We start from the raw sequence: 576,716 nt of genomic DNA on the forward strand, positions 1-576,716 counted from the left end.
CTCATGCAAACTGCCTACTGATAACAGCTTGCATTGTGTGTTTCGGTCTGAGTATTTTCACTAATCCTGTCTGCTCCAGCACCAATGTTATAAAACTCATCTACTTAGTTTTAAATTTTAGATATTATATTTTCCTTGTTAGAATATCTATTTGATTGTTTTCATAGATTCAAATTCTCTAGTGAGATGTTCTATTGTTTTATCCTCTTTTTCTTTATTTCTTTGAAGTGTACATCTATTTTTTACTTTAATATCAACTTTTATTGAAGTATAATATACATATGAAAACTCACACGTGTAACTCAATGCATTTTGAAAAATTAATTAGCACCCAAATAAAGAACCAGAACATTATCAGAACCTCAGAAATTCTGTTTTACCTGTTTCAGGTCATTGTCCCCCAAGACTGACCCCTAATACCATGGTTTTTTTGGCCAATATTTTATAGTTTTGACCTGAATGAGGCAATAGTATATGGTTCATCCTAATAATGACCAAACCCTATATATTGGCTCTGGATATGCTTTAGAAGGGCTTAACTTGCTCATGAAAATCTTCTAATTATGTTTCAGATGAAAAAAGATATGTAAAAAGGCTTCCTAAAATGGGATTCATACCGTCAGATTATTTCTTTTTGAAAGACTGAGGTTTATTATTGAAAATGAGGACTTCATTCTCTTCTCGGGAGCGTGTAAGATCTAATCAAGTCTTGGTTGACTAATGAATTTCCTCTTCTTTGTATGTTGTGGGAGAGGACATCATTCCCTTTTTGGAAGGGTGTAAGATCTAATCAAGTATTGGTTGATGGATGAAGTTCCTCTCCTTTGTATGTTGTGGGAACTTCCCAGCGCAGGATGACCTCCACTTTTTTCCTTAAAATCTTATATAAGTCATAATCCCAGTCTGAAAAGTCTTCTCCTTTGATCTTATTAAGAAAATAGATTGAGACACCCTAGACCTCAAAATAAGCCTTCTGGTTCCACCTGGGCAAAACATGATTGCAGCCAAGTGCAAAAGGGATTTCAATAACTTAGAGACTCATGGTCCACTGGACCTTAGAGTCTTGCTGGAGGCTTTGAAATATTTATAATTAGTCACCATATTTAGAACTGAGGAATCTCTATATTTCTGTCACATGTGATAGGTTATTAATCATTGTATAGATTTGAAATTATTGATTTTAGACTGTTAATTTCATTTTAAAGAGACCAACAGGGAATTAATATACTTCTAGTAATTTCGATTGAACTGTCACTGGAGCTGAACTTGTTATCCTAAGGGAAAATTTGGCCTCTGGTTCTTCTGAATTGCCTGGCTCATTTGTTTCTTTAGAAACGTTGTCAGCTTTTCCTTAAGGGCTGGTTTATGTGTCAAGGACTTCAGTAGGAATAGAAAAGGGAAATCTTGCACAGGACCCTGGAAGAGCCAGTGGGGAGGAAATGTATGCAACTTCCAGGGCTTAATGAATAGGCTATCTCTATGTACGTCTCCTTTGTTCATGAGTTTCCTGTTGCCATTTTAACGTTAAAAGTTAAAGCGACAATGTTGTAATAATTTTCAAAAGTGGGTTACAAGAGCATAGTAATATAGGAATAAAAAGTTCAGAGTCTGGTGGCAAAGACAACGACATGGAGATAACTGATGAACGGCACGATTAGCAGGTGCCCTGCACAGCTGTACTCTCAGCACCGGAGTTCTCAGCAGGGGAGTTCCAAAGTGTTGGAGATTGAGTCTCCTGATCAAATGACCACAGCAAGAAAATCACAGACAAAGAACCCTTTGGGAAGTGCCTCTGGACTCCACTTGAACTGTTCACGCTTGATGGAGCTATTTTAATCAAGCTTAAGCAGATACAGCTGGGCTCTCTAGTCTCTCAGCGACACAACCATTATGACCACCCCCTCAAAAAAAATTGCCAGTGACTTCTTTGATTAGCCAATGTTCTATCCGTATAGTAACTTGTTCACGTTAGAGTAGCTAGTTGAGGGTTTATTATTTTGTAAATCAACGTATGTAATGATTACAGTTTTAAAAAATGCATCCTATAGATGGGAAAATAATCACTTTACTTTTAGAAATGTTACTTTTGTTTTATATTCTAAAATATACAGACAACTGTGCCGTTTTCTACGAATAACATCAAGTGACCGACCACAACCTTAGGAAAAAATACCTTTTACATGGTAAATAATTCAACTTCTTGGCTTCATTTTTATCCGGGACAATCCTCAAACCTTTCTGCTGCAGAGCAAATTTAAGTTTATTTCTCCAGGAAAAAAAGAGAACTTTTGATCATCATAGTAACCACTATCCCTTATACATACAGCCAGAAAAATCTGAGGCAGGAGAAAACATTATTTGAAGATACGAAGTATCCATTTAGTATTTTATTTAGAGCAATAGAGAAGTTTTGTTTGTTTGATTTCTCAGTGCAGACTGGTGGCTGCTAAGGAGAAGAACTAACCAGTTGTGAAAGTGGGCTGAACATCTGCAGCAAATCTATTCCTGTCTCAGATCAATTTATTAAAATGTAGCTCTTTTCTATTTTATTACATATACCTGTGTGCTTTTTTCTTGGACCATTGTCTAAATTAAATACATAAATCTTAGAATGTTTCCTATTTTACCTATTCAAAACCATTTCTCTATCAGTTATCATTGCAGCTCATATTAGTATTGTAGGGCCACTGCAACAATGTACCACAAATTGGATGGCTTACACAAAAAAAATTAATTATCTCACAATTTTGGAAGCAGAAGTCTGAAATCAAAGATGTGGGTGGCCACACTTTCTGCTCATGATTTACAGAAGGATCTTCCTTGCCTAGCCTCGCCTCTGGCAGCTCTTGGCACTTTTTGGCTTATGACTGGGTAAGTCTTATCTTTTTCTCCATTTTCACATGGCCTTCACCTCTGTGTCTGTGTCTTCTCCTCTTTGGTCTGTTACAAGAGCATGTGTCAGGATTTAGGGCCTACTCAAATAATCCAGGATGATCGCATCTGAAGATCCTTAATTAAGTTACATTTGCAAAGAACACTTTTTCCAAATAAAATAACATTCACAGGGGCTGGGTATTACCATGTAGACCTACGTTTCTTGGGGCCACCATACAACCCACTTTGTGGTACAATGACTGGGGATATTTAGTGTTACCTGAGAGCAGTATAGAGAAGAGGAAAAGAGGCTAAGGACACTTAAGGAGAGTATAACAGAACTAATTAGGCAGCACAGCTCCATGAAGGAAGCATTATCCAGGTGACAAGTGGCATTTATTAGGAGTCTAGGATATGTGTAGCTATATATTAGGTGTTGTACATTTAGGAGGTCAGCATAGTTATCACCCTCAGAAAGCTGACAGAGGCAGACTAAAGGGTGGAATCTCAGAATGCCATTATTTACTCAAAGTATGACCTTCTCTGAAGTCTGGGCAACAGAAGGACAATATGGATGAGCAAAGAATGCCCATCCTGTTCAAGTTAAACTAAAGGATTCTGCCTCCTTTCCCTACCAAAGGCAGTATCCCCTTAGACCCGAGGCCCAACAAGGACTCCAAAAGATTGTTAAGGACCCAAAAGCCCAAGGCCTAGTGAAACCATGCAGTAGCCCCTGCAAGACTCCAATTTTAGGAGTACAGAAACCCAATGGACAGTGCAGGTTAGTGCAAGATCTCAGGATTATCGATGAGGTTGTTGTCCCTTCATACCCAGCTGTACCTAACCCTTATACTCTGCTTTCCCAAATACCAGAGGAAGCAGAGTGGTTTACAGTCCTGGACCTTAAGGATGCCTTTTTCTGCATCCCTGTACATCCTGACTCTCAATTCTTGTTTGCCTTTGAAGATCCTTTGAACCCAACATCTCAACTCACCTGGACTGTTTTACCCAAAGGTTCAGGGATAGCCCCCATCTATTTGGCCAGGCATTAGTCCAAGACTTGAGCCAGTTCTCATACCTGGACACTCTTGTCCTTTGGTATGTGGATGATTTAATTTTAGCCACCCGTTCAGAAACCTTGTGCCATCAAGCCACCCAAGTGCTCTTAAATTTTCTCGCCACCTGTGGCTACAAGGTTTCCAAACCAAAGGCTCAGCTCTGCTCACAGCAGGTTAAATATTTAGGGCTAAAATTATCCAAAGGCACCAGGGCCCTCAGTGAGGAATGTATCCAGCCTATACTGGCTTATCCTCATCTCAAAACCCTAAAGCAACTAAGAGTGTTCCTTGGCATAACAGGTTTCTGCCGAATACGGATTCCCAAGTACGGTGAAATAGACAGACCATTATATACACTAATTAAGGAAACTCAGAAAGCCAATACCCATTTAGTAAGATGGACATCTGAAGCAGAAGTGGCTTTCCTGGCCCTAAAGAAGGCCCTAACCCAAGCCCCAGTGTTAAGCTTGCCAATGGGGCAAGACTTTTCTTTATATGTCATAAAAAAACAAGAATAGCTTTAGGAGTCCTTACGCAGGTCCGAGGGACGAGCTTGCAACTCATGGCATACCTGAGTAAGGTAATTAATGTAGTGGCAAAGGGTTGGCCTCATTGTTTACGGGTAGTGGTGGCAGTGGCAGTCTTAGTATCTGAAGCAGTTAAAATAATACAGGGAAGAGATCTTACTCTGTGGACATCTCATGATGTGAACGGCATACTCACTGCTAAAGGAGACTTGTGGCTGTCAGACAACCATTTACTTAAATATCAGGCTCTATTACTTGAAGGGCCAGTGCTGCAACTGCACACTTGTGCAATTCTTAACCCAGCCACATTTCTTCCAGACAATGAAGAAAAGATAGAACATAACTGTCAACAAGTAATTGCTCAAACCTATGCCACTTGAGGTTCCCTTGACTGATCCCGACCTCAACTTGTATACTGATGGAAGTTCCCTTGTAGAAAAAGGACTTTGACAAGCGGGGTATGCAGTGGTCAGTGATAATGGAATACTTGAAAGTAATCCCCTCACTCCAAGAACTAGTGCTCAGCTGGCAAAATTGATAGCCTTCACTTGGACACTAGAATTAGGAGAAGGAAAACGTGTAAATATATATACAGACTCTAAGTATGCTTACCCAGTCCTCCATGCCCATGAAGCAATATGGAGAGAAAAGGAATTCCTAACTTCCAAGGGAACACCTATCAAACATCAGGAAGCCATTAGGAGATTATTACTGGCTGTACAGAAACCTAAAGAGGTGGCAGTCTTACACTGCCAGGGTCGTCAGAAAGGAAAGGAAAAGGAAATAGAAGGGAACCACCAAGCGAATATTGAAGCCAAAAGAGCCACAAGGCAGGACTCTCCATTAGAAATGCTTATAGAAGGACCCCTAGTATGGGGTAATCCCCTCCAGGAAACCAAGCCCCAGTACTCAGCAGAAGAAATAGAATGGGGAACCTCATGAGGACATAGTTTTCTCCCCTCAGGATGGCTAGCCACCAAAGAAGGAAAATACTTTTTCCTGCAGCTAACGAATGGAAATTACTTAAAACCCTTCACCAAACCTTTCGCTTAGGCATTGATAGCACCCATCAGATGGCCAAATTATTATTTACTGAACCAGGCCTTTTCAAAACTGTCAAGCAGATAGTCAGGGCCTGTGAAGTGTGCCAAAGAAATAATCCCTTACACTTCAGGCCATACATTTCAATCCCTGTATCTTTAACCTCCTTGTTTGTCTCTTCCAGAATCGAAGCTGTAAAACCACAAATCGTTCTTCGAATGGAGCCCCAGATGCAGTCCATAACTAAGATCTACCGTGGACCCCTGGACCGGCCTGCTAGCCCATGCTCTGATGTTAATGACATCAAAGGCACACCTCCCGAGGAAATCTCAACTGCACAACCCCTACTATGACCCAATGCAGCAGGAAGCAGTTAGAGTGGTCATCAGCCAACCTCCCCAACAGCACTTGGGTTTTCCTGTTGAGAGGGGGGACTGAGAGACAGGACTAGCTGGATTTCCTAGGCCAACTAAGAGTCCCTAAGCCTAGCTGGGAAGGTGACTGTATCCACCTTTAAACATGGGGCTTGCAACTTAGCTCACAACCAACCAATCAGAGAGCTCACTAACATGCTAATTAGGCAAAACAGGAAGTAAAGAAATAGCTAATTATCTATTGCCTGAGAGCACAGCAGGAGGGACAACGATCGGGATATAAACCCAGGCATTCGAGCCGGCAATGGCAACCCCCTTTGGGTCCCCTCCCTTTGTATGGGAGCTCTGTTTTCACTCTATTTCACCCTATTAAATCTTGCAACTGCGAAAAAAACAAAAACAAAAACAAAGTATGACCTTCTCTGAAGTTCATTATTTTGTGTCTCAGTTTTCCTCTTTGGCAATTATGAATGTCAATTATTTTCTTCTCAGAGAACTATAAACATTAATTAAACTAGTGGGTAACCATGTGAGCTCAAATTTATCCCATCTTCATATAAAGGTCTCCTTTGCAGAAATACTCTGAAGATCTGAGAGTCCTTTCAGTCATTTTATATAAATAATTGCAGCCAAAATGATTAATCCCTGACTTTTCAGTCAACAACTTTAATATTTTAATCTAAATCATCTTGAAGATAAATTATCCATAGTGATATTAATTATAACGCAATTTCTTGAGAGTACAAATCAAGTGCTTCATAAAATCATTCAGGTTCATTAATGTTAAAGTCTACACAATAAAAAATTTCATGGAAATGCAGCATGCTCTAGCTGATCTTGTTTTAAAGAGCAAATAAGACGTCAGTACTAGAGAAATGTATTTATGTAATATCCACTAGAATAAGAAAGTCAGTGGCAAACAGTAGAAAGAACAAGTATATTACAGAACCTATATATGGATATATTTATTAAAATCATTTTGAAAAACTAATTAATGCTTGCTTCACTTCTCTCCTGGGGCTATTGTGTCAAAGAAAATAAAACATGAAGAAGGTGTGTGTTCAGTAAGATAATGCCAAATATGGAGTATTTATTACCATTTTTATTATTACTGGAAAAATCACTTGCATTTCTATGAGTTTTTGATGTTTAAAGGAATTTTTTTTTGAAATTGATAACAGCTCCTGCAGAAAGAATTATATGGGTTGCTCTGTTTCTATGGGCAAGTGTTTCTTAACATTTTCCCCTGTTATCCAACATTTGCACACATAGACCCACACATACATAATTTCCATGATGATTTTAAGAAGATAATGTCTGTGACAGCTATTCTTGGAGTAAAAACAAGAAAGAGTGGGGAGGAAGTTATCAGTGGAAAGAGGCAGTAATGGAGTTAATTGCTATGGGATAAAAACACTGAGAGCATTAAGTAAATGTCAATTGTTAGTCAACCAAAATCAGAGGCAACAGATATTTTGCTTAGAGAAATACAAAAGAAAGTAGTCAATTTTAGAGATTTTTAGGAATTATATATATAATTATTACATATAAGAATATATATCGTTATAATTAATATATTATTAATATAAATTAATTATATATTATAATATATAATTTATAATATGAATTATAAAATTAATATAAATTAATTATATATTATAATTAATATTGTTATATTATAGAATTGTGTTATATATAACATACAATTCTATAATACAATAATATATATTTATATATTATCTATTATATTATATATAATAATTATATGTAAGTGACATATATATATGATCAATTCAAATGCTGAATCAGCCTGAGACACACCCCAAGAGATTTTCAATGTATATATTTTGAAAACACAAATAAGCATTATTGCAAAAATAGCAGGTTAAAAAATAAAAACACGAAGTCATCCTGAGCATCATCACTTTAGCAAAAAGAACCATTTTGATTTAATTTTACTTCCTCTTTTCTATAATTTTATAAGATTAGGCAACATTTTTTACTATACAGTTATTTCATTTAACACTAGTTAAATGAATTTAACTTAATTAATTTAATTTAATTTAACTAGTATATACAAGTTTCTATTTAGCTGCATAAGGCTTTATCTTAACACTTTAAAAGCATCATAATATTTAGAGCTGATAGTGTACAATTGAACTAACTACATTTGAACATAAATTATGTATTTTCCAGTTAGTTGATCAATTAATCATAAATCAATGTATTAGTCTGAAAGAAAACTTTAGAAGCTGAGATCCCTGACATTATTTTTTTTTAACCTAGTACTGAGGCTATTTGCAGTGACAATGCTCCTTTGTGATACAATTTTTCTCTTGAACACATTAAATATTCACTTATCACTTATTTATTCAATACGTTTTTGAGACTACTAAAGGTATTATTAACTAGAGAAACAATGATGAAAAAATTAAAATCCCATGGCAATGAAGGATCAAATCTTCCAGTGAGCAGAGAGAGAAGATAACAGTAAAGAGACAGCATTGTAATTTTGGATAGACCTAAGAGTTTTGAAGAAAATAAATATGAACATATGAATAAGAGTGAAAGAATGATCGAAATGAACTTTAGATGAAGTATTGATAAGGAGACACTTAAACTTTTTCTTTTTCTAGGAGTACTCTACCTCCCACATCTACTTTCTCATAAAAATGATATAAAATTACCTGTTTTTTGTACCCTTAGACTGTGTAGAAGAATAGAAGGTAATAAATAGCCCAAGCAGGACTATTCAGTCACAATTTAGAAGTGAATTAGTGTTGATGACTATAGTTCCTTGGAAAAATATTTTAAAAATAAGAAGCCAGTAATCCCAGAGTACCAATGGTGTCTAAGAGAAAAGTTTCTCTACTTTTTCTTCTCTTATATTTTATTAGCAACTGTTCCCTCAGAGGTGCCAGCTGCAGATAGGATAAGTGGAGAATGACTTAGTCTTTGAATATATTGTGCCGTTATCAAAGCACCATGCCTGTCTAAATCTAAAATTGCTTGAGGTATAGGGTAAGCAGTAATTCTTCCTCACATTTCAGTGATGAGATTATTAAGGAGTGCCATATCTAAATGGATCTTAGCATCAACTGGAATTAAGTATTCCAGTCTTTTACTTCTTGTAATAAGTGCCTATTCCCATCATGACTTTTCAAATAAAAGTAATTTCATTTTCTATCTTGATAGTATCATTACTGTAAAACTAAATTGCAGTAGATTTTTAACTCCCTGAGACCAAGCTTCAGTTTGCATCCTACAACCTATTACTAATATTTAATTTTAATGCCATTGTGAAGTCCAGGTTGTTTTAACATACATCTTTTTCTTCTTAATTTAAGTCAACAATCTAACCTTTATTCATATGGGAAAATAAATAAAATAGATTAAAATGAACAATGGTTTGTGGTTTTCTTTGCTTACTTGATGGCTAGTTTTCTGGCTGGAAGGTGTTGGGGAGTGGCAATATGTTACTCTGGTATTTGGCCATAAGTAGGAGTTGTGCAATAAAAGCAAATGGTTTCACAGCATGGAAGGAAAGAAGAGGGGAGAATTTGTGCTACCAGGTTGTGTCATGGCTGTTACTAAATGTCTTAGAGTCACTCATGACCTCTTCATATGAAAATAATAATCATATATATGATGATATATATAAGGTATTTGGGCTAAATAAAGACTCTGATAAGCCCCCACCATTCCCCTGATGCCCTCTGTATGCCCTGGGCAGAAGAATTTCCTCTCTCAGAAGGTTTCACACATTGTGTTTGCAGTATCAGAAGACAAAAGATGTGCTTTGGTGTTTACAACAGCTTCTGTGATTTGTATGGGCCCAAGAGATAAAGAACATGAAGCCCATTCACACCTTGGAAGCTTGGAATTGTACTGAATGTAGATCACCTGAAGAAGATGGATACTAGAACCCAGGAGAACAAAGGTAATTACTCTGAGTGAACAAGAGTTGATGATATCAGCCAGCACAATTTCAGAAAGCATGTCTCCAGGAGGCTCTTGCTCAAGGGGGCCAGCTCTGCTCCCTCCAGTTTCCCAGCCTATCAACCGATGCAAAAGCTCTTATGATTTGAGTATGGGTAAGGCCCTAACATTGAAGAATAAATAGTTCAGGTTACCATGGGTGGGAGTTGCAGAACTCTACTGGGGGTTCACCAGAAGGAAATCCTAGACTGAGGAAGAACCCAGAGATCCTGAAAGCACAAGCAGAAGGAGGGCAATAATGAGCATGTTCCTGGCTGAGTTAGAGGAAATGGGCAGTATGTGCACAGCAGAGCAACCAAGGAGAGCAGAACAGGAGAAAAGCAACAGCAGTGGGCTGATTCTGCATGAGACGACCACTCCCACTCCCTGGGAGCTATTTGTGTATGTCCTACGTACACCTGCTCCCAGTGATTTCTTGTGGATTAATGTTCTTCTCTGAGACTCTCGAACTGGTGGAAAATAGACAACATTTTTATTACATATATAAACACATCTGGGGAATTCTCAGGAATATTGGAGGCAAATAATTACAGGAACATATTGATATCAAGTTGAGTAAGAGCCCAGAGCAGTGAGATTTGGAGTTGAGATATTCTATCTTCCATAAAGACATAATTACTCTTCATTGATTTTCAAGGCTGGGCACACTCAACCCAGACTGCACATGGGTAACATTACAAAGAATTTCCATCTGTTATTACCTTTTCTCTAATAACTCTGTAAAGTGAGCAGAGCTGATATTTTTATTCTTTTTTAATGGTGGAGAAATCACTATCCAGAGATGTTGAGTGAGGTTCAGTCTCTGAGCTGATACCCCAGGAACTTCAATTGCATATACTATGAATTCTCTGCTTAAACTTGGCATTTTCCATGTTTGTTTATTTGTCTAAATTTCTGATATTCATATGAATTTATATAGTCTGTCTTATATTGCTATAAATTTTTTTGATTCAAAAAAATAGATAATAGTAGTAAAACTTACCATCCCCTCTATTAAAAATATCTGGAATTATATTTTCATCTAAGTTTTAAATTTGTTTTGGTTTTATTGATCCTTCTAGAAAATAACATTTCTATTGAAATCCATAGAATCATATCATAGTTAATTTTTTTGTCTTTGCAATAAATCTTAGGGGTTACCTTTTCCAACTTCTCAAGCAGTAAGGAAGGAATATTTCTGGTGAAAACAGAGCAAGAATCTAGCATTTAATTCAGTCAGTTTCTAATGTTGCTCTGCCTGCAGACTAGATATTTTCTCCATTTCAAAGGACTTTCTAAAAATTCAGCACAGTACTAAGAAGTCCCCCATTATTCCCACATGATGAGAGGTGAACAAACTACATTTATGGTTTCTACAGGAAGGAAAAACTAATTAGAATGTTACCTGAGAGCGCCAAAAGTAGGAGACTAAAAAATACTGAATATTTTTCAGGAAATAATTAGTTTAAATGAAAACTTCTCCAACCAGTTTTACATTTTATATGGAGCATTCATGCTATCATTTATCTGAGTGTGCTATTTGCTGTCTCCAGACCATCCTTTGGTCCCTTGGACAGTAAACCAAGGGCTGTGTTTAAGTCTCATGCAACTGATGTCACTGCTCTTAACTGAACAGCAAACTCTTTTCCAACTTTTTGAGACAGTAGTCTCAACTTTTTGCTTCATATTCTGAGTTTGCAGTTCCTACTGAATAGCTAACATTTATTAAGCAATTTCTATGTACCGAGCACTATTCCAAGCACTTGACAGGGATTATATCCCTAACCCGTATAACTATCCTAAGAGATATAGATTATTAATATTAGCATCTTCCTTATACAGATGTGAAAACTGAGGAACAGAGACTTTAACTCCCCCAAAGCCACAGAGCTGGGAACGGCAATCCAGGATTTGGATCCATGTCAACTCCCAAGCCCACACTTGCTCCTAACCTATTTGCTGTTTTGCCCTAAGTGAAGGATACTAATTTTGGATATGGTTTACTACTGTACTTTTGAGCAATTCAGCCATCTCTATTCATTCATTTATTCCACATCATTTATTGGGAATTTATGGAGAACCAGTTACCATGCTTGGCCCTTGATAAACACAAGACATTTCTGTTAAGGAGTACAAGGTTTAGTGAGAAGGACTTAAAAGTAAAGCCACGATTACAGTGCTATGTAACAAGTACTATGAGCTAGTGGTACAGACAGCAAACTGAGGAGAAATGAAGGAACATCTAAATCTAAGCAAGTCAGAGCAGCTGTCTGGTGGAGGCGTATTTGAGCTGAATTTTGAAGGACAGTGAGAGTGAGCTACATAGGAGGAGTGGAGAGGGAATTCTAGGCAGCCATAACAACATACATTAAGGAAAGGATGGAAGCACAGAACAAGAATGTTGGGGGAACTGCAGTGGTTGGTGTGGCCAGGCCAAAGGTATCTGCAGCAGTGTGGTAGGAGATCAAATGACAAAAGAGGTGGGACCAGATAGTTTACACTGTAGATAACATGTATTCAGTGCTTCCTATATTCCAGGCATAGAGGCAAGTGTTTTCAACGGATACTCCACTTAATCCTTACAACTTTCAACCCTAGAGACTGTTACTATTCAGTTCTACAGATGAGAACACTGAGGCACAAAGGTGTTAAATCATTTAGACAAAGTCATATGGGCAGGATTTGAGTCAAGGGAAGGGTTTCAGAACTCATGCTCTTTTTTTCTGCACTATGCTGACAAGCTCATGAAGATCTTTATATATTAGGCCAATGTGATTGAACTTTCTGGAATGCTTCTGTAATAGACACACCCAGAAGCTGTCACATACTGAAACAGATTCTCCTAGGCTAATTTCTTTTATACCTTAGCATTTGTCCAATAATAGTAGTCACAATTTATTCTTGCTTACTATTTACCAGGTTTTATATAAGCATACATGTTATTTAATTTAATTTGTGCCTATAACAATGAATGAGTACTATAAATTGTGATATGAGAATAAAACTCATTAATATTATACAGCTACTAGTGTTAAAGTCGACATTCAAACTCAGTTTGACCAATTCTAAAGTGTTAATTCTTTTGCTACATTCCTTTGACAAATGCATTGCAACTTTCCCATAAGCTTGTGTTGCAAGAAGTGTGTGTTGAGACTGAAGTCTCAACATTTAATATGACCAATTCCAGCAGTTGTGTTGTTCCAAGGTGCTATTTAATTGGCACTTCTCAAATAGAGAAATGCAGAAAGCTCAACTATTAATGAATTCTTTGCTGTTGTTTAAACATTTATGATCTTGTTTCCTTGAAGTAGAGTTATCATCAATTTATGATGGGATTCCCTTGCAGCTAAGTAATCTAAATCTTTTTAAAGTGACCTCAAAATGTGAAGTGCTAAACTTCTGAGATTTTCTATAACTACTTCAGTGAGAATTAAACCGTGTGACAGTTTCACCATAAACATATGTACTACTTACAGCTGCTGCACTCCTAACCCTTGCACAGTCTTAGACAATTTTGTTGAGTATGAAGAAGCTCACTGAAAAGCAATTCTCTTTTGTCTGTAAAAACTATTTGGTATAACAGTCATCATACTATCATGGTTAGGGAAATTAGTCTAGGTTTGGATATTAGATCTACCACCTACTGTCTTAGTTTCTTTCTTTATAAAATGGATATAGTAATCAGAGGTATCTCATCAGGTCGATGGGAATATTAAAGTCAAAGTGCATGTCTTTAAAACAAAAACAACTTAGTGAAGCCTGGCACAGAGTGTGCAATCTACAAACTTCCTCATTAACTCCTGTCATATCTGTTTTTACTTCCTAGTCATATTACCAGCATAACAGCTCCACTCTTAACTTGCTGTATCTTCTGATTGGCAATCACAGATGTATTTATCGTCAGTTCTATTTATTTTCTTAAGTACAACTGGATCCTTACCACCTGCTATGGTTTGAATGTGTACCCTCCAAAATTCAGGTTTGTCAATATGATAGTATTAAGAGGTGGGGTCTTCAAAACATGATCAGCCACTATGGGTCCTCCTTCAAGAAGAATGGAATTAAGGCATTTGAAAACTTCATGCAACATGCTGTTATCACTTGCCCTTCTGCCTTCCACCATGTGAGGGTTCAGCAAGAAGGGCCTAACGAGATGCAGGCATCTTGGTCTTGGATTTTCCAACCTCCAGAGCTGTGAGAAATAAATTTCTATTCTTTATGAATTATTCAGTGTCAGGTATTGTTATCACAGCAGAAGAAGAACTAAGACACCACCTATTCTGTTTTTCCTGCTCTTTTTGGAATTGCCTCAACCTGGGTATAATCACAGATTTCACAATTTACTTGGATGAGTTTGGTCAAGTCAAGCAATCAAGACCTCATTTCTAGAATCAAAAGAATGTAGAAAATATTTCCTTGGTTTCACTGACTTTGGAAATTAGAACATTTAAATAAAATTTAGAATATAATGATTTCTTCTCTTAAAATATCTAAGTCTCACAGATTCAGCATATGGAGTCTCACTTCCCTATCTTAATATCAAAGGAAATCCAAACGATTACTATCAATGATCAGTTAGCCCAATTTCACGTGTCTTAGAAGGAACTGCCTGTACTGTTTAAAGGGAAGTGATGAAACAGAGCATCTTCTCTGCCTTGATTCTGGCATCAGAAAAGGATCCCACACAAAGACTTTCTTTTGCTTTGGGCAATATCCTAAGATCCCAGAGACGAGCAATCTGCACTGCTTACCTGACATATGTCCTCTGCTGTGGGATGCAAGTTAGTCCTAGAGAAGAATTATTTAAAAACAGCAACAATAACTTGGTTTCATCTTTTTCCTTCAGAGACCAATTGTCTATGAATACTTGTTAATATTTAGGGCCAAAATAAAATAGATTACAAGAGATTTTAGCAAAATAAAGGTAGGAATGGAGCCAGACTTCCTATGTCTGGAATCATATCTCTAGATGATAATCTAGCAGCTTTGTTAATCTGGAGCAAAGTAATTCACCCTTTTTCTGTGCCTTAGTTACTGCATCTTAAAAATGAAGGTAATGATAATACCTACCATGTAAGGTTATTGCAAGGATTAAACAGGATGATATGCATGTAATGCTTAGAAGATAGGAAGCTAGGAAGCACTCAATTATTGTTAGTTGTAGTAGTAGTGGTAAGAGTAACAGAGTTTCTTCATGTCTTTCCTTTTACATGCCTTCCTTCTCAACAACGAGATGTTAGAATCACAAATATGTCTCCAAGCAACTTATCTAAATGATGAAACCTGCATAGTTGGTTTTCATTTTAGCAACCAATAAGAAAACACTTTTGATTATAGCATTTTATGCACTCTGCAGACAAAGCAGGCTCTCTACTTTCACATCTCACTCTTGGGTCTGTCAAACTACCCAGTGGAGCATCTTTTTGAGTTGCCTGAGTAATTAGGGTACCTGAAGTGTATTTATATATATATGTCAGGATTTGTTTATTCATTTTAGCCAGTGAAGTAGTCAGTAAACATGGTTTACATGGACAGCATAAAAACTCAGTGACATTTTAATGCCAGCCAGAAGCAAGAAGGAAACTGAGCTTAGGACTCTTCTTGATCTGGGTTCTTAAAAGTCCCTAAGTAGGTAAATATACTAGATATTCAAATCTTGACTTAGATGAATATGTGGTGGGAGGGAGTGTTGGGGGTTAAAATCCACAGCTACATTTCCCAGCAGAGGCAAGAGTAAAATTTTAAGTTCAAATTTGACTTCCTCCTAGATTCAATAAAGAACTTAAAAGAGTTTTATCCTTGTAGGTTATACTTCTCACAAGGACACAGTGAAGACATAACCTTTACCTTGGCCTTATTAAGATCAATTTTCCATAACTGTACTACCTCCAAAATACTTTCTGGCTTATGATGTTGTTACTGGCTCTACCTTATTTATCAGTGTCATTTCTGTTGGTACCAGTAACTTATGTATAAATTTAAACTTTTGCCTCATATTGCATTTAATCAGAAACTAGAATCATTTTTTTCTGGACCACATGGTGAAAAGAAGTCAATATATTTACAGTTTGTGGAATAGGGGAAGTATTTTATTAAGACTCTGAAACTCTCCTTAGTGAGAGTCCTTGACCTACTTACCATAAACTATCAAATCCCATGTTTAAAGGAATTCTTTAGATTTTGTTATTCTGGTTCTTCTGGATCCTGAGCTATTTTTCTTAAATCTACTCTTTATGCCTTTTTCTGTCTTGGTGGGAAAGAAGTTGGACTTTCAGGCTCTGCATTAATCAAAACAACAAAAATCCTTAAAGACAAGCCACTCTTAGATTTTAATTCTTGCTCCCTTTAGAAAACCTATGTTTTCTCTTTGAAAGAATGATATTCTTAAGGGCAAGGATATTATCTAACTCATTTGTGTTTGCTGCTTCTAAAAAGGGAATACCATTTAGTAAATGTTTAATTTATATTTAATGAATGATGATAATTTATAATTCTCTTTGCTTGTTGATTCATGTGAATATTGATGTTCTTACTGAACATAATTTAAATTTTCCATTATTTTTCTCTTATTCAAGGATATTTAAATTTCTCCATGCTCTTTAAAATAACCATGAAGAAACAAAAATTTTAAAATATCTTTCTACCATGGAATCCAGAAGATTTCACTTTCATAGGTCTTCTCAAAAACATGCATGGGTCCAAGGATTATCACTGATCTTAGAGGCAGAGGAATTGCAATGGCAGTAGAAAGTAATATAAATAACTTTCATCAATTATAAAAACATTAGTCTGACAAAGCTCCTGGATTTTGTGTGGGATTGCAAAATTTTGGGAATGCACCAGAAAGTCAAAGGAGCATTCATCCATGAGTCCCTTAGCATGCATTCCTTTTCATTGCTTCTATTTTTTTCCCAAATCTTTTTCTCCATTTTTGCAGAAAATCAATGATAATAACTTAGGTTTATACAATCCTTTTATCTTAAAGAGTCCCTAGCATTTTGCAAATCAAATACTTGAATATACCTCATCTACATTTAATTCTTTTTATGTCTCAATTAAATAGAAACCTAAAGCAACCCATTCTTTTCTGTTTTCATGCACTTTAATGTCTGAAGACTGACAACTTTAATTGTGCTCCTGGTAAAGCAAGTGCAGAATCTTCCTTAGCATCAAAATAGTCCTAAAGAGCTGTAATTAAAATGAAGTGGTCGATCGGCTGCTTTTGATTATAGCAGGTCAAATCAACTTAACCTTTGCAGTATGATGACATAAAAGGCAACCTTACAAGGAGTGTCACTATTCCATCCACAGACTTGAATTAATCAGATTGATGTTCTGACATTCTTTACCATCTGACCAAGTATATAAATAAAACTGAAATCTAGATTTCAGAAAGAGTTGGGTGCAAAAAGGAAAGAGGAAAAACAATTTCCTTGTGAGCATCATGTTGTTCTTTTTTCCAATGGCTGCAGTAAAAAATAAATTCACATTTCTATTTGTGAGATTGATGGATAGAATCAACTTGTGTTTAGGATGATCCAGGTTTGTTTTTCAAATCAGTATTCCAAATCCTTTGGACATAGAAAATTTTTAACGTAAATTCTGATTATCATGCATATTACAAGGCCATGTTATTTGTAAACTCTGTCACAGCTGAATATTTTGAAACACAAAATTATCAAATCTACAGAGAAGTAAGCGTTTTAGGAGCTCTTCTGAGTTCGGATTAATTATTACACCTGTGGAAAACCACTTTACCCCACTGAGATTCTAGCATGTTGGTCAAGGATCATTTTTCTTTCTCTTCCTAAACATGTCAATAGAAGTCAAAACTCCAGCTGCTATCTTAATTACCAGAACAAAAATCCATTATGCAGGTAGTTCAAGTTTTAATTTACCCCCTCTTATGACACTAAAATGTCAAGAGAAAAATATGTGATTCAGAGTATAATATATAGTCCGGAGAAGTTGCCTAGGAGGGAGGTCTGCTAATAGATCTATCATTTGAAAACTAAAGAGTGTTTGGAGTTTCTTCTGTGACTTGATAATCTGTTTCATTTCTATTGTGGGCTGAATTTTAGCTGGCTATTTGCAGCTTCTTTTTTATATTGCTCAAATTGGGGTCAATTTCTTACTTCTGGTTTAATAATTTAAAGAAAGCACACACTAGATTTGATCTGGCTATTCACAAAAACATTCTAATCTGTCCCTGATCCTTTCTGCTAGTGTCTAGGTGGTGTTTATCTAGCTGAAACCATGTGTGAAATTTCCAAGTATTATGTTGCTTTGTCAAGTTATTCAGAGTATTCCCATGCAAGGTATAAAAACAACTGCCTCTCCCCAGCTTGGGCGACAGAGTGAGACTCCATCAAAAACAAAAAACAAAAAACAAAAAGCAAAAAAAAAACCAGCTGCTTCTATGTAGGTGTGGAAAATGATACTGTGACTTTATTTGACATAAATAATACAAGTGTGGATTAAATACAAATATGGGTATTCCAAAAATACAGGTGAGATCCCAAATGACTATGTTAATGGTCTAGGATTGTGAGTTGACATTTTTGTCAGTTTATTTGGATTCTCAACCTTTGACTTTTTGACTTAGTGTCATGTCACTCTCTCAATTTCCCGTCTGAGTAAAAAGATAGGAGACTTCCTCTAACACCAATTTAATCTTGTGGCTCATGTCAGGGCCTTCATTGTGAGCTGCATAACCCCACCTTCTCTCCTATTCTTTTGTGATGATAAGAGCAACATAGTTTCATAGATGAAGCAGCTTACGAGCTATTATCTGTTAGGTATCGGCATTTCCTCTCCAAAGGTGATTTTTTTTTGCTCTTTCCAGGAGACCTGCTATGAATATACCTGCTAAAGGAAAGTTTTAGTTTCTTTTCCACTCAGCAGGCTGAATTTCTGGGTCATACAGTAGCTTTGTTCTGCCCCAGAAGCTATTAATGAGTCAAAGTCCCACAAGAAAATAGCTAACTTGGCCCTAAAGAGACATGTATAACAAGGCAGGCATGAATAGAAATGGCTAATATTTATTGAATACCTGTTATGTGCCAAGCACTATTCTGAGTGATTTACACGAGCTAAGTAATTAAATTGTCATCACAATAACCCTATGAGTAGAGAGTAAATAATATATATGGAAGTAGTATATATTATATATATGTATATAATGTCTCTGAGTAGATTTTATATATATATGCATGCATATATATACACATGCACACATGCACACATGTATATATGGCAACATCATCCATCCAGTTGCTTAGATCAAAAATTTGGAGTGATCTTCGATTACTCTCTTTCTCTCTAAATCCATGTCCATAAACATACAGCTAGAACCTGTCCATGTATGTTTAACATACATCTAGAACCTGTCTGTTTATCCTCTCCACTGCCTTCAACTTAGTCCAAGCCACCAGACGTCTTGCCTGGATTAATAGACTCGTAATGAGTCTTTCTTTTTCTACTCCGATCTTACTTTTATCCCAATCTCTTTGCAGCACAGTGATCCTTCAAAAACTTAAGTCACATCTTGTCTCTCCTGTGTCAATATCCTACAATTGTTCTTCATTTCATTCAAACACCAAAGTCCTTACAATGCTCCATCAGGCTCTATGTGATCTGACCTCATCACTCACTGCCATTCACCCTGTTTGCTTGGCCGTAACCACGGTAGTCTCCTACCATGCACACACCAGATGCTTATGGCCTTCCCTCCAAGGTTCCCTCTTCCTAGAATATTCTTCCTGTAAATATCCACTTGTCTAACAACCACCTTTTTTGGGTCCTTGTTCAAATGTTACTTTCTTAATAAAACAAAGTACGTTCCATTTTACACTCATCATTTTCATTAGTATTAAAAAATAGGCCCAGAGAGGTTAAATACCAAGACTACGCTTTAAACCTATGCAGTTTGAATTTACAGATAGCTTTTTTAAGTGACACACTAGAAGTATTCAAGAGTCAAAATCTAAGCCTTTTTACTTGTTTTGCATATGGATGTAAATTAAGGGCATACATATAGAGTTTGGGGCTTGATACAACTGGGAGACATGTACAGTCTTACCCAGGCCTACCTTTCACGACTGCGGCTTTGCCTAGGCTGTTCTGCTATTTGAAATAGCTGTTCCTACTCTTTCGTACCCATCATACCAGATTTGGCTCAAATGCCATCTTCTCTGCCGGGTTTTCCACATCCTCGCCAGATCTTTGGCCTATTTTCTATGTCCTCTCCTCACAATATTCAGGCTTCAATCATATACTCACTGAGTTTTACTGTGTTTCATCTATTTACATACTGTATTCATTTTTCTGACATAATGAGTACTCAGTGAATACTGGTCTGAACATTGGATAAATGACCAAATTGTTAATCCAAGTATTTTGGACACAAATTAAAATTTTGCATAAGCCAAGATTTCTGTCTTCAAAAAGCTAAAACAAGTGAAACTGCCTCTGTATTCCTACATATGTGTGCACATGTATGCATGTGTGTCATGAACGTACACGCACTTTTGTTATTCCAAATTTGGAGGTATGGGGAGCTTATTTCTAATATATCTCACCTCTTTTGTCACCACATTATGTGGCTTCTGTCCAATATGTGAGGTGCATTTTATTGTTAAGTACATTCTATGGAAACTGATGAGAAGTTCTTGTTAAAGAAAGGTTTTCAAACATACCTATACTTTCTAGAAGGGAAGCCATACATTTAAAATAAAGAGAACATTTTGAAATAAGCTCACCTGACTAGCCCAAATTGAGTACCACCCCTTCCGCACAATTTTCTTTAGCCATTATAACTTGTTTTGCTTGCTCCAAAGATATTTTTCTATTACAGATCAGTTCTGGACTGAATGTTTATATCTCCTGCAAAATTCATATGTTGAAGCCCTAATTTTCAGTGCAGCTGTATTTTGCAACTGGACATATAAAGAGGTAATTACAGTTAAATGAAATAATAAAGGTAGAGACCTAATCCAATAGGATTAGTGTCCTCATAAAAAAGAGACGCCAGAGAGTGCTTCCTACCCCTCCCTACATGCCCCACTTCCCACATCCAGTCATGTGCCCCGGGCCAGTCTGGAAGAAACTCAATAGGCTAGAACCTTGATCCTGGCCTTGGAGCATCCAAAACTGTGAGAAAATAAATTGTTAGTGTTTAAATCACTAAATCTATGGTATTTTTTAATGGCAGCCTGAGCAGAGTAAGACATATACTCTGTTATATTTACAGTTAATGTTTCTTTCACAACACTCATTCTTGTTTCTTTAGATGAATAGTAAATTTAGGGTCACAGAAGTGGACATCCTTCCTATTCACTCATTCATGTTTGTATTACTTAGAAATAGTAAGCATTTACATTTCTTGAATAACATGCCCTTTTCTTCCAATAAATTAAAGCTTCTTTTTTTAAATGTTATTCTGTCTTATTTTGGCAGATTTAATATTATATTTCTCATCTTTTTTAGCTGTGAAAAAAACACGTGGAAATTTCTAGGGCACTATGATAACTGCTTTTGCTCATCACGAACACTTGGCCATTTCATTCTGAATTGTCTAGAGTAAGAAGTTAAAAATGCATATTTCTCAAAACTTCAGGCAGTGATTTTAACATTTTTAGAGTCACGGTGCCTTTTGAGATTTCAGTGGAAGTTATGGATCTTATAAATTCACATGGGCAAATATTTGTAAAATTTCAGCTGTTTATGGACCCCATGAAACCCATTCAAGGACTCGCTTAGGTGTTCTTGAATCCCAGGTTATGAATCTCTGTTCTAGTCAATGTAACTGTGTTTATCACAGTAGTTGGGACTAATCGGAGCTTTCTATAAATACTTGAAAATAGAAAGATTTTGGAGTTACATAATCTCAAATAACATTCTAAGTTTTCCACACCAATGCTTCTTATGAAAGACTCTGAAGTGGGGAAGTGTGAGCTTCTGATATTGGAAGTTTTACAGTACAGAGTAAACTAAGAATTCTGTAAGCTCCCTAAAACAGCCCACTACTTTCCTGATGGAATCAGCAAAGTAGGTTGCCTGTGATATTTTTAAAATCATGTGGGGAATATTTCAAGCCCTGATCACAGACTACACATTAAAATGAGTCACGATGGTGACCTATACTTTGAGCCATAGAGACAAACAGACTTAAGGGAAATCAGTTTCTGAAAAGCAGCTTGTACATTCTGATATATGTCATGTTATCCTAATAGAAGTGAAGGATGTGGAGCGATTAGAGGGACTCCCTGCATTGGTCCACTTACAAGCTGACTCTGGAGCTCAGTCAATACAAGGACTGCCTCAGATACTGATGGGGAGGGGGTTTGCTCCTGCTTCTCTCCGTGGGCTCAACTAAGCCAGCATTAAAGCTGGAGACTCCTTCTACAGTATATCTTTCCTGCTAACTCCACGGGAGAAGAAAAGAAGCGGCATATGGCATTTGTTCTTACTTAAGAAAAAAAGAAAAAACTAACCTTATAAACTCTAACTTTTAATGGGTTTAGTTTAAATGTAACAAACCAACCCTTGAGATACAGCATAAAAATTGAAGACTTTTTATGGTACTTTAATTATAATGAAGGGGAATAGAACAGTCCCTCAGTAACCCCCTTTATTATGTTAGATGCTAAAAAGCAAACACACACAAAACAACATGGTTCTTTTGTTACCAAGGGGATGCCCTGATGGATGAAAAAGTGCATAGTGTACAATATGGATAATGATGTCTCTTGATCATAAACATATTCTTTCTCTTTTTAGAATGAGAAGAGTCATTTAAGTCCACTGCTTTGCAAATATGGAATCAGGGGTGCAATATATTGATGGTGTTCTGTGGAGGACAATGTGCAGAAGACATCTTAGACATATTGAAGACAAATTTTAAGTGCATTTGGTATTCAGAAGAAACAGATTTTTAAAAGAGAACAAAAATTCTCTCCCAGATCATCAGATATAACAAGTTTGATGCTGCACCAGTGACATTTTTTGTGTGTGAATGCAGCAGGAATCTGTTTCTCCTGAGTCCCCTGCTATTTATGAATGCAAAGAAGAAACCAACCTTCCCTTCCCTAATTGCACCTGGCAAATAGTCAGAATGACAGATTGGGAATGTTCTTAGTCAGTAAATTCCTTAGACAGAGCCAAACGCCCTGACACACACAACAATTATATCTTCTCTCCCACCTCCCACATACACAATCACCATAGCTGTCATTTCTACCACCATTGAGAAAATACCTAATCCATCCAGGTCTTCTCTCTATGAATGTCTTTATTTTCCAGCTTCATTCTTTTAATAAATATTTGTTAGTAGATATGCTTTGGAGTTTTAAAGTCAAATCCATTTCAAGATATTCCACCTATAACTTTGAGCAGGAAATGCAATTATATGTTTCAGAATATTTTCTAATAGTCTTTGTGAGATTGGTTTTTTGGAAAAAGCACTGATTTTTGAATCTAGCTCTGCCAATTTTGTGATCTTAGAGAAGCAACTTAAGCTTTCTTGAACCTGTATTTTTGTATCCAAGAAATGGAAGTGATAATGCTTACTAATTTTCTCAAAGAGTTACTGTGATAAAATTAAATAACATATATGAAAGTACATGGTAAACTAAAAAGTTTTCAAAATAATAATACCATTTTTATTATTTCTATTATATGCAACTCTTTGCTTCTGACAAACCAGATCAAAGATTAAATTTACATCTGCTACCTGTGGCATTTTATACTTACAAAGTGGCACAAACATTTCCTATTTGTTTTATACTGTGTGTCTTCATGTCAGTTAACAGACAAGAGACAAAGCAGTCTGCTTTAGTCTGCTTAGATGGCTGTAACAAAATAAACTTAATTGAGTAACTTATAAACAACAGAAATTTATTTTCCACAGTTCTGGAGACTGGGAAGTCCAAGAACAAGGCACCAGTAGCTTCAGTGTCTGGTGAGGAATCACTTTCTGGTTCACAGATGGCAACTTCTCCCTGAGACCTCACACCGTGAAAGGGGTAAACAAGCCCTCCAGAATTTCTTTTATAAAGGCACTAATCTCATTCATGAGGGCTCTGCCCCATGACCTCATCACTTCCTGGAGGACCCACCTACTAACACCATCACCTTGGGGGTTAGGATTTCACCTTATAAATGTTGGGGAATACGAACATTCAGGCCAAAGCACAGTCCTTGGTCAAGTCTATGAAACAAGTAAGTGGGACATCTAGATTTAGAATACAGCTGTTCTTTAGAGCATATATAAATACAGTAATTCTATACTTTCAATGTTTAAAAATTATCATATTTTATAAATCAAAATAGACTAAAATAACACTTTTCGGATCCAGGACCCAGAAGTTTAAACATCTCATTTGATGATTATCCCTTCCTTTTATTCTTTTGTCTCTGTGTTTAACACTCTATCAAAACCCTAGTTAATTTTAATAATTAATTGGTAGACATTTGTCCCCATCTGTGCCAGTTTTATTATCTGGGAACTGAGTAATATAACACTTACTTCAGGGGTTTGCTATGAAGATTAAACAAAGTTATAGAGACAGAATCTTAGAACTCTTCCAAAAACAAGTAAGCATTGATCAGTATTACTACTTTTTCGTTAGTATCATTCTCATTCAACAAATTGATTTATCACCCACCATGTGCCAGGCACTGTTATAAGGATTTAGGCTATAAAAGTTGACATAATAAACAAGATTCCAGCTCTTACAGAGTTTATATTCTGGTTTGAGGAAGGGGAAGACAGACAATAATCAATAAGCCTAATAATTGAGAGAGAATGATTATCACTATGGGAAAAATGTAGGGAAGGGGGAGTGCATAGGCAGTGTTATGATTAGGGATGGGACAAATGTCCAAATTTAAACAGAGTAGTCAGGGTAAGTCTAATTGAAAAGATGACATTTAACACATGATTTGAAGAAATGTTTTAGCCATGCTCATATCTAGCAGAAGAATTATCCAGATAGAGGCAACAGCCAGTGCAAAAACTCTCAGGCAAGAGTCTGTCTACAGTGTGAGAGTATTAAAGATCTCAGATTGCCTGGAGCAGATGGAGTAAGAGGACAGTGATAACAGCTGAAGTCAAAGAGAGAACACCTTGTAAATCCCTGGAAAGACCTACACTTGGGGGGCAATTGGAGGATTCAAGAGATGAAGCTGCACCATCTGATTGATGTTTCAAGATCCCACTACCTGTTGCATTGAGAGTATTCTCTATGGAGGTGAGGGTGGACACAGTGAGACCAGTTAGAAAGTGATTAGAGTATCAGAGGTGAGAGATGACGGAGGCTTGGACAAGGGGATAGCAGTGGGAATGGTGGTAAAAGGTTTGTGGATATATTTTGAAGGTAGAACCAACAGGATTGCCTTATGATTTGGAGTTAGGATTTGAAAGAAGTCAGAAAACAAGTTTTACAATGCCTTACTTCAATTTCTAGCCACAAAAAGTTCCAAGAGATTTAGTTGACCTACACAGATTTTGAAGTTTGCAAAAGAAGGTAAGAATTAACAATAAAAATTAACATGGGCTTTCTTCAAACAACTTCAATATTGAAAAAAAGAATACCAAAGAAGGTTCAATTATTTTGCAAAGAGTGGAGGGGACTATTATCAAACATTTATTTTGCACCCCATGACTTATATTTATGTTATTGCCAGAGAGATAAGGATATAGTTGCAGATCGAGGAAAAAAGTGAGTTATATGGAGGTGAGACAGTAGAGTTTCTTGTTTAGTACAGACCGTGGAACCAGGCTACTTTGGGTGTGAATTCTGTTCTATTACTTACTAATAATTTAGCCCTGAACTCACAAGGTTATTGTAAGGATTAGACAAATTATTTTAAGAAAATAGTTTAGAATAATATCTAGAAATTTGTGTCATGTAAGTGTTAGGTATTATTCTCTCTGTGTGTTTTGTGTGTATGTATGCATGTGTGTTGGGGTTGTTTTATGTTGTTCTTTTATTGCTATCTTACACTTCCATTACTCAACAAGTTTGCAAAATGCTAGTTTATTAAGTTGTAAGTTGATCATTCTCTGAGGGACTGATTTATGCTCAACTCAGATGAATCTTATTCATAAACCAATATAACAACTTAGTTGTTTTCTCTGAAATTAATACTGCCAAAATTACCGAACACACATGTCAGCAAGTATAAAATTCTCTTCCAGAACATTCCTCCAACAATGGAAAAACAATATCAGAAAGCAAAAGGTGGTTGAAAACTTTAAAGAAAGTTCTTATAATGTTGTGGCAACTTGGTACATCATTGTTTCCTGTAAAAATACTTGGAAAAGAAACAGGAATCCTAATATCAGTTAGTTAGCAAAAATATTTTCTGGATAGTAATGGGGCCTACATAATTACCATTTTTTGATAGATCCCCATTTTTAATAGTGCTAGTATATGACAATCTGTATCTCTTCTTTGATTACAAAATCTCCTCCATTATTTTAATATGACTCCAGTGCGTGTGGTCATTTTCAGGATTTCAACCTATTTTGCATTAATTGTACTCATTACATGCGAATTGATAGTTTCCTGGTTGCCTAGTAATATTGAGGAGTACACACCCACCTCATTAATAATATACACATAAGTCATGTTTCAAAGTGTATTATTTTTTGAAAGATATATGTAATCAACTAATTTAATGTGTGAATAAATTCTAGTTAGCTCCATCATATGAAGTTGTTTTTCCCAATTGTGAGTATCTAACTCCTATAACATAGTACTGTATTCTGATACTCACTGTTTACTTTTAGTAATTATGAAAGAAAGAAGGGGAAAGAAAACAAACAGTGTTGTCTAGGGATGGAATGTGGTTCTCCTTGAGATCTCCTAGTGAGAGAGGATTAAAAAACTATTGCTACTTGGGCAAAGTTTTGCAGTATCAAACCCATCATATTCACCATGGGAGCCATATTCCAAAGGTCTGTGATCTCAAGATGACAGCTCAGAGCCCCAAAGTGATAAAAAAAAATGCAGAGTTAGCTTCTTTTAATCATTAATCTTTTTTGTGTCATTTGATTTTTCTCCTCATTTGTTTTAAACCCACCCAGACATTTTTGTTTTTCTTTTGAGTGCTCCCAGGCATTTGTTTTACCCAATGCAATTAAAAATTCATTATGTGATCCACAGGGTTCATCTGAATTTGGCACTGCTTTGGAAGTTTCAGTTATTTGTCTGGGCCAAGAGGAATTCTTTGAGAAGATAAAATATGGGATTTTAGCAATAATGATGTTGCTTTGGCTTATGCAAGTACTTAATTAGTGCTGCAGGAAAACACATCATTAACTTTCAATAATATTTTCTGGAACAGAAAATATAAAAGGCAAAGTTTATGTTATTTAGGATACATTTACAACAAGGATGTGCACATATACACAGTAACAAAATCAAAAGGAGCATTATACTATAAAAGAAAAAATGACTACTCCAAAGTGAAATTGATCACATTTATTAGATTATATTATTAGAAGAATTGGAAATAATGTTGATTGGATCTAATGTTCTGATTCCACAAATTACTCTTACATGTGATGTTCGTTTTAAAGCCACTGCATGCATATCTTATCAAATGCTGGGAAAATAAAACAATATTGCCAAGAAAAAAAAATTATTTTGTACCAATACAGAAGAAAGAACACAATTTATTATTGAGAAGCATTGTCAGATTTATATGGATGTAAGGTAGCATGAAAGTGACTACAAACTCTGGATAGAATTTCACACAAATTTACTGAGTAAAGTAGAAGAAAAACACAATGAAAATGTCTTGTATCTTCTTGAAAGATAAATACATGCACCTGGTGATTGTCCTCTGTAAAGTCCATAATGAAATCATGAATTGATTTGGAAGTATATTTGCAGTTCCAAAGAACAGAAAGGCCCAAGACTTTGCACTTTAAAATAAAAAGTTCAGGCCTCATATTAAGCCTATTATGTTTATAAACAGACACTCTAAGGACAGAATGGGGAGGTAGCTGCCTCCCTTGTTTTTATGAAACAAAGATAACTTAATTTCATCATTTCACCCTTACACAACTGAGAAGAGCAATTTGGATGATATTTATTAAGAAATAGAGAGCCAAATAGACTGTATGTATATGCATATATTATGTGTGTGTGTGTAAGTTTCTTTCTTGCTTTCTTTGTAAATTACTGACTTTACTGGATCATGAATGGTAGCTATAATTAATTTTACAGAATTTTAATATGGGTAGTCAATATATAATTAAAATCACTTTCCATATATTTGAAAGTCGTTTGTGTGGTTATATCAACTATACCATCTGCTGATTAAATTAGCTCAAATAAAAATATATATATATATATGTGAAACCACTTAATTGTGACAGAAAAAGTTTAAAAGATTCAAAACAAGGTTCTTATTAACTAAAAATAACCAACTGCAAATTTTAAATAAAATTGTAAAATATGTCATTCCAAATAACAAAACAACTCAGCAAATACATACCGAAACATATACAACTGATATAAAGAAAATTATTAAAATGTATTAAGGGATATACATATGTCTATCAGTGGAGAAATATAACTTATTCTTGGCAAGAAAGATGCAACACTATAAATATATGATGTTTATAATAAACACTATTAAAAAATAAAATATAATACTATTAAAAAATAAAATATTATAAAGTCATAAATATATGACTATTAATCTCTAAGTACGATAAAAATTCAGTGAAAAAGATACAATTTTTTCTGACAAAACAAAGTGTTTCTAAAGTTCAGCCAAAAGTATACATTTTTGAGAAATCAGGAAATTCTGAAAAACTGAAAAACTTTTAGTCGTCTCTTTCTCATTTGTAAAATATACTGTGTAAAATTTTAGTAATTATTAATGTTGTACTGTAATAGACATATATGGGATAAAAGAGATTTCAATATAACAGATTTTAAATTTAAAAAAGAATATAGATTTAAATGTGAATATTAAAACCAAAATTATAGGAAAAAATATGAGGGTTTTTTGATAATTTATTTTATTTTATAATTTCAACTTTTATTTTAGATTTGGGGGTAGGATTTCATGTGCAGGTTACTTGAGTACATTGCATTATGATGAGGTCTAGCGTACAGCTGATCTTTTCACTCAGGTACTGAGTATAGTTCCTGGTAGTGTTTCAACCTTGCCTTCCTTCACTCCTCAATAGCCCCCAATGTCTATTGTTGCCATCATCATGTCTACAATTACCCAATGTTTACTCCCACTTATAAGTGATAACGTGTTATTTTGTTTTCTGTTCCTGTGTTAATTCACTTAGAACAATGGGCTCCAACTGCATCCATGTTGCTGCAAAACACATGATTTTGTTCTATTTTATGGCTGCATAGTATTCCATGGTGTATATGTACTAAATTTTCTTTACTCAGCCTGCTACCATTAAGTACATAGGTTCATTCCACATTGTTGCTATTGTGAATTGTGGTACAATAAATATATGAGTGCTTGTGTTTTTTTGGTAAAACAATTTATTTTCTTTTGGAAATATACCTAATAACAGGATTCCTGGGTCAAATGGTAGTTCCATCTTATCTTTGAAAAATCTCCAAACTGCTTTCTGTACTGGCTAAAATCTCCAAACTGCTTTCCACACTGTCTGAACTAACATTCCCAACCAACAGTGTATAAGTGTTCCCTTTTCTCCACAGCCTTTCCAGCATCTGTTGTTTTTTGACTTTATTGTAATAACCATTCTGACTGGTGTGAGATAGTATCTCATTGTAGTTTTGATTTGCATTTCTCTGATGATTAGTCATGTGGAACTTTTTTTTTATGTGTTTCTTTGCCACTGTGTGTCTTCTTTTGAGAAGTGCCTGTTCATGTATTTTGCCCATTTTTAACGGGGTTGTTTTTTGCTTGCTGAATTGTTTAAATTTCTTATGGATTCTGGATATTAGACATTTGTCAGACATGTGGTTTATGAGTATTTTCTCCTATTCTATAGGTTGTTTGTTCACTCTGTTGATAGTTTCGTTTGCTATGCAGAACTTTAATTAGATCCCACTTGCCAATTTTTGTTTTTGTTGCAGTTACCTTTCAGAACTTGGTCATAAATCTTTCCCCAAGATATGGTAAGTTTTAAAGTGGAATTTAGATGAGGAAAGGCTTTTTAATATATAACTAAATGTAGAGAGCAAAGGAACTTTGGTAGACTTAATTATAAAAATAAGTAAATAACAATTAAATTTCTCTATGGCAAAATGTATGACTAACAAAATTGTAATACAAATACTAAATTTGGAAAATAATATTTGCTACACATTTGACGGACAATAAACTGATAATTCTAGTATAGTATGCAAATAACTCTAAAATTAAAAGCACAAAACATTCAGGCAATTTACAAAAAAATCAATTTTAATATAATATTTAAAAATTCAACTTGGCTAATTAATAGAGAAAATGAAATAAATACAAAATTGATTACATACTTTCTATCTATCAGATGGACCCACCTCCCCCTAAAGAACAAAAAGATATAGAAAAGCACAAAATTGTGAATGTATCCTATCTTGTTGGTAAGAATGTAAATTAATGCACACCTTTTAAAAACTCATTTGACAATGTACACCAAAATTTAAATATATATTCACCATGACTCAGGAAATAATTCCAAGGAGATAATTGCCAAGTGGTTAAATATGTTTACTATATGAATGTTTATTGTTACATTGTTTTAACAGTGAACTATTGCAAACAAGCTTAATGTCCAAAACAGGGTCTGCTTAAATAAACAGCTGTAATATTCTGTATTTTAATTTATTTGAGTAAAGATATTTATCCTGGAATTCTTTAAAGTCTATTAAAATAATAAGGTATAGCTATACTGGTAGTGACACAGAATTAATTTTCTGACACATTATTTAGTGAAAAAGAGCAGATAACAAAATAATATTTACAAAATAACCTCATTGATATAAAATTCATCTGTGTATTTGTGTGTGTGTGTGTCTGTGTGTGTCTGTGTAAATATATCCAAAGGGAGCCATTTGGAAAGATGAAAGATTTGAAGGTTTTCTCATCTAGTTTTTCTACATTCCAATGAGTATTCTTTTAAAAAATTATAATTGTGATGGATCACATAAACAGAACCAATGACAAAGAACACATGATTATCTCAATAGATGTAGAAAAGGCATTCAGCGAAATTCAACAGCCCTTTATGCTAAAAACTTTCAATACACTAGGTATCGATGGAATGAATCTCAAAACAATAAGAGCTGTTTATGACAAACCCACAGCCAATATCATACTGAATAGGCAAAAACTGGAAGCATTCGCTGGGAAAACTGGCACAAGACAAGGATGCCTTCTCTCACCACTCCATTCAACATAGTATTGCAAGTTCTGGCCAGGGCAATCAGGCAAGTGAAAGGAATAAAGGGTATTCAATTAGGAAAAGAGGAAGTCAAATGGTCTCTGTTTGCAGATGACATAATTGTATATTTAGAAAACCCCATTGTCTCAGCCCAAAATCTCTTTAAGGTGATAAGCAACTTCAGCAAAGTCTCAGGATACAAAATCAGTGTGCAAAAACAACAGTCATTCCTATACTCCATAAAAGAGAAGCAGAGAGCCAAATCATGAGTGAACTCATATTCACAATTGCTACTAAGAAAATAAAATACCTAGGAATACAACCTACAAGGGATGTGAAGGACCTCTTCAAGGAGAACTGCAAACCACTGCTCAAGGAAATAAGAGAGGACACAAACAAATGGAAAAACATTCCAAGCTCATGGACAGGAAGAATCAATATTGTGAAAATGGCAATACTGTCCAAAGTAATTTATAGATTCAATGCTATCCCCATTAACCTACCATTGACTTTCTTCATAGAATTGGAAAAAAAACTTTAAAATTCATATGGAGCCAAAAAAGAGCCCACATAGCCAAGTCAATCCTAAGCAAAAAGGACAAAGATGGAGGCATCACACTACCTGACTTCAAACTATACCATAAGGCTACAGTAACAAAAACAGCATGGTACGGGTACCAAAACTGATATATAGACCAATGGAACAGAACAGAGGCCTCAGAAATAATGCCACACATCTACAGCCATCTGGTCTTTGACAAACCTGACAAAAACAAGCAATGGGGAAAGGATTCCCTGTTTAATAAATACTGTTGGGAAAACTGGCTAGCCACATGCAGAAAGCTGAAACTGGATCCCTTCCTTACACCTTACACAAAAATTAACTCAATATGGATTAAAGACTTAAATGTAGGACCTAAAAACGTAAAAACCCTAGAGGAAAACCTCGGCAATACCATTCAGGACATAGGCATGGGCAAAGACTTCATGACTAAAACCCCAAAAGCAATGGCAACAAAAGCCAAAATAGACAAATGGGATCTAATTAAATTAAAGAGCTTCTGCACAGCAAAAGAAACTATCATCAGAGTGAGCAGCCAACCACAGAATGGGAGAAAAATTTTGCAATCTATCCATCTGACAAAGAGCTAATATCCAGAATCTACAAAGAACTTTAACAAATTTACAAGAAAAAAATAAACTGCCCCATCAAAAAGTGAGAGAAGGATATGAACAGACACTTCTCAAAAGAAGACATTTATGCGGCCAACAAACATATGAACAAAAGCTCATCATCACTGATCATTAGAGAAATGCAAATCAAAACCACAATGAGATACCATCTCACACCAGTTAGAATGGTGATTATTAAAAAGTCAGGGAACAACAGATGCTAGAGAGGATGTGGAGAAGTAGGAATGCTTTTACACTGTTGGTTGGAGTGTAAATTAGTTCAACTATTGTGGAAGACAGTGTGGCGATTCCTCAAGGTTCTAGAACTAGAAATATCATTTGACCCAGCAATCCCATTACTGGGTATCTACCCAAAGGATTGTAAATCATTCTACTATAAAGACACATGCACACGTATGTTTATTGTGGCACTGTTCACAACAGCAAAGACTTGGAACCAACCCAAATGCCCATCAATGATAGACTGGAAAAGAAAATGCGGTACATATACACCATGGAATACTATGCAGCCATAAAAAAGGATGAGTTCATGTCCTTTGCTGGGACATGGATAATGCTGGAAACCATCATTCTCAACAAACTGTCACAAGAACAGAGAACCAAACACTGCATGTTCTCACTCATAAGTGGGAGTTGAACAATGAGAACACATGGACACAGGGAGGGGAACATCACACAGTGGGGCCTGTCAGTGGGTGGAGGCTAGGGGAGGGATAGCATTAGGAGAAATACCTAGTGTAGATCACGGGTTGGTGGGTGCAGCAAACCACCATGGCACATGTATACCTATGTAACAAACCTGCACGTTCTGCACATGTACCTTAGAACTTAAAGTATAATAAAAAAAGAAAAAATTATAAGTAGAAATAAGGATGCTTTAATTTTAAAAAATCATTAATGAATTTAAAAATATATGCACATTTGTACCAGTATTGTTCAGAGAATGAAGAGTAGCTATTTTTTACACTGCTTGTGGGAGTATGAACTGTTTTGCAGTTGCTGAGGCAATATGACAATATACAACAAAAGTATTAGAACATGCAAATTCTTTCCCCACCGCTTTCAAACCTAGAAATTTCTTTTGCAAGAAATGTGAAGAAGGCGTCGTCCCTATTGTGAATGAGTTCTGTGAAGTAGAGAGGCTGGAGCAGTCACAGCCAGAGGGCCACAAGTGTGCTTGGTTTCACTCAAAAAAAAGTTTTTGTTTTATTCTAAATTTAAGCCAACGTTTAAAATTTGAATGTTTCACAGAAATTATGGGTTCCTAGTTTCTCTTAAAATTTCAGAAGATCTGGCACACTGGGGACAAATACACCCTTGACCATGAACAGCTGGAACTAAGTATTGGCTGTCACTTTGAGACAGGCTTTGTGCTAGCAGGTCCCACCATTTCTATACTTATCTCATTTATTTTTACCAATTTGACCTTTACATTTGCAATTCCTGGGTTAAGGTATTTGCTAATCAACTAAAGAGAGACAATTCAATCTCAGGAACTTCCCCTGCATGTCTGAGATACTCAGTACTTTTGTCTAGAAGGAGTCTATTTTTTCATTTATTATTCTTTCTTGATCCCAGATCATGAGTCACTGACTTCTCCAGTGGTTTTATTATCTTATATTGTGTAAACCAAACAGATTTACTCTTTGGTTTGGGGCCTGGAAATCTGAAGAGGATAGTGCATGGGCTTAACTGTTTAGTGGAATTTTCAATTCATCAAATGTTTTGCCTTTATATGTAGTAAAGTTTCTGGCTTTCCCCATTAGATACTTTTCTAATTACTTCATTCCAATTCATTATAGATTTGCTTTGGATGGAGACCAGGTCTATTAACTCTCAATTTCATCAAGAGTCCCCGCAAAATTTTCAGTCTGCCAGTGCTTGTCCTTAAGCTATGCATTTCTGTAAGGGACATTTTTTTCCAAATAGCAACATGGCCCGATTTATATTGGAAATCTTTCAAATTGCATTAAACCGCTCTTGATTGAATTAGCAGTTTCCAAGCTTCTTTCTTACAGCTGTCATGGAGTAGAACTGCACAATCTGTTCAGCTGGTTCCAGGGCGGGTGTTTTGTCTTGACAAAAGGTTTTTTCTTTAAACCAGCCTGTCTGGAGATTGTATGTCTTCTTAGGAGAATTATGAGAGGAAATCAAGGAGAAACTTTTTTTTTTTTTGGCACCAGCAACTGCAACTTTACTTTTAGCTTATCAGTTAGCCTAAATCCTCTGTGCTACCTGCTTAGCAGTTTAGCAAAACTAAAAATATGGTTCCTGAACCACATGGTACAAGGGGGGAACAAAACCTGAGCTCTGGAAAGCCAGATGCTTTTGAAAGAAGTTGAAACATATAAATAATAGAAATGGTTAATATAATATTTAACCATCTTTGTTGTGACTTGGTATTTAAGCCTTCCAATTTGCTGATGCTCATAAAAATGTTTTGGAGAAACTCTTATGGTAAAGGCCTGGACTGTATTGCTGGAGGGAAATTAGGAGGGTGGGAGAGAAATATCTTATTCTGTACACAAGGAAACTTACATCAGAAGAATTTAAGGGACCCTAACAGACCCGGGGTTGATTAATGGTAGAGCCAGGGTAAGAATACTAATCCTGGATGGGCGTGGTGGCTCATGCTTGAAATCCCAGAACTTTGGGAGGACGAGGCAGGTGGATTGCCTGAGTTCAGGAGTTCGAGACCAGCCTGGCCAGCATGATGAAACACTGTCTCTACTAAAAATACACAAAATTAGCCAGATGCAGTGGCAGCCACCTGTAATCCCAGCTACTTAGGAGGCTGAGACAGGAGAATTGCTTGAACCTGGGAGAAGGAGGTTGTAGTGAGCCGAGATGGTGCCACTGCACTCCAGCCTGGGCAACAAGAGCTAAACTCCATCTAAAAAAAAAAAAAAAATTAATCCTCTCCTATGCATTCAGGTCATCATAAACATGATGCATCATTTAAACTGTAAAACTCCTGTCTTCTAGAAGCTTAAGATCAAGACAGGACCATGGGACTGCACCACTGTGTATACACACACACACGTACACACACACACACACACAAAATAAAACAAACATCACTTGAAGACAACAAAACTCTTCCAGATTAGGAAACCCTAGAGGAAATGTGTGAATCAACAAACCCTAATATGTTCATCTGAACCACCTGTAGGAAAAGAACAATAGGACATTCAAAAGTAAGTGAAAAGTCAACAATTTTTGAAAGGAGTTTACGGGCAATAAAATAATCATTAATTGTGAGAAAAGATAAGCAAAACAATACCTTTAGCATGTGACATGTGGCAGTTTCTGCTTGGTGAGACGTGGATGAGTTTGAACATGAAACATTCTCATATGTCAGTCTCTGTGGCTGACAGGGCCTTGGGAGAAACTAACACTGAATGGAAGATATAGGACTGATCTGTAGAAAAGAACCCTACTCAGAGGTGAGATGCAGAGAAGGTAACTGGGTAATACAAAAATCCTCAAGTAAGGTGGTGAGGTTTTTGCTATCATCAATACAAAGATGTCCAATCTGGTGAACAGAAACAAGAGAGACATCCCAGGTGCAAACTCTCTTTGTGAGTCACGAGGGCAGGTAATTATGTTAGAAAATACCCAGAAAATTGCAGGCTCTTCCATTCATGTGGGTGATATGGGACAGGGTCCAACTCTGGGGAAGCAAGACTGGCAGAAGCCAAATAGTACAGAGATCTCTCTGGTCCTAGAAAGGGTCTAGGGTCCTGGGAGAGGAATTAGATCAACCAATTGTGGACATACTGTTGACCATTTGGATAGTGTTGGAAAATGGAACAGTTCTAAGGAATTGACAGACCAACAATTGAGTAATGACTTACTATACAATGAACAGATTTTATGACCTTTAAATGTGCTGATAAAGTCTAGTTCATGTGATACTTACAAATATTAAATGAGATATTAAAGATAAGATGCCTCATGTAGTCCCTGGCACACACAGAACTTCAGTAAGTGTTGTGTACTATGTAATTAGGGCACATATTGGTTTTCATTGGCCCCAAATTTTTATCAATGTTTGCACATTTATTTAAAATATGTTGTTCTGCAACATATCTCCATGTTGTAATTATTTAGGTAAACACATAGTGAGGGGTTTCAGTTCATTGAGATACAGAAAGGAAATAATTTTATATATTTTAACAACCATGCAAAAATTCTTCTTACTGTCTGAGTATTCTCTCAATTAACTACTGAAAGAGTTAGATATGCTTGTCCTAAGGAAGCAGGTCTGGAGGTTGGAAGGGAGACTGGGAGTTAGGAAACATCCCTTCGACAGTACCTTTGGGAAATTAATGCTTTTCTCTACAAACCTTTACTAAAAAAGTTTGAAGGGTGACCCATGTGCACATATTACTGTGTTTAAAATGTTAAAAGATGGCATGGTAGAGGCTTAGTCACCCTACTCCTGGTATGGCTAAGAGCAGAGGATATTAACAACATTCAACAAAATTTATGGTACTACTAATATATAATGCAATAGAAAACAAATATATTCCAATTTATTTTCTAAATAAGCTAAATTCTGCATTATAAACTCTATATAAATTATATATAATATATGATTTTATACAGTTCAACCAAAACTAAAACTATTGAGATAGAAGTAATTTGATAAAGGTTTATTTGAACCCAAATGCGAGTATCAACCCAGGAAGACACCAACAAAATTGGGAGTTCCAGAGTCTGCTACAAATTGGAAGACTTTTAGAGGAAAGTTTAGAAGGGAAGAGGACTCATGATACTGGAGCTGTCCTTTTCATTGGAGGGTACTATATTGAAGTTACAATCATCAGCTACATCTTGTAACATGTATTAATAGATGAAAATAGATAAGCTAAAATGTTTACCTGCAAATTAATCAGGAAAGCTTCATGATTCATAAACAAATCAGTGTCCTTTTCAATGTCAGCAGGTCATGCATTAATCAGTATGTCAACAATATGGGGAACTCACAATAAGATTCTTTATTCAGAGATGGGATGTTTCCATGAATCACAAGACATCTCCAAAGTGGGTTAATTTGAAAGCCTGTCAAATGTGACCTGTAGGTTATCACACACACACACACACACACACACACCACACAACACACACACACACACAGACACACTTGCTTGCCAATTGGAAGTATTTCCATGTTTTAACATTCCAGTAGCCCATTTTATGAGAACTGCATGATCTGGTCTTCATTTAGTTTTTTGGCCTGTTTTCTTGCTAACTCTCTCCTACCCTCTGCTTTCCAGCTTCATTAAATGGCTTCTGTTTCCCTCAATGTGCCATGCTGTTTCATACCTCCCTGCTTTTCTCACACCACTTCCTTTGCCCAGGATAGATTCAGCCTGTGTTTTCTGCCTGGGAAATGTCTCATCGTTGCTCAAAAGCTACCTCATGCCATTTTCTCAATGAATACTTTCCTGGCTCTCCAACACTGGGATCCTGGTTTATTCTTACTTCTTTCACATTGATAAGCGAGTTTGTAACTCCTGGAATCATATTCATAAAGCTAGGATCCATTCATTCAAGCAGTTGGACACCGGTAGTATCGTTAGGGTCTCCTGGCTTGTGCCGTGGCAGGGGTGACCATATCAAACGCAGAAAAATTTCTTGCTCCTGGTGTACTTTGAGTGTAATAAATCCCCAGTGAAATATTTGGACAGGAACCTGCACTGCTTTCTAACAAAATGCAGCTGAATATCTATCTGATACTAAGTCAATAGCAGCCAACACAACTTTCCTCTCTCTCTCTCTATTGAAAGGATGAACAAACACTGTAGCTAAAGAAAATATCTAAAAGAGCAGGTAAAACATGAGATGTGTGATACCACTCTGGAAACCCAGAGAGCTTCCTTTTTGCAGGAGAAAGCAAAAGGAAATATTATGGAATAGTACTAGTTTTCTGAACAAGATTCAAGCACCTTTGAAACTAGAATCAAGATTTGTAAAGAAAGCAACTTAAAACCAAAAAGTAAGTCCTACAAGATTTGTGAAATGATGATAATGCCTCTGGTAGCTAATAATTTACTAATTATACTACCAACATTTCTCCATGATGATTTTTATAACACTTCTCTCCCAAGACTTCTTTCTATTAAACAACAAAATAAATACATTCAACAGCTCTATAATTACAAACAACACTAAATATTTGTTTGGAATTGCACATTAACAACCCCAGATTTGTATTCATAATAAAATGGAGAGCATGCCAGAGGGGATCCTATATGGAGTTGTGTTTCCCACATGCTAATTACCTGTGGTTGATGATAACTACCAAACAAGTTAGGCTTCCTTAGATCCACTCACAATAGGACTGCCCCCAGTCCCTGCCCCTTGTCTTTCACATGGTGCAGATGGAATGCTCAGGGCAAGGTCTGGAAGCACAGTGATGGAAAGAAGCTGAGGCTGGAGAGGCTATTGTGGAAAAGCACTCAAACTTTTATATATTCTTAAGTCACAAATATAAGAGAAAAAAGAGTGAATACATTTGTTTCATTATATCTTCAAGGCAATATCACTTATTATTGTATAATTTTCAGTACATTCTTCAGAATAATTTTACGTTTTTCAGGATAAGAAGTTTCACTGTTTCCCTGAAAATTTTTGCTTGTTATCTTCAGACCAAATACACCCTGTTCAGTTTTCTTTTTATGCTCCTAATTAAGAGTAAAGAATCCCTGTAAGAGTCTATCTAATTATTTTTATTATCTCTGGCCTGGGTATGAATAGGTGAAGCACCTTGCTATCTTCCCTTTCCAAGAATCTATTCTCGGCATTTGTATTTCTATAATACATGGCCCAAAGGAACAGCAGCTCATTTCCACTCTTGTTGGGGTTAATTTTGTGAAATTCATTTTTCTGAAATGATCCTCTGAAAAAGGAGGAGTTTATGGATATCTAATGTTGAAATGGAAAAATTCAAAATGCGTATTGAAAAGCATTTTAATGACCACTTCTTCTGAGACACATTACCAGCATGGGAAGGAATAGTTACTTTCTGCCTCAGAGATCTCTTTCTCAGATGTTTCCTTTTCAGACATCTCAGATGTCTCCACATCTTAAGTGTCACATATAGGCAGAGTAGGTGTAATATCATATGGGATGATTTCAGGAACCTGAGAAAACCTCATACTTGCTTAGATCTTGCCTCATCAGTTGTTATTATCTCTTTAGTTCTACAATAAGCAAAATACTTTAAATTGTAACTAATCTGACAGAAGTGGACAAGTTAATATGCAAAAGTAGAAAGGATTTCCCGCAAGATGGCCAAATAAGAACAGCTCTGGTCTGCAGCTCCCAGCGAGACTGACACAGAAGACAGGTGATTTCTGCATTTCCAAATGAGGTACCTGATTCATCTCATTGGGACTGGTTGGACAGTTGGTGCACCCCACAGAGGGTGAGCCAAAGGAGGGCGGGGCATTGCCTCACCCAGGAAGGGCAAGGGGTCGGGGGATTTCCCTTTCTTAGCCAAGGGAAGCCTTGAGAGACTTTACCAAGTGGAACAGTACGCTCCTGCCCAAATACTGTGCTTTTCCCATGGTCTTCACAACTGGCAGAACAGGAGATTCTCTCTGGTGCCTGGCTCGGTGGGTCCCGCACCCACAGAGCCCAGCAAGCTAAGATCCATTGGCTTGAAATTCCTGCTGCTAGTGCAGCAGTCTGAGATCAACCTGGGGTGCTGGAACTTGTCAGGGGGAGGGGCGTCCACCATTGCTGAGGCTTGAGTAGGCAGTTTTACGCTCACAGTGTAAACAAAGCTGCTGGGAAGAACGAATTGGGTGGAGCCCACCACAGCTCAGCAAGGCTGACTGCCTCTCTGGATTCCACCTCTATGGGCAGGGCATATCTGAACAAAAGGCAGCAGCCCCAGTCAGGGACTTGTAGGTAAAACCCTCATCTCCCTGGGATAGGGCACCTGGGGTAAGGGCAGCTGTGGGCACAGCTTCTGCAGACTTAAACGTCCTTGCCTGACAGCTCTGAAGAGAGCAATGGTTCACCCAGCATGAAGTTCGAGCTCTGATAACAGACAGACTTCCTCCTCAAGTGGGTCCCTGACCCCCATGTAGCCTGACTGGGAGACACCTCCCAGTAGGGGCCAACAGACACCTCATGCAGGAGAGCTCTGGCTGGCATCTGGCAGGTGCCCCTCTGGGACAAAGGTTCCAGAGGAAGGATCAGGCACAATATTTGCTGTTCTGCAGCCTCTGCTGGTGATACCCAGGCAAACAGGGTCTGGAGTGGACCTCCAGCAAACTCCAACAGACCTGCAGCTGAGGATCCTGATTGTTAGAAGGAAAACTAACAAACAGAAAGGAATAGCATCAACATCAACAAAAAAGACATCCACACCAAAACCTCATCGTTAGGTCACCAACAACAAAGACCAAAGGTAGATAAACCACAAAGGTGGGGAGAAACCAGCACAGAAAGGATGAAAATGCCAAAAACCAGAAAGCCTCTTCTCCTCCAAAGGATCACAACTCCTTGCCAGCAAGGGAACAAAACTGGATGGAGAATGAGTTTGACAAGTTGACAGAAGTAGGCTTCAGAAGGTGGGTTATAACAAACTTCTCTGAGCTGAAGGAGCATGTTCTAACCCCTTGCAAGGAAGCTAAAAACATTAAAAAAAAAAAGGTTAGACGAATGGCTAACTAGAATAGTCAGTGTAAAGAAGAAAGTAAATGACCTGATGGAGCTGAAAAACACAGCATGAGAACTTTGTGAAGCATACACAAGCTTCAATAGCTGAATAGATCAAGCAGAACAAAGGATATCAGTGAATGAAGATCAAATTAATGAAATAAAGAGAGAAGACAAGATTAGAGAAAAAAGAGTGAAAAGAAACAAACAAAGCGTCCAAGAAATATGGGACAATGTGAAAAGACCAAATCTATGTTTGCTTGGTGTACCTGCAGATGACGGGGAGAATGGAACGAAGTTATAAAACACTCTTCAGGATATTATCCAGGAGAACTTCCCCAACCTAGCAAGGCAGGCCAACATTCAAATTCAGGAAATACAGAGAACACCACGAAGATATTCTTCGAGAAGAGCAACCCCAAGACACGTAATTGCCAGATTCACCAAGGTTGAAATGAAGGAAAAAATGTTAAGGGCAGCCAGAGAGAAGGGTCAGGTTACCCACAAAGGGAAGCCCATCAGACTAACAGCGGATCTCTCAGAAGAAACCCTACAAGCCAGAAGAGAGTGGGGGCCAATATTCAACATTCTTAAAGAAAAGAATTTTCAACCCAGAATTTCATATCCAGCCAAACTAAGAGCTTCATAAGTGAAGGAGAAATAAAATCCTTTACAGTCAAGCAAATGCTGAGAGATTTTGTCACCACCAGGCCTGCCTTATAAGAGATCCTGAAGGAAGCACTAAACATTGAAAGGAACAACTGGTACAAGCCACTTTAAAAATTGTAAAGACCATCACCACTATGAAGAAACTGCATCAACTAACAGGCAAAATAACCAGCTAGCATCATAATGACAGGATCAAATTCACACATAACAATATTAACCTTAAATGTAATGGGCTAAATGCCGCCAATTAAAAGACACAGACTGGCAAATTGAGTAAAGAGTCAAGACCCATCTGTGTGCTGTATTCAGGAGACCCACCTCATATGCAAAGACACACATAGGCACAAAATAAAGGGATGGGGCCAGGTGCGATGGCTCACACCTGTAATCCCAGCACTTTTGGAGGCTGAGGTGGGCAGATCACTTGAGGTCAGGAGTTCGAGACCAGCCTGACCAACATGGAGAAACCCCATCTCTACTAAAAATACCAAATTAGCTGGGCATTGTGGCACATGCCTGTAATCCCAGCTACTTAGGAGGCTAAGACAGAAGAATCATTTGAACCCAGGAGGCAGAGGTTGCAGTGAGCCAAGATTGTGCCATCGCACTCCAGCCTGGGCAACATGAGTGAAACTCCATCTCAAAAAATAAATAAATAAATAAAAAACAAAGGGATGGAGGAAGATCTACCAAGCAAATGGAAAGCAAAAAAAAAAAAAAAAATCAGGGCTTGCAGTACTAGTCTCTGATAAAACAGACTTAAAACCAACAAAGATCAAAAGAGACAAAGAAGGCCATTATATAATGGTAAAGGGATCAATTCGACAAGAAGAGCTAACTATCCTAAATATATATGCACCCAATACAGGAGCACCCAGATTCATAAAGCAAGTTCTTAGAGACCTACAAAGAGACTTGTACTCCCACACAATAATAGTGGGAGACTTTAACACCCCACTGTCTTTATTAGACAGATCAATGAGACAGATAATTAACAAGGATATCCAGGACTTGAACTCAGCTCTGGACGAAGTGGACCTAACGGACATCTACAGAACTCTCCACCACAACAACAGAATATACACTCTTCTCAGCATCACATTGCACTTATTCTAAAATTGACCACATAATTGGAAGTAAAACACTCCTCAGGAAATGTAAAAGAACAGAAATCACAACAAACTGTCTCTCAGACCACAGTGCAATCAAATTAGAACTCAGGATTAAGAAACCCACTCAAAACCGCACACCTACATGGAAACTGAACAACCTGCTCCTGAATGACTACTGGGTAAATAACAAAATGAAGGCAGAAATAAAGATGTTCTTTGAAACCAACGAGAACAAAGACACAATGTACCTGAATCTCTGGGCCACATTTAAAGCAGTGTGTAGAGGGAAATTTATAGCACTAAATGCTCACAAGAGAAAGCAGGAAAGATCTAAAATCGATACCCTAACATCACAATTAAAAGAACTAAAGAAGCAAGAGCAAACAAATTCGAAAGCTAGCAGAAGACAAGAAATAACTAAGATCGGAACAGAACTGAAGGAGATAGAGACACAAAAACCCCTTCAAAAAAATCAATGAATCCAGAGCTGGCTTTTTTGAAAAGATCAACAAAATAGACCACTAGCAAGACTAATAAAGAAGAAAAGAGAGAAGAATCAAATAGATGCAATAAAAAATGATAAAGAGGGTATCATCCACAGATCCCACAGAAATACAAACTACCATCAAAGAACACTATAAACAACTCTATGCAAATAAATTAGAAAATCTAGAAGAAATGGATAAATTCCTAGACATATACACCCTCCCAAGACTAAACCAGGAAGAAGTCGAATCTCTGAATAGACCAGTAACAGGTTCTGAAATTGAGGCAATAATTAATAGCCTACCAACCAAAAAAAGTCCAGGACCAGATGGATTCACAGCTGAATTCTACCAGAGGTAAAAGAGGAGCTGATACCATTCCCTCTGAAACTATTGCAATCAATAGAAAAATAAGGAATCCTCCCTGACTCATTTTATGAGGCCAGCATCATCCTGATACCAAAACCTAGCAGAGACACAACAAAAAAAGAGAATTTTAAGCCAATAACCCTGATGATATAGATAAGAAAATCCTGAATGAAAAACTGGCAAAGTCCGGGTGTGGTGGCTTACGCCTGTAATCCCAGCACTTTGGGAGGCTGAGGCAGGCAGATCACAAGGTCGGAGATGGAGACCATCCTGGCTAACACAGTGAAACCCCATCTCTACTAAAAGTACAAAAAATTAGGGCGTGGTGGCGGGAGCCTGTAGTCCCAGCTACTTGGGAGGCAGAGGCAGGGGAATGGCGTTAACCCAGGAGGCGGAGCTTGCAGTGAGCCAAGATCGCACCACTGCACTCCAGCCTGGGCAACAGTGCAAGATTCTGTCTCAAAAAAAAAAAAAAAAAAAAAAACCTGGCAAACCGAATCCAGCAGCACATCAAAAAGCTTATCCACCACCATCAAGTCGGCTTCATCCATGGGATGCAAGGCTGGTTCAACATACGCAAATCAGTAAACGTAATCCATTGCATAAATAGAACCAATAAGAAAAACCACATGATTATCTCAATAGATGCAGAAAAGCCCTTCAACGAAATTCAACAGCCCTTTTTGCTAAAAACTCTCAATAAACTAGGTATTGATGGAATGTATCTCAAAATAATAAGAGCTATTTATGACAAACCCACAGCCAATATCATACTGAATGGGCAAATACTGGAAGCATTCCCTTTGAAAACCAGCACAAGGATGTCCTCTCTCACCACTCCTATTCAACATGGTGTTGGAAGTTCTGGCCAGGGCAATCAGGCAAGAGAAAGAAATAAAAGGTATTCAATTAGGAAAAGAGGAAGTCAATTTGTTTCTGTTTGCAAATGACATGGTTGTATATTTAGAAAACCCCATTGTCTCAGCCCAAAATCTCCTTAAGCTGATAAGCAACTTCAACAAAGTCTCAGGATACAAAATCAATGTGCAAAAATCACAAGCATTCCTATACATCAATAACAGACAGAGAGCTAAATCATGAGTGAACTCCCCTTCACAATTGCCACTAAGAGAATAAAATACCTAGGAATACAAGTTACAAGGGATGTGAAGGACCTCTTCAAGGAGAACTACAAACCACTGCTCAAAAAATAAAAGAGGACACAAACAAATGGAAGAACATTCCATTCTCATGGATAGGAAGAATCAATATTGTGAAAATGGCTATAATAACCAAAGTAATTTATAGATTCAATGCTATCCCCATTAAGCTACCACTGACTTTCTTCGCAGAATTAGAAAAAAATACTTTAAATTTCATATGGAACCAAAAAAGAGCCTGCATAGCCAAGACAATCCTAAGCAAAAAGGACAAAGCTGGAAGCATCATGCTACCTGACCTCAAACTATACTATAAGGCTACAGTAACAAAAACAGCACGGTACTGGTACCAAAAATGATATATAGACCAAAGGAACACAACAGAGGCCTCAGAAATAATGCCACACATCTACAACCATCTGATCTTTGACAAACCTGACAAAAACAAGCAATGGGGAAATGATTGCCTATTTAATAAATGGTGTTGGGAAAACTGGCTAGCCATATGCATAAAGCCGAAACTGGATCCCTTTCTTACACCTTATACAAAAATTAACTCAAGATGGATTAAAGACTGAAACGTAAGACCTAATACCATAAAAACCCTAGAAGAAAACCTAGGCAATACCATTCAGAACATAGGCATGGGCAAAGACTTCATGACTAAAACACCAAAAGCAATAAAGCCAAAATAGATAAATGGGATCTAAATAAACTAAAGAGCTTCTGCACAGCAAAAGAAACTATCATCAGAGTGAACAGGCAACCTACAGAATGGGAAAAAATATTTGCAATCTATTCATCTGACAAAGGGCTAATATCCAGAATCTACAAAGACATTTACAAGAAAAATTTATGAGAAAAAACGAACAACCCCATCGACAAGTGGGCAAAGGATATGAACAGACACTTTTCAAAAGAAGCCATTTATGCAACCAACAGACCTATGAAAAAAAGCTCATCATCACTGGTCATTAGAGAAATGCAAATCAAAACCACAATGAGATACCATCTCACACCAGTTAGAACTGCGATCATTAAAAGGTCAGGAAGATGCTGGAGAGGATGTGCAGAAATAGGAATGCTTTTACACTGTTGGTGGGAGTGTAAATTAGTTCAACCATTGTGGAAGACAGTGTGGCGATTCCTCAAGGATCTAGAACTAGAAGTACCATTTGACCCAGCAATCTCATTACTGGGTATCTACCCAAAGGATTATAAATCATGCTACTATAAAGACACATGCACACATATGTTTATTGTGGCAATATTCACAATAGCAAAGACTTGGAACCAACCCAAATGTCCATCAATAATAGACTGGATAAAGAAAATGTGGCACATATACACCATGGAATACTATGCAGCCATAAAAAAAGATGAGTTCACGTCGTTTGCAGGGACATGGATGAAGCTGGAATCCATCATTCTCAGCAAACTATCACAAGGACAGAAAACCAAACGCCACATGTTCACACTCATAAGTGGCAGCTGAACAATGAGAACACATGGACACAGGGAGGGGCCTGTCAGGGGGTGGGGGGTGAGGGGAGGGATAGCATTAGGAAAAATACCTAATATAAATGATGAGTTGATGGTTGCAACAAACCAACATGTCACATATATACCTATGAAACAAACCTGCACATTGTGCACGTGTCCCAGAACTTAAAGTATAATAAAAAAAAAATTCACTCCAAAAAGAGAAGATATAGGATCGTGAAAATAGAGGCCCTAGCAGAAGAAGCAGGTAGAAGGAATTAATTCATATGTATTCTGTAAGAAAATCCCAGAACGTCAGCCACATAGAGAATCAGCCCAAATTTGGTGAGAATTTGATGATGATTGAGACAGGGAAAGAAGAACTTGTGTGAAGAGTCACATATGAGAATTAAATCCTCATTTTCTAGATAACAAATGTCAATAACTCATATGTAAACTTGAACAATTATGGAAAAACTGCATAAAGTGTGCTATTATAAAATCTGGGGTATGTCATTTACCTATATAACAAACCTGCACATGTACCCCTGAACCTAAAATAAAAGTTGAAAATATAAAATAAGTAAAATAAAATAAACATGGGGCTAAATACGGAAATAGCTACAAGAGTAGAACATGGTGGTCTCTGTGAGGAAAAATTGTGAAAGACTTTGGAATGGACTGAAAAAAAAATCATGAGGTGACAACAATAAATGAACCTGCATTGTTCAGAGCATATCCTTCCAGATAATAAAATTCCACAGGACTCTTGCCTTTCACTGACTTTCAGCTATTTTGCACCTCTGTAGAGAAAGAAGAAATTTCCAGGAAACTAACAATAATGCAAATAATTTCTAATGAGCTTACATATTTGTCTAGTTTTGTGATTCTCCTTTAAAAATGATTGCCTTAGTAATTAATGAATTAAATAAAATATTTGTTGTATATTCATTTTATATCTGGATGAAGGATATGATTTTACCACTTTTGAAAATTATACTTTGTCATCTCTGGGAGTGGCCATTAGATAAGGTTTTTTATTTTTATTACATGCCTGTGCTACTGTTTGATTTTCCTAACTAAGCAGATATTGTCTTGATAAAAATTGCAATTAAATTTAAAAGATATTTTTAAATTAAACATTAAGAAATGGTGAGAACTGTGTAAAATGCTTAGCATTCTTAGATGATGATACTTTACATAATAGGCAGAAGGAATTAAATAAACAGAGGATGAGATCGGTAAAAGAATTAAAAAACAACCTCTGAATAAGACTTTTCTTTCTTCAGCTTCTAGTAAGAAAACTACCTCATTCTTTGTTCCATATTTGTTTCAATGCTTTCTTTCCACTTTAGCTGAGGTTTTTCTCACTACTCCTACTTACATCACTCATGACCCAGTATCTTCCTTTGGGAACTTCAGACACTGCTTTTTGTTTGTTTGATTTTGTTTTCATTTTTACTATTCAGAACTCTCCTCACAATTTATGTCCTTGAACACTGCCAAGCAATTGTCCAGTAAAGGAAACTATGGGTGTGAGCCAAATGAAATGACAATCTTACACCACATTGCAGTGTAAAAATACTATCAGGACTGGGTACAAAGTGTATTGTCATTTTGTCAAACACAGAATAAAAGGTATTTAGGGCAAGAACTGTGTCTCCTCTATTAAGTGTGTATAGCACAGAATATGCCAACAGTACTTGATTAATAATTAATTCCATTCACTGCAAAAGTATCCAGCATGTTTTCAGCTAAAGAAAAGAAACAAAATAGCAAGGACTTCAGTCTCAAATAAAGAATATATTTTACAAATATCTGACTTTGGACTGCAGTATTTAGCAAATGTTACTAAAAAAGAAGTCAAGCAGTTTTATCTACGTAAAGCAGTTTGTGCTTTAAAGAGCATTTTTTATAAAAAAAGGAGTTTGCTTATCTGACAAGTTTGCCAAAGTCCTAGTTAAAAATGTTCATTTCTCATTCACTCCCAGTGACATCAAGAGATCCAAATCTTTTTCTTTTCCTTTCAGGGCTCAGTGGCACTGAGGTCAATACTTTCCATTCCAGATAAACCAGAGAAAGAGGATTAAGTGAGACCATTCTCCACACTGAAGCTTTGTTTATAAACAAAAAATAAAGAGCCCCAGTGAGAGTATTTTATATGCAAATGGCTGACCTCAAAGTTTTTCCCTATCGCCTGATTTAGAGTATATCTAACTTCTCTGCCTACTGCACATCAGCAGTACAAAGTAAAGCATCAGTAAAGGAAGACATTGGAGAAATGGCTATTACTGCATAAAACACTGAAATGAGAAAAAGGGTGGTACATGTTTAAAGTCCACTACAACCTGATAAGAAAAGGACAACATTCCTACAGTTCAAATTTTGCTTCTTTTCTTCGTGTACAAAAGACTGACTAGCAACAATAAAAATGCTTTTAAAATTTTCCTCCAAAAAGTGACTTTTGTATTGTCTGTCTAATTATTCTTTAAGTACTCATGTATCCATGGTGTCTGATGATCTATTTTCTATTATTAATTGGGAATCTTGATATATTTAGTGTTAATAATACCTAGCTCAGAGGGTTGTTGTGATAATTGAGTTTTAATACATGAAAGAGATTTACACTTGTGTTCTATACATTTTTGCCCTTACAATAATACTTGTGAATATTGAGCTAAATTCACTACATAGATGATATAATAGATTATAAATGTCATCTTTTACAATTGTTGAGTATATGGGAAGTTGTGCATACATTATTATTTAAGTAGGGTTAGGTTTTACTTGACTATGAAAGTTAATTATGAATCTTTTGTTAAAATAAATAATTCCTGCTAAGATTGAAAAAATATCTCAGTAAGCAGGACAAAGATTAATATAAGGTAGCATACAAGTTGTTATGAAATAACATTAAAACACTAATAGATAATGTTCATGAGATAAATCAGGTTCACAAGAGGAAACAATAATTTTAAAAGTTTATGTCTTACAATTATATAAATAAATACAACTAAAACAATGAAATAAAATCTGAAACTGCTAAAGCATATTTTAACAATATAAGCAAGGTTGGCAAAGGTACAGACAAATTGGTACACATGCATTGCTGTAAGGGAATATAAATGGCCATGACCTTTTAGAAAATAATTTGATAATTTCACGAACACTTTTATAATTGCTAAGTTTTAGAAAATATATGCTAGAGAAAATCATCTAAAAGAATTTTTTTAAAAAAACTCCATGAATAAGAGAGAGAGAGGGAGAGAGAGATGTTATTTTTAATGTTACAGAAAAATGATAGTCACCAGAAATATCAAAGGAAAATTATTAGTTCAATCAATATCTACTTGATCCAAAGTTATGTGATATTAAAACAATGACCAAAAAGATCATGACCTCTTAGAATAGTGTTTATTTTATATTATTATTACAGAAACAGATGTGTTACAAAATTGTATCATACTATGATAGGAACTAAAAAAAGATATATCTGTGAGTAGGCAAAAACTAAAATCAGTTCTCCAAGTGAAGTTATTTCATGAAAAGTTGTATTTTTCAAATATCCTGTTATAGTGAATATTTGATATCAAGACTGTTATATTGATACATAATACTGTATTGATCATATACTGTATCTATCAATACACTATTGATATATTTAATATCAATACAGTATTGTTATATCGATATTACTTTTAATTTTTATAACAAAATAGTAATAAACTTGTAAAGTAGGTAAACCCTTCACAAGTAAGGTATTTCATACATTTGGATTTTTGGTTAGGTGTTCTCAAAGGGAGAACACAGAATGAGGCTCGACTCCAATAAGCAATTTTTTTATTTTTGCTTATAGTTATATGCCATTATTTTTAAGTTCTGGGGGACAAGTGTGGGATGTGCAGGTTTGTTACATAGGTAAACGTGTGCCATGATGGTTTACTGCACCTATCAACCCATCACTTAGGTATTAAGCCCAGCATGCATTAGCTCTTTTCCCTAATGCTCTCTCCCCTCCCTGCCCTCCTCCAACAGACCCCAGTGAGGGATGTTCCCCTCCCTGTGTCCATGTGTTCTCATTGTTCAGCTCCCACTTATGAGTGAGAACATGCAGTGTTTGGTTTCTGTTCCTGCATTAGTTTGCTGAGGATAATGGCTTCCAGCTTCAACCATGTCCTGGCAAAGGACATGATCTCATTCCTTTTTATGGCTGCATAGTATTCCGTGGTGTATATGTACCACATTTTCTTTATCCAGTCTCTCATCGATGGGCATTTGGGTTGATTCCATATCTTTGCTATTGTGATTAGTGCTGCCATGAACATAAGCATGCATGTATCTTTATAATATAATGATTTATATTCCTTTGGGTATATACCCAGTAATGGGATTATTGGGTCAAATGATATTTCTGGTTCTAAATCTTTGAGGAATTGCCACACTGTCTTCCACAATGGCTGAACTAATTTACATTCCCATAAACAGTGTAAAAATGTTTCTATCGCTCTGCAACCTTGCCAGCATCTGTTGTTTCTTGACTTTTTAATAATTGCCATTCTGAATGGCAATTAAATGAATATGAATTCACGAATTATAAGGTATGTGTTTATTGAAGTTATTATTCGTATTGATACTGAAATTGTAACATAGTTTGTCAGTAGGCATCTGTTGAAGATGGCTCCTAAGTCATTTTGCCATGAGCCTAGTGGGTTTTAACTTCCTTAATTTCTGGTATGACAGTTTCCAGGCTCGTTTTGTATATTTCTTGCTCTGAACCTAGAATCAGCCATTTAATGAGCCCTGCTCCCTTTTAGTGGTAAATGTGCTATGGAGATAATAATCTAGGCACTACTAGTGTTCTTTGATGGGTATAGTTTCTAGTACTTTTCAGTGGACACAACTAAGTTGGGACATGACTTATGTCCCAAGACATAAGAGACTGAAGAGATGTTATTCTCATCTCTCTTTCTCTCTCTCTCTCATTCTCTATCTCTCTCCTCCTCCAAAAACTAATTTGTGTGAAATTCTACTGGATCTTTATGGACTATTCATGTTTAAGTGAAATGGGCTTTTCTTCTCCTCAAAGGAAAACATGGGCGGGACATCTTTTAAGCCTCGCATTCTAGAGATTTCTCTTTAGTTATTTTAAAGTGTTCAAAAATGTCCTGGAAGTAACTAAGATATTCTAGCTCTGTCCTCTCCCCTACTTTTAACTGTTTCTTCTCTTTCCTCACCCCCATCTGCCTTAAAGGCAGGCGCACAGGAATTTCTCCTCAATACAGGGCCTTGGATTAGAAAGGAGAATTCTCATGGTCCAGACAACTCCATCTTCCTCCAAGCTTGCACTCATCCATGAAATATAACCTGAAAAAGCCACTTCCCAGTTTTGGATGCTGACCACAAATTGACCCACTGAGCTTTCCTTTGAAAACCTTTCAAATGGGGAGTTTTCTAGTTCTCAGGCTTTGCATAATGCTTTTGCTTGCCTTCCATTTTTTTTTTTTTTTTTTTTTTTTTCTGAATAGTTGCTGATACACTGCAGACCTTGTTGCTGTCAGTGGTTTTTCTGCATTCACTCATGATTTGGAATTTGTGTGGAAATCTTATCCTCTGGTTTAGTTGCAGATGCTGTCTATGGGTTGTGGTTTTGCTATTCTAGTTGCTATATCTCTTTGTGTGTGTGTGTGTGTGTGTGTGTGTGTGTGTGTACAGGGAGGGTGTCAAGGAAATACACATGCACACACACACACACACATATTGCTGTAGCTGCCATCTACCCTGACTAATCTTTATAAAATATATGAAACCAATTTTTGTTGGTTTTTAAAATATAAACTTTGTTAATATTTTAATATAATATAAATATTATATTTATTTAAATATAAAATATAGTTTTGTTGGTTTTTAAAATATAAAAAACCAAAAAGGCTTTTTATTTTTTCCTCAAACTTCTCCAATGGCTTCCCATCTGATTCTGAGTAAAAGCCACATTTTACTCTGAATTACAGAGTAAACACATTTTAATCAACATACACAATCTGCTACCCTCTTTTCTTACTCCACATTATCTCTCCAACTTCATCTTATGGTACCCACCAACTGATGTCATCAATACCAGTCTCTTGATCAACCTCAGTTTTTAGCCAGACTTAAGCCTCAGTGTTTTTGCGCCTGCTATTCCCATTGCCTAGCTTTGCTTCTGCTGAATACCTGTATGAATAGTTCCTTCTCTTACAAGTCTTAGCACAAATGGCATCTTAATGGTGAGGTCTTTCGTATTTAAAGGTATAATTTTCCCACCCTTGAAATATATTTTAATCATTTATTTTTGTTTTTTATATTTTCCCAGTAGGAAGTTTTTTCTATTTTTTTTTTACTTGTCCCTTTTAATGTATTTAGCACTCTGCATCATAGTAAGTGGTCAGTAATTTTTGTGAGATTGAGCTGGGTTCTGTAATTTTAATAATGAATAGTCAGCCCCAAATCTTGAGAAAATATCCAGCTCTGAGAGAAAATCAATTATGTGAACAAGTAATTACAAATATGATTCCTAAGATATGGTGAATCAAATATGATGAATGCTAAAATCAGGATATTCACTAGGTGACATACTATCAAGCAATCGATCAGAAATAACTTAATTTCCCTTTATCCTCTCCAAGTATATTCCCTACTATGCCACTTTATATATCCTTTATTCAGAAAAAATGAACAATTTTATTTGTTGCTGCATATGCAGCAGTGTATAGGTTTGTATGTTTTTTTGGTAATCTCCCCACTGCCTAGAAGTTCTCTTTCTCAGTTTCATAAATCTATATTATTTCTAATTTTTAAGATCCAGAGAAAAATTCTACCTCTTGTGTACAGTCTTTTCGTATTTCCTTGCTGGAAGGAACCTCTTCCTCCTTTGCATCCTGATGGCATCCTTCTGGAACTTCTTATTAATTTAATCACTTTTGGGGGTACAAAATACATATATTTGTAAATGTCTCTGATACTGACCCACCCTAACCTATTCCTTACCTCATTTCCTAAACAAATATTTTTAGCTCCTGCCAAAATTAATTAGTTTTAGTTTTGTGATGAAAGCTGATCTGTGCTTCACTAATGACTTAATATGTTAATTCTCCTAGAGGACACTTTCAGATTCCTCTCTCCTTTAAGATCCTGATGTACCACATAGGTACAACCATGTTATCATAGATAAAATGTTGCTGTATTTACTTATTTACAAATCTGACCCAATCTGTATTCTACAGTTGAGTGCAGGGGCTTTATATGATTTCCTATCCTCATTTCCAATCAAATTCTGGCATAGAGCAAATACTTAATAAGTGTTTGTGGGTAGAAATAAAGGAAGAAAAAAGTAAGCAAGAAAAGCTAGAAGACAGAAAATTTAGCCAGAAGCTTTCTGAAAGCAAAATATCTTAAATTATTTAAAAATGTTTTCTAATTACGGATCATTCCAGAGACTGACTTGAAGCAAGTACTTTAGGGCCTTTGACGCTCCTAAAATCATAACCTAGGTAATATCCTTGTGAAACAAATGCAAGTGAGACACTATGACCCATTTTGATCTCAGACCAATTTTCCTTGCCTAGCATGATTACAGGTGGAGAGACACTCCTTAGCAGCCTTCCTGTCCACACATACTTAATGCATCACTCTTTTGACCACATTTATTCATAGAATCAATAAAATCAGACAGTATTTGAATTTCTATCATTTAAAAAAATTAATGCATTTTCAAAAACGGTTTGTTGATTATTTTGCTTGTTTTCACATTCTTGTTCATTTCTGGGAATTAGAAAGGAATTAACAACAGGAAGTAAGTACCCATCTTAAAAATTGCAGAAAAGGTGTTTAGCACATGGGTAGTAGTCTTACAACAAGGAGATGCAATATAAAACTATGGCATAAATCATTGATCTAGATCTCTTACATCACTCCTTTCCCCCCTCTTCTTCCTACTATATAATTTAAAACTTGAATCTCACTTTTTAAAAGATAAAGTTCTACCTTTAAGTTAATTTTTTGCATCTTTTATTCCAAGAAATGGAGAGGTAAAAAGGAGGAAAATAGAGAATAAAAGTCTGTTTGTTTTCCCTCAACTCCCATACCACCTAACTCAGTACATTTGGATCATTCATCAAACTCAGATTTTATTTAATTTTCTTTTAAGGTCCTATAAATTCAGAATATGATGAGAAAGTGATATCCCATTTTATCAGAGAAGAACAAAGGGAGGCTTAATTTAAAGAGGACTATGTTAAATACATTTTCATTCACCTAGTGAGATAGAAGAATATGAGAAATTACAGAGGAAAGAAAGTATCCCTCCTTTCAGGAGGAAATTATCTTAATGAAAATAGTGAGGGCCAGGTGTGGTGACTCGTGCCTGTAATCCCAGCACTTTGGGAGGCCAAGGTGGGCGGATCATGAGGTCAGGAGTTCAAGACCAGCCTGACCAATGTGGTGAAACCCAGTCTCTACCAAAAATACAAAAAAAAAAAATTAGTGGGGCGTGGTGGTGCATGCCTGTAATCCCAGCTACTCAAGAGGGCTGAGGCAGGAGAATTGCTTCAACCCGGGAGGCGGAGGTTGCAGTGAGCAGAGATCGCACCACTGCACTCCAGCCTGGGCGACAGAGCAAGACTCCATCTCAAAAACAAACAAACAAACAAACAAAATAGTCAAGCTATTACAAACCAGTTAGATTTGATTTTAGTTTCTAACTAATGAAGTCAAGGTCAGCCATGAAAACCTCTGGGAACCAGTCACTTTTACCCAGTTCCATCATCATGGTTCCAACCTCTGACTTCAGCCAGCCAAGAGACTTAGCAGGGGCCCAACAAGAAACTCACAATATAGTGGGAAGCAATTGTCAATACCAAGAAAACAACATACAAACATGTACTCATGGTACTTCTGTAAATTCATTGTATTGAAAAGGAAAATACAACCTATTAATGCTTATGAAATAGTCACTGATTCTATTGGGCAAATTAACGGGAGTGAAAGTATCCACTAATCAGAAGTTTGATTGATGACTCAATATTCAGTATCTCAAATATTTGAACCTAAACTTGAGGCCACTGGTTGAATGTAAATGGGCTGTTTCTTTTCTATCATTTGGTTCTATTCAGAGCCTGAAATATGTTCTTCGTTTAAAATGTATTCAAATCTAATATTGGAAATTCCTCCAGAGCCTTGTGTTTGCCTTAATTTATGCTTTTAATATTTCTTTATTGCTTTTCTAAAGCAATGCACACATTTAAAATAGAAAAAGCAGATCCCACAAATTGCAACTAAGTGTAGGTAAGATACACAGTTTGGAATCTAATTTATTACTAAAGCGTTATTAAGAGAAAGTACAGATAAACTAAATAGCTTAGGAAAATTAAAGCATTAATTCTAAGTTTCATTATTTAACTAGGAACATCAGAAAAGTTCAATGTAAGTCTAAAAAATGTACATTTAATTCACTTTTGTAACCACAGGTTGAAAATATAAACTTTCAGGGAGGAAAGCCAACAGCATTCTAATCTTGTGCAGATATAACTGTTAGTCAATCTTTGCTATGTCATCATTAAAATAGAGAAAATCATGCCATTGTAAAAGACCTGCATTGAATCATAATGTGCAGCATATGTCCATAAAAATAGTGTAGATATCCTTTATGCACTTTTCAAGTCATAATCCAAAGACCTTTATTTAGTTCTCCTATATGTAGAGACACAATTTTATATAAGATATAGTTTTTGTTCCTAATCAACCCCCCAAAAAATAAAAACAACAAAAACTAGAACAGCCTAGGAAGCAGGATTTTGGAAAGTTAAAAAAAAATGGTATGTGACTCATATCTTAATTTGCTGCATACTTGCCACGGAACTTTGGGTAAGTTATTTAACCTGTCTAAACCCCAGTATTCTCACCTATAAAAAAGGATTACAATAGTACCAGAATGGTTTTAAAGACCAAATGAAATAATGTAAGTACATTCATTTGCAAGGAGCCTCACTATAAGACTTTAACAAATGCTAGAATTAATAATATTATAATGGCTATATATTATTGTAACATTGCTACAACAAACAATAGACATCAATATTATCATAAACATTTTTATCATTCATTAGAAAAAATTCTTATGATGGAGAATTTGTTTTGTTTTATTTTCAATCATAAAAATATTACACAATAAAATCTGAAAAATCCTCATTGTAAAAAATTCAGACAATGTAGAAATATATGGATGTGTAGTAAATGGTGGAAGTCTTCCTAATACTTTTCATCACTTAATCCTTCTCTGCTCTTCCAGTGTTGTTCCAAGTAACCATTTAACTACTTAGTCTGTGCCCTTTCTGATCCTTTTTATTCACTTATATTTGTTTATATATGCATATCCAGATAATTCAGCTTTGTTTTATTTTGTTTTCATGTAAATGGTTCATTTAAACATGCTACAGTGTTTTACCTAGATTACATATACCATAGTTTTTTTCTCTTTTATGAACATTTGGGTTATTTCAATATTTAGCAATTGCAAAGAATGCTGCAGTGAAAAATCATCCTACAAGTCTTTCTGTAGATGTGGCGTATTTTCTAGAATGCAGACTTAGAAACATAAAAGCTTAATAGGGGAATATGAGCATTTCTAAAGCTTAATATATTATCAAGTTGCTATTTGAAAGCCTGTAACAATTTACAATTTACACACTCCACCCACCAGCCATGTATGAGGGAACCCATTTCCCATACTCTTCCCAACAGTGTATGTTTATTTAATCATTCCTTTAATGAATAACCATTGCACATCTACTCATGCCAGGTCCTAAGCATATTGCACATTCCCCCAAAAGCTTGCATTCTAGTAGAATGAAACTGACAAAAAGCAATGCACATGAAAATAGGTAAATAATGTTGCATATTAGAAAACAAGTTGCATGGGGTAAGACAGTAAAGAGTGAAATGTTAGAAAGTATAAAAACTAGAGTTTTAAATGGTAAATGATCAGACTAGACCTCATTAGAAATATAATATTTGAGAAAAATCTTGAAGGATGTAGCAAATTTAAAGAACTTATAATCTAGAGAAGGTGCTCCATTGTCCCTGGCTTCCAAAATTGTTGACAATAACTCTGTAATCTACTACATACTACCCACAGCACCCCATACATACTTTCTAAGTGAACACCTTCATTTTTATGCAGTTTTAAAAGTTTATAATTTACTGATATCACTAAGCTATGTCTTGAAATTTTAAGATTTTAAAATTAATTTTCCCTCTAATTCTATAGTTTTTTTCAGTCTGAAGCTTCTGACTTTCATTCATTTATAAATAATTTTCTTCCATTAAGTGTTTGGTTATTTTCCATTGCAATTCATTCTATATACTTTAGAGGCAATTGTCCATATTTGTCTCTTTATTTTAGACCTTTATGTAGTCTCCTTTATTCAATGGTCTTTTTGTTCCTTTATTTCATGGTTTGATTTTTTTCTCTCTCCATCTTTGGAAGCATCAGCTCTGACTTTGCCACTTTATTGTGTCTATATATTGCATGTTTTTCTCTTTCTTGGGTCCATTTTTCATTTGGATATTATAAATCTGTAGGAAATTATTTCAATACAGTCTGCAAATGTTGAACTGTTGGAGCCTGTTTATAATTTAAATTGTCATTATTCTTCTCTCATGTTTGGTAATAATTTGGCTGCTTATTGAAATTTAACTTCAAAATCATTTTTCCTCAGTTTTCAAAAAATATTTTTGCACTCAATAGAATTCTTAATCATCATAATAAAGGTAATATTTATCAAGAGTTTACGAAGAGTGAGGTTACTATGCGTATACATTGATATCATTTAATACTTAAACCAATGAAATATGTTCTATTATTGCCCATAATTCAAGTAAAAATATGTAGCTTAAAAACAGAAGTGGTTTGTTCACTGTTTTATGATAAAGTTGTGTTACAATCGGAATTGAAACCAGTGTCATCTGAAATAGAGGTCAAGTCACATTCTTGATAACTATTTGATTTTGGTTTATCTGCAGGCAAGCTGACTCCTCTACTCTTGCAAAAGCTTTAAGATTTTTTTGGGGGGAGGGGGGTGTATCCTTGAGGTTTTGAAATTGCAACCCGATATATAAATGTGTATCTTTATTTATCCTGCCTTACACTCAATGGAAACTTTAATTCTGAGGATTTATTCTTCTCTAACTTCTGAAAATTTCTGAATATTAATGTTTTTCTAATATATTTTCTTTTTTTATTGTGGTCCCTCCTATATAACTACTATTAGATGGCTATTGGACCTTCTGATTAACTCTTTATGCTTCTTAATATTTTTAAATATTTTCTATCTTTTTCTTCTTGTTTTATATTTTGGGAGACCTCCTTTTCATCTTTCAGTCCCTAATTTAAACTTGAATGGTTATCATTCTGTTAGTTAGACTTATTTTTAATTTAGGATCTATATTTTTAATAAACTTTGTCAGCCATTTGTTCACCTAATCCTTTCTTTCAGATTTTTAAAAATCTTTAATTGTTTTTGCACTGATTTTAGATTTACAGAAAAGTCGCAAATATAGTACAGAGTTTCCCCTATATGCTTCACTCATCTTCCCCTAAGGTTACCACAGTGCATTTAACAAAAGTAAGAAATAAACATTGGTACATTACTATTAACTCAACTACAAATTCTGTTCAGATTTCACCAGTTTTTCCACTAATACCCTTTTTCTCTTCCCAGATTCAACCTAGGATCCCCTACTGTCTTTTGGGTTTTTGCTTTTCCTCAATTCTGCTATTCTTGTTTTGTGTTTATGTTAACAAATAGAAGACCAGGTTGATATACATTTTGTAAATCAACAATATGAACATCCTAAAATAATAAAATGGGTGGCATGTTTTTTATGAGTTGGACAATTAAGGGATAGGTTCAACATGAAAGCCTGTCAATCATTCTGCATACATTAGAGATTAGCTTTAATTTCTTTTTAATTATAAAAATTGCCTAATAAAGAGAGGCAGATTTCCAAGGTCGATAGTGCATAAATATGCACATAAACCTTAACAAAAAAGCCAACTTTGACACCCCGTCTATATGACAGTAACATTCCTCTGTTCTAAGATTCTACATAGCTTAGAAAGGATCCTCGTATATTTATATAGACTGGTTTCCCAAATGGGTCTCTCTTTTGAATGGGAACTGACTGGGGATTTTGTATAAAGAATGGATTATGTCAAAAGGCAGGCTTCCCTCTGGTATACATGGGGTGGAGCAGACAATCAAAATGAGACATTGCCTTCTCTGACTCATGGCTAACATAAGGAAGGCTTTATTATGTTCATTTCACTTTGCATAAAATTATGTTTCCATTATTATTTTTTTGTTGACCTTTATTTTCTTTTGTGGTCGTTAGAGTTACCTTGAAATTCCCTCTATTGTGTTCTGCACTTTTTCTACACCCGAGTAGAAATCATTCCCTGGAATGCAGTTAGGTTTCATTTGTTTTTCATTTTTGTTTCTTGTTTCTGTATTTACACTTTTTGTATGTAATTCTTGGGTTCTTTTCTGGGCTGAATACTGTCTTCAACTCAGTGTGTGTCTGTGTGTGTGTGTGTGTGTGTGTGTGTGTGTGTGTGTGTTTTGGGAAAGCATGAACAGATATGAAGAGGAAAGCTTTCTAAAAGATACATGCTTGTCCCATGTCAATCTTTGATATATCTTTTTTTTAAATAATGTGACTTGTGAATTCTCCTCAATATACCTATTTTTACTTCCATATAAGGCAATGTCTTAAATTATTTAGTCTCTAAAAATATTACATAAAAAATGGACGCTTTCAGAATAACTTCATTCTTAAAAGAATACGTTATTGCATGCAATTTCAGGATGCAAATAATCCAGGTCAAAGGGCTAGCAGGAGAAGGGGTGAGAGAACTACATTAGGTACAAAACCTATGTTCCCACCTGGGCTGTGCTCTTTCTAGGATAAGGCATAAAGCTATCTGAATTTGTTAGCCAGTATAAAAATAAAAGAATAATATCTGTCTTATCCCCAGCATGTGGGATTGCTCTCAGTATCAAAAACATAGTTATGTATAAGACCACTTTGTAAAGCACTGTGCATGTTTACTCTTTTATTCGGGAAATATTTCTTGAGTGCCTTCTAAGTGCCAAGTCCTCTTTTTGGTGCAATGTTAAGTGTTTCTAAAGAGAGAGAGATTATGGAGGGCTAAAGTAATATGCCTTAGAAGTGGCTGGAATTTTATATTGAAAATCAGAAGCCAGAAACATTTGAATGAGAGAGGGATAAAACAGAGAATTTAGGTTAGAAAAACAGAGAGAACTAATGTCCCTCAGAATTTGAGTGGATTTGGGTGAACAGTTCCCATCTGGTTGGAGCAAGAGCTTTTTCTGTGCTTTCTCTAAATCACTATGTTGGACACATTTTGCACACCTTAATTAAGTTTACGTATTATGTATTAGATTAGATTGTTTTTTGCCAATGTTACGGCAAAACTCGCAATAACTTTTGCACCAATCTAATAATTTGATTTACATGTTTTTCAAACTATGAAAAACAAACTTTCATATCATTTTTGTACCTACTCACGAGAGCATTTAAATCAAAGTTGATTGTTTCACTTTTTAAAAAATTTATAAATTGACTTAATTTCAATGTAGTGTAAGATACACATTTTCATCATTAAATTCTCCATGTTTGTGGCCAGGGCTACTAACTGGTTAAGTCACATTGCCATCTCTATAGCACCTTAAAGAGTTGAAGCCAGACAAACACACTTCTACCAAAGCTTGGATTCTACAATACTGTCAGTGGATTAGTATTTCCCTAAGGATGATTTCTATCTCCAGAACTAGCCTCCCACTTTATTTTGACAAAACTCAACACCCATCTGTTTACGCAGTCGTTTGATTGCGTGGGAAGTTTGACAAGTCCATGGCCAGATAACAGAACTGAATCCTTTTTATAGTCTCATACATTTTGTAAATCAACAATATGAACATCCTAAAATAATAAAATGGGTGGCATGTTTTTTATGAGTTGGACAATTAAGGGATAGGTTCAACATGAAAGCCTGTCAATCATTCTGCATACATTAGAGATTAGCTTTAATTTCTTTTTAATTATAAAAATTGCCTAATAAAGAGAGGCAGATTTCAAAGGTCGATAGTGCATAAATATGCACATAAACCTTAACAAAAAAGCCAACTTTGACACCCCGTCTATATGACAGTAACATTCCTCTGGCTACACATTTGATATTTCACTAGTGTGAACTTTTTTGACTCTATACTTATCCTTATTCTATAATTCAAATCCTTTATGTACTGTAGAGTTGGCAAAAACAGTCTCCTCTCTGTCCCACTCTAAAAGAACTTTCTCCATTTGTCTTACTAATGTTGCAGGCATGGGGGGTAGTTGGGTAAAAGGAGACTGAAAGGATGCAAGAGTGAGAATCGGTCAGACTCAAGACAAAACTGAAAAGTTTTATAATTTGACTGCCTTTAAAAGTTGTTTAACTTCCTAGCTGCTTGAGAGGTTGGGGCAGGAGGATCATTTGAGCCCAGGAGGTCGAGGCAGCAGTGAGCTATGATCGCTCCACTACATTCAAGCATGGGTGAGTGAGATTCTATCTCTAAAAAAAAAAAAAGTTTTAATTTAAAAAAAGTAACTAAACTTCTATCTCAGTAGTGGGCATGGCTGAGAGAATTTATCAGCTGGATTAGCAATGGACAATTAATTGCTGAGTGAGAAAGGTCATTTGGCATTTTGGGTCCTCTTTTTTTTAAATTTCAAATTTTATTGTCAATTAAAGAGTACACATGCACATTTGTTACATGGGTAAATTGCGTGACATTCTGGCTTGGGGTTCTAATGATTCCATCACCCAGACAGTAAGCATAGTACCCAACAGGTGGTTCTCCAGCTTATGCCCCACTCGCCCCCTCACCTTCTAGTGGTCTCCAGTGTTTATTGTTCCCATTTTTATGTTCATGTGTATTTATTGTTTATCACTTGCTTATAAATGAGAATATGGACTATTTGTTTTTCTGTTCTTGCATTATTAATTTGCTTAGGTTAATGGCCTCCAGCTCCATCCATGTTGCTGCAAAGGACAAGATTTTGTTCTTTTTTATGGCTGCATAGTATTCCATGGTGTAAATGTACATTTTCTTTATTCAATGCACCATTGATGGGTACCTAAGCTGATGCCATATCTTTCCTATTGTGAACTGTATTGCAATGAACATACAGGTGTGTGCATCTTTGATAGAATGAATTATTTTCCTTTAAGTATATACCAGTATACCCAAAGTAGTAGGATGACTGAGTCTAATGGTAGCTGTATTTTAAGTTCTTCGAGAAATCTCTAAACAGCTTTCTAGAGTGGCTGAACTAGTTTGCGTTCCCACTGACAGTGTATAAGCCTTCCCTTTTCTCTACAGTCCCAACCACATTTGTTGTTTTTTGACTTTTTAATAGCCATTATGATTGGTGTGAGATTATTTTACGGTTTTGATTTGCATTTTTCTGATGATAATGTGATATGATGATAGTGATAATGAGTAATTTTTTCATATGTTTGTTGGCCACTTGCACATCCTCTTTTGAGATATGTCTGGTTCATGTCCTTTGCTCACTTTTTAATTAGATTTTTGTTGTCGTTGCTTTTGCTGGTTGATTTGTTTAAGTTCCTTGTAGATTCTGGATATTAGACCTTTGTCAGATGCAAAGTTTGTAAATATTTTCTCCCATTCTGTAGGCTGTTTACTCTGTTGGTAATTTCTTTCGCTGTGCAGAAGCTCTTTAGTTTAATTAGGCTCCACTTGTCAATTTTTGGTTTTGTTGCATTGCTTTTGGGGACTCAGCCATAAATTCTTTAGCAAAGCCTATGTTGAGAAGGGTATTTCCCAGGTTTTCTTCTAGGATTTTTATTGTTTGAAGCCTTATATTTAAAGTTTTAATCCATTTTGAGTTAATTTTTGTGTATGATGAGAAGTTGGGGCACAGTTTTAATCTTCCACATATGGCTAGCCAGTTATCCCAGCACGATTTATTGAATGGGAAGTTCTTTTTCTTTTGCTTATTTTTGTTAATTTTGTTGAAGATCAGATGGTTATAGGTGTGCAAATTTATTTCTAGATTTTCTACTCTATTTCACTAGTTTATGTGTCTGTTTCTTGTACTGTTTTATTATTATTATTATTTACTATGCCTTATGGAGCAGGCTAACCCATGGTCAATGTGCCCAGAGTTGCACCATGCTATTTTGATTACTGTAGCCTTATAGTATAATTTGGAGTATTATTGTTAAACAGAAAATGTTATTAGTCTTTCAGAAGGAAAGTTATTCATTCAAAATATTGGCTTGATGAACTTTGTAGCTATAAAGCCTGAAATTACAATGAAATAAAATCTGTATCTTTGTCAATCCATGGGATACATTAATGCCTCAATTTGATGATCTGCTCTGTTTTGTTATTATATACATATTTTATAAGCAGGAGTCATCAGAGCATAAAACGTATCTATCTTTACAACATAATATTTAGGTGGTATACATGTTTGATTGAGAGGCTACAGTGAACCTGTCTTTACAATTTGAAAATTCTCATTTCAAAAGCTCATGTTCTGCCTTCTTTTTGTTTCAATTTCTTATATCTTAATTTTTAAAATAGTTTATATCCATGTATCAAAAAGTAGGCATCTTAGGTCACCACACTGGTAACAAATTTCAATGTTGTAATATACTTCTATGACATTTACTAAATGGGTGAGCTGTGGTTTTTATTTTATATTTTACGTTATTTATGGACTCTTGTATTGAACCCTTCAATTTAAAAAACATAAACAACAGAGTCTGACTTTAAGTAATCGCAGAATCCTCAAAAATGTGCTATAAAATGTTTACTTTTAAAGTTAAAAATAAATTATTCCTTAGTAGTGTTAATATATATGAAAATAATAATATCTATTTGAACTCATATGCTAGAGATGTGTGACTATCAGACTTATGCTTGTGTGACTGTCTTATGGATTTGTTCTGATCTGGTATCTCCACACCTAATTCTCTCACTTGGTTCTATTATTTTTTTGGCCAACATAGCCAGTTAGTTAATCAATACATTTTTATTCACAAAGGGAAATCTTTGGCATAAGTTAAGATGTTCAATAGTCTGCCCTATTAACTTCATTCTTCTTTAAGGTGTGGCTTTATGGTTGTTCTTGTGAAAAACCCTACTGTGGCATCTTAAATCTTTTTTTTTCTCAGTTGGTATTGTATCTGAGAGCAGTTTTGGGGTACAGTACTTATGCATTATATACCTTCCCATCCAAAGACTAGCCTGACAAGATGTTACAGAGGATGAGTTTTCATCAGGTTCTTCAGAGGTGGAGCTCTGTGCCAATACTCCTGCTGCTTGACTTATGATATCTTTATAAAGTTGAATAAACTGGTATAAATTCATTAAAAAAAAAAAAGAAAAACCCTACTGTGTTTATGGCTTTAGTGAATTGCTGAAGTTAATTTCCCAGCAACCTGTAGAACAAGTACAGAAGAAAAGTGGTGCTCCTCAGTTTTATGTTAACTTATTTTTTCTAAATCTCTCTAGTCTAATCCCTTTATTCTTAGTCATTAAAGAAATGGCCAAAAAAACTATCATGCACAATAATTTTAAAAAATGAAGCTAGCTTCCCAGGGCTTGAAAATGTCTTAGCTGTATTAAGTTCAATCAATTTGAACAACAAATCATCAGTACTTTTTTTAATCGTAGAGTGAATTAATTAGTATTTTCAGTTGTGCTTTTTTCAACAGAGTAATTAGTCTTTCACATAGCATTCTCTTTGATGAAATGTTCTGGGGCTGGTGTCTGCTATAGAATCACCTCTGCCCTGAATTATGCTCTTTGTTCCACAAGTTTCAGGGTAGGCTGCACAGTGCCTTTGACTACTTCATTTATACAATATAAATTTATTCCTTGGCTTATTCTCAAGTGCATGCATTTATGACCTATAGAAAATGCTATATTCCTTTCTTTGAAAGAATAATCAATATAGAAAATGTAGCCTCTGTCCGTAACACAACTAGAAAGACCCCTACTCCCCCCAGAAAGACTGTTTGGCTTCAGTTTCCTAAATCTTTAAGAAGAGCATCACAAATTAAACAAATATGTTCTAAAAGTTGAATTGTGGAAAATATTGTAGTAAATGACATCACTTCAGTTAGGTGGCTAGGTATGCATAAGCATTTTGGAAATTTTACTTAGCTTCAATGTTTCTGACTACTAACAAAGATTCTTCCCTTAACCAAACTTTGATCAGGTTCTTCTGAGTTCTCATTGTAACTAGGACTTGGCTTTTGGGCTTCTGTGTTTGTCTCTCCATTGTCCAGTTTTAGCCAGAATCCTGCTAACTCAGTTTAACTGGAATTTCCCATCCTCGCTATCTAACTAAGCTTCATAAGCGAAGGAGAAATAAAATCCTTTCCAGACAAGCAAACGTGGAGGGGTTTTGTCATCATCAGGCCTGCCTTGCAAGACCTCCTGAAGGAAACACTAAATATGGAAAGAAAAAACCAGTACCAGCCACCGCAAAAACACACCAAAATATAAAGACCAATGTCACTATGAAGAAACGGCATCAACTAGTGTGCAAAATAACCAGATAGCATCATGATGACAGGATCAAATTCACACATAATAATACTAACCTTAAATGTAAATGGGCTAAACGCCCCAATTAAAAGATACAGACTGGCAAATTGGATAAACAGTCAAGACCCATTGGTGTGCAGTATTCAGGAGACCCATCTCACATGCAAAGACACACATAGGCTCAAAATAAAGGAATGGAGGAATATTTACTAAGCAAATGGAAAGCAAAAAAAAAAGAAGAACAAAAAAACAAAAAAAATCAGGGGTTGCAATCCTAGTCTCTGACAAAACAGACATTAAACCAACAAAGATCAAAAAAAGATAAAGAAAAGTATTACATAATGGTAAAGGGAACAATTAAACAAGAAGAACTATCTTAAATATATATGGATCCAATACAGGAGCACCCAGATTCATAAAACAAGTTCTTAGAGACCTACAAAGAGATTTAGACTCCTACACAATAATAATGGGAGACATTAACACTCCACTCTCAATATCAGACAGATCGATGAGACAGAAAATTAACAAGGATATTCAGGACTTGAACTCAGCTCTGGATCAAGAGGACATCTACAGAACTCTCCACCCCAAATCAACAGAATATGTTCTTCTCAGTGCCACATGGCACTTATTCTAAAATTGACCACGTGATTTGAAGTAAAACACTCAGCAAATGCAGAAGAACTGAAATCATAACAAACAGTCTCTCAGACCACAGTGCATTCAAATTAGAACTCAGGATTAAGAAACTCACTCAAAACCAAACAATTACATAGAAATTGAACAACCTGCTCCTGAATGACTCCTGGTAAATAACTAAATTAAGGCAGAAATCAGGAAGTTCTTTGAAACCAATGAAAACAAAGAGACAATGTACCAGAATCTCTGGGACACAGCTAAAGCATTGTTAAGAGGGAAATTTATAGCACTGAATGCCCATATCAGAAAGCCAGAAAGATCTCAAATCATCGCCCTAACATCACAATTAAAAGCGATAGAAAAAAGCCAACTAATCCAAAAACTAGCAGAAGACAAGAAATATCTAAGATCAGAGCAGAATTAAAGGAGATAGAAACATGAAAAACCCTCCAAAAAATCAATGAATCCCAGAGATGGTTTTTTTAAAAACTTAACAAAATAGACCACTAGCTAGAAGAATAAAGAAGAAAAGAGAGAAGAATCAAACAGACACAATAAAATATGATAAAGGCAATATAACCACTCACCCCACAGTAATACAAACTACCATCAGAGAATACTATAAACACCTCTACACAAATAAACTAGAAAATCTAGAAGAAATGGATAAATTCCTGGACATGTATACCCTCCCAATACTAAACCAGGAAGAAGTAAAAAACCTGAATAGACCAATAAGAAGTACTGAAATTGAACCAATAATTAACAGCCTACCAACCAAAAGAAGCCCAGGACCAGACAGATTCACAGCCGAATTCTACCAGAGGTACAAAGAGGAGCCAGTACCATTCCTTCTGAAACTATTCCAAACAACTGAAAAGGAGGGACTCCTCCCTAAATCATTTTATGAAGTGAGCATCATCCTTGTAACAAAACTTGGCAGAGACACAACCAAAAAAAAAGAAAACTTCAGGCCTATATCCCTGATGAACATCGATGTGAAAATCCTCAATAAAATACTGACATACAGAATCCAGCAGCATGTCAACAAACTTATCCACTACAATCAAGTCAGCTGCATCTCTGGGATGCAAGGCTTGTTCAACATATGAAAATCAATAAACATAATCCATCACATAAACAGAACCAAAGACAAAAACCACATGATTATCTCAATAGATTGAAAAAAAGTCCTTTGATAAAATTCAACAGCCCTTCATGTAAAATCTTAATAAACTAGGTGTTGATGGAAGATATCTCAAAATAACAAGAGCTAAGTATGACAAACCCACAGCCAATATCATATTAAATGGGCAAAAGCCGGAAGCATTCCCTTTGAAAACTGGCATAAGACAAGGATGCCCTCTCTCACCACTCCTATTCAACACAGTATTGGAAGTTCTGGCCAGGGCAATCAGGCAAGAGAAAGAAATAAAGCCTATTCAAATAGAAAGAGAGCAAGTCAAATTGTCTCTATTTGTAGACAATATGATTCTATATTTAGAAAACCCCACCATCTCAGCCCAAAAACTCTTTAAGCTGATAAGCAATTTCAGCAAAGTCTCAGGATACAAAATCAATGTGCACAAATCACAAGCATTCCTATACATCAACAGTAGGGAAGCAGAGAACCAAATCATGAATGAACTCCCAATCACAATTCCTACAAAGAGAATAAAATACATAGCAATACAGCTAACAAGGGATGTGATAGACCTCTTCAAGGGGAATTACAAATCACCACTCAAGGAAATGAGAGAGGACACAAACAAATGGAAAAACATTCCATCCTTACGGACAGGAAGAATCAGTATTGTGAAAATGGCCATACTGCCCAAAGTAATTTATAGTTCCAATGCTATTCCCATCAAACTACCATTGACATTCTTCACAGAATCAGAAGAAACTACCTTAAATTTCATATGGAATCAAAGGAGACCCCATATAGCCAAGACAATCCTAAGCAAAGAGAACAAAGCTGGAGAGCTGGAGTCATTATGCTACCTGACTTCAAACCATACTACAAGGCTACAATAATCAAACAGCATGATACTGGTACCAAAACAGACATACAAACATGGAACAGAATAGAGACCTCAGAAATAACACCACACATCTACAACCTTCTGATCTTCAACAAACCTGACAAAAAACAAACTATGGGGAAATAATCTCCTATTCAATTAATGGTACTGGGAAAACCGGCTAGCCATATGCAGAAAACTGAAGCTGGACCCCTTCCTTAAACGTTATACAAAAATTAACTCAAGATGGATTAAAGACTTAAATGTAAAACCCCAAACCATAAAAACCCTAGAAGAAAACCTAGGCAATACTATTCAGGACATAGACATGGGCAAACACTTCATGATGAAAACACCAAAAGCAATTGCAACAAAAGCCAAAATTGACAAATGGGATCTAATTAAAGAGCTTCTGCACAGCAAAAGCAACCATCGTCAGAGTGAACAGGCAACCTACAGAATAGGAGAAGATTTTTGCAATATAACCTTCTGACAAAGGTCTAATATCCAGAATTTACAAGGGACTTAAACAAATTTACATGAAAGACACAAACAACCCCATCAAAAAGTAGGCAAATGATATGAACAGACACTTCTCAAATGAAGACATTTACGCAGCCAATAAACATATGAAAAGAAGCTCAATATCACTCATCATTAGAGAAATGTAAATCAAAACTACAATGAGATACCATCTCATGCCAGTCAGAATGGTGATTTTTAAAAAGTCAAGAAACAACTGACGCTGGTGAGGTTGCAAAGAAATAGGAACGCTTTTACACTGTTAGTGGGAATGTAAATAAGTTCAACCATTGTGGAAGACAGTATGGCAATTCCTCAAGTATCTAGAACCAGAAATACCATTTGACCCAGTAATCCCATTTCTGGGTATATACCTAATGAACATAAATCATTCTGCTATAAAGACAATGCATATGTATGTTTATTGCAGCACTATGTATAATAGCAAAGTCATGGAACCAACCCAAATGCTCATCAGTGATAGACTGGATAAAGAGAATGTGGTAAATATACACCATGGAATACTATGCAGCCATAAAAAGGAATGAAATCATCTCCTTTGCAGGGACATAGATGAAGCTCGATGCCATTATCCTGAGCAAACTAACACAGGAACAGAAAACCAAACACCGCATGTTTTCACTCTTAAGTGGGAGTTGAACAGTGAGAATACATGGACACAGAGAGGGGAACAACAAACACCAGGGACTGTTGGGAGGTGGGGGGCAAGGGGAGGGAACTTAGAGAACAGGTCAACAGGTGCAGCAAACCACCATGGTACGTGTACATGTATGTAACAAACCTGCTCATTCTGCAAATGTATCCCGGAACTTAAGTAAAATTAAAAAAATATTCACACTCTCCAGCAGAAGGAGGAAAAACTGAAAAGTAGACATAATGAGTAAGCTATTATTCTACATAAAAGAAAATAGGTGTTATGAATAAAATAAGAACAAGTAAAGAACATGTAGATAGGATGTTCAATGAATGAAGCCTATGATTTAAAAGGGTTTACCTCACTGAATGGGGACAGATCAGCAAAGACTTAAAGGAAATGAGGAAGTGAGCGATGTGTAGACAAACCACAGCCCACGCGGAAGAAACTTACCTGAGGCTGGTGTACACCTGGTCGTTATGAGGAACAATGGTGAGGCTAATTGTATGGCTAGCACAGAGTGAGTGTGGCTGAGAATGAGTGATGAGGTCTCAGGGGTCAGATCATGAAGTGCTCATAGGCTAGTTGTGGTAGATTGAAATTTCTCTTCAAGATATGAAGCATATTTATACAAACCTTGACTCTAAGCTGGAAGTTTGGACTTGATTTTACAAATAGAATGTGGCATATGTGATGTTATCTGAGTGCCAAAGCCTAGGCTCAAGAGGCTTTGCTACTTTCATGTTTACACTCCTGAAAGAAGTTATGAGAAAAAAAAGTTATGAAGTTAAGAAGGCCATATAAAGAAGTGATCCTGCTACAGATTATCCTACTGGAAAGCCCATGTAAGAAAGAACTGAGGCATCTGAGCCAACGACCCTAGAGAACTGCCATATGTATGAATAAAAGTATTCTGAAGTCATCAGTCCCAGGTGAATCCTAGACAAGTGACTCCTGGCAACCCATGGGGCCCTTGTGTGAGTCCAGAAGAAGACTAAACTCAGGTAAACCCAGCCCAAATTAAAGAATCATGAAGAAACATATGGTTGCTGTTTAAAGCCACTAAATTTTGGGGTGGTTTGTTGCACAGCAATAGCTAACAAGTACTCCAGTGTCATAACTTTAGATTTTACTCTGAGTTTAATGGGGTGCATTTTACAGTTAGATTTAGGAAAATAGTGACACAATCTGACTTTGAGTTTGAAACAGTTATTCTGACTACTGTGAGAATAACTGTGGAGGTCAGGCACAGCCATGGGGACTGTTGTGGATATTACTGCAGTAATCCAGGATAGAGATGGGAGTGAGTTGGACCAGAGTAAAGCAGAATGTTATTGCAGCAATCCAAGATGGAGAGGGTGGTGACTTGGACCAGAGTGGAGGAAGTGACAAATGGTTATACAATTTACATTCTGAAGGTAGACAAGATTTGTAAAGGATTGTATGTTGGGACTGAGGGAAAAGAGAAATCAAGGTTAACACAAAGATATTGGACTTCTCCAATAAAAAAATAGTGATATTTTATAGAGAACATATTATGCTGCAAGTTATTTCAAAGGTGGAAAATACATGTGTGTATGTACACATATCTTCCTATATTGCATAAATAAATAGTATAAGTATAAACAAAAAATACAAAATGGTTAAAAATGGTTATGTACAGGGAATGAAGGAGAATAGGGTAAATGAGGACAGGGAAGTGATCAAAATTTCTTAGGGCATATATTGCTTATCATTATGATTTTTGAATCTTCTACATGTAAAACTATTATAAAAATAAAACAAGAAGGAAAGTTAAGCAATTTTTTTCTTTTGAATGCCTATCATGTGGCAGGAACTATGCTAAAGTACTTTTATATGTAATCCATAGCCTCTCTGGCTTTCTCATTTTTAAATGGTGGTGATATCGATATCTTGCAAAGCTGGCATATCTGATTGACAGATATTAGACATAACATATCTCAGAAAATGCCCAACACAGAGTAAGCAGTCAGTAATTGGTGGTTGCCATTACTATTGTTTAAGATCGTGGAACAAGTAAATGTTGGAATATAATTCAAACTAGATGTTTCTGGTGGTAAAGTCCCTGGTATTTCTCTCTATGCCATGCTGTCTTTTATAAAAAGCAACATAACAGCTGATGTCTCTAATTTCACTATGCCAGGTGTGTGGGAGTGATGGAATACAGATATGTGGAAAGTCAGTCCCAGGAGGACCAAAAAAATCCTCAGAACAAATGTTTGGAGCAAACATGGAAGTGGTCTGGACCTGAGACTTGTGGGGAGATCAGTAATAAAGACATGGCAATGAGTTAGAACTCAGCCAAGTGCTCACGTACTAGGTACACACAAACATTGAATTTAAGTAAAGGCAAAGAGTCTGATACCAATCAAGCCAGCAGACACTGGAGTCAGTGAAATTAAATCCTCCTTTTGTATCCACTGTAAGCCAAATTTTTGCCTTCTGCTGAAGCTGGAATCAATCCCCAGATATAGAAGTCCAGGGTCTGTTCATAAGTAACTTTCTGAAGAAGGGATATCGATGGAGCTAGAGTGCAGCTTAGGAGAAGAATCATCAGAGTTCCCAAGCACTTTTTTAAAGATTGGATTTTACTAGGGGTCTTTGAGAAAGTGTCTTTCTCATTTATATTTTAGACAAATTGATAAATAAGACAAATGGCAGGTGGGAAACTGAAGCATAACCTTGGTAAAGGCCAAGTTGGAGCACATAGCTTACCCTGACACCCGGTGGCCTTTCTAATAGAGTATCTCATTTAACAGACTTCTCACCCAAGCCAACTCCACTACCACCACCTCAGAGACAGGGCCTGGCCCCATGAAAAACAGAGCTTCTGTTTCCTGTGAGCATTTTGTTCCTTGTGAGCAGCTTGCACCCAAGAGGAAAACAGCCACAGTTAACTAAGTATCCTGGTTTTTCTTCCCAAATTTACCACTCAAGTGAGTCACCCCAGCTCCTCAGGGTTGGTGGCCACAAACAGAAGCAAGAAGCATGCCCCAGGAAGCACAAGTGGAAGAGGCTCCACCAGCTAACAGATTTATTTAGTAGACCTTCTTGGGAGAGGCACACCTGGAGATTTCAGTTATCTTTGCTCAGTAGTCCTTCAAAAAGACATCTATTAGATCTCAGAGCTAAATATATCTGTTGATGATGAGGTCAAATTTCCAACAAAGAAACAATTTCTGAAGCACTGACAGGATGCTTGAGACAACTTGGCAGAACTAGATGCCATTTTTAGAAAAACAACTAAAACTACACCCATCTTTCTGTTAGGCAAACAAAGCTCTGGGCTTCCTCTCTCCAACATGGACAAGCAGGCAGCAAATACAAGCAGATACACATGGAATCAAGTCAGATATGGGGCATGGCAGTAACTGTCATAAAAGTAGGAGAAGTCAGATATGTATCCAACAAATATATAGGAAGCACTTACCATGTGACAGGAACGATGTTGTGAATCATAAGACACTGCATTTGTCCTCTGGGAGCTTATAGTCTTATGAGAGATAAGGACAAGTAATCAGACAATTACTATAAAGTAGCATAAACATTATGAGAAACATGTGTAGGGTGCTTTGAAATTAGGAAGGGGGTACCATATCTAGTATTGGGGCTGTAGGAAAGGATTTCTAGAGGAGATTTTAAAGAACAAGTAGTTGTTTGTCAAGCCAGAGGGGCCAGAGGGGAGGTGGGACAGAGAAATACTAAGCAGAGGAGGCAACAAATGCAAGTCTGCAGTTCAGAGAGTATGGTGATTCCAGAGATGTAAACAGAGTTAAAAATGGATGAATAATGGAATACAGGATATACTGTGTGTGTGTGTGTGTGTGTGTGAGTGTGTGTGTATGTGTTGGGTGGATGGGTAGAAAAGTGGAGGATAATTAATAAATAATAAATCTTGATATTTACATACTTGAATATGTTAAATATACTATTTAATATACAAATAATATGAATAAATTTGTATTATTATGAATATATATTAAATATATTCAAATTTATAAATGTATCAAAGGACCAAGTCATAAAGAGAACTGTAAGCCATGTTTGGAATTAATTCCTAGAGCAAAGAGAGGGCAAATAAGCAGGTGCATGACAATGTATCTGTTATCACATCTGTGCTTTTAAAATGTCAGTGGCTGCAATGTGGAGCATGTGAGAATGATCGCCTTGAAGTATGTGATCATCACACTACCATCTTGTCTGTTTCCCTGCACTTGTTTGACTTGCTGCTGTGGTAACTGTATTATAGTTGGTGCTTACAAAAAGTAAGCCCTCCTGCCCGCTAATATGTGCAATGGTGTCTCTGAGTTACAAAAGTCATTGCAATAATTTCTTTTCAACATGGAAGCAATAGACACTGGACTCCCAGAGGAGAGTCTCCAGCTTTTATAGACTTACTACCAGCCACCAGCTTCCCTGCCCTCACCCTCTTTATTTTGACATTGCACTTGGTCTCAGGTGTCAATTGAAATAAACTAATCCAGGATAGGACCGACGTGACAGACACCATCCTGCCCTCAAAACCACATTTCATCTCTTAACCATGGCCCACTGTCCTTTCTTTGACCCACATATGTGTGACTCAGTTCACTCTTCAGGTTTCAGCATAAATATCATTTCCCTAGGAAAGTATTTTCTGACCCCCTTCCCTAAACTAGCTTAGATCATCTTGTAATATGCTTCCATAGTATTCCATAATTCTTTGAAATACTTACTTTACTTGCTCATTGTATATCTTCGCTGAGGGCAGAGGTCATAGCTTTCTAAGCCTAGCACTTTGCTACCTAGTTGGTACTCAATAAATATTTGTTTATTGCGTGAATGAACTCTGTGATCAGAGAGACGTGATACCTCATGTAACTAGATCTTTGTTTTTAACAAAACAAAAAGTCCTCCTGACATTCCAAGACATGCCTGAAATCCAGGGTGAACACATCATAAATTCAAAGCTTTTGCTGTGTGAGGCTTTGAAAGTGGACGGGAGATCCATGTTCCATATCTCACAAAAGGCTTCCTTTCCAAAAGATCATATTACGATCAGGAAAGAAAGACAACAAATGTACAAGGACATAATATCAAAAAAGTTGAAATTTTTGTTTGCTTTTATGGGGTAAATGGAGAAATTTTCAGGTAAACCTGGAGAACCTGGGCAGATAAGAAATGAGATGAGGAAAGGTAAACTACAATAAATGGCTCAATCAACTCCACAGGTATTGTCAAGGACCCAGCTGGGTGCTAGCCACTGGCAGAACTGGTGACTCACACCCTTCAGGAGGTCACAGTTTCTAACCTGTAGACCCATGGTCCTATTTTAAGAAAAGGCAGCTGCATTTACCTCTGCTGCTGCTGCTGCCAGTCTACCTGCTGGAACGAGAGGAGGATGTGTCTTTTTACCAAAGCAACAGAAATGCAGTGTTTCTTGTCTATTATATCTGCATACTGTTGTTTTCCTTACTAACTCCTTCAATAAATGTTTATTCAACATTCACTGTGGGCCAATCTCTATGCTAAGTGAAATCAAGTAACAAGACATAGCTTCATTTCTATTTTTTGTCCTCTTTCTTTTTCAATGAAGAAAAAGTAATGTCAATATAAATTCACATAAAAGAATAATATTCAATGTCCTGTGCTTTGCTTATCTTCTATTAATAGCTGTCTGCCAAGCTGGACTTATTGCTGAACCCCTCCTCTATGTAAGGCCTATTCCAGGCACTACAGAACAGAGAAGGAAATTTGTAAACCCTATCCTCCAGGAACTTACAACACAGTTGAAGAAAGAAGATACAATCACTTAAGAAAGAATCCTTTATCCCTTTTCTTATTACTCATTTCTCTAAATCTGATCTAAAAATATTCATTTTTTTCTCCAAGAAGCTGAGCAGGCAGTAACATCGAAGAAAATACTTTCCTTTAATATTCTGTTGTTCTTCCTTGGTTACAATTTTTATTTCATTGGGTTTTTAGCCCATACCAACCTAAATAGTCTCCTTCATTAATCCTCTCTGCCTCTTTCAACTCTCCTACATCATTGATGCTGGTTTTGCAAGCACACACACAAAAAAATTTCTAGCAAGCTGCCATCACTGAATCATACCAGTTCTGATCTTTTGAGAACAACTTGGATTTCACAAATGTTTGTTAATCATGGTTTCGATCGAAAGGGAAGAGCTTCCGGTTTTTATTTCTTGCAAGCTAACGTTTCCCACTCTCATCTGGCTGCAGACAGTTTCATAAACAAGACTTATTCATATTTATTATTTTGCTAAAATTAGCAGGATGTTCAGTCATGGGTGTTACCAGAGTCTTAGGGAATTGCACTTTTCACTTTAAGGCAGGATGGCTTTGTGATGGATGGTTCCCTGGGCTCTTTCGACTGTGCTTTCTGCTGTTTCTTTCTCCAGCCCATTGCATGCTGCTGTTTATCTTGCAAAATGTCTGACAATTGAGAGCAGAGACAAAAGCACTTAGAGCTAGATGGAGCTGGGGAAAGAGAGAGAGAGGGAAAGAGAGAGAGAGTTCAAGTAGATCAACATGTTCCTTGAGATGCGATGAGCTGGTTCTAATTCATGTATCAGATACTGTGCCTAGATTACCTTATTTAGTCCTCATTATAGCTATATGAAATAGATGCATTTTACAGATAAGAAACTGAGGCTGGAGGAAGTGAAATACCGTGTTTTAAGTCTTGTGATTCCTAAGGAGCAGAGAGCCCTGTTTCAATACTGGGTGAGTCTGGAATGGCTCTCTGTCCTTTGCATTCTCCTACAAGATGCTGCGCCCCCTATTGAGCCCTTGCCACGGAGGACTGTCATTGTCTTTTTGTTCTTTCTCTCAGCTAATCTCTGAACTCATAAAAAATGTGGATTCTGTCTTTTCTCCATCCCAAGAATCTACCTCAATTCCTGGCACATTGTGAATGCTCACTAATATTGGTGGACAGGAAAAATGAATGAATACATCTGTATGCCCTGCCTACCTCAAAGATTGTAACCATCACATATAATAATATACAGGAGACATTTGTAATCCTGAAATACTACATAATGTAAAGGTTGATGTTGACATGGGTATCTCTTGTGTCTTTATTACTAGATTGTATTTTTTGAAAAAAATACTGTATTCTACCAATATTTGTGTCTTCTACATTGACTAGCTGAATCTTAATAGTTGGAGATATTTAATAAATATGAATTGATTCAATAAATTTATGATGGTTTATAAAAGCAAGATATAAAAAGCCCATGACTAGCTTTTTGTTATTAAAAGATCACTCTAGCAAAAGGGAAAGATATTTGGAAGGAGGCAGACACAAAAATAATGGGGAGAACAGATCAGAAGATACAGAAGATAAATTAGGAAGTCTTGACCCCAAAACATGTCAAAAGGCATCAGTTGAAACAATGTTCTCATTATATATCAGTCTAATCTACAAAGATATAAAATTAAAATCTATAGGAATCAGAATAATAATCACTTATGTATGTGGAGGTATTGAATACTTTTCACATAGTCATAAGTAAATTTAGGCACTTTTTAAAAATAAAATGCTAAAAAAAGGACATGAAAACAATTTTCTCAAAATAGTTATTTTTGTTACAAAGCTTTTGCAATAAAAAAAAAGACTATCCTAATTAGCATTCAATTTTGCAACAATAAGTGGAAATGGCAGGTTGTACCTTTCCCTTTAGGATACAGCTCCTCGAGGCTTTCCTATCTGTTCTGCTTTTGTTGGAGGCAATTTCTCCATTTCAATCTGTAAATGGGTTCTACCTCCATGTCATGTTTCACTTGCTCTGTGTGCTAAGAAAATGCTAAATGTTAGAACTGAGAAATGAGATGCCATAATGGTAGTTCTGCTTCTTGTGTTGTCATGTTCTAAATATTGAAGAAGAGTATCTAGCTAAAAATAATTTTCCAGGTATCGAAGTCAATGTTGCTATTAAAGCACCGAAGTGCTTATGTATCATTCCACAGTTGCCAAACAGATCTACCATAGGGTTTCAGAATATCCCCTTGACTATATAACAAGAAATATGGAAATCTTCTTAAATACAAAAAAGCTTTTAATATTGAGAAGTATTATATGAATTTGTAAAACTAAATAAAAATGCACAATGCTCTAATTTTTGCTTAAAGATGTTTTGTTTTAAAGAAAAAAATGCCAGCATTAATAAGATAAAATCTTAAAAATGAATGTAAACAAGAGATTCATGTAATAAAGATGGTGGGACATGAGGGGAAGGGATGGGATTTGCTTCTGTCCAGGATATATTAATACCTACACATACCTGTATGTTTTTATATAAAAATGGTCATCTATCACAAAATGTATCTGCCACATGTGTGCTTGATATGACTTGATAATTTTTATTTTGTTTCATTTTGGTTTGCTCTTGTTTTGCTAGTCATCCACTAGAAAAAAAAAAGAGATCTCAAATTAAAAAGCTGATTAAGAAGAATCTCAGAGTTCCTTGTCAATATTGGTTAGGTAAACATTCTCATTTTATTGGAAGAAAACTGATGCTCAGAAAGCTGAAGCAGTTATCAAAAGTCACATATTATCAAATCTGAGCATTAAATGTACATTTTGTACCACCTCTTTCGTGACTCTTTATCCAATGTATTTTGCCTTTTGAGGGAGGCAGAGGAACACAGTAAAAATATCACTAGTCTAGCAGATTAAACAAACAAATAAAACAACTTGTCTTGAGATTTGGTTTTCTCCCTGACTAAATGGATAACCTTGGGTAATGCATTTGAATTTTCAGGACTCCAGCTTCCTTGCATAGGTAGAAACCCTACCATGGCAAAGTACTAAATGAGATATAAAATCATTTTTATATGGTGATTTTCTGCAAAAGGAATTCTAAATTTTCAAAACTTCAAGCTGGCATCCTGTAATCATCAATATAGAATTACAATATAGATGTAGAGAGTTCTACACTAAGTGTTAAAGTGCATGAGACTTCGGAAGAATGAAAGATCACTTATTTCTGTCTCATTTACACCCATTTACTCATATTCTGAAGAAAACCTTCCCTCATTTTAGTAAAAACTTGTGAATCAAAATATGCTGAAAACATGAAGGAAAAATCTCCACTGGAAAATCCACAGAATCTCAAACTTAACATCCTCCAAAATAAACTTGTTATCTTTAAGCCTTCTCTTCTTCCTATAATCTGAATTTTTTTTTCCTTTTTTCAGCTAGAAACCTCACTCATCTTTTGTCTTGCCTTCTTTGCTTCCCAATTTTAACTATTCTTCTGTCATACTCCTTCTATTTCAGGACTTCCATTTTAACCCTCTTACTCTAATGTAACAAATACATAGTCCTCTAAACCATATGCCCTGTCACCCCTTTACCTCTTTACCTCAGGCCACAATGCACACTCTCTTTAGTTTATCCATGAACTTTTAAAGAGGTTCCACTGCTTCTCTCCCCTAGTCATTTCCTCATTATTGTGTATTTCCCACTGTACTCTATGACAAATTAAAATCCAAACCCTTTCTCATGATCTAAGGAGCCTTTACCAATAAAATCATACATATTTTTCTGAACCTAACTGCCCTACCTTCATCTTCTCACCTTTCCTTTCCCTCATCCCCTGAACAACTCTTGCTACATTTCTCATTATTCTTGAACTTTCATATTTTTTCATGACTCATGCCTCAGTACATGCCCTCAATGTCCAGGAAGGTTTCCCTTTACTTTTCTGACTCATTATTCATTCTTTAACTTGAGCTATATCATTGTTCTTTATCCTCTCTTTCTGTATTGCAGTTTTCTTGAGATATAATTCACACACATAATTCAGCAATATTAAAGTGTACACGTCAATGGTGTATTAGTGTCCCATTCTATGGGTACCAATTTACTGTAGTAGTTTGTTTTCATGCTGCTGATAAAGACATACCCAAGACTGGGCAATCTACCAAGGAAAGAGGTTTAATGGAGAACTCAGTTCCACATGGCTGGGGAAGCCTCACAATCATGGCAGAAGGCAAGGAGGAGCAAGTCATATCTTATATGGATGGCAGCAGGAAAAGAGAGAGCTTGTGTAGGGAAATTCCCATTTTTAAAATCATGAGATCTCAGACTTATTCACTATTAGAAGGACAGCATGGGAAAGACCCAACCCCATGATTCAATTACCTTCCACCAGGTCCCTCCCACAACACACGGAAATTCAAGGTGAGATTTGGGTGGGGCCATAGTCAAACTATATTATTCCACACCTGGCCCCTCCCAAATCTCATATCTTCACATTTCAAAACCAATCATGCCTCCCCAACAGTCTCCCAAAGTGTCAACTCATTTAAGCATTAACTCAAAAGTCCACAGTCCAAAGTCTCATCCAAGACAAAGCAAATCCCTTCCACCTACGAGCCTGTAAAATCAAAAGCAAGTTAGTTACTTCCTAGATACAATGGGGTACAGGCATTGGATAAAAACAGTCATTCCAAATGGGAGAAATTGGCCAAAACCAAGGGGTTACAGGCCCCATGCAAGTCCAAAATCCAGTAAGGCAGTCAAATTTTAACACTCCAAAACGATCTCCTTTGAATCCATGTCTCACATCCAGGTCATGCTGATGCACGAGGTGGGCTTCCATGACATTGGGCAACTCGGCCCTTGTGACTTTGCAGGGTATAGCCCCCCAGACCTCCCCAGTTGCTTTTAGGGGCTGATGCTGAGTGTCTGTGGCTTTTCCAGTCACACAGTGCAGACCTTTGGTAGATCTACCATTCTGGGGTCTAGAGAATGGTGGCCCTCTTCTCACAGCTCCACTAGGTAGTGCCTCAGTAGGGACTCTGTGTAGGGACTCCAATCCCACATTTCTCTTCCACATTGCCTTAGCGGAGTTTCTCCATGAGGGCCCTGCCCCTGCAGCAAACTTCTGCCTGGGCATCCAGGCATTTCCATACATCCTATGAAATCTAGGCGGAGGTTCCCAAACCTCAATTCTTGACTTCTGTGCACTGGCAGGATCAACACCACATGGAAGCTGCCAAGGCTTGGGGCTTCCACCCTCTGAATAAACACCCTGAGCTGTACCTTGGCCCCTTTAAGTAACAGATGGAGTGGCTGGGACACAGGGCACCAACTCCCTAGACTGCACACAGCAGAGGAACCCCGGGCGTGGTCCACAAAACCATTTTTTTCCTCCTAAACTTCCAGGCCTGTGATGAGAGGGCCTGCTGCAAAAGTCTCTGACATGCGCTGAAGATATTGTTCCCATTGTCTTGGTGATTAATATTCAGCTCCTCGTTACTTATGCAAATTTCTGCAGCTGGCTTGGATTTCTCCCTAGAAAATGGATTTTCTTTCGATCGCACTGTCAGGCTGCAAATTTTCTGAACTTTTATGCTCTGTTTCCCTTTTAAAACTGAATGCATTTCACGGCACCTAAGTCACCTCTTGAATGCTTTGCTGCTTATAAATTTCTTCTGCCAGATACCCTGAATTATCTCCCTCAAGTTCAAAGTTCCACAGATCTCCAGGGCAGGGGCAAAATGTCACCAGTCTCTTTGCTAAAACATAACAATAGTCACCTTTGCTCGAGTTCCCAACAAGTTCCTCCTTTCCATCTGAGACCACCTCAGCCTGGACTTTATTGTCCATATTGCTATCAGCATTTTGGTCAAAGCCATTCAACAAGTCTCTAGGAAGTTCCAGACTGTCCCACATTTTCCTGTCTTCTTCTGAGCCCTCCATACTTTTCCAACCCTTTCCTGTTATCCAGTTCCAAAGTCACTTCCACACTTTCGGGTATCTTTTCAGTAGTGCCCTACTTTACTGGTACAAATTTACTGTATTCGTTCATTCTCATGCTGCTGATGAAGGCATATCCAAGACTGGGCAATTTACCAGTGAAAAGGTTTAATGGAGAGCTCATTTTCATGCAGCTGGGGAAGTCTCACACTCATGGCGGGAGGCAAGGAGAAGCAAGTCACATCTTATGTGGATGGAGGCAGACAAAGAGAGAGCTTGTGTAGGGAAATTCCCACTTTTAAAACCATCAGACCTCATGAGACTTATTCACTATCACAAGAACAGCACAGGAAAAACCCGCCCCCATGATTCACTTTCCTCCCACCAGGTCCCTCCCACAACACATGGGAATTCAAGATGAGATTTGGGTGGGGACACAACCAAACTATATCAAGTGGTTGTTAGCACAGTCATTATCTTCTGCAACTAGCACCAGAATTTTTTTCCAGAAAATTCTCATCATCTCAAGAAGAAACCCCATACATACTAGCAGTCACTACCATTCAACCAGTCAACTCTGGGCAATCACTAATTTACTTTCTGTCTCTATAAATTTGCCTATTTTGGACATTTTATATAAATGGAATCATTCCAAATATGGCCTTTGTGTCTAGCTTCTTTTATATAGCATAACATGTTCAAGGTTCGTTCATGTTGTAGTATGTATTGGTACTTCATTCCTTTTTATGGCTGACTAATATCTGTTGTATGGATATACAGCATTGTGTTTATTCCTTAATTGATCAACATTTGTGTTGTTTCCACTTTTTGGCTACTATGGATTATACTTATTGTACTTATTTTCAAGGTATATTTAATTTGTGTTTTATTACTATTACTATAAAGCTTCTAATAAGTGCCTTTCTCTATTCTTGGGCCCCCCTTTGTGAGAAAACCATTCTTAATTTTTAGCTTTTTCTTCTGATTTTTGCATTCATTTTCAATGTAAGCCATTCCTTTTCTTCAATTTTAGACAAATCTATTTATATTCTACCAGAGAAGAGAAGAATTTATCACTTTTCTATCCTATCTATACTTTATTCCTCTCTCTCCATGTTCTTTAGAAAATTTCTTTCAAAAGTTTCTGTTATTTCAATATACAGCATATAAATCGCTGTCTATGTAAACATTGTTCACAGCTGACCTCACTGGATTCGTACATTATTTATGGCCATATAATCCTTACACTTAATGCAGGTAATATTACATATGAATGTATATGAGTGTGTATGTGTGTGTACGTGCATAGCAAATATCTTGGTCTTTTTTTTAGTCTATTGTCTGTAAAAATTCACAGAAGTTTTATCAAAGCCTTCTTTTAATTAAAAAAAAATAGTTCCCCTCTCTGTGAGTTCTTAGACCTTGGTCTTATCCTTCTCCCTTCCTCTTACTATTTTTCTTAAAAAAAAAATTGTGTTCCATTTTCATTGATGCATTCTCTTTCTCAGATTACTTTTCCTATTTGTTGATTTTGATGTCTTCTGTATTTCTAGAATTTTCTCAAATGATCTCAAATAATCTGTGGCTGTTCATTCATAACTTTCAATAAAATAGAAATCATAAGTTAATCTTTTTGGTACCGTTTTTTTCTTCAGAACATCTCTCTTGAATAGTACCATATTGCAGCTATCATCTTGACTGATTATTCTCAGTCTGGTGCACAGCCTTCATTATGGGAATTTTTGTGATGACTCTCCTGTATGCCATGTCTTTCAATTTTGTCTACTCCATGGGAGCAGACTGTTAGCGCTTACTAAAAAATGTTTGTGAGAGGTATTTTTTTGTAACATGTACATAAAAAAAAGCTTTATTCTACATTCACACTTAATGGATGGTTTGACTGAATATAAAATTCTAGATTGAAAATTATTTTTACACAATTCTAAAAGCAATAATTCATCTTCTTTTAGCTTTCCTTAATGCTATTAAGAATTCCAAGGTCATCCTGATTGCAAATTCGTTTTATATTAACTACTTTTTCCACGTAGCATTATCTATTTGTCCCGAGCATTCGAAATTTCATTATTTTCACCAGTGTGTCTTTTTTCTATTTTAACCAGTGTGTGTTGACAGATCCTTTAAATATGGAAATCATGCCCTTATTTTTTGGTGATTTTATTTCCTTAAATGCTTTCATAGGTGATATCTTCTAGGTGTCCTTTGCTCTCTCTTTTTGGAACACATATTACCCAAATACTGGGCATCCTGGGTTAATTTTATAATTTACTTCTATTGAGATTTTCACTTCCAGATTTGCATTTTTAAATTCAATAACAACAAAAAAGGGAAGAGAAAGGGAAAACACAGAAACAAAAACAAAAACCCAAAAGAGGTAACTTGAAAGATGGTGGACAAATGGTAATTGTCTTACCATATCTGAGAAATTTGATTAATAAGGATTGATAAAAGACAAATCCAACCCAATTTATACTGCAACCCAATTTAATCTCCCTGTGTCATCTTAGGAATCAGCAGCACCTGGTTTTTTAAAGGGTGAATTAAAGATGGAACTACATTAATTGGTTAAAATTTTCAGAAACCATCAAATCTCCAGTTCATTCCTCACAAAATAACTTGAATGTTCCCAATTTTCGCAATTTGTTTGTTTCACAGTACAAATTGTCTTACCTCTCCCAAGTTTGCTTTCTTAGAATAGCCCCTGATCCCTGTGTGGCTTGCTTCTACTTACTTCTTTTAGGCGGTAACTTTCATATTAGTGGCTTCTTCAGAGGTCTGGCCATCCTTGGTTATATGCTCATATTTAAGAATGTGGGACTGAAATAGTGTTTGTAAAGCTATTGAGTAATACACGGTTGGGGCTTGTCAGCTATGTGTTTTATCATAGGAAGATTAGACTGGCCTGTTTATTTATAAAATCTTGATGTCAATATATTTAACTATTTTCCATTGGAATGATTATATTACGTAAATAAGACTTTTTCAATTTTTTGTCTGCCAAGTGAAAGCATGGTTACCATTGTTCTGGCAAATATGTTGAAAAAATCTATGAGTCTCAAAATCCAGTCTGTACACATTCTACTAATCCCCCTATTTATGATAGAGAACCTAGGACTTCCATTGTGTTTGGTGTCACTAAGTCCAAGAACAAGTGGCAAACAAAAGTCCTCTACCTTCTGCAGAAGGAAACTATTAAGTCTTCTTCTGGGTTGTGAGAAATCTCTAGACTGTGAAGAGTTAGGGAAGGGATTTGACTGTTCAATTATTTATTACATTTTCAAGTAATGCACCTTATTTACCCCCCTTCCCTTCATCTCCTCTCACAGTAGAACCTGGTCTTCTCATTTTCTGTCTTTAGGTGATCCTCTGCATAAACCATGCTGAATCTTAGCCTTATTAATCCCTATTCATGAGTCAACTTTCTCAAACGTGCTAGTCAATTACCACTTACCCATCTGTTTTCCCGGCTTCCAAATTTTTCTTGTGATGTTTTCTCCTTTCCTGTTTTCCCATTATCTATGGGTTTATTTTTCAAAAAACAGCATGCTTTTGTATTTACAGTGGGAGTTTGGTTTGGAGTAAAATTAGATTTGTGTGTTTTCAATCAGCCATTTTACACAGCAGTCCCTATGGCTTTCAATATAGATTTCCAATGACAACTACCACTTTTCCTTGTAACTTTTTCTATCCCTCTCTTTTTCTTTTCATCTAAACAAACAATGAACTGCTTTCTGTCACTTTGCATTAGTTTGCAATTTCTAGAATTGTATATGTAAGGAGTCACACAACATATAGCCTTTTTGTCTACCTTTCACGCAATATAATTATTTTGAGATCTATACATGTAGTTGCCTGTATCAATAGCGTGAGACTTTTTTATTGCACAGTAGTATTCCATTGCACATTGAATATATATTCATTGAATATATTGCATTTCATTGTGGGAATACAATTGTTTATATATCCACCCATAGATGGACATTTCAGTTGTTTGTTTTGGACTGTTACAAAATAAAGCTACGATAAACATTCATATATAAGTTTCATACAGGCATATGCTTTTATATCTTTTCTTTAAATATTTAGAAATAGAATGGCTAGATCATATGTAGGTATATGTTTCAGTTTTTTAAAACTACCAAACTGTTTCCCAAAGTGGCTGTATCATTTTAAATTTTCACCTTCAGTGCTTGAGTGTTCCAGCTCCTCTATATCCTCACCAAAACTTGTTATGGTCAGTCTTTTAATTTTAGACGTTCTAATTTGAGTGTAAGGGTATAACATGATTTAACTGACATTTTCCTAAAGACTAATGGTGTTGAGCATCTTTTCATGTGTTGATTTGTCATTTTTATATCTTTAGTGATGTTTGTTCAAATACTTTGCTCCTTTTTTATTGGGTTGTTTGTTTCCCTATTATTTAAGAGTTTTTTATTTATTGTGGATACAAAACCTTTATTATATATATGATTTGCACCTACTTTCTTCTAGTCTATGGCTTTATTTCCATTCTCTTAGTAGTTTCTTTCTCTTATTCCAAAGAGAAATAAAAATTTTTGCTGAAATTCCATTTATCATTTTTCCCTCTATGGATCATGTTTTGGTGTCAGATCTAAAAAACTGTTGTCTAACTCAGGGAAGTTCATAAAAGTTTTTCTATGTTTTCTCTAGAATTTGTATGGTTTTTAGCTTGTAGATATAGGTGTATGATCCATTTTGAATTCATTTTTATATTTCCTTCAAGGTAAGAATCTTTTGCTTTGTTTTGTTCATGGATATCTAGTTTATCCAGCACATTCTGATGAGAAGACAATCTTTTCTGCACTGAATTGCCTCTGCATCTTTGCAGAGTCCATCAGTTACCCATACATTTATGGGTATATCTTTGGAATCTCTAATTCTGTTCTGCTGATTGAGTTTTCTGTCATAACTCCAAAAAACACTATTTGGTTACTATAACTTTATAATGAGCTTATCATAAGACTAAATCAAGTAGAACTAGGTTTCCAGTTTTGTTCCTCTTTTAAAAAATTGTTTTTGGCCTGGCACGATGGCTCACGCCTGTAATCCCAGCACTTTGGGAGGCCGAGGCGGGTGGATCACGAGGTCAGGAGTTCAAGATCAGCCTGGCCAAAATGGTGAAACCCCGTCTCTAGTAAAAATACAAAAAATTAGCTGGCTGCGGTAGTGGGTGCCTATAATCCCAGTTACTCGGGCGGCTGAGGCAGAGAACTGCTTGAACCCGGGAGGTGGAGGTTGCAGTGAGCTGGGATCGCTCCACTGCACTCCAGCCTGGGCAACAGAGTGAAACTCCATCTCAAAAAAAAAAAAATATATATTGTTTCTGCTATTTGTTGTCATTTACATTTCCAAATAAATTTTAGAATTACTTTTTCAATTTCTAACTCAAAAAAAGCTTACTAGTATTTATTGGGATTTGTTAATACATAAATCATTTATAGAGACTAAAGATCATAATAATAATATTCTCATCCAGAACATAATATATCTCTCCATTTAATGGGTCTTTTTTGATTTATCTCACTAATATGTATAACTTTCAGTATACAGATTTTTCACACCTTTTTTCAGATTATCTCTTAGCATTTAATATTTGTTATTTAATGATATTTTAAATTCAGTTTTATTTACTTGTTTTAGTTGTCATTTCATACATATAAATACAATTTATATTTGCATATGTATCCTCCATCCTGTTACTTTGGTAAACCACTTGTAAGTTCTAGTAGCTTTTTTGTGGATTCCATCAAATTTGCTACATACTCAATCCTGTCATCTATAAATAACACAATTTCATTTTTTCTTTCCTGACACCAGTTTTCCAATTATGCTTCTTCCCAGTCCCTGACCCCCTAGTCAATAGTTACATAATTGCGCATGTAGTCATGTCTTCTTCCAAGCAAAGTAAACAACCAGGTACACTGCTGGAAGTTCTGTCCACTGAAAGAAATTCCCTTCATCACTGTCCTTTAGAAATGTCCCAGAAGGGGGCTGCAGTGCTTCAGTTGTCCAACTTCAGGTGGTGCCTTCCCAATTACGTATATATTATATCACATCCATTTGTCCTAAAGCTGCTTATTTACATGGGATGCTTAGCAAACTACAACCTAATTTTTATGTAAACAAACTGCAATATAACTTGAGAGTATATTCTCCTAAGAAGTATCTGAGTCTTAGCCAATTAAAGCAGCTGAGCTTCAGCCAATCACAGGCTGCAAACTGACCAGACTGCATTCATATAAAGCAAATATCTCATCACATCATGACCAAACAAGGCAAATGCTCCACTGTAACCAATAAAACTGTTTCTATATGTCACTTCCTTTTTCTGTCTAATAAATACTGCCTGCCGACCTTGTTGGGTGGAGCTCTCTGAACCTTTTCTGGTTCTGAGGGCTGTTGGATTCATGAGTGGTTCTTTGCTCAGATCAATTCTGCTAAATTTAGTTAGTTCAACGTTTTTCTTGTAACGTCAATTAGCCAATGTGATAGGCCTGCATGAGTCAGACTATTCTCATTGCTGCTTTGTCTCTGCTGTCCTTTATAGTAACCACACCCACCTTGCCTTTAGTGGTTGAGTGTTGCCACATGATCCCTGCCACCCCAGGATGTAATTACTTGCATTGCATAGATTCCCCCTCCTTATACCATGTCTAGAAAGCTCTTTCAAGCAGTAAACAGGACCAATGATAAATCTCACCTTATTTTTGCCTCCATCAATCAGGGATCACTGTCCTTTGTTTTCTGTTTTCCACTGTTTAGAAAAATATTTCATCATATATTTTGTCTAGTTTTTGGGCATTTTAGGTGGAAGGGTAAATAAACTCCTGATTATGCTGAGTGCACTTAAAAACTTCCACACTATTTATTTTATTTTGTTCTCTTATGTGCCTTTCTTTTTAATAGCCATGAGTTCACAAAGAAGAACGTCTATGCCAAACACCTAACAGTAGCCAACAACAAGTATTCAGTTGTTATTCTCTGCCAAGAACAGTTCTAAGAACACCACATGCATTTAATTTATTTAATCTTCACAATGACCCTGTAAGGTATTACTATTAATAGCTCTGTTTTAGAGATGAATACATCAAAGCAGAGTAACAAGGTAATTTGCCAAAGGTCTCACCAGCTAGCGGTAGAGCTGGAATTTGAATCTAAGCTGTATTAACATTTACACAATGTCTTCTTTTCTACAGCAGAGGTTCTCACACCTGACTATGTACCAAATTTTCACTGGAAATATTTAGATAAACAGATTCCTTGGGTCCTTTTTGCAAAGTTACCGAATCAGAGATTCAGAGATAATCTGAATCAGAGATGTCTACAGATATAAAACTCAGGAGTCTGTATTTTTACAAGCACACAAGATAATTCTAATATGTTGCCAGTTTTGTGAACTACTTACTGCTCTACAGGGAATAGAGGGAACTTTGGAAGTTGAAAGTTTCATTTACCTGCATCATAGTTTGTTTTTTTTTTTTTTAAGGTGGTTCCACCTACTATCCACAATATTGTTGAATTGTTTGGGGATTTTAAAACATTTTTATTGTTTATATACTTCTGGTGGGTTTCTTTTTTTCCTGTCTCACAGACAGCAGGAAAGTCTTTTTTTTTTTTTTTTTCCTATGGGATAGTGCTTCGGGCCAAGTAGACCTGAGTGTGAATAATGGCTCTACTACTTCCGTAACTACAGAACAACTGGCAAGCTACCTGTCTCTCTCTCAGTTGCCCTATATGTAAAATGAAGAAAATAATTTTTTAAGGATTAAGTCAAATGATATACATAAAATTCTTAGCATATTATGGATGTTTATTAAGTGGTAGGTAGTATATTTATTTAACACTCAGATATGAAAGTTAAGGCTATAAATTCTTTATGACATGTAGCTTTGGAAATATTACTAACAGTATTTTATATTGTGCAATTCACCATTATTTTCAGGAGCACCAAAATGAAAAAAGTCACTGCCAGTTAACCTTTGACATAATGCTTTCTTGTCACTGAGAATTGTTACTTTATGTTTTTTAAAAGAACTCTTTCAGATTTTTAAAATTATATGTCTCATATATCAGTTAAGCAAACAGAAATGGTTAAGGTATTCCTAAAATTTCTGCATATTCAGAGTCTCAATCTTGTAAAACACTTTCATGGTGAGAGCTATTGGTGTCCACATTTTTCAACAAAACATTATGCCCTGTGCCACAAAGATTTTAATTAAATAGGCTTATTTAATTAAATTACTTAATTTAATTAATGATTGATTTAAACTATTTAATTAAATAGATTTCCCCAAAGCATTGATTATGAAAAATTTTAAAGATACAGAGAAGTTCAAAGAATAGTAGAATGGAAAACTAGATCTGCTCTCTACCCAGGATCAGTCATTGATGAATCACAGCTGTTGCCTTGTTAACAGCAACTTTATGACAATATCAATTTTAAGTACATTCCAATTTTGGAAATGTTTGAAACAACAAATTTTTCATTTTAGAATCAAAGAAATATATTCTGTATATTGCAGGTATGTAATATGTGCACATTATATTTATATGTGTTTACAAAGTTCATTTTTATACCTTCATATTCATTTTTATGAGCATTTTTATGCAGAGATTTTCAACAATATTAAAAACACTGACTAACTGACAGATTGAATGATAAGTTCCTATCACAACATAGACCATGGTGTAGAATATGGAAAAAATTAAGTTTTGAGGATCCAAATCTAATACAGTTTCAGTTTTCTTGGATCTTTCCATTTTTCTGAGAGTCAATGGAAGCTCACATATACTATTAATGAGAAATTCAGATACAAAAATTATAAGCCTAAACATGGCCCAAATTTTGCTGTTTAACCTTAGGCACTGTTCTTAATCTCTTTTTTGCAGCAGTTTTTACCATCTGCTATGAAAGGACTATTGCTGCCTATGGTATTGCTTTAAAAAGGTCATTAAAACTTTCTCCTATCTCCAGGATATCTGACAAAAAACCTACAAACTGCTACCATCATTTAGAAAAGATGTTGGAAAAATTGAAAACACAAGGTATTACTCTTCCAGTTCAACAATGAGATACAGAAGAATTTGTAAGCTCGTGAAAGAGCCTATTCTATCGAGGTTTTCAGGCTACCTGAAGAGAACCAAATATGCTCAGGACTTGTAGGACTGACTGTTATGTAAGGATTAGATTGCGTTTCAAACAAAATAAAATTAGATACAATGTCTCTCACGAAGGAAAATGAATCTGTCAGAATGGGGAAGCATTGCAAACCTATTTTCTCTAAAGGATGTTTGCTTTTACAAACTGAGAACTAAAGCCACTTTTCAGCATATAATTTTCAAAATAACATATGTGGTGTTCTTTAAACAAGTGGGAGAAAAATCAATGTGTATTTATGGTCAAAAAATTCAATTAGCGGTTATCAGCAGGTGAGCACCAATTTGTTTTCCTTTAGTGATCCAGGAAGGTGGATTTTTATTTTTGATTTTATTTATGCCTTTAACTACTTTGCATCCTCAGAATTTCTTTCCACTTTTGATCTGAGAATTGAGATCATAATAATCATTCCATTTATGTCTAGATGATCCCATTTCTACATTGTCATCAGGAATCACTTGCCTTTTCTTTACAAGTGGCAGGTGGGAAAAATCTTCAGCTGATCTCTAAAGGGAAGACTATTAGGTCATCAGTGCAAAAATGAAGTCCTTCTCCCTGTGGATGTTTAAAGAGAACATCCTGTTCTCTTTAAACTCTAAAAACTCCCTGTCTGGGAGATTTTACTTCTCAAAATCAGCTTTTGAGTATAATTAGCTACTAGTTCCACCCCAGAATTTTTTTTCCTGCTTTTCCTCATTGGAATTTAACCAATAGTTTACCTTTCCTAACTAAAACTCCTCATTGTTTAATTCTTTAAATCACAGTATGTTAGAGATGATTTGGAACTTAGACATTGTCTAGTGCTTTATTCTATTTGTTCCATGAAGCTTTTTGTGGGGAGTAAGAGAGAGGACCTGGACCCCTTATCCCTATTCTCTTCTCCTCTTAGTCCATTTCCTGTTGTTTATAACAGAATATTGGAAATTGGGTAATTTACAAATAAAAGGAATTTATTTCACATGATTATGGAGGCTGGAAAGTCCAAGGTCGTGGGACTGCATCTGGTGATGATCTTCTTGCTGGTGAGGACTCTCTGCAGAGTTCCAAAGCTTCACAGGGCATTATATGGCAAGGGGGTTGAGTGTGCTACCTCTGGTCCTTCTAACTCTTCTTATAAAGCCACCAGTCCCAGTCCTATGATAACCCAGTAATCTATTTAGCCCATTAATCCATGAATGGATTAATTGATTCATGAGTGCAGAGCTCTCATGACTCAATTACCACTGAAGGTGCCATCTCTCAATACTGCCACATTGGGGATTAAATTACAACATGAGTTTTCTAGGGGAAAAACATTCAAACCAGAGCATCCTCCCTCGATTAACACATTGGTTTATCTGTTTTATTTTATTTGAAGAGACTTTTCCACTAAGAAAGTTTTAAAAACCCCACCCTGCCCTCTGACTTTTCAGGTTAGCCAACTAGGAATCTTAAAATGGATCAAAGCTTACTTAGTCAACACAGAGCTGGAGCCATAACCTAAACCTTCTCACTTCCAGTCAGCAGTCTTTCCACTATGATGCATTGTCTCTACTTGGGTAGGTGACATATATTGGGTCATCTTTGTTTTTTGTTTTTGTTTTGTTTTGTTTTGTTTTTTTGAGATGGAGTTGCACTCCTGTTGCCCAGGCTGGAGTGCAATGGTGCGATCTTGGCTCACTGCAACCTCTGCCTCCCAGGTTCAAGCAATTCTCCTGCCTCAGCCTCCCAAGTAGCTGGGATTACAGTCATGTGCCACCATATCCAGCTATTTTGTATTTTTAGTAGAGACAAGGTTTCTCCCTGTTGGTCAGGCTGGTCTTGAACTCCTGACCTCAAAGTGATCTGCCCACCTCGGCCTCCCAAAGTGCTGAGATTTACAGGCGTGAGCCACCGCGCCTGGCCACCTTTGTTTTTCAGATATAGTTTATTATTTTTTTAGGACCTTACTATGGTGAATTTCAGAAACCCCTCTTGAACTAATTTTAGGGGAAAAAAGAGAAAATTTATTGGCAGAATTCAAGGGAATCCAAGGAGTAATTGAACAACCAGAATCCAGAGAGTAATTGAACAACTAGACTAAAGGAGGGAAGGACGGTTGCCACCGGACTTCTGGAGCAGCTGGAACACAGGGTCTGAGAGCTGAGGGCTTTTCTCTGTTGTCTGACTGTCTCTCTGTTCCTTTTTTCTTTCCTCTTTGCTCTTCCTTCTACATAGTGGAAAACACCCTGGCCCAGATTGGATTTCCAAATTACAAATTTCAACTTCAACCAACATGAGAGAAACTGATCTAATTTAACTCTGTCTTTCCCAAGACCAACATTGCCAGGAAAGAAAGCTACTTGGTAAGCATGGATTAAGTGGCAAGTGCTGGCTAAATCAATTTGGCCAGAGAAAACATTTATTTTAAAAATGGCTGCGCCCATCTTTAAAGGAAACTAGCAGATGAAGGACATGAGGGAGGAGAAACAACAGTTCCCAGAAAAATTAGGGTTTGGACCAAAAAAGAAGGCTCTGTTTAGTTAATTTTTTTTTTTTTTTTTTTTTTTGGTACAGACAGAGTCTCACTATGTTGCCCAGGCTGATTTCAATCTCCTGAGCTCAAGAAATCCTCCCATATCAGCCTCCCAAAGAGCTGGGATTACAGGCATGAGCCACTGCACCTAGCCAGAATGTTTCTTTTAAGCTTTGCACACACACATGCACATATACACAATATGAATTTTTCAAAACCTTCAATAGTACTTAAAAATTGACTTCAAAGGTTTTGTAAAAGTAGAGTGTAGAAATTTTTTCTCAATATTCCTCTACATATGTTCCATGTCTCTAACAAGAAACTATAAACACTTAAAGGTCTTTCTTTTTTTTTTTATTATACTTTAAGTTTTAGGGTACATGTGCACATTGTGCAGGTTAGTTAGATATGTATACTGTCACATGCTGGTGCACTGCACCCACTAACTCGTCATCTAGCATTAGGTATATCTCCCAATGCTACCCCTCCCCCGTCCCCCCACCCCACCACAGTCCCCAGAGTGTGATATTCCCCTTCCTGTGTCCATGTGATCTCATTGTTCAATTCCCACCTATGAGTGAGAATATGCAGTGTTTGGTTTTTTGTTCTTGTGATAGTTTACTGAGAATGATGATTTCCAATTTCATCCATGTCCCTACAAAGGACATGAACTCATCATTTTTTATGGCTGCATAGTATTCCATGGTGTATACGTGCCACATTTTCTTAATCCAGTCTATCACTGTTGGACATTTGGTTTGGTTCCAAGTCTTTGCTATTGTGAATAATGCCGCAATAAACATACGTGTGCATGTGTCTTTATAGCAGCATGATTTATAGTCCTTTGGGTATATACCCAGTAATGGGATGGCTGGGTCAAATGGTATTTCTAGGTCTTTCTTTAAAGAAGAAAAATAAAGCAATATATCCCCCACAGTACTAAGAATAATGTTAGATCACAAAATTGGTCCTGATTTAATACATATTGAATTAAGTTAAAGTAATAAGGAATTAATCATTCATCTCTTTCAAATAAATTATTTATTTATTTATTGGCCCCATAACAGTCTATCCAAATAAGAACTTTGTTCTATAGAAAGGTGATAGTAATAATACAGTGTTGTGGGAACATATTAACTTTTATTTGAAATCCTGATGTCCAGGATATCAACCACTAAATTGATACATGAACGTGATCAAGTAAGAGCCTGTAAAAGCTCATCTGTAAAATGAACCAAGTGATTTTAAAGTTTATTTCAGAAAAAATGCTATTAAAGCCACAAAACATTAATATTTCAACAGTAGTAAATGTATGCCCCCTGTTCACACAGCAACTAATGTTTTACCTCTATAGTTTTTGATCTAGATGTTTCAAGCTCCTCTTCTATTAGCAAAATTTTCTGAGATTACAGTCAACCAAAAAGGAAAATTCAAGTAATGCTTTGTGATTTTCTATCCATTAAAATTGGTGAATCATAAAACATTTGGGTTGGAAGGGAATAAAAAGATCAGACTCAGTCCCTTCCAAATGCATGAGTCAATTCTAGGGCATCCCTGAGAAGTGGTCATCCAGGCAGTGATCAGGAACCTAGCATGTAATTGATGTGCCTGTTCAAATGTTGGATAACTCTAATTGTTACAGAGATTTTTCTTTTACTGAGCTATCATCTGCCTTCCTGTAATTACCTCTCATTGTTATTAATTCTGCTCCCTGGAGCAAAACAAAACAAGTCTTTACTTTCTTCCACAAGACAGCCTTCAAATATTTGAAGGTGTTTTTTTCTGCCAACTAAATATTCCATTTCCTTCAACTGTTTATTTGACAAAATTTCACGTGGCTTTCTTCTGGCACACAGAACTTGTAACAAACCAGTGATGGCATCTCATGAGTATGAAGAATAGGAGGGCTATCACTCTTTGGGAACTGGATGCAATATTCCAACAAGTGCAGCGTAAGATGCCAATCATGTCTAAGGGAGCTACTCCCTATTGTTGCATTACTGAAAACGTGAGGATTAAGACTCCTCAGATTTTTGTTAAATAAACTTCTATCATACTATGTCTTTCACCCTAGTTAGAAATGAATGAATTATTTGGTTTTTTTAAATCCAAATTTTAAGACTATGTATTTACCCCAGTTGAATACTTGGTCACACTTTGTGCATGTGGTAGCCTTGAAAATGTGCCACGCAGATTCTCATCTTGGAAATAATAGTTGACTGACAGCTCTAGCCCTCCAACCCCCACATCTGGATCTACCAATTCATTTGCATAGTGGTCATGCTACTCCTGGGCTTTGCCTACTAAATGACTGAACACAATGGGGAGTACTAGAGCAAGCAACTCTGGCTCAAGAACTACCCTCCCTCTGGTGAAAACTTTATTTGAACTTTCCCGTAGTCTGAGACACTTCCTCCCAATTTCTTCCTTCCGCTTTTCTTTAGTAGGTGTCAGGTTTGTGATGCACTCTGAAGGTGCTCTCTGCCTATTCCTGATTCTTTCTTTTTACTGTTAACAGGTGACTCTCACAATCCTATTCCATTTGGCATTTGCTTTGCAAAGAACCTGAATTACACAGACAGTACTAAGAGTGGTCCAAGAAGTCTGCCAGTCAAATGAAATTTGGAGACTGGCTCATTCACCACCCACCGTGCAAAATGAAAGCCATTCTGAGTGGTCAGGGGAATATACCTGGCTCCTGGCTCAGGGCAGCAGCTTGATTCCTGAAGAATTTCATGGATGGTGATCTGGGAAAATATCCCAGTGTAAGGGAACACCACAAAAGATAGAAGAGGGACCATAGCCAAAAAGCACACTTGGAGTTTGATGGAGACACAGAGCTCCAGAGACTTCTAGGCCAAGACTGGTCAGGGCCCTGACCATGAGTCCTGAAATATGGAACTGCAATATCTTGATGATTGCCTCTGGAGATGTTGGCTCTGCAAAACACACTCATCTTGCAAAGGTTCTGAGGCATCTAATAAGAACTCTAATACCTCTCCTTAGTAACAGCTAGCATTTCTTCAAGCTGGAAGATTCTGCAGAGCCTCCATCCACCCCTACAAGTTGCCAATCCCCCTATATTTATACCTTCTTTCCTGGCTTCCAGAAGTATAACAAAAACAAAATCTTAGCATAGCCTAGCTTAGTGTGTGCTGGGCCTGATTGGGGGAAAGGAGATTATACGCCAAAGGAATTGCAAGATTTAGATAGATGTATCAGCAAGGATCCAGGAGTGTTCACAAACCCTAGTTTGAGTTTTAAGGGTGCTTAATCAAGGAGATAATAATACAAATCTGAATAAGAAAGAATTCCTCAAGTTGGGGTCATTTATTTGGTACACACGATTTAACATCCTGGTAAAGACCCCAGAGGGTCCTAGAAAGCAAAGTCATTGCTAGATGGGTATTAGAAGCACAGAGAAAAATTATAACTCAAGCTGAGTAAAGTGGAAATGCCTGTGTTACACTTACAGACAATAGAGAAAGAAATAATGAAGCTGACGGCAGAGAGAGTGTTGAAATAAATACCTTATGTGAAGCCAGAAGAAGATTTTTCAAGAGGATCATGGTCCATGAGAGGACTCAGAGAATACACATTCACCAGGGCCATCAGGAATGCACTGGTGAGACTGCCACCAAAATCACTCAGAAGTTCATTGGTGACTGTCCTTTGTAAGCCAGGGCTGAGAGTTGGTCACAGAGATCATTACTATCCCTGTGGATGATAGGACCACAAAGTAATAGGGACCTGGTGGCAGTTCTTAACTGCCAGAAGCCAGTATAACACAATTGTCATAATGACCAGCAAGGTAGGAGCAACAGCCATGGGGGATTGACCATCAAGGAATCATGGAGTTGGTTACTGGAGCATGGGCAGCCAACCAGCATCCTGATTAACATCTACAGCCAGAAAAGACAAGAATGGAAGAAAAGGAGGCTGAGTGCATTTGCTCTAAAAAACAAACAAACAAACAAACAAAGCACAATAACTTTCTCAGTTCCCTCAACTGAGTTTTAGATCCAAAACCTGAAGAGGTAGCCTAGCCCTTAGGAAGAAGGACCCTGCAATCCTCTGGTAGGTATATGTGATAATGTTTTCCCTTGGTCCTTATCCCACCTAGGGTTCTACAACCATTTGCTTGGGTAACTGCATACAAGAGAAAGGGGAATACACAGATATTTAGAGGACAGTTGGGTACAAATCTTAAGTTGACATTGGTACCTGGAGTCCAAAACATCACTGTGACCATTTACTATCAGTTCATATTGAGTCCATTTGTTTCTGCAGATCCATACAGTGGTTATTTTTCCAGCATCTGAGTGTATAATGAAATTGCAACTCATTTGGGTACTTGGCTTGTGGAATAAGAGGTAGTGTAATGGAGAAGGCCAAAGAGAAACCTCTCAAATGCTCCTCATTCTCTTTAGCCTAAATAGTCAATTAAAAATAATATTGTATCCCATGGTGATGGCCCATGTTCATGCCACCATGAAAACAAAAAAAATACACAGGTAGCACTATATTTCTGTTTAATTAAAAAGTCTGGCCCCTGCAGACACCAGATGGATCTGAGCAAATAACTGAAGACTACCACAGACTCAACCAATAGTAGAATGGAACACACTTTGTCAAATGTGGTATCATTGCAGAAGTAGATTAATAAGGCCTCAAATATATGTTAGGTGGTCATTCATTTGGTGAATTTTTTTTCTATTGTGATTAGAAAATAATAGAATAAGCAAAAAATATTTAATTCTTTTAGAAAATAATAGAATAATCAAAAATATTTAATTCTTTTTTTACCTCAGAGTATATTAACTCTCCTATCCTCTTTGGAATATAGTCCAAAAGTATCTAAACTTTGTAGGTATCTCACCAAGCATCAATGGATCCATTATACTGATGACATGATGCTGATCGGACAGGATGGGCAAGAGGTGGCTAATATGACTGAGACCTTGGGATGACACACACACTCCAACAGATGAGAGGTAATCACCACAAAGTTTCAGGGAATTATCAGTTTAGTGATAATTTTAGGGATCTAGTAGTCAGAATCATACAAGGTTATCCCCTTCGAATTGAATAAAAATGCTGTATCTATTCTACCATAAAAATGGAAACAGCTCTTGGTAGGCTTCTTTGGGTTCTAGACACAACATGGCCACACCAGGAAATATTTCTGTAGCCCATATACCAAGTGATGTCAAAAGCTGACAGCTTTGAGTGGTGCTTAAAGCATTAACAGGGCTCTTCAGCAAGTCTATACTGTGGTGCAAACAGCCCTGTCACTTGGGTCATACAATCTGGAAGAGCCTATGGTGTTGGAAATATCAATGGTGGGAAAAGATATGGTATTTAGTTGATGTCAATGACAATTCAGGTCCCTATAATCCCGAAGCAAGGTCACGCCCTCTAATCAAGGGACTGATAGGACAAGGGCTGGAAAATATGAGACAAGGGACAAGGTGGTCTGGCTAGAGGAATATGGATAGTCATACGGGGGTGGGCAAAAAATACGACAATTCTTTTGTCTCTAAATGGGCACTAAAGTTAGTGCCCCACAGAAAGCATTTACCATTAAAGTGGCACAGAACATCCCAGTAAACAAAATGAATCAGGCAACTGCCATTAACCAGCTTCACGGGACTGAACGTTTGTGCCTCCAACCCCGAATTTACATATTAAAATTCTAACCTTCAATATGATGTTATACCATATTGGGGGCCTTTGGAAGGAGGTGGGGCCTTTGGAAGATAACTAAGTCATAAGGGTGGAGCCCTCATGAACAGGATCAATGTGCTTATGAAAGGAACCACAGAGAGCTCACTTGTCCTCTTTACTATGTGAGGATACTGAGAAAAGACACCTGTCTGCAAACCAGAAGATGGCCTTTACAGAACCCAACCACTCTGGTCTCAGACTTCCAGGTTTTGGAATTGTGAGAAATAAGTGTTTTTTTTATAAGCCTGTCTATAGTATTTTGTTATAGCAAACCAAATGAAGACACCAGCATTAATCACTAGTCACCCCCACTACTGACACTATGGGCACTAAAGTGGGATGGCCACAGTGGTAGAGAAAGAAGTCTCTTATTGGCCCAACAATTTGGACTCCCACTACTGATCTAACTACTGCTGCCTCTGAATTTCCAACCTGTCATCAACAGAGACCACTGCTGAGCCCCCAGTATGATGCTACTTCAAAGATCCACCAGGCACTTGGTAACAAGTTGATTGCAATGGACCCCTTGTGACTTGGAAGAGCCAGGGTTGTTCTTCACAGAAATTGATATTTATTCCAGGTATGGATTTGCCTTTCTTGCCCCAAAAGCATCATCCAGCACCATTATGAAAGGGATTAAGGAATACTTAATCTGTAAGCACGAAATCTCACCCAACATGGCATCAGAAGAGTAGGCCCCCTTCACAGCAAAGGAGTTGCAGGGACAGGTCTATAGTCATGGAATCCTGTGAATATATCACATGCAATCAGAGGCAGCCAGCCTCATAGGCAAAGATAAAGTGCCACCTTGGAAAAATACTCTGAAAAGATAGATTTTTCTCCTTTGGGGTGAAGTATATGCATTAAATCAGAAACCTTTACATTGTCCTGCTTCCCCTACCCCCACCTTCCCCCAGTAGAAAGAATATATGGATTCAGAAATGAAGAAGTCGAAGTGGCTCACTCTCCATCAGCTCCCAGCTGAAGGACTTGGTGTTTCCTGTTTCTACAACTCTGGGGTCTGCAGGGGTGGAAGTCTTGCTCCCCTTGCTATTACCACCTTGCTGTACCATTGCCAGGTAGTATAGAAAAGGTCCTGTTGAACCACAATCTATTGCAGCTGCCAGAGCACTTTAAAATTTTTGACAAAGACCATCAGTTGAAAAGAGGTATCACAATCTTGATAAGAATATTTGGCTCTGATCATCAGGCAGAGGAAAGGCTACTTGTTCACAATAGAGGCAGGAGGGAATATGTGTGGAATTCAGGTGATTTCTGGAGCAATTTTAACTGTGAAAAGATGTGCAGAAATCACATACTGAGAGGGGTGCAATTGTCAATACTTTAGATTCCTCAGATAAGCCATCAAGACCTGCTATGGTCAGAGCTGAGGGTAAGGAAATAACTGCATTGACGGGGCTACAATTCATCTTACTAACCTCCTACTTGTAAGTTCCCTCTTACAAAGAAGAAAGACCCCCTGTACTCCCCCCAGAAGCCAGGGAGGAGCTGCCCCCTTGAATGTACATAGAGAAGTAGATCTGTGCGAGGGATAGACTATAATGGCAAATGTGCTTTTCAGATCTTTCACCGTGAGTAGTAACTGCCACCCCTCTAGAAATAACTACCACATTCTCATAAGGCTATACTTTCCCCAGGCTGCTCCCAGCCAAAGACTGGACGAGGTGAGAGATACTAGTGCTGGCCCATTTCTACAGAAGCAGGGATCCTCTAACAGGTGACTTTGGTTTGAGGGACGAAGTCCTGCCTAAAGCCTTTTTGGAAGTGGGCTACAGTCTGAGACCCTTCCTGCCTAATCCTCCTTCCTTCTTCCTCTTTGTTCACAGCTGTTATACCTGCATTGAGCTCTGAAGGTGCTTCCTGCTTATTACTGCCTTCTCCTCTTTATTCTTCATAGGACTTTCCCAACAAATTATCATGCATAGTTAAGGACCCAAACCTATCCAATACATTATTTCAATTAAGTAATCGCAGTTTTTGCCGTTAAAAGTAATAGTGAAAACCACAATGACATTTGCTCCAATTTAATAGCTAAGATTATTTTGAATGACTACTCTCTTATAAACCATATTAGCAATCTTAATATCAATACAAGTTGTTGGAAATGGCTCTTAACAACTCTCTTGCAGTTTATATCACCACAGGGGGGAAATTTCTTGTTATTGGCTGTGGGTTTTCAGCTGGTTGTAAATTGACTCAAGTGCCATGTCCTGCATTTATTTTATTTTCTCCCAGAAATGTCCTAAGTGATTTGTTAACAAAAAATCTGGAGTCAAAATACAACCTAACTATAACAGTCCCTTAAAATATCACTGAATTTATTAAAAGAAATGTGGTTAGTTTGGTATGAATTTTTCCTTAGGCCACTAATGAGAAGTTCTCTTTATGACTGCATTCTTTATACATCTATAAATCATGAATTATTATATATATATATATATATATATTTGCTTTTTATTTTCGATGGCGGGGGCTAGTCTTGGCCTGTACATGCTCAAATTCAGAAAGTCTCATAATTCCGAAAGGATAAAGGGTAGAAAGTCTCTCCTATATCTGTTCAGAGTCCATTATTTCCCTTCTCATGAAAAACCAATGTTATTAATTTTTGTGTATTCTTCAATAGTAATTAAATGTGTGTAGATGCATGCACAACACACATACACACTCATACCTTGTTCTTTTAATTTATTAAAATTAATTATTAATTCTATATTTTGGGGGACTTTTCATATCAATATTTGAAAATGTTCCATGCTCATTTTTATTATCAAATGGTCTTTTATTGGTTAAATGTACTATAATTTGTTTAACATGTTTTATGTTAGTAATATTTTTGTTTTGTCCAGTATTTTACAATTATTAAGAATTCTTAATGAAAAAACATTACATAAACATTATTTTGCATATGTAGAGTATGTCTGTAGAAATTTGAAGTAGAACTGCTTTGTTGTAAGTTGTATATTTGTAATTTTGATAGATATTGCCAAATTTCCCTTCATAGCAGTTGTGCCAATTTACACTACTGCCACCAGTGTAAGAAAGTTCCGTTTCCTTATACCTTTATGATCACAAGAACTTGCCAAACTTTTGAATCTTTCTTATTCTGATAGGTAAAATATTATATATCAATGTAGTTTTAATTTGCATTTTTCTTACTAACAGTGTTGTTGAACAGCTTCATATGTATTTAAGAGCCATTTGTATATCTTTCTTTGAGTGTTCTAAGTCTATAGTTTTTGCCCATGGTGAAAAGTGTTCTTTTTTTATCAGATTGTAGCAACTTCTCATACTTTAAGAAAATTAGATCTTTATTATTTACATAAACTATGAATATTTTCCCAGATTTTATGTATAATTTTTCATTTGTGTGTATTAAAATTTATTACACATTTATGGCTTCAAAGTTTTGTGTCATAGAATAAAATTCTCTGTTTAGAGATTATAAAATAATTCTTCCATAGTTTAAAAAATACTCTAATGGTTATATCTTATACATTCAAATCACAGTCCCATTTGAAATTTTGCTCGTGTAAAGAATTGGGTGTAAATCAAACTATTTTTTTTTCAGCTGGTTACCCATATGTCCAAACATCATTAATTAAATAATATATTTTTATTTTATGATTTGATCCACTGCTACCATATTAAATACAATGTGTATATTCTTTTGTATTTTATCCTGTTCCATTGACCTGTTAATCAGAGTACTTGTGACATACTGTTTTAATTTTTCAGTATATAAAATATAATTTGGAGGCAGAACAAGATGGTGAAATAGAAGACTCCACTGATCTTTCATCCCTGACACCCTGCAACCGCTGGCAAGGACATCAAGTTAACAACTGTGTACACAGAAAAAACAACTCATGAGAACCAAAAATCAAATAAGCACTCATAGTATCTGGTTTTAACTTCATGTCTCTGAAAGAGGCATTGAAGAGAGAATTCTTTCAGTCCTGACTCCTCAATGCCACCCTTTCCCCACTGCCCAGCAGCAGCAGAGGTGTGGTCTGGAGAGTATCTCTGGCGGTTGGGGGACAGCGAACACAGCAATTGTGAGGCATTGAACTCAGTGCTGTCCTGTTGAGCATAAAGGAAAACCAGCTGATGCCTGCCCACAGAGGAGCATTTAACCAGCACCAGCCCTCGTCAGAGGGGAATCACCCATCCCAGGGGTCAGAACTTGAATGCCAGCAAACCTTGCCACCAAGGGCTACAAGAACTCTGTGTCTCCAAGTAAACACAGGACACAAGGACTGCAACTCTTAGGTGAGTCCTAGTGCTGAACTAGGCCCAGAGACACTGGACTGGGGTGGGGGATCTCACAACATACTGAGACACCAGCTGTGGCAGCCAAGAGAGTGCTGGCATCGCCCCTCCCCTAAGCCCAGGCTGCTCAGCTCATGGCTCCAAAAGAGACCCTTTCCTTCCACTTAAGGAGAGGAGAGGGAAGAGTGGGAGGACTTTGTCTTGCATCTTGGACACCAACCCAGCCACAGCAGGATAGGGCACCAGACAGAGGCCAGTGAGGCCCCCTTTCCAGGCCCTAGCTCCCAGATGACATTTCTAGACAAATCCTGAGCCAGAAGGGAACCCACTACCTTGAAGGAAAGGACCTATTACTGACAGGATTCATCACCTGCTAACTGAAGAGCCCTTGGGCACTGAATAACCAGCGGCAATACCCAGGTATTACATCAAGAGACTTGAGTGACCCTCTAAGATTTGCTGGCTTCAGGAGAGATTTAGTATAATTACTAGCTGTGTTGGCTATAGGACAAAACCTCTTCTGCTGGAGAAATGTAGAGGGAAACATAAAGGAGACTTTGTCTTGAACCTTAGGTACCAGCATGATTCTGGAGGGCAGAGGCAGGCAGAGCACATAGTGGGCTTTTGAAGTTTCCCAATTCTAGGACTTAACTCTTGGACAGCATTCCTGGAGCTGCCTTGGGCCAGAGGGGAGCCCATTTCCTTGAAGCGTAAGTTTCAGGCCAGACGACATTCTCCACAGGCTAATTTAAGAGCTCTAGGGCCATAAGGGAACATTGACTGGTGGTCTGATAGCATTCCTTGTGTCCTGGGGTGGAGGTGGCTACACAGTGAGGCTTCTCTGCCTTTGGAAATGGGATGGAAGAAGGGGAAGGACTGTGTCTTGTGGTTTGAGTGCCAGCTGAGTTGCAACATATAGAACACCAGCTGGACTTCTAAAGTTCTGACTCTAGGCCATGACTCCTGGACAGCACCTCTGGATTCACCCAGGGCCTGGGGACCTCACCACACTAAAGGGAAGGACACAGCCCTGGCTGGATTTGCCACCTGCTGACTATAGAACCCCAGGGCCTTGAGTGAATATAGGCAGTAGCCAGGGAGTGATTACAGCAGACCTTGGGTGAGACCCAGTGCTGTTTTGGCTTCAGGTCTGACCCAGCGCAGTTATACTAGTGATAGGCACAAGAGTGCTTGTGTCACTCCACCCCTTCTCTGTTTGGGAGAAAGTAAGGGTAGACAACAGGAGCCTCTGCCTGGTAATCTAGAGAATTCTCCTGGATCTTGTCCAAGATTATCAAGGTGGTACCTCTACACATTTGCAAGAACCACAGCATTACTGGGCTTGGGGTGCCCCAAAACATAGATACAGCTTAGATCACAACACCCAAGGCCTTTCAAATATCTGGAAAGCCTTCCCAAGAAAGATGGCTACAAATAAGCCCATTCGGTGACAACTGCAATATAAATACCTGAATCTTTAATGCCCAGACATTGAAGAATATATACTGGCATCAACGCCAACCAGGAAAACATGACCTCATGAAGTAAACTACATAAGACACCAGGGATCAATCCTAGGGAAACAGATGTGTGACTTTTCAGACAGAGAAGTCAAAATAGCTGTGTTGTGGAAACACAAAGAAATTCAAGATAACACAGAGAATGAATTCAGAATTGTATCAGATAAATTTAATAAAGAGATTGAAATAGTTTAAAAGAATCAAGAGGAAATTCTGGAACTGAAAAATCCAATTGGCCTACTGAAGAATGCATCATAGTCCTTTAATAGTAGAATAGATTAAGCAGAATTAGTAAGCTTAAAGACAAGATGACAAAAAATACACAGTCAGAAGAGAAAAAAGAATAAAACACAATGATGCACACCTGGAAAATAGCCTCACATAGGCTCTAGAAAATAGAATCTAGAAAATAGCCTCAAAGGGCAAATATAAAAGTTATTGGCCTTAAAGAGAAGGTAGAGAAAGAGATAGGGTAAAAAGTTTTCAGAAGGATAATAAAAGAGAACTTCCCAAAGCCAGAGAAAGATACCAATATCCAAGTACAAGAAGGTTATAGTACACCAGCCATATTTAACCCAAAGAAGACTACCTCAAGGCTCTTAATAATCAAATTCTCAAAGGTCAAGGATAAAGAAAAGATCCTAAAAGCAGCAAGAGAAAATAAACAAATAACATACAATTGAGCTCTAATAATTCTGGGAGCAGAGTTTTCAGTGGAAACCTTACAGGCCAGGAGAGAGTTGCTTGACATGTTTAAAGTGCTGAAGGAAAAAAACTTTCACCCTAGAATAGTATATCCATTGAAAACATCCTTCAAATATGAAGGAGAAATAAAAACTTTCTCAGACAAACAAAAGCTAAGGGATTTCATCAATAACAGACCTGTCCTTGAAGAAATGCTAAAGGGAGTACTTCAATCAGAAAGAAAAGGACACTGATGAGCAATAACTAATGACTTGAAGATACCAAACTCACTGATAATAGTTAAGTACACAGAAAAACACAGAATATTATACCACTGTAATGGTGGTATCTAAACTACTCTAAGTAGAAAGACTAAACAATGAACCAATCAAAAATAATAACTTTTCAAGACATAGTAAAATAAGATATAAGTAGAGACAACAAAAGGTTAAAAAGCAGAGCAGTGAAGGTAAGTCATAGAGTTTTTATTAGTTTTCTTTTTGCTTGTTGTTTATCTATGCAAATCATGTTATTATCAGGTTAAAATAATGGGTTATAAAACAACCCATTATTGCAAACCTCATGGTAACCTCAAACCAAAAAACATGCAATGGACGCATAATAAATAAAAAACAAGAAACTATATCACCAGAGAAAATCCCCTTCACTAGAGGAAGACAGGAAGGAAAGAAGAAAGGAAGAGAAGACCACAAAACAACCAAAAAACAAATAACAAAATGGCAGGAATAAGTTCTTACTTATCAATAATAATACTGAATGTAAATGGACTACACTCTCCAGTAAAATGTCATAGACTGGCTGAACGGATAAAAAAAAGCCAGACTCCCACATCACCTATAAAGACACATATTGAAAATAAAGGGATGGAAAAAGATATGCCATGCCAATAAAAGCCAAAAAGAGCAAGAGTTGCTATACTTACATTAGACAAAATAGATTTCAAGACAAAAACTATAAGAAGAGATAAAGAAGGACACTATATAATGATAAAGGGGTCAATTCAATGAGAAGATATAACAATTTTAAATATATATGCACCCAATACTGGAGCACCCAGATATATGAAGGAAACATCATTAGAGCTAAAGAAAGAGACAAGCACCAATACAATAATAGCTGAAGACTTCAACATCTGACTTTCAGCATTGAAAAGATCTTCCAGACAGAAAATCAACAAAGAAACATCAGACGTAGGCAGGTGCAGTGGCTCACTCCTGTAATCCCAGCACTTTGGGAGGTCAAGGTGGCTGGATCACGAGGTCAGGAGTTCAAGACCAGCCTGGTCAATATGGTGAAACCCTGTCTGTACTAAAAATACAAGAATTAGCCAAGTGTGGTGGCGTGACCCTGTAGTACCAGTTACTCAGGAGGCTGAGGCAGAAGAATCGCTTGAACCCGGGAGGCGGAGGTTGCAGTGAGCCAAGATCCCACCACTGCACTCCAGCCTGGGCAACAGAGTGAGACTCCATCTCAAAAAATAAAAATAAAAAAAAAAAAGAAAGAAAAGAAAAGAAAAAAGAAACATTGGACTTAATCTGCACTATAGACCAAATGGATCTAATAAATATTTACAGAAAATTTCATCCAAGAGCTGCAAAATATGCAGAATACACATTCTTTTCTTCAACATATTGATAATTCTCAAGGATAAATCATATGTTAGGTCTCAAAACAAATATTAAAACTTTTTTTATTATTATTATACTTTAAGTTTTAGGGTACATGTGCACAATGTGCAGGTTAGTTACATATGTATACATGTGCCATGCTGGTGTGCTGCACCCACTAACTCATCATCTAGCATTAGGTATATCTCCCAATGCTATCCCTCCCCCCCTCCCCCAACCCCACAACAGTCCCCAGAGTGTGATGTTCCCCTTCCTGTGTCCATGTGTTCTCATTGTTCAATTCCCACCTATGAGTGAGAATATGTGGTGTTTGGTTTTTTGTTCTTGCAATAGTTTACTGAGCCAAAATTGACAAAATAGATTTCAAGCCAAAATTGACAAATGGGATCTAATTAAACTAAAGAGCTTCTACACAGCAAAAGAAACTACCATCAGAGTGAACAGGCAACCTACAAAATGGGAGAAAATTTTCGCATCTGACAAAGGGCTAATATCCAGAATCTACAATGAACTCAAACAAATTTACAAGAAAAAAACAAACAACCCCATCAAAAAGTGGGCAAAGGACATGAACAGACACTTCTCAAAAGAAGACATTTATGCAGCCAAAAAACACACGAAAAAATGCTCACCATCACTGGCCATCAGAGAAATGCAAATCAAAACCACAATGAGATACCATCTCACACCAGTTAGAATGGCAATCATTAAAAAGTCAGGAAACGACAGGTGCTGGAGAGGATGTGGAGAAATAGGAACACTTTGACACTGTTGGTGGGACTGTAAACTAGTTCAACCATTGTGGAAGTCAGTGTGGTGATTCCTCAGGGATCTAGAACTAGAAATACCATTTGACTCAGCCATCCCATTACTGGGTATATACCCAAAGGACTATAAATCATGCTGCTATAAAGACACATGCACATGTATGTTTATTGCGGCATTATTCACAATAGCAAAGACTTGGAACCAACCCAAATGTCCAACAATGATAGACTGGATTAAGAAAATGTGGCACGTATACACCATGGAATACTATGCAGCCATAAAAAATGATGAGTTCATGTCCTTTGTAGGGACATGGATGAAATTGGAAATCATCATTCTCAGTAAACTATCGCAAGAACAAGAATAAAACATTTTAAAAAAAGAAATAATATCAAGCATCTTATCTGACTAGAAATTAATGACAAGGAATTTTGGAAATTATACAAACACATGGAAATTACACAACATGCTACCGAATGACCAGTGAGTCAATTAATAAATTAAGAAGGAAATTGAAAATTTTCTTGAAACAAATAACAATAGAAACACAACATATCAAAACCTATGGAATACAGCAAATGCAGTACTAAATTGGAATTTTATAGCTATAAGTGCCTTCATCAAAAAAGAACAGAAACTTCAAATAAACAATCTAATGATGCATGTTAAATAACTAGAAAAACAAGAGCAAACCAAACCCAAAATTAGTAGAAGACAATAAATAATTAAACAAAGAAGACATAAATAGAAATTTTTAAACATACAAAAGATCAATGAAACAAAAAGTTGTGTTTGTTTTACAAAATTGTGCTAAACAAAATTGAAAAACCTTTAGCCAGACTAAGAAAAAAATACAGAAGATCCAAATAGATAAAATCAGAAATAAAAAAGGAGACATTACAATTGATACTACAGAAATTCAAAGAATTGTTAGTGGCTACTATGAGCAACTACATGCCAATAAATTGGAAAATCGAGAAGAAATGGACAAATTCCTACATACATGCAACCTACTCAGAATGAACCCAGAAGAAATCCAAAACCTGAACAGACCAATAATAACTAACGAGATCAAAGACGTAATAAGAAGTATCCTATGAAAGAAAAGCCTGGGACCCAATGGCTTTACTGCTAAATTCTACCAAATATTTAAAGAACTAATACCAATCCTACTCAAACTATCCTGAAAAATAGAGGAGAGAATACTTTCAAACTCATTCTATGAGGCCAGTATTAACCTTGATAAGAAAACCAGACAAAGACACATGCATATGCGCGTGCACACACACACACACAACTACAGGCCAATATCTCTGATGAGTATTCATGCAAACATCCTCAACAAAATACTAGCAAACTGAGTTCAATAATACATAGAAAGATCATCCTTCATGACCAAATGGGATTTATTCCAGGGATGCAAGGATGGTTCAACACACAAAAATTAATCAATGTGATACCTTATGTCAACAGAATGAAGGATGAAAGCCATATGATCATGTTAATGGATACTGGAAAAGCATTTGATAAAATTCAATATTCCTTCATGATAAAAACCCTACATAACCGGGAATAGAAGGAACATACCTCAAAATAATAAAAACCATATACTACAGACTCACAGCTAGTATCATATTGAATGGGCAAAAACTGAAAGCCTTTTCTCTAAGATCCGGAATGCAATAAGGATGTCCACTGTCACCACTGTTATTCAACATAGTACTGGAAGTCCTAGCTAGAGCAATCAGACAAGAGAAAGAAACAAATGGCATTTAAATTGGAAAGGAACAAGTCAAATTATTCTTGTTTTCAGATAATATTATCTTATATTTGGAAAAACTTAAAGACTCCACCAAAAATGTATTCGAAGTACTGAACAAATGCTGTGAAGTTGCAGGATACAAATTCAACATAAAAAAATAGCATTTCTATATGCCAATAGTGAACAATGTGAAAAAGAAATTTTAAAAATCTGATTTGCAATAGCCACATGTAAAATTTAATACATAGGCATTAATCAAAGTGAAAGATCGCTATAAGGGAAACTATAAAACATTGATAAAGGAAATTGAAGAGAACACCAAAAATGGAAAAAACTCCATGTTTATGGATTGGAATAACCAATATTGGTAAACGTCCATACTACATAAAGCAATTTACAGATTCCATACAATTTCTATCAAAATATCAATGACATTCTTCATAGAAATAGAAAAAAATTCTAAAATTGATATGGAACCACAAAAGACCCAGAGTAGCCAAAGCTATCCTGAGCCAAAAGAACAAAACTGGAGGAATCACATTACCTTACTTCAGATTATACTACACAGCTGTGGTAATCATAACATATTGGTACCAGCATAAAAACAGACACATAGGCCAATGGAACAGAATGTAGAGTCCAGAAACAAATTCATACACCTATAGTGAGCTCATCTTTGACAAAACTGCCAAGAACATACAATGGGGAAAGGACAGTGTCTTCAATAAATGGTGCTGGGAAAACTGGATATCCATATGCAGCAAAATGAAACTAGACTCCTATCTCTCACCATATAAAAAAAATCAAAATGGATTAAATACTTAAATCTAATAACTTAAACTATGAAACTACTAGAAGAAAACATTGGGGAAAATCTCCAGGACACTGGTCTGGGCAAAAATTTCATGAGTAACACCCAACAAGCACAGGCAACCAAAGCAAACATGGACAAATAGGATCACACCAAGTTAAAAAGCTTCTGCACAGCGAAGGATATAGTCAACAAAGTGAAGAGACAACCCACAGAATGGGAGAGAGTATTCGCAAATCTCCCATCTGACAAGAGATTAATAATCAGAATATATAATGAGCTCAAACAACTCTACGGGAAAAAAAATCTAACAATTAAAATGGGCAAAAATTTGAGTAAACATTTCTCAAAAGAAGACATACAAATGGCAAAGAGGCACATGAAAAGGTGCTCAGTCGGAGAAATGCAAATCAAAACTACAATGAGATAACATCTCATCCCACTTAAAATGGCTTATATGCAAAAAGGCAATAACAAATGCTCGCAAGGATATAAAGAAAAGGGAACCCTTGTGCGCTGTTGGTGGTAATGTAAATTGGTGCAACTATTACGGAGAACAGTTTGAAGGTTCCTTAAAAAGCTAAAAATTGAGCTACCATAGGATCCAACCATTCTACTGCTGGGTATATATCCAAAAGAAAGGAAATCAGTATGTCAAAGAGCTGTCTGTACTCCTATGTTTGTTGCAGCACTGTTTACAATAGCTAAGATTTGAAAGCAACCTGTGTCCATCAACAAATGAATAAAGAAAATGTGATACATATACACAATGGAGGACGATTCAGCCATAAAAAAGAGCAAGATCCAGTCACTTGCAACAGGGATGGAACTGGAGATCATTATGTTAAGTGAAATAAGCCAGGAACAGAAAGACAAACATCACCTGTTCTCACTTACTTGTGGGATCTAAAAATTAAAACATTGAACTCACAAACAGAGAGAGTAGTAGGATGGTTACCAGAGGCTGGGAAGGGAAGTGGGAGGGTGAAGTGAGGAGAGGAGTGGATGGTTTACAGGTACAAAAAAAATACAAGAATCAATAAAACCTACTATTTGATAACATAATAGGATGACTATAGTCAATAATAACTTAATTGTATATTTTAAAATAACTTAGAGTGTGATTGGATTGTTTATAACTCAAGGGTTAAATGCTTGAGGGGATGGATACCCCATTCTCCATAATGTGTTTATTTCACATTGCATGCCTGTATCAAATCATCATACCCCATAAATACACATATCTATTATGTATGCACAAAAATTTAAAATTTAAAGTTAAAAATAAAATATTATCTAGTTTAGACCAAACTCCTTTCTTTTTCCTGCTTTTTGTCAAAATTTTTGTAGTTATTCATATTTATTTTTCCCATATTAAAGTAAGATCAGCTCATCTATTGAAATTAAAAACACACTTGATATTGCAATAGGAATGCATTAAATATATACATTAATTGGATATAATTACATGTTTATCATGTGCCTGTCCCAGAACATGGATGCTTCCTATTTTATTTCAAGTCTACCTTGGAGAGCTTATTATTTTATATGTAAATAATGCATAACCATTTTATATTTATTTCTGTTTTATCTTTTATTTGCTATTATGTGTTATTTTTTCTTCACATATTTAGCTATTAATTACATATCTGAACTATTTATTTATATTTTTTGTTTGCTTATTATGAAAGTATCTTAATTTTTTGTAATTGTTTTGTTTTTGGAAATAAACTTGCAAATTGTTTTGATTCCTTTGTGATTTTCCAATAACAAAACATATCATTTGTATATTAGCAATAATATTATTTTTTTTTCAAAAATTTGTACCAATGATCATTTTTCTTTTCTAATCGTTTTGGTTAGTAGCTTTAGAACAATAATAAGAAATATTTTGTTTTTTGATGTTAATGTTTTCCCATTAAGAATGATGTTGACTTGTCATCTGAGATAAATATATTTTATCATGTTAAGTAAGTTCATCTGCTCTATTTTATTAAATTTTAAAAACACATATTAGATTTTGGACTGTCTTTTCAGCAAGTATGGAACATGGTTTTAGTTCACAAATTTGTTTTAGTATTTTTTAACACTTGCATTTCTTTTAGTTTTGTTTGTTTGTTTGTTTTTGTTTTTTGTTTTTTTGTTTTTTGTTTTTGAGACGGAGTCTTGCTTTCTCGGCCAGGCTGGAGTGCAATGGCATGATTTCAGCTCACTGCAACCTCTGCCTCCCAAGTTCAAGTGATTCTCCTGCCTCAGCCTCCCAAGTAGCTGGGACTATAGGTGCGTGTAACCATGCTCAGCTAATTTCTTGTATTTTTAGTAGAGACGGGGGTTTCACCATGTTAGCCAGGATGGTCTCGATCTCCTGACCTCGTGATCCACTCGCCTCGGCCTCCAAAAGTGCTGGGATTACCGGCGTGAGCCACCGGGCCGGGCTACCTGTATTTCTTTATAAGTAAAAGTGTTAATTCTCTTTTTAGTCGATTCTTTTGTGCTTTGATATCACATTTTGGGGGCTTTACAGAAATAATTAGAAGTTTTTTTTTTCTATGTTTGAGAATATTTTAAGTTATTTTGAAAATATTTGTTTTTCAAAACATTGTTATAACTTACTCTGACACAATGTGAGCTTCGTGCATTTTGGAAAACTGTGAGACCGAGCATCTTGACAAATTTCTCATTTTATTGTAAGTATAACAATTCTGGTCTTTGTTTTTCACTTAAACTTTGCCATTTTCTCTGTCCATAAAATATATTTAAAAAGGGTGAGCATATCAGTGTCTTAGGACTGTTTCGATATGGTTATGTTTATATTATCACTTCTTCCTTTTCTCACCTATGATTTCTCCTTTTAAAAAATAAATTCATTTTTATTGCTTTATTTTATTACTGTTCTTTTAAGAAGCAACTTTTGGATGTATTGGTTTAAGTGTTTTTCTCTTTTGCCATTTATTAACTCACTATTTTATTATTTTATTGCTTTAACAATTTTTTTCTAAATTTCTTAAGTTGGATGCATAATTCATTTATTTTCTTTCTTTTTGGAATTCTTTAATGCCACATTTGATTAAATTATTTAAGCTGAAAATTTTACTCTGAACACAGTCTTAATAAGTTTCATGTATTGGATATGCAGTATTTTCACTATTATAATTTACTGGATATTTTAAATTTCAATTTAGATTTTTTAAAATAAATAATTTTATATGGGAAAGCTTTTTAAATCAGCTTTTAATGCTTTTGTTTTCTGTGTGTGTTTTTTTTAATTTTAGGTATTTTTACACAGTGAAGGGAGGGCATAATCTAATATTACTTTTTGACATTTACTGAGGATTTCTTTCTAATACATGGGCAAATGCATTTCAAAATTTCATATTGCAAAAGTTCCATAGCCACTTGAAAGGACAGTCTATTCTCTCTTTTCAGGGTTTCGTATAAATCAATTATATTTACCCTTTTATTTGTGTAATTTAAATCTCACGTGCCAGCTTTCATTTTTTTTTTTTTTGTGCCTTGACTGTGATAAACTAAAAGGAATGAACCAAAATTTTACATTATTAGTAATTTTGTGTCTATTTCTCATTGTAACTGGGAGTTTTTTTCTTTATGAATGTTGATGGCATATTGTTTATTGAAAATGTATTAATAACTTTTGTATCTTTACTTCCCACATTATAAAGCATTCTACTTTGTCTCTTGTAATGCATTTTGCTCTGAATTAGATTTTGCCTCATGTGAATATGATTTCTGCCTTGTTTGTTTTTATTTTCTAGTGCACATTTGTCAATTCTTTTTTAATTCTAATTTTAAATTTCTGGGTACATGTGCAGGATGTGCAGGTTTGCTACATAGGTAAGTATGTGCCATGGTGGTTTGCTGCACTTATCAACCAATCACCTACGTATTAAACCCAGCATACATTAGCTATTATTCTTAATGCACTCCCTCCCCTCACCATACCCCCGAGAGGCCCCAGTGTGTGTTGTTCCTCTCCCTGTATCCACGTGTTTTCATTGTTCAGCTCCCACTTATAAGTGAGAACATGCAATGTTTGGTTTTCTGTTCCTGTGTTAGTTTGCTAAGGATAATGGTTTCCAGCTCCAGCCACATCCCTGCAAAGGACATGATCTCATTCTTTTCTATGGCTGCATAGTATTCCATGGTACTACATTTTCTTTACCTAGTCTATCATTAATGGGCATTTGGATTGATTTCATGTCTTTGCTATTGCTGCAAAGAATAGTGCTGCAAATGAACATATGTGTGCATGTATCTTTGTAATTCTATTTATATGCCTTTGGGTATATACCCAGTAAAGAGATTGCGGGGTCAAATGGTATTTCTGGTTCTAGATCTTTGAGGAATTACCACACCATCTTACACAATGGTTGAACTAATTTACATTCCCACCAACAGTGTAAAAGCATTCCTATTTCTGTGCAACCTCATCAGCATCTGTTGTTTCTTGACTTTAATAATCGCCATTCTGACTGTTGTGAGATGGTATCTTATTGTGGTTTTGATTTGCATTTCTCTAATGATCAGTGATGTTGAGCTTTTTTAAATGTTTCTTGGCCACATGAATATCTTCTTTTGAGTAGTGTCTGTTCATGTCCTTTGTCCACTTTTTAATGGGGTTGATTGTGGGTCTTTTTGTAAATTTGTTGAAGTTCCTTGTAGATTCTGGACATTAAACCTTTGTGGGATGGATAGATTGCAAACATTTTCTCCTATTCTGTAGGGTGCCTGTTCGCTCTGATGATAGTTTCTTTTGTTGTGTCAATTCTTTTTAACATCAATCTTTTTGAGACACTTTGCTTTAGACTGTCTTTCTGTTCATTCTAGTTGGGTTTCACTTTGTGATCCATTGAGTTTTTTTCTTTTAATAGGTAAGCATAGCCCATTTAGGTTAAATAATATCACAAGAATGTTTGATCTTAATTCTGTTGTACTTTTGAAATTTAGATGATATTCACATAACATTAAATTAACCATTTTAAAGTGAACAATATAGCGACATTTAGTAAATTCACAGTGTTGTACAATTCTATTGTACTTTGAAATATCTTTTGCAGCTTATTTGAGAATATGTTGTATAGATTTAATAAAATCCTTTACTGTGTTCCCCTTGCTCGTATATTTCTATCTTAAGAAGGTTTTTGTTTTTGTTATAATTTTACTTGATAACTAAAAGTTCTGATAATGCATGTAATCCTGCTTCCTACAAGTAGCAATATTATGTCCCACTACCCTAAAATACACGTGTTTATGTCTTACTTGTAGACAATGTTAACCAATTGTTTCTTGGTTAGGTGAAGTTGATCTTAAGAAAGTCTTATAGGAACATTTTACTACCTGGTTCTTATATGATCATGATTGATCTGTAACATTTTATCCTTGAAATACAGTTACATTTGGTATGAAATCTTTGGCTCCTTTTTTCCTGGAAGATTTCAGAGGTATTACTCTACCTTCCTTCATGTCTAAGGAAGACTAGGGCTAGCTTGGCTTTTTCACACTTCATAAGTGACTTTATCTATCTACCTGTTGCCTAAAGAATACCATCATTGGCCGGGCGCGGTGGCTCACGCCTGTAGTCCCAGCACTTTGGGAGGCCGAGGCGGGCGGATCACGAGGTCAGGAGATCGAGACCATCCCGGCTAAAACGGTGAAACCCCGTCTCTACTAAAAATACAAAAAATTAGCCGGGCGTCGTGGCGGGTGCCTGTAGTCCCAGCTACTCGGGAGGCTGAGGCAGGAGAATGGCGTGAACCCGGGAGGCGGAGCTTGCAGTGAGCCGAGATCATGCCACTGCGCTCCAGCCTGGGCGACAGAGCAAGACTCCGTCTCAAAAAAAAAAAAAAAAAAAAAAAAAGAATACCATCATTATCTTGGAAGTGCAGTATATTTACCAGGATGTGCCTTTGTTAATTTTTAGGTAAATTTTCATGGGAAACAGTATATCCATTCAAATCCTCTTTTATTTTAAAAAGTATATCTTTAAATATTTGTTCTGTTCAATCATTTCAGTTAACTTCATAGAAGAATAATTATGAATATTATAATATATTTTGTTGATCTCCATAGCTATTATTTTCTCTAATCCTTTAAAACTCCTTTATTATTTTCATTTTAGTTTGTCATCAATGTCTTTAATTGTTTTCTACAGTGTTTATTCTCACTGTGATCCTCAAAATTTGTCCTGCTTTTTGTGATGGCTTTATATTTTTTCCTTTTACTTCTTTCCTGAATTATGCCAATTTCTTTTTATTTCCTGCTGCTATCATATCATTTTTCTCCTTGAGTACTTACATTTTTGTTTTATACACTTGTTTTATAGAATGTTTAGTTTATTTCTGTATTTTAATAATAAGCAAAGTCTTGGCAAATGAAAATTTTTACTTGTTCCATGAGAACACTTCTCTGTTGTTTGTTTCCAGCTGAATGTAACAGTAAAACCCCAAAGGACTGTAGCACAAATAAAATTTATCCCCAATTCATGTACAAACAAACAAAAGGAGATTGGTATCCGGTAGCCTGGAGCTGGTGAGTGCCCACAAAATTACCTACGATCATTCTGACTCATTGTATCTCATTCTGGCTAGAAATTCAACTGTGGAGGATGAGGGGGAGAAGAAAGTATCACTTTCTTTTCAAGTAATTCTTCAAAATTCCACCTAACACTTCTGCTTATATATCTCTTTGACCCAAACTTAGTCAAGGAGCCATGTGTATCTTTAAAAGAAACTGGGAGACATAGTTTCTCAGCTGGATGGGCCATGACAACTATAAATTAGGATTCTTTTGCTCACAAAACGGATGAAATTAGGTTTAGGGGACCGCGACAGAAGTTGAAAAGCAACAGCTGCCACAACATCCTTCATCTTCGTTTTCTTTTTCTGTTTCTCCCACTACCCTGCCTTTTAAACTTATTCTTTATTTCAATAAGTTTTTTCCTTATTGTAGTTTTCTTGTTGTTGTGTATTTTTCTGGATTTGCTATTTCAGAATTTTCATGTGAGACACGGGATACATCCCATTACCATGATCTACCTGAGGATTGTTTAGCTGTGACTTCTCTACAACCAACAAGAATAAGTAGCCATGGATTTTTCTTTTTCCTGATAGAAAGACTACACTCTGTCATGCTGCTCTTCATATTGCACAGTGTGGACTTCGGTTTTACACTTCAGGGTAGGCCTCTCAGTTTAAATAGTGGTATTCTTACTGGTTCTTCCTGAAATCTACAGTCAAAGCCAACTTTTCCAGTGGGATCCTTGTTTCCTCCACTTTCTTTCAGGGGTCCACCTGTTCTATTTCTATTCTTTTGAGCATCATTCCAGCTATTTGAGAATCTGGAGTTTTCGTTGACTTCTAGTTTTCCCCAAAAATAGATTCTATTTATTTATTCAGATTTTATAATTTTGTTTCACTTCTCCTTGTTGGTTGTGAATAATTTCCAGAAAGAGAATGATATTTAGTAACTATATTCAAATGAAGGCCCAAACCATTACTTTTTACAATCTATCCTATAATTGTTTTGTTACAGTGATATCAAGCATTTTCTTGACTTTGACAATGACTTTGCCTATATATTTACAGTTTGCTGGAACCCTTTTAATTCTTCATCATTTCCCAACTTGCTGTTGTGACACTGTTTTAACAATCAGTGAAGTTTTGCAAATTGGCTCAACGACCCCTGTGTTATTATCCATTGGAACCAAATATTTAAATTCATTAAAAGCAGGTTTCCTCTCAATTTTTTGACTAACTTGGATTTCAATTTCTGTTTTAAAATATTTGTTCTATTCTTTAAATTCTATTCTGATGTTTCTACTCTATTCTAATATCTTTGCCAGAAAAAAAGGGCAGAAGCAAAGAAGAGAGAGGTACTCATTTCTTTCTATCATCTATCAACACTGTTATTTCCCCATGCAGCACACTACTCCTGTCTGTGAAGAAGAAAAGAAGTACTGATTATAAAACAGAGACCTAGCTTTTTTTTTTTTTTTTTTTGACATTCTCCCATTGTTTTCTAGGCACTCATAAAATATACAGCTTGGAATCTGCTATCTTCCCTAAGTGCTTATTCATTTTTAATAAATGCAATAATGAGTATGGTGATTTAATATTTTGTACAGATGAATGAATTTCTCCCTTTATCTCAACATTCTTACCCTAGACCTTTAATTGCACAATCTTTATTATTCATTCTCTTTACCATACCTCCCACTGTCATCCAGCCTCTAACACACTGGGATTCTTTCTGGACATCAATGCTTTAAGACTCTATCTGAAACTATAATTCCTGGTAGTAACCACATTTAAGCTTCTGTCTGCTATCTAAATTGGAGCTCCAGACTACTCATGTCTGAATCATTTATTTGTATCCTCATAAGGCTATTATGTTGCTTAACTCATGTTGCTAAACATCATCATCTTGGCTATCTTTTGCTTTACCTCAGAACTTCCTAGTTTTATTCTCTTCTGTCCATATTAAATTTTTAAATTGCAAAAACAACCATTTCTTCTAACACATGTTTAGATGGAAGTAAACATGTGAAACAGCTTTATGTTATTTTAAGTATATATCCCAAATTATATCCATGAGCATGTTTAGATTTCCTGTCTCATCACAGTTTTTAAGAAAGGAGAGAAGGAATGGCCACTACCTCAACAAGGAGAGCAATATAGTGCAGAGGAAAGTTCTGAACAGACAGGAAGGAAAAGCAAAAGCCTGTGCCTTCTGGCTAAGTGATTTATGATAAGATGGCAGAGACAGAGAGATGGGAGACAGAAAAACCAGGTCTCATTGCCTCTGCAGATATCAGCTTGGAAAGATGGAAACATGTTCAGTATGTTAGGGAGATGCTGGGGAAGGGTGCTTTCCCCTAAATTCAGATACAGAATTTGGTGTGGAAAGCTCTGCATCTGATAGTGTTCAGTCAACATAAGGCAACTTCCAAAGAGTTTAGGCAGAGAGAGTGTCACTCTTGCACAGCTGAGCCTTCCTCAGTTCCCCACAAGTCTACAATTAGAGAAGTAAAACTAATTGAGTTGGTGTTGATCACTACTCCCATTCTAAAACCAGAATGAAGTAACATGTTTCCTGCTCATGCAAGAAACATTTCATCTGACATTCCCGCTGACTTCCTGACTTCCTGATTTTTTTTTCTATTGCAAAATGTGAGTTCCACTCTGTTTTTACTTCTGTTGTTTCAAATAACTCAGCAAATAATTCATTTCATTCTTGTTCTGATGAATTGCATTTGTGTGCCACTTTCTCTAGCTTATCAACAACATGCTTAATTATGAGAGTAAGAATCGAAAATCATGTTACAAGTTTTTAGTTTAAATATTTAATAAGATCTTACAAGATACCCAGGAAAAAAAAAAAAACAAAGATCTCACCTACAGAGCTCAAAGATATCGTATTCCCCTTCGGTTGGCACTACCATAGTCACAGCTTTGGGGCACCTATATTACCTCCTGGTAAAAAGAGTGATTGTGGAGTCAGGCACTAGAGTTCAAATCCTGGCCCCACTACATCCTGTCTGGGTCACCGTGGGCTAATTCCTTACCCTCTCTTACCTTCAGTTATTCTGTTTGAAAAAAGACCGTCTTCCTCTCGAGATTGTTATGATACCTATTGCAATATTAATTGAAATAATGTACATAAAACCCTAGGAACATACCTGACACAAAGTGAGGATGCAGAAATATTAGCTATTATTAACAGAGTATGAGTTGGTTTGTTAAACCCATAGTAGAGAAAAGAAACTTTCTTGAGCTTCTGAAGAGGGATTTCACTGCTGGATAAACACCAAAACAGTTTTATCAATATTACAAATAATAGAACACGAATACATAGATTTGGCTTGTGAACCTTCATTTTAGAAATAAAATAATTTTCTTTTAGGTACTGCCAAATTCACTTAAGTTCTCCTTTCATCACATTTATAAGAACTCAAAAAAAAAAATCTCATGGCTTCACATCCCCTGCCCCCATACTCATTGTTGAGAGCTCATTTCTCTTATATACTTGCTTTTGGGTAAACACTGCTTTGCCCTCACCCTCGCCCTGTCACTTATAAGCACTTACACACAAAATGGCTTGCTGTCAACACAGGCACACCCATATTAGCAGTTTGAACAGCCACTGTGAAACAGCAAATGGAAATTGGGGACATTCTGGAGTCTTTCACGTACATATTACAAAGGAAACCATCTATGTGTTAGCTCACAGTCAGGTTGGCTTTGTTTTGTGTCTTCAATTTCATATGAAGATAATAGAAGGAACTTAGATCTCCAAAGCATGCATCATGAACAATGGTTAACTTTTAATTAAAAGAAATTATAAACTTCATGAGTACTGGAATGCAAATAATAGAAATACAAGTAGATGTTTCAGTACCAACCAGAATTTATTGTAATCCTTGGTAAGAATGCACTTCAGATTTCTTGTGCAATAGCTAGATAGCTTACAGAGAGCAGGGAGCTCATATTACATCCAAGAGGCGGGAGTGGGGGGGTTAACTAATTTATTTTCATTTCCAAAGTGATTGTTACCACGAAGATAGTTTCAGATGAGAAATCAAAAGGCAGCAGACCGGTTCTTACCGTGAATTCACCCCTTAACGTCTTGGAGTCTCTGTTACTGTAGATTTAAAATGAGCATGAGGCTATTTTCTTCGTCCACCTCATAGGGTTGTTCAGGATCTCTAGTTGGAAAATGGTCATGAAATGCATTGTAAAACTGCTGAGTTGCTATATTAATATGTACATCTATGTAACTATTAGGATAAAATTTCCCAATTTTATATTTAGCTGAAAAATATAAATTATTTTTAAAAGGAATGAATTGAGTATTTTAGTCCATATTTTAAAAATGAGAAAAAAATAAGCTATGGAGATTTCTAAGACCAAAGATTTCCAACTTTATGTGTATTGATACTGTTCAGAACAGAGAGGATTAGGACCTAGAGATGTAATAATGTTTTCCTACCTGTAGTTTCTTTCTTTCTGTCTTTCTTTTTTTTTTTTTTTTTTGAGATGGAGTCTCACTCTGTCGCCCAGGCTGGAATACAGTGGTGCAGTCTTGGCTCACTGCAACCTCTGCCTTCTGGGTTCTCCTGCCTCAGCCTCCTGAGTAGCTGGGATTACAGGTGCATGCCACCATGCCTGCCTAATTTTTTTGTATTTTTAGTAGAGATGGGGGTTTCTCCATGTTGGTCAGGCTGGTCTCGAATTCCTGACCTGATGATCCACCTGCCTCGGCCTCCCAAAGTGCTGGGATTACAGGCGTGAGCCACCGCGCCCGGCCTCCTACCTGTAGTTTCTCATTCAGCTCTTTCCCTGCTATGGATTATCCTAAATGCTGCTAACAGATCATCCTATCATTGCCTTAATCAATCACTTATGTTCTATATCTCTATGATCTACCATGCCTGCTTTCAAAAATCCTTCATAATCTAATCCTAATCTATTCAACCTCGCGTCTCTTTATTTTCAACATGTACTCTCTGTTCTCGCCAGTTACACTTTATCTTAGCCCAAACTCAAGCTATAACCATTTCTACCCCTTAATTATGAAATGTGCATTTTTTAGTTTTTAGATTCACCGCATATAGCAAATACTACTCAATATTAGCAGGATCTTCCAAAATTCTTGTTCATTTCTCTGCTAGATTGACAGCACCTATTTTCTCAGAATCATTTCTGTCACTACCTAATGAGGTCATTGTCAATTTGTCAATCACTGTGTTTTAAAAACATAGATTTCAAATTTAGAGAAAGCTTTGTACAATTAATGCTGCAAAATGACGAGATGTATTTTGGACCAAATTCATTGCACCAGTGACATTATTCTTTTCTAGAGATATTTTAATCATCCTGGATAAATAAGGAGTTCTTATTACAAATAACCCTGATGGCAATCATCTTCACTTTCCACATTAATATTTGTTGATAAAGACAATATTTGTAAAGCTAAACAAAATAAGTCACTATAGGGTAATAGAAAGAATTTGAAATTGCACAAAAGCATGTGTTCAAGTCTTGGTTCTATCTGTAACAAGGTATTTATATTGCCTAGATGTATTAATCTAAAATTGGAAGAATACTAATTTTATTCAACTTTAGTATATAATATGTGATACATATGTGATGAAATACATGCTAAACCACAAAACACTGTATGGCACCTAGTACATGAGCAACAAGTGGTGACAACTTACTCAAAAATCTTGAATGTCAAATTTTAATCTCAGTTTTCATAACACCTGGGAGTCCTCTCCTTTGTGGAGAAGACAGCCTCCATTTTTAAAATTCTGTAAAAATAATACAGGCTCACAGTTTTAAAACATCTTAAAAAACATACAGTGCAACTGTTTAGTTCCTGACATCTCAGATAATTTGGAGGAAGAGACTATTCTTAATAAACACATCATGTGGTAACCGCATGTCAAATGTGTTCTTAGCAAGCTATAGTCATGTATTTAGTTTCTTGTATTTCTTATGCTTTGCATTTCTAGCTAAAGCCATCCTCAGTTAATGCTAATATTGAGTTTCTTGAACTTTAATATGAGTGATCCAGCACTCAAAATTTACCCCCACTAAGGAATTTACCAAGTCAGCATACCACAGAAATACTCTAGTAAGCAAGTGTTACTATGTTACCTATACCTGGTGTATTAGTTTCTTATTTACTGCCATAACAAATAACCACAAATATAATGGCTTAAAACAACCCTAATATATTATCTTATAGTTCTATACATTTGAAGTTTGAGATAGATCTTGCTAAAATAGGGTGAAGTTTGGCATATATCTCACTATAGGTGTGAAGTTTGGCCTAGATCTCGTTACAATCAAAGTGTTAGCAAAGCTGTATTCCTTCTGGAAGCTCTAAGGGAGAATCTATTCTGTATTTTTTCCAGCTTTCATTAGTTAACCACATTCCTTAGATTCTCACTCCTTTCCTCCATTTTCAAAGCCAGCAACATAGCAATTCTTTGACCCCGCTTCCACCATCACATCGAATATCCCAGGATAAAAACTAGAAGGAAGCTATCTGAGAAACCACTTTGCCATGTGTGCATTCATCTCACAGAGTTAAAACTTACTTTTCTTTCAGCAGTTTGGAAACCTCGTTTTTGTAGAATCTGCAAAGGGATATTTGGGAGTGCATTGAGGCCCATGGTAAAAAGGAAACATCTTCAGAAAAAAAACAAAAAAGAAACATTCTGAGAAACTGCTTTGTGATGTGTACATTCATCTCACAGAGTTAAACCTTTCTTTGGATTCAGCAGTTTGGAAACACTCTTTTTGTCCATTCTGCCAATTGACATTTGGGTGCTCATTGAGGCCTATGGCGAAAAAGAGAGTATAACATTAAAAAATTAAATCGCAGATTCTACAAAAACAGTGTTTCCAAACTGCTGAATGAAAAGAAAGGTTTAACTCTGTGAGATGAATACACACATCACAAAGCAGTTTCTCAGAGAGCTTCACCTCTTTCTCTTACCCTCTCTTCTGCCTTCTTCCACTTTCAAGACACTTATGAGTACATTGGGTCCACCCTGGATAGCCCAGGATAACCTATTTTAAAGTCAGATATTTGGCAACTGTAATTCCTCTACGCCTTAATTTTCTTTTGCCGTGTAACCCAACATATTCAGTTTCTGGAGTTTTGGACGTAGACATCTTCTCAAGGCCACTACTCTATTTCACACACCTGGTAATGGAAGTGTGTTTAGGTCTACCCATAAACAACATATGGCTTAAAGGACATCAGGAGTTGAGGTCACCAGTAGTATTAGGAAGATTCCCTTCTGGCCAGGTTCTGCAGCTTTAAGTATAAACTAAACAGTTATCCTATTCCTTTCCATATTTGCTACAAAAGGAATGTTCCCTATCAAAAAGCACTTACCTTACCCTGGCCATATCCTTTTAAAAATATGCCCCCAAAGAATATTTTTTAGGATCTTCATAGTGTGGTTTTAAATAAACCCAACAAAATAGTATAGAAAGATTTTCACTGTTGCCTTAAACAATCCAGAAATGGACCTGTAAGTTGTTTCTAATGCTAAGTAGGGCATAAGTCATCATGATTGTATTTTCCATGTTCTTGATACAGAAGTAGTATTAAAATTATCATCAATTTCAAAAATTATTTGTGTTGAAACCATTCTTAATTTTTGTTTAAAAATCTACCCTACTATATATTTGATGGTGCTTGAAAAGACCAAAGAAGAAAAAACAGACACTTGATGTCTGGAAAGAAACCACAAAAAGATTAACAGGCTCTTCATAAAATAAAATACCATATTTGAGAAAGACTATTAAAAGCAACTCATAATGCAGGCATAAATAGTGGGTCTTGGGAGAGTTCTGATATAGTTAACCTACAAGGGCTGAGAGCTCAAGACATTAGGCCATGTTTGATACTGGTTGGATAAAATTGGATTGACATAGAGCAGGAAGTCTCAAAGAGAAAAGGAAGATGTTAAGAAGCAATTAATTTCTCTGCTCTGATAAGCAGTCAAGAGCTGGAAAGACAATTTCCCAGGTAAATACATTTTTAGTTAAAAAGTTCTTTGATATCTAATTGAAATAATAGCTACTTTGAGTTGAAATGCATTATTCATACCAATCTGTCCATTTAGTAATAGCTACCCAAGAAGTGAAAATAATTATTTTAAATAATAAAAATACCAACAGTATTTAGTAATTCTATAATAATACAATTATACCATTCTACTGCGTGTTTCAAATTAACTGACATTGGTGCTATCATCCCCAAGTTTATAGTTTGAATAATTTGACACTAGTATGGACATTCATATGAAAAACATGAAGCTTAATCATGTCTCCAGAGATAATGTACCATGAAGAACACAATTCAATATAAATAATAAATACATGCTTGCACATTCCAGGCTGCAAAAACAGTCACACTCCTACTAACTTAATTCAAGGTGTATTACTGCAGAAAAGAAGATTAAGAAACAGCCTTTGAAGCCACACATCCAGATGTCATAAAACTTTGAAACATCATTCAGATTAATATAGTCATTCTAGCAAACCTCTAAACCCAGAAAACTCCCAGAAAGACCTCTCCTCACTCCTTACCCAAGTGCTACCACCATAATGTTGATCCAAGTGTCATCTGCCTTTGCTTCTGGATACCTTTGTTTTGTCCTACACTGCTATCTTCCCAATGGCTTGTAGTGCCTTCTGTTTGCATCTTAAATTTTTCCTTAATCTTTCTGTGTCTTTCATTCATGCTTTCCAAAAGGAAAAGAATTTGGGTGTTTGAATGTTACATCCAGTAAAGATGTTCTCTTTTGAGCAAAGCCCATTTCAAGAGCCTCTGCTGTATGCCTTTAGGTCCAATCCACTGGGTCCAGAGAGTAGACTCATGTGACACAAAAAAGTAAAAGTGAAAAGTAATTGCTGTGGCTTTTTTTCCTCTCTAACAGAGGGTTATAAACATGACAGAAACTCAGACAGCCTTATCTTTTTTACATATAATAAATATGCTATGAAATTTGGGGAATTGTAATAACCTAGAATTTCAGAATCCCTAGAATGATGACCCTTAACACTTAATGTTCACATCCTCACCGGGTGGAAGCATGACACAATGTGAAGTGGAGTGTGTGATGGGGGGGCGGGTATTATTAATTCACTCATCCATTATTGGGCATTTATTAATCTGAGTGCTATTCTTTATGCTGAGAATATAGTGATGTACTAGGTACACATTTTCCAATCTCGCAGAAAGCTTGCAATCTAGTGTAAGAGATGGCCCTTACAACTAAATAAATAATAATAATGTCAGATGTAGTAAGTGCTATAAGTGCTACTTTCATAAGTTGCCACCATCAAACATATCTAAGCCATCTTCATCTGTATCTGTTTTCCCTCCTGTTACCATGGATCAATGACTGATACTCCTACTAGGACCAATTCTTCTACTTGTCCACTGGAGTCCACCCTCAGCTCAAGGTTACTGCTACTGCAGATCTCCCTTTACTCTCCTGACTCATCTCCCTCTCAGTTTGAGTATCCTCATCAGTATTAAAGGTGCTATTACTTTTCCTCACCTTACAGAAACAAATCTCTTAATCCCACATCCTTTTCCAGCTACAGCCCAACTTCTATGCTCCAATTTACAATAAAATTCTTCCAAAGGTTGGGATATATTCACTGTTTCTAATTTCTCTTTTCTCATTCTATCTTGCTCTCCAGCCAAGCTATTTACCATTTTATGAAACAGTGCTTGTGAGGGTCACCAATGGCCTCCAACTTGCCACAATATAGGGTCAATTTCAATTTCCTTTTATTTTCCTTATCAGCAATATTTCTCATAATTGATTGCTTTTCCTCTAAAACATTTTCTTCGTTTTGCCTCTGGCACACAAACTTCTTTTGTTTCTTCATACTCTAGACCAACCATTTCTCTGATTAAGATGAAGGATATCTCAGTTATTTGTGAGCCAACTAAATCTTTGTTCGTATGTTTGCTTATAGACTTATTTTTTTCCCTGAATCACCATGACTTCAACCCCAAAGAAAAAAAGTACATGTATAGATACATAGATGCATCTTAGTGAGCTATCTAGACTTCACAAATGATTGTGTAGGGAAAACACAGAAAATTGATAGCAGAGCCAAAACAAATATATTAGAAGTTTTTATTATATCATTTGGTTTCCCCAAATCTCTTTCATCTGTCCAGCCACATGAGCTTTATGTTTTTGTTTCTTTGGATTTATTTGTGGGGCTTTTTTTAAACTCTCTTCCTCTCTTTCCTCAATCCTTTTGTTTACTCTTCTTTTTCCCTTGATTCCCTCCAAAATTTACATTTTCTCTCTTCTCTATTACACAGATAAATCAAGTCCTCTTGGCCTCTGCCTCCAAAACTTACATCTCCATGCCCCATCAATTTGCACTTTTTTAAAAAATATGAAATGAATTAGAAATTTATACTCATAGAAGACAGTTTACCAATCACATTTTGCTATTTCAAAACGTTTTTAGTGGCTCACAAGATTAATGAGGCTTTCAGAATGTTGCCTATAACAAGAGGATGCACAGTAACAGTGCTTTAAAGAAGGTATAAATTTATTTTCTTTTCTTATAAGAGAAACTTCTTATATTAATCCCAGGCTGGTAGGGCATGACACAGTTATAAAAAAAATAATCTCCCAAATCTTATTGTTCTGCCATCCTTTCCTTGGTGCATGGTTCCCATCCCATGTTTCAACACGGTTACTCAAAATGCAGACATCTGTATTTCAATCAGCAGAAAGGAGAAAGCACCAAAAGAAAAGCATGACTTCTCCATCCGTCTTTAAGAATGCTTCCAAGAAATTGCACATACAACTTCTACTTAATTCCTTTTGCCAATATTTCTTATTTTGCCATACAATAAGCTTCAAAGGAACCTGGAAAATTATTCTGAGCAATCATGAGTCCAGTTAAAATCTGAAGTTCTATTATCAAAAAAGAAAGGGAAAATGGATATTTAGGGATAATGAACTTACTCCCTGACTGTTCACTATGCACCCACAATGATTTATTAATCTTTCTGTTAAAAATGCATGATTTCCTCCACAGGCAGTCTGGTGAGTGAAATTTTCTGCAGCCTCTCTATCGCTATCCAATGTATCTATCTACCCATCTATTCATTCATCTATCAAGTTAGCTAACTATTTATCAATTTTTAAACTGCGTCACTGCTTCCTGATTTCTCTGAGCCAATCCAATTCTAAGATTTTTTTAAAAAAATTATCAACAGCTGGCAACATTGTTTATAATGAATGTAAGAGCAATATAGACATTAAAAGTGTAATGGGTGTTATAGTTGCTTGACACATAGAATTAATCAACAAAGCTTTGAAATTGTATGGCGAAAGCCATGGACTCTTTGTTGCTATATAATGTGGTTGGTACTAGTCATATAAAGGCTTTTGATGAAGCCAAAGCAGTGCATATGAATCTGATGAAGAAATATAAGAATATCTCATCAGTACCAGAGCAGTTTCTTGATGAGTGGCATCTATTTACAATATTTCTGATTTTTAGCTGTGTAAAGAAATGGATTGATCTCCATTATTACTTACAAATTTCATATCTCTTTTTATTTGCATCAAAATGTGAGTAATTGGAAGTACAGATCATGGTTTCAGAGTATGGAAATTTTTCTTAAAATTAGCAAGCAAGAGCTGAAAACCTTGCTTATATCTAGCTCATTTAAAATAATAAATACATCGTTATAGCTGGATGCCTTACATGCTATAATTCCAAACCATAAAACATCCATATAAATGCTAAAGAATGAAGGATATGAGTGATATTAGTCTGAGTTCAGACACTGCAAGTATTATCAACGGAAGTGCTAGAGGTACTAAAACTGATGGCAAGAAGTTGAACTGTTTTAGGGATTATATCAAAGAGATGTAGAGAATGAGGACAGGATGTCCTACAAGGTAAGTGAAAAAGTCAGAGTATTCAAAATTGTGCCAGTCTGCGCTCGTGGCAAGAGGAGTAGAAAAGCTTTTTCAAGGTTTCAAAGATTTATTTACCCAGGTATTTTACAAGGCAGGATTTTAACTAGCATACCTTTTCAGAAAATTTATGATGAACTAAAGACTGAGAGTTAGTTTTAAAACATAATTCAGAAATACAATAAATACAAATCCCAAAGAAATGTTAAGAAAGAGAAACCTATTCCTGCTGATTTTTTAAATTACCATAAACAATTTTTGTAAGTTTATTTAAAAAAAAATTATATAGATAGCTGTTATTTGTATAAATCTATATATAATCTGTTATATATAAAAAGATATCTGTTATTTATGTAAATATATGTTATTTATATATAGAAATAGATACCTGTTATTTATATAAGTAGCATTAAATTCTTAAAGTTTAATTTTATTTCCAATGGAATGCAATTATCAATCTTTTCCCTCTAATTAATTAATAATATAGCATTCATTGTGTAGTCTCTAACACCAGCAAAGTAACTATTTGAATTGTCTTTATTAAATAGGAGAGTTACCAATTCATAGCCTTCCTGTTCGCCCTTCCATTGATGATGAATGACACTACTGATATTAGCAAATAATTTGTCTTAAAACTTTGCATACAAGAAATGTGGCTTTTATAATTGATGTATAAGAATCATTCTCTCCTCATTCTGCTGCAATTCTTCATCTAGTATTTCAGCGCAGGAGCTTCCACTGATTGAACTAAATGGGAAGAGAATTTCTACCATCTTTTCCAATTCACTCCTTCCTAAAGAAAGAGAGCCTTTGTAATTGGAAAAGAATCGAGCATACAGAGTTCTGCCATTCACCTTTTTGTTTTGGACCTGCTAGCCTGCATAAAGGCCACATTTGGCTCAATTCTTGATGCAACGTGATAAGTACAATGATACCATGACCCAAAACTTTCTTCTAGAAATAGGTATGGGGGAATCCATTTTTCTCTTTCTGTCTACTATCTGACCTACATAGGTGTAAGACAACTGCTTTTAGTACCCCCAAGATAGAGTATTGCTGTCACTAAAAAGCCTGAAATGTCTCCATAACTAAACTACATTGGATATGCCATTATTAGTAGTACTGTTTTCTTTAGTGGCCAAATGAAGAATCAAAGACTTTAAGATCTACTCATAATTTATTTCATTGAAGTTATTTCTTATATTATGTACATCATCACAAACATTTCCTTTCTCTCCCCTTTCCTCGCTAATTTATGAAAAAGCAATCCAGTATGGTAAAAAATTTTAATTTATTCCCTAAATTATAGGACATGAAGGTGTAATTGTGACAGAGATAGAGCAGCTAGGCAGGAAAAAGAAATAAAAGACATTCAAATGAAAAAGAAGTAAAATTGCCCATTTGCTGATGATATGATTTTATATATAGAAAATCCTAAAGGTTCCATTAAGACACTATTAGAATGAATAAACAAATTCAGTAAAGCTGCATGATACAAAATCAACCTACAAAACTTAGTTGTATTTCTGTACACTAACAATCTGAAAACTACAAATCATTTATGCAAAAAAAGAAGATACAAACAAATGGAAAGATATTCTATGTTCACAGATAGGCAGATTTAATATTATGAAAATGTTCATACTACTCAAAGAGTAGTATGGAATCTGGAAGGATTCAATGCAACCGCTGTCAAATTCCAATGGCATTTTTTACAGAAAGTTTTTTTTTTAACTATTCTGCAATTCATATGGAAACACAAAAGACTAGGAATAGCCAAATTAGGAAGAAGAACAAAGTGGTGAGGCCTCACATTTCCTAGCTTCAAAACATATTACAAAGCTACAATAATCAAAACAGTATGATGCTGTCACAAAGACAGTTATATAGACCAATGGAACACAATAAGGAGCCCTGAAATAAACCCACACATATAAAGTCAGCTGATCTCCAACAAGAGTGCCAAGAATACACATTGGAAAAAGGATAGTGTCTTTAACAGATGGTATAGAAAACTGGATATCCATATAAAAAAGAATGAAATTCAGTTCTTATTTTACACCGTACACAAACATCAACCCAAAATGAGTTAAAGACTTAAACATAAGATCTGAACCTGTACAACTACTAAAAGAAAAGATGAAAACGTTCATGACGTTGGTCTTGGTAATGGTTTCATGGACATGACACCAAAAGTACAGTCAACAAAACCAAAAATAAACAAGTGAGGCTTCATCAAACTAAAAATCTCTACACAGGAAAGAAAATAATTAACAGAATGAATAGGCAACTTAGGAAATGGAAGAAAATATTTGCAAAATATATAACTGATAAGGGGTTAATCTATAAAATATATAAGGAATTTATACAACTCAATAACAAAATCACTAATAATCTGATTTTAAAATGGGCTAATAACTTGAATAGACATTTCTCAAAAAAAGACAAACAAATGCCAAAAAGATATATTTTAAAATGCAGCAATTCCACTTCTGGTTATTTATCCAAAATAAAAATAAAAATCAGGATCCTGAAGAGATATTAGCACTCCCATGTTCATTACAATACTATTTATAGTAGCTAAGTTGTAAAAAACAACCTAAATTTCCATTGACAGATTAATGGATAAAGAAGATGTGGTAGGATATATACACAGTGGAATATTATACAGCCTTAAAAAGGAAGGAAAATCTGTAATATGTGGCAACATAGATGAATTATGCTTATTGAAATAAGCCAGTCACAGAAGGAACACTTCATGATTCCACCTGCACATAGTACCTAAAATAGTCAAATTTATAATATGAAAGTATGGAATGGTGGTTGCCAGGGATGGGGGAAGGGAGAAATGGAGAATTAGTGATATGGTTTGGCTCTGTGTCCCCACCCAAATCTCATCGGAATTGTGTTCCCATAGTTCCCACACATTGTGGGAGGGACCTGATGGGAGATAATTTGAATCATGGGGGTGGTTTCCCCCATACTGTTCTTGTGGTAGTGAATAAGTCTCACAAGATCTGATGGTTTTATCAAGGTTTTCCACTTTTACATCTTCCTCATTTTCTCTTGCCACAGCCATGTAAGAAGTGCCTTTCGCCTCCCACCATGATTCTGAGACCTCCCCAGTCATGTGGAACCGTAAGTCCAATTAAACCTCTTTTTCTTCACAGTCTCAGGTATGTCTTTATCAGCAGCATGATACAGTTACTAATCAACAGACAAAGTTTCAGTTAAGCAAGATGAATAAGCTCCAGAGAGCTGCTGTTCACCGTTGTGCCTATAGTCAACAATAATGTACACTTAAAAATTTAAAAAGGTAGGTCTCATTTTAAGTGTTCTTACCACAATAAAATAAAATTTTGAAAAATAAATTAAAATTACTGTGTAAAAAATAGTGAACATCACTCCAAGATAGACACAGAGATATAATATTTCCTATTGGGAATAATGTAAGTTACATGAGGGAGTTGCATTATGTTACATAAGAAGGTTCATTTACTTTTATATTTGTCATTCTTGGTGTTAGAAACTTTGATAGAAGTGTATGTGTGAATACTGAGCTAAAAGGGGGTTGACTGTGTTATAAAGTGGAGCACATCCATTTACATTCTCTTTCATGCTTTCCTTTGCATGATCGGGGCTGATTGACTAATCTTCCCTTACAAATGGAATTCTAGATGTTCTTTGGTTTTGCCAATGAGATTTACTCACGCAATATTGGGAAAGTAAAAATGAGATGGAGACAATCTTACTGTGGCTTCCACAGGTAAAAACTATGCCATGATAGCACAAGTGCGTGATTGCATGTGAGGCAGTCACGTCAGCAATAGTAGCAGAAGCACCAATCATAGCTTCCTCACCTCTAGATTATAACTACAGTTGTGATCTGTAAACCAAGGGTCCTTGGTTGTTCTTGTCCAGACTTGCATTTCTTCTACTTTTTCAGCAATTTTGTGAGCATCATTATCCATTCTATTCTACTTCTTTCTTCTTAAAACACCTAATGTGCTTTCTATTTCTTACATGTAACATTGCTGAACACGCAATGACACCAGCTATTTGACACTGAGGAAATCTTCACGGTAAAATTGACTATGACATATTACAATGTTTTGTGAAAATTAGACATAATGTGCATAAAGTACTGACCTCTTCTAATAAATATCCAATAAATAATTGCTATTTTCACTAACACTTATTAACTGCTTGAAGATAAAGTATGTGATCATTAGCTTTATTATATTGCCAGATCCAGGAGAATATTGCAGATAACCATGTTTTTAGTAGTATAGCGTATTTTGCAAATTACAATTAAACAATTTTGTGGTTCCCTGGAATATATTAAGAAGATATTTTCCTTGAGGTTTGTGTAATAATTTTCTGTCCCTCTACATATGATACAATCCTTCCAATTGAAAATCAGGTTAGAGAGATTATAATTTTTTCTGTTTTCACAGGGATTACTGTTCAACTGTCCTTTGTTCACAAGAAGGTTCTAACTGAGAGAAAAAGAAGATGAAAGCCTATTATGCTATTCATATATTTGGAAATTTTCCCTCTGGTAATTTATACAACATAGATTTGTCACATTAAATGAAAATGTCATTGAATTTATGCTTTGATTGTGTGTGTGTGTGTGTGTGTGTGTTGGATTCCCATAAAAGGAGAGATTTTTTAAATACATTCCTGTGCACTGTATTAAAATATGATGTTGAAAAATACTTCTTCTTAATCTTCAAAATAACATCTTTTGAGGAATGGAATATCCACATCCCTCTGTAATAAAGTAAGAAATAAATCTCCCTGCATGCTGTTGTGACCTTTGACAAGTGTCATAGCTAACTGGTCTTAGCAGTGGCAGGATTTATTTGTCTCACAGAGGTTTGTGTTCTGCCAGGTGGAAATAATCACTAAAAATAAATGCCTCAGGGTTTTTTTTAGTGTTTGCTTTTTTTTATTGTGCTTACTCTCACTCTGAGCTGTTGATTTGTTGGCTATCTTACCAAGTCTGAGTAAAAAGATGAAGGAATATTTGGGGTGAGGTGAGCTGTGACTAGATTTGGATCTTGCTGGTTTGCAAATCCATGCCAGCTTTGTAACCAATCTACCAGAGGCTTCAAGTATCTACTGGAAAATGTGTTTATAATTCTCATTTCAGGATGTTTTCTTCCTTTGCTCTTACTCTCTCAAAACCACTGATTCTTGAATTTCTGCAAATGTTTGATCAAACTGATAATGCTGATTCATTTGAGGATCAATAAAAATCTGGTGTACAGCTCTCTAGTTAGAACACATCACATTACTGATGAAACCTGGCAGGGTCTATATGTCATGATCTACATCCTAGTATTTACAAAACCTGGTATAGAACATCCTTGAAATTTCTGTCATAGAAGTTATTATTTTTAGGATCTAACAAAAATTCATATACACTAGCATTGTTTACCCAAAATAAAATCTTGGGTTTTTTGAACATTTATATTTTCCCTAGTCTCTTCATAAATATCAAAACAGTAAATAGAATCCTATCTCTCATGAAACTGTCCTTCGAAAGTGAGGGAGAAATTAAGACATTCCCAGAGGAAGTTTGTTACCACTAGACTTGACCTACAATAAATGGTAAAGGGAGTCCTCCAGTTTTAAATAAAAGGACATTATTGTGATATGTGATTTTCGGAAAGAGAGAGAGCCTCTTCCTGTTCTAAAGTATTTAGCTCATCTGCTGCCTTGCTCTATCAACTGAGACCTTTAGAGTGTGTGTGTGTGTGTGTGTGTGTGTGTGTGTGTGTGTGTGTGTGTTGAGAAGGAAAAACAAATGAAAGAAATGGAATGTCAGAGAAGAGGAGAGAGGAAAAGAAGGAAAAGAAGAGATAGTATTGTAGCATTGCACTTAGTGGAAATTATTTAGAATCATATAAATATTTTAAGGACAGAAAAGAGAAGATATTAATCTGAACACTGAAAGAAAAATGTTGTAAAAAATGAACTTCTTTGTCTCCCTCCTTCTATAACTTTTATTTTTATTAAGAATCTGTCAGCATTTAAGGAATTTATTTTAGATGCAATAGAATATATGAAACTTATGTTAAATAGTTGAGTGATTGTGTGGGAAACATTATTAATAAAATGAGTCAAATTGGAAAAAAAGAAATGAATGGACACTAGACAGAAACTTGAAGCCGTACAATGACATGAAGATCTTGGTAAAGGTAAAATACATAGGCAATCATCAAAGCTAACATTATTATTATTATTATTATTATTATTTATTTTTTTTATTTATTTTTTTTTTTTGAGACGGAGTCTCGCTCTGTCGCCCAGGCTGGAGTGCAGTGGCGGGATCTCGGCTCACTGCAAGCTCCGCCTCCCGGGTTCACGCCATTCTCCTGCCTCAGCCTCCCAAGTAGCTGGGACTACAGGCGCCTGCCACCACGCCCGGCTAATTTTTTGTATTTTTAGTAGAGACGGGGTTTCACTGTTTTAGCCGGGATGGTCTCGATCTCCTGACCTCGTGATCCGCCCGCCTCGGCCTCCCAAAATGCTGGGATTACAGGCGTGAGCCACCGCGCCCGGCCCAAAGCTAACATTATTTTAAATTTTGTTTGTAACTTCACTTTTGGTTTTCTACATAATTTATGAGATTGGTGTATTAAAAACCAATTACTAGTCTATATTTTTGGATACACAATATATAATGATGTAATTTTATGATATCAATAGCTGAAAGGGAATGGGGCCAGAGATGTATAGGAACATAATTTTTGTAGGATTTTGAAGTTAAGCTGGTAAAAATTTAAATTAGAGTGCATTAACTTTAGGATTTTAAATATAATCCCATGATAAACACATAAAAAGTAGCTATAGAATACACACAAGAGAGAATGAGAAGGTAATTATAATGTTTAATACAAAAAATTAACTAAACACAAAAGCAGACAATAATACAGGAAATCAAGGACAAAAGATACGAAGCATACAGAAAATGAATAGCAAATAGACAGAAGCAAGTTCTTTTTTATCGGCAATTATTCTAAATGTAATAAGATTAAATTCTCCTATCAAAAGACAGAGATTGGCAGAATGGGTAAAAAACAAGATAACTCAACTATATGCTGTCTATAAGAGATTCACTCTAGATCCAAAGATACACATAGGTTGAAAGTAAAAGGATAGAAAAAGATATTTCATGCAAACAGTAATCAAAAGAGAGTAGGGATGGCCATACTATCAGGCAAAATATATTTTAAATAAAAAAAATTATAGGAGACAAACAAAATATTGTATACTAATAAAAGGTTTAGTATAGCAAGAAGATATGATTATAAACATCCACATGCCTAATGACAAGTCACCAAATTATAGAAAGCAAAAATGAGCAGAATTTAAAGGAGAAAGAAATAGTTCTACAATAATAGTTGGAGGCTTTAATGCCCTACTCTCAATAATAGATAGATCAACCAGACAGAAGATCGGTTAAAAAAAAAAAAATAGAGAACTTAAGAGAATAAAACTAGTTATCTCTAATAGGCACATACAGAACCTTCTAAACAAAAACAAAAAAATATGCAAGTGTACATCAGACATTCTTCAGGACAGACCATACGTTAGGCTACAAATTAAATACCAATAGATTTAAAAAGAGATATCATACAAAGTGTCTTCTACCACAGCAGAATGAAGTTAGAAATCAGTAACAGATGAAAAACTAGAAAATTCACAAAATTTGTAAAAATTAAACAACACACTCTTAATCTATGGATCAAAAGAAATCACAAGGCAAATTAGAAAATATATGGAGATGAATGGAAATAAAAACAGAACATACCAAAACTTATGAAACACAGTGAAAGCAGTACCGAAGGGGAAATTTATAGCTATAAAAGCTTACATTAAAAAAAATCTCAAATCAATAGCCTAGATTTAAAACTTTAGGAATGATTAAAAAAAAAACCTAACTAAATGTAAAGCTAGAAGTTAAGCATTTGTAAAGATCAGAGCAGAGATAAATAAAATAGAGAATAGAAAAATGATAGAGAAAAATCAATAAAACCAAAAGTTGGTTCTTCATAGACATTAATAAAATTGACAAACATACTGCTAGATTGACTAAGAAAAAGAGAGAAAGCTCAAATAAGGAATGAACATGGATATATGACTATGAATTCTATAGAAATATAAATAATTATGGGAGATTACTTTGTATATGAACAAATCGGATAACTCTGATGAAATGAACACATTCCTGGAAACATAAAGCCTACAAAAACTGGATAACAAAGAAATGCAAAATCTGAATAGACCTATAACTAGTAAGGAGATTTAATCAGTAATCAAAAACTCCTAAAAAAGAAAAAGCTCTAGACCAAATAGCTTCACTGGTAAATTCTACTGTGTTTGTTTCTTTTCTGCTGCTATAACATAATACGTGAGACCGAATCACTTGCAAAGAACAGAAATTTATCTCCTGACAGTTATGGAGGCTGAGAGGTCCAAGGTCAAGAGGCTGGCATCTTGTGAGGGCCTTCTTGCTGTATCACAACCTGGCAGAAGACATCACATGGGCAAGAAGGAGAAAAGGGGGCTGAATTCCCCCTTTTATAACAAACCCACTCTCGTGATAAAAGCATTAATTCATTCATGAGGGTGGAGCCCTCATGACTTAAACAGCTCTTAAAGGTCTCATTACCCAATACACTGCACTGGGGATCAAGTTTCCAACACATGAACTTTGGGGGATACATTCAAACCATAGCATCTACCAAACACTTTAAGAACTAACATCTATCCTTCTCAAATTTTTCCAAAATTCGAAATAGAGGGAACACGTTCTAACTCATTCTATGAGGACAATATTGCCCTGATACCAAAGCCAGAAAAAGACATTACAAGTAAAAAAAACTTCAAACCAATATCCCTGATGCACATGAATACAAAAATCCAAGTGAGGTTTATTTCTATAATGCAAGGATGCCTCATCATTCAAAAATTAATTAATGTATAAACCACATTAACAGAAAGGATAAAAATATTTATGAAAAGCTACAGTGAACATTATACTCAGTGTCCAATGGTGGAAGATTAAAATTTTTTCCTCTAAGATGAAGAATAAGGCAAGGATGCCTACTCTCACCACTTCTATTGTTCAACATGGTACTGGAAATCCTAGCCAGAGCAATTCAGCAAGAAAAAAGAAGTAAAAGGCATCAAAATTTGAAAGGAAACAATAAAATTATCATTGTACTTAGATGATATGATCTTACATGTAGAATTCCCCAAAGATTACACAAGAAAACTGTTAGAAATAATAAACAGGCCAGGCATGATGGCTCACACCTGTAATCCCAGCACTTTGGGAGGCCAAGTCAGGTGGATCACCTGAGGTCAAGAGTTCAAGACCAGCCTGGCCAGCATGGCAAAACCCCGTCTCTACTAAAAAAAATACAAAAATTATCTGTGTGTGATGGCAGATGCCTGTAATCCCAGCTACTCGGGAGGCTGAGGCAGGGAGAATTGCTTGAATCTGGGAGGTGGAGGTTGCAGTGAGCCAAGTTCACGCTACTGCACTCCAGCCTGGGTGGAAGAAAGAGACTCTGTCTCAAAAAGAAAAAAAAAAGAAAGAAAATAAAAGAAATAATAAACAAATACAGAAAATTAACAGAATACAAAATCCACATGCAAAAATAAGCTGATTGTCTATGCACTAATAATAGTTGGAGGCTTTAATACCCTGCTCTCAATAATAGATAGATCAACCAGACAGAAGATAAGTTAAAAAAAATAGAGAACACAATAAAATGAGTATCTCTAACAGACATATACAGAACTAATAAGCAATCCAAAAACGAAATTAAGAAAACAATTCCATCTACAAAAGCATTAAAATAATAAAATACTTAGGAGTTAACCCAACACAAAAGGTAAAAGACTTGTACACTAGTCCTGATTTTTCTGAGAGGCACACATTTCAAGATGCCCAGTGAATCCCTGAAAGTACAGATAGCAATAAAACCTACACACACACACACACACACACACACACACAATGATTTTTTTCTGTATGTACATACCCACGATATAAATTAAACACAGTAAGAGATTAACAACAATAACAAATAATAAAACATAACAATTATAACAATATGCCAGCATCACTGCTCTTGCACCTTGGGACCAGTATTAAGTAAAATAAGGATTACTTTGGCACAATCATTGCAATAATGCAGCAATCAGTCTGATAACTGAGTAAGCTACTAAGTGACTCATGGGCAGGTAGTATATACAGTGTGGATGCACTAGACAAGGGGATAATTCATATCACAGGCAGGACAGAGAAGGATGGCACAAGATTTCATCATGCTACTCAGAATGGCCTATAATTTAAAACTTATGAATTGTTTATTTCTGAAATTTTCCATTTAATATTTTTGAACCTTGATGACCTTGGGTAACTGAAATGGCAGAATGCTAAACCACTGATAATGTGGGAACTACGGTATACTGAAAACTACAAAACACTGCTGAAAGGAATGAAAAATGATAAATAAATTAATAAATGGAATAAGATCCCATGTTTATGTATTGGAAGACAATATTCTTAAGATGTCAATACTATCCAAAGCAATCTACAAACTCAATGCAATCAATATCAAAATACCAATTCTTCTGTGCATGTGGTGGAGAGGGACAGCAAGTGCAGTGTCCAGAGGCCCCTTTTCTGATTTCCCAGTCCACAGCAGCAGTGACACTGGGAATGCTCCAGCCTTCTAGAGACCAGATCCTTCTGGCAGCAATCATAAATAGATCCAGGGTTTACAGAAAAATATATTCCTGGGTTCTCTATTCTGTTCCATTGGTCTATGTGTCTGTTTTTGTACCAGTACTATGCTGTTTTTGTTACTGTATCCCTGTAGTATAGTTTGAAATCAGGTAGCATAATTCCTTCAGCTTTGTTCTTTTTGCTTAGGATTGCCTTGGCTATTTGGGCTCCTTTTTGGTTCCATAAGAATTTTAAAACAGTTTCTTTTTCTAGTTCTGTGAATCATGTCAATTATAGTTTAATAGAAATAGCATTGATTCTATAAATTGCTTCAGGCAGTATTGGCATTTTAATAATATTTATTCTCTCTATCTATGAGCATGGAATGTTTTTTCCATGTTTGTGTCATATCTGGTTTCTTTGAGCAGTGTTTTGTAGTTCTCTTTGTAGAGAGCTTTCAGCTCCTTGTTTAGACGAGAATGAGGCTGCACACCTACAACTATCTGATCTTTGACAAATCTGACAAAAACAAGCAATGTGGAAATGATTCCCTATTCAATAAATGGTGCTGAGATACTGGTTAGCCATATGTAAAAGACTGAAACTGGGCCCCAGCCTTATCCCATATACAAAAATTAACTCAAGATGGATTAAATACTTAAATGTAAAACCCAAAACTATAAAATCCCTGGAACACAACCTAGGCAATACTATTCTGGACATAGGAATGGACACATATTTCATAATGAAGACACCAAAAGCAATTGCAATGAAAGCAAAAATTGACAAATGGGATCTAATTAAACTAAAGAGCTTCTGCACAGCAAAGGAAACTATCAACAGAGTGAACAGACTACCTACAGAGTGGGAGAAAAGTTTTACAAACTATGCTTCTGACAAAAGTCTAATATCCAGCATCTATAAAGAACTTAAACAAATGTACAAGAAAGAATAATTAAAAAGTGGACAAATGACACGAATAGACACTTTTCCAAAGAAGACATGCATGCAGCCAACAATCATGTGACAAATAGCTCAACATCATTGATAATTAGAGAAATGCAAATCAAAACCTCAATGAGATACCAACTCACACCCGTCAAAATGGCTATTATTAAAAAGTCAAAAAATAACAGATGCTGGCAAGGTTGTGGAGAAAAAGGAATGCTTATATGCTGTTGGTGGAAGTGTGAATTAGTTCAACCATTGTGGAAGAAAGTGTGGCGATTCCTCAAAGATCTAAAGACAGAAATACCATTCAACCCAGCAATCCCATTACTGGTTATATACCTGAAAAATATAAATTGTTCTAATATAAATGCACAGGCATGTGTATGTTCATTGCGGCATTATTCACAATAGCAAAGACATGGAATCAACCTAAATGCCCATCAATGATAGATTGGATAAAGAAAATGTAGTACATGTACACCATGGAATACTATGTAGCCATAAAAAAGAACAAGATTATGTCTTTCACAGGAACACGCATGAAGCTGGAGGCAATTATCCTTAGCAAGCAAACACAGGAACAGAAAAACAAATACCACATGTTCTCACTTATAAGTGGGAGCTAAATGATGAGAACTTATGGCCACTCAAAGGGGAACAACACACACTGGGGCTCACCAGACCGTGGAGGGTTGAGAGTGGGAGGAGGGAGAGAATCAAAAAAAATAAGTAATGACTACTAGGCTTAATACCTGATAACAAAGTAATCTGTACAACAAACCCCCATGACACAAGTTTACCTATATAACAAATCTGCACATATACCCCTGAACTTAAAATAAAAGTTAAATTTAAAAAGAAAAATACAGGGCCGGGCACGGTGGCTCACGCCTGTAATCCCAGCACTTTGGGAGGCTGAAGCCGGTGGATCACAAGGTCAGGAAATCAAGACCAGCCTGTCCAAGATGGTGAAACCCCGTCTCTACTAAAAATACAAAAATTAGCCAGGCGTGGTGGTGCATGCCTGTAATCCCAGCTACTTGGGAGGCTGAGGCAGGAGAACTGCTAGAACCCAGGAGGCGGAGGTTGCAGTGAGCCAAGATCATGCCACTACACCCCAGCCTGGGCAACAAGAATGAAATTCCATTTAAAAAAATAAAAGAAAAGAAAAAGAAAAAAAAATACAGTCCTAATGAATGGGAAAATGAGGAGTCATAGTAAAGAAATAAAAAGTATAAAAGAGAGCCAGATAAAAATTTTAAATCTAAAAATATAATAAGTGAATCAAAATTAATTGAACAGCTTAACAACAAATTGGAGAAAGTAAAAGAATCAGTGAAGTTCAATGATACAGAATTGAAAACATTAAATCTGGAGAACTGCAAGAATAAAGATTGAAGAAAAATTAAGTGAATATCAGTGACCTATGTGATAGTATAAGACAGTTTAAGACATATGTAATTGGAGCTACAGCTGTAAAGGAGAAACAGAAACTAGCAGAAAATTTACTTGTAAAATTTTATTTTTCTCTTTGATATTCTTCAGTTTTCGTGAGATGCGTACGTATCAATGACTCTGTTTTCACTCATCAGGCATTTTGAACATCTTCAATCTGAAAACTAATAATGTTACTATTAGAAAATTATCAACTATTATCTTCCCTTGTCTATGATCTTTCCAACCTTTTTTCTTGCTAATTCTGGAATTCCTATTACTATATGTTAGACCTTCATTTACTCTCTTTCATGTCTGTATTTTCATCTCTTTATCTCACTATATACATCACTAAATTGATTTTTCTATATACTATCCCTCTTTAGTTGAATTTACTGTTCTGTATAATCTGTCCTTTGTATTCATAATTTTATTAATTATATTTTTCTTAGAGATTTGATTTGTCTCTGTTTCACATTTAGTCTTTTACAATTCCCATACCTCCCTCAATATGGATTTTATCCTTCTTGTATCTCTTTAAACATTAAGCAATTAACATTGTTAAACAATGTTAACAAACGTTAAATTTCCCATTGTTAAACAATGTTAAACATTGACATTCCATAGTCATGTTTGTATTGTTCTTTTATTGCTAGCTATTCATATATTATTGTTCACATTTGTTGACTAGGGTAATTAATTTTCATGTGGAGTTTAAATTTTTTTATGTCTCATCTTCAGTGAGGGCAGATTTATTTGTGGGAGTCTTACTGTGGGCCAATGTTAAATTATTAACTTTTGGTTTCCTACCACATGGGTGGTAAACATTCAAACCTCACAGCCTGTGATTTGGGATTAGAGTTTCCATTTCTTCAAGGTTATGTTTTTTTCCTTTTATGGTTCTGAGCAATTGACATGATTCCTGATGTTCCCCGGACCTGTGGATTTTCTAGTCCAATTTTCATAGACATTATAGCCAACAGTGACATCTATTTTCTTTTCTTTGAAGAGGGTTCCATTCCAGCTGTGCCAAAAGCACAGCTTTTGTTCCAATATGAGTAACAATATCCTGATCTCTCAACTTTATCTCAGCTCTCATACCTCCAAGCGACTTCAGTAACAGCTAAAAGTTCTGTTTTATGTTTCACTGTCATTTGCAGCAATGAACAAATATCTCCTCCCTTTTGTTGTCTTTTGGTGAGTTTGGCTGTACATTTTTCTAACGTGTTGTTCCCAAGAATTCAGTCATTTTTCTCTAGAAGTGCAGTGTTTTCAGGAGGAGTTTTTGTGGCAGTACAGAGAAGAATCACGTTTACTGAGTTTGCCATATTTAACCTCCTTTTCACATTAGGATAGAGATATTCCTATGTCATTGATTTTTCATTGCTTCATTTTTATTGACTGAAGACTAACTATATTTGTATGTCCTAAATGTCTTAAATTAACCAACTAAATCTCTATTTTGGGACCTTTTGGTCGTTTCCATTTTTCCTCTCTCATAGACCTTTTCTCATAATGAATATTGCATTATTTAGTTACTTTTTTAAAGTATCCAGTAGAAAACAGTCAAGAGATATGCACACACACATACAATATTAAAATATTAAAAGCAATGGTAAAAATTGTAATTACTTTTGTACCAACACAATAATAACAAAGCCAAATAGAGCAGAAGGTTCTAGGTAGTAACAATAGTCAAGGAAAGAGTTAATAAATGGGAAAGTACCAAAATTTCCATTCCCTATAGCAATGCTTTAGCTATCAAAAAGCTCTATTTGGGGCCAAGTGTGGTAGCTCACACCTGTAATCCCAGCACTTTGGAAGGTCAAGGCAGGCAGATCACCTGAGTTTGTGAGTTTGAGACAAGCCTGGCCAACATGATAAAACCATCTCTACTAAAAACACAAAAATAATCTGGGTGTGGTGGCACATGCCTGTAATCCCAGCTATTTGGGAGGCTGAGGCACAAGAGTCACTTGAACATGGAAGGTGGAAGTTGCAGTGAGCTGAGATAGCACCACTGCACTCCAGCCTGGGTGACAGAGCAAGACTCTGTCTTAAAAAAAGAAAAGAAGCTTTGTTTGTTTGTTAGTTTGTTTGTTGGAAATAGGGTTCTTTTTGTGTTTTTTGAAGCAATGAATGGTCCATAAAATGAAAGAATGTTGTAGTAAACGAGAACGAAATTCCTTTGATGGCACTGTATTGCAGAATGAGACTGATCATGCTGTAAGAAAAACATTAATGTCATTGGAGCAGATATCACTTTCTCTATTTCATGCTGACTGCTTTCTATTTTGAGATGTCTACTGGATGGTAACATATAGAATCCTGAGGAGCATCACTTTATCAGTCTTTGAAAAGAATTAGTAATTGTGATTAGTGCACTTCAGCTGAAACTACTGTGAACTTATTGGAACTAATCTTCCAAAGTGTTTCCGATACTATGAACGCTAAAGTTGCTCATCAAAGCTAAAGCAATCTAGCACTCCTTAAAGCTGCCAGAGTCCTCTTCCATCTCAGAAGGATTCTATTTCCAATTTAGGTCCATTAAATTGAGTGGACACAGAGATATAGCTAAAATATTCCAGAAAAAGCAAAATAAACTCTTAAAAAGTAAAATAAAACACACAACATCAAACAAATTGTATGGAAAAAAGCAACACACAAAACCTGAAGATACCATACATACAATTGCTAAAAGAGACAAGGGAGGTTAAATTTGATTTCTGGCATGGTTTGAATATTTGTCCCCTCCAAATCTCATGTTAAAATGTTATTCTCAATGTTGGAGGTGGGGCCTCATGGGAGATGATTGAATCATAAAAGTGGAGTCCTCATGAATAGCTTAGCAACATCCCCTTCGTGATAAGTAAGTTCTCACTCAGTTAACACGTGATCTGGTCGTTTAAAAGAGTTTGAGATCTCCCCACTGTCTCCCTTGCTCCTACTCTCACCGTATGACATGCTGGCTCCCCCTTGCCATCCGCCATGATTCTAAGCTTCCCAAGGCCCCCACCAGAAGCAGACACCAGCACCATACTTCCTATAAAGCCTGCAGAACTGCGAGCCAATTAAACCTCTTTTCTTTATAAACCACCCAGATTCAGGTATTTATAGTGATGCAAAAATGGACCAATACAATTCCTAAATCTAATTTTCCTGGAAGAGGTCAATGACATTCATTGGAAACCAATTCCATCATTGTTACAATCAAGGTTTTCTTCATAAACAGACAATAGAACTAAGGACTTAATAGCATTTTCTTTCTGCTCACTGTGGTCTATGGAGAGCAGATCTTCTAATACATTTTAGGTAGAAGATAGTGTACCTATTTTCCATTCGAAAGTCTTATTTTTACTCACATAGATAAGAGAAAGCTAAATTGCCTTCAACTCTCAATTGGTTACCTGATTGAATTGGCTTTCACTCCCATAAAATATTCTTCCTGCTCACTTCCAAGTTCACTTAAGTCCCTATAGTGTTACATGAAATACAGCACTGCTTAATCCATGGTACAAATACAATAAAATCAAACAGAACTGACTGTTATAATTTTTGATTAGACAATAAAGCTCAGATATGCTAAGTGACTTGCTTAAGTGACAGCCAAGACTGTCAGGCTGTTCTCCCAGGTTATTCAGGAAAGTTCCCATGCAGGATATAAATTCTGACCCATGTTTGACCTACAATAAGATATAATTTTAAAGGGAGAGCAGATCATTGTAAAAAGAAGAAATAAAATTTCACATCCTTCAAAATTCAGAATTGTTTTAAAGCATGATAAGCAGTGAAAATAAGTACGTTTGCCTGAACAGAAAAAATAGCAAGAGAGATACCAAAAATCTTCTCACCTGTTGATATGGTCTGGCTTTTTGTCCCTCCCCCAAATCTCACCTTGAATTGTAACCCCCATAATTCTCACTTGTCAAGGGCAGGACCAGGTGGAGGTAATCGGATCATGAGGGTGGCTTCCTCTATGCTATTCTCATGATAATGAGTGATTCTCACGAGATCTGATGCTTTTATAAGCATCTGGTATTTCCCCTGCTTGCACTCACTCCACTCTGCCACCTTGTGAAGAAGGTGCCTGCTTCTCCTCTGCCTTCAGCCATGATTGTAAGTTTCCTGAGGCCTCCCAGCCATGTGTGTGAGTCAATTAAACCTCTTTCCTTTAAAAATTACCCAGTCTTGGGTATTTCTTCATAGAAGTGTGAGAACAGACTAATACACCTGCAAAATGTGTGTATGTGTGTGTTGCAGAGAGTATTTTTGTATATTCCTAAGTATAAAATATATAAAATGTATTGGATATTAAACATTAGAGCTCATCCATTCAAATATTTGGAGGAAGTATCGCGGAAATTTTTAAGTATTTTTGGAACTATGTTGGAGATGTATTAAGTTCTCATTGCTGCTACAATAAATTACCACCAACTAGTGGCTTAAAATACTACAAATTTATCATTATACATTTCTGGAGGGCAGAAATCAAAGATGGGTGTTACTTACAGGGCTAAAATCATAAGAGTCAGCCGAGCTGTGTTTCTTTCGGAGGCTCTAGGGAAGAATTAATTTTCTTTCCTCTAACAGCTTCTAGAGGCCATCTTGGTTCTTATTCCCTTTTCCATCATCAAAACCAGCAACAAGCTGCACACGGGGGCTCACATGTGTAATTCCAGCACTTTGGGAGGCCAAGGTGTGAGGATTTCTTGAGCCCAGGAGTTTGAGATCAGTCTGGGCAACATGGCAAAATCACATCTCTAGGAAAAATACAAAAAAATTGGCCAGGAGTGGTGGTCCATGCCTGTAATCCTAGCACTTTGGGAGGCTGAGGTGGGCAGACTGCCTGAGCTCAGGAGTCAAGACCAGCCTGGGCAAGACAGTGGAACCCTGTCTCTACTAAAGTACAAAAAATTAGCTGGGGGTGGTGGCACGTGCCTGTAGTTCCAGTTACTCGGGAGGCTGAGACAGGAGAATCACTTGAACCCGAGAGGCAGAATTTGCAGTGAGCCGAGATCACGGCACTGCACTCCAGCCTGGGTGACAGAAAGAGACTCCATCTCAAAAAAAAAAAAAAGAGAAAAAGAAAAAATACAAAAAATTAGTTGGGCATGGTGGCCTGTATCTATAGTACCAGCTACTCAGGAGACTGAAGTAGGAGGATTGCCCGAGCCTGGGATGTCAAGGCTTCAGTGAGCCATGATTGTGCTGCTGCACTCCAGCCTGGGTGACAGAGTGAGACGTTGTCTCAAACAGGAAAAAAAAAAAAAAGTAGCATAAAATCTTCAATCTGTCTTTCTCTCTGACTTTGTCTTTCTCTGACTTTGCTTCTATTGTCACATCTCTTTCTCTCTCTGACTTTCATAGCTCCCCCTCATAAAAACCCTGTCATTACATTGGGCCCACCTGCATAATACAGGATAATCTCCCATCTCAAGGTCCCTTAAATTAATCACACCTGAAAAGTCCTAGGCCCACTTAAATAAGGTGGTATATTCACAGGTACTTGGTGTTAGGACACAGGTGTTTTGGGGGAGCCATTTTTCTGTCTACCACAAAAGAATATGAGAATAGAAAGGAAAAAAGGAGAGGGAAAAACATGCAGCCACTCATCCTTTATTAACATTATTAGATTTCTACGGGCTGTCATTGCAAAGACCTCCTTCTATCACAATCAAATAAGTTTCTTATGAGCCCGTCTGGTAGCTTCTTATTCTTTCCCTGGAATGAAATTCTTTGTTCAGAGCCCTCCATGGGCTTTGGATCTGCTCCTGGAAGTTTCTTCGGATGCCGTTCTTGGGAACTGCATACTTTGGGGACTCAGTTAATGATAGATGTTTAAGGACTAAAGATTGTTTTAGGAATAAAACAGGCTATTTCAGGCATTTCTTTAGCCAAACAATTTTATCACAAATATAGTCATCTCTTTTTTTTAATTTTATTATTATTATACTTTAAGTTCTTTAAGTTTTAGGGTACATGTGCACAACGTGCAGGTTTGTTACATACGTATCTGAGGACTGTTGTGGGGTGAGGGATTTGGGAGGGATAGCATTAGGAGATATACCTAATGCTAAATGACGAGTTAATGGGGGCAGCACACCAATATGGCACATGTATAGTCATCTCTTTACTTCAACTAATTTCACTGTTTCTAGTTAGTTCCATGTGTAAGTAACCAAATCCAAATATTTCATTAGACATCTTTTATTAGCCTGGAACCTAGTCTTCTACTTATTGAGCTTCAGGCTCTGCCCATTCCTTCTTCTCTTATTTAAATTGAGGATAGCTTGAGGCCATCTGAAACTTCAGGTTTGTGTAGGAAGGCAAAATCTTTAATTTGCTTTCTGTTTCTCCCACGTTTAGCAGAGAATTCCTAAAGGAAGCTACTTCAAAAATCTGCTTCAGTCTTAACCACCTACTAGTGTATTTGAAGCCATCATTTACAACTGTTTCGATTTGTATACTATGGTTTGAAAATTTGTCCTCCCCAAAACTCATGTTGAAATTTAATTGTCATTGTAACAATATTGAGAGCTGGGACCTTTAGGATGTGATTAAACCATGAGGGATATTAATGCCAGTATGGTGAAATTAATGCCAGTATAAAAAGGCAAGTTCAGCCCCTTTTAGTTTCTGTTTGCTCTTCTGTTTCCCACCATGTGATGACACAGCAAGAAGACCCTCACCAGAAGTCAGCCTCTTGATCTTAAACTTTCTAGGCTCCAGAATTGTGAGGAAATAAATTTCTGTTCACTCTAAATTAGTAAGTTTCTGATGTTTTATTATAGCAGCACGAAATGAACTGAGACATTGGTGTACAGAGTAGTTGGCTTTTTAACCATGCAAAGCCTCAAATTACAGACTATCCATTAATTTAAATTCTGGTTATAGGTAGAAAGTGCCTATTTTAGCAGTTATATTTGCTCTGTGCCTACTTTATTGAAATCAGAATGAACCATCCAACACAGATGACGTCTTCTAAACTGTTCCTGTTATTTGTCATAATGCTACAATCTCAGTGGATATGTGAACTGCCTTTCAAGACATCAATGGCAGCAGTTTAACTACATTTTTTTTAATGGCCATAGTACAATAGGAGCCACTAGCTTCATAGTTGGCAATATCTGTGCCTTTGCTACTTATTATTTGGTAAAAACAATGTCAAATATTTTAGTTGTGTGCAGCACTGTACTTTGAAGTTAAATTTGTTTTTTTTAGAATTAAGATTATCTATGAAAAATAAAAAAGACATAGAAGTAAAATAGGAGTTTGTTTTTCTCTTACAACATCTGAAAGGCAGTCTAAAGTTAGCATGCCTCCTCAGGATGTCATGGACATCTTACCATCAAGTTGCTCTTCCACACATGGCTTCAAATTCTTGTATCTGTATTCTAGGTAACAAAATATAGGATGATTGCAGAAAGAAAATCTCATGACATTTCTACCTGTATACATTTTGCCAGATCTTGGTCACATGATTACACAAAGCTGCAAGGAAAGCTAGAAAATATAATTTTTACTGTAGATAGGAGCCATTTTTTCAACTAAAAGTCAGGGATTCTATTACAGCAAAAGAAGAGAGATCAGAAATGTCTAAATTTACCCTTGGCTGTACTTGGGGAAATTCTAAAAATATCCCACTATAAAATAGCCTAGAATTTACCTCCTAGGAGCCAGATAAAATTTACCTAGGATCAGGTATGGGCATTGGTACTAAAAACAAATGTCAAAAACCTCACTATTGATTTAATTGTGTAGACATCATTGAGAATCCCTGAATTTTGTCATTACAGAAGACTTTGTTGAGGAGATATAAGTAAACCCAACCCTTAAAGAATGGGTTTGAGTTTGGATTGGTAGATAATGGAATGACAGAATTGAAATTAGGCATTTCAGGTCAGGAACAGGACAGTGTCCGTGTCTTTAGTGTTTCCTTATAAAAAGCCATGACAACCGTTTATGGATTAAGGAAATATATGCGTATTACTTCACCAACATTCCACTTCCCTCTTTGAACCTGTTTAGAATTGTTTAGAATTGGTGACTGTTAGAAGTCACCAAGAAGACTTCTGGTGAGGGTCTTCTTGCTGTGTCATCACATGGTGGGAAACAGAAGAGCAAACAGAAACTAAAAGGGGCTGAACTTGCCTTTTTATACTGGCATTAATTTCACCATACTGGCATTAATATTAATTGTTTGTTTAGAACCAAACAATTCCATTCTGATGGTTTACACACAGATTTCTCCTCTTTTTCTGGCCTTTCATGGAGCAGTCATCTGGACTTCTATGTAACTTTTCCCCAAGTTTCTGCCTCAACTCCTCATACTTCAATTTTATGCATACAGATGTTCAGTTAATCCCAGCCAAATATTGCTAACCTTTGTATTGAACCTAAGTTCCCTTGAAAATACAACTAGCATCCCACATCTCAACCCACCCATCCAGCAAAAATAGAATGGCATAGAAAAAACTTTAACAGAAGCAAAAATCATCCAATACATACAGTTTAAACCACAGATTATAGGTTGGTTTCCAATTCTTTTAGTCTAATTTACTTTATATACATTTTTTATACATTTTGCTTCCAGTTTGTGGTCATCATTCTCCTAAGACATATATTTTACTTTTATGCATACTACCAATCTCCATACTTTTTCAAGGGTCAGCTCCAAATTCCAATTATCAATTAAGTAGTACAATGCATGTAGATTAGGAGAATGCCAAAGTTGGTAGAGCAGCACTGTAAATATGCCTTCTAGTTCTCTGGTTGGTAATCAGAGCATTATTTATTAGATAGTCTTTGATTTAAGCTCAAAATGCCCTTATGACAACATGGAATATTTTCTAGAAGTATTTTAAACTTGGTGAATACTTATTTCAAATAACTCATTCTCAAAATTACCTTTCTTTAGATTCAGGTCGTTTTACATTTATTCTTTTAAAAATATGCTCTACATTAACTCTGAAATCTCTCCTCCAGAGCTTGGCCAAATTATCATGTTGATTGCATTCCCACTTCTTAATTTCCAAAGTGCACCAGGAAATTGTAGAGGTGCAGCACAGTCTATGCTAGGTTCACATTCACTTACTGTGCTAATGAAAGGTTTAAGCCTTTGGTATTGGTAGCTTAGTAGCTCTCTCTGTGTATGTGCCTAAATTTGGTAGCATAAAGAAAATTTCTATCACTGGGGGCTAAAGTAGTAATCAAAACAGGGTTATCAATGGCATTAATTTGTAAAGATTTAGATGCTCACATTTGCTGCTTCTCTTTCAATTGCCACCAGGGATGCAGTCACTGAAGCAAACTTAATCAGAAAATATAATATTTTATAGGACCAACCAAACACAAAGAAAATCACATTCCAAATGCAAAAACTTCCAGAATATACTAGATATAGTAAATATGACATATAATTTAAGTAATAAGATCTTGCAGGTTAATCATAATTAGAAGTGCTGAACATTAGGAATTATTAAAAAGCAAAACTATCAACTATTTGATCTTTTACATGTGTTGTGCCCATGAAATGTATACTCTGTGATTTGTATCAGCATAAGAATTGGCCAAAGAAGATACAACTTCCTGTATTGTACCGGCTGAATATAATTCAAAACATGTAGGAAAATATAATAGTGAAACTCATAGAAGCAGAAGATACAATAGTGGTTGTCAGGGGCTGAGGGGTGGGGGAAATAGAAAGTTGTTCAATGCTTATAAAGTTTCAGTTAGGGTAGATGAATAAGTTCTAGAGATCTGTACAACATAGTGCCTATAATTAATAGCACAGATTTATGCACTTCAAATTTTGTTAAGAGAACTCATTTTAAGCATTTTTATCACAATACAACAACAACAAAACAAAGGGACACAAAGAAACTTTGGGAGATGCTAGAAATGTCTATTACCTTCATTGTGGTGATGGTATCCCAAAAGTCTGCATATGTCCAAACTCTACATATTAAATATGTTCATTTTTTGATAAATTATACCATAATAATACTGTTTATAAGAGTGTAGGAGACAGAGGCTCTGATGTAAGTCCTATAATCACAAATGACAAATCTAGATACATGTTTGTATTTGCTTATAAGTCTAATCTGCCATTTAGGAGTCTCAAACTTTAAAAAATAAAAAGGACATTTTTCATCTAGCCTCAGTATCAAACTCTGCTGTCTTTAACCCGATTTTTAAAAAAGAGAAAGAAAAAATGGAATAAAGGAATAGTATAATCATACATGATATTTGAGCATATTAAAATGCCACTTCAATTAAAGAAAATTCATACTGATGTAGAGAAACACAGAGAAATTAGATAAAAGGAAATAGTCCCAAATATACTATATATAAAATTTGGCATATAAATGTCATTAGGAAAAGATAAAGTATTCAATAAATGTTGTGAAAAGAGCTAGCTAGTAAATAAACCTGGTTTCTTTTGTCATCTATTACAGCAAAATAAGTTTCACATGCATCAAATATTCAAATATTAAAAATAAAATTAAAGTACTAGAGAAAGCAAAGGCAATAATCTTTGAGCGGATAAAGTCCCTTCTACTTGAAAGAAATAAATCAAAGTTACAAAGAAATAATTTTTACTGCACATATACTTTTAAAGTTCTTTAGCCAAACACCATAAAGAAAAAAGTTTAACATCTAGGAAAATTACTTTTAATATTTGTAAAGAAAGTACAAATGTTTTTCATATGTAAAGAACCCTTCAAATTAACCATAGTTCCATAATTTCACATCTAGGAACTTATCCTAAGCATGCAAACATGAATGTACAAACTATCTTCATTGAAGCATTATTTGCAATGGTAAAAATCTGAAATAAATCTAAATGCCAATTAATAGCACACAGTTTATTAAATTGCGGTATAGCCAAATAGCTAAGAAAATATGGTACTGGTAAATAAAATATGGCTCATCAGCAGGCAAATAAATAATGTTTATTTCTGTGCATAGATAAAAAGAGATGTCCAATATACTTATTAATGAAGGTAAGTTTCAGAAAAGTATAATTAAATGTGTGTAGAAGGGAAGGAGATTTTAAATGCTTGTTAAAGAATAGATTTTGGAAGAACATTCCATGCTCATGGGTAGGAAGAATCAATATCGTGAAAATGGCCATACTGCCCAAGGTCATTTATAGATTCAATGCCATCCCCATGAAGCTACCAATGACTTTCTTCACAGAATTGGAAAAAACTACTTTAAAGTTCATATGGAACCAAAAAAGAGCCCGCATCGCCAAGTCAATCCTAAGCCGAAAGAACAAAGCTGGAGGCATCACGCTACCTGACTTCAAACTATACTACAAGGCTACAGTCACCAAAACAGCATGGTACTGGTACCAAAACAGAGATATAGACCAATGGAACAGAACAGAGCCCTCAGAAATAATGCCACATATCTACAACTATCTGATCTTAGGCAAACCTGACAAAAACAAGAAATGGGGAAATGATTCCCTATTTAATAAATGGTGCTGGGAAAACTGGCTAGCCATATGTAGAAAGCTGAAACTGGATCCCTTTCTTACACCTTATACAAAAATTAATTCAAGATGGATTAAACACTTACATGTTAGACCTAAAACCATAAAAACCCTAGAAGAAAACCTAGGCAATACCATTCAGGACATAGGCATGGGCAAGGACTTCATGTCTAAAACACCAAAAGCAATGGCAACAAAAGCCAAAATTGACAAATGGGATCTAATTAAACTAAAGAGCTTCTGCACAGCAAAAGGAAATACCATCAGAGTGAACAGGCAACCTACAGAATGGGAGAAAATTTTTGCAACCTACTCATCTGACAAAGGGCTAATATCCACAATCTACAATGAACTCAAACAAATTTACAAGAAAAAACAACCCCATCAAAAAGTGGGCAAAGGATATGAACAGACACTTCTCAAAAGAAGACATTTATGCAGCCAAAAAACACATGAAAAAATGCTCATCATCACTGGCCATCAGAGAAATGCAAATCAAAACCACAATGAGATATCATCTCACACCAGTTAGAATGGCAATCATTAAAAAGTCAGGAAACAACAGGTGCTGGAGAGGTTGTGGAGAAATAGGAACACTTTTACACTGTTGGTGGGACTGTAAACTAGTTCAACCATTGTGGAAGTCAGTGTGGCGATTCCTCAGGGATCTAGAACTAGAAATACCATTTGACCCAGTCATCTCATTACTAGGTATATACCCAAAGGATTATAAATCATGCTGCTATAAAGACACATGCACACGTATGTTTATTGCAGCACTATTCACAATAGCAAAGACTTGGGACCAACCCAAATGTCCAACAACGATAGACTGGATTAAGCAAATGTGGCACATATACACCATGGAATACTATGCAGCCATAAAAAATGACGAGTTCATGTCCTTTGTAGGGACATGGATGAAACTGGAAACCATCATTCTCAGCAAACTATCACAAGGACAAAAAACCAAACACCGCATGTTCTCACTCATAGGTGGGAATTGAACAATGAGAACACATGGACACAGAAAGGGGAACATCACACACAAGGGACTGTTGTGGGGTGGGGGGGAGGGAGGAGGGATAGCTTTAGGAGATATACCTAATGCTAAATGACGAGTTAATGGGTGCAGCACACCAACATGGCACATGTATACATATGTAACAAACCTGCACGTTGTGCACATGTACCCTAAAACTTAAAGTATAATAATAAAAAAAAGAATACATTTTGTGAAACAATATGAAAGAAACTGCAAATAGAGGTTACCCTCTGAAAAAGAACACAAGTTAAAAAAGGAGGTGGAGATTTACTGTGTACTTTAAGCCTGTTGATTTTATCTGAACCAGTTGATTTTATTCAAATGTTTTTAAAAAGGAATTGAAAAGCTCCTAGTAGCAAGCAAATACATTGAGTTTTCTGCTGTTGCTCAGCAGAAGATCCTGACCCCTTGGTGACCATTCTCTTTGGCCTTGGAATTCCTTTTAAGTTGCATCAATGAGGCATGTTTTTGTAGAGACTGACCCTGACCTTTCAAATTTTATATTTTTATTAATAACTGAAGTCCAGGCAAAGTAAACCAATAGCCTGAGATGAAGGTGACCACAGAATGAGACAATTAATTCTTGACAGAGACAAATGCATTCACCCCTACTGTTCAATACAATCTACCATTTGCCAAGCATATTACGACCACCAAGGCTTTGCCTGCTTAGCCAAACCAATAGCTGCTTTGTAGCACCCTCTTGGCTAACACTGAGAATTGTCAAGTGTTAGTCCTGGAAAAGGTCTTGAAAATAATTTATTCCAGCCCTTACATCTGGTATATTAGGAGTCCAAGGCCTAGCAATTATCTGGTCACTCAGCTAAGTGAAACTAATATGTTTTCTAACGCCTAGTTGAGTGTTATTGACACTGGATACAATGGTTTTGGAAATCCAATAATTTTCAAAGATGTATACAGATAACTCTTTTGCTTTTTCCTTTATTTGGTGTTTATTGACATGCTATCTGAGTGCTTTGGGTGGAATTTTAATTTTCAGATGATGACCCGTAACAGCTACACAAGCCTTATGCCTTCAGAATGACCCATAGATATCCGCTCTTTCTGTCAGGGATTCTTTTGAAGCATCATGATTAAAAGCAAGAACTCTAGAATTGCAGAGTCTAAACTTAAATTCTAACTCTGTAACTTACCAGCTGTATAATATTGAGTGTGTTTGTTTCTTGGTATCTGTTTCCTCACATATAAAATGGGAAAAATAATAATGCCTACTTCATAGGGTGCTAATGAGAATTAAGTAAAATACTACTTAATGTTAGGGTTAGAAAAGTGCCTGGCACATGATAGGTATTCAATAAATGCTAACTATTACTACTACTAATGCTATTATTATTTCCAGTACCTGGAATTATAATCTGTTCTCCTATTAGTGTATGAACCAAACTTTCCTTTGGATTCTTGAAATAACTCCCCCAAATTCTTGCCTGATCACAACTTTCCTCTTTCCATCTCATCATTTCCACTGCTGCTAGCATTAACTTTATTTAATATTAAGTCTGGTATTGTTATTCTCCTTGTAAAACCTTTTAATGGCTCCCTATCATGTGGCTAAAATCTAAACTCTCTGGCATGGCAAACAAGGCCATTTTTTGTTTTGAGTTAATAGGTCATCATCAAATGATGGCCTTTCCCCCATCTCATGCATGATAAAATTATAAAGCAGGAAGAGTGGTAGCTTGTTCCAGTTGTTCTGTCTTGTTATTGGATATCCTCTTTTATGATGTGATCTTATGGCATTGAAGTGTGGTCCTGTGTAAAAGTGGTTCTGTGTAAAATTTTTGAAGAAATCCACATTTTAGGTTAGTAAGTTATTAAAAATTATACTTTTTTATTTTATTTAATTCAGTGTGTTTAGATTCAGTAAGTCTGGAAATACTGTACAATAATACTAATATGACAACACATTTATTTAGTTAAACGATACATTTTATAACCTCTTTTGACAGTGTAGGTGGCTAACGGTAGCACCAAAAACCCTTACATACTGGTATAGTCATCTCTAGCCCAGAATGTCCTACTCTGTTTCACACCTTTATATGACTGGCCTACTGGATTTCTGCATATAGAGATATCACAAATATTTTAAACTTGACAATAAAATATAGGTTTGACTTCCTTTGTTCTCTGTCCAGCCAGTTCTCCCAACCAAAACCTGGAATGCATTTGACATTTCTGCTTTTCATTCACCACTAAAACCCAATCAGTCACAGATTGCTTCCTGATTGTTTTCAAAACTGTTCTGTCCTCTCCCTTCCAGCAATCATTACTCTCGTCACTTCTTTGGATTCTCATTATTTCTTGTCTAGATTATTACAATGACCTCCCTTCCAAATCTCTCTGCCTCTAGACTCATTCCACTTGAGCTCATGCTATTTAAATGGAATCATTTTACTTTCCTGCTCAAGATCCCCAGTGGCCCTCCCGTAAAGCTTCAAAGACAAAATTCAAATTCCTCAATCTGAGATGTAAAGTCTTTCATAAATATTCTTCTGTCTACTTCTCTGGACTTACTTAATCCTATTTCCTTAAATATGCCATTTATTCCATTCATACCCAAGTGCTTGTATTTCCCTAAATGCTGCGCTGTTTCATGACTGTGCCAATTGTACTCTTAATCTCTTCGTCTGGAATGCCCATATCCTGTTTTCTCTACTCGCTTATTCATTTGCTCAACTCCTTTCTACACATTTTAAAAATTAGCTTCAGTGTCCCTTTGTCTTTAGGGAGCCTTACTTGATGTACGATAATTAAAAGATCTTCTGTGCTCTACTAATCCTCCTTAAATACCCAGTTATAAGACACTTTCCTGATATTATCAGCTTTCTTATCTCCATCATCCTCCTGAATGTGATCTTCTTGAAGGCAGGAGCCGCACACTGTTTATCTTTGTATGCTGTAATGCATTCACCTGACTGTCATTTAGTCTGTAAAGAAATACAAAGGTCCTTGTCACAGCGGCAGCAAGAGTTAGAGAGCAATTCTCAAAGGAAAGATAAGCAAGAGCAACCCTTCACTTTAGGAAGAATCCAGGTTTGATTATTTTAAGAAAGCTGTAATATCTCCTTATATTGACACTTGTTTGCTTACACTGACACTCAACAAATACACTTTCAATGATTTCATGCATGAGTAAATGACAAGAATTAAGTTCTACTGAAAAAGCTTCAAATATCTCCCTATATAACGGGCCCTTCCCAGAATATACATTTTTAGATTCTGCAGGTAGAAGGACATCCCAGAGGAATGGTGCAATTCTAAGTTTATGACAATACAGACCAGGATCTGCTGTGTCCATTAATAGCATGTGGATTCTAGTGATTCTAATTATCTACATGGGTGCCTCAGTGGCTGCTGCATTTTCAATATTTCTCACAGATGATTGTGATTGAAAAACAGACACAATCCATATGAACTTTAAAGTAGTTTTTTCCAATTCTGTGAAGAAAGTCATTGGTAGCTTGATGAGGATGGCATTGAATCTGTAAATTACCTTGGGCAGTATGGCCATTTTCACGATATTGATTCTTCCTACCCATGAGCATGGAATGTTCTTCCATTTGTTTGTATCCTCTTTTATTTCCTTGAGCAGTGGTTTGTAGTTCTCCTTGAAGAGGTCCTTCACATCCCTTGTAAGTTGGATTCCTAGGTATTTTATTCTCTTTGAAGCAATTGTGAACGGGAGTTCACTCATGATTTGGCTCTCTGTTTGTCTGTTATTGGTGTATAAGAATGCTTGTGATTTTTGTACATTGATTTTGTATCCTGAGACTTTGTTCATATGGAACCAAAAAAGAGGCCGCATCGCCAAGTCAATCTTAAGCCAAAAGAACAAAGCTGGAGGCATCACACTATGTGACTTCAAACTATACTACAAGCCTAGAGTAACCAAAACAGCATGGTACTGGTACCAAAACAGAGATATAGATCAATGGAACAGAACAGAGCCCTCAGAAATAACGCCGCATATCTACAACTATCTGATCTTTGACAAACCTGACAAAAACAAGCAATGGGGAAAGGATTCCCTATTTAATAAATGGTGCTGGGAAAATTGGCTAGCCATATGTAGAAAGCTGAAACTGGATCCCTTTCTTACACCTTATACAAAAATCAATTCAAGATGGATTAAAGACTTAAACGTTAGACCTAAAACCATAAAAACCCTAGAAAAAAGCCTAGGCATTACCATTCAGGACATAGGCATGGGCAAGGACTTCATGCCTAAAACACCAAAAGCAATGGCAACAAAAGACAAAATTGACAAATGGGATCTAATTAAACTAAACAGTTTCTGCACAGCAAAAGGAAATACTGTCAGAGTGAACAGGCAACCTACAGAATGGGAGAAAATTTTCACAACCTACTCATCTGACAAAGGGCTAATATCCACAATCTACAATGAACTCAAACAAATTTACAAGAAAAAAAACAAACAACCCCATCAAAAAGTGGGCAAAGGACATGAACAGACACTTCTCAAAAGAAGACATTTATGCAGCCAAAAAACACATGAAAAAATGCTCATCATCACTGGCCATCAGAGCAATGCAAATCAAAACCACAATGAGATACCATCTCACACCAGTTAGAATGGCGATCATTAAAAAGTCAGGAAACAATAGGTGCTGGAGAGGATGTGGAGAAATAGGAACACTTTGACACTGTTGGTGGGACTGTAAACTAGTTCAACCATTGTGGAAGTCAGCGTGGCGATTCCTCAGGGATCTAGAACTAGAAATACCATTTGACCCAGCCATCCCATTACTGGGTATATACCCAAAGGACTATAAATCATGCTGCTATAAAGACACATGCACACGTATGTTTATTGCGGCATTATTCACAATAGCAGAGACTTGGAACCAACCCAAATGTCCAACAATGATAGACTGGATTAAGAAAATGTGGCACATATACACCATGGAATACTATGCAGCCATAAAAAATGATGAGTTCATGTCCTTTGTAGGGACATGGATGAAATTGGAAATCATCATTCTCAGTAAACTATCGCAAGAACAAAAAACCAAACACCGCATGTTCTCACTCATAGGTGAGAATTGAACAATGAGATCACATGGACACAGGAAGAGGAACATCACACTCTGGGGACTGTTGTGGGGTGGGGGGAAGGGGGAGGGATAGCATTGGGAGATATACCTAATGCTAGATGACGAGTTAGTGGGTGCAGCGCACCAACATGGCACATGTATACATATGTTACTAACCTGCATAATGTGCACATGTACCCTAAAACTTAAAGTATAATAATAATAAAAAAAATTACTATGATGAAGAAAAAAAAGAAAAATAGACACAATCTTCCACTGAAGCAAAGAAGGAAAGTAGTATTTGGTTAGCAATAAACTACTGTTTTGTAGAGGGTCTGCTTATTCCATGTTTTTATGCCTATCCTCTCCTACACATAAAAATATCAAAACCTAGAAGTTTAAAGATTTTTCTAATTAACCAGAGTTAAATGTGTCCTATGTTTATTTACCCAGGAGGCTTCATAAGATAAGAGTGCTTTTATGGCAATTACCTAATCCTTGCTTTGGCACAGATAGTCATCTACATGAAAGAGAAGAAATGTCTTGCAACTGGGTATTCCATCATAGATTTTCTGTGATATTGGTACTGGTTGAAAAGCACTGTATCTCTTTACATCTATAAATACCCCATGCTTAGAAAAATGAATGAGCTATAAATAGTTTTGATGGAATTTATTTACTTAAAGGAAAAAAAGTAGTAGAATTTTTGTTAAAATACTAACATAGATGTAATGTTCTATGACACTGACAAAATAGAACTAGGTCCCTTTTATGTTGAGAATGTATAATTCCCAAGTAAAAGATGTTAAGAGCAGGTCTGGGTAAGTTAGATAAAACTTGCTCTTTTCTTCCCACAAATTATCTAGTTAATTCCTTTATTTTTCACAATCTAATTATCCAAACAATAATGACTATGTGTCACTGATCTTTTAAAATGGATCAGGTCAGGAGCCAGTTTTATGAACTTAATTATTGTTCTCTGTCACTTATACTAGAAAGTAAGTTTCATGAGAGCAGGAACATGCTTTTGTTGCTCACAGCTGAATCTCCATTATCTTGTGCAGCTTCATAAACATACAGGTAATAGGTTCTCCTTAAATGTTTGATAAATGAATAAACAGCCTCAACTGAGTTAAAAGATACGGAAGTTAGGACAGCAATCCATCTCATAGGATTAAACAGGCAAGGCTTCATTACCTACTCAACTCATCCAAAAGGTTAAATAGGCAATAGAATAAACAGAACATACATAGTGTTGTTGACACTAATATCTGCACAGATGTGATTTTAGATAGTTATCTCTCTTTTGCAAATATATTATGCAATCCCAAACAGGGCAAGGTTAAAAGAGTAGAATTTCAGTAGGATGTTTTTAGGAGTACTAGGCAGAATTGTCTGTAAAAATATATTTAATCAGTAATCGGGAAACAATGAATATTTTATAACAATAATTCCTGATAAAAAGTATTTAATTTAAAAAATGTTTTAACAGAGTTTATTTGAGCAAAGAACAATTCGTGATTTGGGCAGCCTCCTGAGCTAGAGTAGGCTCAGAGAGACTCCAGCGCAGCCATGTGATGGAAGAAGATTTGTGGATAGGAAAAGGAAAATGATGTCCAGAATATGGACATAAGGTACAGAAACAGCCGGATTGGTTACAGCTCGGCATTTGCCTTATTTGAGTATGGTTTGAACACTTGGCCCCCTTTGGCCAAAACTCATTGTTACAAGAGTAAGTTACAATCTGTTTATACCTCCATTTAGGTTATAATTTACTATGTATAGATAAACCTTTAATCTAAACTTAAAATATGTAAGGAGGCCTCTTTAGGCTAAACTTGATTTAACAATTTCCCCCTTTTAGTTATCCTCTCAATTTTGAGGTATTGACCAAAAGTTTAGTCATTGATGTCACTATCACCATCATAAATGTACTTATTTAGTCTTGAAACTCACTAGGAAATAGCAGAACAGTGGGTTTAGTAACACTTCTTATTGCCCATGGAAAAATACAGCGAGTATTAAATAGATTCAGTTGTAGGGGATTAAGAGCAGGCTGCTTGACTAAAGCAAGTAGATTCTTTATGTAGCACATTCTTTGATCTATTTGATTCTGATTGGTTTGGTTCATGGGGACTCTAGCTAAGGAGCATACTCCAAACTCTTGGCATTATTCTCCTGATAGCCATAGTAGTCTACCTAGTGCATTGTATTCTCTCAAAGGTTGTAAATGTTTGCATGCAGCCATCTCTGGAATGTCATATGGTCTTTCTCCAACTGGAATGGCAAGAGCTCAAAGAAATGTGTAATCCTGAGGGCACTGTAACCTATGAATGATGTGCTGAGACCAGAAATCCAAAATGATGGTAACTGACAGTGATGCTAAGGCTCTATGTTTTAGTCATACTCTCACTTAAAGTGAGAACATGACTAAAAGGGGGAAAATTTAAAAACAAAATTATGGGAGGCAATTGTTTGGACTGAGGTTATACACTAGGCCCCAGCAGACTAGACCAAACCAAAATGGAGTCACTCATGCTAAATGCAACATAATCAAATGAAGGCTTTAAGGAAACATATTCTAGAACAGATCAGCTTTTGTTTTTCTTCTGTAAACAGAAGATTCCAACACAAGGAGATACATTCTACTCTAAACCTTACAACAAAAAGAGTATTCATTTTTTATATGTATTACAGCCTTAATTGAGTAAGTCTTTGTTAAATAACTACTATGCATAAAGAAGAGTCCTAGGTGGAACAAGAGAAAGCATAAAAAATTATTCTCTACCAGCCCATTCAAGGGAGATTTTGTTCACCTTTCTTGGCTCACTTTTCTTCTCATACATTGAAAGTGTTAATTATTTTCTTTATTTAAAAATTTTAACTTTATCTGGGATATTGAAGTAATGTAGCACTTCCTGGAGTCATCACAGAACTTCACACATTATTGGTTTCTGTGATCAGTACATTACTTAGATAATCATATTTGGAAACCTTTCAAAGCAGAGACTGCATGATATATGTGAAAAAAATGTCATAGCAAATTGGATTTCAAACTAAGAAAGTTTAAAGCAGGATTTTTTCCATTGGTGTTGGATGTTAATGGAGGCTGTTATTGATCACAGTCTCCATAGTTATTTATGAATAAGTCCTCTGGATGTGCAGATAAAAAAAATCAATGCCATTTGGCTATAGAGAAGATAAATTTAATTGTTCTATTAAGTTCAGGGCACTATATAAATGATGACAAGCCATCCAACCAACATGGATTCTGAAACTTGAATACAGTCATTTATTTTTTAATCCCATAAGAGCTTTAAAAAGTATCAGCCAGTGTCAGGCCTTGACTGGACTCACTGGTTAAAAGAAAAAAAAGAGGATATTACAGTACAACATAATATAGCAGGGTACTTCAGAAGCACTAACAAGGGACTTTGGGAGCACCTAATGGGATGTTGTTCTCTCCAACAGAGAGAGAAGAAAAAATATGTCACACTCAAGAAATTGAAAGATTGAGTGGATCATAGGCATTAACAGTGGGGTGTGTGTGTGTGTGTGTGTGTGTTTGTGTGTTTGTGTGTGTGTTTGAAAAGGAATTAGTGAAGAGAGGTAGGATGGATAAGTCTTAAACCTGCAGATGTAAACTGGAACCTGCATCAATAACAACTGCAGACTTTTTCCTAAGAGCAACAGGAAACTTTTGATGGAGTTAATGAAGGAGAACAATGTGATCAGACTGTTAGAGATCTCTGGCTGTAGTGTGGACAAAGAAGTGCAGCCACTGAGATGGAAGGGAAGTAAGTTAGATTGCTGTCAGAGTGCTTTTGGAGATTGAAGTCAGAAATAATAATGGTTTCATACGGGATGGTGCTAGTGGAAAATGAGAAAGTTGGTGGATTTGAGAGGTAGTTAAAATACAGAAGAGACGGGATGGATTGTGTGACAGGATATGGGGACAGAGAAAGGTTTAAAAGTGATTTCTGGTTTCTGAATTGATCATGTGCATTACTATTTGCAGAGCCAGTGATTATTTCCTCAATTTTGGCAATGGGTATAACTTGTCCTAACTCTCAAGTCCCAGTTGGGCCTCATCAGGAAAGAATTCACATTAAACACAGAAGCTTTACAGTATGCTTTTGTCTCTCTTGCAAGTCATTATTCCAGGATATATGGTACTTTGGAACAGTGCTAGGGTGTGGCAGATAAACAATTTGGATTTTCAACAAACCATCCTGAGGTATGAGGTATAGGAGAAGGTATATTGACTAAGGAGGTATATTGACTAAAGCAATTAAAAGACAAAGAACAAGACAAGTTTTGGGGAGAGGGTTTTTATAAAGTTTCTCATTTAACAGTATATTTCAAACCTGTCTCAGGGGAATCCCTTAAGAAATTTGTATCAATCAGATATTGAAGCACAGATAAAACTGTACTGTCTTTGTATATCAGATGCTTCCAAATATCTGTCTTTGTATTTTAATGAATAATAAGAAGTATTGGTTTAACACATAGCTACTTAACAACTTCTGGTTCATTCAATAATTCTATGGTTTGGACATTGAGTTTAAAACTAAAATAGACATTTTCCATGGCCTTTTAAGCAAAGGGGAGGGCTGAGAAGATGAGAAGGAGATTTGAGCTCATTTTATTGGGGTCAGAATGGTTATAGCTTTAAGACATATGGGAAAATGCAGATTTAGTTGACGCCATTAGAATTATTTTCTAAGACTTTAGAATGACTGTTAGGATTTTCATCCCATAAAGTGGTAACAGTATTCATTCGATTAATTGAGCCAAGCCCAACACATATTCCTTGTTCATTCATTCATTCATTTGAAATCCATCAAATATCCAGTATGAACAAACATTTAATAGGATATGATGTTTAAAGCCAAATAATAATGGGTATTTCTTTTTGAGAAGCATAAGTGTTATTAGAGGAGAACAGCCATTAACTCAACAATGACAGCACTGTATTGTAAACACTGTGATCAAGAAATACAAGAGAATGGCAGAATAAAAGGCCATGTTTTGTTAATGAGTAAGAGTCAATTGGATGAAAGAAGTGAGGATTGAGAAAGATGAAGATGGAGAAAACTGCAGGCTCACAAGCAAGACGTCCAAAGGAACTATAGAAAGTTCCAAAGGATGAAAACAAAGGTTGTGTGGGGATGTTGGTGAGAAATGAGCCTGAACTCGCAGGCAGAACTTAGGCATGTATTGAGAGACAAGTATGCAAGCAAAGGGGTTTTGATTTTATCCTGAGAGCTGTGGGGAATTATTGAAGGATTTAAGCAGAGAGGTAACATAATCCCAATTGGCATAGTATTACAGAAAGTTGGCAATCCAGGCATGAACTGGGCATTAACCAGTTTTGGGAGATGGAGAATTGTGCTTGCAAGAATCCAACAATATAATAACATGTGTAGGTCACATTTGATAAATGGCAAACCTTAACTAAAGTGAAGAGTATGCAAAGCACCAGCAGAAATCATTCTGACAGTGCAGCAGATCTATGTAGGAAAAAAAAAAAAGAAAGAAAGGAAGAAAAGTCGTAGCAATAGAAAGACAAAATGTAAATGGAAAACAGTCTGAGCTACATCCAAGGGTGTAATAAGTAGCTGAAGTAAATGGCTTGAAACTGATTTGGCCAGAAAGTGCTATTAGACTTTCATCCCCAGTAAATGCCCCGTGGTCTTCTCAGACATTGAGGAAAAAAAAATAACTAGAGGTATACTGGGGTTTTCATGGGTCATTAAAAGTTAATTGCCAGTATAGTACACTTCCAGACATGATTATTTTCTACTACAGCTGTCTCGCGACACAAACACCTAAAGCAGGGAGGCTTTGGTTTCATATAATACTTAACTGAGAGATGAAGAGATTCTTTTTAATTATAATGGAAGCACTTATATATCAAAATGGGGCTAACTGCCTTCACTATAGGCCATATGCTTATTCAAAAAATCCTCTAATAATTCCATGCATTTACTCAAGTAAGTTATACAATGTAATAGTTTACGAAAACATTCCCAAACAAAGATAGCTGGCAAGATTGACTGAAAGTGGATTAGAACAAAAAGGGAAATATATTTTTACAAATTGTAAATCTCAACTTTCATTTATTTTATTTTATTTTTCTTTATCTCATTGCTTTTTATTTAAAAATAAATGAATACTTCTGCATTGTTTAGGAAACCAATGAAAAATAACAATGACAAAGAACTGTGAAATTCCATAAATTAACTAACATACCAATACAGGAAAAATTATTATCAGGATGCTGGCTGTGGACCAAGCAAGAATCCTGCCAAATTGTTATTTTGACACACTTTTGCTTTTTACCATATATTTGAACTTAAAAAATGTTCGTTAATCTCCTTGTGAATTTTAATCTGTTCCCTAATTCTTTCTGCCCCTAAAAGTAGGCCAGCATATGACTCTTCACCAGGGTCCTGTCCAAAAATCCTGGCCAATGCCTCTTTTTGCAAACCTTATCCTGTAATTATTCGATAATAAGAGTACTGCGCTAAAGAGGGAATTTTGGTGAGCTGCTATACCTTTCAGAAATTTGTTGACCAAAAGTTTGTTGTTAAGAGTGCCATGGAAGAGATCAGGAAGATGCAGTAAACCAAGCAAAAGATGTTGATAGAGTAAGTAGTGTTTTATATTTTCTGTAGTAATTGAAACTTCAGGTTAAAAAGGAAGTAATTCTTTTAGATTAATCTCTCCTAAAATATTGGCTCATATGGATTATAGCAGGCATTTTTTCCTCTGGATTTAGAAAAAAAATTATTGAAGTATAATTTATATGCCATAAAATTCACTCATTGTAAATGTAAAATTCATTGATTTTTAGTAACTTACAGAGTTCTGCATCTATCACCACAATCCAATTTTAGAATGTCATGTTTTGTTAAGTTTATTATTTCACAAACATTAACATGTTTAAGACCATTAATAGTCTAGGCAAAGTCTGCCCATAGGCTCAACTAATAGAGTGTCATCTTGTTAATGGGTGGATTGAACCACTGAAGTCTGGTTACAGGAGGTAATGTGGCATCTTCTTGAGGAAAATCATTCTGAAGAAAGAAGCCAGAAATAACCAGTTTTATCAAATAACAACATATTGGTCAGCAGAGGGACCCATGGTTCTGTGTCCAACATAGTGTTCGTTATTAGAGATTTATTGCTTGTTCTACTCCCATATTGGACTTATGCCCAATCACATTTTGCCTGACATATATCACTTGGCACTACATAGATATTTGTTGGCTAAAATATTTATCAAATAAATAAATTGATTTATATAAAGAGATTAAATAAATGGGTTTGAGACAATAAAAATTATAACACAATTTAATATAATTTACTGCAACAGGAGAAGGGGGAAATTTCATCTACCCTACAACAAGACGTTGAGTGGGTATGGGCATCTAACAATACCATTGATTGACCACAGTATGAAATGAAACTATCTGCAGAGAGATGATGCTACCTGTGGACATGGCCAAACCCCAAAAGAAGGTTTGGTGAAGGATTCAAAGAGGAGATGTGAAGAGTGTGATGTTGCATCTTCCTGAATGTGTCAACGTGATTGAGGGATTTCAGAAACCCATGGGGCGTGAGACCTTGCTCTCCTCCTCCACCTTCTTCTGAGCCACTCCTGCCCTTGCCCACTAGGCTCCTGCCTCAGTCACCATCTTTCTGATCTGCTCCCATGATAAATTGTTCCCTCATCAGGGCCTTTTTGCTAGCTATTCCGTCTTCAAGGAATGTTCTTCACTTAGATCTTGAATGGCTGATTCTTTTTCTTCAGACTTCAGCTGACCTCTTGATTGCCCAGTCTAAAGTAAGCACCCCAACTATAGTAGTCTGTTTTTCATGATGCTATGAAGAAATATCCGAGACTGGGTAATTTATAAACAAATGAGTTTTAATTGACTCACAGTTTCACATGTGGGGAAGCCTGAGACAACTTACAATCATGGCAGAAGGCACCACTTCACAAGGCAGCATGGGAGAATATGAAAACTAGCAGGGGAAATGCCAGATGCTTATAAAATCTTCGGATCTCTCTCTTTTTTTTTTTTTGAGATGGAGTCTCGCTCTGTCACTCAGGCTGGAGTGCAGTGGTGTGATCTCGGCTCACTGCAAGCTCTGCCTCCCAGGTTCACACCATTCTCCTGCCTCAGCCTCCAGAGTAGCTGGGACTACAGGCATTCGCCACCATGCCTGGCTAATTTTTTTTGTCTTTTTAGTAGAGACGAGGTTTCACCATGTTAGCCAGGATGGTCTCAATATCCTGACCTCATGATCTGCCCACCTTGGCCTCCCAAAGTGCTGGGATTACAAGCGTGAGCCACCGCACCTGGCAAAAACCTTCAGATCTCTTGATAACTCACTCACTATCAAGAGAACAGCATGGGAAAAACTGCCCCCATGATCCAATTACCTCCCACTGTGTCCCTTCTATGACATGTGGGAATTACGGGCATTAAAATTCAAAAGGAGAGGCAACCCCCTTTGGGTCCCCTGCCATTGTATGGGAGCTCTGTTTTCACTCTATTAAATCTCACAACTGCACACTCTTTTGGTCCGTGTTTATTACGGCTTCAGCTGAGCTTTCGCTCGCTGTCCACCACTGCTGTTTGCCGCTGTTGCAGACCTGCCATTCACTCCCACCCCTCCGGATCTGGCAGGGTGTCCACTGTGCTCCTGATTCAGCTAGGTACCCATTGCCACTCCCAATCAGCTTAAAGGCTCACCATTGTTCCTGCATGGCTAAATGCCCTGGTTTGTCCTCATCGAGCTGAACACTAGTTGCTGGGTTCCATAGTTCTCTTCTATGACCCATGGTTTCTAATAGAGCTATAACACTCACTGCATAGCCCAAGGTTCCATTCCTTGGAATCCATGAGGACAAGAACTCCAGGTCAGAGAACAAAAGGCTTATTGCCATCTTGGGAGCAGCCCACCCCCATCTTGGGAGCTCTAAGAACAAAGACCGCCCCCCGTAACATTTTGTGGCAACCATACAGGTATTCTCCAAAGTGGTAATTAATATTGCACCACTTTCACTGCTATTCTGTCCTATCCTCCCTTAGAATTGGAGGAAAATACTGGGCACCTGTCAGCTAGTTAAAAACGATTAGCGTGGCTGACAGACTTAAGACTCAGGTGTGATGTGCTGTCCAGAGAAGGGCTTTCTAATAACCCCCAACCCTTCTGGGTTGGGAGCTTTGGTCTACCTGGGACCAGCTTCCACTCTCAATTTTCCTGGGGGAAGCTGAGGGCCAACTAGAGTCAGAAAGCTGTCATCCTGAACCCCCAGCATTGGCCAGTCGAGATCATGGCACAGCCAGAAGTCTCTACTCAACAGTTGCCCATGCGTGCACCCCTACCTCTCCTTCTGACCCATACCACCTGGGTCCTGACCATGGACTTCTTCAAAGTGCAGCCCCAAAATTCTCCTTACCTCTGAATCTACTTCCTCCGATCCCTGCCTTCCAGATACTAATGTTTCAGACTTTCACTTCCTCTCCCAAGTATTAGAGCAGGTTGTATCTCCAAAGGGATCAAAGGAAGCTCTATGCTGTGTCCTTAGGCACCTAGGCTATGAACTCAAGGAGTCTTGTCCCTGGTGTTCCTGCAAATTTAGGTATATAGTCTTGACATGGGCAGTTATGTGGGACCCATTGCCCACCACCCTTGCCAGGGCCCCAAGTTTGCAAATGGCTAGGATAAAAGAGAGAAGAGAGAAAGAGAGACAAAGAAACAGAGACAAAAGGGGAAAGAGATAAAGAGAGAGAAGGGAAAGAGAGAGGCAGAGAAAGAAAGAAATATACAAGTAGTTAAAGAAAAAACAGTGTACCTTATTCCTTTAAAAGCCAGGGTAAATTTAAAACCTGTAATTGATAATTGAAGGTTCTCTCCATGACCCTATAACACTCCAATACTACCTTGTTGTCAGCATAAACAAGGGCATAGCCTGAAAGCACTGAGACCACTGACAACCAGTAGACTTCCTATCAGAAGTCCTTAACCCAGTAACCCACAGATGGCCCAAATGCATTCAATTGGTAGTGGCAACTGCTTTGCTAGCAGAAGAAAGTAGAAAAGTAACTTTTAGAGGAAACCTTATTGTGAGCACACCTCACCAGTTCAGAATTATCCTAAGTAAAAAAAAGCAAAAAGGTAGCTTACTAACTCAAAAACCTTAGAGTATGGGGCTATTCTGTTAGAAAAAGGTGATTTAACATTAACCACTAAAAATCCCTTAACCCAGCAGATTTCCTAACAGGGGATTTAAATCTTAATTACCATACAAAGGTCCAACAAGACCTAGGAGGAACTCCCTTCAGGACAGGACGATAGATGTTTCCTCCCAGGTGACTGAGAAAAAAACACAATGGGTATTCAGTAATTGATAGGGAAACTCTTGTGGAAGCAGAGTTAGGAGAATTGCCTAATAATTGGTCTGCTCAAATGTGCAAGCTGTTTACACTCAGCCAAGCCTTGAAGTACTTACAGAATAAAAAAAAAACTCTCTCAATCCTGACTCAAAAGTTTACCTACACTCTCTCTGAAATGAATTTGCATAAGAACAGTTGTTTATGGGAATGCATCTTGATAGGGCAGCGGGGTTGTTATGAAATACTCAGGAACCCAGCCCAGCTCTAGAATTCACCTCTGAGCACAAAGGCAATGTTGGGTAACACTGGTAAAGGACCAGTAGAATCCAGCAGCCCAGACCCATTTGTTTGTGGTCAAGAAAGGTGGGAAATGGGGTGCAGGACTGCTACATCGGTGAGTGTAACTAATCCAATAAGCAGAGGTCCATGGGTGGTTATGCACCCTGGAAAGGAATAAGCATTAGGATCATAGAGGATGCTCTAGGACTAATGCTCATCGGAAAATGACTAGGGGTGCTGGCATCCCTATGTTCTTTTTTCAGATGGGAAACATTTCCCCCAAGGCAAAACACCCCTAAGATGTATTCTGGAGAATTCAACCTAGTCAGAGTGCATGTACATTTCTCCCTGTCACACTTGAAGCAAATTAAAATAGACCTAGGTAAATTCTCAGATAACCCCAATGGCTATGTTGATGTTTTACAAGGGCTAGGACAATCATTTGATCTGACATGGAGAGATATAATGTTACTGGTAGATCAGACACTAACCCCAAATGAGAGAAGTGCCGCCATAACTGCAGCCTGAGAGTTTGGCGATCTCTGGTGTCTCAGTCAGGTCAATGATAGGATGACAACAGAGGAAAAAGAACAATTTCCCACAGGACAGCAGGCAGTTCCCAGTGTAGACCTTCATTGGGACGCAGAATCAGAACATGGAGATTGGTGCCACAGACACTTACTAACTTGTGTGCTAGAAGGACTAAGGAAAACTAGGAAGAAGCCTAATAAATTATTCAATGATGTCCACTATAACACAGGGAAAGGAAGAAAATCCTACAGGCTTTCTGGAGAGACTAAGGGGGGCATTGAGGAAACATACCTCTCTCTCACCTGACTCTTTTGAAGGCCAACTAATCTTAAAGGATAAGTTTATCACTCAGTCACTGCAGACATTAGAAAAAAACTTCAAAAAGTCCACCTTAGGCCCAGAGCAAAACTTAGAAACCCTATTTAACTTGGCAACCTCGGTTTTTAAAAATAGAGATCAGGAGGAGCAGGTTGAATGGGACAGACGGGATAAAAAAAAAAGGCCACCGCTTTAGTCATGGCCCTCAGGCAAGCAGGCTTTGGAGGCTCTGGAACAGAGAAAGGCTGGGCAAATCGAATGCCTAATAGGGCTTGCTTCCAGTGCGGTCTACAAGGACACTTTAAAAAAAGATTGTCTGAATAGAAATAAGACACCCCCTCGTCCATGCCCCTTATGTCAAGGGAATCACTAGAAGGCCCACTGCCCCAGGGAACAAAGGTCCTCTGAGTCAGAAGCCAATAACCGGATGATCCAGTAGCAGGACTGAGGGTGCCCAGGGCAAGTGCCAGCCCATGCCATCACCTTCACAGAGCCCTGGGTATGCTTGACCATTGAGAGCCAGGAGATTAACTGCCTCTTGGACACTGGCATGGCCTTCTGAGTCTTACTCTCCTGTCCTGGACAACTGTCCTCCAGATCTGTCACTATCCGAGGGATCCTAGGACAGGCAGTCACTAAATACTTCTCCCAGCCACTAAGTTGTGACTCAGGAACTTTACTCTTTTCACATGCCTTTCTAATTATGCCTGAAAGCCCCACTCCTTTGTTAGGGAGAGACATACTGGCAAAAGCAGAGACTATTATACACTAGAATTAGGATAAGGAAAAAGGGTAAATATATATGCAGACTCTAAGTATGCTTACCTAGTCCTCCATGCCCATGCAGCAATATGGAGAGAAAGGGAATTCCTAACATCTGAGGGAACACCTATCAAACACCAGGAAGCCATTAGGAGATTATTATTGGCTGTACAGAAACCTAAAGAGGTGGCAGTCTTACACTGCCAGGGTCATCAGAAAGGAAAGGAAAGGGAAATAGAAGGGAACCGCCAAGCAAATATTGAAGCCAAAAAAGCCACAAGGCGGGATCCTTCATTAGGAATGTTTATAGAAGGACCCCTAGTATGGGGTAACCCTTCTCAGAAACCAAGCCCCAGTACTCAGCAGAAGAAATAGAATGGGGAACCTCATGAGGACATAGTTTCCTCCCCTCAGGATGGCTAGCCACCAAAGAAGGAAAATACTTTTGCCTGCAGCTAATCAATGGAAATTACTTAAAACCCTTCACCAAACCTTTCACTTAGGCATTGATAGCGCCCATCAGATGGCCAAATCATTTACTGGACCAGGCCTTTTCAAAACTATCAAGCAGATAGTCAGGGCCTGTGAAGAGTGCCAAAGAAATAATCCCCTGCCCTTCAGGTCATACATTTCAATCCCTGTATCTTTAACCTCCTTGTTAAGTTTGTCTCTTCAAGAATCAAATCTGTAAAACTACAAATCGTTCTTCAAATGGAGCCCCAGAAGCAGTCCATGACTAACATCTACCGTGGACCCTTGGACCAGCCTGCTAGCCCATGCTCCAATGTCAATGACATCAAAGGCACCCCTCCTGAGGAAATCTCAACTGCACGACCCCTACTATGCCCCAATTCAGCAGGAAGCAGTTAAGAGACCTGTCATCGGCCAACCTCCCCAATAGCACTTGGGTTTTCCTGTTGAGGGGAGGGACTGAGAGACAGGACTAGCTGGATTTCCTAGGCCAACTAAGAATTCCTAAGCCTAGCTGGGAAAGGTGACCACACCTACCTTTAAACACAGGGCTTGTAACTCAGCTCACACCCAACCAATCAGGTAGTAAAGAGGGCTCACTAAAATACAAATTAGGCTAAGGAGCAGGAGGTAAAGAAATAGTCAAATCATATATCACCTGAGAGCACAGGGGGAGGCACAATGATTGGGATATAAACCCAGGCATTTGAGCAGGGAGGGGCAACCCCCTTTGGGTCCCCTCCCATTGTATGGGAGCTCTGTTTTCACTCTATTAAACCTTGCAACTGCAAAAAAAAAAGAGAGAGAGATTTGGGTGGGGATGCAGCCAAATCATATTACAAACACTTCCTATTATATGACTCAGTCTATTTTCTTCCTCATACTTATCAGTATACACTAATAGCTTATATATTTATTTTTATATGTTTTATGTTAGAAGAAACATAACTGAGGGATATAACAGAGCAAATTGATTTAGGTGAAAACTTTAAAGTTATTGATAAGTTTTGGCTGTGTCCCCACCCAAATCTCATCTTGAATTGTAACTCCCACAATTCCCATGTGTTGTGGTAGTGACCCAGTGGGAGCAATTGAATCATGACAGTGGGTCTTTCCTGTGCTATTCATGTGATAGTGAATAAGTCTCATGAGCTCTGATGGTTTTATAAAGGGAAGTTTCCTTGCACAAGCTCTCATTCTCTCTTGCTTGCCACCATGTAAGACATGACTTTGCTCCTCCTTTGCCTTCCACCATGATTGTAAGGCCTCTCCAGCCATGTGGATCTGTGAGTCAATTAAATGTCTTCCCTTTATAAATTACCCAATCTCGGGTATGTCTTTATCAGCAGCATGAAAACAGACTAATACAGTTATTTTATAAAAATGTATTTCTATGACATCCCAAGAGTTCATCCAGCTCTGCTGTTAAACAGATTTAGTAAGAGAAGAAAAGACTTGCTATCCTCCAGGTCAATCCACCCTGTAATTAAAGGATTCTAAGTTTTTTAAAAAACTATTTTGGCTGGGCGTGGTGGCTCACGCCTGTAATCCCAGCACTTTGGGAGGCCGAGGTGGGTGGATCACGAGGTCAGGAGATGGAGACCATTCTGGCTAACACGGTGAAACCTCGTCTCTACTAAAAATACAAAAAGTTAGCCAGGTGTGGTGGCGGCTAACTTTTTGCAGTGCACTGCACTGCAGCCTGGGTGACAGAGTGAGACTCCGTCTCAAAATATATATATATATATATATATATATATATTTCTTATGTTGATACAAAATATACTTTCTTACAACTTTACAACTAATCCTGATTTTTCCATCTAGAGTTATGTAAGTCTATACACCATATTTATATTATTTTTTTCAACATTTGATGGAATATATGTTATAGCAGTTTCAATCTTTAGGAATGAGAATGTTTTCAGGTTCTGAAGGGATAGTTTCTTTTCTAAAAGCAATAACAATAGTGTTTTTATTTTTTAAATTTCAACTTTTATTTTAGATTCACTGGTACATATGTAGGTTTGTTACATGGGTATATTGCATAATGCTGAGGTTTTGAGTACAATTGAGCCTGTCACCCAGGTGGTGAGCATAGTACCCAATAGGTAATTTTTCAATCCTGCTCTCCTCCCTCCTTTCTCTCTCTTGTAGTCCCCAGTGTCTACTGTTCCCAAAAATATGGTTTCTTGAGAGTTTATTAACATATCTAGGAAACAATAGCCAAATAAATAACATTATAAGACAAAGCATAAACGAGAATGTACTAAAGTTACTAAAATGGTTAATTGGTCCTTCATATTGCTTCATAGAAATGGGGGGGTAGAAGTCTTAGGCATATGGCAGAGCAGATGCAGGCTCAATAAGGTTGGTTGGCTGGTGTCTGGTAGGCAAAGGTCTTTATCCACTGAAAGAAGTTTGAGGCTTTCAGAGTTATTTCACTTTAACCTATAATAATATTTCATGCCCAAAATATCTTTCTACTGGCTTGATTTTTTTACATGGAGAAATGATTTCCATCATAAGAAAGGGAAGAAACAGTCTCTGAGCTATTTGCAATACTGATTATATCAAAAAGGGATCACGTCACTGAAATCTCTGTTGAGCTTTATGCTTTTCCTGGTAAAGTTAGTAGAATGGGTGAAATACTTAAACATTTTCTTTTGGCTGGGCACAGTGGCTGAAACCTGTAATCTCAGCACTTTGGGAGGCTGAGTAGGTGGACCGCTTGAGTCAAGGAGTTCAAGACCAGTCTGGGCAACATGGCAAAACTCCACCTCTATGAAAAAATATTAAAAGAAAAAAATTAGCTGTGTGCCTGTAGTCCCAGCTACTTGGGAGGCTAAGATGAGAAGATTGCTTGAGTCCAGGAGGCAGAAGTTGCAGTGAGTCAAGATCATGCCACTGCACTCCTGCCTGGGTGACACAGTCAGACACCATCTCAAAAAAAAAAAAATATTTTGAGTTAAGTTTTATGCGTATGGTTCTGGTCTACTTTTATAGTTTCTACCCAATGGACATTCAATTCATTTTAATTTGCATTTATTGAGTTCTAAATGTCTGCTAGGCCATGTGTGCCTGTGGATAATTCACACAAAGATTCAGTCCCTATCCTCAGAAAGCTCACAATATGGTGAGGAAAACAGACATGTATGTGGAGAAATATGCATGTTAGAAGCACATCTGTGGATGGGAGTAAACTTTATTTGTTGTTTATCAGAAATTCAAATTTAACTGAACATGATGTATTTTATCTGGTAAATGTAGGTGCAACATTATCACTGATGAAAGTTATCATTGTCAATGGAGAGTATGACTTGTGGCAGAATGGCCCCCTAATAACTTCAGAACTAGACAGATGAACCCAAGCACAGCATGACTCCAGGCAAGCCTCCCCACTACAAATTTAAAACCTGTTCCTAGAGAAGCAGAAGTGCAAACTCAAGTAAATGCTGCCACCCCAAAATAAACGTTAGATGTAAGGATAAGAAAAACTGAAAGTAATAGGATGGAGGTAGAGTTTAGATATACTAATTTCAGACCAATAAGCTCTAAGGCAATAAGCATTTTTAGGTATATACCTAATAGCAATGGATGTGTATTTTTATTAAAAGTAATGTACAATATTAGTCATAAAGCTTTCTTCATAATATTCAAAGCTGAAAATAACCCAATGTTCATGAAAGGAGAAAAACAAATTGTAATATATTAATACAAGGAAATACTAAACAGAATTGAGAAAAAATTTTGCTATGCACAAGTACTTGGATAAATCTCACAAACAAAATATTGGACGGAAGAAGTCAGAAATTAATACAAATTGTATAATTCCATTTATATAAAATTTGAAAATAAGACAAAAATACTTATGGTGATGAAAATCAAGATAGTGATTACTTTGAGGAGGCGTGTGTGATTATGGTGGGACAAAAGCAGGATACTAGGGTGCTGAACATGCTGTATTTTTGATCTGTGAAATTGTCACCTAGATATGTTCCTCTGCGAAAAATCCTCAAGCAATGTGCTTATAATTTTTGTACTTCTAAATATATTTTACTTCAATTAAAAAGTTACATAAAGTAAAGGAGGAAGAGATTCTTATGCACAGACACCTAAGCAGGGCTTTGGAGGCTGAGTAGGAGTGAGAATGTGAAAGAGTTGGCATATGGAATGCATGAAGTATGAAATGGAATGGGGTATTTGTAGAACCGCATGCACTTTAATGCAATTTGCCTTCTGTGTGGTAAGGAGAAGTGGAAGGAGAGGACGCTGGAAATACAGGTAATGGCAGCTTAATGTGGGCTTGAAGGTCATGTGTTTCAGGTGACTCTAATGACTCAACTCACTCTCTTAGCCTCATGTCCCATTTCAGCCATGGCTGGCTTCCATACTGACTTCAACTTATTTTTGTAGATAGTGTCTTACCTCAAGCAGGTACTGCAGTTTTTTAACTTTTCACCCTGGAAAGGCTCTCATCCCATAGAAACTCGAATGCTCTTTCCTCATGCCTACATAGGCAGCCTGGAAAGTGCAGGCAACCCTAACCAACAGGAGATGGGAACTTAAAGATAAATACTTGCAGTTGGTCCTCATGGAGACAATTCTGAGAAGGGAACATATTATGCTCAGAAGTTGAGGGGACAAGTGAGAGCTTTGTTACCTTCAGTGGTGAGCTTGATAACCTACTCTTATAGTGGATTTCCCTACTTCCTCCCTCTCCCAAGTTCCTTACTCCTGCCCCAGGAGATTGCCTTCCTAATGAACTACATGCACCCAGGTCTTGGTCCCAGGCTCTACTTTAAGAGGAGAACACAAACTAAGGCTTCTGGATTCTATCTTGCAAGGTAGTGGAAACTACCTCTAGTCAAGGGGGGGCTGCACAGAGCCAGGCAGGATAATGAGCAACAATGCAGGCACGGGACTCCTTGGGAGATGGTTTGGGTCTTTGAGTGTCCAGAGGAATCACCCCTGCTTCTCTGAAGCAATAAAAATAGGACAAAGGAGGAACGCAGATGGAAGATGAAGCCTGAATTTTATTTCTGACAAAGGTCATATAGGAGAATGACTCATATATTTAGGCAGATAAGTTACCAGTTGATTAACCTCAACTAGACAGATTGACTCTCAACAGGGTTAGGGCCATAAGACTTCCCCACTGCAAACAGAGTCTGCCCCTAGGGAGGCAGAGTAGAATGCTGATACACAGGCTGTGGAAAAAAAAAAAAAAAAAAGAGAGATTGTTCTAGTAATCAAGAGAATGCAGGAAAGCTTTGTTGAAAAGTAGCATTTGAGCTGAGGATTGGTGAGTGAGCAGAGTTTTGACAGGGGAAGACAGAAGGTTACATGCGAGACAGTGCTTTCTAAGCGATTAAATGCTAAACCAAAGTCATTACTATACCAATGGTTATAGAAAATAGATTATCTAACGGGGGATGCAGGTAGGATTTGGAGTGTTTATTCATTTCTTCTTAGAAAGTTAAATGGAATTCAGTCTTATCAACTAGTGGGTGGAATTTCCAACTAAAATATCAATATGTAAGAACTACAGTCCTCCACATTCCTTTCCCACAGTCAAATTCATATTCATTAAATCCTTCTTGCTTGTTGCTAAGCAGATGATGTAAGAATATATTAAAAATCATAAATATTAGCACAGTAGGATTTGCAAGTCAACGCGTCTTGTTACGAATGCAGTTGGAAAGTTCTAACCTCCTGAATTCTTGTCCACATTCTGTGCAGGTCATCAGTACTTCCTCCAGGGTACATAAAATCAGCACCAGAAAAGGCAGTAAATGCTTGTTAGCATTACCATTTCTTCTGTACCCCTTGCCCTTGTTTATTATCTCCACTTTTACTGATGCCTACACATATATGATGGCACATGCATAAGCAAAGGCATGTATTCACCCTCATATGCATACATGCACAATCCACTTGGAAATACACACAGACACAGCTAAAATGCAAAGGTAGGGATTTAGAATACCTTTCCGCTACTTAAATATAAATGCTTGTCACTTTCATTTTTTAAGGGAGAATGTGGGTCAACATATGCTTAAAATAATCTTTTTTATTGTTTTGTTTTGTATTGTTTTGTTTAGCATGTTTAGTCAAAGGAAATTTCAGAGCTGACATAAGATCCTGGCATCTTGTGAACACTTTCTCCTCAGTCTGTCCTGAGTCAAGACCAACAGGCTATCAGATTGTATTGAAGGTTTATGAATCTCTTCTCCCCTGCTGCTGTCAGCCTTTTGACCATTTTTCTGGTAATTATCCCTGAGAGCAGGTAGAGAGAAGCTGTTGGCCTCTTTTCATTCAATTTCACAGTTCTGGTTTAGAAGGAGGGAAAAATAAATAAGGGAAAAGTGAGGTTTGGTGCTGCTTTAAAATTTTACAGATCTTCTTAATCTGAATTCACTGAAATTCAGGCTTAAAATATTAAAATACCAAGTTACTAATACAACATTCTTAGTAACCAATATTTTGATTCTATTCACTTTCACAATTCAATTGATGACCTACTGAAAGCCAGGCCCTGGGTTATGTGTTAGAGATAGATGAGTGAACAAGACTTGCCTGCTTCCTGCTCTCCTGAAGTTCATGGGCAAAACTGAAATACAGCCAACAGACCAGGAATTACAAATGCGATGAATGACAGGAGGAGAAGCGCAGGGTGGTGTGGGAAGGCAGAACAAGGAGATTATATCCAGTACATGTCTTCAAGGAAGGACTTTATAAGGGAATCGTGTAAAGGGGAGACTTGAAGAACAAGCAGCAGCTAGCCAAGTAAAGGGAGTTTGATGAGCATTTGAGGCAGAGATCATGCAATCAATCAAGTTAAATTACCTAATAAGAAACACTTGTTTTGAGTAGCCTTGGTATTTTTTTTCAGACAAGTGCTTAAGGAGAATAGAGAAAACACCTGCTGAGCATCCAGATGATCACTAGGGAGTGTGTGTCCAGAAGCCCTCTTTTCAGTGCCACAAGCATGGGGGCATACAAATAGTTTCAAAGACCTTCACAGAGCAATGGGACTTTGGCATTTTCTCCCATCTTTCCCATATCCTCTGGGTTCTCAGGTAAAAAGAAATGTGGTGAGAATACAGGACTAAGAGTAATGGCTAAGTTAATAACCTGCCTTGTAAAAGAAGAAACTGAGATGTTTCACTTGCTGCACAATCTGTAAGAAGGTACTTTGATAGCTCAGTATATTAAGTTTATTTCATAACCTCGTCCCACCTCACTATTAAACAACCAAGTTGCCAGTGCTCCAGTTAAAGTTAACCTCTGTTCTTCTGAGAGAATTGCAGAAGGAGGGTGCTTTAAGGACCCTTGGAAATATCACCATATTATATGAATGGTAAAAATCAAGTTTGGACATTTATGTTGTATTTTCCCAAAATCAGACTACCAAGATGGAAACTAAGGTTTTTTGACTCTTAGTAGATGGCACATTGATGAGTCACACTCCTTCCATTGAAGCGTCTAGCAATTTCATAACCAGCCTATAGAAGATACCAAGCACACATGTAACTTTTAATTTAGGTTTCAAATCATTGATTGAAAACAACAGGATATCCTCAGAAAATAAATGAAAGATAAAAGGCACCTATAATTCATCTTTCAAGACTAATCTGATGACCTATCTCAAGATTTGCAAGCCGATGTCACAGACTTTTTTTTAAGGGAGATGGGTTAGGTCCATATAATGTTTAGGGATTTAAAAGTTGTTGCTTGATGATGCAAAGTGGTTTCTAGTGATTGTCATTTTGTTTTCTCAGGGATCACCCACTTTCTTTGAAATCTGGTGCAGAATTGTCATCTAAAGTGCATGACAAATTTGCCCATGTCTAAATTACAGTGTATGCCTTTTGCCATGGTTGAAAGTGATAGTAAAATTTTGTGAATTTTAAGCAGATTCTGATTTAAATATTGTTTTAAAGATTTGAAAGGTGCATTATTTATTGTTTCTTGTCAGCATTATCTTGCAGAAATTGTAAGGGTTAACAAACTGGTTGTTCTCTGTCAAAATTACTGAACCAGTCTTATAACTTCTTTTAATTCATTTATTTCATAAGGAGAGAAAGATCTTTGAAAGAGTAGCTATTTTTAAGCCAACCCTAAGCATATTCCTTCCTTTATCCTTCCCCCTAATTTGTGAGGTCAATGACATCCACCCATTTGACTGATAGCAAATCCCATCTGTATGAAATCAGCTTATCTAAATACATTAGGAATGCCCAGCAGGCCTGTTTCATGGAAATTAAATTGGTGAATAACTTTGTGGTGAGAAAATCATGAGGTCATGGTCACTATTGCTTTAAAACTAAATGAGCAAATCTTTCGATCAGTTTGCTTTTGCTCTTTCCATAGTCAGAGTTCAGTGGTCATTTTCCTCTCAGAGTTTGACATTCAGAGCATCTCTAAAGCCAGAAAATAAGAGCAAGGTTAGCTGTTGGGGTTGGGGGTGTGCTGATGAAGTATGAGGTAAGCAATAACCCTGACTGATGAGGTGTGAATATATTGCCTCAAATACTGCTCAAAAGTTTGTGATATGAATTAGAACTATTATGTCTTTGAGATAATCTTAGTATAGACATTATATTTGGAGACTTCTGTGTATTATGTTAGCATATTTTGCTTAGAGACAAAGAAGTAAGATTCTATACAGTAAAATGGTAGCTGGGGGTGGGGGTCATATCAATTTAAAGAAAAATAATTTTGTTATGGGCTACTCTGTGTTGGGAAAGTACTTCTACTTGGTATCTCCTCATTCCAGGTTAAAAACCTGAAATCTAGGAGGTGAGCATTGCTTAGGATAATCATCTCTTAAGAGTTATAAACATAGCTTAGGCAATAACTCATGAGAAAATACTTGTTTGTTGCTTCTCTATTTCCCCTTTCACATTTCCTAAGGAAGCCGTTTAAAACTTGTGCATGTTCATGATATACCAAGTCTTCCCTTATCAAAGTCATACCTAAGTAACTAAGATATGATGAAGAAAGGTTTTTTTAGAAAAAATTTTGGTGCAAAGAATTATGTCAATATGTTTTTAAAATGTGCTTATTCTTAAGATCCGTGTATCTGATCTCAGCACATCCCAATAGTTTGTAAAATGAAGGACTGCCTATTGTTAAATGACGCTCAGGTATCAACAGAGCAAATAGAGTGATACTTGGTAGGAAAGTGGGGTGAGGGGAACAGTCATGGTTGGGAGAAGAGGATGTCTTCTAGAACAGTGTTTATTCTAAGGAAATAACAAGGTTGAATCCCTTTGACTCTACGCTTTGATGTCCTCTGGGTCATCTGATGATACACCTATTTTCGTGAGTGGTAGGATGTTTATGAAGAAGGTGGTGAAAAATGCAAGGACATTCATGTCTTATTCCTCTGAAGTTTATTTGCTACAATACATTTGCCATGGAATTGTATGTGAATACTCTTTCAATTTAATTTCAGTATAAATATCGTAGGGCATATAAGTAGAAAAAATGAAGGTGGAACTGGCTGTAAGCAGAGGTTATTTAGGAAATAATCTCTGTAATGCAGTGCTTCCCTACATTTCAAGACACACATTAAAAATGGGAATGTTTGTTAAAATATCCTGAGGTTAGCCAATGAACATGATGGAGGCTGGGAGCTCCAATTACCCCAGGCACTATACACCACCCCAAGGTGCACACCTGTAGCCCATCTGCAAGGCATAAATCTGTAAATCATCTGTAACACACTGATGAGAAAGCTCTGCACAAGTGTGACTTTTTGCAAGTAGATTTCCATCTTTTCCATCTTCATAGGTAACACTCCACATGCACTCAATCTATTTGATCCTCAACTCAGCAGCTTATTTATTAGTAAATGTATCTGATTTGTGCTAATCACAAAAATTATTCTTTACTCTGAGTTTTTATGAAGAATCTGGCCACTTTGTCTCAATTACAGCTATATGTAACACAAAGTCATTAAATAAAATTCACGCAAGCTGAAAGAAAAAGGCATGCTCTTCAGTAAAATCTTTGGCATTTCAGGTCTTCTAAGAAATAACCACATCCACCTCATCTTTGTGAGAGGTCTTTATTTCCTAAGTTGATGATGACACAGTAATAAAAAAAAAAAGTGCATGAGTCCATCTATTATCTTCCCTGAGCCTGAAAAACAAAATAACCTATGCTCCAACCCTAATCCCAAATCCACTCTCTTCCCACATTCACCACCACCAGAGTCATATCCACCTCTTCTTTTCTCTCGATATTGCATGTTGGAAGAGATAATTTAAAAAGTAGTAATTGAGTCATCCAATAGTCTTTAGTTGCAGCAATTTCACACTCTAGCTACACATTACAATAAACTGGGGAGCTTTAAAAATTTACCAGGTGCCATTAAATACTATTCCATAAGGATGGAGAGACAAGATGCCCCAGATAAAATAAAATAGTTTAGAAATAATCTGAGGCAATTAATATGCTGAAATGCAATACAAAGATGAGCTCATAGAAAGTACTGATTATTGTTAGCATTGAAGTTTTAAAGAACAAGGTTCAGAGGAGCTGGGGCTTGAGTTGGAAAGTGCAAAGGATATCCTCAGGTAAAGACCAGAGAAGAGGGCTTGATGAGAGAACAGAGTATGAACACTATAGACAGACTCCAGGTAAACTCGGAGTGGTTGCGGAAAAGGAATGAGGCAGGCCTGGTTAGTTTTAATATTAATTTGAGAAGCAATAGGAATTGGTATTACATAACTGGGCAAATTCAGATGATGGAGATACTTGAAAATAACACCAAGAGTTCATCCTGGAGTTCAAATGATAATTAGAGGCTTTCATTGGAGAGGAAGGAAATGAGATTACAAAGATAGGACAGTGCCCAAAGTCTCTGGGGTTCTTGAGGGCACCACTTGAAGACTGACTTCTGCAGCAGGTTTAATGACTTGAATCTATCACCCCTTCTCAATATATACCTTTCTTGTTGCTCATTACCGTAAGTGTAAATATCCCTGATAACCAGTTTGTATGTACAACTATTACTATGTGTTTTCCTTTATGAAGCATGTCTCTGGGATTTCCTATTGCATAGCACCTAATAGCAACTAACAAAATGTAAGTTATAACAAATATTTCCAAGATGGTAATGAGCTCTTCTCTAGTTATATAGTCTTGGATACATCACTTAATCCCTCCAATCTTGGTTTACTACATTTTTGCAATGAATACACAAGATTTACGTATTTTCTAATCTTACATGTAGCATTAACTTCACATAAGTTTCTGATTATCATTCTCAGCCATATAAATGATAACATTTGTAAAGAGAAATTGCTTCATTCCTGGCCATTTACTCCCACTAGGTTTGAGCAATCTATTATTTATACAAGGAATTGTACAACTTTTGTTTTCTCTGGACAGTTCAAAAAAATAACTGATGTTTGACAAGAAGAAAAGAATATTGATCTTATTTATTTGTTTTTTGGGTTGATAAATAAAGCTAAATTTAAAAATCTGTAGGTAATACACTGTAGTGGCATAAATATTTAAGATCAGTAAAGGAAATCATCAAACTATTGTCATTCATACATGAAACGTACAAAGCAAATAGTTATGATTTAAAGATTTTAATACATAATTAAAAATCAACAATTATTACATAGTTATATAACATTGATACTGTTAGATATGTGGATGTATATATTTTTCTTTCCAGTAAAATAGTTTCATGCTTATAAAAGTCACCCTAGGTCAACTTGGGACAAAGAAAACAATGTACAGTAGAAATAAACCAAGTATTAAATAGAATATATAGGTAAGGAAAAAATATTATAAAGCAGTTACATTTTTGACACACACACACACACAAATAAATACACTTTTCTATTATTTGAAGGCAATTCACAATCATTTCCAGGAATTCCGTGAGAATTTAAGGCCATTTGTTCTAAAGAAATGCTTTAATTTAGACACAACTTCACAAAACTGTAATTCTTGTAAAAACTGTACATGCAAAAACCCTTTACAATTATTCGTGGACAGGCAGGTCAGTATATAGGAGTAGGTTATTTCACAAATGTGTTGTGCACTAAGTCACATAGTTGTATATATTTAACTGGGAATTTCACAAAAGACTTCCAGCCTGTGCACCTTGTGTGGCAACGTGGAATGGTGATAACAAGAAATTCCGATCAAGAGAGCCAGTATCCCTTTGAATTAAAATATCTAGACAAGATATAATGGAATAAAAAGTTTAAAACATCTGCTACATAGTTCACAGTTAAATAGTCTTGGTTTCAGTCTTTCTAAATAGCATTATTATATAAGGATGCTACTTTTTACAAAGTATTTTCTGTGCATTTATAGATCACAATGTTTGACTTTTTATAATTTCTACTTAGTGTTACAAAATACAAACCAACTGCAGTCTAAATTTAGAACCCAAACTCCATGAAAAATGCATGTTCAACCAGGAGACACATCTGCCGGGCTTAAACTCCCATACCCAGCAAACATTGCTGAGAAATTGTTTATTAAGCAGATGTAGTTTCTTAAGACAATCCAGTTACTGAAAAATAGAAAAGCATTTTTCCCTTCCCTTATTTGCAATTGTGTTTGTCCAGACAGTCATTCAAAGAGATATTGCTCTTGTGATTATAGCTATTGCAATTTAGAAGACAAAGGATTCAGTATTTAAAACTCTTATTTTTAAGAACAGTTATAAAAGTATTGAAATTTAAAAAGTAGTAACATGTAAACATTGATACAGAGACTGCTTTCCTATACACATAGCAGTCGAAGACAATATTTGAGTTAAAAACACAGTTTGTGCTTTTTCCCAACAATACATTGGAAATTAGCTGTTTCTGTTAAAAAAAAAAAGAAAGAAAGATTTAGAGAAGACATCCATACTTTGCTTCAAGCATTTAAACAATTTTTTCTGTTGCTCATGCAACAACCATATTTACAGTTTTGGTTTAGGAAGATATTTAAATTTGGATCCAAGAAAGCACATTAACTGCTGAAACCAAACTGAGAAAACTATCTCATTGCCTGGTTCATTACAGAGCACCAGGCACAAAGCATTAACTCAGCACTTTTGATTTGTAGTTGACATTAGCATTTCAGAGCACAGTCATATTTGAGTCTGTAACACATGTGTAGGTGGGGTGTATGGGGGAGGCGCAGGTGATGGCTTGATTCCTCGGGCTCTCATATAGGAGAGAAACTGCTCAGGGATCTCAGCTAGGACATCTTTAGCCAATCTAGCCATGCTCAGTATGTGGTTTCCACTTCTGTCAATATAATCCCTGAATGGCACAAACTAAAACAGAGACGAAAGAAAGTTATTTCACAGACTTTAGCAGGCTATGTAATAAACACAAAAAATCAACACATGTACACATTTGGTCATAGGAAAATCAGGGAATCTGAGAGTAATGGAGAGATGGATAACAATTATTATACATTTTTAAAAATATTCAATAGGCCAGGCATGGTGGCTCATGCCTGTAATCCCAGCACTTTGGGAGGCTGAGGTGGGTGGATTACCTGAGGTCAGGAGTTCAAGACCAGCCTGACCAACATGGTGAAACTGTGTCACTACTGAAAATACAAAATTAGCTGGGTGCGGTGGCACACCCTTGTAATCCCAGCTACTCGGGAGGCTGAGGCAGGAGAATTGCTTGAGCCCAGGAGGCAGAGGTTGCAGTGAGCCGAGATCATGCCACTGCACTCCAGCCTGGCCGACAGAGCGAGACTCTGTCTCAAAAAAAAAAAAAAAAAAAAATTCAATACACTACAAATAGCTATAAGTGACTAAACTTACATAATATATGCTTTATCTCAAAAGGAATGCAATCATTTTCTATGTTTTTCCTCCAATAACTCATGTCACTTAATCCTAATAGGCTTATTATGTTGCCAAATGTCTTCTGCAGTTTTAGGTTCTATACCCAGCCTGAATCCCAACAGGATGGAGCATTTAACCTCTTTGGGGCTTGGTTTCCTGTCAAATGGAGTTAATATATGCCTAATTCAGCTTCTGATATAAAAATACTACCCAATTCTGGATAAGAAATGAGTATTACCCAATTCAGGGTAAAATATAATAGTGTACATTGTTAAAAAGTCCTAAACACATTAAAGTATTTTAATTCTTTCTAAGACAAAATCGCATGGACTATGAATATAGAATTCACACAGCTCATATTAATAGGAAGCTGAAATATTCAGTACATTGAGTTTTGCATCAGATGTTGATTTTTGAGTATCTACTATTTGGGAAGACAGGAAAAAAGATCTTGGCATAAGATTTGGGTATATTTCTTATGGAAATATCATCATTCTAACAACATATATTAGGTTGGAACAAAAAGTAATTGCAGTTTTTGCAGTAATTTGTGGTTTTTCAATGGCAAAAACCGCAATTACTTTTGCACCACCCTTAATAAAAATGATTACTATATCTTTATATATGTAATTATGTGAGAGCCCTTATCGGCTCAATACCAAATGCTCCTGTAATAGATTGCCTGATTCCATTCTCATTTATAATGGTTACTTAAGTTAATAAACACTGTGCTGTTTGAGGGCATTAGTTCAATTTTCCCTTAGGGGCATAATGATGCTTGATGCAACTTTGAAGTGATTGGAACTGTGAATGTTGTGATAATTTAAGAGCACAGTAATTTTTGGTCTTCAGAGAAAAGGCAAAGTGAAGACATTTTAATATGTTGAACAATTTGAGTACAATATATAAAAATTTGAATTAAATCATTTTTCTCCTGGATGAAGACAAAGAACAATCCTGTCTCATGCTGTAAAATACCATTTTACATTTATTTTGAAAAATAAAATAAGTTTGTTTTTTATTTAAAGTTATTCATTATGTGCCTCTGGAAAACAATCATTATTGGAAGGAAGCATTTAAAATGATCAGGTTGCTACAGGTAAACCAAGAAAAATTTTAAGAAATCAAAGATTAGGTATAGTGCCTTTTATGCAATGAAGGTAGTCTCTTTTAAAAGAAGAGAAGAAAACTATTCCTTTCTTTTTAAAATAAGACATTACAAGGAAGCACATGTATGTGACTAAAATTTTACCTTATTTGTCTTTACACCCTATTTCCAGGAGGGAAACTCAGAGCAGTTTTTAGAAATAGGTATTTAAAAGGTGACATATCTTTCTCCTACTAAGGGCAAGAAAGGCAGCTTGCTAAGGATGTGAAAAAAAAAAAACTAACAATAAATGCGATCTTCCTTCAGAAGAGAATGAGAATTAGAACTTTTGTGAAGTGTTTATTCCCTAGCTATGGACAAGACTTGACATTTTTAACAGAAAAAAATCAAAGAGGTAAAAAAAAAACAAAAAACAAAAAAAACAAATTGAGGTTAATTTTCTCTCTGAAACTATAATTAGAAAAGAGAAAATAGGAATCAACACAGGGAATAATGAGAAAATATATCTAATTGTAACTATAATTTACTTAATTCTTATTCTAGAAGGTATAATGCTTTAAATGTTAACATTTAGTAATGTTGGTATGGTCAGTATACATGCAGTGGTCTTTAGACTTTTTTTTTTTTTTGAAGAGTTTTTTTTTTCTTTGTTTTTGAAAATGTATGTAGCTAATACACACATTTCATGGAAATGTTGGCAAACAGTTGATGCTTCTCTATGGAAAGGGGAGATCTCCCCTGCTTCTTTTATCTTACCTTTACCTCAACTTTGGTCTCATATTCTTTACCTTGCTCCTACATTATGGACATTAAACTCATTTAAGTTTTTACCTCCCTATTCTCAGAAACTTTGGAATTAGACTTCCCAGTTTCAAAGCCTGGTTCTGCTGCCTGTTGCCTGCATGATCTTGAGCAGGTTATTTTCTACTCTTTGCCTCAGTTTCTTCTTCTATAAAATAAAAACCAGATGGCTTCATGGCAAATTCCACCAAACTTTTAAAGAACTAACACAAATTCTTCTCAAACTGTTTTTTAAAATTGAAGCGGGGAGCTCTCAGCAACGTGGAAAGGAACTGGCCAGCAACTTAGCTTAAAGGATCCTCCGTAAGAGCCACACAAGTCTGTGCACAGACCAGAGAATAGACACTGTGGGAGCCGTAAAGTATTTCCTTGGTGGTTGGGACCAAGCCTTTCAGGTCCGTTCCAAGATGGCCGAATAGGAACAGCTCTGGTCTGCAGCTCCCAGCGTGACAGACACAGAAGATGGGTGATTTCTGCATTTTCAACTGAGGTACCTGGATCATCTCACTGGGACTGGTTGGACAGTGGGTGCAGCCCACAGAGGGTGAGCTGAAGCAGTGCGGGGTGTCACTTCACCTGGGAAGTGCAAGGGGTTGGGGGATTTCCCTTTCCTAGCCAAGGGAAGCCATGACAGACTGTACCTGGAAAAAGGGGACACTCCTGCCCAAATACTGTGCTTTTCCCATGGTCTTAGCAACTGGCAGACCAGGAGATTCTCTCCTGTGCCTGGTTTGGTGGGTCCCATTCCCACAGAGCCTTGCTCATAGCCAGTGCAGCAGTCTGAGATCGACCTGCGAGGCTGCAGCCTGGTGGGGGGAGGGGTGTCCACCATTGCTGAGGCTTGAGTAGGTAAACAAAGTGGCAAGGAAGCTCGAACTGGGTGGAGCCCACTGCAGCTCAACAAGGCCTACTGCCTCTATAAACGCCACCTCTGTGGGTAGGGCACAGCTGAAAAAAGGCAGCAGAAACTTCTGCAGACTTAAACATCCCTGTCTGACAGCCCTGGAGAGAGCAGTGGTTCTCCCAGCACGGCGTTTGAGCTCTGAGAACGAACAGACTGCCTCCTCAAGTGGGTCCCTGACCCCCGTATAGCGTAACTGGGAGACACCTCCCAGTAGGGGCCGATAGACACCTCATACAGCTGGGTGCCCCTCTGGGACGAAGCTTCCAGAGGAAGGATCAGACAGCAATATTTTCAGTTCTGCAATATTTGCTGTTCTGCAGCCTCCACTGGTGATACCCAGGAAAACAGGGTCTGGAGTGGACCCCCAGCAAACTCTAAAAGACCTGCAGCTGAGGGACCTGTTAGAAGGATAACTAACAAACAGAAAGCAGTAGCATCAACATCAATAAAAAGGACATCCACACCAAAACCACATCTATAGGTCACCAACATCAAAGACCAAAGGAAGATAAAACCACAAAGATGGGGAGAAACCAAAGCAGAAAAGCTGAAAATTCTAAAAACCAGAGCGCCACTTCTCCACCAAAAGATCACAGCTCCTTGCCAGTAATGGAACAAAGATGGATGGAGAATGAGTTTGACGAGTTGACAGAAGTAGGCTTCAGAAGGTCGGTAATAATAAACTTCTCCGAGTTAAAAAAGCATGTTCTAACCCATCACAAGGAAGCTAAAAACCTTGAAAAAAGGTTAGACGAATGACTAACTAGAATAAACAGCGTAGAGAAGACCTTAAATGACCTGATGGAGCTGAAAACCATGGCATGAGAACTACGTGATGCATGCACAAGCTTCAATAGCTGATTCAATCAAGTAGAAGAAAGGATATCAGTGATTGAAGATCAAATTAATGAAATAAAGCAAGAAGACAAGATTAGAAAAAAAAGAGTAAAAAGAAATGAGCAAAGCCTCCAAGAAATATGAGACTATGTGAAAAGACCAAATCTACGTTTGATTGGTGTACCTGAAAGTGACAGGAAAAATGGAACCAAGTTGGAAAACACTCTGCAGGATATTATCCAGGAGAACTTCCCCAACCTAGCAAGGCAAGCCAACATTCAAATTCAGGAAATACAGAGAACACCAAAAGGTACTCCTCAAGAAGAGCAACCCCAAGACATATAATTGTCAGATTCACCTAGGTTGAAATGAAGGAAAAAATATTAAGGGCAGCCAGAGAGAAAGGTCGGGTTACCCACAAAGGGAAACCCATCAGAGTAACAGTGGATCTCTCAGCAGAAACCCTACAAGCCAGAAGAGAGTGGGGACCAATATTCAACATTCTTAAAGAAAAGAATTTTCAATCCAGAATTTCATATCCAGCCAAACTAAGCTTCATAAGTGAAGGAGAAATAAAAACCTTTACAGGCAAGCACATGCTGAGAGATTTTGTCACCACCAGGCCTGCCTTACAAGAGCTCCTGAAGGAAACACTAAATATGGAAAGGAATAACTTGTACCAGCCACTGCAAAAACATGCCAAAGTGTAAAGACCATCAATGCTATGAAGAAACTGCATCAATTAATGGGCAAAATAACCAGCTAACATAATAATGACAGGATCAAATTCACACATAACAATATTAACTTTAAATGTAAATGGGCTAAATGCCCCAATTAAAAGACACAGACTGGCAAACTGGATAGTCAAGACCCATCAGTGTCCTGTACTCAGGAGACCAATCTCACATGCAGAGACACACATAGGCTCAAAATGAAGGGATGGAGGAAGATCTACCAAGCAAATGGAAAGAAAAAAAAAAAAAGCGGGGATTGCAATGCTAGTCTCTGATAAAACAGACTTTAAACCAACAAAGATCGAAAAAGACAAAGAAGGCCATTACATAATGGTAAAGGGATCAATTCAACAAGAAGAGCTAACTATCCTAAATATATATGCACCCAATACAAGAGCACCCAGATTCATAAAGCAAGTCCTTAGAGACCTACGAAGAGACTTAGACTCCCACACAATAATAATGGGAGACTTTAACACCCCACTGTCAATATTAGACAGATCGACAAGACAGGTTAACAAGGATATACAGGAACTGAACTCAGCTCTGCACCAAGCAGAACTAATAGACATCTACAGAACTCTCTACTCTAAATCAACAGAATACACATTCTTCTCAGCACCACATCGCACGTATTCCAAAATTGACCACAGAGTTGGAAGTAAAGCGCTCCTCAGCAAATGTAAAAGAACAAAAATCACAACAAACTCTCTCTCAGACCACAGTGCAATCAAATTAGAACTCAGGATTAAGAAACTCACTCAAAACCGCACAACTATACGGAAACTGAACAATCTGCTCAATGTGCAAAAATCACAAGCATTCCTATACACCAATAACAGACAGAGGGCCAAATCATGAGTGAACTCCCATTCACAACTGCTACAAAGAGAATAAAATATTTAGGAATCCAACTTACAAGGGATGTGAAGGACCTCTTCAAGGAGAACTACAAACCACTGCTCAATGAAATAAAAGAGGACACAAATAAATGGAAGAACATTCCATGCTCATGGTTAGGAAGAATCAATATCATGAAAATGGCCATACTGCCCAAGGCAATTTATAGATTCAATGCCATCCCCATCAAGCTACCGATGACTTTCTTCACAGAAATGGAAAAAACTACTTTAAAGTTCCTATGGAACCAAAAAAGAGACCACATTGCCAAGACAATCCTAAGCAAAAAGAACAAAACTGGAGGCATCCCGCTACCTGACTTCAAACTATACTACAAGGCTACAGTAACCAAAACAGCATGGTACTGGTACCAAAACACAGATATGGACCAATGGAACAGAACAGAGGCCTCAGAAATAACACCATACATCTACAACCATCTGATCTTTGACAAACCTGACAAAAACAAGCAATGGGGAAAGGATTCCCTATTTAATAAATGGTGCTGGGAAAACTGGCTAGCCATATGTAGAAAGCTGAAACAGGATCCTTTTCTTACACCTTATACAAAAATTAATTCAAGATGGATTAAAGACTTAAATCTTAGACTTAAAACCATAAAATCCCTAGAAGAAAACCTAGGCAATACCATTCAGGACATAGGCATAGAATAAAGACTTCATGACTAAAACACCAAAAGCAATGGTAACACAAGCCAAAATTGACAAATGGGATCTAATTAAACTAAAGAGCTTCTGCACAGCAAAAGACTACCATCAGAGTGAACAGGCAGCCTACAGAATGGGAGAAAATTTTTGCAATCTACCCATCTGACAAAGGGCTAATATCCAGAATCTACAAAGCACTTAAACAAATTTATAAGAAAAAAACAACCCCATCTAAAAGTGGGCAAAGGATATGAACAGATACTTCTCAAAAGACATTTATGCAGCCAACAGACATATGAAAAAATGCTAATCATCACTGGTCATCAGAGAAATGCAAATCAAAACCACAATGAGATACCATCTCACACCAGTTAGAATGGCAATCATTAAAAAGCCAGGAAACAACAGATGCTGGAGAGGATGTAGAGAAATAAGAATGTTTTTACACTGTTGGTGGGAGTGTAAATTAGTTCAACTATTGTGGAAGACAGTGTGGCGATTCCTCAAGGACCTAGAACTAGAAATACCATTTGACCCAGCCATCCCATTACTGGGTATATACCCAAAGGATTATAAATCATGCTACTATAAAGACACATGCACATGTATGTTTATTGTGGCACTATTCACAATAGCAAAGACTTGGAACCAACCCAAATGTCCATCAATGATAGAATGGATTAAAAAAATGTGGCACACATATACCATGGAATACTATGCAACCATAAAAAAGGATGAGTTCATGTCCTTTGCAGGGACATGGATGAAGCTGGAAACCATCATTCTGAGCAAACTATCACAAGGACAGAAAACCAAACACTGCATATTCTCACTCATAGGTGGGAACTGAACAATGAGAACACTTGGACACAGGGTGGGGAACATCACACACTGGGGCCTGTTGGGGGTGGGGGACGTGGGGAGAGAGAGCATTAGGAGAAATACCTAATGTAAATGATGAGTTGATGGGTGCAGCAAACCAACATGGCACATATATACCTATGTAACAAACCTGCACGTTGTACCCTAGAACTTGAAGTATAATAAAAATAAGTAAATAAATAAAATTGAAGGGGAATGAATTCTTCCAAATGTATTCCACAAGGCCAGAACTACCCTGATACCAAAACCAGACAAGGACACAACAACAACAAAAATCTACAGGTTAATATTCCTGATGAACATAGATGCAAACATCTTCAACGAAATACTAGCAAACCAAATACAACAGCACATCAAAAAGATTATACACCATGATCAAGTAGGATTTATCTCAGGAATGCAAGGATGGTTCAATGTGTGCAAATCAATAAATGTGATACATCATATGAACAGAATGCAAGCAAAAAAAAAAAACACATGATCTCGATAGATGCAGAAAAAGCATTTGATAAAATACAACATCCCTTCAGGATAAAAATTGTCTGTAAATTAGGTATAGAAGGAAAATACCTCAACACAATAAAGGCCAATATGACAAACCCACAGCTAATATCATAGTGAATGGAAAATGTTGAAAACTTTTCCTCAAAGAACTTGAACAAGAGAAAGATGCCCATTTTCGCCACCCTTATTCAACATGGCACTGGAAGTCCTAGCCAGAGAAATTAGGCAACAGAAAGAAATGAACAGCATCCAAATTGGAAAGCAAGAGATTAAGTTATTTCTGTTTGCAGCTGACATGATCTTATATATGGAAAACCCTGAGAATACCACAATACAACTGTCGGAACTAATAAGTGAATTCAGAAAAGTCATAAGATACAAAATCAACATACAACCATCAGTGGCATTTCTTTATACCAATGGCAAACTAGCTGAAAAAGAAATCAAGAAAGCAATCTCATTTATAATAGCCAAAAAAACTAGAAATACGTTTAATCAAAGAGGTGAAAGATCTCTACAATAAAAACTATAAACCACTGATTAAAGAAATTTAAGAAGACACAAAAATAAAAATCTCATGTTCATGGATTGGAATAATTAATATTGTTAAAATGACCATACTACCCAAAGCAATCTACAGATTTAAAGTAATACTTGTCAAAATACCAAGACATTCTTTACAGAAATAGAAAAACACAATCCTAAAATTTGTTTGGAGCCACATAAGACTCCAAATAGCCAAAGCAATTCTGAGCCACAAGAAGAAAGCTGAAGGTATCACATTACCTGACTTCAAAATATATTACATAGCCATAGAAACCAAAACAGAAAGGCACTGGCATAAAAACAGACACATAGACCAATGGAACAGAATAGAGAACCCAGAAATAAATTCACATATTTACAGCCAACTGATTTTTGACAAATGCATCAAGAACATACACTGGGGAAAGAACACCCTTTTCATTAAATGGTGCTGGGATAACTGGATATCCATATGCAGAAGAATGAAACTACACCCTTATCTATCACCATAAAAAAAATCAACTCAAGATGGGTTAAAGACTTAAATGTAAGATCCTAAACTATGAAACTACTAGAAAGAAACCACAGGGGAAATGCATCAGGACATGAGTAGGCAAAAATTGTATGAATAAGGCCTCCAAACTTATGCAACAAAAGTAAAACTAGACAAATGGTATTATATTAAGCTAAAATCTTCTCAACAGCAAAGGAAGTAATCAAGAGAGTGAAGAGACAAACTTTTATTCATCTAATAAGGGATTAATATCCAGAATATGCAATGAATTCAAACAATAGCAAAACAAAAAACAAAAACAAAAAACAAAAAACAAAAACAAACCAAAAACACCCCACAAAGAATCTGATTTTAAAATGGACAAGTGACCTAAATAGATATTTCTCAAAAGAAGGCACACAAATGGCCAAAAATAAATGAGAAAATGCTGAAAAATCACTATTTATCAGAGAAATGCAAATCAAAACCACAATGAGATATCATCTCATCCCAGTTAGAATGGCTATTACCAAAAAGACAAAAATGTCAAATATTGATAAGGATGTAGAGAAAAGGGAACTCATACATTGTTGGTGGGAATGTAAATTATTACAACCATTATGGAAAAGAGAACTACCATATGCTTCAGCAATCCCACTACTGGGTATTTATCCAAATGAAAGGAAATCAGTATGTCAAATAAATAGCTGCATTGCCATGTTTATTGCAGCATTATTCACAATAGCCAGGATATGACATTGACCTAAGTCCATTCATTAACAGAGGAATGGATAAGGAAAGTGTAGCATATGCACACAATGAAATACTATTTCGCCATAAAAAATGAAATTCTGTCACTTGCGGCAGCATGGATGAGCCCGGAGGACACTATGTTAACTGAAATAAGCCAGGCACAGAAAAATAAATACCACATGTTCTCCCTCATATGTGTAAGCTAAAAAAGTTGATCTCATAGAAATAGAGAGTAGAATAGTGGTTACTATAGGCTGGGAAGGATAGGTGGGGAAAGAGGGGTAAGGAGACTGTGGTTAATGGATACAAAATTACGGCTAGATAGGAGGAATAAATTCTGTTGTTCTCTAGCACTGTAGGGTTACCGTAGTTAATGATTATTTATTGAATATTTTTGAATAGCTAGAAGACAGAATTTTGAATGTGCCCAACACAAAAAAATAAATGTCTGAGATATGGGTATGCTATCCCTGATAGAAAAATTATACATTGCATACATGTAATGAAATATCACACTGTACCCTATAAATATGTATAATGTCAATAATAAAATAAAAAGGATAATTACAGAATACCTATTTCATTGTTTTGTATTAAATAAGTTAAAACTTAAAGTGCTTAAACAGTAACAGTTCAATTTGTAATATGTATTATATATGAAAGCCATCATTATCATAATTACTATTTCTATTCATTAACTTACACATTTATATAGTCAATATAAAGCAATTTGTTAATAGTTTTCAATTTATATTCATATCAAACATTAAATATAAGGAAGATTATTATTAATTTTATCTCTTTCAAATTTGAGTACAGTATCAGTTATACAGTAATTCCTGGACTTTTCAAATTTTAAAACACTGTTGTTTCACCTTTTCAGCAAGTCCTACAGGATATGCAGATGTTTTTTAATTGAGGTAAACTGAATTTCACTTTTAATAATTTTATGACACTGTGGAACATAAAAACTAAGGCTCATAATCATCACTGTTCTTACAATACACACAGTTCTACTCTTCTTTAAAACATGTTTATAAATAATAGGTAAAAAAGAAATCCTCAATTTCAACCTAGGATGGGAGTATACATCACATTTAGCTTAGGTTTGTTAGGTGAGCACAGAGTCTGATATTCCATTTGGACATTAGGGGGCACTGCCCACAGGTTGAGAACCACTGTCATAGGAAGTCACTGTTATCAAACAGGAGTATCCTTCATCCCACACTTATATTTGGAGTAGGATTAAAAAAAAGTCACTAGCCTAAACTAAACCTTTTCCAAAGGAACATTTATTTCTTCAGTCATGTCACAAGGTGTTACTTTATAAATGAGAAAAAAGACAAGTGACTTCAGAAATTTCCTTTACCTCTTATTTCAAATCTTAAAATTTTCATGACAAAATTGCCCTCTTTCTTAGAAGATTGCTCATATCCTTTTATATTTACAGGTTTCCACTCAACTTCTTAGGCCACTCTGTTTATTACCTCTATTAGTCTCTCATTTCTGATCCCTGTACCTGAGAAACTTTTGTCCAAAATAATTCCCACACATTTGTGAATGCATGTTGACCACATGGTAATTTAGACCCTTATAATATTTAGTTTAGAAGAATAAATCAATTTTTACTTTGCATTAATTTATCACATTCATGTAAAGAATACCAATAAATGCATTTTATTCTATAGGAAGTATGGTATACTTGTTACTCTACATCTTTTTTCAGCACCCACAAGTGTAGGGAAAATGTTCCACATGACTGCTCTAGCTGCTTGCTTTACCTATTCGTAAAAATAAGTTTGAATTCATTTGGGCAAATGGGCTTTTAGTTGCTGCTCTGCTCAGTTTTGCTTTATTGTTCCTACTGTGCAGAGCTCCATTAGTGATTTTCAAGTCTAAGCCCTCAAGGTTATTATTCTCCTTTTAATGGAAAATATGATTTAAATATAATTTTTCAGGAAATGATAAGCTGGCCAGCAGCTACATGCAGCCAGGCGGAATGGCACTGCCTTATACACAATGGCCAATCCACAGCATAAACAAACAAATAGAAAGCCTTTACGTATATTGACTTATGACAAGGTAGTAAGCTTTATTTGTGATTAAGTCTCATTGCCTCAATATTTAATTTCATATCACTATAGTATAAACAGTAAGCAGGATGGTTATTATTCTAAAACTTAAGTAACTTATTTTCTTATGTTAGGGCACAGCTACTATGAAATAATGACAAAAAAAATGCCTTCCTACTGGACTGTACCAATGTACTGTACTGATAATAACGCATTTATTGAGCAACTGGTAGTTGGGAGGTCTTCTGCTAGGCGATTTAGCACAATATGTCATTTAATATTCACAAATATCTTATATACTTTTAATGCACGTAAGAGGAAACTGAAACTTAGAAAGTTTAATTAACTTATCCAGGATCAGCTCTGAGTATGTCAGAATCACTACTTGAACTCAAATGGATCTGACTTGAATTGATTAGCCACTTCAGTAATACAAAAAGGGTAATAGATCTTAATAATTTTCTTTATAATTTTGTCTTTTAGGACAGTGTGTTATAATAGGAGTAACACAGGTTTTAGAACCAGAACACTCTTGGAAATCTGGATCTACCAACTTATGACCTAAATAACTTTCCAAAAGTTGTTTAACTTTTGATCTGGGGCTGGCTTCAGTTTTCTTATCTGTAAATAACTATGAGACAAACAATGACCGGTATTTTTAGGAAGATATAAAGTAATATGGGGACAAAGTGAAAATTCATCCAGGTGCGGCGAGTGAGGTCTTTGGAGAGGGCTGTGTGACAGGCTATACGTGGAGAAATTTGAAAGTATAGGATTTCGATCAGCACAGATGAGGAGGAAGAGTATTCCAGGTAAATGACAAGTGAAAGTAAAAGCAAGAACCATGGAAATGTATGATGGGAAGTTAGTTTATTAAGATAAAGTACAGTGTGTTTGTCTGTTTCTGTGTGTATTTAGCTAAAGAAGAGCTTGAAGTCAGGTCACGGAGAATCTTAAATGCCATGTTTAGGTGTTAGAATCAAAATTATACAGAATACATGTTAAGAATCTTAGAATCAGACATTTTAGGATTAAATCCTGGTTCACTTCTAATTAGCTGGGTGACTGTGGACAAGAGGAATTGAGCTAGCTTCATGTCCTTTTTTGTAAAATGCAATAATCAAAGTACCTGTCACATAAAGTTAATTAAGGACTGAGTGATTTAATTCTATAGCTCTTAGCCTGCCTAGCACATGAAACACTTAATAAAGGGTTAAATATCGTTATACAAAAAGGAAGGTATTTAATATTTACTATACTAATAAAACCCTATCTACTACCCCCAATATTCTGCTGAACCTCAGCTACATACTATTATTTGCCACCTTAGGGTTTTCTTTGTCCACTTGAGAAATGTGGAATTTCAATTGTGTTGTGTGTATAAACTGGATTCGCTTCAAGCAGTGAGAAATGGAAAGCAGAGAAAAGGTAAGACAGCCTAAATAGACCCTATTATCTGATAATATTTTAGAGAATTGGTTTACAATATTTTCTGACCAGGGGAAGATTGAAAATATTATCCTGCATGTACACTTGCAACCCCACTATTCTAAATATTCAAGAGTGTTTCTCTCCTTTAAAATAATTCGCTTTAAAAACTGTTTAGTGACTGGTAGAACCTGGAAAACTCTGATGGTAGAAGGTTTAGCTTTATTCAAGGTGAGAGAGGAGGTGCCAATTCTTTTACACAATGTGAATGTAAATGATCAATGTGATATGTAAAGTACTGACCACCATGTAGAAACTTCTCTATGAAAGTAGAAATGAGTACATCAAATCTCTAACTCAATGCAGGAATGTAAGTCAAGATGCCACTGTCATTCAGGGTGCTACTAATTTCCTAGGGACATTTTAATTTCTTGTTCAGTAAATGTTAAGACCTCACTACTCTTCAGTTCAACTTTACATGGCAGAATCCCTTGAGTGTTCACCTGTATCCCCAGGTGTGTTCAAAATCTTTGGAATCCCAATGTTACTTTATGGTGATAGGCTGCTCTCAAGGATTCTGACTTTTTTTTTTTCTTTCATTTTTGAGACGGAGTTTCGCTCTTGTTGTCCAGGCTGGAGTGCAATGGTATGATCTCGGCTCACCGCAATCTCCACCTCCTGGGCTCAAGCAATTCTCTTGCCTCCGCCTCCTGAGTAGCTGAGATTACAGGCGCCCGCCACCACACGCTGGTAATTTTTTGTATTTTTAGTAGAGACGGGGTTTCACCATGTTGGCCAGGCGGGTCTTGAACTCTTGACCTCAGGTGATCCTCCCGCCCTGGCCTCCCAAAGTGCTGGGATTACAGGCATGAGCCACTGTGCCCGGTTGGATTCTGACTTTCAAGAAGCAAAAACTTATATAATTATACTAGTATATACCTATGCTATTGGTAAGTAACAAAGTATTTTATGTCTGTTACTTCCTCTGAGACTCACAACATCATGGGAGGGGCAAAGATGAAAGAATTTGGAGTCTACAGATAATGAAACAAAGATAGAGAAATTTTTTTACTTGTTCAAGACCAGAGTGACTAAATAATTATAGTTGCATAGATCATTGGTGTCCTATCTCAATATTCTGTTCAATGTAGTATATCTATTGATTGATTAGTTTCGTGATCAAGGACAATTTTTATTAATGCAAATATGTTGTCACAAACATAACCTATTGGTCTTCTGAAAGGAAACCTTAATGATGTGAGTAATCTTAGCTATTTCCTAATGAAGAAAGTAATACCAAGCTTCTCTTAAGCATCATTTAAATAGAACTATGAGATATGAGGTTGCCTCTGCTAACTTGGTAAAAATGCATTAGAACAGCAACATAACATTCTAAAGACTTCAAATTCATACTTCCATGCAGTAATTCAATTTTTTGGAAACTGAACAAATATTCTAGAGAGCTTTTAAATAAAGTGTAATTACTTAGACCTATAATTATGCTGATGAGGTTAAGGTGAATAATCATGTGTCTAATTATGAAAAAAACACATAATGGTCCGGGCACGGTGGCTCATGCCTATAATCCCAGCACATTGGGAGGCCGAGGCGGGCGGATCACAAGGTCAGGAGGTCGAGACCATTCTGGCTAACACAGTGAAACCCCATCTCTACTAAAAAAATACAAAAAAAAATTAGCTGGGCATGGTGGCAGGCACCTGTAGTCCCAGCTACTCGAGAGGCTGAGGCAGGAGAATGACGTTAACCCAGGAGACGGAGCTTGCAGTGAGCCGAGATCACACCACTGCACTCCAGCCTGGGCAACAGCGAGACTCTGCCTCAAAAAAAAAAATAAAATAAATAACACACACACGCATAATGAGCTTCTTAAGCAAATGACCATATCACCAGGTTCTTTTTCCCAGCTGCTGTTAACCTAATCATTTATGTGAGTGTGATTTTTACTGTATCAAGTACTTTAGGTTGAAAAGCTTACATCATATTCAATTATCTTTTTAAAAAAACTATTTTACAGAAGTTTTTATTTTAAAATTTAATTTTGCTGACTAATGAAGAATAATTATTTTTGATCTTTATCAATGTTACTCTTTATATTATCATACTAACAGATTACTTTATATTATTACTTCCTCAAATTATTTCAAGTATTATTTGTTGTTCTTTTGTCTAAGAGTTCTATTTCAGGAATATATTTTATATGCATTATCTCACTTAATCTTCACAATTCTATTTATCCCCCAAAACACTGAAATCTATAAAGCTTATCCAAGTTATCATAGTGGAAAAGTCAGAATTTGAACCAAATTCTATATGATCCCTGATAGAGCAGGAGCACAGTCACCTTGGGCAAACACGGCCACTTTAAGTTCCAGCTCCCTTTCTAGCCTCATGCATTTTAAGGAAATTACTTCTCTTCTGACTACAAGCAGCCACAAAGAGCAGACAGTAAAACACAGATAAGACAGCTTGAGCACAGAGGGAGGTGGGAGGGAAAGTCTCTTAGGCAACTGCCAAACTTTACCCTTATACATGGGGCCCAGTAAAACAGTGGGCCTTGGTAAGCATATTCCTTTCCCTTCATGTGTGCTAAGATAGGGAAGCTAAAAGCAGACTCGGGGGATATGCCTGCAGTTGCAGAAAGATGTATGGGAACAGACACACAACTCTCCCTCCCAGGTAAGCACAACAAAGAGACACAGAAGCAGTACAAGCCTCTGATAAACTCTCCCACTCAGAATCCTTAAAAACTCGTGGCCTGTAAGAGAGTGCAGTTTCTGATCTAATTCAGTCAAAAGTCCCTCCCAGGTTTGAAAACCTGTTGACTGTCGAGCCACCCTTTGTGTTTCTCTCCTCTTTCTTTAATTCTTACAATCACAAATTATTTTCTATTAATGACTGTATTATGGGTGAATATATATGTTACTATTTAGGAAATAATATTAAAGTTCATTGTTTGCTCCCTTAAAATTTTGATACCATGTGCTTAAATGGTACTGAGACCTTCTTCCTTTTCCTATCCAAAAAGATATACTTCACAGCTTTTTTTCTGACATCCTAAAAATATGGAAATTTTATGCAACTATTAAGTTGAATTAACGCCTTGCTTTCAATTATAATTTGAACTACATTTAATTACTGGTTGTTTATATTCACTTCCAGAGTAATACGCTTTACTTAAGTATTTTTCTTAATTCTAGCCTTTTCTATATGTAGATGTAATTTTTTAATATATGACATATTTTAGGATCTATTTCTCTATTTTTTCTAACCATAATGTATGAGGGAAGCATGAAAATACATACAAAGTTTTTGGTATATTTTTACTAAATTTATTCACTCTGAGTATCTACCAGATTAAAATATATTTAGTTTTTGTTGAGACTAACAAATAGAAAAGCATCATTAAAAAGTCTGTTATATTTCTAGCTTCTAATTTTGTTAAAGATCCCAATGATATTTTCTAGCAATAGTAAAGTAGGAAAAGGTTTATTTCTTACCTGCACAATGTCTCTTTCAGCATATTTTCCTCTAGAGGAGACTCTTACATCATCTCCATCCAATTCGACCATTGCTTTAAGAGAAAATATGATCATTTATTCAGTACATTTTAGCCAAATACTAAAACAATGTGGACAACAAGGAAATCAAGATGTATGAAGTAGCAAAATGTGCTATGAAAAGACAGAAAGCATGTTGATCCCTTCATGTCTTCATTCATTTCTCATACAAAACTTGATTAAGTGTGCATTTTACAGACAAAGAAAGTGAACCAAGATCTTTTGTGACTCTTTGAAAGGTGAGCAGAGCCAGTCTCTGGGTCTATCTCTTTGTAGACCCTGTGAAACTGTCTCTGGGTCTATCATCTCTCCATTCTACCAGTTCTAAACTTCGGGTTATATGGTTGCATGACTGATTGAGCAAGTGATGTTAATCCATCAAATTTTAATTTTTCTTTCTAATTTAAGAAGCTTGGCCTTAATCATCATAGAATTTTCAATTACAAGTTGAACTTTATTTTCATTGAAACTACAGCAAAGCCATACACATACACACACACACGCATACACACACACTGCCTGATTTTTACTTTACAAATAGATTTAACAACAGAGGCATTTTCTCTGCTCTTATACTGATTGGATAAAGTATGATTTTTCTGAAGTACAATTTTTTTGTTGATTAAGAAATAATTTTGACATTTCCTAGATCAGCTGGTATTTGGAAATGCTGGGATATAATGGGACAGCTGGTGATACAGTAATGCAGTGCTGCAATTAAGAACATTTTCTAGGGTTTATTAAGTTTTCAGTGAGAATTCTCTAAATAATTAATTACATGAGGAATGCTAATTTGTGCTTAAAGTATAATTCTATTACTGATAATTCATTTTGTATACACATGACATTCACCAGACTCCAGAGAGCCGCTTACAATTATAATTTTGGCCTCATCACCCATCTCCCTGGCCCCAATACTGCTCAGTCAGCATACAATCCTCACTTCTTTACTCTTTTCTTCAGTGCTTAGATAATGCATTTGGGTTGAAAACATTGTTTTCAATTTTACCTTTCTACACATGTTCATGAGTCAATGCTTGGGCTGAAACGCTGCTAGTATACATAATTAACAGAGAGCTACTGTTCAATAATTTGTCAAGGTGTACAATATATATCATAATTATGTAAAATCTGTATATTACCAATAATAAGATAATTATCCCAATGCAGAAGACATTTTTTAATCTCCCTTACTTCTTGGATATGTAAATATAACTCATTATGTTCAAATACTTTCAGTAAATAATACTTTTTATATCTAAATTTGCTTTTACAATTTTCACATTACTTTGGGACATAAATATGCACCAATGGTAACACTCAGTGGTCACAAACACTTCTCCATTATTCTCTAATATGTTAATAATTTACAACAATTACCCTATACACATGCTAAAATGGGAAACAAGAATTAGATGATAATCTAGGTCTCACTTTCCACAGTCTTCTACAATCCCCATTGGTCTTTGTGTTTCATTCCAATTAATGAAGAAAAGGACAGTCATTTAGGCAATACTGTATTAGCATGAAGTCCTATAAAATATCTCCCACTTTTCAGCATGTCTGGTTTAAAACACTGTAGACAGCAAGAAGTGGAGGCTGTGCTTTTGAGAGCAAGAAGAGAGATGGTGTGTAAGTGGTGGAGGGGTCAGGTCTACTCTTCAGGTGTGCAGACCATCTGGTCCTCAAGCAGGTGGAGATTATGAACCCCAGTCTCCCACCATTACCTCTTCCTGGAAAGGTGTATGAGACAGATTTGCATTTCTTTCTAGCCATGGGAGACACAATGAAGTTAGAAACCCTTTTATTTATCCCCTTCGTCTAACTCGAATCAAAGCAGATAGCCAGATGCTGCTTTAATTTGACTTTTTGGCTGCCTTTTAAGTATAAAGAAATCTTGCTTTGAGAAATCTTTCTTTATAATAAAGGTTCTTTTTTAGTACTGAAAAAGAGTCACTGGGGAAATTTATGTAGATAGTTTTAAAATGGTCTTATCAAAATACAGAGTTAAATTTAAATAATCTAATAGTCTATTCTTATTTCCTGTACCTTCAAAGGACAGATGGCAACATATTGTATTTCTTGCCCATGGAAACAATGTCTTTCAGGTTAAAAAATGTGTAGATGTTGGCTTTATGTGGTTAGCTGATGAAATCTGTGATATGGTTTGGCTCTGTGTCCCCACCCAAATCTCATCTAAAATTGTAATTCCCATGTGTTGAGGGAGGGACCTGTAATCCCCACATGTAGAGGGAGGGAAGTGACTGGATTATGGGGGTGGTTCCCCCATGCTGTTCTCGTGATAGTGAGTGAATTCTCACAAGATCTTATGGTTTTATAAATGGCCCTCTTTCCTGCCCTCTCACATGCTCTCTCTCTCTCCTGCCACCATGTAGGATATGACTGTTTCCCCTTCCACCATGATTCTAAGTTTTCTGAGGCCTTCCCAGCCATGTGGAACTGTGAGTCAATTAGACCTCTTTCCTTTATAAATTACCCAGTCTCATTTCTTTATAGCAGTGTGAAAACAGACTAATACAATTTGCCAGTTGGATTTAGGTCAGTCAGTTCATATGTGTGATATATACACTTACTCTAGAGTAGATTTGGAAGTGTCATGAGAGGCTCCTCTGATAGGAGAGCAACAATTTGACTAGTCAGAGATTTTTCTATATTAAACATGAGTTTAATATAGAAATTTTTTTTAAGCCATGAAGAGATGTGTTTTGAAAGGAAAAAAGGAAAAATATTTTAGAGAAGCACCTGTTGTCGCCTAGCAGAATAATCTACTTTTCTAGTACTGGGCCCAGAAGTTTTTCTATCCCATTAGAACTTCCATCATGGTGAAAACAGAAACCAGGTGTTACAGGAGCCTAATTCCCTGTTCCCATGTTTCCAGAGGAAAATTTCACTCTAACTTCTGGGAAGGCAACTTCCCTTTTCATCTACAATCTTCATTTACCTTTCTGCATGGAAAGAGGAATAGGATTACTAAGATTAGGAGAAATAACTGAGCTTGAATCACTCTCATTTGGAGCAGCACTATCCTGAGGATAAGTATAATTTCTCTCGGTGGCATGCTTAATAGGCAAAACTCCGCCTCTATAAGGAGAAGTCCTGGAGATAAGAATGAGATAATTTAATTTTGGAGGGAAAAAGTAATGGGAATGTGATTGTCCACAGGTTAACCCAAGTTCTCAAATTCTGCATTGCTAGTAATAAAGCTGATAGAGTGATCCGAATGATTCTTGCATATATTTTTTTCCAGTTAGTTCAGGACCTCACAGAGAGAAAATGATGAATTATCATACCTTAAAACCCTAACAAATTTGCTGGGAACTAAAGAAACGAAGAAAATAAATAGCTGTGGCTATTGGATAAGGGCAGTAGCAAAACGGCTGTGCCTGCTGCTCTGTATAGAAATGTGTTACCAGAAATATATGCCAGGAAGGGTCAGTGGCTTTGCATTTATGAATCAGGTGTGGGAGCTCTCAAAGAAAAAGAACTGATTGAGGTTTACCATCTCTGAGGTCATATGCCTAAAGGTGGACTTCCATAGGAGTCTGAGAGACCTGAGATATACCCATGAAAGATACATCCTTCAAAGTCAAAAGCAAATAGTAGCCAAAGAAGAAAGCATGAGTTATTTTAGCCTACCAATTGGTGAAGTTTGTGAATCACAGTCTATCACTAGTTAATGCAGATTATCAAGTGTGCAAAGCATGGAGAGGAAAGATGTCTTAGCCTTCCTGTCTCCAGAGAGGTATCTGAAATTCATGCCCGAAGTACAACTCAAGTAGATGCTAATAGAGATAGAGAAAATAACAGGAGAAGCAGTGTTGGTGAGGGATAAATGACTTGCTTTTGAAACTGTAAGATTATCATGCTAGAAAGGATGACCAGCCAAGATTAGAATTTAGGGATTCCAGGGTCAGCAATACAACTTGCCTGTGGTGCTTTACCTGAGACTGACAGCTCTTTATTATTCTCATGCAGGAGGGACTGGTGGTTAAATAAGAATCACCTCAGTGATAATTACAATCTAGTTAGCCACCTATGTGCTTAAGTTAACCAGTAACTTACAAAGATTGTGTCAAACATTCTAAAACCATTCTCATTTCCAAAGCCTCAAGCTAAATAAGCTGCCATTGTTAATATAAAACACCTGAACCAGGTGAATATTATGTGGCTGTGTACTTGCTGTCTAGCACAAAGTTCTCTTAAAGGAATTTATCAGATGACTACGAACATTTACCCAGATCACTCGTTACACAAACATTTGTCTCTTAATGGGCATTTGAACAAGCCTTGAGCCTGAATGAAAAACTACCCAGTATGCCAATTTAGCATAATTATATAAAGTCTCATTAAATTTCAGCTGGTCAGCTCCATTTTCATTTTACTTTTCTCTTTCATATGACACAACTTCTTTATTTATAAGGCTAATGTCTATCAACTAGCTAGAGCCCGAAAACCCATTAAATTAGCATATTATGCTTATGTTAACATTTCTTTTCACAACCTAATGATTTATTAATTTAGCACTCATCCTTAAAGGGTTTTAGTGAACACAGAGTGTGTTTTGCCTTGGGAACAAAAACTCAATTTATCACTCTGTCAGTCTTAGGAGATATTATTTTGAGGTACAAACTACCTCTAATGAAATAGAAAGCTACATGTTGAAATAATCTATAAACTAGAGAGATAATATCCTAGTGAAAAGACAGGATCTTTTAATTGGCACACCTGAATAGACATCATCATGAGCTATCTATGTATATGTCTAATTATGGACACATGAACATTATATACAAACCCAAATACACAGTCACATCCTTCTAAAGAGACAAGAATGGCAGAAACCCAAGAGCATGTTACATTAGATTAAATGAACTCCCAAGGAATATTATTGAAATTTTACTACTCACCATCAAATTCTGCTGGTCCAACACCTACTATAATTATTGACATTGGAAGTTTTGAGGCCTTCAAAGAGAATATACAATTAGGTTTCAATTAAGAAATTGAGTTCTTAAGAAAATAATTAAAGGCCAGGCATGATATCTCACTCTTGAAATCCCAGCACTGTGGGAGGCCAAAGAAGGAGGATTGCTTGAGGCCAGGAGTTTGAGAACAGCCTGGGCAACATAGTGAGACCCCATCTACACCAAAAAATAATTAGCCAGGTGTGGTGGTGTGTGCCTGAAGTCCTAGCTACTTGGGAGTCTGAGGTGGAGGGATCACCTGGGCCTAGGAATTTGAGGCTGCAGTGAGCTATGATCGTGCCACTGCACTCCAGCCTGGGCAACAGGGTGAGAGCCTGTCTAAAAAAAAAAAAAAATTAAAAAAGAAAAAATAATAATTAAGAAGCAAATATAACCAGAGTTTTATTTAATATTTTTTCACAGATGTTCATTAAAATAATTTGTGAGCATATTCAAAATTGTTAATACAGAATAATATACTTGATTCCATTCTTATCCTTTCCAAACTCTCTGCACACATTAATCCAGTGGGACATTCTTCGGAAATGACCAGCCCTGGGTAAGATCAAATAGAAGGTAAGGAGCATCTACTTCCACTTTCTACTCTCAGACAAAACCTTTCTAAGCTGACTTTGGGTATCTTTTTCCTCTTTTCATGTTCTTTCTCCTCCAAAAATATTTCAGTTGCTAAAGGGGGAAAGTGGTAACAGATTCATAAAATAGTAGTAGTACCATAATCTACCTCATTTATACCCAAGGTTAGAAAAAGCAATTTTCACAGTAAATGAGTGAATACAAATGATCATTACAGAAAGTTAGTACTGTTATGCACTAAATATCCTTGAGATTTTGAGGGAGACTAAATATTTCATGTTATAACATGTTTTTTCCATATAATATATCACATATCATCACTTAAATAATTTAATAGTAAGAATGTGAGATTGATCCAGCAATAGATAGATGGAACACTAGAGCAATCACATCTTTCGCTATGAAGATCACTGAAATATGACTGATTATTCCTCAGGGCATCATGTCTTCTTAGTTAAACCTAAATTACCAAGTCCATATTTTAAAGTGCATATTAATGCCACTCATTCCTGCAGCCTGTATTTATCAAATGTCTACTTCGTGCCAAACATTGCTAAACCTAGAGACTTTACAAATTACCATCTAGTAAACATAGATTTTATAGATTAGTAAACAATCAAATAACCCTAAAAAAAAAACATACAATTAGGAATTATAATGAGCAGGATGGTTTTTTAATCAATCAGTCACTATCCAGTTCTACAGAAATAGCAATTAGCTATCATAGTTCTCCTCTAACTGGAATGTAAATGTTAAGAAATAACCAGTATAAATCACAAGATTGTACACAAATACATCAAACTAATAGAGGTTAACAAACCCATGCCTGTGAAAATTATGCTATTATCTTTTTTTTTCTTTAGGCAAAAATTTTTTTTAACTAAAATAATTAATATCCCTTAGCTTGATCCCCCTGGATCAGTGGTACAGATGTATATGAGTTGTCTGGATAAGGTTAAGGATGCAATCTGCTGCAAAGGTGTGGTGATTTTATTTTATTGTTAACTAGAATAGACTCTAGTCTCTCTCTAAGTAGCACCATGTTGTCACGTAGCGAGCCCAATACGGAGTGACCCCCACTTACATTAACTATGGACTCCTTAGTCTGGGCCATATCTGAGATAACACCATCTGTAACAATCAGAAGCACAAAATACTGGGAGCCATCCTTTACAGAAGAAGCATATCTGAAAGGCAACGAAAAGGTAAGGAAAGTAAAACAGTTTTCTATATGTGATGGTTGGTAAATACAATTTGGAATAGTTAACAAACATTTTAATCTCAATAAAATATTTGAACATGTTAGAGGTATATCTTATGCAAACTTTCAAATACACAATTATCTGAAATAACACACTAGAACAATTGCAATGTTAGTGCATGCTGGCACACAGAAATATCTAGTTGCCTAAAAGTTCATTTACTAATACAAAGTGTGCTAGATGAGTGACTATTTAGTACAAAGAAATGGACATAGCTTTTGGAAATGGACTTATCCTGACTAAGCAACACATTATGTAAGTGATCTTCAGTAAATTACCTAAGCTATGTGAAAGTTATTTTCTTAGCTTTAAAACTGAGACAATAACACTTACATCTTTATACTGCTGCATGAATTAATGAAGAATTGCATGTATGGTACTCAATATAAGCATTGTATAAATGATAGCAATAATCATAAGTGCTTTTGGTTTTTGAACTACATAGAGGTAATGGTTGCAACATTACAAATTTACTAAATGTCATTGAATGGTATACGTTTAAATGGTGAATTTTATTATGAAAATTTCACCTCAATAAAATTACACAATAGAAGAAATATTTTTGACACATCCACAGTCAAGTCTTAATATATGTTAAATCTATGAAAGATGAGACGGAGAGTTATTTCAAAGCACAAAATTATGTATATGATAACATATCAAATAATACTCAGTAATTTAGAGGGGAATTTTATGAATATGTTACATTTCATTACATTTCTCTTTTCCTTTAGTTTTCTACATTCTAGATATCTAGATTATATTCTCAATAGAGATAATTTTTACGATTTTTTGCAATTCATGTCCAGTGCTAAGTAAGCATTCTGGTTCTCTTAGGAGATAGGATAGTAAAGAAGATCTTGATCTGTATTTCTAAAAGTTATCAAGTAAAAATTCCCTTACAACCTGAAGGATTAATGAAAATTCCTTTACAATCTTAAGGAGCCCAATGAATCCCATTTGAACAAGTTGGTGACAAACAAATAGTATAAAACGTATGTCAGGGCACAACTTATTTCTTGAGTAGCAGAATTTAAAAACATATAAAGAAGAAAAATACTTACAACTTTCCCCATGGACTATAGATAATAAGATTTGTCCATGCTACTAATAAAATACTGGTAATTTTAAAGATTGTTAAAGTAAATATAGTAAGTGGCATGCTCAATCACACCCTGTAAGCAGGATGTTGAACAGGTTCCACAATGTACTATAGAATTAAAAATATCCCCATAATACTGAACAATTGATTCTGGACATTAAAGAATATGTATTAATTTAGTAGTAACACAACCAGTGGAAAACAATCCAAAGCGGTTATAAACCTATTCTCCTATTCCACGTTTAACTTTTTTTGTTTTAAAGAAAAGAAGTCTAACAATTTCCCCCAGGATCTCAATTTTTAATTTTTAAATATCCATTATTTTTTAAGAAAGCATTTCTTACTATGATTCAGAAAGATAGGGTTTTATATTTCATGAGAATAATGAAAGACTCTAAATAGTAGTGAAAACCTTCTTAAGTACAACAGTATAGCTTTTATGCTTTTCTTACCAAATGGTACTCTCAAAATGTAAAATATCTACCAGATTAAAAAACAATACAGACAGCTGACTACTATGCAGTCATATAAAATACTGCTTCCAGTGGCTTAACTGATTTTCTTTGGATATACCAGAATGTATACCTAAGAAAAGGAGAAGAATATATTCACACTATAAGAGAGTTATAGATACAGCCTAAAGCAGATCATAGTAAACTTGGAATTTCGCTGAAGTTTGTTTTATCTTAAAAATTCATAGAAATTTTATACTTTATGATAAATACATGCTTGTATTAATATTTTATATCTCTTCACTTTGAAAACCATTAAAGCTGTAGAAAGTTGCATGAGTTTATTGTGTGACTGTCACTACTGCTAGGCATATGTAATTTGAAAATCAATTACATTTTACTTTTAAGTTCTGTCCAATCCATTTTAGTCTTTATCACCTTCGGCACCACAAATTAATCTTTTAAAACCAGTTGTTGCTTCTTTGGCACTTGTTCTACACGTTGGCACATTGTTGCACTTTGAAAGTAAATCTAAATTTCAAACAAAATCAATGTTGTATTACCATTTATTCTACTTAGCCTTTTATTTTAAAGTATTATCATTTCTTCTCATTTAGTTATTTTAAAAATATTATATATTTAAGATAAAATAATTAACATGCTACAGAAATGGATGAAGTAAAAATTATAAGCTGGCCACACCTCAATACTTTTTCTAGGAGGTGACACTGATATATAGACTCACAGATTCAAATTATATTTTAAAGGTATTAGAGAAGCTTGCTTCTTAAAAGAACTTGATGGGGAATCCTTTTATAAATTGCATAATTAAGTCTTATTACTAAAAGCCAGCTGTCTTTTTTGAAATATAGCCTATCTATAATTTATATCTTAATATTACTATGATATATCTGAAAGAGAGGTTAACTTTGTCAGGGCAGTACAATTCAAACACATTTCTTTTGCATTTCTTTGAAATAAGTTTCTGGGATTATTTCTATAAAAGTTCATATCTGGTTGGCTCAGATTCGTGGAATATTCTTTCAGCTTATTATTAGTTCACAAGAATAGAGAGGGCAAGAATATAAGATAAGAAACTGACTTAGGGATGTTTTATTTAAGTAGTTCAATTATGATTTGCAAAATGGATTAAAACTTCTTAACAATGAATAAAGGAATACATTAAAATATTTCAACACAAAGTAGCAGAGCAAATTTTATGTTACTAAGTGTCACCCCAAACTACTTTTGACTGGGCAATGAAGTGATCACTGTATCCACATAGATAGGTAGCTTTGTTGCATTTTCTTTTGTGTGACTTTACCTCTGTAGCAGAGATAAAAAGGCTTAAAGATGTAAGGCATCAAAATATAGTGATTTGGAGTCAGATTATTCCAGTTTGAATTTTAGCTCTACCACAAATGATCACTCTATGTATCTATTTTATCATCAGCAAAATGGAAATGACACTACTGTCACCTCTTAGAGTTGTTGTGAAGATGAATAGATAATCCATATTATAGCACTGAACATGTTGTTAGAGATAGATCATGGGCTCCATAAGAACAGTTTTTATTTTATTATTGATTGTAAGATTGAATAAATAAAGCATAATACATTATTTAATTTGAAAATTAGTTATAAGAATTCCAAAATAAAAAGTTATTTCCTAAAAAATGAAAATTCATTTTGGATAGTTATCTGGATTTTAGAAGGTTCTCAATATCAGAAAAAAACAGAAAAAAATTACAAATAGCCAAAAGATAGAAACTGATAGATCCCCCTTAAAATTGAAATGTGACAGCCTCAAAACAAGTAACTCATTAGGCACAGGAAACAAAAGACTAATAGGAAATAATGAATATATTTAAATCGAGTGAAGAAATTTTCATAATAGTCTGAAAAGATACTTGAAATTTTCATTAGTATATTAGTTTATTTTTGAAATATTAAGCTGGTATAATATACCAACAAATTAAATTTATTTCAAATTACTTAAAATTATTGATGAAGAATTCTAGATGAATAGAAATTTTTTTTAAATGATAAGAACAGGAATGTAAAGATGGTTTACACCATATACAAGAGGAAACAGATTAATCAGGGGATGCTTAAAACTCCATTTTATTCAAACTGCATTCCACAAAAACCATTATTTTAAAAATATTTTTCTTTCTATTGTGATTAATAAGATTTAAACATAGTATTTTAGACATTCAACATAGTATTAAGTTCATATCTGCAAGAACCTAAAATTATTTCTCAGAATTTAAATTTGTTGTCAATTTACAACATAATGGCAATATATTTCTTTGTTTTAGTAGGTAGGATGATGATGCTTATGTGTCAACTAGACTATAAATCCCACTTATTTAATCAAAGATTATAGATATGGTTAACACCTACCATCAAATGACTTTAAGTAAAGGAGCTTCATCCAATTAGTTGAAGGCTTTAAGAGCAAAAACTGGTTTCCCAGAAAAAAAGGAATACTCACGTAAGGCTGCAGTATGAAATCCTACCTGAGTTTCCAATCTACCAACCTGTCCTACAAATTACATTCTTGCTATCCCTTACAATTACATGAGCCAATTCCTTAAAATATATCTCTATATTTTATCTATGTCCATGTCTATATGTCTCCTGTTGGTTCTGTTCTCTGGAGAACCCTGACTGATACAGTAGGTGTTAATCACAATCACATTTCCATAGGTCATTAAGATTGGCTAAGCATTATCATTTAAAAGAGTATTTAGGCTGGGCCCAGTGGCTCATGCCAGTAATCCCAGCACTTTGGGAGGCTGAGGCGGGTGGATCACTTAAGCCAGGAGTTGGAGACCAGCCTGGCCAACAAGGCGAAACCCCGTCTCTTCTAAAGATACAAAAATTAGCCAGGTGTGGTGGCACATACCAGTATTCCCAGCTACTCGGGAGGCTGAGGCACAAGAATTGCTTGAACCTGGGAGGTGGAGTTTGCAATGAGCTGACATCGCATCACTACACTCCAGCCTGAGTGACAGAGAGAGATTCTGTCTCAAAACCAAAAAGGTTCTTTAGTTTCCTATTATAACTTTGTTAATTAAAATGAACTCAGCCAGGCGTGGTGGCTTACGCCTATAATCCCAGCACTTTGGGAGGCCAAGGCGGGCGGATCGCCTGAGGTCAAGAGTTTGTGACCAGACTGGCCAACATGGCAAAATCCTGTCTCTACTAAATATACAAAAATTAGCCAGGCATGGTGGCGGGTACCTATAATCCCAGCTACTTGGGAGGCTGAGGCAGGAGAATTGCTTGAACCTGGGAAGCAGAGGTTGCAGTGAGCCGAGATCATCCCACTGCACTCCAGCCTGGGCGACAGAGCAAACAAACAAAACCTCATGTGGTATTCAGATAATTTAATTAAACAAATGGGTACAGATATCTCAGTATATCCAAAGTACTGTGGCTTTTATTTTTATATGTATATATGTGCATGTATATGAATGTCACAATGAATAATTCCTCCCTTCAATGTGGAAAAGATCTACATGTAACCACAGAGTAGTATCAAATTAGTAATAGACACATGCATGGAATGATATCATAGACCAGAAGAAGCAGAGATTCTCTGTGACTGAAGTGCAGTACATTTGAGAGAATGTGGAAATGAGGTTGGATGGGTGAGTGCTGGTTGAATACTGGATGTTCTTGAATGCCAAGCTAAACCGTCTGCACTTAAATTTATGACAAGGCATCAACAGATGTTGAGTAGGATTTTACATCATTTGAAATGCTGTTCCCCAGAGAGCACTGGAAAAGGAGGACTGGAAAGGCAAGAAATCAGAAGCAGGGGCTGGAAAGCCTCAAAAAAAAGCATATAAAACCTTCAAATTTTATAAATTTGATGCTTTGAGTCTTGTCTATTTTACAATATTGTTACCTCATTAATATTACCTAAAAAGTCAAACAGATCAGAGATACATAGATATGAATCCTAAAAATAAACGTGCTTAAAATTGTTATTCTTAAAAAGAGTAAGCATTCTTTAAAATGCTTCTAGAAAATGACAATAAATACTGAGCTTTTACCCACATAGAAAATATACTTAAGGAAAATAATATCAAGCCAATATAAAAAGTATGAATATATATTTGTTTTGACATTGCTAAAAATAATTTTTAATGATAATATATTAACATATACAGAATTTGTGTTTTAGACATTTGTTGAATACTTACCTCCTACATAATAGGTATGATGCTAAGTACTGTTGATAAGCTTTTAAGAGTTATATAAAGCAAGAATTTTACATAAATGGAGGTCACACACACTATAACTATGGCGCTTCTCTTAATAGAGAAAAAAATAGTACCTCGTCTGCTTAGTTGTTAAACTTTTTGAATGATAATTTTGGGTCAGACAGAAATTGTCTGTCTCAATACAAGCTTAAAAATACAATTAAACATAAAATTCAAAGATGAAAGGATAAAAGCATTTCTTTTGTGGTCTTATACTAAGAAATGTATACATGGAACTTCCTATATTGTATTGGAAGGAAAAGATGACTCTTAAATAGCCATCTCTTACTGTTTTTCTTAATTTTCTCATGTAAAAAATAATAAAGAATTATTAGATCATAGTTTATTTTCAAGGAGTCTGAAAGCTTTCACTAGCAGGTGCTCCTATATTCAAGAACTTACAAAATGATAGATAAAACAAAAAATCGCAATAGAACACTGTGGAGCCTTTGATTTTAAATGTATATAGAAATGCACCTAGATATTTTATATCTATCACTTTAACTTTTACTATAAATATATACCAGAAAAAATTATGAAATTACTTGGTAAGCATTGATGAACACATTTCTAATAACCAGCATGAGTTCATACAAAAGAATTCTTGTCATTTTTCTCTTATCTTTTTATAAAAAAGTGATCTGCAGGGTAGTGTGGCCATCAATTATAATTTATCTTGCATTAGCATGGTATTATATTCTGCTTTATTTGACTGCCATCAATATATAGTATATATGACATTACTTACATCGGCTAGTATAATAAGCTAGGATATGTTTTTCAGATTGCAAGTAATGACCCATTAATGGATTGTGAGATCAATTTTGGGGGCCAAGATTGTATTTAAGAAAAGAGAAATAGAGAAGAACAGGTGCCATAGAAATAAAGATAAAACAGGTAAGACTAAGTACCATTTCATGAGTAACTTTTTTGGGGGGTTGTGTATGTACAGGGTTAATATATATTAATAAAATTCATATTTTAGTAGAGATTGCAGATGATTTTGTCCGAAAAATTCAAGCCGAAGGGTCACACTCAGAGAAAAGTCATCAATGTATCACTGTCAACCTGAGTTGGAGTTCCACAGGGAAGTTGCACTGGGGTCAGCCCTGGGTGCAAGGGATATTTTAGCATTTTGTCCGTGTCCCAGATAATGAAAAGTAGAGCACACTGAAGTTGCCGGTAATATTCATTAGGGAAGATGGTAAAGTACTAGAACCTTCAGAGAACTGGGGTTTCACATTGCCTTTGTACTTGATAAACTGACCAAAATACATAATTTTTTTCAAGTTCTGGCTACATATTTGAAAGGATATGCAATTTCTAATTATCTCAAAATAATTCAGGGTGTCATAGGATTTACATAGGCCAAACTTTCTAGGGATTTAAAAAGTGTTGTCTAATTCATTTATGTACTAACGAAAAAATGATAAGTATGTATAGATTTATTTTTAACATTTTAACATTTTCTTCAGAACATGTACTTGGAGTAATAAGCAATTATATTCTGATCTCAGTACTATGTACCATATACAGGTAGAGCTCTGGGAATTTATAAATTAGCTACTATATTCATTTCAGAGAGATTAAAATAATGTGCCCTATATGTCGTTGACAGCTTCAAGTAGTCATCTAATAGAATTCAGTCTCTTACTACTTCTATGCTACTTATTACTATTATGGAATGTGATATTAGATAAGAATGATTTACACAGTTGGCATCACCATTGATCTTGTTATTTTCCTCATGGATGCCTTTTCCTAAGAAAATGTTTTCCTTAGTTGAACAAAGATAGTTCCTAACATAACCCAGCAAATGTTTCTTCACTTGATATTTTAATGTACAGTTCTCAGCAAAGTATCATGATCGTTTGATAGAGACTCTTTCTAACATACATTTTTTCCCCACTTTCTTGGAGGTAAACTAGAAGAAAACAACTTTCATGTGTGGAGTCATGCTAGCAACAATGTTATGAGTTCACCATGTTCCAGTACATCAGAATAAGCACCTTGTCTACTCTCTACTTACCTTGCTACATGATTAATTACAGGAGCAAAGTTGGTGGGCCCATATAGTTGTACAGATTTCAGACTCCTGTAATAAGCCTCCATGACCCCCTCAATGCCATCACAGTAGGGGTTTTGAGGATTCCCATTCTGTAGAAATTTATAGGCAAAACAAAACAAAACAACAGTAAAAAAGTAAATCTCCATGAAGATCAATTGAAAGAGATGAGAATAATACACGTTGACACTCATATTTTTTGAGGAACTCTTATTCATAAATTTACAATAGCAAAAAAATAATACATTAAGTAAGTGATCAACAATCGATTATGATATATTATGTAGATAATAACATGATATAATGTACAATCATTAAAAATCTATACTCTTAAAAAATGGCAGAAGAAAATTTTAAATAAGAAGTTGAACACCACAACAGCCTAAAATTAATAGTATCTTAATTTACACAGGTTTGGGTACATGTGGAGATAAACATATAGAAATCCTAAAAAGAAGAAAACCAACGTATTAATAGTGGCTACCTCTGGGTGGTTAGATAACTGATAACTTTACTTTCATCCTTTAACCTATTCTCTATTTTTCCAATTTTTCTGCAGTGAACATGTATTAAAATTAGAAGAAATAAATGCTATCAATTCAAACAATTTTACCTGACAGCAGAAAAAATGTAAAATATCTGCCACATGAACATTTTCAGGCCACAATTGATAACTCCAAGTAGAGAAGGAGTCAGAGGGAATATAATTTGGTGTGGGGAATATCAAGACAAGGCAAAAGGAAAGGAATAAAAAAAAAATCCAGGTCATTAAAGGGAAATGGAGCTTGTTGTTAAGAAGCTCTTATTCTGGGAACAGCGCCCAGAAAGGCAACTTTAACCCAAGCTCTTATTCTGGGGACAGGACCTGAGGCAACTTTAACCTGAACACCTAGGCTGGCTTTTTCACACCTTAAATGCCCTGTCATTATTAGGTTTAATTCTCCTAGTCCAAATTACACAAATAACACAAGACCATGTATTAGTTATCTATTGCTATGTAACAAATTACCCCCAAAGTTATACCCTCTGTATAGTGGCTTAAAGCAATGAACATTTATTATCTCACACATTTTTGAAGTCTCAGGAATCCAGAAGCAGCTCAGCACGGTGGTTCCTGAGCAGGATCTCTCATGAGGTTGCATTGAAGATGCCGACCTGGGCTGCAGTCATCTGAAAGCTTGACAGTGGACAGAAGGATCTATTTCCAAAAAGGCTCACTTACATGGCTGTTGGCAGGAGGCCAAATGGACTCTCCACAGGGCTGCTTGAGTGTTCTCATAACATGGCAGCTAACTTTCCCCAGATTGAGTGATCCCAGAGAAAGGGCAAGGACAAAGCCCCAATGCCTTTTATGAGCCAGTCTCAGAAGTTACACATCATTACTCCTACTTTAATCCATTTTCTAGAAATGAGTTACTAAGTCTAGTTCACACTTGAGAAAAAGAAGATAGCCTCCACTTCAGGAAGGGGAATATCTAAAATCATGTGTATATTTTTTTATGCACTAGTGATACTAACTACATTTAAACAGAGTTAGGAATAATTTTAGCATACATGTTTTTACTTGAACAATCACAAGTAACCAGTAATCTATAACTAAAATTTATTGAATTCTATATACCAAGTTTTATACTAAAATATTTACATATATAACTTCCATAACTTTAAAAATGTAGGACTGCCATTAACCCCACTTTATAAAGAAACCAAGGCAATGAGAACTTTGATACTGTGTCTAAGGTCACACAACACGAAGAGGAGAGCTAAGATTTAAACGAGGCAGTCTAACTCCAGAGCTCAATTTCTTAAACACCATTATGCTACCAAATTACGAAATGCCAAGACTTTCTTTTTTTTTTTTTTTTTTTTTTTGTGAGACGGACTCTTGCTCTGTTGCCCAGGCTGGAGTGTAATGGCCGGATCTCGGTTCACTGCAACCTCTGCCTTCTGGATTCAAGTGCTTTGCCTGTCTCAGCCTCCCAAGTAGCTGGCACTACAGGCATGCACCACCAGACCCAGCTAATTTTTGTATTTTTAGTAAAGGCAGGGTTTTGCCATGTTGACCAGGCTGGTCTCGAACTCCTGACCTCAGGTGATCCACCCGCCTCAGCCTCCCAAAGTGCTGGGATTACAGGCGTGAGCCACCGCACCCGGCCAAAATGCAAAGCTTTCTACAAGGCTGGGGAGCTTAGGAAACGGGGCCAAATGTTACCAACTACTTCAATTTTATCATTCGTGACAGAGGGATTTATATCCACTTTTTTTCTTTTAATTTTGTCTTTTCTTCAAACATTTTTATTAACCCTCATACATTTTTGAAAGTATAAAAATAAAAGCCTGCTTTACATTATAAAACTGGTTGCATGACTTGGCTGAAAACAGAATGTAAAAGATAAGTTTAATATTTAGCACAAAGCAGTTAGTGTTTTGATGTTAATCTGAGCCGACCTATTTAACATTCCTTTAAGGTTTTATGGTGCTCTTTTCCCTTGATAAGGTATGAAGCTAATTAAAATTAAAACTCATTACTGATTTTGGGCATATAAAAATGTATTATATATCTACCTTAAGGGAACAGTTACAAACTAGGGTAGTCCTGAGCTACTTTTATTTTTTAACATGTTGATTGGAGGTTTACGTTTTGATGAAACTGTATGTTATCACTATTTCTCTGGAATTGAAACTACAAGGTCACCATTTTTCTCTTCTTTGAGAATGGAAAGGTAATCATTAGATGTTCTATTCATCAACATGGAATGTTTAATGATTTATGAATTAGTCCTACCATAATAAGTTGCTCTAAGGTTTCCTCATATGTCTTAGACGATAAGAATACCTTATATAAAATTATGCCTTCTTTTTAGTATATGCTCTGGATTATATCAGGATTATTTAAAATATTTTATAGCTACTAAAATGAGATTTTCTTCTTAATAAGAAAGTTGTAATGAGTTATAAAAAGATTTTTAAGTCTGTTACTTGCACACACCTTTATAGTGGCACAATTTGCAATTGCAAAAATATGGAACCAGTCTAAATGCCCATCAACCAATAAGTGGATAAAGAAAATGTGGTGTGTGTGTGTGTGTGTGTGTGTATACTACAATTCTACTCAACCATAAAAAGGAATGGAATAATGGCATTCACGGCAACCTAGATGGAGTTGGAGACCATTATTCTAAGTGAAGTAACTCAGGAATAGAAAACCAAATATTGTCTGTTCTCACTTATAAGTGGGAGCTAAGCTATGAAGATGCAAAGGCATAAGAATGATATAATGGACTTGGAGACTGGCGGGGAAAGGTGGGAGGAAGGTGAAGGATAACTCAGTGACCACTGCTCAGGTGATGGGTGCATCAGAATCTCAGAAATCACCACTAAAGAACTTATCCATGTAATCAAAAAACACCTGTTCCCCCAAAACTAGTGAAATAAGTAAAAACATTTTAAATGTGTTTAAAAACTCATTTCTTGAAATAATTATGCAGGGAATCAGTTATTGCTTGTTAAAACAAATTAGAATAAGTCCAGTTGTGGTTCTGACACAAAAGTAAAACACAGGATTTTTTAAAAAATAAGCACATTTAATTTTGTTGTTTATTAATGAAGAGGGCAATGGATGCCTTATTTCATATTTCCCTCCTAATTAACAACCTTTCCATTTATAAAATAACACATGTTAACTTGTAGAACACATAGAAAAGCATAAAGATCTGACTTTAAAATGATTAATAATCTCACCACTCAGACTTAAGTGGGGAGGAGTGCCCAGCTCTTACCCATTTTTCCTCCCGTTTAGCTCCCTCAGGGATTGTGCTGAGGGTGTGGATTCATCTCCATGCAAGAAGTCTGTCATCTCTGTTGCTGCCTGCAGCCTGTGACAGTTTTCAGCAGGGCTAACAAGCTGACAAAATACTGAAAAGAAGCTCTTAGGGGCTGTTGCTCTACTCTGAAATGTGACTGTTGCTTACTGTGGGAAAAAGCTGAGAGAATTCTTCCTTTTATTCAATGAACAAACACCTATTGAGCTTCTGTTTTATATACAGTACAGTGTTAAAGACTCTTAGTTATTAAATTACTGGTGCCTACTTGGCAAAAAAATACATACACATAAATATTAAATTGCATACATTTGTATAAATGCCAAAATAAGTGAAAAGCATGCAAGTGCATTTAGGTATTTCCCAGGAGAAATCACTTGGACAGGTGTAGCGTTTCTCTATTGGTCCGCATGGAAGACCTTCTTTTAAGGACCACTGGCCACAAGCTCATTAGAAATACCTCTACCAGAGCTCCGCACTATTGCGTTTTCAGTTATAAATCCAAAAGGAGTCATCAAGAATGATAATGAGAGGAGAGCAATGACTCATTCTTTTCATAACCATAAGTCTTGAAATGGTAATATTAGGAAATTCTTCCTTTCCTCTCCCATTCCTTTTCCTTTTCTCATAGTGTGTCTCACATAAAAAGCTGGGATTTACTGAGACCTTTTCAAACGAGCAAAGCTTAAGTTCAACATCTGTACTGGCCAAAACTTATACACTGGGGGTAATTTAAGTTGTTAAGAAGACTCCCTTGCTATCCAAAAGAATTATGTGAATGTGGTGAGATAAATAGGTTAATGTTAGAGAACATATATCACAAATTCATACCATGGAAATACGAGGGTTTATTAACATCAGGTAGTTCATGAAAGACAAGACTGTCATGAAACTGAACTTTTTGTATTTGTCATTTTCAGTACCTACAGATAGATATTGCAGTGACTTAGGATGAGCTTAACACAGAATACTTCAGCAAGAATGAAATCAAATACTATCTCACTAAAGACCTACTTAACCCATATCTGCCTTATTTATCCAACAAAACAGAAGTGCTTTGAAAAAAATTAAAGTAATATAATCATTCGGTAATATTAAAGTTGAGGCATTATCATCAACATAATCATTGTTGTTTTCATCGTCAATTTGAGAGGCTATTCTTCATAGATTTAAAGGGGTATGATCTCTATTCCATAAATGTTCGAATTGGGCTCAAAGAACAGACTATGGTGTAAATAACCAAAAATATATATCATTCCTTAGCAGTAGATACTTGTATAGCTTTGGTTACAAGGGGTAAATGTGGAGGTAGGAAAAGCAGAAAAGGAGAAAAGTGGAGGGGAGGAAAAAGGAAAAAAATACACACTAGTGGAGGAAGAAATGTATGGAGAGAAAATTAATAAACCTCTCATTTAGCTTAACACAATTATTCCTTTTCTTAGGCTTTAAAATAGCTCATGACCTTTTTCCTGAGGCACTTCAGACTTAGAATCACATGAGTGATTTTCATGGTTTTATAAGTTTCTGGGAGATTTTAATTTTCTAAGACACAACAAAATCCCAACAGATACTCATTTTTATGACACTGGGAGTGTGGCATGTGGGCTATTTCATGGAAGAAAGAATTAAGCCCTCCAGCAACCTCTCTAGAAATTGTGTGGGTGATGGAATAGAAAAGTAAGAATAAATACAAAAATAAAAATGTAATACTCCTCTTAAAACATTTGAGAAAGATGAAATTTTATATAAAAACTTATATAAAGGTACATATATCATGGTGTTAATATAAGCATGCATCCAAGAGGTGAGATTACAGGTGCTTTTATAAGATGGGGTTTAGCTGTAGTTAAGAGCATGAATTCTAAAATAAGACTGACCTGGGTTCAAGTCCTGTCCTTTGGGACAATGGTTAACTTCTGAGCCTCTGAGTTGAGTTATACAACTCCTGGGTGCACTTTTCTCACCGTTGGTAATGAGATTGGCAGTTTCTAGAGCAGTGCAATGTGTCAGCATGAAATATTTACCACACAGGAATTTTATGAAGATTATATGAGATAATGAGTATAAAGTATGTGACTCGATACTCAGTAAATACTCAGCATTGAGTCAAATACTATTTCACTGAAAACCTACTTAACCTTTGTCTGTCTTATCCAAAAGAAAAACAAAAGTGCTTTGAAAATTTTAAAGTAATATAATCATTAGAGATTACTGAAGTTGAAACATTATCATTAACATAATCATTCTTATTTTCATCATCAATGTGGGAGACTATTTTTCATAGATTTAAAGAGGTCTGATCTCTCTGTCTTATTCTGTTTGTGCTATAAGAGAATACCTGAGATTGGGTAATTTATACACAATAGAAAAGTACTTCTCACAGTTTTGGAGGCTGGAAAGTCCAAGATCAAGAAGTCAGTAGGTTCAGTTGCCTGGTAAGGGCTGTATCCTCACATCGCAGAAGGCAGGGCGAGCTGAGTAAGGCCTCTTTTATAAGGGCCTAATTTCATTCATGAGGGTGGAGCCCTCGCAGACTAACTAGCTCTTAAAGGCCTCACTTAATACTATTACATTAGCAGCACCTGAACTCTGGAGAGGACAGACTGAAACCACAGCAATATCTAACCTATATGTGTTTTAATTGGGCTCAAAGAACAAATTAATGCTGGGCACAGTGGCTCACACCTGCAGTCCCAGCACTTTGGGAGGCTGAGGCAGGCGAATTGCTTGAGCCCAGGAGTTTGAGACCAGCCTGGCCAACACAGTGAAACCCCATCTCTACTAAAAATACAAAAATTAGCCAGGTGTTATGCATGCCTGTAATCCTAGCTACCTGGGAAGCTGAGGCACGAGAACTGCTTGAACCGGGGAGGCAGAGGTTGCAGTGAGCTGAGATCTCACTACTGCACTCCAGCCTGGGCAACAAAGCAAGGCTCTGTCTCAAAAAAACAAAAACAAAAACAAATAAACCAAAAAAAAAAGTAAGGCACAAATCCTTCCTTAAGAATACAGGTTGAGTATCCCTTAGCTGAAACCAGGAGTGTTTCAAATTTGAATTTATTTCTTTGGATTTTAAAATATTTATATAATTACCAGTTGAGCCTCTCAAATATGAATATCCAAAATCCAAATTGCTCTGATGAGCGTTTCCTTTGAGTATCTTATTGAGTTCAAAAAGTTTCAGATTTTGGAACATTTACTTTTCTGATTTTGGAGGCTAAACCAGTATATATTTGTATAGGTTTGGTTACAAGGAATGAACACAGAGGCAGGAAAGGCAGCAAAGGAGAGAATTACAGAGACAGAGAAAGGGAAACATTCAATGGTGAGAAGAAACATATGAAAGGAAAATTAATAAACCTCATTTAGTTTAACACAATTATTTCTTTTCTTAGGTTTTAAAAATGATGGTACATTACAGAGAGCCACACATTCTTTGATACTCTTCCCATTGAGAAGTGAAGGTTAATTCCTCTACCTTGAACCTGGGATGGTCTTAGTAACTTGCCTGACCAATAGGATGTTGCAGAAATAACATTTTGGGACTTCTAAGAATATGATATAAACATCCTTGGAGTTTCTGTCCTAGACTTTTAGATTACTCACCCTGGGAAAGCTGGCTGCTACATAAGAAATCTTGCTACAGTGAGACCACTATACAGTTCTGAAGCCCTCCATAACTACAGAGACAGGCCATATGTAAAACAAGGGAGAGTTGTCCAGGCAACCCCAGCTTTTCAGCTATCCAAGCTCAGGCCCAAGACATGAATGAACATGAGCAAAGAAGTTATGTTAGGAGACATATCAGCCCCAGAAGACATAACATGGAGAAGATCTAAGGAATTCAAAAGACAGCCAGAACTAAGTTGAAAAATATGGCCCCAGTCACCAATTCCAGGCATCTCTAGCCATTCAAGTCACCTAAGCTGAGACTCCAGGTACTGCAAAGCAAAAATGCGCTGTCTCCCATTATATTCTGCTTGAATTCCTGAGGCACAAATCATAAGCATAATAGAATGATATTGTTTGATATCTCTAAGTTTTAGGAAGGTTTGTTAGCAAGCAATAGATAACCAAAATAGACCCCCATTTGTAAATCAGGTGGGTGCACTTCAGGTAGATTTATGGCTAAGCTATTTAGCTGTCCTTTTTTCCCATTAAGTTCACACTCCAAAGTCAATTACTTACCAAAATTAAGCTACAGTCAGTAAAGCTTGCTACTTGACTGACTAAAGAATAAGTACCAAAGCAATATTAAAAGGTCTAACATTAATTTTTCAAAACATCAAATCCTTTTGACAAATTCTTACCAAAGCAAATTCGTGAGATATCCTTCCATCTGGAGGCAGTTTTGCACCAAATCCTAGAGCTGGAAACATTTTATCACTGTCATAATCTTGAACAATTTCTCCCACTGCTTTTAGTGCCATACCATAGGCATTCAGTTGGTAAGGATTCATGTAGTGGAGGGAAGTGGGCTGAGCAGGGTTGCCTGATGACAGAACACATATTTCAAACATAAGCAATTAGGGTAAATAAATTTAACAAAATTTTTCTTGGTGTCTATTTCAGAATGAAATATTCAAAATTATGTTTTTCTGCCTATATACAGTGTGTCAAATCATTTCTTTTTGGATGGATATTAACACAGAAATATTTGTTATATTATATTAGACATATAGAAAGTTCTAAGATATGCCAAAGCATACGCAGAAGTTTTCAGAAATGATTCTTATTTTCAATGCCACAGGGTATTTTTGAGTTTTTGTTCTGGAAGTATAAAAGTACTTTTGTTAATCTTATTTTATTGTAATCTTTATTTTTAAACAAAATCATGTGCCTTTAGCTTGAATCCTTATGCCTATGGCAAGATGACCCAATAGATTTAATGGACTTCAATAATTATGAAGGCTTCCTATAAATAACTGAATATTTGAGAAGTATCCCAATTTAGCACTTAAAAAAGGGAAGTATAGTGATTTTCAAGTGCAGGCTGATTAAATATCTAGATCTAAAAAATTCTTCACAACTTTCGAATGAGACATTAAGCTAGGAGCCAGAGGCCAGAGTCAAGTCTTGCCATTTGTATGGCAGCCTCTGTAAAATAAATCCTACCACTGTGTTTACCCGGAGGACAAAATGAGATTACACGTTTAAAAGTGATTAAAAATAATAAAGCACCATAAAATTGTAAGCTGAACTGCTGCAGTTATTATAGTCTGGGTCATCCACAAGGTTCTGAATTTCAAAATGCTTATACTGTGTAGGATGTTGCACTTGAATAGTGATGAAATTGAGAGAAAGTGTAATGTATTAATATGTGCTACCACTCAAACACATTGAAATTCACAACAAGTTGCCCTAATTACCAGCATAAAGGCAGCCTGAAAGTCCATTTGGTTCCTTAAATAAAAATGGAAAGTTAAATGAGACTTGTAGCAGCATATGAACCTCAATTTTACGTTAAAGCATTGTCTGAAGAAGAAAAGCCTCAGGACATAGTTTTTCTGATAAGGAACAAAAGTAACAAAAAGCACTTGAGATCCAGAGAGAAACAAAATAAAGATCTCCCCTTGGGTTATTTGACAGGTAATTATACACATAATATTTTTGTCCTAAAAACAATTAATTGAACTTTTTTTTATTTTATATTTCCAAGAGTTACCAGCGTTCAAGGGCTGGCTCCACATAACAAAATCACTAAAAAAGTATCTTCTTATCAAAATGGCCTAATGTTCCCCTCAACTTGACTAAACTTGTAGAAAGTTCCTTCCTGACTATAAGACCCTGACCGCTCTTTTCTTACAGCTCTCACTTTAGAAAACTTGCAATTGTAAATTCTTCCTCTGCACCTTTGAGATGTAAATCTTCTACAACCAAGGAGTATCTTTCTCAAGGACATGGAAGGCATCCCTTTGAAATATAAACATCAAGAAAAACAGCAGCCCTATCTTCCAGTCTCCGTGAGAAGATAGAAGCCTAACTTCAATAAGAACCAATTAGCAAACAGAGATGGCCTAAGCACACAAACCAACTTCCGGGCTAATGTCCTCTAGGACTTTTCCAGTAGCTCACCTCAGCAAGCACAAACACTCCAACCTTTTGTTTTGGAGTAGTTGAGTTCAATTTTTGTCCTCTGTTGTAACAGTCTTGACCCCTTTGCAATGGTCTTAAATAAAGCCTTTCTTGCCTTTTTAATGTGTCCAGTGTGATTTTTCTTTGACACTTGCTTCTAAAGTAGGGACTTTGCCACTTGATCCAAAGCCCAGTGGAATCAGAGATTTAAAAATACCATTACTAGACTAAATGGTTATTTAACACAACTCTCATGCCTGAAATCCTAGCACTCTGGGAGGCTGAGGCAGGTGGACAGCTTGAGCCCAGGAGTTTGCAACCAGCCTGGCCAACATGGTGAAACCCTGCCTCTACAAAAAATACAAAAATCAGCTGGGTGTGGTGGCATGTGCCTGTAGTCTCAGCTGCTCAGGAAGCTGAGATGTGGGAGATCACTTGAGTCCGGGAGGTCAAGGGTGCAGTGAGCCCCTGATAGTGTCACTGTACTCCAGCCTGAGCAACAGAGCAAGACCCTGTCTCAAAAACAAACACAAACAAACAAACAAACGAATACTTCCCCCAACTCTCAAACTCACAAATATAGAAGAGTTTTAATCCAATGGTGACAATATGGCAAATACTTTTACTTCACTATGAAAACTGTAAATAAAAAAATATAATTAGTACCCCAGAACATTTAAACATTTTAACCTAACATGCATAGCTGGGCCCTTTGTACCCATACAAAGATGTTACCTATCTCTTTCCAGCATCTTCCTCTACACCAGTCTCTTCACATTACTGCTAATGATACTTTCCCTCCCACCTCTACCTCTCAAGTTGCCACCCTGTCCTGAAATTCACCTTCTCCTCCTCCAACTTATGTCTCACACATACTAGACAACCCTTTTTGTTTATTCCAGCCCTTATTGTCTTTTCTCTTATACTGTTATGGATCTTGTGTTCTATACTAAAAAAAAAAAAAAAATGGCAATTTAAAGTATTGAGTCAACTCCTTGAGTCTGGGACAGTGTTTGTATTTCCTCTGTATCTGCAAAGATGCTTTTAAACAATGAATTTGTAGTAGGTTAATAACATTGGGGCCCAACTAATAGCCATAATAATTATAACACGGAACTTAACATGTATTGACAATTTTATATCATAGCTCACTTAACCCTTTCAACAAACTGACAATATGTATACTTTTGTTATACCCAATATTATCAAAATTATATCTGATTTTGCTTTAGAGATGTACTATACCTTTGTAAGAAACTCACAGTTCAATAGAATATTTTTAAGAGTTTATTGAGACATAATGGCATAAGTTACGTATTAACCATTTAAAATATATAATTCAGCTGGGCATGGTGGCTCATGCCTGTAATCCCAGCACTTTGGGAGGCCAAGGTGGGTGGATCGCTTTGAGCTCAGGAATTCGAGACCAGCCTAGGCAACATGGCAAAATCTCGTCTTTACAAAAAACACACAAATTAGCCAGGAGTTGGTGGCATGTGCCTGTAGTCCCAGCTACTTGGGAGGCTGAGGCTGGAGAATCACTTGAGCCCTGGAAGTGGAGGTTGCAGTGAGCTGAGATTGCACCCCTGTACTCCAGCCTGGGCGACAGAGTGAGATCCCCCATCTCAAAAAACAAAACAAAATAAAACAAAGAACAATTCAATGATTGTTACTATATTCATAGTTATGTGCAATCATCACTATAGTTAATTTCAGAACATTTTTATCACTTCAAAAAGAAACCGTACCCATTAGTTACCACCCTAGCCCTAAATAATCACTAATCGTCTTTTTGTCTCCATTGATTTGTCTCTTCTTGACAGTTCATAAAAACAGAATCACATAACATGTGATCTTTTGTAACTAGCTGCTTTCACTTAGCTTATAGATCTCAACAACCATCTATCTTATAGCCTGCATGTATTAGTGCTTTATTTTTGTTTATTGCAGAATAGTATTCCATTGTATGGATTTTATCATTTATCACTTGTTAGACATTTGGGTTGCTTCCACATTTGGGATATTATGCTGTTATATATATTCACGTATAAGTTTTTTTGCTGACATATGTTTTTAAGTCTCTTGAGTATATATCTAGGAATGAAATTGCTAGGTCATATGGTAACTCTATATTTAACAATGTGAGGAACTTAGCAAAGTGTTTTTCTAAAGTGGCTGTACAATTTTACATTCCCACTGATATAGTTTGGATGTTTGTCCCCTCCAAATCTCAATGTTGGTGATGGGGACTGGTGGGAGGTGTTTAGGTCATGGGGTAGGATCCCCCATGAATGGCTTGGTACCATCTTCCTAGTAATGAGGGAAGTTCTCACTCTGTTAGTTCACGTGAGAGGTGGTTGCTAAAAGGAGCATGGTACCTCCTCCTCTCTCTCTCTCTCTTGCTCCCAACATGTAATATGCTGACTGCCCCTTTGCATTCCATCATGATTGAAAGCTTCCTGGGCCTCACCAGAAGCCAAGCAAATGCTGGTGCCATGCTTATACAGCCTGCAGAACTGTGAGCTAAATAAACCTACTTTCTTTATAAATTACCCAGTCTCAGGTATTCCTTTACAGCAATGCAAATGAAACAACACAATCACCAACAATGTTATGAGGATTCTGATTTCTTCATATCGTCACCAGCACTTGTTATTTGACTGTTTTCTTACAGTCACCCTAGTGGGTATGAAATGATATCTCATTATAGTTTCGATTTGGATTTCCTGATGCCTAAGTTGGCCAAGAATCATTTCATGTGTTTATAGGCCACTTGTATATCCTTCTTTGGAGAAATATCTATTTAGATCCTTTGCCCACTTTTAACATTGGATTATTTGTCTTTTTATTGAATTGTAAGTTATTTATATATTCTAGGTTCAAGTCCCTCATGAGAGGTATGATTTGCGAACATTTTTTCCATTTTGGGGGATGTCTTTTCATTTTCTTGATAGTGCCCTTCAAAGCATAAAAAGTTTTGATTTTGAAGTTCATTTTACCTATTTTGTTGTTGTTGTTGCTCATGAGTTTGGTATCTTATTTAAGAATCAACTGCCAAATCCAAGGTCATGAAGATGCATCCCTATGTTTTCTTCTGAGAATTATATAGCATTAGCTTTTACATTTAAGTATTTGATCCATTTTGAGTTAATTTTCGTATGCGAGGGAAGAGTCCAACTTCCTGCTTTTGCATGTGGCTATCCAGTTGTCCCAGCACCATTTGCTAAGACCAGTCTTCCCCCGTTGCATTGTTTTGGTATTCTTCTTGAAATCAGTTGACCTTAGACATCAGGGTTTACTTTTGCAAACTTGTATCCATTTCATTGATCTGAATAATCATCTTTATGCCAGAAGACACTGTCTTAATTACTGTTGCTTTGTAGTAAGTTTTAAAAGTGAGAAATGTTGACTCTTCCTACTTCAATGTTCTTTTTCAAGTTTGTTTTAGCTCTTCTGGATCCTTTGCAATTTCATATTAATTTCCGTATGAATTTCCTCCAAAAAGTCCTTTCAGACTTTGATAAGGATTGCTTTAAATAAATTTCATATTAATTTCCATATGAATTTCTTCCAAAACATCCTTTCAGATTTTGATAAAGATTGCTTTAAATCTGTAGATCACTCTGGGGAATAGTGCCACCTTAACAATGTGGAGTTTTCTAATCCAAAAGCATGGCTGGTTTCTCTCTTTATTTTCATTTTTAATTTATTTCAACAATGTTTTCTTCAAAAAATAATTTGCACTTATCTTGTTTCAGAGTTGTTGGACTATAAGTTTTGCACTTCTTTTCTCTTGTTTTCCATTCTTTTAACCATATTTGTTTATTTTATGAACAGGTATTCACAATCTCACAATCAGTATACTATAAAAAGATTTCCATAAAGAAGTTGCTCTCTAATGTTCTTAGTTCACCTAATTCACTGGTGCTAGTCACCTTTTGTTAGTTCATTGTGTATACTTCTAATATTTATGCATTTATATTGTTATGTGCCCCGATCCTTATGTCAAGGACAGCACACTGATAACTGATAACTCTGTTCTCTACTTTGCTATTTTCATTTAACAATATATCTTAGAAGTCTTTCCATATTAGTAGAAAGAATGGTCCACTTTCCTTTCTTCTCTCTTTTTCCCCTACCCTTCCTTCCTTCTTTCCTTCCTTCCTTCCTTTCCCTCATTCTTACCTTTTGGTGGCTGCATAGTGTTTCATTCTGTGGCCGAACCACGGTCTATTTCACCAGTACCCAGCTAATATACTCTACGAAGCTTTCTAAACTTTTTTTTTTTACAAATTACTATGAACTATAGCATTTTCTGCGAGTGCAGGTAAATCTGTATTATATATATTTCCAGAAGAAGAATTGCTAGTTAAATTTATTCGTAAGTATAATATTCCTTTTGATACTACGATAAAGGAAATTGTTTTCTGAATTTCATTTTCTAATTGTTTCTTGGAAGTGCATTAAAAGAACTGAGTTTTATATATTGATCTTCTATCCTGCAAACTTGCTGAACTTATTTATTGGTTATAGTAGATTTTCAGTGGATTCTTTAGGATATCCTATATACAAGATCATGCCATCTGCAATAAGGATACTTTTATTTCTCTCCTTCTTATCCAGATATTTTGTATTTAGTTTTCTTGCCTAATGGTCTTGGCTACAACCTCCAGTATAATGTTCAATAGAAGAGGTGGGAGCATACATTTTTGTCTTGTTTTTCATCTCAAGACAAAAATGTTAAGCTTTTCACCACTAAGTATCATGTTATTTGTGGACTTTACATAGATTCCCTCATCAGATTAGGAAGTCCCCTTCTTTTTTTTTTTTTTTTTGAGATGGAGTCTTGCTCTGTCACCCAAGCTGGAGTGCAACGGCATGATCTCGGCTCACTGCAACATCCGCCTCCCAGGTTCAAGCGATTCTCCTGTCTCAGCCTCCCTAGTAGCTGGGATTACAGGCGTGTGACAACACGCCTGGCTAATTTTTTGTATTTTAGTAGAGACGGGGTTTCACCATGTTGCCCAGGCTGGTCTCAAGCAATCCATCCGCCTCGGCCTCCCAAACTGCTAGGAATACAGGCGTGAGCCACTGAGCCTGGCCAGGAAGTCCCCTTCTATTTCTAGTTTGTGGAGTGTTTTCAACATGAAAGTGCACCGGACTTTGTAAAATGCTTTTCCTGCATCAGTTGAGATGATCATGTGGTTTCTGTGTTTTCTTCTATCGACAGGGTGTTGATAATGGTTTGGCTGTGTCCCCACCCAAATTTCATCTTGAATTGTAGCTCCCATAATTCCCATGTGCCATGGGAGAGGCCAGGTGGGAGGTAATTGAATCATGGAGGTGGGTCTTTCCCATACTGTTCTCATAATAGTGAATAAGTCTCATAAGATCTGATGGTCTTATAAAGGGGAGTTCCCTTGCAAATGCTCTCTTGCCTGCCACCATGTAAGACATAACTTTGCTCCTCATTCTCCTTCTGTCATGATTGTGAGGCCTCCCTAGCCATGTAGAACTGTGAGTGAATTAAACCTGTTTCCTTTATAAATTACCCAGTCTTGGGTATGTCTTTATTAGCAGCATGAGAGAAGACTAATACAGGTAGGTTATGTTATTTGATTTTTTAGTATTAAAAATCCTCTCATTGCAAGGACAAATCTTACTTTGTTTGGGTGTGTAATTCTCTTGGTATCAAGATAATATTAACCTCACAAAATGAGCTGGGAAGTAACCTTCTTTCACATTTCAGAAGAGTTTGTGGAGAATTGGTATTAATTCCTCTTCAGATAGTTGTTAGAATTTACCAGTGAAGCTATCTGGCCCTGGGTTCAGATTAACTTTGTGGGTAGTCTTTTAAAAACTACTAATTTAGTCATTTTACTTGTTATAGGTCTACTCTGATTATCTGTTTCTTCTCAAGTCAATGTTTCTTCTCAAATCAAAAATGTTTGTCTTTTTATTTAATAATTTCTTGCTTATCTTAGTTGTTGTGCTAGTATTCATCAGTGAACACAATCTAGTATTTTAAAGCAGTTGGATTTTAGGTATTATTTCTTTTTGTTTGTTTGTTTGTTTTATTTTGTTTTGTTTTTGAGATGGAGTCTCACTGTCACCCAGTTTGGAGTACAGTGGCACAATCTTGGCTCACTGTAACCTCTACCTCTTGGGTTCAAGTGATTCTCCTGCCTCAGCCTCCTGAGTAGCTGGGACTGCAGGTGTGTGCCACCACGTTTGGCTAATTTTTGCATTTTTAGTAGAGATGGGGTTTCACCATGTTGGCCACGCTGGTCTCAAACTACTGACCTCAGGTGATCTGCCCGCCTCAGCCTCCCAAAGTGCTGGTATTACAGGCATGAGCCACCATGCCTGGCCTTAGGTATTATTTCTATGTTCTATATTATGCTGAATAAAACACGAGTAAAAATAATTAATTGGAAGCCATAATGTTGCAGAAAGAACGTGACATGCAGTGAAAGCTGAATTAGAGTCTGGTCTTATCTGTAGTTCTAACTCTAGAACTAACAAGTCAAGTGTGTTTATTAGTAAAAATATTTCCTGGATCTGAATGTCCTCGCTTGTATAAGAAGAAGGTTCAATTAAGTGACCTCTAAGGTACTTTCTTCCCTAAAATTTCTATTGTTTTGTAAAACGTGAATGATTGTGAAATAAAAATGAAATAAAAAGAATATAAAGTGGGATCCATAGACAATAAGCCATTTGAAAGAAAAAAAAGACAAATATAAACTAGTGGCAACTTCTGGTAAAAGTTACATAATGAAGTTAACATTCTGATGATACATAATAACTAATTTCAAATGATTGTTCTGTTTGAAATAAAGTTGCTTCAAAATAAAAGCCCACTATCTTTTTTTCTTAAAAGGTTTAATACATAAATTATGAATATCCATACATGGGCTGTTATATATCCGTCCCTCTGAGTGAATTAGATATTAATGTGTTAACATAAGTAATTATTAAAAATTAATAATTGAGTAAAAGTGAACCAACTTTATAAAGGACAGATACTGTTGAATTACATTTATATAAATTCATACATACAAAAGTACTATAAAAATGAGGATTATAACTTAATACACTTCAGAATTATAGTTATAGATGGAAAAGAACAGAGGGTAGGAGAATGGGTCAGAGATACAATAGGCTTCAGTACATCTAAAATTTGTATTATTTTAAACACATGTAAAACAATGACAATATTTCAATATATAATAAATCTGAATGAGACTATTAGCATTTTTGTTATATTATTTCTAGTCTTTTGTATATTTGAACTATTTCACAACATTAAAAAGAAAGAAAAAATTATGTAAATTTTATATGGAAAACTTCAGAAGTATGTAAATATAGAAATAAATTAACACTTATGAAAATATAAATTTATTTTTCATGTAATTGCTGATGATTTTTATCAGGGGATAATCAAAACACTCACCGTTTGATGCTGTAAAATCAATAGCCACTGTGAAATTGATTTGCGTCCTGGAATAGAAGTAAACAAGACTCATTAATAATGAAATAACCTGATAAAAGGAGTTTCTTTTCCATTTCGGTTATATTTTTTAATGTCACTGATTTTCTCAAACGTTAATTAAGAGCAATATATTACAGTACATATTGGATAGCATCAGATAGGCAGTTTTACATGGTAAGAACTTGGCAAAAATATATTTATAGTTACATATATTTATAGTCACATACAATGAAAACTAAAGTCTCGGGAATAAAAGTAGTTCCTATTTTGGAGTAATTAAGTGACTCATAACAAAGTAGTCAAACTGCAAATAATTATTTTCCAGCCTCAATGCCATCATGTATTATTAATTTATGTTTCCAAAATTGTTCTGTAGTAATCGTGAAATTAGCATGTCCTTTAAAGTGTTGCATTGCTAAAATCATCTCTAATAATGTCATTCCTTAAACTAATTCTTTTTGACAATCCCCCAAACACACGATTTTCTCCAGCATCCCTTCCTGATAAAACCCTCAAGAAGCTAGGCATTGAAGGAACACTCCACGAAATAATAAGGGCCGTCTATGACAAATTCACAGCCAACATCATACTGAATGGGCAAAAACTGGAAACAATCCTCTTGAGAACTGGAACAAGTCAAGGATGCCCACTCTCACCACTCCTATTCCACATAGTATTGGAAGAGCTGGCCAATCAGGCAAGAGAAAGAAATAAAAGGCATCCAAATGGGAAAATAAGTCAAACTATCTCTCTTCACACACCACTCGATTCTATACCTAGAAAATCCTAAATACTACACTAAAAGGCTCCTGGAACTGATAAATTCTGCAAAGTTTCAGGATACAAAATCATGTACAAAAATCAGTAGCTTGTTTATATACCAATAATGTTCAAGCTGAGGGCCAAATGAAGAATGCAATCCCATTCACAAGAGTGACACACACACACACAAATATCTAGAATAAATCTAACCGAGGGAGTGAAAATCTAACCATAGAAAAAGCCACAAAAAAGAATAAAGTCATGCCCTTTGCAGCCAACTTGGATATAGCTGGAGGCCGATACCCTAGGCAAATTAATGCAGGGACAGAAAGCAAACACCACGTATTCTTCCTTATAAGTGCGAGCTAAACATTGGGTACTCATGGACATAAAGATGGCAACAACAGACACTGGAGACTACTAGAGGAGAGATGGAAGAAGGGTGGCTTGAGGGCTGAAAAATGAACTGTTGGGTACTATGCTCAGTACCTGGGTGACAGGATCATTTGTAACCTTAACCTCAGCATCACACAATATATCCAGGTAACAAACACGCACATGTAATTCTTGAATCTAAAATAAAAGTTGGAAAAAGAAACACACAAGATTTTCTTTTGCTTTCTTCAGAAATGAAGTATTTCAGACACTAGTCTCCCATTGCTTACAGCATTTCTCTTTGTGTGTTTGTGTGTATATGTATGTGTGCGTGTGTGTGTGTGTGTATTTACAGATATAGATAAATACAGATATATACTGATTGATAAAATATGTTACAAAATGCTCCTCAACTTGCAGTGGGGTTACATCCTGATAAATCAACTGTAAGTTGAAAATATTTTAAGTCAAAAATGCATTTAAATACCTAACCTAAGGAAAGTCAGAGCTTACTCTAGCCTATTTTACTGTGTTCTGAACACTTCCATTAGCCTATAGTTGGGCAAAATAATCTGGCAACACAGTACACTGTGGAGCATCAGTTGTTTACCCAGTGATCCTGTGGCTGATTGGGAGCTGTGGCCACCGTCCAGCATCAGAAGAGAGTATCATGCTGCTTTTCTTTCTACTAAATGTGTATTGATTTTGCACTATGGTAAAGAAAAATCTTGCTGAATTATTGTAAGCTGAGGACCATCTGTGTGTGTATGTATGTGTATATATATATATATATATATATATATATATATATATTTAAATTTCGGCACATGGTTGTTACCCAAACTTATTTTAGTGAATTAGTTTAGTTTTTTTTTTTTTTTTTGCTGATGGAAACTAATGAGGTAGTGGTAGTCACATAAGAAATTCACTTTTTTGAGTATACCTATGACTCTATATGTAATTCCATCTCTTCCTTACCAGGGAAAATATAAAAACACAAATACATGACAATGCTATAAATACTGTAATAACCTGGAATCACATCTAATCTACAAAATAATTTTTAATTAAAAAGTAAATCATCTGAAAACATGAGTACTTTGACTATTTTTTAGCAACAAATTACTTTTGACACACAGCACAATTGATTTAACACTTCCAATTTTGGAACTATTGGATAAATAATGATGGGATTTAAATAAAGCAATCCGATTCTGCTATTACAGCATAGGGTCTCTTGTAGTCCTCTTAGTAAAAACTATTGTGACATTTCCTTCTTTCTCCAAATATTCGGCCTGGAAAGACCTAAATACAATGCAGGGATTGAATCAAATTCACACATTTTTTTTCCTACGGAAACAACAACCTTTCTTGCTTATATTTAACAAAAACTAGTATAGATTCCCTTTATATTAATAGTTATATGGTATTTTTTTCTCAGAGTAGAAATCAGGTTTATAGGCTAAGAATATAGGCTAATTTGGAGCATAACACTAACCAGCATGAACCTAAGTGAGTACAAACTTTTAGAAAAAGAATATAGTAAGACTTCTGGGAGAACATTTTCAGATAAAAGCCCCTTTGAGGGATTGAAAAGAACAATCACCATCAGCACATTGCTTCGTCATGCTGTGGTAGGGAGAGAAATGACTGTGATACATGGCAGTAAGGTAGATTAGAAAGGGTGTGGATTTTGAATCTGAATGAACTGGGTTTGAGTCCCAGCAACCCAGTTGGTGACCTTAGCCAAATTTCAAAACTCTTGGAGGGCAGGTACCTGGCAGATAGAAAAAAAATGAGAACTGAAAGGAAACAACATGAGATATTACATATACATTTTATTTTACACACATAATATATATATACATATATCATAAGATATTCACATTATACATATCACACATTATATATAATGTGATGTTACATGGCTTGTACCAGTTAACCACAAAATAATTTTAAAGAGAAGATACTATCATCCTCTTTTTACAGAGAAGGAAATCTATGCTCACAAAACTTAATAATTTCTATGCCAGTAATAAACAACAGCATTGGAATTTGAATTCACATTCAACTAATCTGTTTCTCCAGTTAAATATTTGCAAACTTTCTGGCTATAATAGGCACACAATAAAGGATATGGATTATATTATTAATATTATGCCATAATCCTAGAAAAAAACTAAACAGATGTTCTTTTTTGTGTGTGACCAAATGAGCTTTTAATATAAAGAGATTAATCCTCCTGAAAATCAATAACAAACCCAAATTTGATCTGAATATTTTACGAAGTTTGCTGAAACCTGTGTTCTACAGGTTTTGATAAAGGAAGTTTTGGTTTTGAAGAAACACTGAATTTTATCCATTGATTTTCTCATGAGAAATGGGATTCTTCTATCAGATATAGACAGTAAATATTCTTAATGATAAAAAAATCTGGATATAATCTCATGCTTGGGCAAATTTTTCCTTCTATCAAATATGTTATCAAGTATATAAATAACAAAATAATATGTATATATTCTTTTTATGTTATTTTATTCAAATAACACCTCATTAGGAATAAAAAATAACTTTGAGCTTTAAGAATATATGTTTTAGCAGATTATAAAGATCAATTTAGAAGTCCAGTCTTTGGTTCAATCTCTGTACACTGTAGGAGAAGACACATTACTATCTTGATTCAACTCTCTCTTGCAACAGTGTCTGCACAATGCTTTCCACATATTGAAACCTCACTGTGTTCACTGGGCAAATGGATACGTTTGTTTATGACTGTTTCTAACTTGTTCTCCAGGGTAGCCCAGAATGCTACAGCATAACCGTCAGCTTCCTAGAAGCACTGGTTGCAGATACAAGACTTCAGTAGTCATAGATGCAAACGTCCTCTCAAAGACAAAGTTGTCCCTACCAAAGCTACAAAGAAAAGTTATGGCTATTTGCTAAAGAACCATACATAAGAGTTAAAAAGAAGAAGAGAGCAGAGGACAGGTGCAGTGGATCCCACCTGTAATCCCAGCATTTGAGAGGCTGAGGTGGGAGGATCACTTGAAGCCAGGAGTTCCAGACCAGCCTGGGCAACATACTGAGACCCAGTCTGTATAGAAATTTTAAAAAATAACCAGGTTGGGTGGTGTACACTTGGAGTCCAAGCTACTTAGGAGGCTGAGGTGTGATGATCTCTTCAGCCTACGAATTTGAGGCTGCGGTGAGCTATACTTGCACTGCTGCACTCCAGCTTGTGCGACAGAGTGAGACTCTGTCTGTTAAAAAATGAAAATAAAAAGGAGCAGATATTTAGAATTAAACTTACTAAAACTATCAATAGCTAAACTAAATTATGAAACCATGTAGACTATGTACAATAAAACAATGAACTGTAGAAAAGAAGACAAGATAAGAGAAAGAGAGAGGAGGGAAGGAAGGTAAGAAGGAAGGAAGGAAGAAGAATGAAAGGCAGGACCAATGAGCACTGTTGAAACCCAGGACACTCTAAGCCTAAGTATAAAAGGTGGATGCATTCATTTAGCACTAAATGATAAATAAGACCATTTGGTAATTATGGTGCAACAGAGACACTCAATGAGTAAAGCAGAATCCTGAAGCATATTTGATGACTGATTGATGACAAGATTTGATTAATTCTTTGTCTCATTCTGCATGTCAGGAAGAATCTCTTGCCTTTATTACTTTGAATCAGCAGCAGCATTCAGCTCAGAAGGAAAATATTATGGCTTACTAAATAAAGCAGCTCATGCTAGCGATGGTCACTTAGCCTGCTATCACACCATTGAGATTTTTCTACTTAGAAAACCACAGTTCAACAATGATTTATGGAGCACCTTTCAATTGCCAAGCACTGTGCTATAGGATGAAGAGAAACAGGAGCAAATAAAACACCATTCTTGAACTCACAGAGCAAAACTCCAGCTTTATATTGTTCAATGACAAAGATAGCACAGCATTTTATCATTGAATTCAAAATCAATAGCATAACCTAAAATTCACCTGCACATTTACTGTGAATATCAGTTTGTTCAATGCCATGATTCCTAAGAGTTTCCATTCATATTATAATACATACTTACTAAATCAAGTGTCATATTCTATGTATTTAGAAAATATTAACTGATAAAAAATTTAAAGAAAGTTCCTAGCAATACTATAACCTCAAGCTATAAAACAGGTTTCTTGAAGACTTTAATACATAATTTGTTATAAAAGTAAACCAAACAACATTTCAATCAGTAACGTCATTACCCTTTTTCATTCTCTAATATTGCTTGAAGCCTAATGTTAGAGGAAAAAAAAAATCAATCGTGTCAAAGTAAAAAAAAAATCCAAATTTATATAAGATTACTCCTGACAGAATATTCATAAAACAATCACATTTAAATCCTCGAAACATTTTGTTTAGGAAGTGTTACTTTAGCTGTCATTTTATGTTTTAGAAGCAGAAAAGACAGAAGGATTTCATAAAATCCAGTTAGCAGCATTATATTTTAGAATATAAAAAGTTATGCCTGCCAAATTGCATGAGTTAGTACTAACATCTTAGGAGATCTCCCAATACATATGTCCTAGTACTACTAAAATATGAACTTGGAAAATGCCCCTATTTTACCATCTTTCCAAAAGCTGTGAATGACAGAGAAATCAGATGTCAAGATGAGAATAATTTACTAGCACAGCAAAGATCCACAGGAAGCAAGTATATATGTGAGTATCAAAGAAAACTAGACACACATATACACATACAGAGAGTAATACCATCTTACATGTGTTTTCTACAGCTGTTATTTTGAATTAATTACAGAGAACTAACAAAACTGTGATAGGGATGTGCAGAAGGCTTGTTTTCCTTTCTTCCCAATTTCAAATCTAGTTCAGTTGCACAAACTGAACTTTGTAAATTATACAGTGGATTTCTCCCACTCCTCTTTAAATTAATCTTGACAAACAGATTCACATCCACTAGCTGTTGGTATCTAGAACCCAAAAATGTAGTTGGGATGCCCACCTAACAATAATATTCCTCACATTCTTTCTATATTGGTACCAGGACTATGCTTCTGCCTTGATTTACCAATATGTATTCTAGTTCACACTTTGGTTCTGGAACATGCCCTGAAGCCCTGGTGCACTTGCCTCAAACATTGTCATCCAACCTAACCCTTCTTGACCTTCTCTCACCATGGGCTAAACCCTGAGCCCTTTTCTGTCTTATCCTTTTGCTTTTCTTAAAATTGGTTCAACTACCTGAATGACAATGCAGACAGATGCCTCATTCCAAACTTTATTGCATCTTCAAAATTCTGGCATCCCATGCCCATGAACTACTCAGTGAATTAACCTTGCCAAGTAAGATCTGCTAGAATGAGGGCAGGTTGTGAGATGCACAAATGCAAATTCAGATATAAATACTTTCACTCATGATTCACGTGATCTTGAAAAAACTATTCAATCTTCTGCAGCTCACTTGTAAATAATTATAAAACCTTCCCTGATTGTTGCTGTGAGGACCATAAAAGAACCTGTCCTTTAGAAGGCCCATTAAGTAGATGACTCATTATTATCATGATTATTGATACTAGTTTTTCAGAACGTGAGCATACTTCTTTGAATACTGGATTGTATAATGCTTATCAAATTTCTGGGTCTACCAGAGGTTCAGGTTATTGCAAAGAATCTGATGCTCCCATGTCAGATTTCCTTTCCTTCACACCCACTAATAAGGTACCAATCTGTTCAACCCAAAACTGAGCCATGAATTTATAATCTAACCTTGTTAGGTGTTATCTAGGTACTTCCTCAAACAAAATTCTACTGCATGAAGTAATTGTAAACTTTGACTTTTGCCTTATTTTCTATCCTTTCTTTCCTTCATGCACTCTGGATTCCTGGGGATCAGTGAAATGTCAAAAGTAACAATAAAAAAAATAACTGGAGACAAGAGATATGATCCCTCAACTCTTTATTCTTCAACCTTACTGAATTCAGTTTTTACAAATCAATAAAACTTTCTAATTTCTCTAGACTTTGAAGATTGATTTCTATATTTTTTTCACACAATACTACTACTCCAAAATACAACTTCATAAGGAGGCTAGCTTATCTTCATGCAATTCAAGAACACCTTATCAAAAAGGTATGCAAAATTGCCAACCTCTTTTCTAACCAATAGTTAGAAAATATATGTGACATAATCAAAATAAGCTAACAAAAAAAAAAAAAAAAAAAACCAACCCCAAACCGAAACTGTAAGCACTATCCATCAAAATCCCATTTAAAATGAGGTAGGTGCCAGAGAGGTAATGCCTGCCTAGTAGGAAGACAGTGAACTCTTGAGTCATATAGACTGGAGTTTGAAGCCCAGAATCACCACTAGCTAGCTAGTTGTGACTCCTTGCAAAACTATCAAATCTCTGGGTCCTAGTTTTCTCATATGACAGACAGGTAACAACCACATTGAAGGAGACTTCTAAATGTTAGAAATAAAACTCTCAAGTACTTGCACATAGCAAATACTCTACATGCTGTAGGACAAATTTCGTGAGCAACCCATGCCATTTTCTACTGGTTCATGCTAACACTCTCCTCTGTGGGGTCAGAAGAGAGTTCTTTCTTTATATTAACATAAATTTATTTTCCACTAGTCCTTCCCATAATGTGGGTTAGTGATGTATCAAGGGTGGGGCAATGAAGCTGTAACCAGTACAGGCAGTAGAGGGGTACACTGTCTGTACAGAACTCAAATATAGTAATATATCTTATGCATATGCAACCTACATTTTAATATCACCGTACACTAGCAATTCTAAGCAATGTCCGTGATAAATTCTTTCCCACTCTACTACCTCCTGCCCTTGCTAAGCTACTGTTTTTTTGTATTTCTGTTTCTCCTGCTCCCAGCCCCCAACCTTTTAATTGCCCACCACTGTGAAACTATTTTAGAAATAGCAAAGTGTGTTGTCTACAATAGAATAATTTCACAGAAATAGATGATAAAATTTTGTTCCTACAAAAGTTTCTAAGTTTCGAAGAAAAGTTATATGTTTCAAGAGAAAATTACTAGTACATCATCAGGAGGAAAATATTTAAAGTTGTTTTCCTACTATTAATAATAGTTTTGCAAAAATTCATTGCTGTTGCATCACTCAGTTCTTTCAGTTTTCACTGTGTGTGGCTAAAAGTGCACACTGTAACCAAGCAACATAACTATGAAACTGCCCAATACCAATAGAGTGTCAATATTTGGCAAGATTAGTGCTAGTCCTGACGATGAGGCATACCTGAAGAGTTTCCTTTGACTTTGAAATGGAGAGCTCTGAAAAAATTTATCTGCAGCATAACAAACTGGCAATGAAATCACAATCATAAAGTATGTAACTAGATATCTCTAAGCTTTCCAAGTGTAGTTCTTTTTTTTTTTTTTTTCCAGATGGAGTTTTGCTCTTGCTGCCCAGGCTGGAGTGTAGTGGCGCAATCTCGGCTCACTGCAACCTCCGCCTCCTGGGATCAAGCGATTCTCCTGCCTCAGCCTCCCAAGTAGCTGGGATTACAGGCATGCGCCACCACGCCCAGATAACTGTTGTATTTGTAGTAGAGACGGAGTTTCACCATGTTGGCCAGGCTGGTCTCAAACTCCTGACCTCAGGTGATCCACCCGCCTCGGCCTCCCAAAGTGCTGGGATTACAGGCATGACCCACTACGCCCGGCCCAAGTATACATTTTAAACGTACAAAAATGAGAATCAAATCTTAACCAAATAAATGTTTATAACAGTCTTCTTAATATTCCTAAAAGTTTGTTTTCTAAACAAACTTTTCAGTTTCGATATGATAATGTTCCATGTGAAAATGAGTTCAGTTTTGATATGATAATGTTCCATGTGAAAATATTTATAGAAGGCAGAATGGCTTTGTTTTTATTAGATTTATCCCTACTCAGCACCACAGAGTTTAGCTTTCCACTGATTTGATGAATGAAAGTACTTGGGTGCCACAACAAAAAGCATTATAAAAAATTCTAGACATGTATATTCCATTTTCGAATAAGAAATGGGATTAAGGAAAAAAAAAACTTTATAGTGTTGCATGTTCTGGCCAGATGTGCTTCCTGAAGCAACATAGCAACATATCCAATGCAATGATGCCATTTTTTTTTTTTTTTTTTTAGAAGAGATCTTGCTCTGTTGCCAGGCTGGAGTGCAGTGGCATCATCATGGCTCACAGCAGCCTCAACCTCTTGGGTTTAACAATCCCCGCCCCTGCACCTTAGCCCACTGAGTAGCTGGGAGAACACACATGTGCCACCACACCCAACTATTATATTTTTTAGTTTTTATGGAGATGCGGGCACATTATATTGTCCAGGCTGGTCTCACACTCCTGGGCTCAAAAGATCCACCTGCCTCAGCCTCTCAAAGTGCTGGGATTACAGGTGTGAACCACCATGCCCAGGCTGCCACCAATTTTATAAAACTAAATTAAATGTTTTACAGAGTCATTTCAATTGTTCAAGTATTTTTAAGTAAAAAAAATAATCTGTATGGGGCCTGTTGATAAAGGAACTTACTGATATTGATCTAGCCTCCAAAATAAGTAGTATCAAGAAGCCCACTTTAGCCTTTAAGATTAGCTTATGATAGGTAGATAGCTCTTTAAAAATTTTTTTCAAACAAGTTTTAGATTTAGAGTTGAGTTTGGGTTGGAGCGAACAGGACTGTCTGGACTGAAAGAAGTATCCTGGGGTTATCCTCAAATAGAAATGAACTACAAGAAAGTGATTTTCATGGGCTTTGTAAATTTGAATACATACTTTTTTCTTCATATCTCTTATAACTAGGGCAATTACTACAACAATATGATGACAACAATACGATGAGCTTAGACGTATTAGAACTTTGAGATTTTTCAGAAAAATAATAGCTAGCATTTATTGAGGGTTAACTACATGAAATTCAGTTAACCCTCACAGCCACTCTATGAAATAATCATTGTTATTCATATTCCTATTTTACAGAAATGAAAACAGGTTATGCTAGCAAGAGGCAGATCTAGGATTTGAACTGTACAATTAATGCCAGAACCCAAATTCTTTGCCACTACTATACAATGCCTCAATTATCAGCAACCACTTCTTTGAAATTGGGCTGACTTTTTCGCAAACATTTATTCCTTATTGAATTTCTTATTCAATAAGGAAGTTACTGCCCACTTACTGTCTCTCCTATTACCTTCTCTCATACTCCCTTTCTCTTAAGATATGAAGAAAACAAGCTGTTTGTGCTTCTAATCTTGATTTTGCCCTTCCTCCAAGTAACTACAACGAAGATATAGAGTTCAGCTGAGACAAATTCGGTAGAGGCAATACAAAAGCATGTTTTCTTATTCCAGAAAGCCTGGTCCATCTGTTTTATCTGATGATTGCTGTGTGACTCGTGGAGAGAGTAAGATCGCAAATTGATAAAATCTGAGAGAGACAGATGTGAGGGTTTGCATTCCAGTTTGTCACATTCTGTATTTAAAGTTCTATTTGTTCATTAGGTTTTAATTTTGATAAGAAATTTGGGAGAAAAAAAGGGTAGAAAATCGTGCTCCAAATGGCCGTCTAATTAGTCTGTATTTATTCAATGGCCACTCTGTGTTCAGACCTATAAAAATATTTTAAAATTATGTCTCTTTGAATAAACAAATCATACAAATAAACAATTAAAATGACATCCAGGGAAATTAGTATAAGCTCACCTGGACTCGCTGGATGAGAGTTTGGCCTTTTTTCAAAGGATAAAAATGACAGTCTGTAGACCTCCAAGTTTCTAACACACTCAATTTTCTGATAAAAGCATAGACCAGGATTTCATGTTGACATGAAATTCTAGTGCCTTAGCAGGGACTCGGTGTGCAACAAAATTTGTGATCTGTTTTCCCCCTTCATCTGCCAATCAAAGAGATGTGGAAAACTTTATAGATATTTGTTCCTTAGTTACGGGGATGGGGAAGTGGAGTGTCATAACACTTGAGAGACATAGAGGACTAAAAGGCAGAAGAACCAAATTGAAATTTATGATTCTGTCTTCAGACACTTACAGTGTGAGCTGCTGGGGATATGGAAGTATATATTCTACAAGTCTGTAAAAGTGAATAAACCCAGTTCACAAATAATAATAATTGAAATAATTATCATGCTACCTAAGAAATTATCTTAGATTTCATAACAGTATGTAATTTGAAATGAATCTGACATTGTCCTTATTAATGATAATTGAAGTATTCAATGCCAAAGGTTGGAGATTACTAAATAATCTCCAATTTTAGGTAGACAATTGTATTCAAATTTTAATATCTAAAATTATTTTTAATAAGTAAAGACAAATAAAATAACTACAGGGATAAAAGTACAGAGTGTGATTAAAAATGATGACACCAAGGTCAATAATCCAGAAGAGACCATCAGTGTTTATTACACTATAACAAAGCTCCTTTATGAATATTATTCTTCTGTCTAGAAAATAAAACTTTTCACTATTTCAAATTATAGAATGTATCTCATACTCCAGAAAAAACACAGCACTGCTTATCAAAAAAAAAAAGATCTAAAAATTAGGTTTGTATTTCAGAGAATATTTGAATAAAAATTGGATTTGGGTTGATTTAGAATGCATCTGTCTCATCTGCTCACTGTGTACCTGAATCCATAAATCTGTCTACTGCAGCTAAACACAATATTTTACGGATTGAGACAATGAATGAAAAGTAACAAACTAACAATCTGGTTTCACAAACAATCAAGCTGGTATTTTCATGTAAATATCTACATCAATAATAACTAAACTAACGGAAGTGTATAATATTGAATACTACGAACCAGGCCTAAAAATAAGTTCCTTTGAAGGAAAAGATATTAAAAGGCTATGAAAACAATTTTGTTTAGTATTTAAATGTGTCTTTTCTTAACTCTGCATAATTTCTAATTGGATTCACGAGTAAAAAACCAACAACATTTTTATAATTTTTGATTCCATTATTTTTTTGTGAGAAGAAACAAGAAGAGATAAAATTTTAAATTGCAATTCAATAAGTTATTTCTGTGAATTTAATTGCAATGTTTGACTCTCAGCAAAATTGCTGAACAGTTCACAACAGTTGCCTGTTTCACACTCTTTCTCTATCCCTGTGCTCCCTTGCATCTGGTCTAAGAGAAATGTTTTACCAAATTAATGTAGAGGACAAAATAAATTCAAGAAAACTAAGTATTTGGATTAAGCAGAGCTAGCTAGAGAATCAATATAATTGTTGTTAATGATATCTTACATTGTAATTTTTCACCCTTTTGATGACGTCAAGCTTTACTTGTCAATTCAGATTCAACATGAGCATAACCCGACAGTGGAAAGGTTATGATAATTAGGCCCCTAAATTGATGCAGGGATAGTTTAACATACGCAATTCAATAAATGTGATACATCACATAAACAGAATTTAGAAAAACATACGATCATCTCAATAGATGCAGAAAAGGCATTTAATGAAATCCAGCATTGCTTTATGATAAAAATCCCTCAACAAAATAAGCATGCAAAGGACTTACCTCAAAGTAATAAAAGCCATATATGACAAGCCCACAGCCAAAAGCATACTGAATGGAGAAAAGTTGAAAGCATTCCCCCTGAGAATTGGATCAAGACAATAATGCCCACTTTCACCACTTCTATTCAACATAGTATTGGAAGTCCTACCCAGCGCAATCAGACAAGAGAAAGAAATAAAGTGCATCTAAATTGGAAGAGAGGATGTCAACCTGTTGCTGTTTGCCAGTGATATGACCGTATATCTAGAAATCCCTAAAAACTCATCTAAAAAGCTCCTAGATCTGATAAACGAATTCAGTAAAGTCTCAGGTTACAAAATCAATGTACACAACTCAGTAGCACTGCTGTACACTAACAGTGACAAGCTGAGAATCATATCAAGAACTCAATCCCTTTTACAACAGCTGCAAAAAAGAAAGAAAAGAAAATACCTAGGAATATGCTTCAGCAAGGAAGAAAAAGATCTCCACAAGAAAAACTACAAAACACTGCTGAAAGAAATCATAGATGACACAAACAAATGGAAACACATCCCATGCTCATGGATGGAAAGAATCAATATTGGGAAATGACCATACTGCCCAAAGCATTCTACAGACTCAAATGCAATTCCCATCAATACCAGCATTATTCTTGACAGAATGAGTAAACACTATCCTAAAAATCATATGGAACCAAAGAGAGAGCTCACATAGTTAAATAAACACTAAGCAAAAAGAACAAATCTGGAGGCATCACATCACCCAACTTCAGATTATACTACAAGGCTATAGTTACTAAAGCAGTATGGTACTGGTAAAATGTAGGCACATAGATCAAGGAACAGAACAGAGAACCGAGGTGTAAAGCCAAATAGAACTAACTGATCTTTGAGAGCGCATAAAAATAAAAACTGGGGAAAGAACACCCTATTCAATAAATGATACTGGGAAAACTGGCAAGCCACATGTAGAAGAATGGAACTGAACCTCCATTTCTCACCTAATACAAAAATCAACTCAAGATGGATCAAAGACTTAAATTGAAGACCTGAACCATAAGAATTCCAGAAGATAACATCAGAAAAACTCTCTGGACATTGGCTTAGGCAAAGAATTCATGACTAAGAACCCAAAACCAAATGCAACAAAAACAAAAGTAAACAAATCAGACCTAATTAAACCAAAAAGCTTCTGTACAGCCAAAGAAATAATCAGCAGAGTAAACAGACAACCCACACAGTGGGAGAAAATATATGCAAACAATGAATCTGACAAAGGACTGGTGTCCAGAATCTACAAGGAATGCAAACCAATCAGCAAGAAAAAAACAATGACCCCATCAAAAAGTGAGGAAGGACATGAATACACTGTTCTCAAAATAAGATATCCAAACAGCCAACAAACATATGAAAAAATGCTCAACATCACTAATTATCAGAGAAATGCAAATTAAAACCATGATGAGATACCACCTTATTCCTGCAAGAACAGCCATAATTAAAAAGTCAAAAAACAATAGATGTTAGCATGGATGTGGTGAAAAAGGAACACTTTTACACTGCTGGTGGGAATGCAAATTAGTACAACCACTATGGAAAACAGTATGGAGATTCCTTAAAGAACTAAAAGTAGAACCACCATTTCATTCAGCAATCCCACTACTGGGTATCTACCCAGAGGAAAAGAAGCCATTATATGAAAAAAACACTTGCACATACATGTTTATAGCAGCACAATTTCTAATTATAAATACATGTAACCAACCTATGTGCCCATCGACCAACAAGTAAACAAAGAAAGTGTGGTGTATATATATATATATATATATATATATATACACCATGGAATACTACTCAGTCATTAAAAGGAACAAAATAATGTCTTTTGCAGCAAATTGGGTGCAGGTGGAGGTATTTATTCTAAGTAAAGTAACTCTGGAATGCGAAACCAAATATCTTGTTCTCACTTATACGCAGAAGGTAAGCTATGGTAACACAAAGGCATAAGAATGATACAACGGACTTTGGGGATTTGAGGGGTGAAGTTTGGGAGGGTGGTGAGGGATTAAATACTACATATTGGATACAGTGTATATTGCTCAGGTGACAAGTGCACTAAAATCTCAAAAATCACCACTAAAGAACTTATCCATGCAACCAAAATCCACCTGTACCCCCCAAAAAACTATAAAGAAATAAGCCTGGAAGTCAGAAAAAAAAAGTTCCCTGAATTGATGATGCCACCTTAAGCCAGCAACAAAACCATCCACAAATGCAGCAATCAGTGCTCTTATCTTAGTATTTTAAGTTAAAAGTGAGGAGTTACTGTGATTCATTATAAAAACCAAATTAAATTCAGCAATTTGTTCCAATTACCTTGAAATATCATACTTATTATGTATTATGGAAGGGCATCTTTAAAAAAAAAAAGCTAAGTTTGATAATTCCACAAATCTTCAAATGTACTAATAAATATGCCCTCTAATGCATTAGTTTGGGTGGTTTGGTTGATGATAGCCCAAGGTTTTTGTTTATTTTATTCTTTTGCAGTGTCATCAGAGGGCATAATGGCCAGATGGGCTAACTTAAGAAGAGTCTCCCCTGAGGCATGCTGAAGATGAGCAGGATCAAAGACCAAGGTGTGAATATTGCAGAAGTTTAGCTGACTTGTTAAAAAAGGAATATAGCTCCAAACTACCTTTCTGTGTTTTTTCTTTAGTTGAAAATACACAATCCTTTATGGTGGAAGTGGGGGAAGAAGCAGGAGAAGACAAAAAGTTCTGAAAGGTCTGTTTCCAAAGACACAGCTGGTTTGACATGAGCTTTTACAGGAAACATGAAAATAGCTGATAAAAAGGTTTCACAGGTGAAAACTGACAAGGACTTATATCTATTAAATTAGTGAAAATGAAAAAGGAGGGGCACTATTCAGAAAGGGTAAGGATATGGTAAACATCCTGCACAGATTTGGGGAATATAAATTCTTAGAGTATTTTAGCATTACAATTTAGAAATATCTAACAAATTGTGAAATACGTATATCATTAAATCCAATAACATTATTTCTAGGAAGTAACTCTACAGATATGCTTGCATATCTATACACAAATGCACTAATGAAATGCATAAAATGCCATGTACCATGTATTTACATTGCAGCTTTGTTTATAATAAAAAATGTATGTCACTAAAGCATGTACTAACAGGAAATTTTTAAATTAAATGATGTACAATCATATAATGGAAAACTGTTTACAAAAAGGTAGTAGTGACATACTAGCATATACACACAATACATTTAATGAACAAAACATACAATGCAGTGTATTGCACATAGTGTGATCCCATGATTATAAAAAAATAGTAATAGCAGATGTTAGCTATTATCATACACAAATTACACCGAGAGTAAGTTGATAGGTTAGAGTAAGCCTTCTGTAAAAATGCAAACAATGATTTCAGAGTGAAGAAAAAATAAATAAGATGTCATTAGGTCATGGAAGAGCTGGAAGATTGAATTGAATTATATCCTTTTACAAATGGACTTCAGAATATCCAATTCATGTGAACTACAGGAAATTATAGTTTAGATATTTTAAATGATTTGCCTGTCACCGTATAACACAAGGGTGTCATGACCAAGCTAGATCTCTTTACCATATCATTAATAAAAGTCAAATTTTAAATTTGTGCCCAATTTGGCTGGGTGTGGTGGCTCATTCCTGTGATTCCAGCACTTTGGGAGGCCGAGAAGGGCAGATCACTCGAGGCCAGGAGTTCAAGACCAGCATGGCCAACATAACGAAACCCCTCTCTACTAAAAATGCAAAAATTAGCTGGGCGTGGTGGCACATGCCTGTAATCCCAGCTACTCGGGAGGCTGAGGCATGAGGATTGCTTGAACCCAGGAGGCAGAGGTTGCAGTGTTGCCAGCCTGGGCAACAGAGTTAAGATTGTCTCAGGAAAAAAAAAAAAAAAAAGAAAGAAAGAAATTGTGCCAATTGCTCTTAAGAAGTCCTTCAGGGCAAAGATATATAAATACATTTAAAGATACATAATACAATGATTATTATTGCTAGTTGATTTGGATTCCACTATCCAAAAGAATAAGTTAATATCCCTGTATTTTACTTATAAACATTATATTGTGGTGAATAATAGTTAAATGTATAACTGTAATATATTTTAAGGACATTACATACATTTATAATATGTCTTTGTATAAAAACAACGGAATATATGCAAATAATATTTTTTCATATCCTTTACAAATAATAAAGTTTTATAGAAATTATCTTAGGTCTAGTTAGATTAATTATGTTGTGAAACTTAAACTATATTTCCCCAGGCCCCATTTGTAAATCAGAACTGGGTTCTTTTTTTTGAGACAGAGTCTTGCTGTCGCCCAGGCTGGAGTGCAGTGGTGCGATCTTGGCTCACTGCAAGCTCCACCTCCCCAGAACTGGGTTCTTATAAAAGCCTCAAGAAGCCAGGATTGGGGCAAACTGTACCCCATAAGTTGGGGCTCCACTTATAGAATAACTAGCATTTCTTCCTGCACAGGCAGTGCTATAAGTAGGAAGTGTGCAGCTAAGGAAAAGAATCCTAAGGTTTGTAAGCAACAGAAAAATATGACAAGTGTGATAGAGTTAAGACTGTCATTGCTTCAGGTACTATAGAATGCCATTTGCTCTGATTAGCCCTAAGAATTTTCAGCAGGAGAATGAGAGCAAACAATAAATGTGATTTATTGGTACCAGATTCTGAGAATGTTTTATACTGATAGACTCACACCCAAATATTGCTAGATTTGCACCGCTGACCGAACGTACTGGATATCTGTTATATATACACATACATATTCTTCACATGCTCATAAAGCAAAACAAAAAAACAAGACAAAAACTGAAAGAAATTTATAACATTTCAATACCACAAATCAGTATTTCTACATGTAAAATATAACCAGATATATCAAGTAATTTTTTTTTAAGTTATAAAGAAGGTGCTAAGGGATATCCATTTACTTACCTTATTTCTTTATCAACTATTGATGGCAGCAGCTGCTCCAGACAGCCTTACGCTGCCATCACGCTGGCTGCAGCAAGGAGGCACAGCCGGGGCTGCATGCTCCGGGGAGCGTGTGGGAGCCAGGGACAAGTGGGAGCTCTGCCTTTTCCGAGTTGGGGTAGGAGCTCCCCAGGTGCACTGCAGTCATCCAAGCCACGGCTACAGACTCAGACCTCCCAGGCCACTCCTGCTCCATGGAGCAGGCAGGAGCTGCCCCCTCGCATTTCCCCACACAGCTGCAGTTGCCCAAACCACAGCTGCAAGCTCAGGCATCCCTGTACCCTTGGGGGCCCAGGAAGAGCTCCTGCCCTCACAGGCTCAGAAGTGCCTACTCCCACTGCCTGGCTTCTCCCTGCTGTTGGCTTCCGCTCTAATCTTGGAGCAAAGTCAGTGCTGAGCCCAGGTGCCAAGAAGAGCAGCAGGAGGCAGACAGATTCCTGGGCCGATGGGATGGATGCCTGGTAAGGATGGGGTTGACCAGCAGCAGAAAGGAGCTACCCACTCTAGGGCCTCCTTTCTGCTGAGCACTTTAGAGACTTGCAGGGACATCAGGACTGCCAGCTGCAGAAAGGAGCAACCCACTCCAGGCCCTTCTGTCTGCTAGGAGCTGGGGAGATGATGAGAGGGCCTGCCTGCAGAGAAGAGCAACCCACTCCAAGGCCTCCTATCTGGGAGATCTGGGAAGATGATAGGACAACCTGCCTGCAGAGAGGAGCTTCCCACTCCAGGGTCCCCTCTCTGCTAGGAGCTAAACACTAGGGGCGCCCTGGCTGCAAAAAGGAGCTACCCCCTGAGGGTCTCCTGTAAGCAGTTCTATTGCTCAATAAAACTCCTCTTCATCTTGGCTCACCCTTCATTTTCTGCATACCTCATTCTTCCTGGCTATAGGAGAAGAACTTGGGACCTGCCAACTGGCGGAGCTAAACAAACTACAACACAAGCAGGGCTGAAACCTGCCCATTGCTCACCATGTTGCAGGCATAGAGAAGGAGAGAATAGCTGTGGCCCCTGGGGGAGCCCAGACCTGGGAGCTCCCTGAGCCAGGGATGTGACTTCCTTTTTGGTGTCCTGCAGTGCCTAGCATCTTCAAGCTTTCGGGTGCCACTGAATTCCCCGGTGCCAGCCAGGGAAGCTGCTTGTGGTGCGTCTGGTCCAGCCATAGCCTTGCGGAGAGCTGGTACCTATGCCAGCACCCTGAGCTGCCCACCCTGCTGCAGCAGCCAGCATGTCTGACTGCACAGTGGCTGGATCTCACGCTCACACACCCCTCACCACTTCATACCTGATTCACCCTTGGCAGGCGTGGGATGCAGGCTGGTAGCATGAGAAAAGTGCAGCCTGCTAGGCCAAGCGGATGGAACGAGCCCAGCAGGCCCTAGCAAACTCAGGAAAAGGTGCCACCGGCCAGAGGTTTCAGGCCAGAAAAAGCGGCACCCCAAAGATCCTGTAACACTATTACCTACAACTACTAAGGAGTTTTTACAGGAATAAAATATATTTTTATGACAAATTCAACATTCTATTTTCCTATCTTCTGAAAATAAAAATAGGCAAAGACATTGGAATACTAAGAGTTGGCAAACTTTTTTTTCTACTTTGTACTTTAACTTTATTGAAACAACCACTGTTGCTTCTTAGTCTGTGCAGCCACTTTGCATTTTGGATGCCCGTATATAGCAAAGAGTACTCATTTAAGTAGGTATTTTGCTTGTTTGTTTGCTTTGTATCCTTAATTAAGAGCAACAAGAGGCAAGCTCTCTGGGTTTTGTGAAGCTATCTTTGTTCCCTTGGTCCCCCCACTCCCTCAACCCCTTCTTCAACCTGAGGACATTCTATCAGTGTCTTTATGGGGTGGCAGGGGGCTGTTGCTGAATCATAATTAGGAAGAGGTTTACGTGAGTGATATCTCTGACTGTTATTCATCATGAAGTTACTAAACACATTCAAATTTGCTTCACTCCACTTTTGCGTATTGAAAATACAAGGTGAAGGAAAATAGAATGTGTAGACATTTTATACTGCAAGACAACCAATGCTTTTTTTAAATCTCTGGGGATGATATGGTCTGGCTCTGTGTCCTCACCCAAATCTCATCTCAAATTGTAATCCCCACAATCCCCCTGTGTCGAGGGAGGGATTTGGTGGGAGGTGATTGGATCATGGGGGCAGTTTCCCCCATGCTGTTCTCATGATAGTAAGTGAGTTCTCATGAGATCTGATGGTTTTACAAGTGTTTGACAGGTCCTCCTTCACATGCACTCTCTCGCCTGCTGCCATGTAAGACACGCCTTGCTTCCCCTGTGCCATCGGTCATCCGCCATGATTATAAGTCTCCTAAGGCCTCCCCAGACATGAGGAACTGTGAGTCAATTAAACCTCTTTCCTTTATAAATTACCCAGTTCGGGGTAGTTTCTTTATAGCAGTGTGAGAACAGACTAATACAGGGGATGCTTGGTAAGGTTAAGAAAAGGAAGAAATAGGTTAAAATGAGAAGCAAAATTGAAAATACTTCCCTATTTATGAGGGTGTAAGAACTTATAGTACATTACCAACACAGGATCTGTCTGGGTTTTGAAAAATTTCAAAATTGGTTACAACTATTTTTTTTTTCCTGAAATGTATTCCTGTCTGAGAGCTGTGGGACCAACTAAATGACTACACCATCCATTTCTGCATTCTGATTTTATGACAAGGCACATTCCTTTAATATTCTTAACCTAGTATATACATTTAAATCAGGCCCTGAAGCTTTTCACCTATATTACAAATAATAAATAGTACATGTAAAATGTCCTATGTATTAGGCAAACAAAAACATCCTATGAAAGTGAACATAATAGCCATATCTACAACTATTAATCATACAATATTTTCTTTTGGTTAAAGTTACAATTTGCCCCAAAAGTAATAGCTCTAGGTATGTACGTTTTTTCTTTATATCTGAAACAGAAGTCTAATAGGCTTGCCATCAAAATATAATAAAGGTGATCATTTCAGTGCCAGGTACCTCGTGGTAGCGCTTGTTACACAAATTTTAGGAAATGCCTAAGCAACGAAACAATTTGAGAGAATTACTTACCCTCCCTTAATGTAGTCAAGGAATGAAACTTCTGTTTCTACCAAGAAAGAGAGTAAAGTTACCTGAAAAAGAAAAAGACAGAATTACCTTCTAGTTGTTTGTGACCCCAAATAGACCTTTCTAATTATTAGAGAGAAAATCATATTTCTTTGCATTTTGAAACTCACTAAAGATATTATTTTTTATTAACATCTGCTAGGACTGATTGTTCTTACATTTTAAATTATCTGAAGGAAAGGGACCAAAAAAATTAACCAATGTCTTTCTATGACCAGTTTACTTCCTTTGAAGACCAGCATGAAAATTATCTACAAGGACATTGTGTTACTTCCCATTTTAGATAAAAGGAAAGATGAAAGGGAGTTGGAAAATGGTTAAAACCAAAAAACCAAAATCAGTGAGCAAAGCCTTCAAGAGGAAATGTGTGTTTTCAGTCAGGATTCTGTAACGAGCTCATCTAATATTTTAACTGTCTTGCTTTATAGAGATCTTTAAAAGAAAATTGAGGGAAAAGTTAGATTTTGCTACTCCCCAAAAAAGTTTACCTTAAGAAAAAACTCTGCAGTATTTTTTCTTAAAATAGGATGATATTGATTTTTTTTATATTTTTTGATACATCTTTGCCTTCTGTACTGATTTAGTACACCATTCCCACAGAGTTGTCAATTTTACTGAGCACATACACATCCCACGAAACGAGTCTTACTTATTAAGTATAGCCTATAAAGAGTATAGTATTTCTTACTACCACTTGTGTTTTTTACATCTGCCTGATTCATTATACTTGGATTCCACTGAATGAAGAGTTCATAACAAAACTTCAGCCTCTCTCAGAGGCCTTGCAGCCCCTAGGATAATCTACAAGAAGCCAAGTCACTACCTTCTATAAGGTATTCTTGATTACAATCTGTCCCCTGAGAAGTTGATTTTTCTATTGTGTTCCTTCATATTAAAACCCTGAGTGAAACACAGCTCAGTTTTTTTAATTGCTTCCAGTAGGATTAAAGATGCCATCTACATATATGCTTATTCATTTATTTTAATCTTTAATAAATAACATAAAATTTGACTTACTGTTCCAGAATTAGTATATTTTTTCTTTTTTCCTTTCTTTTTGGGATTCACCACCTTAAAAAGCAGATAAAACAATTAAAATGTGTTAGGTTTTATACCGAAGTTTTATATTGAATTTTTAAAAATGTGAAGTTTAACCTGCTGCCTTCCCTTCTTATGCATGTATTCATTTACAAATGCTTTCAGTATGACTTTGGACAGTCATTCAGTCAAAACTTCTCTGCAAAAGTTAATAGTGACTATCTTTTAAAAATGTTTTGTCTGTAATATTCTTCTCACCTGTACATATTGATTACCCTTAACTATGGTCACGTTCTTGATATGATAGAGACCTTTAACATCTAATGTCCTAACTAATGATTGCTTTATAGAAAAATGATGGGTTGTTAAAGAATATTCAAGTGACATAACTTTAAAAATTAAATACACTAACATAGCAAATCATCCAATGTGTGAATATTTAAAGGATCTATTGACCTCACTATTGCTTTATAATGTTAGTAATTTCCACCAGTTTCCCATGCTACATAATAATTGGTAAAGGTCTGCTTTGTAGACATAAGATTGGCCTTTCGACTATTTGATCCATAAGTAAATAAGATTGCACCTCTATATTTCATAAGATATTAGGGGATATAGGGAATATTAAGATAAATAAGACCTGCCGATCTAATGGGATAAACGTAATACATAATTGCCTGAGGAGAGACTTCTTCAGATCATCTCAATCCAAAATATGGAGAAAGCCTTTGACAGGAAAAAAAGATGAAATCGTTTATGAATAAGTATTATTTGAACCACAATTTATTAACTTAAACTAAGGCTTCAATTTAAAATAAATAAATAAACACACCATTCTAGAAAGAAGAAAAAGCAACTGACCCAGGTTGGCTGGGGCAGAGAGCCCACACAACCGGATCAGAAGTGAATCTGAAAAAATAAGCTGAGGCATGTTAGGGAGATCCTTAATCTTGGCCAGGGAGTTTGGGTGTTAATTTAGTTGATGTTTAAATAGGAGAATGATATAATAGGTCTACAGCAGCAGTCCTCAACCTTTTTGGCACCAGGGTCTGGTTTCATGGAAGACAGTTTCCCCACAGATGGGGGTGGGGAGGATGGTTTCGGGATGATACTGTTCTACCTCAGATCATTAGGCATTAGATTCTTATAAGGAGCACACAGGAGGCAGAGCTCAGGCAGTAATGCTCCCTTGCTTGCGGCTCACCTCATGCTGTGTGGCCCAGTTCCTAAAAGTCCACAGGCCTGTACTAGGCTGTGTCCTGAGGGTTGGGGACCCCTGGTCTACAGGATAGAGTTGTAAGGGGAGAAAATGAAGGCAACAGTTAGGGTCCTATTTTTAAATTTTCTATGCAAGAAGTAATGAATCATTAAATAAGGAAGCCCCATTAAAAACGGCTCACCAAAAAAAAAAACAAAACTTTAAGACAACAGAATAAAGTACGTTTTTCAGATTTAAGTAGAAAATCTAAAGGAGAAATTGGTCATCCATTCATTCATTCCACGTATTATTTATTGTGTATTTCAGAAAGCCCTAATTGAACAAATTCTACAGGAAAACATGCACCAGTAAGGATGTTGGGCGTCACTGGCAAGATCACAAATTTTTCAGATGGTTCAATGGTTATTCTATTAAATATGGAGCAGGTTGTTTGGAGGAGAAAGGTAATGTTTGATCTTGAGATTTGAAGAATTCCGCAATTCTTCCAGATAATTTGAGGAACAAGCACTCTGAACAATATATAGGAAATCAATGAATAAAATTAATTCAATCAAAAGTTTGAAAATAAAAAGTTCAGTGATACATTTTTCTCGAAAAACCATATTTCAGCATTTTTCCACCTACAAATCATTAATCTAGCATTATGCCTTTGGTTTAGAAGAGGTTTTTCCTAAATTTTAGGAGTAACTTTTTAGTAGAATTTCATAAGCATCTTTCAGTTCATATGAGTCTTTTTGCTGTCAGCACATCATAATGCACTATTGTCACAGAAAAATTACCTCATGATTTGGTTTTAAATTACATAATTAAATTTAATTGCATAAAGATGTTTTCATTTAATCATATAGGACCATTTCAATTGCCAATAATACATCCGATGTAACAATAATAAAGTTATGTAATATATAAATACAGTAGCATCCGTCACTTCTAAAACTAAATAATGGACTAGGGAAGTCACTTTAGAATGATAGAGTAAGGCCCTCTGCAAAGTTGCTTGTCCATAAAGACAATGAGAACACTAGCAAAAATTGTCAAAATCAAATTTTTTCATGAATCTGGAAATTAATCAAAGGCTTGCAAAAATCAGTGATCACTCATTCAAGACAAAGAGTAAATCTCACTATGTCATTTTAACTTGCTTTACTGCAATCCTACTTTTCCCAGCTCTGTATGTAGCAGCATTGAAAACCGTCAGCCTAGCAACTACAGTGGCTGTGTAAACCAACAGTTTAAAAGCCATTGGAGGGGACAGAATGGGTATAAAGTTCTTCAAAAAGTGTTTCAGGTAATGAATATGGTAATTATCCTGATTTGATCATTACACAATGTATATATGTATTGAAACACCACACTGTACACCATTAGTATTTACAATTAACATGTGTCAATTAAAAACAAAACTTAAAAAAAATGTGTCTTTTCTAGAGAATTGTCATTAACTGACTTATATGGAAGCTTTCTGGAAAAGCTCCATTCATAGGGCTTGGGCTTGTCATTATTTGACTTAACTCAAAGCCTGCTCAGAGGGAAATGCCCTATCTCCAGGACATTTGTTGAAAGTAGTCAGTTGCAGGTGTTTAACAGCGTATCTGCTGGAGGTGATGATATAATCTGAGGCAAGTAAGAGGCTAACTCAAAAACCAAAAAGGAAGATCTAGAGAATGAGATGCTTATCGGGGGCTTTTAAAAGCTCTGGCATATTGCTGGAAATCTAGAAGCCCATGCCCTTTGAAGGGGTGTACACATGCCCAAGGAAGATCTAGGGAATTCTTATCTCCGTCCAACCTCAAGTCTCTGCTCAAACAACAAGTGAAAGCTAAGGCAGGACTTTACGTTGTTGGAGCATATAAGGAGTGCCCAAATGTATACAAATCTCTGTCAAAATATCTGCTGATCACGGAGCTAACCAAGCAAAGACTTCAGCAGCCCACATGACAAAGAATAACAATTTTATAGAATTAGTCCATGAAAATCACTGAACAAAGAGCAAAAAACACAAACTTTGGAGAAGCTGGAGGATCTGATTTCCAATGTGCTGCATTATATTATTTAAAGTTTCCAGCATTCAACAACAACAAAAATAAGATATGCAAAGAAACAGGAAAGTATAGCCCACACTTTTCTATACATAGAAGAAAGAAGTCGACAGAAATTGTCCCTGGGGACTTGCAGATATGGGATTTATTAAACAAAATCTTTAAATCAGCTATTACAAATATATTGAAAGAAGGAAATCATGCGTAAAGGATGAAAGTATGAAACAGTTCCTTACCTAACAGAAAATATCAAAAATGAATCAAAATTACATAAAAAGGAGCCAAACAAGAATTCTCAACTTGTAAAGTACAACTGAAATGAAAAATTCACCAGAAGGGTTCGACGGAACATTTGAGCTGGCAGAAGAAATAATCAGTAATTTTGAAGATTTGTCAACTGAGATTTTCCTGTTTGAGGAACGAAACAAAAAAAGAAAAACAAAACAAAACAAACAAACAAACAAAAACAAAAAAACAGAGCCTAAGAGAACCATGGGACACCATTAAGCATAACAACATAAGTAGAATGGTAGTACCAAAAAGAGAGAGGAGAAAGAGAAAGTGGCAGAAATAATTATATGAAGAACTAATGGCTGGAAATTTTTTTGGTTGCTTGATAAACCTGAATCCCTTGCACAAGTGCAGATAATAAAGTTTGTAATGTATTGGACCCAAGATTGTCCATTGAACTCCTAAAATTACTTGTACATAATTCATAATGGTCTCCTAGATTTTCTTCAGACTGATCTCTTCTTTTGAAAATATGCATAATAAGAAAACATTTATATTTGAAGTCATGGCCTTACAGGGTATTTAAGAACACATAAACATTATTAAGCTTCTTTGTCATCTCATCAGATGTGGCACCAGTCTTGTCAGTTAGCAAGCTTTATTGGACAAGAGAGTCTGGGGACTGACTGAAACCAGTGATGAGAAAATGCTACAAAAGCTAGAGAAACTAAAAGTGGTTAATCTCTGGAGTATTATATGCTGACTAGCAGTAGATGATGCCTAAGTACAAGGAGAACTAGTGTGCATGTGTGGTTCTTCCTCAGCCTTGATGTTAGGCAGACAAAATAGGTATTTACGTAATTACAACCTGTCTTATATGATTTATTTCCTGTTTAGAACCTAAATATTCTTTCCTTGAAAGACCCAGCTAAACTAATGCATAATCTTTGTCTCTTTCTGACTGAGAAATTTTCTTGAGCTGAGTTTGGCCCCTCTGTAATAATTTCATAGAGCACTAAGTATACTACTATATAGAGCACATATCTATCTACACAAAACATATTTTATATCTGTCTCTCCCATTAGGTACTGAAATTTATATTCACCTCTGTATCCCCAGGGCCTAACATAGAACATAAAATATAGAAACTACTTAAAAAATTGTTTTGTGAATGAATAAATAAATGCTGGAATAAAGTGGTAGAAGGAGATTTCTCACTCTCTACTTAACAGAGGCCAATTTTAGCATCAACCTGGAAGGGAAGTATTACCATTCTTGATTAAATACTGAGATATTCTCCTTTGGTATCCACATACGTTAAATTTTAAAGTTAAAGGAAATGTACAGATGCCATAGCTCAAGGAATAACAGTGCTAGAACATACTATATGCTCAATACATATTTGGTGATTAACTGGCACAGTGGTGTTAGGCAGAAATAACTACAATGTGTCTGCTTTAACAACGTGGATTTCTTTAATGGCTGCATATTACCTTGTCATTCCCTTCAGTCTCCACCTAAACGGTAGTGAAGGTGCTCAGATATATATGCAGACCACAGCTCATTTTATAACGCCACACTGACACCACAAAAATGCTAATCTTCTTCTTTATTAGGAAGAGATGGAAGAGGAGGTTGGTAAAAAGGCAAAACATAAAGGCTGAAGCTTAAGAAACAATAAACTTATATCCATATTTTTAAAGTAAAATGCTTTATACACAAGAATTAAAAATCAAAAACATTTAAATGTGACTTGAAGAAGTAATATCATTGAATCTAAAAATGTCTGCTCAACAACTTCAAAGATTCTTACATACACTGATACTTAGTTAACCTTTGGCAATTATGCTTTGCAGAATCCACACTTTTAAAGCACAGATTTATTTATTCTAGAAAAAAACAATGGTAAAATAAAATGCCTCTTACCTCATATACGTTGAATTGTGACTGCCCTCTAGAAAGTTCCCTATAGCTTGTTGTAAATTCTCCAATGAAATCATGACTAAAATTAAAGGAAAAAAGTACATAATATTGGCTTTCATATATTTGTCAACTGTATTTTAAAGTTTTTAGAAAGGTTTAATCATTATCAAAAAAATGCTTGATATTATTATGAATATAAATTAATAATTTACAAAATATTTAAAAGGACTAATACATAATTACATTGTTCATTAATCTAAAATTATGTATGCCGGACAATTTCATTAATATTCAAATGTTTAATTTATTCCACCAATATTAACATTTCAAACAGGTATACTAGTTTTGATAACACATTTCTCAAAACTGTTAAATCATCTATTATTCAAATGATTAATTAACTAGGATGAAAGTTAGAGACTACACTAATAAATTTATTATTGTCCATATCTATGGATATATATTTTTAAAATATAATAATTTAAGAATCTTCAAACTTTCCTATGGCCAGAGTGTAATAGGATGCTATTTTAAAAAGTTATAACATATTAATATGTGTAATAGTCACTACACTTTTTTTCTATAATAGTTAATAAATATTTTATCAATAACAACATGTTAATTCAGAATTTCTGCACCTTGAAGTAATCATCACTACCTTCTCAGGTGTCTTCTCAGTTTAGGTGAGGAGGGGTAAGGATTGAGTAAACATGTATTAGTTCTAACTAAAAAGCTTTCATCAACTGAGGTTGACCTGTGCAACTACAAAAACATGCTAAACATTCAGCAATCTAGAGCAGACTCATATTCTACCCCTTTGAGTTAATTTAATGGCCAGTGCTAAGTTGAACACACACTGCTGAGAAGTAAGTACAAACTGCTGGTATTCAGTGCAATGGTGAAATGTAGCACGTTAGAAGAATATACAGATTGTAGGAGTGAAAGCAATATAACAAACATAAGGGATGTCACAGTAGCCATTTGTATAATAGAATTTAAGCTCTGCCAATTTGTTTTGCAAATGCAAGCTATTCCTTGCCATAAAACTGAATCGCTTAAAATCCATGAAACTTTTATGGACCTTGCAATCAGTAACAAGCAACATACAAGTGGTGTTTAACCAATGAAAATACCAGTTTTTAAAGACAGGATGTGGAGGGGTAAAAATGTTATCTGCCCTTAATTTTAGTAGAGTTTTTGCAATAAAAAAATGTTTTTAAAGAACTTATTTGAGAAAAAACTTACTTAGGTATCCAGTCCTTTATTCTCCCTAAACTATCTTGTATATACTAATATTTCATGGTATTTTATGTGAAACATTACTCTTTATATCAATAGCATTTTGACCTCTTCTAGATTTAAATTTCAGAAGCAGATTAATATGAATATGTTAATAGCAAAAAGAATTGTAGGCTCTGATATATTCCTATTTATGAACCCAAACTTCTAGAACTCACTTTCAAGTTACCCAGGGAAAAATCACAAAACAGCACTTTAGTGTTACACACTACTTTTGGATTAGTACAATTCGTATGAAATCCGGTAACATTGGTTTAATCAGAACACATAAAATAATTCTCTTTGACCTTCAAAAGTGCAAGTATATACTCATGATTTATTTCACTGCACTCTTAAAATTTTCTGAATTATGAAGGTTTTTTTTTAGAATCCATCCTCCTCCATTGCTATGCAAGTTTCAGATATCTTAATAACCACTGAGATAAAAGGTTCTATTAGAGCACTTCAAACACAACGCTTTGATATCGATAGTTGTAGAGGAGGCTTATATAAACAGAGCTCACCACAGCAGTGGTGGGAACCTAACATAGGGGCCTTAAAAATGCCTGAATCACTTAAGCCCTTGTGATCATTTTCTGACTGTGCTAAACTTACCCATGCTTGGTTAATTATCTCAATCCAATGTTCAACTCTTAATTGTTAACACTTAATTTCCGCCACACAATGCTTATCAAAAACATGGCAGAAAGAAGTGATAATTCACTGGTCTTGAGTAAATCCAATTTCTCCTCCATCTGGATAAAGTCAGTCTGACAGAATAACAAATCCCGACCCAACTGCAATGGTCAGGTTTGCCAAACTACACATTGACTTGCCTGTGTTGAAGTCATTGGGGAACTTTGAAGCAGTTCTTTGATATTTGGTTCTCTTTTGTTCTAGTTAAATTTGTAAGCCTCTACAGAATTGAGCAGTGAACAACAGGTCTACGACAATCTCTTTGGTCTCAGGACTAGGAATCTGTGTTTTTGTGCTGCCCACTTATATTTTCTGTTCTGAAAGGACCCTTTTTATCATGAAAGGGAGAAAGCTTTCTCCTCTGCATTAGTGGTTAGAGAGCTTACAGCTAAAGTCTCTAGCAAGACATGTCTTCATGACATACTGTCCTCTGCAGACTTTTCAGATTTCTCACCCTATATTACTCCTTTGTTTCAATGTCCCCAGCCAATTTAGTTTACTCTCATATTACAAGCATCTCTATAAGCTGCCTTGGATCCTTTTCAGAATAAGATAGAACATACATAAATGAAACAATGAATAAAATATTAGTCCTCCTTTCTAAATCTTGTTCAAGATGATTATTTTGAACAAAACACTGAATTTGCATGTCATGTAAATGCAATGCTATCCATGTGTTGTAGAGGAGAAAGTATGTTGATCACATATTGCATTTCAGCCTCCAACATAACATTTCTGTAAGACTAAGAAAACATATTATTGCATCCATTCAGCATCTAGAGAAGTAGATGATCCAGCAGTGAGGATTTGCTAAAAGTCATAAACATAAGGCAGTATATGGAGATAAAAATAAAATAGCCAACCCAAGCTATAAGATGCATTGTCTCAAGAATATATCTGAAGAATCTGGGTAGATAAGTAGATAGATTCTCAGGCCAATTTTGTTATAGATCTCTTTTAATACATGGATATTTTTATACTTTCTAACCTTTGTAACCTGTCTGACTTCAAATACTATACATTAAATCACAGATACTTACTCTAAAGAGAATATTAAAGGTATTTTTCACTGATTTTTATTATATTTTACACTATTACCAACTATTCCTAGATTCTACTAAGATTAAAAGAAAAAATATAATGTGCATTAATATTTTATCTGTTCATGATGCTCAATACTGTAATACTGAAACAATTCTCACTATACAGAGAAACGTGACGAAAAATACTTTGATAATAAACCACAACCAATAATTTCCTTGTGATTCAATAATACTGTTTTGCTATTTCCTGTTAATATAATTATAACTAAAATAATTATTCTATGTTATAAGTTCCAAGCTCTCTGACTGCATTTACAAAATAAAGTTTACTCCAGTGCCATTTATCTGGCTTGTGTCTGTTTACGTCTCTATTTTTCCCCTACCTTTTATTACATGTATGTGTTATTTAAAGTCTGAGGGAATGAATTAAACACGTATTTTGAGCAAATTGATTACTACTGTAGCTAGTAATTTGGCTCTAAAAGTCCTTGAGTAAAGTGATTAAACTGTTGAATAAAATCTGTTCATTAAGATCATTTCTATGCTCCATTAATAGTGGGAAAACGGTATTATGCATAGTCACATTTATACCTGAAACCTGTAGGACAGTTTACAAACTTATCCATCTCCCTCTACTTTTGGGGTATTACTCCCTTATATCACTTATCTTTTACTCTACAGCTCAGCTATGATATCCTCCAAGAAGTCTTTTTTGCTTCATTCCCTTTTTTGCTCTCAAAAACATAAAACAAGCAAACAAATAACCAGTATCTCTCATCACAGTTCCTATATTATATTAAACCCATCAATTCATGTATTTCCTCTCTTCACCTATGTTTTGAAGGCAAGAAAGGTATTAACTTCATCTCAGGATTCCCAGCATCCCCCTCCGTACCTGCTACACAATGGGCACAGCTGAATTTTGCAAACACACTTAGGGCAATAGCACAGTCATACTGTGATCTTACCTTGCCAGTGATATTAACAAATTTGCCTCACATCAATTATATTCAGCCCCAAAGAATGGCACAAGTGCCAATCATATTAAACATATTAACCTTCTCTATCTCCTTAAAATAACTCTGAGAGTAATGCAGACAACTATGATTTTCCATGAAAATGTCCCCATGTAATTACAACAAAGGTATGGAAAAAAGAGAATATTGCCATTTTTGGCACATCTGAAGATTTTCCTGAAGGCCACCCTTCAATAGATAATGCTTATTTTCCTGACATTTATCTAGTTTTGCATATAATATGGACCAATGGCAAATACATACCTAACCCACCTCATCCCTTTCTCTACCACCATGTTGTCTTGAGTCAGTCAGTCAACCTCTGGGTCCTTAAGTCTTCACCTTAAAATTGGAGGTAATGCCTACTTTCTATTTCAAACATCAACCAGAGAATTCATTTAATTCTTTCTATGAAAAGTGTTTAACTTATCAAAAAGTCACTTCTAGAATACAATCTAATTATGAAGACTGTAACTCCAGACACTTATACATTTTGTCAATAAAGAAGCTTTAATCAAATTAATTTGTAAAGAAGTAATAGGCTTATGAATGGATGTGTGTTGTCTCATAATATTTTGGAGTTACACACGCATGTGGCTTGTGTTGTTCTCATGCAGGTATGCTTAATTCACAAGGCATGTCTCCCCTTTGGAGTACACCGCAGTGTAACATGTTTCAGATATGTATCAAAGGATATCTCAAATGAGAATTTGTAAACAAATTGTATGTGAAAGACAACTTCTCTAATTTGGATGCTGAAGGGATTTTGGAACAAAACTGGTATGATCTTTTCTCATGGGGAACAACACCCTTAGTTTTTGTCTCTCATTTGTACTTCAGCGCAGTGATTTCCCACATTTCCCTGTCTTGCAATTCTGTTCAAGTCCTGGAACACATATCAAGATTTTTGAAAACAGTGAGTTTGAAAATGGAGCAGTCACGAAAATGAAAGACCCCTTGGACTGAAATGTAGTTATGATGACCCTAATTAAACGCATGGGTTGCAGACATTTTTACTGTTTAAACAGTAAAAGAGGTTTAAATCTGTATTTGTGGGCAGAGGGCAGCAGAGTTTTTCAGAGGTGACTGGAACCAAGCCTTTAATTCCATGATTACAAGTAAAATGCACCATGAGACTTGTTTTCCTATCACCACAAAAAGCCATCTTCATAGGTCCAGATAACAACGTATTAGCTCTCTCTGATTTTGCTAACTTTCTTTGCTTTTGTTGTAGGCATAGTGTTTGACAAACTTCTCAGCATCTAAGAATGATTTCTTATACGATAACATCAACAACCTTCACTGATTCTTACAGAAAGTAGTTAAAACATCAACACAATCAAGCCTTTTTTTTCCTTTTAACTTCTTCAAATCCTGATAATCTAGTTTCTTAAAAAGGTAAGAAATATGACCTTTCAGTATTCCTAGATTATGAGCCAATCTCTGTCTAAATCTGCAGAACTAGCATGATTTTTAATTAATTGCCCCAGTAAACACAAACTATAAGCATATTTTGAGCAAAAATAATTTTTTCTTCATAAAGTCCTGGTTCATGTTTTTACTATTAATAGTATAAATTATTATATATAAGATATGTATCAATGTATTCAATGTAGAAGTGATCATTTATCTCCAGCTTTGCTGATATTTTAAATCATTTCAAAAGGGTTAAATTTCCTTTGCTCTCTATGTAGATTACAATAGTACTCTGGGCCTCCAAGAGGGAAATACATAGATAAAACCACTCTCATAAATTAAGAGTTCAGCAGGAGAACTAGGCTAATTTTATCAGTCTTAGCCACACCTGCTCATTAATCCATTTCTAATACAGATAGAATTTTTAAAAGATATAATTATCTTTTTATACATATATATAATAAGTTCTATTGCCCTGCTGGGTGTATATATGTGTGTGTGTGTGTTGTGTGTGTATTACACTTCTATAATTCTAAATTTTAGTATGTTAATATTTCATCTATTATGATTATTGAATATTTTATTAATTTTATTTTCACCTCTTGATTATATCCACACAAAGATACACGAAGACTAGAACAAATCACATTTTCTAAGATGAAGATAATATTTTTATTGTGGTTTACATTGGTAAAGCAAGTGCTATAAGCCATAGTTAAGGATATGTTATATATAATAATTTATCACATTTAAGCCAAAATTGTATGCCTGTTTAGTTACGCCAAATTATTTTTTAAAAAAAAGAATATATACATATTTTTAAGTATATTCATAATGTTAGATCATTTAAATTGCATGTGTATCTATTAGACATAATTTAAATTTTAACTCCACATGAAGTATACTTTTAAAATATAAACACCTTTAATTCAATTTCTATTGCTTCTAACAAGCTGAATGCACCAGAATATTGTCAAACAAAAGCTCCCCATTCAAATTAAAATTTGCCTACACAAATAGAAAGCATATGATAGTTAAGTCAAAAAATTCTTAACAGGAAATAACTTTTACCTAGCAACAGTTTCACAAATGTAACTTAATCTATTAAAAAGTAGAATGGAATTTATTTATCCAGTTATGACCTTGGATACTTATCTAGAATTATATAAATTAGAAACTTTACTGTGCTCATGTCTGAGGTTAAAATCTTGTCCAGTTTCACGGATTTTAAAATACTTATGTAACTCACATACTTTGTCTCTGTATGTGATTGAATTCATTTTTTAGCTTGAACGCTAATCTCTAGAAAAGGAAGTCTGTGTGACTCAGTGTCCTGTTTCAAGTTTAAACTATAGGCCAGTAAGTTGTAATTTTTTTCAGAGTAATGGGAATTAATAATAGTAATAACAATAATTATCATTATTATACGCAAAACAAAAAAGCAGCACTATTATAAAATGATGACATATTCAATGCTGAACAAAGACTGAAGTTAAAAAAAAATGTGCTACTAAATCTGTATTCTTGTATCTTTTTTTTATGTCATTGGTCAATGGCTAAATAAATGCAATTAAATGCCATCACCTACTTTCCCACATACTAGTAACAGATACTTTATTCAAGAACAAATATACACATATACTTCAGTCAAAAGTAGACAAGACAAAATAAATTTGCAGTTCAAAAAATTTTACTTTAACTATATAGCACAGTAGTTCAAAAAATTTTACTTTATGTAGCATATACTTTTATAGCCTACTCATTTACATACTGGGATAATTCTGGGCCAATGCTAAATATAGATTAGTACTTTCTATTTTTTTACTTTTTTCACTCAAATTTGCCTGAGTTCATTAGGTAAAGTTCAATATAATCATCTCTCTAGATTTGCTATTATATTGCTACCTTTGTTTTTTCTCTGTCAGCCATCACTACCACATGTCATTGAAAGATAATAATTTCATCTTAATTTCTCTCACTTTTTCACAGAGATTAAACCTGGAACACAGAGAGTCCATAACTTTTTGAACCAAGGTTCATATTTTGATAAGAAAGCACAAAGAAAAAAAATCTGCCAGGAGTAACACATACTCATTCTCTCTCTCTCTCTCTCCTGCACAAACGTATACAACACAAAACCCCCAGCGTGAAGTAGCAAAAGTTGGCAAGTTGCACTCTAGAGTCCACTGCTACACAAGGGTAGGGTCTTTTCAATGGCGAATAGTCCCTTCTTTGCCTCTGGCATATCCTCTCTCTCTGTATTTCGGGACACCACTTCCCATAGTTGTGCCAGAGTTGCCAACAGGCATCATAATTGTTCTAGCTCCCTCGCCATTCTTGCTTGTGGAGCCGGCTACCAGTTTCCATGCTTTCTTTGGCCACCAGTCTACATACTGTTCATTATCTTCCTGACAGACTGAGGTACTCCAAAAAGGGCAACAAGGATCAACTGCAAAGGGTAAGTCACAAAGAGGAGATTAAAGTAAATTTGCTATTGAAATTCTTTCAAACATGGGGGGAAAATGCATTTTGGAAAACATCCTTTGATCATGTCAGGATTTTAGATTTAATAGTCTTACAAACCCCAAAAATATATGTCTACCCAGTACAAAGTTATGTAAATTGTTGCTGTTGTCATTTTCAATCAATCAATATGTAGAGACAATTTAGATAATTCAAGTCCCAAAAGCATTTATCCCAGCTCCCACCAAATTTGCCTAGAAGATTTGCCTCAAATAAATCAACTAATTCACAAATTTTGATTTTATTTTGTGCTGTATAGATAAGGGATTGTTAGTCAAAAAATGTACATTATGAAATTTTAAAAGACCATCCTACCACTTTAGTGACATTTTGAATTTAAAGCTGACAGTGTACTGTAATCCTTGACATCGATTTTATTTGACAACTCAGATCTTTCAGATTTGAAAGAATTTTCAGCCAGCGGGGGATTGGGTACACATTTTAATATTAACTTAAAAGTAATAACTCCTTATTACCATTCGGTATTTATGAAGTTCTCTTTGGACTCTTACATCATTACTTTTCTCACCTCTCAAAATTAAAATTTTTCTTTTCTTTTTTTTTTTTCTTTTTTTTTTTTGAGACAGGGTCTTGCTCTGTTGCCCATACTGGAATGCAGTGGCATGATCTTGGTTCACTGCAGCCTCCAACTCTCCAACACAAGGGATCCTCCTGCCTCAGCCTCCCAAGTAGCTGGGACCACAAGTGCATACCACCACACCCAGCTAATTTCTGTCTTTTCGTAGAGATGGGGTTTCACCATGTGGGCCAGGCTGGTGTCAAACTCCTAGGCTCAAGAGATCGCCTGCCTTGGCTTCCCAAAGTGCTTGGATTACAGGTGTGAGCTGCCACGCCCAGCCTAAAATTACTTTCTTAAATGATTTATGGGGAAACAAACTTCTTAGATTTTGTGATAGGCTTCAATAATGTCTTATATGGTTTTTGAAGAGTGTTACTTTATGAAAATGGTTTTAACAATATAAATGTTCTCAAAGCATTAAAATATGGAAATAGTATAGTTCACCTCATAAAAGACTTTTTATTAGAAGTCTGCATATGTTATATACTTTTTCAACCAAATGAGGCTCCCGGAAACTATGAAGTAAAATTTCAGAATTAATGAGTTCCCCAGAGACATTAAATCTAATAATTTAAAAAGTTGAGTGAGCTGCTGCTTAGATGGTATAATATCTGTATGTGGAAACTCTTCTTTAAAATATGCATAGTAGGTAACTTGTTCCTAAAACACATTATAAAAATCTTTGAATATTCTATGAAAATGAAAGGAATATCCTTGCCGTCCTGCAAAAATAATGTCTGGCTGTTGGTTCTACCTTTGGGTTCTACTGACTTTGGGTCACTTAGTAGGCTTTCTAATAATTTTTTTCACCCCCTCAAAACCATAAAATACCTTTTCCTATTCACTTTTTAAAAGTTGATATAATTAATTAGCGGATACCAAAATTTTGTTTTGGTTTCTTTGAAGAAAACTATTATCTTGGAAAATAAAAATGCAGCCCTAATCTCAATATATACTGAAATTAATTTTGGAGATTAAAATTTACATTTTAACATATGCATTCCAATGGCTTGATTCATTTAGTCTCTACTATGATATATTCAGAATTAGTTTGTGCTCTAAAGTAGATAAGATAAGGTAGACTCTACAATATGATAGACTCTTTCTACATATGTAATATCTTATTCTATACCTTTAGGAAACATAACACCAGGGATATGTTTAGATAATAATGGCTTCAAAGGGGCATTGTCAATGTGTGAAGACTTAAATATAAGGATATTTTTCTATAGATCTAAACAAAAATCCCACTGTGAATTCATTTTAAAACATAAATCTTCACATCCCTTGTAAGTTGGATTCCTAGGTATTTTATTCTCTTAGAAGCAATTGTGAATGGGAGTTCACTCATGATTTGGCTCTCTGTTTGTCTGTTATTGGTGTATAAGAATGCTTGTGATTTTTGCACATTGATTTTGAATCCTGAGACTTAGCTGAAGTTGCTTATCAGCTTAAGGAGATTTGGGGTTAAGACGATGAGGTTTTCTAGATATACAGTCATGTCATCTGCAAACAGGGACATTTGACTTCCTCTTTTCCTAATTGAATACTGTTTCTTTCTCCTGCCTGATTGCCGTGGCCAGAACTTCCAACACTATGTTGAATAGGAGTGGTGAGAGAGGGCATCCCTGTCTTGTGCCGGTTTTCAAAGGGAATGCTTCCAGTTTTTGCCCATTCAGTATGATATTGGCTGTGGGTTTGTCATAAATAGCTCTTACTATTTTGAGATACGTCCCATCAATACCTAATTGACAGTTTTTAGCATGAAGGACTGTTGAATTTTGTCAAAGGCCTTTTCTGCATCTATTGAGATAATCATGTGGTTTTTGTCTTTGGTTTTGTTTATATGCTGGATTACGTTTATTGATTTGCATATGTTGAACCAGCCTTGCATCCCAGGGATGAAGCCCACTTGATCATGGTGGATAAGCTTTTAGATGTGCTGCTAGATTTGGTTTGCCAGTATTTTACTGAGGATTTTTGCATCGATGTTCATCAGGGATATTGGTCTAAAATTCTCTTTTTTTGTTGTGTCTCTGCCAGGCTTTGGTATCAGGGTGAAGCTGGCCTCATAAAATGAGTTAGGGAGGATTTCCTCTTTTTCTATTGACTGGAATAGTTTCAGAAGGAATGGTACCAGCTCCTCCTTGAAGGACCTCTTCAGGGAGAACTACAAACCACTGCTCAATGAAGTAAAAGAGGACACAAACAAATGGAAGAACATTCCATGCTCATGGATAGGAAGAATCAATATCATGAAAATGGCCATACTGCCCAAGGTAATTTATAGATTCAATGCCATCCCCATCAAGCTACCAATGACTTTCTTCACAGAATTGGAAAAAACCACTTTAAAGTTCATATGGAACCAAAAAAGAGCCCGCATTCCCAAGTCAATCCTAAGCCAAAAGAACAAAGCTGGAGGCATCATGCTACCTGACTTCAAACTATACTACAAGGCTACAGTCACCAAAACAGCATGGTATTGGTACCAAAACAGAGATATAGACCAATGGAACAGAACAGAGCCCTCAGAATTAATACCACACATCTACAACCATCTGATCTTTGACAAACCTGACAAAAACAAGAAATGGGGAAAAGATTCCCTATTTAATAAATGTTGCTGGGAAACTGGCTAGCCATATGTAGAAAGCTGAAACTGGATCCCTTCCTTACACCTTATACAAAAATTAATTCAAGATGGATTAAAGACTTATATGTTAGACCTAAAACCATAAAAACTCTAGAAGAAAACCTAGGCAATACCATTCAGGACATAGGCATGGGCAAAGACTTCATGTTTAAAACACCAAAAGCAATGGCAACAAAAGCCAAAATTGACAAATGGGATCTAAAGAGCTTCTGCACAGCAAAAGAAACTACCATCAGAGTGAACAGGCAACCTACAGAATGGGAGAAAATTTTTGCAATCTTCTCATCTGACAAAGGGCTAATATCCAGAATCTACAAAGAACTCAAACAAATTTGCAAGAAAAAAAACAAACAACCCCATCAAAAAGTGGGCAAAGGATATGAACAGACACTTCTCAAAAGGAAACATTTATGCAGCCAACAGACACATGAAAAAATGCTCATCATCACTTGCCATCAGAGAAATGCAAATCAAAACCACAATGAGATACCATCTCACACCAGTTAGAATGGCGATCATTAAAAAGTCAGGAAACAACAGGTGCTGGAGAGGATGTGGAGAAATAGGAACACTTTTATACTGTTGGTGGGACTGTAAACTAGTCCAACCATTGTGGAAATCAGTGTGGCGATTCCTTAGGGATCTAGAACTAGAAATACCATTTGACCCAGCAATCCCATTACTGGGTATATACCCAAAGGATTATAAATCATGCCGCTATGAAGACACATGCACATACATGTATGTTTATTGCGGCACTATTCACAATAGCAAAGACTTGGAACCAACCCAAATGTCCATCAATGATAGACTGGATTAAGAAAATGTGGCACATATACACCACGGAATACTATGCAGCCATAAAAAATGATGAATTCATGTCCTTTGTAGGGACATGGTTCGAAGCTGGAAACCATCATTCTCAGCAAACTATCGTAAGGACAAAAAACCAAACACCGCATGTTCTCACTCACAGGTTGGAACTGAACAATGAGAACACTTGGATATAGGAAAGGGAACATCACACACTGGGTCCTGTTGTGGGGTGGAGGGAGTGGGGAGGGATAGCATTAGGAGATATACCTAATGTAAATGACGAGTTAATTTGTGCAGCACACCAACATGGCACATGTATAAATATATAACAAACCTGCACATTGTGCACATGTACCCTAGAACTTAAAATATAAATAAATAAATAAATAAATAAATAAATAAATAAATATAAAACATAAACCATAGGAAGAATGGCACATCAGAAATTTCTTCTGTTGTTTGCTATGTTTATTTTGTTCTATGTACAATACAATGTAAACTCTAAAATTATAGGTTAACAAGTTTGTGTCTCTGTCCTAGAGTTGTAATCATAGTATAATACAAGCAAAACCAGCAATATAAGTAGCATGATCCGTAAACATTTTTTCATGTTTATAATAGTTTATTTCATGTGTGCATCAATATAGAAATTTAGAATATTTGGTTTCTGAAGGAAAAAGTTGTCTAAATAATTCTAAAACCCTCCATAGCATAGCATACACAATAGTAATTAATATATTTCATTTGTACTTAACTAAATACACAATTTAACTGAAAATCTAAAATCTTACATTAATTTGATATTCTTAAAGATTATATCATAAATATTAATCATAGAATTATATCAAAAAAGCAAACCCGTTTATGACCTTATTTATTAGTCAGAAAGCATTTACTGAGTATTTCCTCTTCCTGAATTTCAATGCCAAATAATGATATTACAACCACTAAATATGAACATGAAATAGATTTAATAAAGTAGAAGAGAATGGGTTAGTCTCTTAAATTTCTTTGAAAATGTCAAAGTCGGTGAAATGCCAAAGATTTTATGTGGTATTTCTTTATATTAAAATGCTCTAATTTTTAGTGGCATAAATCTTAATGTAGACTATATTATCTGGTTAAAACTATAATGCAAAAATGATCCAAAATATTTTAAAAGATCTTATGCCACAAAAAAAGTATGGCTTCCCTTTGTAATGATGTGGATTATTGAGGCAATTACTTAGATCATTGAAATATACAATTACATATATATTTTAAATAAAACTATTTGAAGGCTTGATTTTCCTTCTCTCATATGTTGATACAAATTAAAAATTATGAGTATCTAAAACTACGTGCATAAGCAGGCTGGAACTAAGAATGTCACAGTTGAACTCCAGAGACTAAATTTTAAAAGCAATGACAAAATTCTTGATTTAGGGAGCAGAAAATCGAACTTCAGGCTATAAAGTAATATTTAGGGTACATTAGGAGATACATAACGTATCTCCAGTATACTGGAGAAGCGTTGTGTCAGTAATTCAATCAAAAAAATTTAAAATAAGTAAAAGCAGCACTGAAATGTATCTGAGTATTTATCAAAGCTGAATTTTTATTGGCAGTGACAATACACTACATGTCTTTGTTTCTGCCAGATGAACAACTATAAAATTTTCCTTTCCAGGCATGATTTGACTATGACATGAATAAATAGCTAAACATATTTTTGTTTGGTTTTAATTATCTCAGGTTGGATCTATTATAAGCAGCATCGAGTGTGAAAAGTTAAGTATCTGTGCTTTCAAGAAAAGATTCTGGACTTCTGAATATCAGAAGAAATAGCCGGTTTTCACATAAAGGGAACCAGAGTAAAACACAGAGAGGTCTTGGAAACATCTGTGTCTGTTGGGAAGCATGAACTAAACCTTACATAAGAAAGCACAATAGATTGAGGTTGGTGTAATCTGAAATATTTTCATTCTTCTGACATGAGGTAATCACGAATTCCAGTATTGTCTGGATTGTAACTATCTGCTAAGTTTACATTTGGGATTCTCCTCATCAAAACTAAAGAAAAGCTAATATTAGAATTTTAAATTCACCCATTCAAAATCTAAGTCCATTATATCGACCTCTATTCCCCCAACTGACAAGTCAGCAACGCCTTATTCTCCTGTTCCCATCAATAATACTATATATGTTTGTCAACTACATTTAGAATTTTAGAATTATGTTTTACATCAGTCTTCAATTAAAATAATGTGGCTGTTATAAACCCATAGATGTCATCTCTTTAACACTGGCCCTACTACCCAGCTTCATGTGCTGTGGAGAAATGAAAACTCATAAATGTGAAATCTGAAGGCTCCACATTCTGAAGCTGTCATCTAGGCAAACTTCGGCAAGAAGCTGAACTTCTATTCATTTATCAACAAAAGCAGAACAACCATAAGTTATGCATGCCTATCAGGATTTTGCAAAGATCAAATGGAAAAGGATGTAAAAAAAGTACTTTGTAAACTGAAAAGCTCTATGCATATTCAAAGTGTACTTCAGATGGCATTCATAACAGTGATTTTATTATTCTTTTTCTTACCTTTCCTACCAACCTAATATAGGTTTTCATTACTCTCCTAATGACCTCCATAATCTTGAACTAGTGCTTGCACTTCTGTATCTGATTCCAATTCATTCTACAGATATTTTCCCACACCTTTGGCCATGCCAAAATGTGCCTGATTCTGAGTCAGAAAGTTTCTCGGAGATTCCAAAATTTCAATGGGATTCAATACATACTATCCAGTCTGTCATTACAGGCCTTCCACCATATAATCTTGATCTACCTTTCTATGTCTGCATTTCTCATGAATTCCCTCTAATACATTATAACGTACTCAGAACCACATGGCCAAAGCAGAACTCTTCACCCACAATATCCATCCTTTTTTGATTCCTACACTCCTTTCAGATAAATCACATATCATACTTTATTATGAACACATCTGGGATACTTCAACACAGATGTGAACTTATCCTTTCCTGAAATGCAGCATCACATTATACCTCTCTCAGGAAACATCCATGCTTTGCCTGGTATTTTGTTCCTGGAATTTTATTGCATTCTTGGCAGGAACATACCCTTCTTCAATCCATGGGCTGGATAGCAATCATCTTTAAATTCCCCTGCAGTAACTAGTGTAGTGACCCATACCTAATAGATGTTCAGAAAACATTTGTTAAAACATAACCAAGTGAGGTTACTAAGTTTGTTTGAGACAGGGTCTCCCTCTGTCTCCCAGGCTGGAGTGCAGTGGTGTGATCACAGCTCATTGCAGCCTGGACCTAATGGGCTCAAGCGATCCTCCCACCTCAGCCTATCAAGTAGCTAGGACCACAGGGGTGCACCACCATGCTGGGCTAATTTAAAAAAATTATTTGTAGAGACAAGGTCTCACTATGTTACCCAGGCTGGTCTCAAACTCCTGGGCTCAAGCAATTCTGCCTCAGCCTCTCAAAGTGCTGGGATTACCTACGTGAGCCACGGCACCCCATAGGGTTTTTATTATGCTATTCCAGAATGAGTTTCTAGCAATGGTCCTTAACCCAAATCTGAGTCAGGCCGACCTGGAGAGTTTTTTCAAATACTCACAGATGGACCACATCCTGAGCATCCTGAAGCAGCATCTGGAGAAGTGATATTTCAATAAAAGCTCTCCAGGTGATTCTCATGCATACCTCCAGTTAAAACCACTGCTTTAAGTGGCCGCAATATGTATTTCTCGCAATCAGTAAGACAATTTCAATATATTTTCTCTTGATTATAGAAAGAGGTCAAGGTATTCTATTTCATAGGATGGAGATGACAATGTCATCACAGAGATATTCAAAATATTCTTCAATATTAAAAAAAAACCCTTTTGAACATAGATCAAAAATATTTTAGGAGGTAGGTGATAAGATTACCTAAAGTCACGAATATGCTAATCAATGAAGTATTTTATGTGGTAACTTGGTGGTCAAAAGGATTACCATGAATGGGGGAAAGAGGTCAGGCTTTCACTTCTTTTCTTTGGAAAACTTTGTATATTTCTCATGCATGTTACAATATAAATAAACTGTATTTTTCCAGACTAATTTTTTCCAAAGCTACAAATTGTAAGATAGTTAGACACCATAAGATGATAACAAAATTGACAATAACAAACAATGCTGAGGTGCTTCAGAGTTGAACGACTAAATATCATTTTGACACAAGTGAAAGTTTCTTAACATGATATTGAGAACTCTGCTTTCTTTCATTAGAAGACTGTTTTTTGCTAAAAGCATCTTTATAAGAAATCATTCATAAATGTTTTGAATATAACAGGAACAGAAATATTTTCAGTTTAAGGACCAAAAACTAACATACATTGGAGATGCTAACAGGAACTTGAATCAAAATCATCGTCATAAAGCAGGTATTATCTTAATTTTTACAGAGAATAAAGTGCAATTAAAAGTTTCCTCTTTGTTACTGCTCAATTTTAAAACAGGAACTAGAATCCTATATATAAAAAAGAGATTGAATTTGCATATGACTTAGATGGTTTTTGTCTCCCGAACTAGTAAGATTGAAATGTAATGTATCTTAATTAAATGAATGAGGAAACATCTAAGACGTGGTTTTTATGAAGAGAAATAAGAAATGTGGGACACATGAGTGATCTGCAGGCCACCTCAGATCAGGCACACTAAACTCCAAGCCTCTATTATTGCCATATAGAATTACTCTCATCTGATCTTCACACACTTTTCAGAAGCAACCAGACTTTCTCAATTTATTTTTAAAGAAAAGCAGATCCTGATTCAGTAATAAAACACTATATGCTCTACTAACAGTATAATGAAACTACTAGCACCAATATTTGTAGCTATTGCCAAAGATTTTCTACATAGAATCCTTTGTAATGTCACTGCCTATTCTCCATTTTGTGTCTCTTTCACACACAGGTGAAGTCTCTGCTTGCTTACTTACTCATCTGTGTCTCAATCCCACAAGTAAAGGAGTATGAATTGGATTATGAATTTAAGTTATTTAGCCACCTATAGGAATGGAGAATTGGTATGACAAGTTGGCTTATTTATAATGTGGACATTTCTAGACAGTTGGTTAAAACCTTCTTTTCTAAATATATTTTTAAAGCTCCTGGTAAAAAATGTTGAGGATACAGAATTGCATTAAAAAAGGAGTAAAAAGTGTATTACTTTTTAAGATTATCCAGGGATAATCTTTCTGATGGTTGATACATCTTTTCCATGTATATATTTTAAGAAAATATTCTAGATACACTGTATAAAGCTGCACTGTTCAATATAGTAGACATTAGCCACCTGCATTCACTGAGTACTTGAAATGTGGCTAGTATGAATTGATTGTTCCTGTAAGTATATACAACATATACTGTATTTCAAAGATAGTACATAAGAAAAATATCTCAATAATTTAGATACTAATCACGCTGAATACTTCTGATATCAATTTAAGATATATTATTAAAATTAATTTTAACTGATTCTATTTACATTTTTAATATGGCTACTAGAAAATATGTGAGTAATTTACATTTCTATTAGACAGTACTAGTATAAAGCACTCTGTAATTTTCATTTTTCATTTTATTAAAAAAAGCATACTCCCAAATAAGTAAGCATTCCTAGAAAGCAATACTATTGTAATTATTTATTTATTTATTTTTTTTATTTGAGACAGTCTCACTCTGTCGCTCAGGCTGGAGTGCAATGGCGCGATCTCGGCTCACTTAAACCTCCGCTTCCCAGGCTTAAGCGATTCTCCTGCCTCAGCCTCCCGAGTAGCTGGGATTACAGGCATGAGCCACCACGCCCAGCTAATTTTTGTATTTTTAGTAGAGATGGGGTTTTGCCATATTGGCCAGGCTGGTCTCCAATTCCTGACCTCAAGTGATCCGCCTGCCGCAGCCTCCCAAAGTGCTGGGATTACAGGCATGAGCAACCCCATCCGAACGCAATACTATTAATAGATACATAATATTCCTTTTGATGGAAGTACCACAATTTAATTTGGACATCAGGGTTGTTCTATCATAAATAACTGAGTTGAACATTTTTACCACAAGCCTTTTTCAGTTTTCCAATATTACCTTAGAATAGATTCTTGGAAATAAAATTACTAGATAAAAGTCGTAATAGTATTTTTTTTTTCTTTCTTTTCTGAGACGGAGTCTCGCTCTGTCGCCCAGGCTGGAGTGCAGTGGCGTGATCGCAGCTCACTGCAAGCTCTGCCTCCCTGGTTCATGCCATTCTCCTGCCTCAGCCTCCCAAGTAGCTGGGACTACAGGCACCCGCCACCACGCCCGGCTAATTTTTTTTTGTATTTTTAGTAGAGACGGGGTTTCACAGTGTTAGCCAGGATGGTCTCAATCTCCTGACCTTGTGATCCACCATAACAGTATTTTTAAGGATATTAATACATGTAACTAAATTAGTTTCAAAAAATTTGTACCCATTTATAATACCTTAAAAATATAAAAATACCTATCTCAGTTCACCCTAAACAGCATTGGGTAATATATATTAAAATATTTGCCAGTTTCATTTAAAAAGTTATTTAGTTTAAATAGTTTACATTAGTTTAAATGTTATTTGTTATATATTAAGTTATATGTTTTAAATTCTTTTTTTGTTGATTAGTAGTTGACATGGTTTGGCTCTGTGTCCCCACCCAAATCTCATCTTGTAGCTCCCATAATTCCCACATGTTCTGGGAGGAACCCTGTGGGAAGTAATTAAATCATGGGGGCGGGTCTTTCTCATGTTGTTCTTGTGATAGTGAATAAGTCTCACAAGATCTGATGGTTTTGAAAAATGGGAGTCTCCCTGCACAAGTTACCTCTTTGCCTGCTGCCCTCCACGTGAGACTTGACTTGCTCCTCCTTGCCTTCTGACATGATTGTGAGTCTTCCCCCGCCACGTGGAACTGTAAGTCCAATTAAACCTCTTTCTTTTGTAAATTGCCCAGTTTCAGGTATGTCTTTATCAGCAGCCTGAAAACAGGCTAATACACTAAATTGGTACCAGTAGAGTGAGGTGTTGCTGAAAAGATACCCAAAAATGTGGAAACGACTTTGGAACTGGGTGACAGGCAGAGGCTGGAACAGCTTGGAGGGCTCAGAAGAAGGTAGGAAAATGTGGGAAAGTTTGGAACTTCATAGAGTCTTGTTGAATGGCTTTCACCAAAAGCCTGATAGCGATATGGACAGTAAGGTCCAGGCTGAGGATGACGTACTTGTTGGGAACTGGAATAAAGATGACTCTTGTTATGTTTTAGCAAAGAGACTGGCGGCATTTTGCCCCTACCCTAACAATTTGTGGAACTTTGAACTTGAGAGAGATGATTTAGGGTATCTAGGAGAGGAAATTTCTAAGCAGCAAAGCATTCAAGAGGTGATTAGGGTGCTGTTAAAGGCATTCAGTTTCATAAGGGAAGCAGAGCATAAAAGTTCATGAAATTTGCAGCCTGACAATGTAATAGAAATGAAAATCCTATTTTCTGAGGAGAAATTCAAGTGGGCTGCAGAAATTTGCATAAGGAAGGAGGAGCCAAACGTTAATCCCCAAGACAATGGGGAAAATGTTTCCAGGGCATATCAGAGGTCTTCATGTCAACCACTCCCATCAGAGGCCTAGATGCCTAGGAGAAAATGGTTTCCTGGGTTGGGCCCAGGGTCACTGTGATGCTCTGTGCAGTCTAGAAACTTGGTGCTCTGCATCCCAGCCACTTCAGCTTGGACTAAAAGAGGCCAAGTGCAACCTGACCTATTGCTTCAGAGGGTGGAAGCCCCAAGCCTTGGCAGCTTCCACATGGTGTTGAGCTGCAGGTGCACAGAAGTCAAGAATTGAGGTTTGGGAACCTCTGCTTAGATTTCAAAAGATGTATGGAAACCCCTGGGTGCCTAGGAAGAAGTTTGCTGCAGGGGCGGGGCCCTCATGGAGAACCTCTGCTAGGACAGTCCCTACTGGGGCACTACCTAGTGGAGCTGTGAGAAGAGGGCCATGGTCCTCCAGACCCCAGAATGGTAGATCTGCTGAGAGCTTGCACCTTGCACCTGGAAAAGCCACAGACACTCAATGCCAGCCCGTGAAAGCAGTCAGGAAGGGGGCTAAACCCTGCAAAGCTGCAGAGGTGGAGCTGCCCAAGACCTGGGAACCCACCTCTTATATTAGTGTGACCTGGCTGTGAGACACGGAGTCAAACGAGATGATTTTGGAGTTTTAAGATTTGACTGTCCTGCTGGATTTTGGACTTGCATGGGCCTGTAGCCCCTTTGTTTTGGCCAATGTCTCCCTTTTGGAATAGCTGTATTTATCCAATGCCTATATCCCAATTGTACCTAGGAAGTAACTCACTTGTTTTTTATTTTATAGGCTCATAGGCAGAAGGGACTTGCCTTGTCTCAGATGACACTTTGGACTGTGGACTTTTGAGTTAATGCTGAAATGAGTGAAGACTTTGGGGGACTGTTGGGAGGGCATGATTGGTTTTGAAATGTGAGGATATGAGATTTGGGAGGGGCCAGGGGCAGAATGATATGGTTTGGCTGTGTCCCCACCCAAATCTCATCTTGAATTCCCACGTGTTGTGGGAGGGACCTGGTGGGAGGTAACTGAATCCTGGGGACAGGTCTTTCCCATGCTGTTCTCCTGATATTAAATAAGTCTTATGAGATCTGATGGTTTTGAAAAATGGGAGTCTCCCTGCACAAGTTATCTCTTTGCCTGCTGTCATCCATGTAAGATGTGACTTGTTCTTCCTTGCCTTTTGCCATGATTGTGAGGCTTCCCCAGCCACTTGGAATTGTATGTCCAGTGAAACTTCTTTCTTTTGTAATTGCCCAGTCTTGGGTATGTCTTTATTAGCAGTGTAAAAACAGACTAATACAGTAAATTCTCAGGTATGTCTTTGTCAGCAGCATGAAAATGGACTAATATTCTAGTAAATTTCATTTTTAAAATATTCGCCTTTTTTAAAAAAATTGTTAAAGTCTCTGCCCCTTTGTTATTAGGTATGGGCATCTTCTTATTATTGTACTAGAGCTCTTTATACATTAAAGAAATCTTATTTTACTATATATGTTGCAATTTATTTTCTAATCATCTTTTAACTTTTTGTTGTACGATATTTTTACCTATAAAGCTTGATGTATTTAAATCTATGGACTACACATAGCAATTCTCAGCTTGAGTTGCTGTGGGATGTTGAGTTAGAAAGCTAGGAATGTTGATACTACATTATGCCTACAGGCCAAATTAAAAACTAGTACTTTCAGATAACTTGAGTTCATTTTCAGTGATAGAGTTAATCCTAATTCAGCAATAGTGGCACTGGAGATAAAAAAATATATATATTTATTTTGGAAAGTTGGATTTATAACTCAGATGTTTTTGACAGACATGTATGAAACCTCAGGTCCACCCACTTGCCCTCATTCCAGAGCTTCCTATTTTGTCTAATTCACAATAGTCCCTTATAACATCACTTTTTACCATTTCTATTATTCAGGCTATCTCGACTTCTGATTTATTTTCTTTTTCACCAGGCTGCATTGTAAAAACTTTTTCTACTGCTACGCTGCTCTCTTTACTGTTCTTTTCTTTCAGTATCTGTTTACTTTTAAAAAATTCATCCTCAGTATTTTGTTGTATAAATTGTGATACTGTTGCAAAATAAGTTTAGCCTGGTAACAAATATTTATACTCTTTTCATAAACATCTGTGTTTATTCCATCTTTTCATGTCATAAAACTATAAATAATTACATAATTAACTTCAGGAAATTCATTCGTTCTAGTGACAATGGAGGCAACATTCGATTATTTATTTCTAACAGATGCAAGAGTTGGCAACTGATTGGATTTAGTGGATGACAGCAAGGGCAGGGTTAATATGGCTACGATCTCTCCAGTCTGCAAGGTTCGGGTTGTAGTAATGCCTAGGCCTTACATTCAAGAGATGTAAATCAATAAAGCCAAAGTAAATATAAAAATACAAAGATATCTATCTACCCTCCCACTGATAATTAGTCACTGCTCACCATTTTCTGTGTGCCTGGCTATTACCTCAGCTTCCCAGAACCTTCCCCTGGACTCCCTGGGCCACCCCATAATTCAGCAATTAAAAAGCTGGCTCTGGCAAAGAAAAGGCCTCCCAGGACCCTATTCCCATTGTACAGCTCCCATCTATTTTGATGGCAGATAAATATTTTCAATATCACCTCTGGTAACCTCACAACAGAATAAAACTTGAGAGAGAAAAGGCAGATTTAGTGGTGAAATTAATATAACTCATTCAGCATCAAATATCAAGAAATATGCTCAATCTGTTCTTGGTAAACGAAGAGTTAACTCTAAAGGCCTCTTCTAGCCATAAGATTCTAATATCACCTTATACCAGAATTAGAATTTAATTTGTATTCCAAATTTGACTGATGACATTCTAATGGAGATGAATTTAAATAGTAAGGTGGTTAAAAATAAAAATTTAAAATATAAATCTATTTGATGTTTTGAACTTGATAATTCTCCTGTTGGTGAACATTATCGGTATTTAGATATGGAATAAAGCAGAAAAAGTAATTAATCTGAATGACAAGAAAAGATGATAGATTCCTGAATATAAAATCTAAGGTACCTGCAAATTGTGAAAACAAGACTAAGAAAATGACATCTAAATTAATTACTCACTATCTGAAGTTTCACCAGAGAAATAAAAGCTCTAATATTATTTAAGGTAATTTCATAATTTAAAATAAAGGGGATATAAGTATTGATGGAGGACTGAGTGTTGATATAGAAAAATATCAGAGCTGGCAGGGTGTAGTGGCTCATGCCTGTAATCTCAGCACTTTGGGAGGCCGAGACGGGTGGATCACTTGAGCTCAGGAGTTTGAGACAAGCCTGGTCAACATGGTGAAACCCCGTCTCTAATAAAAATACAAAAATTAGCCAGGCATGGTGGTAGACACCAGTAATCCCAGCGACTCAGGAGGCTGAGACAGGAGAATCACCTGAATCTGGGAAGCAGAGGTTGCAGTGAGCTGAGATCACACCACTACACTCCAGCCTGGGTGACAGACAGAGTGAGACTCCAACTCAAATAAAAAGAAAGCAAGCAAGAAAAAGAAAGATATCAGAGCTCTATTTTAAGTCCTCTCTTCTGTATTACTGAAGTAACATAGCAAGAAGCTACTACATTAAAGGCACTATAATCTACACTGTGAGGAATAATATGACAAAACACAGTCCTTGATTTCAGGTAGTTTATAATTACAGAAGTCTCCCCTACCCCTGCCCCCTTAACCACGGTTTCACTTTTTGTGGTTTCAGGTACCTGCTGTCAACTATGACCTGTAAGTTAGGTGAGTACAGTACAATAAGATATTTTGAGAGAGACCACATTCACATAATTTGTATTACAGTATATTATAATTGTTCTATATTATTATTATTGTTCATCTCTTACTGTGCCTAAGGTAAAAATTAAACTTCAACGTCAGTATGTACGTATAAGAAAAAATAGAGCTATATAAAGAGTTCCGTACTATTCATGGTTTCAGGCATCCACTGGGGGTCTTGGAACATATTCCCCCAGAGATAAGAGACGATTACTGTGATATGAAGGACAAGGCAGAAACAAATAACTTCAATATAAATCATAATGTGTTAGATATGCTGATAAACATTCCAAAGTGGCAAAGTAAACACACAAGAGAGAGGGATTAAATGACTTTCAATGTACAAGGAAAACCTTCATACAAATGACAGCACTGAAATCGGACCTGAACAGAATATCAACAGGCAAAATGAACACAGAAGGGCTTTCCAAATGGTGAAGCCAAGCAAATATGTGGGATAGAAGAGCACAGGACAAACACCAAAACTGCACAGTGAAACTGGCTGAAATACCACTTTCAAAAATCCTGCAAAGATCTTCTAGTAAAGGGCTGGTGTTGAACGTTTATATAATTTTCTTAAAAATGTTACTGAAAATGAGAAAAAGCCTTTTCCTCTGAAACATTATCTGAAAGAATCCCAAACCATTCAAGGTAGGCAGGTGGATATATATTAAAAAAACACATTAAATAAAATTAAAATATTGTATAAAGATTGAAGTTTTTAGTTAAGTCATATTACCTGGAAAAATGTTGAACACATAATGAGTGCTCAATAACAATTTCTTCATAAATTAATTAATATAATTTCTATTGAGTCATAAATAAATGAAGATGTACAGAAGTTAAAAATTGATTACCACTTCAGGTATACTAGATACATATATAATTAAATCAGTCTTTCTTGAGAGCAAGAATTATAGATTAAAGTGAAATGGGACAAAAAATTCACAAGCTAGAGTTGAGAAAAATCATGACCTACATTTTTAGCAGCTGGAAGACTAGATATGTCAATGAATCACATATAGATTATGAAATTCCATTTATCAACATTTTAAGTCTGAAAGAAGTGATACGTAAGGGAACAAGAAAAAGAGACTGAAACTTGCCTGTTAAATACAGGTTTAGGATATTCAGGGTTAACTGCAAGCAAATTGTAGGTTACCATTAAGGGAAGATTCCACAGAGTAAGTGAGGAAACAAAATAAATACGAAAAATATAAAAGGTTTACAAATGCTTCTTCTAAATGAGTTCTAATGTTTTAGACAATTCACAAATACATTTCAGCAATAGGCAAGGAATCACTTGGTCATGATAATGCATAATCCCAGAATGAAAACATCAAGTGCATTGATCAAATATTATCTTCTAAGGTAACAACAGAAAATGACAGCATTTGTATGGCATTTTGCAGACAAATGAAGTTTGCATTTAATTATATAAATATCATTATTGAAATGACTACATTTGATAAAATACAGAGTGGTAAAAATGAAACTTTTACTCTCTCTGTTCACAAGCGGGGATTTTATGATGGACAGTTCACTAACTCAGCCTTTTCATCAAAGCATCATTTTTCTGGTAGGCAGGAATCTACTTGGTGGCCCATTTACAATCAGTCCCACATCACAACCACATGGTATTAATGCAGCACTGTTCCACTAATGCTCCCTGAATTTTAATTTAAGCTACAAATTCAGCTGAAAAAACTTCAAGCAATTGAAGCTTTTCAAGGATACCGCTACTGATTGCTTTTCAACCAGCACAAGGCAGTTTCTCAGCACTTTAGCTTTTCAATTGTTAAAGTGAGCTTTAAATATTCATCCCCACCCATCTCAAAAAAAGAAAAAAAAAGAAATAGTGAGAAGTATAGGAATGATTTTAGCATTGTGGTTTAACTTGTTGAAAATTAAATACATTTCAACTGATTATTAATACCAATGTCAAGCAATGCCTCTAACTCTCAGACCCTTGTCAATGTGTTTCAATAAAAAGAACAGGTAACGGCCGGGCGCGGTGGCTCACGCCTGTAATCCCAGCACTTTGGGAGGCCGAGGCGGGCGGATCACGAAGTCAGGAGATCGAGACCATCCCGGCTAAAACGGTGAAACCCCGTCTCTACTAAAAATACAAAAAATTAGCCGGGCGTAGTGGCGGGCGCCTGTAGTCCCAGCTACTCGGGAGGCTGAGGCAGGAGAATGACGTGAACCCAGGAGGCGGAGCTTGCAGTGAGCCGAGATCCCGCCACTGCACTCCAGCCTGGGCGACAGAGCGAGACTCCGTCTCAAAAAAAAAAAAAAAAGAACAGGTAACTATATTTCTTCTATTCTACATTAGCTCAAGATACCTAATTTAATGTCAACTGGTTACATGCTCAACAGCATTACCACATTTTTGTATGCTTCATAGATTTGTGAGGTGCTTCTTATAGAATTAATTTCAGTTGATGAATTTAGTTAAAAATGCCATCAGAATTCTGACACAAGAGGACACCAGTCCCTGAAGTGCCCAATCTGTGTGAATATCATTACAACAATTGTCTGAAATACTCTAGCTAGTAAAACAAAATGTGATTGTAAGCAAGTAAAGCATTTTCCACTTTTTTTTTTTTTTTTTTTAGACAGGGGTCTCACTCTGTCACTCAGGCTAGAAAGCAGTAGCATGATCATTGCTGACTGAAGCCTCAACCTCCTGGGCTCAAGCCATCTTCCTGCCTCAGTCTCCCGAGTAGCGAGGACTACAGCCACACGCCACCATGCCCAGCTAATGTTTTTATTATTTTCATAGAGACAGGGTCTTGTTTTATTGCTCTGGCTGCCACTTTAATATTTGACTGACATATTCTCTCTAGATTGAAAGAGCACATTGCCTTATTGGTTTTCTATGAGTAAATTTACATACAAAATAATACAGATATCTGACCAGCTTTTCCCCATTTTATAAGGAGTCAATTCTAGACTTCTACTAAATGCAGACAAACATTTCATCTGATATAAAGTTACTTATGATGCATATTACATGGACTTCATTAAAGTCTACGTAGTACCAACCAATATGGCAGCCCCTAGCCACATGCTGCTGTAACTTCAAATGTAGGTAGTCTGAATTGAGATGTGCTGTAAACATAAAATGTATACCACATTTCAAAGACTTAGTATTTTTAAAAAGTAAAAATCCTTCTTAGTAATTTTGTATTGATTCTATATTAAAATGACAATATTCTGGAAACATGGGATTAAATAAAATATATTAGTACATTAATCTCACTGGTTTATTTTTACTTTGTAATGTTATCACTAGAAAATTTAAAATTATATATGTGACTTGCATTATATTTCCATTGTACAATGTTAGTCCAAGTTCTCAAAAAACATCCACTGAGCAAATAATGTTTTTTAATAAGAAGAATTAAAAGTTCTGGATCAACAAATAGGGTAAAAAATGACACATGTACAGGATTTAGGACAAATATTAATGATGACAGGAATACAAAAATAAGTAATAGGAAACAGTCTCTGTTGATCATTATGTCATGAAATATAATGAGTCCTATCATAGTCACTCTGATGTTTTTAAAAAATCTACATTGGGCAATTTTGTCAGATTAAAAAAACATGTAAAAAGTGTAATAACCATCTTATTAGACCACACATAATCATAAGCTTCATATCAATTTGTATAATAATCCACACAGTGATCATTATTATTAAATTATAAAATTAATATCTGGATTTTAAAAAACTTTTATGTATTATATTTTATTGGAGACTAATGCGCCTTTCAAATTTCATACATAAGACAAGTTATTGAATTAAAAGGGTTATCAAGAATTATTTTAATTTTGCTTTTTATATGGCATCCACAAACTGATCATTTTGCTAACATTGAAAAAGGTTTCTTGGTGAAAATGTATTATATAGAATTATACACTAAATTTTCTACATTAAAATATAGATCTATTTTTGGAATAATAAAAGAGCACTTTACTCAAACATTAAAAAGGTATTAAACTTACACTTACAAAATTAAAATCCATTCCCCTAATTATTCTATTAATCATATAATTCATTTCCAAGGAATGTTTAAATTTCACCAAACAATTTTCCCCTCCTAATCTCACCCCTTTATTTTCAGTCTTTAACTCCCTAGACTTCTTTTGAACATGCTGTTAATGATGGTATAGTAAGATGAGTATTTAAAAATGCATTAATATATCCTCCAGCACTGCCAATCTTCCCCCCAAGCAGTTGATGACCCAATGACAAAATATGCTTATTAAATCTCAATATCTAAATAGTTTCTTTGCTTTTAAATCTGATGTCTCAAAAGTAAATTACTATTTCTTGTTGAAAAATATTTTTCCTATCTAATGGCACAAATCATCTGTGAACAAACTCTCTCTCTCTCTCTCTCTCTATTCTTGCTCTTATTATAGCTCTCATTCGCTTAATCTAAGCCACCTCTTTTTCACATTTCACTGGTCCTTTCAACGTCTGTTAGGATTCTTTCAGAGTCTGTAATACTCATTTCTTTCTACCTAACTTCTAGTTACATAAAAACTGTTACCAAGAAATGCTTTACCCATTTTTCCAGACAATATACAATTTCAGATAATAAAAAAATTATGTTAGATTGTTTCTTAAATTTTCCTTATAGTCTTCATAACTATCACATTAAAGTATCACAGAATAAGTCCAATGTCCAGGTTGAAGCCTTTCACTTAATGCCAGGAATTACGATTACAATGCTATAAAAAAGACAGTGCAATAGTTATGAATATACTATTGGAAGTGAACTGCCAGGGTTCAAGCCCTGGTTCCACCATTGATTAGTTTTGCGACTTTAGGCAAGTTACTTCTTTGCCTCAGTTTCTTTATCTGTGAAAGGTAACTAATGTAGTACCTATCATTTATTGTGAAAATTAAATAAGGAATAACATTAAAAATGCTTAGAGAATACCTGGTATGTTAGAAACTTTCAATAAATCATATCCTGAATAGGAATGCTCAAAATGCTCAAGTCAGGAAAAAAGATAATTAAATTCCAAGGTAATTCTGATCTTCAAAGCTATTCAAAATTCTTGTGGCTCAGAAATAGATTGGAGACAATAGGAGAGTCACAGAAACTCATCATTTGAAGGAAGACAATACAATATCTATAATTTCAGCAAATTTAGGATTGAACGTCTATGGATGTGGATGAAACCTAAATTTATACCCCTTGTTTATTAGTGGTTAAATTAAAACCATTTCCCAAACTTTTAAACCATTTCTCATGTGCCCAAAAATACTCTTGTCTCTAATTCTAATGTAATATCACATACATTTCTGTTACATTAGGATTAGAGACAAGTTCTATTTAGAAATAACTCCAAAAACAGTTTTTATATTTTCACACTGAAAATCAGTCAGATTTGCTTCAGCCTCAAGTATCGTGTTTTGCAAAATTAAAGGAGCTCTGGCAGTGAGCTGCACTTTTTGTTTCTAAATGGGAAATGGGTTAAAAATTACTAGGGAAAAGCCACCACTTTTGCCTATTCACAATTAAAATATAAAATAGGGTATATAATACAGGGCATAAAGTCCTTTACTCAGATTGGCATTATTTCCTTTTCTATTATTCTGAGCAGCAAAACTCATTATCTCAGTGAATCAAGTTTAATAAAGCAATGGAGCATAAATCCCTATGGAAAAATAGAAAGTTTTCTGATAAGATTTCTCCAGAATGCACATAGAACTAAATAATACATTAACCAAATGAATACCTGGCAGAAACGTAAAGATCAGTAGCATAGCATGGATTATTATGAAGTTATCTCTAAGAGCAAACTTCAAATCAGTGTTATAACTCTTTTTCATAATAATGTTTGTGATACAACTTAAAGACTGAAATATTTGAGTCTTATATACTTATTTGGTAGCAGCTAAAGTGTAGAATAATAATCTCCACTTCCCTCCCCATCTTTTCTTATCACTTCTTGAAAGAAAAAAAAAATACTATTTGCATCAAATTCCAGGACACTTATTGCACAGTGTGTGTGAGTAAGCATATGGGCAAGTGTCATACACATGCTGGCATGTGGCTCTGCAACTGAGCAACTTTCTGCCAATGCAGCAGAAGGGAAGAGAAGAGGGTGCCCCCTCAGCACAGGCCAGCCTTCTTGAACTTGTTCCTGTATTCACAGGAGTGTTCAGGTATCCAGGCACTTTCATCCCTTTGGGGGTTGGTTTCTGGCTTGTACACAATGCAGAGAGAAAAGCATTATTTAGCTTTAACCTCATGTTTCAGCTCCATTTATCAGTGAGCTATGGATTTGAGTTTAGGACACACATCGACTGAAAAATTAAAAGTAACCTTTGCTTTCCCATTTATCATTCTCCTTTGATACCCACATATTCAGCCCTTTCAGGGAGCACCTAGAGAGGCAGCAGTCTAGGGCAAAATGGGATTTGAGCATTTCTGGGTCCTTGGCTTAAGATCATTTTACAAACATCTCATCATCATCCTACGAAGATGACAGTAGAAACAAAATATGCTTAAAAAAGAAAAAAATGAGTTTCCTCTCTTTTAGTCTTTAATATCTACTTTGATATGCAGAGGACTACAGTGATTGCAGAGCTCTGAACAACTATTTGGTCTGGCAATGACCAGACACAATTCTCGAGTTTTGTTGTATGGTGTGTATATATATATATATATGTGTGTGTATATAGGCAGAGTTGGCTGGTGAATGCAAAGCTTACTTGTGTTCCCTTGAAAAGTATGGGATATCAATGTCATAAAAATGTTCAGAGAAATTTTGAAATGCAGAAATTTGATACTCACTACAGCTATAAAACTAGACATCTATAATCATCAGATTCAAGTTGAAAATCTTTACTAAGTTACTGGAAATAAGAAAAACCTCTATTTTCATCTCGAGGTTGGAGAAAATATGCTCATTTTAAAATTTCATGTAAATGCATCAGTAACATTTGGAAAAACAAAACAAATATGCCATCTAAAAATTACAATTTAAAAATGTGGTCATTTCAATGTATGTGCCTCTTAAAGTACACCCAGTTCAAGAGTAAGAAGATAAGAACTGTCTTACCTTCCATCTCGGTCCCAGTCATACACCTCTACTTTGATTGTTCTGTACATGAGAAAAACATACACATAAAGTTACTTAGTAAGATCAAAATAATGTATGGTTGAGAATTTAAAAATAAGTTGTTTTTCTTAGATAAAACAATGTATGCTTGCAGATTTTACATATGAATTTGAAGTTAATTTTGCTAATTTCATTACTATAATCCAATTCGCATCTTAAAAGAGGCTTCTAAAATCTTCATTGATTCCTTAAAGAGAGTAAGGAGAGTCTACAGGGGAAGCATGTGCAGTTTGACAGAGCTCCTCAAAGGGATGGTATGCACCCACTTCTCCGCTCTTGAAAATTACTGTCTTGGAGCAGTGTTTCTCAAACTCAGCAAAGATCAGAATCATATGGAGCACTTGTCAAAACATGGATTATTGGACCTCTCTCCTGGAGTTTCTGATTAAGCAGGTCTGGATTGGGGCCACATAATTTGAATTTCTATGAGATCACCAGGTGATGCTGACTGATGCTGCTAATCAGGAAGAACATTATGACTTTCTTAGGAACTTTTCTAAGAACTTTCTTAGGAAAAAATGAGTCCAGCAAAATAAAGATATGATCTTATTAAATGAAAAGAATGATAGTCAAGTGGCATGATAAATTTCAAAGAAAACTTAATAATAGTTCTATGATATGGGTTAATTAAACTATTTTTCTATCATATGTAACAAAATGAAGATTGAGATTTTTACTTTTCATTTGCTTTTCTTTTGGGATGGATGGGGTTTTTATATTATAATCATACAATAAAGTTTCATAAGAAAAAAACTTTGATATTAAGAAATCTTCAGGTATATTGTGGGAAAATCCTCAGGACCACCTTACCCAGCTAATTGTGAAACATTAAAATCTCCTGTGCTATAACTATGGAACTTTTGTGAATCAGCAACCATGAGTTATGCCAAATAACATTTTCAAGAGTATTTCAGGGTTGACAATATGTCTAAGCATAGTGTTGCAACTTTCGTGTTTCTACTTGTTCCACTCTAGAAGGACTGTACCATAGAAAAGGCTTAGGGCAATGAAGATTCTGAAATAACTTTTGAATAATAAATTAAAATTTAAAGCAAATATGCAACGTATTTTAGCATTTAAATATTTTCATTTTTGGAAAATAAGTTTAACCAAATTTTAATTAGCCAACTTATCCCACTTCCTCAAATCACTGTAGATTTTTTTAAAAGTTATTTGAAGATTTTTGAATAAACTATCCTTCTTACCTGTCATAGTCTCCATTACATAATGCTCTGACTGAGATCTTGAATGCTTGCCATACTGGATTTAGAGTGTTTTTGACAACTTCTGTCTTGTGACAAATTGTAAAACTATAAAGAAAGAGTTTTCAGTTATTTGCATGCTTTGACTATTTTAATTGATCTATTGTTTTAGTAGCCATTCCTCTGCTTACTTTTTGTTCAGAATAGTCAGTTCCGCTGTTGCTGCTACATCACTTCATGGAAAGAGATACGTGATTTTAAAACCTGAAAGATCACCTCACCATAACCTACTTTGCAATAAATTTACCAAAAACAATCTGAAAATTCAATAAATCCTAAAGTTGTTTTGTAAACAATCTCTGTAAAAATTGTGGTGACATGCTGATGGAGTGAAAAATATCCATAGGTCCCTAAGAATATGAGGATCACCAGCAACTTTGAGAAGAACAGCTTTGTTGGAGTGTTGAGAAGAAAAACCTGGTTTTACAGTGGGTTTAAGAAAGAGAAGAGAAACTGAGGCACAGTGTGTGAACTTTTAGTCTAGCTGTGAAGAAAAAGAAAAAAGTTAGGCTAATTTAAGGGAAAAGAAAGGATTAATCACAGGAAAGGTTTTTGGTGTTCTTGTTTTTACTTTTAATTTTTGTTTTCAAGATGGAAGAAATAACAGCAAGGTTGTCTGGTAAAGGAAAAGATCTGGCAGAAAGGAAGCCACTTCTGATGCATGAGAGAAAGGTGGGAGCAATGTTTTTGTTTTGTTTGTTTATTTGTTTTTGAGACGGAGTCTCTGTCGCCCAGGCTGGAGTGCAGCGGCGTGATCTTGGCTCACTGCAACCTCTGCCGCCCGGGTTCATGCAATCCTCCTGCCTCAGCTTTCCGAGTAGCTGGGATTACAGGCGCCTGCCACTGCACCCAACTAATTTTTGTATTTTTAGTAGAGACGATGTTGCACCATCTTGGCCCAGCTCGTCTTGAACTCCTGACCTCATGATCCACCTGCCCCGCCCTCTCAAAGTGCTGGGATTACAGGCGTGAGCCACTGTGCCCAGCCGGGAGCAATGTCTTTTAAGCAGGTGAGAGTAGATGGGATCCTGAGCATCAGTGGAGGAGCTGCCCTTGAGAGGCCAGACAGTCATTCTGCAAGAACATTCAGGAAGGCAGAGTAAATGGGTTGATGTGGTGGGATCATGAGGAAGCTCTCCAATTGCCACCATTTTCTTATGAAAGAGGATGCATGACAATGAGCAAAGAAGGAGGATGAGACATAAGTGATAAAGTGTCTGGGATAAAGAAAATGTTCATAGATTAGGAAAAAAGGAGTAGAATTCCTCGGGAGCCCCAAGGGCCCATTTAAGTTTAACATCACGTCATGAATCTATAGAAAGACCATTTAGTGTGTGGGTTCTTTCTTTATCTAAACTATTGGTTCTATATATCTAAAGAATTCCTAAGGGAAGAAAGACAGCAATTCACAATATGGGGCAGAATTCATGAAGCCTTAAGCTCGGTTTTCTGATTCAAATTCCAGTGTCATTTCCACAAAACTATTCAATCTTAAGACATCAATCAGCTCCTGGAAATGTTCTTCCTTCATGTGAATTTATGCAGCAGTTTCTGAGCTAGAAGCATTCAAAGTGATCTTCACTGAAACAATACATAAAACTTCATCAAGACCTTAGTCATAAAGTGTTTCAAATGCAATTATCTAACAGTAATGACACATGAAAATATTAATAAATACCATAGTGAATATACTGCCCCTAACCCCCATGATGAAATATCCCCCCTTTGATAAGTCCTCAAGTTCATTTTCCTACTCTCAAATAAGAGGGATTTGTTTCTATTAAGAGATAAGATAGAAACATAATACTTTATGAAAGGATCAAGTTTTTATTACAAGACTTAACGGCATCCGTGCCTTCTCCTTCCAGGCAGTATCCTCACTCATCTAAGGAAACTCGTGTCATTAAATTGACAGAGCCCAGGAAAATGTATCTATGGTCAAATGTTCTCAGAGCTGACTCACCTGAAGCAATTTAGGAGTCAATGGGGGAAAAGGCATTACAAGTAAGACAGAGGGGCAGACAGAGAAGACTCTTGAAGGGTAATGAAGATGTCTAAAGCAGAAGAAGAAAATCAAAGTGGATAGGGCAAGTTAGGGGAGGGCTGTAGGGGCTCAGAACACAGAGAAAAGGCAAAGGTACCAAAAAATTTTTAAGAAAAAGTCATAGGCCGGGCGCAGTAGCTCACGCCTGTAATCCCAGCACTTTGGGAGGCCGAGGCGGGCGGATCACGAGGTCAGGAGATCGAGACCATCCCGGCTAAAACGGTGAAACCCCGTCTCTACTAAAAATACAAAAAATTAGCCGGGCGTAGTGGCGGGCGCCTGTAGTCCCAGCTACTTGGGAGGCTGAGGCAGGAGAATGGCGTGAACCCGGGAGGCGGAGCTTGCAGTGAGCCGAGATCCCGCCACTGCACTCCAGCCTGGGCGACAGAGCGAGACTCCGTCTCAAAAAAAAAAAAAAAAAAAAAAAGAAAAAGTCATAGAAAACAAATTACAGAGGGAAGGCAGAGCTGTATGTTGGTTTGTTTCAGAAACAATATATTCATTAAGATACATTCATAAAAATAAAATACATTCTTAAAGATCTGCAAAGGGAATTTCTTCTCTTGTATCATATTCTAATATATAGCAAGTCTTTGGTATGGTGATAGATACAGATAGCTAAATAGATGATATCTAGATAGATGACAGGAAGAGAGAGAGAGAGAGAGAAAAAGAGAGACAGAGAGAGAGACTAGACTGAGAGACCAACTGACCATCTTCAGACCAACATGTTCAACTGTCTACTGACTTTTTGGCCTCTTTGCTTATGGTTAAATCAAAATTTCTCTTATATTCCTAGTGTCACCAGCTGCAGTAATTAAATACTTTTGACACTTGAAACATTTCCTCTGAGGGAAGGCATGTCCTTCTTACTGAGATATTTATGAGGCAGGCAGTCATTTATTGCCTATTAATCATTCTCATTTCTAATGTATTAGATATCATATATATAGGAAAACCTCACTGGTAAGAATTCCAGTGCTGGTGTAACTCATAAAAATTCTGCCAGGAGTCCAATGTAGCTTTGCCTAACATTCAGAAATATTTCTATATAAATATAATGTGTGTGTTACAAATAGTATTATAAAAATATATTTTTATTGAATAACTGGTATTAAGATACTTTAAGTGAGGCCATTTACCAAAAATAGCTATTCCAAAGGAAAATTATTACCCAATCATATATAAATATCACGCTACTAAATAAATGTCAAAGCAAGAACATGAGTATAAGATCATAAGTATGAAGGCTTTTAATTAATACTTCCAGTAGAAATTAAGTTTTTGTCTTTCTTACGAAATAAGCCACAAATACACTAGGTATTAGGCAATTTTTGAAATAGTCCCATATTAAAAAAATATTTAAAATAAAGCTAGAATCTTTGCAGTTAAAAATGGAGACAAAAAGTGAGGCGTAAAAGCATCTGTATACACTCAAAATACAACAAAGCCTATGTGTGCGTACACATACATAAAATATCTGGATCGAGCTGGCAAACTAGGTTTCTGTGTGTAAATATAAATGAAAAGTTTTCTGAAATGAGATTCACCAACTTTTAAAAATAGTTTTTTCAAATTAGTTGACATTTTTGGATTAGTTGTATTTTTCTTAATATTTAGATTTTATTTAATGAGTGAACATCTTTTTTTATTTTTTTTTTTTAAGATGGAGTTTCACTCTTTTTGCCCAGGCTAGAGTGCAATGGCACGATCTTGGCTCACTGCAACCTCCGCCTCCCAGGTTCAAGCAATTCTCCTGCCTCAGCCTCCCAAGTAGCTGGCATTACTGGCACCTGCCACCACGCCCAGCTAATTTTTTGTATTTTTAGTAGAGACAGGGTTTCACCATGTTGACCAGGATGGTCTCGATCTCTTGACCTCGTGATCCGCCTGCCTCGGCCTCCTACAGTGCTGGGATTACAGGCGTGAGCCACCGCGCCTGGCCGTGAACATCATTTTTACAAGCATAATACATTTTTTAATAAAAGTATCACCAGGAGCATTAGATGTGTGATAAAGTGAAATTTTACAATTGTACAACTAATCTTTATGAAGAAAACTAATAAGAATAAAAATAGAAAATCCAGGGAGCAAGTAGTTCATAAGAACATTTTCATTCAAGAAATTCAGAATCATTCTTGAGGTTTTCCTCTATTTTCGAAATGCCTGGCAAATATTATTTTCTTCACTCTGCAACATTTTTCTTATGAATAAAATTAGTGTTCAGATGCTATGACACTGACATTTTTACCATCAAAAAGAAGGGAAATACACAAAATCTAATAGTATAACACTATAGCAAATATATCCAACAGTTGCTCAGTAGCTGCATCAACAAACATCTCCCAATAAGTAGACCATCATTTTAAACTGGCCAGTGCATTCACTGTGAATAGCAAACTGTCTATATTATGCAACATTTGATACTTATTATATAACAACATATTGTATAGTTTCATATATAAGTGCAGCATTTTTTCCCATTCTATTCCCCTCATTTTTAATTTCCAAATAACATGTTCTCTTTAGCTGATATATTACACATAGTTAAAAAAACAAAAAAGAAAATATTAACTATACATAATAATAATATTAGCTAATGTTTAAGTTCTTCTTATGTGTTGGACAAACTTAGTAATTTTTTGTATAGTAACTAATTTAATCTGATCAACAACCCTGTGAGGTAGCTATGATTACTACCCCATTTTACAGGTGAGGAGAAAACGGAATCTCACATACATTAAAAACTTGCCATAGTACTATAGCTATTAAGTAGCAAGGTTATTATTTAAATCTAGACAACAGAAATTAGCCATATTATTAACAACTAAACATTCTCACAAATACTAATAGTACAATATGAATCACAAAAAACAAGTCAGATATATTTAATAGCAGAGCCATACATATTAAATTATGGTCTATAACTCATAAGGACATATTCAAAATTTATAGAAACTAGTCTAATCATAACTGGCAAAAGTATTCAAATTACTAGAATATAATGAACATTTTTACTGAAAGTTAGTCTCAGATATTATTGGCAAAAAAAACCCACAAGCTCCATATCCTTCTCTAAGAAAATGGTTTTGGTTCAAATCTGTAACAAAATATATTTGTTTCAGCATTCAGGTTTTCACAAAATATAATTCTTCTAAACTATTAACTCAATGTTATAATTGTATAACAAATAAAGAGGAAATATTTCTATGAAACTAGAAATTTTTCATTTTAAGTATCAGACAAAACATAAAATGTTTATAAAGTTGCACAATATTTTGAGATGCAAAAATCATATCAATTTTTAAAATCTCAAACTATTTTACTTCATTTATCAATTTAATGAGCTTCTCTGAGAAAAATAATTATAATTCAAGTATCATCATTACCATATAGTTGAAATGCATAAAAGATAAATCTACCTGCCATCTTCATTACTTCGATAAAATACAAGGAAAGGATCTGATTTTCCAAAGAAGTCCTTCTTGTCCAATTTGTTCGCACAAAATTGCATCAAAACGGCATCCTAAAAACAAAATTAATAAAACAGTTCAAGATTTGGGCTATAAATAACTAGAAACTGCAGATCAGAAACAAGACTTGACAAGAAAACATATTTGCTATTTTAATGCAAATGGCCAAGTTTGGGAGAATCCCAGACAACATAAAATTGCTTTTTAAAGGGTTATATGACTTTAAAAATTTTGCTGGTAATTTTCATTCTAATTACAAAACTATTACTTTTCAAAAACTTTTAACATTTTTCCTTTGAAAAGTGATATTAAGCTAGGTGATGCCAGGTACTCAATTTTATAATATAGGATCCTCATTCATATCTTCAGTTATACAGGTACACATTTTTAGAACATAGTTAAAAAAATTCCTGTTCATTAAGGAAATATTTACTAAATTTTTACTACATATCTAGTATGTATAAAATGTTGAGATGTACTAGATGATTAGATGGGGAATAAGAAAGATAAACATTGACCACATAGTTTATAATCTGGAGACAGAAAAGTTCCTACTTTCTTAATCATATACAAGTGTAGTATAATGAATCAGTAACTACATTTAAAAACAATTTTCTTCTGTAACTGAAATTACAATTTGCATGTTAATTATTATGTCAAATCGATCATTTAAACCAATTTATGTACTCAAACACTCGCAGCTACATGATTTAAAGGAAAACAAGCTAGGGTATCATAACACATTATTGATAACCATTTTTAAAGTAGAAAATGTATTGTTATTTAAAATCAAAATAAATAGTTTTGTGGGGTTTTGTGTGTATGTGTGTTGTTTTTGTTTTTGTTTCTGTTTGAGACGGAGTCTTGCTCTGTCACCAGGCTGGAGTGCAGTGGCATGATCTCGGCTCACTGCAAGCTCCATCTCCTGGGTTCTCCCCATTCTCCTGCCTCAGCATCCTGAGTAGCTGGGACTACAGGCACACGCTGCCACGCCCGGCTAATTTTTTTGTATTTTTTTTTTTTAGCAGAGACGGGGTTTCACCGTGTTAGCCATGATGGTCTCTATCTCCTGACCTCGTGATCCGCCTGCCTCAGCCTCCCGAAGAGCTGGGATTACAGGCTTGTGTGTTTTTTAACTGAACAGGAAAGCTTAAAATGTTGGAAAGAGGTGAAGTGGCAAAGTAACTCAGATTAAACAAAGAGGTTACAATTTTGAATATTATGTGATAAAATGTTAACAATGTCTGAAAAAGCATTCCCTTATTCATCACTTCTTTATCTTACAGAGTCCAGCAATACTTACTAAGTATACACCTAAACTTTTAATTATTTCCTTTCAGTAATTCCAGAAGACTACACAAAACATGATGCTACCTTTATCATTCATTCATTCACTCATTTTCTTACTTAGCAAACATTTAGCAAGCAATAGTCAAGCTAGAATCTTGGAATAGGGTAATGAACAAGGCAGTATCTACCCTTGGAAAGGTCAGATTTCTTAATTTCACATTTTCAAAAGTATTGGTATAGTATTATTTGATTTTACTTGTAGCATGTAGCTGTGATAACTTCTATCAGAGGAACATTTATAACAGAGCAGGAAATACATTCTAGCAACGTATAGTGACAATAGAGGTAAGGACAATATGGACATCACTATCACCTCAAACCTCTCAAGCATATCATGTTCTTTTTAAATTAGAGGTTTAAAGATCAAAAAGTTCTATACTATCTATTATAGAAGTAGTGAAATAATCATTCTGGATGATCAAATTATAAAATCAAAGGCAGCATTGAAAAGGCGAGCTGTTTGGTTTAGTTTGTTTATTTTGAATGCCCCTTCATTTCCATATATATTTAAATGCCCTTGGGAGAGAATGGCTTTCTAAGAACATGGGGACATTCCAAGGACATTGTTCTTGCAGAAAAACATTACACTTTAACACATTTCTCCCAAAGCACCTGGACCAAAATATAAACTTCCAAGAAACATTCTGTATACTTACAATGCATAATAGATAAATGAAATGTGTTTATTTCAAATAGATTGTGAATAAAACATCAGAGGTGTATTATTATAAAAGCATGAATTTTCATAGGCTCACTGGTAAATGTAATACTAAATTTAATTTTTCAAATTATATCCCTTAGGGCTTGCAAAATGAATAACTGATTCAAAATAAAGATTTATTTCAATGAAGAAAATTATATAACCTTAGGAAAAATAATGTTCTTGCAATTACTCAGGTTAACAACTTAGCAGGGATTAAATGGTACATTTGTATTAAGCACAAAATACATCTTGTTTGAGAGGAAAAGTATTTATATACTTTTAGAAATACACTAGCATCACTGCAAAGTTTTGTTTTGTTTTGCTTTGTTTTTATGCCTTATGCTTAATGTCACCTAATACATTTTTTAAGACCTCTCTTTAATACTCCACATATAAGGACCATTCTATTGCATAAAGCCACTTGGATGTTTCACAGGCACTTCTAACATATTCCAATCTGAACATCTAACGTCTATCCATAAACTTGCTTCTCCTATAATTTTCCCAGCTCAGTTAGTGGCATTGTCATTCACTCAAGTGCCCAAAGAAGCCATCCTTGACTCTTCTATTTTCCTGATCCTTTATCCAGTCCACCACCAGTTGCATCATTTACCTCTAAAATTTTGCTCAAATCTTTACTTTGGCTCTGCTGCCACCACCTCAGTCCAGTTCAATCTTATTTCTCACCCAGACATGTTCATTGACATTTATTCCTTACTCCCACTTCGACTCTTTGATGTATCCAATCCATTCTCCATTCAGCAGACAGAATAAAAGTCTTGAAACATGAAAAATTCATGTTGCTCACAACTTAAAATGCTTTAAGGCTTTCCCTTGCATTTAGGAAAAATGCAGAACCTTTAACATGGTCCGCAAAGGCCAACATCTAATGGGTTCTGACCAGCCTTTTCCACCTTCAACTGGCAATGTTTTAGCTCAATCAACTCCCACTGCTCACCCCTGGCCATCTCACATCGGACCCACACATGCCTTTCCCACCTCAGGACCTTATACAGCTGTGTCTGCTGGAATTCTTATCCTTGGGCTGGCAAACACTACTCCTTCTTTAGGTCTTAGCTTAAATGTCACTTTCTCAAAGAGGCCCAGTGATTCCCCCAAGGCTTAATATAAATTAGATCCCTGCTGTACTCTCATAATATATTTGAATCACTTGTCACATATCATGACATATATTACCTGCATAGTCAGCCGACTAATGTCTCTCTTTCCCACAAACTATGTGTTCATTAAAAACAAGGACCAGGTTTGGGGGTTGTGGTGTTGTGTTTTGTACTGTTTTTTTCTTGCCATTCTATTCTAAGCATTCATTCCAAGGACATAATAACATTTTGTAAACACTGTTCAATCAATCAATAAATAAAAACAAAAAATATACTTTATGAAAAATTTCAAGCTACTTTTAAAATACTACATAAAAGGCCAGGCATAGCGGCTCATGACTGTAACCCCAGCGCTTTGGGAGGGCAAGGGGGGCTTGGATCACTTGAGTCTGGGAGTTCAAGACCAGCCTGGACAACACAGTGAGACCACATCTCTATCAAAAAAAAAAAAAAAAATTAGCCAGGTGTGGCGGTGCCTGCCTATGTTCCCAGCTAGGAGGGAGACTGAGGTGGGAGAATCACTTGAGCCCAGGAGCTCAAAGCCTGCAGTTAGCCAAAATTGTGCCACTGCACTTCAGCCTGGGCAATAGAGTGAGACCCCGTATTTAAAAAAAAAATACTGATTGAAGATACACTCCCAACATAATTTCTAAACTACATTAGTTTTTACTGTGGCATTTAATTAAATATAAAATTTGCATTTGAATAAAACTGTATCAAAATAAGTTGAGATAATTAGGATTATTACACTACAAATAAATATTTGTATAAATTTATGACCTATACATCCCTTAAATGCTACCATTTCTTTCCTATAGAGTATCCATCTAAAGGAAGAATTAATAATATTCCCATTTTTAGAAGAAAACATAGAGCCTTGTGATATTGGCCTTGGATATTATTTCTTGGATATGATACAAAAGCATAGGCCACAAAAGCAAAAATACACGTGGGACTGCATCAAACTACAAAGCTTCTGCTCAGCAAAGGAAACAATCAACAGAATGAAAAGGCAACCTACAGAATGGGAGAAAATATGCTGTGGTTGCTATGACTTGTTTGTCCCTACCAAAGCTCATATCGAAATTTGATCACCAGTGTGACAGTGCTGGGAGGTGGGGCCCCATGGAAGGTGTTTGGGTTATGGGTGTGAATCCCTCATAAATAGGTAGGTGCTGCTTTCACAGTCTTGAATGAGACTGGATTAATTCTCTCAGAATGAGTTCATTCTATTAAGAGTGGGTTTTTATAAAGCTAGGGTGCCCCTCAGGTGTCCCTATGTTCACAAATGTCTGCTTCCACTTTCACTTTCTCTGCCACAATGTGAAACAGTATGAAAGCCCTTACCACAAGCCAGTACCATGCTCTTGAGCTTCTCAGCTGGTAGAAGAGTGAGCTAAATAAACTTCTTTTTAAAAATAAGTTACCTACTCTCAGATATTCTTTTATTGCAACACAAAATGGACTAAGATACTGTATACTATAAAGGTTAATTTCCAAAATATATAAGGAACTCCTACAAATCTTCAAAAATACTGCAAAAACTAAAAATAAATAAAAATAAAAAATAGAAAATCAACCCAATTTAAAAATGGGCTAAGAACCTGAATAAGCATATCTCTAAGGACATACAAATGACCAACACACATATGAAAGGTGCTCAACATCACCAATCATCAGAGAAATGCAAATCCATACAAAAGATTAGCTCACGCCTGTTAGAATGCCTACTATCAAAAAACAAACGCAAAAGGAAGCAGTGTCAGTGAGGATGTAGAGAAAAGGAAACCCTTGTACACTGTTGCTAGGAATGCAAATTAGTGCAGCCACTGTGGAAAATAGTAGGAGGTTCCTCAAAAATTAAAAGCAGCACTACTGTATGATCCAGCAATCCCACTTCTGGGTATATATCCAAAGAAAGAGACTGAAATCAGTATCTTGAAGAGATATCTGAACTCCCATGTTTATTCTAGCATTATACACAAATAAGTCAAGATATTGAAGCAAATGAAGTGTCCATCAACAGATGAATAGATACAGAAAATGTTTTATATATATATAAAATTTATACACACACACACACACATATATATGTAAAACAATGGAATATTATTCAGCCTTAAAAAGGAAGAACATCCATCCATTTGCAACAAGATAGATGAGCCTGGAAGACACTATATAAGTGAAATAAGACAGCCATAAAAAGATAAATACTACATATTGTAACTTACATGAGGATTCTAAAATAGTCAAAATTATAGAAGCAGGGAGTAGAATGATGGTTTCCCGGGATTGAGGGGAAGAAGAAACTGGAAGGTATTATCAAGGAGCACAAAATTTCAGTTATGTAAGATGAATAAGTCATAGAGATCTACTATATACAGTATAGTACCTATGGTTAACAATACTGCACTGTATATTTAAAAATCTGCTGAAAGGGTAAATCTTATGCTGTTTATTATCACAAAAATATTAATAATAAATAAGCAGGGTAGGGGGAACCATTGTAAGTGACTAATATATGACATTGATTGTGGTGATGGTTTCATGGGTATATACCTGTCTCCAGACTCATCATGATGTATACATTAAATATGTCCAGTTATTTGTATGCCAATTATACCTAATAAACTGGTTTAAAAAAATTGTCATTTTACAAATGCATAACTTAAAGCTTCAACAATATAACCTCACTCGGCTAAATAGTGAAAAAGGTAAGACTAAAATGTAGGTGAGCTGACTCTAAAGCTTATGTTCATTGTACAAGTTAATAACTGACAACTCGTTTTAAAGAAAAATGTAGATTTTTATGATGTTGTAGGTGAATTAAAATGATTGCATTCAACATTATAAATAATAATGCCCAATACTTTTAATGTTCCCTAAAGTATAAATTTAAAAAGCATTGATTCTTCTGAAGTAACTATGAACATTTCTTTGAGTACACTTGTGCATTCTACTATACTAATGTAGTAATGAAATACTATTTCAAGTTTATTAGTATTAATAATGATGCTGATGATCAATAAGGCTATAGCCAGGAATCAGGACATAGAAAACATAAGATGAAGTTACACCAAGATTTTAAACAATATTGATAAAAATATTAAACTATAATTTCTAAGTATGAGAAATATGTATTGACTCATTGAAAGATAATTCCAGATGTTATTGAATTAATTGTAAAAAGAGGGATAAAAATACCTAGACCACTAAATGACACATTCCCTTTCATTTACTAAGGCCTGGTAAAAGAATTTTCCCGGCTCTTCCAACAAGAGAGTAGAACTGAAAGTGGAAGATATTTAGGATGCAGCCTGTCCATACTCAACCTGTGTCTTGGTATCTTGGCTCTACTTTGAAATAGAACAGATAGTACTGTATTCATGACACATTTACATAAAATCTGCTCAATAAACTCAAGATTTTGACAAAATAGCATGTTAATATCACCAAAAAGAACATGTATCTTATTGACTGTGAACTTCCTTTTTTCTTTCCTCCTTTATCATACAAAACATATATTATTTGAAACATTTACAAATTGAGACAAGTATAAATGATGATTAGATGATAATATAATTTAAAAAATCATTGTATCATTTTAACTAAAAAAATAGGATAGGTAATATCGCTGCATTTAAATAATTATGCTATATTTTCTAAGGCACTGGGTAGTATATGCAAACTACTTTTATGTACATTATAGTATCAAACTTAATGTTATGGTAGTTAATTGCCAGGACTGGAAGATTTTTTTTTTAAATAGTCTAGTGATTAGTTCACATTTTTTGGTTTATTGCCCTTCAAATACGAAAAGTAAAACACAGAGTAAGTAGTCAAGTGTCTTGATTAGACAAAGTACAAATTAGTAGCAAAACCAAAACTTGAGTCTGATAGTCTTTAACAGCATTATATGTGGGCATGTTGGGGTATTTTTTAGATGAGAAAAGTGAGACTGATATGACCGTGACATGCCCAGGGGGACAAAGACAATGAGCACAACAACAGAAAGGCTTCAATTTACATGTTTTTTAAATGACTTAAATTATAATATTAGTGTTTAACTATTTCCACTCATCTGTTATTATAGTTCCTATTGTTATCTCACTGTTCTACTCCTGCCCCCAGAATCCCAAAGGTATGTAATCAGCTGTAATACCCAGTTTCTATCATTTGCTGACAATATCATATGATTCCCTGAGCATATTATCTCAACTATCTATCTATCTATCTATTGATCATCTATCTATATTTGAGAGATATAATATATACATATATTTGAGACAAGGTCTTGCTCTGTTGCCCAGGCTGGAGTGCAGTGGCACAATAGCTCACGGCAGCCTTGAATTCCTGGGCTCAAGTGATCCTCCCACCTTGGCCTCCCAAAGGCTGAGATTACAGGCATGAGCCACCATGTCCCACCAGAAATGTATTATGTAAATAAAGCTACAGAATTTATCTAAAAGTTAAAAAGACAACTTTTTGAGATAATAAAATAAACTATGGCTCTCTCTATAAAAACTCTGGTCAATGTCAAAATGTTAAGCTTTTGGTATTTGGGGTGAGTTTCTGTTCCTACAATCAAGCAGCAACTAAAAGTAAAGAGCACTAGAGGTAATCTAGGGAAAATTTTTTTCCTCTGGAAATACCAATTCCCAGAGATCTGCTGGCCCACATTAAACAGACAATATTGACTTCAGATTAAGCTGGTCATTGTTACTTTCAGTCTGGAGTGTCATAGCTATCACCCCATTTCTTGACAACAGTGAAATCATTAATCATGAGTCAATGGGTGCATCAGCAAATCACAACTGAAAGTAGCAATGTTCTAAAAATACAGAGTATGCACTCTCTGTAGTCATACTGCTAGCTGTAGTGGCAGCTAATCCTTTCTTCAAATGTGGACTTCCCAAGCTAACAAGAGATGGAACCAATATAAATTCTGGATTAATTAAATTAGAAAAATTGGGGAAAATATCTTATACAAATGGGGTAAACTCAAATGACAAGAAATATTCCTTCAGGATTACACACAGATCTTCAAAAATACTGCAAAAAAGTTTGCAGTAATTGAACTGATTGGTATAACTGACTATTCCTTATACTAATGCTTAAAAAGCAGTATTGATATTAGGTGTTATTTTAATACTTTCAATTCCTTAAAAAGATTATTAAAATAACTAATTATACTTTTCAGACTATGAAATACAGTCTCTCTGGTCATAGGGCTAAGTACCTAAAATGATATTTTATGGGTTATAAAATTGTATAACACTTTTGCTACAATTACTTAAAAATTAATTAGTTAAGTACAATTTTAGATATAGCATTTGAAGTATGGAAGTATTTTCTAAACCAAAGAAATATTTACTTACCCTGCAACAGTTTAATTCCTCTGCTGTAAGTATGATTGTACCACATTTCTTCCCTGGAATTCCTCTAAAACAACAAAAATATATTTATATACATTAATATGTTATATTAATACTATATAATATAAATTTATATATCATGTTTATTTTTATGTACTCTAATAAAGAGCATATAATAATAACATGGTTCTTCCCTAACAAATATATTTTGAGTAGCTGGGATTACAGGCCCAGCTAAATTTTGTATGTTTTTTTAGCAGAGATGGGGTTTCGCCATGTTGGCCAAGCTGGTCTCAAACTCCTGACCTCCAGTGATCCGCTCCCCTCGGCCTCCCAAAGTGCCGGTATTACAGGCATGAGCTACCACACCCGGCCCTCAATGAGACTAAACTTTCAACATAACTTTAAACATGTCGATCCTCTCCTCAAGAATCTTCAATATCTCCATATTGTCTAATATATAATAAAATATAAGATAATGTAATAGTTATGCATCATCTAATTATGTTTCAGTAAGAAACAGATTGCATATACATTGGTGGCCCCATAACATTATAATGGAGCTGAAAACTTTCTACTGCCTAATGATGTAATATCTTAGCACAGAGCATTACTCATGTGTTGGTGTAATGCTGAGGCAAACAAATCTACTGTGCTGCCAGTCATACAAAGTATGTATGTACAGTCCATAATACTTGACAATGATAGTAAACATCAAATATGTTACTGTTTATGTATTTTCTATACTATACTTTTTATCATTATTTCAAAGTGTATTTCTTCTACACATACCAAAAAAAAAAAAACAAAGCTAACTGTAAAAACAGCCTCATTTAGGTCCTGCAGATGTTCCAAAAGAAGGCACTGTTATCACAGGAGACAACAGCTCCATGCATGGTACTGCCCCTGAAGGTTTTCCAGTGGGACAAGATGTGGAGGTGGAAGACAGGGATACTGAGGATCCTGACCCTGTGTAGGCCTAGGTAAATGTATAACTTTGTGTCTTAGTTTTTAACAAAAAAAAGTTTAAAAAGTAAAAATAAATAAATAACTTAAAAACAGAAAAAAGATTACTGAATAAGGATATAAAGAAAGGAAATATTTTTGTACAGCTGTGCAATGTGTTTGTGTTCTAGATAAGTGTTATTATTAAAACATTTTAAAAAGTTTAAAATATTTTAAAGTAAAAACATTATAGTAAGTTAAGGTTAATTTATTATTGAAGAAAGAAAAATAGTTTTAAATAAATTTAGTGTAGCCTAACTATACAGTGTTTATAAAGCCTACAGTAGTATAATGTCTCAGGGCCTCACATTCACTCACCACTCACTTAGACTCACCCAGAGCAACTTCCATTCCTGTAAGCTTCATTCATGGTAAGTACCCTACACAGGTATACCATTTTATATGTTTACTTATGTTTAGATACACAAATACTGATGTTACAATTACCTGTTCAGTGAGGTAACATGCTGTACACATTTGTAGCCTAGGAACAAGAGGTTATACCATATAGCCTAGGTATGTAGTAGGCTAGACCAGGGGTCTGCAACCCCAGGGCTGCAGAGCACGAGATGAGTGGCAGGCACCAGCAAGCTGAGCCTCATCTGTTTTCACAGCAGCTCCCCATCGCTGGCATTACTACCTGAGCTCTGCCTCTTGTCAGATCAGCAGCAGCATTAGATTCTCATAGGAACGTGAACCCTATTGTGAACTGAGAGGGACCTAAGTTGCATATGCTTCTTATGAGAATCTAATGCCTGATGATCTGTCATGGTCTCCCATCACCCCCACATGGGACCATCTACTTGCAGGAAAACAAGCTCAGGGGTCCCACTGATTCTACATGACATTGAGTTGTATAATTATTTCATTATAATATAATAATAATAGAAATAAAGTGTACAATAAATGTAATGCACTTGAATCATCCCGAAACTACCCCCAAACCCCCAGTGCATGGAAAAATGATCTTCCACAAAACCGCTCCTTGGTACCAAAAAGGTTGGGGACTTCTGGGTTAGACCATCTAGGTTTGTGTAAGTACAGCCTATGGTGGTTTCACAACAATGAAATCACCTAAGGAAGCATGTCTCGGGACATATCACTGTTGCTAAGTAGTGCATGACTATAGAACAAAATGTTCTCATGGTTTCTAAGTTTTTTAGTATGTTATTAAAACCTATCTAAAACTATGGGTTTCACTGTTCCCTCTCCTTTCATCAACTCGGTGACATTTTGTGCTTATTTCTTCTTTGTGTTCACTCCCATGCCTTGATAAACTATAGCTTGTTAACTGTTCCCTATTTCGCCTCAAACTTTCCATATCCCCAAATTGGATATGGAACAAGTTCCATTTGTTCCAAGAAAACCTTATCCTAGGCAGCCTTACACAAAGCTCAGCCTTTTCTGCTTTCCTATTGATGTTAAAGTCAATACTGCAAGGTTTAGCACTTAATTATTCCTTAACTGTTAAAAGGACAAATTGTTAACCTTTCTTTTCTCAAGTTGATTATGCTTTCTGTAAGAGCAATATTCACGACATAAACCTCTTGTAAGCACAGAGTTAAATGTCTGTATACAGCAGGTGTTTAGTTTATAGGTAAGTATGTAATATACAGTCATGCATTGCTTAATTCTTGTTTCCACCATGTATTTACTCTTAACCAGGGTCATTGCACATGTCAAGATCTTCCATCTTCCCTAGGTCCTTATGACTAAGAACTCAATATAGCATGGCACATTTTGTCTTATATTACTACATTATCGTTTTCAGCATCCTTCCAGCATCCTTAATCAGTTAATTTTTCTAATTCAGCTGTACCTTTCTCTTCTTCTTTCTATTTGTGAACTATGAGTTTAATATATTCAGCATTATGGAAAACCAAACACCCTGACTGAGCATCAACCTGAACACACTTTACAATGCTGAATAAAATATGCAAAGATCTTTATAAATGCTCAGATAACATTGCAAGAAAATAAGGACCAATCAGAAGCTTAAAGTGAAGTCAGAAAGATAAGCAGAACTGAACACTGGAGAACTTGATCTTAGGCTTCTGATTTTTATGGTTACTTAGGGCACAAAAATTAGAGAGAAAATCAAGAGGAGGTGGGACTCACAAGGTGGGAAATTCAATAAACAGCCAACCCACAGCATAAAGCTTATATCTCATTAACTAGATTGCCTGATTGTAGCATGAGTTATATATAAACATTCACTTTATGAGCCTAAAAAATAAATCGCTGCCTTAAAAGGTGGAGATGAGTGAAAGAGAAAAAAATGTATCCTAATAATTTAAGGCTCAACCAGGCTTGCTGTCTTAATTGACATCACTTGAGTAGTTACCAAAACTTCAAACCAAGAATTACATTTAATTCAAGTGATCATGGTTGCCTGGTATATGCAAATCCTCTCCAGAAAAGTTTCCCTTCAAATTACATCTCAAAATATCTCACATTTAAAGTTTTAAAAGTAAATGTGAAGCTCGTTTTATAATATTAAAAAATAAACAAGGAAAAATGCACCCACCATGAGTTAGACTCTCCAAAACAACAGGTTGCAGAATCAAACACAGATTTAGAATGTTGTAAATATTATGAATAGTATACAAAATATAAGCATTTATAATATATTTAAAATGTAAAGAGGAAATGGACATATGGATAACTAGCAAAGGATTATAAAAAATAAGCAAGAATATTTGGAACAGAATAGGGAGCCCAGAAGTAAATCCAAGCTGTCATTGCCAGTGCCAATGTCCAGGCACTTTTCCTCTATTTTCTCTTCCAGGAGTTTCATTGTTTCTGGTCTTATGTTTAGGTCTTTTACCCATTTTGAGCTGATTTCTGTGTATGGTGTAAAGTAAGGGTCCAATTTAATTCTTTTGCATGTGGAAGTCTAGTTTTCTCGGCACCATTTATTAAAGGGACTATCTGCTCCCCATCCTGTCCTCCTGGTTCCCTTGTAAAAAATCAGTTGACTATATATGTTTGGATTAGACAAAGGTGAAGAGAGAATTAGTGAACTGAAAGAAGGATATAAATAAATTATCCATAATGCAGCATGGAGAAGCAGACATGGGAACTATTATGAAGAGGTTTGGAGTCACAGAACACAAATGTAAAAGGTCTAATAATATGTTTAATCAGAGTTCCAGTAGAAGAAGGAATAAATAGAGCAGATGCAATGTTTGAAGAGATAATGGCTGGGAAACTTCTAGAAATGGTGAACCACCTCAATTTCTAGATTCAGAAAGCTCAGTGAATCCCAAGCAGCATAATAAAAATAGATTTACACTTGGGCACATGATAGGAGCATGGAAAAACGTGAGAGATGAAGAATATATCTCCAGAGGAACCAGACAGAAAAGACAGATGATCGACAAAGATATGATCTACAAAGATTAAACTAAGAGCTGACTACTTGGAAGCAACACTGGAAACTGAAAGATAATTGAAACAATATCTTCAGTGGTATGAAAGAAAATAATTATAAATATAAGATTGTAAACAGTAAAGATCTATTCTAAAAACAAGCATAAACTATAGATACTTTGAAACAAATAAGAAATAATGCATTTATATTCAAGAATCTTTGCTTGAGAAGTTTCTAAAGAATGGGTTTCAAACTGAAGGAAATGATCACAGATGGGAGATCTAAGATGAAAAAAGAAAGAAGGAGAGAAGCCAAGGAAATACTAAATACGAGTTAATCTTAAATCAGTGACACTAATGTTAAAAACTAAAATAACAAATACAAATGAATATGATAGCATTAATCAGCAAGGTGATAATTTAAGTTAAAGCCTTCTCATGGTCTCTTACTGTTCAGGAAGAAATTAAATATGCTGAAAAAATAGAATTTCATAAAAAATGAGTAAATATGTTTAAAAACTTCAAAGAAACTACAATTATTTAAGTACTTTATAGTTTCAAGTTTAGAAAAGAAAATTTTTGAAATTATGTTTCTAAAATGCAATCAGTTCAAAAGGAACTAAGACTAAAGAAAGAATGGGGCAGATGAGGATCACTAAGTAGGTAGTAGAAATAAACCTAGAGGAATAGTTACTGATGTAAATGTAAATGAACTAAATGCTCCAGATTAAATGCAAATATTGTATGTAATTATATAAAAATTAAATTCAGCCATGAACTATTTAAAATAGATAACAAAATTTGATTCAAAAAATTCAAAAGAAAAGAATGGAAAGATATCTCAGAAAATAAAACTAATTCTATTGAAAATCAGTACACCTACATTAATAGCATACATACAGATTTTAAATTGAAAAGGGTTGCAAGAAATAGTTATTGTGTAATGACAAAACATTCAATTAATTGGGAAGATATAGTAACCTCAATACTGCATGCATCTACTATTATAGCTCCAAAATACATAAAGCAAAATTGACACAACTACAAAAAGATAAATACACCATTATGTTGAACAATTTCATGGTAAACACCCTTGGCAAGGTGATCAAGGTTAATATCACCAGTGATAAGTCATATTAATATGTATTCCTGATAAGATGTAAGGAGAAAGACACTTCACTCCTGTGGCCTTCTACCCAAATCCTTAACTCCAATCTAACCATGAGAAAAACATCACACAAATGCAAATTTAGGGACATTCTACAAAAAATCTAATACTTCCTCAAAACTATCAAGGTCATACAAAACAAGGAAAGACTAAGAAATTGTAACATATCAGATCAAAAGAAAGTGTACATCCTGAAATGAATTCTGAATGAATTCTGGTATAAAAAGAACATTAGTGAAAAATGAGTGAAATTCAAGTAAAGTTTGAAATTTAGCTAATAGTAATATATGTACCACTGTTGTCTTTCTAGTTGTGACAAATGTATTAAATACCATGGTAACACAAGATGTTAATGTTAGAAGAAACTGGTGTGACAGGAATACAGGAATTTTCTGTACTATTGTAACTTTTCTATAAACATAAAACTATTCTAAAATACAAAGTTTATTGAAACAATGCAAGGTCAATAAAAGACAAAGGCTAAGAAACGATTTCACGTTAAAAGAGACTAGAATTAAAACAACTAATCTCAATTATGATTCTTAATTAAATTTTAGAAGAGGAAAATATACCTATAATGACATTATTGGTACAACTGTTGAAATGTGAGTGAAGCATAGATTAGATAATATGTATCATTGTGAAGTTTCCTGATTTTGATCATCATATTGTGGTTGTGTAAAAGAATATTCTTATTAAGAAATTCACTCTCAAGTATTTAGAGGAAAGAGGGCATAATTTTTCCAACAATGTCTCCAACTTACTCTCAAATGACTCAGAAAGAAAGACCTAGAATATGAAACAGAAAGAGAATGAGAAAGAGGGTAAGAAAGTGAATAGAATAAAGTTAGCTTCTGATTAAAGTAAACAGGAGTTCTGAACTACATTTTTTGTTTTGTTTTTGTTTTGTTTTTTTTTTGAGACAGGGTCTCACTTTGTCACCCAGTTTGGAGTGCAGTGGAGTGATCAGAGCTCACTTAAGCCTCAAATTCCTGGACTCAAGCAATCTTCCCATCTCAGCCTTCCAAGTAGCTAGGAATACACATATGTGCCACCATGCTCAGCTAACGTTTTTTCATTTTTTTAGACAGGGTCTCACTATGTTGCCTAAGCTGTTCTCAAACTACTGGGCTCAAGCAATCCTCCAGAATTGACCTCCCAAAGTGCAGGAATTGCAGGCATGAGCCACCCCACCTTGACTACTCTCGCAACTTTTACATGCAGTTGAAATTATATCAGAAAAGAAAGTTACCAAAAAAGATCAATTTTAAAGATTGCTTCTTTTAACTGTATTCTTACATTTTGAGAGACATAGAATAATAAAACTCATCCACATTACAGTTAAACATGATCTCAAGAGATTATTAGAGATGAGTAATCCTTCACAAAATTTAGGACATAGATAAGACTGGTGGAAGGCGGAGCAAGATGATGAAATAGAGGGCTCCATTGATCATCCCTCCTGCAAAGACAACTATCTATATTTTAACAACTATCTATACACACACACAAAGCATCTTCATAAGAACTGAAAATCAGATGAGCACTCACAGTACCTGGCTTTAACTTCATATCATCAAAAGAGGCACTGAAGAACTAAGAAAATCAGTCTTGAATCACCAGTGTCACCCCTCCCTAATCCCCTTGCAGCTACACTGTGGTGCTGAGAACATTTCCGTGTGCTGGGGAGAGGGGAGTGCAGCAATGGTGAGGTATTGAACTCAGTGCTGCCCTGTTATAGCAGAAAGTAAAACCAAACCAAACTCAGCTGATGCCCACCCACAGAGGGAGCATTTAAACTAGTCTTACTACAGTCACACAGTCCTAGTGATGATAGCCAAAGACAGGCTTGTGTCACCGCATCCCAAGCTTCAGGTGGCTCAGAACAAAGAAAGAGAGACCCTGTTTGTTTGGGAGAAAGTAAGGAAATAGAACAAGAGTCTCTGCCAGGTAATCCAAAGAACTCTTACAGATTTTGTCCAAGACTATCAAGGCAGTATCTCTACTAGTCTGCAAGAACCACAGCATTGGTGGGCTTTGGCCCCTAAAGTAGATACAGTTTAGATCACAACACTCGAGTTTTCTGAAATATCTGGAAAGTCTTGCCAAGAAGAATGGGTACCAACAAGCCCAGACAGTGAAGACTAAAATAAATACCTAACTCTTCAATGCTTCAATGTTCAATGAACATCTACAAGTATCAAGACCATTAGGAAAACATGACCTTAACAAATGAACTAAATAAAGCACCAGGAACCAAGCCTGGAGAAACAGAGATATGTGAGCATACAGACAGAGAAGTAAAAATAGCTGTTTTGAGGGAACTCAAATTGAAGATGACACAGAAAGTAATTCAGAATTCTATCAAATAAATGTAACAAAAAATTAAAATAATTTAAAAGCATCAAACAAAAATTCTGGAGCTAAAAATACAATTGGCATACTGAAGAATGCATCAGTCTTTTAATGGCAGAGTTGATCATGCAGAATAAAGAATTAGTGAGCTTGAAGACAAGCTATTTGAAAACGGACATTCAGAGAAGACAAAAGAAAAAAGAATGAAAAACAAAAAAGCATGCCTACAGGATCTAGAAAAAAGCCCCCAAAGGGCAAATCTAAAAGCTACTGGCCTTTTAAAAAGGAGGCAAAAAAGAGACAGGAGGAGTAGAAAGTTTATTCAAAGAGATAATAACTGAGAACTTCCCAGACCTAGAGAAAGATACCAATACCCAAGGATAAAAAAGTTATACTACACCAAACAGATTTAACCCAAAGAAGACTACCTCAAGGCATGTAGTAATCAAACTCCCAAAGGTTAAGGATAAAGGAAGAATCCCAAAAGCAGCAAGAGAAAGAAACAAACACCACACAAAGTGGCTCCAATATGTCCGGCAGCAGACTTTTCAGTGAAATCTTTCCAGGACACAAAAGAGTGGCATGACATATATAAAATGCTGAAGGAAAAAAAAAACTTTTTACCCTGGAATAATATACCTGGTGAAAGTATCCTTCAAACATGAATAAGACATAAAGAATTTCTCAGACAAACAAAATCTTAGGGATTTCATCAACACAAGACCTCTCCTATGAGAAATGCTAAAGAGAATATCTCAAATCAGAAAGAAAAGGACCTTGCCTGGTGCGGTGGCTCACGTCTATAATTCCAGCACTTTGGGAGGCTGAGGTGGGCAGATCACCTGAGGTCAGGTGTTTGAGACCAGCCTGGCCAACATGGTGAAACCCCGTCTCTACTAAAAATACAAAAATTAGCTGGGTGCGATGGCACGTGCCTGTAGTTCCAGCTATTCAGAAGGCTGAGGCAAGATAATCGCTTGAACCCAGGAGGAGGAGGTTGCAGAGATCGTGCCACTGCACTCCAGCCTGGATGACAGAGTGAGACTCTGTCTCTGAAAAAAAAAAAAAAAAGGACCCATTAAGGAGCAATAAGAAATCATCTGAAGGTACAAAACTCACTGACTCACTGATAGTAGCAAGTACACAGAATATTATAACACTATAACTGTGTAACTGTGGTGTGTAAAATAATCTTAAGTAGAAAGACTAAAAAATTAACCAATAAAAAAAAAAAACATGATATGGTTTGGCTGTGTCCCCACCCAAATCTCATCTTGAATTATAGCTCCCATAATTCCCACATGTTGTGGAGGGACCTGGTGGGAGGTAATTGAATCATGAAGGCAGGTATTTCCCAGGCTGTTCTTGTGATAGTGAATAAGTCTTAGAAGATCTGATGATTTTATAAAGGGGAGTTCCCCTGCACATATTCTCTCCATGTAAAATATGACTTTGCTAATCATTCACCTTCCACTAAGATTGTGAGGCCTCCCCAGCCACGTGGAACTATGAGTCAATTAAACTTCTTTCCTTTATAATTTACTCAAGCTCAGGTATGTCTTTATTAGCACCATGAGACATACAAGAAGACATATATAGACACAACAAAAAGTTAAAAAGCAGAGGAACAAAGTTAAAGCATAGAATTTAAGAGTTGTCTTTTTGCTTACTTCCTTGTTTATGCAAACAGTGTTAAGTTGTTAAAAGGCTGAAATAATGAGTTATAAGATAATATCTGCAAGCCTCTTAGTAACCACAAACAAGAAAATACAAGAGATACAAAAAATAACAAAGAAAAGCAAAACACTAGATCATATCAACAGAGAAAATCACCTTCAACAAATGGAAGAAGGAAGGAAAGAAAGAAGAGAACACAAAACAACTAGAAAAAAAATAAGAAAATGACAGGTGAAAGTCCTTACTTATCAATAATAACACTAAATGCAAATAAACTAAACCCTCCAATCAAAAGACACAGAGAGGCTGAATGGATTAAAAAACAAAGCCCAATGTTCTGTTGCCTAGAAGAAACACACTTAACTTATAAAGACAAGCACACACTGAAAATAAAGGGATGAAAAAAGATAACTGTGATGGTTAATACTGAGTGTCAACTTGATTGGATTGAAGGATACAAAGTATTGATCCTGGGTGTGTGTGTGAGGGTGCTGCCAAAAGAGATTAACATTTGGGTCAGTGGGCTGAGAAAGGCAGACCCACCCTTACTCTGGGTGAGCACAATCTCATCAGCTGCCTGTGCAGATAGAATGTAAGTAGGCAGAAAAATGTGTAAAGAGAGACCGGCCTAACCTCCCAGCCTACATCTTTCTCTCCTGCTGGATACTTCTTGCCCTGGAACATCAGACTCCAAGTTCTTCAGTTTTGGAACTTGGACTGGCTCTCCTTGATCCTCAGCCTGCAGATGGCCTATTATGGGACTTTGTGATCGTGTGAGTTATTAATATATATATATTCCATTAGTTCTGTCCCAATAGAGGACCCTGATTAATACAATATCCCATGCAAATGGAAACCAAATAAGAGTAGGAGCAGGTATACTTATATCAGACAAAATAGGTTTCAAGACAAAAACTATCAAAAGAGACAAAGAAGGTCACTATATAAAGATAAAGGGGTCAATTAAGCAAGGGAGTCTAGCAATTTTAAATACATACCCACCTAACAATGGAGCTTGCAGATACATAAAACAAATATTATCAGAGCTAAAGACAGAGACAGATCCCAATACAATTATACTGGAGACTGGAACACCCAATTTTAAATACATATGCGCCCAACACTGAAGCATCCAGATATATAACACAAATATTATCAGAGATAAAGAGAGAAACAGATCCCAATACAATAATAGCTGAAGACTTGAACATCCCATTTCCAGGACTGGACAGATCTTCTAGACAGAATATCAACAAAGCAACATTGGACTTAATCTATAGATAGACCAAATGAACCTAATAGACATATAGAGAACCTTTTCATCCAACAGCTGCAGAATACACATCATGTTCCTCATCACATGGATCATTCTCAAGGATGGACCATATTTTATGTCACAAAACAAGTCTAAAAACATTCAAAAAATTGAAATAATATTAAGCATTTTCTCTGACTACAATGTAATAAAACTAGATATCAACCACAAGGGGAATTTGAGAAAATATAGAAACACATGAAAATTTAAAATATGCTCCTGAAATGAATGGTGGGTCAGAAATTAAGAAGAAAATTGAAAATTTTTCTTGAAAAATTGATAAGGGAAGCACAACATATCAAACCTATGGGATACAGAAAATGCAGTACTAAGAAGTTTATAGCTGTAAGTGCTTCCATTAAAAAAAAAAAAAAGAAAAACTTCAAATGAACAATCTAACAATGCATCTTAAAGAATTAGAAAAGCAAGAGCAAATCAAACACAAAATTAGTAGAAGGTAAGAAATAATAAAGATCAAAGCAGAAATAAATGAAATTGAAATTACAAAAATACAAAAGCTCAATGAAACAAAGTTAGGTTTTTGAAAAGTTAAACAAAATCAACAAACCTTTAGGCAGACTAATAAATAAAAAGAGAAGAGCCAAATAAATAAAATCAGAGATGAAAGACAAGACATTACAACTGATACTGCAGAAATTCAAAGAATCATTAGCAGCTAACATAAGCACCTATATGCCAATAAGTTAAGAAATCTACAAGAAATGAACAAATACCTAGACATATACAATCTACCATGATTGAAACTTGAAGAAATCCAAAACCTGAACAGAACAATAACAAGTAAGGAAAGTAAGGAGACTGAAGTCATAATAAAAAGTCTCCCAGAAAAAAAAAAAAAAAAAAAGCCCAGGACCCAATGGCTTCACTGATAAATTCCACCAAACACTTAAAGAAAAACTAATACCAATCTTATTCGAAATATTTTTAAAACAGAGAAGTAGGGAATAGGTCCAAACTCATTCTACAAGGCCAATATTACCCTGATAACAAAAGCAGACAAAGACACATCAAAAAAAGAAAGCTACAGGCCAATATCTCTGATGAATATTGATTCAAAAAACCTTAACAAAATACTAGAAAACTGAATTCAACAATACATTAAGAAGATTATTCATCATGATCAAGTAAGATTTATCCTTGGAATGCAAGGATGGTTCGACATATGCAAAACAATCAATGTGATAAATCAGATCAACAAAATAAAGACCAAAACCATATCATTTCAATTGATGCTGAAAAACCATTTGATCAAATTGAACATCTCTTCATCAAAAAAACCTTTAAAAAGTGGGTATAAAAGAAACATATTTCAACATAATAAAAGCCATTTATGATAGACCCACAGGTAGTATCATACTGAATAGGTAAATACTGAAAGCCTTTCCTCTAAGATCTGGAACACAATAAGATGCCTACTTTCACCACTGTTATTCAACATAGTACTGGAAGTTCTAGCTAGAAGAATCAGACAAAAGACAAGAGAAAGGTATAGAAGGCATCCAAATCAAAAAGAAAGGAGTCAAATTGTACTTGTTTGCAGATTATATGGTCTTATATTTAGAAAAACCTGAAGATGCCACACAAAAAAACTATTAGAATTGATAATTCAGTAAATTGAAGGATATAAAATCAACGTAAAAATCAGTAGAATTTCTGTATGTCAAAGTGAATAATTTGAAAAAGAAATAAAGAAGTAACCCTATTTACAGTAGCCACAAAAAAAATTAAATACCTGGGAATTAGCCAAAGAAGTAAAAGATGACTGTAATAAAAACTATAGAACACTGATGAAAGATAATTAAAGAGGACACCAAAAAATGAAAAGATATTCCATGTTTATGGATTGGAATAATTCAAATTGTTAAAATGTGCATCCTACCCTAAGCATTCTACAGTTTCAATGCAATCCTTATCAAAATACCAATGGATTCTTCACATAAATAGGAAAAACAATCCTAAAATATATATGGAACCACAAAAGACCCAGAATAGCCAAAACTATCCTAAGCAAAAAGAACAAAACTGGAGAAATTACATTACCTGACTTTGAATTATACTACAGACCTATAGTAACCAAAATAGCATAGTACTGGCATAAAAGTAGACACATAGCCCAATGGAACAAAATAGAGAACCCAGAAACCAACCTATACACCTCCAGTGAACTCATTTTCAACAGAGGTGCCAAAAACATATACTGGGGAAAAGACAGTCTGTTCAATAAATGGTAGTGGGAAAACTCTATATCCATATGCAAAAGAATGAAACTAGACCCCTATCTTTTGCTATATACAAAAATCAAATCAAAATGGATTACTTAAACAAAAGTCCTCAAATTATGAAACTATGAAAAAAGGAAAACTTTTGGGAAAGTCTCCAGGACATTGGTCTGAGCAAAAATTTCTTAGGTAATATCCCATTGGCAATCAAAGAAAAAATGGACAAATCAGATCACATCAAGTTAAAAAACTTCTACACAGCATAGGAAACAATCAACTCAGGGAAGAGACAACCCACAGAATAAGAGAAAATATTTGCAAACCACCCATCTGACAAGGGATTCATAATCAGAATACATAAGTAGCTCAATCAACTCTGTAGGAAAAAAAATCTAATAACCTCATTGAAAAAATGGGCAAAAGATCTGAATCGACATTTCTCAAAAGAAGACATAAAAATGGCAAACAGGCATATGAAAAGGTGCTCAATATCACCAATAGAGAAATGCAAGTCAAAACTGCAATGAGATATAGCATCACCCCAGTTCAAATGGCTTATATCGGAATGACGGGCAACACAAATGCTAGCAAGAATGTGAAGAAAAATAAACCCTTGGACCTTCTTAGTAGAAATGTAAATTAGTACAATCACTACGGAGAACACTTTGGGGATTACTCAAAAAACTAAAGATAGAGCTATCGTAAGATCCAACAATCCTACTACTAGGTATATCTACTAGGTATATACAAAAAAGAAATGAAATCAGTATATCAAAGACATATCTGCACCCCATGTTTGTTGCAGCACTGTTTACAACAGTCAAGATTGGAAAACCACGTAGAATAGATACAGAAAATGTGATACTGATCATAATGGAGTACTATTCAGCCATAAAGAAAAATGAGATCCTGCCATTTAAAACAATATGGATGGAACTGAAGGTCATTATAGTAAGTAAAGTAAGCCAGGCACAGAAAGGCAAACATTGCATCTTCTCACTTATTTGCGGGATCTAAAAATCAAAACAATTGAGCTCATAAGACAGAGAGTAGAAAGATGGTTACTGGAGGCTGCTGAGAAGGGTAGTAGGTGCTTGGGGTAATATAGAGCTAGTTAATGGGAATATAAAAACAATAGTTAGAAATAACGAAATGAGACCTAGTATTTGATAGCACAGCAGGATGACTCTAGTCAATAATAATTTAATTGTATATTTAAAAATAACTAAAATTGTTTAACTAGATTGTAACATAAAGGATAAATGCTTGAGGGGATGGATACCATATTTTCCATGATGTGATTATTACACATTGCATGCCTATATCAAAACATCTCATATACACCTTAAATATATATACCACTATGTACCCACAAAAATTAAAAAGATTTAAAAACAACAACAAACAAACAAAAAACAAAATCGAGCACATGAAGAATAAATGACCTTTGAGAGACTGGATAATTTGTTTTTTGTGTGATTTGGTTTGTTTTGCCCTGTACTGATTGTTGTAGTTGTTTGTTTTTGTAACATTCTCCATATCTCTTACTATTTCTCCTTTATATCTGCCACTGCTTTAGCTTGTACCTTTATACTTTTGCTTCAATTCCTGAAGTTTTCTTCTTTCACAGCAGTCTCAGACTAGTACCCATTTAATTTACATTCTTCGTTAATGCCAAACTGATCTGGCAACAAATCTTTTAACTATGTACACTTTCATCTTCCAGTGTCTCTATATAGATCGTACAATAATTTTAAACTTATTAAATAAGATGTAACTGCCTTCATATGATACAGCCATGTAGTTTCATCTTTCCCAACCCCTTCTTAAGGAGTCACTTGAACTCAGAACAGATGTTTCATTTCTCCCAGACTTTACCTAGAATATTTACCCTACCACCTACTCAATGACCTTTTCTCATCTCAGGTATTTCTTCTTCTTCTTCTTCAAAATTAGCTTTAACTTATGAAACACAGACTAAAATGGACCATATACTATGTTATAGAATAGTTATTAAAATATACTTACTAACCAAAAAATTGAGTTACAGATTAATGGCTAAGGTAATTATTAAAACATTTCTGAAAAACTTATTGGTTGAAAAAAAGGAATAAAAATAGAGAAGAGAGTACTTAGAATTGCACAATAATGAAAATAATACTTCTAACATTCTACTAGTTTATTATTTAGAATGTGTAAAAAACCTAAACAAACTAGCATTAAACAACAATCCTGAAATGTGTTAACAAAAGATAATAAAACAGAAAGAAAATAATATGAGACTTCAATACCACATCTTTAATAATGTATAGAACAACCAGACAAAAGGTCAACAAGGAACTAACTTGAACAACACTATAGACCAACTGGACTTAAAAGACATACAGAATATGTCACTCAATAACAATGAATATACATTCTCTTCAAGTGAACATGAAACTATCTCCAGGACAGACCACATTTTAGGACACAAAACAAGTCTTAACAAATTCACAAAGCTTGAAATCATGCAAAGCATATTTTTCAATTACAATGGAATGAAATTTAAAATCAACAGCAGAGGAAAACTGAAAATTCACAAATAAGTAGAAATTAACACATTTTTCACTTAACAGTGGGTCAAAGAGGAGACCATAGGAGAAATTAAAAAAAAAAAAACTTGAGACAAATGAAAATAAAAACAGAACATACATACCAAACTTATGATATAGTGAAAGTAGTACTAACAAGGAAGTTTATAGCTGTAAACATATATATTTACAAAAAGAAAGATCTCAAGTCAACAACCTAACTTTATACCTCAAAGAACAAATAAAAACAAGAAAAACCTAAACCCAAAGCTAGGAAAAGGTAGGAGTAATAAAATTTAGAGCACACATAAATAAAATAGAGAATACAAAAACATTACAAAAATATCAATGAAACTAAGAGTTTTTTTTTTTAAAGATTGACAAAATTGAAAAACCCTTAGCTAGATTAACTACGAAAAAGAGAAATAAAACTCAAATAACAAAATCAGATGAAAGAGGGGACAATACAACTGATGCTGCAGAAATGAAAAAAGTATAAGAATATTATGAACAACTGCAGGCCAAGAAATTGAAAAATTTAGAAGTAATTGACACATTCTTGGAAATACATGAACTATCAAGACTGGATCATGAAAAAATAGAAAATCTAAATAGACCAATAACTAGCAAACAGGTTAAATCAATAATCAAAAAACCTCACAACAAAATTAAAGCATAAGTCCCAATGGTTCAACTACAGAATCTGATCAAACATTTAAAACAGAATTAGCACCAGTCTTCCTGAAACACTTGTGAAAAATTAAAAGGAAAAAATACTTCCAAGTTCATTCTATGGAAATCAGAATTACCCCAACACCAAAGCACATCAAAACACTATACAAAGAAGAGAACGTTATAGATCAATATCCCTGATGAATATTGATGCAAAAATCCTCAACAAAATACTGGCAAACTGAAATCAATGGCACACTAAAAGAATTATACACCATCACCAGCTGGTATTTATGTTTGGGATACAAGGATAGTTCAACATATGAAAATCAATCAATGTAATACACCACATTAACAGAATAAAGAACAAAAAACTACATGATCATCTTAACTGATGCAGAAAAAGCATTTGACAAAATTCCAGTAGCCTTTTATGATAAAAACTAGAAACAGAAGAAAATTACTTCAATATAAAAAAGGTGGTATATGAAAAGTCCACAGCAACCATTGTAGTCAATGGTGAAAGACTGAAAGACTTTCCTCTAAGATCAAGAGGAAGGCAAGTATGCCCACTCTCCCACTTCTATTCAACATAATACTGTATGTACTAGCCAGTGCAATTAGGCAAGAATAATAAAAGTCATCAAAATTGAAAATGAAGAAATAAAATTATCTCTGTTTACAGAAGAGCTCATGCATTATGTAGAAAATTCTAAAAATTACACACACACACACACACACACACACTGTTAGAACTAATAAACAAATTCAAATTTGCAGGATATAAAATCAGTATTAAAAATTAGTTCTGTTTTTATATACTAACAATAATGAAAAGGAAATTAAGATAATTTCATTTACAATAGCATTAAAATGAACAAAATACTTAGAAATAAACCTAACCAAGAAGTGAAAAACATTTACAATTAAAACCACAAAACACTGCTGAAAGAAATTAAAGGCACAGATAAATGTTAAGACATCTCATGTTCATAGATTGGAAGCTTTAATGTTGTTAAGATATCCATATTACCCAAAGTGGCTACAGATTTTATGTAATTCCTACCAAAATGCCAATGGCATTTTTTTGCAGAAATAAATAGAAAAAAAATCAATCTATAATTCATATAGAACCTCGAGGGACTCCAAATAGCCAAAGCAACTGTGAAACAGTAGAATGAAATTAGAAAACTCACACTTCAAGATTTCAAAGCATATTACAAGCTACAGTAATCAAAATGTTATGTTACTAGTATAAAGACAAATAGACTAATGACATATAATACAGAGCTCAGAAATACACCCTAATGTACATGATAAGAAGACCTTTAATGAGAATTCCAAGACTTCTTAATAAGGAAAGAATAGTTTCTTTAATAAAAGGTGGTGGGAAAACTATCCACATGCAAATGAATGTTTTGGATGCTTATCTTACACTATACACAAAAATAAACTCAAATGGATTAAAGACTTAAACATAATCCCCCAAAAGAAAACACAGGAGGAAAGCTTCCTGAAATTGGTCTTGACAATGATTTCTTGGATACGACACCAAAAGTACAGGCAACGAAAAGCAAAAATAGACAAATGGGGCCTGCATTAAGTTTAAGAACTTTTGTGTATCAAAGGACATGCTCAACAGGGTGAAAAAGCAATTTACAGAATGGGAGAAAATATTTGCAAATTATAAATCTGATAGTTAATATCCAAAATATATAAAGAACTGCTTTAAATAATCTGATTAAAAAGTGAACATAGGGCTGGAATAGACATTTTCCAAAGATTATATACAAATTGCCAAATAAGTATATATCCAATAGAGAGTTAATAATAAATAAGAGCTGCATAAAGAACTCCTCCCAATCTGATTTAAAAATGAGCATGGCACTTCAGTAAGCATTTTTCCAAAAGTGATATACAAATGGCCAAATACATAAAAAGATCTTCAACATGACTAATCATTAAGAAATGGAAATCAGATCCACAATTAAATATCACCTCATAGCCATGAGGATAACTACTATTTAAAAAAAAACTACTATAAAAAAAAAAAACAGAACACAAGTGTTGGCAATAACATGGCAAAACTGAAACCCTTGTGCACTATTGGTGGGATTATAAAACAGTGCAATTGCTATAGAAAACAGTATGAATGTGATGGTTAATATTAAGTGTCAACTTGATTGGTTGAAGAATACAAAGTATTGTTGCTGGGAGTGTCTGTGAGGGTGTTGCCAAAGGAGATTAACCTGTTAGTCAGTGGACTGAGAGAGGTAGATCCACCCTCAATGAGACTGGGCACCATCCAATCAATTGTCAGTATGGCTAGAATAAAGCAGGCAAGAGAAAGTGGGAGACCCTTACTTGCTGAATCTTCTGATCTTCTTCTTTCTCCTGTGCTGGATACTTCCTGCCCTCCAATATGAGACCCCAAGTTCTTCAGCTTTTGGAATCTTGGACTTATACCAATGGCTCTTGGGCCTTCAGCCACAAACTGAAGCCTGCATTGTTGGCTTCCCTACTTTTGAGGTTTTGGGATTCAGACTGAGCTGCTACTAGCTTCCTTGCTCCTCAACCTGCAGACCACTTATCGTGCAACTTCACCTTGTGAATGGGTAGGTCAATTCTCCATAATAAACTTCCTTTCATGTATACATATATATCCTATTAGTTCTGTCCCTCTAGAGAACACTGATTAATACAATGGACTTCCCTTAAAAAATTAAAAGTAGATCTACCATATGATCCGCAATCCCACTTCCATGTGTATATTCAAAATAATTGAAAGCAGGGTCTTGAAGAGATATTTGCACACCTATGTTAATAGCGGCACTATTCACAATATCTAAGAAGTAGAAGCAACCCAAAAATCTATCCACAGATGAATGAATAAGCAAAATGTGGTATATACATAGGATGGAATGTTACGCAGTCTTTAAAAAGGCAGAAATCCCATAACATACTACAAGAATGAATCTTGAAGACATTATGCTAAGTGAAATAAGCCAGTCACAGAAGATACTGTATAATCCCACATATATGAAATATCTAAAGTAATCAAATTTATAGAAAGAGAAAGTAGAATGGTAATTACCGGCAGCTAGAGGGAAGAGGAAAAGGAGTGTTGTTTAATGAGTACAGAGTTTCAGTTTTGTAAGATGAAAAAGTTCTAGAGATCTGTCTCATGGCAATGTGAATATATTTAACACTACTAAACTGTACACTTAAAATGGTAAATATGATGATAGATGGATGGATGGATAGATAGATAGATAGATAGATAGATAGATAGAAGATAGATAATACAACATGACCAGTTGAGGTTATTCTGAGAATACAAGACTGTGTAACATTTTAAAATCCTGAACTCAGGCCAGGAACGGTGGTCACGCCTGTAATCCCAGCACTTTGAGAGGCCGAGGCAGGCAGATCACTTGAGTTCAGGAGTTAGAGACCAGCCTGGTCAACATGGTGAAGGCCGTCTCTACCACAAATATAACATGGCCATCTCTACCAAAAACATAAAAAATTAGCCAGATGTGGCAGTGCATGCCTGTAATTCCAGCTACTTGGGAGGCTAAGGCAAAAGAAGCACTTGAACTTGGGAGGCAGGAGTTGCAGTGAGCCAAGATCGTGCTACTGCACTCCAGCCTGGGAGAGAGAGTGGGACTCCATCTCAAAAAATTAAAAACAAAAAAAAAATCTTGAACTCAAAAGGAAAAGACAAAAATATTTAGTTTTTATAAAATAATGCAAATTTAGGGCAATAAAAATTTCTTTAACAAGTCATAAAAGTAAAAATGATAAAAGATTGATGATTTCACATTAAAATTAAGAATTCCTATTCATCAAAGCATAGTATATAAAAAATAGAAGAAAAAGTCATACTCTGGGAGATGTTTTCAAAATAGTTGAACAACAAAAATAGTATCAAGACTATATAAAAAAGGGAGGCAGCCAAGATGGCCGAATAGGAACAGCTCCGGTCTACAGCTCCCAGCGTGAGTGACGCAGAAGACGGGGGATTTCTGCATTTCCATCTGAGGTACCAGGTTCATCTCACTAGGGAGTGCCACACAGTGGGCGCAGGACAGTGGGTGGAGCGCACCATGTCCAAGCCAAAGCAGGGTGAGGAATTGCCTCACTCGGGAAGCTCAAGTGGTCAGGGAGTTCCCTTTCCTAGTCAAAGAAAGGGGTGACAGGCGGCACCTGGAAAATCGGGTCACTCCCACCCTAATACTGCGCTTTTCCGACGGGCTTAAAAAATGGCGCACCAGGAGATTATATCCCGCACATGGCTCAGAGGGTCCTACGTCCATGGAGTCTCGCTGATTGCTAGCACAGCAGTATGAGATCAAACTGCAAGGCGGCAGCAAGGCTGGGGGACGGGTGCCCGCCATTGCCCAGGCTTGCTTAGGTAAACAAAGCAGCCGGGAAGCTCGAACTGGGTGGAGCCCACCACAGCTCAAGGAGGCCTGCCTGCCTCTGTAGGCTCCACCTCTGGGGGCAGGGCACAGACAAACAAAAAGACAGCAGTAACCTCTGCAGACGTAAATGTCCCTGTCTGACAGCTTTGAACAGAGCAGTGGTTCTCCCAGCACTCAGCTGGAGATCTGAGAACGGGCAGACTGCCTCCTCAACTGCGTCCCTGACCCCTGACCCCCGAGCAGCCTAACTGGGAGGCACCCCCCAGTAGGGGCAGACTGACACCTCACACGGCCAGGTACTCCTCTGAGACAAAACTTCCAGAGGAACTAGCAGACGGCAGCATTCGTGTTTCACGAAAATCCGCTCTTCTGCAGACACGGCTGCGGATACCCAGGCAAACAGGGTCTGGAGTGGACCTCCAGCAAACTCCAACAGACCTGCAGCTGAGGGTCCTGTCTGTTAGAAGGAAAACTAACAAACAGAGAGGACATCCACACCAAAACCCCATCTGTACATCACCATCATCAAAGACCAAAAGTAGATAAAACCACAAAGATGGGGAAAAAACAGAGCAGAAAAACTGGAAACTCTAAAAAGCAGAGTGCCTCTCCTCCTCCAAAGGAACCCAGTTCCTCACCAGCAACAGAACAAAGCTGGACGGAGAATGACTTTGACGAGTAGAGAGAGGAAGGCTTCAGAAGATCAAACTACTCCGAGCTAAAGGAGGAAGTTTGAACCAATGGCAAAGAAGTTAAAAACTTTGAAAAAAATTTAGACGAATGTATAACTAGAATAACCAATACAGAAAAGTGCTTAAAGGAGCTGATGGAGCTGAAAGCAAAGGCTCGAGAACTACGTGAAGAATGCAGAAGCCTCAGGAGCTGATGTGATCAACTAGAAGAAAGGGTATCAGTGATGGAAGATGAAATGAATGAAATGAAGCGAGAAGGGAAGTTTAGAGAAAAAAGAATAAAAAGAAATGAAGAAAGCCTCCAAGAAATATGGGACTATGTGAAAAGACCAAATCTACGTCTCATTGGTGTACCTGAAAGTGACAGGGAGAATGGAACCAAGTTGGAAAACACTCTGCAAGACATTATCCAGGAGAACTTCCCCAATCTAGCAAGGCAGGCCAACATTCAGATTCAGGAAATACAGAGAACGCCACAAAGATACTCCTTGAGAAGAGCAACTCCAAGACACATAATTGTCGGATTCACCAAAGTTGAAATGAAGGAAAAAATGTTAAGGGCAGCCAGAGAGAAAGGTCGGGTTACCCACAAAGGGAAGCCCATCACACTAACAGCTGATCTCTCCGCAGAAACTCTACAAGCCAGAAGACAGTGGGGGCCAATATTCAACTTTCTTAAAGAAAAGAATTTTCAACCCAGAATTTCATATCCAGCCAAACTAAGCTTCATAAGTGAAGGAGAAATAAAATACTTTACAGACAAGCAAATGCTGAGAGATGTTGTCACCACCAGGCCTGCCCTAAAAGAGCTCCTGAAGGAAGCACTAAACATGGAAAGAACAACCGGTACCAGCCACTGCAAAAACATGCCAAATTGTAAAGACCATCGAGACTAGGAAGAAACTGCATCAACTAACGAGCAAAATAACGAGCTAACATCATAATGACAGGATCAAATTCACACATAACAATATTAACTTTAAATGAAAATGGACTAAATGCTCCAATTGAAAGACACAGACTGGCAAATTGGATAAAGACTCAAGATCCATCAGTGTGCTGTATTCAGGAAACCTATCTCACATGCAGAGACACACATAGGCTCAAAATAAAAGGATGGAGGAAGATCTACCAAGCAAATGGAAAACAAAAAAAGGCAGGGGTTGAAATCCCAGTCTCTGATAAAACAGACTTTAAACCAACAAAGATCAAAAGAGACAAAGAAGGCCATTACATAATGGTAAAGGGATCAATTCAATAAGAAGAGCTAACTGTCCTAAATATATATTCACCCAATACAGGAGCACCCAGATTCATAAAGCAAGTCCTCAGTGACCTACAAAGAGACTTAGACTCCCACACAATAATAATGGGAGACTTTAACACCCCACTGTCAACATTAGACAGATCAACGAGACAGAAAGTTAACAAGCATACCCGGGAATTGAACTCATCTCTGCACCAAGGGGACCTAATAGACATCTACAGAACTCTCCACCCTAAATCAACAGAATATACATTTTTTTCAGCACACCACACCTATTCCAAAATTGACCACATACTTGGAAGTAAAGCTCTCCTCAGCAAATGTAACACAACAGAAATTACAACAAACTGTCTCTCAGACCACAGTGCAATCAAACTAGAACTCAGGATTAAGAAACTCACTCTAAACTGCTCAACTACATGGAAACTGAACAACCTGCTCCTGAATGACTACTGGGTACATAAGGAAATGAAGGCAGAAAAAAAGATATTCTTTTAAACCAACGAGAACAAAGACACAACATACCAGAATCTCTGGGACGCATTCAAAGCAGTGTGTAGAGGGAAATTTATAGCACTAAATGCCCACAAGAGAAAGCAGGAAAGATCCAAAACTGACACCCTAACATCACAATTAAAAGAACTAGAAAAGTGGAGGAGTCAAGATGGCCGAATAGGAACAGCTCCGGTCTACAGCTCCCAGCGTGAGCGACGCAGAAGACGGGTGATTTCTGCATTTCCATCTGAGGTACCGGGTTCATCTCACTAGGGAGTGCCAGACAGTGGGCGCAGGCCAGTGTGTGCGCGCACCGTGCGCGAGCCGAAGCAGGGCGAGGCATTGCCTCACCTGGGAAGCGCAAGGGGTCAGGGAGTTCCCTTTCCGAGTCAAAGAAAGGTGTGACTGACGCACCTGGAAAATCGGGTCACTCCCACCCGAATATTGCGCTTTTCAGACCGGCTTAAGAAACGGCGCACCACGAGACTGTATCCCACACCTGGCTCAGAGGGTCCTACGCCCACGGAATCTCGCTGATTGCTAGCACAGCAGTCTGAGATCAAACTGCAAGGCGGCAACGAGGCTGGGGGAGGGGCGCCCGCCATTGCCCAGGCTTGCTTAGGTAGACAAAGCAGCCAGGAAGCTCGAACTGGGTGGAGCCCACCACAACTCAAGGAGGCCTGCCTGCCTCTGTAGGCTCCACCTCTGGGGGCAGGGCACAGACAAACAAAAAGACAGCAGTAACCTCTGCAGACTTAAGTGTCCCTGTCTGACAGCTTTGAAGAGAGCAGTGGTTCTCCCAGCACGCAGCTGGAGATCTGAGAACGGGCAGACTGCCTCCTCAAGTGGGTCCCTGACCCCTGACCCCCGAGCAGCCTAACTGGGAGGCACCCCCCAGCAGGGGCACACTGACACCTCACATGGCAGGGTATTCCAACAGACCTGCAGCTGAGGGTCCTGTCTGTTAGAAGGAAAACTAACAACCAGAAAGGACATCTACACCAAAAACCCATCTGTACATCACCATCATCAAAGACCAAAAGTAGATAAAACCACAAAGATGGGGAAAAAACAGAACAGAAAAACTGGAAACTCTAAAACGCAGAGCCCCTCTCCTCCTCCAAAGGAACGCAGTTCCTCACCAGCAACGGAACAAAGCTGGATGGAGAATGATTTTGACGAGCTGAGAGAAGAAGGCTTCAGACGATCAAATTACTCTGAGCTACGGGAGGACATTCAAACCAAAGGCAAAGAAGTTGAAAACTTTGAAAAAAATTTAGAAGAATGTATAACTAGAATAACCAATACAGAGAAGTGCTTAAAGGAGCTGATGGAGCTGAAAACCAAGGCTCGAGAACTACGTGAAGAATGCAGAAGCCTCAGGAGCCGATGCGATCAACTGGAAGAAAGGGTATCAGCAATGGAAGATGAAATGAATGAAATGAAGCAAGAAGGGAAGTTTAGAGAAAAAAGAATAAAAAGAAATGAGCAAAGCCTCCAAGAAATATGGGACTACGTGAAAAGACCACATCTACGTCTGATTGGTGTACCTGAAAGTGATGGGGAGAATGGAACCAAGTTGGAAAACACTCTGCAGGATATTATCCAGGAGAACTTCCCCAATCTAGCAAGGCAGGCCAACGTTCAGATTCAGGAAATACAGAGAACGCCACAAAGATACTCCTCGAGAAGAGCAACTCCAAGACACATAATTGTCAGATTCACCAAAGTTGAAATGAAGGAAAAAATGTTAAGGGCAGCCAGAGAGAAAGGTCGGGTTACCCTCAAAGGAAAGCCCATCAGACTAACAGCGGATCTCTCGGCAGAAACCCTACAAGCCAGAAGAGAGTGGGGGCCAATATTCAACATTCTTAAAGAAAAGAATTTTCAACCCAGAATTTCATATCCAGCCAAACTAAGCTTCATAAGTGAAGGAGAAATAAAATACTTTATAGACAAGCAAATGGTGAGAGATTTTGTCACCACCAGGCCTGCCCTAAAAGAGCTCCTGAAGGAAGCGCTAAACATGGAAAGGAACAACCGGTACCAGCCGCTGCAAAATCATGCCAAAATGTAAAGACCATCGAGACTAGGAAGAAACTGCATCAACTAATGAGCAAAATCACCAGCTAACATCATAATGACAGGATCAAATTCACACATAACAATATTAACTTTAAATATAAATGGACTAAATTCTGCAATTAAAAGACACAGACTGGCAAGTTGGATAAAGAGTCAAGACCCATCAGTGTGCTGTATTCAGGAAACCCATCTCACGTGCAGAGACACACATAGGCTCCAAATAAAAGGATGGAGGAAGATCTACCAAGCCAATGGAAAACAAAAAAAGGCAGGGGTTGCAATCCTAGTCTCTGATAAAACAGACTTTAAACCAACAAAGATCAAAAGAGACAAAGAAGCCCATTACATAATGGTAAAGGGATCAATTCAACAAGAGGAGCTAACTATCCTAAATATTTATGCACCCAATACAGGAGCACCCAGATTCATAAAGCAAGTCCTGAGTGACCTACAAAGAGACTTAGACTCCCACACATTAATAATGGGAGACTTTAACACCCCACTGTCAACATTAGACAGATCAACGAGACAGAAGGTCAACAAGGATACCCAGGAATTGAACTCAGCTCTGCACCAAGCAGACCTAATAGACATCTACAGAACTCTCCACCCCAAATCAACAGAATATACATTTTTTTCAGCACCACACCACACCTATTCCAAAATTGACCACATAGTTGGAAGTAAAGCTCTCCTCAGCAAAGGTAAAAGAACAGAAATTATAACAAACTATCTCTCAGACCACAGTGCAATCAAACTAGAACTCAGGATTAAGAATCTCACTCAAAGCCACTCAACTACATGGAAACTGAACAACCTGCTCCTGAATGACTACTGGGTACATAACAAAATGAAGGCAGAAATAAAGATGTTCTTTGAAACCAACGAGAACAAAGACACCACATACCGGAATCTCTGGGCCGCATTCAAAGCAGTGTGTAGAGGGAAATTTATAGCACTAAACGCCTACAAGAGAAAGCAGGAAAGATCCAAAATTGACACCCTAACATCACAATTAAAAGAACTATAAAAGCAAGAGCAAACACATTCAAAAGCTGGCAGAAGGCAAGAAATAACTAAAATCAGAGCAGAACTGAAGGAAATAGAGACAAAAAACCCTTCCAAAAATCAATGAATCCAGGAGCTGGTTTTTTGAAAGGATCAACAAAATTGATAGACCGCTAGCAAGACTAATAAAGAAAAAAAGAGAGAAGAATCAAATAGACACAATAAAAAATGATAAAGGGGATATCACCACCGATCCCACAGAAATACAAACTACCATCAGAGAATACTACAAACACCTCTACGCAAATAAACTAGAAAATCTAGAAGAAATAGATACATTCCTCGACACATACAGTCTCCCAAGACTAAACCAGGAAGAAGTTGAATCTCTGAATAGACCAATAACAGGCTCTGAAATTGTGGCAATAATCAATAGTTTACCAACCAAAAAGAGTCCAGGACCAGATGGATTCACAGCCGAATTCTACCAGAGGTACAAGGAGGAACTGGTACCATTCCTTCTGAAACTATTCCAATCAATAGAAAAAGAGGGAATCCTCCCTAACTCATTTTATGAGGCCAGCATCATTCTGATACCAAAGCCGGGCAGAGACACAACCAAAAAAGAGAATTTTAGACCAATATCCTTGATGAACATTGATGCAAAAATCCTCAATAAAATACTGGCAAACCGAATCCAGCAGCACATCAAAAAGGTTATCCACCATGATCAAGTGGGCTTCATCCCTGGGATGCAAGGCTGGTTCAATATACGCAAATCAATAAATGTAATCCAGCATATAAACACAACCAAAGACAAAAACCACATGATTATCTCAATAGATGCAGAAAAAGCCTTTGACAAAATTCAACAACCCTTCATGCTAAAAACTTTCAATAAATTAGGTATTGATGGGACGTATTTCAGAATAATAAGAGCTATCTATGACAAACCCACAGCCAATATCATACTGAATGGGCAAAAACTGGAAGCATTCCCTTTGAAAACTGGCACAAGACAGGGATGCCCTCTCTCACCGCTCCTATTCAACATAGTGTTGGAAGTTCTGGCCAGGGCAATCAGGCAGGAGAAGGAAATAAAGGGTATTCAATTAGGAAAAAAAGGAAGTCAAATTGTCCCTGTTTGCAGACGACATGATTGTTTATCTAGAAAACCCCAACGTCTCAGCCCAAAATCTCCTTAAGCTGATAAGCAACTTCAGCAAAGTCTCAGGATACAAAATCAATGTACAAAAATCACAAGCATTCTTATACACCAACAACAGACAAACAGAGAGCCAAATCATGAGTGAACTCCCATTCACAATTGCTTCAAAGAGAATAAAATATCTAGGAATCCAACTTACAAGGGATGTGAAGGACCTCTTCAAGGAGAACTACAAACCACTGCTCAAGGAAATAAAAGAGGACACAAACAAATGGAAGAACATTCCATGCTCATGGGTAGGAAGAATCAATATCGTGAAAATGGCCATACTGCCCAAGGTAATTTACAGATTCAATGCCATCCCCATCAAGCTACCAATGACTTTCTTCACAGAATTGGAAAAAACTACTTTAAAGTTCATATGGAACCAAAAAAGAGCCCGCATCGCCAAGTCAATCCTAAGCCAAAAGAACAAAGCTGGAGGCATCACACTACCTGACTTCAAACTATACTACAAGGCTACAGTAACCAAAACAGCATGGTACTGGTACCAAAACAGAGATATAGATCAATGGAACAGAACAGAGCCCTCAGAAATAATGCTGCATATCTACAACTATCTGATCTTTGACAAACCTGAGAAAAACAAGCAATGGGGAAAGGATTCCCTATTTAATAAATGGTGCTGGGAAAACTGGCTAGCCATATGTAGAAAGCTGAAACTGGATCCCTTCCTTACACCTTATACAAAAATCAATTCAAGATGGATTAAAGATTTAAACGTTAGACCTAAAACCATAAAAACCCTAGAAGAAAACCTAGGCATTACCATTCAGGACATAGGCGTGGGCAAGGACTTCATGTCCAAAACACCAAAAGCAATGGCAACAAAAGCCAAAATTGACAAATGGGATCTAATTAAACTAAAGAGCTTCTGCACAGCAAAAGAAACTACCATCAGAGTGAACAGGCAACCTACAACATGGGAGAAAATTTTCGCAACCTACTCATCTGACAAAGGGCTAATATCCAGAATCTACAATGAACTCAAACAAATTTACAAGAAAAAAACAAACAACCCCATCAAAAAGTGGGCGAAGGACATGAACAGACACTTCTCAAAAGAAGACATTTATGCAGCCAAAAAACACATGAAGAAATGCTCATCATCACTGGCCATCAGAGAAATGCAAATCAAAACCACTATGAGATATCATCTCACACCAGTTAGAATGGCAATCATTAAAAAGTCAGGAAACAACAGGTGCTGGAGAGGATGTGGAGAAATAGGAACACTTTTACACTGTTGGTGGGACTGTAAACTAGTTCAACCATTGTGGAAGTCAGTGTGGCGATTCCTCAGGGATCTAGAACTAGAAATACCATTTGACTCAGCCATCCCATTACTGGGTATATACCCAAAGGACTATAAATCATGCTGCTATAAAGACACATGCACACGTATGTTTATTGTGGCACTATTCACAATAGCAAAGACTTGGAACCAACCCAAATGTCCAACAATGATAGACTGGATTAAGAAAATGTGGCACATATACACCATGGAATACTATGCAGCCATAAAAAATGATGAGTTCATGTCCTTTGTAGGGACATGGATGAAATTGGAAACCATCATTCTCAGTAAACTATCGCAAGAACAAAAAACCAAACACCGCATATTCTCACTCATAGGTGGGAATTGAACAATGAGATCACATGGACACAGGAAGGGGAATATCACACTCTGGGGACTGTGGTGGGGTCGGGGGATGGGGGAGGGATAGCATTGGGAGATATACCTAATGCTAGATGACACGTTAGTGGGTGCAGCGCACCAGCATGGCACATGTATACATATGTAACTAACCTGCACAATGTGCACATGTAACCTAAAACTTAGAGTATAATAAAAAAAAAAAACATTAAAAAAAAAAAAAAGAACTAGAAAAGCAAGAGCAAACACATTCAAAAGCTAGCAGAAGGCAAGAAATAACTAAGATCAGAGCAGAACTGAAGGAAATAGAGACACAAAAAACCCTTCCAAAAATCAATGAATCCAGGAGCTGGTTTTTTGAAAGGATCAACAAAATTGATAGACCACTAGCAAGACTAATAAAGAAGAAGAGAGAAGAATCAAATAGACACAATAAAAAATGATAAAGGGGATATCACCACCGATCCCACAGAAATACAAACTACCATCAGAGAATACTACAAACACCTCTACGCAAATAAACTAGAAAATCTAGAAGAAATGGATAAATTCCTTGACACATACACCCTCCCAAGACTAAAGCAGGAAGAAGTTGAATCTCTGAATAGACCAATAACAGGCTCTGAAATTGTGGCAATAATCAATAGCTTACCAACTAAAAAGAGTCCAGGACCAGATGGATTCACAGCTGAATTCTACCAGAGGCATGAGGAGGAACTGGTAGCATTCCTTCTGAAACTATTCCAATCAATAGAAAAAGAGGGAATCCTCCCTAACTCATTTGATGAGGCCAGCATCATCCTGATACCAAAGCCAGGCAGAGACACACCAAAAAAGATAATTTTAGACCAATATCCTTGATGAACATTGATGCAAAAATCCTCAATAAAATACTGGCAAACCGAATCCAGCAGCACATCAAAAAGCTTATCCACCATGATCAAGTGGGCTTCATCCCTGGGATGCAAGGCTGGTTCAATATATGCAAATCAATAAATGTAATCCAGCATATAAACACAACCAAAGACAAAAACCACATGATTATCTCAATAAATGCAGAAAAGCCCTTTGACAAAATTCAACAACCCTTCATGCTAAAAACTCTCAATAAATTAGGTACTGATGGGACGTATCTCAAAATAATAAGAGCTATCTATGACAAACCCACAGCCAATATCATACTGAATGGGCAAAAACTAGAAGCATTCCCTTTGAAAACTGGCACAAGACAGGGATGCCCTCTCTCACCACTCCTATTCAACATAGTGTTGGAAGTTCTGGCCAGGGCAATTAGGCAGGAGAAGGAAATAAAGGGTATTCAATTAGGAAAAGAGGAAGTCAAATTGTCCCTGTTTGCAGATGACATGCTGGTATATCTAGAAAACCCCATCGTCTCAGCCCAAAATCTCCTTAAGCTGATAAGCAACTTCAGCAGTCTCAGGATACAAAATCAATGTACAAAAATCACAAGCATTCTTACACACCAACAACAGACAAACAGAGAGCCAAATCATGAGTGAACTCCCATTCACAACTGCTTCAAAGAGAATAAAATACCTAGTAATCCAACTTACAAGGGATGTGAAGGACCTCTTCCAGGAGAACTACAAACCACTGCTTAAGGAAATAAAAGAGGACACAAACAAATGGAAGAACATTCCATGCTCATGGGTAGGAAGAATCAATATCGTGAAAATGGCCATACTGCCCAAGGTCATTTATAGATTCAATGCCATTCCCATCAAGCTACCAATGACTTTCTTCACAGAATTGGAAAAAACTACTTTAAAGTTCATATGGAACCAAAAAAGAGCCCGCATCGCCAAGTCAATCCTAAGCCAAAAGAACAAAGCTGGAGGCATCACACTACCTGACTTCAAACTATACTACAAGGCTACAGTCACCAAAACAGCATGGGACTAGTACCAAAACAGAGATATAGATCAATGGAACAGAACAGAGCCCTCAGAAATAACACTGCATGTCTACAACTATCTGATCTTTGACAAACCTGAGAAAAACAAGCAATGGGGAAAGGATTCCCTATTTAATAAATTGTGCTGGGAAAACTGGCTAGCCATATGTAGAAAGCTGAAACTGGATCCCTTCCTTACACCTTATACAAAAATTAATTCAAGATGGATTAAAGACTTAAACGTTAGACCTAAAACCATAAGAAGCCTAGAAGAAAACCTAGGCATTACTATTCAGGACATAGGCATGGGCAAGGACTTCATGTCTAAAACACCAAAAGCAATGGCAACAAAAGACATAATTGACAAACGGGATCTAATTAAACTAAAGAGCTTCTGCACAGCAAAAGAAACTGCCATCAGAGTGAACAGGCAACCTACAAAATGGGAGAAAATTTTCGCAACCTACTCATCTGAAAAAGGGCTAATATCCAGAATCTACAATGAACTCCAACAAATTTACAAGAAAAAAACAAACAACCCCATCAAAAAGTGGGCAAAGGATATGAACAGACACTTCTCAAAAGAAGACATTTATGCAGCCAAAAAACACATGGAAAAATGCTCATCATCACTGGCCATCAGAGAAATGCAAATCAAAACCACAATGAGATATCATCTCACACCAGTTAGAATGGCAATCATTAAAAAGTCAGGAAACAACAGGTGCTGGAGAGGATGTGGAGAAATAGGAACACTTTTACACTGTTGGTGGGACTGTAAACTAGTTCAACCATTGTGGAAGTCAGCGTGGCTATTCCTCAGGGATCTAGAACTAGAAATATCATTTGACCCAGCCATCCTATTACTGGTTATATACCCAAACGAGTATAAATCATGCTGCTATAAAGACACATGCACACGTATGTTTATTGCACGGCACTATTCACAATAGCAAAGACTTGGAACAACCCAAATGTCCAACAACGATAGACTGGATTAAGAAAATGTGGCACATATACACCATGGAATACTATGCAGCCATAAAAAATGATGAGTTCATGTCTTTGTAGGGACATGGATGAAATTGGAAACCATCATTCTCAGTCAACTATCACAAGAACAAAAATCCAAACACCGCATATTCTCACTCATAGTTGGGAATTGAACAATGAGAACACATGGACACAAGAAGGGGAACATCACACTCTGGGGACTGTTGTGGGGTGGGGGGAGGGGGGAGGGATAGCATTAGGAGATATATCTAATGCTAAATGACAAGTTAATGGGTGCAGCACACCAGCATGGCACATGTATACATATGTAACTAACCTGCACATTGTGCACATGTACCCTAAAACTTAAAGTATAATAATAATAAAATAAAATAAAAAAAAGACTATATAAAAAAATGCTTAAAAACCAGTAAGAAAATTTTGGCAAACCACCTCACAGGAAAAAATGGGCAAAGTTATAAACAAATATTTTATAGAATATGATAAACAAGCAATAAATATGTAGATTTCAAGCACGCTAGTAAACAGGTAAATGCTAATTAAAATATATGATATATTGACAAAAATTTAAGTCTGAAAGTGTCAAGTTTCAACAAAAAGTAAAAACAAGTGGAATTCTTTTATACTGCTATGAAAGGTAAATTGAGTATGACCATTTGGAAAACAATTTGGTTACCTAATAAATTTCAAGCTGCTTATGTCAGTTTTCTAAAATTGCCAAAATAAATTATCTCAAGTTTAGCAGCTAAAATAATGCTATCTCACAGTTAGGAAGTCAGAAGTTGAGCGAGCTCAGCTGGGAATTCTGCTTAGGATCTCACAATGCTGAAATCAAGGTGTCGGCCAGCTTGTGTTCTTATCTGGAGGCTCAGGTTGATAGCAAACATAATTTAATTCCTTCTCACGGTTTCCACGTGGCCTCCATGTCTTCAAGTCAGCAACAAGTAGGTTGAGTGCCTCTCACTCTACAAGTGTCTAACTTTCTCTTGCATTGCATCTCTTCTGCCTTTAAAGGGTCACATGATTATATTAGGTGTACCTACATAGACTAAGATAATCTTCCTATCTTAAGGTCAGCTAATTAGCATGATTAGTAATTTTAGTTACATCTGCAAAGTTCCTTTTGCCACATAACACAACATAACATAACTATAGTTGTGACATCAGAGAGTGAGGATCATGGAGGCAGAATTTTGCTTTCACAGTTCACCCTTTGGCCTTCATGATCCATGGTCCTCCCATATAAAAACACATTCACTCCCTGCCCAGGTCCCTGAAGATCTCATCACATTATAACACAAATTCAGTTCAAAAATCTTCCCTAAATCTAACCAGCTTTAATGTTCCAAATCTCATCATCTAAATCCTTTAAATCACATATGGTTGGGGCTCTGTATATAATCTATCATGGGACATAGATCACTCCATCAGGGACCTGTGGCTGTAAAGAAACAGATTATCTGCTTCCAACACATGATGGGTCAAGCATAGGATAACAGTTATATACATTCCAGTTCAAACAGGGAGGAAATAAAAGGTAAAATGGAGTCATGAGTCCAAAATAATTTTGAAATCCAGCTGAGCAAACTCTATGAGCTTTTTCATGGTTCACAACTCCATCAACTGAGTCATTCTTCCTTTTTTGTAAAAGGGTAGCAAGAAATTGCAATTGAGTAGTTTTATCAGCCTGTTTCCTGCCAGAAGAAGTTGGAGGGTATGACAATCTACTTTCATTTATACTCTCCCTCTCTCTCTTTTAGTCCAAGTTGGCAGTGCTTCTGCTGACAAAAAATCCTCAAGATCTTTATGGGTCTCCTGCATATGTCATGAGGACTCATTCCACCAGGCAATGGCATCCTCCACAGATCTTTCTTAGATAATACTATCTCTATTTATTTTCTTCTGAGATAGTTGAGAGTGTCTAGAGATCACATATTCAGTCTTTTCAAAGAGCCTTTTGTGCAACTGAATATTCTAATTGTATATCTCCCTGAAGTTTTAGCAGGAGTATCAGAGTCACATCTTCATGCTTCTTTCTGGAGTAGACTTTCCTGATACTCAATCTCTTCATTTGAGAGTCTTCGGCCATTTGGGTAAGCTGAGTATTTCCCAACTCATCATGTCTATTCAAAGCTTTCTAAGTTTTTTCTAACATGTTCTTCAAAATTCTCCCATTCTCCACCCACTTCTATGCAAGAGGAGTGGGTGGAGGATAGGGGCTATCCTATTGCCATAACAAATTACCATAAACTTAGTGGGCTAAAACAATATCCATTCATCATTGGTCAGTTCTGTACATCAAAATTTCAGTAGGATCAGCTAAGTATTCTCTTTAGAATTTCAAAGGCTGAAATCAAAGTGTCAAGTGGTCTATGTTTTTATCTAGTGGATCTGAGAGAGACTTCACTTCCAAGTTCATTCATGTTGTTGGCAAAATTCATTTTCTTCTCATGATTTCCATGTGGCTCCCTACATCTTCCAGCCAGGAAAGGAAGATCAAATCCTTCTCATTCTTTCAATCTCTTAGACTTCCCCACCTACTGCATCTCTCCGACTTCCTAGTCTGCCTTTCTCTTCTGTTTTGAAGGGCTCATGTAAGTACATTAAGCCCACCCTCATCTTGAGCTCAACGTATTAGTAACCTTAACTATACCTGTAAACTTCCTCCTGCCATGCAAAGTAGCCTAACTATGGGTGTGACACCACATAGCTAAGATCATGAGAGCCAAAATTCTTCCTTCTACCCTGCACATACCCGTAATCTCACAATTCCATTCCTAGGCATATAAGACATATAAGTTTTATTGCAGTATTGCGTATATAAAAAAAAACCTAAAAACTACTAAAAAAGCCTATCAACTTGATGTTAGGTAAATCTGTTTATAATTCATAAAATAGATTATTACAGAACAATGAGAAAAAGACTAAACTACAACAAAAAAAGCTCGTTGACTAGATACTAGGCAAATCTATTTGTAATTCATAAAATTGACATAGCAATAAAAAATGAATAAACTAGGGCTTCACATATTACATGGATGGTTCTCACAAATTATTTTAAGCAAAAAAATCAAGTCACAAAAATATATACAGTAAGATTTCAGTTATATAAATTAAGAAACATAAAAAAAGTCAAACTTAGGTTCCATAATATAATTGTTTAAAAGACATGTATTGGCCAGGCATGGTGGCTCACATTTGAAGTCCCAGCACTTTCAGAGGCTGAGACAGGAGGATCACTTGAGGCCAGGAGTTTGAGATCAGCCTAGTCAACATAGTGAGAATATGTCTCTACAAGAAACAAACAAACAAACCAAGGTTTTTAATTAGCTGGGTGTGGTGGTGCACACCTGTAGTCCTAGCTATTTGGGAGGCTGAGGCAGGAAGATCTGTTGAGCCCATGAGTTCGAGGCTGCAGTGAGCTATGATTGTGCCACTGCATTCCCACCTGGGTGACAGAGCAAGATTCCAGCTCTTAAAATAATGTATGTAGTGCTTACCCTTTTATAGGCATTATGTTAGGTAGTGAGGTCACAAAGTTGAAGAAATATGGTCCCTAGCCTAGAGAGTCTCTTGGGAAGAAAAGCAAATAAGCACATAGTAATGATGTCATAACTGATGCAGACACTGATGCAGTAACAACAAAGGATAACGGGCAATATAAACTGAAGTAAGACAAAGTCAATAGAAGAACACCAAAAATGGGGCAATAATCATGGTCTGGCAGAGACAAAGAAGATTTAACACAGAAGGTGGCAGGAACTGGGTCTACTAAAAAGGTGAGTACAAATAGGCAAGTTGAACAGGTGCAGAAATAGTCCTATCATTTGAATGTGTCCCATCCAAACTTACGTGTTGGAAAATTCACCCAAATGGTACAGTGTTGGTATATTAATCTGTTCTCATGCTGCTAATAAAGACATACCTGAGACTGGGTAATTTATAAAGGAAACAGGTTTAATTGACTCACAGTTCAGCATGGCTGGAGAGGCCTCAGAAAACTTACAATCATGGCAGAAGGGGAAGCAAACACATCCTTCTTCACATGGCATCAGGAAGGAGAAGTGCCAAGGAAAAAAAGGAAAAGCCCCTTATAAAAACCATCAGATCTCGTGAAAACTCACTATCATGAGAACAGCAGCATGACGGTAACCACCCCCATGATTCAATTACCTCCCATTGGGACCCTCCCACAACATGTGGGGATTACAGGAACTACAATGAGATTTGACTGGGGACATGGCCAAACCATATCAGTTGGGAAGTGGAGCTTTTGGGGAGGTGTTTAAGTCATGAGGGCTCCATCCCCATGAATGGATTAACGCCACTATTAAAAAGCGTTTATGGAAGTGGCTTCTCACTCTTCTGCTCTTCTGCCATGTGAGGACAGAGTGTGCCCCTCTTGCCTTTCTGCCTTCTTCAATATAAAGATGCAGCAAGAAAGTCCTTACCGGACACTGTGCCTTGATCTTGGATTCTGCAGCCTCCAAAACTGTGAAAGATTAAACTTCTGTTCCTTATAAATTACCCAATCTCAGGTATTCTGTTATAGCAGTACAAAATAGACTAAGAGAAGTACCTTTCCGACATAGGGAGCAGATACATTGTTGTGAGAATACGGCCCACTGGAGAAAATTTAAGTAGTTGAGAGCATAAGATGTGTTTAGGAATATGAGAATAAACTGCTTGGTCTCAAGTGCTATCATAAAGAGTTGAGATTATTTTTCTTCAAAGGGCATGGAAAAGAATTGGAGGATTTCAAACAAGGAAAGGGGGCTGAATTTTATATCTTATTCCAGAAAAAACAATTAGGAGCTGCTATACACAGAAAGGACTAATGCATAATGAGACCATACACATCAAAGGCCAGTTGTGACAGCCATATAATGATCTAAATAAGAAGGGTTGCTACACAAGGGTAGTGGAGGTGGAGATGGACAGAAGAGTCCCAGAAAAGATGGTCATTAATTGGGAAAAGAATGATAGAGGGGAAAAAAGACTGGAATATGACTTCTGGCTATCTAACCTAGAAAACTGTCTAGTGATGCTATCACAGAAATAAAATAGAGCGGGAGGAGTTTTGAGGTATAAATGATAAATTCAATTTTGGGGCTTATTCAATTTGAGATTTCTTTGGGACATCTATGTTCAGTGGGCAGTTGTGCCAAGGGGAGAAATATAATTGTTATAAGACATGAACATTGATGGCATAAAGTTGACTGTTAAAATCAGGGACATGTAATAGATCACTCAGGTTAATATACACTGCAGGCAGTAGGTTTAAACTTTGTTGATTCACAGACACATTTGAGACTCCATTAAGAGCTACAGAAATTTTCAGGAAAAGATTTTCACCCAGAATTCTGCATAAAATTCCAGGTCATTCTTAGGCCTGCGAAAGACAGTGTGAAAACTATCGAGAGAGCCAGAAGAAAACCTCAGAGAGATGGTGTCATGAAAGCAAAGGAAGAGGAGATTCAAGGAAGAAGTGGTCAAGATTTCCAATAGCCACAGAGAGGCCAAATATGATAACTGCAAGCACCTGGGGTACATGACACGGAGGAGGTCCCTGACTCCAGGTATGCCACTGGAGTGGAATCATGAAGAATGAGTTGAAGAGGGAGTAGTAGCTGAGTAGTTGTACAAGAAGAGTCTTTGAGGATAGAAAGAATGGAGGGGGAGCTGCAGCATGAGGTAGAAGCAGAACTGTGGGTCTGCGGGCTGTCAGGGAGGAAGTTCAAGATGCAGGCAAGGTCTCTAGAGAAGCCTCTGTGTACCGAAATGCAAAGCTTTGATAAATGCAACTGCTTAGGAGAAGAGGAGAAACATGCTTGACTAAGCCAGAAAAGAAAATATATCTCAACTGTAGTGAGATTAAAAAAACTGAAGAAAGTTTAAGGAGCCAGACCTGGCTTTTTTTTTTTTTTTTTTTTTTTTTTTGACAGAGTCTCACTCTGCTGCCCAGGCTGGAGTGCAGTGGTGCAATCTTGGCTCACTGCAACCTCCACCTCCTGGGTTCAAGCAATCTTCCTGTCTCAGCCTCCTGAGTAACTGGGACTACAGGCACACACCACAATGCCCAGCTAATCTTTTTTTTGGTATTTTTAATAGAAACGGGGTTTCACCATATTGATCAGGCTGGTCTTGAACTTGTGACCTCAGACCTGAATTTTAAAAACCAGTCCTGCTCCTGACTTCCTTCCCCTATTGATTTAGGGTGGGCTATTTATGTGGCTTTTATTTTTCTTTGCTGAACAATGGAATTTTAAGATCTTATGACTAAATATCCATTTACAGGCCTACATCTTATGCTTTGACACAGTCTGGAATATTCTCTATATAACTATTAATATATAGCATTTCATATTCTATACTAGATTGTAAACTATAGTAACACTAATTATAGCTGTCAGCAAATAATATAGCTTTTTATTTCTTGTTTAGTGTCCTCTTAGAAACCTCTGTAGGTTCATCATGGACCCCATTGAAACAATTATATTTTGGTAGTGAATATGTCAACAATTTTAACTTTATATATATATATTTTTAAGTTAGCCACATAAGACCTGCAATACCTTACGTATGATACTTTCTGCTTTGGTCACACATTTCATTAAATTTATTGTCACATCTTCAATACCCTTTCACACTGACCTCATCCTTCTATGGTGTCGTCAACCCCAGCTATTTGCCCTCTCTGCACCTAGGCAGACTCATGTGGTGTGAGCACTGCAGGATCCTACTACAGAGCCAAACAGGCTGGTGCCACCACTGGGTCCTGGGCTCCAGCCATAGCTCCATCTGCAATGTTCTGTGACCCTTCCAAGCACATTTTCCTTTTCTGCTCAGTAGCTTCTCCAAATATTATGAATAACTTTTTTCAAGCCCCCCAGCACTTACCCTTTCCTCTTCTCACCACTCCTAGCCTTTTATTTTTACAATCTCACCTTTTACGCTGAGTAGATATCATATTAAATATTAGTTGTCATATTTATTATCTAATCCTCTATCACACTGTGCCCAAGAGCTTTTCACATGTCATTCAATCTTTCCTCAACTAAAAATAAAAGATGCATGCAAGTACAGTTTAAAACTAATGATTCATTTAATTTAAAGCAGATGCATTTATCTTTCTATGCAGTTTTTTATTTTCAAATTATTAACAACATGTCATTTCTAAGATTTTAATAAATTCGCTGTCACACATGAAACACACTATGCTCACTGTTAAAATACATCATATGCCAGAAACTAAAATTGCAACTTTTGTTTAAAATTTAAAACACTATGCTCATCAAAAAATCCATCTGTTACCCGGTAATTTTTAACATAGTAATTAGACTAAATGGGATCTCATTTTATAGTTAGAATGTAAATGTTGACATTAAAAGGAAAGCAAAATAGTTATTATCATGGTAAGGAATCATAAGGAGTACAATAAATTATGTAATACATAGATTTTTCAGTAACAAAAACAAAGTAAACTGCTCAACCTCTGGAGATTCAGATTTTGTTTTTAAAAATAAACAATTATTGAATAGAGTAGCATATTCCTAGCTCTTACATACCACATATGTCAAAAATGTTTCAAGAAATTGTTGTGCTCTGATAACTTAGGTCTATCTATCTATCCATCTACAGAAATATGAGGTTTCTAATATTACTAAAATCATAGTTTGCATTTATAATGTGGTAAGGTACACATGTAGCAAGGCTATTATAATTTTAAAATTCTGTATTTTTAAAGTCTGAATTTTAAAATTCCTAAGTCTTGGGAAACAAGTGCAAAGTTATAATGTGCAGGAGAGATACTTAAAATAATCAAGAGAAAAAGAGGAAACATATAAATGTGACTATTATCCTGGAAAATTCAGTGCAATAAACATTTATTGAACTCTTACTATTTACAAGGCACAACAGGTCTCTACAATACAAAGAATATAATGTTTTCTTTTGAAGTCTCTTTACAATTGTTCTATAAAGAAAGAAATGGGGGAAGGTATTCAGCCTCTTGATTGAGTTTTAGAAGTTTGTTCAGGTTCTTTGATCCAGCATGCTGTGGACTCCCTGTGTCATAGTATACAGGAGAATTAATAAAAACCTAACAGGAGCAACTATTGAAGGTTCTTTGTTTTGTTGTTGTTTAGCAGACCTGCTTAAGAAAGAAAAATTGGTAATTTAAAACAAACAAAAATAGTATGAAAGAAAGGGGAGAAAGAACCATCACTCTAATACCAGAAAAACTAACAATTCACAGTTAGCCAGAAATTGTATATTTATTTTAAAAATTGAAATAAATTCCTGCTAATGATTAAAAATATATACTGGAATGTAGCTGTATTTGTGAATGTCCACTTACTAAACTGCTGTCCATGTTTAGAATCTTTCATCAGAGTTACCTCAAACTGTGAAAGAATTGAGAGCCAGTTGATCTATCTCCACAATTACTGGGAGGGTCCAATCACTATTGTTGTTATCAAAGAAAACAGTGAAATGTCAAGATTATTGGAAATTTTTACTTACTGGCATTTGTTCTCAGGGCAGCCTGATGCACTGAGTCTACCTGGACCTAAAATGATGCCACAGCCCAATCAAGGCTAAATACTCAAAAGCTTTTTAAATAAACGAATGAATGAATACAAACACTAACAGTATGTCTAATCTCTCCCCTTCCCTTTCTCCAGGGAATATGTGAGCCAATTAAACAGGAACTTTTGAAAGGATAGAAAGCCCTAGAAAACTCTGTAGAGTTAGAGACTGGGCAAATCATCCTGAATTATCAAATAGAAAAAATGACCAGGTACGATGACAACACTGTGAAGTTTTCTTGTTACCACATTGTCAATTCAAAACAATGATTTTCCAAATAAGGGGAAAAAAACAGAAGTACTTATTTCCAAAACTAAAAATGAATTTATTTTTTAATCCTTCCAATTGCCTTCCTATATTTAGACTGTCTTGGCTCTGTTCTGGAAAATAGTTGAGCCCTGTTTATCTCAGATAAAGGTGGGCCACTGGACTGTGCTTGAGGAAGAGTTGCATGGGTAACAGACACCAGGAAGGAACCTCATCCTTGAAATGACCTAAATCAGAATGGGTGTTCCCTGGGAGCTCTTCTTGCATCTAGAGATATTCTTGACTCTTCAGTAAATGATTCTGTATTACTAAAGTGATACCAAATTTTTAAATTTCGTTTAAAGTTACACATTAATTTATTCTTTTTTTTTTTTTTTTTTTTTTTGTGAGAGACAAAGTCTCGCTCTGTCTCCCAGGCTGGAGTGCAGTGGTTCGATCTCAGCTCACTGCAAGCTCCGCCTCCTGGGTTCATGCCATTCTCCTGCCTCAGCCTCCCGAGTAGCTGGGACTACAGGCACCCACCGCTACGCCCGGCTAATTTTTCGTATTTTTAGTAGAGACAGGGTTTCACTGTGTTAGCCAGGATGGTCTCGATCTCCTGACCTCGTGATCCTCCTGCCTTGGCCTCCCAAAGTGCTGGGATTACGGGCGTGAGCCACTGCGCCTGGCCAATTTATTCATTTTTTTGAAGGCAATATAATGCTGTGGTTAAGCATGCAGGCATGAAAGCCAAACACCCTGTATTTGAACTTAGTTTTTTCAGAATCTTGTCTCAGTTTCTCCCTCTGATGAAATGGGTATAATAACAGTACTTGTCTAGCTCGTAATAGTGCTATGAAGGTTAGAGGAGTCAATAGATGCAAAGCCAGTAGAATAGTAACTGATTTTTTTTTTAATTATACTTTCAGTTCTGGGATGCATGTGCAGAAAGTGCAGGTTTGTTACACGGTGGTTTGCTGCCACCCATCAACCATCATCTAGGTTTTAAGCCCCACATGCATTAGGTGTTTTTCCTAATGCTCTCCCTCCCCTGGTCCCCCACCCCATGACAGGTGCTGGTGTGTGATGTTCCCCTCCCTGTGTCCACGTGTTCTCATTGTTCAACTCCCTCTTATGAATGAGAACATGTAGTGTTCGGTTTTCTGTTCCTGTGTTACTTTGCTGAGAATGGTTTCCAGCTTCATCCATGTCCCTGCAAAGGACATAAACTCATCCTTTTTTATGTCTGCACAGTATTCTATGGTGTATATGTGCCATATCTTCTTTAACCAGTCTATCATTGATGGGCATTTCGGTTGGTTCCAGGTCTTGGCTATTGTGAACAGTGCTGCAATAAACATATGTGTGCATGTGTCTTTATAGTAGAATGATTTATAATCCTTTGGGTATATATTCAGTAATGGGATTGCTGGGTCAAATGGTATTCCTGGTTCTAGATCTTTTAGGAATCCCCACACTGTCTTCCACAATGGTTGAACTAATTTACACTCCCACCAACAGTGTAAAAGCATTCCTATTTCTCCACATTCTCTCCAACATCTGTTGTTTCCTGACTTTTTAATGATTGCCATTCTAACTGGCATGAGATGGTATCTCACTGTGGTTTTGATTTGCATTTCTCTAATGACCAGTGTTGATGAGCTTTTTTTCATATGTTTGTTGGCCGCATAAGTGTCTTCTTTTGAGAAGTGTCTGTTCACATACTTTGCCCACTTTTTGATAGGGTTGTTTGATTTTTTCTTGTAAATTTGTTTAAATTCCTTAAAGATTCTGGATTTCAGATCTTTGTCAGATTGATACATTTCAAAAAATTTTTCCCATTCTGTGGGTTGCCTGTACACCCTAATGATAGTTTATTTTGCTGTGCAGAAGCTCTTTAATTTAATTAGATCCCATTTGTCAATTTTGACATTTGTTGCAATTGCTTTTGGTGTTTTAGTCATGAAGTCTTTGCCCATGCCTATGTCCTGAATCGTATTGTCTAGGTTTTATTCTAGGGTTTTTATGGTTTTAGGTTTTACATTTAAGTCTTTAATCCATCTTGAGTTAATTTTTGTATAAGGCATAAGGAAGGGATCCAGTTTCAGTTTTCTGCATATGGCTAGCCATAACTGACTTATTATAATGCAATCAAGTTAGCCACTGGTATTACTTAAAATAACAATTCACAGCTCCCTTTTATTTGCTTTGATAACTAACATCCACCTGAGAATAAGTATAACAGCAGAGATAGGGCCGGGCGCGGTGGCTCACGTCTGTAATTGCAGCACTTTGGGAGGCCGAGGCAGGCGGATCACAAGGTCAGGAGATCGAGACCATCCTGGCTAACATGGTGAAACCCTGTCTCTACTAAAAATACAAAAAATTAGCCGGGCGTGATGGCGGGCGCCTGTAGTCCCAGCTACTCGGGAGGCTGACGCAGGAGAATGGTGTGAACCCGGGAGGCGGACCTTGCAGTGAGCCAAGATCACACCACTGCACTCTAGCCTGGGTGACAGAGCAAGACTCCGTCTCAAAAAAAAAAAAAAAAAAAAAAAGAGCAGAGATAATTCCCAAATGTTCCTTCCAAACACTCATTTTATCAGTGCGTTATAACTCAGACCAAGATAAGTGTGATGCTTATGTTCCAAGGTTGGTCCATAAAGGTCTTTCCTCACCTATTAGTTTGTTTAACTACAGAACTAATATTCTTAGCCTGCATTTTGAATCCTAGAATCATCAAACTATGCCATACACAAGAGGAAAAAAAAGAAGAAAGGAGCAATAAATTTCACTGTAGAGGAAACTGTAGTTTCTCTGAAAGATTTTATCACAATATAACTTCTAAACACTTCCTATACAAAAAGCAACCATTTGGAAACTAAACTGAATTGGCAGGGCGTGGTGGCTCACTCCTGTAATCCCAGCACTTTGGGAGGCGAAGATGGGGGGATCACAAGATCAGGAGTTCAAGATCAGCCTCGCCAACATGGTGAAACCCCATCTCTACTAAAAATACAAAAATTAGCCGGGCGTGGTGATGTGCACCTATAATCCTGGCTACTCAGGAGGCTGAGGCAGGAGAATTGCTTGAACCCGGGAGGCAGAAGTTGCAGTGAGCCGAGATTGTGCCACTCTACTCCAGCCTGGGCAACACAGTGAGACTTCATCTCAGAAAAAAAAAAGAAAGAAAGAAAAGAAAAATAGAAACTCATCTGAATAAATTAGTTTTATTTAGAAAACTAAGAACATTCTTAGTGTCACCCAAATAAAACTAATAAACAAGCTTTATTAGTTTTATAGGCTGGTGAAGTATCAAATAAAACTAACCTGTTTATTAGCTTTATTTGAGTGAAACTGAGAATGTTCGCTGAATCTATAAAGGTAATACTATTAGAACTCACCCTCCAAAATAATATAGATCATGTCTTATCACTTGTTTCCTTCAGTTATAATGTTTCCAACAGGTTTTCAATCCAACCCAATGAGGTTAGGCAAATATAAACAAAAATATCTTGCAAATGTTGAAACTCTGGGTGAATACTGGCACCTAAAACACATGGACAGAATGTCCCATCTACTACTAAAGCTCACCAATCTGTATGGCAACCTCAAAAATGGATGATCTTCCTTTTGTTAGCATACATCCTCCTTACATCCACTGTCTCATGAAAGAAACCTGAAGGTCCTTGAAATCTTCTTCAACCTAGACCATCAACCTTTCACCAATCCTTGTGAAATCAACCTTCAGAACATATTTTTCATCTGTCCATTTTTCCTCATCTTCCTAACCCAAACAACTATCTGTTAACCACATACAACCATCCTCTACACAGAAGTCAATGATCCTCTTTGAAAAAAATCGTAAATTTTCCCATTGCATTTATGATAAAGTTTAAAATACTAAAAATGACCTACATATTGTAGGTTAAGCTAATATTCTAATTTTCATAGGGCCTGTATCAATATGCAATTATACTTAGTTGCATGATTATTCATTTAATGAATAAATGGTAAAAACCAATAAAGACAGGAACAACTTTGCATATTCATCATTGTATACTTAGTACCTAACAGTTTCTGATCCATAATCAATTCCTAGTAAAGATTTGTTGAATATATTATTTTTAAAAAACACAATCCCTAAAACCTCTATTATACTCAGATTCTATCTACCAGAATCTGTCAGTAAATTATTTGCTCTATAAAGTTACCATTCGTAAAATAATTTTTCCTTTTGTTTTTCTTTCCTAAACTGGGATGCCCAAAGGGCTTATTTGCACACAAGTCTCATAGGAACAAGACACATGTCACACCAAGTCAGAACAACCAACCAATCATTCTGAGGCTTGTCTCTGACAATGACATTAAAGGCTATTTTGTAAAAAACTCATTCATTTTACCTATATCTCTCATGACTGGTCATATCCTTTACAATCCTTTCCATCCAGAAGAGTTCTTCATCTGTATGACTTTAGTTGTCACTACTGGAATATCTGAGTAGAGCAGAGAATCATGGGAATCTGCAGATACACATAATCTGCCTATTTAGAGTAAGCAATTTACCTCCCTGGAGATCATTCCAGAGAATGAGCTCACTCACATTCGAAAATGAATGCAAGAAAGTGGTTCAACTCAACATTTTGATTAAACTTCGATTATATGTAAACCTCAGAAGCTTGTGTATAATAACATGAGTAAATGTACTAAAATTCCTTCTATCTTTGGCCTTTAAAAAGAATATACCATTTTTCGAGAGGCTTTCCCAGAAGTAGATTAAAGCTCTACTCTAGGCTGGTGAAGTATCTAATATCTATCTGAAAGGCAATCAGTGGTTTTATTTTTAATGTGTTGAGTCATGTGAAGATTACAAACATGTATACACATCTGTGTAGTCTTTGCAAATAAAAAAATATTTTATTCTTAATTGACACTGAACCCTGGATTATTTTTTGTAATTACATGTTAACATGGGAAATTTGGGATATTTCCAAAACTATCTTATAAAACCCAAACTAATGAAAAGAAGAAATCTAACTCAGTTCCCCTATTTGATAGTTCAGCTACATACTGAAAACAGACAAATAGTTTTTAATATTTATATTTGGATAATACTTACCACTTTACATAAGTGTAATCAAGTTTGGTTTAACACGGTCCTTTCCTTAAACTTGCTGAATTCCTAGCTAAACACGTCTCTAAGAAAAATAAACATGAAGGAAGGAAGGAAAGATACTGGCTATTTTTAATAAAAACAATGAGTGTTTATTAAATTCTAATGTGCTCCATCACAAATCAGTTGTATAAAGTATTGATGTTACTTACAATAATACTCTTAAATGAGTGTTATTCAGATATTTCAGATGAGGAAGCTGGGTCTCAGGAATTTGATGCACTTTGCTCAAATTACATACCTAATCAATTGTAACACCCAGGTCTGACTGCTCCCAAAGCTCATGTACTATCAACTTCATTACAGTGGCTGTTTATTTAGCTCTACAGCAAATTCTTATTACAAATGTGACCCATAGACATAAAAAAAAGTATAGATGTAAAAACGGCCTAATATTGCAATAGCAAGTTAGTAGCAGAGATAGGACTAAAAACACCATCTTCTGAGTCCAGCCCAATATTCTTCCCACTGAAGTAAATTAGAGAGCATAACAATATCAATTTAATTAATAAAGATTACTTTGAGCCTCAAAATTTCCCCCAAAGTTGATTACATTTTTACAGGCAAAAAGCTGCATGCTAAAAACATGCCCTGTTTTATGGTGAGTTTGTATGTTTCCCACTTTTATGACTATGCATTCTCCTATCCCTCTTCCTCCTCTTCCTTCTCACAGACATTTGATCTCTAAGTGCATTCACAGTCAAAGCCTAACTTTCAGGATAAGTCCACATCTGTGTCAAATCTTCAAGCCAACCCTGTAAGTCTCTGCCTCAAGTCCCCTCAAACACTATTCTTCTATTTTAGTCTTCTTCCTTATTCTGAAGCTTCCTTTCTGCTCTGTTCCTCTCCCTGCTTTCATCTTGTTGTACTTCAGCACCTGTCTGTCTCTGTCCTTGAACCCTAAGTCACAATTGAGATCCCCACATCTATCAGACAATTACAAGCTGGTTTTTCAATTATCACTTGCCTCTGAGTCCCTGTCCCTGTCCTCTTCACCTGTTAGGACACAATCATCCATCTACGAACCTTCCCTTAATTCTCCACCCACTACCAACTGCCTAGATCACAAAGTGCTTTTGCCAGCCTACAAAAAACATAGCCTTTGCCCTCCTAAACGTCCTTTAGTCAAAACAGCTGCTGGTACCATTACTGCTGGTACTGCTTCTTCCCATTGTATCCTGCTTCTCCCTGGAGTAAGAATCTAGTTTCTAATTATTACCAGTGCCTGCCTTTTTCCCTGATCCTTTTATATGGAACCACTCATGCCTGGCTGAGAGTAACAGGAACAAATAGGCCTATTACTTGAGGAACATAATAAATATTTTCCTCCCAGAGGAGAGAATGGCAATCTTTCTTAAACCGGTGCTGATTCTTGCATTTCGGAAGGCTTTGCCGAATCCATCACTGAGATCCCTAAAGATAGAAGACATACGACTCTTTGACAGCATCACAGAAAATTGGATACAATCTCACAGCATGAGAAAACACACTGCTGAGTGGGTATAATGCTAAATAATAATGGGATGATCTAAAGAGAGGAGCCGATGAGTCATAGGAAGCACAGTAAATGTTTCAGTCAAATTAAGTAGCACAAGACTCATTTTAGGAGGGTTCCAGGAAAAGCCCAAAAGTGTAGGATGGAATTCAGATGAGAAACGTGTTTGCCCAAAGCTTAAATCCAACAGAACAGACTATTGAAATTGCAAAAATCTTAAGCTGCTATTAAAAAGTAAACTAAAAATTATTGAACATCAATTTCAAATTATTTCATCATTATGCATATAAAATATTAAAAATAGAAATGCTTTTTCCCATAATAAAATGAGAAAATCTAATTTTATAAATGACAACAATAACCAAAACACAGAAAGTAAAAAAGCCCGAGGTTAAATTCAAATTCTCATTATAGAATGAGGCAAAAGGCTACATACAACAAACCATTTTACCTTCACAATAATCCTAACTTCGTTGTCAAAAGTTTGATTGATATTAAATAATTTCAAATTCTAAGTTGTCTCCTTTAAATCTCCCAATTTTACAGTTATCATAAATTTAAAAAGACTATCTCTGAGGAGATATTACAACACAATCGCAATTAAAAAGCTAGAAGAAATTATTCTGAGTATCTTATCAGAAAATAATTTAAGTTAGGCCATTTAAAGGAAAGAAAGCAAAAAAAAAACAAGGAAGTATTCTGAATAACTTAGAATATAAATGGGAAACTAATTGGGAAATAAATCTCTAATCTAAAATTAATAAATAAGAGGTACTTGGATAATGCTACTTAAGATAAATAACATTTGGGACACAAGAAGACTTTAAATTCATGATAAATCAATTGTGTGTTACTTACAAGTGGACTGTCTGCCTCAGGATATCTTCTGGAGGTGTCCTATGCTGCAATTCAGAAGCCAGTGCCCATCCAGATAGGGAAAATCACCTAACCTCTCACAAACATGATTGCAAAAAGTAATGGCTGCAGCACCAGGAGTGTGCAAATTCTATTTCTATCCTCAGTCATGAGGACCAGACCATGAAAAACAGTAGAATGTTTAGTGGCTGTCCTACAATGTTATCTTTAACCAGACGGTTAAAGATATCTGGTCAGGGCAGGTTCACACAGCAAGGCAGCAGGAGGCAGTGGAAACTATGAAGAATAGATAGAAGAGCTATACCATAAATACCTATTATTTCCCCAGTGTGAATTTCTCGGCTATTTCGGTCATGCATTCATAAATTTTACTACTCTTACATATTCATGTGAAAACATGGAGGCTTCGAAGTTGTGTTTGTCACCAAGCTTCCTGTCACGAGAAGAAAACACTTCCTGACCTTGCATCATCTCCAATATCTTCCCTGGTTTCATTTCTTCCAAAGCCATTCCCTCTTCCACTGAAATATCTCAGATCTTCCCATGTTCCCATCTCTTCCCACTATTTGCTTATTAGATTGATTCAGGAAAAAAAGTTAAAAAGTAAAAAAAGTGAAGTACATGGAAGAGCAGGAGTTAGCAAGGATGAATGTGGAATTTAGGACTCCATGGAGTGGACCAGCTGCTCTGAAGGGCTATCTTGGCATTATTCGCAGATAAAGCTTCCATGAAAACAGCATTTTGCTCTTCCTCAACCCAATTGTGCTTTTTCAAACAAAAAGTATGAATGGTTGTGTTTTTCATTTGAGACTGAGGTAAGGGAGTAAAATGCTATTTGCATAGAAGCTGTATCTTCTCTCAAAGTACCTGAACTTAAAACTTAGCCAACAGACCTTGTTCTTCAATCCACATGTTCTTCCTCCAGACATATGCCTCTCTCACAGCTAGAGTTTTTCATTAAAGCCAGTCTTTTCTATGTAAGACGAAGGGTGACTACAAAATGTTTTTTCCAGTCCATTGTTCACCTGCGTTGGAACATCTGATCCAGTGATAGCACGTCACTAGGTGCCTTAATTAATAAAGCCAAAATATCTTTCCACTAGCAAACTAATCGTATTCACTTTTACTCTCCCATTTTTAATTAATCTTTCCTATTTCATTTCACCCTCTCATCTCTTTCCTCTATTGGATTATCTCAGGTATCTAATCCAATTCACTACTGTTTAATGAATGTAATTGCAACCAGTCTGCAATTCCTAAGGTTTTGTTTCTTTGCTTTTTTCTTTTGTAGTCCATCTCTTTGCTACACTCAAGCTTTACATTTTCTTACCCACTTAGTACTAAAACTTGCCTAGCTAAGTTTTCTTAGAAAAATTTAGAAATCTTCCACTGCTCAAACAATAATCTTACCTTTAAACTATTTTCTTAATGTTTATTTGCCTGACAAGACTGTCCAAGGAGATGAAGGGCTGAATAAAATTTAGTGATATAAGCTTAGAAAATCAAATTAATTATTCCTTTTTCAGTAAGAAAGATAGAACCTGAGGACCTTCAATAAAGTTGTCTAAATTTCAGAATATCCTATAGATGAAGCACAGCATGTGGTTACTGTAGATCCATGTTGGATGAACAAGTTTTGAAGTCTTTCCCTCATTACACTATATGAAATATGTGTATGTTATACCCCGCCCTTAGCAAGAGCTAAGAAAAATCTAAATCTCATCCTTTCTGATTACATAAAATGATCATGACTCAACCCCCAGCAAATTCTCCCAACATCTGCATATTCTACCAGTCTACCCTAGGTATCTTCACCTCTTAGCAAGAATTTATTTTTGCTGGTCATACCTAGTGGGAATTGTTGAATCAGCTGAACAAGGACCATATCTTATGCTATGTTCTATTCACCACATACCCCAATCAACACATTATAATAATATCAAATTTTTAATATATTCCAAGATTAATATAAATATGATTTTCCACTGGTAAATTTTTTATAACTTAATAATTTAATCATTTTCTGAAATTAGAATTATGATTTCCTTATGTTAAAAAAACAGATAAAAATTTCCAATAAAATTACTAATTTAAAAATATGTATACCACATAGGCTGGGTGCAGTGGCTCACGCCTGTAATCCCAGAACTTTGGGAGGCCGAGGCGGGCAGATCACGAGGTCAGGAGTTCGAGACCAGCCTGACCAACATGCTGAAACCCCGTCTCTACTAAAAATACAAAAAAAAAAAAAAAAAAATTAGCAGGGTGCCACACGTGCGCCTGTAATCCCAGCTACTCGGGAGGCTGAGGCAGAAGAATCACTTGAACCCGGGAGGCAGAGGTTGCAGTGAGCAGAGATTGCGCCTGGACAACAAAGGGAGACTCCGTCTCAAAAAAAAAAAAAAAAAAAAGTATACCACATAGCCAACGTGCATAGGAAAGAAATGCTCAACATCACTAATCATTAGAGAAATGCAAATAAAAACCATAATGAGATATCATCTTAGAACAGTCAGAGTGGCTATTACTAAAAAGTCAAAAAATAACAGATGCTGGTGAGGCTGCAGAGAAAAGGGAACACTTATATGCTGCTGGTGGAAATGTAAATTAGTTCAGCCATTGTGTAAAGCAATTTGGTGATTTCTCAAACAACTTAAAACAGAATTACCATTTGACCCAGCAATCCCATTATTGGGTACATAGCCAAAGGAATATAAATTGTTCTACCATAAAGACATTCATGTTTATGTTCATTGCAGCACTATTCACAATAGCAAAGACATGGAATCAACCTAAATGCCCACCAATGGTGGACTGGATAAATAAAATGTGGTAAATATACAACATGGAATATTATATAGACATAAAAAAGTCTGAAATTTTAACCTTTGTAGCAACAGTAATGGAACTAGAGGCCATTATCCTAAGCAAATTGACACAGGAACAGAAAACCAAATACCACATGTTCTCACTTATAAGCGGGAGATAAACATTGAGTAGTCATGGACACAAAGAAGGAAACAGCAGACACTGGAGCCTACTTGAGGGTGGAGGAAGGGAGGAAAGTGAGGACCGAAAAACTACCTATGGGGTACTATGCTTATTACCTGGGTGATGAAATAATCTGTATGCCAAAGCCCTGTGATGTGCAATTTATCTACCTAACAAACCTGCACAAGTACCTCTGAACCTAAAATAAAAGCTAACAAATAAATAAATGAATAAGAAGTGTACCCATTCATAAAAATCTCTATTCTGTTGCTTGGAAATGAAAATTCTGTATTTTAATTGCTTTTGTTTTCTCTTGAAGAATGTTAAAGGCATCTTTAAGGTGGTATTGCATATATTATTGATTCTTTTTAACGACAAAAAACAAAAGGTAGATTTAGTGGTCTTAGGAATCCTTGTGAGCATAAGTCACTAGAATAGGAGATGCAATTAGAATTATATGCACTCAATAAAATATTTGCATCTGCCTCACAGATTGCTTACTACTTACTAAAGTGAGCATAAATATATTTTTGTAATAAGCTTCCAAGTCCTATAATTATGTGAAAATAAATTACACACAAAAAGAATTTAAAATGGGAGCTGATATATGAAAGTTTTCAAACTGACATTCGGTAATAATTTTCTAAGGAAATCAAATTAAATTTCAAAAACTTAGAATTTATAGAATTCTTATTAGCCTAATAATTTCTTGCATAGCAATGAACACACTAAATAAAAAGTTTAATTTTATATAAGAAATGTGAGAATAATGCCTTGCCATTTCAAGTATTTATGTCAGAAATAAACAGATTTATGGAGTATTGGAATATTTATTTTTTGAGTTTGAGATTCTTAAAAGGTTGATGAAGATAAAGACTTCAAAATTCCCTAAAGCTTTTGAGATTGTGGTTAACTCTGCAAATGTACTATTCTTTCTAGATCTTCTGAATTTTATGAACAGTTAAGTCAATCCAAATAATCAGGATTAGGGAAGGGGAAGAAGGAGGAAAGGAGAATAAAGCCATGAAAAATTTCTAAAATTTGCTCCCTGCCTTATTTGGAACTGGAGGAAACAGAATCAACTCATGCAATTGACATGAAAACTAAACATGATCCTAGTAATTGAAGGTGAAGATGGAATAGACCATTCTTAGTGATTACCTTCTCCCAATATTTACCTACTTACAGCTTTCTCTACAAGCCACTTCCATGGTAAAAATTATTATGAAAATTTCAATAACCAAAAGTGCATTTATGAAATACATGGTATTAACAGCAGTTTACTACATATATTTACTAACCCAAAAGAGTAAAATCTCTTTTTCAAGAAGTACGAAATCTGATAATTAATAGTACAACCAAAAGAAAAACAACACATTTCCTTATTTAAATTTGCTCATTTCATCTTGTGAAAATTTTTTAGCATAGCATATGACAGGTGACATAGAAATTATTCTTTAAAAATATGTCAAAATTATTTGTTAAAAGAAAAAACTCAAACAAGATTTTAAAACCCACTTTTGCTCCACAACCATGCATTCACCAATTCCAAACTGACAAAATAGAAACTGTTAAAGTTGGCATTTCATTGTCTGAATTAAAAAATACTTACACTATTGGTTTTTCCAGGCGACTTCCCTGTGAACCAACGATCTCTCCCAATGTACAAAACACTTGTCCCAGAAAGTCCTGAAATAGATAAAAAGATTAAAGCTCATAAGTTTCCAAACTATCTTTACAGTATATGTTTTGTACATCATACATCTGCATTGTTTTCATTGCTGAAATATTGACATTTCTAACTTCCAACAATAAGTAAAATAAGCTCAATATGCATTAATCTTACCATGTGACTTTCACATGTTTGCACAGCATTTTGTGTTTTTAATCACAGAGCAGTTATTCTGAGTTCACAGGCATTGCATTTGTTTTCTTTTTATGTTTTAAGTTACAATACAAAATAGACAAAAGTTGGAGGTTTTGAATGCACAATTGGCTTAACTTCGGATGCCTCTGAATTACTGGAATTGTTGGCTGAGGAGACAAAATGAGAAAGCCCACAGCAGAGGTGGCTAATCCCAGTAACACTTAGAGAAAGGTCATGTGATGCAGTAGCCTCAACTAGGGTCCACAGCCAACCTGCCAGGTGTCTATTCTAGTACTACCACTTACTAACTGTGATTGTAGGCAATTAATTAAGCTCTGCAGTTTGCTCTTCTCTATAATGTATTAGTACCTCCTCACAAAATTGTTCTGAGGGTTCAATTAGTTATTGCATGAGTTAATACTAGCATATTGTAAGTGCCTAAAAATGGGTTAAGTAAAATATACTATAACGTTCATTAACATACAACCGTATGATTCTTATTTTCAAGACTCAGAATAACCCTGTAAATGAGAGGTCTGATATTAACACTGCATTTCACATATAAAGAAACTAAGTGCTTATTTCACATTGCATGCCTATATCAAAACATCTCATGTACCTCATAAATGCATACACCTACTATGTACTCACAAAAATTTTTAATTTAATTTAATTTAATTTAAAAAATAGAAACTAAAACTCTAGAAGGTTGATTTTCCATAAATAGCAGAGCCAAGACAAACTCTGATGTTCTGATTCCAGACTGATATGCCACATAAGAATTTAAATACCATAAGTACAGTGCAAACTCATATATCTATAAAATAAGGGCACCAACACCATCTGGATATGTAGGTCAAGAAAATGTGAAGTTGTTCCAGGGAAAGACACGTGCCTTCTAGCTTAGCCTGTATGTGTTCAAAGAATTGCCCTGTTCTAAAACAAGGTGAGAGATCTCTCTAAATTGTTTGTGTACTGAACACGACCAAGAAAATTCCTAAGAAGGATGGACAGAGAGGATTAATGGCAAACAAAATGTGTTCAGTATACTAAATAAACAAATCTATTTAGTTTAGTAGTTTTACAGAGAAATGACTGTTCTCAGATGAAAGAAAAAAGCCAACCTATGGTGAGGAACTAGTATTGGCCCCATTTCTCAGATAAGGGAACTGAGGCACAGAGATAGTAAATTGCTCAGAGCTACAATTTGGACCCAAGTCTAAACCCAAGGCTTACTACTCACCTAATCACTATGCCAAGCCATGCTGCCTCTCTGCTTCTAGTCTAATGAAAGGAATGAGACCCAGTCACAAAAAAGCTTACCAAGCCACAAAAGTAAAAACTATGTTCTTCAGTGTTGGAGGTGGGGAAAGTGGGGGTGAGAAGTGCCCTAATTAAAAAGAGGAGGAAAAGATATCTGTAGACTAGCATAGTCAAGGGAACATTTTCCCAAAGGAATTACTTTCTTGAGAGCCAGTAAGGAATCAGATCAGATATTGCTTGGAGAGAAGATAATTGGACATTCTAGATTTACAGAACAGAGTTACAGGCCAGAGAATAATGAGAAAAGAGAAGGACTCAAGTAAAAAGCAGAAATGGAGATGAAGAGCCAAGCCCAGAGAGGGCCCTCATGACCAGACACAAAAGTTGTCTTAGGGTCATCAGAAGCAACCAGAAGCCTTTCACCAATTCAGGGACACCATTAGAGCAGTGTATTCAGAAGATTACTCAAGTGCCTATTTGCAGAGTGATTTCAGGAATGAGGAAAAAAACTAGAAGCCAGATCAATCAGAAGGCTATGGTAGTTAATAAGAGGCAAAGTGTTAAGGCCCCAAACAGTACCACACAGAAAAATGACAGGATTTGGTGAAAACCATACTTGCACATGAGACAAAAAATAACCCCACATCTGATACTTGGATACTGCCGGCATGGCCATACCTTCATTAAACTGCAAATCACTTTAAATTTGTTTTCAAATACATAAAGAGAATTTAAGATAAAGCTTTCCCATATTTAAATTAAACACCTTTCATAATGGCACTTCTTTATCAATATCAAAACAGATTTTACAAATGTTTATGGAATTTTAATAAACCTAAATTTCTTTAAGTCTCATGACAGCTAGAAAGAACTGAAAACTGAAGATCTGAAATGTATCATTGCTCTTCTGAGTCAGCAGCAAAAAAACACACAAGGGCGATTCCAGAATTCTTTTCTAAGGATAGTTATGCTTATGCGCACCTGCAAATACTACATATTAAATGGACTTTGCCAATGGAGTAGCGAGTCTCAGTAAAAGCCATCTGTGCTGAAATTGCTCAAGAGAATAAAACATAAATATTGAGCAGGATCATATTAATATGGAGACACACTAACAAATACAAGAGAACACATGAACAATCATCTTGGCTGAACAAAATCAACAAAACGTGCACCAAAAAGCTATGACGTGAATCTGTGTATTTCTGTATCAAAGGCCACACACACACTGGTGTCAACCAGCTCTGGCTAGTCCTAGCTGATTGGCCAGAACTCCACTAGACTGGTTTGATAAACCCCTGAATTAAAAACACCTGAGTGCTAGGTAATGAGGACGATTTCATACCTACAAGAAGCACGGGAAAGGGTGTGTGGCTTGACATACACTATGACATACACCACTGGACTCTACAGAAAAAGCCCCAGGAGAAAACTAAGTCAGAAGTCATTTCCTTTTCCAGCTCCACCAGCGCAGGGCAATGCAATCACCCAATTAGCTAAACTGGGACTGCTGAAGAATCAACACAGGCCCATAATGGCAGACATGAAAAGCACAGACATCTGCTGAGAAGGAAAACAGTACTGTGGCAGTAAGCTGGACATACAGCCATACAGGGCAGTATTGCCAGATCACTTCCCAGGCCTCTCCCTTAAAGGTGAAGCTGGGAAGTGTAAGGCTATAGAAGACCTCGGCCTGTTGCTCTTGCAAATTCAGGTGAGTATAATGTACATACGACTTAAATGGAGGCCTCTACAGGTACCGTACATTTTGCCCCCAAATATTTATGGCACTCTCAGCTAATGTTTGTATTTTTAGTAGAGACAGGGTTTCGCCATGTTGGCCAGGATGGTCTCGAACTCCTGAGCTCAGGTGATCCACCTGCCTCAGCCTCCCAAAGAGCTAGGATTAGAGGCATAAACCACTGCACCCGGGCTTGATTCAATATTTTAGTAGAAACAATTTCTCACATTTTAATATTATAAAAAAGCAAGAATTTGTCTTTTTAACGGATAGATCCATCTACAAACCAAAATGCTAAATCCAACCTCCGAGAGATAATACAAAGTTCTAAATTTAAATTACAAATACAATTTCTAAAATTATACCCTATCCTTGAATGTGTACATTTCTTTTCCCTCAGCACAACTGTTGGTTTTTAAGATATTTTTGGCTACACCAGGAGCAGTGGCTCACACCTGTAATCCCAGCACTTTGGGAGGCCGAGGCGGGCGGATCACTTGAGGTCAGGCGATCAAGACCAGTCGGGCCAACATGGTGAAACCCCATCTCTACTAAAAATACAAAAATTAGCTGGATATGGTGCTGTGTGCCTGTAATCCCAACTACTTGGGAGGCTAAGGCAGGAGAATCGCTTGATCCCGGAGGCAGAGGTAACAGTGAGCTGAGATCGTGGCACTGTACTCCAGCCTGGGCGACAGAGTGAGACCTTATCTCAAAAAAAAAAAAAAAAAAAAAGAAAAGAAAAGATACCTTTGGCTTTCTAACAGTCCAAATGAAGGCAGTTAAATAAGACACTGAAAGAAAATTTTCAACAAGTAGATGATCAGTGACTGAAATTAACCTTTTTTTTTTTTTTTTGAGACGGGAGTCTTGCTCTGTTGCCCAGCCTGGAGTGCAGTGGAGCGATCTCGGTTCACTGCAAGCTCCACTTCCTGGGTTTGCACCATTCTCCTGCCTCAGCCTCCCGAGTAGCTGGGACTACAGGCACTCGTCACCACGCCCAGCTAATTTTTTGTATTTTTAGTAGAGACGGGGTTTCACCGTGTTAGCCAGGATGGTCTCGATCTCCTGACCTCGTGATCTGCCCGCCTTGTCCTCCCAAAGTGCTGGGATTACAGGTATGAGCCACCGCACCCGGCCACCAATTTTTAAAAATTATCAAAGGATAACATGAAGAGCTCTTTTACACAGGGCAGTCAGGTAAGTCCTTGCAGTTATCTATTCAAGTAGATACCTGAATCATGTGAGGGAGGGAACCATGTGAATATCTGGGGCAGAAGCATTACAGATAGGAGAAAAAGCAAGAACAAAGTCCCTGAGACAAGTATTTGGGTGCTCAAGGAAAAGCAAGAGAGACAGCAGGTTAGAGCAGGGTGAGCAATGATGAGAATGGCAGGAGAGGAGGTAACCAGGGGCTATATCAAGGACTGATTTCTATCCCAAGTGTGGATGAAAGCCATTGGAGGGTTTAAACTGGAAAGCGACATGTCCTAGCTGGCTTTTAAAATGATCATTCTAGCTACTCTTCTTCCCTCAAGATTCTATCCTATTCTCTTCTCCATTTGCATTTTCTTAGATAACTCTGAGTTCCAACTTGATTGGCTGATGGTTAGTAAATCTATATCTTAGTCTTCAAACACTGCCTAATCAATATCTCCATTTGGATGCTTACTGGGGGTCTCAAATTTAACATGAACTTGGCCTTACCATGGGTCTCTCAATCCTCACCCCCCTGCCTCAATCTCCTTCTCCCCAATGTACCTCATTATATGAACCACATCACTATTTACCCATTTGTTCTCATCAGGAACCTAGTAGCCACTCTAACTTCTCTTATTTTTACACTGGACATCCAATTCATCATCAGTCATACTACCAACATATATTCCAAATCTGACCACGTCTTACCACTTCAATGGTTTTTAACCACCAAAGGTTGCTCACCCAGTCAAACTACAACAGCCTTATAACTGACCTCCTTAATTCCAGTCTTGCTTCCTCAACCCCATTCTCCACTTCAACTGTCACAGTCACCATTTAAATGCATAAATCAGATCACATCATCCTCCAGTGATATCCATCCAAAAAAAGAAAAATCCAAACTCTTTTTTTAACTGTGGCCTCCAAATCTCTCCATCATCTGATTCCTATGTATGTTTCCGAACTATTTCAGTACACTCCCTTCATCACTCATAATATTTTACATATGGTAGCCAACTTTCTGTCACACCAACATTCCAAACTTTTTTTTTTTTTTTGAGATGGAGTTCACTCTGTCACCAGGCTGGAGTACAGTGGCACAATCTCGGCTCACTGCAACCTCCGCCTCCCTGGTTCATCCCTGGTTCAAGCGATTCTCCTGCCTCAGCCTCCTGAGTAGCTGGGATTGCAGGCATGTGCCACCATGCCCATCTAATTTTTGTATTTTTAGTAGATACAGGGTTTCACCACGTTGGCCAGGATGGTCTCAATCTCCTGACCTCGTGATCTGCCCACCTCGGCCTCTCAAAGTGCTGGGATTACAAGCATGAGCCACCGCACCTGGCCCCAGACTCTTTCTTGACTCAAGGCCACTGGACTGTTCTTCCTTTTGCCTGGGATGCTGTTCTCCTAGATTTTCAATCATTCCCTCCTTCTCCTCAGTAAATATACACCCAAGGTGATAAATGGCATAGAACCATGCTGGTTGGTTTAGGGAAACTTCAGCTTCTGACTACTGGTGCTTCTCCAGTCACTCTCTCCCAGTGTCAATGTCTTACTAGTTTAAGTGCCATAAAGAAAGTCAAGTATCTTAATCACTTATTGTATTCATGTTCATTGAGTAAATCTGCTTACCTCACCTCTTCAATTCCAAAATGTAAGCTGCTTTAGGAGAGAGGCCTTGTTTGTCTTATTCATTGCTATATTCCCCAGCATGACAAGTGCCTGTCCTATATTTATTGCCTGTCTGCCTATATGAATATATATTAATACTTTAGAATTTAGTTCATCTATATATACGTTAAATTAGCTTTATACTCTAATGAAAGAATCTTGCCCCACTTAAAAATCTGTTTCTATGAGAAAATCCATTTCATGGTCCAAACAATATTCAAATAAAATTTTTAAATATAACTGATCTGTATGTGAAAGCTTATATTTATAATATTTAGAAAGTGTATTAAAAAATATACACCTTCACTGAAGTCTAGTATCTAGTGTACAAAATAATCCAGTGACCCATGAATACGTCTGAAACAAAAAGTTTAGTGGTGCCTTCCGCAACCAACCAAGTGGATAAATGTATTTTGGATTGCCTTGTCTGTATGAAAATTTAGTATATAGAGTACAGTTTCTATGTTATCTGGTCCAACATCCCAAGCAGAATCCTGTACACACCAATTATGGGCCTGTCATTAATCCTTTCATTAATGATTTGGCTTATGCAATTTAATTATGCAAATGAAAGTATGCTATGTAGTTCTGCTAATAGTATTTAGTTGAGTAGGTTCACTAGTACCTTACAGAACAAACTCAGAATTCAAAATGCCATATTTTGTTCACAGGGCCTAACAGTATAGGGAAAAATATCTTAGTAAAGCTATTTCCTCAGAGAATCATAAACAGAATAAATCTTCTAAAAAAGATGTCCCTAGATTCCATAAGTCTTTGTCTGGTGCACAATGATTTTCACTAAAACACGTTTCCACCACAAATAGAATCAATTAAAGTAATTATGATCATTTACGTCTTATGTCATATTTATTTGCAATGTTAGAAATCTAAGGTGCAGTTCTATATTCTATCTCCATTTTCCCTAACAGTATCAAAAAACAGGAATTTGACCCAAGAGTCTTAAGTACCGAACACCAAATAAAGTCATCCTGAGAGAAAATTCTTTCAAAATTATCGGAAAAGAGAATGGAAAAAAAAAATTATTATTACTAATTCAAGGGGTCTCTCTTGCTACAAAATCCCTTTTATAAAAAAATAAGTAAGTGCCTTTATGCCACATGCAACCTGGGCACTTAGCAGTTTTTCCTACAAGGTTCCAGTTCATATTTATTTCACTTTGCAAAATTGGCAGGTAGACAACAACAGTCTTAATGAATCATATCCTCAGGGAATAAACCTATCTTGTTCATTGATTCTGTCTGATCTTCAAAAATCCTCATGAATTTCTTTTGGGTTGGATGAGCTATATGCGTCTTTACCTAAAATCTGTACTTGTATGCTTTCAATTAAGGAATAGCTTTTGCTATAAATTTCTAACAGAAATCTAGATAGTCATCTCTAACAGTTCTTATAACAATTCAAAAACACATTTTTCTTCTCTTTCGACATCCTTCACCTACTTATAAGCTCAGGCACTTATTAACTAATCTGTATAGTCGACTAAATATATTTTAAAAATATAACACAGACACAAATATAAAGGATAGCTTAAAATGTAAAATAATATAAATCATGGGACCTACAGGAGACGATGCAATATATCGGTAGAAAAGTAATGAGAATCTGAACTAAGGCAATAACAGCAAGAAGGGAAAGAAGAAGGCAGAAAGAGAAGCATTTTTTTGTTAGAAGGAATAGGACTTGGTGGCTCAGTAAAAGTCAAACGTGACACAGAAAGTGGTTAACCATGCATCCAAATTTTCTAACTGAGTAAACTGTGTTGATGAATTATTCTCAAGATAAATCACAGAAGCAGAAGCACATGATCTGGAAGGAAAAAATCATAAATTTTAGATCTACTTGAGTTTTAGGCTTCTGTGGAGTATGTACTAGGAAATACTTAACAAGCAATTGAAACTTGCATTTGCTAAGGTATCCAGAGGGATAAACACTTGAGGGTCATCAGGTATGGTAGGGACATGGTTGAGCTCTCCCAAAAACAGTTTATATAGTGAGATGAGATAAAAATTGAAAATAAAGTTATGAGAAAAAATAATATTTAGGGATAAGAGGAGGAAATAAAGCTTAAAGTGACAGATAATGGGTAAACAGGGAGGCTGGAGAAGCAGCAAGGGAGAGGTTTCTGTGGAAGTTAGAAATGAATGTTTCAAGAACGGAGTAGTCAATCCTATTTGGAACAGAGAGAGAGAGATTATGAGGTAAAGAGTGAAGAGAAGACATTCAATCTTAATCTAACCTATGTCAGGGTAGTTTAAGCAGAATTGAAAACCTGATGAGGAGATAGTAAAAGAGGTATCATGAGGGTAAAGCAGTGTCAAGATAAAATTTCTTACGATGAGAAGATAAAATTTTCTTATGAAAATAAAAGTATTTCTACAAAAGAGAAAGATTTGAAAGGAAATATACATTTATGATTTCTAGGAGGAGTATCTCTTATATAATAAAATGTAGTCACTAGTGACTATTAAAGGGAAAAGAATTAGCCATGTTTAAGGTACCTTCCTATCCCATACACTTCTCTCTGCCCTGTACTTAAGGCAACTCCACTGATAGGAAACACATGTTCCCAACTTCACTTAAAATATCCAACCCCATGGAAATGTCCTTACCTGCCAGTTATTACGCCCTTTGAAGAGTAGTTTGAACTAAGAAACACAGAAACTATATTCAGGGAGAGTGGTACTTGGAAGTCTATGTCCAGTCAGAAGTGGTGAGGTCATTTCCCTAAACAGAGAAACTTGGTCTTCAAAGAGAAGCAGAAGCTCAGAGAAAAGACATGGTAAAAAGAATATGTGGCCTGAGAGAGAGAAAGAGAAATGGAGAGAATAGCTATCTCACTCACAACTCACCACCCTGTTTCCAGTGCCAGCTCCCATAAAGCCAACCTACACTTCACATTTATGACATGCTCATAATCCCTTTAATCAACAACCTATGTGTGAGAAGTGAATACATTTCTTTCCTTACAACTCAATAACTTTGACTATAAAATGCAGTTTCTTTTCTGATTCTTTTTAGGACATTTGCAAAACTTCCAATATAAAGCTATGCAAATAAATTGTAAATGTCTAGTCACAATGCTATAAACCTTAATCATGAGCAGGAAGGTGGCATGGCAATCACAATGAACTTTACTTATGGAGAGCAATAAGCTTGTTGCAGCATTTTTTTCAACCTGTAAAGAGGTAAATCACTTAGACAGACTGTTCCTGAATACTTCTTCACATGATTCTGCTGTATGCTTCATAACACAAATAAATCTCATACCTCCTTCAATGAAGGGGGCAGCAGTAAATGTGATTTTTACCACCATACGTATCCATGCTCCCAGATTTTCCAAATCTGTTTCCTAGCTCGTAATCCCCCTTTCTGTCTCATCTCTTTTCCGAATTATTACACTCCCCTTCTCCAAACTTCATGGGAAATCACATGCCCATCTATTCTAGTTTGACAGCGTACAACAGTGGAAAAGTTAAAAAATCTCACCCTCCTACATTTCTGGGAACTGTTAGTCCAGCCAGCCTCCTAACTCTGACACAACTGCTAATTCTACATCTGTGTACCCAGATTTCACTTGGCACCTCAGTTATCTCCTTTCAGAATGCTGTTTTCACCCTCATTCAGCCCTTCCTACTGGGGGTGGCCTAATTCCAATTTCACAGGTCAATAAACAAGTTGATGGATTAGCACAATGTTTCGCTGGAGTATCTCACTCTCATTCCTCCCTTCCCATCTACACTTCTTTTCTGTCTAGCTCTGATGCCCAACTACTCCTGGACCTGGAAATTTCCCCAGGTAACAGTTGTTACCTGGCAACTAGAGCTCTTGAGAAAAGAGGAATAGACCAAAGGAGGGACCCAAAAAAGAAAACAAAACTATAAGTGACTTGAGGACAGAGATTATGTCTATCATGCCCATATTATGCCCTCTGAAACTAGCACAATGCCTGGCATATATAGATATTCAGGAAATATTGGTAAATAAACAAACTACAAAAAAAAAACAGAATAACAAACCACTCTGCCTACACTCAGCTACTTCCCATTCTCTTAGAAGTTAAACCTTGCAAAAAGACACTTGCAATTTCATCTTGCTTAACCTGATCTAACTTCAAACATCACTGGGAACTGTAATCATCATTTACTGAAAAAATAAAGATTAAAAATTAAAAGGAAGATTAGTCCATTTTACTTACTAAAGGTAACGTTTTTAATAAGCTCCTCCAAAATGTTTTTCTGGGGTTCTTTTAAAATGTTACTTATTTTCTATGACAATCACGTTACATGAATAACTTAATAGATGTATAACTTTAATATTAATAAGTCAGCATAAGTACTAATCATTGTATTATAATGTTATAAAAACATAAAAATATGAACTTACATGTTTGGATAAGTTGGGGCTCTTTGAATCAACATCATACCTAAAAGATTGAAATATAAAACTCAAATTATTTCCACAAAATACAGCTAGAAAAAAAACCAGTATTTTCCAAAACACATAAATAATATAAAAATGAATCCAAAATAATACCAATAGGAAGAAAAACTTAGCAAATTTTAAAGTTTCACATATTCCGTGGCTTACATGCCAGTGGTAGAATTCATGATCCTTGGGTTCTTTCATTTCTAAACACCTAACAAGCCTTAATATTTTCTCAATAATCAATTCTACTTTTTGATAAGTTTAAACTTTCTCTTTTCTGTGCATAAGTTTAAACCTTCTCTTTTCTGTGCATCAGTAGTATCCCAGTACTGTGCAACTTACTTCAAAATTCCTTAAAAACTGAAAAGCCCTCTTCTCTGGACATCATTTTAAAGGGCAACATGAGGGATCCTTGAGGTGATAGAAATGTTCTGTATATTGCCAGGATAAATGTCAATATCCTATTTGTGATATTGCAAGATGTTGCTACTGGGGGAACCTAGGTAAAGGATACCCAAGTCTCTCTGTATAATTCCTGTATTATTTTTTACAACTTCACGTGAATGAATCTATGTTTATCTCAAAATAAAATATTTTTAAAAATCAAATTAATTATTTAACAAACAGATCCTGGTAACAGGTTGTCCTTAGCACACATTTTAATTTTTACTTAATATCTTAAATGCTATTGTTAAATTGGCTGCAGTAATGAGACATTATTTTTCCCTAATCACAGAACTTAAAGAAAACATACATTTTATGGAAACAAACATATTTACATAAGACTACCATATGTTCTGGTTTTGACCAGTTGGTACTGGAAATTAATCAGTTCTTGGAAAGAGTCTGCAATACGATCATTCATTATCACTTTATCCCCTGGCATTAAAGAGTTTGTAGAAGTAGAGAGGACACTGATAGTCAAAATACCTTCAATTTGCCAAATTCTTGTATAGGAAAATATTTGTACTGACTACAGTCTTTCTCCCAAATCATATTCATTTCAAATTTCTTGTGAATAACCTCCTACCAAAAATTAACTGCCTCTTTAAAGGTTAAAGTCTCCTCTCTCACATAAGAATGTTCTCACAAATAAAGAAAACATCTCAATCATTAAAAGTTCACTGAGTATACGGATGCTAGGCAGAGGGTCCATTCACTCTCTAGCAAAGAATGTTTACCATAAACTAGCTTTAGAATTGCAATGGTTCTAGGTAATAATCATCCAGGGATACTAAGGCTTTGAGGTGAAAGGACAGGGTCTTTTCTAATCAGGCAGACAACACCTGAACAATCTTAGCATTACTCCAAGTGATGGGATGTGAGAGAGAACACACAGAGCCACTCTATAGAGATCGAATTTCTTGCCTCACCTTCTCTTTTAAAAAATATTATGAATCTCATCAACAGATAACTGGTATTAAAAAAGGGAAGGAAAGTATTATAGAATACAGGAGACACAGGAGAAAAATACAATGTGTGACTCTTGTTTGGAGCCTGACTTAAACTAATTGTAAGACATTTTTAAGACAATCAGAGAAATTTCCAAATGGCCTGAATGTTAGCTGCCAGTAAGTAGTTATTTGGGGTAAGGCTGGACAATGGCGTGGTGGTCTTATAAAAACAAGCAAACAAACAGGAGGTTCATAAATAAGCATCCTTATCTGTGAGAGCTTTATTTTGAAGTATTGGTAGGTGAAATGATTTGCTTTAAAGTGATTCAGCAATAAGTATATAATAAATAACCTGGAGAAAGTAAATGAACCAAAACTGGCAATACATACATGCCACTTTTGAATCTGCTTGAAAATGTCCATGATAAAACTTAAAATATTTAGAGCTTTTTCTGTCTTTATCAAAATAGTCTCTCCTCCAGAAGTCCTGTGACTTCCTTTCCACAGGGAGAAGCAGAAAGATGAAGGATTAAATGCAGAGAATATGACTTCTTGTTATTATTTTTTAAATAAGGAGGAAGTTAATTGCCTCTCTCTTCCAACAGCACACACTCATTATGACCTGTTTACCTACATAAATGAATTTATTTTCATACTTTAATAATTAAATTTTACAATAGCAAAAAAAAAAAAAAGCATGATGCAAAAACCTGCCTCAGAAGAATTACAAATTACTCTCCTTCGCATCAAGGCATTCTGAGCACTTTCAACAGCTATAGCCTGGAATTTTAAATCAGCAAATTGCCAACATTTACTGTAGAACTACAGTTGCTAGTACAAAAAAATACATTTTTTTATCCAAGAAATGTTTCTTATATAAGAAAATTTTTTTAAAGGTAAGATTGAAATTAGCAACTTAAACAATATCAGAGATGAAACATAGCTGTGCTAGCTCCTTCTCAAAAATCAACTCTGGAAACTATCTTCTAAAAAGAACCGAGTGTGGACTGGGGAGAAATGACATCGAATGTTCAATTAAGAAGTAAAAGGAAAATGTTTTCATCACAAAAAGCTTAAGTATCTTCAAATACAATCCTCTTTCACTGTATTTTACAAAGCTTTTTAAATACCATTATCTCATAGGTAATTTACATGATATACCTGAATACAATAATACAATATGTTAGATTATAAAGCATTAGAAATTAACATTTTTCCTTTTTTTTTTTTTTTTTTTTTTTGGAGTCAGAGTCTCACTCTGTTGCCCAGGCTGGAGTGCACTGGTGCAATCTCAGCTCACAGCAACCTCCGCCTCCCCGGTCCAAGTGATTCTCCTGCCTCAGCCTCCAGAGTCACTGGGGTGACATAGGTGCCCGCCATCACACCTGGCTAATTTTTGTATTTTTAGTAGAGACGGGGTTTCACCATGTTGGCCAGGCTGGTCTCGAACTACTAACCTCAAGTAATCCGCCCCCCTCAGCCTCCAAAAAGTGCTGGGATTACAGGCGTGAGCCACCGTGCCTAGCCTAAAATTACCATCTTTCTTTTAACACAATTTTTCTTCTAACTTTTCTAAATATATCAAGACTTCTCCAGTCCCACTCTCACAGGTCATAACATAAACACTACATCCTAACTGGTTACAATGTATACGTGTACCTGTGTATCTGTTTATAAGTTCCATACTTTCTTTAAGGAAGACAGAATATATGATCATGGAGGAAGCTTGGTAGTTTCTCCTAAGAGGATGCATCCACTGTGCCTAAATTTAGTAACAAATTTTGCAAACAACTTCATCCTGCCATTGAAACCTTATTACTACAGTAATGAATTGGCAGTAGCTGATTTGGGTGCCCCTTAGGATTACGTTTTTGATTCAAGAGTAACAGATATTGATGGAAATTTTTCTTGTATTTCTGGAATTGCAACTAAGGCCCAAAGAAAAAAAACAAAATATGTGATCATGCTTAGCTCAGAGCTACTGAATCAATCACATTAGGGTCACATACTTTCTCCCTAAAGTTCAGGGGACCAGTCCATGGCCAGGTGATGAACACACTATTCATAAGTGAAGACTTTTCCCTCTCTGTTGGGGGGCAGTAGGGAGGTTCTTTCCACTCCCCAAAGCCAAGTAAAGTATGGCTCCAAAATCTGGGATGCCTGCAAGGTATCTGGGATGCCTGCAAGAAGGGGAGTGCAGCATCTGGTTCATCAGTAAGCTACGGGGCCCTGCTGCAAGTCCACCCTGGGGCTGTCAATAAAAGAGAAACTCACTAGGAAGTTCTAGAAAGTGCTTTCTGAGTGACGAAAAACATAGAATAATGTCCTTTTTGGCCCCTCCTCCATAAGGACAAGACAAGCAAAGTACTTAAAATGTGTCCTCTGAGGCTGATTCCCACATAAGGTCTGGATTTTTTGGACGGTAGGAGACCCCCATCTCTGTCTCCCAACACCGCCTACCTTTTTGCATTCCCACCTCCCTTCTGTCCTGCAAGGAGCTGGGCAATAGCTCCAGCTGAAGGGAGTGCAAGGGAAAAGTCTTAAATGAAGTTTGAGATTAAGGTTTTAAAATAAAAAGTACCTAACAATTAACAGAGTAAGATGGTTCTAAGAAACAAAAGTGACTGGAAAGGCATGAAATTAGACTTCGACATTGTTAAGGGAGCCCTTAACCAATGGGAAAAACCACAGTTGACATGGTGTTGGGACAACTACTAGAAGAAATAAAACAACTTATTTTTCCTCAAAGTGTTGAGATCCATCTAAAATATTTTATAATAACATTATACATTTCATGATTATTACCATTTTATTTATCAAGAAAGAAAATAATTATCTAGGTAAGTCATATCTAGACTCAGATATCCCTTTTTAGTGTTCCAATCTGAATGGAAAAACGAATGAGAAGAGTTATTTCTGAATTATCCTCTATCTGGCACATACTACGAAGTGATAAGGCTATCCACACTTCCTGCTCAAACGCATTTTGGTACAGCTACTCTACCAATAATAAAGTTTTCAACCATGACAACAAAATGGATTTATTAGGAACCTGTATTATCATCAGTGTGATAATTATAATGAAAATAAATAAATGTCAAAGTTTATTACTTTCTCTGTGATATATACATAGCATGATGAAAGAAACCATGTCTCCTGAATGAGTAAGCACATACCAGATCAAAAAGGCAAGGGAATTTTAGGACTTATAGCCGATAAGGTAATCTTGAAAATATATCTCAGACATACCATAGTAACAATAAAAAAAATTATTATCGGTTAACTATTATAGTACTTATAAGAATTTGGGTCAGTGGTAGCAGAAATAAGTTGTCTCTATCTCTTTCTCTCTCTTTTTCTCTCACTGTCGTTACAATTATTTCAGCACTGAAATTTTTTTAAGTTTATAAAAGCCATTTCTAAAACCTGTTATAATATCCAGTTTAGATAAAACATGTTCAAAGCTTCTTTTTTAACTTGTTTAGACTTTTATAAAATCAACAGGCATTAAGTAAACCCAAAACAATTCTGAAAACCATTTACATCTATCTGTTGGTCAATTTACACTAGTGCATCTTTCAGCATGCTGTTCCTTCAACGAACTACATTACTACAGTGAAAATTGATCACACAAAATGAGGTCATTTTTGTCACACCCAACTAAAACAGAATCAGGACCGATTTTCCCCATGGCAGCAGAGCCATGGGGAAAATCACTTGGGAGTCACAAACACCTACTCCAAGAACTGTCTCACAAGCCCAATCCAAAACCTCAAGGACCTGCTGTGATTTTGAGACAAGTTTAACCTAGTAATTGCCACCCCTTACCAATCAGAGATCACCAGCTTCTGTAAGACACAACCAGCATCAATAAAGTTTCTTTCAAAACAACCTATGTAATTTTTCTCTTTTCCCAGTAAAACTCCAGCCTTTCCTTTTGTTCTCTAACACACCAGAAACCATTCTGGTACGTGTGTGTACGTGTGCAAATTGCAATTCTAATTATTGTATATTATTCCTAAATAAACACTTTTCTTAGAGATTAATCTCTGTATGTATTTACTTAAGGCTGATACTGCCAATATGTCAGAATATTTGCAGTAGTTCTCTGGGTAGTAGAGGTTGGGACTACTGGGAATTTGTATTGCCTACTTTAATCTTTTTTATTTTCCAATTTTTTTACCATGAATATGTTACTTTTACTAGGAATAACACATTGCTAAGAATTTTAAAAACCAATATCACAGGTATAATATATATATATATAACTCGTGAACTATTACACTATTTCCACATTTACTTATGTAGATATCCTGAAGAAATCACAAAAATAATAATGATGATAATAATAATAAGCCTGTTCTTTCAGGTTAAAGGTTATTATGTGAGTATTCTAAAAAATGGAAAATCAAAAGGAATTAAAGTGATAGCAAAGACACTACATGAACTAAGATGATGGACTTGTTACTCCTCTTGATGATCTTCTGCAGGTAACCCTTTCTAGCCCTAATTGTTTGAACTTTTCAGCAATCATATAAAATGGAGATGTTCTTTGAATTGAATTTCTGAAACTAACAAAATACATGCAAAAGGTAAAACAATACTTATTTAATTCCATTTTGCAATATGCTTTCCCATTTCAAACGTTACACTGTTTCTGTAAAAATTGCTTCAACTTCAATTAGGAAGTTAAAATATATCCATTTACTTAACATTAATTTATGTTACTTTATAGTTTCCTGACACTCTGAGATAAATGTTCCTGGAACAGACAAGTTTTGAGTATCAGGTAATGAATGAAGAGCAGGACATGGATCTAAAAATCAGAGCTAAATAACAGACGAGGAGTTCAGGGAAGTAACAAAGCTTATAGGATCTCCAATGTTGAAATCAAAATAAAATACACAGATGAATCTCTAAATTAAATCTTTTATTTGGGATGCACAGAATTGCAATTCAGGGCATATACATGCAGACCAGGGTGATTTTCATTCAGTATGTCCAAAAAACTAAGAGAAGGTTGGGAGTTTTATTAGAAAGAGAAAAGCTATATATTGTTTTGAAAGAAAACTGATTGGCACTACAGAAGATTTTGGGAGCTGGCAAAAGTGGCAATTGGTGAGTGATGGTGGTAGGTAAAACTAGTCTTAGAGTCATGGCAGGTCATGACTGTTCTTTAGGGTTACATTGGACCGGTTCAGCAACTGGCCTTGTGGAAAATTCAATTCTTGGAACAGGTGCTATAAGTGCTTTTTCCCCCTGGCCTGTTGACTCTGATTTAGTTGAGTATGACAAGAATGACTCAATTCATATAATTAACTTTCACACCAAGTTGATTTCAAAGATTTAGAACCAGACAGTGGGTACTCCTGTCTGCATCCTATAATCCTAAAATTTGGCTGTAAGTCATTTGTCCTCTGAAAACGTAAAGTATACATAAATATATACTACAAAAAGATTTGCATCCAAGGAAACTCACTGCAGGATTATATGTAGTAGGAAAAATGGAACCAGCCAAATGCCCATCAGTAAGTGTTTGGTTAAATAAATTACAGTTATTTTGAACAATGGAAATTATATAACCTTTAAAATGAATGTGGTATATGCATATTTTGTGGCATAAAAGGATATCTGCAAAATACAAGGTAAAGGAAAATATATTTATTGCAATTCCTGTATGCATATGTGTATGCTTAAAGAAAAAAAAAATCCCAGCATATACATTGAGTCATTTGCAGGTTTGGGAGGGGAGGCAATGCTTTTTTGTATTAGGATAAAAGGAAGCTTTCATTTTAAATGTCTATATCACTTAAAGTTTGCAATAAATATTTATTACTTTCAACAGTGAAAACAATGCAGATGAATGAGAAAGGAAGAAAAAGAAAGGAAAAAACAAAGGGGGGAACAAAGAATCATGAAATAGAGGCTGGTTTTAACATAAAGTTAAGTCTGGGATTAAGCAGGAAAAATTAAGAGTCCCATGCTGGTGTAAAAGAAAATTCTTAAAAAGCAATTGCTACCAAGGCCCAGAATAATGGGAGAATTCAACCACATACTACATGACTTATATCTGTTTTTTAGTGGCAACGCTATGTGCAGCCTCTAAAATAAACATAATCAGGAAGTTACTACATTTCATTTCAGTTTCTCTTCCAATGAGCCTCATTTTTACTATTTGCAAAGGAGTTTCTAAAAAATAAAAAACCAAATGTGGATGTAATAAATTTTGTTTGATAAATATGACGAATACTCAACATTCCTGAAGAAAGAAGCTAGTATAAGATCTTTTTTAAACACAAGCACTGCAGGTTATTTTACCATGCATATTTTAGAGGAAAATGAGAAAGACTAGTAACAGTAAAGAGCTGTTATTTTTTACATTATGAAGCAAATTATGACTTTTTCAAATAAGATGTTGATAGCTTTTGTTATCAAAAAGTATTTATAAATTGTAAAAGTATGGTACATCAGAATTTTCAGCTATTTAAAATAAGACATTTATCTTTTAATGTTCATGAATTTCCTTTAATTATTTTCATATTTTAAGCATATTTTACCCACCTGCCCACAACAGATTTCCTTTTAACCATATCCAGATACTTCAACAATCACTACAGTTCACTTCTGTGGAAAAAAAACTCTATAATAATATAAACAGGCTGACTCTAGGTTCTCTGTGGACAGGAACTTGGATTTGACAATAATGTTTTAATATGCCAGACTTAGTATCAAAGTAACAAGAATACTTAACATATTTAAAATGCTGACTCGATTATCCTGGTCCTTGGAAAAATACAAGGCTACCAAGGGATGAATGGAAGCCATAGTTAGGCAGAGATCCAGGTGCTATGCTAAGAAGCTGCTGAGCCAAACTTAAGATCTGAGAGACATCAGCCATGGGAGTGGATGTGATAACTTTGGAGTATACATAGAACTTGTAGGAAATCCACTGAAGCACAGGGCAGTTGGGAAGAATGTCCATATACACCGTCCTGCATGGCTAAACTGCTCACCTATTCATTCAACATGTATTCAGACCTACAAAATGCAAAGCAGGGGGCTTGCTTGGGCCACACTCTGAACAGAATTAATCTGGTTTCCTGCCAATATAATCTAGAACTCAGTGCAACCATAGGACCCTGCCTTACATTAGTAATATTGTCTTTAAAATCAAATTTTTCTAAACGCAAGTTTTAGTAGAACTTACAAGTCAAAACGAAGATTCTCTCTTTCTTCAAAAAAGTAGTCCAGAATAAACTTTCTTACAAAATCAGGATTTAAAGTATTATCAATTACTTCAGTTCTTCCAAACTGTGGAAAGAGAGAGAGAATTTAAAATTAAACCTTGTACGGCTACTTATTACAAGTATAGTACTTAATATCACACAGTTCTTTTAAAAAACAAGCAATAAATATCCAAATAATAGAAATTTTTTAGCGATAAAATCACCTCTCTTATTTATTCAGGGAAATCATAAAATAAGCCCTGAGTTCATTCAAAAATCAGCTTCTCCCCAAAATTCATATGACAAACCATAATGCTTCTCCTTCTCCTCTCCCTACTTGAAAGTTAAATCCTCTTTTAATGAAAAGAAGTTATTTCTACCTAAAATTTAAATGTATTATAAATTATTTTCCTAACCTTGTATATAAGAAGGCCAGACACTACATATTCTTATAATTGAAGAGATCATAGTATTCATAACCTTCCTCCTCTTTTTATACATAACAGTCCCATATACAATGCCGTTTATTAGCCATGTTTTGGGGAGAATGCTCTGAAAATCTCCTACACACATATGTCACAACAATCAGTTGTTTCTGATTAATCATGTTTTAATTCTTACCATATCTAGATAGCTAAAATGGGACCTATACTTCTTGCATCTTTTAAAGCAATATGCTGCACTTTAGCTTAGAAAAGTGGAAAACAGGAAAAAATATTCCACTTTCTAGTCCTCCCTCCTTTCAATGTGAAAGAAGGCCATTTGGCACTTCTCCCAAAGATAGAGCACAAATATAAAATTTACATCTCTTTTCTATCCTTGGCTTACATTCTTCCCTTCCAACTCCCATGGAATTCTAATGAGAGAATTTTAACTTCAGTTCTGAGCAATATTAGGCAATGAAGCATGCTGTCTTATCACAAACCAACTTTTATTAAAGTTCAATGAAATATTATCTTTTTAATAGGAAAAGAGAAGAACTATGATAATCCATTAAAATGTGAAGCTTTCTTAAATTGTAATAATAAAACTGTAGTACAAAATATTGATGACATAGGATTTACTAAGGCTACTTCCAATGGATCACTCCCAAAAAGAACAAATTTTCAGAGGCCTATGCCATTGGACAATGTTTTATATCACAGACCAATATCATACAGACAAATTATAACCCACGTCACTAATTCAACATTTCAATAATATTGAGAATTTACTTTAAACAATAATATCAATTACAGCCACCAGTTATTGAGTATTTACCTTGTTCCAAGCACTTTTCACACATTACTTTCAATATTTACTATAATTCTGCATGGTAGAACTAGCCCCATTTTAGAGATAAGAAAATTAAAGCAGAGTTTCAACCTAAGTCACTTTGGCTACAAAATCTGCATTCTTTCTAGGACTCTCCTCTATTTAAGTGTAAAACATAGGCCCTGGAGAAGATACAACAATGAGCCTATCCATTTTAATTTTCTAATCTGAAGGGAGTGGGAATAAGAGTATATACCCAAATAACCAGGGGCTGGCAGTGCTCGCGTACTTCAAGAGAACTGTGCAGAGGTCAGTAAGTTCAAGTATAAACCAGAGGGACCCTCCACCCTCCCACTGTTCCTACTGCTGGGAGGAAAAACTGTTTCCAAACCAGAGCAGAGAGCACTAAAGCAGCAAATGCACAACACTCTCAAAGAGAGGCTCAGCCAGTACCCATATTCCCAAGTATCTGGATTTTTAACCCAAACTCACACTCAGAGAGAATTTTTTAAAATGAAGTGAAATTTCCCACAGTAAGCCCCATTGAGGTGCAGCCAGCAACTCCCCAGAGCCTATTAGCCCTTAAAACACACACAAGCCTATTTCTCATAGAATGCTGGCTCCTCAGCAATAGGAGTGACTGAGTATACTCTGCTATCTCTAGTAAAGATTAATTTGTAGCCATTAAAATCCTGGTTTTAGCAAATCATCTATATATTATGACTATATCCATTACAATATGTCTTCTACCACACAGCCCTGAAATTGTTTTTGATGATATCACCAGTGACCTTCATATTGCTAAATCCAGTGGTCACTTCTGGCCCTCATCTTGCCAGATCTCTCAGCAGCATGTGACACAGCTGTCCACTCATTCTTTTTAGAAGCCGTCTTTCCTGACTTTTGACACCACATTCCTCTGTGTTTCTCCTCTTCTCAGATTCTCAAGCATTCAACATCTCATTGGCAGAGCTCAGTTCAAGGCACTCTTGTTCTCTATACAATCACTTTTTATTAGGTTATTTCATCTGTTCCTGCTATAGTTTGAATGTATCCCTTCCAAAATTCAGGTGTTACCAATGTGACAGTATTAAGATATAGAGCATTTAAGAAGTGATTAGGCCATGAGGGCACCTTTCTCATGAATGGCAGGAAGGCCCTTATGAAAGAGGCTTCATACAGCATTTGGCCATCATTTGCCCTTCCGTCTTCCACCATGTGATACAGCAAGAATGCCCTCACCAGATGCCAGCGCCTTGATCTTGGGCTTCCCAGACTTCAGAACTGTGAGAAAATAAATTTCTCTTCTTTTTAAATTACGTGGTCTCAGGTATTCTGTTACAGCAACACAAAACAGACCAGGATAATTTATTTGGTTTTAAATCCCATCTACATGATAACTTCCAAAGGCATGTCATCAGCTCTGAGACTCACTTCTGGGTATTCATGCATACAACTGCTTTTTTAACTTATACAAGTGGTTGTCTTATAGATCCCTCAAAAGTATCATCCAAACATAAAATAATTATTTTATATCACAAACATCACCCTAATACTGGTGCTTACCAAGTTTACTTCTTGTCAATAAATGTTACCACTATCCACTTGATTAATCAGACCATAAATGAAAGTCATCAATCTCAAGTCTTTCTTTTTAATCTGCCAACTCCTATTCATCACTGCCTCATAAGTTATCAGTTATAACTCCAAAACATGCCTCACAGCTGTTTACTTCTCTCCATAGCTCCCATCATCAGCCTAACTCAAGCTTTTCTTCCCTCTTATGGTCTACCCAAAGGGCCTCCTAACTTACATTTCTGCTTCTTCTTCTTTTATTCTCCTTCCAATTCATCTTCTATGTGACATCCAGAATAATCTTTTGAAAATGTAAACATGCCCATGTCATTCCACCAGCCAAAAAATTTTAATGGCTTCCTGTAGTACTTATAATAAAATCTCTTTTCTTTGGTCTAAAGGTCCTGGCTCCTATTTTCCTCTCTAACCTCATTTTAGGCAGTATCCCTTCTTTCTCTTTGCTCCAGCCTCCTGGCCTTCTTGTAGGCCCTTTTACACACCAAACCCTTTCTTACCTCATGGCCTTTGCACCTGCTATTTCCTCTTACTAGAATGTTCTTAACCCCATCCTTGAATGGCTGACTTTTTCCTCATCCTTTAAGCCTCTGCTTAAATGTCAGCATGTCAGCTCTAAACATCAATCTGAAATAGGTGCTCCATTCTTAGTCTCTCTCATAGCACCTGTCTTCCCCCTTAATAAAACTTATATTTTGCTACTATACATTTAAATGTTTATGTAGGCTGGGCGCGGTGGCTCACACCTGTAATTCCAGCACTTTGGGAGGCCAAGGTGGGCAGATCACCTGAGGTTAGGGGTTCAAGACCAGCCTGACCAACATGGAGAAACCCCGTCTCTACTAAAAATACAAAAAATTAGCCAGGCGTGGTGGCAGGCGCCTGTAGCCCCAGCTACTCGGGAGGCTGAGGCAGGAGAATGGCATGAACCTGGGAAGTGGAGCTTGCAGTGAGCCAAGATCGCGCCACTGCACTCCCAGCCTGGGCAACAGAGTGAGCTCTGTCTCAAAAAAAAAAAAAAAAAAAAAAAATTAGCCAGGCGTGGTGGCGCATGCCTGTAATCCCAGTTACTCAGGAGGCTGAGGCAGGAGAATCACTTGAACCTAGGAGGCGGAGGTTGCGGTGAGCCAAGATCGCGCCATTGCATTTCAGCCTGGGCAACAAGAGTGAAACTCCATCTCAAAAAATAAAAATAAAAATAAAATGTTTATGTTTCCCCCACTAGACAGTAAGCTTCGTGAAGGAACAGGACACAGACATGTGTTTGATTTACACCTGAATAAAATTGAACAAATGGTTAAATAAGGGAGATCTGAGATATAAATATCAAGGTTCAGAAAATATATCAAGGGTAATATATAGTATAATACCAATTTTGGTATATGTATAGCATAATACCAATTTGATTAAAACATAAGCATATATATGCATATATATATATATGGAAAAAAATAGAATACAGTGTACCAGAATGTAATGATTATCATCTAATTTTTTAAAACTGTATTATGCATTTCTGGGTTTTCCCAATTTCTTGCAATGAGTAGAATTTACTTTTAAAATCAGAAACAAAAAACTTTCAGGCAGTTTTCCTGTTTTTAGTTCACTCTATTATAAAAAGTGAAAACTGGAAATAATAAGAAATCTACAGATATGTTATGACTAGTTCAGCTTATGGGAAATACACTGGTTATTTCCTGGATGCTGGAATGTATTAGCTATCAACCAAGTGATTAATCTTTTTGACTTGAAGTAAAATTTACATCTTAGCTAATGTCTTATGCTACTAAATAAATAATTGCTAATTCTTTGGAAAATGTGCAGTGCATATCATTCTATACCTATCAAAGGGGTGTAAAATTTTGAGGAAAGACAATTATTAATAATATTTGTTGATGTTATACACCCAGAAACAGCTACATTTTAAAGAATTTTAACTTGTGTCCTAAAAAGTCTCGTTCTGAATATCAATAATACTAGATTATCAAAAGTACCTATGAACCTAATTACAATAACCTCTGGCACAATGTACATGTACAAATATGCGGAAGCCAAGCACTTTTACATAATGATACAGTATTAAGTTTTCATAAACTTATAATTAGGAAACTATTCTTTTATTCACCAAGTATGAAAATTTTCAGTTATTTGAAAAAAAAAGTGTGTAAACTTAAATTTGTTAAAACCAGAAAACACTGTTCCTTTTAAAATTCCAAGCAAAAAGTGAAAAACAATTCACAATCAAGTCTTTCAAAGTTTTCCTTTGTTTTATGCTTGAGCTAATTGGAAAAATAGCTACTTTTCCAATTTAGGAACAAATCTTGTAGAAAATGATAGAATAGAAATACTCCTCATTTCTAAATCAACTAATTATTAAACTACTTCAGAGAAGCAGTACTGGAAAGAACACTCAGTAACTTCATCTATTTATGGCACCAAGCAGATGAACTATGTTTTGATAAAAATGTTCAGAAAGTTTTAATATATTATGAAGGCCCAGCACAACCACCCAGTCTCACATTCACTTGTCAAGTGAAAGTGATGAAGAAAAAAGGTCATCTGAACAACTGCACATCTTTAATTCAATTATTATGTTATAATTAAATCTTAGTAGCCATGATATACAGCCACACTTTCCAGAGATTACACAAGAGTAAATTAGATGAGTACGGGAGTACGGTAGGCAGAATATTCTGACATAATATTAAGATAAATTTAATCTAAAACCGCAATTTAGGACTATAAATATCCAACTTGCATGAAGGATACCAAACATACAAACACACACAGCTACACACACAAAGAAGGTTTACATTCTCATACTCTTCCTCTTGGAAATAAAACACTGGCCTCAACAGAGACTCCACAGCCCTCTTCTTATAAGAGGAAGACATATAGCTCTGTTATATAACTCATTATCCGAGGCATTTTTTTCACAATCCAATAATACGAAACTCACTTTATTATACGTCTATCCTATCAGTTCTGTCCCTCTAGAGAACCCTGACTAACACACCCTGATACCAAAGCCAGACAAAAACATTATAAGAAAAGAAAACTAAAGGCAGCTATCTTTGATGATCACAGGTGCAAAAATCTTGAACAAAATACTATCAGCCTGAATTCAACAGCACATTAAAAGAATAATTTATCGTAGGTGGGATTTATCCCTGGGATGCAAGGATGGTTCAACATACACAACTCCATAAAGATGATACAGTACGTTAACAGAACGAATTATGAAAACTATATGATCAACTCAATGGAGCCAAAAAGGCTTTTAACAACATTAAAGAAAGTTTCCAGATAAAAATTCAAAACAAGTTAAGTTTTAAAGGAATATACCTCTATACAATAAAAGACATATATGAAAAGCCCACAGCTAACATCATACTGAAAGCTTTTCTTCCAATTCAGGAACAAGACAAGGATGCCCACTCTCACACTTCTACTTAACATAGGACTACAAGTTCTAGCCAGAGCAGTTAGACAAGAAAAAGAAATAAAAGGCATGCAAATTGGAAAGAAAGAAGTGAAACTGTTTCTATTTGCCAATGACATGATCTTATATAGAGAAAGTTCTAGACTCCACCAATAAACTATTTCAACTGATAAAGTCAGTAAAGTTACAGGATACAAAATCAACACAGAAAAATCAGTAGTATTTCTTTACACTAACAACAAATTATCTGAAAAAGAAATTAAGAAAATCCCATTCACAATAACATGAAAAAACACAAAATACTAAGGAGTAAATTTAACCAAAAAGGTGGAAAATCTATATAATAAAAAAAAACACTGATGAAAGAAATAATTATGACACAAATAAATGGAAAACTATTCTATGTTCATGGACTGAAAATTGAATATAGCTAAAATGGCCATATTACATAAATGATGTAATCTCTATCAAAATTCCAAGTCATTTTTCACAGAAATAGAAAATACAATCCTAAGTTTTATATAGAACCACAAAAGATCCCATATAGCCAAAGTAACCTTGACAAAAAAGAACAAAGCTGAAGGCATCACACTACCTGACTTCAAAATCGATCACAATGCTACAGTTACCAACACAGCATGTTACTGTCATAACAACATATAATGACCAGTGGAACAGGACTGAGAGTCCAGAAATAAATCCATGCACAACACAGAATGTGGAAAGGAGAGATGTTGATCAAAGTGTACAAAATTTCAGTTAGACAGGAGGAATAAGTTTTAATGATCTACTGTAGAAAAAAGTGACTATAATAATAATGCACTGTATATTTCAAAATTGCTAAGACAAAATTTTAAATGTTTTCACCACAAAAATAATAATAAGTAGGTGAGGTACTGGATTTCTTAAACAACCTGATTTAATTATTCCCATAATGTAAACATATAAAATATCACATTGTATCCCATAAATATATAATATGCAATTATTGTCAATTAAAAGTTAAAACAAAACCTCTAAAATTCAATGAAACAACTGAAAGAAAGAGACAGAAAGGAACCAAAGAACAAATAAAACAATGGACAAGCCTTTACCTAAACTAATTTTAAAAAGAGAGAAATCACAAATAAAATAATAAATGAAAGAGAAAACATTACAAGTCATGGTACAGGAATAAAAATGATCATAAGGGACTATTATGAACAACTTTAGCCAACAAATTGAATAACCCAGAAGAAATGGATAAATTCTTAGAAATATATAACATACTAAGGCTGAACCATGAAAAGATAGGAAACTTGAACAGACCAATAATGAATAAGAGATTGAAGCAGTAATCAACAACCTCAAAAGCAGTAATCAAAAAGAAAAACCTGGGACTTGACGGCTTCTCTGATGAATGCTACCGAACATTTAAACAAGAAGCAATATCAATCTTCCTTAAATTCTTCCCAAAATATTAAGAAAAAGAAACACCTTTCAGACTCATTTTATGAAGCCAGCATTATCATCATACCAAAGCCAAAAAGGGCACAACTGGAAAAGAAAATTATAGACCAATATCCTTGGTGAATATGGATGTAAAAATCCTCAACAAAATACAAGTAGAACAAATTCAACAGCACATTAAAAGGATCATCCTTGTCTATAATCCTCACTAGCTAGACACCTGGTGTCATCAACTAATGGCATGGGTTGCCTAGAGGGCAGAATCTTAGATTTTTCTTAGTTTTCCTATAATATTCTGAATCGATAAAATAAATTTGACAGTAGTGCTTACAAATTTTTCAAAATGCCTATGTAAAATTGAATTGTTTATAATGCCCATAAAATAAAAATACAAATAGGCTGGACATTGTTCTGTACTTCATGTTGTACTGCAAGAAACTGATCACCACATTTAAAACTTGGGAGAAGACAGCTACTATATCAATGATTAACCATAGAATAAAATTTTAGGCTGTGGTTTTTCAGTATACATGTACTATCACAAAACCTTATGTTGTGATTTATCTTTATTTAAAACTTTAGATGCTTCACATTTAAGGAAAATTGTGACTGCATGAGGTTTCTAACTGCACTATACTATGAGTATCAGGGTTTTTTTTTTCAATATACAGCCTATATATATTTTGATAAAAAATACTCTTTTTTTGAAATAAATTATGATAATAGAGATGTTTACCTTAATCTTGTTGTCTTTTTCCTTAATTTTCAAAATAAAGGGCTAGCAACCTATACTGACAACCTTCAAACTTTTCCTTCAAATGTTACTGATTCATATAGCAAAACCCTATCACACACTGATTTAACATACATAAATGTCAACAAAATATATCAGTATTATTCATGCCAATGTAGCCTTTACACAAGAGACACACCTAATTAAAATCATAACTACAACTCTAATAATTCATATTTTATTTTGTAATATAATTGGCAGTACATGAATATATTGACTATAAATAAAACATAGATCTGTCCTTGTTTATTGATTGGCTATCAGAGAAACTGTAAGGATGGGACTTTCACTTCCAGAAAGATGGAGTCGTTTCTCTATTTTTCTTGCAAAGTACAACTAAAAACACTGAACTACATTATAGTTATTTCTTTACTTTATCAATGTCGATATTCTGGTTGTGATAATGTACTAGAGTTTTTAAGATATTACCACTTGGGGAAAGTGAGCAAACAGGACATAGGATTTCTCTGTATTATTTCTTATGTAAGGACAAATACAAACCAAAAATTAAAAATAAGAGGGTTAGGCTAGAGGTAGTGGCTCACGCCTGTAATCCCAGCACTTTAAGAGGCCAGGGTGGGTGGATCACGAGGTCAGGAGTTCAAGACCAGCCTGGCCAACATGGCGAACCCCCAAAAAAAATAGCCGGGCATGGTGGCAGGCACCTGTAATCTCAGCTACTCGGGAGGCTGAGGCAGGAGAATTGCTTGAACCCAGGAGGCGGAGGTTGCAGTGAGCTGACATCGTGCCATTGCACTCCAGCCTGGGAGACAAGAGCAAGACTCTGTCTAAAAATAAATAAATAAGAGGCTTAATTCTCCCTGTTGATAATAAGAGAAAATATTTCCCTCCCTCCTTTTATTCAGAGCATTTACTTTGGAAAACATGTAATTACAAGTACATTCTCTCTCTGAAATGTATATAAATCCTTTTGAAAACTCTGGTCAGCTTTATAACCCAGGAATGCCTTTCTCAAGAACATAGGAGCCATCTTTATATAATGTAAACATCGAAATAACTTGCACCTCTGTCTCCCAGTTTCTGTGGGAAAGTAGGAGCCTAATTGTGGTAGAGACATTGTTCCAAGTTGCAAAACTACCTTTTGTCCTAAAGACAGGAAGTTTGTTTTTCCTCCATATAAAGCCAATTACCTAACATAGATGGTTATGATGCAGTTCCGTCGAGCCCCAAAATTGGGGCTTATCCTGGGAGGGTTCTTAGCTTCACCCAGAAAAGAATGCAAGGGCAAGCTGGTGGTGTTAAACAACAACTTTTATTAAAGTGTCAGTCTACAGCAACAGCAGAGTTACTGCTCTTTGCAAGCAGGGCTACACCATAGGCAATGTGCCAAAGTAGCAGCTCAAAGGTGCTTCTGCAGTCATATTTATACTCACTTTTAACTACATGCAAATTAAGGAGCAGTGTATGCAGAAATTTATAGGAAAAGAGTGGTAATTTCTAGGTCATTAGGTTGTTGTCATGGAAAGGGGCAATTAATTCCAGGTATTGTCACAGCAATGGTAAACTGACATGGCACATTGGTAGACATCTTATGAAAAGCTGCTTCCACACCAGCCCTGTTTTTGCTAGTCCTCAATTTGGTCTAGTGTCTAAGCCTCACCTCTGGAGTTGAGTCCCAACTTCCACCTCAGTTACACTATGAGCAAATGAGATTTTTTTTCCTGTGATACAAGGATGATTGAAAAAAAGCAAATCAATTAGTGCAATACACAATAAAACAGATTAAAAGATAAAATACCATGACCATCTCAATAGACACAGAAAAAGCACTGGACAAAATTCTACAACCTTTCTTGATGAAAATACTTAGTAAATACTTTACCTGAACATGTCAAAACCATATACGTAAAGCCTACGGCAACATCATACTCGTTGGTGAAAAACTGAAAGCTTTTCCTCTAAAATCAGGAAAAAGGCAAAGATGACAATTCTCACCACTTCTAATCGACATAGTATGAAAATCCTAGCCAGAGCAATTAGACATGAAAAAGAAATAAAAGGTATCCAAATCAAAACAGAGGAAGTAAAATTATCTTCATTTGCAAATGAACTTATAGGTTAAAAAAAAAAATCCCAAAGACTCCACAAAAACTGTTAGAAATAATAAACAAATTCATAAGTTGCAGATACGAAATCTATATACAAAAATCAGTTGTGCTTTTTATACACCAACAATGAACCATCAAAAAAGAAACTTAAGAGATAATTTCTTTCTAACAGAATCAGAAAGAATAAAATACTTGGTAATAAACTTAACTAAGAAGGTAAAAGACACTGAACACAAAGCATGAATGAAATAAATAAGAAAGACAAAAAAATGGAAAAACCTCCATGTTAATGGATTGGAAAATCAAAATAATCACACTACCCAAAGTGATCTTGATCTTTGATTGAATGCAATAATTATCAAAATCCTAATGACATTTTTTATAAAAATAGACAAAACAATCTTAAAATTCATATGGAACCACAAAAGATCCTGAATAGCTAAAGCAATCTTGAAAAAGAACAAAGCTCCAGGTATCACACTTCCTGATTTCAAAATATACTAAAAAGCTATAGTCATTAAAATACCATAGTACTGATAACAACAGCCACATGGATCATTAGAATAGAAGAGAAAGCTCATAAATAAATTCACACAGAGATGTTTAACTGATCTTCAACAAGGGTGTCAATGGGGAAGAGATCATTTCTTCAACAGATGGTGTAGAAAAAATTCAATATTCATATACAAATAAATGAAACTGGCCACTTATCCTACATCATACACAAAAGGCTACTCAAAATGAAGTAAAGACATACATGTAAGATGTGGAACTGTAAAACTCTTAGAAGAAAACATAGGGTAAAAGTTTCATGACATTGGTCTTGGGCCATGAATTCTTGATTATAACACCAAAAGCACAAGCAGCAAAAGCAAAATTAGGTGGGATTAACTCAAATTAAAAAGCTTTTCCATGGCAAAGGAAAGCAGAGTCAAAAGGCAACCTACAGAAGGAGAAAATATTTGTGTACCATCTGATGAGGGATTAACAACCAATATATACAAAGAAATCGGAAACTCAGCAGCAAAACAACCAAATAACTGAATTTAAAAATAGGCAAAAAAAAAACCTTGAATAAACATTTCTCCAAAGAAGATACACAAATGGTCAACAGGTATATGAAAAGATGCTCAACATCACTAATCATTGGAGAACTGTAAATTCACACTTCCCTGAGATATTGTCTCATGCCTGTTAGAATGGCTATTATCAAAAAAAAAAAAAAAAAAAAGGAAGAATTGTTTTTGAGGATGTGGAGAAATTAGAGCATTTGTGCCCTATTGGTGGAATTGTAAAATGGTGCAGCCACTATGGAGAACAGTATGAAATTTCCAAAAATTAAAAATATTTATCATGTGGTCCAGCAATCCCACTTTTGAGTATATATCAAAAAAAAAAAAACTCAACGATCTTGAAGAGATATCTACACTCCTATGTTCATTACAGCATTATTCACAATAGTCTACATACCATGGGACATGATTCAGCCTTTAAAAGGAAGGAAATCATGCCATTTGTAACAACATGGATGAATGTGGAAGATATTATGCTAAGCGAAATAAACCAGACACAGAAGGACAGATACTACATAATATCACTTATATGATGAATTTAAAATATTCAAATTCATAGAAGCAAAAAGTAGAAGAATGTCTGTCCGGGGTTGAAGGGAGGGAAAACTGGGAAGAATTAGTCAAAGGGTATTAAGTTTCAGTTACGAAAAATGAGTAAGTCCCAGAGATCTGCTGTACAGCATGGTGCCTATGGTTAACTATACAGCATTCCATACTTAAAAATTTGCTAAAAGTGTAGATATTATGTTAAGTGTTCTTATTACAAAAAATAATGTGGAAATATACAATGGAATATTATTCAGCTTTACAAAATAAGGTAATCCTGCTATATGCAGCAACATGAATAAACCTGGAGGACATTATATTAACTGAAATAAACAAGTCACAGAAGGACAAATACTGTATAATTCCACTTACATGAGGTATCTAAAATAGTCAAACTTAAAGAAACAGCACAGAATGGTGGGTGCCACTGGCTGGGCGGGGGAGAGAAAAACGGGAAATTGTTGTTCAATGGGTATAAAGTTTTAGTTATGCAAGATGAGTAAGTTCACTGCCAATAGTTAATAATACTGTACTGTACACTTAAAATTTTTTAAAGGTCATATATTAAGTGTTCTTATCACAATAAAAAATAAAGAAAAATCAAAGCAAAGCAAATCAGAACGAATATTAAAAACGACTTATTAAACTTTCAAACACAAAAACAAATTGAAACATTAAAAGAAAACATGACCTACACAGAACATCAATCTTGAATGACTAATACCAAGATACAGTCTAGTGAAAGTACTTAATATTATTTAAAAAAGAAAACTAATCCACTAGCCATTCATGCAGAATGAGTACATGGCTTAAAATAAAATTATATTTTCATCAAACTTTTTGTCAGAAATGCTTTATGACAGAATAAAAATGGAATAATATATTAAATATACACAAGGAAAGAAAATGTGATCAAAAGATTTTATGTTCTTCAAATATAAAGGACACAAATTGTTATCAACATGCAAGAACTAGGGAAATACTGTTCCTATGAACTTTTCTAAGGAATCTACTAAAGATTGATTTTTATAAAACCAAAATTACTAGAGAAATATTGACATATAGAGTAGTGGTGAGCATTACTTACAGAATTAAGACTAAATTATGGCTGAGAGAAAATAGAGCATGAATGGCAATATAATCTGCTAATGTTGGTATAGTATAACATTATTCCAACTAATACATGAAAATCTCCAATGATCTAGGCACTAAGCATCAAAGGGTACTAATATCACAAAAGAGTGAAAACAAGACATAATTTGCTTTCCAATGAAAGTTTTTACAACCACCAATAGATTTGTTAAAGAAACTAAATCTCTATTCAACCTTCAGATTCAATTTGCCAAATTGTAGAAATGCAAAGAACAGAAAAAATATAATGAAATGCACCATAAGCACATGTGGTCAACAAGATCCTGACTGTGTAACTGTAGGTCAAATTAGCTTGTTAGCATTATACATATTATTATATATATTATAATCATTATATATTTCTCTTATATAATCCTGAAGATTAGATGGTGGAAACATATGAGTTTAATTCCCTGATTCTGGTTATTATGATTATGGAGAAGCATGTCTTTTATGTAAATAAAGCATTCAGATGTTGTGGGGCATCTTGTCAGCAACTTGTTTTCAAACAGTTTAAAGGGAAAAAATCCTTTATACTATATTTGCACCTTTTCTGTACGCCCGACATAGCTTCAAATTTTAAAAAATAACTTTGAATCTGGAAGGTAACAGAAGCATAACATAACAAACTTGGATATAATTAAAGCCTCTCAAAGGAGAATTTTTAGCCTAAAATGCATATATTAGAAAAATGACTGACAATACCTGTTAAGCTGTCATTCTCAAGAACTTAGAAGAGAAAGGCTGGGTGCAATGGCTCACGCCTGTAATCCCAGCACTTTGGGAGGCCGAGGCAGGTGGTTCACTTGAGGTCAGGAGTTCAAGACCAGCCTGACTAACATGGCAAAACCCTGGCTCTACTAAAAATACAAAAATGAGTCAGGCCTGGTGGCACACACCTGAAGTCCCAGCTTCTTGGGAGGCTGACCAATGAGAATCACTTGAACCCAGGAGATGGAGGCTGCAGTGAGCCAAGGTCATGCAACTGCACTCAAGCCTGGATGAGAGAATGAGACTGTGACTCAAAAAAGAAATAAAAGATCAAATTAAACCCAAAAATGAGAAAAAAAAATTAGTTGCAGTAACCAATGACAGTTTTTTAATTAGAGATAACCATCAAAGGCAGAAATTGATTATTGAAAAGACTAATAACTGATAAACCTTTGCCAAGAAGAACCAAAAAAAGAAACACAAATTATCAATATACGAAGGTAAAAAAGGGACATCATGATAGATCCTACAGAAAGTACACATGGCATACGTGCGTATTACAAGCAGTGTTATGCCAATAAATTGAAAATTTAGGTTAAATGGACAAATTCCTGAAAAATCATGGCACACAAAACTAACAGAAGAAATTGAAATTGTAAGTAGACATGTATGTAACGAAGATACTGAATCTGATATTAAAACCTCCTATAATGAAATGTCCAGACTCAGAATGCTTTAACAGCAAACTTTGTCAGACATTTAACTAAAATATAACACCAATTTTACTCATATTCCTTCAAAGAGAAAACGGAAATGCTTTCAAACAGAAGTAATGAGGCTTGCGTAATCTTAACAACAAAAGCTACAAGTTTATGACAAAGAAGTAAATTTATAGATCAATATAATTCATAACAGGCAAAATTCTAACAAATAGTAGCAAAGCCTAGTAAGCAATATATTTAAAAGACAATACATTATTATTCAGCTGGAAACATTATGGAAATACGTGTTTTAGCACTGAAAATCAAGCATGTATTTCACCTTCATGACAAAATAAAAATCATATAATTATCTGAATAAATGCAAACACATGGAAATTTTACCCATGGGATCAAGAACAAGAACGCCTCCTGTCGGCCGGGTGCGGTGGCTCACGCCTGTGGTCCCAGCACTTTGGGAGGCCGAGGCGGGCGGATCACAAGGTCGGAGATCGAGACCATCCTGGCTAACACGGTGAAACCCCGTCTCTACTAAAAAATACAAAAAAAATTAGCCTGGCATGGTGGCGGGCGCCTGTAGTCCCAGCTACTCAGGAGGCTGAGGCAGGAGAATGGTGTGAATCCGGGCGATGGAGCTTGCAGTGAGCCGAGATTGCTCCACTGCACTCCAGCCTGGACGACAGAGCGAGACTTCATCTCTCACAAAAAAAAAAAAAAAAGAAAAAAGAATGCCTCCTGTCACCGCTTTTATTCAACACTATACAGGAGGCCCCTGTCAGTACAGTAAGGATAAATGTATGTATAAATTGACAGACAGATTCTAAAATTTCTGTTGAGCTGTGTAATGCTAAGAATATCCTAGAAATAGGGTTCAAGAACTATAGCCCATAGGCCAAATCTGGCCTGCTGCTGGTTTTTGTAAGTTAAGTTTCACTGAAGCATAGTCCCATCATCATCCATTTATTTACTATCGATGGCTGCTTTCATGCTACAGTAGCTAGAGAGACTATAAGGCCCACCTAGCCTAAAATCTTTGCCCTGGCTCCTATTTACGTTTGACCCTTTACAGAAAAAAGTTTGCCAGCCCCTGCCCTAGAAAATCCTAAAGAAGAAGAAAAAAAAAACTACAAAGCTCATGCCATCAGCACTAGTTATTAAAACAGTATGGTATTACACAATAGAATCCTCAACAAAGTCCTCACATTTACAGTTATTTATGATAAAGGTGATGTAATTGTGCAGCGGAGAAAGGCGATCCCATCAACAAATGTTCCTGAGTCAATTCAACACTACAGTGGCATCAAAGTAAATTTCATCTCAAACCATATACAAAAATTAATCCCAGAGGAACTGTAGGTCTAAACATGAAAGGTAACACAATAAAACTTCTAAAAGATAACACTAGGAAATATCATCATGGCCTTCAGAGAAGAAGATTTTCTTAAAGAGAACAAAAGCACAGATCATAAAGGATATGTTATGATTATAAAGGATCATATCGCTATCTAAGATTAAATTAAAATTATGAACTTTTGTTCATCAAAATACACTATTCAAAGAGTAGAATGCCACACTATATAAAGGAAAAAGATATTTGCAAGATACGCAAGCAACAAGGAATTCCTGTCCTGAAGATATAACTCCTAAAAATTAGTAAGAAAATAGACAACACTTCTTAAAAGAGAATAGCCAAATGGTCATTAAGCCTACCTAAGGGTTCTGAACCATAGTAATCATCGGCAAATCAAAAAACAAAGTAGGATATCTTTACCCACTAACAAGAATGGAAATATTTTTTAAACTGGCCATAAAAAGCATTGGCAAAGATGTATGGCAATACAAGTGGCAGATGGAAAGTTATGGAAAACCATTTGGCAGTATCTACTGAAGAAGAAAATATGCATTCCCCCTATGGCTCAGATATTTCACTCCTACATGTATTAGGAATATGTGAATGTAAGACCCAAAAGATATGTACAAGATTGTTCTAGACAGATATTAATATTCAGTAACTGGGAACAAGCCAAAAATCTGTCCAAAGTAGAATGGATAAGTAAATTGGGGTATATTCATAAAATAGAGAACCATGCAGCAACAGGCATGAACAACCTATTGCCGCAGGCATGGATAGAGCTCACTGAAAGAAACAACACAATTAAGTATAAACTATATGATTCTATGTATATAAAAGGCTTAAAAATGGGCAAAACTATTCTATAGTGTTAGAAATCAGAATGGTAGTTCAATTTAGGAGGAGGGAGGGAGCACAATCAAAATTCCTGGATTTCTAGTAATGTTCCCTTTCTTCATCTAGATGATGGTTACCTGGGTGTGTTTACTTCTAATTCATTGTGCTGTATAATTTGTGCCCTTCATTTGGATGTGTTTTATTTTGATAAAAAGGTATATTAAAAATGGGACAGAAAAAATAATTTAAGAGATCAAAATATTCTGGATTTGCTTTTCAGCTAACAACCAGCAAAGTTCTGTCTAAAGTGTATACTTGTTCAATTGAACACATGATATGCACAGAGCTAATAGACTTCAACTAAGCTTTATAAACTACAGGTAACTTATATTAACCCACAGTTTCTGCCTCTCTATATCCAGTAATGTTTGTAAATACTATTTTACGTCCTTTTCTGAACAGAAAGATTCCAATGCCAGTCTGCAGATCTCTTTCCAAAACTGGTATTGCTGACATTGGAAATCCAAGTGGATCAATACAGTATTTGTCTGAGTAACATACAACATACTTTTGTTGAAATATTAATGGCCACGCATTTCATAAAATATATTGGCTTTACTAAGTTCTTTCAACCACATGTCACACAACTGTTTTTACAAGAACACAGCAAATGTCTTCTGTTACAATCCCCTCAATCAATCACAGGAAGTCTTTATACATATTGTGAGACTCCTTCCAATATCTACTAAAGAAATATAGTTGCTGTAGATTGAATGCACAGCAGAATAATGCAATTCAAATCTTTTCTAAAAGACAGAAAACAAAACAAAATAAAAATATTCAGTTGTTCTGCAACATGCATTCAATAGTGAAGAAAGTATCAGTAGCCATGCAGAATGCTTAATCAATTAGCAACAGTTATGGCCTAAAAATTTTAAAAGCTTCCTCTCTCCTGTATCATTAGCTTTGTATGTTTCATCATAGTATTTCTCTAAGACAAAAATGAAATAATGTAATGAGTATCCCTAAGCCTTAAGAGATATATAACATGTTTTCAATTGATGCTATAATTCAAATTCCAAAACATGTAGTTAAGCTTAGAATAAAGGGCAGCAGAACAAGTCTTAGGCTCCCATAACTAGTTATCATGACACATACATGTTCTCACATTTAATATAAAAATGTGGCCTACATAGCAAATTATCTATAGGGATTCTTCCACCACATAAATTCTGAAACCATGACGTTAAACTGTATGTGCCTGTGTTGAGAGGCTAAATTCGGGTGTCCCTAAATTTGGGTGTTCAATCAAATATTAATTGAACATTTTTTTTTAAACAAAGTATCGCTCTGTCACCCAGGCTGGAGTGCAATGGCGGGATCTCAGCTCACTGCAACCTCCGACTACTAGGTTCAAGCGATTCTCCTGCCTCAACCTCCTGAGTAGCTAGAATTACAGGTGCCCACCACCACACTCTGCTAATTTTTGTATTTTTAGTAGAGATAGGGTTTCACCATGTTGGCCAGGCTGGTCTCTAACTCCTGACCTCAGGTGACCTGCCCACCTCACCCTCCCAAAGTGCTGGGATTACAGGCCTGAGCCACTGCACCTGGCCCTGAACACCTTTTAAGAACAAAGAAAGCCATATTCTAAATGCTGTGCACGAGGTTTCACCTTTGGAAGCACAAAGCTAAACAGTGAAGCTAAGACATGTAAGAGAGTAAGTTTACAAAAAAGTCCTTGATGTTTGTTGAATAGTATAGTGTGTGTGTGTGTGTGTGTGTGTGTGTGTGTGTGAGAGAGAGAGAGAGAGAGAGAGAGAGAGACAGAGAGAGAGAGAGAGATACCAAAACAAGTATTATTCAGTATGGAGATGAATAAATGTTAAAATAGCTCAGTGTCAATGGAATGGAGCAGAGTGGAGACAATGTCAAACTGTAGTAATCGGCATTTGAAAGCAGACTTGTTTGCCTCTATGCTATAATCACTGTAGTTCATAAACAACTTCCACTTGCCTTCTTTTATCACATACTAACTTAGGGAACCTGGAACAAATTCTATAATTTTAAATGTTTAAAAGTAATTCACAAAATGAATTGTCTATGGATAACTAAAATCTAACTTCAAGAAATTAGTTGGAACATTCTCCCAACTCTGAGTAAAGTGGCCATTCTTAGAGATGTTACTTTGTTATTTCCATTTGCCACTAGGAGGTTTCCACATTTTCATAATTCATGGTGCTTAAACATCATTTCTAGCTCTGAAATTACTACACACTAAAAATAATTTTAGTTTTACAACATCCGTTACTTCAAGAGTTTTTCATAATTCACTCATTAGATAGAATTTATCAACAATATAGTGGTAATTATAATCATGTTAGAGATAATTTTTAAACCACAAATTTTGACTACAGATTAATTTTAAATAATTTTATATTTATTTGGAGCATTTGTTTCAATACATTTTTAAGCTTTATTTTTTCACTTATTCCCCTTATTATCTAAAAGTGATTCATCTCAGAACATAAATTCATATGGCTTGTTATATACATGCTTTTCCAAAATATACCTGAATTTAAATACAAACATAACCACTATATTATTGAGATAATGCTGATACCTCCATCAATAAATTGATTTTACAGATATACCAAAATTGCTGAGAAAATTCTCCAATTATATTGCATGCTCCCTGAGGTAGAAACACTATTTATTTTTAAATTTTATTCACTACTACATAATTGGCACCCAATAATATTGGTCAAATTGATAAATAAAGGATACATTTAAAAACTATTAATAAAGTATCTAAATTTTCCCATTCTGATTTCAAATAATCCTAACAGTAATTATTACAGTAGCTTTGCTACTTTTCATACTTATAAAATAGTGTTCAATACTTAAAAGATACTTGGTAGAATTAATAAAATGACTAGGAAACTCTTTGAACTCCATAGCATCATAAGAATTCACAAACTTGTAAGAAAATAGAGATAATGAAGTTCAACTTCTTTCCTGATGAATCAATGCAGCCTCTTATTCAATACTTCCAGTAACAGTAAATGCGCTATACTTTCAGGATACAGCTCTGAAAAACCTACTACTGTGGGATACTTTAAGTGTTACAAAGGTTTTCTTCACAGTAGACTAAATATTATCTATTTGTCTCTCCAAACTTTGCTTAAAATTTTTTGTTTTCTCTTGAACATCAAGTATACCCCCATTTCCAAATGAAAATATTTTAAGAGTCTGAAGAAAGTACTGTGAATTGTTCAGTCTTTGCATTTTTTCAGATTAAATATTATTTTATTCGTATGGTATAGTTTCTATCCCTTTCTTCAAAATGGCAGCCCTCTTCAAATACAGCCTTGGCTTTCCAATGGTTTGAAATGTAGATAAAAAAGCAATTTTCCACTGGAGCAAAATGCAATAGTATTCAGTTGAATCACATGAAACTGCCAAGATTCAACCATTTCTGACCTATAAAATATGACAATTTCATATGGTTCAACATAATAGCATTATCTTCCTTGATGTAAACACTGCACATCCATCAATGGATCCTCAGATTGCACTAGCTTTTTAGCAGCTAGGTAACACCACAGCTTCATATTAGGTTTGAGGCCAAGTAAATCCCATAAGTCATTTTCCCATCAACTGCTGGGCTTGTGCAAAGAATTTTACAGAATTTTATAATGCAGGAATTTACCTACCTGCCACTTCCTAGTTTTGTTATCCTTTTACAAGTTGTTTAATGTCTTAGAATTATAATGTATCCTTAATTGTATAGTACTTCTTATGTGCCAGATACTGTTACAAGTGATTCATATTTAATCCTCATAACAGCTATATTAGCTAGAATCATTATCATTATTTCTCATGTTACAAATGAGGAAACAGAGTCACTGAAAGATCAAGTGCATGCCCTCAACCACAACATTATGCTGGCTCTCAAAATAAACTCTTTCTCAAATGGTTTTGTGGGGCTTAGTAACACACACAGTGTCATTCATTTTTTGATCCCTTTTCATTATCCAGCAAGTTCAATTAGTTGCTAAATGTTCCAAAATGCTTGTCTCTTGCATTTCGCACTTCCTTTCTATTCTTCCAGACCATTCTCTCTTTAATACTTTTCACTCTTCTGAAACTATGTTGAAAATGCCTCTTAATTTGTATTTCCCCATCTTCAGCCATCTTCAGCTCCCACCTACTCTATATAACTCTGGGTCCTATCTCATCATTTTCTCCATTTTCATTTTGTTTTCAAACCCTTTTTGATCATTATTCCTTCTTACCAATACTTTTAACTCCTTCAAAAATAAAAAATAAGCAAAATACTCTGTTTTTTCTATTTTAATATTATGCCATTTCTCATAAACTGTAGGCTTCCTCTTTCTACTTGTCTTTCTTTCCAAGCCAAGCATAAGAAAATATTAATAAAGCCCCAAAAATTGATTGGTAAAGTTTCTTTCCATTTATAAACGAAGAGCATAAAGGTTGGTATCAGACAAGAATTCTGCACAGCAAGATGGCCTAATAGCAAGGGCTGTGTAGCCAGATGGCCTGGTGATCATTAAAAAGTCAGGAAACAACAGATGCTAGAGAGGATGTGGAGAAAATAGGAATGCTTTTACACTGTTGGTGGGAGTATAAATTAGTTAAACCATTGTGGAAGACAGTGTGGTGATTCCTCAAGGATCTAGAACTAGAAATACCATTTGACCCAGCAATCCCATTACTGGATATATACCCAAAGGATTATAACTCAATCATTCTACTATAAAGACACATGCACATGTGTGTTTACTGCGGCACTGTTCACAATAGCAAAGACTTGGAACCAACCCAAATGCCCATCAGTGATAGACTGGATAAAGAAAATGTGGCACATACACACCATGGAATGCTATGCAGCCATAAAAAAGGATGAGTTCATGTCCTTTGCAGGGACATGGATGAAGTTGGAAACCATCATTCTCAGCAAACTAACACAGGAACAGAAAACTAAACACCACATGGTCTCCCTCATAAGTGGGAGTTAAACAATGAGAACACATGGACACAGGGAGGGGAACATCACACACCGGGGCCTGTCGGCGGGTGGGGGGCTAGGGGAGAAATAGCATTAGGAGAAATACCTAATGTAGATGACGGGTTGACAGGTGCAGCAAACCACTATGGCACTTGTATACCTATGTAACAAACCTGCACATTCTGCACATGTACCCCTTAACTTAAAGTATAATAAAAATAAATAAATAAATAAATAAAAATAAAAATAAAAATTTAAATAATTTAAAAGTTAAAAAAAAGAAATTCCCACTTTGTCATTTACAACTGGGTAACTTTGGTCTAGTCATTTAACCTTTCTGTGTTTCATTTTTCTCATGAAACATAAGGATTATAATATAACCTACCTCTTAAAGTTGCTGTGAAAACTAAATTAGTCAATATTTGTGAAGGGTTTGGAACATTAGTTAGCCATCTTTATTATAAAAATTGTAAATTAAATAAGAAATTTATCATTCATTGCTTAGGCAATAGGAAAGCATGAGAAATTTTTTAAGGAAGGGAGATTTTGAGCTGAGGCTGCCCTTAAACTAACTGGCCAATACTACTTGGTCAGCACCCACTTAAGAATTAACTCCCAGAACCCTGGTTTAGGTCCAAAATTTTTTGTTGTTGTCCTTCTTCAAACTCCCTTTATCCAATAAAGTTTCCAGTTGCCTCATTATTAGTCATTTGCACTGGCCCAGATGCCTGGTACTATAACTTAGGTATCCTTATCCTGGTTACTTTTTGGTGCCTGAAGCAAAGCCATTTTGTGGACACCCTGGTCAATGCTCAGTCCCATCTAGCCTGGCATCTATGGTCAGTAAGCCGTTCCACTGTATTGTTTCAGGCCTTTGAGAAAGGGAACTCTGGAGAGAATGACAAGACAGCATGTCTTTCAGGAAGATAATCAAAGGGATGATTAGACAGATGAACATGGAAAAAGGGGGCATATACTAAGGTAGGAGAATTGTTGCAACAGGGAGGACAAAAGAGAAAATGGGTCTGAATAAAAAGGCTGGCTTATCCAAGCATGGATTTTTCTTTTTTATGAAAGAGAATTCATAGCACTGGATGACATTAAGTTATGAAGATACGGGAGAGAAACTCAGGATGACTACAAAAATTGCAGTTTCATATTTTGGCTGGTAGTTTTAGCTATATTTGAAGCAAAGAAGAAGCAGACATAGCATAAAGATGATGAGTTTATATTTGATATACAGAGTTTGAGGTAGATATTGAACTAAATAGAAATGAGCTGGGCGTGGTGGCTCACACCTGTAATCCCAGCACTTTGGGAGGCCAAGGCAGGTGGATCACCTGAGGTTGGGAGTTTGAGACTAGCCTGACCAACATGGAGAAACCCCGTCTCTACCAAAAATACAAAATTAGCCGGGCATGGTGGCGCATGCCTGTAATCTCAGCTACTCGGGAGGCTGAGGCAGGAGAATCGCTTGAACCTGGAAGGCAGAGGTTGCAGTGAGCCAAGATTGTGCCATAGCACTCCAGCCTGAGCAATAAGAGTGAAACTCTGTCTCAAACAAAAAAAAAATGTGCAGAAGCAGTTAGATACGATAAACATGTTCAGCAGACTACTGACCACCAGCTCATTATCAGTAGAAACAAGCTTTGAATTATTTTCCCCAGGTTTTAAGAATAAATTAAATGATTTATTCTTGCCCTCTACTCAAAATTGAGACACAGTGGTAAAATGACTGGCAAATGCACTCTGTGGCACAAATAGCACTAACCTCACTAGGGAAATCTAGCCAGAAACTGTAACCTCATTAAAACAATGCACTAACTTCCTGAGATAACTGGCAACTATAGGCAGATGGAAATGCCTTTTATTTAATATGCCCTCCACCTTCCAATGATCATCCGCCCATTTGAATGTGGAGACACTCTAGAAAATAAATTAACAATTCAGTCTCTTCACTTTTGCTTCATTAAACAACATACATTTGTATTAAGAAGCTGAATTTCTACTTTATTTTTAAATATGTTGCAAAAAGTAGGCAATATTTGGTATTAAGCAACACAACTGAAATCTTTTCAAGTGGCATTTTATAAGTATCAGCAATTGATCTCTAAAAATAAGACTTAACCCACAAACTTAAATTTTGTAAGAAATCATGTCAAATAGATTGCAACACATTAAATTTATGTCTGGATAAAGGAAGTACAAGTTTCAGGACTAGAATATCTCACAAGAAGGTCATAAATCAGCTAAACATTCACTGTTATTAAAAACAAAACACAAAGGTAACTTTCCTAAGATAAAAACAATTCAATCTTTGGGTTCAAAAGGACTTACAATGGAAAATAGAAAGTATCATCTTGATCAAGTTATAACTTACTGTATCTTCAAGCCCAGTGATTTTTTTAAAAAAGTTTTAAACTTACCTCTCTCCATTCTTTATTTCCAACTCCTTGTACATATAAGACACAAACTACAAAAGATGAAAAAATACGCACATATAAATGTCTTTTATGAAAATCATATGTGAATGTATACAATTTATTTTTCAGCTGTTCAAAAGCTACATCAAAATTAAATGCCTAATTCCTAGACTTACCCTTGCAAAAAAAAAAGGCTAGTAAATCATCATATGACTAAAAATTGATTTAAATAAGCAGAAAACAAACTGTTATGCCAGATCTTTAGAACTTAGTATGAATTGAGCTTGGCACATAAAATAATAAGTACTTGCTAAGGTCTTCATATATAAATTTTAAAACCATAATTTAAACAATTTGAAATATTTCATTATGTTGTGAAAAACAAGCCAAGCTCTCCCTAAGATATTTACAGTGCTCAAAGGTATAATAGGAACGAAAACTTGGGGCAAGTCATGCTCTACATTTAATATTTATAACTTCCACCCTTAATATTTATAAATAGGTAAGAAATCCTGTCAACCAAGAAAGGAATTCCCAAAAGGGAGATTAAGAGTTTTGGGTAAAGATTAAGGGAAAGGAAGTGTCCCACCCACTTGTCAAATGAGCCCCAGGAATTTTTAATACCCACAATTGCAATGCCTTTTTCCCAATGACTACCTCAAGAATTCTGACAACTGACAAAAACCTTCCCTCTGTAATTCAACCATATTTGTTCACACATTTGTAGAGATAGAGAACTGTTGTATATCCATTTCTAAATATTACAAGATTCGGAAACACATTGATTTATACAGTTCATTCTGCTGTTTTCTAATTCAAACTACCCTTCTCACTTTACAAGTTATCTCCAATTTTCAATACCTCTAATTAGTAATCAAACACTTTGGTTCATATCAGATGTTACATATTTCACTTGGTTGTAAATTGTATATACCACTTTTATTTTATTTTTCTTTTCTTTCTTTTTTTTTTAAGAGACGGGGTTGGGTGGGTCTCACTATGTAGCCCAGGCTGGTCTTGAACTCCTGGGCTCAGGCAATAGTCCTGCTTCGGCCTCCCAAAGTGCTGGGATTATAGGCATGAACCACCTTGCCCGACCACCACTTTCATTTAAAAAAAAAAGAAAAAAAAGAAACGTATTACTCTGTGACTAAATAACTTTAAATTATGGCCCATTACAGTTTTCTTTCAAATATAATAATTTCTACCAAATGGCCATAGTACGAGGTTTTAATTTCAAAGTGAACTGTCCCACATTGGAGTCATTTGCATTCTCATTTTATTCTCAAAGTGCTCAGCAAGTCCCTCTTTACCCACAGTACTGCCCGGGGTTGATGAGTATGTAGGGCTTGGGACCATTCTCCTGTTGCTTTCTAGGCTTTAAAACAAACCTTTAAACAAGAACTATGAGTTTCCTACAACTTTTGCAAAATCAAATGATTTTTCAAAAGGCAAGCAATACATACTTACTTGGATCAGATTTAGAAAATGTGTCTCTGTCAAGAAGATTTCTGTTGAATAAAACAGAAAATGTTAGCTGGATATAAAAGCAAAATATTTATATTTATATAGACATATTAAAATGTGTATGTACATAATTGTGTATATATATATAAACATACTCATACACACACATATACATATATATGACTAAATAAACATGTCCCAAGGGTCTGCTTGTATATATTCAGACTGAACATCACTGGACTCCAAAAATAAGAGAAAGCTTTTATTTTCTCAGACTTTCATTCCACTTAACCAATAACATGACTCCTTACATCCTAAGATTAAAATCTCTTTGAGAGAATTAACTGTTTTAGGTTTCCATTTAATCCTTCATTAAGAATATAAAGGTGTTCAGAAATGCTTCCTGAATTGAATTGTGAGTTGTTATTAATGCAAAATTGTTTGCAGTTCAGAGCACATGATCACGTTAGTCCATATAATTAGAATACAGTTGTGAAGCAGCATCTACTGACATTTGTGTTACATCAACCCTGATGAGTTTTATGTTGCTATTACGGTTTCGGAATTTAAGATGAACATAGAGATGTTGCCTGAAGACTCTTTTCAGTAAACATTAAAAAAGTACACAAGGCCATTATTAGTACTTTTTTTTCCAGATATTTCTAAAATAGAATAACAATGGAAAATCAGAAAGTAGGAAAGCCTGGATTCCTCTGATACTAGTGTATTGCTACCCTCAGTGGTAGTAATGCAGTCCTATACTTTATGCTCATAACAATAACCCTGAGTACTCATTAAAAAGTTAAATTCAATATGCTCTGATTCACAAGGCAGGAAATTATTAGAAAAATTTCCACCTAAAATTAGTTTTTATAAAATTATGATTTAAAGCTATATGCTTTTCTGAAAAATTTGATTATCTAGAATGATGACTTGAGGGTTCTAAAAGTTCAAATTTGTGTTTAATAATCATCTTCCATTAATTAAAATGGAGTAGCTAAATTACATTTCAATTTGTAATACTTATAATAAAAATCTCGTGTTCAAGCTGTCTTATTTTCCACTAGGACTACTATTCATGTGCATTTATTTGTACTGCCCTTGGTATCTGAAAAGTCCCTTTTTCATATAAATCTGGCATCCTTTCTTATTTCAGGTTCTCAAAAGTGATTGCCGCCATTGAATCACTATACACTGAAAAAACAAAAACATATTCAACAAACCAATGCAGCACAAACAATGAAATGAGATCATGTCTTGAAATATTCCTAGAAAGGAGAAACATCAGACATACTCATATTTGGAATTAAATCAGATTAGAAGACCACTAGTCAGTAATCACATTAAATTAATCCTTTCTGTCCCCTGAGCAGACACCATGACTCCAGCAACGGTTAGCAAACAGTAAACTAAAACATTTCCATTTGAGAAATTACTGTGACATTATATTTATTATACAAAGGTAGTTCTTCACTTAAGTGGGAATTCTCCCAATCCTTCCTGTGACTCAAGCTTTTGCTCATTAGGTATCCTAGGAAAATATTATGCTGTTTCTTTCAGAATTCACAAAAAAACAGAGATGACAGTGCAAAATATTGTGATGTGGCTGTGACTCAAAAACTATGCTATGTACGTATTTAACAGAAAATCATGTAGTTTCAATGCCTTACTTATGTAAAAAAAAATAAACTACAAGTTTTAACCACAAATACAAAATAAAGGATTTCTATAAACAATAGGACAGATGAGTATTCTTTTTTTTTGAGACGAACTTTCACTCGTTACCCAGGCTGGAGTGCAATGGTGCGATCTCTGTTCATTGCAACCTCCGCCTTCCAGGTTCAAGTGATTCTCCTGCCTCAGCCTCCCGAGAGTAGCTGGGATTACAGGCATGTGCCATCACGCCCAGCTAATTTTGTATTTTTAGTAGAGACAGGGTTTCTCCATGTTGGTCAGGCTGGTCTCAAACTCCCGACCTCAGGTGATCCACCCACCTCTGCCTCCCAAAGTGCTGGGATTACAGGCATGAGCCACTGCACCCCGCTGAGATTAGTATTCTTAATCATAAACTTTACTTGTCACATTGTTTCACTCAGCCATTGTGATCCATAACACATAATGGTAAGATCAAAAATAAAACAAGCCAACAAAAAACCCTTTGTATAATGACAAGTAAAAATCTATAAATCTTCATAACATAGTCTGAAATTTGCAATTTAACTTTCCAATTATATTTGGTAATAATTTTACCTGTACTTTGGTCATATGAATATAATAGAATAGATTATCTCTGACAGGTTGAATTCCCAAAAGACTACTTTACTCAAGCATATATGATCGCAAAGTTGGAAAAGGAAAATATTCTTAGTGATGTATACACTGCAAAAGACCAGTGATTGTTAAAATGCACCATTCAGTTTAGATTTATTTTAGGAATAAGAATTTTATCTTCCCAATATCCTATTAGAAGCAAAGCCCATTCACATTAAGTAAAATAAGATAGGTATTATTGTGAAGGCCATTTCATAAATTCAGAAACTAAGCTGGGGCTCAGAGAAAGTGAGTGAATGAGTCAATGTACACAGCCCAGTACAGAATAATCTAATGGTACCAATCATTCTGAATCTGATTCTTCTGTTCTTTACAAAATACCTCAGTTTCTGGAGAAATCCAGAAGACTTCTTATTTTCTATGAGTATTGAAAATGTCAAAGGCCTCCAATTTTACCTACCACATGAATATAAAGGAAAATAAATTCCTGTTCATAGACTAGTATAAAGAGAGATGCTGCTTATAGAATGAGGACAGAAAACCAGAATGAGAGGCCAAACCCACTATATTTTTCATAGAAAAAAATCTTTGTTTTTTATATATTGCACTTTTAAAAATAAACATACACACACCCCTCCATGACCAGATTTTATATGAGAAGGCTACTCTTCCCTCCATGGACTTGTCATCTGCTTGAGCTAGGATGCCTGTAACTTTGTTCCTACCATTTTATAACATGATGTTGAACATCAACACTAGGTTAAAAGTCCTGAACATGTCTTTCTATTCTGCAAATCTAGATGTAGCTAATACAAAAGAACAAATTCTTCAATAGAAATTTTGGAAAAATACAGTGTACAAGTTAGAAAAATTATCTGATGAAATATCTAATCAAAATTATAACCTATAAATTGCCTGAGTTGTTCTAGTATCCACTCATCCTCAAATTCCATTAAAATTCCTAGACTATGAGCTTAAAGGGGGATAACTGAAATAGCATAACTAAAGCCGAGGCCCAGCCAATTTAATTCTAACCTGTAGGAAGAAATACTATCAGAAGTCTTCAAACCACAGCAACTCCATCTTGAATAGGGGCTAGGTAAAATAAGGCTGAGACCTGCTAGGCTGCATTCCCAGGAGGTTAAGGCATCCTTAGTCACAGTATAAGGAGACTGGCACAAGATGCAGGTCATAAAGACCCTTCTGATAAAACAGGTTGCAGTAAAGAAGCTGGCCAAAACTCACCAAAACCAAGATGGTGATGAGAGTGACCTCTGGTCTTCCTCACTGCTACACTCCCACCCGGGCCATGACAGTTTACAAATGCCATGGCAACATCAGGAAGTACCCTATATGTTCTAAAAAGGGAAGGCATGAATAATCCACCCCGTGGATATAATCAAGAAATAACCATAAAAATGGGCAACCAGCAGCCCTCGGCACTCCTCTGCCCATGGAGTAGCTGTTCTTTTGTTCCTTTTCTTTCTTAATAAACTTGCTTTCACTTTATTGACTCACCTCGAAATCTTTCTTGGGCAACATCCAAGAACCCTTTCTTGGGGTCTGGATCGGGACACCTTTCTAGTAACATCACTGGGTTAACTGGAGAGGTGTATTTTGCGTGAAATGTAAATTAAAAAGTAGATAAGCAGGAATTTAGCAACACCTTTCCAAAACCATCCAAGATAAAGAATTCCCTGACTCCTGTGCCTTCCTACTCAATTCTCATGCATATTCATCCTTGAGAACAGCCTGCCTTCTCCTAAACACAACAGTCAGTTAGCTCATCTGATAACCCAGCCTGCTCTGATTTTATGCTCAACAAGTCATCTTCCAAATTTAAGACAGTTTCCCATATAGTAGTTACTGAGTAGCCAATATGAATATCACAGTTGTCTTTACTGTTGTAGTTTTTATTGTCAGTCGGCATTCTGAGACCCACACTGAACAGCCAGCTAGCCTCTTAAAATTGTATCTCATGCTTGTCTTTCTCAAACTGGAAAGTAGCAATTCTCTTTCAACTTCAAAGCAAATCTGCAAGTATTTTTCAAGCAAATAATCTATGGCCAAGACCTAACTAAGCACTATCAAAAATAATACAATCTGCATTAAAGGTTTATTTCAAGAAGGCTGAATTTTATTTACAGAAATAACTAAACAGCAATATAGGATGGTGTATAAAATCACAGTTTATTATAGGGAGAAAGAACAGTAATCTAAAAACTGTCAAATTGATTCAGCTACGACAACAACAACAACAAAAGCCAGGTACAGTAATTAGTTCTTATTCCAACTATTTTTCAAATAATCGATAATCATATATATAATTTAAGTGATCTAAATAAATATATGTCCTGAAATAAGTACCTTATTGAGAGAGTCAGGTGGGAGGGGGTCCCTGGCAAAACTCCAACCAGCCTGTGCACTGGGAATGCACACTGTGGTGGAGCCATAGTTTGCCCCATTTGCAGCGGGGAGGAGCCTGGCCACTCCTCTTCCTGCGTAGAACCTGAGATTCAAATTGCCAGATAGGAAGCAGCCCAGTAGGGACCCTGGCTTTACAGAGAGTCTCTGTTTCCCCTTTTTTTTTTCCTTTTTGCCAACTACATCCCATTTTTCTCCCTCCTCGAATTGTCTGTGAGCCTAAATTTTCATGGCCATGGGACAAGGACCCTGTCTTTAGCCAAACTAAGGAAAAAATCCTGCAATATTATTTTTAAAAAGCTAAGTATTTTGTCTATTATATTTATATGTATTAAGGATTTAATAGTAGAAAATAAAAACTTTGAATTCTTCATATGTATAATGAGCAAAACATGATGTATTTAAAGTAAAAAGTGACTTGTGAGTTAATCCTAAAGTTGCAGGCATGCTACTCACTCTTTCCTGCTCAGCAGATAAAATCACCTAATAAATATTCTTGTTAAAAAATCCTTTAAAAGGGAAACAAATATCATTATCCTTCCACAGATGAAATTTGAAAAAGACGACCTGTGTGTGAATTTTAAAGTTAATAGTTTCAGAGTAAAGGCAATTTTGCTATTTGTGATCTTTTTAAAGTTCTAATTTAATTAAAAAATTAGAAATTTTTAAAGTTCTAATTCAATAAAAAAAAACATACAAGATACTTGTTTTAGGGGTTAAGTCCTCAACTTGGAGACATAAAATTAATTCCAAAAAGCACTGTGACCAGAAGTGAAACAACACATTAAAAAATCTACTGCTGTACCTTGAGTGCAATTTTTCTATTTAATTTTCAACAGGAATGGAAATATAGTTTGTAAATAGAGCCCAACAAAAAATATTTAATTTTCTATAGGGACAAAAATACAGTTTATAAGTAGAGCCAAACAATGCTTTATCATTTTGCAAACACTGTCCAGAATAAATTTTCCACATGTGGACAGAGACCAGTATCTCTGAATCATAATGTCCCCTGCAAATTGCCCTGTGTCAATAAACAGAATGATTCTGGTTTTAATTAAAATTTTGTAAATTATTAAGGGCCTTTTATTTATCTATTTTTCAGGGTAGTCTCTGGACCACTGATAGCCTGCAAAGTCTTTACCAAATGTTGCTTAGGCAGCTACAGAAACTAACTAGCACAAGCTTGCACATAAGTGGGGCCCGTTGAATGAACAAAGAGTTTTAGTCTCCAATCTAAAGCACCATCTTTTTTCACTTTAGGTAAGGTTAGGTGTTTTATTATAGAAGGCAGAGTAGAAGGGGAATCTAGCATTTGGGGCCTTTGCTCTAATAGGTAATCCATTAACTGAAAATCCCTGAGAGTGACAGCATCACTGAGCCCCGTGTCACTGAACCATGCCCACGGCCTTTATTTAGGGCATTATGTTATCTTATGGACTGGAATCAGAAAGTTATTTGTATGTATATATATTTTTTAATGTACATACACACAAAATGGTTTTCAGAATTTTTTTTATGAAGACAAGGAAATCAAAACTTTTTTTGAGCAACTGAAAGCAAATTTAATCTTTGGAAGTGATTTAAATGCAATGTTTAATTCTCTCTGATTCATTCATTCTTTTATTCACTGAATAAACAATACCCTGAGAAATTTAACATAACACACTTCAGGAAAAAATATTTTTCCCAAAACTACAATTTCTATAGCAAGGGGAGCCAAACTGTGTACAGGCAAAAAGGAAAGGTTTAGAAATGAAAAAAAAGGCCGGGAGCGGTGGCTCATGCCTGTAATCCCAGCACTTTGGGAGGCCAAGACGGGTGGATCACGAGGTCAGGAGATTGAGACCATCCTAGCTAACACGGTGAAACCCCGTCTCTACTAAAAATACAAAAAATTAGCTGGGCGTGGTGGCGGGCGCCTTCATTCCCGGCTACTCGGGAGGCTAAGACAGGAGAATGGCGTGAACCCGGGAGGCGGAGCTTGCAGTGAGCCGAGATCGCACCACTGCACTCCAGCCTGGCGGACACAGCGAGATTCCGTCTCAAAAAAAAAAAAAAAAGAAATATTTTAAAACCGAAACTTACTAAAAAGCCGAAGTCAGCTAGCATCTAAGATACCAAGTAATTCTGAAGGATAGGGTCATTGGAAAGTACTTAACAAGATTATCTGGCTTTCAAGAAAGTTAAGAATAATTGACTTTCAGATTTGAAGCTGCACAAATAGACTAAAAAATTCAGTTCAACAGCTTCCTCTGGTAGCCTGAATATACAGCAAGAACTTTATCATAAATGACAGATATTACCCAACAGACACTAGGGATAAAAGAAATTTTAAGTTATTTTTCAGTTTCTGCTGAAATTGGTTGTTCAAAGTACTTATTACTACTGTTAAGCTGAAAAGGCCAGTTATAAAATTATAGTTTCAACCTTTGCATGGGTGAATTTGGGTTAGACACTAACAGAAATTTGAGGAGAGGAGAATTAACTGTAAAATTTTTTATATTCGTTCTGAAGCATTCAACCGTGATTGATATCCTTGGAAACTACTTAAAAAGAAACCTATGCTTTGTCAGAACTTGACATGTCAGAGCTCTGGTTAGCCTGAGATAAATACAAGAACCTACGGGTTTGAAGTAATGGAGGGTTAACTCAGGGTAATGCAAGCTTTCAGAAAAAGATACAGAATGCAATTCCTGATTTCAGCTGGAAAAGGGAAACATGTTTATGCTTTAAAAAAATGGAGAAAAAAAAGAGACTGAGAGCAGGATATGGGTCTTCTTAAAAACCTAAATCTCAGGTACAAAACTAAATTCATTACCTTTTCCCCAATCTTATGGCTCCTGTATTTTCTGTCCTAGTAAATGACAACTGTGAAAGAAAAATAATGGACACCCAAACATATCAGGTCCAAATCCCTGGAACCTGTAAATGTGACCTTATTTGGAAGAGGTCTCTGCAGACGTGATTAAACTATAAATCCTGAGATGAGTAGATTACCCTGGATTATCTTGGAAGGCCAAAAATTCAATCACATATATCATATATAAGAGGAAGGCAGAGGGAGATTTGACACTTACAGAAGAGACAAGACAGTGACAGCACAGAGAGAGTTGTAGATTTTGGCCTTGAAGATTAGAGTGATGCAGTCACAAGCCAAAGCATGCTAGCAGCAACCACCAGGAGCTGGAAAAGGCAAAGAATGGATTGTCCACTAGAGCAGCTGGAGGGACATCAGCCCTGCCAACACCTTGATTTCAGCCCGGCAATACTGATTTAGGACTTTTGGCATCCAGACCTGTGAGAAAATAAATTTCTGTTCTTTTAAGCCAACAAGGTTGTGGCAATTTATTATAACAGCCACAGGAAACGAGTACAGCCAGTAACACTGTCCAACCTCTCCTCCAAGCAAGACGCCTCAGTAACAGGTCATCTTGTCTCCCATATCCCAGTTCATTCACCAAGACACCTCCAGGAGAAAGCTCTCTACTGTAAACGCTTGAGCAAATGCCTCGCTTGCAAAAAACCCATTACCTCCAGAAATTCCAAACTCCGTAACACTGCACTGAGCACCTGCCACATTCTGACCCCTGGCTATGTCTCCAGCTGCACCTCTATCCATATTATTTCTTACAGACTTTGCTTCCAGACACTTCAGATTCTTTGCAGTCCCTCAAATGAATCCTGCCTCACACTTCTCTACACTTAGACGTTTTACCCATAGCATTCTGTTTCCCAAAATTTCCTCACCAACCCCTTTCCTGCTAGGAAATGAGAATTCCTCTTTCAGCCTCTCTCCATGGCTCTGTCCTAGCATGCAGAACTGATTATTTCCCCCAGGTGCCCCATCACACTCAACAAGAATCTGTATCACAAATTGCACACCTACTATTTATTTACTAAGTGCCAGGCGCTGAGCTGGGCATTTAAATAAATCATTTCACTTAACCCTCACCATAATCCTACCAAGTAGCAATTATTAGCAGGATCCATTTTCCAAATAAGTTAATCAAATTCAGAGAGGTTAAATAAAGTGGCCAAAGTCACAGAAAAGGCAAACACTTGGAGGCGGCTTTGCAAATTTTCTATTGATTTCTGAATTTGATTTTGATTTTTGATGTCTGTTTTTGTTACACTATTCATCTATATCATTCAGAACAAAATGAAATGAGCTGCAAATAATGTTATTATTTAGCATCATTTCAGAGACTCTACAGAGAAAGATATAAAATAAAAATTAGGCAGTATTGGAAAGAGAAAAATTAAATTACTTGCAGAAGATTTAATTTTGTACACAGAAAAAAGCAAGAGAATTAACAAATAAAAGCTTTTTAAATTAATAAGATAATTCAGTAGAGTGATTGGGAGCTTGATGAATACATAATAGTCAATAATTCTCCTGGGTATCAACTGTTCATCATTCTATCCAACTAGGCTGTTTAGTAGTGATATGTTGCCTTCAATTGCTGAAGTATGTGAGCTATGCAGCTCTCACTATAACCTCACTCCAAAATAGTATGTTACCAAGAAAGCAAGTCTCAGGCCAAATTGTGCCAAAGTGACAAATATTCATTACCAAGAAGAACTCAAAACAGTCACACAGTGTACTCCATCAGTTTAATCAACTTCCAGCTCCCTGTCCTTTCAGACACTCTAAATAGCACCTTCAGGCAGATGTGACAATATTCTGTTGACAGTGTCTAACTTTCTGGTCAGATAAGTGTAGAGAATTCTCTAAACATTTATATCCATTACCTAAGGCGTCCCTAGGCCTACGGCACCACTCTAAAGGTCACTAGGCATGTATCTCCCGTTCACTTGAGCAATATTTCTAGCTAATCCACAGTATCTTTTTATAACAGTTTTATTCAGAGGTAAATGAAATACTATAAAATTTGCCCTTTTAAAGTGTACAATCCAGTGGTTGATAGTATATTCACAGAGTTGTGCAACTACTACCACTATCTAATTTTAGAATATTTTCCTCTCTCCTCCCACCAAAAACACCCTGAACCCATCAAAAATCACACCCTATTCCACTTCCCCGAGCCCCTGGTAACCACTAATCTTTCTGTCTCCATGTATTTGCCTATTCTGAGCATTTCATGTAAATAGAATCATGATCATATACAATATGTGCTCTTTTTGTGACTAGCTTCTTTCAAGTACATGATGTTTTGAAGATTCAGCCATGTTGTAGTATCTGTCAGTACTTCATTCCGTTTTATTGCCAAATCATATTCTATTGTATGGATATACTACTTTGGTTCATCGATTCATAGATATTTGGGTTGTTTCTATTTTTTGGCTATTATGAATAATACTGCAATGAAGATTTGTACAAGTTTTTATGCGGACATATGGTTTCACTTCTCTGGGGTACATACCTAACAGAATTGCTGGGTCCTATGGTAACACTATTTTTAAAATCTGAAAAAACTGCCAAACTATTTTCCAAAGTGACTGCATTATATTACATTCCTACCAGCAATATATAATTGTTCCAATTTCTCCACATCCTCTCCAATGTTATTGTCAGTCTTTTTTTTTATAATTGTATAGTGGTATGAAGTAGTCAATCCACATACCTGATCACCACACGTTTTATCAGTTTGGTTTTTTTAAGCCTAACATCCATTGTAATTACAAAACGCTCTCGTGTTGATAAAGGGTAAAGACAGTCTACCAGTTAGGAGTAGCCACTTCCAGAGCATGAGCTACTGATTAAACTTCCAATGCTAACTCCCCACACCCAAAGTATATAAAACTGATTAGGATCCTTGAGATTTAACTCTACAGTCTAACACACACATCTATATGACACTCTCTGCTGAAATATTTTAAAGTAAATTACAGAGAAAAATCATCAACCACAATCAATTGAAAAAAAGATGAAGAAAATGTAACATATTATTTTAAAATTTTGGCATAAAGGATACTTTCTAAGCTTTATATGAAGCCTAGAGAAAAAATTAATTTATATGATAATGAATGTATTTTAAACTTATATACAGAAAATGATATAATAATTAAACTCAAAATGCAACATTTGTTACATATATCATATACAAGAATGTTAAGGCTATAAATATACAAAGCATTCTCTAAATTAATGAGAAAAAAGTATAAGCACCCCAAAAGAAAAATGACTTAAAGAAGTGAATTGGCATTTTATAAGAGGAAGAAATATATTTGGTCACTCACATTTTAAATAAAGTTCATCCTGAATAATGAGCAATGACATGCAAATAAAATAAATAAGATAATGCTCTACTGTGAGACAGACAAATATTAGCTGCATGAATAGAACTCATTTAGTTGTAAGTTACAGAAGAAAAGGGAAATTTACGGTGAAAATACAGATATTTTATACAGCCCAGATTCAGGCATGTAGCTGACCCTGTGAGAAGAACGAAAACAAGGGCAGAAATATCCAAACTGCTTTTCTGTGTGCAAGTATTATCTATTTCAATCTTTTTTTTTTAACTGCTTCCTCTACTTCTCTAAACTACATGGTGGGAAACATAGATGCTGATATTGTTTGGCTCTATGTCCCCACCCAAATCTCAGGTAGAATTGTAATCCTCAATGTTGGAGGAGGGGCCGGGTGGGAGGTGACTGGATCATGGAGGCAGTCCTCCCCCTTCTGTTCTTGTGATAGTGAGTTCTCAGGAGATTTGGTTGTTTAAAAGTGTGTAGTACTTCCCCCTTCTCTCTCTCTCTCCTGCTCCACCATGTAAAGACGTGCCTGCCTCCCCTTGTGCCTTCCACCATGATTGAAAGTTTCTGGAGGCCTCCCCAGCTATGCTACCTGTACAGCATACAGAACGGTGAGCCAATTAAATCTCATTTCTTCATAAATTACCCCCAGTCTCAGGTAGTTCTTTACAGCAAGGGGAGAACAGGCTAATATAGATGGCTGGGGTTATTAGCTTCATATTTTATAATTCTGGCACCCAAGAAGAGACTGCCAGCTTTTCCCCACTTCAGTACAATCACCAGATCTCATGGACTTGTCATCACCTGGCAGGGTGCCACCTCTGAACAGTCATTACAACTGGGAACCACCAGTTCCACCATTTACTAGCTGTGTAAACTAAAACTCTCTAGGCTTCAGTTTTCTTATCTGTAAAAAAGGAGATGATCATAGTATCCTCCTCATAGAGTTGTTTGAGGAGTAAGTAAGTAAATATAAAGTGCTTAGAGCAAACCCAGCATATAGTAAATATTGGAAAAACTATCTAGAGGCAAAGGCAAAGAGAATAATGTAGAGTGGGTGTGCAATGCCCTAAATTAAGTGATAAAGCCCTAAACTGTGATTAAGGAAAAAGGTCAAATTCATTCGAAAATATTCATTCATGCTTTCTTTCAACACAGATTTATTGGGCATGTATTATGTGCCAGGCACTACTAGAGTAGTGTATGGGAATAGTTAAGCCCTGATCTCAAGTCCACTTTGTAGAAGAAAGAAGAGATGTAATGTGAGCCTAAGGCTGCTCCTCCAAGTTCCTTTTGCCTTCTATGAAATTAAAAGGGGCCAAAGAGCCTCCTGGTAAAATGAAAAATGAATCCTCTTGATATCTTTTTAAGTTTATACTGTCGGCCCAGCCAGGGTCTGGTGGAAGGAATATATAATAGGAAACTCTGAGAGGAATTTCTTTACAAAAGAAGGTAGAGCTCAGATGGGAGACCCAGATTCAGAGACAAAGACAGGCCCACACAGTCTGGAGCCTGGAACTGTGGGGTGTGTGCCCACAGAGCAAAAAAGTTGTGAATATATGGATTTAAAGAAATGACGACACCCAGGGAGTCTTTGGTAAGGAGGACTTCTGACTGAGACTGAACCTAGAAGGACCACATAGAACCACAAAGATCTGGTAAATCAAGAGAGACAAGCACCAGGAGGCAATGAGCAGAGTTACATACAGGGTTACAGGGACAGCAGACAGCAAGGTCTCATGCCAGGCCTTGTAGCAATAGGACATTACTGCAACTTCCCAGTGGCACTGTCAACAGCAATGTTTTAACAACAGCAGTGAAGGCTCCATGGAGGCAGACAGATAGGAAGAGGGGTATATTGAGACCACAGCTGAGATCATTCCCTTGGAGAGATGCTCTCCAGGCAGGGGGTACTAGGCCTGAAAAGCAGCAGCTAGGTTCAGGTATTAATATCTGAAGCCAAAATCCAAGGAAAAAAACTCGACTTCCATCTTACGTAAGTCATTGTAAAATAAATATGAATGGAAATATGCCTTATATGCCTCTAAATAAATGCACAAAGAGATATCTGCTTGGCCTGACCTATTGCTGGGTAAGAAAGTTGGGGTGATTTGTACTTTCTCCTTTGCTCTTTTCAACATAATTTGATTTTTTTTTGCATATTTTTACAACTTTATCTTCATGAAGTGATCTACTGTTTTCCAAATATTTCAGTTGAATATCTGTATAAAAACAAGAATTCCTTGCTAAGCTATTGAAACTTTCAAAACACTTTATTAATATTATCTCAAACAATCCTTATACAACTGTATCAGAAGGAATTTCTATAAACAGAAGCACAAGGAAACTAACTTATCTGAACTCTCAGAGTAAAGTATGGAGTTGCCGTTTAAATCCAGATCTTTCTGGCTCTAAACTTTTGCTAAGCCTGTAATACATTACACCATTCCCTAACTACGTTACAACACTTGAGATTATATATCATTATTTTTCTCAGTCTCTCCTCCTGCCCACTCTAAAAGCAGTAACCACATTTCAGCTCACTTGCTAACAGCTAAGTGGACAATGATCCTCCAAATATTTTACACAATTAGCTAGATTAGCAGTCTTTTAGGGTTTATTGCTTTTCCCAGAGTCAGTGCAATGGATCACTTGTCCAAGAAGCAAGAGCTGATGACTGTGATGTGCCTACAGATCTCCACTAAGTAGAAAGCTGGAGGCTAACATCACTCTACCCAACATCAGCTCACATACTGCTGCCTTCCAAGCACCACTCCCAAAATATATTGATCATATGACTGGATTTTCTAACATTTTGTTCCTTTGTCTATTAGCTGTAGAATAATATGTTGCTTCTATAATGGAGGAAAAGTCATGTATATTCAGGCTCAACATTTCAACATTTCAAAAGAAAATCTTTATCTATATGCAAGGTTGTCTTGAGCCAGCTCTCTTTAAGATGCATGAAATAATACATAGGCTATGACAATGAAAACAATAACATGCTTGTAAAGGTAAGGCTAGATTGGCAAGGTTGGTTTTTTTCTTCCTCCAGATTTTAAGCAATATCTTCTGTAATTTCTTTGGACCATTGGACAATTCAGAAGTACCTAGGAGTAATCTGAGATTTGCAGACTCAATAACAGAATTTAAACAGAAGAAGGAACTAATCCAAATGGGAATATGTAGGTCAGCATAAATGATCAGCTGAGATACAGGAGAATGAAAATGACTTCCTAATATGTATGTTTCATCCTTATCAGAAGTGAGTAGAACAGAAGTGTGCCCTGACTCAAAGGCTCTCATCTCGGCCCCAAAACCAACAAAACAACAATGGAAACAAAATCTCAGTAGCAGCCCATCCTACCTACAGTTCTACAAGTCCTAAAAAAACCACTGAATGAAACAGGCATAGGCAATTGCTTCGCTATGTCTCCTTCATCCTGCCTTTTTACAATTGATTTTTTTTCAACTCAATTAATACTATACTCTTTCTGGCCTTCAGGCCTTCCAGCCATGGTTCCTGTTCATATGTGATGTGCCTTTCTTCTACTAACGTTCCTTTCTTCAACTATATATTGAATAAATAATTATCAAGCACTTTCTATATGCAATACACTGGACTAGAAGCTAAGTGGGATGCAAAGCTGAATAAGACATGATTCTTATCCTATGAGAATTTACAGTTTAATAGCTGTCTGACACTCATTCAAATGTTGATTCAACCAGCACTAGGTTATTAAGTGCCAGATAAAGGATTTAGTGTTGGAGACCATGATATGAACACATTGGGCTCCAGGCCCTAGATTATTTATATTCCATTAAGGAGACAGATTTATAAACAAATATGTGCAGTGAAATGTGGAATATGTATAATAAATTCATTACAAATTAGAGAAAGGGAGGGGTGGGCAAGTCAATCTGAAGGATCAGGAAAAGTCTTCATAGTATGAGTGATGCTTGAACTATCGGCAGAGTCCATCAGGTGAGATAACAACGTGAGGCCAAACTGTTCCTACCAGAGAGAACCACAGTGTGAACATCATGGTTTTCTCAGGAAACACAGGTGTCTGAAGTGACTTAGAGTTTAGGAAAGAGTTTAGAGGCAAAAGTGGAGAAGGGGAGGGTGGTGGGACATAGAGAGAAAGAGATGAGGCTGAAAATTTAAGTCAGGGTTTGGAAGATCCTGATGACTCATTATACAGGCAACTAGAGGGTCTTAAACAAGGGAGTAATAGTATGATGTCATTTGCCCTTTTTGAGTACAACTCTACCAGCTCAAAGTACAGGATTCCTGGCGAGGAGGAGAAGGTTGGCCAGAGATTGTGAGGTTGGAAGAGTCAAGGAACTTGTGCATAGTCTTTGCATGGGTCAGACTGGCCTGGACCTAGTTAGCAGAATGGTCAGCCATGTTAAAGAGACGATACGGAAGTAGAAGGAATGGGAGGATGAGGCCTGAGGCTCAACTGACAGAAGTTTTACTGGGGTATTGGGGGCATAGAGAAAATGATGGGGAGGACTTAGTCCCTTGTAGGAAAGCAACCTAGAATTTTCAGGAGTGCCCATAAGTAGTTCGCAAAACCTCTGAAGCAATTTTGATGGTGCCTCTTGTTGACAATAGCTGGTTTAGACCATGCTGCCAAAATGAAAATGACACAACCACACAACAGTTGCATTTTTTAAATCACAGCATTTTATATATGTGCTGGAAATTGTTCATCAATCATCATCATCTTCACCTTGTATTACCATTTATTGACCTCATTGAAACAAAGTGGCTTTATAATTTTCTTTTTTTTTCCTAATTTTATAGCTATAGCCACTAATGAGGTCTGTTTCTCTGGAAAGACTTGATGTAATCAGGGATGACAACATTTTAGGCTAAATATAATCAACTGAGCACTTAGATACTTCAGCTGTTACAAGCACTTAGGAAATTACTTAGGCCATCCAAGGAAACTTTATAGCCAGACAAGTGTAGGAAAGACATGATTTATGGATAGTGACTTGACTTAAGTAAACTTCCTCATTTTTAACTTGAACATGTGTAAACAAGTTCTGTCTTTTCCTTTTTTTATAGAAAGCATTGTTTTCCATCTTCTCATCCTTGACACTTTTCTTTAGTTGGATTTTGACTTTTCTAAAATTTTATTTTACATTGTGTGGCACAAAATTTAAATTGGTGATAAAAAAAAATACAGAGTCTGGAAGAAGTACATTAGCATATAAGCAAATTTTTGCTTCCTCAAGTGGCCAGGCCACCAAACAGCTCTTCTTACCCTAAATTATACCCAAGTGAAACCATCACGTGCTGCTGCACTTTATTAGTTCACCAAGTACTTTAAGACATATTTTTCCCCAAGACAAAAGTCTTCCTTGAGTAAAAGATATGTTCACTTATTTTTCTACTTAGGTATTTTATATAGGATATCACACATGCAAATTGTCTCCTTTTTTTGGGTAGTATTCATGCCCAGATTAAGCGAATTATCTGTCAACATTTTTATTTATATATATACATATATATATATGTATATATATAAAATATTTTTTTTGAGAGAGAGAGAAAGAGTCTCACTCTGTCACCCAACCCAGAGTGCAGTGGCATAGTTTCGGCTCACTGCAACCACTGCCTCCTGGGTTGAAGAGAATCTCCTGCCTCCTCGCCCTCCCAAGTAGCTGGGATTATGGGCACCCACCACCATACCTGACAAATTTTTGTATTTTTTAGTAGAGATGGGGTTTTACCCTGTTGTCCAGGCTGATTTCAACCTCCCAACCTCAAATAATCCACCCACCTCAGCCTCGCAAAGTGCTGCGATTATAGGCATGAGCCACTGCGCCTGGCCAAATTATCCGTCAATATTTAGAATGTACTGTGGCCACCTCTAAAATTAGCTTTGCTCTGCTTGAGGACAATGTGTTTTAATTTAAATTTATTTGTTTCTCATTTCTTCACAAATAAAACTTTGTAGAACGTTATATAAACAAAGATTAAATAATTATATCTTTACTGAATAGCAAAATCAGGCAGGCATTTCAGTGTTCTCACTAAGTGTATAAACTAATTTTTTTTTTTTTTGAGACGGAGTTTTCACTTTTGTTGCCCAGGCTGGAATGCAATGGCACGATCTCGGCTCACCACAACCTCCACTTCCCAGGTTCAAGCAATTCTCCTGCCTCAGCCTCCCTAGTAGCTGGTATTACAGGCAGGCGCCACCATGCCGGGCTAATTTTGTATTTTTAGTAGAGACAGGGTTCCTCCATGTTGGTCAGGCTGGTCTCAAACCCCCAACCTCATGTGATCCGTCCGCCTCGGCCTCCCAAAGTGCTGGGATTACAGGCGTGAGCCACCACAACCAGCCAATATAAACTAATATTTTTAAGGGTATAAACATATAATGTATAAACATATTCAAATTCATAGATGTCCACATTCATTCTTCCAATCTATCAAGTGGCAAACATTTATTGAAAACCTTTCATGTGCAAAGCACAAAGTCTGGTTTTGTAATAATCAATGATAAAACAAATAGATATTTTTAAACTTGGTTGGGGAGACAGGCGTGCAAAAACCTAAAAAATTTTAAGTCAAAATAAAACAAAAAGAATGTACAAGAAATGTTGTCTGGGAACTCCAAGGAAGCAACAATTAATTCCAATTTCAAGAATCTAGTAAAATATCACAAATTGCACTGAGTGAGGTAAATCTTGACAACCAGGCAAGGAGAGCCACAAATGGGGGAAAGGCTTCTCAGGCTGTAGGAAAGTGTCAACAAGGGTGGAGAAAGGGAAGACACAAAGGAACGTGGGGATTAACACCTAGTCCACTTTGGCTGGTGCCCATGTCTGAGATAAGGCTGGGAAAGGAATCTGGGCAGGATGAGTAAGTACTCTGAACACATGCTAGCATACTTGGACTTTACTCTGTAAACAAAGGGGACACGCTGAAACAGTGGAAGTTTCTGCAAAGAAAAATCATGCAATTCAACCTTTGTTTACAAAGCTAACTAAACATGTGAAGCTCACTACATGTGTGAAGAAGAGGAAAAATGATTACTTCTTGAGCCAGAGTGGAGACAGCAGAAATGGAAAGGAGGTGACCGACACTTTGGAGAATGGAATAAACAAGTCTTGGTGACTGATAAGGTGATTTTAAAAGTACCGAAACCATTCATAAAGCTTATGAAATATAGTAAGTCAAGCATTATAATGGTAGGGAAGTAATAGCATACATGACTCACAGTGTTGGCTTATTTCATTTTGAAAGTCAACTGTTCCAGAAAGCCCAGGTAGCCCACACTCAGTGACAACTGATCAGAGGAAGCACACAAGACTGAATCCATCTGACAATTTTACTAAAAACTCTCTAGTTGCCAAAGAGACCTAAATGATTTTTTAAAAGTAACATATTAGAAAAGTAAATTACTGAAAAGGCACCGATATCTATTCATATCAAACACTGTTCATTTCCATGAATACAGTTTGTTATAGATTTCTGTTGAGAGAAAAAACTAGAACAGCAACAGCAGAACTTGACAACTCTTGGGGAGAATATTAAGGAAAATGAGGACGTTGAAATAGCAAGTAGTTGGTGTTAGAAATAATCTAACATAATAGTTCTTTAAAAAAAAAACCTTAGACACTTGAATTAGAGCCTACATTTTTAAAGTCTCATGATCACACAAAGGTTTAAGAGCCTATGTCTAGAAAATCAAGTGTAATATGGCAACAAAGTTAAACTGTTTGGAGGAAATTAAGGTTTTCTAAATATATGTTAACACTGTCAGAGGTGTTTGAACCAGAGCAACTCCATCTTGAATAGGGGCTGGGTAAAATAAGGCTGAGACCTGCTGGGCTGCATTCCCAGGAGGTTAAGGCATTTAGTCACAGAATAAGATAGAAGTTCAGCACAAGATACATGTCATAAAGACCTTGCTGATAAAACACACTGCTATAATGAAGCTAACCAAAGCCCACCAAAACCAATATGACAATGAGAGTGGCCTCTGGTCATCCTCACTGCTACACTCCCACCAGCGCCATCACAGTTTACAAATTCCATGGCAACATGAGCAAGTTACCCTCTATGTTCTAAAAAGGGGAGGCATGAATAATCCACCCTTGGTTTAGCATATAATCAAGAAATAACCATAAAAATGGGCAACCAGCCACCCTGGTGCTGCTCTGCCTATGGGTTAGCCCTTCTTTTATTCCTTTACTTTCTTAATAAACTTGCTTTCACTTTACTGTATAGACTCACCCTAAATTCTTTCTTTCACGAGATCCAAGAACCCTCTCTTGGTGTCTGGGTCGGGAGCCCTTTGCAGTAACAATACTACTCCTTTCCCTATTACTTTTTCTTCACAAACCTTCTTTTATTTAAAAAACTCAAAGATAATAAATAACTTTTACTCTATATCTGCAATTGTTCTGATTAAAATTAAAATTCATATTTCAATATCATTTTAAATACACTAGAGGAATTGTCTATCTAAAGACATTCTGAGATAAATATTTTGAAAGTAAAATAGCCTTTTTTGTTTGTTTTATTAAAGATAAATTATCACCACTAGTTTACAATGGGCTTTGACAATCACATTATTTCCTTAAACTGAAGTATGTCCCCATTTTATTTTAAGGTCCTGCTTCTCCAATCATAAAATTATGAACCTCCAAGTAATATCATAGGTCATCTTGACCAGAGACTCAACCTTTCTATAGGATCTAAGATCCAGTGAAGTGGCATGATTGTCAAAGTTCACAGAGCTAGTTCCAGAAACAAAACAGATGCTGTTTCTTTGCTGAAGTGTTCCACAAGGAAGCAAGATGCCATATATATGACATTCCAATGGCACAGTGATTTAAGTGAAACAAAGAAAATAAAGCCATTATAAGATATGTCTTAAGTTAAAAAATCAATCATCTTTTAGGTAGTATACTTCAAACTTTTCCCAAAAAAATTTTTTTAATTTACTAATTTAAATTATCAATTAAGAGAGAAATTCACTAGTAACTTGATATTGATTACGCCTCCTTTCCCCAATGCCTACAAGAGGCTTTGGATGAAACCACTGGCATAAAAATCAATTGTAATCAACTTTCTAATATCTCTGCTTCCATAATTAATTTGAGAGTGGAGATACCAAGATAAGTCAGATAATAAGCTATATCTAAAATCGTAGGTAATTGAGATGGGTTTAGCAAATACATTTATTATTCTAGTGTAGTTCCCACGTATCCCTTAGTCTCACGTGCTTGCTCTCACTCCAGCTCACTCTCTCTCTCTCTCTCTCTCTCTCTCTCTCTCTCTCTCTCTCTCTCTCTCTCATATTCTTTACTTATAGCTTGGAAACATGAAAACCTATTTAAGACATTAAAGAAAAATGTTTGTGTTACTTTCAATTACCAAAAAATCTACAAATAGGAGTACATTTAGATAAAAGAGTACTCCTTTATAGGAGTACATTTAGATAAAAGAGGATTGTAGGAATGCTCAGAGTTATAGGAGATGGATGCAATAAGAAGGATCTGCAGACAGTGAGAAACAATTACATTTCTCAAAATGATTATAAAACCACTATTATGCTAAGGCAGAGACACATGTTGGTTTCAACCAGTTATGGCAATTATAATCATATCTCTGGTTCATTACACTCTCTGACATTTGAGATTGTTCTTAATAAAATTAATGTGTCACTTGTTACTTATTTTACATACATAGAGAGCATGAAGCTAATTAGCAAGGTAAGAAAAAATTGACTTTTACAAACTCATGCCACAATTCATATAGCTCAGAATAATGTACTGATATTAATATCGAAGTAGTTATTTTATTTACATGAAATTCTGAAGAATGAATTTGCCATGAAGGGAAACTCTGGAATTAAGTATTACTGAAAAGCTAGCAAGTTAAACGGTGACTTCCCCAGTGCTAAGAAAGCACTGGACTGAAATTGTAGGGCCTGAGGTCAATTCTCAATTCCACTGGTAAATTTGAATGTCACATAGTCATTTCAATTAACTTTTCTTACTTTTCATTTGCCCAGACTATCACCTCTCTCCAGTATTTAGTTTTCATCTCACCCTGCCTGCTGATTTCTAGCTAAATAGTCTTCTCATTACTTAATTTCCTACATCTTCATTAGGTAACTCAGCATCAGAAAAAGATAAGAATCAATACTGGAAATAAAACATCACATGGTTAAAGTTTATGCCACTCCTATGAATTGCTCTACTCAAAGCTCTCACCAGTAGGGAACAGAAAAACAGGAAAGCATTCTGTGTTTTGCATCCTCAGAGAAATATATCCTTTGTGGTAGAGTAGTGTTGATATGATCTATTATAATTGCATCTCCTAAGCTTTATAATTTCTTTTAGTTACTAACACACTGGTATTGACAGAAAAGAGCTCCACTCTTCAAGCCGACAATAAAGAATTTATGGAAGAACAACATAATATAGCTAATGGTCATAAGCTTATGCTTAGGAATTAGACATATATGGATAGGAACTCAACTTTGCCACTTACTAGATACGTGACTTAAACCAAATTACTTATACTCTCTCTAAACCTCAATTTCTTCACTTGTAAAACAGGACATAACATCACCTCTTTTCAGAATTGCAAGGATTGAATGAATTAGCCCACATTAACCACTTTATACATTGTCTGACAAAGAGTTAGATTTTGAGATTAATTTAAAGAAAATAGATGGCAAATATCCAAAAGTTGCATGTTTCTTGGCTTCATTAAAATAGCTTATATTTGAATTCGTTTACTGTCTAATAAATAGAAATATTTGCTGGGGACTATCAGTGATATTTTGTTTCTTCAGAGTTTCAGAAAATCAGCTGATGATTCCCTCAGAAGGTCTGCAACATTATTCTTCACAGAATAAACCTGACAAAAACCCTCACAATTTGAACAAGAATGTCTGGTAGCTAATGGTCCTGGCTGGAGAGGCACTAACACTGAATGTTGTCATTAAGTTTGCCAATATTAAGGTATTGTGTATCAGGGAGTGAACATCATTGGTCCCTGGGTCAGGCACCTTTTAAATACATCCTATTTTATTACAGGCAATAACTACTTGCCTTACCTCAGCCTGTATTGGCAACTACAGCAGTATCTGTTTTATCATGCCCAACACAAAACAGCTGTCTTAAATATCAGCCCGTTGACTTTATTGAGCAGATACAAGAATGTTCTTTTGTTCTAAAACTTGGTTATTATAGCAGACTACCTCCTACCTGTCAAATCCCACATGACTGATTGTGTCTTGGCAGAAGTGGGCCTATGGGGTGGAATCTGTAGAAACTGAGTGTGCATTTACAAATCCACACTATTCTAACGACTGTTTTATTCCACACTCTCTCCACATTGAATTAATCAGCATGGGATAACATGCAGCTTTATCACTGTCACCTTGGTTCTATGTTTCTGTGGCTCCCCAAATTGACTATAAATTTTTCCAAAGTACAGATACCTTCTTCTATGTTGCTGTGTGCCACACAGTAAAATGCTGAAGAACCTGGGATAAGACTAATAGCCAGTTAGTGCTTTTCTTGTGACAGGCTGGGCATTGTACAGACTTTATTTCATTTACTCATCCAACAACCTTGAAATTTTGGTTTTTAAATAATTTCTATGTTACAGATTAGGAAATGAGGTTCCAAAAGTTGAAACAGGTTACCCAAAATAACATTCCAAAAAGGGATAAAAATGAGATTTAAAGACATCTGTCTGATTTCTAATTCCATTTTCTTGCTGCTATACTCTGCTGCCTCAAATTCTCATTAATCTCTAAATGCAACATTCTTATGGTAATAAAAGTATTTAGAAAAGTGCAGCCAGTAGCTTAGCCTTGATTCTGCGTATTTAAATAGGAATGGGATGGAAGTAACCAAAACAAGCTACCAAAATCCCTTTGAGAAGATAGCTTATTAATCATTTCAGTTCTAGAAAACTATCCCCAGGAAAAAAAAGTAACCAGAGATGTTAGATGTTTGTGATGGAGAATACTCATTTTTAACACTGTTTTGAATAGCAACTTTTTGAAATAAATTTTGGAAAACAAGGGTTAAGTTAAATAAACATAGTACAACCATATAATAGAATACTGCACAGACATGGAAGGTTATATTTCCAAAAACTAATAACAACAACATATTCATGATATAATATTAAGGGAAAAGTACAGGAAAAATATTGTATAGAATATATAATTATATTCTATATTAATACACACTATTAATATATTACATATTGTATTATGTATTATATATTATATGTGTGTATATATTAATATACACAGAGAGAATATAAATGTGATGCTATACATGAGACAAAAATGAACTCATTTGCTCATAGTTTGACGCAACAGCGAAGGATTTTAATTTTTTTATTATCTCTTTGTAATCATTGAGTGCTTAACTAATGTCACAAGCAGTGTTTTATCTCACTTACATGTATTAACTTATTTAATCCTCAAAGCAAATATAAGAACTGGGGGCTATTATTATCCCCACTTTACAGATGAGGAAACTGAGGAACAGATGTTTCAAAGATACTAAGTGGCAGAGCTAATCTAGCCCTACACCCACGTTCTTCAGCGCTAAGCAAAACTGGCTCTCAAACAGGCTAAGAACTGGATGAAATCTCTTTGAGAGGAATTGTATTTCTTCTCAGTCTTGAGTAAACTCAAATAGGGGATATAGGCTTCTGCCTGCTACAACACAAATAACAGACCTAAAGGAGCACAGCTATTACCACCCTCTCCTGTGGGATCCTGTCCTTTAAACTGCTTCTAGATTAGCATTCTCCACATACCAGGGCTGTTTTAAAACCCCTCAGGCCCCAAATGCTAAAAAACACAGGCAGACCAAAATACTGGTGGAACAACAATGTTAAGTAAGGTATTTCTCTGAAAAAAAAATATACCAGGGCAACTCTCACATTAAGACTTCAACGCCACAGTTCAGAAAGTTCCCAGGACAAATTTTACTGAAACTCTGGGGCTAAGACAAACCTAAATATGATCAAAAAAGGCACTACAGGGTGACTACAATCTTGAACCACAGGATCTCAAGAGCTGCAGAGACAGAATAGGATGTTACGGTCTACAACAACTTTACCCTCTGTTTACCTGTCATATGGCTCATTAACAGCACAACAGGCAGTCTAATATCCCTAGCTTATATAACTTAATTTATCAACTAACAACATCACTTGAAAATCTATTTACATAGTATCTCCAAATTTTTTGTCTGACTAAAGAAAGGTAAAGTATGCTAAGAGATGAACCAATGTGGACTAAGGTAGAGCCTCCAACTGTTGTGTTTGAATGCTTTGATTCCTTTCACCGCAGATCATTAGAACAGCACAGGTATCTACCTCAGACAGCCAACTCCAAAAAGGGTCAGACACTCTCTCTTGGAATCTAACTTTGCTTTCGCAGATGGTCAGTTAATCACTAAGTGTAGCTGGACTTGTAACATGTAAACTTGCAAAGGATATGCCACCAGTGGATGGAGAAAGAGGGAAAGAAAAATACAACTTCAAAGTAAGAGAAGAATAAAAGTGTAGAGAGAACCACATGAAAAGGAGAGGGAGAAATTTAAAAGTCTCTAAGTTCCTAACTGCAATATACCTGCTATCACAACTTTTATGGATTATAAAATCATACAACCCCACTTATTCCAGTAGAGAAGGAAGACCAGAGATAGTGCTGAACTTGACACTACCACTTCTAATAGTGACAGTCTAACAAGAGTGTTATGAACTGAATGTTTGCGTCCCCCCAAAATTCATGTGTTGAAATCCTAACCCCTAATGTGATGATATTAGGAGGTAGGGCCTTTGGGAGATGATTAGGTCATGATGATGGTGCCTGCCCTTATGAATGGGAATACTGTCCTGATAAAAGGAACCCCAGAGAGCTCTCTCACTCTCTGTAGGCCATGTGAAAGTACAGTGAGAAGCTGGCAGCCTGTAACCTGAAAAAAAAGCTCACATCAGAACCTGACTATGTTGGCACCCTGATCGCAGACATCCATCCTCTACAACTGTGAGAAATAAATGTATGATGTTAATAAGCCACCTTGTCTCTGGTACTTTATTATAATAGCCAGAACTGAACCAGACAAACAACAATAATTTTCTTTTATATAAGGCTTTACCTTTTCCAAAAGTCCATAAACAGTGATGTGCAAGTATATATTTTAAAACAACCTCTTCAATAAAAAGCTGAACGTTTGTGTGTACAAAATTTGTTATTTTTTACTGATGTGTAGAGTATGTAGCTTGGCACACAATCTACAAATAATAAGTTGCACATAGTACTTTTATTATAAACTCCATAGAGTCAACTGATTCCCACAGAATGATTTCTTAAATACAGATGACAAAAGGGTAAGTCAAACACTGATTTGCAGTGTTTGCCAATTCCCATGGTGTAAATATTCCCACTATGGCTTATTTCAAGCTGCCAAGGTGGCACACATGAATTGGGAAGAGAACAGAAGCACAGCACTGCAGAATACTTTCAACACACAGATTTAAAAAATAGAGAATAGATGATTATAAAAAAAAACAGATGACAGTAACATGTAGTAAAGCAATTAGGAAGTTATAACCTTTCAGCATTTCTTAAATTTATTTTTAATATAATTTAATTTTGTTTATATAATTCAATTTTTAATAGTCACTTTAACAACTGACTTACAAATTTCTGTTCCCAAACCCATTTAAGCTCCAGCACACCATCAAAAAGTATCTTCCTAACACCCTAGTAGGGTGGGTTTTACTAACTCAGATCAAGGGACTAGAGTTAGAGTCACTTACTCATGAAACCAAGAGATGAAAATAATTAGTGTGTATAACCAGCACAGCTTGAACTTGTTAAAAGCTCAGATTCCTGGGTCCCATCCCCAGAGATTTTGATTCAATAGATCTGCTATGGGACCTAGGAATGATATTTTAACAGGAGAAATCCCTCTTCCCACATTAGACAATTTGGCTATAGAACTGCAGCATCAAACATTTACTAACTACATATTCTGTGCCAAGCTCAGAATATAGTACATGGACATGAAAGAGACAAAACTTGTCCTCAAGGAGAATAGAAAGACTAAGAGTGGTAATATACCTATGACACTGGCACACCTCAGCTACTTTGGGACTAATCCAGTTTAGGAGCACAGCCTAATCCAGAAAAGAAGGGGAAGGGAGGTAGGGCAGGGCAAAGAGCAGCACCTGTGTAGCCACAAAAGCATGAGGAGTTTGGTTGTCTAGGATGAACGCTCACACTTTGGGACTGTACCTTTTATAAGTATTTTTTAGCCGTATTTCTCGGGCATGCATTTTGGGCTATGGCACACATCTGTTTATCAGACTATATACAGTTGCTGGGTTCATGCAAGGAGTGATGGGAGATGAGGCAATAGACTTACACCAGGTCAGGAAGGGCTTTTTAGAATGCCTAGCACCACGTAGGCACTCAACCCTTTTCCACTTCATAGTCTTCCTTCCACTTTAATGTTTAAAGTCAGTATTGGCCAGGGGGGCAGTGGCTCAGGCCTATAATCCCAGCACTTTGGGAAGCCAAAGTAGGCAGATCACTTGAGGTCAAGAGTTCCAGACCAGCTGGCCAACATGGTGAAATCCCATCTCTACTAAAAATACAAAAATTAGCTGGGCGTGGTGGTAGGCACCTGTAATCTCAGCTACTCGAGAGGCTGAGGAAGGATAATTGCTTGAACCTGGGAGGTGGAGGTTGCAGTGAGCAGAGATCGCACCACTGCACTCCAGCCTGGGCCACAGAGTGAGATTCCATCTCAAATAAATAAATAGTCAGTATTATCACCATTATAGGATTATTTCTGTGACAGGATGTACATTTGATACCTAACATGCAAAGTCTAGAAATACACAATATTCTCACTGCTTTTATTATTGATAAGCTGACTTCTCAATCAGAGAAAATGATGAAAATCAGTGAAATAGTGCAACAAAATCAAGGACCCAAGGAAAACAGGTGATTACTGCATATTATTTTTCCCAGTGGGTTTACCTCATTCTATAGTAATAAGCTTTCAGAATAAAATGGAAATATTACCTTAGTTTATCTCTCAAGGTTGTATCATTTCAGCTACAGGCATTTTTAGTTAATTAAGTAAGCTAATTAATTTAAAAATCTACAAATTTATACAATAAAAGAAAATGAATGCAAGAAGAGCTAGACAATGGGTAGAAGACGAAGGAGGTCAAATAGCAGGAGCTTGCCTTTGCATAAATACATCTAGAAAAGGGTACCTCTCACCCCCTTAACACAAATTTAAGTGGCTATAAATTTAACCACTGTCCCTTCTCTAATCCAAACCATGCCTATCCAGCTTGTCTCTGCCCAAGCCCCATCTCTCCCCTTTGTAATATACTCCAAGCACCCTATTCCACAATGATCCTTTCCCTCCTCATGCATGAGCCTCATCTTTGAATTTAGCCCCGTTACCGTGTCTTATGTAGTGTTTATCTCTCAATCAGATTTTACATTTTCAGAGAACTTCTTTTGCATTTCTCATGGACCCTAGCATAAACATAGACATATAAAAGGCACTCAGACACTTGATGAATAAACAGACTAAATTATTTCCATGAATTATATTCAAGCTTCAATCGTTTATCTTTTTCACCTTCCCCAAAATGAAGATAAAAACTTTGTCATAAAGCTTTTAATGATAGGGGACAGTGAAAGGAGGTGAAAGAAAGGAAATGAAGAAAAGAAAAGGAAAGGAAAGAGAAAAAAGAAAAGAGAAAGAGAAAAGAAAGAAAGAAAGAGAAAGAGAAAGAAGGAAAGAAAGAAAGAAAGAAAGAAAAAAGAAAGAAAGAAAAAGAAAAGAAAGAAGGAAGGAAGGAAAGGAAGGAAGGAAGGAAGGAAAGAAAGAAAGAAAGAAAGAAAGAAAGAAAGAAAGAAAGAAAGAAAGAAAGAAAGAAAGAAAGAAAAGAAAGAAAGAGAAAGAAAGAAAGAAAGAAAGAAAAAGAAAGAAAGAAAGAAAGGAGAGAGAGAAAGAAAGATAAAGAATGAGAAAGAAAGAACCTATTCAAATCTGAGCTGCTTTTGAAGTGTGGGCAAATCCTCAGAAGTCTCTGGTATAGTAAGGCAAGGGAATTCCTTACTCTGCCTGCCCATAGCAAGGCTCAGAGGCCTTCAACTGTGCTTTGTTGCTAAGTGAAATCCCCACAACCTTTCTACAAAACATGTTCTTGATGCACATCAAAGAAGATAGAGAAAGCGGGAACAGGTATCCCAATGCTGGTTCTATCCTTGTGTTCTTTAACCAACTTATTGAAGTTCAAAAGAGAAGGACTTTTACAGAATTCCATACCTGAATCATATATAACACATTTATTCAACAAATGTTATTTCCAGTATTATAATAATAGCTAACATTTTTGAAAACATGTTTTTGTTTCATGCATTGTGTAAGCGCTTTCACACATCACCTTGATAACACTCTATATAAGGTAAATACCATAACTATTCTTATTTTTGGAGATGAGAATGCTTAGACAGACTGAATAAGAACTTACTCCAAGGTAGCAAGAACAAGTCACAAAGCCAGAATTTGTACTTAGGTCTCTGATGCCAAAGCCCAAACTAAACCACCTCCTATGGTTACAAGATCCAACAATACTCAAATATTTTTATCTTTGAATTTTAATGTATTAAAAATAAATTTAACCCACCTTTTCAGGAACTATTCCCAAACCTATTCCAAAGGCACTAACTTGGGTATTTAATTATGTTTCTCTTTGCCCAAAAGATGCTTTTTACCTCAAACTTATCGTAAATAGTAAGCTGAGTCAGAAGCAACTCAAACAATAGACTAAGCACTAGTGCCCCTGGCAGAGATGCTTGACACTAAGTATTCAGGTTCTCTTTCAGGATTTTTTTTTCCTGTTAGAAATCTTAAAAATTAAAAACAAAATGTCAAAGCAATGTTATGAAAAAAAGCTGGAACAAGGGATTTGCAGGTTCTGAGGCAGCAAACTGAAACAAATTGCCTTAAGCCAATTGACTTCAGTATGCCCAGCACACTCACAGAAAACATGCATCAAAAAAGGGGCTGCATTAAACATGGGCCCTACTGGCAGAATGACCAGTTTAGGTATAATTTCCCTTAAAAAGCTCATGGAAAAATTCAGACTTGATTGACAATATTCTTTTATATTCATTCCAAGTATAGGCCACATGCCATTCAGACTTTGCAGACTGTTGAGCAGAGGATAAGAACTCTAGTAATGCTGTTATTGTAGGACTTCCGGCTATCCATTATCTGTATATACCAGTAACTTCCCTCTAACATCGAAAGCAAGCTTCAGAGAAAAGAAAAAGGCCTAGGAATCCTCTAAAGAGTTTTCCAAACAGCTTCACCTGTTCCATTGACAGAAAAATCTCAGGCAGCACTTAAAGCAGTGACAGCAATGAGGCAAGAGCTTAATGATAGCTATCATTATCAGCATGATTATTTCCATAGTCCCAGATCAGTCTTAAGAGGCGGCAAACAATCAGGTGATATAGTTTCAGGGCTAGATAAAGGCTGTCCCCTACCCTCAAATAATACTTCTACTACGGTTGCTGGTGCTCGAATTTTCACCCCCAGAAAAGAATTCCTTTGGCTTTAGGCTCAGTTTGTGAAAATGCAAAGTCAAGATTGATGGAATTTTAAACTTATTTACATCAAGATCACCCAAATTTGTTAGATATCTTCAAGGCAAGTTTGCTAAGGAAAGGAAAGGGAGGATGTGAGGGCATAAAAACAATCTTAGGGCAAAAATGGATAAATGAGGAGCCAGTTTTCCAGTGAGACAGACCCAATTATGCAAACAAGGGAGTGGGCTCCAGGGTCAATATTAATTCGCAAATTAGTGGCCAGTACCAATTTAGCACCATCGCTCATCTCCTTCTCAAAATCATCTATGATATAGCGGTGATGCTGCTTTATTTACAGGGCAACTAACCGAAAGGTCAGGACAACGAGTTTGCAATTTACAGTCTCTGGACAGGGTTGAAAGTCAGTTTTTTTTTGTTTTTTTTTTTTTTTTGAGATGGAGTCTTGCGCTGTCGCCCAGGCTGGAGTGCAATGGCAAGATCTCAGCTCATTGCAACATCCACATCCCGGGTTCAAGCGATTCTCCTGTCTCAGTCTCCCGAGTAGCTGGGACTACAGGCGCGTGCCACCACGTCCGGCTAATTTTTGCATTTTTAGTAGAGACGGAGTTTCACCATATTGGCCAGGCTGGTCTCGAACTCCTGACCTCGTGATCCACCCGCCTTGGCCTCCCAAAGTGCTGGGAATACAGGCGTATAAACTGTACTGAGCCACTGCGCCCGGCCGAGAGTCAGTTTTTACAAGCACTCAGATGTGGGCCCGAAAACAAATCAAAACAAAAGTCGTGACTTCCCAGATCTTAGGTAAGGCATAGATTCGTCTGCAAGGAGGGCCGAAATCTCTACCTATCAGGCAAAAGGCAAAAAGCCCGGAAGGGTCGGGGAGAAGCAAGCTGGAAGGCTCCAGGAAGTGGGTGGGGAGGAAGCTGCCGGGGTTGGAGCCAACCCTAGCAACAGCAGGTTTGCACACGCCTAGCAGAGGAAGTCCCGGGCCTAAGCGTGCAGCGGTCACAAGAGCTTTTGGCAGTGCTGTCCCCTTCGATTCCGGTCATCACCCAACCATCCAGCCCGGGTTTGGGGCGGAAAACCGGCTTGTAAAGTGGGCGGCGGCCGGTGTTCCCACAGCTGAGTCACAGCCCAGCCAACTTTTACAGCGTTTCCCAGAAAGAAAATACAAAGTCTCAGTCCCGGAGCCCACCGCTTCTAATTCCCGCTCCCCTGTGTCACCTGACCCGGGGTAACTCCAGCCCCACTACTGAGATATTTCCCACTCATGGCGCAACTTCTTGCCTGCGCAAAGCCTCGTGGTACCCCGAGCGCTCTCCAAGTGCTACCAACCCCACAGATGAGAGGGCAGGAGAGAGGGGAAGGGCTGCGTCCTCACCTGCAGGACACGGACACCTCCACCCGCGTGGCCGGGATGGCAGCGCTCAGCTGGTTCAAGTCCCCGATGCCCGCAGTGCTGTTGTAGCGGCTGTCCATATTGGGAGGAGGCGCCTTGGACTTGTCCGGCGCCCACAACCACAGCTCGGGCGGACTGAGGGCTAGCTCCCGTCAGGCGGGGATGGGGGTTGAGGGTGGAGGCAGAAGAAGGAGGCGGAGGCAGCGCGCGGGATGGGGGAGGGAAGGGAGGAGGCGGACCTCCGCGCAGAGCCACGAGGGAACCGCTAGCCAGTCCTGGGTGAAACTGACGCTGCCAGGCAAGTGGCGCGCGGGGATCCCGGTTTCCCAGCCCCCTTCCGGCAGGCAGCAGCCCGGGCGGGGGACACACTCCGTGATCCCCTCCTGGCTGGAGGGGTCAGGCTTGGTGGACCCAGCAAGCAGCCTGATGGAGAAGGTGGCACCAGACGCAGACCCCTACCGTCCAGGACCGCAAGCCCTCGCCGGCTCTGCGTGCTTTTAGGTTTTGTCTCCACCTCTGCACACCCACACTCGCCTCCTGGGCCGCGACAGCTTCCTTCTGTCAATCAGGTGTGGACGGGAAGGTCTCGAAGTTTCCTCGCCTGAGTTGAAAGCTGGAGGTGGGGGCACCTCTGCCCGTTCCTAACTGCCCCGTTATAAGGTCCCCCTCCCCACAATTGGTTCTCACCTCGCCCTCGGAGCTCTTGGGAGATCCCTCCGTCCCTCCTACTGTGCCCTCGGGCAGATGAGTCTGGTCCCAGCTTCTGGACTGCCCACTGTCGGCCACTTGAGAGTTGGGGACGGTGGGGCATTGTGACGCTCTCCAACCTTGGAACACGGTGGCAAAGTGGCCGATCAATATATGGGACAAGTGGGGGCGGGGGGGCGGACTCTAAGGTGGAAAAAACAATACTACTTGGGATTTAAGGAAGCAATCTGGATTCTGTCTCCCCTTGGTTCTTCGGAGCTTAGAGGTCTAACGGCGACATTCCTCCTACAGTAAGGGCTCTTCTGGGTCCCTCGTTTCCAAAGGCATGAAAGTTCTGACCTGAAAATGGGGGCCGGGGAGGGTGATGTCACAACCATATAACGCAGCTCCTTCAGCCGACTCCCACCCGCAAGAACTGAGACCTGACGGATAAAAGCAGAGAGGAGTCAGAGTGAGCGCTGCGTTTGGGAAACTGCATTCCAGGGCAGCAAGACTGGTGCCAAGACGGAGTCGTGGCAAAAGCATCCGGAGGTAGACGAGGCGCCCCTCCACTGCAGGGACCTTTGTTCCCCGCGCCTTCCCTCCTGCCTCACCCGAGCGCCTGCGGGTCCCGGGAGCTCGCCACCAGGCGGCGACGGAGAACAGGATGCGGCGCAGCTGGAAGGCAGAGGGTGGAGAGGGGGCGGGTGTCCGTCCGATTTAACGCTCCAAGCACGGAGTTTCCAGCTGGTTGGGCTAAGTCTGGGAGGAGCAGTTTTTGCGGTGGAGGACTTGCCTTGCGTTGTAACATTTTAATCCACTTGCAGCCTCCTGCCTAGAGAATCTATAGAGGCGGGTGAGAGTGTGTAGGTGCAGTCTTGCCGATTCCCCTGCCGAGTGTACTTCCCCTGTTTCTTCTTGCTTTCCTTTCCTGATTTCCCCACCCACCGCTTTTTCTTCTTTTTTTTTCCTTCCTCTTGTCCTATTACAAATTAAACTGTAGTTTACTGCGATTTGGAAATGCCCTAAAACCCCAGGCATTTCTATTATGCTGCTCAAAGTTAATTTGGCATAGAGATCTAGGTTTTTTTTTAAGCTCACCAGAATTTTACTTTACAGAAGCCTACTGAAGAGATGAAACTTGAGAACTTTAGTAGTCAACATGTGGGATACTTACATCCAATTTGTTTCCACTTCAGTGAGGTATAACATATATAATGAACTGCACTTAAAGTGCATCCATCATTCGATAAATGTTGACTCATGTATCTCCCTGTGAAGCCATCACCAAAATCAAAATAATGAATCATTCCATCACCCAAAAGTTTTCTTACGTCGTAATCAGTACCTCCTTTCATCACTGAAACAACCCTCTAAGCAACCACTGATCTTTATGTCACTATAGAAGAGTTTGCATTTTTAAAAATTATGTATGTGGAATCATAAAGCAGGTAGTATTTTTGGTCTGGCTTCTTCCACTAAGCAAAGTTCTTTTGAGATTCATCTATGTTAGCATCAATAGTTCATTCTACTTTTTAAATATTTATTCATATATACAAAGAAATAAATTTTTAATTTATTTTAAATTAATAAATTTCATTTATTTAATGAAATAAATTTTTAATTTATTTCATTGTATATATGCGCTATAAATTGTCCATTCACCTGATGATGGACACTTTGGTTGTTCGAACTTTGGGCAATTACAAATGAAACTGATATGAACATATATGTACAACTCTTTCTGTGGACGTATGTTTTCATTACTTCTGGGTAAGTACCTAGGAGTGGAACAGCTGGATCATATGGAATGTGTATGTTTAACTTTTTAAGAAACTATTAAGGCCAGGTGCGGTGGCTCATGCCTGTAATCCCAGCGCTTTGGGAGGGTGAGGTGGGCGGATCATGAGGTCAAGAGATCGAGACCATCCTGGCTAACGTGGTGAAACCCTGTCTCTACCAAAAATACAAAAATTAGCCGGGCATGGTGGTGTGCGCCTATAGTCCCAGCTACTCCGGAGGCTGAGGCAGGAGAATCTCTTGAACCCCTGAGGCAGAGGTTTCAGTGAGTGGAGATTGATCGCGCCACTGCACTCCAGCCTAGGGACAGAGCGAGACTCTGTCTCAAAAAGAAAAAGAAACTATTAAACTTTTTTTTCAAAAGAGTTTTACTACTTTTCTTTACCACAACAGTATATAAGAGATCTGGTTGCACACATCCTTGCCAACATTTATGATGGTCTTTTAAATTTTAGCTTATCTAACAGATGTGTAGTAATATCTCATGTGGCTTCATGACAAATGATGTTGAACGTATTTTCCTATGTCTTTTTGCTATGTGTATACGTATCTTCTTTGGTGAAGTGTCTTCATATATTTTACTTATTTTTTTATTATGTTGTTGGTTTTCTTATTTCTGAGTTTTGAGAATTCTTTATTCTGTATCCAAGACCTTTATCGCATGTGGTTTACAAAATATTTTCTGACAGTCTGTGGCTTGTGTTTTCATTCTCCTGTCTATCAAAGAGAAGAAGTTTCTAATTTTGATGAATCTAGTTCTTCAACGTTATCTATTATAAATCATAATATTGATGTCAAAACTAAGAAATATTTGTCTAATGTGAGATCACAAAAATTATCATCTTCTATACTTTCCCCTAAAATTTTAGTTTTAGGTTTTACGTTTATCTCTATAATTTATTTTGGTTTTTCTAATCAAAGTTCTCATTTTTACACATTGTCATCAGATTTTGCTAGCACCATTTGTTGAAAATACTACCCTTTTTCATTGAAAAATCTTTGCATCCTTTGCCAAAAATTAACATATATCTATGAGTCCATTTTTTAGACTCTATCCTATTCCATTTACCTATTTGTCTTTCTTTAAGCCAATGCCACAGAGTCTTGATTACTATAGCTTTAAAATAACTCTTAAAGTCAGGTAGTATAAATTTTCCAACTTTGATCCTCTTCAAAATTGTTTTTTCATTTTTAATCCTTCTCATTTTCATATAAATTTTAGAATCAGCTAGACAAGGTCCACAAAAAGTCTTGTTGAGATTTTCATTGGGGTTGCATTGATTCTATGGACAAATCAGAGAATAATTGACATCTGATCCAAATTTATCTTCTGATCTATGAACATTATATATCTTTCCATTTATTTAGGTCTTCCTTAATATATGTCAGCAGTGGAGTGGTGTGCTTAAGGAGAGAGAGACTTGGAAAAATACAGACCGAGAACAAGGCCATGTGGAGATAGAGGCAGAGACTGAAGTTGTACCACCAAAGGCAAAGAATATCAAGTATTATCAGTAACCACAGGAAGCTGGAAGAGGCCAGGAAAGGTTTTTCTTAGAGACCTTGGAAGGAGCCTGACCCTGGAACACCTTGATTTTAGACTTCTGACCCTCAAAATTGTGAAAGAATAAATTTCTGTTGTTTTAAGCAATTCGGCTTGCAGTAATTTGTTACAGCAGCCCTAAGAAAAGTAATACATATCGATAACATTTATTATTTCCATTTTGCTGACTCTTTCAAGTTCTGTGCTTATAAATTCATCATAGTGAAGTAAGCTTTAAATGATAAAACTTTGAAAGTATACTCAAATTCTGTTGCTATAGTTAGCACAATACAGAAAGGAATATAATTTTTAAAAATAAATTTTAATAATATAAATATAAATTATGACATGTCTAAACTTTTATTTTGGAGATTTTATAATAAAAAGTTTATATTTATTAAAATTCATTTAAATTAATAACATAAAGCCCTTGGAATATGCTAAAAATCAAAGATAAGTTACATTTACTATAACGTAATAAACCATCATTCACTGAATCAGTGATTTAGCAGACATTAATTCAATGTCTGCTATGCACTAGGCACTGTACTAGATCTAAGAGCTAAAGCTCCTTCTGGCACTTATAGACCAAGTAAAAGTTAGCAAGGAGATACATTATTGGGTAAAGATTATACTGACTGAGTCATCGAGCTCTGTTTTTTAAATAGTTTCAACTTTTAGATCTCTGACGTACATGTGCAGGTTTGTTAAATAGATAGATTGTATAATGTTGAGGTTTGGGATGCAAATTATCCTGTCACCCAGATAGTGAGCACAGTTCCCCAAAGTTTGCCTCCATCCTTCCCATCCCCCTCTATCAGTCCCCAGTGTCTGTTGTTGCCATCTTTATGTCCATGAGCACCCAAAGTTTAGTTCTCACATATAAGTAAGAATGTGCAGTATTTGGTTTTCTGTTCCTGAATTAATTTTCTTAGAATAATGGCCTCCAGCTGCATCTGTGTTACAAAGAACATGATTTTGTTCGTTTTTATGGCTGTCTAGTATTTTGATGGTGCATATGTACTACATTTTCCTTATCCAATCCACTGTTGATGGGCACCTACATTAATGCCATATCTTGGTTATTGTGAATCACGGAGTTCTTTTCATTTCTGAGATTTTATTATTTCACAAGATTAGAGAAGACTTCAATTTGTAAATTCAATGATTATTAACCATTATTTTCAGAAGGACTTATTTACAAAATAGCTTGGTTAAGGAGAGGCTAATGAGAAAAACACATGAAGAGAAAGACCAAACAAACAAGAAAACAAAAACAAACAAAAAAAAAAACACTGTTGAGTCTCCAATGAGAGCAACAAAACAGAAAGAAGGGAACATACTTTTTGAAGAATGTCCCTGAAACAGTGTATGCTTATAATATAAGGATAAAATATATTTACCTTGCCTGGCAAGTGATGTATCAGCTCACACATAATCCAAAACAAATTGGACTGAGCATTTCTTCAGGGTATAGCTTCATCATGGAACATTTGCGCTATTGGCTCCAACAACTATCCTAGCCAAAGATAAGTCAGAAATACCAGCATTGCCCTATGCTCACCTTTAAAATACCCTCAGGAATTGAAGAAAATACATAGTTCTCTAACCTCTGTGGATAGCTTTATAATTACTTTAGCTAGTTGACCTGCTCTATGAAGACACAGCTTAAAATAAAATAAACTTATATCACAGCAAAAATGGGCTAGTTGTTTAATTTTAGGGAGTGACAGATGAGGGAAGACATTGTGATGAGTGGCCAAAACATGTTTTCTGAGTACCTGCCTTCTCTCTGGATCAAATAACCACCTGGTTTTAAACCGTACAAAGTGGATCAAGTATGTAAACAATTCAATCATTTCAAACATTCAAATTGTTAATATCACTAATGCTGTTTGCTTAAAGTTACCTTCGTGACCAAGTAAGATCAGTGTCTCACCAACCTCATAAATTACCACCTTGCTAATAGCTAAGACAGTCGGAAGACTATCACTTTTAAAATCAACTTTAAAATACTACAAATAATAACAGAGTTAAGATCTGTCATGAATAAGTGTCTAGGGACAGTAAATCCAATATTTTAATCAAGTAACACTTTTCTAAGGGACCATGTATGATTATTTAGGTAAACCTAGTCTCAAGTAAATGTTTCCAAAGTAAATTTTACACTTAAGAGAGCACATAGAATGCAAAATCTTTTCAATTTCAGAATTTCACACTTCATATTTAAGCATATAATTTATTTCACATGATGTTTTGAAGGTCTTGGGTTGGTTTGGATATTTGTTTTCCATTATCACAGAGTCAACTGGCTCCACCCACTGGCTATTCAGTAAAGGGAGGCCATAAACTTGCAAGAGTTAAGAGAGAGTGTAGATCAGGAAGGTGACCAAACGGAGGTTAGTTATTTTACTATAACTGAATCTTCTATTATTTTTAATGATAATACTTCAGCTATCTATTGTTGCATAACTAGCCCTCCAGCATTTAGTCATGCAAAACAACATGATTTTACTCTTTTTCATGATTCTTTGGGTCAGAAATTAGGGCACGGCTTGGCCAGGCAGTTCTGCTCCATGTAGCATCAGTTTGGGTCATACATATGGCTGCATTCAGCTAGAGGCTGGCCAGACTGGAAAATCCAACAAGGCTTCATTCCCATGTCTGGCAGCTCAGTGCCTTTCCCCCAAGTAGCTGCTCTGTGGTTTCTCCTCCTTCTCGAGTCTCTCCTGAGCTTCTCCACAACACAGTGGCTGGCTTTCCCAGAGCCAAAGTGGAAGCTGCCAGGTCTCCGAAAGCCTCGGCCCAGAATTGGCACAGTGTCACTGATTTCTAATTGTCAAAGCAAGTCTCAAGGCCACTGTAAGGAGTTGGAGGGAGCGGGGTGGCTGACTTGACTTACAGGGTAGAGCAGCATGCACGTATTATGAGGGAAGGAATTGATGGCAGGCATCCTTGGGGACTACCTACTTAAAATAGTCAATAGAGGCTAAAATAGCATGTATCCCCCACTTTAAAAAAAAAAAAGACATTCATATTTTTTTTTCACTAGTTTAGACTTTTTCTAATTGAAAAGAACAAATACACTTAAGGAACCAGAAATCTCGTAGCATACATTGTAATGAGTAGGCTCAGAGTAGTGAGCAAGTATTTGTCTTTAAGAATTGCTGTTATGCCAACTATAGGCTGAACAGTGGGGGTGGAGGAAGAAATATAGAAGACATGAAGGATATCTTCCCTCCTTCCAAGCATCTTAGAGTTTAGTGTGAGACCCAGCTTCAATTCATTGCACCAATAAAGAATATGAAAGAGCAAGAGGTAAGCAATGATTTGTCATGAGATAATGTGATATAGACTAATGTAATTGATGCTCAAGGGAAGGCATATTAATGAGAAAGACAAGCTATTAAAACTTTCCTGGAAAAATGGGACTTGACACTTTCCAACAGGTAAAAAAAGACAACTGACCAATATAGAAAAGGGTTACAATATAAGTAAATATAGAAGTAAAATTAAGTACTACATATGTTTGCACAGTAGAAAGACAACCAAACTCACCAAAGAAGTGTGCAAATTTGGATAGACAGCACAAAGTTATCTTAAAAGATCTTGTAATTAAAGTGAGGATATGTAAAACTTTCAGCAATCTAAAATTATACAATTCTGAACTGTAGTAGAGTAGCCATGAGTCACAAGTGGCTATTTAAATTAATTGCTATTTAATAAAATTTAAAATGCAGTTCTTCAGTTGCACAATTAGGTGGGTGCAAAAATAATTGCAGTTTTTGCAATTAAAAGTAATGGCAAAAACTGCAATTACTTGTGCACCAACCTAATACATTTCAAGTGCTCAATATCCACACTTGGCTATGGGCTACCCTATTGATAGACAATTTCCTTTACTCTCTGAAGTTCTTTTTTTTTTTTTTTTTTTTTGGGAGATGGAGTCTCACTCTGTCACCCAGGCTGGAGTGCAGTGGCATGATCTCACCTCACTGCAACCTCCACCTCCCAGGCTCAAGCAATTCTCCTGCCTCAGCCTCCTGAGTACCTAGGATTACAGGTGCATGCCACCATGCTCGGCTAATTTTTGTATTTTAGTTGAGATGGGGCTACACCATGTTGGCCAGGCTGGTCTCAAACTCGTGTTCTCAGGTGACCCGCCCACCTCGGCCTCACAAAGTGCTGGGATTACAGGCGTGAGCCACCACTCCCAGCCTACTCTCTAAAGTTCTATTGGATTGTGCTGACAACCTATTCTACTTCCTAAATATTTCTTAAATCTCCTCAACTTTCACATTCTCTCATCCACTCCATTAATGGTAGACATTAGTTTAGTCTATGGTCATCTTTCACCCCGGTGAATGCAGCACTCTCCTACCTTGTCTCCCTGTTTCCAGTCCCCTCCTCCAATCTTCTCTTCATTCCATGGCTAGAATGCACTTTATAAAACATTAATCTGATCTTGACAAAATCCTTCCTAAATTGTTCATACCACTCTCCTTGTCTGTAATACTCCTCTCTGCCTTCCTCTTTCGCTAACACTTACATATTTGGCTCCAAATCAGATGTCACTACCTCAACAAAGTCTTTTCAGGTACTTCTGAGTCTCAGTATTCTTACCTGTTAAATGATACCATTATGTGTGATATACAGTTAGTGAAAATTAGAGAAAATGTATGTAATTCATTTAGCACTTAACACTTAAAATGAGAGTAGTGATGCTGATTATAGTGATGACCATAATTTGGTGGTGATGGTTTAAACCCTCTGGCTCTATTTTCTTACGTAAGCTTCCCAGAGGAGCATTCCAAGTGTCACCTATCTCCCAAGTAATAATTTAAAATTACTTATGTAGCTTATATGACTAAGAGGCATCTACATTCACTACAGTTCAGCCACACAGCCTTCCTTGAACTATTCTAACTTACTTTGCCCCTCTCCTTCTCAAAGCTTTTAAACTGTACTTCTTTTTAATTCTGTCTTACTTGGCCAACTCCTATTCAGTCCTCATGGCCTACCTAAAATGTCATTTCCTCATGGAAGTGTTCAATAAATACTCTCATTTGCATTGCTTTTTAAACAATGAATCTAGCAGGACAACTTAATGCATAGAGAAGAGACATATATGAAATCTGAGGATTCCTTTATCTAATAAAGAAAATAGCAGTATGTTTCTTCTAGAGTTGTAGACATTTATTTGAATATAATTACTCAATGATACCCAGCTAACATTGAGAGACTTCCTAGAATAAAGCCTTTACTCCTTGAAATCCAGATGTCTTTGAAAGGGGCCTGTCCATAAGAATTTTACAGGGATATTTTTTCATGATTATTAAGTACAGAACAAGACTTATTTTTTATAAATATTTTCAACCTCTAAATTTATCAAAAATGTCTTCTAAGTAGCTTTTCACTAAATTTGCTAATTCAGAGAGTTTGATTTTTCAAGACTGCTGAAAGAAATCCATTTGCAAGAATGAATCAGAAAGGGCAGGCATAAAGAATTCTGAAACTTTTCAAAAGAATACAAGAAAAAATACATTCTTATAAAAGGAGTATGAAGTCGAAAATATTTTGCGTCTACAGACACCTTCCTAAATGCCCAAAATAAGCAATAACTTTTAACTATCATAGTTAGAATAAGCATTGTTTGACAATTTGCTTAATACCTATTTCTCCTGCTAGTCATTGAGCCTCAAGGGCATAGGGGTCCATCTGTCTCACTCATTGATTGTCCCTTGCACTCAGTGTACACCGATGTGAGTGAGGTGCTATGTGGCCAAGGACTGTTAAAAGTATCTAAATTCACTTTGATATGTTTAGTTCAGCAACAGCTGAGCACTTGGATGGACTGTCCAACAGGCATTTGGGACTGGTGAGAGGACAAGATTGTTGATATTGGAATCAATAGCTTAGAATTAGCAGTTGATGCCAAGCATTTTGGTGAGTACTCCAGGAAAGAAAGGAAAAGAAGAAAAATAATGCATATCTGGCCTTGGGAGAGAAGGACAAAGAAAGGTCCTACCAAGGAAACAAGTTGGGAAGAAGCACGTGGACAAACAGGAAAAGAAAAACAAACAAAAAACAGCATCAAGACACTAAATAAAAAGAAGAAGCTATTAAGGGGAAAGATGTCAATGGGATCATTGTGGTAGAAGCTGCAAAGGCCACATTTCTGCCTTGTTTTTGTTGTCCCTGTGGGTTGCCTCACTCTTTTTCTTGGGCAGTTACCAATGTTACAGAATCCTCTAAAGATTTTCTGTAATCATCCAAGGACTGTCTTTCAGATTCTTCTACCAAAATGTCCTAGAAGCCCAACTGTAGCTCCTGCTGTGCTGTCTTGAGAATAAAGCCCACCCTGCTTCACATGCTATTAATCCAGAAAATAGCTCTTAAGTAAGCAACTGCATGGCTGAGGACCTCATATAGGAACAATCCCCTCTGGCCTACTATAGCCAGATGTATGAGGAACTAATGCCTCATTTCCAAACCTGATTTAGATCGCTGCTAGAGCAGGGCAGATAAGCATTAATTAGTATGTGGTCAGAGTCTGCTCTGGTTTCTTTCCTGCGTGGATAATTAGAATGTGCAACCATGCAAAAAAGTAAAAATTTTGCTGGAAACTAGGGAAATAGAGACAGAGAGGAAAAAAAGAATATAAATCTTGGGTGTTTAGTAACTTGTTATAATTGACATTCTTATGAGCTAACCTAGGCTTTTTGGTATATTTGAAAATAATTATTTTAATTAGAAAATGTTAAAATACTACAGGACCTTTCTCTAACTGTCCAAGAGATTCAGGCAAAACTTGTAATTCACAAAACAGTTTTTCATAGTAAAGTTAATTGCTGTTAAATTTACCATAATTTTGTGATAACAGATGCAATATTCTTTATTGAAAGTTCAAATAATTAAATTGTTATTTCACAAGTGAGTCCCTTAGAATGTTGTAAAGTTTGGCTGGGTGCAAAGGCTCACACCTGTAATCCCAGCACTTTGGGAGGCCGAGGCAGGTAGATCACTTGAGGTCAGGAGTTCGAGACCAGCCTGGCCAACATGATGAAACACCATCTCTACTAAAAATACAAAAATTAGCTGAGCACGGTAGTGGGAGCCTGTAAGTCTCGCTACTTGGGAGGTTGAGGCAGAAAAGCCTGATACAGAAAAGAACAAACTGATATACTGGACTTCATCAAAATTAAAAATGTTTATTATTTGAAAGACATTCTTAAGAGAATAAAGACAAATCACATAGGAGAGGAAATATGTTGCAAAACATATATCTGATCAATGACTAGAATATATAAAGAACTCAAAACTTAATAACAAACCTAACAACACAATTTGAAAAACTGAAAAAATGTTTGAACACACACTTCACCAAAGAAGATATACAGACAGCAAATAAATACTTCAAAAAATGCTCAACATCATTAATTGTTATAAAAGTGCAAATTAAAATCACAGTGAGATACTAGAGCACACATATTAGGATGGCTAAAATAAAAACAATTGGCTATACCAAGTATTGGTGAGGATATGGAGTAACTGGAACTTTTATATACTGCTGGTGGAAATGTAAAATGATACAGCCGCTTTGGAAAACAGTTCGGAAGTCTGGACGTTTCTTAAAAGTTAAACATACACTGGTCATATGATGTATGAGTTTAACATACACTCATCATATGATCGTATGATGTAGCCATTCCACCACTAGGTATTTGCCCAAGTAAACATATATTCATACAAAGATATATACATGGATGTGCATAGCAGCTTTATTTGTAATACTGAAAAAGCAAAACAGTGGAGAGTGATGGCTATAATGATAACCTTGATTGTGGTGGTGCTTTCATGGTTGAATACATATGTCAAAATGTATCAAAATGAACAATTTAATTACATATAGTTTATTGTATGTCAATAATACCTCAATAAGGCTTTTAAAAAAAATGCACACACCATTTAACCTGGCATTTCCAATTGAGGAATCCATTGTACAGAAATGTTTGCAAATGTGTGAAATTATATTTGCCTAAGGTTACCTATTATACCAGTTAACAATATCAAAGACTGGACACAAATTAAGTGTTCATCAGTAAGGAATTTGATAAATAAAGCATGTTTCACAGTTGAATATGAGGCAGGCATAATAAAGAATATTTATTTTTAGTAGAGATGGGGTTTCACTATTCTGGCCAGGCTGGTCTCCAACTCCTGACCTCAGATGATCCGCCCACCTCAGCCTCCCAAAGTGCTGGTATTACAGGCAGGAGCCACCATGCCTGGTCGGATAAAATGATTATTATGTGACCCTGTCACTCAATTAAGGGACGACAGCTTTTATTCTCAAATCTTCGTTATGATACATACAGTTAGCTAAAACTCTTAATTCTTTAAATATTTAATAAATATTTATTAGATCTCTGGGAAAATATTCAAGCAATTCAGTTGTACTAACTATTGCTTGTTTTCTACTCCAGCAGTGATCCTTTCCATCCCACTGGCCACAAACAGACCCTAAAAGCATCTTACTTGCAGATGTGTTTTCTCTCACTTTCCTTCCCACCATTCCTTTCTTTCTGCCTCCTTCTGTTTTCTTTTCATAAACTATGAAATATCACACTATGCCACAGATTTGTAGTGGCCTCTGGGATACTACATTTTTGGTACAGTAGCTCTCCATATGGCAGAGAAAAAAAGACTGATTTCTATGCATTCCGTCTGGTGTTCACAGGATCTCAATGTATCTCTATTAGGAGCTTTTAAAATCAGTACAAGAAAACTCATGCTTATCCCAGCATGAATCAACATGTCAAAGAATGTCGACAAACATAAAAAAGAAAAATTAATATTTAAAAGGTCTATTCATTAATTCCATGTATATTTTAGAATGGCTTACCTTTAAGAGGCCACTAAAACCATTTTCCACTAAATCTTAGGTTTTGATGATGGTGGTCGTGGTGGTGGTTGTTATGCTTGTTTTAAGAAGCATTTCTAGCGTGACTCATTGTATTAGCTGGGCAGTTAATTGTTCTGATTGCCAAGATTGACAACTACATTGGATTTTAAAATTTTTAAAAATTTGGTGGCTGGGTGCGGTGCCTCACGCCTGTAATCCCAGCACTTTACAAGGCTGAGGAGGGCAATCACTTGAGGTCAGGAGTTTGAGACCAGCCTGGCCAACGTGGTGAAACACCATCTCTATTAAAAATACAACAATTACCTTGGCATGGTGGCACATGCCTCTAGGTTGCAGTGAGCCAAAATCATTCCAGTGCACTCTAGCCTGGGTGATGGAGTGAGACTCTGTCTTTAAAAAAAAAAAAAAAAGGTATCTTTTCTTTCTTGATAATGTACTATAACATTCAAAGAATCACAGGTTGGAAGGATGCAATATTCTTATTCTTTACAAGAGACTTTTTCCTGCCACTTTGTTTTTATAATGACTGTAGCCAAAAATAGTAGGATATTATGTAACTTCAATGTATAGAATGCTAAATACATCTTCAGTACAAATCTTTTTTCATAAACCTGCTTTTTTTTCACACAAATGGTAGCTCCATGACTGCAGCATTTGCAAGTGAACGATAAAGTTCCAAATGGTGGTTTAACAACAGTATAACAGGTCCACATAAATAGATTTGGTTAAGGAAGCAAAAAGTTGTATGTAGTCCAATACACATAGTCAAACCATTGGGGAAAAAATTAAACAACATTAAAAACTTCAAATAAGCTCTTTTTTTTGTTTCTGGTTGCAACCGATGTTTACCCGGCCCTCCACAATTGTAAACACAAAACATGTTTTCACCCAAAACAAAATGACCCACAAAAAATAATTAAGTCGGCTTCCAAGAGACCATGGCCATCCGTCAGCTGAGAGTGAGCCAAGACACGTGACTGCTGAGGCCAGGGCCTGGCACACAGTGACTCATGGTGAATATGTATTGAATGGATTAAAAATGGGAGGGTTTTTTTTAATGTGGAGGAAAATTGGCAGAGTTAACTGGGAAGCAGTATGATTTTTCAATCCAGAGAGTTTTTAAAATCTAGAATTCTAATAATAAAGATGTTTTGTTTCCTTTTACATATATATTATAGGCTATGAATGACATGTAAAAATGTATACATTAAGCATTTCAGAAACTTGAATGAAACTCTCTGTATCAGATCACTCGTGAGACAGTGAGAGCCAAAGCTGACGTATATTAAATAAAGTCAATAACTACTTCTCATCAAAACCTTGTGAAGTAAGTATTATTTAAAATAGGTATTATTTATTCCCATCCCAAACAAGAAAATTTAGACTTAGGGAAGCTCCATGACTTAAAGGTCACATATCTATAGCAAGTGGCAAATGGCTCTAATCAAATAACTCCAAAGGTTGAATTCTTCAAACTATAGCACTTATCTTCCATTCCCTCATAGCCAATCTGTTCCTCCTCTGTATGTCCATACCATTTACAATTGCTCACAATCATTTAGCTCTGCTGACACAGCCTGTAATTGTGTATCATTTTATCTATTTACTATTTTATTAATTTCTGTTCTTTTCATTTTGCTCTTTTCTTATGTGTCTTTTGTCTTTACTCTGTTTTCATTTTTTCCAACTTGCTAAGTTTAATGCTTAGTTTTTCACAATCTTTTTCATATTATAATACAAGAACTTAAAGCCATGAATTTCCCTATAGTACTGCTTTAGCTGCATTCCACAAGTTTTGATATAGAGTACAGTTGCCTCTCAGTATCCATGGGAGCTTGGTTCCAGGACCCATATGGACACCAACATGCTCAAGTCTCTGATATAATATGCATGGTATTTGCATATAATCTCTGCACATCCTCCCATATATTTTAAAGCATCTCTAGATTATTTATATTAGTATAATAATACAGTGTAAATGTTATGTAAATGGTTACTATGCTGTGTTTTTTAGGGAATAATGACAAGGAAAAAGTCTGTACATAAATGAAATGCTTTTAAAAATATTCTTGATCTGTGATTGGTTGAATCCATGGATGTGAAACTCACAGGTACAGAGGACTGACTGTACTTTGACTGCTGCTTTATAATATTTTACAAATTTCATTTTAACCAATTGATTGTATGGAGTATATCTTTTTTCTCAAAAGAGTATCTTATCATCTTTTTATTATTGATTAATAATCCAATTACAATGTTATCTGATAAAATGGATTATATAATAACAGTTTTGAGTGTATGAAGACTTCTTTTATTATCTTATACATGTTTAGTTCCAGTAATTATCCGTACATCTTCAAACATCAGCATAAGAGGTCTTGACAGGCCACTTAGTGTTTATCTCCATCTCAGACTGTGAAAGATAGATAAATAGGTAAGTCCTCGCCAAGGATTGTTTTTATAATTTCATTGAAAATTCTCTAATAATATATCTGCTTTGGTGAAAAGGGAGATTCAATAAATAGGGAAAACAACAGCATCAAAGCAAACGTTTATGTTTGTGCAGTGAGTAGATTTCAGTTCAATATGTAACTAACATCATAGCTTCATAAATTAAATCTATGGGCATTTAGAGTTATGCTACAATAGAAATACCTCCTTTTGGAAGAGTAGATAGAAGACAGATAGAAGATGGATAGATAGATGATAGATAGGTAGATAGATAGATAGATAGATAGATAGATAGATAGACTCTCAACAGGTTTTGCTTTGTAAAAATATATCCACACTCCAGGCTCCTGACTCATGCATGTAACATACTGAGAATATTCGCAGCTCAAACTATCTGACCAGCAGGTGGCACATGCCTACCTGCTAGGGAGTACAAATAACCAGTAACTGACTTTCTTACAATAAGCTGTTGTGAACAGCTGTGACTGCTCAGATTCAAATTTTTGTATTACTTTTGTTTTAACTAAAGATTTCTTTGCCCTTTCTTCTGCTTAGAGTACTACTTCAATCAAATAGAAGAAGGATCCTGTTTTAAAAAGAATTAATGGCATTTATTCTTTAATGTATTATGCTTCATCAAACTCTATTCCTAAGATACTCAATGGAATAAGATTATTATTTATAATAAGTTAAGCTTATATTCTTAAATAAAAAATTAAATCAATACTATAATAATATAAATTTAATCGTAATTGGCTGAAAAATTTATTGGATTTCCTTTGGAGATTAGAGATGTTTAACATGATAACCAAGGATCCTAAAAAAGGATTAATAAAGGGGCTTCAAAGGTCCCATGAATCCCGCAAAATTATGTGCAAAATGTTGTTCGTGGGAGAGTTTTTTCTGATAAGAGGTGTAGTTTTTATTATTAAATTTTTCAGAACAAAAAATAAGTTAAAAACACAAAAAAAGACAGTGGTAGACATATTTCTTTAAATTACTATAAATTATAATATAAAGAAACATACAGAATTTGGAAATTTTCTATTCTTTTCTCTTGCACGTGTGTAGTGCCCCTCTAAAATGTTATTTTTTTCTTTTAAATGAATGTATGTTATAATCAAGTTAATTTCAAGAAGCATGAAGTATTTATCATTTTCCAAATGGGTAATTCTCTTTGATCCTTTTTGTAACAAATATACAGTAGTTTAATTCTTTTAACTTGTATTAAACTTAGTCATCTCAAAATTTCCAGGTACACAGCATTTAGTTAAAGGTCTTTTCCAGTTTTATTTAAGTAGTCTTTTTGCTTTTTTCTCTCTCACACTGAGTCAAAAACTTGATTAAAAATAAGATTTTATAAACCACTTGAGATTTTTTTTTTTCAATGAGAGAATCCCCTCCCCACCCCCGCCCAACATGAAATCCCAGAAGATAGCATATAAGAAAACTTCTATTGAAGGTAAGAAAAGACTAATCTAGTATTTGGGGAAGTTATACATATATATACATATATGTATATATATAGAGATACACATATATATATATATATATATATATATATGTATAACTTCCCCAAATACTAGATTAGTCTTTTACATTTTTATAAAATATAATATTATATATATCTCTCTATATATACACATATATATGTGTATATATATACATTTATATATACATACATACACACACACATGTTATTGGAGAAAGGTTTTTTGTGGTTTAATCTAGATATGGGGAGGAAATTGCAAGGCTCATATCCAAAGGAAGAATGTAATCAGAGAAGAATGAAGAAATCTTTGTTGTCAAGAAAATTGACAAAACTCTCCCTGACCCTCTCCCTTCTCTCAGAGGAAGGCTTTAAATCAACAGGTCTTAGTCAAGTTAATTAATTGCAAGCAACCAAAGCTGATTCTGGTTTATTTAAGCAGAAAATTGATTAAATTAATTACATATTGGGTTGCTCCCAGAATCATTGGGAGTTCAAGAGAACCAGTCTCAGAGTCAATGAAGTTGAGACAGTGAAGTCAAAATGCCTCAAAATCACACCTCAGGACTGGTCTAATGAGTACACCAATGAATATTAGATGTTGCCCTTACATTGTTGCTATTACCAGAGAAACTACTCAATACTGACCCTAGAACACTTCCATTATTGTACTTGGAAAATTGACTCCCATGTAGCACCACAGACCAGACTGCCATTTTTGCTACGCGTTGTCATCATTTTCACCACCTCAACTGTCATTTCTTCACCATTGCCACCACTGCCTACACCAATTACATCACTGCCATCACTAGCGAAGACAAACTACTCTAGTCTATTTATCTTGGGACATTCGGGTAAGAGCAGGTGTCTATTCCTCAGATTCAAGGAAAGCTGGAAAATTGAAAATAAAGAATTTATTAGCATTTATATTGAGAAATGGGGTGTGTCTCCCACCAAAATTTACAAAGTAAGAATAATCCAATGTAGAAAAGAATTATAGCACTTGGCATACAAAAAATATCTAGTTCTTTTCCTATTAACACTTCCTAATATACATTTGGATGTATAAAACTACCTGTGTGATCACATGTGGCACATTATAACTATGCCTTGCACATCAAATATACACTCATTTCTTCCACAAAGACTTACCAGTTACCACATTCAGTTTCAAGATCTCTGGGGAATGGCTATTCCTTTTTTATTCCAACATAATTCTGTATTGATAATCTTTAAAGTATGAACTAACATTAAATAATGTGAAAGGGAAGAAAAGAGAGTAATTATCAGAGAGATAATTATCAGAGTGTGTGTGTGTGTGTGTGTGTGTGTGCATATGACTGCAAGAAAAAAATGCAGGTATTCTCTACTTTGTATCTATAACTGGTTATAAGGCTATAGTTGGTATTGATAATCTCCGTATCTCATTAATTATCTCATTTACTTGTTTCTTTTTTTTTCCTTTAGCTAACATCTAATCTGGTCTGAGTTTATTGCCTAAGTTTATGGCCTACAACTTCATTTCTTAGAAACCAACTCCTGGAAGTCCTGCCTCTATGATACCGCTTTTTATTCTGCTTAATAAACACGGATGTACCGGAGATCTCCTGGGCTCTATTCATACTCTTTTCCATTCCTGCTTATAGTAGCAAACCTGTTTCCTGTTGAGAGTCAGGCTGTCACCCAAGCCCACACCACAATCCTGAGAATATTTTTGTCTTTCATTAAATGCCATTTGGAGTCTAGAATTGTCTGGCAGCAAGCTCAGATTCCAATTCAATGGAACTCTTATAGGATCTCTAGTCAAAGCGTTCCTCCATGGATTCTCAAACATGTGGACAAGAAGATCCCAGAGTTGTATAAAAGCAAATACTGTGACTATGAAAGAGAATGCACCATTTAATGAGTTCAGAGGATATTAGGCATCTTACAGGAGAACACCTCACCCTCACAAGAATTTGTCTCCAGGCTTGCAGTGTAATTGAGTCTTCTACTGTTTTATACGACAACAGCCTCTCAACATTGCAAGCCTACAACATTGAGATTGCAGTAAACCTAATCTTGTGCAAATCAGCCTATTGCACCACAAACATGTATCTACTGAATACCAGCTGACTGAAAGGTCTCAAAATGCCAGCTAAGAATTATCTGTCCAGGCCAGGCACTGTGGCTTATGCTTGTAATCACAGCACTTTGGGAGGCCGAGGTGAGTGGATCACCTGAGGTCAGGAGTTCAAGACCAGCCTGGCCAACATGGTGAAACCCCATCTCTACTAAAAATACAAAAATTAGCCCGGTGTGGTAGCAGGTGCCTGTAATCTCAGCTACTTGGGAGGCTGAGGCAGGAGAATCGCTTGAACCTGGGAGTCAGAGGTTGCAGTGAGTTCAGAGTGTGCCATTGCACTCCAGCCTGAGCAACAAGAGCAGAACTCTGTCTCAAAAAAAAAAAAAAAAATTATCTGTCCAGCTTGTAGTCAACACCTTCTAATCCAACAGATCCATCTCAAAAAAAAAAAAAAAAAGAATTATCTGTCCAGCTGCTGGTAGTCACACCTTCTAATTCAACAGATCCATTCCTTTGTTAGCTAGTTAAAAGTTGACTGCCTTGAGTACTAATACATTGAACCTTCATGACCATCATGGTATACCACATAAAATTGCTTCTGTCCAAGGAACTTATCTTACAGGAGAGAAAACAATGAAGTAGAGGCCAGAGACAGACAGAGGGATAGAAAGCAAATATAAATGGATTATTAGTTTTAATTGTGATAACAGATCTTGGACTTGTGTTGTTATGATATTACATAAGCCTCAAGAAAATTAAATGCCTAGAGAAATGTAACAGGATAATAATAACCATAGATTGATTGAGTTTACCCTAAATTTACAAGATTAGATTCCCCACGACTGGGCAGAAAAGGAACTTGGGACTGAAACTAAGTTCAGTTATAGAAAATTTGTCTTTTGGTACATACATTTTGTAGAGTGGAAAATTTGTTCCTTCTCTATATTAGCAGTTTAGAATATGATGCCTTCTTAACAGACAGAATTTCTCCCAGTCATGCTTACTTGCATAAGTCAGTTGCAAACATCAAGTTTAAGTGATTAATAATGTAAAACTTCTTCTGGATGTAAGGGTGATATTAATTACCCTAAACTGTATTAATTTCTGGAGACCTGGGACTAGACTGTGTCTTAGTCACTTCTTTATTTACTCTTAGCACCTACAATAGTACCATTAGCATAGAATAAATTCTTTAAAAATGTTAATGAATGAATGAACTAGGAAGAAACACCCTGGAAGAATGATTTTGTTAGTTGTGCACATCAAAAGTAATGAACTGTTCCACCCACCCCATTATCTTACACACATAACTTAACTCAGAGAAAATTAAGCTCATTCAAAGTAAGAGCATTTCTTAAATTAAACCATAAGTCAGTAGGCTTCTTTCTCCCTAGCTCCTGTCGCTCATTATCAAGTCTGGAATTTAGGCGGGAAAATATAACCATAAGCCACTTGATGAAAAGGCTAATATTGTTAAGTCCAGTGTCTTAAAATGGTAGCCTAATGACCCATAAACGCTGAAGCTTGGGACATCCACTTAATACTTTCTTTACAAGGCAAAATGAATTTCTTACTTCCTGCTTTGATTTTGGCATTAAGTAGCACTATGTAACTGTACCTAAAATAGATGGAAAATACATGCCTTGTTCCAAGACTCGGTTTTATTGCAAGATGGTGTCTTGAAAAGTTTTACTCATTATGCCTTTTTATATTGTCCCTAACAAGGAATTGTAGGAAATTACACAAGTCATTCTCTCTATCTTAAATAGCAGGAAATGTTAACACAGAGGTTTACATGGAGAATATTTCTGTTCCATGTTATGACACTTGCTTCAAGGGACCCCCATAGATGTGTCTTGAGGAAACTTCCTAAATGAGGAGGAAATTGAGATAAAATTAATGTTTGAATCAAAAGAGATATTTGTATGTGAACATGTGTTTCTACAGTAATGTACTAAAAGTAGTTAGAGAAATATTGTGCAAGTGCCATAGTGGTAGTTGCAGATGACAAAGTGGCATCACAAACAATAGACTCAAATTGCTGATCTCTCACCTATGTTAAAATATGAAAGCCTTTTCCCCCAAAGCCTGCAAGTAACCTACAATTCTCCAGAATAAGTAGACATAGAACAGTTAAGAATATGAGAAGTCGATTTTTAAAGCATTGCATTGTTCTGGGTTTCAATGGTATAATTGAACTCAACTACCACAGGATGTAAATATCAATGACTCTCCCACAACCTCCTTCTCTGTTTCCATTGGAAGTCATTAATTAACACATCTCAGAGAACTTTTATGACTCAGAATCTAAGCAGAGTCCTAAAAACTATTATTTGGTGGAAGGACTAGGAAAATACAACAGTTGTCATGGTAAGAAGGATTAGAAATCCACCCATTTATGGAAAAAAAATCTAAACAAGTGATACATTTAAGTCTTGCCTACAGAGCATTATAAATTTATGACAAAATTAGCCTATATTAGCAGAAAAATTCTACTTCTCTAATCATGAAATTGGCATTTTCAAAAAGTATGTGTAAGGTTTTGTAGTGTAAAGTCAGCATTACAAATGTATGACAAAATCAGCCTGTATTAGCAGAAAAATTCTACTTCTCTAATCAGGAAATTGCCATTTTCAAAAAGTATGTCTAAGTTTTTGTAGTGTAAAGTCAAGTTTGGGAGTATACATGAAACCAGAAAACCATTTGTCTTCATGTCAGAATCTTGAGGGAGAAATTAAAACTGGAAACCTAAATTTAAGAATCTTCTCCCTAAAGCTTGTTAGGCACTTTATATGAATATCAGCTATCAGGTTACCTTAGGTGCAGGTGCAATACCTATCTCTACCCTCCTTCGGCTTGTACCATTCCCTTTATCTGAATGGCCTATATTCATCTACCAAAATCTTATCCTCTTATCTTCCATCTCAAATGCCACCTTCTTCATACTTTTCCTAGTGGTAATAAAGACTTAGATATGGACATATCTTAGAAATATACTGTCAGCTCTCCTAACACTTTATTTTTACATTTGACATGATAATTATTATGCATTCTGCCTTCTATTTTAGTTATTTGAGTAATATCTTGAAGCCTTCTTATGGATCAGGGATTCTCAAACTTTTTATCATCTGGGTCACTTGTAAAATATTCAAATTGTTGTGGTGGGGCCTTGGAATTTGCCCTTTCAATATGTTCCCTTTGTTCTTTTTTATTATTCTTAATGTCCAAAAATTTTCCTATTTTATCTATAGCCAAATCACAAGCTCTCTCTTAAAAACATTTTGGCTATATTCCAGTGGTTTAAAAAATTTTTCCATGTTCTCCATTCTACCTTCTATCATTTTGGTCAATTTGAATATTAATAAGATTGAATAGGCTGCAGTAACAAGTAAACCCTCAAATCTTAGTAACAACACAGTAAAGTTTTCCTTTCCCCTCATACCACAATCCTGTGCAAATCAGGTATTCCACCTCTATATTTTATCCATGCCATCTGAAACATATGACTTACAAGTTTCTTATGGAATGGGCATATGCCACTTCTCATATTTCATTGGCCAGAACTAATCATATGGTCCAAACTTACTGCAAGGAAGGTGAGAAAATAGAAGATATTTGGTGTGCACTAAGAATCTCTGACCAGATTAAAATGCCAGTTGCTTGGCTTTTAAAAATATCCTACAACTACTCCAACTCCAAATGTCCAAAAGAAGTTTTACCCACATGATAATCATCATAATAGCTATCATTCCATGAGCATTTACTACATTATCATGGTAAGTGCAATGAAAGATTATCTAATTTAATTCTTTCAACAACACTGTGAGGTAGGTATTATTAGTTACAATTTTTGAAAGGCACTGAAATTTAGAAAGGTATGGTAACATAACTTGCCCTAATATACAAAGCTTATAAGTTGTGAAGCCAGCTATTAAACAAAGCCTCTATCTCAAAAGCTAATTTTCTTAAGGAACTGCTTTCTATTTCCTTGGAAACCACTCTCCCATACTGGTCTTTATAAGCCACAAATTTGATATTGCTATCCATTGATTTTAGAACCCAGTCTAAAATGTCCTATGTGGCACAAAAAGCCTTGCCCAACATGTTTTTGTTTTTGTTTTCTATTTTAACTCTCTGGCCTATTGTATTATAATCACATCTCTTTAGCAATTTTATTTTAGCCATGCTAAGCAATGTGCACTTCCATTCTAGCTCTGAGTTTTTTCTCACTTTAATCACTCTTCCTGCCATACTCGTTATCCAGGTAATTCCTATATATATATGTGTGTGTGTGTGTGTGTGTGTGTGTGTGTGTGTGTGTGTATATATGTCAGTCATACTTTAGATATTACATTTATTGAAAAATATGAAAATGTAAAGAAGAGTTGTAAAAATTGAGGGAAAGTCAACATGATGAATCACTACATTCAGTCAGCAAAACATCCAGCATTCAACAACGTTCATGGGAAAAAAATGAATGAGCAGAAGAATATATTTAAATACGTTAAAACATAATGTCTGAAAAGAAATCTTTAAAAGCTATGACAGTCATAAAACGTTAACGAATTTTTAGGAAAGGGAGTTTAGGAAACTATAAAAAGTGATTGTTAAAATAGAAAAAATACAACAAATTGAGTTAATAGCAATATAAGTATCAGTAAAGATTACATTCTTAAGATGCAAGACGAAGTAAAGGAATCCCCCCAGAATGCAGTTTAAAAAAATAACTTCAATTTCATTATATCATTTAAAAAATAACATCGGCTGGGCGCTGTGGCTCATGTCTGTAATCCCAGCACTTTGGGAGGCAAAAGTGGGTGGATCACTTGAGGTCAGGAATTCCAGACCAGTCTGGGTAACATGGTGAAATCCCATCTCTTCTGAAAATACAAAAGTAGCCAAGCATAATGCTACACTCCTGCTACTCAGGAGACTGAGGCAGGAGAATCACCTGAACCCCAGAGGCAGAGGCTGCAGTGTGCCAAGATCGTGCCACTGCACTCCAGTCTGGGTGACAGAGTGAGACCCTGTCTCAAAAAAAAAAAAAAAGTAACAATAATTTTAATATATCGTCTTATTTACAGTTAGGTCACATATAACCATTGTCTTGTTTTTTCTTTAGTTTGTTGGAATCAGTGAACAAAACAGGTGTTCTAGTTGTTTGATAAGCCTCTTAAGTCTCTTGTATTCTATAGTTTTCCCTTTGTATTTTTTCTTGTGATTTTTTTTCAGGAGGAGGGGAGTTGTTGCTATTGAAAGAATTGGGTTTTTTGTCTTATAGAGTTTTTCACAGTGTTCGTTTCATTAAATGCATCTCTGCTTTATCTGTTAAAGTATTCATAGTTGGATCTAATGGCTTGATCAGATTCATTTTCATTTTTCATTTTTATGGTAAGAGTCCTGATAAGTGATATTGTAGATTTTCATTAGGGTGTACATAATGCCTGTTACGTTATGTTAGCAACCATTGATTACAACTACTCCAACTCCAAACATCCAAAAGATTTACCTGCATGGTAATCATCGTAATAGTTATCATTCCTTGAGCATTTACTACATTACCCAATGCATTTAATTAACAAAATTTTTCAAAATGGCAATAATTTTTTGTTATCAGAAGCATATAAATAAATAAATAGATTGAAACATTCCTATTTCAAATATTTGGTCACCTGTTGTACAGTTTAGATACGAAAGGTATGATAAATGCTTGATTTTTACTCTTTATTTGCCTGTTTTTTCAAATAATGAGTTCCTTAGCAATCTCCAAAGTTAACAAGTAATTTTGTGCATGTCACTGCATACATAGGGATTGAAACAGTCTCAGTTCAATCTGCTGAAGATACTGGATTTATTGTAACCACTTTTTCTCATCTTTTGACTAGATGTTTATTCGACTTGTCTACTGAGTTCTTTTTGACGTAACTCCAGTAGTCTTTGACAGCTTCTTTGCTTTCTGGTCTGAAAACATGTTTTAGGCTCATCTTATACATTTTCTTTTCCCAGAAGTAGAAGGAACATGGTGAGAACCATCTAATAGCTATGGGAATAAAACTATCAAATTTGGCTGAAAGGTGTAAAAGAAGCCCCAACTAAATAGATACATTTTACTTTTGCCAATAAATTAAAATGCAATTTTTGAAATTACGAATCCATTGAAATTTTAGTAAAATACCAGCAGGGATTTGGGATTCTAAATTTCACAAAGAAGAGGAAACATGCATGAATACCTAAGCCTTATGAAAATTATTCATAAAAAGTCTATTATTTATATTATTATCTTATGTTTATGATACGTACCAATAATAAATGTTAATGTTTATGAAGGCTCTGCTAATTAAAGCCAACAAAAAATACTGTGTTGGCAAAATAATTCATTTGAAAAAATCTGTCTTAATGAAAATAGTTTATGTTAAAATTGACAATTCAAATCAATATGGAAAAGATCATTTATTTAATAAATGCTATTAAGAGAATTAGCAATCAAGTTGGAAAAAAATAATCCCTGTGTTGGAAGTAAATGTTCAGTGCCACCAAGTGAAAATAGCACTCAGGCAAAAGTTTTCTCAGCAAAGCAATTTCCTTCTATAGAAGAGTGTGTCTCACAGATGGAGTAATGGCAAGAGCACACCAGACAAGGCAGGGAAAGGGGTTCTTGTCCTAATGCAGCTAGTCGCTACTGCTGTGTCTTTCCCCTATTGTCTAGGGTTAGACTGCACAGTCTAAGCTAATTCTGGTTGGCTATTTTAAATAGAGCAGGGATATGAGCCGGAGTGGCAGGGTGAATAGTTTCGAATGGTTACAGAGGAGGTGACTAAGGATGACTAAGGACAGAGCAGGTGATAGAGGCTAGGAGGGGGTTGTTTACTGAAACTAGGGGCAAATGTAAAGAATGAGAAAGTTAAACTTTAAAATGGAGAACAAAGAACAGGGAAGCCGAACATACTGACATATTGGCTGTTTGAAGAGGAACTCAGAACTCATTGTACTTAACGATTTTCCTCTCTTGGATTTTAAAGTAAGTTAACAGGCTAAAACCTTTGAAGAGGAATTTTACTGTATCCTACAATCTTCCCCCTTTCAATTTTCATAGTCTTTCCTCTTCAAACCTTTTTAACATATCTTGGTTTTGCTGCTTGACTTGATCCATAAAAGAAAAGCTTATCTGAATAAGGTGGAGGAGAGTTAAGGGAGGTTTTAGTAAGTGCTGTTTCTGTAAGTCTTTGCACCAGCCCACGGATGCACGGTATGACACAACACCCAACAAGAACGAGTACACCTGTTACGGCTGCAAGAGAAGTAAGAATTGAGGCTATGATTCTTTTCCGTTTACCAAGCCACCTTTCTAGCCATCCTGAGAAAGTGTTGTCGACTCCAGAATTTTTAGCTAATTCATTGGATTAAAGCGGTAAGTCCTTGTAAGGCCCTTGTTACTGCGGAGGCAGTGTTGTTTGGGATAAAGGTACAATGCTGAGTTTAATCATAACACAAACACCACCTTTTTCAGCTAGTATCATATCTAGAGCCATTCTGCTTTCCCAGACCATCTGGCTAGTCAACCCCAATTGTTGGGCTATCCCTTTAACAGCATCCCTGGTGTATTTAATAAACCTCTGCTGATTATAATAGATATAATTTATCCAATCTATGTTTTTATTGTCACCCACGAAAATATTGACTCAGATTCTGTAGCTATTTGATCTCGAGCTTTAAATTTATCTAGTACTCCTCGTGGGACTCCAGTTGCATCTAAATAAACGTGGGAGTCAAAAGACTCATAAGAAGCTTCCTTTGCTTTACAATGTTGTTTTTCCTTTTCCTGGTTGATGAAATGCCAGGGTGAAAGGGATAGCCAATTGGACTAGAGCACAAGTGCCACTGCAGTTACTTGGTAGAGTGTCCAGTAGAGGTCTGCCACGATACCACCATACATCTGCTCAGGGGTGAATAAGGGCTGACTGATTGGTAAGCTCTTGGAAAGTCTTAAGCGCACTGCATCCTTTTAGGTCTCCAAGGAACACAAAGTTTCCTCCTTGTCATGAGAGACCCGAAGTGAACTTAGTTTCTGGAGATGGAAGTTCAATGGCCCTCAGGGGCTGACCCGCAGGGTGTTGAACTTCGGGATATAGCAGAGAGACAGTTTGACATGACTTGTTATCCCAAGCTGTGGAACCATGGAAAAGAGCTACTATACAGCCCATGCCTGATTGACTGAAGGAACATCCTAGTGGAAAGGGGAATCTGGGCCTCTGGCCTGCCGTGCACACAAGCATAACAACTGCTTTTGTTTAAAGTGCGGATGGAATCTTTGATCCATTCCAACCAGGCATTAGCATCTTGATGTCCTGTCTCAATTGCCAAAGATTGTTTTAGGTCTTTAACTTCTACAATAGCTACCTTGGTCTTGTCATTACATGGAGGAGGAAAAACAGTTTCATTGTGAGAGGTTTTGGAAGAAGGCGTAGGGGAAAGTGTAGGCGGTGGGGGATCAATGAAGCGTATTTATTTCAAAGGATCAGATAGTCTGTTCCTGAAGCCTCAGCCCCCATACCATAAAACCGGCTTAAAGAAGGGAGCCAGCTTAGAGAAGGGGAAGAACTTTGAGGGTTTGAGATAATAACCTGTATTGGATAGTACTGGTTTAGCTGACAGCTAGGGGAAGCTGTTCTTTTAGTAGTAAATGTATAGCTTTAGGAAATTACAACTACTGGTTGGGGCAGTCCATCCTTGCTCTTTAGTGGTCCACAGAACATTGGACCAGTTGCAGCATAAAGGCTCTGTCTCGGGGGGGCAAGACTTCCAGTTGACACTGGGGTCTTCATCGAAACCTCTCCAGGCTAAATGATCCCGATTTACTAATGCCCAGTCTGAGTAGAGCCAGGAAGGACAGAGGTACTTTTTTGAGTGGAGAGCTGTCTTTGACTTGAGAAGTCTCCACAGGGTATAACAAGGCAAGCATTAAATGTAATAGTTTGAGGCAAAATTTACTTGGTTGCATTAATAACGAGGTGGTCAGCAATAGAGTGAGGAAAGAAGAAGGAGTAATAGAATAGATGAAAGAGAGTTAACTTTTTCTTAGCTTTAGTTTGGTGGGGTTTTCCCCTGGGACTATGGCCCATGACTCTGGAGAGGGTGGTGCTTTCTTGACTAGGGTGTGATGGGTCTATCCTTTTTCTGCTGTCCAAACTGCACTTTCAGTAGTTAGGAGCACTAGGTAAGGTCCTTCCTAGGCCGGTTCAAGCATTTTCTTCTCTCCAGCTTTTGATGAGGACGTGGTCCCCAGGCAGATGTTGGTGTACTGGAAACTCTAAGGGTGGCACTTGTGCTAAAAGACCTTTAGTTCTGAGGGAAGACAAAGTGGAAGATAAACCAAGTATATAATTTCTGAGAAACTGATCTTTTTTTCAAATGGAGGAAGATCAGTAGTAGAATGTAGATAAGGCAATCCATAAAGCTTCTCTTAAGGGGGTAGTTCTATGTCTTTTCAGGGAGCATTTCGGACTCTCAACAGGGCAATAGGCCTTTCTACTTTCCCTGATGAGGGAAAGATGCCATGGCATGTGGTATTCCCATTTTCTTTAGGGTTTGTTTGTTGGTTTTTCTACACACTATGCAACTATCTGCAACTTGTCTAGCAAGGGTATAAATTCCTATGCATCCATAAACTGTAAGGACTGCATCACACATAGGCTGGGGGCCCCAGTGAGGTCCTCGATGTAGCTGTGACAATATCTCTCACATGAGGGGCTTAGACAGCCTTTCTCTCTTGTCTGGTAGTATCCATTTTCCCTCGTGGTTTTCTTTGGCTCCTGTTTCTTTTAGCTTTTCTTACGCTCTGGGGGAGAAGATAGGAACTACAGCTGGAGGGGGAAGATAAGGGGTTAGGTGGAAAATGGGTGCGGCTTGAGAAGAGGCAGCTTATTTGGCTACTCGGTCAGCTAGGTTATCCTTGGCTCCCTAAGGAAAGATTCTTCTAGTGACCTGGAACATGAACAACTGCTATCTCTTCTGGCAGCTGTAAGTTCTCTAGTACTTGGATTATTAAGTCTCAGTGGACTAAGTTTTGACCTTTACTGTTAATGAGGCCTCACTCTGCCCAAATTTTCAAAGGTGTGGACTACTCCAAAGGCATACTTGGAGTCAGTATGAATAGTTCCTTTCTGATTTTGAAGAAATTTTAAGGCTTGATTTAGTGCAAACAACTCATGTTTGCACAGACCAGTTTTAGGTAATCTTCCTGATTCTATTTCTGTGAGGGTGTCTCTGTCTACTACTGAGTACCTGTTGTGCCTTTTCCCTTTTATTACTTGAGAAGAACCATCTACAAAAAGGTGTCTTCCGGTTTGAAAGGGAGTTCCATTTAAGTCTGGTCTAACTTTTGTCTGATAGGCAATAATATCTAATCATCTATGCCCAAGTTCTGGTCTGGGGCATGGGTTTTTTCTGGGTTTGGATTTCCTGTTAAGAAGGAAACAGTGAATCATCAGTGGTTAGGGTTAAATCATCTTTTTTTTTTTTAACAAGATAGCCTTGTATTTTAAAATTCTTGACTCAGTAAGCCATCTTTCTGCCTTCTGACTTAATGATAGTTCTGACCTGATGAGGTGTGTTCACAGTGAGGTTTCCTCCAAAAGTTATTTTTCTACTTTTTTCTGTTAGCAAAGCAGTTGCCACTACAGATTGAATGCATTCGGGCCATCCGCTGGCTACTGGGTCAAGGATTTTTGATAGAAAGGCTACGGGTTACTGATGGCCTTCGTGCTTTTGGGTAAGTACTCCTAAGGCTACGCCTTTTTTTACGTTGACAAAAAGATGGAATGGCTGCTCTAAGGAGGGTAAAGCTAGGACAGGGGCAGTTACTAATAGGTGTTTTAACCTTTCCACCTGTTGGATTTTTGGTAATTGCCAAACAAGGGGGTCTGGCTCGTCTTGCATAAGCTTTTTGTATAAGGGTTTTGTTTCTAGGGCATAAGAGTCTATCGATAGATGACAGTATCTAGCTAATCCAAAAAATTTTCTAAGTTCTTTAGTCTCCGGCAGAGGCAAGGATATGATGCCTTCAATCTGTTCAAGCCCGGTTTTCGTTTACCTTTGCTAATTAAATGCCCTAAATATTTTACTTTAGTTTCTACAAATTGGAGTTTGTTTTTTGAGACCCCTAGGCCTTCATCCCATAGAAAATTTAAGACATGGGTTGAGAAGGCTGCTACTTCTTCTCTATCATCTCCTGAAATTAGAAGATTATCCAGGTACTGGAGGAGGCATATGCGCAAGGGCAGGGAAAGTTTCTCTAGGACTTGTTCTAATATTTGACTAAATAAATTTGGAGACTCTGTAAACCCCTGGGATAAGACTGTCCATCAGTATTGCTGCTTTGACTGGAGTGAGGGTCTTCCCACTCAAAGTCAAATAGGTCCTGGTTGTCCTCTGCCAACGGACAAGCCCAGAAGACTTTTTTTTTGATGGAGTCTCCCTCTGTTGCCCGGGCTGGAGTGCAGTGGCACCATCTCCGCTCACTGCAAGCTCCGTCTCCCGGGTTCATGCCATTCTCCTGCCTCAGCCTCCTGAGTAGTTGGGACTACAGGTGCCCACCACTACGCCTGGCTAATTTTTTTTGTATTTTTTTAGTAGAGATGGGGTTTCATCGTGTTAGCCAGAATGGTCTCGATCTCCTGACCTCGTGATCTGCCCACCTCGGCCTCCTGAAGTGCTGGGATTACAGGCATAAGCCACCATGCCCGGCCCAGAAGGTATCTTTTAAATCTATGACTATAATCATTGGTGGCTGTATGGGATCCTACTGATAATAGTATAAGGATTGGGAACAACAGGGTATGTAGTTTGGACTATCTGATTAATAGCTCTAAGGTCTTGCACTAACTGGTATGACCCGTTTGGCTTCTTTGCAGTAGTATTGGAGAGTTATAGGGAGATATACAGGGTTCAAGAAGCCCATCACAGAGAAGACCTTCAATTATAGGTTATAAACTTACCCTGGCTTCTCAAGGAATAGGGTATTTCTTTCTCTTTACTACTTCCCCAGGGGTTTTTAATTTAACATGAATCAGAAGAATCTGTAACTTTCCTAGATTCCCGTCTTTTGGCCATGCCTCGGGATGAATGTGTTCTTCATCTGTGGTGGTGAGCAAGTTTAGGGAAGGGAGGAATTTTCCATGATTGATTTGGAGGCCTAAGCCTAATTTTAGCATTAAATCTCTTCCTAATAGATTTGTCCCTGCTTCTGGAATTAACAGAAATTTGATATTAGCTGATTGGTTTTTGTATTTCACTTCTGTCTCCTCTAAGATCTTTCATAGTTCCTTGATGGGCTATATGGTTGTTATTCAACTGAGGATCCTGGGCTGGAAATTTTGTTCAGCTGTTGGGACATTCTGATTGGAAGGGTGTTCATGTTCCCACAAGGTCATAGCAGCCCTGTGTATCATGCTCCTTTCTTCTGCTAAGAAAAAGATGCCTAAGATAGACATTAACTTAGCCCAAGTATATAACTGGGGTCCTAAATCTGATCAATTTGATCTGCCACTTCGTAAGCGTCATCTAAGAGTGGTTTAAGCTCCTTTTGTTTTTAGGTTTCAGACTTTTGAGCTGGTTAAGGGGGTGTTCAGAAAGCCAATGCCCCCTCCTCCAAGAAGCACTTCCCTTAAGGGAAAAAGAGTTTGAGCAAACTCTTGGAGATACTGGGGAAAGGGAAATTTCGGGTATTTTTCTTATTGTTCTATCTCATGTTGAAGTCCCCTTGAGGGGTGACACTCAGGATTATTGGGGAGAGGGTATAACATGAGTAGGGGAACGGTCTGGGGTGGCAGCTGCTTGGGGAGAGGAAGGTTCTTTAGTCCAAATAAAACAGCAGTATTTTATCACTTGCAGCTTTTTCTTGTGTTTGGTCCTTCTGTTATCCTTCCAGTATTCTAACATTAGGCCTAGGAGACTATCAGAGGGGATATTACCATGATCATGATCCTTCCTATCTTTTGTCTTACTTGCTGTATTTCCCATCCTGGAGAAAGTGCTTTTCCCTGAGTCCGCAGGGCTCAATCTCTCTTACTAGAAATTTCTTGCAACCTAGCTAGTCTGCAGGGCTTAACCTCGCCTACTAGAGATTTCTTGCACCCTTCAGCTTTTGCTTGTCCTCCATCTGCTTTCCTTGTGGGAATTTTCAGGTCCCTCTTAGCATAGGCAAGTCAGTATAAACCCCACTAAGGCAAGCCACCTTTAAGCCATATGAGGTGACTGCAGAACGAGATCTAGACTCTGCACTTGCTCTGCACTCAATTGTGTGTCTCACTCACACACTTTCAACTTCCAGGATGTCCTGACCACCAAGGAATACTTCACTGTTCCCGTGGCTTTTCTTACCTTGGTATGTCCTGACCAAGAAATACTTCACTGCCTCTACAGCTTTTCTTATCTTGGTCCCAACCACCAAGAAAATACTTCATCGTCCCTGCCGCTTTTCTTACCTTGGTCTGTGCACAGAGTTACCTGGTCACTGCGGTATTTATTTGTAGGCCTTTTTTTCCCACGTTGCTGAGAGTCTGGGTTTATTCATCACACTGGGTGGGTCTCCATTCCTTGCCCCTGGGGCCACCTCAGTGAGGCAGCAGGACACGTCTCCTCTTAAGAGGTGATCAGAAACTATTCCCCAGAGGAGAATGGGATCCCAGGAGGGCCCCTAAATTTGTTGGAAGTAAATGCTCAGTGCCACCAAGTGAAAATAGCACTCAGGCAAAAGTTTTCTCAGCAAGGCAATTTACTTCTATAGAAGGGTTCATCTCACAGATGAAGCAATGGCGAGAGCACACTGGACAAGGGAGGAGAAGGGGTTCTTATCCTAATGCAGCTAGTCCCTACTGCTGTATTTTTCCCCATTGTCTAGGGTTGGACTGCACAGTCTAAGCTAATTCCGATTGGCTGTTTTAAAGAAAGCAGGGGTATGAGCCAGAGTGGCAGGGTGAATAGTTTCAGTGGGAAGGATGGTTACAGAGGAGGTGACTAGGGATGACTAAGGACAGAGCAGGTGATAGAGGCTAGGAAGGAGTTGTTTACTGAAACTAGGGGCAAAGAGACATAAAGAACGAGGAAATTAAAATGGAGAACAAAGAACAGGGAAGCTGAACATACTGACATATTGGCTCTTTGAAGAGGAACTCAGAACTCATTGTACTTAACGATTTTCCCTTCTTAGATTTTAAAGTAAGTTAACAGGCTAAAACCTTTGAAGAGGAATTTGACTGTATCCTACACCTACCTTATACCCTATTCAAAAAATAAATTGCAAATTGTTCATAGGTCAAATATATAAAATAAGTCTGTAATATTACTAGAAGAAAAAATCTATCTATATGTATATATACATATTTTTTAAATTTTGATGTTCAGGAAGACTTTCTTAGTGAGAAACACTACAGAACAACAACTAAAAATTCCATAAAAATTACTTCTCTCTGTCAAAGTTTATTACAATTAAAATTAAACACAAGCAAAGGACTGAAAGAGACCTTGAAATTAATGTAGTGGAGAAACAGTATTTGTTGTATAGAAAGAGTGACTACAAAAAAGTTTTTAATACACATAAAGGAGAGAAATTCATGAAAGAAATATAATGGCTCATAAGTCTGTAAATAACATTCAAACTGACTAGTAATTGAAAAAATATGAGTGACTACTTTTTACACATAAAATTGAATTAAATTAGGTAAATTGATAGTAACTATTATTATCATGGATGTAGGGGGAATGGGTTCTGAATTTCATTGCTGGTGAGAAAGTAATTTGTATAGCTTTTCAGAAGGCAATTTAATAGTATTGAATATAATTTTAAACAAGACCATTGACCCAGTAATTCCACTCTGGGGAATTTATCCTATAGAAGAAGGCATTTATCAGCCGGGTGCAGTGGCTCACACCTGTAATCCTAGCACTTTGGGAGGCCGAGGCGGGTGGATCACGATGTCAGGAGATCGAGACCATCCTGGCTAACACAGGGAAGCCCCATCTCTACTAAAAAGATACGAAAAATTAGCCGGCTGCAGTGACGGGCGCCTGTAGTCCCAGCTACTCGGGAGGCTGAGGCAGGAGAATGGTGTGAACCCATTCACAGAGGTGGAGCTTGCAGTGAGCCAAAATCGCACCAGTGCACTCCAGCCTGGGCTACAGAGTGAGACTCTGTCTCAAAAAAAAAAAAAAAAAAAAAAAAACGGCATTTATCCAACAGAAATACTTTTATATGCCAACAAAATTTCATGTACAAGGATGTGTGTGCCACTATACTGTTTGTAATACCAACACTAGAAACAAACATCTATCAGTATGGATATAGTTAAATTATACTGCATCCATACTATTCACCAAAACAAATTGGTTAAACAATGAGGTTATCTACATAAGTTTGCAAAGAATTATATGCTAATGATTATTGTTAAGAGAAAGAAAGTCACAGAAAAAAAAACACAAGATGTTCCCATTTATATATTTTTAAAAGCATATAATGTGGAAATATAGATAAAGATGTGTAAATCCATAGCAATTTCTGAATGAACACAAACTAAACTGTAAGTAGTGGATATTCTGAAGGAAATGCTTTGCCAGAGAAATAAGATTTCCTTTTTTGCTCTCTATACTTATTATTTGAGGATTTTTTTTCACAATCAGAATCATGTATTTCTTGAATAATTAGAAACAAAAACAAAATTTTCTCTCTTTTTGATAAAAATGCTCAGAAATGAAGCTTATAATTATTTTACATCTTCAATTTGGTCAGGACTAAAGGTAGAAAAAGGTGTACATTTTACCATTTATAGTTAATCAAATGAAAATCACCTTTATACACAAGAATAATCATTCAGTGAAAATTATAAGAAATACAGTATATTTACTCTACAGTTGTGTATCCACATCAGATTCTACATTTCTTTGAGATTACAATAAAAATATTTTTTTACAGGGAGTAAAATACACAAGGACACGCACACATGCACACACAGATGTTTATTGCAGGAATGTGAAATTAATAATCTTCTCAGAAACTGCAGGTTTTGAAATCTGTGTACCTTAGATAAACCTATCTCTCCTAGCCTCCATTTCTGAGAGAGAGAAGGAAAAGTATTAGAAAGAGGAAAAGAAGAGGATAAAGGAATTGCTTCTTTTTCTTACGCATTTTTTTTAAATTTGAGGTTTTATTGTAAAATTTTTAAAATATATAAACAGTAGTACAATAAAACCCCTGTACCCATAACCTTTCTTAGGTAAATATCTACTCAAAACCATCTTGTTTCACCTATACTCCACTCCCTTTCACCCTTCCCCTAGATTATTTTGAAGAAAATCCCAGACATCATATCGTTTCAACCATAATACCTTGGCGGGTAGACCTGAAGATAAAGTTCTGTGGTGGAGCAAGATGATTGAGTAGAAACCTCTAATGGTCATTCACCCCGCAGAAACACCAAATTAAACAATTATCCACACAAAAAAGCACCTTCATAAGAACCAACAATCAGGTAAGCAATCACAGTAACTGTTTTTAACTTCATATCACTGAAAGAGGCACTGAAGAGGGAGGAAAAACGGTCTCGAATTGCTGACACCAACCCTTCCTCCAAGCCCTGGCAGTGGCTGCATGGTGAGGAGAGAGAATCTGTACACTTTGGGGAGGAAGAGCACAGTGACTGTGGCAGAGCTCAGGTGGCACCACAGAGGGAGCATTTACACCAGCCCTAGCCAGATGGGAATTGTCCATCCTGGCACTTGGATCCTGAGTTAAGGCAAGTCTTGCCACTATGGGCTAAAGGACTCTGGGATCCTAAATAAACTTGAAAGCCAGTCAAGACCACAAGGACTGCAATTCCTGGGCAAGTCCTGATCCTGTGCTGGGCTTAGAGCCAGTGGACATGGGGGGCATGCAGCCTAGTGAAACACCAACAGAGGTGGTCAAGAAAGTGCTCCTGCCACCCTGCCTCAACCCCAGGCAGCACAGCTGGAAGGTCTAAGAGAGACTCCTTAACCCTCTTGAGGAGAAGAGAGAGAAGAGGAAAGATAATTTTGTCTTGCAACTTGGATACCCTCACAGCCACAGTAGGATAGGTCACTGGGCAGAGTCCTGAGGCACCTATTCCAGGCCCTAGCTCCTGCATGACATTTCTAGGCACAGAAGGGAACCTACTGCTTTGAAGGGAAGGACCTAGACCTGACAGATTTTATTACCTGCTGACTACAGAGCACTTGGGCCCTGAATAATCAGCAGCAGTACACAGGCAGTACTTGCCTTGGAATTTGGAGGAGACTCAGAGACATGCTGGTTTCAGGTGTCCTCTAGCACATTCCCAGCTATGGTGGCTGAGAAGAGACTCCTTCTGCTTGAGAAAGGAGAGGAAAGAGTAAAGGGGACTTTGTCTTGCAGCATAGGCACCAGCTTGGCCACAATGAGCTACAGAACCAAGCAGGCCCTTGGGGGTCCCTGATTCCAGGCCTTGGCCCTTGGAAGGCAATTTTGGACCTGCCTTGGGCCAGAGGAGAGCCCACTGCCCAGAAGGGAGAGTCCCAGGCCTGGCGGCATTCATCACAGACTGACTGAGGAGCCCTTGGTCCTTGAATGAACAATAGCAGTAGACTGGCAGTATTTGCTGGGGGCCTGGGTGGTGATAGCCACAGGGAGAGACTCTTCTGCCTGTGGAAATGGGAAAAAAATAGCAAGGACTTTGTCTTGTGGCTTGGGTGGCAGCTCAGCCAGAGTAGAATAGAGTACTAGGTAGATGCCTAAGGTTTCCAATGTCAGGCCCTGGCTTCTGGATGGCATTTCTGGACATGCCAGTGACCAGAGGGAACTTGCCACCCTGAAGGGAAAGATACAAGTCTGGCTGGCTTTGACACCTGCTGGTTATAGAGCTCTAGGGCCTTGAGCAAACATAGTAAGTAACAAGGCAGTGCTTACAGTGAGCCTTGGGCAAGACTCAGTGTTTTGCTGGCTTTAGATCTGATCCCGTTCCCATGTATGTCCAATGGTGTTGGCTACAGGGAAGCTTGTGTCACCCATCCCCCAGATTCAGGCAGCTCAGAACAGAGAAAGAGACTCCATTTATTTAGGAGAAAGTAAGGGAAGAGAACAAGAGTCTCTGCCTGGTAATACATATAATTCTTCTGGATCTTATCCGAGACCACCAAAGCAGTACCTCTCTGAGTGTGCAAGATCCACGGTGTTACTTGGCTTGGAGTACCCACTAATGCAGACATGGATGCAGTGATCGAAAACTTAAATTATAGCACACAAGTCCCTTTGAATACTTGGAAACCTTCCCAAGACAAATGGGTGCAAACAAGCCCAGACTGCAGTCACTACAATAAATACCTAACTCTTCAATACCCAGACACCGAAGAGCACTCACAAACATCAACACCATCCAAGAAAACATGACCTCACCAAAAAAAAAAAAAAAAAAAAAAAACTAAATAGTACAGCAGGGACCAGTCTGGAAGAGACAGATATGTGACCTTTCAGACAAAAATAGCTGTTTTGAGGAAATTCAGTGAAATTCAAGATAACACACACAGAGAAAATCAGAATTCTATCAGATAAATTTAACAAAGGGATTGAAATAATTGAAAAGAATTAAGCGGCAATTCAGGAGTTAAAAAACTCAATTGACATACTGAAGAATATATCAGAGTCACTTAAGAGCAGAATCAACCAAGCAGAAGAAATAATTAGTGAGCTTAAAGACAGGCTATTTAAAAATACATGGTCAGAGGGGAGAAAAGAAAACAGAATTAAAAAGAATGACACACACCTATAAGATCTAGAAAATAACCACAAAAACAAAAATCTGAATTAGTGGCCTTAAAAAAGAGGTAGAAAGAGAGATAGGGGCAGAAAATGTGTTCAAAGGCACAATAACAGAGAACTTTCCAGGCCTAGAGAAAGACGTGAATATTCAAGTATCATATTCAAGTATGTTTATAGAAAGTTATTGAACACGAAGCAGATTTAACCCAGATAAGACTACCTCAAGACATTTAATAATCAAACTTCCAAAGGTCAAGGAGAAAAACTGTATCCTAAAAGCAGCAAGAAAAAAGAAACAAATAACATACAATGGAGCTCCAATACCTCTGGCCAGAGACTTCTCCATGGAAACCTTACAGGCCTGGAGAGAGTAGCATGACATATTTAAAGTGCTGAAAGAAAAAACCCTTTTATCCTGGAATAACATACCCAGCAAACATGAAGGAAAAATAAAGACTTTCCCAGACAAACAAAACCTGAAGGATTTCATCAACACCAGACCTGTCCTAGAAGAAATGCTAAAGGGAGTTCTTCAACCCAAATGAGAAGGATGTTAATGAGCAATAAACCATCATCCAAATGTACAAAACTCACTAGTAACAGTAAGTACACAGAAAAACCCAGAATATTATAACACTGCAACTGGGGTGTGTAAACTATTCATATCTTAAGTAGAAAGACTAAAAGATGAACCAATTAAAAATAATAACTTTTCAAGACATACTATAATAAGACATGAATAGAAATAACCATCCTAAGTTTTAAAGTGAGGAAGTAAACTTAAAGTATGAATTTTTTATTAGTTTTCTCTTTGCTTGTTTATTAGTATGTTTATACAAACAGCATTAGTGGTCATTGGTTTTTAAAAAATGGGTTATAAGATATTATTCACAAGCCTCATGGTAACCTCAATTCAAAACACATAGAAACAGATACACTAAAAATAAAAAGCAACAAATTAAAATATATCATCACAGAAAATCGCATTCACTAAAAGGAAGGAAAAAAGAGAAGACCACAAAACAACCAGAAAACAAATAACAAAATGAGAGGCAATATTTACTTATCAATAATAGTGTTGAATATAAATGAACTAAACTCTCCAACTAAAAGACATAGAGTGGCTAAACGGATTTAAAACAACAACAATGACCTCTTGCCTAGAAGAAATGCACTTCACCTATAAAGACAAACATAGACCTAAAATAAAAGTGTAGCAAAAGATATTTCATGCCAATGGAAACCAAAAAAAGAGCAGAAGTAGCTACACTTATATCTGGCAAAATAGATTTCAAGACAAAAACTATCAAAAGAGACAAACAAGGTCACTATATAATGATAAAGGGGTCAATTCAGCAAGAATACATAACACTTTTAAACATATATGTACCCAATGCTGAAACATCCAGATATATAAAGCAAATATTAGAGCTAAAGAGAGAGATAGATTCCAATACAGTAACAGCTGGAGACTTCAACACCCCACTGTCAGCATCGTACAGATCTCTGATGGAGAAAATCAGCCAATCTTAATCTGCACTGTAGACCAAATGGACCAAGTAGATACTTACAGAACATTTCATCCAATGGCTGTAGAATACACATTCTTCTCCTTAGCACTTGGATTATTCTCAAGGACATATGTTAGGCCACAAAAGAAGTCTTAAACATTTTCTTAATTAAAATCAAAGAATTATCTCTGACCATATGGGAATAAAACTAGAAGTCAAAAACTAGAGGAATATGAGAAACTATACAAACAAATGGAAATTAAACAATATGCTCCTCAAAGACCTGTGGGTCAATGAAGAAATTAAGAAAGAAATTGAAAAATTTCTTGAAAGAAGTGATAATGAAAACACAACATACCAAAACATGGGATACAGCAAAAGCAGTACTGAGAGCTATAAACACCTACAAGAAAAAAAAAACTAGAAAAACTTCAAATAAACAACCTAATAATGAATCTTAAGGAACTAGAAAAGCAAGAGCAAACCAAAACCAAAATTAGCAGAAGAAAATAATAAACACTGAGGCAGAAATAAATGAAACGGACATAAAGAAAACAATACAAAAGATAAATGAAATAAAATAGTATTTTGAAAAGATAAAAAAACCTTTAGCCATACTAAGAAAGAAAGAGAGAAGACCCAAATAAATAAGATCAGAGATGAAAAAGGTAACATTACAACTGATACTACAGTAATTCAAAGGACCATTAGAGGGTACTATGAGCAGCTGTATGTCAATAAATGGGGAACCTAGAAGAAATTGATAAATTGCTAGATACACACAACCTAACAAAGTTGTACCACAAAGAAACACAAGACATGAACAAACCAATAACAAGTAATGAAATTGAAGCCTTAATAAAAAATTATCCCAACAAAGAAAAGCCTAGGTTTCACTGCTGAATTTTACCAAATATTTAAAGAAGAACTAACAACAATTCTACTCAAACTATTTCAGAAAACAGAGGAGGGAATACTACTAAACTCATTCCACAAGACTAGTATGACTCCGATACTAAAATCAAAGACACATTAAAAAAGAGAAAACTACAGTCCAATATTCCTGATGAACATTGATGCAAAAGTCCTCAACAAAATACTGTCAAACCAAATTCAACAACACATTTAAAAAGGTAACTCATGATGAACAAGTGGAATTTATGCCAGGGATGCAAGGATGGTTCAACATATGCATGTCAACCAATGTAATGCATCATATAAACAGAATGAAGGACAAAAACCATATAGTCATTTCAATTGATGCTGAAAAAGCTTTTGATAAAATTCAACATACTTTCAAGATAAAATACCTCAAAAAACTGGGTATAGAAGAAACTTACCTCAACACAATAAAAGCCATATATGGTAGATCCATAGCTCCACAGCTAGTATCATACTGAATGGGAAAAAAATGAAAGTCTTTCCTCTAAGATCTGGAACATGAGAAGGATGCCCACTTTCACCACTGTTATTCAACATACTACTGGAAATTCTAGGTACAGCAATCAAATGAGAAAAAAATAAAGGACATTCAGATTGGAAACAAAGGAGTCCAATTATCCTTGTTTGCAGATGATATGATCTTATATTTGGAAAAACTCCACCAAAAAAGCTATTAGAACTGATACACAAATACACTAAAGTTGCAGGATACAAAGTCAACATACAAAAATCAGTAGCATTTCTATATGCCAACAGAAAATAGTCTGAAAAAGGAATCAAGAAAGCAATCTCATTAACAATAGCTACAAATAAAATCAAATACCTAGGAATTATCTTAATCAAAGAATTAAAAGATATCAATGACAAAAGCTGTAAAATATCGATGAATGAAATTGAAGAGGACACAAAAGAATGGAAAGATATTCCATGGTCATGTATTACAAGAATCAATATTGTGAAAACGCCCATGCTACTCTAAGCAATATATAGATTTAATGTAATCCCAATCAAAATATCAATGACATTCTTCACAGAAATAGAAAAGGCAACCCTAAAATTTATATGAAACCATAAAAGGCACAGAATAACAAAAGCTATCCTAAGCAAAAGAACAAAACTGGAGAAATCACATTACCTGACTTCAATTTATACTACCGAGCTATAGTAACCAAAACAGCATGGTACTGGCATAAAAACAGACACATAGACCAATGAAATAGCATAGAGAACCCAGAAACAAATCCAAACACCTGCAGTGAACTCATTTTTGATTAAGGTACCAAGAACATACATTGGGGAAAGAACGGTCTCTTCAATAAATGGTGCTGGGAAAACTGGATATACATATTTAAAAGAATGAAACTAGTTCCCTATCTTTCATTTATACAAAAATCAAATCAAAATGGATTAAAGACTTCAATCTAAGACTTCAAACTATGAAAGTACTACAAGAAAACATTGGGGAAAACTCTCCAAGACATTGGAGTGGGCAAAGATTTCTTGATTAATACCCCACAAGCACAGGCAACCAAAGCAAAAATGGACACATGGGATCACGATCAACTTAACAAGCTCTTCACAGCAAAGGGAACAATCAACAATGGGAAGAGACAGCCAACAGAGTAGGAGAAAATATTTGCTAACTACCCATCTGACAAGGGATTAATAACCAGAATATACAAGGAGCTCAAACAACTCTGAAGGAAAAAATCTAATAATCTAATTAAAAATGGGCAAAAGATCTGAATAGATATTTCTCAAAAGAAGACATATGAATGGAAAACAGATATATAAAAAGGTGTTCAACATCATTGGTCATCAGAGAAATGCAAATCAAGACTAAATGAGATATCATCTCACCCCAGATAAAATGGCTTTTATCCAAAAGACAGGCAATAAAGAATTATGACAAAGATGTGAAGAAAAAGAACCCTTGTACACTGTAGGTGGGTATGTAAATTAGTACAACCACTATGGAGAACAGTTTGGAGGTTGTTCAGAAAACTAAAAATAGAGCTATCATATGATCTAGAAATCTCATTTCTAGGTATATACAAAAAAGAAAGGACATTAGTATATCAAAAACATATTTGCACTCTCATATTTATTGCAGCACTATTCAAAATAGCCAAGATTTGGAAGCAACCTAAATGTCCATCAACAGATGAATAAATAAAAAAAAGTGGTACATTTACACAATGGAGTACTATTTAGCTGTAAAAAGGAATGAGATCCTCTCATTTGCAACATCACGGATGGAAGTGGAGGTAAATATGTTAGTGAAATAAGCTGGGCACAGAAAGACAAGCTTCACATGTTCTCCCTGATTTGTGGGAGCTAAAAATTAAAACAATTGAACTCATGGAGATAGTAGAAGGATAGTTACCAGAGGCTGGAAAGGGTAGTGAGGGGGGAAGTGAGGATGGTTAATGGGCACAAAAATATAGTTAGATAGAATGAATAAGTTCTGTTATTTGATAGCACGACAGGGTGACTAGTCACTTTTGTGATTCTAGTGGCCATGAATATTCATTGCCTAGACTCATAAGAGATTTATAAGTTTTTTTAGGCTGTTTGGGCTGCTATAACAAAATACTTTGGACTAAGTAATTTATAAACAATAGAAATTTATAGCTCACAATTCTGGAGCCTGGGAAGTCCAGTGTGAGGGTGGGAGCAAATTTAGTTTCTGGTGAGGGCCCACTCCTCATAAATGGCACCTTCTATATGTCCTCACATGGCAGATGGTCAAGACAACCCTCTCAGTCTCTTTTATAAAGACACTAATCCCATTCTTGGGGGCAGAGCCCTCATAACTTAGTCACCTCCCAAAGGTCTCATTTTTTTATATCAACACATTGGGGATTAAATTTCAATATATGAATTTGGGAGTTGCAGGGGGTGGTACAGGGGGACAAACATTCAGAACTCAACAACAGTTTTGAAAAGATTTAAGCTGTTATGTCATGGAATTTGCTCTTACAAGTTGGCAGGCTTGGTACTAGTGTCTACATTGTACTGAGAGAATAATTATAACTCATTTATGGGAATAGTAGAGTCATAATGAACCCAAACAATTCATCCAGCTCAAGAAGACAGCAAAAATGTGGCTATGCCACCCCACTCTACTCCCTCCATACAAACATTTTTTTCTTTTTTTTTCAGGAAAAAAAATTGTTTGCATTCATTTAGGTATGGAATTTTATGCCTCATTTCCAAACTAATTTCCTGATGGGGATGGTATAGGCAGTGGGGACAGGATATAGGTAAAAATAGATGCACAGGCAATTTCTATTGTACATATACATGCGTTTGTTCTTATATCCCATTATGCCATACTTATCAGTCACAACAATAGCAAGCATAAGGGATAGCCCTACAGCTGTGTCTATTTCAACCTGGTTTCAATGTAGGACAGAGCAAAGCTATACAACTGCTGAAAAGCAATTGCAAATATTTGGAGCATATTGGAAAAAATTGTATTTTTTCCATTCAAACCGTGTTAGAATTAACACATAGAAAGGGGACTTAACTAAGATCTACCACTGTTCAGAACAGAGTGATAAGCATAATTACCCACTTTGCAACATGATTTAAATTTTCATTTACTTATTCTGTGTCTAAGAAATATTTATTGAGTGTCACTATATAGTGGACATTTTACAGGAAATTTAGTTATATAGTAAGCAAAAGTAACTGCCTAGAAAGTGAGACAATTAAACAACAACACAAGTAAATATAAAATTACAAGAAGGAGAGGTACTTGATGTGTTAAGTGAATATAATAGGAGGACTAAACCTAGACTAGAAGATCAGAAGCTGTTATCCTGGAGGAGGGAGAAGCTAAATTGGCATGGATTGCGGAATGAGTAGAAATTGTGAAATTGTGGCTGGAATGCTTTTAAATGATGGGAATGGAATGTGAGATGAGACGGGAGAGTTAGAGAGTAACAGGATCAATAGGATATTATGTTGTCTGGCCACATGTTCCAGCTTTCCCAGGGTAGTCCAGGTTTATGTCAGTTGTCCTAACACATCCATTAATAGTTCCCCTTTATACTTACTAAAGTGTCCCATTCTGAGCTACAAGTTATATAGTCACCCTATCTACAGGCCATTTTATAAAAAATTATCCCAAGGTGAACTCACTGAAATTTTAACCAAAGAAGTCATAATTAGACTTGATTGTAAAAAATAAAAATCACTCTGGTTGCATCAATGTATTGTAGGGGGTGGAAGGTTGTAGGGACTGGTTAGAGGATCTTGAAGTTCAGGACAAAAGTGATGTCTAACACATAGCAAGAATGGATCCATTGGAGAGCTTAAGAGAACTTGATGATATTTTGGAAAGGGTATCAAAGATAAGGGAGAAGGGAAAGAGGTATTAGGAATGATACCCAGGTTTGTCTGTGAGTGTGTGTTGAAAAATGGCACAAAGCTGTGTTGCAGAAATAGAATAAGCAGATCATGGAGGCATCTAGATTTGCATTTTTTTCCAAATCGGTAAAATGAATAATCTGAAGAACAAGGATATTAGGGATGTTAGCATGAGTGTTATTTATTTACTTTTTTAAATTTATTTATTTTATCTTATTTTGAGACCGAGTCTGGCTCTGTCGCCCAGGCTGGAGTGCAGTGGCGCGATCTTGGCTCACTGCAAGCTCCGCCTCCCGGATTCACGCCATTCTCCTGCCTCAGCCTCCGGAGTAGCTGCGACTACAGGCGCCCACCACCACGCCCGGCTAATTTTTTGTATTTTTAGTAGAGACGGGGTTTCACCGTGTTAGCCAGGATGGTCTCGATCTCCTGACCTCGTGATCCACCCACCTCGGCCTCCTAAAGTGCTGGGATTACAGGTGTGAGCCACCGCGCCCAGCCTGAAGTAATCTTTTTAAAGTGCAGGTCATCTGATACCGGCTCCAGTTCAGAACTCTTCAATGGCGTTTTAGAATTAAATTCAAAATTTATTTTACATATGAGGCCATATGTACTTGGCTTCTAGCCACTTCTCCAGGTTCATTTTCCTCTTGTCCAGGCAGTGAGCTTCTTGCTCTAACTTAACAAACGAACTCTAACTTGGGGAGAATATTCTTGCTGTTCCATCAGTTCTGTCCCAAGATGTTGCATAGATCATCTTTAGGTCAGTACAATCTTTGCTTAAACATCACTCTTCAGAATCCTTTCCTGACTGCTCTAAAATAGCATTATTTCAGACAATGTTTTATTTAATTTTGCATTGTTTAATTTCATGGCACTTAATTACCTGACATTGTATTACACAGTTATTTATTATTTTCCAAGTGTTTTCCAGTGGAATGTAAGACCCTTGCAGCTAGAAAAAAATTATTTTGATTTTCTGCAATAGGTAATGACTAGGAGATTAACCATTTTGGTTTACTGCATAAGCAATGACTAGGAGTTTGATAAATATTTATTTTATATAATTGTTAGTAGGAGAGCAGGAGATCAAGAAACTGAAATGATTGACCACATGAATGCTGAGGTGCCCTAGGCTGGACAAAAGTTGCTTTTTTAAAAAAAAATTATTTATGTATTTATTTTTACAGAGATAAGGTGTCAGTGTTGCCCAGGCTGGTTGAGAACTCCTGAGCTCAAGTGATACTCCTGCTTTGGCCTTCCAAAATGCTAGGATTACAGGCATGAGACACCACACCCTGCCTGGACAAAAGTTGGCAGTTATGTGGTAGTGATAGGGACATAGATAAAAGACAGCAATTAGGAAGGAAAGATTTTTATATCCACATTTGTTATTGATTCAGTAATTCGGTAGTCAAGCAAAATCTTATCAACTCTCATATACTTGTATTTTCCTCCTACAAATGATTCAGACTTTTGTTCAAAATTAAGCATAAATACATATTTATTTTGACTATCATTTTTTACACATCACTTCTTCCAATGGAATTCTTTAAATATTAAGGAAATTTGCATACACAAGGAAGTGTCTCTCCAAAGGATTGCCTAACTCAAAACAAAAGCTATAGGTATTTTATGAATAGAGCTTAAAAATCTTAAAAAATACTGACACTGAAGTTTTCTTGTATTACATTTATATTTTGTGCATTCTATTAATATACAAAGTTTGTCCTCTTCCTTTCTAAAATATATACTCATGTACAGTAGTTTACCCCTTATCCCCAGTGGATGCCAGAAACCATATATAGAACCAAATTCTGTGTATGTGTTTTTCCTATACATCAAACTTATGATAAAGTTTAATTTATAAATTAGGCATAGTATGAGATTTATAATTGCTAATAAAACAGAACAATTATAACCATATACTGTAATAAAACTTATGTGAATGTTGTCTCCCTCTCTCTCAATATCTAATTGTAATGTACTCTTTTTCAGACCACTGAAATTATTTTCAGACAGTTTCAGACTGTTGACCAGAACTGTGGAAAGTAAAACCAGGGATAAAGGAGGACTACTATATTCACTTTTAAATAGTTGGATGAATAGGTTAGAACTGTTTTTTACTGTAACAGAATATCCAATCAATTGATTTAAAAACATTATTGAATAAAAAATATAAAAACTCCCAGGAATAATATTTGATTTTTTAAAGCAGAGCTTGGCCCAGGAGGTCAAATGATTATCTTCTTTCCCTCTGTTGGTTTCATTATACTCCAGTCAGCTCTAGTCTCACATCATTATGAATACCAGCAGCTACGCTGGAGGACAAAACTTGCCTGTCTCTGGGTGACCCTGGTAAAAAGTTATCTCATTACATTTCATTAGGTCTGAGTGAGGCCCATGCAGAACCTTGATTTAATCACAGTGGCCAGGGAGATGTGAAACTATCCCTCCACTCCAACTCTTTCCTCTTTCAAGCAAACTCCTGAAGCTGAGAAGAATGGGTGCATCAAGACACATGGAATGAGAATGGTGTTGAGGCATTTCCCTAAAGAATAACAGTACTATTACCAAAAAGGTGGAGGGGAGGTGATGAATAACAAAAATCACAGCTCATTAGAAAGTCTTCCAAACATGACTGTAGTCTTTGGTGATAGATTCATATATAAGACAAACATTTAATATTCTGTCTGAGAGTTCCTTACATTTAAAATATTTGGATTAAATTGAAGATATTCTGTTGGGCAGCAATAAAACTATTCACTAATCTACTACGTGATAGAAATGCACACAAAATTTAAACTTATGGTAGAATATATGAGAATATATGGACTTTGAATGAAAGAACTGTGGACTTTGAATCAGGAGATCTTGATTTATTTTCTCTGTTCTAATGCCTGTTTAACTCATCTAGACCTGAATTTCTTTTCTTCCTAGATATCTGATGATTTATTCCTTACCCACAGTTATTAGTCAGGGTTCTTTAAAGGGACAGAGCCAATAGGATAGATGTATATGTAAAGGGGAGTTTGTTAAGGAGTATTTACTCACACAATCACATGGTGAGATCCCACAATAGGCTCTCTGCAAGCTGAGGAGCAAGGAAGCCAGTCCGAGTCCCAAAACCTCAAAAGCAGGGAAGCCGACAGTGCAGCCTTCAGTCTGTGGTCGAAGGTCCAAGAGTCCCAAAGCTGAAAAACTTGGAGTCTGATGTTCAAGGGCAGGAAGCATTAAGCACAGTAGAAAGATGTAGGCCCAGAGACTAAGCCAGTCTAGTCTTCTCACATTCTTCTGCCTGCTTTTATTATGGCCACACGGGCAGCTGATTAGATTGTACCCACTCAGCTTGAGGGTGGGTTTGCCTCTCCCAGTCCAATGACTCAAATGTTACTCTTCTTTGGCAACACCTTCACAGACATACCCAGGAACAATACTTTGCATCCTTCAATCCAATCAAGTTGCCACTCAATATTAACCATCATACATAGTTTCACTTTTCACTGCTTTGACCCTTTGTTTATGCTGTTAGAATTCTGATAAACATTACATTATAGCTTCAATTCAGAAAGAATGTAAATATATCATTAGGTTATATGACCCAAGAGCTCTATATTTCTCTTCACTTGTTCCAATCCCTCTTCCACATCTAGTAATAAGAATGTTTAGTTTTCTTCATGCAATTCTTTTTACTAATTTAAATTAATTCCTGGATGCTGTGCAGTTAATTTGCCGTTGGTTATAAGTTTGGGTTTTTTGACATAGATGTTTTCACAGGCTATTACTGATACATAGGAGAGTTAGTAATTTTTGTATTTTTATATACAATATACTTTTCTAGTCACTTTAATGGACTTCTAGCAATTGTAATATTTTTATGGGATTCTGTAATGTATTCCTGGAATAGAATTATGTGATATGTAAATAGTAATTTTATCCCCATTTTGTTTTATCTGTTTTGTATTTTATTTTCTTGGCTGGAGTTTCCAAAAACAACAGGGTGTTTGTCAGTTATTGGTTAGAAAAACAAGTAATTGAGTTTCTTGTTTGGATTTCATGCAACCACATAAGCTTATTAAAAGACAATTCACCATGGCATTTCCATATATCTTGTATTAGTTCTTGTTCTGGACTATCGTCCCAAGGTTGTTTAATAGCAGATAGCCTTGAAATATAGCAATAGTGTTTCCTTCTGGGGCAGAGAATAGATTTATTTGATCAGGATAATAAAGATAAGGTCCTTCTCCCTGTACAAAGTTTGCTCGAGTTTTCTGGCAGCTGCCTTATAAGATTGAGGTGTCATAAATTCAGGATTTCTCAGCTGTGACATAAAGCCACTATGCGTGAAGCATCTACCCATATGGCTTCACATCACTCCTATGGGACTTGGGCAAAGGGACCTGATGTGAACATGAAGCTCATGCTGCCTGATACGCCATGAATAATAAAGTTCTTTGTCTCTGACCCAGCAGGCTCATGTCTTCTGCCAGCATTTATGAACCTGTCACAGGCTAACTTGATGCAAGCAGAGTAAGATCTCCAACTCTTCACTGCTCTTGACATTGCTGTCTGTTGATGCTCATGAATATTCTTGCAGCTGCTACTAGAGAATGATGGTTTTTCATTCTCTCCTTATGAATTTTTCATGATTGCCTCACATTGTGTAATCTAACCAGAGCCCTACAGGCAAAAGTAACACAAATTCCCATAAAATACCATGTCCATTTGTGGATAACAGTTATTCTCTTTTTAGCAGTCATGATCTCTTTTTGGTACTCTGTAAATCAACTACAGAATTAGAGTTGCTTAAAAAAAATGGCCAGGCTGGGCGCGGTGTCTCACACCTGTAATCCCAGCACTTTGCGGGGCCGAGGCAGGCGGATCACAAGGCCAGGAGTTCGAGACCAACCTGGCCAACGTGGTGAAACCCTGTCTCTACTAAAAATACAAAAAATTAGCCGGGAGTGGTGGCACACGCCTGTAGTCCCAGCTACTCAGGAGGCTGAGGCAGAAGAATTGCTTGAACCCGGGAGGCGGAGGTTGCAGTGAGCTGAGATGGTGCCACTGCACTCCAACATGGCTTACAGAGTGAGACTCCATCTCAAAAAAAAAAAAAAAAAAAAATGGCCAGACGCAGTGGCTCACACCTGTAATCCCAGCACTTTAGGAGGCTGAGGCGGGTGGATCACTTGAGGTGAGGAGTTCAGAGACCAGCCTGGCCAACATGGTGAAACTCCATCTCTACTAAAAATACAAAAATTAGCCAGGCATGGTGGTGTGTGCCTGTAATCCCAGCTACTCAGGAGGCTGAGGCAGGAATATCATTTGAACTCGGGTGACGGAGGTTACTCTGAGCCGAGATGGCGCTACTGCACTCCAGCCTGAGTGACAGAGTGAGACTCCGTCTCAAAAACAAACAAAATCACCAACACATCCTATATAAAGGTAGGAGAGTGAAGAGGAAAATAATAACATATACAAACATATAACAAACCAAGGGAGAAAATATCCATAGTTTATACAGTCCTAATTCTATAACTGGTTGTGAAGCCATTTTGATATTCGTTGTTCCCTTATTCTAATACCTGTTACCAAGTCCTTCAATTGATCATAAGTTAGTTTAGTTTTGTTTGTTTATTTGTTTCACCAAGTTTCATGACCCAAACCTTTATTCCAAATGGATCTGTTATTAATGCTTCTAACTGCATTAGATTGATGTTGTGTTCTGTTCTACCAGTGTATGGAAATTATAAGAAGTGCCCCAGGGTATAGAATCCTCTCAATTCCATACTTTCTAATCCCCACTGTGTAGCGTCAGCCTTCTTTTTCAGTGACAATTGGAACCAGTCACTTTATGCAGTACAATTCTCATTTCCCTTCCCTGCCTCCCTCAAAAACAACCCTTCTAAACAAACAGAGCACAGATTTGAGGGCATTAAAGCACAAAAAATTCTTGATCTCTTTTCCACCCTCAGTTCCCAGACCCATATATTCTGAATATGGGAGATAAGACACCATAAACTGGATACTGTTTTAGAGTACCTAGTGAATCTTTGGGACAGCATATCAACCCCTCATGGTCCATTACTAAATCTGCAACCTAGGTCAGTTTTTAATATATTATGCACAGTTCTCTCATGTTAGCAGCTTCTGTTGACAGTGTATGTGGTAATACTTTTGATTATCATGAATACGAGATTAAGAGAAGAGCTTTAGCTATTTTGCTATAAAACTAGTTCCTTGATCGGAAGTAATATTGTCGTTGGATACCAGGATGTTGAATAAAGCATCCAGTGAAAGTCAAATTTCTGCCATTTCCATAATGAAAGGAGAAAGGGTTAGATGGTTCTGTAAGAAATGGTACTGCATCAGATACTTTGTGTAGGTCTTTGCTGCTGGCAAGAATGTTATTTAGCAACTGCTGAATCATCTACCCCAACAATGAATTCAGGAACCTGGGAAATAACTCTAGAGTGAACTCATGGACCTAGGGACCTATTTTGAAAGAAATTTGAGCCAAAACCTCACTTATTTTCTGGCCTCCATAAATCCCCACTCTAATGAAGCATGAAGGCATTTTAGGACTTCTGGAATTTATGTCAGTTCAGAGCCAGTGCTCAGTTATCCCTGAAATTCCTACACATTTCCCCTTCTGTATTACATAGTCACCTGGCTAAATGGCTAAAGTTATTTTGATGAAGGCCAGGAAGAAGATTTTACTTGTGTCACTGTTGAAAGGTGTTTCCTCAAGTGGACCTCAAATGGACCTCAAATGGTTACTCAAGATGTAGTCATATGACCTAGATTTTGCCAATGATACATGTATACATGTGTCTTGGGTGTGGAAATGTGTATTATGTGGGCAAAGTTGTGTTGAGGAAGGTTGATTTTCTGGCTAGTATGATATAGGCACTGGTTTGTTGAAAAAACACTACCAGAGGTTCTGATGTTCAGTTCTGAGTGTCACAGAAACCATACAGTAGTAGGAGATGACATTTTAGCTACCTATGTCTACAATATGGTTGGACATTTTGTCTGGCTGTTTAGCTTCTCTGTCTCATGAGAAGATTCTGTGATCTATCTAATATTTTTTTTTTTGAGTTGGAGTCTTGCTCTGTTGCCCAGGCTTGAGTGCTGTGGCATGATCTTGGCTCACTGCAACCTCAGCCTCCCGGGTTCAAGCAATCCTCCCACCTCAGCCTTCCAAGAAGCTGGGATTACAAGCATGTGCCACCATGCCTGGCTAATTTTTGTACTTTCAGTGGAGATGAGGTTTCACCATGTTGGTCAGGCTGGTCTCAAACTCTTGACCTCAAGTGATCCGCCCACCTCAGCCTCCCAAAGTGCTGGGATTACAGGCATGAGCCACGGCGCCTGGCCTACCTAATACCATTTAAATAAATTCTTTCTTTGTGGAGGTGATAGGAGTAGATTCTGTTGTTGGAGTAAAAATAACTTACTGAATCTTTTATATGGAACACTATAGGAAATTAGAAGTGCTCAGGAATAGAGTTTAGCCCACATTTGAACAAGTATTCTCCATAAGTACGGGAAGATTAGGAGGACATAATGATCAATACAGAATACCATGCTAAGGAGAGATCAGTCAAAGATTTATTATCTCTATAGACAAGTGCAATTACTGAGCTAGTAGCAAATCAGTATCATCATGCCCTCTCAGTGGAGGAGAGTGAGGGCTGAATGAGAGCTGCAGATCTGAGGCTAAATCATGGCCCCACATACTAGCTGTGAAACCTTTGAAAAACTGCTTAATCTCTTGTAGTCAACTTTCATATCTTTCAAGTGGGAATGGTAACACTTGACTTTCAGAGTCAGAGTCATTAGGATTTAATGAGAAAATGAAAGTGCCTACCGTAGAGGTTGATACACAATAGATGCTATGTAACTATGAATTTCTTTACTCCATTCTCCTTTGCTCACTCAAAAGCCACAGTCTTAAAATTTGGCATATAGTTAGTGATGGTAAGGCTGTTATAAAATATGGAAACACAAATCTGATTAATTTCTGTATGAGTTATTACTTTTGACTTTAAAAACCTAGAATAAATTCATCACATTTTATAGAACAGAAATACCTCCAGCTGGAAGCTATTAATTCATTCACTGTTTTGACTCTAATTTACCAACAAGTTATATAAATGCAATCAAAGTTCTTTTTTACCTCAAGTGGTTTAGTACCTACTTAGAGTAATGTGATCAAATCATAATAATATATTCTAACTATCTCTAAAGTGAAATATCAACAGTATATGCTAAAAGAATCATTCTTTTCTTTCTTCTTCTTTTTTAGTAAAGATGAGGTTTCCTTATGATGCCCAGGCTAGTTTCGAACGCCTGGCCCCAAGTGATCCTTCTACCTCAGCCTCCCAAAGTGCTAGGAGGTGTAAGCCACTGTACCCAGCCTAAGCCTAAAAGAATAGCTTTAACTAATTCTCTGAACCTAGCATAAACTGATAGAATAAATCAACAACAATAACAAAGTACGGGCATCTTCCACCTAATATTCTCAATTAATACTTTTTTAAAAATACGTTTTATTTTGGAATAGTTTTGGATTCACAAGAAGTTGCCAAAAAATAGTACAGAATCCCCATGTACTCTTTACTCTGCTTCCCCCACGGAAATCATCTTATAATACATTGTCAAAACCAGGAAATCAATACTGGTACAACAATACTGGTATTGTACTTTGGTACAATACCATTGAATCAAATATAAATCCTTACTCACATTTCACCTGCTTTTCATGCTCCTTAGTTTTTAGTATCCAAATGTATAGAATGCAAGTATCTATCAATCCATGTTTTATCAGACAATATTTATTTAGAAAAAGTACAGTAATTTCTTCCAAATTCAGTACAAAATTAAAGGATGTGCAAAAACCTGTTCAAGTTACATTCTGTATACAATTGGGTACATTGTTAGAATCATATGCTAGACATTTTGAAAAGGATACTGAGGGAATATGCATTTAAACTCCCCTCCATCTACAAGTTTTAAGTCTCTGTCTTACTTGTTAAGTAAAGTTCATCACAGAAAATTTTCCTGTTTTTGGTTGTTACTTTTTGTGCACATTATATCTAATAAATTTATTTTTTTCTGCCTATTTACCATAGTACAGCATGCAAAATCTACGTTACCATATAAAAAGCAACAGTTGTGTTTTTTAAACACAATGACTGATGATCTGTAGAAGCTATGTTTAAAGCACTATAGATCTTAACACCACAGTATCCTATTATATTTGTATTTACTAGGTTTTAGTTGAATTTCAGAAAATTTGCTGGTGAATTTGGGATGAACTATAATGCATTATAGTTTTTTCTTTAAAATAATAATAGGCTCTTGGTTAGTTGTTTTTGTTTTTTTGTTTTTTGAGACGGAGTTTCACTCTTGTTGCCCAGGCTGGAATGTAATGAGGTGATCTCAGTTCACTGCAACCTTTGCCTCCCAGGTTCAAGCTATTCTCCTGCGTCAGCCTCCTGAGTAGCTGGGATTACAGGTGTGTGCCACCATGCCCGGCTAATTTTTGTATTTTTAGTGGAGATGGGGTTTCACCATGTTGGCCAAGCTGGTCTCGAACTCCTGACCTCTGGTGATCCTCCCACCTCGATCTCCCAAAGTGCTGGGATTACAGGTGTGAGTCACCACACCCAGCCTAGGCTATTGGTTAGTTTTCTCAGACAAAACTTTTGAGTTCCAAAAACAGATTACTAACATGTGGGAGATGCTATTAATAGCATATGGATTTAGTAATGTAGAGGTTCTCTAAGGCAAATAAATATTTGGAATGGGATAATTTAGATATTACATTGGATAAACTGGTCCATCTAAGAAGTTAAAATATGACTAAAATAATACTAAAAATCAGTGAGAAAGGAAGATTTTATTCAATAATATGATGCTGAGGAAAAACTTTCTGAAAACCAAGAACTTTAAACATCTTAGCCTATAATCTTTGTTTCTACTCATTCTCTTCCCTTTCCTGGAAATTTTATTTTTCCTATTTTCTAACTTGTAATAGTCTACTCTTCTCTCAAATGATAATTCCACTGCCCCCTCCACAGCTCTTTCTTTTCCTCACTATCGCTAATCCCACTCCCATTCCCCCAAGACTTCCCTGGATGTTTCCATTGGAATGAGTTGGTCTCTCACTGGTTCCCCTAAAGCACATGGTCTCTGCTTGTCTTATAGCACACATTTAATAATGCTTTGCATTGTAAATGGTATTAGTGTTGGTCCCTCTAGTTCTAAGACTGAGTGTTGAGGGGAATTTGATTCAAGGCATATCAAGCAATTCTTTCTGATTTGCCACTGGGGGGAAATTTACAGTGCCAGAAAAACAAGATTAGGTCTGTTGAAGAGGGGTTAAGAAATGTGGCCAAACTTGCTTTTCTTTCTTTTTGGATTTGAGAATACTATCCATGGATGTTGATAGATGGTTTCCACCTGGTGAATCCTGGCGCTCTACTCAACCCTCTTCTCCTGTCTCCATTGAGTTCCAATAGTGCCATTACTTATCTCCTATTCAGGTTTTCCTCATTGCAAAGATCCCATGACTTCTCTCAGTATAGATTTGTACTTTTATACAAAGCCTTAGACATAAATTTCTTATTACTATAAGTAAATAGATTGCCTCAAATTAAGGGCATCTTTGTATCCTCCACTTGAGAGGTCCTATTTCTCCCCTACTTTTAATTATGCCTAAGAAGATGCAGATAAATTATCTTTATTTCTACAAGATATTGGTTATGTGATTCATTCAAGCTTGTAGATGAGAGCAAAAGTTATATTTGAGTTTGGTGTTGAAATAAAAATCAAGGCTCTGAGGAGAAAAGGATTTTATTTGTAGGTTATTTTTATCCTATGAGCATCTTTGCCTGGTAGCATTTAAATCAAAGAATTTAAATGTTAATGCAGTTTCGTATTTATCTTTCAATAATATTTTCTCTTTGGAAAATTCTGATTATGTTATTTGCAGTTATAACACTCAGCTTAAAATTCATGCTTCAAAATTTGCAATCAAGGAATTTTACTCAGAACTTGGCAGTTAGAGTACATGAATGTGCAATAATCTCATTTGATTATCTTTCTTTTCAAGAGATTAACACATTTCATGAGTTATTAGCATTACTTTAATAAGCCCATCTGCTCAGTATCACCTTTGTATGTTTTATTTAGCATTGATTGTGAGAGCTAACTGAATGCTCCGTATATACTGATAAAAATCTATGTGGAAGGGATCTGGCATCTCTCTGTTTTGTGTGTTAGATTCTGATTAAAATAGATGACTTGTTATTTGAAAAACAATAGAGGCTTCAAATATTGTTCTTGGCTTCTAAATTAGTTTGTTTCCTTCAAATAAATTCAATATTTTTAGGTTTTGCCAGAAAATTGTCAAAAAAAAAAAACCTTTCTAGCAGTTTGTTTTTTTCCCAAATGAAGAATGTGGAGATACTTGGAGTTGAAATAATTACTAGTTTTGTCACAGTGGGTTCCTATTAAATATTACAAACTGCAAATTCAGCATTGCCTGTTCTGATGAATGCCCAGTATGCAGTTATTTTGCTCTTAGGGTAGACCATGTTGAGATTATTTAACTCTTTGCAAAAGGAGAATGCAAAATATCTATGAGCTTTTATCTGTCTATAAAAAGAGCAAGTTTACGCACATGTAGATGTCTCGTCTTCCCGCTTTCCTCTTCCACCAACACTGCTTAGAAGAATCTTTCTCAGCCCACTCAGCTTCCTCTTCCTTAAGGAGAGTTTTAGGTATTAGTCCTTGGGCTTTTGTGATGGAAATATGGAGAACTGGTAGGGAAAGTCTAGAGATGTGAGCAGTGGGGGAGGCAACAGAGCAAAGACCGGGGCCGCTCTAGTTTCTTCATGGGGTTTGGGAAGTTGGAGGAGAATTGAAGGTACCTTACAAGTTCAGCTGCAGAGGGTGACAGAATTAGATTTTAGAAAGAGCTATTGTGGATTAGAAATTGTACCTTTCAATGGTAATTGAAAATTGAAAGCATTTTATAATTAGATTAGAATTGATCAGTGGATTAGATTAGTAGATTAGTAAGAACTCAATTTCTATAGTATTTGATTTCTTTCACTCTAGCAATTTGGGGCTGCTTTAACAGAAATGTAGGGCAGCTCTCTCTCCTCTGGTCCCCTGCCCTGGAAATTTTAGCTGCCTTGGCCTCCTCAGACTCCAAACTCTGTCTCTTAACCTGCGGAGTCAGCTGGGCTATTCCTGGGTTCCCTCTCTGCACAACGGCCTGGGAGCTCTTTCCAGACAGGAAACTGGGACACGCTCTTACCTCATTTGTTTCAGCCTCTCATTGTCCTGTACTCTTTACTACCTGTTATGCACTGCCAGAAAACTCTTGGTTCTTACGTTCTTTTTCTGTTTTTGTTGTTGCTGCTGTTGTTCTTGTTGTTTGGTTTTGTTTTAGTTGTTTAAGGTGGGAGGGTAAATGCAATCCTGGTGATCCCATTCTATCCAGAAACAATCTTATTTTTTTATTCACCTTCAGCAGAAGAGGAATGCCTTCATCGTACTTTTAATCTGATCTGAAACCATGATCAAGTGACAGACTCACTCTTGACCTTACTCCCAGGCTTATTCCATGCTGTGGTACTTCTTCACCAGGATGCTGCTTCGAGCATAGTGAGAAGACACCTTTGGTTATTTCCCTACATTCTGTTTTACATTACTTTCCATTTTACTTTACGTTCACACCTACATTATCTTTTTTAGAGATTCCACAAGTTAAAAGTACATTATACTTATTTAGTCCACCAGATTTATCACTGAATGTCTCCATTTGTGTGTGTGTTGTATGGGAAGGGGAGTGAATTGTGTATATAGCTCTACACTCCCACATACCCGCAAAGACACGCATACTTACACATACCTCCAACATAAACAATGACATACAACATATTGTGATGTTTATCCAGCTATAATAATTTGTCTGCAGTTTAACTTTGTCCATTTCTGGGTTTGGGTGTGGTCTACATTCAGTTCACTGTGATCCTTCACACTCAGCATCATAGTAAGGTTTGTAACTAGGAAATTTAACTCATCTGCTGTTAAATCAATTATAGTGTTTTTCCTGTTTTATTATAAATACTATCTAATTTTCCAATTCATCCTGGACTCCCTTGTTTCCTTTTCTTTGCTATAGTCAGCCAATTTCCCTCCTTTTGAAAAGCTTTTTAATGCTTTCCACTTTGAATCTGTCAAAGGCATCTTTGAATCTAAGAAAGGCATTTTGAAGAGACACACAAGGACACTCACTTTGTGTATCCCCTCAAAATATCTTTCTTAGATTTAACAAGATTGCTTTCTTTAATCATTTGGAAACTTCTGAAATCTTTGTTATGAACAAAATCTTCTTTTTTATTTTATTATTATTATACTTTAAGTTTTAGGGTACATGTGCACAATGTGCAGGTTAGTAACATATGTATACATGTGCCATGCTGGTGTGCTGCACCCATTAACTTGTCATTTACATTAGGTATATCTCCTAAAGCTATCCCTCCCCCCTCCCCCCACCCCACAACAGGCCTCGGTGTATGATGTTCCCCTTCCTGTGTCCATGTGTTCTCATTGTTCAATTCCCACCTATTAGTGAGAATATGCGGTGTTTGGATTTTTGTTCTTGCGATAGTTTACTGAGAATGATGATTACCAATTTCATTCATGTCCCTACAAAGGACATGAACTCATCATTTTTTATGGCTGCATAGTATTCCATGGTGTATATGTGCCACATTTTCTTAATCCAGTCTATCATTGTTGGACATTTGGGTTGGTTCCAAGTCTTTGCTATTGTGAATAGTGCTGCAATAAACATACGTGTGCATGTGTCTTTATAGCAGCATGATTTATAGTCCTTTGGGTATATACCCAGTAATGGGATGGCTGGGTCAAATGGTATTTCTAGTTCTAGATCCCTGAGGAATCGCCACACTGACTTCCACAAGGGTTGAACTAGTTTACAGTCCCACCAACAGTGTAAAAGTGTTCCTATTTCTCCACAACCTCTCCAGCACCTGTTGTTTTCCTGATTTTTTAATGATTGCCATTCTAACTGGTGTGAGATGGTATCTCATTGTGGTTTTGATTTGCATTTCTCTGATGGCCAGTGATGGTGAGCATTTTTTCATGTGTTTTTTGGCTGCCTAGATGTCTTCTTTTGAGAAGTGTCTGCTCATGTCCTTTGCCCACTTTTTGATGGGGTTGTTTTTTTTTTACTTGCAAATTTGTTGGAGTTCATTGTAGATTCTGGATATTAGCCCTTTGTCAGATGAGTATGTGGCAAAAATTTTCTCCCATTTTGTAGGTTGCCTGTTCACTCTGATGGTAGTTTCTTTTGCTGTGCAGAAGCTCTTCAGTTTAATTAGATCTCATTTGTCAATTTCAGCTTTGTTGCCATTGCTTTTGATGTTTTAGACATGAAATCCTTGCCCATGCCTATGTCCTGAATGATAATGCCTAGGTTTTCTTCTAGGCTTTTTATGGTTTTAGGTCTAACGTTTAAGTCTTTAATCCATCTTGAATTAATTTTTGTATAAGGTGTAAGGAAGGGATCCAGTTTCAGCTTTCTACATATGGCTAGCCAGTTTTCCCAGCACCATTTATTGAATAGGGAATCTTTCCCCATTTCTTGTTTTTGTCAGGTTTGTCAAAGATCAGATAGTTGTAGATACGCAGCGTTATTTGTGAGGGCTCTGTTCTGTTCCATTGATCTATATCTCTGTTTTGGTACCAGTACCATGCTGTTTTGGATACTGTAGACTTGTAGTATAGTTTGAAGTCAGGTAGCATGATGCCTCAAGTTTGTTCTTTTGGCTTAGGATTGACTTGGTGATGCAGGCTCTTCTTTGGTTCCATATGAAATTTAAAGTAGTTTTTTCCAATTCTGTGAAGAAAGGCATTGGTAGCTTGATGGGGATGGCATTGAATCTATAAATTACCTTGGGCAGTGTAGCCATTTTCATTATATTGACTCTTCCTACCCATGAGCATGGAATGTACTTCCATTTGTTTGTATCCTCTTTTATTTCACTGAGCAGTGGTTTGTAGTTCTCCTTGAAGAGGTCCTTCACATCCCTTGTAAGTTGGATTCCTAGGTATTTTATTCTCTTTGAAGCAATTGTGAATGGGAGTTCACTCGTGATTTTGCTCTCTGTTTGTCTGTTATTGGTGTATAAGAATGCTTGTGATTTTTGTACCCTGCTTTTGTATCCTGAGACTTTGCTGAAGTTGCTTATCAGCTTAAGGAGATTTTGGGCTGAGACAGTGGGGTTTTCTAGATATACAATCATGTCATCTGCAAACAGGGACAATTTGACTTCCTCTTTTCCTAATTGAATGCCCTTTATTTCCTTCTCCGGCCTGATTGCCCTGGCCAGAACTTCCAACACTATGTTGAATAGGAGTGGTGAGAGAGGGCACCCCTGTCTTGTGCCAGTTTTCAAAGGGAATGCTTCCAGTTTTTGCCCTTTCAGTATGATATTGGCTGTGGGTTTGTCATAGATAGCTCTTATTATTTTGAGATACGTCCCATCAATACTTAATTTATTGAGAGTTTTTAGCATGAAGGGTTGTTGAATTTTGTCAAAGGCCTTTTCTGCATCTATTGAGATAATCATGTGGTTTTTGTCTTTGGTTCTGTTTATATGCTGGATTACATTTATTGATTTGCATATATTGAACCAGCCTTGCATCCCAGGGATGAAGCCCACTTCATCATGGTGGATAAGCTTTTTGATGTGCTGCTGGATTTGGTTTGCCAGTATTTTATTGAGGATTTTTGCATCAATGTTCATCAAGGATATTGGTCTAAAATTCCCTTTTTTGGTTGTGTCTCTGCCTGGCTTTTGTATCAGGATGATGCTGGCCTCATAAAATGAGTTAGGGAGGATTCACTCTTTTTATATTGATTGGAATAGTTTCAGAAGGAATGGTACCAGCTCCTCCTTGTGCCTCTGGTAGAATTCAGCTGTGAATCCATCTGGTCCTGGACTCTTTTTGGTTGGTAAGCTATTGATTATTGCCACAATTTCAGAGCCTGTTATTGGTCTATTCAGGGATTCAACTTCTTCCTGGTTTAGTCTTGGGAGGGTGTATGTTTCGAGAAATTTATCCATTTCTTCTAGATTTTCTAGTTTATTTGTGTAGAGGTGTTTGTAGTATTCTTTGATGGTAGTTTGTATTTCTGTGGGATTGGTGGTGATATCCCCTTTATCATTTTTTATTGCATCTATTTGATTCTTCTCTCTTTTCTTCTTTATTAGTCTTGCTAGTGGTCTATCAATTTTGTTGATATTTTCAAAAAACCAGCTCCTGGATTCATTAATTTTTTGAAGGGTTTTTTGTGCCTCAATTTCCTTCAATTCTGCTCTGATTTTAGTTATTTCTTGCCTTCCGCTAGCTTTTGAATGTGTTTGCTCTTGCTTTTCTAGTTCTTTTAATTGTGATGTTAGGGTGTCAATTTTGGATCTTTCCTGCTTTCTCTTGTGGGCATTTAGTGCTATAAATTGCCCTCTACACACTGCTTTGAATGTGTCCCAGAGATTCTGGTATGTTGTGTCTTTGTTCTCGTTGGTTTCAAAGAACATCTTTATTTCTGCCTTCATTTCATTATGTATCCAGTAGTCATTCAGGAGCAGGTTGTTCAGTTTCCATGTAGTTGAGTGGTTTTGAGTGAGTTTCTTAATCCTGAGTTCTAGTTTGATTGCACTGTGGTCTGAGAGACAGTTTGTTATAATTTCTGTTCTTTCACATTTGCTGAGGAGAGCTTTACTTCCAACTATGTGGTCAATTTTGGAATAGGTGTGGTGTGGTGCTGAAAAAAATGTATATTCTGTTGATTTGGGGTGGAGAGTTCTGTAGATGTCTATTAAGTCCACTAGGTGCAGAGCTGAGTTCAATTCCTGGGTATCCTTGTTAACTTTCTGTCTCGTTGATCTGTCTAATGTTGACAGTGGGTTGTTAAAGTCTCCCATTATTATTGTGTGGGAGTCTAAGTCTCTTTGTAGGTCACTAAGGACTTGCTTTATGAATCTAGGTGCTCCTGTATTGGGTGCATATATATTTAGGATAGTTAGCTCTTCTTGTTGAATTGATCCCTTTACCATTATGTAATGTCCTTCTTTGTCTCTTTTGATCTTTGTTGGTTTAAAGTTTGTTTTATCAGAGACTAGGATTGCAACCCCTGCCTTTTTTTGTTTTCCATTTGCTTGGTAGATCTTCCTCCATCCTTTTATTTTGAGACTATGTGTGTCTCTTCACGTGAGATGGGTTTCCTGAATACAGCGCACTGATGTGTCTTGACTCTTTATCCAATTTGCCAGTCTGTGTCTTTTAATTGGAGCATTTAGTCCATTTACATTTAAAGTTAATATTGTTATGTGTGAATTTGATCCTGTCATTATGATGTTAGCTGGTTATTTTGCTCATTAGTTGATGCAGTTTCTTCCTAGCATCGATGGTCTTTACATTTTGGCATGTTTTTGCAGTGGCTGGTACCGGTTGTTCCTTTCCATGTTTAGTGCTTCCTTCAGGAGCTCCTTTAGGGCAGGCCTGGTGGTGACAAAATCTCTCAGCATTTGCTTGTCTGTAAAGGATTTTATTTCTCCTTCACTTATGAAGCTTAGTTTGGCTGGATATGAAATTCTGGGTTGAAAATTCTTTTCTTTAAGAATGTTGAATATTGGCCCCCACTCTCTTCTGGCTTGTAGAGTTTCTGCTGAGAGATCCGCTGTTAGTCTGATGGGCTTCCCTTTGTGGGTAACCCAACCTTTCTCTCTGGCTGCCCTTAACATTTTTTCCTTCATTTCAACTTTGGTGAATCTGACAATTATGTGTCTTGGAGTTGCTCTTCTCGAGGAGTATCTTTGTGGCGTTCTCTGTATTTCCTGAATCTGAATGTTGGCCTGCCTTGCTAGATTGGGGAAGTTCTCCTGGATAATATCCTGCATAGTGTTTTCCAACTTGGTTCCATTCTCCCCGTCAGTTTCAGGTACAACAATCAGATGTAGATTTGGTCTTTTCACATAGTCCCATATTTCTTGGAGGCTTTGCTCGTTTCTTTTTATTCTTTTTTGTCTAAACTTCCCTACTCGCTTCATTTCATTTCATCTTCCATCACTGATACCCTTTCTTCCAGTTGATCGCATCAGCTCCTAAGGCTTCTGCATTCTTCACATAGTTCTCGAGCCTTGGCTTTCAGCTCCATCAGCTCCTTTAAGCACTTCTCTGTATTGGTTATTCTAGTTATACATTCGTCTAAATTTTTTTCAAAGTTTTCAACTTCTTTGCCTTTGGTTTGAATTTCCTCCTGTAGCTCGGAGTAGTTTGATTGTCTGAAGACTTCTTCTCTCAACTCGTCAAAGTCATTCTCCATCCAGCTTTGTTTCGTTGCTGGTGAGGAGCTGCCTTCCTTTGGAGGAGGAGAGGTGCTCTGCTTTTTAGAGTTTCCAGTTTTTCTGCTCTGTTTTTTCCCCATCTTTGTGGTTTTATCTACTTTTGGTCTTTGATGATGGTGATGTACAGATGGGTTTTTAGCGTGGATGTCTTTTCTGCTTGTTAGTTTTCCTTCTAACAGACAGGACCCTCAGCTGCAGGTCTGTTGAAGTTTGCTAGAGGTCCACTCCAGACCCTCTTTGCCTGGGTATCAGCAGCAGTGGCTGCAGAACAGCAGATTTTCGTGAACCGCGAATGCTGCTGTCTGATCGTTCCTCTAGAAGTTTTGTCTCAGAGGAGTACCCGGCCGTGGGAGGTGTCAGTCTGCCCCTACTGGGGGGTGCCTCCCAGTTAGGCTGCTCGGGGGTCAGGAGTCAGGGACCCACTTGAGGAGGCAGTCTGCCCGTTCTCAGATCTCCAGCTGCATGCTGGGAGAACCACTGCTCTCTTCAAAGCTGTCAGACAGGGACATTTAAGTCTGCAGAGGTTACTGGTGTCTTTTTGTTTGTCTGTGCCCTGCCCCCAGAGGTGGAGCCTACAGAGGCAGGCAGGTCTTCTTGAGCTGTGGTGGGCTCCACCCAGTTTGAGCTTCCTGGCTGCTTTGTTTACCTAAGCAAGCCTGGGCAATGGTGGGCACCCCTCCCCCAGCCTCGCTGCTGCCTTGCAGTTTGATCTCAGACTGCTGTGCTGTCAATCAGTGAGACTCCGTGGGCGTAGGACCCTCTGAGCCATGTGCGGGATATAATCTCCTGGTGCGCTGTTTTTTAAGCCCATCGGAAAAGCGCAGTATTAGGGTGGGAGTGACCTGATTTTCCAGGTGCAGTCTTTCACCCCTTTCTTTGACTAGGAAAGGGAACTCCCTGACCCCTTGCACTTCCCGAGTGAGGCAATGCCTCGCCCTGCTTCAGCTTACGCACGGTGCGCTGCACCCACTGTCCGGCACTCCCTAGTGAGATGAACCTGCTACCTCAGATGGAAATGCAGAAATCACCCATCTTCTGCATGGCTCACTCTGGGAGCTGTAGACCAGAGCTGTTCCTATTCATCCATCTTGGCTCCAGCCCTCTATGCACAAAATCTTCTACCAACCAGAGGAGCTCCTTTATATTAACATAGGTTTCCACAAAAGCCTGCATGCTCCCTCAAGAAATGTTGCCTATAGTATACTTCTGTAGCATATGAATATTTCATTTCATGTCTATCTGCTCAGTGTTTGTGAGCCTCTTCACTTGTATGTCTGTAAGTCACCTACAAATTCATTTGCAAATGTCTGAGGATGTAGGCTGTTGCTACTAACATTATTATGTCTGCCTAGTTCTGAACGCTGTACTACCACGTACAAGAAAGCACATAAAGAGTAAAACTGTGAAGCTCTTGATGATGACAACCCATTCACAGTTGGGTTTTCTCTTGTACATAATTAATACTTCAAGAAATAATCTATTTTAACATGTACAGATTTCTCACAGAAAAAAAAAGACAGATGGAATGGGGAATGCAAATGGAAAAATGTGATGGTACAATGAACCTTCCAGCATGCATTTTAAGTAATTTACACAAATATGCTCTAATTTGTGAGCCAGAATAAAAATAGCATCATCTGAAAATAAAAGTTAAAACTTTGTCGAAAATTATAAGCCTTGATTTACACATCACATTGTTACATTTTCCGTTATTAAGCATACCATAAGGGCTGCAATCTAAGTATAAATATGCCCCTTTTCACAGCTGCACAATTGTTTTAATTGGCACTAATTTCCTTCCAATTTCAGTATCATTTGTTTTCCTTGTGTGGAAAAGCTGAGTGAGTTTGCTTTCTGTATCAATACACTGAGGAAAGTAACAAGAGGGCTTTGTTTTGCTTGCACATAAGAAAAATTAATCCATAATCAATATATGAAATACATTTTGTGAGAAAGCCTCCATCTTGCCCACTTGTTACACATACTGAGGCTGAACCTGGAACGAGGTAACATTATTTTGATATATGCTTTGTTTGAGTTTACATTTTCTGTTAGGAATAGTCAGAAATTTGGTCTTTAGATTATGTTTGAAAATAATTCCATGTTTCTCAAGTAGTATGAATTGACAACCATAATATCTTCATTGAACTCTGTTTTTTTAATATTGTTTATTCTCATAAAATAATTCCACTAGCCTTATATACTATGAAGAATTAAAAAGCCAAGGAAATTGTATATAGCTTTTTATTTTTGTTAATGTTTAATTTATATTTTTTGTAGTGATGGGGTCTGACTATATTGTCCAGGCTGGTCTCAAACTCCCAGCTTCAAGCAATCCTCTCCCTTCCCCCAGGCTCCCAAAGTGCTGGGATTACAGGCATAACCTATCATGCTTGGTCAAATATATAGCTTTTTGTTGTTGGATGCTGCATGAAGGATTTTATGTCTTAGTTCTAAAAGAACTCAGGTTTTAAAAGTTCAAGATATTGGTTTAAGAAAATGTTAAGAAATATCTTAAAGGTGATAGTCAAGTGATTAGTTTCAATATGTTTTGAAATCATTCTCTTTATAAAATCACATGTGTTTTGAAAACTACTGTATGAAAGATCCTGGATAGTCTCAAAGTGCTAAGAATTCAATGGAGTCACTTGAAAGATCCTTACTGCAGAAGAGGCCCATCAGCAGGGAGAGTCATGGTATTTGGATGGGATGGGACACTCTGCCATGTAATGAGAGCTGTCTCTCCTGTTTTATGTAGCTCTTAAAAAGTTCATCTGAAAACTTCAAATATCTCTGGGGAGTCAAGTTATAGGGTAAGATGTTCCTCACAGCGAGGAATGTTTCATGCCTCTTTCTTTGGTCATTAAAGACAAAGAGTACAGTTTTGGAAAAATCTCCTACTGTCTCTCCTGATCTGCAGGAGTCCCTGCACGGGGCTTTGTGGCCTTTTTGGGAGATAGACCTAGGGATTTGGGCTCAGTATCAACATCCAGGACTTTAAAACAGTTTGGCAAGATGCTTGGTCTTTTGCCACAATTTACTCTCTCTTTTCCATTTGCCCCTGACATAGTTTCTTAAAGAAGGATGTCAATGTCAGAGGCCTGAGATGATGTCTTGCTCTTTCATGGCATCCCAGCGGGTAGCACAATGCTTGTCACACAGGAGGCCCACAACAGACATTTATTCAATAAAGACATGAGTTTATTTGTCTCATGCTGATAATACTAGGGGTCACAAACTGTGAAAATCATTAAGTATATCCACATGATATTTATTGCATCTCTCTAATCCTGGGTCAACCATAAATTTAAGACTGGGCGCAATCTGGATTTTAATAACATTTTCATTAGAATAGTATAAACGGCTGGAAGCTCTTGAAATTAAAAAGATATTTATAGTTCTATAATTGTTTTACATTGTGTACAAGCTTAAGATAACCAGCCCGTTTGTTTCAAGTACCATATTGGTATCACAGCAACTTTCTTTGGAGGAAGTCATAATGAATGGGAAGTTGAAATGGTGATGACCTAAAAAGATAATTTAACAGTGACTGCAATGACTCCTACTGGGAAGACAATGCTAAATTTCAGGCGAAAATATGGACCCTTATGAAGCTCCATATACTTTCTTATTCATAAACTTTTTTGTGTTAGAACAATTTTAGACTTACAGAAAAGTTTCAAGGATAGTACAGAGTCTCCATATACCTTGCATCCACTTTCTCCTATTGTTAACATCTTGGTAACAGTATGTTAACATACTGCTATGGTATATTTGTCAATAATTAATTAACCAATATTTATACATAATTATAAACTAAATTCAACACTGTATTCAGATTTCATTAGGTTTTTTCCATAATGGCCTTTTTCTGATCCAGGATCTTGTCCAAGATATCACATTACAATTAATCATCATGTCTCCTCAGGTTCCTATGAACTGTAACAGTTTTTCAGGCATTCCTTGATTTTAATAACTTTGACAGTTTGTAATGGTATTGGTCAGGTATTTTGTAGAATATCCTTCAATTTGAGTTTGCCTGATGTTTTTCTCATAGTTAGACTAGGGTTATGACTTTTTGAGAGGAAGCTCATAATGGGTGAAGTGTCATTTTCAACATAACAGACCACGAGTACGTACCATCAACACAATTTATCACTTATGATATTAACCTTGACCATCAGTCTGAGGTAGTGTTTGTCAGGTTTCTCCACTGTACGGTTACTTTTTTATTTCTCCCCTGTTCTATAATGTGCTCTTTGGAAGGAAGTCACCAAGTGTAGCTGAGAGTTGAGGGGGAAGTCTTTCTATAAATTATTTAGAATTCTTCTTTAAGGGAGATGTGTCTCTTTCCCCACATTTACTTATTTTCAATCATTTGGTCATATCATTTGGGCCTATAGATATTTATTTTATCCTTATGTTGGCTCCTGTGTCCCTTTGGCATATTCCCATCATGTCATTTTTGAAAACTTCCATAAATTTTGGAACTATATTATGCTCCAGACTCATCTTGTATATTTCCTGTCTCATCCTTAAAAACAGTCATTTCTCCAGGGATCCCTGGCCTGGTACCTTACATTGGAGAATGTTTTTAGACACCAAGATCTGAGTGCTAAGTGTGCTTGTTGCTACTGGGATGTCATTGCTATATATATTCACCTATTGAAGGACATCTTGGTTGCTTCCAGCTTTTAGCAATTATTAATAATCCACTATAAATATTTGTGTGCTGGTTTTTATGTAGGCATAAGTCATGGTAACTCTATGTTTACTTTTATGAAAATTGCTAAACTGTCTTCCAAAGTGGCTGTACCATTTTGCATTCCTGAATGAGAGTTCCTATTGTCCTGCATCCTCACCAGCACTTGGTATTGCCAGGTTTTTAGAAGATTTTAGCCATTCTAATAGGTGTATAGTGGGTTTTGACTCAGTCTTTTCAAGCTTAGAGAGTACCTCTAAACATAGATTGTAGACATCACCAAATTATTGCCTGAACTTTATTTTTAAATCATACAAAAAAACAACAACCAAACATACGCATTTATGAGTGGTAGTCATTGAACAGACACTGCCCACATAAAGTTAATCTCAAGAATCCCGCTCCCCTACTCCCCAACTGCCATCTTCCCAACCCTCTCCCTCTCTCCAGCAATTCCTCCAGCTCACTGTGACTTTTGATCTATTGACCCTATCAATTTTTTTGTCCCTCATATCCTGCATGTCTTTTCTTGCTTAACTCAAATTCCATGTTCCATCATTATAATTATTCTCTTTTATCCTTCCATGTCTTTTCTACTCTCTCCCTCCTTTTTATTCTCGTGGCCAAATTCCCAACTTGACTAAATTCTACTCTCCATCTAATTCCCACTTGCACCAAAACAGCTGAAACTGGTTGGAGAAATCACAAATCATGCTAACTGATGTAACTTTAAGTGGGCCCTTGGTGCTAAATAACAATCACATTAATCTCTCTCATCAATTCATTTTTCTTCTTCTCTCATCTTCCTTTCCTCAAATTTCTAACACCTCTTTATCCTCATTCTCAGATGATAACATTGTTTATTTCATTGAAAAAAGATAAGCCATTAAAAAGGAAATTCCACCTTTCCACCACCAAATTTACAAATCAGCCAATATCCCTACCAACACACATCTATTTTCTATCCCATTGGGATGAATGAATTCTCTGTGCTTTTATCTAATGCTAAATCTTTATTTGTACATTAAATTCCTTCCACTCACACTTTCTTTAAGGAAAGAAATTTAAGTTTTTCCCTGAAGTTTTTACCTCTCATCCCTTTCATCAGTTTTTATCTGTATTTATCCATCTTATTTTTCATACCAGCCATGCTGTAAAATCTCTCATCTTAAAAACAAAAACAAAGCAAACTTTAACTCCATACCCACATTTCCTCCAACAACTGCCCAATCTCTGTTGCCCCTTACAGCTAAGTTCCACTAAAGAGTGTTCTCTAGTCACTCCTTTTCCCCATTCTCTCTTAGACCTTCTCCAGTTCACCTTATCCCCTCTTACCATGTTCATTAACAACACTCCCTTTGATCAACCTGATGGTCACTTCTCAGTGCCTATTTACTTGACCTACCCATAGCATTTCACTGAGAGGTCTTACTTCATGAAAGACTTTCTTCACTTGGTTCTTGGACCCTTACTTTCTCTTGGTTTCCTCCTACTTCATGACTGCTCCTCAATACCCTAGTCATCATTTAATAGTTAATTTGGTGCAGTAAATACTTAAGCCACTGTTTGGAAAAGATAAATAAATAATTTCTTTAAATGCCTGACCCTCACCAGGAAACTTGGGCTTAGAGATATCTTTGAGTCACAAAAATCAGAAATTATGTTTTCTTATTTTACTCCTAAGAAAAAAATCAGGTAATACAAAATGAAAATCAGATATGTTCCAATTTTTTTAAAAAAGTATTTTCTGCTGAAAAGTTAATACAAAATGCTACTTTTTGCCAGAGATCTACCAAGTTTCACTGGGTTCACGAGCCTTCTACTGAACTAAAAACTCTCCAACGTATTTTTAAGAAGCTTGCTTTGAGAACCAAGAAACAATCTTATTCAGCTCAGCATTTCAACATATAGTAGTTCACATAAGGCAGATAAAGTTTATTCAGCAGTTTTTCCAGTTTTTGTAAGAGACACTGTCAGATAATTTGAGTAATAAACACAGACAACACACAAGATTGAATTATTTTAATTGTATTGCTATTTAAACAATTTCCATATTATTCAAATATTTTTTAGCTGTTATAAATAACTGTTATAGATAATTTTTCACTACTATTTTGCTTATTATTTTGAAAACTTTTCAACCTAATGAAATAAAATGGTCGGCTCCTGGGAAAGGGGTGCAAATATCCATAAAATAATTTTCTGTTACAGATGACAAAGGAAATAAATGAATGAAAGTAAACTGACGTAAAGAAATTTAATTACAGTTGATGTCATCAGAATTAACTTATGATGCCATGAAGACAATCAAATGTTATCAAGGGTCAAGGGAAACTTTTACACATTTATATGTAATAATGTGTATATGGTATGGTATGTCATGTATATAACACATGTATTCACACACACACACACACACACACACACATTCACACATTGGACTAAATTATTTACAGACCCTAAGATGATAAGCCTATGGACCCCTCCAATTCAATAGCTTATTTCATTAGAAAGTTACTTTTGCATCCTACAGAACTTTATCAAGTTTTTTCTTGTTTTTTTTTTTGTTTGTTTAACTCAAGATCAGCCACACACATACATGAAACAAAAGTTTGTGAAAATAATTTCCCAAAAGTATTTTTGTTTTCTTGACCTCAACAACCAGCTTTAGTCTGTCAGATAGCTTAGAAAAGAGAACGAACACAGAGAGCAGGGAGGGCAGACCAAGTTTCCTATCACTCCATTACCAACTGCAAGATCATTCTAAGACATCATTTCTTCCTCTGTAAAATCTGCATGATAATGTCAGTTATATCTATCTTCCAGGAGCATGGTGAGAATCAAATGGAGTCATGTTGCTAAAAATTCTTTGTAAATTATAAAACTTCAAGTAAAGAATTACTGTTAAGACTAAGATATCAAACTTACAAAAAAAAATCCCAATTAGAGAGAAATGCATTTAGATAGAGAAGGGCACATTTTGAATAGATTATTAGTCAAACAACCTTGTTATCAATTATTTTTTAATTAAAAAAAGAAAATCTAGTAGTTTGAGCTCTATGTCACTTCTCTGTATTTATAAAGACAATTATGTTGTATTGTGTGACAAAATATTAGACACAGGAGCTTCAGAGACTCTGAAATCTCTAGATCTCTCCTCATAATGTAGGGAAGTGGTGTCTATTCAGCATACTATTCATTGAGTTCTTCAGGAGTGGGAACCATGTCTTGTATCCATAAGCATGCATCTATAGCATAACTTTCAAACTCTCAGTAGGAGCTCAGTAAATATGCTTAATTTCCAGAGAGAATGAAGTAGAAGGAAAGAGGCATGAGCTGTCAGGAGTTTCAAGATCAAGACTCAGTTTTGTCAGTTGTTAAGAGTATATGACCTTGATAAGTCACTACACCTCCCTGGGTGCTCAGTTAAATGAATATCTGTTACATGAAGGAATTTAAATACAGTCCCTCCAAACCTTCCACTTCAATTTTCTATAAACTTAATTCTCATTTATTTTAGCTCCCCATTTATCCTTTCTTAATGTTACACTTGCCAGAGAATGCACCAGCCTTGCATGATATTGCCTGTGACATTTAATCCAACAAAGTTTCTAATCGTGATATGGGAACAGTTTTATCTGGAAATATAACTGTATGCTTATTGTCTTCCTTGTGCTTCAGAAATATGCAATCTGTTATTTAAGAAATGTGATTTACTGTAGCTTTTTCAAAGAGGCAGCATTCAGGAAAAATTAAATTATTAGCACTTACGACTTAATTAAGGAAATTTTGCCATGTAAGTCAATAGTGTTTAAACTTTACCCTATTATTAGACTTATATGGTAGTCTGTTGCTTGGAATGATTTCTCCATTTACAGAAATACTGTTTGGCTTTGAAATCAGACCAAGGATCTGAATTGTGCCATATGCCAGACTGTTGATTCCAAGGTAGCCATTTTTAATCACAGTGGTTTTCACCATTCTCTGTTATTAGGGGAGAGAAACATTTTTAAACAAATGATGACATATACAGAAATGTACAATGAAACATAATTTGGAGAACTGCCAATACTTTGAAACACTTATTTTTAAGATCTCTTGGTACATATTTTTCTTCAGAAAAATGAACTATTATGTCACAAATACTGAATACTTAAACTTACATCACTGAATGTGTATTGCACATAAAGTACTCCCTTCTTTCAATAGAATCTACAAAACGAACATTAACTTTAGAAAATAAAGGTCAATGTTATATTTATTTTTTTAAATTTAGATTTTGATCAACTAAGCTCCAAGTCCATAAGTTGTCCTAGGTTGTTTACTTAGAATCCTCTGGGGGAAATTTTTTTTTAATTGATTAATCACTGGCCTCCAACTTACATTTTTCATGATGTTCTTTGGAAAATAAAAAATAAAGTTAATCTGATGAAGTAGACCTCATCATCTTACCATACTTTCCACTTTTTCCTCATTTTCTTCTTTCATTTTATATGGAAAAATAAGAGACAAGGAGCTTTGTTTTAGACATGTTTTCAACACTTTCATTTAGCAAGGAGGGATATGGTATAATGACATTGTGGACAACCTCCTCCTGAAGCTCTCTATGTTGTCCATATATGCAAACACACAATCACAGACTGACATCGGCATCTCTCTCTCCCACTGCCAATATTCTTCTGATTTCAATTCTTGCCTCTAAAATTCAGAATCTCTTTCAAGTGTTAGATATTTAATCAGATTATCCTGAGATAATTCGCTGAGAGAAAAAGAAAAGAAAATAAACTAAAAAGGGACATAAAAGAGTTCTGGTTATCATGAAAATCCAGGCCCTGGGGAGGCTTCTGTACCTTCCCTTAATTTCTATCCAGAAGCAACGAGCCATATTATCTATATGTAAGATTAGGAGAGTATCTTCGTATTTGGCTTCACATTCTCTTGTTCAATCTTTTCATCTTTTTTATTAAAATGATTCTTCTTCTTGCCTGTCTTTCTCACTGATGATAGATGTGAGGTCAATGTGGAGAAAGAAGAAATGCTTTGAGCAGTAACCTCAGAAGCATTATTGTCTGTGATGTAGTCCCTGAAAACTCATTTCTGATTTGTAAAATGGGGCCTCTTTGAATATATTTATCAATCTATATAGTAAGTATGTATCATTCTTATCATGGGAGTCATTTCTGTTGTTCTGAGGAAATCCTTTTCTTGAGACGGGGCCTCACTCTGTCACCCAAGCTGGAGTGTAGCAGTGCAATCATAGCTTACTACAGCCTCAACCTCCTGGGTTCAAGCAATCTTCCTGCCTCAGCCTCCTGAGTAGCTGGGACTACAGGCATGTGCTGCGACACATGGCTAAATTTTTAAAAACAGTTTGTAGAGATAAGATCTCACTATGTTGCCCAGGCTGGTCCTGAACTCCTGGGCCCAAGTGATCCTACTGTCTTGGTCTCCTAAAGCATTGGGATTACAGGTATGAGCCGCCATGCCGGGCCTAAAAGTCTTCCCTAATAATTTACTGATCCATGACATTAGATCAAAGGAAAACATGGATAAATAAAAGAGAAATAAATAAACAAAAACACTGATGTTGTGCCTTTGCTAGCTATATCTTGACCTGTTTTCTTGGGTCAAGCCGTATCTTTTTCCTCTACTACACATCATTCAACGAAGGGTTCAGGTCTGTTCACCACAGAACCTCAGTAGTCCCTTCTTTCTCTGACTTAACAGCTATACAACTTTCCATTCAAATCCCTACTCCTTAAGACTGGTGTCCTCATTCCTCCCAAAATGCCAATGTATTCATGAGAAGAAATTTTATATCAGCACTCTAGTAAAACAGAGAAATATGTTCTCCTTTCAGGTAACCATAGTGTATTTTGTTATCACCTTCCTGGAGATAATGTCTCACCTGTGTTGCTTAATCCAGAGGAGTGTCAGGGATAAGGAAAATTTCATGTTCCTGTACAGTAATGTTGAAAAAAGCAGAATTTTGTTAATGATGTTTATTACATCATATTTATTTTGTGAGCCTAGGTCTCCAATAATGTTAATAAAGTCATATAGAAATTCAGAACATTTCAACTATTGTGCTGTTAGTCTGCTTACCAATAGAATCACCATCATCCCAGAAAATGGAGCCAGATGCTTCTTCCTGTTTGTCTAGAGCAATTCTGAGGCCAAAAGGATTCAGACAGCTATAGAGGAAGAGTGAAAATTGATATTAATTTTCTTTCATAAGTGTGTATTTTCAGGGTTAGAAAAGTCTATCTCCAGTCATCTTATAGAACTATGCAGAAAATTGTTGAGTTCTTTCTGAAACATCTTTACCAAATCTTCACTTATTATATTTACCAAATGTTCAAGTTTATCTTTGAATACCTCCAATGATAAGAAACTTAAAATATCCCTAAGCAACCTATTCTACCTCTGAATAGCTCAATCTGAAAAAAAAAAAAAAAAGTTATAGCAATAGTACAGACCTCTCATCAAATGCAACTATCAAAGAGCCTTCCACTGGAAAAAGAGGAAATGTTTTTATTTATAACAAAATGATATAATTATTCTACCATGCTGATTGAAGGCATATCCCTCCCTTTCTTTGGCTCATCTACAACAAAAAGAAAGTTGTAACAAAGTTGTCACAAAGTTGTTGGATTAGAGATCCTGGGAGCTGATTTTAAGGTATGAGCAATGGAATTCCAGGGAAAATGAGGCTTGAATAATAACTTAGTGAGTCTGCACAGCTGGGAGTCTTATTAACATCTCAGGAGCAAAAATGCCAGAATCCATAAGCCCCATTTTTGTTTTTCCACAATGAAGACAAGACTCAAGGATTTGATTTTAACCACTTGGCAACAGAAAGGTGCATAACAAGAAAAGAACTACACAATGTAAGCAATAAAACCAACTTACTTTTGGAGAACTTGAGTTACAGTGAAAATTCCTTAAGAAAAATGTTTTGGCCAGGCGCGGTGGCTCACGCCTGTAATCCAGCATTTTGGGAGACCAAGGCGGGTGGATCACAGGTCAGGAAATCGAGACCATCCTGGTTAACACGGTGAAACCCCCTCTGTACTAAAAAATACAAAAAAATTATCCAGGCATGGTGGCAGGCACCTGTAGTCCCAGCTACTCGGGAGGCTGAGGCAGGAGAATGGTGTGAACCCGGGAGGCGGAGCTTACAGTGAGCCGAGATCGCGCCACTGCACTCCAGCCTGGGTGACAGAGGAGACTCCATCTCGGAAAAAAAAAAAAAAAAAAAAGAAAAATGTTTTGGTTTCATATAAAATAACTTGTGTCATTATATGCTTCCTATTGAAATGAAAGTTAGACATGATACCTGCTCTTCTTGGCAAAGAATAATATAATAACTTGAAGTTCAAATGGATTTATTATGCAAGTTAGTCTTTAAAAGCTATGGATCTACTTCTAGTACCTGGTTCTGGGCTCCTCCGAGCACTTTTTTTTTAAAGACAGGGTCTCGCTCTGTCACCCAGGCTGGAGTGCAGTGGCGCGATCATAGAATCCCAAGCTCAAGCGATCCTCCCACATCAGCCTCCCAAGTACCCCAAGTAGCTGGGACTACAGGAGAGCACCACCATGCCCAGCTAATTTTTTGTATTTTTTGTAGGGATGGGGTTTTGCCATGTTGCCCAGGCTGGACAGTGTGCACTCAATATTTTTAAATGTCTGGTCAAAACTCTCTAACGATGTATAATTTTAACTGATTTTTATTTTTAATTAATGTTGATTAAAAGTTCTGAGTTGCTATTATGTATCGTTGATGTAAAATAGAAATATGAGCAAATTATTGTTTTTTAAAAAAATCTGTTTATTTGCTTGACAAAGTCTTTGATTATGTGATATTTATGGAACAAAAATGATTAATCAAATATAACCTAGGTGGGAAAAAAAGCTCTGGGACCTGATCTAGTTTATACATAAAATCTTGGAGAGACTTTGTGTATCTGAAGTCACTAGCAACTTAAAAATGATGATAGGCATATATTTAGAGAAGGATAGCTTAGAACTGAATCAAATGCTCAAGCAGAAAATTATCTACTGACTTCTCTCACTCCTTTTTTTCTTCTCTTCCTCTTTGCTTTCTCTCTCTCACATAAACACACATGTGCACAGACACAGGTATAAATTCACAAATAGACAATTAATTGTACTACTGATTGTGCCAATCTCTTGTTGCTGGCCCCCTACTCACAACACCCCCTCCTTGGACACTCTGCAAATAGGAGGGTTGATCATACTCCCTGTGAAGTCTCCAGACAGGATGTGCCTATTACCTGAGCGTTGTTGTTCTGACTGGAAACTGTTTAGGTAGAATGTATCCTCCACGAACGAAAAGAGGAATTGGTGGCTCACACCTGTAATCCCAGTACTTTGGGAGGCCAAGGCGGGTGGATCACAAGGTCAGGAGTTCAAGACCAGCCTGGCCAACATGGTGAAACCCCGTCTCTACTAAAAATTAGCCAGGCATGTTGGTGGGTGCCTGTAATCCCAGCTACTCGGGAGGCTGAGGCAGGAGAATCGCTTGAACCTGAGAGGCGGAGGTTGCAGTGAGTGGAGACTGCCACTGCCCTCCAGGCTGGAACTTTCATTCCTTTTTTTTTTTTTCTCAAAAAAAAAAAAAAAAAAGAAAGAAAGAAAAGGGGAATTACATTTAGAGGAGCAGGAACTTCAACAAACTTCTTCTGCCAAGAAGGTAGTATTTGACTGCCCCAGCATAGAACAAGCCAGAGTTAACTGTTCCAATTATATAACTGGTAAGAAGTCATACATTTCAAGAGACATGGGAAATTGAAATCCAAACTTCTACTTAAATTCCACAAATCATCCATAGAACTCACTAACAGGAAGGGTGGTTTGAAATGTCTAATCATTGCTTAAAAAAAAAAAAACATACAAACTCCAATATGTAAAACACATTACAGTAGCATTTATTAAAATAGTATATACTTTTTCAAAAATTTAACTTTATAACCACCCCTACATACTAAAAAGTGTTAAAATTTAATATAATAATATTTATAATTAGTCATAATTAATTGGTAATTTAAAAATAGGTCATGGCTGGGTGCAGTGGCTCACACCTGTAATCCCAGCACTTTGGGAGGCCGAGGGGGGTGGATCACCTGTGGTCAGGAGTTTGAGACCAGCCTGGCCAACATGGTAAAACCCCATTTCCACTAAAAATACAAAAATTAGCCAGGCATGGTGGCTCACGCCTGTAGACCCAATGACTCTGGAGGTTGAGACACGAGAATCACTTGAACCCAGGAGGCGGAGGTTGCAGTGAGCCGAAATCAAGGCACTGCACTCCAGCATGGGTAACAGAATGAGACTTGGTCTCTCAAAAGAAAAAAAAAAAAAAAGGTCACATATCTTTGCTTCCAATTTGAGATTAGTCCTATATTTATAGTCAAAACTCATTCCCATAAAAATTTGTTGAAAAATTTCTGGGGAAGATTAGTCAATGTTCATCAAACCACACTAAAAGAATGGGAGAAATGAACTCATTAGTTCAAATGAAAGTTCTATGTTAGAGATGACACATTACTTGTCTCTCACAGTCCATACCTTCCTTGATCATCACAACTGTAACTCCCACTGCCTAAGAGACTAGGTATATCTTGGATGAAAAGATGAGTTGGATGGATAATATTACATTTTGGGAGTAATTTGAACTACAAAATATGGAGAGAGCCTGCCACTTATCACAGAAGCACAAAAGCTGTATAAATATAAAAGTCTCCTGTTAGTGTAACTGATAGAGGGTCCCGACTGTGAGTTGTCCAAGTTCTTGGTGTTTTGAACAAAAAATTGGACAAAACACTCAGCAAAGCACGGAAAGAATGAAGCAACAAAAGAACGAAAGCAGGGATTTATTGAAAACGAAAGTACACTCCACAGTGTGGGAGCGGACCCGAGCAGTGGCTCAAGGGCCCGGATACAGAATCTTCTTGGGTTCAAATGCTCCATAGAAGTTCTGTTACCCTAGAAGTTTCCTATTGGCCACCTTCCTACTTCTGTTACCCTAGAAGTTTCCTATTGGCCACTTCATGCTCACCTCATGTAAATGAAGTAGTAGTCTGCAATCAGTCTGGTTGCAGAAAGCAGACAATCAGAGGCTGAAGTGAAGTTACAAAAGTCACACTCCTGTGCAAATATCTGATTAGTTGCAAAAAGCAACCAATCAGAGGCTAGGGGGAAGTTACAAAGTTATACTTCTATGCAAACGAAGACTGGCCCACAGTCAGTCTGACTGGTTGTGGACAGCAACCATTCAGAGGCTGGAGTGAAGTTACAAAGTTGCAAACGAAGACTGGACCTGCAATCAGTCTGATTTGTCGCTGACAGCCAATTTTTCATGTGCTGCAGAAAAGGTCAAAGGGAGTAGTAGCCTCTGGTCCTTTTGTTACTTAGGCATGGAAAGTTAGGGTTTTCCTTTCATAGTTCTAGGAAGTCAGCATGAACAGCTTTAGGTTCCCTGCCTCCAGACCGTATTCACCTGCCTCACTAAGGCTGAAGAGTTCATGACAAGCTGAGGCCCCTTTGCAAACCAGTTATTAGTAAAACAAAACAGTTCAATGGAATGCTGAGCCCTGGGAATGGCACAACACCAGGCTGAAATTTCACCAACTCTTGCAATTGACCCTGGAATTCTCCATAAAATCCAGCACTGTCATAGTTGCTGTTCTTGAATTTCCATGAGATTTCTTTGGTCAGTTCACCTATATCCCTACTATAAACCTCATACTCAAGCTAGTTGGAATGGATTTCTGTTTTTTTGCAAGATAAAGTACCTGTCTTATGGATTATATGTAATCTCTATTACACTCTACTATAAAGAAACCTCACTGCAGGGATTCATTTGTTCTTAATAATTTATTTATTTATTTTAGAATTGGGATCTCACTCTGGACTCCAGTCCAGGCCAGAGTTTGGTGGCATGATAATAGCTCACTAGCAGCCTCAAACACTCAAGCCTCCTGAGTAGCTAGGACTAAAGGTGCATGCCACCATGCCTGTCTAATGTTTGGGTTTTTGTGTTGTTCAGTTTGGTTTGGTTTGGTTTTTTAAATTGGCTCTAGACTCAGTATCTCACTATGTTGCTTAGGCTGGTCATGAACTCCTGGCATCAAGCAATCCTCCTCCCTTGACCTCAGAGTCATTGGGATTACAGGTATGAGCCACTGTGCCTGGCCCCATTTGCTCTTAAGAATTTAAATGTTTGCATGAAATAAGCAAGTCCAGTCTGCTTCTAAAAAAAAAAATTACCGCATCTTTTATCTTAAATATTTGCTGATCTATATATGGCCAATTCCACTATTTTGAGAAGAGTAAGCAATTCTAAACATAAGGCTTCACAAAGAGCCAAGTCATCAGAATTACACAGCCCAAGGCTCTAGAGGTCATATAAAAACAATAAAAAATCTCCAGTTTAATGAATTTATTTTTTTCTATAAAATATCTATAAAGCATATACTGAGTCAAACCAAGTTGCTTCAGGAAAATACACATACACAGATCTTTCCCCTTTGGAAAAAAGGAAATATTTGACTTTTAAAATTATTCTGTTGAATTAAAATATTCCAGTTAAAATGAATTAGGCTGTACACATATTTAATCTTATATTAGTTGGCATTCAAACCAAGTCCTAGTGAATTCATACAAGATTATGCAGTAGGGCTGGAGAATCTACATGAAATATTTATGTTCTATCAGAAAATATATTTCATGTCTATATTACGGAATTTTAACATATAATATTCATAATGTTTTCTAAAAAACTAAATTTGCTATATTTCAAAAGATTAATGTCTCAAAATGTAGATATAGATTATTACATACCATGCAATTATTTTTTGGCATTTTAATTCAATGACAATTATCATACAGTTATGGAAAAATATAAAATATGAAATGATTATTGATATAGTTTGAATGTTTGTCCCCTCCAAATCTCATGCTGAAATGTGATCCCCAGTATTGGAGGTGGGGTTTAATAGGAGATGTTTGGGTTGTGGGGGCAGATCCCTCAGGAATGGAGAGGCCACTAGAATCTGTCCATGCTGATGGGTGAGGGTCTTCTCCTACAGAAGGCCAGTCACATGATGAATAAGAAAGATGACTGTTTTGTCTGATGTGCAGACACCAACACAGAAAGTCAAAAAAGAAAAAAGAAACAGAGAAACATGTTTTAAAGAACAAGACAAATTTCTGGAAATCAACTCTAATAAAACAGTTATGAAATCTACCTGACAGAGATTTAAAATAATCCTTATAAAGAGGCTTACCAAGATCAGGAGAACAATGCATGAAGAAAGTGAGAATTTCAACAAAGAAATAAAAAATATAAAAAGTACCAAATAGAAATAATAAAGCTGGAGAACATTAGAACTAAATGAAATATTAACTAAAGGGATTCAATAGGAGACTACATTAAGCAGAAGAAAGAATTCGTAAATACGAAGACAGGTCATTGGAAAGTATTCAGTCAGAGAAGCAAAGAGAACAAAGAATGAAAAAGGGTAAAGAAAGCTTAAGAGACTTATGGAATACCATCGAGCAACCAATATATGTGTAATGTGAGTCTTAGAAGAAGTATGAGAGAGAAAGGATCAGAAAGCATGATCAAAAAAATAATTGCTGAAACTTCTTATCTAGAAAAGGAAGTGGAAATACAGATCCAGAAAGCCTAAAGAATCCAAAAGAAGATGAACCTAAAGTAACCCACGTCAAGACACTTTATAACGAAATTATCAAAAGTCAAGGGCAGAATGTTGAAAACAGCAAGAGAAAAGCAACTTGCCACATATAAGTGAATACCTGTAAAACTATCAGCAGATTTTTCAGCAGAAATATAGGCCAAAAAAGAGTGGAATGAATTATTTAAACTATTGAAAGAAAAAAAGTTTAAAAAAGCTGCCAACCAAGAATACTATATTCAGCAAAAGCATTCTTCAAAAAAATAAAGAGACATAGACTCTTCCATATAAACAAAAGATGAAGAAATTCACTACCACTACATCTGCCTTAGAAGAAATGCTAAAGAGATGTCTTCTAGTTGAAGTAAAAAGGCATTGAAAAGCAACACAGCATAATAAATTATAAAACTTGTCAGTAAAGGTAAATATATAGACAAATATAGAAAACTATTATTGTAATGGTGTTGAAGAAATTACTTGTTAGTATAAGAGTCAAAAGACAAAAGTATTAAAAGTAACTACAACTACAAAGTATGTTTATGCATACACAATATAAATGGATGTAAACTGTATTATCAATAACATGAAGTGTGGATGGGAATTAATAACCACAGGCTTTTTCTATGTGAATGAAGTTAAGTTGTTAGCTTAAAATAGGCTATTATATTTTATGTAAGGCCTATGATAATCAAAAGTAAAATACCTATAAAAGTAACAAAAAAAGGAGAGGTAGGGAGAGAAAAAATAATTCTTAAAAATAACTACAAAAAATTATAGAAATTATTGAATTTCTATAAAATTCTAGAAACACAAAGAAAGATCACAAGAAAAAAAAGGGACCAAATGAATGTAAGACAAAAAAAATTAAAATGTCAATAGTAAATTTTTCCCTATCAATAATTACTATAAATATAAATGAATTAAACTCTTCAATCAGAAGACAGAGAGTGGCTGAATGAATAAACAAGATCCAACTATATGCTATCTACAAGAAACTTACTTTAGATTTAAGGAAATCAATCGAAGATTGAAAATGAAGGGATGGAAAAAGATATTTCAAACAAATGGCAACAAAAAGAGTGCAGAAGTAGCTATACTTATATCAGATAAAATAGACTTTGAAGCCAAAAACACAATAGGAGACCCCAATACCCCTGCTTTTTATAATACATAGAACAATTAGACAGAAAATCAACAAAGAAAACATTTAACAACATTATAGACAACATGAACCTAACAGACATTTACAGAGCATTCCACCCAACAGCTGGAGAATACCCATTATTCTCAAGCATACATAGAGCATTCTCTAGGATAGATTACATGTTAGCTTACAAAACAAATATTAACAAATTTAAGAAGATTGAAATTATACCATATCTTAAAATATCTTCTAATTTGCCCTTTGATTTCTTATTTGACCCACTGATTGTTGAAAAATGTGTTGTTTAATTTTCACATATTTACAATTTTCCAATTTTCCTTCTGCTATTAATTTCTAGATTCATTCCATTATAATACAAGAAGATACTTGGTGCAATTTCAATCTTCTTAAATTTGTTAATACTTGTTTTGTAACCTAACATGATCAATATGCTCCTTTGTGATTAAAGAATGGGTAAGACAACTATCTGGAGGAGAAGGAAAAAGCAATATTGAATCAGGAATTTTGGTTTTGATTAGGAAAGGTTATATGAAGCTACTGATGTTCTTCATGTAGACTTCCTTGCTGTTAAATTGGCAAAAGAGGAAGATGGCCGAATATGAACACCTCAGGTCTACAGCTCCCAGCGTGAGTGATGCAGAAGACAGGTGATTTCTGCATTTCCATCTGAGGTACTGGTTTCATCTCACTAGGGAGTGCCAGACAGTGGGTGCAGGACAGTGGGTGCAGCGCACCGTGTGCGAGCCGAAGCAGGGTGAGGCATTGCCTCACTCGGGAAGTGCAAGGAGTCAGGGAGTTCCCTTTCCTAGTCAAAGAAAGGGGTGACAGATGGCACCTGGAAAATCGGGTCACTCCCACCCTAATACTGCGCTTTTCCAATAGGCTTAAAAAATGGCACACCAGATTATATCCCGCACCTGGCTTGGAGGGTCCTACACCCACGGAGTCTCACTGATTGCTAGCACAGCAGTCTGAGATAAAACTGTAAGGTGGCAGTGAGGCTGGGGGAGGGGCGCCTGCTATTGCCCAGGCTTCATTAGGCAAACAAAGCATCCAGGAAGCTCGAACTGGGTGGAGCTCACCACAGCTCAAGGAGGCCTGCCTGCCTCTGTAGGCTCCACCTCTGGGGACAGGGCACAGACAAACAAAAAGACAGCAGTAACCTCTTCAGACTTAAATGTCCCTGTCTGACGACTTTGAAGACAGCAGTGGTTCTCCCAGCATGCAGCTGGAGATCTGAGAACGGGCAGACTGCCGCCTCAAATGGGTCCCTGACCCCCGAGCAGCCTAACTGGGAGGCACCCCCCAGTAGAGACAGACTGACACCTCACACAGCTGGGTACTCCTCTGAGACAAAACTTCCAGAGGAACAATCAGGCAGCAGCATTTGCGGATCACCAATATCCGCTGTTCTACAGCCACCGCTCTTCTGCAGCCACCGCTGCTGAAACCCAGACAAACAGCATCTGAAGTGGACCTCCAGCAAACTCCAACCGACCTGCAGCTGAGGGTCCTGTCTGTTAGAAGGAAAACTAACAAACAGAAAGGACACCCACACCAAAAACCCATCTGTACATCACCATCATCAAAGACCAAAAGTAGATAAAACCACAAAGATGGGGAAAAAACAGAGCAGAAAAACTGGAAACTCTAAAAAGCAGTGTGCCTCTCCTCCTCCAAAGGAATGCAGCTCCTCACCAGCAATGGAACAAAGCTGGATGGAGAATGACTTTGACAAGTTGAGAGAAGAAGGCTTCAGATGATCAAACTACTCCGAGCTACAGGAGGAAATTAAAATGAATGGCAAAGAAGTTAAAAACTTTGAAAAAAAATTAGACGAATGGATACCTAGAATAACCAATGCAGAGACGTCCTTAAAGGACCTGATGGAGCTGAAAGCCAAGGCTCAAGAACTACATGAAGAATACAGCAGCCCCAGGAGCCGATGCGATCAACTGGAAGAAAGGGTATCAGTGATGGAAGATGAAATGAATGCAATGAAGCGGGAAGGGAAGTTTAGAGAAAAAAGAATAAAAAGAAATGAACAAAGCCTCCAAGAAATATGGGACTATGTGAAAAGACCAAATCTATGTCTGATTGGTGTACCTGAAAGTGACAGGGAGAATGGAACCAAGTTGGAAAACACTATGCAGGATATTATCCAGGAGAACGTCCCCAATCTAGCAAGGCAGGCCAACATTCAGATTCAGGAAATACAGAGAACACCACAAAGATACTCCTCGAGAAGAGCAACTCCAAGACACATAATTGTCAGATTCACCAAAGTTGAAATGAAGGAAAAAATGTTAAGGGCAGCCAGAGAGAAAGGTCAGGTTACCCACAAAGGGAAGCCCATCAGACTAACAGCGGATCTCTCAGCAGAAACTCTACAAGCCAGAAGAGAGTGGGGGCCAATATTCAACATTCTTAAAGAAAAGAATTTTCAACCCAGAATTTCATATCCAGCCAAACTAAGCTTCATAAGTGAAGGAGAAATAAAATCCTTTACAGACAAGCAAATGCTGAGAGATTTTGTCACCACCAGGCCTGCCCTAAAGGAGCTCCTGAAGGAAGCACTAAACATGGAAAGGAACAACCAGTACCAGCCACTGCAAAAACATGCCAAAATGTAAAGACCATCGATGCTAGGAAGAAACTGCATCAACTAATGAGCAAAATAACCAGCTAACATCATAATGACAGGACCAAATTCACACATAACAATCCTAACTTTAAATGTAAATGGGCTAAATGCTCCAGTTAAAAGACACAGACTGGCAAATTGGATAAAGAGTCAAGACCCATCAGTGTTTTGTATTCAGGAATCCCATCTAACGTTCAGAGACACACATAGGCTCAAAATAAAGGGATGGAGGAAGATCTACCAAGCAAATGGAAAACAAAAAAAGGCAGGGGTTGCAATCCTAGTCTCTGATAAAACAGACTTTCAACCAACAAAGATCAAAAGAGACAAAGAAGGCCATTACATAATGGTAAATGGATCAATTCAACAAGAAGAGCTAACTATCCTAAATACATATGCACCCAATACAGGAGCACCCAGATTCATAAAGCAAGTCCTTAGTGACCTACAAAGAGACTTAGACTCCCACACAATAATAATGGGAGACTTTAACACCCCACTGTCAACATTAGACAGATCAACAAGACAGAAAGTTAAAAAGGATACCCAGGAATTGAACTCAGCTCTGCACCAAGCGGACCTAATAGACATCTGCAGAACTCTCCACCCCAAATCAACAGAATATACATTTTTTTCAGCATCACACCACACCTATTCCAAAATTGACCACATAGTTGGAAGTAAAGCTCTCCTCAGCAAATGTAAAAGAACAGAAATTATAACAAACTGTCTCTCAGACCACAGTGCAATCAAACTAGAACTCAGGATTAAGAAACTCACTCAAAACCACTCAACTACATGGAAACTGAACAACCTGCTCCTGAATGACTACTGGGTACATAATGAAATGAAGGCAGAAATAAAGATGTTCTTTGAAACCAACGAGAACAAAGACACAACATACCAGAATCTCTGGGACACATTCAAAGCAGTGTGTAGAGGGCAATTTATAGCACTAAATGCCCACAAGAGAAAGCAGGAAAGATCCAAAATTGACACCCTAACATCACAATTAAAAGAACTAGAAAAGCAAGAGCAAACACATTCAAAAGCTAGCAGAAGGCAAGAAATAACTAAAATCAGAGCAGAACTGAAGGAAATTGAGACACAAAAAACCCTTCAAAAAATTAATGAATCCAGGAGCTGGTTTTTTGAAAATATCAACAAAATTGATAGACCACTAGCAAGACTAATAAAGAAGAAAAGAGAGAAGAATCAAATAGACGCAATAAAAAATGATAAAGGGGATATCACCACCGATCCCACAGAAATACAAACTACCATCAGAGAATACTACAAACACCTCTACACAAATAAACTAGAAAATCTAGAAGAAATGGATAAATTCCTCGACACATACACCCTCCCAAGACTAAACCAGGAAGAAGTTGAATCCCTGAATAGACCAATAACAGGCTCTGAAATTGTGGCAATAATCAATAGCTTACCAGCCAAAAAAAGTCCAGGACCAGATGGATTCACAGCCGAATGCTACCAGAGGTGCAAGGAGGAGCTGGTACCATTCCTTCTGAAACTATTCCAATCAATAGAAAAAGAGGGAATCCTTCTTAACTCATTTTATGAGGCCAGCATCATCCTGATACCAAAGCCGGGCAGAGACACAACCAAAAAAGAGAATTTTAGACCAATATCCTTGATGAACATTGATGCAAAAATCCTCAATAAAATACTGGCAAACCAAATCCAGCAGCACATCAAAAAGCTTATCCACCATGATCAAGTGGGCTTCATCCCTGGGATGTAAGGCTGGTTCAATATATGCAAATCAATAAATGTAATCCGGCATATAAACAGAACCAAAGACAAAAACCACATGATTATCTCAATAGATGCAGAAAAGGCCTTTGACAAAATCCAACAGCCCTTCATGCTAAAAACTCTCAATAAATTAGGTATTGATGGGACATATCTCAAAATAATAAGAGCTATCTATGACAAACCCACAGCCAATATCATACTGAATGGGCAAAAACTGGAAGCATTCCCTTTGAAAACTGGCACAAGACAGGGATGCCCTCTCTCACCACTCCTATTCAACATAGTGTTGGAAGTTCTGGCCAGGGCAATTAGGCAGGAGAAGGAAATAAAGGGCATTCAATTAGAAAAAGAGGAAGTCAAATTGTCCCTGTTTGCAGATGACATGATTGTATATCTAGAAAACCCCATTGTCTCAGCCCCAAATCTCCTTAAGCTGATAAGCAACCTCAGCAAAGTCTCAGGATACAAAATCAATGTGCAAAAATCACAAGCATTTCTATACACCAATAACAGACAGAGAGCAAAATCATGAGTGAACTCCCATTCACAGTTGCTACTAAGAGAATAAAATACCTAGGAATCCAACTTACAAGGGATGTGAAGGACCTCTTCGAGGAGAACTACAAACTACTGCTCAACGAAATAAAAGAGGACACAAACAAATGGAAGAACACTCCATGCTCATGGATAGGAAGAATCAATAGCATGAAAATGGCCATACTTCCCAAAGTAATTTATAGATTCAATGTTATCCCTATCAAGCTACCATTGACTTTCTTCACAGAAATGGAAAAAACTACTTTAAACATCATATGGACCCAAAAATGAGCCCACATAGCCAAGACAATCCTAAGCAAAAAGAACAAAGCTGGAGCAATCATGCTTCCTGACTTTGAACTATACTACAAGGCTACAGTAACCAAAACAACTATACTACAAGGCTACAGTAACCAAAACAGTATGGTACTGGTACCAAAACAGATACATAGACCAATGGAACAGAAGAGAGTCCTCAGAAATAACACCAGACATCTACAACCATCTGATCTTTGACATACATGAGTATATTTTACATTGTTTTCAACCATTGTTTTCTAGACTGGTTGTAAGTCAAAAATGGCAACTGTGTAAATTGCTTTAAATAGCTATATTGTGCTGATATAAAATTCTAGTACTTACCTCTTCAAGAAATGGACAATCATCAAAGCTGCCCCCAAAGAAATGCTCTGTCAATTTCATGGGTTTTAGGATCTGATGGAAATCTAGACTTTTAGAATGAAAACCCATTACTTTAATCAAACTTACGTCTTTGTATAATTAATTACAGTTTTACTCAACCAACTTTTGTTCATAGTGATCAATACCAAAATGACCAAAACAGTAAAAACAGGGAAAGTTCTGGGGTACAAGCAGTGTTTTAGAAATAAAAATCTAGTCATCAAGTGAAGTAACTGGCATCAATTGTCTTCCCTCACCCAAAGATAATTAGGTATTAAAGCTAAGGTCAAAATAGTGTCAAGTAATTAAATTGTCTATGTTTTTGTTGTTGTTGCACCTTTTTGCACCCTGAACATCCTTCAAGTATTCAGCATCAATCCCCCCTTCTACACAGAGCTATTCCTATTTTCATGTTAACCTTACCTTTCTTTGAAATTTTACCGCATTCTATAGCTTGTGCCACACACTCAGGATATAAATATATAATGTTCTACATTGTAATCATTTTTTTCCCAAATTTGTTATAATCCTCCCAGTTCTCTGTGGAAAAGAATCATTTCATCTTTTTATATATTACACACACTATTTAGACAACAAGATACAGCCTTCCCTTTTTGATAATTGGTTGTTTTCTTAACTAAATTCTCCAAATTTGTAAATCATTTGTAATCATAGTCAGAAGAGAAAAACTGATTTTCTCATTTTTAACCTCCAAAACAATTGCCTTAGTAGAAAAACTCAGACTTACAGGATCTAAATGGTAGAAAATCTAAGACCTGAGTAACTATTAAATATTACTTACTCATGCATCAATCCTCTGACCACTGTATGTCCCCTGACATGAGAATGGTAGAAAAGGGTGTATTAGTAAGGCAGCAATAGGCCGGGCTCAGTGGCTCATGCCTGTGATCCTAGCACTTTAGGAGGCTAAGGCAGGCGGATCACAAGGTCATGAGTTTGAGATCAGCCTGATCAACGTGGTGAAACCCTGTCTCTACTAAAAATACAAAAATTAACCGGGCATGGTGGTGCGCACCTGTTATCTCAGCTACTCAGGAGGCTGAGGCAGGACAATGGCTTGAACCCAAGAGGTGGAGGTTGCAGTGAGCCGAGATGGCACCACTGCAACCACTGCACTCCAGCCTGGGCGACAGAGTGAGACTTCATCTCAAAAAAAAAAAAAAAAAAGTACGGCAGAAATAAGTATCTAATCCTTAATGGAGAATGAGAAATTGCAACAAACTCTTCTCCAAACACTCCAGGATCTTGTTCCTATTAAAAAGCAACATTTTAACACACTTATTAACTAAAGTGTTAATTTGTAAAGCTTTTTTTTTTCTTTTTGGGGGTGTTAAGGAGAAGCAGACAATTTTTGAATATTATTTCAATATTATTGAATATTATTTCTCTCTACTTGAAAGCCTTTCACCAAGGTAGATTATTACAGAGTTGTTTCTCAATTAAATGTACTCTACAAAGTTCATATATTGTAATGTGTACTATATAGTCTCTATGCCCAGCTCCCAGCAAAGCCTCAAATAATTTCTCAATAGAATTACTGTAACTTCTCTTTAAGGGAGTGGGGGACTTCACAGTCATTTGACTGAGAAATAATTCTGCCTTCAGACTGAAGAGAGAATCTTGCACAAGATCACACTATAATCTGCCTGCCATCAAAACAAAGTCTTGTAATTTGGTCAATTACTGGGCTGCTGAGGATAATTTCAAATATCATACATTTGTATGTTGCTACCTGTGTCATAAAGTGAAAGATTTTTCACAGCTTATTTTAAATGATGTAATATGCTCCCTCTTGTAGAAATTATAAACAATGCATTTTCAAAAACAATTTTAGAAAAGCTATTTCTCCAAAATATATTTCTTGGCATTCTCTCTCACAGTTCTTGATAAAATGAATGACATGCAAAATATTTTTTCAAAAAAAATCACATATTTTTGAAAGCTGTCAAAGAACAGTTCGATTTTTATTCATATGTTAATGATTGTATACATTTTTTTCTAACCCAAGTTTCTAATTACAGATTAATACTGAGCATGGCAGTTATTTTAAATTGACTGTCACTTGCCTTATTTCCAATGGCCTTATTGTTTCTGGAAAAGGGATAGAAGGCCCCAAATTGCATCCAATGCAGGCAAAGTTCATAAGTTGTCTCTTCATTAAACCCACATATATCAGCTCCTACCTGGGGAAAAATTTATCGACTTCAAAATATATCAGTCATTAATTTTGTCAAGAAAACCACTCTGAAATTTTTCAGGTTACACTATTTTGAATTGACAAATATGTTTAAGACCACAAGGATATCATATTCACATATAATCTGACAGTGTAAATGTCTTCTTTGAGAAGAGTGTATGGAATAAAATAGTGACAAGTCCTGCTTATGCAGCCTTGATTGAAAGAAAACTGTGGGCTACATCGTGGTACAAGCAGGGAGTCTTTTGGGTAATCCAATTTACATTAAAATGCTTATTTTCAAGTGCAGTGCTGTAAATTTCCTGTCTCAATATAAACTAAAAGACAGAATTTTCACAATGTGTTTAGCTAACACAAGAGCCTTAGTAGTTGACTACTCAAGCTGGGACAAAAGGGCACAGGATTATTGCACCTGACTATACTCTCTTTGTAAATCACAGATTACAGATACTTTGCTTCCTGACATCTAATGATGGCCTCTCACGGTGCTCAAATTGTTTTATTTCAGAGCTCTTCTTGTTCTCTCAGAAATACAACCTTTAACCCCAAAGCTGTGGTTAATGTCAAGGCTTATAGGTTAAAAAGTCATGAAGAAGTACAGCATGGAGTCATAAAATGTGTTGATTACGATAAAAATGTTCTTCAAACGACAGAGGTTGTACTGTGTGCTCCACTAAATTATAAGGCCTTCTCTGGAGAAAAAAACAGTTCATGTTACCTTTCTCTCTGAAGCTGCTTATTAAAAGTTTGGCTTCTGTCGTTTTCTGATCCATACACAACTTAAAGCTATATTTCTTTGTCAATATTTAGCAATTCTTCTTTGAATGTAGCTAATGCATCACTTGAACAACAAATGCAATTCTTGCTAAATTTCAGAGTAGATCATTATATTTGTAGCTTTCCAAAATAAGGCAAATAATGCTCTATACTTTTATTTTAAAATGTCATTGAGATATGGAAAAACTGTTATGATAAAATGTTCTGATTTAGTAACATAGCAGCAAATTATTTAATAGTTCAATTGTTTATTTATCACTAGAGCTCAGATAAGGGAGTATTTTACTGTGTATTTAAAGCATTTTGTTAGCTTCTTTGCACTTCCTCCTTTCATAGGAGATGGAGACACCCCTGGCATGAATTTTCTATCCAAATTATCTGTCCTTCTTTTTTCCCCATTATCTATGTGTTTTAAAATAATAGGTTGTAGAAGAATCATGGATATGGTAGGGGGAGAAATGAGTGGCAGAGGAGATAAACTTTACCAGTTTTACCATGACCAAGTACTTTAGTGACTTAAGACAAAAAGAACAAAAAATAATTTAGAAAGATGCGGTACTCCTGAGATCTACACAGGTTAAAAGAATTTCTACAGTGACAAAATGAAGTGTATTATTTGTAATGTCCTGAAAATATGTAATCTACTCATTTAATTTTAAAACTTACATATGGGCCGGGTGCGGTGGCTCACGCCTGTAATCCCAGCACTTTGGGAGACCGAGGTGGGCAGATCATGAGGTCAGGAGATTGAGGCCATCCTGGCTAACACGGTGAAACCCCATCTCTACTAAAAATACAAAAAAATTAGCCAGGCGTGGCAGTATGTGCCTGTAATCACAGCTACTCGGGAGGCTGAGGCAGGAGAATCACTTGAACCCATGAGGCAGAGGTTGCAGTGAGCTGAGATCACGCCACTGCACTCTAGCCTGAGCGACAGAGAGAGACTCCATCTAAAAAAACAAACAAACAAACAAACAGACTTACATATGGAATTCCAAAGAGATTACATTCTAGCATTCCAATGATTGACAAATGCATGTCTCTCCAACATGAGAAGTCATCACCCAGCCAATGGCCAGGGTACTTCCCACTCCCAATAAATGTTGAATGACTCAAAAAAATGCTTGCTTTTTTGTAGCATTCTGAGAAGCCCTGGAGGAAACATCAGAAAAGTTGTCTTTAATATTATTCTAAAATGATCCTTTTTTTTTCACTAACGAAACACATGGTTTTAAAATATATTAATGATTCCCTAATATTCATGTAATTCAAACATTTTATCAAAAGTATAAATCTGTGTGAACATGAAATGGAAGAAATAAATAAAAAGGAAGTTATATTTAAGCTATTATACACATTTTATGGAGAAAAAAAGCTGTTAAAAGCCAATGCTAAGTATCCAAACCAAATTTTCTTGCACTAAACTCTTCTTGTAAGTTATGCTATAGTTCAGGGGTTTTCAACCATGGTTTTATGTTAGAAATTTCTAGAAGCTTAAAAAAAAATGCCAAGGCTCCATTCCTAATCAATTAAATCAAAATATCTAGGGCTGGGACTTGGAAATCAGCATTTTTAAAAATTCTGTGTGATTCTAATATGGCAGCCATGGTGCCTGTTATACTAATGTTGGAAATGCTAGTAATTTTCTTTTGATAATTGATTATATTTACCTAGTGAATCTTTACATGTTTACCTATTTTAGCAGCATTATTTTAAGTTTTACTTTGGTTATTTTTTGTTTGAATTTAACTTGTATATTTGGCCTTTTTTTTTTTTTTTTTTTTTTTTTTGAGATAGTCTCGCTCTGTTGCCCAGGCTGGAGTGCAGTGGCGCAATCTCGGCTCACTGCAACCTCCACCTCCCGGGTTCATGCCATTCTCCTGCCTCAGCCTCCCGAGTACCTGGGACTACAGGCGCCCGCCACCACGCCCAGCTAAGTTTTTGTGTTTTTAGTAGAGATGGGGTTTCACTGTGTTAGCCAGGATGGTCTCGATCTCCTGACCTCGTGATCCGCCTGCCTCGGCCTCGCAAAGTGCTGGGATTACAAACCAATAAATCAAGAAAAAATTGAAATGGGCATTGCAATCTACAGATCAAGTTTAAACTCCATTATCTCTTCCATGAAAAATATTTGTAACTTTGAGCAACTTACTTAACAACTATAAAATGAAGCTAATAATACTTAACTTCACAGGACTGCTGTAATGTTTAAAAGAATATATATATATCACAACAGCACTTAACAAGTAAATTGTGCTGAGCAGTTACAGCTGCAAATCTACTTCATCCTAGCTAAACAACTTGAATCTCATTTTTAGCCATTATTTACCCAGAACTTCAGGACCAATTATTCTGTCTCTCAAGGATAAAATAATGAGAAAAAAAAGAAAAGTTGCATTGATTGATGACATTGAATGATAGAAGCTCTACTAATAAATTCAGTAGACACTCCTATTGCCTTATCAAGGTGAATCTTGCTAGTGCTTCCATTTAAAATGGTTACGTCCTTCAGGAAAAATGTTCATTGTTTGATTTTAGTGAAGTTCAGAATTTGGAAGTCATGTTCACTTTATCTCAGAGAATGAAAAGTGTTCAGATATGTATCTCTCAACACGGAAAAGAAATACATGTCTAAACTTTTTCCTCTTCTATCCCTCCCCCTTCCCTTTCTCCCCCTTGCTTAAACTTCTTTATGAGTTAGATACAAGTAGCAGTTTCATGGACCTAGGACCTAGGTGTGTGTGGTACATTCTAAAGTCTGAAGAACTGACTAGACATCTAGAATCCTTATTAAAATAGGATAAATGAACCTAAAGTAGCTATAAACCACTCTCTGTTTTATAGCCTTGACATATGATTCTATTTTTCTAATGTATTATTACTTTTATATTAAAGGTAACTTCTTTTTTACCAGTCCATGAGTAATATTTTGGCAGATATATTTAATTGCCATATTTTAAAAATATATGTTCAGAACTTTGTCCATCAAGTTTACTAGATAGTTTGTATATTTTGTTTTCGGTCAAATCAAAACCTATGAATTTTTCAGTAGTAGTTAAGAGAGCCCGGTTAAATGTCTCATGTTCATCTTTAGCTCTGTAATTATCTATTATTTTCACCAAACAAATTTCACGACATTTCCTGAATGTAATGGTCTAGAAAAATGGCTCTATTCCAAAACATGAAAATGGCATATACTTGGATATGACCTAAATAAGCAGTTCTATCTTGATTCTCATACCTTAAAACTAGTATTTCTGAGAACTCACTCTGTAAATCAGACAGGCTGATTCTATCAATCATATATATTTTACCCATGTTTATGACATCTTGTCAAAGTACTGTAATAAACCTGAATTGAAATGAAAACCTGTTTTAAACAGACAAGGATGCAGTAAATGGAAACACAGTGTTCTATCCCTGAGCCCATAAACCCATTTTTACTAATGCAGGCTAGGAGAGTCTCCTAGTAGACACACACAGGAAAAGACAGAAATAATGCAACACAGTAAACCCTCATTAGAGGAACAGCATGAATCAGGTGGTCACGGATAAGTTGCTTCAAGATCTGGGATTGTTAACTCCAGGAGGGAAAAGGTTTTGTCTGCCAAGCTTGGAGTGTACTGCACTCAGTGTAACAACATGCATAAATCCTGACTTATGACTCTAATGGTAGGGACTTTACACATCAATATTTAATCAGGTTTAAAAATGGCTCTATTCAGAGCTAATAGTATAAGTGATAATTTAGTCGAAGCAAGATAAAGGCAACATTAGTGCACATAACCTTTAAAACTGTAGCATTTGTTAACAATTACATCCTACATTATAAAATTGTTCCAAAATTCTGTTTCCTCCACCACTTATCTGAAATTTAGATTCGATTTTTGCCTGTCTTAGACAAGTTTTTGTGCTTCTATTAAGGCCATTTTACTCTGCTTCTGTGCTGTTTAAATAGGTTGTTAGAAATACTTGTAAAATCAGCAAGATAAAACCTTAGAAAAGGAAGATTGTTTACTAGTCCTTAACAAATTAAGAAATGATATAACAAAATGTAACATCTACTGTAAACAATTTTTTCCCTATTTCTTAAATGGTATTTTAATAATAATTTTTGGGTATTAAAACATCAAGAACATTTCAAGAAGATTTACAAGCTACGCAGTAGAAAGTAAGTGCTGCTTGTGACCAGCCAGAAAATGTGTGTCATAATGATATCCCAGAAAAGTCTTGGAATCAGGGCATGATGTTTCTGAGCCAAAAGTCTACCTGTGATATCTAAGGATGAAACAAAATAAATATGCATACTTAACATAATCTAAATATCATTGTATTTTATTCATCTATTTGCATGTTGGTTACCTTCACTAGTCTATGAGCTCTTTGGGAACAATAAATGTCTTTTTAATTAATGAAAACAGTGTTACCCTGACATGACAAAAATTTTAAATTGTATCCTGAATTTGAGACGTAGTTGAATATTAGTATCAAGACAAAGGTGCATTTATCTCAGAAATATAAAACTAATTTATCATTAAAAAAATCAAGCAACATGATTCATATATTAATATATTTTAAAAGAAGAATATAACTATCTCAAGAGATATAAAAAAGTGATAAATTCAACTTGATTATTGATAAAAAATTTCTTAAATAGTAATAAAATAAAATAAAATTTTCTTAACCTTATTAAGATTAGCTACAAAAATATCTATAGTACATTTCATACATTACTGTGAAATATTAAAAACACTTCAGCCAGGTGCAGTGGCTCACGCCTGTAATCCTAACCCTGGGATGCCAAGATGAGAGAATTTCTTGAGCCCAGGAATTCAAGGCTGCAGTTAGCTATGATCGCTCCACTGCACTCCAGCCTAGGCAGTAGAGTGACACTCTGCCTCTAAAATTTAAACAAAACAAAACAAAAAACAGTTAATTGAGATTGGGAACAAGAGAGTGCCTGCTGTCACCACTTTTATTCAATCCTGAACTCGAGTTCTCACCTAGGAATAAGTCAAGCAAAAAAACAAAAAAAAAGTGAAAAAGTTAGAATGGGAACCAATTCTATGGATCATTCACAGATAAGACTCTACCCAAAAATATCTTAAAATGTCATCAGATAAATTATGATAATTAATATGACAGTATAGCAAGTTTTCCTGGTAAAAAATCAATATAAAAACACAATTACATTCCATAAATCAGCAACAAATAGTAAGTGAAAGCCTTAAAAGAGGGCCTTTAAAATAGCATCCAAATATAGAGAATCTAGAAATATGATTAACCAAATGAGTCAAAAACTTCATAAAGAAATTATAAACTTTTATGAAAAGTAATTTTAAAGACAAATACAGGATGAACAATACCATATCTTTGGAAACTGTATGAAGAAGATATTGATTCTTTCCAAATTGTTATATGGATTTAATGGCAACAACAGCCAAAATACTCTTAAAGAAGGCCAAGGTGGGAAGACCTATTTTCTACCCTTTTTGATGACTTATTATAAATCATTAGAAATTAAAGCAGTATCAAATTGGTTAAGGGAAAGAAAAATGAACCAATGAACAGAAAAAGTAGTGTAGAAGCAACACATAGCACACATGGATACCTATCACGAGAAAAAATAAGTAGTGCAGATCACTGGGGGAAAAGGATAGACTTTTCATTGGTTCTGGGACAATTCTTTCTCCACATAGAAAAAAATGAATTTATATTGTTATCACATACTTCTCAAAATCAACTCGAACTAGATTAAAGGCCCAAATGTGAAAGGGCAAAATTATAAAATACTTTTAAAATAATATATCTTTATGACCACAGCTTCAAAAATATTGTTACAAATTGTTAAAGAAAAGGATTGGTAAATTTGACAATATTTTAGTTAAGAACCTGTGTTCAACAAGAGATACTAAAAAGAGCATGAAAATATAAGCCAGAAATTATCGGAGATATTTTAATACATATAACCAAAAAATCAGTATAAGAAAGCTCACGTCCCAACAGAAAAATGGGGAAAACACTTGAACCAGTCGATAAAACCTAAAAAGCTAACAAAGAGGAAACATGCTTAGTCTCATTTATAATCAGAAATATGCAAATTAAATACATACAGAGTTGACATTTCACACTCACCACTTTGATAAAAATTGAGATGACTGAGCAACAGGTTAACATGCCACCTTGCATTTGGTTCCTTTTCTTTTTTTTTTTAGTGGTTCAAATAATGTTTTTTTTATTTTTATTATTATTATACTTTAAGTTTTAGGGTACGTGTGCACAACGTGCAGGTTTGTTACATATGTATACATGTGCCATGTTGGTGTGCTGCACCCATTAACTTGTCATTTAGCATTAGGTATATCTCCTAATGCTATCCCTCCCCCCTCCCCCCACCCCACAACAGTCCCCGGTGTGTGATGTTCCCCTTCCTGTGCCCATATGTTCTCATTGTTCAATTCCCACCTATGAGTGAGAACATGCGGTGTTTGGTTTTTTGTCCTTGCGTTAGTTTGCTGAGAATGATGGTTCCTTTTCTTCCCAGCCTCATTTCCCTCTCTTCCTTACCCTTCTGCTTAGCATTGATTCCTTCCCCATCAAAACAGCATTTACCAGATAAACTTTGCCTCAGTCTCTATTTTCTAAAGAATCCACGCTGTGATATCCTCTGCCACTTTTGAAGGTAAAGGCTTAAGAAGGAATTCCCTTTCCTTTTTTGGTTGCTACTGATAAATTTTGCTTTTTCCCATTTTCAAAAATTTCATTAATTACTGAATGAAATGGGATGCAGTAAATGGAAGATTCTGAGTGTAGTTTTATTTTGCCATTATCACCTGGAAATCTCTGATTATATTTGACTGTATGTTTACATGTTGGTCACCTTCACTAGACTGTCAGCTTTCTAGAGACAGCTGTCTTTTAGGTATGTTTGTCCTGCCCCATTGATAGTGAGGGTAGATGGTAGGTGTCTAGCATCTTGTACTGTGCGTAACAGATAGGAAGCGATCAAGAAATATTTTCCAAATGAATGATTCTTTAGCAAGCATATAAAGGATTCCTACAGAGAGCACAATAACTAGGAAATTATCTCCCATTCCTACAAATAACTGAATGAGAGGAAATAGGTGTATAGTACACAAAGATTATGTTAAGTATAAGAAAAATATTACCAGACCAAATAATGATTTTCTTCCTGAAAATTTTTAAGAATAGAAGACTTTGCAACTGTAGAAAAAATTACAGCAGTGTTATTGCAATGTAGGAAAAATGCTAGGTACCACTAATGTTTCCTTCCTGCTGTAAGAATCGTTGCTTCTGCATACACACAGAAAGGAATAAAGGTTTTATCTACTGTTGGCAGAACCTGGAACTTTCTGGAAAGGAGAGATTAGGACAAGAAGGGACTTCTCCTTCTAAATTAACTGAGTGTTGAAACAAATAAGATAAAGGGCTGGAGATTAATCCTTGCTTCCTAAAAACTATTCACAGTAGGGATTAGCCCATCCCCTTCTGCTTTTCCATTTCTTTCAAAAGTGAAAGAGATGTAAATAATCAAGAATAGTGTCTTGTACCCTGTGGGCACAGCACCTTCCAAAATATATATAGATTTATAATATCATAACAAATCGCACACATAAAAATACAATACCTATCTCTGAAATATATTTGCATTACGTAGCTGAAGCAAGATGAGTAAGAAAAAAATTGCTGCATAAAAGTCTAAAACGTGAAAACTAGGGGAATAATTCAGAAAAACTATTAAAAGATATACTCTGTAAGAATATATTCTTCAAGGTCCTTGTAAAAAGAAAGTTATTTTTAAATGTAGCAACTTTTATCATTTTATTTAAGTTTAGAGAAAACTTTGCCTTTGATTGGAAAATTATTTTTCCCCATGCCTTAGGCTGTATAGAATATTAACAATAGTCACTGTAATGCAAAGGGAAGCATGAAAAGGATTTGCCTTTTTGTCCTGCTTTATAATCTTCCACATTATTTGAATAAAATAAAATGACAATGAGTTTGAGAGGTTTTCAAACTGACTACAGATTACAGACAAACACAAGACTGGCGTGTGTGTACCTCTCTGCCTGCTGGTGTTGAATTCTGTCAAACAAACTCCAAAGATGAAAGTTCAATTTTGAGTGTCAGCTTTAAATCTAAACTCCTACTTATGTGACAGTTCTACTCAGCTTGGACCTCCAGATTGAAGTCCACTGGTTAGTACACTGCGCTATGAGCAGCACAGCCTGGTGGTAAAAGCCCAGATCTTCATAGAGCTTAAGTCCTGGCACAGTCATTTACTAACACTGTGACCTTGAGTAAGGTACTTCACGAGCCTCAGTTTCTTCATCTGGAAAATGGTTCTAGCAATTCTTACTTCAGTGGTATGTTGTGAGAATTAAATGAAATAATTAGTATAAATAATATATATTTTCATATTACTACTTTATAGTTTATTATATTATTAATAAACATTACTTATATTTATATTAAATATAAATATGAATATGAATTATATGAAATACAAATATTTCCTAATTTACACAGTCTGTACAATGTAGACCTTTTAAGTATAGTCTCAACCTGCCTACTAGGATTCTATTTATTTGTTTATCCTAAAATTATGAAGTCTAACCTCGAGGCACTTATTGCAACTTGGAGGGAAGCTGCTGTGCACATCTAGCTAGAGAACTAATAAGATCAGTCCTGGAGTGACATAAATCTGTACTAGCAAGTAAACTGTAGCATGAAGAAATGGTTTATGAAATTATTAACTTGTGTTTCATTTTAGCAGTACTTTTTCTCCCCATTGTTTCAAGATGTTTCAGGATGTCCCCTTTATTTCAACAGATGTTTGTGAAGGCTCTCTGAAAAGCAGTAGGTCTCAGCAGACTAATTTATCTCCAGGTTTTACCTCCAGAAATCTAATCTTTTTAAGGAAATTATGTGAGGGGGTACAAGACAAAGGGGCTTGCATATGAAGGCCACGAGGGAAAAGAGGCAAATTCACCAAGGCTAGAGTAGGGGGTATTAGCTTTAAGGCATTAGGAGGAGATAGAGATTTGGTGCTCAGCCTTGAGTCTACACTCCCAATACCCTAGAGAAAAGAAAGGACATTTAAAGGAAAATGAATATGTAGAGCACCTCAGGAGACTATCTGTATCTGTAGACTACAAGGTTCCTGAGCCCTACAAAGATGTCCCACATGCACTAAAAGAAATAATAGAAGGACAAGAATTTTGGCAGACTTTGGGTTTGAACAATTGGGCTTCCATCTCCACAGAAACAAAGACTCAAACACCTTTCTCAAATAGCTTTTCTCTGCCTGAAACAATCTTGGCATGACACTGAGAGTAGAAAGAGGAGTACTGCAGTAGCAACTGAGAAAGGTTTTTACACCTGAGATAGGGGCTAACAGATTTGATTTGTTTTAAAGGAAATAAAGTAATGCAATACTTCCCATATAGCCATGATTTAGATTAGAATGGAGTCTTATGAAATCCACAGAGTTTAACGAGTGATGAAGTGATCAGACTTAGTAGGAAAAGATTGAGGAGAAATTTGGTAAACATTATCGAATCCAAAAAATGTGGTAAACTGGTTGAGAAAAGGTTTGTGCACAATTTGGAACCAAAGTAAGAATAAAGTCTACTGAGTCAAAATTAAGCAAAAGAAGACTAGATAGTAATAAAGCTTTGTGGTCATGGTGTGGTATGCAGAACAATAGTTCTCAAAATTGTTCATGTCCAATCCTTGGAACCTGTGAATGTTACTTTCTATGGCAAAAGGAATTTTGCTGATGAGATAAAGATTAAGAACTTTGATAAACACTACATGCTCTCACTCACATGCTAAAGCTAAGAGAAGGTTGATCTCACAGAAGTAAAAAGTAAAACAGAGGTTACTAGAGGCTGAGAAGAGTAGGAGGAGATAGGGGATAGGGAGAGATTTGTTAAAGGACACAAAATTACAGCTAGATAGGATGAATGGATTCTAGCATTTCATAGCACTGTAGGATGACTAGAGTTAACAATAATATATTATACATTTTCAAACACCTGGAAGAGCATATTGAATGTTTCCAACACAAAGAAATGATACATGTTTGAGATGATGGATATGCTAATTATGCTGATCTAATCATTATGCATTGTAGGTACTGAAACATCACTTTATACCCTATAAATATGTACAATTATTATGTGTCAATTTTTTTTAAAAAAAAATTAAGACCTCTGAGATAGGAAGAATATCCTGGATTATCCAGGTGGGTGCAATCCAAAAACATGAATCCTTAAAAGAATGAAACCTTTCCCAGTTATGTTCAGAAAGATGTGAAGCTGAAAGAAGGTCAGAGAGAGATACAAAAAACATTGCTGACTTTGAAGTCAAGGAAAGGGGCCATGAGCCAAGGAGTGTGGGAGCTGGAAAGGAGAGTAAAGGGTTTCTCCCCCAGAGCTTCCAGAAAGAAAGGCAGTTCTGCCAGTACCTTGATTTTCATCCAGTGAGCCTCATGTCAGATTCCTAACTTACACAACTGTATGATAATAATAAATTCATGCTGTTTTTCAGCGACTACATTTGTGGTAAATTTGTTATGGCAGAAACAGAAAACTAACCTGCATGATTAACCTGCAAGAGTTCTAAGTATTCCTACTGATGTAATTCCTACTTATTCCTATTAATGACTTCTAAGTATTCCTACTGAGTAATCTGCAAGAATTCTAAGTATTCTTACTGATGGCATGGTACCAATTACAGGGCAAGTGAGAAGTAGTTTGTGGTTGCCCCTCTCAGAGTTGGGAAGCACCCTTCTCAAGTGAACAGAATCTGGATGACATTGTGCTAACTGAAATAAGACAGACACAGGAAAATAAATACCACATGATTTCACTTTAAAGCAGAATCTTAAAAGGTCAAACTCATAGAAGCGGAGAGTAGAATGGTGATTCCCAGGGGCTGGTGGGGAATTGAGGAGATGTTTTTCAAATGGTACAAAATTTTAGTTAGACAAGAAGAATAAATTCAGATCTATTGTAAAACATGCCAAATATAGTTAATAACAATGTATTATCTACTTGAAATTACTAGGAGATTTTAAATGTTTTCACTACAAAAAATAAATATGTAGGGTAATGGATATATTAATTATTGTGACTTAGTTATTCCACATTGTGTAGATATAACAAAACATCATGTTCTGTACCATAAATATATACAATTTTAAGTTGAACATAAAAAATTTGAAAAAAGTCTTTGCATTCAGTATAACTTTTTTTTTTTTTTTTTTTTGAGATGGAGTCTCGCTCTATCACCAGGCTGGAGTGCAGTGGCATGATCTCGGCTCACTGCAACCTCTGCCTCCCGGGTTCAAGTGATACTCCTGCCTCAGCCTCCCAAGTAGCTGGAAGTGCACCACCACACTGAGCTAATTTTTGTATTTTTAGTAGAGATGGGGTTTCACCATGTTGGCCAGGATGGTCTCGAACTCTTGACCTCGTGATTTGCCCGCCTCAGCTTCTCAAAGTACTGGGATTACAGGCATGAGCCACCACGCCCAGCCTAACTTCTTTTAAAATAGTTTGCTAAACGTACACAGATGTACTGTTTTCTCTGGAATTTAATACTATTACCTTATACAGGTATACCTTATTTTATTGCACCTTGCTTTGTAGATACTGCATTTTTTACAAATTGAAGGTTTATGGCAACCCTGCATGGAGCAAGTCTACTGGTGCCATTTTTCCAACAGCATGTGCTCATGTCATGTCTCAGTCACATTTTGGTAATTCTCATAATATTTCAAACATTTTCATTATTATTACATCTGTTATGGTGATTTGTGATCAGGGGTCTTTGATGTTAGTATTGTAATTATTTGGGGGTACCACAAGCCGTGCCTATATAAGAGAGCAAACTTAATCGATAAATGTTGTGGGTGTTCTGACCCACTGACCAGCTATTCCCCCTTTTCTCTCCCTCTCCTTAGGTCTCCCTATTCCTTGAGACATGGTAATATTGAAATTTGGCCAATTAATGGCCCTACAATGTCCTCTAAATATTCAAGTGAAAGGATGAGTCACACATCTCTCACTTTAAATCAAAAGCTTGAAATGATTTAGCTTAGTGAGAAAGGCAAGTCAAATGCTGATACAGGCCAAATGCTAGGCCTCTTGTGCCAAACAGTTAGCCAATGTGTAAACGCAAAGGAAAAGTTTATGAAGGATATTAGAATTGTTACTCCAGTGAACACATGAATGATAAGAAAGCTAAACAGCTTTATTGTTGATATTTGAGAAATGTGAGAAATCTGGATACAAGATCAAACCAGCCACAACATTCCCTTAAGTCAAACCCTATTCCAGAGCAAGGCCCTAACTCTCTTCAATTCTCTGAAGGCTGAGCGAGGTGAAGAAGCTGCAGAAGAAAAGTTTGAAGCCAGCAGAGAAGATTTAAGGAAATAAGTCATCTTCATAACATAAAAGTGTAAGGTGAAGCATCAAGTGCTGATGGAGAAGCTGCAGCAAGTTATACAGAAGATATACCTAAGGTAATTGATAAAGGTAGATTCATCAAACAATAGATTTTCAGTCTTCTATTTTCCAATTTTCTGTTGGAAGAAGATGTCATCTAGGACTTTCACAGCTAAAGAGGAGAAATCAATGCTTGGCTTCAAAGCTTCAAAGCACAGGCTGACTCTTGTTAGGACTTAATGAGCTGGTGACTTTAAGTTGAAGCTAATTCTCATTTCCCATTTCAAAAACCCTAGAGCCCTTAAGAATTTTGCAAAATCTACTCTAAATCTACTCTATGCTAAATCTGCTCTGTAAATGGAACAACAAAGCCTGGATGAGAGCACATCTGTTTACAGCATGACTTACTATTTCAAGCTGCTGAGACCAACTTCTCAGAAAAAAAGATTTCTTTCAAAATATTACTGCTCATTGATAATGCACCTGGTCACCCAAGACCTCCGATGAAGATATACAAGAAGATTAATGTTGTTTTTCATGCCTGCTAACACAACATCTATTCTTGAGCCCATGGATCAAGGAGTGATTTCAACTTTCAAATCTTCTTATTGAAAGAGTACATTTCATAGTTATAGCTTCTATAGATTGTGATTCCTCTGCTGGATCTGGGCAAAGTAAATTGAAAGACTTCTGGACCCCCCATTCTAGACTCTAGTAAGAATATTTGTGATTCATGGGAGAAGGTCAAGATATCAACATTAATAGGAGTTTGGAATAAGTTAATTCCAATCCTCATGGATGACATTGAGGGGTTCAAGACATCAGTGGCAGAAATAACCACAGATATGGTGCTAAAAACAAAAACTAGAATTAGAAGTGGAGCCTGAAGGTGTGACTAAATTGATGCAATCTCATGATCAAACTTGAATGGATGAGATGTTGCTTCTTATGGATGAGCAAAGAAAGTAGTTTCTTGAGATATAATCTACTCTTGGTGAACATGCTGGAAACATTGTTGACATGATAAGAAAGGATTTAGAATATTACACAAACCTAGTTGATAAAGCAGTAGCAGGGTTTGAGAGGGTTGACTACTCCAATTTTGAAAGAAGTTCTCGTATGGGTAAAATGCTATCAAACAGTATCACAGGTTACAGAGAAATCTTTTGTGAAAGGAAGAATAAATTAATATGGAAAACTTCATTGTTGTCTTATTTAAGAAATTGCCACAGCCACCCCAACCTTCAGCAACCACCACCTTGATCAGTCAGCAGCCATCAACCTTGAAGCAAGACCAGCAAAAAGATTACAACTTTATGAAGGTTCAGATGATAGCATTTTTTTAGCAATAAAGTGTTGTTAATTAATAACTTATTTTTTTAGACATAACACTATTGCATACTTCATAACCTATAGTATAGTGTAAACATAACTTTTGTATGCTCTGGAAAACAAAAAAATTCATGTGGCTCTCTTTATTGTGATATTTGCTTTATTGCAGTGGTTTGGAACCTAACCCACAATATCTCCAAGGCCTACCTATATTTCATGAACTGTTTCTTAGTATATGCCTAGCGTCCCTAACTGCTGTACTTTTTTGAAATTGAAATTCAACTCCTCTTCGTAATAACTCCCCATTCTTCATCTCTGTGCTAAACACTTGAAATGAGTTGGATGTCGATTAGATTACAGATAGGACTAAATCATATTCTGTAGGATCTTAATCACACTAATAGCATCCTACTATACACAAGGTCCTAAAATATGAAGACATTTCTTATATATTTTCAACAGTCCTCAAGATTACTATGAGTATAAAAACTGCAATGTGGGAAAGGAGAGGTTGCAGAAAGACCAAGATGAAAAGGGTACGTTGGGCTGGATGCAGTGGCTCACGCCTGTAATCCCAGCAGTTAGGGAGGCTGAGTCCTAGTTGGGTGGATCTCTTGAGCCTAGGAGTTCTAGACTAGACTGGGCAGTCTAGTAAAACCCTGTCTCTACAAAAAATAAATAAATAAATAAATAAATACAAAAGTTATCCAGGTATGGTGGTGAGTGGACCTGTGGGCCTGTGGTTCCAGCTACTCAGAAGGCTAAGGTGGGAGGATTATTTGAGCCCAGGAGATCGAGGCTGCAGTGAGCTATGATTATGCTATTGCACTCTAGCCTGTGTGACAGAGTGAAACCCTGCCTCAAAAATAGAAAAAAAAAAAGATATGTTCTGTGCTAAAATCTATAAAACATGCAGCACTGAAGCAGAACTTGCAACCTCTGGTCAAACACTTGTCTTTCAATAGACCCACTCTTACCTTGCAGTGGAAGAGGTCAAGTACTGTATGTGGCTAGAGATGATATGCCTCCAGCAGCTGTGCTGCTAGGAAAGCATGAGCCTTGGACATGTGCCTAATATTCAAACAAGAGTGGCAGAATTCCAAAAGCCTCTCATCCATGTATCTCCTTTGTACCTAGATCCAAAGATTCCCAGTGTTAAATCATATCTCTCAAAACATAACCAGTACATATCACAAAAGCTTGACCTAAACAAGTCTACTCAAAGACATCTCTTCATATACCACTTTTAACGTGTTCCATTGTAGGGATTCACACTGGAAGCTGTCCTCCCCTTATTTTTCTATTTCTTGGCTTTTTCCTTTGGAATCATGAATTTCAGCTTTTATGACTTTTTAAACTGCATTTTGTTCAACACGGTAGCAAGGATTAGAGTCTAATAGACAAGAAAATCTAATTCTAGTACTGGTTTTGCTGCCTTGAAATGTTTGCCTCTCTTTTGGATATGTATCAATAAAATTGAGACATTAGTATCACTTTAAGCTGAATTTATGATACATTTTGAAGACACATAAGATGCCAAAGGGCTGGTCTCCTTGGAAAGAGGAGAAGGGAGAATTTCGTCCATTTCAAGCATTACTGTTTCTACCATAAACTTTTCCCCCAACCTGTTATAATTTAGAAGAGAACATGTTTCTAAAGAGCTGTAGGGCCTCTTGACATTTGACCTCAAAATCTACATATTTGGGAATAAGTCTAATGAAACGCTTCATGATTTTTTGGTATGTAAAGAACACCTGAGTCACCTTACCTTGGGTATCAGTTATGGTTTAAATTTAACTACATACTTAGCTCAGTTCATGTTAAAGCCATTTGTAGTACATGTAAAACCATGACACAGGAATCTAGACACTGTGTAATAATTTTCTTACCCCCTGTAGATGAAGGCAGCTACCTCATCATATTCTTTCACTTCTGAGAAAACGTTTTAAGCATTAACTATGTCATAATAGAGCCAGCCTGCTCAGCCAGGAAGAAAAAATTTACAAATCTAGATAATTACCCACTGAAATCCAGCAGTTAATTATAGAACTCCTGTACTTTAACCAGAATATAACTCCTAATTATCTCAAATGCCTAACTTTATACAATCAGAAACAGTTACCAGTCAAAGAGATTACACAAAACAGTAAAAATCTTAGATGGTTGTATTGTAAAAGAGAGAAAAAAATTTTAATATTGTTTAAAAATAGCATGGGGAATAGGAATATTCATGGGAGGCTGCATCAGGTCTTTATAGTCTTTAGGCTCAGTATCTTGGTGACACTCACCCTGACTGCAAACAGATTTCTTCAGAACCTTTTACAAAAATCTGTTTTAGAAATAATGCATCTGGGAGCTTAACTGGCCTTGTTTCTTTCTTTCATGTTCCAAATTGGCATTAACATTCTCTTTCTTCTTTGATTCATCCTCTTTCCTTTTTTTTTCTAAGTTTCACATAGTGATAGATTTGTTCCTTAAAAGAATATGAACCAGAAATAAGGTAGCTAAGCACTAGACTATCACTTGTGAAATAATTATTCCAATCAAGGCAAAAATGAGGATTCGCTTTGATAGACAATTGTCTTCATACTCTCAAGACTGAAGATGATGGAAAATTGTTATAATAATCATTGGCTATATTAGTTGCTTATTTGCAGTGTTTTTCCAAGTATTTGGAGTTACATGTAAGTCCTCCCAAATTGTTTGTAATAGATACAGTAGTAGCTATCTTATGTACACTTACTGTATGTCAGTCACTCTGACATATAATATTTTAAATCCTTAACTTGTAAATAGTATTCATATTCCCTGTTCTACAGTCAAAAGAAGTGAAAGACCTTTTCTGAATTCATAAGAAAAGGAAGTGCTTGAGCCAGGACTGGGAGCCATTGTGACACTAATGCCCATGCTTATTCTCTGTATCATGTTGTCATGTTCCTGTGTAATGTGAGCTGACTTTCTGGGCAAATGTTTCTATACTACTGTGTACTATAGGACACGGGTGTCTTATTGCTGAAGTTATTGCGTGTGACTTCATGGACTCCCTGACATTTTGATCAAATACAGTTCAGAGAGCAACACTGACATTTTCAAATCCAAAAACCTAAATTTCCTTCTCTCTATTCTTCTTCATCCTTTGCTTCAAGAATGCAAACCTCAAATGAATTCTCAATACCACCGGAGAATCCCGCTATGCTTCTTACAAAAATTCACTTTTTGAAAGTGAATTCTCTCTTCAAACTTCTTACTCCCCAAATTCAATCGCATTCCCCATATCACTCCCACTGATGAAAAATTGTAAAAACTGAATCCTTCCATCTATATGCATCTGTACACATTTTCTTCTTCCAGCAACAATAAGAACCTCTGTCTCTACTTTCTCACCTTCCTTTCACTTTTGAACTGACTTCAGTTTGATATCCATTCCCACTACTCCATTGAAACGAATATTGTCAATCTTTATATTGCTGAACTCTACACACAGTCTCCACTCATTGTATTTGCTATTTGGCAGCATCTGATAGAAATGACTATGCAGTCTTCTCAGCTGAGTCATGTATTCCTGCCATTCTTCCTCCCTATCCAATTGCATCAGTTTGGTTTTCCTAGCTGTATATTTTATTCTATACAAAGTCTTAATGTTGGGGTGCAGGTTCACTTAGAACTCAGAATTGGGAGGCCCACTTGTTGATTTTACTTTTTAATACTCTGTCATTCTTAGTACATTGAATCATCCATCCCTTTGGGTTTAGATGCCATTTTTATGCATCTAATTCCCAGTGGGTTTTTTTTTTTAATCTCAAGCCCATATGACTTCTCTCTAGACCTACATATCTTGCTGCCTACTTGATATTTTCATTTAGATATTTCAGACAATGATAAAAGAGGAAATAATAATTTCACACCATTTCTTTTGCCTAACAAGTAAAATGTGGAGGAGGGGTCCTTGTCTCCAGGATTCAAGGAAGGTAAGCAGGACTTTATGGAACACCAGTTCTCTGAACTGAATTTTATCGTATTTTGCTTTTCTCTTTTTTTTAAGGTTTCACTGGGAACTGAATCACTGCAGATGAAAATGGCTGTAATTGCAAAGGAAATGTAAATGAAGGACTATAATCACTCAAAGTTGAAATCTTCAGCCAAGGGTAAGCCTCTTTTACTCTGACTGCAAAACTCTACTTCTCAATTAAATTTTCATGACTTTTCCATCTTGTAGCATTTTTTATTGTAGACTAGTTACAGAAATAGCAAAAATTATGGAAACTAAAGTGAACACACCTTGTAGCCAAAGGGAAGAATTCAGTCATCTAAGAGTCAGCTGCAACACCATAACCTGCCTCCTTGGAAGGACAGTCTATGAAGAGAATCTCTGGTTCCTCCCTAGACAAGTAAGGACACAATTCTCAGACATTCCAAGGCCTTCCCACTGAAGGAGTACAGTAGGCACACATAGGTATTCTGAGTTTTCTGGATTATTTTTAGATTGGTGAGCTATGAACTACTTATTGCTGAGTTTATATTTTCCTAAGACAAACTGACAGCAGTAAGGAGACTTTTCCTTACAGGATGTGAAAATGCTTCAAAACCATTTGGCATTTTCAGTGTATTTACCAGGTACATAGGGTGGGTAGTTTAGAGTATTCTCTTCACATCTTGGGTATTGGCCTGTCCCAAAATTGGCTGGTTCATTCATATCCTTACATAAAAATAGAAACTCAATGAGTAATAATGGGCATAGTTTTCTTACTTCCCATTGAGGTAACAGAACAGATAAAGATCACTCATTCAACAGATATATTTTGATTATCTAAATGTGTGAGATGGTAAGTTAGAAGCTCTATGAGGCATGGCAATAAACAACATTGTGTCCCTGGTCTTGAGTAGCATACACTGGCAAATTAGCAACAGTTTCACAAAGCTATAAATGTCATTGCACAAGAATAGATACCACCCATTTCTGTTCTGTGAATGGCAATTCAAATTTTCCAGTGGCTATGGACATACATCATTTTTAATTTCTTTTTCTTGAAGCTCACCATCTAATCTGTCAACCAATCCTGTTAATTCTATATTTAAAATACATGCAGAATCTGACCACATGTCATTCACTCTGTTGCCACTATCTCAGGCCACCACCATTTTCTTTTGCCTGGACTGTTGTAATAGCATCTACTTAATTTGCCTCTCTTTTCAATAGGGACCTGAAATGGATTTATCTGGAAGCTAATAAAGTTGAAGTTTCATGACTGCTTTTTGCGTGACCTCCTCCATAATTGTATGCCTAATTTTCCATTTGTAATTTTTAAATATTTTTTCTTAAACAGAGTTGTTCAAATTGTAGAAAGCTTTAACAAAACCTGGATTCACCTCTGTCTTCACACTGTTTTTGCTCCCTATAGTCTATTCTCAATATAGCAACCAGAGCGATCCTTTTAAAACTTTTGCTTAAAACCCACCAGTGGTTTTCTATTTCACTCAGAGCAAAAGCCAAAGATCTTGCAATGGTCTGCAATGCTGCCTCTATATCTCTGTGACCTTTTCCTCTACGGTTGTCACCCCTGAGTACTCTGCTGTAGCTCTACTGGCTTTCTTGCCATTCCTAGAAAATGCCAGGCATGTTCTGCTTTGAATTTTTGTATTTGCTCTTTCCTTTCGTGAATACTCTTCCCTCAAATATATCCATGGTCCAGCCTCTGGCCTTTGTTACCAATTATCACCTTCTCTGACCACCCTATTTAAATTTCAATCTTGTTTAAGTTTTCAAACTTCCTACTCCACCTCCTAGATAATTTTTCTTTTTGGCAGTTACAATCATCCAACGTACTCTATGTTTTACTTACTTATTTTGTTTATTTTCTATATCTCCAACTAAAATGTCAGCTCCATGAAGGTAAGAGTTTTTCTAAGTGTATCCCTAATGCCTCCTGGCACAGAGTAGGTGCTCAATAAATACTTATTTGTTGTACTAAAAGAAAAGAGGAGTTACTTCTAGTAAGAGTGCCAGTGAAGGCTCCGTGGCGAAGTTGGTATGGAGGCTGCATGTTGACGGGCTCATAGAAGTTGAAGTGTTAGGAGGGAAAAAAAGCTGAAAAAAGACAAGTGGATGAACACTCCACTTTTTCACCAAGGACAAATATTTTTAAATAATAAGGTTAGACTTACAATCCAGATCCTATCATAATCAAGGATGTTCTTAAATTCCTTGTACATCTGGATCCACCAATCTACTGTTTGGGGTTTGGTGTAGTCTGAAAACACTGATCCTCCTGGAGACCAGTCCTACAATAGATAAGTAAGTCAAACTAAATAATGCAACCCAGCTAATATGGTATAGAAATCTCTGTAGTTGGGTTTCATTTTGCATTTTGAGCCATACAAACAAAAATTGAGAGCTAGTAAAATTAAATAACTTTACCAAGTACATAGTATAAGCATATAGCAAGTTCATTGTTGAATGGGAATAGAATCCCAGTCCAGTGTTCTTTCAGCCATGAAATTGTACATGAAATAATATTTTTATTATGCTGCTATAATTTCAGCAATTTTTCTCCACATATAAATCTATATTAATACAAATATGAGGATTAGGAAATGTAAAAATTACATTTATAATAACAACAAAACTGTAATATAGCCACGATGTCAACAAGAGCCTTAAGAATAATGAAAACTATAGAATGTTCTTGAAGTATACCAAAGATGACATACGAGTTAAGAGATAAGGAATGAACAGAAAGACTGTGGATGGAAAGACTCAACGTTGTATAAATGTCAAGTTGCTCCAAATTGATTTATAAATTCAAACTATTTCTAACCCAAATTCCAAAGGTATGTTTTGTAACTTGATTCTGTAATCATTTGGAAGTATAAGTGAATGGTACTGGCTACAAATTATAGAAAAATAAGAAGTCTACAAAAACTTACCATAAGCTCGTATTAAGTAAAACAAAACTGAATATAGGAATGGATAAACAGAGCAATGCAACAAAACTGAGATAAGATACAGATAGACATCTATATGGAAATTTGCTCTATGATAAAGATGATATCTCAAAGTATGCAGAAATGTGGAATTATTTAATAGGTGACATTTGGTCTATTATCTATCCACTTGGAAAAAAATTAAGTCATGTTCCAGCTACGGATTGAGTTGTGTTTATCCAAAATGCCTATGTCAAAGCCCTAAGCCTCATTATGATGGTATTTAGAGATGGGGCCTTTGGGAGGTGGTTAGGTTTAGATGAGATCATGAGGGTGAGCCTCTCATAAGATTAGTACCCCTATTAAAAACTTTTCTTGTCTGTCACTCTCTCTCTCTCTTTCTCTCTTTGCCTTGTGAGGACATAATGAGAAGGTGGCTGTCTTCAAGCCAGGAAGAGAGCTCAAACCAGAAACCAGACCCTGCCAAAACCTTGGTCTTGGACTTTCTAGCCACCAGAACTGTAGGATATCAAGTTTTGCTGTTTATGTCACTCAGTTTTTGTTATGGTGGCTCAAGCACATTAAGACAAACATTGTACACAAAATTAAAGCAGATTCATAATTTAAGTGTTTAGAAAACTTAAAAATTCTCTAAGAATATATGGATTCTACTTTTACAAATTTTAGTGAAGGAAAGCCCTTTGAATCATGATACCAAAGGCAGAAACCACTATGAAAAAAAGTAGATTTGGCTATGAAAAAGTTTAAAACTATTTAGCAAAAGACAGAATAAACTGTTTAAAAAAACAGAATTAATATTTTACAAGCCAATAAGAAAAAGAAAGAATTCCCCAGTAGGAAAATGACAAAAAGAGTAGTGATTTTTTACAATGAAATAGAAGAGGCAAGAAATATTATGAAAAAGATGCTTAACCTCACTCGTAATAGAAAAACTGTAATTAATACAAGAAAATACCTTTCACCTTTTTGGTTGCCCTGTGTTGGTGAATGAGTAAAGAGGCTTGTTTGGTAAGAGTTCAAATTGGTATATTTTGAGGACATTGAAAAATATCTTTATAGATTTGGGATGTATATTTTTAAATATAATTATTCCATTTTAAAAATATATGCAAAAAATGAGACAAGAATATATACAATAATCTGTAATAAAGTGTTTACTGCAACATTCGTATTAATAGTATAATATTAAGATACTAGAAACAAGAAAATGTCCATCACTAGGGACTGGTTAAACTAGTTTTCTTACCTGGGAACAATGGAATGTCATGTAACTATTTAAAAAGATGAGATAGCTTTATATGTGTTAACATGAAAATATATATACATAACATTGTCATTGTTTTTAAAGGTTTTAAATGACATATAGTTTATTTCTCATTTAAAAATATAATCACATATATTTAAAATTTGGGAGGAATACTCACCAAAATGATAACAGTGATATTTTAGGGAATTGAAGATAAAGAAGAACTGTCACTTTCTACTTCATAAAAATCAGTATTACACAATATTTTTTACAATGTTGTACTACTTTGATAAACAAGCAAAAGCATTAAGGATATTTCTATTGTGCAAAAGAAAAAGTTAAAAACTTCTTTTTGCTTAAAAAATATTTTATATATCTCATTACTCAATCTACAAAAACCTAAATTTCCAATATAATATCAATCAACATTTTCTATAATTTTACCATAATTATAAAAGATTGCCTTTTCAAAAGATGTCACACAGTATACTAATATTTCTTTTGAATTTCTTGGCAATACTCTGGGATTTAAATGATTTCTTAAAACGTCTTATTATGTAGGCCAATGCTCCAAACACTCAGGAGTTAACACAGCTGGAGAAGCTGAATACAATTTTCTTGAACTGAACTCAGGCAGTATCAGTTCACTGAGGCCCTGTGAATTGCACTTGTTTATCAAATATTCAATACAGAAAGGAGGTTGTCATTTATTCTTTAACATGCTTACCTTGCTAATAGCTGGCGTGACTCCATCAGAGTTATTGACCGAAATTCCCATTTCCTATCCAAGCTCACAGGGCTTATAAGTGCCTTGGTGGTTCATCTTTGGTCAAAAAGGGATCCTACAAATTCCCAAGAACGTTGTCACTGGTAAGAGTCTGTCTGGTGATTGATATTTAAGTGTAAACATTACAAAAATGTTTGAAATAAGAATCTCCAATATTCATATAAACAATGTTTAATATTGTACACTTTAAAATCTTCCCACCTATTAAGTACAGTTACAAATATAAGAATTATTTCTATGAATTTTTTAGTGTTGCAAAATGTGGACCCAAGCAATGTTAATTTAGCAGTGGAATCAGTTGCTTCTAATTAAAATATCCAATTTTCTTTACTAAAAGGATATAGGAGCAAGAGGCAGAGCAAGATGGCTAAATAGAAAGCTTGAAGGATTATCCTCCCCTCAGGAACACCAAATTGAACAACCATCCACACAAAAAAGCACCTTCGTAAGAACCAAAAATCGGGTAAGTGATGGCAGCACTTGGTTATAACTTCATATTACAAAAAGAGGCACTGAAGAGGGTAGGAAAGACAGTCTTGAATTGCTAACACCAACCCTCCCCCATCCCCCAGCAGCGACCTCCTGGCACAGAGAGAGAATATGTGGGACTTTGCATTGGAACTCAGTGCTGCCCTGTCACAGTGGAAAGCAACACTGGACAGAACTCAGCTGAAACCCACGGAGGGAGGATTTAGACCAGCCCTAGCCAGAATCATCCATCCCAGCCATTGGTACCTGAATTCTAGCAAACCTCAGCCCTGCAGGCTAAAGTGCTCTGGGGTCCTAAACAAACCGAAAAGGCGGTCTAGGTCACAAGGACTGCAATTCTTAGGCTCAGAACCAGCAGTTTTGGGGAACATTCAGACTAGTAAGATACCAGTTAGGGTGGTCAAGAAAGTGCTTGCATCACATGTCCCTCAACCCCAGGCAGTGCAGCTCACAGTTCCAAGAAAGGCTCCTTCTCCCTGCTTGAGGAGAGGAGAGGAAAGAGTAAAGAGAACATTGTCTTTGCAACTTGGATATCAGCTCAACCACAGTAGAATAGGGCACTGGACAGATTTCTGGGGCACCCATTCCAGGCCCTAGCTCCCAGACATTTCTAGACACACCCGGGGCCTGAAGGGAATCCATTGCCTTGAAGGGGAGGACTCACTCCAGGAAGGATTCATCACCTTTTGACTAAAGAGTGCTTGGCCCTGAATTATCAGAAGTGGTGCCAAGGCAGTATTTGCCATGGGACTTGGGTGAGACTCGGAGATGTGCTGGCTTCTGGTGTGACCCTGGACATTCCCAGCTTGCTGGCTATGGTGACAGACTGCTTTTGAGAAAAAGAGAGGGAAGTGTAAAAGAGACTTTGTCTTACAGCTTAGGTACTAGCTCTGCTACAGTGGGATAGAGCACCAAGTGGGTTCTTAAGGCCCCCAATTCTAGACTTTGGCTCTTGAGCAGCACTTCTGGACCTGCCCTGGGCAAAAGAGGAGCAACTTCACTTGAGGAAAGGTCCCAGGCCTGGCAGCATTTACCACAAGTTGACTGAAGAGCCCTCAGGCCTTGATTGAACATCAGTAGTACCCAGGCTATACTCACTGTGGGCCTGGGGTGGTGATGGTCACTAGGAGAGAGACTCCTCTGTTTGAGGAAAGGGAAGAGTAGCAAGGACTTTGTCTTATGGCTGGAGTGCCAGTTCAGCCACAGTAGAATGGAGCACCAGGTATATTCCTAAAGTTGCCGACTCCAGGCCCTGGCTCCCAGAGGGCATCTCTGGACACATCCAGAGCTGGGAGAAGCTCACCACCCTGAAGGGAAGAACATAAGCCTATCTGGCTTTGACACCTGCTAACTGTAGAACCCTAGGGTGTTGAGTGAACATTGGTGGTAGCTAGGTGGTGGTTACAGCAGGCATTGGGCAAGACCCAGCACCATGCTGGCTTTAGGTCTGAGCCAGCACGGTCCTAGTGATGGTGGCCACAGGGGGCTTGCGTCACTCCTCCTTCAGCTCCAGGCAGCTCAGCAGAGAGAGGGAAGGAGGGAAGGGAGGGAGGAAGCAGGGGGCAGAGATTGGGAAAAAGTAAGGAAAAAGAACAAGAGTCTTTGCCTGGTAATCCAAAGAATTCTTCTGGATCTTATCCTAGACAATCAAGGTGGTACTTTTATGAGTCAGCAAGAGCCACAGTGTTACTGGGCTTGGGGTGCCCCCTAATGCAGATTTGGCTGCAGAGATTAAAACTGTAAATTACAACACCCAAGTCCCTTAAAATGCCTGGAAATCCTTCGCAGGAAGAATGAGTACAAAACAGCTCAAACTGTGAAGACTATAATAAACCTAACTCTTCAATGCCCTGACACTGACAAACATCCACAAGCATCAAGATCATCCATAACCTCACAAAAAGAACAAAATAAGCTACCAATGACAAATCCTGGAAAGACAGAGACACATGAGTTTTCAGACGGAAAATTCAAAATAGCTGTTTTGAGGGAACTTGGGGACACTCAAGATAATACAGAGAAGGAATTAAGAGTCCTACCAGACAAATTTTAAAAAGAGATAGAAATCATTAAGAAGAAAAAATTCTGGAGTTAAACAATGTAATTGACACACTGAAGAATGCATCAGTCTCCTAACAGCAGAATTGATTAAGTAGAATAAAGAATTAGTGATCTTGAAGACAGGGTATTTGAAAATAGACAGTCAGAGGAGACAAAAGGAGAAAGAATGAAGCATGCATACAGGATCTAGAAAACAGCCTTTAAAGGTCAAATCTAACTGAATGGCCTAAGGAGAAGATAGAGAGAGAGATGGGGTAGAAAGTTTATTCAATTGGATAATAACAGAGAACATCCCAATCTTAGAGAAAGATATCAATATTCAAGTATAAGAAGGTTATAGAACACCAAACAGATTTAATCCACATAAGACTACCTCAAGACATTCAATAATCAAACTCTCAAAGGTCAAGGATAAAGAAAAAATCCTAAAAGCAGCAAGGGAAAAGAAAAAAATAACATACAATGCAGCTCCAATAAGTCTGCCAGCAGGCTCATCAGTGGAAACCTTACAGGCCAGAAGAGAGTGGCATGACATATTTAAAGTGCTGAAGGAAAAGAAAAAAACTTTTATTCTAGAATAGTATATTCAGTGAAAATATCCTTCAGATATAAAGGATAAAGACTTTCCCAGACAAACAAAAGATGAGGAATTTCATAACACCAGACCTGTCCTACAAGAAATGCTAAAGGGAGTTCTTCAATCTGAAAGAAAAGGATGCAAATGAGCCATAAGAAATCATCTGAAGGTACAAAACTCACTGGTAATAATAAGTACACAGAAAAACACAGAATACTGTAACACTGTAAAAGTGGTGTATAAACTACTCAAGTAGAAAGATGAAAGGCGAACCAATAAAAAATAACTACTATGACAACTTTTCAAGACATAGTACAATAAGATATAAATAGAAACGAGAAAAAGTTAAAACAGAGGGGGAAGAAGTTAAAGTGTAGATTTTTTACTAGTTTTCCCTTTGCTTGATTTTCTGTGCAATCACTGTCAAGTGGTCATCTGTTTGAAAAAATGGGTTATAAGATATTATTTGAAAGCTTCTTGCCAAGTTCAGCTCAAAAATATATACAACAGATATACTAAAAATAAAAAGCAAGACATTAAAACATACCACCAGAGAAAATTACATTCACTAAAAGGAAGACAGGAAGGAAGGAAAGGAGAGAAGACAACAGAACAACTGGAAAACAACAAAATGACAGAAGTAAGTCATTACTTATCAATAATAATATTGAATGTAAATGGATGAAGCTGTCCAATCAAAAGACATAGAGTGGCTGAATGGATTAAAGAAAAAAACCAACAATCTCTTGCCTACAAGAAAAAGGTTTCAATTATAAAGAAACTAATAAAGTGAAAAGAAAGAAATAGAAAAAGAGTCCATGCAAATGGAAACAAGAAAAAAGCAGGAGTAGCTATACCTATATCAGACAAAATAGATTTCAAGGCAAAAACTATAAAAGACAAAGAAGATGATTGTATCATGATAAAGGGTTTATTCAGAAAGAGTACACAACAATTACAAATGTATAGGTACCCAACACTGCAGCACCCAGACTTACACAGCAAATATTATTAGAGCTAAAGGGGGAGTAGACCCCAATACAATAAAAGCTGGAGACTTCAACACCTAGTACTGGAAGTCCTAGCTAGAGCAATCAGAAAAGAGAAAGAAATATACATTGGAAAGGAAGAAGTCAAATTTCCCTTGTTTGCAGATGATATAATCTTGTATTTGGAACAACCTAAAGACTCCAACCAAAATCTGTTAGAACTGATACAAAAGTTCAGTAAATCTGCAGGATACAAAATCAACATACAAAAATCAGTGGCATGTCTGTATACCAACAGCTAACAATCTGAAAAAGAAATCAAGGAAGCAATCCCATCTGCAGTAGCCACAAATAAAATAAAATACCTAGGAAATAAGTTACCCAATGAAACGAAAGGGCTCTACAGTGAAAACTATAAAACATTGATGAAAGAAATTGAAGCGGATACAAAAGAATGGAAAGATATTCTATGTTCATGGAATAGAAAAATGAATATTGTTTAAATGTCCATACTACCAAAAGCATCCTACAGTTTCAATGGAATCTCTATCATAATACCAATGAGATTCTTCATAGAAATAGAAAAAACAATCCTAAAACTTATATGGAACCACAAAAGACACAAAATAGCCAAAGCTATTCTGAGCAAAAAGAACAAAACTGGAGGAATCACATTACCTGACTTCAAAGTATGCTACTGAGACATCATAATCAAAACAGCATGGTACTGTCATAAACACAGACATATTGACCACTGGGACAGACTAGAGAACCCAGAAACAAATCTATACATCTACAGTGAACTCATTTTTGACAAAGGTGCCAAGAACATATGTTGGGAAAAAGACTGTCTCTTCAATCAATAGTGCTGGGAAAACTGGATATCTATATGTAGAAGAATGAAACTAGAGCCTTATTTCATGCCATATACAAAAATCAAGCTGAATTGGATTAAATATTTTAACCTATGACCTGAAGCTCTGAAACTACTAGAAGAAAGCATTGGGGAAACTCTCCAAGACATTGGAGTAGGTGAAGGTTTCTTCAGTGATATCCCACAAATATAGGCAACCAAAGCAAAAATGGACCAATAGGATCTCATCTAGTTTAAAAGGTTCTGCAGAGCAAAGGAAACAATCAACAAAGTAAAGAGACAACCCACAGAATGGGAGAAAACATTTGCAAACTACCCATCTGACAAGGGATTAATAACCAGCATATATAAGGAGCTCAAACAACTCTATAGGAAAAATCAAACTAGAAATAGGCAAAAGATCTGAATGAACATTTCTCAAAAGAAGATATACAAATGGCAAACAAGTATATGAAAAGGTGCATACTATTGATCATCAGAGAAATGCAAATCAAAACTACAATGAGATATCATCTCGCCCCAGTTAAAAAGGCTTATATCCAAAAGACAGGCAATAACAAATGCTGGTAAGGATGTGGAGAAACAGGAACCCTCATACACAGTTGGTGGGAATGTATATTAGTACAACCACTATGGAGAATCAGTTAGTTTCCTCAAAAAACTAAAATAGAGCTACCATATGATCCAGCAATCCCACTGCTGTGTACACACCCAAAAGAAAGGAAATCAGTGTGTTGAAGAGATATCTGCAATCTCTTCAATATGATAGCACTATTCACAATAGCCAAGATATGGAAGCAGCCTAAGTATTCATCAACAAATGAACAGATAATGAAAATGTAGTACTTAGATGCAATGAAGATGGAGTACTATTCAGCCATAAAAAAGAACGAGATCCTGTCATTTGCAGCAACATGGATAAAACTGGAGATCATTATGTTAAGAGAAATAAGCCAGGCACAGAAAGATGAAGATCACATGTTGCCACTTATTTGTGGGTTCTAAACATTAAAACAATTCAACTCATAGAGATAAAAATAGAAGAAAGGTTATCAGAGGCTGGGGTGCATAGTATGGGGTGGGGGGAAGTGGGGATGCTTAATGGACACAAAAAAAATAGAAAGAATAAAGAATAGTATTTGATAATACAATAGGGTAACTGCGGTCAATAATAATTTAATTGTGCATTCAAAAATAATTTAAAGAGCATAATGGGATTGTTTGTAACACAAAGGATAAATGCTTGAGGTGATGGGTTCCTCATTTAGCCTAAAGTGATTATTACACATAGCACGCCTGTATCAAAGGTACATTATGCATGTACCTCATAAATACATGCACCTACTATGTACCCACACAAATTTTATATAAAAATTTTTGAAAGTTATACGAATAGATAAAGGAAATACTCTTGCTATTTTGGTATGCAACCTTACCTGGTTTTGTGTTTGTTGCTTCTTTGAGATAAAGCTGTGAAATGGTGGAAAAAACCTCGATGGTGAAATCAATATGTTAATTTTCTTTTAGCAAGAGCACTGAGTTTTAAAAACTAAACTGAATTCCTTCATCACTTGATGACATTTCTATGTCATTAAATAACATAAAATGTACTTATAATCTATCATCCTTTAATGAAACATAACATTTATCATTAAATATTATAAAATTTTATTCCTCAAGATTATACTAGTGTTGGGACTTCTACTTTTTGATAAATTAATTATAATATATATATATATTTAGAAATGCTTAGAAAATATAAATTAAAATATTGTGTTTGATCTTCAAAAGAAATTTACCAAAACAATGATATATTGCATTCCATCATTTTCAGTTCCTTAATGTACTCAGGCAGACCATCAAATTTGTCCTCATCATATATGAAGTCCATCTGACGTTCCATGCAGTCGATATCACAATACTGAACATCCTGTACCAAGGAGCAACACAGATATAAGATTCCAACATCAGGAAAACAGACAAACAGATATTGTTGCAGATTCACAAGTAGCTTATAAGTGACTGCATTCAATTAGAAATTTAAATATTAGTGTGAGTTTTGGGTTATCTTGTAAGAAAAAGAGAATGAAAATGATTATTTTATTGGAACTGAGAAGATAATATATGAAAATGATTACAGTTACACGTCTCTCTCTCTTATACACACACACATCCACATCCACACACATATATATTACAGGATAATTACTATACTTTCTGATTTCCTTGTTCCTCTCAATGCCCTCCATACTGTTTGAGTACATTTATATGGGGAATATCATATTGTCTTAAATGTCCAACTGTGGTTTTCAGCATATCTAGGCTATTGTAACCCCATCGACACAGCTGAAATCCCAGAGACCAGTATGGAGGCAAATAGGGATGCCCAATGGCCTGTGAAAAAATGTATTAAATCCAGAAAAGTTAAAGTGTTGACAAATGTTTATGTTTAGGACTGGATAACATAATGCTTTAGTCAGCAAGCAGTTTAAATTTTTCGTACTGTATTGAGACTCTAACATTGTAAGTTGCCATAGTAGCAACCAAAGAGACAATGATTAAAATTTGGGGGCTCAAGAACTCCTTTGAGAATCTAATAAAATTCATGGAATTTCTTCCTAAGTCTATATAGCTACAAAGACAATTCTTCTTTCAGTTTTGTGAGTGGGGGATTATGCTCTGCCTCTGTCCTCCGTTAATTTATTCTAGCAGAAAATTATATAATAGAGTTTTAAACGGCTCCTAAATCAGAAAAACTTGGGTTCGCATCTCAGTTCTGCCTTTTAATATCTGTGACATTAGGAAAAAGTATTTAATTTTTACAGTCTTGGTTTTCTCATTTTTAAAACGGAAGAAAAAGTAATGACCAATTCCTTCATTTGCAAGTATTTATTGAATACCCACTATGCACCATCTTAGAACCAAGTTTCTGACTCATGGTGCTTAAATTCTAGTAGAGAAAAGAAATAATAAACATGTAAACAAAGTCAACTAATTTTTAAAAGGAGACTGTATGGAGGCCGGGCTCGGTGGCTCACGCCTGTAATCCCAGCACTTTGGGAGGCCCAGGCGGGCAGATCACGAGGTCAGGAGATCGAGACCATCCTGGCTAACACGGTGAAACCCTGTCTCTAATAAAAATACAAAAAAAAAATTAGCCAGGCCTGGTGGCAGGCGCCTGTAGTCCCAGCTACTCGGGAGGCTTGAGGCAGGAGAATGGCGTGAACCCGGGAGGCGAAGCTTGCAGTGAGCCAAGATCGCACCACTGCACTCCAGCCTGGGCGACAGAGGCAGACTCTGTCTCAAAAAAATAAAAATAAAAAAATAAAATTAAAAAAAAAAATAGAGTGTATGGAGGTTGTGGGGATGGAAAGTTTTACAGGGAAGCAGAAGAGAGATGGGGAAAAGTTAGGGGAATTGTCTCTGGCATAAGACCTAAATAAGCCAGTTCTGTGAAGCGTCCCAGGCAGAGGGATCAAAAGGTGCAAAGGCTTGAAGTGTTCAGAAAAAGAAAGTAGGTGAATGTGGCTCGACTATAGCCAACCAAAGAGAGAGTGAAAGGAAAGGCCAGGGAAGCAGCCAGACATTCACTCCTATAGGGCCATGGCAAAGGGCTGAAACTTTACCTGTCCTCCTTCAACTTTATATGAATTAATGAAAATCGTTAAACATATATAAAAGTAGAACAAAATTAACTACAATCCCTTAAAATTCTCAAATACTCATTCAAATTTCCCTAATTCTCTCAAAAAAAAAGTCTTTTTAGAGTTGATTTGTTTAAAGGAGATGGATTATATTAAAATTGCAATTGAAGCCATTAAAGTGAGCAACATAATCTGATTTTTTAAAATCACTCCGACAAATCTGTCAAATAAATTACAGGAAGGCAAAGGCAGTAGCAATGAAACCATTTAGGTGCCTGATGCACTGTTGAGGCAGAGATGAAAGTAGCTTGAACAAAAGAGGTAACCTGATGATGTCAAAAAGTGGTCAGAGTGAAATACATTTTGGATATCTTGCCAACAGAACTTCCTGACAGATCTGATGTGGTAGAATGAAGAATGGAATGAAGGCTGGTATTTAGGTTTTAGAGTTGAAAAGCAGGGACAATTAATTTTATTTATTGAGTTGGGTAAGATTGAAGGAGGAGCAAGAGCAGGTTTGTGCAGAGAGAGTTCAGGGGATAAGAAAGATGGATATATACACCTGCTGGTTATCCCTTAGTAGACTAAATATGTTAATATCTAAATGTGTTAATAGTTTATCCCTTGACAGACTACAAGTTGTGGAACCAGAAGAGATGACAAGAGTTCTGATAGAGGCCAAAGGAGGGCCTAGGAGTAACTTCCGGGAGGCTCAACATTTGAGGACATGATCAAAGGAGACTAAAAACAAGTAATTGGTTATGTAACAGGATAACCAAGACAATGTGGTAGATACCAAAGGAAGAGAAGAGAATGTTTCCAGAAGTGGCTGCCTGTGTTCAAATACCATCTGGAGGCTGACTTAGAGGAGAACAGAGACTTGACCACCATGTCTTCTGATTTGATAAGACATTTACAGGGAGTGTATATATGTGTATATGTAGTTTAAGGACAAAAAGACATTTTCAGAGAATATATAGATAAAATTAATGACTCAATTGGAATGTGGTAAGGTGAGGAAGTAGAGACAGCCCATACAGATACTTTGAAGAAGTTTTACAGAGAAGAAGGGAGATGAGATTAAGAGCTGGAGGACACTGTAGGTTCCTTGGATGATAGTCTTGTTTAGTTTTTCTCAGGTAGGTGCCATTAGTGCATATTTGTTGATGGGAAAGATCTGGCAGGCAGGGATAAATGGATGATGCAGGTGAGAGCAGAGACAATTGTAGAAGTGCTTTGATAGCTGAAAACACACGTAGATGTAGAACACAGAAGGAATTAGACTTAGATATGAGCAGGAACAACTATAACAGGAAGAAAGGCAAAACATATGGGTAGGTATGATGGTAAACTGATAAATCTGATGTTTGAAAAACAATGGGATTCATTGTTAATTGCTTCTGATTTTCTCAGTAAAATAAGCAATGTCAGCAACTGATAGTTGACTGGAGGTGATGTTGGAGGTTTTGGAAAGAGTGTGAAATAATAGTTTCTGCAAGTAGGATTTTAAATCACTAAACCAGCACATTTAGTAAGGTTACCAGTCAGTGACATGTGCTTGTGATTAAATTAAAGAAAAACTGGCCAACACAAGCAAGTGATTTTTTTGCCAGAAGCTTTCAGCTGCTCAGGTGCAGGAACTGATTTGATCAATCAATTAGCTCAAAGTTCCTGTCTTCTCTGCTGTATACAGAGTTGACGTCAAAAGCCATGAACAAATCTGCTTTTCAGGTTTATAGTTTTACTTCAAATTTTCTGCTTACAATCCCCTTTACAATGAATATTGTAACTTGCCTCTCTGACATATCATAATGTCTAACACAAAATATGAATGCTGTGTTTATGATATAAATGAATAAAGAGCAGATGATATTATCCATGTTTCATAGATAGGTAGGCTAGAAGTATATTTTGAGACTTACCTGATTTCATAGTATATGAAAGAATAAAACCAGAACTGATTAGATAAAATCATGTAGGGAGCAGTTAAAACTATGCACTTCTCCAGGGCCCACTATGGAAGAATTCAATCAGGATTTCTAAGGATTGAACACAGGCATCTGTATTTTTAAAGGCCTCTGGGTGATTGGTACAGAATGAGGTTTGAGAATTACTACACTCTATTGTGAGTTGTGGGGAACAGGGACTATGCTTATGCACTGTAACTCCATCTCCAGACCCAAGCTTGTCTTTAGTTCTCACCAAATACCTTTTTGACTGAATCTCCTAATCCTTAACCAACTGATTCTTGTACCACTACATTTAATGTTAGTCTCAGCTGCTATCTTTTAAATCCATTTTCTTTCATTATCACCTTGTAATAAGTGATGAGTGTTTTATCTCCACCTTTTCAATGGCACAGCAAACACCTCCCCTAAAAGACAGCTAAAGAAACTAAAGGAGAAGGAGGTAGCTGGGATACAAGGCCTGACAACAAGAAAATATGCTTTAAGGATGACAAACAACAGCCATGCAAAACATGGACTTCAGACTGGTGGTGAGGCTCAAATAAAAAGGAAGAAAAACAGCATACTGACAGTATAAAGCTGTACAGAACATCTAAGGAAATGTGGATTTTATTGTTCCACAGTAGCTAAAATTATGTGTACCAGCCTCCCTGTCCCATAAGTTCTAATATATGTCAAGAAACATCCTTCATATTAAACTAAGGATTAGAGCAGCCACACTACTATGTACTTTTCCAGAATTCTCTAGACAACGTGAAAGTTTTCAGAATCAAAATGGAGTCACTTGGGTTTAAAACACTGACAAATAGAGCCAGGAAGACTATGAAGGGTGGATTCTCATATACAAATGCCTGATAACAAGAACTATCACAAAAGACTCGCAAAAACCACAACCTCGCACAAACGCCATCACAACCTTATGCAAAAAAATTATTTCTAGGAGGACATCTTCCCAAAAACTGCCTGTCAAACCTCTAAATGGCACCACCCTTGTTATTGCTCCTTGTAGTCAAGAACAATTGACTACAAAGTCAAAATAATTATGTAATCCTCCTCATTTAAAGAAAAAAAAAAACCTTTGGTCTTCTTTTATCTCCCTGAAGATGCACATAGTTTACTACGGCACACATACTCCTATTGCAATGCCATAGACCCAAATAAACATCATTTTCTTTTAGAGCCTCTCTGTTTGTTATTTAGATTGACAACCTCTAGGGCCTGCAATTTGAAGCATGCCATCATAATCAACATTATTATAAATAATTTTTTTTTACTTGGCATATAATATATAAAGAATACTAAAGAAAATGACTATATCCATTAGCCATATGCAATAAATGTTGACCTAACAAATGGCAGCCCTAAAATTTTTCAAAATTTACTTCAAGGCATATTCTAGCTCTTTGGTTCTATTATTTTTCTTCATTGGTAGTTTGGTAATAGAGAAAGTAGTGGCATCTCTATTATCAAATAACGTAATGAAACATTATACATTACACATACTTGTATATAATGTTTCATTATGATATTTAATCTTTCCAACAATACTATATAGCAAATAGAACAAATGCTATCATCCCTGTTTTATTGTGGATAAATCTGTAGTCCAAGATCATAAGTACCAAGCTAAAGAAAATAGCGGGTGGCAAAACTATAGCTCAAACAGATCTTCTGACTCCAAGTCTAATAAATTTCAATACCATTGAAGTCATTCTATATTTTCTAATATTTCTTTATTTATATCTGATGAGAAGTCCTGATAAAGTAAGGGATAAAATCATCTCCTTTATCATCACCTCCCTTATGCTGTATGGTCTCATACTCTCAGAATGCCTGCATATAAGAATAAGGTTTATTCAATCTATTTTTATCCTAAAAATTCTACATTTGTTTTCCAAGAGTAGAATGGCTTTCCTAAAATAGATATTGTTGACAGAGAGAAGAGGGATTTAAGTTCATCCTCATGTCTGAAAAGACCACACAAGCACAATATTTCTTCAGCAGGCAGATGAAGCAAACCCGCTGAGGATTACAAATTACCACTTTCACCCATTTTATAGGATAGAGCCAGAATAAATTTCCTTGCCCTTATTACTTCCTGCTACAAATAATTACAATTCCTGCAGCCAGAGGAGTGAAGGAAAGTCAGTCTTACCTATGAACATTTTATACATTTCCCCTAATTGCATTTGCTTATTATTTGGCTTCAGGACCTCGACCATCTGCAAATAAAGCAGGTTTGTACAGGAATGACGAGGATAAGAAAAGTGTGTCTCAAAAGAGGCGTTTTCTCCTGCTGCACCACTTACCAGGTGCTTTTCTCTGCTGCCCACTGGCTTCAAAACAAGTCAGCCCTGAAGCAAATGAGTGACAGCAGAAAGCTCATTTCAGCACTAGGGATTTAAAATTCATAAACTTGAAAAATCAATAAGGTATCCTTAGAATCTCTATATTCACCTTTTGATCAAGTACTGTCAGGAATTTCATTTAACCAAAATAGGGTCAAAGCTATCAATCACTGTTTTACAAATAAAAGCCAAAAAATATTTAAAAAAATAATGGTGAACATTTTATTAATAATAACTATGGTTATAATTTTTTAGTGGTTACTATGTCCCAGGCACTATGCTAACAGCTAGATGAAAGAATGTATGTAATACATTATCACAGCTAACCTCCAAGCAACCCTAAGATTTAGGTATTGTCTTCATTTTGTATATGAGAAAGTGGTGGTTTAGCATCTTACAAGTGTTAGCACTCACATTTCTCCAAGTGTCAGATTTCAAAGATCTCACTCTTATTCTTCATTATATTATCCAGGCATAGTTTGTGTTATTGTGCATTACATTATTGCCCTTCCCAGATACTGCATTTGTACAAATTGAAGGTTTATGGTAACTTTGCATCAGGTAAGTCTATTTGTGCCTTTTTTCCAAAGGCATATGCTCATTTTGTGTCTCTGTTTCAGCATTTTGTAGCAATAAAGTATTTTTAAATTATGGTATGCACATTGGTTTTTTAGACATATGCTATTACACACTTAATAGTAAACTGTAAGCATAACCTGTATATGCACTGGGAAACCAAAAACAGTGTGACTCAATTTATTGCAATATTTGTTTTATTTCAGTGGTGTGGAACAGAACCAGAAATAACTCTGAGGTGTGCCTGCTCTGCATAATAACAAGCAATATATGTGTGATTTATATTGACATATGGTTTACTGATTATTATTTTTAAGAGGCAATATTTTGTTTGGCAAAAGTTAGTGTCATTTCCCACTTTGTGTTATTTACAGTTCTAAAGATTGATTTTTTAAATCAGGTTTTAAAAGATCATTTGCAAGAAGCTTGAGGTAGATTGGGGCATTTTACATTTCTTTTAATCTCTGAAGGTTTAAAGGAAGTACAGTCTTGTACCACATAATGACATTTTAGCCACTGATGGACCACACAGACAATGATGGTCCCATAAGATTATAACGGTGCTGAAATATTACTATTGCCTAAGGACGCTGTAGCTGTCCTAACATCATAGCAACACACATTACTCACTTGTTTGCTGTGATGCTGGTGTGAACAAACCTACTGTGCTGTCCATCATATAAAGGGATAGCACATACAATTATGTACATAATACTTGATAATGGTAATAAATGGCTGTTACTCATTTATATATTTTATATGCTACACTTTTTGTGGTTATTTTAGAGTGTACTCCTTCTACTTACAAAAAAAAATGTTCACTGTAAACAGCCTCAGACAGGTCCTTTAGGGGGTATTCCAGAAAAAAAAGCATTGTTCTCATAGGAGATGACAGCTCTAGGCATGTTATTTCCCCTGAAGACCTTCCTATGGGACAAGATGTGGAGGTGGAAGACAGTGATATTGATGATTGTGACTGACTGTGTAGGCCTAGGCTAGTGTGTGTGTTTGTGTCTTAGGTTTTAACAGAAAAGTGTAAAAGGTTAAAAATAAAATAAAAACTTAAAAAATAGAAAAAGGTTTACAGAATAGGATATAAGGAAAATATTTTTGTATAGCTGTTCATCGTGCTTGTGTTTTAAGCTAAGTGTTATTACAAGAGTCAAAAGGTTTTTAAAAATTTAGAAGTTTATAAGGTAAAAAATGTTACAGTAAGCTATGGTTAATTTATTCTTGAAGAAATAATTTTTAAAAATAAATTTAGTGTAGCCTTAGTGTACAGTGTTCATATATGAAGTCCACAATAGTTTGCAAAGTCCTAGGCCTTCACATTCACTTTCCACTCACTTACTGATTCACTCAGAGCAACTTCTAGTCTGGTAAACTCCATTAAGGTAAGTGCCCCATAGGATGTATCATTTTTTATCTCTTACACTGTATTTTTTTTTTTTTTTTGAGATGGAGTCTCATTCTGTCACCAGGCTGGAGTTAAGTGGCGCCATCTCGGCTCACTGCAACCCTGCTTCCTGGGTTCAAGCGATTCTCCTGCCTCAGCCTCCCTTGTGGCTGGGACTACAGGCATGCACCACCACTCCCAGCTAATTTTTGTATTTTTAGTAGAGATGGGGCTTCACCATGTTGGCCAGGATGGTCTCGATCTACTGACCTTGTGATCTGCCCGCCTTGGCCTCCCAAAGTGCTGGGATTACAGGCGTGAGCCACTGCGCTCAGCCTACACTGTATTTTTACTGAATCTTTTCTATGTTTAGATACACAAATACCACTGTGATACAATTGCCTACAGTGTTTAATACAGTTGTATGCTATACAGGTTTGTAGCCTAGAAGCAATAGTATACCATATAGCCTAGGCCTGTGGTAAGCTACACCATCTAGGTTTGTGTAAGGACACTCGATGATGTTTGCACAACAATGACATCACCGAATGATGCATTTCCCAGAGCACATCACCATCATTATGTGACATGTGATTGTATTTAAATCTCAAACCACATATGGTGCTTTTGTCATGTAACAACTTGGCTAGATAAACTACATTTCCCAGAATTCCCCATTAGACCATAATGGAGATTTTCATGGGTTAATTGGAGCGCCAAGAAGCTTACACATACGGATATGGTAAAGTCCCTGTAACAAATATATACCTCCTACTGGTTCTGCTTCTCTGATGGAACCCTGATTAATCCCATAAAATTGATTGAATACAGTGGGTTGAATTCTTTAAATTATTTATCATATATAAGAACTAGAGCTCTATTACCAGGTTCCATTTTATTCCAGTAAAGATGACTCATAGTTGGACCAAAATTTGGATGAATAAATTCAAATGGTCAATGCAGGAGAGAGATAATACAAATCTTTGTTCGATTAATTGTGTTGATTTTCTCAGATGTTAATAGGCAGCATCAAAGAGTTTAGTTATGGGTTTTTGACCAAATATTTTTTCTCAAAGGAAGAAAAATTGACCTGTTTCTTAGCATACTGAAGTTTTACATTAGCGAATTATTCTCTATAAATATATATCTGAAATGTTTTACTTTATTAAAGTATATTCTGCTTCAAATATCATTATAATTACAGACAACTGTAAGAATAAATCTAGCAACTACAGAAAAGTACTTATCTTCTAGAATGGCCAGATACTTCTCATTTACTGTTCATAAAATAATAACAGAACAATGTTTGCTCTTCAGGATTTTAGAAATCACTTTGAATAAAATTATTTTAACACTCTATTTTTCTCTTTGGGAATAATCAGAAAAAAAAAGAAAAGACAATAAAGTGGGTCTGGGGAGGGAAATACATAAATTCTGAATCCATTTTTTTTGTATGGGATTGTAAAAAACAAAGGATTTTGAATATTATTCAATATATTTCCTAATCTGGACTTATTTTGAGAAATAGCTGTTCTCAAAATAAAACAGCCATAGAAGGGAAGAGGAAACGTGCAGCCTCCACCTTCTAATCCTAGTCAGAAGGCCCTGGCCTTTCAGGAAGTCTTGAGAAATTCTCATCTAGACACCATAAAATCCCTATCAAACCACTTGACACCTATTTTGAAAGGACTTTATTTCTAAAATTGGGCTGCTTTTTGCTAAATTAATTCAGAAGGGCATAAACAGAGTATGCATTAAGAAACTGCCATTGCTATAGCAACTGAAGGGAGAATTATAATTAATTATTTTTATCTCATATGTATATTTTGTAGGAACTTTGAAAGGAAGGAAGTGGAAGTCAGGAAACTAAGTAATGGACTGGAAGTCATATATGACTTGAAAGCTTTCTTCCTAACTGTTTTATGAATCTGATAACTACTCTACTATCGTTTCTCCATCAATTCCTCCTTCTCACCAACAGGAGGAAATGGTTCTGGCTCAATTCATGGGATTTCTTGGGGAAGTTTCAATAGACTAATGGACTCCAACAGAAAAGTTTGTTCCAACTGAGATCTTTCACAAAATGTTTCATGGTAAATATAGGTCTTATTGTCATACATTCTAAACTCATCAAGTTCTTCAACTTGATGGCAAAATCATCCTCTGAGCTATTTCAAGATATTCTCTTATGAAAAAACAGAAACAAAAAAAAACCTTAACAGACACTGCATGCTAAATAAACTGAAGACACACAGCTTGGGACTCTAACTGCTTTCCTTTCTACTAACAGATACCGTCACTCTTGCCCAGTTCTGAATCCAATCAAAACTTAGTAAAACATTTTATTTCATCCATTAATGACAGAAAGGAATAAAAGAGAAAGACCTTATAATTATACACCAAATCTAGCAGAAGGTAAGTCTTAAATTAATTAAATTAAACTTTTCAAACAAAACCATACTGTCTTCCAGACTCATCCTGCATATGTATATTGGCCTGCCAGAACTGGTATTTATTATGAGCTATTTGAATTTCAATCATTTATTCACAACCCTTATGTCAGGCTCTCATTAAAATTCATTCACAAGCAACTGGTAGGTAATACTGGCAACCCAATGTGTACCTCCTGCTTTTAACCAGATACTAAAATCTAGTGATGGCTCACTCTTACAAAGTTGCACTTAGGCCTGTGGGTGAAGTCAGAAACTTGCTTCACATAACTTTTTTACAACATACAAAGTAAGTATCATTCTCTGATGTGCAAATTGCACTGATAAGGTGACTCTTTCTGAGGTTAAGTTACATGCCCTGAGCAAACTAATTTTCCCCCTTTCAGTTTGTACATAAAATTTATAGCCAGGTGGTAGAGGTCGTAGCACCAATGTGTGCAGTAATCATATCTAGGGCCAAGATACTAGGATTATAAAAACCTCTCAGCTTTGATAGTGTGGATGCTACTTGCTCTCACTGTGGGTACATGCTATCTCCCTCCTCTCCTAATGCTTGAAGGTTGAGTCCACTCTGAACCTTGATCTTACAAGGGCCCACCCACTGGATCCAATCTACAATGTAGCCTAAGCAAATCTTTGGAAAGTAATACAAAATCTACACCCACAACTAATGGACAACTAATGCACCATTACAGATACACACTCATAAACTCTTCTGACATAATGCCAGGAAGTGTGTGTATGGAAAAGGTGTGGCTATACGGGTGTGTGTGTGTATGTGGTGTGTATTAATGAGAGATTAATTTTGATAGATTATATAGTTTTATGTTGGATATTCTTTCATTATATTGAATGATTGTATAAGAAATAAGAAATTTGCAAATGTCATTTCCACTTATGAGAGTCAATAAAGAAAATGTAAAATGGCTGACTTTGGATCTCACTTCAGACCTACCTCACAGATTGTCAAATCTTATTTCTCACGTTCATCTTTTAGTTATTCCCTTCAGATCAGGTGTGGTCATAAAGGTAAAAAATAACACCGGTGAAAGATAGACATGACTAGTCACCATACACTAACCAAGAATTCAATGGTATTGAGTGACTTACTTTCCTAATACTGGGTCTTTCATTTATTTTATGCTGAAGCAAATGGCCTAATTTGGGAGACAGAGCAAATGGTGGTCTTTCAAGGGAATACCTGTGTTCCACATTTATATCACATGCCAATACTGAAGGAAGGAACTGTGTATCTTTATTTCCATAACTGTAAAATGTCCACACCTAAGCTGCAAACTTCCTAATCTTATTTCAAGCTTACACAGTGAGACAGGTCTGGGACAACCCAGCATCCAACTTGAGAGGCCATTAATCATTTTAAGGATCTGTAAGTGTTTCTTTTGAATTACCCTCCCTCAAACAGGAGTAATGGATCTCCATTTTTCTGAGAGGTGAAAGTTGTCTGGGATTGCTGCCAAAGAAGCTCTGAAGAGAAAGGCCACATCAACTATGCTGAACAGAAAGAGAGAGCTATGCTGTAAAATCATCGAGCGACCCAAATAAAATGATATGGAGAATCTTCAGGAAGGATTAAAAAGCACTTTACCTTAGAATCCCTGCCTATGGGCCTGGGAAGCTTTCTTTGTTGTTCTCAGTTACTCTCAGCTATTTCCTGTCCTGAGATGAAGCAGGGACCCCCTTTTTTTAGGGGCCTGTGGACCTCCAAGAATGGAAATAAAGTAAAATCCCGAATTCCTTCAAGGGAAATTCCAGGTATCTAGTTAGCTAATCACAGAAGCAAATAAGTGACTTGTTAAAGACTTGTTACAACCAGGTGGTAGAGGTTGTGCTGCTACCTCTACCACCTGGTTGTAATAGGGCTGGGTGAAGTGGCTTATGCCTGTAATCCCAGCACTTTGGGAGGCCGAGGTGGGTGGATCACCTGAGGTCAGAGGTTCGAGACCATACTGGTCAACATGGTGAAACCCCATCTCTACTAAAAATACAAAAATTAGCTGGGCATGGTGGCAGGTGCCTGTAATCCCAGCTATTCGGGAGTCTGAGACAGGAGAATCGCTTGAACCCGGGAAATAGAGGTTGCGGTGAGCCAAGATCATGCTATTGCACTCCAGCTGGGACGACAAGAGTGAGTCTGTCTCAAAAAAAAAAAAAAGAAGGTAATATTAGACTAAAACTATAGTCAAGGAATTTAGAGTTCACAGATGTTTGCTTTCCTTACAGGAACTAAAAATAACATTTTAACATGTGTCCCTGAGTTGTCTTCCAGGGACTCAGACCCCCAGTGAGGACACCCACCAAATCGATCCAATGGCCTGTAGACCTCAGATAAGGGAAAACTGAAGACTAAATTTTGACCATCATTTTTTCTTGCTGAGGGGCTTGGAGAAAATCACACCCCTCAGCTAGGTAGCACTTTTCTGCTGACCCCAAATTTTTAAACAAAGATTCTATTCCTTAACCAATTGCAAATCAGAAAATCTCTGAAACTACCTGTAACCTATAAGCCTCTGCTTCAAGCTACCCCACCTTTTAGGCCAAAACCAATGTGTAACCTCCACGTATTGATTTATGATTTTACCAGTAGCTTCTGCTTTCCCTAAATTTACCCCTGCCTTTCAGGGTTTGAGTGTTTAGCTGCCTGGTCCTCCTTGCTTGCCTGATGCTCTGCAAAGTCCTTTCTTTTTTTTTGAGACAGAGTCGCTGGAGTGCAATGGTGCGATCTCAGCTCACTGCAACCTCTGCCTCCTGAGTTCAAGCTATTCTCCTGCCTCAGCCTCCCGAGTAGCTGGGATTATAGGCGCCCGCTACCACACCTGGCCAATTTTGTATTTTTAGTAGAGACAGGGTTTTGCCACGTTAGTCAGGCTGGTCTTGAACTCCTGACCTCAGGTGATCCACCCACCTCGGCCTCCCAAAGTGCTGGGATTACAGGCACGAGCCACCGCGCCCGGCCATGCCTTTCTTTCTACTGCTGCAAAACCTTAGAGTAGACATCTGGTTTTACTGCACCAGGTGAGTGGACCCCAGTTCGGTTCTGTAACTTTGCCACAGTTACCAAACTGCATACCTTTCACAAATTTCCTGTCTCAAGATTCGTAAACATGCTGTTTCCTTTTCCTGAAAGGCCCTTTTCCTCAGTATCGACATATTGCGTCTTCTAAGCACAGGTCATATGTAGCTTCCTCTACAGAACCCTCCATCTGTCCTAGCCTTCTCTTCCTATGCTTAAAACCTCAACGTTACTGTCAATCTATCTTCTTCCTCTCTACTCCTTCTGAGGAATAAAAAAGTATTCTGAGGAATAAAAAAGAATATTGAAAGCTTGCCATCACTACCTACTAGATTTTAGCCCTGTCATGCTTTCCTTAATTTATTATCCATTGAATTAAATTTTTTATATTAGAATAATTTTTCCCTTATTGAGTTTCAAAAATCTTGTCTCATGCAGCCATCTGAATAACTTTATTCAATAAGACGTTGGCCAGATGCAGTGGTTCACACCTGCTATCCCAGCACTTTGGGAGGACGAAGTCAGAAGATTGCTTGAGTCCAGGAGTTGGAGACTAGCCTGGGCAACATATTGAGACTCTGTCTCTATAAAAAAGTAAAAAAATTAGCTGGGCTTTGTCGTATGTGCCTGTAGTCCCATCTACTTGGGAGGCTGAGGTGGGAGAATCGCTTGGGCCCAGGAGGTTGAGGCTACAGTAAGCTGTGGTTGTGCCACTGCACTCCAGCCTGAGTGACAGATGGGGACCCTGTCTCAAAAAATTCAAAAAAATAAAATAAAATAAAATAAGAAGTTTATATCAGTTTAACAGATAATAAACTAAAGCTCAGTGTACATATGTAACTTTCCAAAGATCACTCAATCAACAAGAGATGGAATCAGCTCTCTGATTCCAAATCTATTACTCTTTTCACTGAACCATGATGCTTTCATCACATGAGATTAACATGTGACTTCAAATTTATTACCAATGAGCTTCAAGTAACTTCTTAAGATTAATCTTTAAACTAGAACCACAGTCCTATGTTATTTACAGAAGTAAAAATTACCTTTGAAATAAACCTCCAATATATTTAGAAAAATTGATATGCCCAAACTTCTGTGAGACAGAGCCATAAGTAATTAGTAAATAAGGAGCTGACAACTAGTGATGATAGTAACACATTAACGGACTAGCAGTCAGTTGCCATGAGATGTATTTTGCTCTTATGATTTTGCATGTATTAGTTAGAAGGAAAAATTTCCTTGTCCACCAAAAAGCTCATTAGTACTAAGCAAAAACTTGGGTGCCAAGCAAGGGCTCAGCTAATTCTCCTTACTCTTAAACAAATCATTAGATTCTTTATTCTACCCAAAGTCATTCAGTAAGATGTCCTTAATGCAAAGGTTAAATAAGTCAGTTCTGGAGAACAGGAAGAATTAATTTGCTTTTCATAAATAAACAAATTTATTTTCAGGTTGACACATGTTTTCAACACAGTTGTTCACTGAGGTGGAAATTTTTTTTTCTTGATTCGATTTGATAACAATCTGAAAGGTTCAATTACATTTCTCCATCTGTGTTTGGACTTCAAAAAGCCTAAATTTCACAGCAGGGAGACTTAGTCACATCTCCATTGACCAACATTTCCCCAGTAATCTAATAGACTGCTCTTGGTTGGAAAATGAAGTAAACAAACAGGCAAAATTCTTCTATTTCTTGACTTTCTTAAGGTTTGGTACATGGAGCAGCAAAGCATATAGTAGGCGCCATGAAGTAGTGGGGGGGCATTGGACTGTGCTGGAGACTCGCATTCTGGTTCCAGCTCAGCACCCAAGAGCCAGCAGTGTGACTTTAAGGAGGTCAGCCAATCTCTGCCAATCTCTGCAAAGTTCAATCAACAAAATTCTGGACAAGGATTCTTACTAAATTCTTCTCTCCTCTATGATTGGTTGCAATGAGCTTCATATGAATTGTGTGTAGGCCTTGGCAGGGCAATGCTGTTTGATTCAAAACTCAAAAGCTCAGTAAGTGGCTTTCGCTTTTTCAGCCTAACACGTCTTAGGGAGGATTATATATATATATGGATTCACCCTGAAATTTCTTTGAAATTCAAGAATGCCCTAATGAGACACATACTTCGTGACTCAAGATGTGATATTTGTCTATTTTTCTTCTTAGTAACAATGTAGGAGGAAGCTATAAAAATCTGAGTGGGAAAAACGTTCTTAAATTAGCTGCTGTAGTGGTTTTGGTTAGTCACAAGAAACCTAAATTACATAGGAGCTTGAAACTTCACCTTATATATTTGTCAAAACTGGACAGAGTAGATACACCGGGCTGATTGAATGCTTTCTCATCATATAATGTAAACCATAGATTCAGGTTCAGTATGCAGGAATTGAATTAAAAGAGAACCAGAATTTAGGTAGAAGATGGAAAATTAGTTTGTAAGTACCTTTTATTCAGAAAATAAGGGTCTATGGAAAAAAATCACGAGAGTAAAAGACATAAAAAATTTCAGAGTGAAATGTGATATAACCAAAGAATTCAACTCCTACCAATATCAGAATGTTGCTGTTAAAATATTTCCTATTACTGCTAAGCTTATGAAATCATATGATCAATGACAGAAGACATTGGAATGAAAGAACATTGATTCTGTACACATACCTGTGTTCAGCTTCAGCTGAGATAATTGACAATTCGGCCAGTTTAAATTGAAAAGGAAAATACCTGTGTAATGTAATAGTTTCCTTGTCTACACAAGATGAACAAACTTCTTAGCTGTCAGGTTTTAAGACAAACATATGAAAATACTACTACCTCACATTCAGTATTCCTCACAGCTTTTTAGAAAATTTTTAAACGTATCTAAAATGTATGAGATGCTCACAGGAACTCTGTGATTAGACAGACCCAGTATCCTCACCTCTCCGTGCACATGGGAAATCTACAGCACAGAAAGGTTAAGGGTCTTCGCCAGGTTCATGTTACTGTAGGCAGAGGTAGGACTCCATTGGATCCATGCCCTCTGAGTATGAAATCCTTCTATTCTAATTTTCCAAAAATGATGTGACTAGAATATGTCCTTTAAGATCCACTTGCAGGGCTGCCTTGTTTTACATTTTTTGTATGGGCATAATAATAAGCTATATAGTTTTTCAAGGTTCAATCCCTTTTTTAAAAAGGATTTAATAATGACCAAAAAGTACAACATTTCCCTGAACAGCTTCCCTTTCAGGTGACATCACTTTCCTTTCCATCCATTCACAAAAGACACTGTTAAGGTCCGGGTGCAGTGGCTTATGCCTGTAATCTCAGCACTTTGGGAGGCTAAAGCAGGTGGATCACTTGAGGTCAGGAGTTTGAGACCAGCCTGACCAACATGGCAAAACCCCATCTCCACTAAAAATACAAAAATTACCCAGGCATGGTGGCTTGTGCCTGTCGTCCCAGCTACCTGGGAAGCTCAGGTAGGAGAATCGCTTGAACCTGGGAGGCATGGGTTGCAGTGAGCCGAGACTGGGCCACTGCACTCCAGCCTGGGCAACAGAGCAAGATTCCATCTCAAAAAAAAAAAAAAAATAGATACTATTAGGGTATTATGTGATGCTGGAATTTTAAGTTCAGCAATAACTTTAGTTCAGGAAGAGAATAATAAAAATATATCTTCAAACAGCTGAGCAGGGAGACAGCATAAAAATGAACTCCCTGAGTCTGGGCATGGTGGCTCACGCCTGTAATCCTAGCATTTTGGGAGGCTGAGGCAGGTGGATCACCTGAGGTCAGGAGTTCGAGACCAGCCTGGCCAACATGATGAAACCCTATCTCTACTAAAAATACAAAAATTAGCTAGGTGTGGTGGTGGGCACCTGTAATCCCAGCTACTCAGGAGGCTGAGGCAGGAGAATTGCTTGAACCCAGGAGGCGGAGGTTGCAGTGAGCTGAGATTGCGCCACTGCACTCTAGCCTGCGTGACAGAGTGAGACTCTGTCTCAAAAAAAAAAAAAGAACTCCCTGGTAACTGCTCTCTAAAAATTGAAACAAGAGCTACTCTTCCTGTTTTACCCCCTGATTTTTTTATAAGCCTGATTTTCCCCTAACCATTCACTCAGTTGTTCCTGAAGTGTCTGTGTGTGATGGGTGACAGGATCATTTTAAAGGATTTGCTTTCGCAGGCAAACTCCTCAGTCTAGATAACAAAATTAAATTATTTACTAGTAGACATAGTTTGCACAGTGCCTGTTCACTGAAGCAGGCAAAAAGATAAAGCAGCTGATGTCACCCATGCTGCGTCACAGGCAGCTTATTTCCTAGGAAACTCCCAGGCAAGAAAGGAAGCAGCTTATTAGAGACAGGCAAAGCTCATTGTTTAAACGAGAGTTTTCTAATCCTTTCCCTTTCTGCCACTCCTAATCTCAAAAGCACTGGCAAGCACTGGTTATAAAATGTCACTGGTACTTTGCTGCTAATCTATTTGATAATGCCTATTTGTGGCTCCTGCTTTAGAGCATTTGAGGACAAGAGTGCTACTAACTTTTCAAAATATCTTTCCTAGAATTTACTTTGAAAGGGAGGATTTAAAGAAGCCAGCTAATTAAACGGGTCCAGTCTCAAACTGATCTCTAGCCGGGATTCAGAGGCAGCACTGACATTGAACAGTGTAAAAGTTGTGTTGCACAGATGGTAGATATGTGACTTCTGCTGTTATCTCATTTATCTGGATAGTCTGCAACTCTTGAGATTTAACTAGCAGGATGACCCCACTGCCACAGGCAAGATCTGACAAAATCTCTGAATGCATTTGAACAGTAATCTTGATAAAGCTTGGCTCAATTTCATACAGATGACAACCTTACATTTAGAAGTTCTGCCCTTATTAAGCATGCAAAAGCCTACCAAAGGAGCAAGAAAACAAGAAGGAAAACAGAATTCAGGGCCTATGTTTCCAATTTCAGTTGGGTAAATAAGAAAAAGTGGTAAAAATTTTAGATCAAGATCTTGAATTGAATACCCACGTTTCTCTTTTCTCCATACTCAAATTCCATTAAAAATGGAATTTAAAACTTCAAAAAGGTATCTATTCACTAACACTACTGAGAAAGGGGTGACAAATTAACAAGCTCATGATTTAAAGTATTTTTGTAATGCATAAAACACATTGGATTTTATTATTATTATTATGAACAGTCAAGGGATGTATTACTCAGGAAGCACACGGAACGATGCAATAGAGATGAGAGATTTTTATCTGGCTGAGTTCTCAGCAACTCAATCTCAAGGCAGGCAGTTATGAAAATGGAGAAATGTAGTGGAACAGATATAAAAATATTTAATTGAGAAGAGTTAACAGAAAACTTGTACAATTTCAGCTGCCCCTGCCCCACCTTCCTTTCATGAGCAACAACAGAGGTTGTATCTAACACAGAATTTATCTCTAAAGGAATGGTATCTATCCCCCAGGAAAAGACTTCCAGAACTTCCCAACCATTGTGTGCCATGAATGGGTTATGGGTAGTGTGGCCATATAACTTGTTGTTCAAATCTAAAGACTTTTGAGAGTGAAGGAGAGTGTTATTAATAACTATTCTGGGACAACAGGTATAAACAGACTGTCACAGGCAAACGTGCAAGTATAGACTTGCTAGTCATGTGTGTCCTGAGATACTGACCCTTTCAGCTCTTGGGTAAACTGAGGCATCCAGAGGTCCCGGGCCAGAGTGAACAACCTCAATCTATTACCACAATGTACCACCAAATATTTTCTCTGTGTTATGCAAAAAAGAAAAAAAAAAGATTGGGAGCACTGTGTTGAAGAAGTCACATACCCACGGCCCTTCCGTATGTTCCATTTGGCTACTGACAATTTTTAAAAGATAGGCTCAAAATTTAGCAATCAGGAAGCTGCATATAAAAATCTGCATTTGCCATTCAATGGGGTATCCATCCATACTATACCCACATTCTTTTCTGGAAACAATCCAGTG

General features: G+C 36.4%; 1 protein-coding gene, 2 long non-coding RNA genes and 1 pseudogene across 10 annotated transcripts, besides 7 other annotated features; 1 reads left to right on the plus strand and 3 right to left on the minus strand.

The window, feature by feature from the left end:
* Window positions 40,054-40,553: an enhancer, noted in NCBI's record as "H3K4me1 hESC enhancer chr12:38902019-38902518 (GRCh37/hg19 assembly coordinates)". NCBI's record gives its function as "activates a minimal SCP1, AML or CMV promoter by ChIP-STARR-seq in naive H9 embryonic stem cells {active_cell/tissue: H9 hESC(naive)}" and the evidence as "EXISTENCE:reporter gene assay evidence [ECO:0000049][PMID:30033119]".
* Window positions 76,184-76,478: a silencer, noted in NCBI's record as "tiled region #819; HepG2 Repressive non-DNase unmatched - State 24:Quies, and K562 Repressive non-DNase unmatched - State 24:Quies". NCBI's record gives its function as "represses a minimal TATA promoter and a strong SV40 promoter by Sharpr-MPRA in HepG2 and K562 cells {active_cell/tissue: HepG2 | K562}" and the evidence as "EXISTENCE:reporter gene assay evidence [ECO:0000049][PMID:27701403]".
* On the minus strand, window positions 142,273-152,420 carry LOC124902917 (uncharacterized). The gene is made up of 2 exons (XR_007063274.1): window positions 151,462-152,420; window positions 142,273-142,387 (listed from the first exon to the last, which is right to left on the minus strand). It is a non-coding gene; the product is annotated as an uncharacterized LOC124902917 (long non-coding RNA).
* A 31,619-nt stretch (window positions 152,421-184,039) lies between these two features.
* CPNE8 (copine 8) lies at window positions 184,040-438,672 on the minus strand. 7 transcript variants are annotated; one of them, XM_017018852.2, is made up of 20 exons: window positions 437,979-438,672; window positions 406,308-406,348; window positions 404,841-404,887; window positions 380,396-380,499; window positions 371,753-371,792; window positions 361,216-361,292; window positions 308,075-308,138; window positions 299,472-299,575; window positions 293,949-294,053; window positions 292,684-292,725; window positions 262,120-262,195; window positions 256,683-256,736; window positions 255,609-255,670; window positions 234,712-234,758; window positions 225,494-225,675; window positions 217,327-217,454; window positions 209,289-209,391; window positions 207,554-207,611; window positions 202,566-202,639; window positions 184,040-185,907 (listed from the first exon to the last, which is right to left on the minus strand). In XM_017018852.2, exons 8-20 carry the CDS (start codon window positions 299,561-299,563, stop codon window positions 185,719-185,721), a joined length of 1,212 nt encoding a protein of 403 aa, XP_016874341.1. In that variant the 5' UTR covers window positions 299,564-299,575; window positions 308,075-308,138; window positions 361,216-361,292; window positions 371,753-371,792; window positions 380,396-380,499; window positions 404,841-404,887; window positions 406,308-406,348; window positions 437,979-438,672; the 3' UTR covers window positions 184,040-185,718. The 7 variants fall into 7 exon arrangements, 5 of the variants coding, with proteins under 5 accessions (XP_016874341.1, NP_705898.1, XP_047284301.1 ...); NM_153634.3 differs by lacking the exon at window positions 437,979-438,672 and adding an exon at window positions 437,274-437,428; XR_245896.5 differs by lacking the exons at window positions 184,040-185,907; window positions 202,566-202,639; window positions 207,554-207,611; window positions 437,979-438,672 and adding exons at window positions 211,415-211,551; window positions 437,274-437,428 and having other exon boundaries at window positions 209,303-209,391.
* Window positions 331,794-332,389: an enhancer, noted in NCBI's record as "NANOG-H3K27ac-H3K4me1 hESC enhancer chr12:39193759-39194354 (GRCh37/hg19 assembly coordinates)". NCBI's record gives its function as "activates a minimal SCP1, AML or CMV promoter by ChIP-STARR-seq in primed H9 embryonic stem cells {active_cell/tissue: H9 hESC(primed)}" and the evidence as "EXISTENCE:reporter gene assay evidence [ECO:0000049][PMID:30033119]".
* Window positions 424,416-424,495: a silencer, noted in NCBI's record as "silent region_4344". NCBI's record gives its function as "represses an Ori minimal core promoter by ATAC-STARR-seq in GM12878 lymphoblastoid cells {active_cell/tissue: GM12878}" and the evidence as "EXISTENCE:reporter gene assay evidence [ECO:0000049][PMID:35858748]".
* Window positions 437,413-437,582: a silencer, noted in NCBI's record as "silent region_4345". NCBI's record gives its function as "represses an Ori minimal core promoter by ATAC-STARR-seq in GM12878 lymphoblastoid cells {active_cell/tissue: GM12878}" and the evidence as "EXISTENCE:reporter gene assay evidence [ECO:0000049][PMID:35858748]".
* Window positions 437,549-441,429, plus strand: CPNE8-AS1 (CPNE8 antisense RNA 1). 2 transcript variants are annotated; one of them, XR_007063275.1, is made up of 2 exons: window positions 437,549-438,834; window positions 441,147-441,429. It is a non-coding gene; the product is annotated as a CPNE8 antisense RNA 1 (long non-coding RNA). The 2 variants fall into 2 exon arrangements; XR_001749083.3 differs by having other exon boundaries at window positions 438,217-438,530.
* Window positions 438,713-438,972: an enhancer, noted in NCBI's record as "active region_6196". NCBI's record gives its function as "activates an Ori minimal core promoter by ATAC-STARR-seq in GM12878 lymphoblastoid cells {active_cell/tissue: GM12878}" and the evidence as "EXISTENCE:reporter gene assay evidence [ECO:0000049][PMID:35858748]".
* Window positions 453,022-453,111: a silencer, noted in NCBI's record as "silent region_4346". NCBI's record gives its function as "represses an Ori minimal core promoter by ATAC-STARR-seq in GM12878 lymphoblastoid cells {active_cell/tissue: GM12878}" and the evidence as "EXISTENCE:reporter gene assay evidence [ECO:0000049][PMID:35858748]".
* LOC100421126 (sucrase-isomaltase (alpha-glucosidase) pseudogene) lies at window positions 526,669-528,821 on the minus strand (annotated as a pseudogene).

This window comes from Homo sapiens, chromosome 12 (assembly GCF_000001405.40).
Source record: "Homo sapiens chromosome 12, GRCh38.p14 Primary Assembly".
NCBI lineage: Eukaryota > Metazoa > Chordata > Mammalia > Primates > Hominidae > Homo > Homo sapiens.

Bases quoted from the DNA above. Each gene is read 5' to 3' on its own strand.
- CPNE8 (NM_153634.3), bottom strand. From the start codon at position 437,371: ATGGACAGCCGCTACAACAGCACTGCGGGCATCGGGGACTTGAACCAG. The intron at 217,455-225,493 runs GTAAGAATTTGT...AAATTTCTACAG, and splicing joins TATCTCACGAATTTGCTTTG to AATGGGAATCCTCAAAACCC. The intron at 207,612-209,288 runs GTAAGTGGGGGT...TTCTCTTTGAAG, and splicing joins CTAAGGAGTCCATAGTTAAT to GCCTCAAAACTTCCAATGTC.